At 35.7% G+C, this 457731-nt stretch overlaps 2 protein-coding genes and 2 long non-coding RNA genes across 6 annotated transcripts; 1 reads left to right on the top strand and 3 right to left on the bottom strand.

The window, feature by feature from the left end:
• Positions 1 to 44061: 44061 nt before the first annotated feature.
• On the bottom strand, positions 44062 to 368766 carry LOC106073018 (uncharacterized). 3 transcript variants are annotated; one of them, XM_056033291.1, is made up of 6 exons: positions 368189 to 368760; positions 367527 to 367836; positions 340342 to 340734; positions 60254 to 60328; positions 48753 to 48949; positions 44070 to 44818 (listed from the first exon to the last, which is right to left on the bottom strand). In XM_056033291.1, exons 3-6 carry the CDS (start codon positions 340706 to 340708, stop codon positions 44765 to 44767), a joined length of 693 nt encoding a protein of 230 aa, XP_055889266.1. In that variant the 5' UTR covers positions 340709 to 340734; positions 367527 to 367836; positions 368189 to 368760; the 3' UTR covers positions 44070 to 44764. The 3 variants fall into 3 exon arrangements, with proteins under 3 accessions (XP_055889267.1, XP_055889266.1, XP_055889265.1); XM_056033292.1 differs by lacking the exon at positions 367527 to 367836 and having other exon boundaries at positions 44062 to 44818; positions 368189 to 368766; XM_056033290.1 differs by having other exon boundaries at positions 367527 to 368760.
• On the top strand, positions 321986 to 326385 carry LOC129926835 (uncharacterized). Its single transcript, XR_008778589.1, has 4 exons — positions 321986 to 322930; positions 324118 to 324243; positions 324586 to 324653; positions 325016 to 326385. It is a non-coding gene; the product is annotated as an uncharacterized LOC129926835 (long non-coding RNA).
• A 12983-nt stretch (positions 368767 to 381749) lies between the features above and the next one.
• Positions 381750 to 384992, bottom strand: LOC129926975 (uncharacterized). Its single transcript, XR_008778680.1, has 3 exons — positions 384291 to 384992; positions 383878 to 383946; positions 381750 to 383517 (listed from the first exon to the last, which is right to left on the bottom strand). It is a non-coding gene; the product is annotated as an uncharacterized LOC129926975 (long non-coding RNA).
• A 24719-nt stretch (positions 384993 to 409711) lies between these two features.
• On the bottom strand, positions 409712 to 450302 carry LOC106069719 (catalase-like). Its single transcript, XM_056033566.1, has 13 exons — positions 450152 to 450302; positions 442277 to 442632; positions 438107 to 438287; positions 434501 to 434608; positions 433649 to 433779; positions 432827 to 432877; positions 430768 to 430947; positions 429740 to 429940; positions 428991 to 429143; positions 428427 to 428562; positions 415143 to 415297; positions 414568 to 414745; positions 409712 to 409895 (listed from the first exon to the last, which is right to left on the bottom strand). Exons 1-13 carry the CDS (start codon positions 450177 to 450179, stop codon positions 409849 to 409851), a joined length of 1905 nt encoding a protein of 634 aa, XP_055889541.1. The 5' UTR covers positions 450180 to 450302; the 3' UTR covers positions 409712 to 409848.
• Positions 450303 to 457731: the final 7429 nt, after the last annotated feature.

The raw sequence follows: 457731 nt of genomic DNA, 5'->3' as shown, positions 1-457731 counted from the left end.
TACTAGTGAGATAGGGCCTACTACTGACTTTGTACCTTACTAGTGAGATAGAGCCTACTACTGACTTTGTACCTTACTAGTGAGATAGGGCCTACTACTGACTTTGTAGCTTACTAGTGAGATAGGGCCTACTACTGACTTTGTACCTTACTAGTGAGATAGGGCCTACTACTGACTTTGTAGCTTACTAGTGAGATAGGGCCTACTACTGACTTTGTACCTTACTAGTGAGATAGAGCCTACTTCTGACTTTGTACCTTACTAGTGAGATAGGGCCTACTACTGACTTTGTACCTTACTAATGAGATAGAGCCTACTACTGACTTTGTACCTTACTAGTGAGATAGGGCCTACTACTGACTTTGTACCTTACTAGTGAGATAGAGCCTACTACTGACTTTGTACCTTACTAGTGAGATAGAGCCTACTACTGACTTTATACTTTACTAGTCTGATAGGGCCTACTACTGACTTTGTACCTTACTAGTGAGATAGAGCCTACTTCTGACTTTGTACCTTACTAGTGAGATAAAGCCTACTTCTGACTTTAAAATTAACTAGTCTGATAGGTCCTACTACTGACTTTATACTTAACTAGTCTGATAGAGCCTACTACTGACTTTATACTTTACTAGTGAGATCATGCCTACTACTGACTTTATACTTAACTAGTCTGATAGAGCCTACTACTGACTTTATACTTAACTAGTCTGATAGAGCCTACTACTGACTTTATACTTAACTAGTCTGATAGAGCCTACTACTGACTTTGTACCTTACTAGTCTGATAGGGCCTACTACTGACTTTGTACCTTACTAGTCTGATAGGGCCTACTACTTACTTTGTACCTTACTAGTCTGATAGGGCCTACTACTGACTTTGTACCTTACTAGTCTGATAGGGCCTACTGCTGACTTTGTAGCTTACTAGTCTGATGGGGCCTACTACTGACTTTGTACCTTACTAGTCTGATAGGGCCTACTTCTGACTTTGTACCTTACTAGTCTGATAGAGCCTACTTCTGACTTTGTACCTTACTAGTGAGATAGAGCCTACTACTGACTTTGTACCTTACTAGTGAGATAGAGCCTACTTCTGACTTTGTACCTTACTAGTGAGATAGAGCCTACTACTGACTTTGTACCTTACTAGTGAGATAGAGCCTACTACTGACTTTGTACCTTACTAGTGAGATAGAGCCTACTTCTGACTTTGTACCTTACTAGTGAGATAGAGCCTACTTCTGACTTTGTACCTTACTAGTGAGATAGAGCCTACTACTGACTTTGTACCTTACTAGTGAGATAGAGCCTACTTCTGACTTTGTACTTTACTAGTGAGATAGAGCCTACTACTGACTTTGTACCTTACTAGTAAGATAGAGCCTACTTCTGACTTTGTACCTTACTAGTGAGATAGAGCCTACTACTGACTTTGTACTTTACTAGTGAGATAGAGCCTACTACTGACTTTGTACTTAACTAGTGAGATAGAGCCTACTTCTGACTTTGTACTTTACTAGTGAGATAGAGCCTACTACTGACTTTGTACTTAACTAGTGAGATAGAGCCTACTACTGACTTTGTACCTTACTAGTCTGATAGAGCCTACTACTGACTTTGTACCTTACTAGTGAGATAGAGCCTACTACTGACTTTGTACCTTACTAGTCTGATAGGGCCTACTACTGACTTTGTACTTTACTAGTGAGATAGAGTCTACTTCTGACTTTGTACTTAACTAGTGAGATAGAGCCTACTTCTGACTTTGTACCTTACTAGTGAGATAGAGCCTACTTCTGACTTTGTACTTTACTAGTGAGATAGAGCCTACTTCTGACTTTGTACCTTACTAGTGAGATAGAGCCTACTTCTGACTTTGTACTTTACTAGTGAGATAGAGCCTACTACTGACTTTGTACTTAACTAGTGAGATAGAGCCTACTACTGACTTTGTACCTTACTAGTGAGATAGAGCCTACTACTGACTTTGTACCTTACTAGTCTGATAGGGCCTACTACTGACTTTGTACTTTACTAGTGAGATAGAGCCTACTACTGACTTTGTACCTTACTAGTGAGATAGAGCCTACTACTGACTTGTACCTTACTAGTGAGATAGAGCCTACTACTGACTTTGTACCTTACTAGTCTGATAGGACCTACTACTGACTTTGTACTTTACTAGTGAGATAGAGCCTACTACTGACTTTGTACCTTACTAGTGAGATAGAGCCTACTACTGACTTTGTACCTTACTAGTGAGATAGAGCCTACTACTGACTTTGTACCTTACTAGTCTGATAGGGCCTACTACTGACTTTGTACCTTACTAGTGAGATAGGGCCTACTACTGACTTTGTAGCTTACTAGTGAGATAGGGCCTACTACTGACTTTGTACCTTACTAGTGAGATAGAGCCTACTACTGACTTTGTACCTTACTAGTGAGATAGGGCCTACTACTGACTTTGTACCTTACTAGTGAGATAGAGCCTACTACTGACTTTGTACCTTACTAGTGAGATAGGGCCTACTACTGACTTTGTAGCTTACTAGTGAGATAGGGCCTACTACTGACTTTGTACCTTACTAGTGAGATAGGGCCTACTACTGACTTTGTAGCTTACTAGTGAGATAGGGCCTACTACTGACTTTGTACCTTACTAGTGAGATAGAGCCTACTTCTGACTTTGTACCTTACTAGTGAGATAGGGCCTACTACTGACTTTGTACCTTACTAATGAGATAGAGCCTACTACTGACTTTGTACCTTACTAGTGAGATAGGGCCTACTACTGACTTTGTACCTTACTAGTGAGATAGAGCCTACTACTGACTTTGTACCTTACTAGTGAGATAGAGCATACTACTGACTTTATACTTTACTAGTCTGATAGGGCCTACTACTGACTTTGTACCTTACTAGTGAGATAGAGCCTACTTCTGACTTTGTACCTTACTAGTGAGATAAAGCCTACTTCTGACTTTAAAATTAACTAGTCTGATAGGTCCTACTACTGACTTTATACTTAACTAGTCTGATAGAGCCTACTACTGACTTTATACTTTACTAGTGAGATCATGCCTACTACTGACTTTATACTTAACTAGTCTGATAGAGCCTACTACTGACTTTATACTTAACTAGTCTGATAGAGCCTACTACTGACTTTATACTTAACTAGTCTGATAGAGCCTACTACTGACTTTATACTTAACTAGTCTGACAGAGCCTACTACTGACTTTATACTTAACTAGTCTGATAGAGCCTACTACTGACTTTATACTTAAATAAGCTGATAGAGCCTACTACTGACTTTATACTTTACTAGCGAGATAATGCCTATTACTGACTTAATACTTAACTAGTCTGATAGAGCCTACTACTGACTTTATACTTAACTAGTCTGATAGAGCCTACTACTGACTTTATACTTAACTAGTCTGATAGAGCCTACTACTGACTTTATACTTAACTAGTCTGATAGAGCCTACTACTGACTTTATAGGCCTACTTAACTAGTGAGATCATGCCTACTACTGACTTTATACTTAAATAGTCTGATAGAGCCTACTACTGACTTTATACTTAACTAGTCTGATAGAGCCAACTACTGACCTTATACTTAACTAGTCTGATAGAGCCTACTACTGACTTTATACTTAACTAGTCAGTTAGAGCCTACTACTGACTTTATACTTAACTAGTCAGTTAGAGCCTACTACTGACTTTATACTTTACTAGTGAGATCAAGCCTACACGAAACACAATATTTCATAATTTCGCCAACTCTGGTTTAAACTAATTTTATGTATGCTGAACACAACTTGGTCAGAAAGAGGAACTTTTACTTTCACTTATTAATAGTCGTTTTAAATTATATTCCACTTATTTGTAAATGTAAGTAGTTAATATGACAGAGAGTACTTAGTTTAGTCATGTTTAGTCATGTAGATTTTTTTAAAAACAAATGGTCAAAAAATCTAAAACCATTTTCATAAATATTAAATACTCTCCCGTGTTTTTTTTTACTATTAATAGTATATAGTTTTATAGGTGTACTTAAAACAAAACGCTTGCATAGCTGATTTAAAAAAAAACTTGACGATTTCAGAAAAAAAAAATAGCCTTTGCATCAGAACTTTGAAAGGTTTAAAATATCATGATGTCGGATTTTCAATATCTTTTCCACTTTACGAGATCTAAACGGTATGGACGGACGGACATACAGACCACACATAACTATTTCCTTTTCGGGGGCCCCTGAAAATGAGTAAAGCAGCTTTGAAATTCCATGAGGTTTGGTTTTGTGATGTCTTTTGTTTACTTCTGCATTGGAAAATACTACGTTTAATTACTTTTTTCTTTGATAAAATCATGATTTATTTTGTTATTAAGTAGACCCGACTTCTAATCGTATTTACAATTGGAAACAAAACAAAACAGAAGTGTCACTTAACCTAAACCCTAAGCTGGATTAAGTTGCTTTCTAGTTTTGTGAGTATAGGTATTTTGAGAACTCCAGTATCATATTTGGTTAAACAGTAAAAATATCGATTAGGTTAGACGAAACATCAACTTGATCTTTTATTTCAAACATACAAGGAATACAAATAGAATTTTTGGTGTTTTTTCAAGTTCTTAAAGCTGATATCAACAAGAGTATGTTTTAGAAATAACATACATCTTAACAAAGTTATATTCTTGACTTGGCTCATTCATTATGCAGCTGGTCAATAGTTACATTTAATTATCAGGTAATTAGCTTACCTGTAAATCAATGCCTTCAATTGACCTTTCTGACATGTTTAAAAAAACAAATCTGTTTTCGAATTCGGTTGGTTCAAATAATCCGAAAAGAGAACAACCAACTCGTTGCATAGTTTAAACATTTTGTAATACATACAGGAGGCGAGGTAACTGAGCCGTAAAGCGCTTGGATTCCGAACCGGAGGCACCGGGTTCGAATCCTGGTGGAAACAGGGATTTTTTATTTCGGGCTCTTTCGGCGCCTCTGATTCCACCCAGCTCAAATGGGTAACTGACATTAGTTGGGGGAAAGTAAAGGCGGTTGGTCGTTGTCACATGACACCCCCCACAGAAACAGATGACCTTTACATTATCTGCCCTATAGATCACAAGGTCTGAAAGGGGAATTTTCAGTTTGTATTTGATCGGAAATATCGATTTTTAGTGGCAATCGAAAAAGAGAAAAGCCTATATTAGTTTTACGTTATCTGTCGGTCTGTCTATCTGTCGACCTCTGACATGGATTATGTAGCAATTAATGGAACATTTTAATGATAATTATTATATCAGTGAAAGTCTTCTTGGTGTCATCTCCAGGAGACAGACCATCAAGCTTGGTGGTTGGGGAGATCTGTGGGGTTGTCTGGTCAGGAAAGTGTCTGAGAAACAGGTCGCTCCTCTAAGTGGAAGACATTTGTTAGTTCTTCTTATCTTATATGATACAGACGTTACTTCAAAAAAGAAGATGATTACATCCTACAGCATCATGGATTTAGTCATGCATATTAACCAATGACCTAAATTCTGCCAAGTCACTGGTTTTCCTGGCTAGTTCGGGCAACCCATTCCATGCTCTAGTAGCGCTAGGGAAGAATTTTGTCCCAGCATATGGAATGGTGAACGTGCCTTTATCTTTGTGTCTTCCTGAGTATTTTTTTAAATTTTGTTTTTGTATTTGAAGCTTATGGTTTAGTGTCTTATGTATTATTGCTATTTTACTTTGAAGTCCTCTATCATGAAGGCTTTCTAAATTTAGTGATTTTACTAAAGGTGTTACTCTAGTCAAATGTGAATATTCCTTTGTTATGAATCTCACTGCTCTATTTTGTGTCTGTTCCATTTTCTAATGTTTTCTTCAGTTGAGGGGTCCCAAACAGAGGATGCATATTCTATTATTGGCCTAACCAAGGTTAATAACATTTTAGTTTTATGATTTATAGAAATTTCTTTTAATAAACCCTAATGCTTTGTTTGATTTTTTTGATAGTTTCATCAATATGTGGATTCCATGACAGTTTTTCATTTATTATAACAGGTATTTTGCGTTTTTAGTCTGTGTTACTGGTTTACCATGAATAAGATAAGTGGAATTTATTTGTTTTCATTTTTTTTTAAAATTCTTAACAACTGACATTGGGTTGAACGACATCCTCCAATTAGATTCCCATTTTGTTTGTGAAGACAACCGTTCTTGAGACCACAAGGTAGACTTGGACAATGACCTTGTGGGAGCGATACAACATTGTAGGCAAGGTTAGATTTATCAACCAAGATTGTAGGCAAGGTTAGATTTATCAACCAAGATTGTAGGCAAGGTTAGATTTATCAACCAAGATTGTAGGCAAGGTTAGATTTATCAACCAAGATTGTAGGCAAGGTTAGATTTATCAACCAAGATTGTAGGCAAGGTTAGATTTATCAACCAAGATTGTAGGCAAGGTTAGATTTATCAACCAAGATTGTAGGCAAGGTTAGATTTATCAACCAAGATTGTAGGCAAGGTTAGATTTATCAACCAAGATTGTAGGCAAGGTTAGATTTATCAACCAAGATTGTAGGCAAGGTTAGACTTATCAACCAAGATTGTAGGCAAGGTTAGATTTATCAACCAAGATTGTAGGCAAGGTTAGATTTATCAACCAAGATTGTAGGCAAGGTTAGATTTATCAACCAAGATTGTAGTCTTCTCAACACCAATCATCTGCTCTTACGTCGAGTTGTCTCCCTTAATTTACCACACTATGCATATTTTTTTAAAACAAAATGCCCAATTGCGGAAGAGAACTTCTAGCGGTTCTCCATGAATATATTTGAAACAAAATACGATCGAACACTATTGGAATCCAATTCATCAGCGTACACTAAAGAAATGATATAAAACTGTGTTCTCCCTGTTGACCCTCTCCCCTCATCTGCTATTCTGCAGAAGTTTGAGGCTAAAACTTCATTTCGGAACAAACAGAAACTTTAAAGGCAAAACTTGCGCCCGGGGAAATACACGTGAAATAGGAGTCATATAACACCCGGGGAAATAAGCGTGAAATAGGAGTCATATAACACCCGGGGCAGTGGCGTAGCTAGAGTATATGATGCCTGGTGCGGTACCTCATCTTGATGCCCCCTTCCCCCCAAAAAAAACTAACTAATTAATAACATTGCAAAACCTGTTCAAAATAATATGCATTCATTAATCAAATATTGTTAATTCAAAAAAAAATCACTTTTACATAAACATACTACAAATGAATTTTACGCGGTTTCTTGCTGGCAAAAGTATCAATAATTTTATCGAAATCCATTTTTTTTCCACCAGCTCTTGTTCAATGGACAAAATGGCCAAATTAGTGAGTCGTAAATTTGTCATCGTTGATCGCAAGTAATTCTTGATCAGTTTAAGTTTGGAAAAACTTCTCTCGCATGTAGCGACGCTTACCGCAATAGTAAAAAATATGCGAATCATGATGACGATATTCGGGACTGAATCATCTAGCTGATATTTATTTATAAAATTCAAGAGCTCAACAGGTCTTTGTTTTGGAAATTCGGAGGCTTCTGATGAAACTGTGACAAACCGTTGAAGCCTCTTTCGCTCCAGCAGAAATTCGTTTTTATCAATGTCGCTAGGAGTACTATCGAGATTGATTTCGACCTGAGGATTTAATAGCTGGGAAGGCGAGAAAAATTCATATCTATCTGCTACATTATGAAGTTGCTCGAATCGGGTGATTATTTCTTGAACAATCCTGTCCAAGGTAGAATAAATTTTCCTTCGTAGCTCTTCTTTGTGTGTAAGTACAGAGTCGTCACTTTTCTCACTAGGCATCTTTTTCTTATGGCCAATACGTTTTTGAGGTTCTGTACTGATTCTCAGATCTGAGCACACGCTTTCGGCAAAGGTAATGCTGGCTTCAGCGATGTCCTCTCGATTACTACTTAAAAATGTCTCTAATGTTTTTAGTTTGAGTGAGCATTCTTGAATAGACAATCCTTGTTTTTGAAGGTAGACTTGCGCATCATTAATTTCAATTAATACTGGAGCCCAAAATCCAAGATAGGTGACAAAATTAAAAGACTGAACAGCAACCAATAATCCACCTGCTTCAGATCTAGTCGATGAATTTTCATCTCTGCTAGTTAATGTCTCCAGAGTTTGAGAAGGCAATGAATAGTGACTTCTAGAATACGTTTTTGGACACCGTAGTTTTGACCTTTCATGACCGCAGCATTATCATAGCCTTGACCCCTGCAGTCCATTATGTCTAAGCCATCCGAACGCAGTTTCTCTAGAATCATCTCAGCTATTCCAGCAGCATGCATGTCCTTTGTGTCGATGAAGTCAATAAAAGACTCACGAACCTGCACCCCGTCATTATCCATGACAACGTACCGTAAAATTTGGGAAGTTTGATCCAGCTTTAAGATGTCAGGTGTACTGTAAAAAATAATAGAGAAATATTTGGCTTGTTTTACTTGCTGTATGATTTGTTTTTTTAGCGTGATCCCCCAATTTCGTAATAAATTCATTTTGTATTTGTGGAGACATGTATGTATTCGGTCTGGAACAAAGCTTAGTTCGAAGCACATGCTCCCTCAAGAGTGTATCTTACGTTGATAGTAATTTTACTAACTCTCCAGGTTTTCGTCTCTTGTATAATCAAATCTTGGGCCTTGTGTCAATACTATTCCCTACTCTCAGGCAAACTTCAAGTTCCCTCCAAGCAAGCGATGACTGAATGTGAGCTCTGCTGGTCTCATGTTTTTCTATTTTCGGGGATAACCTCCACCACTCACTGAATCCATCTTTGGATTTAAATGAAGATGATGAAATCTTAACAAACGTGGCCCCTTTACATTTAAGGAGGGAGAGGGCGGTACTTACGACCTACGAGCGCTACAAAAGGGGCGACTCTAGGCTATATACCACAATCTTAGTGCAACAGTGGAGAGAGAGGAACCGCATAAAAATGCGATCGTTCCTCCACATTGCGGCCAATTTGTCAAAATCATCTGGTGTGAATTCCTCTGAATTCATCTGATAGAATTCCTATTAGAAGAATTAATACTTGCCCTCCGTGGAGGAGATTACCGGCCCCACAAATAAACATGTCCCTTATAGGGCAAGAGGGAGCAACCAAGAGGCGATTAACACCTGCCATACTCCAAAACTTGGCATCAGCTACACTAAAGTCCTACCCATCAGATGCCATTTTCTGCTATACCGATGGGTCGGTAATGATCAGGGACCCCGATAGATCTGGGTATGGGGCCCTTATAGACTACACAGACCGGACAGAACCAGAGATGTCGATTTTTCCGTCTGAGCTTAAAAGGGTTTTGAGGCGCCAGTCAGACTAGTCAGTCTTGAGCACTGTTCATCATTTTGTTTACGTTACAGTATTACAATTAACTAGTTAGTTAAAAAAAACTCGTAGAAAACAAAGGTTAGCTTATTTTAAAAAATTGATATTACAATAGAATTATTTCCAAAATTAAACTATTAAGAATCATAAAGAAATGAATAAACTAAGACAATTAGAGCTAGAGTTTAGAAATATATTTGTAAACTCAACATCTAGATTAAACCAATGGACTAAACAATGAAGTAAAAAAAGGTTGGCCTATCTTCTTCTTCTTCTCTATATTACAAAGCATCGATCAGTGTAGTAACAACATGTACCGTGTGTCCGAAATAAATCTAGTAAATTAGATTCAAACTGTTCTATACCTTACATTGTATTGAAGAAATAGTCAAGGAGATGAAACAAAATAGCGACATGACTAGTTTATAAATCGTTAGTTCATGTTTAAAATACAGCAGTTTATGTTTGTTCGTGTCCATACAATTCGTCGTTTTTACTGAAACGCTCAGGGAAATAGGAAATTAATATACACTGGGGGAATTTTGGGGCCCCCCTCCACTTGGTGCCCTGTGCGGCCCGCACCACCCGCACATTGGTAGCTACGCCACTGACCCGGGGAAATAAGCGTGAAATAGGAGTCAGATAACGCCTGGGGAAATACACGTGAAATAGGAGTCAGATAACGCCTGGGGAAATACACGTGAAATAGGAGTCAGATAACGCCTGGGGAAATACACGTGAAATAGGAGTCAGATAACGCCTGGGGAAATACACGTGAAATAGGAGTCAGATAACGCCTGGGGAAATACACGTGAAATAGGAGTCATATAACGCCTGGGGATATACACGTGAAATAGGAGTCAGATAACGCCTGGGGAAATACACGTGAAATAGGAGTCAGATAACGCCTGGGGAAATACACGTGAAATAGGAGTCAGATAACGCCTGGGGAAATACACGTGAAATAGGAGTCAGATAACGCCTGGGGAAATACACGTGAAATAGGAGTCAGATAACGCCTGGGGAAATAAGCGTGAAATAGGAGTCAGATAACGCCTGGGGAAATACACGTGAAATAGGAGTCAGATAACGCCTGGGGAAATAAGCGTGAAATAGGAGTCAGATAACGCCTGGGGAAATAAGCGTGAAATAGGAGTCAGATAACGCCTGGGGAAATACGCGTGAAATAGGAGTCAGATAACGCCTGGGGAAATACACGTGAAATAGGAGTCAGATAACGCCTGGGGAAATACACGTGAAATAGGAGTCAGATAACGCCTGGGGAAATACACGTGAAATAGGAGTCAGATAACGCCTGGGGAAATACACGTGAAATAGGAGTCAGATAACGCCTGGGGAAATACACGTGAAATAGGAGTCAGATAACGCCTGGGGAAATACACGTGAAATAGGAGTCAGATAACGCCTGGGGAAATACACGTGAAATAGGAGTCAGATAACGCCTGGGGAAATACACGTGAAATAGGAGTCAGATAACGCCTGGGGAAATACACGTGAAATAGGAGTCAGATAACGCCTGGGGAAATACACGTGAAATAGGAGTCAGATAACGCCTGGGGAAATACACGTGAAATAGTTAACGACTACTATAGTCACAGAAAACGTTTTCAAGGCCTGGCGGAATATCTCTTCAGCCCCTGCGGAGCATTCGGACTCCGCAGTTTATGTTGGTTAATGATTAAGAAAAAGAAAGCATTTAAACTCTCTCCTCATTGCGGCCCAACAAAGGCGGAAAGAAGTGTCGCCCCAGTACTGTCTGGATGTCCTTTAATGAGTCTCTCATCACGACTAATGCAATGATCCCTATTTCAGTTCAGTGTTGTCATTGGACTTCAACAAAGTTTCCAAAGAATGGGCAGTTTGAACCTGTGGGTATTCTAAATCTGTGGGCAGTAGGAAGCTGTTCTGCATCATATTTCCAAGAGATTTGATGTGCCATTTTAAATGATTTCATAGAGACACTGTTGCAATACTTTTGTTTCATTTCCTGGTGGTGACTGTAGAGAGTATTGCTAAATAATTTATCAACCGTTGTTTAATGAATTAATGAAAAATTAGTGTTTTTTTTATATTTTTAATATTTAATTCAATTATTTGTTGTTTTTTTTTTTCATTTTAAATAATAATAAGAAAAAATATAATTTAAAAAAACCAATGCTCATATTAATAAAAGTACTGGAAAACAAGATTATAGAGAGAGTTTGCGTTATCACACAAACTCAGAGAGAGGCGGCCCCCCATCGAAGTCACCAATGGACTAGGAATATTTAAGCCATAGTCTTGTTTTGATCTTTTAAATTAATAAAATTGTAAAAATCATTTGGCGTTTTTTTAAACATAAGGCAAACAGGACAACACTTCGTCTTTGATAAGAGTCTTCTAACTCTTTTGGAATAAGTAGAGTAGAGATTCAACTGATCACTTAAAAAGTAGAGTAGAGATCCAACTGATTACCTAAAAATAGAAAGGATACCTCCCAGACAGTGTCGGTGGTACCTGGTGCGGTAGCTCAGGGTGTCATCCCTTCCCATCAACTTTCTTCAAATATGTTCCAATAAACACTATTGCTAGTTAGTTCTTTTAATTTAACAAATACAGTGAGCTGATTACCTACTATTATTGATTTTTAACTCAAATGTAAAATGAGTGTCAATTCTTTTATAAAATCTCACTGTTTATGACATTTATTCAAATGTTACTGCAAATTTTACAATGATATTTAATTAAAATTACAAACAGACTTAACATCACCTGAACAGGTTTCTTTTGTTATACTTTAAGACAGAAGCGATGTAATGTTGTGCTTTGACATCTAAACTTAAACTATCATCTAGATGTGTCTAGACATGTTTGGGCATATATCTACAGATTTTAATATAATTATCTTTTCCTATGTTTCTGCTTTTGCCAAGATATAATTTTTCAAACTTGGTTGTCATCCCCTAAATGGTTTCACCCATGTGCGATCGCACCCTTCGCACCCCCCTAGTGACGCTACTGCTCCCAGATACGTACCTCTCCCCAACAATGTCGATTAATATATTGGAGTAGATGGGCTAGGAAATTTAAAAAAAAATAGCCCGAACAGCATAGTGCACTATTACCCACTAGTAGGCCTACCATGGGCGTAGCCAGGATTTTTTTTTTCGGGGGGGGGGGTTTGGGGGGGGTGTATCACTATTTCTGATATTGAAAGCCAACAAAATGCATATTCTGAGGTATCTACCGTGCATTTTCCTGCTATTAAAAATTTCTATTTTAAAATCCTAATGTGCTATTCTTACTGACTTAGCTCTTCCCGCGCCGTTCGGCGCATTTGACGTCAAGCTGTTTCCATAAAATTGTAGACTCACCGACATTACTAGCAAGGGGGTCTGGGGGAGCGCTAGGAGTCAAGCACTATTTCTGGTATTGAAAGCCAACAAAATGCATATTCTGAGGCATGGGCGTAGCCAGGGGGGGTTCTTGGGGTTCAAACCCCCCCCGAAATGAAATCCCCCCCTTGGGGGGGGGGTGGGATTCGGAATTTAGTGACTGATTTTTTGCTTTGATTTTGTTTATTTTAGGTGAGATTTTAATACTAAACCATCACTTGCCCTAGCACAACCAAAGGGGTTTGAGTTTAAAACCCCCTACCAGGGGGGGTCGAGTTTAAAAACCCCTACCAGGGGGGTTCGAGTTTAAAAACCCCTACCAGGGGGGGGTTCGAGTTTAAAAACCCCTACTAAAGGTTTTGAGTTTAAAACCCCCTACCAGGGGTTTTGAGTTTTAAACCCCCTACCTGGGGTTTTTGCAGTTAACTCCCCCTCTTCTATAAAACAAAACAAAAAAAAATGCAAACGAAAATCCCCTAATTCTAATTAAGGAAGATTTTGATTTTAAAACCCCGTCTAAAATTTACGATAAACCCCCTCTTTAATATAAAAAAAAAAGCTAATTATGCACTCAAAATGTTATGAGCGTAGCTAAATGGGTTTTGACTCAGTTTTGAGTTTAAACCCCACTTCAGTGGGGTTTGAAGGTAAAAAATACTTCTTTTTAATAATAAAAAAAAAGCAAATTATACACTAAAAATGTTATGAGTGTAGTCTATGGGTTTTGAGTTTAAACTCCCCTCCAGTGGAGTTTGAAGCTAAAAAGTACCTCTTCAATATAAATAAAAGAAAATTACTCACTCTAAAATCTATGAGCGTAGTCAAAGGGGTTTTGAGTTTAAACCCCCCGCCATCTTTAGTGTAAGAAAAAAAGCAAATTACGCACTCAAAATGCTATGAGCGTTGCCGAAAGGGGTTTTAGAGTTTTAACCCCCATTCAGAGGGGTTTGGTGCTAAAAATACATCTTCAATATAAAAAAAAAGCAAATTACACACTAAAATTATTTGAGCGTAGCCAAGCCAATTGGGGGTTTTGAGTTTCTTCTACAGATGGCTTTTTTTTAAAGTTTAAAACCCCTCCAGATGGTTTTGAGTCTAAGATCCCCCTACAGAGCATTTTGAGGTGGAAAACCCCCAACAGAAGATTTTGAGGATAAAACTTCTCTTTTCGATATAAAATCTAAAGCAAACTACAGTCACTTAATTCCAAGAGCGTATTCAAGAGAGGTTACACATTTTTACCAGTGGCAGGGCTCCATTAATAAACTGCAGTGAATAGTCATCTACCGAAATCGAAAAACACTAAATATAGCTCAACAAAGATGGCTAAGACAGATTTCAGGAGTCAGTTATAGAGATCGGATCTAAATCAAGGAAATCCTATGCCGAAATGGGAGTCGATCCCTTAGTAAGATTGTTAGAGAACGACGCATGAGGTTTGCGGGACATGTTCTCCGACAAAATGAATTACGCATAAGAAGAGTTGCAATGATATTCTAGTACAACTTGACGCCACTCATTCATGGAGGTCCTCATGGTAGGTGGGAAGAGGCTTCAGACATTACCAGTGACAGATTTTTATGGAAACTGCTTGACGTCAAATGCTCTGAACGGCGTGGGAGGGTCTAAGTCTGTAAGAATAGCACATTAGGTTTTTGAAATAAAACTTTTTAATAGCATTAAAATGGACTGTAGATACCTCAGAATATGCATTTTGTTGGCTTTCAATACCAGAAATAGTGCTTGGCGGCGGGGCTTGGCCCCACGCTGGGGAGCTCCTGGCGCTCCCCCAGACCCCCTTGCTAGTAATGGCGAGGAGTGCACAATTTTATGGAAACAGCTTGATGGCAAATGCTCCGAACGGCGTGGGAGGGTCTAAGTCAGTAAGAATAGCACATTAGGTTTTTTTAAATAGAACTTTTTAATAGCAGGAAAATGCACTGTAGATACCTCAGAATATGAATTTTGTTGGTTTTCAATATCAGAAATAGTGCTTGGCGGCGGGGCATCGCCCCGCGCTGGGGAAGCTACTAGCGCTCCCCCAGACCCCTTTGCTAGTAATGTCGGGGAATCTACAATTTTTTCACTAACTCATGGAAGAACCTATTCTAGGGCACAATAAACGTCTTCCGAAAGAATGAAGGGTCTGAATGTAATAAAGATTATGTACACACACACACACACACACACACATAAATACATATAATTTTTTTTCGCGGGGGGGGGGAGGAAAAAAATTCACCCCCCCAAAACCCCCCCCGAAAAAAAATCCTGGCTACGCCCATGTTCTGAGGTATCTACACTGCATTTTCCTGCTATTAAAAAGTTTTATTTTAAAAACCTAATGTGCTATTCTTACTGACTTAGACCCTACCGCGCCGTTCGGCGCATTTGCCGTCAAGCTGTTTCCATAAAAATCTGTCACTGGTAATGTCTGAAGCCTCTTCCCACCTGCCATGAGGACCTCCATGAATGAGTGGCGTCAAGTTGTACTAGGATATCATTGCAACTCTTCTTATGCGTAATTCATTTTGTCAGAGAACATGTCCCGCAAACCTCGTGCGTCGCTCTCTCACAATCTTACTAAGGGGTCGACTACCAGTTCGGCATAGGATTTCCTTGATTTAGACCCGATCTCTATAACTGACTCCTAAAATCTGTCTTAGCCATGTTTGTTGAGCCACATTTAGTGTTTTTCAATTTCGGCAGATGACTATTCACTGCAGTTTATTAATGGAGCCCTACCACTGGTAAAAATGTATAACCTCTCTTGAATACGCTCTTGGAATTAAGTGACTGTAGTTTGCTTTAGATTTTATATCGAAAAGAGAAGTTTTATCGTCAAAATAATCTGTTGGGGTTTTTTCCACCTCACAATGCTCTGTAGGGGTTTTAAACTTTAAAAAAAAAGCCACCTGTAGAAGAAGGGTTTCAACTCAAAACCCCCGATTGGATTGGCTACGCTCAAATAATTTTAGCGTGTAATTTGCTTTTTTTTTATATTGAAGAGGTATTTTTAACATCCAACCCCTCTGAATTGGGGTTTAAACTCAAAACCCCTTTTGGCAACGCTCATAGCCTTTTGAGTGTGTAATTTGCTTTTTTTCTTACACTGATGTATTTTTTAGCCCTGGCGGGGGGTTTAAACTCAAAACCCCTTTGGCTACGCTCATAGATTTAAGAGTGAGTAATTTGCTTTTATTTATTTTGAAGAGGTACTTTTAGCTTCAAACTCCACTGGGAGGGGGAAATTAAACTCAAAACCCCTTTGACTACACTCATAACATTTTGAATGTATAATTTGCTTTGTTTTTAATATTAAAGAGGTTTTTTTTTACCTTCAAACCCCGCTGAAGTTGGGTTTAAACTCAAAACTGAGTCAAAACCCATTTAGCTACGCTCATAACATTTTGAGTGCGTAATTAGTTTTTTTTTTATGTTGAAGAGGGGGTTTATTGTAAATTTTAGAGGGGGTTTTAAAATCAAAATCTTTCTTAACTGTGCTCTTGAAATTAGGGGATTTTCGTTTGCATTTTTTTTTTTGTTTTGTTTTATAGAAGAGGGGGAGTTAAGTGCAAAAACCCCAGGTAGGGGGTTTAAAACTCAAAACCCCTGGTAGGGGTTTTTAAACTCAAAACCCCTGTTAGGGGTTTTAAACTCGAACCCCCCCCCCTGGAAGGGGTTTTTAAAACTCTAACCCCCCTGGTAGGGGGTTTTTAACTCAAAACCCCCTGGTAGGGGTTTTTAAACTCAAAACCCCTTTGCTTGTGCTGGGGCAAGTGATGGTTTAGTATTAAAATCTCAACTAAAATAAACAAAATCAAAGCAAAAAATCAAGCACTAAATTCCGATTCCCCCCCCCCCCGGGGGATTTCATTTCGGGGGGGGGGGGTTGAACCCCAAAACCCCCTTCCTGGCTACGCCCATGAGGTCTACTTATCCTGATCATAATCGCTCTATCTACTTTATAGATCTAGACTATAGCTCTAGAATATAGAATATGTATAGAATATAGAGCTTGAATAGATCTAGAATAGATCTAGAATCTAGAGCTAGACTAGATCTAGATTTTAGACTATTTCTAGATGTAGTCTAAATATCTAGGTCTAGACCAAGTATCTAGACAAGATCTATTACTCACTAGACTATGTCTAGACCTAGAATCTAAACTAGGTCTATTACTCACTAGACTAGGTCTAGAAATAGAATCTAGACTAGGTCTAGATCAAGATCTAGAACTAAATCTAGAATTCATGCTATAGGCCTATCTAGAATCTAGACTAGAATCTAGACTAAACCTAGAATCTAGATGTTTGTAAAATGTTTTACATGTTTCGTATGCTCCTTCAGAGTTGAAGATAGTTTACTTCCTTGTCCAAACCTCCCGGCGGACGACGGGGAATGGGAGCGGGCAGGGTTTGAACCTTCGACCGTCGATAAATCCGAACGACAGTCCAGCGCGCAAACCGCACGACCAGGCAGCCATCCTAGATATATAATCTAGATCTAGAATAGAATTCGTATGACTTTAAATCTTAAAATTACTAGACATAGAGTTAGGCCAATATTATGATCAGGATTAGATTAATAATTTATCGATGTAAATTTTGTTCAAATTGTTTAATACGTTTAAATCTAAATCTACATCTACATCTGGACCCTAAGGCTTTACTGAGTCTAATTTAGATTTTTGTCAACTGTTTTATGAAAATATGTCAAAACTACGCGCTATAAAAGTAGTTCGTTTTTTTAAACTTTCAACTGAAACGAAGTTCGTATTAAAATTATTTTTAAAAACATCATTTTAATCAGTATTCTATTTCATGAGTTAATAATAGGGTTTGTTGGACTAGTCCGTTTCGTTTTGTAGTGTTTAAGTATTGGGCCGGAAGTCGCTTTTTTCCCTATATATCTTTGTATTTTTCAGTTCTCTTTTTCAATTAAACTGACATTATTATGCTATAATTTTAAGTGTACCTGATGGAGAAAAAAATTCTGCACAAAAATACAGGTAGTTGGGATATAACCCGATAGAGGCTATAAAAAGAAAAGACCTGAAACTAGCGAGTGAAACTACACATTTACAGTACTTTATTTGATGAGTATTTTACCCAAGATCTGTGTTGTTTTTTTAGGACTAGCTTATTTCATGTACCCGGCATTTTCCGATACACAATTTCATACACAAAATAATTGTTGAAAAAAATTGTAGTGATTTTAAACTTTAAATGATTACTTAAAAAGGTGTTACTCTAATCAATTTTGAATATTATTTTGTTATGAATGTCAGTTTATTTTGTGTCTGTTCTAGTTTCTTAAATTTTTCTTGAGTAAAGGGGTAGTTTTTCTCCTAATGGGTATACCTGATTTCTACAAGCAGCCTTTGTAAAATATTGGTCCTAAATAATGCTATGTTTATAAACGAAAAATGGCAGGGCTGCATTATGACGAATGTATTTGTTAGTTCAATATATTTTATATTACTAGGGAACTATAAATAAACGCATAAATAGACGTAAGTTGTTTTTTTTTTCTGTTAGATAAAGTCATATGGCAAATTTTTGTTTATATTCTTATTCTAAAAAGGAATAATAATAGAATTATACAGTAAAAATAATCACTAAGTTTTTCTTTTAATAGTTTTGAAAGTCTAACTGAGTTTGTGTTATTGCAGACAAGCTACACTATGAGTCAGTCCATCTCTTCTAATTGTTTAGAAATGAGTGTAAAAATGTAGGCTTCGATATTTTTAGCCTGAATTTAAGAAGTTACAAACTTCAAACAACTAATATATTGCCTCTTCCATAAAACTTTGTACTTCAAAAATAAATTTATCCAATGCTCGAAATCCTGCTTGTATATTTAGGCCCTATTTAAATCGATCTGGTATCAATGTATTAAGTAGCAATAACCCCGCAAAAAATTAAATGAAAGAAGATTGAGATATACATATATTTTTGTGACGGTACGCACTGGTACGGGGTACCGGCACCTTTTTTCAATGTCGGGAAAAATGATTACTTTTCTTGTAATTCAACGTTAATTGTTAATTTATTATTAGTTGAAAGTTAAGCTATCTATCACTGAGTACTGGAGCCTCTTTTTTATTTTTACAAAAAAAAAGTGCTTTATATACTTTCAGCCGACATGCCGTATTTTTAAAAACACCTCTATGTGAACTTCTCAATCATCTAGAGCAGCGGTTCTCAACCTTTTAAGCTCGACGACCCCTTTTTACAATCCCCCACTCTGCCGCGACCCCCCCCCATACACAAATACAGAATAGACAATAACAATCCATATTCTCAAATGGTCTTAGGCGACCCCTGGCAAATGGTCAATCGACCCCCAATACTTGGTATGTAATAGTAAAACAGCACCTACCTAAATAAATAGTAACTAGCAATCAAAAACCTATATTTATTGTAGTATATATAGGTCTGTGGTTGTATTTTATATAGCCTTCGTAACTTCTTCTATAGAGAAATGACTTTTGTAATTTCTTTTACTGAAAATTGGGCTATTCGCGTCTGACATATATATAATTTTTATGTTCAGCAACAAACCCTTGATACTTTTTCCATTGTGACATTATATGCACATTTTTTTTTTACCAATGAGCGAATCTATGAATGAAGCTTGATTTTACTTCGTGGAAGTCTGTAAAACTTTTTAAAAGACTTATTTCCCCTGAAAATTTTTCATTTAAAAGTGGTGTATTTTTTTGAAAACTAAAAAATTAGATGGTTCACTTTCGGAAAAGAAAAAAGTAGCCATTGCATCAGAACTTTGAATGATATAAAATATCATGATGTCCGATTTTTATTTTTTCTTCTCGTTTCTGAGATCTACACGGGACGGACAGATGTACAGACAGGCCACACAAAACTAATAGCGTCTTTTCCCCTTTCAGGGGGCCGCTAACAAAATATCGTACCATCAATTCTTCAGTACGAAACGGTCCTTATCACTTTTATGAACCTGTTGGGCGGGGCAGCAGCTTTCCACGCTGTCTTTTCGAAAGTATTTTTTTTAAAGAGTTGCTTGCCTCTGAATTGGAATGCCGACATATTAGCCACTGAGCTAGTTATAAAAATAGAAGATTTTATAGTCTATTGTTAGTTTGACATAGTTCTGTACAAAAGGCTTATCTCCCCCTAGTTTACTTCTCTAATACTGTTAAGACGTAGGATTGCACTAAAGAAAATAACTCATCGATTCTTAGATCACTGGTATCTGATTGCAGAATCACAATCCAACTATGATCAATCAATATCCCCGATAAAAAGAAATAATGTCACAATCTCCAAATCAAATTTACATATCCCGATTCACTAACACAATAGAAAACAATCCTCAGTGAAGAAATCCAAAATCATCACTAAAGTTGCTTAACATATTTACACACTAGTTCAGGTCATTTACGCCCAACAGCCTAAACACAAATCACCCTACCTCACACGTGGAAAAAAAATGGTTAGTCAGGGAGGAACAGGGTTACAACAATATAGATAGCAGAAAGTAAGGCGTATGCATGTATGTATGTATGTGTGTGTATGTATGTATGTGGTAGGTATGTCCCGTATGAAAATCAAAACTGTCTGATAAAACTTGATAAAACTTGGGATAAAGGTTGATTAGATCTATGGTGGAGAACGCAGTCTATGTTTAGTATCCCTCCTACAAATAGACAAAACGTACCTAAATGTATCAGTACATAACGAAAGTTTTTAACAAATCGGGTGAACGCCTTAAGAGAAGCTTTGAGGGTGTCCCTGAAGCGCTTTCTTTGACCACATTGCGAGCGCTTTCCTTTGCTTAGTTGGCCATACAAGAGTCGTTCAGGGATGCGGTGGTCTTCTATTCTGTAGACGTGACCTGCCCATCGCAGCTGGGATTGCATCAGGATTGTGTGGATGCTTTGCAGACACGCTCTTCGAAGGACTTCAGTATCTGGTATTTTGTCTTGCCATTTGACATTTAGTATTTTTCTCAGACATGTCATGTGGAAGTGGTTCCGTTTCTTTGCATGTTTACTGTACACTGCCCATGTTTCTGAGGCATAGAGCAATGTAGGGAGGATGACGGCCCTATAGACCCCTAGCTTTGTGTTTGTGGTGATACCACGTCTGTTCCAGACATATTTAGACAGTCTGCCATAGGATGCACTGGCCTTGGCGATACGCAGGTCGATTTCACTATCGATTTTTCCGTTTCTGGAGAGTGTGCTGCCAAGATATGTGAATTTGTCCACTGCGTTTATATCCTGTCCATTTATAGTGATGCTTGGATTCGAGTAGGCTTTCACAGGAGCAGGTACATATAAGACTTCAGTCTTGTTTGTATTAATGGTAAGGCCAAAGTCTGAGCATGCTCTTGAGAAGTCACTGACGATGCTCTGCAGATCATTTTCAGAGCAGGCATTTAGGGCACAGTCGTCAGCAAATAGCAAGTCTCTGATTACTGCTGCATTTGTTTTTGATTTTGCTCTAAGCCGCCTCGGGTTGAATAGGCCACCATCAAATCTGTATGATATATTTAGCCCATGATACTGAACAGTGTAGGTGCTAGGACACATCCTTGTTTTACCCCGTTTGATACTTCGAAGGGCTCTGATGGTTCTCCACTTTCTTGGACACGAGCCTTCATGCCATCATGAAATAGTCTCACCATGGTTATGAATTTTCGTGGACAGCCTTACTTTGACATAATCTTCCAGAGTCCTTCTCTGCTAACAGTGTCGAATGCCTTTGTTAAATCGACATATATTGAGAACAGGTCAGCATTTTGTTCTTGACATTTTTCCTGGAGCTGCCTTGCTGCAAAGATCATGTCAATGGTTCTACGCTCTTTTCTGAAGCCGCACTGGCTTTCTGGTAGTAGACCATGTTCTATGTGTTGCATGAGCCGATTTAGTAGGATGCGTGCAAGGATTTTCCCAGCAATAGATAGAAGAGATATTTCTCTGTGGTTGTCGCAGATTTGGCGGTTTCCTTTTCGCTTGTATAAATGAACAATTGTGGCATCTTTAAAGTCTTGTGGTATTGACTCTTTTTCCCACACATTAAGAAGAGCTTATGAAGTCTTTCAATCAGGGCTAATCCACCTTTTTTGTAGACCTCTGCGTGAATGGAGTCAGCTCCTGGGGCTTTTCCGCTTGCGAGCTGTTGAATGGCAAGATCGGTTTCCTTTAGCGTAGGGGGGTCATCCATTTTTTCATTTATTGGTACTTGCTGTAGCCTGTCTATGGCCGCTTATTTATGATGTAAGGTGTATTGAGAACCTTTTCGAAGTGCTATGTCCAGCGTTTTAGGATTCTTCCTTATCTGTCAATAGGATTGTCCCATCAGCATTTAATAGAGGGGATGAGCCTGACTTTGTGGGTCCATAGATTTCGTTTATGGCATGGTAGAAGTTCTTCATATCGTGCTTGTCAGCAAATTTCTGTATTGTTTCCACTTTCTTGCTAAGCCAGGTATCTTGCATTTGGCGTAACTGTTTTTGCACATTTTGCGGATGTTAGTGAATGCATCTTTACTGGACTGGGAGTTTGGGTTGTTCAGATACAATTTATGGAGCTTGTGCTTTTCGTCTAATAGTTTTCTGATCTCAGTACTTTTTTCATCAAACCAGTCCTGATGCTTTCTCTCCATAGGAGCGATTATGTTTAATGATGTGCTAAGGATAGCTTCTTTGAAGCATTCCCAGCTTTTATCTACATTTGATTCAGTTAGAAGGGTGGACTTGAGGCAGTTCTCTATCGCATCTGCAAGCGACTTTTCAAATTTGTCATCTGCTAAGCTGGCCGTGTTTAGCCTTTTTAGGGGTTTAGATTTTTGCGGACGTCTCTTTGGTTGAATACGAATGTTTAGTTTTGTGATGATGAGGCGGTGGTCTGTTCCACAATCTGCACCACAGCAAGATTTGGTGACACGAATGTCCTGACGGTCAGAGTGTCTGGTGATGACGTAATCTATGAGGTGCCAGTGTCTTGAGCGGGGATGCATCCAGAAGGTTCGCTTTCTCATTGGAAGACTGAATATTGTGTTCGATATGAGCAGCTTGTGTTCAGCATAGGTCCGGAGTAGTAAAAATCCGTTGCTGTTGCATTGACCTATCCCGAATTTGCCTAAGACTCCTTTCAGGATGTGATGGTCAGAGCCGACTCTTGCGTTGAAGTCACCGAGAATGAGTAGCTTTTCTGTTTTTAGAATATCAAGTAAGGTGGAGTTTAGTTCTTCGTAGAACTTTGCTATGACATCATCTGGGTTGGTCATGGTGTGTGCGTAACAGCTAACATTGGAAATATGTTTCTTTCCGTTTTGTAAAGGCAGCTTTAGGGTCATGAGCCTATCACTAATTCCTTTGGGAGGCCCGACTAGTTTAGATACTATTGATGTTTTTATGGCAAAGCCGACTCCAGATTTATGTCATACTTCAGTGCTTCTACCGCTCCAGAAGAAAGTATATCCATATCCTCTTTCGCAGAGTTCACCTTCATCTGCAAGCCGAGTCTCGCTTAGTGCTGCTATGTCTATGTTGTATCTGTGGAGCTCCCTGGCTACTAGTGCAGTTCGTCTTTGTGGTCTATCAGATGTGTCGTTGTCAATTAGTGTGAGCACATTCCATGCGCCTATGGTAAAAGGAAATATCTTCGTCTTTTTCTTTGAATTTCGACCGCTTGAGTAAGGTTCCCGCCAGCTGCGGTAGGCTGGCTAGGGTAGTTTTGAGCAGGCAATTTTTGGGGCACCTTTTCTAGCCCTGTCCTCATGCTATGGAGGTGAGCAGTGCACTTCTAAATAGGGCTGCTCAGCAGCTCAGGTGGCTGCCGGACTCCACTGCTGCTCTGTGTCAGTGGTGAACGACCATATGACCTGAGTCGCCTGTGTGCAGGGTTGCAGCTACGGCTTCCAGTGTGCCCACACCTACCGCTTCACTGCTTGCCTGTCGCCACAGGACTTTGGTTTGGTTGTGTTTTTTTTTTTTTGGGGGGGGGGGGTGTCAAATGACTTGCGCTGGAATTTGGATTAAAGTGAGGAGGATTCGCGCAACACGTCGACCTCACTCTCTCGCCCTGAAGCCCGTCCTTTTCCGGAAGCAAGATTTGGTCAAGACGTCCGGGGACAAGTTTGGGTGCAGTGGATGACCAGAGACTTTCTGTGTGTCTTGTCCTGCTCTTGAGTGCTTCACAGCACTGTGCTGGTACTTGCCTTTCTGTCCGATTAGTCTAGTTTTGTGACTACGCACAGGCCGCCAAGTCCGGACTTCACATGAACCTCAGTGTACTGAGTGCCATGGACACGTCAGCTACCCTCTACCTGGTTTAGCCGGCCATTCAAAGCCGTTTCCAGGGTGTGGCCGCTGCGCATGCTGCAGCTTCTGGGAGCCACAGCTGAGAGTTGGGTACCGAGTGGGGACCAAGAGTGAGCCAAGCTACCCTCAAAAAGAGGGTACGACTGCCTCTCCACTAGAGGTGCTATCCCTCCTTATACCCCATACACCTCCATACAGAGTCAGTTAATACATGCGTTGTAAATAACAATCCTGTTGCTGTAGTCCCCAGTTTAACATATCAATTCTCTCAATGAGCAATGCTAGTTTTTTTTAGCCCGCCCCCTTAACCGAATGTTTTCTCCTAAAACCTATAGAGAAAGTCTTTTGTATTCAGTCAAACGAATTCTATTTTTAAAACGTCTCTTGCTATTTGTTGCTGCGTTTGGATTGCCTTAGTTCGTGGGTCATTTAATTCTGGCCTGTTGGGATAGCCCATGGCTACTGATGACACAGCTTGCTATCGCTTTGCTAAGCTGGTAGTGTAATCACCATTTCCAATTTGATGTGCCATAAATTTACACTCCAGTCAATGCTTTGCTCGTTGGCTTTCCCTTTATATTGTAATCAAGTCACTTCTCTATCATGATATTGATCTCTCTCTTCACACACTGCGTCGCAGACACACTCTGCTGGAATCTAATACGAGACTCACCCACTCACATCGCAACCTAATACAAAACACACATTGCAATCTGATAGACATAGACATTTTTCACACACACACTCACGCCATTATTCTAAAACACAGGAGGCCGCTTTTAAATCATTGTAGACCTCAAATTTCTATTGGCGGCCCCCTGAAGTCATTTTCAGATGATACTATTTAAACGTAAAAAAGTAAAGTCCACCTTTCAGACCTTGTGATATTTAGGGCAGGTGATATCAGGTCTGTTTCTATGGCCAATGTTTAACGTGGGTGTCAGGTGGCCTACAGAACCTCCAACCGTCTTAACTTTCCCCAGGTCTACCTATTAGAGTTGGGTGGACTCGGGGGAGTTCTAAAAAATCTGAAATATCTAAATCCCAGTCTTCACCGACATTCGAACCCGAAATCTCTAGGCTCGGAATCCAAGTGCTTTACCACGAAACAGAGTGTGTCTATATTATTTAAATGCCCCCTTCCGGTATAAATGTACTCAGAGTTTATTTCTAATTTGGTGATATAGTTCCTGACTTTTAAACAGTAAAAGACAGTAGTCTAAACTAGAATGCTGCATCTAGTTAGAGATTGGTATATAAGATTCTAGGTTGGTGATAGATATCGAGGCTTAGAAACATAAAAGGCAGTAGTGTAGACTTATTTGACTTATATAAGACAGTTCGTTGCATGTTACTAAACATCTTTTTATTTAACTCTTTATTGAATGCATGCGGGAACACCACTAGCGTACATGTGTTTTAGAAATAGATTGTCTAGGCCTCCAAAACAAATTTAATTTTTATTTTAAATTTATTTTTTTTACATTTTATGTCGCTTTATAAAACCTTACTGGGACGAAACTGTGAAATTATTCGTTTCGGGTAAAAATAACCTTTGCTCTTTTGATTGTGCAAGGTGCTTAAATGTTCCAAGTACACTGTAAGTAAAAACATGTGAAATTTTCTTCTCTTTTTTTCGACTAGCTCTTGTGTGAGAATTAGTGACGAGTGGTGAATGTGAATCAGCTAATGCTGAATGCAAAGTAGATTACTTGTTCTCTTTCCATGACTTCTTGGTCACAATGGTTAAGTCCGACCCTGCTATTTAGTGACGGGTGAATACTACTTGTTCTCCTTCCCCCCCTATTCTTTTTTTCGTAGTGTAACTCTAGTCCGTCCGACTCACAAAAATAAAAGAGTGATCTTTCCATTACGTGGTGTCCAAACTCTTGAGCCATGAAGAGAATTATATATATATATATAGATAGTCAACCCACTGTGTAAGATACGCCGCTATTTTGCAGGGCCGGCCATAGGCCACTGCAGCCCATGCGACCGCAGTGGGCCCCACACTGTCTAGGTGTAAATTATTAAGTTAAACCATTTTATAACTTATAAAAGATTTCCAGCGGTCACCTGATTTACCAGGAGGTTCTGGAAATCTCCTGAAATTGCAAAATATACAAAAGGCTTGGAGATCTCCGGAAATTATTAAAATCTTTAGAAAACAAATATCTTTAAATATATAGACAAAAATTGACATTTTGGGGTGTCATTCAATATGAAATAAATAACAATCCTACGCGCGATAAAAAAAACGGCATTATCCCATAATTTTGGAATCTGGTGAAAGAAGCTTCTCGCGCCTGAAACTAATGAAGAATTACTTGAGGTCAACAATACTCGTAGATAGATTGAAACATTTTCTAATTCATGCTATTGAGAGTGATCTATGTAGGAAATATAATTTTTATGATAAAATGTATAACTTTGCTACACGCAAGGGTCGTAAAGTAATTCTGTACGTAGTAAAGAATGAATATAATTGCAAAGACCAATGTATTTTCTAATATAAACTCTTAATTTTCACTTATAATCCATATCCGTACCCAAACTGGGTCCCGCGAAATCCGTTTCGCATAGGGCCCCACAATGATTAAGTCCGGCCCTGCTATTTAGTGACGGGTGAATACAGAGTAGATTACTTGTTCTCCTCCCCCCTCTTTTTTTTCGCAGACCGCTAAAAGTACGTGGGATAGATATAAAAAAGAGTGATCTTTCCATGACTTCTTGGACACAACGGTTAAGTCCGGCCCTGCTATTTTGTAACGGGTGAATACTACTTGTTCTCCCCCCCCCCCGTTCTTTTTCTATTTCGTAGGGTAACTCTAGTCTGTCCGACTCACAAAAATAAAAGAGTGATCTTTCCATTACGTGGTGTCCAAACTCTTTAGCCATGAAGATATATATATATATAGATGAGACAAACTAATATTGATACAGAATTTAAAGCTGATTTTAATATTATGTTTATGTTGCCACTAGCATGGCATTACCCGCGGCCTGCGGGTCTATGTTTGTGTTTACTAATGTAGTGGATTGGATTTAGATGTATGTTAAACTTAGCTAATGATCCTTTGAAGTTATTTCTCTTTCGCTACGAAAATAAAATTAGTTTTGCGAAAATGGGTTTACCCGAAGCCGATACATACATATCTATTAAAACGAAAAGAGCGATAGATTAATAGTACAATTAAATCGGGTTTACCCGATTTGTTAAATGAATGGGATTATAAAGTAAACAATTAAACGAATTAATTTTTAGTACGCGATTCATTACGGTATTGTCTAATGAAAGAATGCTCGTCGGGAAATCTGTAGTCACAGATATAAGGAACTAATTTATGTCTTTTGAAACACAAAATTGAAGGTTAATTTTATTATATAATAAAACCAATGGATCTTCTTTTGTATTTTCATGTGTCAAAGTAAAAAACTATCTGCACAAAGTGTTTTTCTTAAAATTAGATCTAGATCTAAATCCTTTCGATCTTTTCTCATGTCAACATTGTAAAAATGGCCTAGATCCATAAATACTATAGCTTTAATAGAGAAGGACAACTTTATTTTTTTTAGGGTCTTAAGTTTGTTTTAGGGCTACAATACATAACTACAGTCTAAGTTAGTACCCAAGGAACATTCCTGCCAAGTTTTATCAAGATTGGTCAAGCGGTTTTGATTTCTATTCGTGACATACATACATACATACATACATACATACATACATACATACATAAATACATAAATACATAAATACATACATACATACATACATACATACATACATACATAAATACATACATACATACACACACACATACATACATACATACATACATACATACATACACACACACACACATACATACATACATACATACATACATACAAACATACAAACATACAAACATACATACATACATACATACGCCTTACTTTATACCTTATAGTATAGATATTGCATGTATAACAATCATAAACATTTTAAAGGTCATTTATTAAGTATTAAATAGATGCTAACATTATAAGTTTGCTCCGCGTTTTTATTGAAATGATAATGAGTGTGAGGGCTTCGTTATATAAACTTAATAATTCTCTTATAAAAGATGCAAAGTAATATTTGAATAGGATAGGCCCATAAGCTTAAACTAGTCGCATTGTTTTCAATATATCTGCTAGCCAGCCAGTAGACCATGACACAGACACCATAGGGATAAAACACGAACTCTGACCTTTGCATTTCAGAGACGGCTCTCATTTTCCAATTAATTTGAAACTTGTCACGTGACTACAATCTCAAATAGCTCGTCAATTTTAATGAGCAATTCGCTAGCGTAATGTTAGACACACGGTATGGACAATTGTTTATTACTCGTCACTGTTGCCTGTAAATAAACGCTAGACCGTACAGTCAGCTCAAGTCTTTGTTATGATTCTTAAAGTTGGTGCGAACCTTAGTAGAGGGTGTATAATAGTGTGTATAACCTGGTTTTAATATTTGTATGCTTATTATATAGTGGGTAGATGTGATGAATGAAAATAAAAAGTGAAATGACTAGCATGACTCGAAATGAACTCTTCCATACTATATAAAACTGAGTTGTCTTTCCTTCATGTCTGATACGCCAGTCAGCTAGTAGAGCTTAGATATCCAAGCCCTGGACTGTGATAGTTGTAGTCTGGGCCTTTTATATATTTTTTAATATTTATATATACTTTTTTTTGTCCTCCAAATCGTATGTTCATATAGACAGAGCATTATGGCGTCACTCTGTGAAAACTGGCGCACAGGTTGCTGAGGAAAAAAGAACAACGCAGGCAGAAGAAAAACGCCAGAAAAGAAAAGCAAGACAAACGACACTAGCTCCAGCTGGAATAACCTGCCCAGTGTGCAGCCGAACATTCCGGGCTCACATAGGTCTCACCAGCCACATGAGGAGGCATAAAACCCCAGTGCAAAGCCCTCAGCCCCCTATATGACAAAGTGGTCATCATCGAACCACGATGCACGAACTATATATATGTTCATATAATACTCTAACCAAACATTCTACACCCCCCCCGGCCCCTTTTATTTTGTTTTTACACTTTCATTTCAGCAATCGCTTTTTGGCCAATATATTTTAGCACAAGGTACATTTCATAGGACTGACCCGCTGCATCCCAAGCACATTCACTTCTGACCTGTCACTTCTGACCTGTCACTTCTGACCTGTCACTTCTGACCTGTCACTTCTGACCTGTCACTTCTGACCTGTCACTTCTGACCTGTCATTTCTGACCTGTCACTTCTGACCTGTCACTTCTGACCTGTCACTTTTCTCTCCTCGCCCTCCCCCTTTTTTTTATCTGCCTTCCGACCCCTACCCTGTAAAATCTAATTGGCAGCTTTTTAACACTCTCCCTCCCAACCCTATATACTTTTTGCCCATAAATTTGATGACTGGTATCACCCCCCCCCTTTTAGGAAATAGTCCTACATACAATCTCTGAGTACTCATCAACTTGTCAGCTCTTTATCGAAATAGTTCCAAAGATTTCTGATGCTTTTCGTCTGGTATCTTTTTTTTTATCATTGCATCCTGAGCATCTAACGCTGACCTAATATTTTGGTCGAAACTCCCCTCCTCTAGCATACATTAACTTAGAACGGCCCTAATCTACCTCCCCCCCCCCACATACTTCTGGAATGTACGTTTCTAATGAAATGTGCTTAGTTGTTCTAGGCACACAGAAAGTAATAACAGGTTAAAATTTTTTTCGTCAATCGAAAGGGGGAAAATTATTGAAACAGGGCTTTTGTGCTTAAAATATAGATTTGTTTGAGCACTAAAATCTAACTCCATTTATGTTTCTTAGTTTCATTACTTACCATGTACTTGGAACAACTAATCACTTTTCACTTCACGTATAATGTTTCTCGTGATTCGTCCCAAAATGTTTTCGGGTTAAGGCGACATCCACACGTTTGATAGTGTCCAACGATAGCACTAAACAGCGTTTTTAGACGTGTAACTTGTCATAGAGTCCAATGATAGCACTGAACAGCGTTTTTAGACGCGTAACTTGTCATAGTATCAAATGATAGCACTGAACAGCGTTTTTAGACGTGTAACTTGTCATAGTATCAAATGATAGCACTGAACAGCGTTTTTAGACGTGTAACTTGTCATAGTAAACACTTGACAAAATAATACTCATCATTTTCAACTCGGCGCGCCTTATTTCCTCTAAGGCGATTCCCGTGTATCTAATGTCTTGACAGTTTTGGGTTAGTCCTTTGGGATGGGATAATAAAAAAGACACAAAAACTGTAACGTCAACATGATGTGGAAATATATGGATAAGTGACAACAATTTAACATTTACACTGACCGTCAATACTCCTTAATTAAATTAATTTTAAAATCTTGTATTTTTTTTTTTCAATTGTTTTTCAAAATCATTTTTTTTCCTCTTTTAAAATACTTACGCCATCGCAGTCTATATCTATGAGATTAGAGAACAGTTTTGTGTTATGCATTCCAGGACATAACAGTTTTGTGTTATGCATTCCAGGACATAACAGTTTTGTGTTATGCATTCCAGGACATAGCAGTTTTGTGTTATGCATTCCAGGACATAACAGTTTTGTGTTATGCATTCCAGGACATAATAGTTCTGAGTTGTAATTTGCTGTTTAATAAATTGCGTATTGGAATATTTTAAGATACCAAACATGTTTGTGTACACACAACTGCAAACATAATTACACAAGTACTGTCCTAGTTTGTTTTGTTTCTAATATATAGACAGTCACACACACACATTAAGTCATAGTTTGTAGTAGTTTGTTTCAAATGTGTAGACAGTCACACACAAACATTAAGTCATAGTTTGTAGTAGTTTGTTTCAAATGTGTAGACAGTCACAAACAAACATTAAGTCATAGTTTGTAGTAGTTTGTTTCAAATGTGTAGACAGTCACACACACACATTAAGTCATAGTTTGTAGTAGTTTGTTTCAAATGTGTAGACAGTCACACACACACATTAAGTCATAGTTTGTAGTAGTTTGTTTCAAATGTGTAGACAGTCACACACACACATTAAGTCATAGTTTGTAGTAGTTTGTTTCAAATGTGTAGACAGTCACAAACAAACATTAAGTCATAGTTTGTAGTAGTTTGTTTCAAATGTGTAGACAGTCACACACACACATTAAGTCATAGTTTGTAGTAGTTTGTTTCAAATGTGTAGACAGTCACACACAAACATTAAGTCATAGTTTGTAGTAGTTTGTTTCAAATGTGTAGACAGTCACACACACACATTAAGTCATAGTTTGTAGTAGTTTGTTTCAAATGTGTAGACAGTCACACACACACATTAAGTCATAGTTTGTAGTAGTTTGTTTCAAATGTGTAGACAGTCACAAACAAACATTAAGTCATAGTTTGTAGTAGTTTGTTTCAAATGTGTAGACAGTCACAAACAAACATTAAGTCATAGTTTGTAGTAGTTTGTTTCAAATGTGTAGACAGTCACACACACACATTAAGTCATAGTTTGTAGTAGTTTGTTTCAAATGTGTAGACAGTCACACACACACATTAAGTCATAGTTTGTAGTAGTTTGTTTCAAATGTGTAGACAGTCACAAACAAACATTAAGTCATAGTTTGTAGTAGTTTGTTTCAAATGTGTAGACAGTCACAAACAAACATTAAGTCATAGTTTGTAGTAGTTTGTTTCAAATGTGCAGACAGTCACAAACACACATTAAGTCATAGTTTGTAGTAGTTTGTTTCAAATGTGTAGACAGTCACACACACACATTAAGTCATAGTTTGTAGTAGTTTGTTTCAAATGTGTAGACAGTCACACACACACATTAAGTCATAGTTTGTAGTAGTTTGTTTCAAATGTGTAGACAGTCACAAACACACATTAAGTCATAGTTTGTAGTAGTTTGTTTTAAATGTGTAGACAGTCACACACACACATTAAGTCATAGTTTGTAGTAGTTTGTTTCAAATGTGTAGACAGTCACAAACACACATTAAGTCATAGTTTGTAGTAGTTTGTTTCAAATGTGTAGACAGTCACACACACACATTAAGTCATAGTTTGTAGTAGTTTGTTTCAAATGTGTAGACAGTCACACACACACATTAAGTCATAGTTTGTAGTAGTTTGTTTCAAATGTGTAGACAGTCACACACACACATTAAGTCATAGTTTGTAGTAGTTTGTTTCAAATGTGTAGACAGTCACACACACACATTAAGTCATAGTTTGTAGTAGTTTGTTTCAAATGTGTAGACAGTCACACACACACATTAAGTCATAGTTTGTAGTAGTTTGTTTCAAATGTGTAGACAGTCACACACACACATTAAGTCATAGTTTGTAGTAGTTTGTTTCAAATGTGTAGACAGTCACACACACACATTAAGTCATAGTTTGTAGTAGTTTGTTTCAAATGTGTAGACAGTCACAAACACACATTAAGTCATAGTTTGTAGTAGTTTGTTTCAAATGTGTAGACAGTCACACACACACATTAAGTCATAGTTTGTAGTAGTTTGTTTTAAATGTTTAGACAGTCACAAACACACATTAAGTCATAGTTTGTAGTAGTTTGTTTCAAATGTGTAGACAGTCACACACACACATTAAGTCATAGTTTGTAGTAGTTTGTTTCAAATGTGTAGACAGTCACAAACACACATTAAGTCATAGTTTGTAGTAGTTTGTTTCAAATGTGTAGACAGTCACACACACACATTAAGTCATAGTTTGTAGTAGTTTGTTTCAAATGTGTAGACAGTCACAAACACACATTAAGTCATAGTTTGTAGTAGTTTGTTTCAAATGTGTAGACAGTCACAAACAAACATTAAGTCATAGTTTGTAGTAGTTTGTTTCAAATGTGTAGACAGTCACAAACAAACATTAAGTCATAGTTTGTAGTAGTTTGTTTCAAATGTGTAGACAGTCACAAACACACATTAGTCATAGTTTGTAGTAGTTTGTTTCAAATGTGTAGACAGTCACACACACACATTAAGTCATAGTTTGTAGTAGTTTGTTTCAAATGTGTAGACAGTCACACACACACATTAAGTCATAGTTTGTAGTAGTTTGTTTCAAATGTGTAGACAGTCACACACACACATTAAGTCATAGTTTGTAGTAGTTTGTTTCAAATGTGTAGACAGTCACACACACACATTAAGTCATAGTTTGTAGTAGTTTGTTTCAAATGTGTAGACAGTCACACACACACATTAAGTCATAGTTTGTAGTAGTTTGTTTCAAATGTGTAGACAGTCACAAACAAACATTAAGTCATAGTTTGTAGTAGTTTGTTTCAAATGTGTAGACAGTCACACACACACATTAAGTCATAGTTTGTAGTAGTTTGTTTCAAATGTGTAGACAGTCACACACAAACATTAAGTCATAGTTTGTAGTAGTTTGTTTCAAATGTGTAGACAGTCACACACACACATTAAGTCATAGTTTGTAGTAGTTTGTTTCAAATGTGTAGACAGTCACACACACACATTAAGTCATAGTTTGTAGTAGTTTGTTTCAAATGTGTAGACAGTCACAAACAAACATTAAGTCATAGTTTGTAGTAGTTTGTTTCAAATGTGTAGACAGTCACAAACAAACATTAAGTCATAGTTTGTAGTAGTTTGTTTCAAATGTGTAGACAGTCACACACACACATTAAGTCATAGTTTGTAGTAGTTTGTTTCAAATGTGTAGACAGTCACAAACACACATTAAGTCATAGTTTGTAGTAGTTTGTTTCAAATGTGTAGACAGTCACAAACAAACATTAAGTCATAGTTTGTAGTAGTTTGTTTCAAATGTGTAGACAGTCACAAACAAACATTAAGTCATAGTTTGTAGTAGTTTGTTTCAAATGTGTAGACAGTCACAAACACACATTAGTCATAGTTTGTAGTAGTTTGTTTCAAATGTGTAGACAGTCACACACACACATTAAGTCATAGTTTGTAGTAGTTTGTTTCAAATGTGTAGACAGTCACACACACACATTAAGTCATAGTTTGTAGTAGTTTGTTTCAAATGTGTAGACAGTCACACACACACATTAAGTCATAGTTTGTAGTAGTTTGTTTCAAATGTGTAGACAGTCACACACACACATTAAGTCATAGTTTGTAGTAGTTTGTTTCAAATGTGTAGACAGTCACACACACACATTAAGTCATAGTTTGTAGTAGTTTGTTTCAAATGTGTAGACAGTCACAAACAAACATTAAGTCATAGTTTGTAGTAGTTTGTTTCAAATGTGTAGACAGTCACACACACACATTAAGTCATAGTTTGTAGTAGTTTGTTTCAAATGTGTAGACAGTCACACACAAACATTAAGTCATAGTTTGTAGTAGTTTGTTTCAAATGTGTAGACAGTCACACACACACATTAAGTCATAGTTTGTAGTAGTTTGTTTCAAATGTGTAGACAGTCACACACACACATTAAGTCATAGTTTGTAGTAGTTTGTTTCAAATGTGTAGACAGTCACAAACAAACATTAAGTCATAGTTTGTAGTAGTTTGTTTCAAATGTGTAGACAGTCACAAACAAACATTAAGTCATAGTTTGTAGTAGTTTGTTTCAAATGTGTAGACAGTCACACACACACATTAAGTCATAGTTTGTAGTAGTTTGTTTCAAATGTGTAGACAGTCACAAACACACATTAAGTCATAGTTTGTAGTAGTTTGTTTCAAATGTGTAGACAGTCACACACACACATTAAGTCATAGTTTGTAGTAGTTTGTTTCAAATGTGTAGACAGTCACAAACACACATTAAGTCATAGTTTGTAGTAGTTTGTTTCAAATGTGTAGACAGTCACAAACAAACATTAAGTCATAGTTTGTAGTAGTTTGTTTCAAATGTGTAGACAGTCACAAACAAACATTAAGTCATAGTTTGTAGTAGTTTGTTTCAAATGTGTAGACAGTCACAAACACACATTAGTCATAGTTTGTAGTAGTTTGTTTCAAATGTGTAGACAGTCACACACACACATTAAGTCATAGTTTGTAGTAGTTTGTTTCAAATGTGTAGACAGTCACACACACACATTAAGTCATAGTTTGTAGTAGTTTGTTTCAAATGTGTAGACAGTCACACACACACATTAAGTCATAGTTTGTAGTAGTTTGTTTCAAATGTGTAGACAGTCACACACACACATTAAGTCATAGTTTGTAGTAGTTTGTTTCAAATGTGTAGACAGTCACACACACACATTAAGTCATAGTTTGTAGTAGTTTGTTTCAAATGTGTAGACAGTCACAAACAAACATTAAGTCATAGTTTGTAGTAGTTTGTTTCAAATGTGTAGACAGTCACAAACAAACATTAAGTCATAGTTTGTAGTAGTTTGTTTCAAATGTGTAGACAGTCACACACACACATTAAGTCATAGTTTGTAGTAGTTTGTTTCAAATGTGTAGACAGTCACACACACACATTAAGTCATAGTTTGTAGTAGTTTGTTTCAAATGTGTAGACAGTCACACACACACATTAAGTCATAGTTTGTAGTAGTTTGTTTCAAATGTGTAGACAGTCACAAACAAACATTAAGTCATAGTTTGTAGTAGTTTGTTTCAAATGTGTAGACAGTCACAAACAAACATTAAGTCATAGTTTGTAGTAGTTTGTTTCAAATGTGTAGACAGTCACACACACACATTAAGTCATAGTTTGTAGTAGTTTGTTTCAAATGTGTAGACAGTCACAAACACACATTAAGTCATAGTTTGTAGTAGTTTGTTTCAAATGTGTAGACAGTCACAAACAAACATTAAGTCATAGTTTGTAGTAGTTTGTTTCAAATGTGTAGACAGTCACAAACAAACATTAAGTCATAGTTTGTAGTAGTTTGTTTCAAATGTGTAGACAGTCACAAACACACATTAGTCATAGTTTGTAGTAGTTTGTTTCAAATGTGTAGACAGTCACACACACACATTAAGTCATAGTTTGTAGTAGTTTGTTTCAAATGTGTAGACAGTCACACACACACATTAAGTCATAGTTTGTAGTAGTTTGTTTCAAATGTGTAGACAGTCACACACACACATTAAGTCATAGTTTGTAGTAGTTTGTTTCAAATGTGTAGACAGTCACACACACACATTAAGTCATAGTTTGTAGTAGTTTGTTTCAAATGTGTAGACAGTCACACACACACATTAAGTCATAGTTTGTAGTAGTTTGTTTCAAATGTGTAGACAGTCACAAACAAACATTAAGTCATAGTTTGTAGTAGTTTGTTTCAAATGTGTAGACAGTCACACACACACATTAAGTCATAGTTTGTAGTAGTTTGTTTCAAATGTGTAGACAGTCACACACAAACATTAAGTCATAGTTTGTAGTAGTTTGTTTCAAATGTGTAGACAGTCACACACACACATTAAGTCATAGTTTGTAGTAGTTTGTTTCAAATGTGTAGACAGTCACACACACACATTAAGTCATAGTTTGTAGTAGTTTGTTTCAAATGTGTAGACAGTCACAAACAAACATTAAGTCATAGTTTGTAGTAGTTTGTTTCAAATGTGTAGACAGTCACAAACAAACATTAAGTCATAGTTTGTAGTAGTTTGTTTCAAATGTGTAGACAGTCACACACACACATTAAGTCATAGTTTGTAGTAGTTTGTTTCAAATGTGTAGACAGTCACAAACACACATTAAGTCATAGTTTGTAGTAGTTTGTTTCAAATGTGTAGACAGTCACAAACAAACATTAAGTCATAGTTTGTAGTAGTTTGTTTCAAATGTGTAGACAGTCACAAACAAACATTAAGTCATAGTTTGTAGTAGTTTGTTTCAAATGTGTAGACAGTCACAAACACACATTAGTCATAGTTTGTAGTAGTTTGTTTCAAATGTGTAGACAGTCACACACACACATTAAGTCATAGTTTGTAGTAGTTTGTTTCAAATGTGTAGACAGTCACACACACACATTAAGTCATAGTTTGTAGTAGTTTGTTTCAAATGTGTAGACAGTCACACACACACATTAAGTCATAGTTTGTAGTAGTTTGTTTCAAATGTGTAGACAGTCACACACACACATTAAGTCATAGTTTGTAGTAGTTTGTTTCAAATGTGTAGACAGTCACACACACACATTAAGTCATAGTTTGTAGTAGTTTGTTTCAAATGTGTAGACAGTCACAAACAAACATTAAGTCATAGTTTGTAGTAGTTTGTTTCAAATGTGTAGACAGTCACACACACACATTAAGTCATAGTTTGTAGTAGTTTGTTTCAAATGTGTAGACAGTCACACACACACATTAAGTCATAGTTTGTAGTAGTTTGTTTCAAATGTGTAGACAGTCACACACACACATTAAGTCATAGTTTGTAGTAGTTTGTTTCAAATGTGTAGACAGTCACAAACAAACATTAAGTCATAGTTTGTAGTAGTTTGTTTCAAATGTGTAGACAGTCACAAACAAACATTAAGTCATAGTTTGTAGTAGTTTGTTTCAAATGTGTAGACAGTCACACACACACATTAAGTCATAGTTTGTAGTAGTTTGTTTCAAATGTGTAGACAGTCACACACACACATTAAGTCATAGTTTGTAGTAGTTTGTTTCAAATGTGTAGACAGTCACACACACACATTAAGTCATAGTTTGTAGTAGTTTGTTTCAAATGTGTAGACAGTCACACACACACATTAAGTCATAGTTTGTAGTAGTTTGTTTCAAATGTGTAGACAGTCACACACACACATTAAGTCATAGTTTGTAGTAGTTTGTTTCAAATGTGTAGACAGTCACACACAAACATTAAGTCATAGTTTGTAGTAGTTTGTTTCAAATGTGTAGACAGTCACACACACACATTAAGTCATAGTTTGTAGTAGTTTGTTTCAAATGTGTAGACAGTCACACACACACATTAAGTCATAGTTTGTAGTAGTTTGTTTCAAATGTGTAGACAGTCACAAACAAACATTAAGTCATAGTTTGTAGTAGTTTGTTTCAAATGTGTAGACAGTCACAAACAAACATTAAGTCATAGTTTGTAGTAGTTTGTTTCAAATGTGTAGACAGTCACACACACACATTAAGTCATAGTTTGTAGTAGTTTGTTTCAAATGTGTAGACAGTCACAAACACACATTAAGTCATAGTTTGTAGTAGTTTGTTTCAAATGTGTAGACAGTCACAAACAAACATTAAGTCATAGTTTGTAGTAGTTTGTTTCAAATGTGTAGACAGTCACAAACAAACATTAAGTCATAGTTTGTAGTAGTTTGTTTCAAATGTGTAGACAGTCACAAACACACATTAGTCATAGTTTGTAGTAGTTTGTTTCAAATGTGTAGACAGTCACACACACACATTAAGTCATAGTTTGTAGTAGTTTGTTTCAAATGTGTAGACAGTCACACACACACATTAAGTCATAGTTTGTAGTAGTTTGTTTCAAATGTGTAGACAGTCACACACACACATTAAGTCATAGTTTGTAGTAGTTTGTTTCAAATGTGTAGACAGTCACACACACACATTAAGTCATAGTTTGTAGTAGTTTGTTTCAAATGTGTAGACAGTCACACACACACATTAAGTCATAGTTTGTAGTAGTTTGTTTCAAATGTGTAGACAGTCACAAACAAACATTAAGTCATAGTTTGTAGTAGTTTGTTTCAAATGTGTAGACAGTCACACACACACACATTAAGTCATAGTTTGTAGTAGTTTGTTTCAAATGTGTAGACAGTCACACACAAACATTAAGTCATAGTTTGTAGTAGTTTGTTTCAAATGTGTAGACAGTCACACACACACATTAAGTCATAGTTTGTAGTAGTTTGTTTCAAATGTGTAGACAGTCACACACACACATTAAGTCATAGTTTGTAGTAGTTTGTTTCAAATGTGTAGACAGTCACAAACAAACATTAAGTCATAGTTTGTAGTAGTTTGTTTCAAATGTGTAGACAGTCACAAACAAACATTAAGTCATAGTTTGTAGTAGTTTGTTTCAAATGTGCAGACAGTCACAAACACACATTAAGTCATAGTTTGTAGTAGTTTGTTTCAAATGTGTAGACAGTCACACACACACATTAAGTCATAGTTTGTAGTAGTTTGTTTCAAATGTGTAGACAGTCACACACACACATTAAGTCATAGTTTGTAGTAGTTTGTTTCAAATGTGTAGACAGTCACAAACACACATTAAGTCATAGTTTGTAGTAGTTTGTTTGAAATGTGTAGACAGTCACAAACACACATTAAGTCATAGTTTGTAGTAGTTTGTTTCAAATGTGTAGACAGTCACTGGTCAGTCACACACACATTAAGTCATAGTTTGTAGTAGTTTGTTTCAAATGTGTAGACAGTCACACACACATTAAGTCATAGTTTGTAGTAGTTTGTTTCAAATGTGTAGACAGCCACACACACATTAAGTCATAGTTTGTAGTAGTTTGTTTCAAATGTATATCCCTTGACCTTTCACATTAGTGTCAACTGGCGAAGTTCTAGATTCAGCCATCTTTCAAGATTAGTAAATGCTCCACACCAAACAGCCCGATGTTTAAACATTGCAATAGCTTTTAGAAAAGATTTCTCAATCGGGCTAGATCGATAGAATGGGCCCAGGGGGGGAAGCTACAAAGAAGCTAGTATAATTATAGAATTAAAAGTAGGCGTCATTCAACAAAGGGAGATGATTGAAATATTCATGGCGCTTCGTTCAACAAGAGTCGACGAGCCCTGCAACCCAACTGACACTGTCCACATGTCACCTGGACATTGGGACTTGTCTCCAGGTGTAGTATTACCTTTAGAGGCAGCTCTGTTGTGACAACAATACTGCACACAGGAAGTCGTACTGGTATAGTGTTGCAATACACACATATTAAATTAAATTTTTTTCCCTTTTATGTATGAATCAATGATTCTCAAAATGTTTATTCACAAGCCCAACTTAAATGTATCTTAAATCTTTTTTATTTTATACTGACGGAAGGGGAGGCTCATTGTTTTAGTGTTTGTGTTGTATCTTTTTTTAAAAATATGAGTGGCGTCAATATCTGCTAGAATCTGTCACTGAAAGAATCCGAATTTTCACCATAGTATTGTAATGTTCATCTTCTAGTCAGTGGAGTCACTAGGGCTTAGGTTGTCTCACCCCCTTCCCCCCATCAACGTTCTCCCAACCTTGTCCACTAAACACTCTCGTGACTTTTTTGTTCAACCAAGACAGTGAGCTGATGACTTTTACTGATTGGTACACAAAATGTACAATTAGGGTCAATTCTAATATAAGATCCCATTATTTATGCCATCTATGTATTGTATATTTGACTAAGAAAGCTTATTAAAATTAGAAATAGACTTAACATCTCATGACTTTTCGTCGAAAGTGGTATAACATTATGCGTTGTTATTGAAACTTTGACTAATATCTAGACCAGAAAATGTTTGCCGCACACTTAGTCTGCAATTGGTCTGGGAGAGCGCTTAAAGCTTCCACAGTGGAGTCCGGGAGAGAACCCCGGGCGCCAAGAGTTTTTCAGCATTTCTGAGTCTTAGTAAACGAATTCTTCTTAAGTCTAGCTTGTACTATTTCTCCTAGTCAAAAGATTGTATGACACAAAATTAAATTAAGAAAGGGTCGGACTTGCTGAATCTGAAGAGGGAGAATCATCAGACTTCATCTCAGGTAAATGAGAAGTGTTTGTCAAAAGTTTACAATTCGCGTCTGCTGAACGTTAAGTCTTTTTATTTTCAGAAATACTGTTTGGATATAAAGTGTTTGGATATAAAGTGTTTGGATATAAAGTGTTTGGATATAAAGTGTTTTGTATAACCGAAAAAGTTTTTTTCTGGAGATAGTAAGGCATCAGGTTCCCTCTCAATTCAGCAAGTCTGGGAAAGCGCCTTTAGTTCCACTAAGCGTTTTCCTCCATTCTGAGCTTCATAAATTCTTTCTTTGGTGTCTTCAGTGCATGTTTCTTCCCGTAGTAAGAATAGTTCATGTCAATCTTAAAGTATAATTCTTGTGGAACTATATTCACATGCCACATTAAACATATGAATTATAGATCCACATTTGTGAGATCTGGAAAGAAAGTAAAGAGAATGAGATCTAGAAAGAAAGTATAGAGAATGAGATCTAGAAAGAGAGTATAGAGAATAAGATCTAGAAAGAAAGTATAGAGAATGAGATCTAGAAAGAAAGTATAGAGAATGAGATCTAGAAAGAAAGTATAGAGAATAATAAAGCCTCCTCAGGCTAATACGCTAACTACTTGCCAGCAAAGTGCTTTGAAAATAGAGAAGGTTTTATAGTTATCTCTTGTTTGTTAATTCTGACTTGTTGGTTTCCTGGAACCCCGTAGACTGCTCAATGGGTTAAGCGGTAAAAAAAATAATTTAATGAGGTTTTTCAGACAATTTTAATAAACCGAATAATCACGCAGCGCGAGTCTATGTGCGACATTTCTGTTCAATAGAATAATATAAAGTTGTTTATATAAAGGATTAAAGTTTGAACCAATGACGAAAGTGTAGGTCACTGGCAGGAATTGAAAAAAAAAAAAGCTAGTTGTTTACAATAATCTAGGAATTAAAAACTCATAAACGGACCCTGTGGGTCAGTTATACTCACACAATACGCTACGTATAATTTATATTATTTAATAACAGGATTTTCAGTTAAAAGGTTTAACATATATTTTATACATTCCAAACAAAGTCAAATTTTGGGAACACCATAAATAAACATGTTCCACTTCTTACAGGGAACATTATAATTACGTCTTGAACATGTATCACAAAACTGTAGTGTGTGATACATTTTAAAAACTAAAAAGCTATGCATGTATTTACATGAAATCTATCTAAATTTTGAAAAAAAAGTCTCTGAACAAGAAACTAAAGCAACACATTCCTTGCGGCTGTTATTTCGTGGAAGTTTAAAATGCTACATCTTTTTATCTTCGGTTTGTTTGTAAAAAGAAAATTGAGTGTATATATGTGTGGGTTTTAAACTCACCCCCGTCGCTATACGCCGTCTGTAGTTTTTTTTTTAGATCTCTTCTAATTTCTAATGCTTAATTTGAAAATATCAATAAATAAGATCTATAATTAACATTATTAACCTATTATGTTTAGCAGCTATGTAATATCTCTGTATATATCATCATCCCAATCCCCGAACCTAAAGCGGGATCATAGCCTCCTACCACCCAGGACCTGACACAGTCTGAAGGGAGTCCCGGGGATTTCAACTCCTATCGCCTCCGTGGAAACGTCTTATTGGGGAAGCATATAGGCTAAGAACGAGAGCTAACATAGCCTCCAGTAGGCTACCACACGTATGTTCTAGCGAGCTGTACATACATCTAGTGAGGATCGACAAGGGTTTGCTGCCCAGCCTCATCGTGGCGCCCGGGTGGAAACGGTCGTAGGAGGGGACGACTAGGCCAAATGGGAAGCAAAGCATTCTCATTGCACTTTGCGGGGATGTAAAAAAGCTCCAGCAGCGATCTGTCAACATCCAGGCGCGTCCCTAAAGGGGCCGTTGCATAAATGGCGTGTCCCGCATTGTTAGCCTGGTCAGTATACGAATACGACGGGGGTCACAGTGGTGCGGCCTTCGGACGCGTCTCTAGTCCGCGAGCCTGAAATGTTCGTGTCCATTGGAAGTAAACGCAAAACCAAACTCTAAGTTTAACCCCGAGTCTCACCCCCGTCGAACAGGGTGGCGGGAAGGAGTAACTCGCCGTGGGCTCGGTCTCCGGCCTTCGCATAGGAGGAGGAACATATGACGTTAACTCGTCAAGGGAAGAGCCAACGTCCAATCCTAACCACGGGACAAAATACTTTCCCGGGTCAAAGGTTCATAAAAGGGATTTGTCTCGAACCTTTTTGGACACTTCGAAGTGGAGGGATACACTATAAAGTTTTATTACGTCGGTGTCCAGGACTATAAAGTTTTATTACGTCGATGTCCAGGACTATAAAGTTTTATTACGTCGGTGTCCAGGACTATAAAGTTTTGTTACGTCGGTGTCCAGGACTATAAAGTTTTGTTACGTCGGTGTCCAGGACTATAAAGTTTTATTACGTCGGTGTCCAGGACTATAAAGTTTTGTTACGTCGGTGTCCAGGACTATAAAGTTTTATTACGTCGGTGTCCAGGACTATAAAGTTTTGTTACGTCGGTGTCCAGGACTATAAAGTTTTGTTACGTCGGTGTCCAGGACTATAAAGTTTTGTTACGTCGGTGTCCAGGACTATAAAGTTTTGTTACGTCGGTGTCCAGGACTATAAAGTTTTGTTACGTCGGTGTCCAGGACTATAAAGTTTTGTTACGTCGGTGTCCAGGACTATAAAGTTTTGTTACGTCGGTGTCCAGGACTATAAAGTTTTATTACGTCGATGTCCAGGACTATAAAGTTTTATTACGTCGGTGTCCAGGACTATAAAGTTTTGTTACGTCGGTGTCCAGGACTATAAAGTTTTGTTACGTCGATGTCCAGGACTATAAAGTTTTATTACGTCGGTGTCCAGGACTATAAAGTTTTGTTACGTCGATGTCCAGGACTATAAAGTTTTATTACACCTGCGTCAAGTTGGAGATTTGCTGCTTGCGGCCCATATCCTAACAGTGATGGCTTTGAAGGAAATAAGGAAAACTTGGAAAACTCTCAAAAAAAAAAAAGAATGCTTATCAAACAGACATGAATGCTTATCAAACAGACATGAATGCTTATCAAACAGACATGAATGCTTATCAAACAGACATGAATGCTTATCAAACAGACATGAATGCTTATCAAACAGACATGAATGCTTATCAAAGGGTTTCCTATTATTGAAATCAATTTGTATTCGTACTGTTAATTGTGATTCATTTCACTTCTATGATCTTAAAGAAGAAAAAAACTGAACTCCATTGTGCATGAAATAAATAGAGTCCAAGACAAATTGTTGAATATACAAATAAATGAATGGATTTAATTCGGCCTCAGCCCAACACTTCCATATCTGACAATAAATGACTTGGCTATCAGCAACAATACAATAGTGCAAAGAGGACAAAACAAAATTGTTTAATGATTTCAACATGATCAAACAAATGAAACACAAAAACCAATAGAATATTTCGGAATAGTACATTCTAGAATAGAACATTTCGGTTAAGAAGTTGAAATCAACATTTTAAAACTAAAATCTTCCCATGAAAAAAAACGACTTTTTATTTGAATATTGACATGTTTACAATTAAAGTTCTAAAGATTATTTGAAATGCTCATATTTTGATTTGGACAAAATAGGATTTAATCATTAAAATTTTAACAAATAGATAAAAAACATCTAAACTAAAGACTTACTTATGTCATTGAATCATTCATGACAAGACATTCTCTCAAAGTAACTCACACCTTTTCTTGACGTGACATTCTATCAAGCAATCAAGCAATCTGATATACATTCTGTTAGACATCAAAGAAGAGTTCACAATCATCCAGTTTTCCAAATTTCTTTTTGAAATGGCGCTAAAGAGTCACCAGGGGCCAAGATAATGTAACTCTGTCGGTCGTCATGGTTACTAAAGCAACAAGTCTAAACACTTGGAACTTGAGCAGAGAAAGTCAGTTTTTTTTCCAAAGCTTTAAACTGGAAAAAAAAAACAAGGATATAAAGTTATTGATAGATATTCATGGCCGGCCTATTAAAACACACTGTACTAGAAGCTATTGATAGATATTTATGGCCGGCCTATTAAAACATACTGTACTAGAAGCTATTGATAGATATATTCATGGCCGGCCTATTAAAACACACTGTACTAGAAGCTATTGATAGATATTTATGGACGGCCTATTAAAACATACTGTACTAGAAGCTATTGATAGATATTCATGGCCGGCCTATTAAAACACACTGTGCTAGAAGTTATTGATAGATATTTATAGACGGCCTATTAAAACACACTGTGCTAGAAGTTATTGATAGATATTTATGGACGGCCTATTAAAACACACTGTGCTAGAAGTTATTGATAGATATTTATAGACGGCCTATTAAAACACACTGTACTAGAAGTTATTGATAGATATTTATGGACGGCCTACTAAAACATACTGTACTAGAAGTTATTGATAGATATTTATGGATGCCTTATTAAAACACACTGTGTTAGAAGTTATTGATAGATATTTATGGACGGCCTATTAAAACACTGTGCTAGAAGTTATTGATAGATATTTATGGATGGCCTATTAAAACACACTGTGCTAGAAGTTATTGATAGATATTTATGGATGCCCTATTAAAACATACTGTGCTAGAAGTTATTGATAGATATTCATGGCCGGCCTATTAAAACACACTGTACTAGAAGTTATTGATAGATATTTATGGATGGCCTATTAGAACATACTGTGCTAGAAGTGATTGATATTGTTATGACTTTGCCATGCGCACCGCCATCCTAGATAGTGCAGAAAGAAGGTGCGCACTATCAATGACCAGACAAGTCAGATGTTGACATAAGAGACTAACGATTTCCGCCGAAAGAGGGAGCCAATATGGAGATGCTGTTTTCAAGAAAGCTGCAGGTAGCAGGCACGTTGCAAGCAAAGTCCAATGCACTTCAGTCATCCTCAGACAACAGTCTCACGTCCAGAAGATAGGTCTCTTCAGGTTCAAGTGGAAAATGTCTTCCTCTTGACAGATCAGATTTAGAGTGGTTTGATTGACATTCATCTATGCCAATGTCGATGATGATGGTAGAAGTACATATGCCCTGTTGGTGGTTTTCTTGGCATCTAAATTCTATGTGTGATGCGCCGCACGTACAGTTCATGCTAAACTTCTGGATGCAGTTGTCAAGCTTCGAATTTCCCTCGTGAGCACCGACAGATAGGCAGAGGTCATTAAGGTCCATAGCAACAGGCTTGAACGCAGACCCAACGTTGTCTTGCTCCGTCCGGCTCATTGAGGTACTGGTAACAGGTACAACAGGAACAAACGCTTCAGGCACATAACAGACTTCAGTTAAGGTACTGGTAACAGGTACAACAGAAACAAACGCTTCAGGCACATAACAGACTTCAGTTAAGGTACTGGTAACAGGTACAACAGGAACAAACGCTTCAGGCACATAACAGACTTCAGTTAAGGTACTGGTAACAGGTACAACAGGAACAAACGCTTCAGGCACGTAACAATCTTCAGTTTCTTCATTTGTCTCTTTCCGTTCGATTCGGTACATCTCGTTGAGATCATCACAGCAATCATTGTCACGTTTCTCGTCTTGAAAGTCACAACCACAAGACTTGCCCACAACACAGACACAGACGGCGGTCCAATCTCCAGCGTCTCCGTCACCACTGTTTGTGCAGCCACAGTCCTGACCATGCAACTTCTTTGCCAACGAGTCTACAGGCAACTGCTCCTTTACCAACGAGTCTACTCGAGACACCATTTTATCTACCTTTTTTCCCATACTGTTAATTTGTTCACACATTGCATCAATACCTTCATTTATCTTGCCAATAAGCTCATGAATCTCCGATTTAATTTCAAATAAGTAGGTATCTGGATCTTCGTCTTCATCTATCAAGGCTTGCCGGAGACGAGCTGTAAGCACATCCTTGGTACCACCAATTATTTCATATCGGTAACGAAGTTCCTTCCTAAGCTCTCTAACCGAGAGTTGGTCTAATTGTTTCAAAGCTGCCATTGCAAATCCTACCTCCTCTCGTTGAGTTGCCTATAATCCCACTTCTGAGACCAATTTTACAACATTTAAAGGAGGCAACTCAACGAGGTATGGGAACAAAGATAATACAAAGTTTAATCAACATAGATCACCAAAAACAAGAACCGTTCCAATCTCAATCTTCTCGCACTTCCTCTTCCTCTCTCCCCCGTTCATTTAGTCCATCCTCGTGCGCTGGTGCTCAACCATAGAGTCACTACAGAACATGGTCATTACTATCCCCGTTCATTTAGTCCATCCTCGTGCGCTGGTGCGCAACCATAGAGTCACTACAGAACATGGTCATTACACTGCCCCCTTCTTATGTCTGTTCGTCCCGAACTGACTCTGTTCCTCTCTCATCTCCACAATACCGATACAACCGATCGACGTGTACCACCTTGCATTTAGTTCGAGGACCCCTCTGGATACGGTATACCACGTCGTTGATTCTCTTCACAATCCGATACGGACCTTCCCAATCCTTTTGTAATTTAGGCGATCTTCCCTTCCTTCTCTTTGGGTTGTACAGCCAAACGAGATCATGCTCTACAAACCCAGTAGAATAGGCTCTTCTATCATATCTGGTCTTCATGAGGTCGCTACTGTCTTTTATCCTACTCCGTGCAAGTGCTCCCTGGTGTCCAGTTATTACAATATGTATTTATGGCCGGCCTATTAAAACATACTGTGCTAGAAGTGATTGATATGTATTTATGGCCGGCCTATTAAAACATACTGTGCTAGAAGTGATTGATATGTATTTATGGCCGGCCTATTAAAACATACTGTGCTAGAAGTGATTGATATGTATTTATGGCCGGCCTATTAAAACATACTGTGCTAGAGGTGATTGATATGTATTTATGGCCGGCCTAATAAAACATACTGTGCTAGAAGTGATTGATATGTATTTATGGCCGGCCTAATAAAACATACTGTGCTAGAAGTGATTGAAATGTATTTATGGACGGCCTATTAAAACATACTGTGCTAGAAGTGATTGATATGTATTTATGGCCGGCCTATTAAAACATACTGTGCTAGAAGTGATTGATATGTATTTATGGACGGCCTATTAAAACATACTGTGCTAGAAGTGATTGATATGTATTTATGGCCGGCCTATTAAAACATACTGTGCTAGAAGTGATTGATATTTATTTATGGCCGGCCTATTAAAACACTGTGCTAGAAGTGATTGATATGTATTTATGGCCGGCCTATTAAAACATACTTTGCTAGAAGTGATTGATATGTATTTATGGCCGGCCTATTAAAACATACTTTGCTAGAAGTGATTGATATGTATTTATGGCCGGCCTATTAAAACATACTGTGCTAGAAGTGATTGATATGTATTTATGGCCGGCCTATTAAAACATACTTTGCTAGAAGTGATTGATATGTATTTATGGCCGGCCTATTAAAACATACTTTGCTAGAAGTGATTGATATGTATTTATGGCCGGCCTATTAAAACATACTGTGCTAGAAGTGATTGATATGTATTTATGGCCGGCCTATTAAAACATACTTTGCTAGAAGTGATTGATATGTATTTATGGCCGGCCTATTAAAACATACTGTGCTAGAAGTGATTGATATGTATTTATGGCCGGCCTATTAAAACATACTTTGCTAGAAGTGATTGATATGTATTTATGGCCGGCCTATTAAAACATACTTTGCTAGAAGTGATTGATATGTATTTATGGACGGCTTATTAGAAGCAATCTGTTAGTGTAAGGATGAGAGGTAAAGGGAGACAAACATCATGCAACTCTTACAATTATTTTTAAATCGTATTCTATTTCAATCAAGTATGAAGAAGAAATAACGAACCCATCTTCTGACAACACATAATGTGAATTCTTCGTCTTCATTCTTTGGACAGTCATTTTTACCATCACAAATCATAGAATCCGTCAGACATTTGGAAGGGTTTGTAGGACAGGTCATTAGTTTAACTCCATCTTGACCAGTTGGGCAAGTAAACTTTTGTTTGGATTTAGAAGGAAGTTTTTGGCTACTTGGAAGTGCTGAGAAAGAGAAAATGTTTGTTTTAGTAAAGATGAAAATCTAGTAAACATATAGATGTAGTAAACATATTCAGTGGCGTCACTTGGGCCGGTGTCATCGTGGGCCGGTAAGCTCAGGGTGTCATCCCCGTCCCAAGGAAAAAAATCTTCCTCTAAAAAAACAATTATTGTTTTTATTTTGTTTCTTTATGTTGAGCTTCAGAAACTCTTTCTCCTGGTCTCTACAATGTATTTTGTTTTTCTCTTAATAGGAAGATTTCAAGTCAAATAGAAAGTTTGGGGACATGTGGATACTAAACTGTGAGACATTTAAGGTAGTCATTTTTACTTTTAAAAGTTGTATTTTCGAAAAGTGCATTTTTTTCCAACCCCAACTTGGGTGTCACCCCCCTGGTGGGTGTCACCTGGTGCACCCTGCGTAGTCAGAATTTTTTTTCGGGGGTGGGGATTTTATATGTGTTTGTGTGTGTGTACATAATTAATCTTTATTACATTGTGCCCCTTCATTCTTTCGGAAGACGTTTATTGTACCTCCCCTAGAATATGTTCTTCCTAGAGTTAGGGGGAAATTGTAAACTCCCCGCCATTGCTAGGAAGGGAGTCTGTGAGCTCTATTTCCGGAATGGAAAGCCAACAAAATGATTATTCTGAGGTATCTACAGTGGATTATTCTGCTATTAAAAAGTTTTATTTCAAAAACCTAATCTGCTATTCTTACTTACTTAGAGCCTCCCGCGCCGTTCGGGTCATTGGGCGGGAAACTGCTTCTACAAAAATCTGTCACTGGCAATGTCTGAAGCGTCTTCCCACCTGCTTTGAGGACCTCTATAAAAGTGTGGCGCCAAGTTGTACGAGGATGTTCCTGTTTGCGCTTTCATCGCAATGGCCTCCATTTCATCGCAACTCTTATTTTGCGTAATCAATTTTGTCCCGCAAACCTCATGCGACGCCCTGTCACAACCTTACTAAGGGGTTGACTCCCAGTTCGGCATAGGATTTCTTTGATTGAGACCCGATCTCTATAACTGACTCCTAAAATCCACCTTAGCCATCTTTGTTGAGCCACATTTAGTATTTTTCAATTTTGGCAGATAACTATTCACTGCTCTTTATTAATGGAGTTGATAGAAACTTGTAACCTCTCTTGGCCACGCTCTTGGCATTAGGTGACTGTAGTTTGCTTTAGATTTTATATCCTAAAGGGAAGTTTTATCGTCAAAATCATCTATTGGGGGTTTTTAAACTAAAAAATATCTGGGATGTAAAAAAAAAATTCAAAACCCCCTTAGCTACGCTCATAGAATTTAGTGGCTGTAGTTTGCTTTAGAATAATATTGAAGAAAGAGGTTTCAACCTCAAAATTCTCTGTAGGGGGATTTTAAACTCAAAACCATGTGGAGGGGTTTGAAACTTTCTAAAAAAAGCCATCTGGAGGAGGGGGTTTAAACTCAAAACTTCCCTAAGCTTGGCTACGCTCGTAGAATTTTTATTGTGTAATTTGCTTTTATTTTATAGAGAAGAGGAATTTTTTAACATCAATGCCTGCTGAAAAAAAAAACTTTGGCTACACTCATAGCTTTTTGAGTGTGCAATTTTCTTTGTCTTATACTGAAGAGGTATTTTTTTCATGTGTCAGAGTAAAAAAGTATCTTTGCAAAGTGTAGTTCTTAAAATTAGATCTAGATCCTTTCGATCTTGTTTCATGTAAACATGGCTATACGACCTAGATCCATGAAATAGTAACACTTGAATAGAGTTGGGCAACTTTATTTGGAGGGTCTTAATCTTGTTTTAGGGCTACTTTATTTTGAGGGTCTTAATCTTGTTTTAGGGCTACTTTATTTGGAGGGTCTTAATCTTGTTTTAGGGCTACTTTATTTGGAGGGTCTTAAGCTTGTTTTAGGGCTACTTTATTTGGAGGGTCTTAATCTTGTTTTAGGGCTACTTTATTTGGAGGGTCTTAATCTTGTTTTAGGGCTACTTTATTTTGAGAGTCTTAATCTTGTTTTAGGGCTACTTTATTTTGAGGGTCTTAATCTTGTTTTAGGGCTACTTTATTTTGAGGGTCTTAATCTTGTTTTAGGGCTACTTTATTTTGAGGGTCTTAATCTTGTTTTAGGGCTACTTTATTTTGAGGGTCTTAATCTTGTTTTAGGGCAACTTTACATGCGCTTCTGTTTCAGTTAGTAGCCAAGAAACATTTATGCCTAGTTTAAAAAAGATTGGTCACACGGTTTTGATTTCTATGCGGGACATACAAACATATTATATATACATGCATACATACGCCTTACTTTCTGCGTTACAGTATAGGTATATATGGCTCCATCGGTCTCGGAACTGGGAAGACAATGGTTTTGGATTCGTCAAGAGACGGGGCAGAAACTGGTGTGGCTAATCAAGCCGATTCTGAAGCGGCAGATTTTTGTCACAGTTCGAGAATGTATATGCATCTGTTTGAGGGCTAGCTGACAGGGCAACTTTTTTTTTCTTTCTCTTTACTAACAATTTACTATCTAGTAAATATATGTAGATCTAGTCAGTATATAGATCTAGTCATTATATACATCTAGTCAGCATAAATATCTAGTCAACATATAGACCTAGTCAACATATAGATCTAGTCAGCATATAGATATAGTCAGCATATAGATCTAGTCAACATATAGATCTAGTCAACATATAGATCTAGTCAGTATATAGATCTAGTCAGCATATAGATCTAGTCAACATATAGATCTAGTCAGCATATAGATCTAGTCAACATATAGATCTAGTCAACATATAGATCTAGTCAGCATATAGATCTAGTCAACATATAGATCTAGTCAACATATAGATCTAGTCAGCATATAGATCTAGTCAACATATACATCTAGTCAGCATATAGATCTAGTCAGCATATAGATCTAGCCAGTATATAGATCTAGTCAACATATAAATCTAGTCAGCATATAGATCTAGTCAGCATATAGATCTAGTGAACATATAGATCTAGTCAGCATATAGATCTAGTCAACATATAGATCTAGTCAGCATATAGATCTAGTCAGTATATAGATAAAGTCAACATATAGATCTAGTCAGCATATGGATCTAGTCAACATATAGATCTAGTCAACATATAGATCTAGTCAACATATAGATCTAGTCAACATATAGATTTAGTCAACATATAGATCTAGTCAGCATATAGATCTAGTCAACATATACATCTAGTCAGCATATAGATCTAGTCAGCATATAGATCTAGTCAGTATATAGATCTAGTCAACATATAAATCTAGTCAGCATATAGATCTAGTCAGCATATAGATCTAGTCAGCATATAGATCTAGTCAACATATAGATCTAGTCAGCATATAGATGTAGTCAACATATAGATCTAGTCAGCACATAGATCTAGTCAACATATAGATCTAGTCAACATATAGATCTAGTCAACATATAGATTTAGTCAACATATAGATTTAGTCAACATATAGATCTCTAGTCAACATATAGATCTAGTCAACATATAGATCTAGTCAGCATATAGATCTAGTCAACATATACATCTAGTCAGCATATAGATCTAGTCAGCATATAGATCTAGCCAGTATATAGATCTAGTCAACATATAAATCTAGTCAGCATATAGATCTAGTCAGCATATAGATCTAGTGAACATATAGATCTAGTCAGCATATAGATCTAGTCAACATATAGATCTAGTCAGCATATAGATCAAGTCAGTATATAGATGTAGTCAACATATAGATCTAGTCAGCATATGGATCTAGTCAACATATAGATCTAGTCAACATATAGATCTAGTCAACATATAGATCTAGTCAACATATAGATTTAGTCAACATATAGATCTAGTCAACATATAGATTTAGTCAACATATAGATCTCTAGTCAACATATCGATCTAGTCAACATATAGATCTAGTCAACATATAGATCTAGTCAACATATAGATCTAGTCAACATATAGATTTAGTCAACATATAGATCTAGTCAACATATAGATTTAGTCAACATATAGATCTCTAGTCAACATATCGATCTAGTCAACATATAGATCTAGTCAGCATATAGATCTAGTCAGCATATAGATCTAGTCAACATATACATCTAGTCAGCATATAGATCTAGTCAGCATATAGATCTAGTCAGCATATAGATCTAGTCAACATATAGATCTAGTCAGCATATAGATGTAGTCAACATATAGATCTAGTCAGCACATAGATCTAGTCAACATATAGATCTAGTCAACATATAGATCTAGTCAGCATATAGATGTAGTCAACATATAGATCTAGTCAGCACATAGATCTAGTCAACATATAGATCTAGTCAACATATAGATCTAGTCAACATATAGATTTAGTCAACATATAGATTTAGTCAACATATAGATCTCTAGTCAACATATAGATCTAGTCAACATATAGATCTAGTCAGCATATAGATCTAGTCAACATATACATCTAGTCAGCATATAGATCTAGTCAGCATATAGATCTAGTCAGTATATAGATCTAGTCAACATAAAAATCTAGTCAGCATATAGATCTAGTCAGCATATAGATCTAGTCAGCATATAGATCTAGTCAACATATAGATCTTGTCAGCATATAGATGTAGTCAACATATAGATCTAGTCAGCATATAGATCTAGTCAACATATAGATCTAGTCAACATATAGATCTAGTCATTATATAGATCTAGTCAACATATAAATCTAGTCAACATATAGATCTAGTCAACATATAGATCTAGTCAACATATAAATCTAGTCAACATATAGATCTAGTCAACATATAGATCTCTAGTCAACATATAGATCTCTAGTCAACATATAGATCTAGTCAGCATATAGATCTAGTCAACATATACATCTAGTCAGCATATAGATCTAGTCAGCATATACATCTAGTCAGCATATAGATCTAGTCAGCATATAGATCTAGTCAGTATATAGATCTAGTCAACATATACATCTAGTCAGCATATAGATCTAGTCAGCATATAGATCTAGTCAGTATATAGATCTAGTCAACATATAAATCTAGTCAGCATATAGATCTAGTCAGCATATAGATCTAGTGAACATATAGATCTAGTCAGCATATAGATCTAGTCAACATATAGATCTAGTCAGCATATATATCTAGTCAGTATATAGATGTAGTCAACATATAGATCTAGTCAGCATATAGATCTAGTCAACATATAGATCTAGTCAACATATAGATCTAGTCAACATATAGATCTAGTCAACATATAGATCTAGTCAGCATATAGATCTAGTCAACATATACATCTAGTCAGCATATAGATCTAGTCAGCATATACATCTAGTCAGCATATAGATCTAGTCAGCATATAGATCTAGTCAGTATATAGATCTAGTCAACATATACATCTAGTCAGCATATAGATCTAGTCAGCATATAGATCTAGTCAGTATATAGATCTAGTCAACATATAAATCTAGTCAGCATATAGATCTAGTCAGCATATAGATCTAGTGAACATATAGATCTAGTCAGCATATAGATCTAGTCAGCATATAGATCTAGTGAACATATAGATCTAGTCAGCATATAGATCTAGTCAACATATAGATCTAGTCAGCATATAGATCTAGTCAGTATATAGATGTAGTCAACATATAGATCTAGTCAGCATATGGATCTAGTCAACATATAGATCTAGTCAACATATAGATCTAGTCAACATATAGATCTAGTCAGCATATGGATCTAGTCAACATATAGATCTAGTCAACATATAGATCTAGTCAACATATAGATCTAGTCAACATATAGATTTAGTCAACATATAGATCTAGTCAACATATAGATTTAGTCAACATATAGATCTCTAGTCAACATATAGATCTAGTCAACATATAGATCTAGTCAGCATATAGATCTAGTCAGCATATAGATCTAGTCAGTATATAGATCTAGTCAACATATACATCTAGTCAGCATATAGATCTAGTCAGCATATAGATCTAGTCAGTATATAGATCTAGTCAACATATAAATCTAGTCAGCATATAGATCTAGTCAACATATAGATTTAGTCAACATATAGATTTAGTCAACATATAGATCTAGTCAGCATATAGATCTAGTCAACATATAGATCTAGTCAACATATAGATCTAGTCAACATATAGATCTAGTCAGCATATAGATCTAGTCAACATATACATCTAGTCAGCATATAGATCTAGTCAGCATATACATCTAGTCAGCATATAGATCTAGTCAGCATATAGATCTAGTCAGTATATAGATCTAGTCAACATATACATCTAGTCAGCATATAGATCTAGTCAGCATATAGATCTAGTCAGTATATAGATCTAGTCAACATATAAATCTAGTCAGCATATAGATCTAGTCAGCATATAGATCTAGTGAACATATAGATCTAGTCAGCATATAGATCTAGTCAGCATATAGATCTAGTGAACATATAGATCTAGTCAGCATATAGATCTAGTCAACATATAGATCTAGTCAGCATATAGATCTAGTCAGTATATAGATGTAGTCAACATATAGATCTAGTCAGCATATGGATCTAGTCAACATATAGATCTAGTCAACATATAGATCTAGTCAACATATAGATCTAGTCAGCATATGGATCTAGTCAACATATAGATCTAGTCAACATATAGATCTAGTCAACATATAGATCTAGTCAACATATAGATTTAGTCAACATATAGATCTAGTCAACATATAGATTTAGTCAACATATAGATCTCTAGTCAACATATAGATCTAGTCAGCATATAGATCTAGTCAGCATATAGATCTAGTCAGTATATAGATCTAGTCAACATATACATCTAGTCAGCATATAGATCTAGTCAGCATATAGATCTAGTCAGTATATAGATCTAGTCAACATATAAATCTAGTCAGCATATAGATCTAGTCAGCATATAGATCTAGTCAACATATAGATCTAGTCAGCATATAGATGTAGTCAACATATAGATCTAATCAGCACATAGATCTAGTCAACATATAGATCTAGTCAACATATAGATCTAGTCAACATATAGATTTAGTCAACATATAGATTTAGTCAACATATAGATCTCTAGTCAACATATAGATCTAGTCAACATATAGATCTAGTCAACATATAGATTTAGTCAACATATAGATTTAGTCAACATATAGATCTCTATTTAACATATAGATCTAGTCAACATATAGATCTAGTCAGCATATAGATCTAGTCAACATATACATCTAGTCAGCATATAGATCTAGTCAGCATATAGATCTAGTCAGTATATAGATGTAGTCAACATATAAATCTAGTCAACATATAAATCTAGTCAGCATATAGATCTAGTCAGCATATAGATCTAGTCAACATATAGATCTAGTCAGCATATAGATGTAGTCAACATATAGATCTAGTCAGCATATAGATCTAGTCAACATATAGATCTAGTCAACATATAGATCTAGTCAGTATATAGATCTAGTCAACATATAAATCTAGTCAGCATATAGATCTAGTCAGCATATAGATCTAGTGAACATATAGATCTAGTCAGCATATAGATCTAGTCAACATATAGATCTAGTCAGCATATATATCTAGTCAGTATATAGATGTAGTCAACATATAGATCTAGTCAGCATATAGATCTAGTCAACATATAGATCTAGTCAACATATAGATCTAGTCAACATATAGATCTAGTCAACATATAGATCTAGTCAGCATATAGATCTAGTCAACATATACATCTAGTCAGCATATAGATCTAGTCAGCATATACATCTAGTCAGCATATAGATCTAGTCAGCATATAGATCTAGTCAGTATATAGATCTAGTCAACATATACATCTAGTCAGCATATAGATCTAGTCAGCATATAGATCTAGTCAGTATATAGATCTAGTCAACATATAAATCTAGTCAGCATATAGATCTAGTCAGCATATAGATCTAGTGAACATATAGATCTAGTCAGCATATAGATCTAGTCAGCATATAGATCTAGTGAACATATAGATCTAGTCAGCATATAGATCTAGTCAACATATAGATCTAGTCAGCATATAGATCTAGTCAGTATATAGATGTAGTCAACATATAGATCTAGTCAGCATATGGATCTAGTCAACATATAGATCTAGTCAACATATAGATCTAGTCAACATATAGATCTAGTCAGCATATGGATCTAGTCAACATATAGATCTAGTCAACATATAGATCTAGTCAACATATAGATCTAGTCAACATATAGATTTAGTCAACATATAGATCTAGTCAACATATAGATTTAGTCAACATATAGATCTCTAGTCAACATATAGATCTAGTCAACATATAGATCTAGTCAGCATATAGATCTAGTCAGCATATAGATCTAGTCAGTATATAGATCTAGTCAACATATACATCTAGTCAGCATATAGATCTAGTCAGCATATAGATCTAGTCAGTATATAGATCTAGTCAACATATAAATCTAGTCAGCATATAGATCTAGTCAACATATAGATTTAGTCAACATATAGATTTAGTCAACATATAGATCTAGTCAGCATATAGATCTAGTCAACATATAGATCTAGTCAACATATAGATCTAGTCAACATATAGATCTAGTCAGCATATAGATCTAGTCAACATATACATCTAGTCAGCATATAGATCTAGTCAGCATATACATCTAGTCAGCATATAGATCTAGTCAGCATATAGATCTAGTCAGTATATAGATCTAGTCAACATATACATCTAGTCAGCATATAGATCTAGTCAGCATATAGATCTAGTCAGTATATAGATCTAGTCAACATATAAATCTAGTCAGCATATAGATCTAGTCAGCATATAGATCTAGTGAACATATAGATCTAGTCAGCATATAGATCTAGTCAGCATATAGATCTAGTGAACATATAGATCTAGTCAGCATATAGATCTAGTCAACATATAGATCTAGTCAGCATATAGATCTAGTCAGTATATAGATGTAGTCAACATATAGATCTAGTCAGCATATGGATCTAGTCAACATATAGATCTAGTCAACATATAGATCTAGTCAACATATAGATCTAGTCAGCATATGGATCTAGTCAACATATAGATCTAGTCAACATATAGATCTAGTCAACATATAGATCTAGTCAACATATAGATTTAGTCAACATATAGATCTAGTCAACATATAGATTTAGTCAACATATAGATCTCTAGTCAACATATAGATCTAGTCAACATATAGATCTAGTCAGCATATAGATCTAGTCAGCATATAGATCTAGTCAGTATATAGATCTAGTCAACATATACATCTAGTCAGCATATAGATCTAGTCAGCATATAGATCTAGTCAGTATATAGATCTAGTCAACATATAAATCTAGTCAGCATATAGATCTAGTCAGCATATAGATCTAGTCAACATATAGATCTAGTCAGCATATAGATGTAGTCAACATATAGATCTAATCAGCACATAGATCTAGTCAACATATAGATCTAGTCAACATATAGATCTAGTCAACATATAGATTTAGTCAACATATAGATTTAGTCAACATATAGATCTCTAGTCAACATATAGATCTAGTCAACATATAGATCTAGTCAACATATAGATTTAGTCAACATATAGATTTAGTCAACATATAGATCTCTAGTCAACATATAGATCTAGTCAACATATAGATCTAGTCAGCATATAGATCTAGTCAACATATACATCTAGTCAGCATATAGATCTAGTCAGCATATAGATCTAGTCAGTATATAGATGTAGTCAACATATAAATCTAGTCAACATATAAATCTAGTCAGCATATAGATCTAGTCAGCATATAGATCTAGTCAACATATAGATCTAGTCAGCATATAGATGTAGTCAACATATAGATCTAGTCAGCATATAGATCTAGTCAACATATAGATCTAGTCAACATATAGATCTAGTCATTATATAGATCTAGTCAACATATAGATCTTATCTTATATAATACAGACGTTACTTCAAAAAAGAAGATGATTACGTCCTACGCGTCATGCATTTAGTCATGCATATTAACCAATGACTTAAATTCTGCCAAGTCACTGGTTTTCCTGGCTAGCTCAGGCAACCCATTCCATGCTCTAATAGCACTAGGGAAGAAGGAGTATTTGTACAAATTTGTCCTAGCATATGGGACGAGGAATGTGCCTTTATCTTTGTGTCTTTCAGAGTATTTTATTAAATTTTGTTTTTGTATTTGAAGATTATGGTTCAGTGTTTTATGTATGATTGCTACTTTACTTTTGAGCCTTCTGTCCTGAAGGCTTTCTAAATTTAGTGATTTTACTAAAGGTGTTACTCTAGTCAAATGTGAATATTCGTTTGTTATGAATCTCACTGCTCTATTTTGTGTCTGTTCCAGTTTCTTAATGTTTTCTTGAGTTGAGGGGTCCCAAACGGAAGATGCATATTCTATTATTGGCCTAACCAAGGTTAAGTAACATTTTAGTTCATAGTAACATATAAGATCGAGTCAACATATACATCTAGTCAGCATATAGATCTAGTCAGCATATACATCTAGTCAGCATATAGATCTAGTCAGCATATAGATCTAGTCAGTATATAGATCTAGTCAACATATACATCTAGTCAGCATATAGATCTAGTCAGCATATAGATCTAGTCAGTATATAGATCTAGTCAACATATAAATCTAGTCAGCATATAGATCTAGTCAGCATATAGATCTAGTGAACATATAGATCTAGTCAGCATATAGATCTAGTCAACATATAGATCTAGTCAGCATATAGATCTAGTCAGTATATAGATGTAGTCAACATATAGATCTAGTCAACATATAGATCTAGTCAACATATAATAATGATGGAGTTTCTTCTATTCCGAACATTAGAGGAAGGCAGCGCTAAGTCGGCGAACTGAATGTCTTTGGCTCGAATCTTTCTTGAGACATGATTTTGCAGATTTGATGATGTTAGCACTTTGTTGGAAGACTTAGATGCAAAACTGCTAGATTCCAAGATTCACTGACTGACTTGCACTGCAGCTTTGTATTAATGGCAATGGTTTTGTCATTTTAAAATAATGTGTAAGTACCTTTGTGGTCTTCGTCATAATGCAGAGATTTGAAATCCTCACCCACTCAAAGAGCTTCAGAGAATTTCAGAATTTACGCGTTTGATATGTAGGCCTATTTCCAAAATGATTTTTAAATCGACTAAACTGTCTATTACCTTAAGATTACTTACAGTTTTGTTTTTGTATTTTTCCACCTTGTACTTCTGATTGTTGATAGAGTTGTTTCATTTTCTTGGGACCTAAATCTAAATAGATAAGAAACAGAATTAGCCATACAAAGAATTTTTTAAAATACTTTTATAAAACTAAAAAAACAACATTTAAAACTATATTTTTAAAGATTAAAACTTTTATAGAACTTCTAGGGCGATTCTTTTCTCTTCATGACTAATGAATATAGAACTTCTAGAGCGATTCTTTTCTCTTCATGACTAATGAATATAGAACTTCTAGGGCGATTCTTTTCTCTTCATGACTAATGAATATAGAGCTTCTAGGGCGATTCTTTTCTCTTCATGACTAATGAATATAGAACTTCTAGGGCGATTCTTTTCTCTTCATGACTAATGAATATAGAACTTCTAGGGCGATTCTTTTCTCTTCATGACTAATGAATATAGAACTTCTAGGGCGATTCTTTTCTCTTCATGACTAATGAATATAGAACTTCTAGAGCGATTCTTTTCTCTTCTTGACTAATAAATATAGAGCTTCTAGGGCGATTCTTTTCTCTTCATGACTAATGAATGTTAGATTGAAGGAAAAAAGAGAAGTTTTTTTTACCCGCCACATCCACTCTGCCCTGCCCCCCACCTCCGCCGGAGAAAGAATCCTGGTAATATTGTAATGTTAGACTTTTAGATCTAGTGTTAGAAGACGATGCGTAAAATGTTCCTGAACATTAATTCATGATAAATCTATTAAAATCTTGACTACTATAATGTTTACACTCGGAATACCAGATGACGTCTAGGCCGTTCAAAATACATAGTTTCTCGTTCTCTAGCCAAATTTAAAATTTATTTTTAGCGGCCCCCGAAAGGGTAAAAGACGCTATTAGTTTTGTGCGAAATGTTTGTCCGTCTGTCCGTCCGTCCCGTTTAGATCTCGTAAACTAGAAAAGATATTGAAAATCCGACATCACAATATTTTAGACCATTCAAAGTTCTGATGCAACGGCTACTTTTTTTTTCCTGAAAGCGAAAAAACTAATTTTTAAAATCAGTTATGCAAGCAGTTTTTTAAAGAGAAAAAGCTAATTAGTATGCATTATAATTTAGACCTAATTTAAAACGAATACTAATCTTATAAACTTTATTTTCTTTAACAATTTCTTGTGATACACAGGTAAAGAGAGTTCGAATAAGAGATGAAGCATTTTCAAAACAATTACATCAAGTGAAAACCAGGAGAGGCACGGTAAAGCGCTTAGCTTCCGAACCGAGGGTCCCGAATTCGAATCCTAGTGAAGACTGGGATTTTCAACTTCGGAATTCTCTGAGTCTACCCAGCTCTAATGGGTACCTGACATTAGTTGGGGTTGGTCGTTGTGCTGGCTACATGACACCCTCGTTAACCGTAGGCCACAAAAACAGATGAACTTTACATCATCTGCCCTATAGACCACAGGGTCTGAAAAGGGGAACTAGTTAGGCCAGGTTCACATCTAACCTTGCATTAACTTGCACCCATCCTTTGATCTGCTGGACCGTTGGGGCACTACACAAGATCTGTCAACCTTCTTTCTCCATTCTTATCTCTCATTTGTCTTTGATATAATTTCATTTGATGTTCTTTCTGAAAATATTGAAGCCTGCCTGGGTGGACCAATTCGGGGGCCGATTTTAAGTTTGTGTTTCCACACAAACTGTCTTTGTAACCTTGTTTTATTTTGAAAAGGAGAACGAACAAACTGATTACGATCAAACTCGAGTTTCTCTCGGTGTAGCCAACAAGCTATTAATTCTTTTCAATAAACAGCAACAGATCTGTTTTCTAGATCGGTGTCCAGGTTTTGCCTACCCAGAAAGTTTTAGGTTCTACGTAGAAAGAAGTTGAAATGATATTGTAAAAAACTAACAAAATGTTTTTTTAGCATCAATTGATACCTTTACCATTAGAAATACAAAACATGTTACCCAGTTCAAGATAAAAGTCACAAAGTATAAGATACAAGTCACCAACTACAAGATACGAGTTACCAAGTACAGGATACGAGTTACCAAGTAAAAGAAAATTAAATATTACAAAGAAAGTTTATTTTTTCACTCAAACTCAACTGCGGCCTCCGAAGGGTAAACCCATAGGTCGATGCAAGTAAGATAAGATAAGATAACTTTTATTGATCCAATCAAATGGAAATTCGGTTAGACTACAATTGACAAACTCAGCGTAACTACTGTACAATAACAATATAGATGAACATACGAACGACATTCACACACGAAAAACATACTCATACACATACACACTCATAAGCAGCGCTTTCTAACTAGACTTCTATGAACTTTTCTCTATGGAAAACGTCATGTTTTATTATTTTCAACATGAATATAGCAATTCCTGAAATATAAAAACCCCAATACTTCCTCCTTCAAAACAAACGGGATTCTGTTGCTTGATGGGTTGGCGTTGTTAGTAATATTGTTGTAACTGTAGAGGCGACACGGGGATACCGTGTATCCAGCGGACACATGTGACAAAGCCCAGCGTACAACAAGCGGTCAACAAATGACGAGAGGTGACTCTTTAGGAAAATACTGTGGTGTGAACACTTCGCTTGCAAATCACTCTCGATATGATCGTCTAGAAAGCACTAGTGACAAGTCTGTGGTGTTTCAATCACTTTTGAGAAGCCCTTAAGGGAGACCTTAGAGAAAGAGAGAGAGAGAGAGAGAGAGAGAGAGTAGGAATCATGACGATTCAATATAGCAGGACAATCTGGATCAGTGAGTCCAGAGTGGAGTTTAGGTAAGGTACAGCTCATGACAGGATTGTGAGTCCAGAGTGGAGTTTAGGTAAGGTACAGCTCATGACAGGATTGTGAGTCCAGAGTGGAGTTTAGGTAAGGTGCAGCTCATGACGGGATTGTGAGTCCAGAGTGGAGTTTAGGTAAGGTACAGCTTATGACGGGGTTGTGAGTCCAGAGTAGAGTTTAGGTAAGGTACAGCTCATGACGGGATTGTGTGTCCAGAGTGGAGTTTAGGTAAGGTACAGCTCATGACAGGATTGTGAGTCCAGAGTGGAGTTTAGGTAAGGTACAGCTCATGACGGGATTGTGAGTCCAGAGTGGAGTTTAGGTAAGGTACAGCTTATGACGGGGTTGTGAGTCCAGAGTAGAGTTTAGGTAAGGTACAGCTCATGACGGGATTGTGTGTCCAGAGTGGAGTTTAGGTAAGGTACAGCTCATGACGGGATTGTGAGTCCAGAGTGGAGTTTAGGTAAGGTACAGCTCATGACGGGATTGTGAGTCCAGAGTGGAGTTTATGTAAGGTACAGCTCATGACGGGATCAGTGAGTCCAGAGTGGAGTTTAGGTAAGGTACAGCTCATGACGGGGTTGTGAGTAAAGAGTAGAGTTTAGGTAAGGTACAGCTCATGACGGGATTGTGAATCCAGAGTGGAGTTTAGGTAAGGTACAGCTCATGACGGAATTGTAAGTCCAGAGTGGAGTTTAGGTAAGGTACAGCTCATGACGGGATCAGTGAGTGCAGAGTGGAGTTTAAGTAAGGTACAGCTCATGACGGGATCAGTGAGTCCAGAGTGGAGTTTAGGTAAGGTACAGCTCATGACGGGATCAGTGAGTCCAGAGTGGAGTTTAGGTAAGGTACAGCTCATGACGGGATCAGTGAGTCCAGAGTGGAGTTTAGGCAAGGTACAGCTCATGACGGGATCAGTGAGTCCAGAGTGGAGTTTAGGTAAGGTACAGCTCATGACGGGATCAGTGAGTCCAGAGTGGAGTTTAGGTAAGGTACAGCTCATGACGGGATTGTGAGTCCAGAGTGGAGTTTAGGTAAGGTACAGCTCATGACGGGATTGTGAGTCCAGAGTGGAGTTTAGGCAAGGTACAGCTCATGACGGGATCAGTGAGTCCAGAGTGGAGTTTAGGTAAGGTACAGCTCATGACGGGATCAGTGAGTCCAGAGTGGAGTTTAGGTAAGGTACAGCTCATGACGGGATTGTGAGTCCAGAGTAGAGTTTAGGTAAGGTACAGCTCATGACGGGATCAATGAGTCCAGAGTAGAGTTAAGGTAAGGTACAGCTCATGACGGGATAAGTGAGTCCAGAGTAGAGTTTAGGTAAGGTACAGCTCATGACGGGATTGTGAGTTCAGAGTGGAGTTTAGGTAAGGTACAGTTCATGACGAGATCAGTGAGTCCAGAGTAGAGTTTAGGTAAGGTACAGCTCATGACGGGATTGTGAGTCCAGAGTGGAGTTTAGGCAAGGTACAGTTCATGACGAGATCAGTGAGTCCAGAGTGGAGTTTAGGTAAGGTACAGCTCATGACGGGATCAGTGAGTCCAGAGTGGAGTTTAAGTAAGGTACAGCTCAGGACGGGATTGTGAGTCCAGAGTGGAGTTTAGGTAAGGTACAGCTCATGACGGGATCAGTGAGTCCAGAGTGGAGTTTAGGTAAGGTACAGCTCATGACGGGATCAGTGAGTCCAGAGTAGAGTTTAGGCAAGGTACAGTTCATGACGAGATCAGTGAGTCCAGAGTGGAGTTTAGGCAAGGTACAGCTCATGACAAGATCAGTGAGTCCAGAGTGGAGTTTAAGTAAGGTACAGCTCATGACGGGATTGTGAGTCCAGAGTTGAGTTTAGGTAAGGTACAGCTCATGACAAGATCAGTGAGTCCAGAGTGGAGTTTAGGTAAGGTACAGCTCATGACTGTATCAGTGAGTCCAGAGTGGAGTTTAGGTAAGGTACAGCTCATGACGGGATTGTGAGTCCAGAGTGGAGTTTAGGTAAGGTACAGCTCATGACGGGATCAGTGAGTCCAGAGTGGAGTTTAGGTAAGGTACAGCTCATGACGGGATCAGTGAGTCCAGAGTAGAGTTTAGGTAAGGTACAGCTCATGACGGGATCAGTGAGTCCAGAGTAGAGTTTAGGTAAGGTACAGCTCATGACGGGATCAGTGAGTCCAGAGTAGAGTTTAGGTAAGGTACAGCTCATGACGGGATCAGTGAGTCCAGAGTAGAGTTTAGGTAAGGTAAGCTCATGACGGGATTGTGAGTCCAGAGTGGAGTTTAGGTAAGGTACAGCTCATGACGGGATCAGTGAGTTCAGAGTAGAGTTTAGGTAAGGTACAGCTCATGACGGGATCAGTGAGTCCAGAGTAGAGTTTAGGTCAGGTACAGCTCATGACGAAGTTGTGAGTTTATAGTAGAGTTTAGGTAAGGTACAGCTCATGACAGGATTGTGAGTCCAGAGTGGAGTTTAGGTAAGGTACAGCTCATGACGGGATCAGTGAGTTTAGAGTGGAGTTTAGGTAAGGTACAGCTCATGACGGGATCAGTGAGTCCAGAGTGGAGTTTAGGTAAGGTACAGCTCATGACGGGATCAGTGAGTCCAGAGTGGAGTTTAGGTAAGGTACAGCTCATGACGGGATCAGTGAGTCCAGAGTGGAGTTTAGGTAAGGTACAGCTCATGACGGGATCAGTGAGTCCAGAGTAGAGTTTAGGTAAGGTACAGCTCATGACGGGATCAGTGAGTCAAGAGTAGAGTTTAGGTAAGCTACAGCTCATGACGGGGTTGTGAGTTTATAGTAGAGTTTAGGTAAGGGACAGCTCATGACAGGATTGTGAGTCCAGAGTGGAGTTTAGGTAAGGTACAGCTCATGACGGGATCAGTGAGTTTAGAGTGGAGTTTAGGTAAGGTACAGCTCATGACGGGATCAGTGAGTCCAGAGTGGAGTTTAGGTAAGGTACAGCTCATGACGGGATTGTGAGTCTAGAGTGGAGTTTAGGTAAGGTACAGCTCATGACGGGATCAGTGAGTCCAGAGTGGAGTTTAGGTAAGGTACAGCTCATGACGGGATCAGTGAGTCCAGAGTGGAGTTTAGGTAAGGTACAGCTCATGACGGGATCAGTGAGTCCAGAGTGGAGTTTAGGCAAGGTACAGCTCATGACGGGATCAGTGAGTCCAGAGTGGAGTTTAGGTAAGGTACAGCTCATGACGGGATCAGTGAGTCCAGAGTGGAGTTTAGGTAAGGTACAGCTCATGACGGGATTGTGAGTCCAGAGTGGAGTTTAGGTAAGGTACAGCTCATGACGGGATTGTGAGTCCAGAGTGGAGTTTAGGTAAGGTACAGCTCATGACGGGATTGTGAGTCTAGAGTGGAGTTTAGGTAAGGTACAGCTCATGACGGGATTGTGAGTCTAGAGTGGAGTTTAGGTAAGGTACAGCTCATGACGGGATTTTGAGTCCAGAGTGGAGTTTAGGTAAGGTACAGCTCATGACGGGATTGTGAGTCCAGTACGAGATGTGCACAGCAGTACCCTTCTCTACATTGAAGTAACTGTACAGTTAGACGTTTGATTTTTCCTTGTGTACATTAGTAGCTGTTAATTTATTAAACCTTATTAAGAATCACGTTATTTTGAGTGCAAGCTGTCAAATTTTGAATTAGTTATGACGTTTTGTACATTGTTTACTAAGAGACAGAGAGTCGTAGTAATAGTCATAATCATCATCATCTTTTGTTGTAGGGTGCTGTGACAGTTTGCGTAACCAAACCTTTTCATAAGTATTCAATGAACTGTTTTTTTTAATGAAGAATTGGTTCAGTTGCCTAACCGATGTGATCAAATGATCTAATTAATGGTTGACCTAAGGACAAAGGTCATGGTGAATTGCCACTCTCTCAGGCATTGCCTGTGAAAGAAGCCCTTCCCTTTAATCAAGTGTTTAAAATGCCTTTGGCTACAAATGTCAGGTGCGATTTACTGTTCTAGGATTTTATAAGTCAACATGGCCAACCGACTGTCACCTGACAGTTTAGAATAATTTAAATTTGAAACACTCCAATGTTCAATGCTCAACTAACTATTGAGGAGAAGTGAGGGCTAAGCAGTAAGACAAGATAAACCTGAAGCAATGAAATCTAATTCGTAGTAAGTTTCCACACAAAGTCTACGTTCAACTCGGCCAACACGGTCACACACTTCTCGTTAAATGATAACAACATTGGGGATTATGCAACAAATACCAAAACAGGGAACATATCTCTAGCTCAAGCATTTTATTTTTCTGTTAAATACAAATAAGAAAAACATTGTGGTCCCAACCTATCGAATAGTGAGCGGAGACACTAAGTACTAACAGTTGAAGACCAGCCAAATATAATCAACTAATTTTCCATTCAAAAGGAGCAATAACGGTACAGAATCACAAACACCGACAAGACGGCCAAACCTCAGTGCCTCTATAGAACGCTAAAGGAGGATGTACTTTCAGAATCTTTGGTAACAACATTCAAACCAAAACATCATAGAGCTCAATGTGTCAAGAAGTGCGCAATAGAAATTGGACATTTTAAAAATGTCATCTCATACTGTGCTATAGAAAATCGAATCCATCCCTTTACTTTCACCTATCTTTTAGATCAAGTCTGTTGGACGTTTTTCTCCCTGTCTGTCTTTAGCCTTGGATAGAATTTCATTCACTGACAGGCCCGCGTCCATTCTTTGATGTTGTCTTCCAATTGCTTTCTCTGTCAGCCTCTTCCTTTTTCTTTTCCCTGAAGGAAGGTCTCTGCAAGCCCTGAGGACCTTGTGATTTGGCTATAGAGTTTAAGGTTGCGTGTTTTTTTTTACAGTGGTTAGCAAGTCATCGTGCTACATTAATCCTGTTTCTAATCTCTTCATTTGTGATGCGGTCTTTGTAAGTGATACTTAGGATCTTTGTGTAGTATCTGAGTTCCATTGCTAGCATCTTTGTGTAGTATCTTAGTTCCATTGCTAGAGTCTTCTCTCGAGATCTACAGTCAGCGTCCAAGATTTGGCAAGCATAAAAGAGTGTGGCCCTGACCAGGAAGCGCATCAGTCTGATTTTAGTGTCGAATGCGTTTGTCTTTCCAGATTGTTTTGATTTTTTGTAAAAGATGCCGTGGACTGTAATTCTGGACAGTATTTCAGGTTTAGTTCCTTCATCTGAGACAATAGCTCAAAACATATTAAAATTAATCCAGAACCTCTATAAGCAGGCCAGTAGTGCGATGTAATTCAACAAAAACATTGATATGCATAGAGATATGTACTTCAACAATAATAGGGTTATATCATTAATATGCATAGACATATGTAATTTAACAATAACAAGACTATAATTACTGATATGCATATAGATATAAAGTATAGTGTATGTGAAAGAACTGACAGACCAGCCAGTTCTTGAGACTTGGATCCACAAAGGCTTCAAACAACTTTTTACCTATCCCTAACTCTGTTGGAACATTGGGGCACCATGCAAGATTTGTCGACCGTCTTTCTCATTTTCCTTCCTGTCTTTTGCCTTGTTGAAAACCTCTATCAATGGTAGGCCCGTCCATTATTTTATTTTGTCCTCCCATTGCTTGCTCTGTCTGCCTCTTCTTCTTTTTCCTGGTGCTGTTCCCTGAAGGAAGGTCTTTACAAGCCCCGTGGATCTTGAAATATGGCCATATATTTTAAGCTTGCGTTTCTTTACAATCAACTTACTCACACAAAAACATCTGAAGCCAATGATACAAATAGAAAGTTAAAAAGCCTATACATTGTCATGACCTACGAATCAAGCATGCACAATGTCTTAAGCTACGGATCAGTTTCACATGTAATGTTAAGAAGAAATTAAGGTATGAACGTATATCTTGTGTACTGTACAAATATTTGGCTCTAATTTTGTCATGTTTTTTGTAATGCACAATTGTAAAACAAATTTCCTCACGGATAATGAAGATTGTTATTATTCTATATCTGCTGCTAGGCATGACCAAAACGTCTGTAGGGCCACCACGAGCTTCTGTTGGAAACGAGTAGAACGCAAGGCTTCCATGACATTTGAAAAAAAAAGAGAAAACATTGAAACAAAATTTTAAAAAGTTCTATACATATACACATTTATATATCAATATAATCGATACTTTCATTTACACACACACATACATACACACATATGATACTTTTATTTACACACACACACACACATGACACTTTCATATACACACACACACATGATACTTTCATTTACACACACACTAATACACACATGATACTTTCATTTACACACACACACACATGACACTTTCATTTATACACACATGATACTTTCATTTACGCACACATATACACACACATGATAGTTTCATTTACACACACACATGATACTTTTATTTACACACACACACACATGATACTTTCATTTATACACACATGATACTTTCATTTACGCACACATATACACACACATGATACTTTTATTTACACACACACACACACACACATGACACTTTCATTTATACACACATGATACTTTCATTTACGCACACATATACACACACATGATAGTTTCATTTACACACACACATGATACTTTTATTTACACACACACACACACACATGATACTTTCATTTATACACACATGATACTTTCATTTACGCACACATATACACACACATGATAGTTTTATTTACACACACACACATGATACTTTTATTTACACACACACACACACATGATACTTTCATTTACGCACACATATACACACACATGATAGTTTCATTTACACACACATGATACTTTTATTTACACACACACACACACACACACATGATACTTTCATTTATACACACATGATACTTTCATTTACACACATATATACACACATGATACTTTCATTTACACACACACACATGATACTTTTATTTATAAACACACACATACACGCATGATACTTTTATTTACACACACATACACACACATGATACTTTTATTTAAACACACACACATACACACACAGGATACTTTAGTTAACCTCTCCTTTTCTTATTTGTTTTCCACTTTAACAAAACAAATCTAAGTTTTAGGCAAAAGTAAATTTGTTTAAGAATCAAAGGGTAAACTCATACAAATTTATATTTATATATTAATTATTACATATGCATTTTGTCTCATTTTTCTTCTTTTTTTTTATTTAAAAAGTATATTTTAAAATGTGTATAATTTTTTTAAACTGGAGGCCCTTCATGAGAGTGAAGTCGGCTGCAAGGTATGCACTGCATGTAGACTTCAAATTTAAATGAAACCAAAGACAACACATCAGCAATTAGAGTTCATGCATCTCTTAGAACAGGTAACCCATGAAGCCAGCATCAAACATGGAACGAACAGAACTTGAATTTCACAAACCAAAATGAATGACATATAAGTCAACTATGTCACAAACAACTAAGTCAACTATTCAACAAGGTTTGCTTTCAATTGTCTTCTTTAATCCAAACCTCCAAATGTTACAGATGTTTCAACCATAGCCTATATAACAAGTTTGTTTTAATCAACTCTCTCTCTCCCAAACAGTCGGAGCACACAATAGATTGATAAAGATCTCATAGGGAAAAAAAGATATTTTAGGCAACTTGGATTATAGAAGTGTGTTGACTTATAGACAAATATCACGTCTAGCTTATTGATAGACTCCAAGTCTTTCACTAGCCCAGAGACCAGTAACAGACTATTCAAACAAGAGTATTTCTTTAAGTTCTAGTTTGAACTGAAATGTACAGACTAGATGAATAGAAAGAGTTTATTGAGCTACTGACTTTACTAATTAGCTTTATCAGTCAGTCTTACATAAAAAAACTGGCTACAATATTTTAAACCTTATTGGAATCTTAGGATTCCAATGCATATAGAAAGAAATCAACTTTCCGAATGTGGGTGAAAATATAATGAGAGTAACATACTATGTCCATCCCTCAGCCAACTTTCACCTCATCTACCTCATCTCTCATCTCATCTCTCACCTCATATACATCATCTACATCATCTCTCATCTCCTCTCTCACCTCCTCTACATTCTCTACATCATCTCTTATCTCATCTCTCACCTCCTCTACATCCTCTACATCATCTCTCATCTCATCTCTCACCTCCTCTACCTCATCTATCACCTCATCTCTCACCTCTACATCATCTCTCACCTCCTCTACCTCATCTATTACCTCATCTCTCACGTCCTCTACCTCATCTCTCACCTCCTCTACCTCATCTTTCACCTCCTCTACCTTATCTTTCACCTCCTCTACCTCATCTCTCACCTCCTCTACCTCTTCTCTCACCTCCTCTACCTCATCTCTCACCTTCTCTACCTCATCTATCACCTCATCTCTCACCTCATCTTTCACCTCATCTCTCACCTCATCTCTCACCTCATCTCTCACCTCCTCTACATCATCTCTCACCTCATCTCTCACCTCATCTCTCACCTCATCTCTAACCTCCTCTACATCATCTCTCACCTCATCTCTCACCTCCTCTACATTCTCTACATCATCTCTTATCTCATCTCTCACCTCCTCTACATCCTCTACATCATCTCTCATCTCATCTCTCACCTCCTCTACCTCATCTATCACCTCATCTCTCACCTCCTCTACATCATCTCTCACCTCCTCTACCTCATCTATTACCTCATCTCTCACGTCCTCTACGTCATCTCTCACCTCCTCTACCTCATCTTTCACCTCCTCTACCTTATCTTTCACCTCCTCTACCTCATCTCTCACCTCCTCTACCTCTTCTCTCACCTCCTCTACCTCATCTCTCACCTTCTCTACCTCATCTATCACCTCATCTCTCACCTCATCTCTCACCTCATCTCTCACCTCATCTCTCACCTCATCTCTCACCTCATCTCTAACCTCCTCTACATCATCTCTCACCTCATCTCTCACCTCATCTCTCACCTCATCTCTAACCTCCTCTACATCATCTCTCACCTCATCTCTCACATCATCTCTCACCTCCTCTACATCATCTCTCATCTCCTCTCTCACCTCCTCTACTTCATCTCTCACCTCATCTCTCCCCTCATCTCTCACCTCCTCTACCTCATCTATCACCTCATCTCTCACCTCCTCTAACCTCATCTCTCCCCTCATCTCTCACTTCCTCTACCTCATCTCTTACTTCATATCTCATCTCTCACCTCCTCTACCTTATCTCTTACCTCATCTCTCACCTCCTCTCTCACCTCTAACCTCATCTCTCACCTCATCTCTCACCTCATCTCTCACCTCCTCTACCTCATCTCTCACCTCCTCTACCTCATTTCTCACCTCCTCTACTTCATCTCTCACCTCCTCTATCTCATTTTTCACCTCATCTCTCACCTCCTCTACCTCATTTTTCACCTCATCTCTCACCTCCTCTACCTCATTTTTCACCTAATCTCTCACCTCCTCTACCTCATTTTTCACCTCATGTCTCACCTCCTCTACCTCATTTTTCACCTCATCTCACACCTCCTCTACCTCATTTTTCACCTCATGTCATAATCATCACTTACACATCTCTTACCTACTAGCGGATCCAGAATTTTTTAATGGGGGGGAGGATTGCATTTTTTCTAAACCCTAACGCCTAGTAAACCCTAACCCTTGGTATAAACGAAAACACACATCACTTATATATTTATTTATGTATTTATCAGAGAAAGACAAACTATTGTAAGAAGTCTACTTCTACTCATGGTGCATACCAGCGCACTGTTAGACATAAGACATGAACTGTTGACATTCCATGGCCCCACCTGGTATCTTCGTATATTTTCTATTTACTAACGATTTCATTGGAGATTGGTTCAATGGGTTCAACTATGGGATGTGTGGCCGAGAGACAAAGCAAGCTTCAATTTGGCTTCGCTGCCTATCAAGGGCACTCGAGGTTTAACATCCGACTCAAACAGAGTGTTTACTGAACGCCTAAAGGCAGCACGGAAACAGAAACCCCTTCCCCCCCCCCCCACTGGTTCACAAATGAGATTGGATCATTGCGCTTTTATAAGCATGTCGGTTACGCTATATAAAAGCTTTTTTTTACTATCAATAAGTAGCTTTTATCCTATATATATGTTACTAATTCTGCCAACAAACTGGGATTTCTACCTAAAAAATTGGACCGCGGAATCGATATTATCACCCCCTCCCACCGCACCTAATAGGTAAACATACTAAAGGTGGGGCGACATAATCTAAAAATAGTTAAAAATTTATAGTTAGTATTAGTAGTATTATTAGTATAGTAGTGATATAGTATTAGTATAGTAGTGATATAGTATTAACATAAGTAAGGAATTCGTGTGTAAATTGTGTGATTTCTCTGCGCCCGCCCACACCCCGTTCGTGGAGGGTCAAGCTCTCCTGACACGATCAGTGATAACCTCCGGCCAAGTCAGAAAATAACGACCCTAGTTCTGGAAGAAAAAATGGAAACAACGAAAACCTGTCCTTGTAGAGTTCCACCAGAGCAACCCGCTCGTCCTTCAAAGCTGCATACTTTCTAAAAGGATGATGGAGTGACTGGCGCCACGAAACCTCATAAAAAAGAACTGTATGAAAGGTGACCAACTGGGAACCACTCTGCTAGTGCTATTTCCCCTGCATTTCGTGTTGGTATCCTTTTTTTTTAAAATGCATTAATTTTTGTGTATAAAATTCCATATTTACAAAAGCTAAATCAAACAAAAATCACCATGTTTCAAATCGCCAGGTTTCTGCTGGAATGAAATGTGAAATTTTTTCAGTCAAAATTAAATCACAATGTTCCAACTGGGATCAAATGCCAAGTTTCTTTAAAATTAAATCACCATGTTTCTGCTGGAATAAAAAGTCAAATGTCTAAATATTTCGTTTTTTGCTAGTGTTCAACTCGTCTTTCAGATCAAGTTACACACAGGCAATGTTAAGTAGATTCAACAATAGGGAGTCATTAGCAATGTTATCAACAAACTAATTTGAAATTATTTTAACAAACTATTCAGTTATAGACAATAAAATTGTTGATGGATAGATAGATGGATAGATAGATAGATACCTAAGACAAAAGAAGGGAAGAGGGCAGGGGCGGACAGAAGGTTAAAACCAACCAGTGCATTAAATGTATTTCTATTTACCTCCGTCCCCGTAACAAGTCTGCGGTTATCTGTCAATAAGCTCAGTTGATAAAGTGCATTTTACATTTCTAACCATCATCATCATCTCGCTAGCACCCATTGATGAACATAGAGGAATTTATGAAGTCGAGAACTAAGGCCTACAGACTTCTATTTAAACAATGGGTAATTTGTGCCTTTATTGATATTCCACGCGCCAATTGGCAGCACACGGCATGAGGACAAAGACAAACTTGTTCCCGCCAGAAATAGTCCCTGATAATCTCGCAGCACGTTGGTATCTGTGCTTGAACAAAGTGATTACACAGTTGAACCATTGAATGGTCATTCTTCATTTAGTAACAGAAAACAAAAACGACTTTGTTTACTTGATTATGACTTTATGAGATTTATTTTTAATTCCCACAGTACAACAGGAGATTGACTTTACTAGCACTACATGTTTCAACCATAAAGAAGACAGCATGTCGTAAACATACCTACATCAAAATCACATGAAGGGAGTATATCTTTAACATCTCTAAAATAACAAGGAGATCATTACTTAGTGATGTCTCAAACTTCAGTACCACACGATATTATCACTTATTCTAGCACATCTGAACTAGAGACTAAACACATCAGAGTATTAGGGAATGTCTAAAACAAAACTTGTCTTCAAGACACATTGCGTCTCTCAGTTCACGTGTCTGTTCATCATACACTAACAAGCAACAGAAACAAATCATTTAAGAAGCTGATGACTTTTTGACTTTGATCAGAGTTTGAATTTTCTAGTTCGGGGAGTCACCAGACTTGAAATGATTCAAAGACAGTACTGGAGGCGTGGGGGGGGGGGGGCTGGGCGGTGGATCACTTGGCTTCCGAACCAAGATCTGGACTCCTGGTGAATATTGCCGGGATCTTAGAGCGGCCCTGAGTCCACCCAGTTCTAATTGGTACCTGACATTAGTTGGGAAAGTAAAGGCAGCTGGTTGTTGTGCTGGCCACCTAACATCCTCGTTAACCGTTGGCCACAGAAACAAATGACCTTTACAAAAGTGCTTCCTAAAAGTAAGGGGCCAAAAGTATGAGAGCGTGTATGTGACGGGAGCGTATTATGAAGCGGGTCTTTCCAAAGTCCAAAGTCTAAGTGGTGGAAATGACGATGAGCAGGTAAAAAGAAAATGGAGTTTCCAGGGAGCGAGAGAAAGAAATAGGAAAGTAAAGAGCGAGCCGTGACATTTCATTGTAACAGATTCACAAGCTAATCAGAGCCGTGACATTTCATTGTAACAGATTCACAAGCTAATCAGAGACGTTTATTAAAATAAAAAAACAGTCGGGTTAGTTCCAGCCACACAATCAATAATATCAGCTTATGAACGAATCAACGGGCGTAGCCGGTGTGTAGTGGACATCTAGTGGATAACTAGTGGACAACTACTGGACATCTAGTGGATAAAAAGTGGAAAAACTACTGGACAACAAGTGGACAACTACTGGACAAATAGTGGACATATAGTGGATAACTAGTGGACAACTAGTGAACAAAAAAAAAACTAGTCGCCACCTATTGAACAACTAGTGGATAACTATTGAACAACTAGTGGACAACTATTGAACAACTAGTGGATAACTATTGAACAACTAGTGGCCACCTATTGAACAACTAGTGGCCACCTATTGAACAACTAGTGGCCACCTATTGAACAACTAGTGGCCACCTATTGAACAACTAGTGGATAACTATTGAACAACTAGTGGACAACTATTGAACAACTAGTGGACAACTATTGAACAACTAGTGGATAACTATTGAACAACTAGTGGATAACTATTGAACAACTAGTGGATAACTATTGAACAACTAGTGGATAACTATTGAACAACTAGTGGACAAATATTGAACAACTAGTGGACAACTATTGAACAACTAGTGGATAACTATTGAACAACTAGTGGATAACTATTGAACAACTAGTGGATAACTATTGAACAACTAGTGGATAACTATTGAACAACTAGTGGATAACTATTGAACAACTAGTGGATAACTATTGAACAACTAGTGGACAACTATTGAACAACTAGTGGATAACTATTGAACAACTAGTGGATAACTATTGAACAACTAGTGGATAACTATTGAACAACTAGTGGACAACTATTGAACAACTAGTGGATAACTATTGAACAACTAGTGGCCACCTATTGAACAACTAGTGGATAACTATTGAACAACTAGTGGATAACTATTGAACAACTAGTGGCCACCTATTGAACAACTAGTGGATAACTATTGAACAACTAGTGGATAACTATTGAACAACTAGTGGACAACTATTGAACAACTAGTGGATAACTATTGAACAACTAGTGGACAACTATTGAACAACTAGTGGATAACTATTGAACAACTAGTGGACAACTATTGAACAACTAGTGGCCACCTATTGAACAACTAGTGGATAACTATTGAACAACTAGTGGATAACTATTGAACAACTAGTGGATAACTATTGAACAACTAGTGGATAACTATTGAACAACTAGTGGATAACTATTGAACAACTAGTGGATAACTATTGAACAACTAGTGGATAACTATTGAACAACTAGTGGATAACTATTGAACAACTAGTGGATAACTATTGAACAACTAGTGGATAACTGTTGAACAACTAGTGGACAACTATTGAACAACTAGTGGATAACTATTGAACAACTAGTGGACAACTATTGAACAACTAGTGGATAACTATTGAACAACTAGTGGATAACTATTGAACAACTAGTGGACAACTATTGAACAACTAGTGGATAACTATTGAACAACTAGTGGACAACTATTGAACAACTAGTGGACAACTATTGAACAACTAGTGGACAACTATTGAACAACTAGTGGCCACCTATTGAACAATTAATGGATAACTATTGAACAACTAGTGGATAACTATTGAACAACTAGTGGATAACTATTGAACAACTAGTGGACAACTATCGAACAACTAGTGGCCACCTATTGAACAACTAGTGGATAACTATTGAACAACTAGTGGATAACTATTGAACAACTAGTGGACAACTATCGAACAACTAGTGGCCACCTATCGAACAACTAGTGGCCACCTATTGAACAACTAGTGGCCACCTATTGAACAACTAGTGGCCACCTATTGAACAACTAGTGGCCACCTATTGAACAACTAGTGGCCACCTATTGAACAACTAGTGGACAACTATTGAACAACTAGTGGCTACCTATTGAACAACTAGTGGATAACTATTGAACAACTAGTGGACAACTATTGAACAACTAGTGGACAACTATTGAACAACTAGTGGATAACTATTGAACAACTAGTGGACAACTATTGAACAACTATTGAACAACTAGTGGATAACTATTGAACAACTAGTGGACAACTATTGAACAACTAGTGGACAACTATTGAACAACTAGTGGACAACTATTGAACAACTATTGAACAACTATTGAACAACTAGTGGACAACTATTGAACAACTAGTGGACAACTATTGAACAACTAGTGGACAACTAGTGGACAACTATTGAACAACTAGTGGACAACTATTGAACAACTAGTGGATAACTATTGAACAACTATTGAACAACTAGTGGACAACTATTGAAAAACTATTGAACAACTAGTGGACAACTATTGAACAACTATTGAACAACTAGTGGACAACTATTGAACAACTATTGAACAACTAGTGGACAACTATTGAACAACTATTGAACAACTAGTGGACAACTATTGAACAACTAGTGGACAACTATTGAACAACTATTGAACAAGTAGTGGACAACTATTGAACAACTAGTGGACAACTAGTGGACAACTATTTTCTTCTAGCACACAATCTATATGAGACGACACATTTCTATGCGTGAATTTATTGCCTCGTCGAATTTGTTTCTTTCAATATTTTCTTCCGTTTCAGAGTTAGGGTGGAATAGGGTGGGTGTACTTTACTTAACAAGTTGACTTGTAGAATAGGGTGGGGGTACTTTACTTAACAAGTTGACTTGTAGAATAGGGTGGGGGTACTTTACTTAACAAGTTGACTTGTAGTTGTTAGAATAGGGTGGGGGTACGTTACTTAACAAGTTGACTTGTAGTTGTTAGAATAGGGTGGGGGTACGTTACTTAACAAGTTGACTTGTAGTTGTTAGAATAGGGTGGGGGTACGTTACTTAACAAGTTGACTTGTAGAATAGGGTAGGGGTACTTTACTTAACATGTTGACTTGTAGAATAGGGTGGGGGTACTTTACTTAACAAGTTGACTTGTAGAATAGGGTGGGGGTACTTTACTTAACAAGTTGACTTGTAGAATAGGGTGGGGGTACTTTATTTAACAAGTTGACTTGTAGTTGTTAGAATAGGGTGGGGGTACTTTACTTAACAAGTTGACTTGTAGAATAGGGTGGGGGTACTTTACTTAACAAGTTGACTTGTAGTTGTTAGAATAGGGTGGGGATACTTTACTTAACAAGTTGACTTGTAGAATAGGGTGGCGGTACTTTACTTAACAAGTTGACCTTTAGAATAGGGTGGGGGTACTTTACTTAACAAGTTGACTTGTAGAATAGGGTGGGGGTAATTTACTTAACAAGTTGACTTGTTAGAATAGGGTGAGGGTACTTTACTTAACAAGTTGACTTCTAGAATAGGGTGGGGGTACTTTACTTAACAAGTTGACTTGTAGAATAGGGTGGAGGTACGTTACTTAACAAGTTGACTTGTAGAATAGGGTGGGGGTACTTTACTTAACAAGTTGACTTGTAGAATAGGGTGGGGGTACTTTAATTAACAAGTTGACTTGTAGAATAGGGTGAGGGTACTTTACTTAACAAATTGACTTGTAGAATAGGGTGGGTGTACTTTACTTAACAAGTTGACTTGTAGAATAGGGTGGGTGTACTTTACTTAACAAGTTGACTTGTAGAATAGGGTGGGGGTACTTTACTTAACAAGTTGACTTGTAGAATAGGGTAGGGGTACTTTACTTAAGAAGTTGACTTGTAGAATAGGGTGGTGGTAATTTGTTTAACAAATTGACTTGAAGATATGATGAGGAGGTCACTGTCACACACAGAAATGCTAGTATTTTTTTGGTTGATTTTTAGATTTGTTTTATAAATACATATTATTTTAACTAGTTTCAAAATTCTAAGATTTTTTTAAGATTTAAAAAAATTCTCATATTTATCTTTCAGGTAAAAATACGAGCTACTAAAACTATTTCAAAAATCTAATAACGAAGCCTTTCCATCAGCTTGTTACACTTTTAATGATCTAGTGATGTATATAAACATATTTTGTCACTAGCATGTAAACAAATTTAGAAGTGAATACTTTGCTTGACGTTGGTTGAAATCATGTACACTTAATTAAACTTTGCTTGACGTTAGTTGAAATCATGTACACTTAATTAAACTTTGCTTGACGTTGGTTGAAATCATGTACACTTAATTAAACTTTGCTTGACGTTAGTTGAAATCATGTACACTTAATTAAACTTTGCTTGACGTTGGTTGAAATCATGTACACTTAATTAAACTTTGCTTGACGTTTGTTGAAATCATGTACACTTAAATAAACTTTGCTTGACGTTGGTGGAAATCACCAAACAAACTGGAATGAGTTCAAATCTTTGAGTCACAAAACAAAAGTTACTTGTCTTGTAATGTAAACAAATAAATAAAAGCCAGGAATCAATACTTGTCTCGTCCATCCAAATAGAATTGTGTTTCCAAGATGTACTGGCGGATTAGAACCAAACCATAGTAGAAGACGGATGGGAATAGATTTCATTTCTTCCATTCAAACAGACTGAGAGACACTAAGAGAAACACAGTCAGGATTTCAAAGTGACAGGCAGTGAAGAGTCTGTTTTAGTGATTCGTTAAAATATCTATAAAATGAATGCAGGTCAAATCAAATTTGCACTTTATTCACATGTGTGACTTATTAAATTAATTAGAGCGTGACAAAACAATAGAACGTGATTAAACTGACCCGTCCTCTCCTCTAGTCAGATAGATGAGTACTTCTTAGACTAAGCAATGGACCCATTCTCTCCTCTGGTCAGATAGATGAGTACTTCTTAGACTAAGCAATGGACCCATTCTCTCCTCTGGTCAGATAGATGAGTACCTCTTAGACTAAGCAATGGACCCATTCTCTCCTCTGGTCAGATAGATGAGTACTTCTTAGACTAAGCAATAGACCCATTCTATCATCTGGTCAGATAGATGAGTACCTCTTAGACTAAGCAATGGACCAATTCTCTCCTCTGGTCAGATAGATGAGTACCTCTTAGACTAAGCAATGGACCCATCCTCCTCTCTGGTCAGATAGAACTTTATCCAGGTGAGAAAATGTGAGTTTGAGTTTTTTGGCACATCGACACACTTTAGGCCATGTCGTGCCCGTAATCCCTAAAAGGTTACGCTCCCTTTATACCACAAGAGCTAAATTTTATTTAGTTAAGTTATTAAAAACAAGGTCCATTCACAGTTAAAATAATTTAGAAAAAATCTTTTGTAAATATTATATGTTCACAATTTCACAAATCAAATCTTCGTAGACAACCCCACCTCCAGGACAAAGCCCAGTACCTTCCCAAGGTCGACACTATCGAACAGTGTTTTTAAGTTGTGCGCTCTAAAATATTTTCCACTAATATCCTGGTATCTGGGGCAATCAATGAGGATATGTTCCACGGTGAGGCGAGAGTCAATGTACTCACAAAGTGGGGGCTCCTCTCTCTTCAGCACAAAGGAGTGCGTGATGTAGGTGTGGCATATCCTAAGTTTGGACATGGTCGTGCTTCCACTCCTTGTCAGACTCTTAGAAGTGGGCCGCCACCTGACATCCGCCACAATCTGTCTGTCTTTCCTCCCTTATTTTGACTTTTTGGAACTCTGGCGTGTAGTGTGCAGTGGATGATTTTTCTGCTATTGAGGATGCAAGGCAGTCAGGTATATCTTTGAGGGACGTGACAGTTCGTCCTTGGTTTATCAAATGCCCTATTGCATTTGATTCTTACCCCTTGATCTGCTCTAGCAGAAGTTTTGGAATTCAGACTGCTAACAAAATTTCTCCAGGAATTCCTTTTTGGCTGACCGTATGGTTTGTCTAGCCTTTGCTCTAGCTATCCTGAATAGCTTTAGATTTTCCTGGGAAGGATTCTTTATAAATGCAGCCAGGCGTTTTTTCCTATCGCCAATAGCACTTTAGCAAGCTTTATCAAACCATGGTTTGCTAGGCCGTTTCGGATTTGCTGAGGTTAGGGGAACAACTTTCCAGGCAATATTAAGTAGCTTGCTAGTCAGCTGGATTCTGTTCATTAAGGATATTTTCTGTGATATCTTTGTTGGAATTGTTCCCAATCGGCTTCCACCGCTGAGGTCGTCCCAATGAAGGGAGATTGTTAGTAATGATGATTGGGAAGTGATCACTTCCCCGTAGATCATTGCTAACTGACCATTTAAAATCGTCCAGAAGTCCGGGGACGCATACGGTGAGGTCAATGCATGTGAGAGATCCAGTTCCTGGGTGCAAGTAGGTCGGTGATGCATCATTAAGTATGCATAGTCATGTTGGATGAAGATATCCTCCAGCATACGACCTCTTGTGTCAGTATTGTTGGATCCCCACATAGTGTTATGAGCATTGAAATACCCAATAATCATATAGGGCCGAGGCAGTTGTTTTATGAGGTTCTCCATGTCTGTTGGCTTCAATGGAGCGCCTGGAGGTAATGTTTGTTTGTTTATAATGTTTTACATGTTTCGGATGTTCCTTCAGAGTTGAAGATAATTACTTCCTAGTCCAAACCTCCCGCAGGACGACGGGGGATGGGAGCGGGCAGGGTTTGAACCCGGGACCTCCGATAAATCTGTACGACAGTCCAGCATGCAAAACGCACGACCAGGCTGCCATCCTTGTGCAGGGTTATCCTAGCTGCTATGGCATGTAGTGTGGTCTGTAGATCTACCCTCTCATGGGGTACGCTGGGGGACGGGCCATTCAGATGTCCAGAATGAGCCCGCCAGGGCTACAGTGGTGCTATACTCAATCAGCTGCTGCATCGGACATGTGTCCTATACAGCTGCTCCCTGATTGACCCTCCAGCCACTGCCCTCCTGCACAGATCGATGACCTATGCTGGTAGCTCAGCGTGACCAGCCGGTTGACCCCGAGCGAGCCATCTGAGCCTCGGGTCTAGGGGAACTTATAGCCAAAGTACTGTATTTAGGTACTTTATCCTCGGATAGTCACCTACTCAAATACCAGGATCTCTTTATCCCCCCTTACCCGTCGCAGTCCACGGCAAAAGGACTGGTCTAAGACGTAGGGAGATTTTAAAGATAAGGAGACAGAGTGATGGGTAATGAAGGCAGACTGAGGAAAAGAGGAGGCAGATACAATAATAGAAAAGAAGTAGGGCACTTTTGAGCTCCAAAAGTGCTAAGGAAAGAGGAGCGCAATTTAAACCCCCCCCCCTTTTGGTCAGTGTTTAGGAGAAGTTTCATATTTATGACACGTTTCTTCAAGATTGGTAAAGACTTTTTTACAAAGCTTCTATCAATTCACTCTGTCTTTCAGGTTAAAAGTTTGTACAAATGGTATCTCCCACACCTATCATTAGATCAAGTTGAAACTTTAGACTCTCTCCGTGTACACACAATTCTCATGCATTCACACAATGGTAAGAGTAGATTTTATATTCACTCTATCAACAGATGACCTTACATCATCTGCCCTATAGACCACAAGGTCTGAAAGGGGAACTTGAAAATGTTGCTTGAAAAACAAAAAGAACGCATAAAAGCAACTTAACATTTTCTAGAACTAATGAATCATTTCAAAGCAAGACAGACTTAGTGTAGGACATAGTGTATGTCTTGGTCTAACCCATTCTAGACTTGGCTACAAGGTTTAAAATAACTGAGTCATGACTTGAGCGCCATTTCAGTGGAAGAGATTAAACAAAGTGTAGAGTTCTCTCCCACTTTGATAAGATGGCTCTAAACCGAAACTTGTGTGTGAACAGGAACATACTGTGACGTCAGCTGGCTCAGACCTCACTTAATCGCCACTGAGATATAATCTTCCAACAGAAGGCAGAATGTCTGATAACAATGACGTCATAAAGTGAAGTCATTAAGAAAAGATTTCAGAATTCAAGTGAATAATGTATCACACCTTTAGTCTGTAGTTTTCAAAAACTCATTGTATAATTATTGACATGTATACAAGTTTAATCAGAGACTCACACATTTGTTTCGTCATTGGTCTAAATCAGTGATGGGCAAACTACGGCCCGCAGGCCAAATCTGACACATCGAGAAGTTTCATCCGGCCCGTCAAACGTTTTGTTTTCACAATGAAAATGATTAATAATACGAGCCGAATGACATTTCCTTAAAAATAATTTGTTTCTGTTACTGAAGAGTTTGTCTGCATGCGTTCCGTGAAGGGAGCAACAAAGGTCGAGACATTTTTGGTTCCATTTGAGGAAGGTCTAGAATTGTTGAAAGTACCTGCATCAAGACAATGTAACATTAGGAAAGATAGAGCTACAAATAGAAGGGAAATATCGGGAATTGGGATATGGTCAATGTAAACCACTCCTAGAAATGTTTCCCTGCACTACGCCATACACCAAAACATCCTTCGTGAAACTGTTTATTGCTTTCAAACAACAACAACTTCTGCTTTCAAACAACAACAACTTCTGTTTTCAAACAACAACAACTTCTGCTTTCAAACAGCAACAACTTCTGTTTACAAACAAAATCTTCTGATTTCAAACAACAACAACTTCTGTTTACAAACAACAACTTCTGTTTACAAACAACAACTTCTGTTTACAAACAACAACAACTTCTGCTTTCAAACAGCAACAACTTCTGTTTACAAACAACAACAACTTCTGCTTTCAAACAACAACAACTTCTATTTTCAAACAACAACAACTTCTGCTTTCAAACAGCAACAACTTCTGTTTACAAACAAAATCTTCTGATTTCAAACAACAACAACTTCTGTTTACAAACAACAACTTCTGTTTACAAACAACAACAACTTCTGCTTTCAAACAACAACAACTTCTGTTTACAAACAACAACAACTTCTGCTTTCAAACAACAACAACTTCTGTTTACAAACAACAACAACTTCTGCTTTCAAACAGCAACAACTTCTGTTTACAAACAACAACAACTTCTGATTTCAAACAACAACAACTTCTGCTTTCAAACAGCAACAACTTCTGTTTACAAACCAGCCAGCTACATAGTCACTGACCATTGTGAAGGAAAACAAACTTTGGTTATTAACTTGATTACTTCATGTCGAGTTTTACAAAATAATTGCAACTTGACTAGGAAGCAGATTATCTTCAACTCTGAAGGAAAATCCAAAAAGTAAAACATTTTACAACGAAATCCAGTTTCCCATTGTCATGAGCAGACCAGACAGTTCTGTGACATCAATAGATTGACAAGTCCACAGGTAAGAAGAACGAGCTATCAATTAGAACCGAAGCATGAGTATTAGCCAAACCCTCGCAGCTAGAACAACTAGATTGTGGGATGAACGTCATTCAGATATCAAGAAAATTTCTGAATTTTCATATAATGGCCCGCCATTAAAACGTTTGCCCATCGCTGGTCTAAATGAATCTCTAGACATTGACCAATATCAATGTCTAATCATTGGTCTAAATGAATGTCTAGTCATTGATCTATATCAATGTCTAGTCAATGGTCTGAATAAATGTCTAGTCATTGGTCTAAACTCTATTGAATGTCTAGTCATTGAACTATATTACTCTATATCAATGTCTAATTTACACAATAAAGGGGTTCATTCCTAGCCCAAGTGTCTTTTTATAAAGGCTCTTTGAGAAAAAGGGGATTACGGATTTGCACAACATTTTAACCTTTTTAGACAAGAGAGATTGCTTTCCTTTACGACAGTCATTGAATATGATCTTAATCATGGGGGTAGCCAGGGAGGGGTGGGGTTCAATCCACAACAAAGGAAATCCCCCCCGGCAATTTTGTTATTAGTTTCTTCGCTTAAATTTTGTTTATTATAAGTGAGATTTTAATTTAAACCCCCAGCGCAACCAAGGGAGTTTTGAGCTTTACCCCCTCTTCCTGGGGGCTCCTTAATATGAAGTTAATACCAATCACAGTCACCAAAATCCCATGAGCGTAGCCAAAGAGAGGGGATTGAGTTTAAACCCCCCTCCAGTGTGATTTGAGCTTAAAACCCCCTCCAGCGTGCTCTGAGTTAAAACTCCCTCCAGCGTGCTCTGACTTTAAACCCCTCCCAGCGTAGTCTGAACTTAAACCCCCCTCCAGCGTGCTCTGAGCTTAAACCCCCCTCCAGCGTGCTCTGTAGTTAAAACACCCTCCAGCGTGCTCTGATCTAAAAAAAACCTCCGGCGTGCTCTGAGTTTAAAACCCCCTCCAGCGTGCTCTGAGCTTAAACCCCCCTCCAGCGTGCTCTGAGCTAAAAAAAAACTTCGGCGTGCTCTGAGTTTAAAACCCCCTCCATCGTGCTCTGAGCTTAAAACCCCCTCCAGCGTGCTCTGAGTTTAAAACTCCCTCCAGCGTGCTCTGAGTTTAAAACTTCCTCTTCAAAATTAAACTAAAGCAAAATACAGTCACCGCATTCTATGAGCGAAGAGAATGGGGGTTTGCAGTTTTAAACTGAATAACATATTTGTTTTTTAACATAGAATTTTATTTTAATACATGAGAAGCAAAATAATACATTGTAGATACCTTCGAATATGTATTTTTAGCGGCCCCCGAAAGAGGAATAGACGCTATTAGTTTTGAGTGGTCTGTCTGTGCGTCCGTATAGTCACTGAAATATTAACATTAACAATAGAAACAATTAAAGAAAATAATAATGTTACAAGTAAAGAATAAAAAAAAATATTATGAATGGAGCTAAAAATAGCTAATTGACCTGAATTCAATTTTTTTCTGAAAACATTGGCGAACGAATGTAGACCTATATAAAAATGCTTTAGAAAAACAAATTTGAATGTTAAGTTGATTAAAATATGAAATGAATGGACTGTAATTAGTATGTTAATGTGTTTAATTATAAAACTATCTTTGCGAAGAGAAAACATATCATCTTAGAGTTGAATTAGAGTTTTAGACCTAGGAATAGAAAGATGTGTAACCTTTCGGGTAATATCTAATTAAACAATGTACGTCAGAATTTTAAATTCGCAGATATAAGGAACAAATTCATGTAAAAATGCTTTTGAAGCACAAATTTGAAGCATAATTTTATTAAATAATTAAATCCATAGACTATATTTTGTATTTTCATGTGTCAAAGTAAAAAACTATCTGGTCAAAGTGTAGTTTCTAAAATTAGATCTAGATCCTTTCTATCTTTTCGTGTAAATATGGTAAACATAGCCTAGATCGATGAAGTTATAATGCTTTCATAGAGTTTGTCATCATTTTTTGAGGGTCTTAAGTTTGTTTTAGGGCTATAGTACATACACTTCGGTCTAAGTTAGTACCCAAGGAACATTTTTGCCAAGTTTTATCAAGATTGGTCAAACGGTTTTGATTTCTATTCGTTACATACATACATACATACATACATACATACATACATACGCCTTACTTTCTACTTTATATAGAAGAAGATATTATAAATGTATTGATAATATGAACAAAATTTGGCGTTTTATTTATGCAATAACTAATCTTCTGACTGCTTAGGGGTGCAGCTTTATTTATTATGTAAACAACAGTATCACATTAAGAAATGAATCGGATACGACCAGAATAGTAGCCTACACCATGACCCGGCACCAAAAGGCCAATTATTCATGATCACAACATTGGCTTAGGACTAGTAATTGTAATATTAAACGTGTAAATTCATACGAGTTCTAGTCTAGATATGGTAGATTCTATATCAAGATTCTATATCTAGTTCTCGATCTAGATCTAGACTTAGGTCTAGATAAAGACTTAGATCTAACTTTAGATCTAGACCTGATCTATTTCTAGATCTAGGCTTAGATCGAATTCTAGACCTAGACCTTGAATCTAGATTTAGATCTAAAACTAGCTAGGTCTATGTCTAGTTTGTATGACCAATGACAATGTAGATGTTAATTTTTATTTGCGAGGGGAAAGTCTTAAGTCATTTGTAAACAATGGACCTTATTCACCATTCGTAAACAAACAACATTTAGCCACGTGATAAAACAATGAAAATCACGTGACAGCCTTTATGGATTGCGTAATTTGTATAGAAGATATAGAGATCTACGTGACAAAGTGTTGTTTGTTTACGATTGGTGAATGTAGCCATACAAATACTTTATGTCTATGATTGTAGCTTAAAGTAGGTCGAGAATTTTTTTTCGTGTTGCCAATTTATCTAATTTTGTTAGAAGAATAAATCTTTTTTAGTTTCACTATATTACATGTAACATGTTATTAATTTTGAATGTATGGATAAGGTTAATTATTATTATTTTAAAAAATATAAGTGTACGCTAAATGAATATATGGAGATGCTGTGGCTGAGGGGTAAAGCACTTGGAACCGGAAGTCCCGTGTTTAAATCCTGGTGAAGACTCTAGGTGAACCACTTCGGGGGCCGATTTTTGAGTTTGTGTTTCCACACAAACTGTCTTTGTAACCTTGTTTTAAAAATGAAATTGAGACTTCTGTACAAACTATTTCAAGAAGTCTGTTGTTCAATCAAAGTTTTATCTGTATTGACTTTGTTTTCTCTTCAACGTACCAAAAGTTGACAGTTCACTTCTACCAAGTGTCATAAGGTACATTCCTCTGGCTACATTTCAATATTAGCTACCAATAACTGAAAAACATTTGGTATTCAAGAGTGTCAGCTACCTGACATCCACCCATTGTCTAACTTCAAGTCTTCTCTTGATTCAAACGCATTTCATTACATACAATTTAACGAGTTTCTTTTTATTTTAAGCTTTTTTCCCCTGAGATGAAACTTTTGGGATGTACACATCTAATTGTAGCCTAAGCGTTTCCATGACAACGCTGGGTCGTATATTTCATCTGAACGGATTATTCGGGTGTGAATGTCACTCATAGCAAAACCTAAAGGCTGAGTTATCTCTCCTGACTGTTGGATGATATAACTAGATAGCTTTGTTTTGTTTGTTCGTTACAAACTAAAGTTATACATACATGTTTTGTCATAACACATTAAGTAAACTAAAGTTATACATACATGTTTTGTCATAACACAGTAAGTAAACTAAAGTTATACATACATGTTTTGTCATAACACATTAAATTAACTAAAGTTATACATACATGTTTTGTCATAACATATTAAATTAACTAAAGTTATACATAAATGTTTTGTCATAACACATTAAGTAAACTAAAGTTATACATAAATGTTTTGTCATAACACATTAAATTAACTAAAGTTATACATAAATGTTTTGTCTCAACACTTGAAACAAATAGAATAACACACCGAGAACTTGATTATCAAGAAAAGAATAAACGGTGGTGAAAACTGAGGGAGGGGGAGGATAGATACATTGTTGTAAATGTACAACTAAGGGATGTAATCCTAACATATTAGAGTCCATCAAGCAGTCTTAGTCTTTGTTGTACTCACTTACCAGCAGTGTTCAAAGTACGTCAGAAATACATCTACTTGGTGGACTTGCAGAATACAGTCGTCAATGTTACACGAATCGTATAGTTCATGCTCTGGCGTCTCTCATGTTGCTTAGTGTCTATTTAATGTTGCTTATAGTATTCAGAACTTATAACTCTTTTAGTCTATATTGTTTCACTTTTAAAAATGTAATAAAGATTGACTACAGTCGGAAACGAGTATGCAATCAACTGGCAAGAACACAGTTCAACCTAACCAGGTATATGATCAGGTCAACAGGCTGGGGAATAATTCAGGTTAATGACAATGTAAATGACCATATCATTGAACATGTAAATAACCAAAAATGACCAGGTCAACGGGCAGGTAATTTTACAGGTAAATGACCAGGCTAGTAGGTAGGTAAATGACCAGGTAAATGATCATGTAAATGACCAGATCGATGGGCAGTTAAATGACCCCTTTAATGACCAGATCGATGGGCAGTTAAATGACCACTTTAATGACCAGGTAGATGACTAGTCGATAGACAGGTAAATGATCAAATAAATGAATCGATCAACGGATAGGTAAATGACAATTTAAAAGACCAGGTTAGTAAGCAGGGCAATGTGCAGGAGTTTTGTGAGTATAAACATTAACAGGACAGGACAGTAGTTTGTATGAAGACTAGCAGATATCATTGGAAACTGTCCAGGACCAGAGACAGTACGTTGTATGAAGACTTGGACATCATTGGAAACTGTCCATGACTAGAGACAGTAGTTTCTATGAAGACTTGTAGACAGCAAGTTTGACCACCCGACACCATGCTACAATGTTATCTGGTAGCTACGAGACGTTTTAATGTCTACATTTATGGGCTGATGCAATCGTATAACTTAGCGAGAATATGGTCTATGGACATCTGCATTGTTATCTCACAGATTCAGGCCGTAGAAATCTTTTCTTAGCCCCAAATCTACCAGTTGGAATGTTTCTTTTATGTCGAAACTCTCGAAACCTGCTAGAGAGTTCCTGAACTTCAGAACGTGAAACGTGGCTGGACTTGGTAATTTAACATCTGTATTAGCTCCCTTGTTCATGATAACTACAGTTCTTAGATAACAGAAGCAATCCGTAAATGTTCTTTTTTTTTATATTAGTTATTTCTGAATAACACTGGTCATCAGTTGTTTTGTATTCTTGAAATACAATTGAATAGAATCAATAACTACTAACACCATCATCCTATTTTATTTGAGGGCTTGAGAAGTTTAGATCGAAATCGCCAAAGTTTTTGACAGAAACTAGAAACCTGTGCTTAATGCTCGTACAGTTTAAATAATGTAGAATGGATAAATGTAGAATGAATGAATGTAGAATGGATGAATGTAGAATGGATAAATGTAGAATGGATGAATGTAGAATGGATGAATGTAGAATGGATGAATGTAGAATGAATGAATGTAGAATGAATGAATGTAGAATGAATGAATGTAGAATGAATGAATGTAGAATGGATGAATGTAGAATGGATGAATGTAGAATGGATGAATGTAGAATGAATGAATGTAGAATGGATAAATGTAGAATGGATGAATGTAGAATGAATGAATGTAGAATGGATGAATGTAGAATGGATGAATGTAGAATGGATGAATGCAGAATGAATGAATGTAGAATGGATAAATGCAGAATGAATGAATGTAGAATGGATAAATGTAGAATGGATGAATGTAGAATGAATGAATGTAGAATGGATAAATGTAGAATGAATGAATGTAGAATGAATGAATGTAGAATGGATGAATGTAGAATGAATGAATGTAGAATGGATGAATGTAGAATGGATAAATGTAGAATGAATGAATGTAGAATGGATGAATGTAGAATGGATGAATGTAGAATGAATGAATGTAGAATGGATGAATGTAGAATGGATAAATGTCTGTCAATTTATTGAGTAAGCTCTTGAATAAATACAAAGAAACATTTGAGTCGAAGAGAGGTAATTCCCCCTGACTGCAATCAAAGTATAATGACGTAATAAAAATTTTATTTGAAGATGATTATATTTGGACAAATTATAACCCTCAAACCACTGTGTGGACGATGAGGTCATTATTTTTGTCTGAAAGATAAACATAAACTCACATTTCTAGGGAAAGCATTAAAACCTGTACAATGTAAGTGTAGCTGACAAATCATTTCCTCTGACCATACAATGTAAGTGTTAGCTGACAAATCATTTCCTCTGACCATACAATGTAAGTGTTAGCTGACAAATCATTTCCTCTGACCATACAATGTAAGTGTTAGCTGACAAATCATTTCCTCTGACCATACAATGTAAGTGTTAGCTGACAAATCATTTCCTCTGAGCATACAATGTAAGTGTTAGCTGACAAATCATTTCCTCTGACCATACAATGTAAGTGTTAGCTGACAAATCATTTCCTCTGACCATACAATGTAAGTGTTAGCTGACAAATCATTTCCTCTGAGCATACAATGTAAGTGTTAGCTGACAAATCATTTCCTCTGAGCATACAATGTAAGTGTTAGCTGACAAATCATTTCCTCTGACCATACAATGTAAGTGTTAGCTGACAAATCATTTCCTCTGACCATACAATGTAAGTGTTAGCTGACAAATCATTTCCTCTGACCATACAATGTAAGTGTTAGCTGACAAATCATTTCCTCTGACCATACAATGTAAGTGTTAGCTGACAAATCATTTCCTCTGACCATACAATGTAAGTGTTAGCTGACAAATCATTTCCTCTGACCATACAATGTAAGTGTTAGCTGACAAATCATTTCCTCTGACCATACAATGTAAGTGTTAGCTGACAAATCATTTCCTCTGACCATACAATGTAAGTGTTAGCTGACAAATCATTTCCTCTGAGCATACAATTGTCGAAGAAACAAACACAGGGTACTTTGGTTTGTGAGTCCTATGATACCGGAGACACATAATCCGTAGTCTTTATGTCATTCATAGGGAATGGAGACGCATAATCCGTAGTCTTTATGTAATTCATAGGGAATGGAGGGGCATAATCCGTAGTCATTTTGTAATTCATAGGGAATGGAGGGGCATAATCCGTAGTCATTTTGTAATTCATAGGGAATGGAGGGGCATAATCCGTAGTCATTTTGTAATTCATAGGGAATGGAGGGGCATAATCCGTAGTCTTTATGTAATTCATAGGGAATGGAGGGGCATAATCCGTAGTCATTTTGTAATTCATAGGGAATGGAGGGGCATAATCCGTAGTCATTTTGTAATTCATAGGGAATGGAGGGGCATAATCCGTAGTCATTTTGTAATTCATAGGGAATGGAGGGGCATAATCCGTAGTCATTTTGTAATTCATAGGGAATGGAGGGGCATAATCCGTAGTCATTTTGTAATTCATAGGGAATGGAGGGGCATAATCCGTAGTCATTTTGTAAATTCATAGGGAATGGAGGGGCATAATCCGTAGTCATTTTGTAATTTCACTATAATCATCTTAGAAGTAAACTTGTTTTCGTCAATGGAATTCAGTTTCAGCTACATTTACTTTAATTGTATTTTTCAGCTACTTTTATTTTGATTGTGTTATTTAGCTACAGTTATTTTGCAGTTATTTTGATTGTGTAATTCAGCTACAGTTATTTTGATTGTGTTACTCAGCTACAGTTACTTTGATTGTGTTACTTTGATACAGTTATTTTGATTGTGTTACTTAGCTACAGTTATTTTGATTGTGTTACTTAGCTACAGTTATTTTGATTGTGTTACTTAGCTACAGTTATTTTGATTGTGTTACTCATCTACAGTTACTTTGATTGTGTTTTTCAGCTACATTTATTTTGATTGTGTTACTCATCTACAGTTACTTTGATTGTGTTACTTAGCTACAGTTATTTTGATTGTTACTTAGCTACAGTTATTTTGATTGTGTTACTTAGCTACAGTTATTTTGATTGTGTTACTTAGCTACAGTTATTTTGATTGTGTTTTTCAGCTACATTTATTTTGATTGTGTTACTCAGTTACAGTTACTTTGATTGTGTTACTTAGCTACAGTTATTTTGATTGTGTTACTCAGCTACAGTTACTTTGATTGTGTTACTCAGCTACAGTTACTTTAATTGTGTTACTTAGCTACAGTTATTTTGATTGTGTTACTTAGCTACAGTTATTTTGATTGTGTTACTCAGCTACAGTTACTTTGATTGTGTTTTTCAGCTACATTTATTTTGATTGTGTTACTCAGCTACAGTTACTTTGATTGTGTTACTTAGCTACAGTTATTTTGATTGTGTTACTCAGCTACAGATGCTTTGATTGTGTTATTCAGCAATAGTTACTTTGATTGTCCTACTAAGTTGGTAGAAACCTTGTCTAAAATATTGGTACAAAAAAAAAGAAAGCAAAAAAAAACAAAAACAAGTCAATTGTGTTGCTGTCAGTAAAAAAAACGTTTGATTAAAGGTCAAAATTAAATATTAATTTCCAAAGCAAATCGGTATCGATTCACACACAAGTCAGCATCAAATTAGTTCGGTGTCATCTCATTAATTATCTTCACCATAAGTCATTAAATTTTTACATCTATTTAATGTCAGACTTTATGTCAAGCTTAAAGAAGAGCTGCGATGTCTGAGCTGGTTATCAATAGTTAGTAGTGTCAGAAACTTGGATGATGTTTCTGATTTATGGTCACTGTATTTTGTATTATAAACCACTAGAATGTTTAATCATGAGACTATTTCTAGTTGTCTGCATAAAATAGACTACACTACTGACGATACACACATGTTTAAACAAAGAATAATATGAGTTACAGACAATTGAACCAAATGTCTCCTTAGAGAAAAGTGACAACACAAACGGCTAGTCTATGAGACTAAGCAACAAATACATTGAAACAAAATTCTAGTAAAAAATTAAAATGAGTGTTAACCACAAAATAGAGTTGTCTCTAAGTACATCAAACCCAGAGTGCCCTATAACCTGTTTATATTTATGCTCAACTTTTCACTAGTCTCCAAATCTGACTTGTCAGGCATAACGTTCTCTGAACCTGCTAAGCAAAACCTGTTTATTTGTTATTAATGTAAGACAATATAAGACAAGAATACAAAAAGAATTCACACAAACTCAAATGTAGCATGCGAAGCGCCCGTCCATGGGTCAACTAGTTGGTAAAAATGAAGTTAAAGAAGCAGGTTTGAATATTTTCTGAGAAAATATACCAAGTTAGGAAGTGGAAGAAACTATCAACAAACAGAATGTGAAGAAAGGAAGTGGAATAAACTATCAACAAACACAATGTGAAGAAATGAAGTGGAAGAAACTATCAACAAACACAATGAGAAGAAAGGAAGTGAAAGGAACTATCAACAAACACAATGTGAAGAAAGGAAGTGGAAGAAACTATCAACAAACAGAATGAGAAGAAAGGAAGTGGAAGAAACTATCAACAAACACAATGTGAACAAAGGAAGTGGAATAAACTATCATCAAACACAATGTAAAGAAAGGAAGTGGAAGAAACTATCAACAAACACAATGAGAAGAAAGGAAGTGGAAGAAACTATCAACAAACACAATGTAAAGAAAGGAAGTGGAAGAAACTATCAACAAACACAATGTGAAGAAAGGAAGTGGAAGAAACTATCAAAGAAAAACAATGAGAAGAAAGGAAATGGAAGAAATTATCAACAAACACAATGTGAAGAAAGGAAGTGGAAGAAACTATCAAAGAAAAACAATGAGAAGAAAGGAAGTGGAAGAAACTATCAACAAACACAATGTGAAGAAAGGAAGTGGAATAAACTATCAACAAACACAATGTGAAGAAAGGAAGTGGAAGACACTATCAACAAACACAATGAGAAGAAAGGAAGTGGAAGAAACTATCAACAAACACAATGTAAAGAAAGGAGTGGAAGAAACTATCAACAAACACAATGAGAAGAAAGAAAGTGGAAGAAACTATCAACAAACACAATGTAAAGAAAGGAAGTGGAAGAAACTATCAACAAACACAATGTGAAGAAAGGAAGTGGAAGAAACTATCAACAAACACAATGTGAAGAAAGGAAGTGGAAGAAACTATCAACAAACACGATGAGAAAAAAGGAAGTGGAAGAAACTATCAACAAACACAATGTGAAGAAATGAAGTGGAAGAAACTATCAACAAAAACAATGAGAAGAAAGGAAGTGAAAGGAACTATCAACAAACACAATGTGAAAAAAAGAAGTGGAAGAAACTATCAACAAACAGAATGTGAAGAAAGGAAGTGGAAGAAATTATCAACAAACACAATGAGAAGAAAGGAAAGTGGAAGAAACTATCAACAAACACAATCTGAAGAAATGAAGTGGAAGAAACTATCAACAAACACAATGAGAAGAAAGGAAGTGAAAGGAACTATCAACAAACACAATGTAAAGAAAGGAAGTGGAAGAAACTATCAACAAACAGAATGAGAAGAAAGGAAGTGGAAGAAACTATCAACAAACACAATGTAAAGAAAGGAAGTGGAAGAAACTATCAACAAACACAATGTAAAGAAAGGAAGTGGAATAAACTATATACAAACACAATGTGAAGAAAGGAAGTGGAAGATACTATCAACAAACACAATGAGAAGAAAGGAAGTGGAATAAACTATCAACAAACACAATGTGAAGAAAGGAAGTGGAATAAACTATCAACAAACACAACGTGAAGAAAGGAAGTGGAAGAAACTATCAACAAACACAATGTAAAGAAAGGAAGTGGAATAAACTATATACAAACACAATGTGAAGAAAGGAAGTGGAAGAAACTATCAACAAACACAATGAGAAGAAAGGAAGTGAAAGGAACTATCAACAAACACAATGTGAAGAAAGGAAGTGGAAGAAACTATCAACAAACAGAATGAGAAGAAAGGAAGTGGAAGAAACTATCAACAAACACAATGTAAAGAAAGGAAGTGGAAGAAACTATCAACAAACACAATGTAAAGAAAGGAAGTGGAATAAACTATATACAAACACAATGTGAAGAAAGGAAGTGGAAGATACTATCAACAAACACAATGTAAAGAAAGGAAGTGGAAGAAACTATCAACAAACACAATGTAAAGAAAAAAAGTGGAAGAAACTATCAACAAACAGAATGAGAAGAAAGGAAGTGGAAGAAACTATCAACAAACACAATGTGAAGAAAGGAAGTGGAAGAAACTATCAACAAACACAATGTAAAGAAAGGAAGTGGAATAAACTATCAACAAACACAATGTGAAGAAAGGAAGTGGAAGATACTATCAACAAACACAATGAGAAGAAAGGAAGTGGAATAAACTATCAACAAACACAATGTGAAGAAAGGAAGTGGAATAAACTATCAACAAACACAATGTGAAGAAAGGAAGTGGAATAAACTATCAACAAACACAATGTGAAGAAAGGAAGTGGAAGAAACTATCAACAAACACAATGTGAAGAAAGGAAGTGGAAGAAACTATCAACAAACACAATGTGAAGAAAGGAAGTGGAAGAAACTATCAACAAACACAATGTAAAGAAAGGAAGTGGAAGAAACTATCAACAAACACAATGAGAAGAAAGGAAGTGGAAGAAACTATCAACAAACACAATGAGAAGAAAGGAAGTGGAAGAAACTATCAACAAACACAATGTAAAGAAAGGAAGTGGAAGAAACTATCAACAAACACAATGTGAAGAAAGGAAGTGGAAGAAACTATCAAAGAAACACAATGAGAAGAAAGGAAGTGGAAGAAACTATCACCAAACACAATGTGAAGAAAGGAAGTGGAATAAACTATCAACAAACACAATGTGAAGAAAGGAAGTGGAAGAAACTATCAACAAACACAATGTAAAGAAAGGAAGTGGAATAAACTATCAACAAACACAATGTGAAGAAAGGAAGTGGAAGATACTATCAACAAACACAATGAGAAGAAAGGAAGTGGAATAAGCTATCAACAAACACAATGTGAAGAAAGGAAGTGGAAGAAACTATCAACAAACACAATGTAAAGAAAGGAAGTGGAATAAACTATATACAAACACAATGTAAAGAAAGGAAGTGGAAGAAACTATCAACAAACACAATGAGAAGAAAGGAAGTGAAAGGAACTATCAACAAACACAATGTGAAGAAAGGAAGTGGAAGAAACTATCAACAAACAGAATGAGAAGAAAGGAAGTGGAAGAAACTATCAACAAACACAATGTAAAGAAAGGAAGTGGAAGAAACTATCAACAAACACAATGTAAAGAAAGGAAGTGGAATAAACTATATACAAACACAATGTGAAGAAAGGAAGTGGAAGATACTATCAACAAACACAATGAGAAGAAAGGAAGTGGAAGAAACTATCAACAAACACAATGTAAAGAAAAAAAGTGGAAGAAACTATCAACAAACAGAATGAGAAGAAAGGAAGTGGAAGAAACTATCAACAAACACAATGTGAAGAAAGGAAGTGGAATAAACTATCAACAAACACAATGTGAAGAAAGGAAGTGGAAGAAACTATCAACAAACACAATGTGAAGAAAGGAAGTGGAAGAAACTATCAAAAAACACAATGTGAAGAAAGGAAGTGGAAGAAACTATCAACAAACACAATGTAAAGAAAGGAAGTGGAAGAAACTATCAACAAACACAATGAGAAGAAAGGAAGTGGAAGAAACTATCAACAAACACAATGAGAAGAAAGGAAGTGGAAGAAACTATCAACAAACACAATGTAAAGAAAGGAAGTGGAAGAAACTATCAACAAACACAATGTGAAGAAAGGAAGTGGAAGAAACTATCAAAGAAACACAATGAGAAGAAAGGAAGTGGAAGAAACTATCACCAAACACAATGTGAAGAAAGGAAGTGGAATAAACTATCAACAAACACAATGTGAAGAAAGGAAGTGGAAGAAACTATCAACAAACACAATGAGAAGAAAGGAAGTGGAAGAAACTATCAACAAACACAATGTAAAGAAAGGAGTGGAAGAAACTATCAACAAACACAATGAGAAGAAAGGAAGTGGAAGAAACTATCAACAAACACAATGTAAAGAAAGGAAGTAGATGAAACTATCAACAAACACAATGTGAAGAAAGGAAGTGGAAGAAACTATCAACAAACACAATGTGAAGAAAGGAAGTGGAAGAAACTATCAACAAACACAATGAGAAGAAAGGAAGTGGAAGAAACTATCAACAAACACAATGTGAAGAAATGAAGTGGAAGAAACTATTAACAAACACAATGAGAAGAAAGGAAGTGAAAGGAACTATCAACAAACACAATGTGAAGAAAGGAAGTGGAAGAAACTATCAACAAACAGAATGAGAAGAAAGGAAGTGGAAGAAACTATCAACAAACACAATGTGAAGAAAAAGTGGAAGAAACTATCAACAAACACAATGAGAAGAAAGGAAGTGGAAGAAACTATCAACAAACACAATGTGAAGAAATGAAGTGGAAGAAACTATCAACAAACACAATGAGAAGAAAGGAAGTAAAAGGAACTATCAACAAACACAATGTGAAAAAAGGAAGTGGAAGAAACTATCAACAAACAGAATGAGAAGAAAGGAAGTGGAAGAAACTATCAACAAACACAATGTAAAGAAAGGAAGTGGAAGAAACTATCAACAAACACAATGAGAAGAAAGGAAGTGGAATAAACTATCAACAAACACAATGTGAAGAAAGGAAGTGGAAGAAACTATCAACAAACACAATGTAAAGAAAGGAAGTGGAATAAACTATCAACAAACACAATGTGAAGAAAGGAAGTGGAAGATACTATTAACAAACACAATGAGAAGAAAGGAAGTGGAATAAGCTATCAACAAACACAATGTGAAGAAAGGAAGTGGAAGAAACTATCAACAAACACAATGTAAAGAAAGGAAGTGGAATAAACTATATACAAACACAATGTAAAGAAAGGAAGTGGAAGAAACTATCAACAAACACAATGAGAAGAAAGGAAGTGAAAGGAACTATCAACAAACACAATGTGAAGAAAGGAAGTGGAAGAAACTATCAACAAACAGAATGAGAAGAAAGGAAGTGGAAGAAACTATCAACAAACACAATGTAAAGAAAGGAAGTGGAAGAAACTATCAACAAACACAATGTAAAGAAAGGAAGTGGAATAAACTATATACAAACACAATGTGAAGAAAGGAAGTGGAAGATACTATCAACAAACACAATGAGAAGAAAGGAAGTGGAAGAAACTATCAACAAACACAATGTAAAGAAAAAAAGTGGAAGAAACTATCAACAAACAGAATGAGAAGAAAGGAAGTGGAAGAAACTATCAACAAACACAATGTGAAGAAAGGAAGTGGAATAAACTATCAACAAACACAATGTGAAGAAAGGAAGTGGAAGAAACTATCAACAAACACAATGTGAAGAAAGGAAGTGGAAGAAACTATCAAAAAACACAATGTGAAGAAAGGAAGTGGAAGAAACTATCAACAAACACAATGTAAAGAAAGGAAGTGGAAGAAACTATCAACAAACACAATGAGAAGAAAGGAAGTGGAAGAAACTATCAACAAACACAATGAGAAGAAAGGAAGTGGAAGAAACTATCAACAAACACAATGTAAAGAAAGGAAGTGGAAGAAACTATCAACAAACACAATGTGAAGAAAGGAAGTGGAAGAAACTATCAAAGAAACACAATGAGAAGAAAGGAAGTGGAAGAAACTATCACCAAACACAATGTGAAGAAAGGAAGTGGAATAAACTATCAACAAACACAATGTGAAGAAAGGAAGTGGAAGAAACTATCAACAAACACAATGAGAAGAAAGGAAGTGGAAGAAACTATCAACAAACACAATGTAAAGAAAGGAGTGGAAGAAACTATCAACAAACACAATGAGAAGAAAGGAAGTGGAAGAAACTATCAACAAACACAATGTAAAGAAAGGAAGTAGATGAAACTATCAACAAACACAATGTGAAGAAAGGAAGTGGAAGAAACTATCAACAAACACAATGTGAAGAAAGGAAGTGGAAGAAACTATCAACAAACACAATGAGAAGAAAGGAAGTGGAAGAAACTATCAACAAACACAATGTGAAGAAATGAAGTGGAAGAAACTATTAACAAACACAATGAGAAGAAAGGAAGTGAAAGGAACTATCAACAAACACAATGTGAAGAAAGGAAGTGGAAGAAACTATCAACAAACAGAATGAGAAGAAAGGAAGTGGAAGAAACTATCAACAAACACAATGTGAAGAAAGGAAGTGGAAGAAACTATCAACAAACACAATGAGAAGAAAGGAAGTGGAAGAAACTATCAACAAACACAATGTGAAGAAATGAAGTGGAAGAAACTATCAACAAACACAATGAGAAGAAAGGAAGTAAAAGGAACTATCAACAAACACAATGTGAAAAAAGGAAGTGGAAGAAACTATCAACAAACAGAATGAGAAGAAAGGAAGTGGAAGAAACTATCAACAAACACAATGTAAAGAAAGGAAGTGGAAGAAACTATCAACAAACACAATGTGAAGAAAGGAAGTGGAAGAAACTATCAACAAACACAATGTGAAGAAAGGAAGTGGAAGAAACTATCAACAAACACAATGAGAAGAAAGGAAGTGGAAGAAACTATCAACAAACACAATGTGAAGAAAGGAAGTGGAAGAAACTATCAACAAACACAATGTCAAGAAAGGAAGTGGAAGAAACTATCAACAAACACAATGTGAAGAAATGAAGTGGAAGAAACTATCAACAAACACAATGAGAAGAAAGAAAGTGGAAGAAACTATCAACAAACACAATGTGAAGAAAGGAAGTGGAAGAAACTATCAACAAACACAATGTGAAGAAAGGAAGTGGAAGAAACTATCAACAAACAGAATGAGAAGAAAGAAAGTGGAAGAAACTATCAAGAAACAGAATGAGAAGAAAGGAAGTGGAAGAAACTATCAACAAACACAATGTAAAGAAAGGAAGTGGAAGAAACTATCAACAAACAGAATGAGAAGAAAGGAAGTGGAAGAAACTATCAACAAACACAATGTAAAGAAAGGAAGTGGAAGAAACTATTAACAAACAAAATGTAAAGAAAGAAAGTGGAATAAACTATCAACAAACAGAATGAGAAGAAAGGAAGTGGAAGAAACTATCAACAAACACAATGTAAAGAAAGGAAGTGGAAGAAACTATTAACAAACACAATGTAAAGAAAGAAAGTGGAATAAACTATCAACAAACAGAATGAGAAGAAAGGAAGTGGAAGAAACTATCAACAAACACAATGAGAAGAAAGAAAGTGGAAGAAACTATCAAGAAATACAATGTAAAGAAAGAAAGTGGAATAAACTATCAATAAACAGAATGAGAAGAAAGGAAGTGGAAGAAACTATCAACAAACAGAATGAGAAGAAAGGAAGTGGAAGAAACTATCAACAAACACAATGTAAAGAAAGGAAGTGGAATAAACTATATACAAACACAATGTGAAGAAAGGAAGTGGAAGATACTATCAACAAACACATCGAGAAGAAAGGAAGTGAAAGGAACTATCAACAAACACAATGTGAAAAAAGGAAGTGGAAGAAACTATCAACAAACACAATGAGAAGAAAGGAAGTGGAAGAAACTATCAACAAACACAATGTGAAGAAATGAAGTGGAAGAAACTATCAACAAACACAATGAGAAGAAAGGAAGTAAAAGGAACTATCAACAAACACAATGTGAAAAAAGGAAGTGGAAGAAACTATCAACAAACAGAATGAGAAGAAAGGAAGTGGAAAAAACTATCAACAAACACAATGTAAAGAAAGGAAGTGGAAGAAACTATCAACAAACACAATGTGAAGAAAGGAAGTGAAAGAAACTATCAACAAACACAATGTGAAGAAAGGAAGTGGAAGAAACTATCAACAAACACAATGAGAAGAAAGGAAGTGGAAGAAACTATCAACAAACACAATGTGAAGAAATGAAGTGGAAGAAACTATCAACAAACACAATGAGAAGAAAGGAAGTGAAAGGAACTATCAACAAACACAATGTGAAGAAAGGAAGTGGAAGAAACTATCAAATAACAGAATGAGAAGAAAGGAAGTGGAAGAAACTATCAACAAACACAATGAGAAGAAAGGAAGTGGAAGAAACTATCAACAAACACAATGAGAAGAAAAGAAGTGGAAGAAACTATCAACAAACACAATGTGAAGAAATGAAGTGGAAGAAACTATCAACAAACACAATGAGAAGAAAGAAAGTGGAAGAAACTATCAACAAACACAATTTGAAGAAAGGAAGTGGAAGAAACTATCAACAAACACAATGTGAAGAAAGGAAGTGGAAGAAACTATCAACAAACAGAATGAGAAGAAAGAAAGTGGAAGAAACTATCAAGAAACAGAATGAGAAGAAAGGAAGTGGAAGAAACTATCAACAAACACAATGTAAAGAAAGGAAGTGGAAGAAACTATCAACAAACAGAATGAGAAGAAAGGAAGTGGAAGAAACTATCAACAAACACAATGTAAAGAAAGGAAGTGGAAGAAACTATTAACAAACACAATGTAAAGAAAGAAAGTGGAATAAACTATCAACAAACAGAATGAGAAGAAAGGAAGTGGAAGAAACTATCAACAAACACAATGAGAAGAAAGAAAGTGGAAGAAACTATCAAGAAACACAATGTAAAGAAAGAAAGTGGAATAAACTATCAACAAACAGAATGAGAAGAAAGGAAGTGGAAGAATCTATATACAAACAGAATGAGAAGAAAGGAAGTGGAAGAAACTATCAACAAACACAATGTGAAGAAAGGAAGTGGAAGAAACTATCAACAAACACAATGTAAAGAAAGGAAGTGGAATAAACTATCAACAAACACAATGTGAAGAAAGGAAGTGGAAGATACTATCAACAAACACAATGAGAAGAAAGGAAGTGGAATAAACTATCAACAAACACAATGTGAAGAAAGGAAGTGGAATAAACTATCAACAAACACAATGTGAAGAAAGGAAGTGGAATAAACTATCAACAAACACAATGAGAAGATAGGAAGTGGAAGAAACTATCAACAAACACAATGTGAAGAAAGGAAGTGGAAGAAACTATCAACAAACACAATGTGAAGAAAAGAAGTGGAAGAAACTATCAACAAACACAATGTAAAGAAAGGAAGTGGAAGAAACTATCAACAAACACAATGAGAAGAAAGGAAGTGGAAGAAACTATCAACAAACACAATGAGAAGAAAGGAAGTGGAAGAAACTATCAACAAACACAATGTAAAGAAAGGAAGTGGAAGAAACTATCAACAAACACAATGTGAAGAAAGGAAGTGGAAGATACTATCAACAAACACAATGAGAAGAAAGGAAGTGGAAGAAACTATCAACAAACACAATGTAAAGAAAAAAAGTGGAAGAAACTATCAACAAACAGAATGAGAAGAAAGTAAGTGGAAGAAACTATCAACAAACACAATGTGAAGAAAGGAAGTGGAAGAAACTATCAACAAACACAATGTAAAGAAAGGAGTGGAAGAAACTATCAACAAACACAATGAGAAGAAAGGAAGAAGAAGAAACTATCAACAAACACAATGTAAAGAAAGGAAGTAGAAGAAACTATCAACAAACACAATGTGAAGAAAGGAAGTGGAAGAAACTATCAACAAACACAATGTGAAGAAAGGAAGTGGAAGAAACTATCAACAAACACAATGAGAAGAAAGGAAGTGAAAGAAACTATCAACAAACACAATGTGAAGAAATGAGGTGGAAGAAACTATTGACAAACACAATGAGAAAAAAAGAAGTGAAAGGAACTATCAACAAACACAATGTGAAGAAAGGAAGTGGAAGAAACTATCAACAAACAGAATGAGAAGAAAGGAAGTGGAAGAAACTATCAACAAACACAATGTGAAGAAAGGAAGTGGAAGAAACTTTCAACAAACACAATGAGAAGAAAGGAAGTGGAAGAAACTATCAACAAACACAATGTGAAGAAATGAAGTGGAAGAAACTATCAACAAACACAATGAGAAGAAAGGAAGTGAAAGGAACTATCAACAAACACAATGTGAAAAAAAGGAAGTGGAAGAAACTATCAACAAACACAATGTGAAGAAAGGAAGTGGAAGAAACTATCAACAAACAGAATGAGAAGAAAGTAAGTGGAAGAAACTATCAACAAACACAATGTAAAGAAAGGAAGTGGAAGAAACTATCAACAAACACAATGTGAAGAAAGGAAGTGGAAGAAACTATCAAAGAAACACAATGAGAAGAAAGGAAGAGGGAGAAACTATCACCAAACACAATGTGAAGAAAGGAAGTGGAAGAAACTATCAACAAACACAATGTGAAGAAAGGAAGTGGAAGAAACTATCAACAAACACAATGTAAAGAAAGGAAGTGGAAGAAACTATCAACAAACACAATGTGAAGAAAGGAAGTGGAATAAACTATATACAAACACAATGTGAAGAAAGGAAGTGGAAGATACTATCAACAAACACAATGAGAAGAAAGGAAGTGGAAGAAACTATCAACAAACACAATGTAAAGAAAAAAAGTGGAAGAAACTATCAACAAACAGAATGAGAAGAAAGTAAGTGGAAGAAACTATCAACAAACACAATGTGAAGAAAGGAAGTGGAAGAAACTATCAACAAACACAATGAGAAGAAAGGAAGTGAAAGGAACTATCAACAAACACAATGTGAAAAAAAGAAGTGAAAAAAAACTATCAACAAACACAATGAGAAGAAAGGAAGTGGAAGAAACTATCAACAAACACAATGTGAAGAAAAAAATTGGAAGAAACTATCAACAAACAGAATGAGAAGAAAGTAAGTGGAAGAAACTATCAACAAACACAATGTGAAGAAAGGAAGTGGAAGAAACTATCAACAAACACAATGAGAAGAAAGGAAGTGAAAGGAACTATCAACAAACACAATGTGAAAAAAAGAAGTGGAAAAAACTATCAACAAACAGAATGAGAAGAAAGGAAGTGGAAGAAACTATCAACAAACACAATGTAAAGAAAGGAAGTGGAAGAAACTATCAACAAACACAATGTGAAGAAAGGAAGTGGAAGAAACTATCAACAAACACAATGAGAAGAAAGGAAGTAGAAGAAACTATCAACAAACACAATGTGAAGAAATGAAGTGGAAGAAACTATTAACAAACACAATGAGAAGAAAGGAAGTGAAAGGAACTATCAACAAACACAATGTGAAGAAAGGAAGTGGAAGAAACTATCAACAAACAGAATGAGAAGAAAGAAAGTGGAAGAAACTATCAACAAACACAATGAGAAGGAAGGAAGTGGAAGAAACTATCAACAAACACAATGTGAAGAAATGAAGTGGAAGAAACTATCAACAAACACAATGAGAAGAAAGGAAGTGAAAGGAACTATCAACAAACACAATGTGAAGAAAGGAAGTGGAAGAAACTATCAAATAACAGAATGAGAAGAAAGGAAGTGGAAGAAACTATCAACAAACACAATGTGAAGAAAGGAAGTGGAAGAAACTATCAACAAACACAATGAGAGGAAAGGAAGTGGAAGAAACTATCAACAAACACAATGTTAAGAAATGAAGTGGAAGAAACTATCAACAAACACAATGAGAAGAAAGAAAGTGGAAGAAACTATCAACAAACACAATGTGAAGAAAGGAAGTGGAAGAAACTATCAACAAACACAATGTGAAGAAAGGAAGTGGAAGAAACTATCAACAAACAGAATGAGAAGAAAGAAAGTGGAAGAAACTATCAAGAAACAGAATGAGAAGAAAGGAAGTGGAAGAAACTATCAACAAACACAATGTAAAGAAAGGAAGTGGAAGAAACTATCAACAAACAGAATGAGAAGAAAGGAAGTGGAAGAAACTATCAACAAACACAATGTAAAGAAAGGAAGTGGAAGAAACTATTAACAAACACAATGTAAAGAAAGAAAGTGGAATAAACTATCAACAAACAGAATGAGAAGAAAGGAAGTGGAAGAAACTATCAACAAACACAATGAGAAGAAAGAAAGTGGAAGAAACTATCAAGAAACACAATGTAAAGAAAGAAAGTGGAATAAACTATCAACAAACAGAATGAGAAGAAAGGAAGTGGAAGAAACTATCAACAAACAGAATGAGAAGAAAGAAAGTGGAAGAAACTATCAAGAAACAGAATGAGAAGAAAGGAAGTGGAAGAAACTATCAACAAACACAATGTAAAGAAAGGAAGTGGAATAAACTATATACAAACACAATGTGAAGAAAGGAAGTGGAAGATACTATCAACAAACACAATGAGAAGAAAGGAAGTGAAAGGAACTATCAACAAACACAATGTGAAGAAAGGAAGTGGAAGAAACTATATACAAACAGAATGAGAAGAAAGGAAGTGGAAGAAACTATCAACAAACACAATGTGAAGAAAGGAAGTGGAAGAAACTATCAACAAACACAATGTAAAGAAAGGAAGTGGAATAAACTATCAACAAACACAATGTGAAGAAAGGAAGTGGAAGATACTATCAACAAACACAATGAGAAGAAAGGAAGTGGAATAAACTATCAACAAACACAATGTGAAGAAAGGAAGTGGAATAAACTATCAACAAACACAATGTGAAGAAAGAAAGTGGAAAAAACTATCAACAAACACAATGAGAAGAAAGGAAGTGGAAGAAACTATCAACAAACACAATGTGAAGAAAGGAAGTGGAAGAAACTATCAACAAACACAATGTGAAGAAAAGAAGTGGAAGAAACTATCAACAAACACAATGTAAAGAAAGGAAGTGGAAGAAACTATCAACAAACACAATGGGAAGAAAGGAAGTGGAAGAAACTATCAACAAACACAATGAGAAGAAAGGAAGTGGAAGAAACTATCAACAAACACAATGTAAAGAAAGGAAGTGGAAGAAACTATCAACAAACACAATGTGAAGAAAGGAAGTGGAAGATACTATCAACAAACACAATGAGAAGAAAGGAAGTGGAAGAAACTATCAACAAACACAATGTAAAGAAAAAAAGTGGAAGAAACTATCAACAAACAGAATGAGAAGAAAGTAAGTGGAAGAAACTATCAACAAACACAATGTGAAGAAAGGAAGTGGAAGAAACTATCAACAAACACAATGTAAAGAAAGGAGTGGAAGAAACTATCAACAAACACAATGAGAAGAAAGGAAGAAGAAGAAACTATCAACAAACACAATGTAAAGAAAGGAAGTAGAAGAAACTATCAACAAACACAATGTGAAGAAAGGAAGTGGAAGAAACTATCAACAAACACAATGTGAAGAAAGGAAGTGGAAGAAACTTTCAACAAACACAATGAGAAGAAAGGAAGTGGAAGAAACTATCAACAAACACAATGTGAAGAAATGAAGTGGAAGAAACTATCAACAAACACAATGAGAAGAAAGGAAGTGAAAGGAACTATCAACAAACACAATGTGAAAAAAAAGAAGTGGAAGAAACTATAAACAAACACAATGTGAAGAAAGGAAGTGGAAGAAACTATCAACAAACAGAATGAGAAGAAAGTAAGTGGAAGAAACTATCAACAAACACAATGTAAAGAAAGGAAGTGGAAGAAACTATCAACAAACACAATGTGAAGAAAGGAAGTGGAAGAAACTATCAAAGAAACACAATGAGAAGAAAGGAAGTGGAAGAAACTATCACCAAACACAATGTGAAGAAAGGAAGTGGAAGAAACTATCAACAAACACAATGTGAAGAAAGGAAGTGGAAGAAACTATCAACAAACACAATGTAAAGAAAGGAAGTGGAAGAAACTATCAACAAACACAATGTGAAGAAAGGAAGTGGAATAAACTATATACAAACACAATGTGAAGAAAGGAAGTGGAAGATACTATCAACAAACACAATGAGAAGAAAGGAAGTGGAAGAAACTATCAACAAACACAATGTAAAGAAAAAAAGTGGAAGAAACTATCAACAAACAGAATGAGAAGAAAGTAAGTGGAAGAAACTATCAACAAACACAATGTGAAGAAAGGAAGTGGAAGAAACTATCAACAAACACAATGAGAAGAAAGGAAGTGAAAGGAACTATCAAAAACACAATGTGAAGAAAGGAAGTGGAAGAAACTATCAACAAACAGAATGAGAAGAAAGGAAGTGGAAGAAACTATCAACAAACACAATGTAAAGAAAGGAAGTGGAAGAAACTATCAACAAACACAATTAGAAGAAAGGAAGTGGAAGAAACTATCAACAAACACAATGTAAAGAAAGGAAGTGGAAGAAACTATCAACAAACACAATGAGAAGAAAGGAAGTGGAAGAAACTATCAACAAACACAATGTGAAGAAATGAAGTGGAAGAATCTATCAACAAACTTAATGAGAAGAAAGGAAGTGAAAGGAACTATCAACAAACACAATGTGAAGAAAGGAAGTGGAAGAAACTATCAACAAACAGAATGAGAAGAAAGGAAGTGGAAGAAACTATCAACAAACACAATGTGAAGAAATGAAGTGGAAGAAACTATCAACAAACACAATGAGAAGAAAGGAAGTGAAAGGAACTATCAACAAACAAAATGTGAAGAAAGGAAGTGGAAGAAACTATCAACAAACAGAATGAGAAGAAAGGAAGTGGAAGAAACTATCAACAAACACAATGTAAAGAAAGGAAGTGGAAGAAACTATCAACAAACACAATGTGAAGAAAGGAAGTGGAAGAAACTATCAACAAACACAATGAGAAGAAAGGAAGTAGAAGAAACTATCAACAAACACAATGTGAAGAAATGAAGTGGAAGAAACTATTAACAAACACAATGAGAAGAAAGGAAGTGAAAAGAACTATCAACAAACACAATGTGAAGAAAGGAAGTGGAAGAAACTATCAACAAACAGAATGAGAAGAAAGAAAGTGGAAGAAACTATCAACAAACACAATGAGAAGGAAGGAAGTGGAAGAAACTATCAACAAACACAATGAGAAGAAAGGAAGTGGAAGAAACTATCACCAAACACAATGTGAAGAAAGGAAGTGGAAGAAACTATCAACAAACACAATGTGAAGAAAGGAAGTGGAAGAAACTATCAACAAACACAATGTAAAGAAAGGAAGTGGAAGAAACTATCAACAAACACAATGTGAAGAAAGGAAGTGGAATAAACTATATACAAACACAATGTGAAGAAAGGAAGTGGAAGATACTATCAACAAACACAATGAGAAGAAAGGAAGTGGAAGAAACTATCAACAAACACAATGTAAAGAAAAAAAGTGGAAGAAACTATCAACAAACAGAATGAGAAGAAAGTAAGTGGAAGAAACTATCAACAAACACAATGTGAAGAAAGGAAGTGGAAGAAACTATCAACAAACACAATGAGAAGAAAGGAAGTGAAAGGAACTATCAACAAACACAATGTGAAAAAAAGAAGTGGAAAAAACTATCAACAAACACAATGAGAAGAAAGGAAGTGGAAGAAACTATCAACAAACACAATGTGAAGAAAAAAAGTGGAAGAAACTATCAACAAACAGAATGAGAAGAAAGTAAGTGGAAGAAACTATCAACAAACACAATGTGAAGAAAGGAAGTGGAAGAAACTATCAACAAACACAATGAGAAGAAAGGAAGTGAAAGGAACTATCAACAAACACAATGTGAAAAAAGAAGTGGAAAAAACTATCAACAAACAGAATGAGAAGAAAGGAAGTGGAAGAAACTATCAACAAACACAATGTAAAGAAAGGAAGTGGAAGAAACTATCAACAAACACAATGTGAAGAAAGGAAGTGGAAGAAACTATCAACAAACACAATGAGAAGAAAGGAAGTAGAAGAAACTATCAACAAACACAATGTGAAGAAATGAAGTGGAAGAAACTATTAACAAACACAATGAGAAGAAAGGAAGTGAAAGGAACTATCAACAAACACAATGTGAAGAAAGGAAGTGGAAGAAACTATCAACAAACAGAATGAGAAGAAAGAAAGTGGAAGAAACTATCAACAAACACAATGAGAAGGAAGGAAGTGGAAGAAACTATCAACAAACACAATGTGAAGAAATGAAGTGGAAGAAACTATCAACAAACACAATGAGAAGAAAGGAAGTGAAAGGAACTATCAACAAACACAATGTGAAGAAAGGAAGTGGAAGAAACTATCAAATAACAGAATGAGAAGAAAGGAAGTGGAAGAAACTATCAACAAACACAATGTGAAGAAAGGAAGTGGAAGAAACTATCAACAAACACAATGAGAAGAAAGGAAGTGGAAGAAACTATCAACAAACACAATGTTAAGAAATGAAGTGGAAGAAACTATCAACAAACACAATGAGAAGAAAGAAAGTGGAAGAAACTATCAACAAACACAATGTAAAGAAAGGAAGTGGAAGAAACTATCAACAAACACAATGTAAAGAAAGGAAGTGGAAGAAACTATCAACAAACAGAATGAGAAGAAAGGAAGTGGAAGAAACTATCAACAAACACAATGTAAAGAAAGGAAGTGGAAGAAACTATTAACAAACACAATGTAAAGAAAGAAAGTGGAATAAACTATCAACAAACAGAATGAGAAGAAAGGAAGTGGAAGAAACTATCAACAAACACAATGAGAAGAAAGAAAGTGGAAGAAACTATCAAGAAACACAATGTAAAGAAAGAAAGTGGAATAAACTATCAACAAACAGAATGAGAAGAAAGGAAGTGGAAGAAACTATCAACAAACAGAATGAGAAGAAAGAAAGTGGAAGAAACTATCAAGAAACAGAATGAGAAGAAAGGAAGTGGAAGAAACTATCAACAAACACAATGTAAAGAAAGGAAGTGGAATAAACTATATACAAACACAATGTGAAGAAATGAAGTGGAAGATACTATCAACAAACACAATGAGAAGAAAGGAAGTGAAAGGAACTATCAACAAACACAATGTGAAGAAAGGAAGTGGAAGAAACTATATACAAACAGAATGAGAAGAAAGGAAGTGGAAGAAACTATCAACAAACACAATGTGAAGAAAGGAAGTGGAAGAAACTATCAACAAACACAATGTAAAGAAAGGAAGTGGAATAAACTATCAACAAACACAATGTGAAGAAAGGAAGTGGAAGATACTATCAACAAACACAATGAGAAGAAAGGAAGTGGAATAAACTATCAACAAACACAATGTGAAGAAAGGAAGTGGAATAAACTATCAACAAACACAATGTGAAGAAAGGAAGTGGAAAAAACTATCAACAAACACAATGAGAAGAAAGGAAGTGGAAGAAACTATCAACAAACACAATGTGAAGAAAGGAAGTGGAAGAAACTATCAACAAACACAATGTGAAGAAAAGAAGTGGAAGAAACTATCAACAAACACAATGTAAAGAAAGGAAGTGGAAGAAACTATCAACAAACACAATGAGAAGAAAGGAAGTGGAAGAAACTATCAACAAACACAATGAGAAGAAAGGAAGTGGAAGAAACTATCAACAAACACAATGTAAAGAAAGGAAGTGGAAGAAACTATCAACAAACACAATGTGAAGAAAGGAAGTGGAAGATACTATCAACAAACACAATGAGAAGAAAGGAAGTGGAAGAAACTATCAACAAACACAATGTAAAGAAAAAAAGTGGAAGAAACTATCAACAAACAGAATGAGAAGAAAGTAAGTGGAAGAAACTATCAACAAACACAATGTGAAGAAAGGAAGTGGAAGAAACTATCAACAAACACAATGTAAAGAAAGGAGTGGAAGAAACTATCAACAAACACAATGAGAAGAAAGGAAGAAGAAGAAACTATCAACAAACACAATGTAAAGAAAGGAAGTAGAAGAAACTATCAACAAACACAATGTGAAGAAAGGAAGTGGAAGAAACTATCAACAAACACAATGTGAAGAAAGGAAGTGGAAGAAACTTTCAACAAACACAATGAGAAGAAAGGAAGTGGAAGAAACTATCAACAAACACAATGTGAAGAAATGAAGTGGAAGAAACTATCAACAAACACAATGAGAAGAAAGGAAGTGAAAGGAACTATCAACAAACACAATGTGAAAAAAAGGAAGTGGAAGAAACTATCAACAAACACAATGTGAAGAAAGGAAGTGGAAGAAACTATCAACAAACAGAATGAGAAGAAAGTAAGTGGAAGAAACTATCAACAAACACAATGTAAAGAAAGGAAGTGGAAGAAACTATCAACAAACACAATGTGAAGAAAGGAAGTGGAAGAAACTATCAAAGAAACACAATGAGAAGAAAGGAAGTGGAAGAAACTATCACCAAACACAATGTGAAGAAAGGAAGTGGAAGAAACTATCAACAAACACAATGTGAAGAAAGGAAGTGGAAGAAACTATCAACAAACACAATGTAAAGAAAGGAAGTGGAAGAAACTATCAACAAACACAATGTGAAGAAAGGAAGTGGAATAAACTATATACAAACACAATGTGAAGAAAGGAAGTGGAAGATACTATCAACAAACACAATGAGAAGAAAGGAAGTGGAAGAAACTATCAACAAACACAATGTAAAGAAAAAAAGTGGAAGAAACTATCAACAAACAGAATGAGAAGAAAGTAAGTGGAAGAAACTATCAACAAACACAATGTGAAGAAAGGAAGTGGAAGAAACTATCAACAAACACAATGAGAAGAAAGGAAGTGAAAGGAACTATCAAAAACACAATGTGAAGAAAGGAAGTGGAAGAAACTATCAACAAACAGAATGAGAAGAAAGGAAGTGGAAGAAACTATCAACAAACACAATGTAAAGAAAGGAAGTGGAAGAAACTATCAACAAACACAATTAGAAGAAAGGAAGTGGAAGAAACTATCAACAAACACAATGAGAAGAAAGGAAGTGGAAGAAACTATCAACAAACACAATGTGAAGAAATGAAGTGGAAGAATCTATCAACAAACTTAATGAGAAGAAAGGAAGTGAAAGGAACTATCAACAAACACAATGTGAAGAAAGGTAGTGGAAGAAACTATCAACAAACAGAATGAGAAGAAAGGAAGTGGAAGAAACTATCAACAAACACAATGTGAAGAAATGAAGTGGAAGAAACTATCAACAAACACAATGAGAAGAAAGGAAGTGAAAGGAACTATCAACAAACAAAATGTGAAGAAAGGAAGTGGAAGAAACTATCAACAAACAGAATGAGAAGAAAGGAAGTGGAAGAAACTATCAACAAACACAATGTAAAGAAAGGAAGTGGAAGAAACTATCAACAAACACAATGTGAAGAAAGGAAGTGGAAGAAACTATCAACAAACACAATGAGAAGAAAGGAAGTAGAAGAAACTATCAACAAACACAATGTGAAGAAATGAAGTGGAAGAAACTATTAACAAACACAATGAGAAGAAAGGAAGTGAAAAGAACTATCAACAAACACAATGTGAAGAAAGGAAGTGGAAGAAACTATCAACAAACAGAATGAGAAGGAAGGAAGTGGAAGAAACTATCAACAAACACAATGAGAAGAAAGGAAGTGGAAGAAACTATCAACAAACACAATGTGAAGAAATGAAGTGGAAGAAACTATCAACAAACACAATGAGAAGAAAGGAAGTGAAAGGAACTATCAACAAACACAATGTGAAAAAAGGAAGTGGAAGAAACTATCAACAAACAGAATGAGAAGAAAGGAAGTGGAAGAAACTATCAACAAACACAATGTAAAGAAAGGAAGTGGAAGAAACTATCAACAAACACAATGTGAAGAAAGGAAGTGGAAGAAACTATCAGCAAACACAATGTGAAGAAAGGAAGTGGAAGAAACTATTAACAAACACAATGAGAAGAAAGGAAGTGGAAAAAACTATCAACAAACACAATGTGAAGAAATGAAGTGGAAGAAACTATCAACAAACACAATGTGAAGAAAGGAAGTGGAAGAAACTATCAACAAACAGAATGAGAAGAAAGGAAGTGGAAGAAACTATCAACAAACACAATGTGAAGAAAGGAAGTGGAAGAAACTATCAACAAACACAATGAGAAGAAAGGAAGTGGAAGAAACTATCAACAAACACAATGTGAAGTAATGAAGTGGAAGAAACTATCAACAAACACAATGAGAAGAAAGGAAGTGAAAGGAACTATCAACAAACAAAATGTGAAGAAAGGAAGTGGAAGAAACTATCAACAAACAGAATGAAAAGAAAGGAAGTGGAAGAAACTATCAACAAACACAATGTAAAGAAAGGAAGTGGAAGAAACTATCAACAAACAGAATGTAAAGAAAGGAAGTGGAAGAAACTATATACAAACACAATGTGAAGAAAGGAAGTGGAAGATACTATCAACAAACAGAATGAGAAGAAAGGAAGTGGAATAAACTATCAACAAACACAATGTGAAGAAAGGAAGTGGAAGAAACTATCAACAAACACAATGTGAAGAAAGGAAGTGGAAAAAACTATCAACAAACACAATGTGAAGAAAGGAAGTGGAAGAAACTATCAACAAACACAATGTAAAGAAAGGAAGTGGAAGAAACTATCAACAAACACAATGAGAAGAAAGGAAGTGGAAGAAACTATCAACAAACACAATGTGAAGAAAGTAAGTGGAAGAAACTATCAACAAACACAATGAGAAGAAAGGAAGTGGAAGAAACTATCAACAAACACAATGTAAAGAAAGGAAGTGGAAGAAACTATCAACAATCACAATGAGAAGAAAGGAAGTGGAAGAAACTATCAACAAACACAATGAGAAGAAAGGAAGTGGAAGAAACTATCAACAAACACAATGTGAAGAAAGTAAGTGGAAGAAACTATCAACAAACACAATGAGAAGAAAGGAAGTGGAAGAAACTATCAACAAACACAATGTAAAGAAAGGAAGTGGAAGAAACTATCAACAATCACAATGAGAAGAAAGGAAGTGGAAGAAACTATCAACAAACACAATGTAAAGAAAGGAAGTGGAAGAAACTATCAACAAACACAATGAGAAGAAAGGAAATGGAAGAAACTATCAACAAAAACAATGTAAAGAAAGGAAGTGGAAGAAACTATCAACAAACAGAATGAGAAGAAAGGAAGTGGAAGAAACTATCAACAAACACAATGTGAAGAAAGGAAGTGGAAGAAACTATCAACAAACACAATGTAAAGAAAGGAAGTGGAATAAACTATCAACAAACACAATGTGAAGAAAGGAAGTGGAAGAAACTATCAACAAACACAATGTAAATAAAGGAAGTGGAAGAAACTATCAACAAACACAATGAAAAGAAAGGAAGTGGAAGAAACTATCAACAAACACAATGTGAAGAAAGGAAGTGTAAGAAACTATCAACAAACACAATGTGAAGAAAGGAAGTGGAAGAAACTATCAACAAACACAATGAGAAGAAAGGAAGTGGAAGAAACTATCAACAAACACAATGTGAAGAAATGAAGTGGAAGAAACTATCAACAAACACAATGAGAAGAAAGGAAGTGAAAGGAACTATCAACAAACACAATGTGAAGAAAGGAAGTGGAAGAAACTATCAAATAACAGAATGAGAAGAAAGGAAGTGGAAAAAACTATCAACAAACACAATGTGAAGAAAGGAAGTGGAAGAAACTATCAACAAACACAATGAGAAGAAAGGAAGTGGAAGAAACTATCAACAAACACAATGTGAAGAAATGAAGTGGAAGAAACTATCAACAAACACAATGAGAAGAAAGAAAGTGGAAGAAACTATCAACAAACACAATGAGAAGAAAGGAAGTGGAAGAAACTATCAACAAACACAATGAGAAGAAAGGAAGTGGAAGAAACTATCAACAAACACAATGTAAAGAAAGGAAGTGGAAGAAACTATCAACAAACACAATGTGAAGAAAGGAAGTGGAAGATACTATCAACAAACACAATGAGAAGAAAGAAAGTGGAAGAAACTATCAACAAACACAATGTAAAGAAAAAAAGTGGAAGAAACTATCAACAAACAGAATGAGAAGAAAGTAAGTGGAAGAAACTATCAACAAACACAATGTGAAGAAAGGAAGTGGAAGAAACTATCAAAGAAACACAATGAGAAGAAAGGAAGTGGAAGAAACTATCACCAAACACAATGTGAAGAAAGGAAGTGGAAGAAACTATCAACAAACACAATGTGAAGAAAGGAAGTGGAAGAAACTATCAACAAACACAATGTAAAGAAAGGAAGTGGAAGAAACTATCAACAAACACAATGTGAAGAAAGGAAGTGGAATAAACTATATACAAACACAATGTGAAGAAAGGAAGTGGAAGATACTATCAACAAACACAATGAGAAGAAAGGAAGTGGAAGAAACTATCAACAAACACAATGTAAAGAAAAAAAGTGGAAGAAACTATCAACAAACAGAATGAGAAGAAAGTAAGTGGAAGAAACTATCAACAAACACAATGTGAAGAAAGGAAGTGGAAGAAACTATCAACAAACACAATGAGAAGAAAGGAAGTGAAAGGAACTATCAAAAACACAATGTGAAGAAAGGAAGTGGAAGAAACTATCAACAAACAGAATGAGAAGAAAGGAAGTGGAAGAAACTATCAACAAACACAATGTAAAGAAAGGAAGTGGAAGAAACTATCAACAAACACAATTAGAAGAAAGGAAGTGGAAGAAACTATCAACAAACACAATGAGAAGAAAGGAAGTGGAAGAAACTATCAACAAACACAATGTGAAGAAATGAAGTGGAAGAATCTATCAACAAACTTAATGAGAAGAAAGGAAGTGAAAGGAACTATCAACAAACACAATGTGAAGAAAGGTAGTGGAAGAAACTATCAACAAACAGAATGAGAAGAAAGGAAGTGGAAGAAACTATCAACAAACACAATGTGAAGAAATGAAGTGGAAGAAACTATCAACAAACACAATGAGAAGAAAGGAAGTGAAAGGAACTATCAACAAACAAAATGTGAAGAAAGGAAGTGGAAGAAACTATCAACAAACAGAATGAGAAGAAAGGAAGTGGAAGAAACTATCAACAAACACAATGTAAAGAAAGGAAGTGGAAGAAACTATCAACAAACACAATGTGAAGAAAGGAAGTGGAAGAAACTATCAACAAACACAATGAGAAGAAAGGAAGTAGAAGAAACTATCAACAAACACAATGTGAAGAAATGAAGTGGAAGAAACTATTAACAAACACAATGAGAAGAAAGGAAGTGAAAAGAACTATCAACAAACACAATGTGAAGAAAGGAAGTGGAAGAAACTATCAACAAACAGAATGAGAAGAAAGAAAGTGGAAGAAACTATCAACAAACACAATGAGAAGGAAGGAAGTGGAAGAAACTATCAACAAACACAATGAGAAGAAAGGAAGTGGAAGAAACTATCAACAAACACAATGTGAAGAAATGAAGTGGAAGAAACTATCAACAAACACAATGAGAAGAAAGGAAGTGAAAGGAACTATCAACAAACACAATGTGAAAAAAGGAAGTGGAAGAAACTATCAACAAACAGAATGAGAAGAAAGGAAGTGGAAGAAACTATCAACAAACACAATGTAAAGAAAGGAAGTGGAAGAAACTATCAACAAACACAATGTGAAGAAAGGAAGTGGAAGAAACTATCAGCAAACACAATGTGAAGAAAGGAAGTGGAAGAAACTATTAACAAACACAATGAGAAGAAAGGAAGTGGAAAAAACTATCAACAAACACAATGTGAAGAAATGAAGTGGAAGAAACTATCAACAAACACAATGTGAAGAAAGGAAGTGGAAGAAACTATCAACAAACAGAATGAGAAGAAAGGAAGTGGAAGAAACTATCAACAAACACAATGTGAAGAAAGGAAGTGGAAGAAACTATCAACAAACACAATGAGAAGAAAGGAAGTGGAAGAAACTATCAACAAACACAATGTGAAGTAATGAAGTGGAAGAAACTATCAACAAACACAATGAGAAGAAAGGAAGTGAAAGGAACTATCAACAAACAAAATGTGAAGAAAGGAAGTGGAAGAAACTATCAACAAACAGAATGAAAAGAAAGGAAGTGGAAGAAACTATCAACAAACACAATGTAAAGAAAGGAAGTGGAAGAAACTATCAACAAACAGAATGTAAAGAAAGGAAGTGGAAGAAACTATATACAAACACAATGTGAAGAAAGGAAGTGGAAGATACTATCAACAAACAGAATGAGAAGAAAGGAAGTGGAATAAACTATCAACAAACACAATGTGAAGAAAGGAAGTGGAAGAAACTATCAACAAACACAATGTGAAGAAAGGAAGTGGAAAAAACTATCAACAAACACAATGTGAAGAAAGGAAGTGGAAGAAACTATCAACAAACACAATGTAAAGAAAGGAAGTGGAAGAAACTATCAACAAACACAATGAGAAGAAAGGAAGTGGAAGAAACTATCAACAAACACAATGTGAAGAAAGTAAGTGGAAGAAACTATCAACAAACACAATGAGAAGAAAGGAAGTGGAAGAAACTATCAACAAACACAATGTAAAGAAAGGAAGTGGAAGAAACTATCAACAATCACAATGAGAAGAAAGGAAGTGGAAGAAACTATCAACAAACACAATGAGAAGAAAGGAAGTGGAAGAAACTATCAACAAACACAATGTGAAGAAAGTAAGTGGAAGAAACTATCAACAAACACAATGAGAAGAAAGGAAGTGGAAGAAACTATCAACAAACACAATGTAAAGAAAGGAAGTGGAAGAAACTATCAACAATCACAATGAGAAGAAAGGAAGTGGAAGAAACTATCAACAAACACAATGTAAAGAAAGGAAGTGGAAGAAACTATCAACAAACACAATGAGAAGAAAGGAAATGGAAGAAACTATCAACAAAAACAATGTAAAGAAAGGAAGTGGAAGAAACTATCAACAAACAGAATGAGAAGAAAGGAAGTGGAAGAAACTATCAACAAACACAATGTGAAGAAAGGAAGTGGAAGAAACTATCAACAAACACAATGTAAAGAAAGGAAGTGGAATAAACTATCAACAAACACAATGTGAAGAAAGGAAGTGGAAGAAACTATCAACAAACACAATGTAAATAAAGGAAGTGGAAGAAACTATCAACAAACACAATGAAAAGAAAGGAAGTGGAAGAAACTATCAACAAACACAATGTGAAGAAAGGAAGTGTAAGAAACTATCAACAAACACAATGTGAAGAAAGGAAGTGGAAGAAACTATCAACAAACACAATGAGAAGAAAGGAAGTGGAAGAAACTATCAACAAACACAATGTGAAGAAATGAAGTGGAAGAAACTATCAACAAACACAATGAGAAGAAAGGAAGTGAAAGGAACTATCAACAAACACAATGTGAAGAAAGGAAGTGGAAGAAACTATCAAATAACAGAATGAGAAGAAAGGAAGTGGAAAAAACTATCAACAAACACAATGTGAAGAAAGGAAGTGGAAGAAACTATCAACAAACACAATGAGAAGAAAGGAAGTGGAAGAAACTATCAACAAACACAATGTGAAGAAATGAAGTGGAAGAAACTATCAACAAACACAATGAGAAGAAAGAAAGTGGAAGAAACTATCAACAAACACAATGAGAAGAAAGGAAGTGGAAGAAACTATCAACAAACACAATGAGAAGAAAGGAAGTGGAAGAAACTATCAACAAACACAATGTAAAGAAAGGAAGTGGAAGAAACTATCAACAAACACAATGTGAAGAAAGGAAGTGGAAGATACTATCAACAAACACAATGAGAAGAAAGAAAGTGGAAGAAACTATCAACAAACACAATGTAAAGAAAAAAAGTGGAAGAAACTATCAACAAACAGAATGAGAAGAAAGTAAGTGGAAGAAACTATCAACAAACACAATGTAAAGAAAGGAAGTGGAAGAAACTATCAACAAACACAATGTGAAGAAAGGAAGTGGAAGAAACTATCAAGAAACACAATGTAAAGAAAGAAAGTGAAATAAACTATCAACAAACAGAATGAGAAGAAAGAAAGTGGAAGAAACTATCAACAAACAGAATGAGAAGAAAGAAAGTGGAAGAAACTATCAAGAAACAGAATGAGAAGAAAGGAAGTGGAAGAAACTATCAACAAACACAATGTAAAGAAAGGAAGTGGAAGAAACTATATACAAACACAATGTGAAGAAAGGAAGTGGAAGATACTATCAACAAACACAATGAGAAGAAAGGAAGTGAAAGGAACTATCAACAAACACAATGTAAAGAAAGGAAGTGGAAGAAACTATCAACAAACAGAATGAGAAGAAAGGAAGTGGAAGAAACTATCAACAAACACAATGTCAAGAAAGGAAGTGGAAGAAACTATTAACAAACACAATGAGAAGAAAGGAAGTGGAAAAAACTATCAACAAACACAATGTGAAGAAATGAAGTGGAAGAAACTATCAACAAACACAATGAGAAGAAAGGAAGTGAAAGGAACTATCAACAAACACAATGTGAAGAAAGGAAGTGGAAGAAACTATCAACAAACAGAATGAGAAGAAAGGAAGTGGAAGAAACTATCAACAAACACAATGTGAAGAAAGGAAGTGGAAGATACTATCAACAAACACAATGAGAAGAAAGGAAGTGGAAGAAACTATCAACAAACACAATGTAAAGAAAAAAAGTGGAAGAAACTATCAACAAACAGAATGAGAAGAAAGTAAGTGGAAGAAACTATCAACAAACACAATGTGAAGAAAGGAAGTGGAAGAAACTATCAACAAACACAATGTGAAGAAAGGAAGTGGAAGAAACTATCAACAAACACAATGAGAAGAAAGGAAGTGGAAGAAACTATCAACAAACACAATGTGAAGTAATGAAGTGGAAGAAACTATCAACAAACACAATGAGAAGAAAGGAAGTGAAAGGAACTATCAACAAACAAAATGTGAAGAAAGGAAGTGGAAGAAACTATCAACAAACAGAATGAAAAGAAAGGAAGTGGAAGAAACTATCAACAAACACAATGTAAAGAAAGGAAGTGGAAGAAACTATCAACAAACAGAATGTAAAGAAAGGAAGTGGAAGAAACTATATACAAACACAATGTGAAGAAAGGAAGTGGAAGATACTATCAACAAACAGAATGAGAAGAAAGGAAGTGGAATAAACTATCAACAAACACAATGTGAAGAAAGGAAGTGGAAGAAACTATCAACAAACACAATGTGAAGAAAGGAAGTGGAAAAAACTATCAACAAACACAATGTGAAGAAAGGAAGTGGAAGAAACTATCAACAAACACAATGTAAAGAAAGGAAGTGGAAGAAACTATCAACAAACACAATGAGAAGAAAGGAAGTGGAAGAAACTATCAACAAACACAATGTGAAGAAAGTAAGTGGAAGAAACTATCAACAAACACAATGAGAAGAAAGGAAGTGGAAGAAACTATCAACAAACACAATGTAAAGAAAGGAAGTGGAAGAAACTATCAACAATCACAATGAGAAGAAAGGAAGTGGAAGAAACTATCAACAAACACAATGTAAAGAAAGGAAGTGGAAGAAACTATCAACAAACACAATGAGAAGAAAGGAAATGGAAGAAACTATCAACAAAAACAATGTAAAGAAAGGAAGTGGAAGAAACTATCAACAAACAGAATGAGAAGAAAGGAAGTGGAAGAAACTATCAACAAACACAATGTGAAGAAAGGAAGTGGAAGAAACTATCAACAAACACAATGTAAAGAAAGGAAGTGGAATAAACTATCAACAAACACAATGTGAAGAAAGGAAGTGGAAGAAACTATCAACAAACACAATGTAAATAAAGGAAGTGGAAGAAACTATCAACAAACACAATGAAAAGAAAGGAAGTGGAAGAAACTATCAACAAACACAATGTGAAGAAAGGAAGTGTAAGAAACTATCAACAAACACAATGTGAAGAAAGGAAGTGGAAGAAACTATCAACAAACACAATGAGAAGAAAGGAAGTGGAAGAAACTATCAACAAACACAATGTGAAGAAATGAAGTGGAAGAAACTATCAACAAACACAATGAGAAGAAAGGAAGTGAAAGGAACTATCAACAAACACAATGTGAAGAAAGGAAGTGGAAGAAACTATCAAATAACAGAATGAGAAGAAAGGAAGTGGAAAAAACTATCAACAAACACAATGTGAAGAAAGGAAGTGGAAGAAACTATCAACAAACACAATGAGAAGAAAGGAAGTGGAAGAAACTATCAACAAACACAATGTGAAGAAATGAAGTGGAAGAAACTATCAACAAACACAATGAGAAGAAAGAAAGTGGAAGAAACTATCAACAAACACAATGAGAAGAAAGGAAGTGGAAGAAACTATCAACAAACACAATGAGAAGAAAGGAAGTGGAAGAAACTATCAACAAACACAATGTAAAGAAAGGAAGTGGAAGAAACTATCAACAAACACAATGTGAAGAAAGGAAGTGGAAGATACTATCAACAAACACAATGAGAAGAAAGAAAGTGGAAGAAACTATCAACAAACACAATGTAAAGAAAAAAAGTGGAAGAAACTATCAACAAACAGAATGAGAAGAAAGTAAGTGGAAGAAACTATCAACAAACACAATGTAAAGAAAGGAAGTGGAAGAAACTATATACAAACACAATGTGAAGAAAGGAAGTGGAAGATACTATCAACAAACACAATGAGAAGAAAGGAAGTGAAAGGAACTATCAACAAACACAATGTAAAGAAAGGAAGTGGAAGAAACTATCAACAAACAGAATGAGAAGAAAGGAAGTGGAAGAAACTATCAACAAACACAATGTCAAGAAAGGAAGTGGAAGAAACTATTAACAAACACAATGAGAAGAAAGGAAGTGGAAAAAACTATCAACAAACACAATGTGAAGAAATGAAGTGGAAGAAACTATCAACAAACACAATGAGAAGAAAGGAAGTGAAAGGAACTATCAACAAACACAATGTGAAGAAAGGAAGTGGAAGAAACTATCAACAAACAGAATGAGAAGAAAGGAAGTGGAAGAAACTATCAACAAACACAATGTGAAGAAAGGAAGTGGAAGAAACTATCAACAAACACAATGAGAAGAAAGGAAGTAGAAGAAACTATCAACAAACACAATGTGAAGAAATGAAGTGGAAGAAACTATTAACAAACACAATGAGAAGAAAGGAAGTGAAAGGAACTATCAACAAACACAATGTGAAGAAAGGAAGTGGAAGAAACTATCAACAAACAGAATGAGAAGAAAGAAAGTGGAAGAAACTATCAACAAACACAATGAGAAGGAAGGAAGTGGAAGAAACTATCAACAAACACAATGAGAAGAAAGGAAGTGGAAAAAACTATCAACAAACACAATGTGAAGAAATGAAGTGGAAGAAACTATCAACAAACACAATGAGAAGAAAGGAAGTGAAAGGAACTATCAACAAACACAATGTGAAAAAAGGAAGTGGAAGAAACTATCAACAAACAGAATGAGAAGAAAGGAAGTGGAAGAAACTATCAACAAACACAATGTAAAGAAAGGAAGTGGAAGAAACTATCAACAAACACAATGTGAAGAAAGGAAGTGGAAGAAACTATCAGCAAACACAATGTGAAGAAAGGAAGTGGAAGAAACTATTAACAAACACAATGAGAAGAAAGGAAGTGGAAAAAACTATCAACAAACACAATGTGAAGAATTGAAGTGGAAGAAACTATCAACAAACACAATGAGAAGAAAGGAAGTGAAAGGAACTATCAACAAACACAATGTGAAGAAAGGAAGTGGAAGAAACTATCAACAAACAGAATGAGAAGAAAGGAAGTGGAAGAAACTATCAACAAACACAATGTGAAGAAAGGAAGTGGAAGAAACTATCAACAAACACAATGAGAAGAAAGGAAGTGGAAGAAACTATCAACAAACACAATGTGAAGAAATGAAGTGGAAGAAACTATCAACAAACACAATGAGAAGAAAGGAAGTGAAAGGAACTATCAACAAACAAAATGTGAAGAAAGGAAGTGGAAGAAACTATCAACAAACAGAATGAAAAGAAAGGAAGTGGAAGAAACTATCAACAAACACAATGTAAAGAAAGGAAGTGGAAGAAACTATCAACAAACAGAATGTAAAGAAAGGAAGTGGAAGAAACTATATACAAACACAATGTGAAGAAAGGAAGTGGAAGATACTATCAACAAACAGAATGAGAAGAAAGGAAGTGGAATAAACTATCAACAAACACAATGTAAAGAAAGGAAGTGGAAGAAACTATCAACAAACACAATGTGAAGAAAGAAAGTGGAAAAAACTATCAACAAACACAATGTGAAGAAAGGAAGTGGAAGAAACTATCAACAAACACAATGTAAAGAAAGGAAGTGGAAGAAACTATCAACAAACACAATGAGAAGAAAGGAAGTGGAAGAAACTATCAACAAACACAATGTGAAGAAAGTAAGTGGAAAAAACTATCAACAAACACAATGAGAAGAAAGGAAGTGGAAGAAACTATCAACAAACACAATGTAAAGAAAGGAAGTGGAAGAAACTATCAACAATCACAATGAGAAGAAAGGAAGTGGAAGAAACTATCAACAAACACAATGTAAAGAAAGGAAGTGGAAGAAACTATCAACAAACACAATGAGAAGAAAGGAAATGGAAGAAACTATCAACAAAAACAATGTAAAGAAAGGAAGTGGAAGAAACTATCAACAAACAGAATGAGAAGAAAGGAAGTGGAAGAAACTATCAACAAACACAATGTGAAGAAAGGAAGTGGAAGAAACTATCAACAAACACAATGTAAAGAAAGGAAGTGGAATAAACTATCAACAAACACAATGTGAAGAAAGGAAGTGGAAGAAACTATCAACAAACACAATGTAAATAAAGGAAGTGGAAGAAACTATCAACAAACACAATGAAAAGAAAGGAAGTGGAAGAAACTATCAACAAACACAATGTGAAGAAAGGAAGTGGAAGAAACTATCAACAAACACAATGTGAAGAAAGGAAGTGGAAGAAACTATCAACAAACACAATGAGAAGAAAGGAAGTGGAAGAAACTATCAACAAACACAATGTGAAGAAATGAAGTGGAAGAAACTATCAACAAACACAATGAGAAGAAAGGAAGTGAAAGGAACTATCAACAAACACAATGTGAAGAAAGGAAGTGGAAGAAACTATCAAATAACAGAATGAGAAGAAAGGAAGTGGAAGAAACTATCAACAAACACAATGTGAAGAAAGGAAGTGGAAGAAACTATCAACAAACACAATGAGAAGAAAGGAAGTGGAAGAAACTATCAACAAACACAATGTGAAGAAATGAAGTGGAAGAAACTATCAACAAACACAATGAGAAGAAAGAAAGTGGAAGAAACTATCAACAAACACAATGTGAAGAAAGGAAGTGGAAGAAACTATCAACAAACACAATGTGAAGAAAGGAAGTAGAAGAAACTATCAACAAACAGAATGAGAAGAAAGAAAGTGGAAGAAACTATCAAGAAACAGAATGAGAAGAAAGGAAGTGGAAGAAACTATCAACAAACAGAATGAGAAGAAAGGAAGTGGAAGAAACTATCAACAAACACAATGTAAAGAAAGGAATTGGAAGAAACTATTAACAAACACAATGTAAAGAAAGAAAGTGGAATAAACTATCAACAAATAGAATGAGAAGAAAGGAAGTGGAAGAAACTATCAACAAACACAATGAGAAGAAAGAAAGTGGAAGAAACTATCAAGAAACACAATGTAAAGAAAGAAAGTGGAATAAACTATCAACAAACAGAATGAGAAGAAAGGAAGTGGAAGAAACTATCAACAAACAGAATGAGAAGAAAGAAAGTGGAAGAAACTATCAAGAAACAGAATGAGAAGAAAGGAAGTGGAAGAAACTATCAACAAACACAATGTAAAGAAAGGAAGTGGAAGAAACTATATACAAACACAATGTGAAGAAAGGAAGTGGAAGATACTATCAACAAACACAATGAGAAGAAAGGAAGTGAAAGGAACTATCAACAAACACAATGTGAAGAAAGGAAGTGGAAGAAACTATCAACAAACAGAATGAGAAGAAAGGAAGTGGAAGAAACTATCAACAAACACAATGTCAAGAAAGGAAGTGGAAGAAACTATTAACAAACACAATGAGAAGAAAGGAAGTGGAAAAAACTATCAACAAACACAATGTGAAGAAATGAAGTGGAAGAAACTATCAACAAACACAATGAGAAGAAAGGAAGTGAAAGGAACTATCAACAAACACAATGTGAAGAAAGGAAGTGGAAGAAACTATCAACAAACAGAATGAGAAGAAAGGAAGTGGAAGAAACTATCAACAAACACAATGTGAAGAAAGGAAGTGGAAGAAACTATCAACAAACACAATGAGAAGAAAGGAAGTGGAAGAAACTATCAACAAACACAATGTGAAGAAATGAAGTGGAAGAAACTATGAACAAACACAATGAGAAGAAAGGAAGTGAAAGGAACTATCAACAAACAAAATGTGAAGAAAGGAAGTGGAAGAAACTATCAACAAACAGAATGAAAAGAAAGGAAGTGGAAGAAACTATCAACAAACACAATGTAAAGAAAGGAAGTGGAAGAAACTATCAACAAACAGAATGTAAAGAAAGGAAGTGGAAGAAACTATATACAAACACAATGTGAAGAAAGGAAGTGGAAGATACTATCAACAAACCGAATGAGAAGAAAGGAAGTGGAATAAACTATCAACAAACACAATGTGAAGAAAGGAAGTGGAAGAAACTATCAACAAACACAATGTGAAGAAAGGAAGTGGAAAAAACTATCAACAAACACAATGTGAAGAAAGGAAGTGGAAGAAACTATCAACAAACACAATGTAAAGAAAGGAAGTGGAAGAAACTATCAACAAACACAATAAGAAGAAAGGAAGTGGAAGAAACTATCAACAAACACAATGTGAAGAAAGGAAGTGGAAGAAACTATCAACAAACACAATGAGAAGAAAGGAAGTGGAAGAAACTATCAACAAACACAATGTAAAGAAAGGAAGTGGAAGAAACTATCAACAATCACAATGAGAAGAAAGGAAGTGGAAGAAACTATCAACAAACACAATGTAAAGAAAGGAAGTGGAAGAAACTATCAACAAACACAATGAGAAGAAAGGAAATGGAAGAAACTATCAACAAAAACAATGTAAAGAAAGGAAGTGGAAGAAACTATCAACAAACAGAATGAGAAGAAAGGAAGTGGAAGAAACTATCAACAAACACAATGTGAAGAAAGGAAGTGGAAGAAACTATCAACAAACACAATGTAAAGAAAGGAAGTGGAATAAACTATCAACAAACACAATGTGAAGAAAGGAAGTGGAAGAAACTATCAACAAACACAATGTAAATAAAGGAAGTGGAAGAAACTATCAACAAACACAATGAAAAGAAAGGAAGTGGAAGAAACTATCAACAAACACAATGTGAAGAAAGGAAGTGGAAGAAACTATCAACAAACACAATGTGAAGAAAGGAAGTGGAAGAAACTATCAACAAACACAATGAGAAGAAAGGAAGTGGAAGAAACTATTAACAAACACAATGTGAAGAAATGAAGTGGAAGAAACTATCAACAAACACAATGTGAAGAAAGGAAGTGGAAGAAACTATCAACAAACACAATGTAAATAAAGGAAGTGGAAGAAACTATCAACAAACACAATGAAAAGAAAGGAAGTGGAAGAAACTATCAACAAATACAATGTGAAGAAAGGAAGTGGAAGAAACTATCAACAAACACAATGAGAAGAAAGGAAGTGGAAGAAACTATTAACAAACACAATGAGAAGAAAGGAAGTGGAAGAAACTATCAACAAATACAATGTAAAGAAAGGAAGTGGAAGAAACTATCAACAAACACAATGTGAAGAAAGGAAGTGGAAGAAACTATCAACAAACACAATGTGAAGAAAGGAAGTGGAAGAAACTATCAACAAACACAATGAGAAGAAAGGAAGTGGAAGAAACTATCAACAAACACAATGTGAAGAAATGAAGTGGAAGAAACTATCAACAAACACAATGAGAAGAAAGGAAGTGAAAGGAACTATCAACAAACACAATGTGAAGAAAGGAAGTGGAAGAAACTATCAAATAACAGAATGAGAAGAAAGGAAGTGGAAGAAACTATCAACAAACACAATGTGAAGAAAGGAAGTGGAAGAAACTATCAACAAACACAATGAGAAGAAAGGAAGTGGAAGAAACTATCAACAAACACAATGTGAAGAAATGAAGTGGAAGAAACTATCAACAAACACAATGAGAAGAAAGAAAGTGGAAGAAACTATCAACAAACACAATGTGAAGAAAGGAAGTGGAAGAAACTATCAACAAACACAATGTGAAGAAAGGAAGTGGAAGAAACTATCAACAAACAGAATGAGAAGAAAGAAAGTGGAAGAAACTATCAAGAAACAGAATGAGAAGAAAGGAAGTGGAAGAAACTATCAACAAACACAATGTAAAGAAAGGAAGTGGAAGAAACTATCAACAAACAGAATGAGAAGAAAGGAAGTGGAAGAAACTATCAACAAACACAATGTAAAGAAAGGAAGTGGAAGAAACTATTAACAAACACAATGTAAAGAAAGAAAGTGGAATAAACTATCAACAAACAGAATGAGAAGAAAATAAGTGGAAGAAACTATCAACAAACACAATGAGAAGAAAGAAAGTGGAAGAAACTATCAAGAAACACAATGTAAAGAAAGAAAGTGGAATAAACTATCAACAAACAGAATAAGAAGAAAGGAAGTGGAAGAAACTATCAACAAACAGAATGAGAAGAAAGGAAGTGGAAGAAACTATCAACAAACACAATGAGAAGAAAGGAAGTGGAAGAAACTATCAACAAACACAATGTAAAGAAAGGAAGTGGAATAAACTATATACAAACACAATGTGAAGAAAGGAAGTGGAAGATACTATCAACAAACACAATGAGAAGAAAGGAAGTGGAATAAACTATCAACAAACACAATGTGAAGAAAGGAAGTGGAATAAACTATCAACAAACACAATGTGAAGAAAGGAAGTGGAAAAAACTATCAACAAACACAATGAGAAGAAAGGAAGTGGAAGAAACTATCAACAAACACAATGTGAAGAAAGGAAGTGGAAGAAACTATCAACAAACACAATGTGAAGAAAAGAAGTGGAAGAAACTATCAACAAACACAATGTAAAGAAAGGAAGTGGAAGAAACTATCAACAAACACAATGAGAAGAAAGGAAGTGGAAGAAACTATCAACAAACACAATGAGAAGAAAGGAAGTGGAAGAAACTATCAACAAACACAATGTAAAGAAAGGAAGTGAAAGAAACTATCAACAAACACAATGTGAAGAAAGGAAGTGGAAGATACTATCAACAAACACAATGAGAAGAAAGGAAGTGGAAGAAACTATCAACAAACACAATGTAAAGAAAAAAAGTGGAAGAAACTATCAACAAACAGAATGAGAAGAAAGTAAGTGGAAGAAACTATCAACAAACACAATGTAAAGAAAGGAAGTGGAAGAAACTATCAACAAACACAATGTGAAGAAAGGAAGTGGAAGAAACTATCAACAAACACAATGAGAAGAAAGGAAGTAGAAGAAACTATCAACAAACACAATGTGAAGAAATGAAGTGGAAGAAACTATTAACAAACACAATGAGAAGAAAGGAAGTGAAAGGAACTATCAACAAACACAATGTGAAGAAAGGAAGTGGAAGAAACTATCAACAAACAGAATGAGAAGAAAGAAAGTGGAAGAAACTATCAACAAACACAATGAGAAGGAAGGAAGTGGAAGAAACTATCAACAAACACAATGAGAAGAAAGGAAGTGGAAGAAACTATCAACAAACACAATGTGAAGAAATGAAGTGGAAGAAACTATCAACAAACACAATGAGAAGAAAGGAAGTGAAAGGAACTATCAACAAACACAATGTGAAAAAAGGAAGTGGAAGAAACTATCAACAAACAGAATGAGAAGAAAGGAAGTGGAAGAAACTATCAACAAACACAATGTAAAGAAAGGAAGTGGAAGAAACTATCAACAAACACAATGTGAAGAAAGGAAGTGGAAGAAACTATCAGCAAACACAATGTGAAGAAAGGAAGTGGAAGAAACTATTAACAAACACAATGAGAAGAAAGGAAGTGGAAAAAACTATCAACAAACACAATGTGAAGAAATGAAGTGGAAGAAACTATCAACAAACACAATGAGAAGAAAGGAAGTGAAAGGAACTATCAACAAACACAATGTGAAGAAAGGAAGTGGAAGAAACTATCAACAAACAGAATGAGAAGAAAGGAAGTGGAAGAAACTATCAACAAACACAATGTGAAGAAAGGAAGTGGAAGAAACTATCAACAAACACAATGAGAAGAAAGGAAGTGGAAGAAACTATCAACAAACACAATGTGAAGAAATGAAGTGGAAGAAACTATCAACAAACACAATGAGAAGAAAGGAAGTGAAAGGAACTATCAACAAACAAAATGTGAAGAAAGGAAGTGGAAGAAACTATCAACAAACAGAATGAAAAGAAAGGAAGTGGAAGAAACTATCAACAAACACAATGTAAAGAAAGGAAGTGGAAGAAACTATCAACAAACAGAATGTAAAGAAAGGAAGTGGAAGAAACTATATACAAACACAATGTGAAGAAAGGAAGTGGAAGATACTATCAACAAACACAATGTGAAGAAAGGAAGTGGAAAAAACTATCAACAAACAGAATGAGAAGAAAGGAAGTGGAAGAAACTATCAACAAACACAATGTGAAGAAAGGAAGTGGAAGAAACTATCAACAAACACAATGAGAAGAAAGGAAGTGGAAGAAACTATCAACAAACACAATGTGAAGAAATGAAGTGGAAGAAACTATCAACAAACACAATGAGAAGAAAGGAAGTGAAAGGAACTATCAACAAACAAAATGTGAAGAAAGGAAGTGGAAGAAACTATCAACAAACAGAATGAAAAGAAAGGAAGTGGAAGAAACTATCAACAAACACAATGTAAAGAAAGGAAGTGGAAGAAACTATCAACAAACAGAATGTAAAGAAAGGAAGTGGAAGAAACTATATACAAACACAATGTGAAGAAAGGAAGTGGAAGATACTATCAACAAACACAATGTGAAGAAAGGAAGTGGAAAAAACTATCAACAAACACAATGTGAAGAAAGGAAGTGGAAGAAACTATCAACAAACACAATGAGAAGAAAGGAAGTGGAAGAAACTATCAACAAACACAATGTAAAGAAAGGAAGTGCAAAAACTATCAACAAACACAATGAGAAGAAAGGAAGTGGAAGAAACTATCAACAAACACAATGTGAAGAAAGGAAGTGGAAGAAACTATCAACAAACACAATGTGAAGAAAAGAAGTGGAAGAAACTATCAACAAACACAATGTAAAGAAAGGAAGTGGAAGAAACTATCAACAAACAGAATGTAAAGAAAGGAAGTGGAAGAAACTATCAACAAACACAATGAGAAGAAAGGAAGTGGAAGAAACTATCAACAAACACAATGTGAAGAAATGAAGTGGAAGAAACTATCAACAAACACAATGAGAAGAAAGGAAGTGAAAGGAACTATCAACAAACAAAATGTGAAGAAAGGAAGTGGAAGAAACTATCAACAAACAGAATGAAAAGAAAGGAAGTGGAAGAAACTATCAACAAACACAATGTAAAGAAAGGAAGTGGAAGAAACTATCAACAAACAGAATGTAAAGAAAGGAAGTGGAAGAAACTATATACAAACACAATGTGAAGAAAGGAAGTGGAAGATACTATCAACAAACACAATGTGAAGAAAGGAAGTGGAAAAAACTATCAACAAACACAATGTGAAGAAAGGAAGTGGAAGAAACTATCAACAAACACAATGAGAAGAAAGGAAGTGGAAGAAACTATCAACAAACACAATGTAAAGAAAGGAAGTGGAAAAAACTATCAACAAACACAATGAGAAGAAAGGAAGTGGAAGAAACTATCAACAAACACAATGTGAAGAAAGGAAGTGGAAGAAACTATCAACAAACACAATGTGAAGAAAAGAAGTGGAAGAAACTATCAACAAACACAATGTAAAGAAAGGAAGTGGAAGAAACTATCAACAAACAGAATGTAAAGAAAGGAAGTGGAAGAAACTATATACAAACACAATGTGAAGAAAGGAAGTGGAAGATACTATCAACAAACCGAATGAGAAGAAAGGAAGTGGAATAAACTATCAACAAACACAATGTGAAGAAAGGAAGTGGAAGAAACTATCAACAAACACAATGTGAAGAAAGGAAGTGGAAAAAACTATCAACAAACACAATGTGAAGAAAGGAAGTGGAAGAAACTATCAACAAACACAATGTAAAGAAAGGAAGTGGAAGAAACTATCAACAAACACAATAAGAAGAAAGGAAGTGGAAGAAACTATCAACAAACACAATGTGAAGAAAGGAAGTGGAAGAAACTATCAACAAACACAATGAGAAGAAAGGAAGTGGAAGAAACTATCAACAAACACAATGTAAAGAAAGGAAGTGGAAGAAACTATCAACAATCACAATGAGAAGAAAGGAAGTGGAAGAAACTATCAACAAACACAATGTAAAGAAAGGAAGTGGAAGAAACTATCAACAAACACAATGAGAAGAAAGGAAATGGAAGAAACTATCAACAAAAACAATGTAAAGAAAGGAAGTGGAAGAAACTATCAACAAACAGAATGAGAAGAAAGGAAGTGGAAGAAACTATCAACAAACACAATGTGAAGAAAGGAAGTGGAAGAAACTATCAACAAACACAATGTAAAGAAAGGAAGTGGAATAAACTATCAACAAACACAATGTGAAGAAAGGAAGTGGAAGAAACTATCAACAAACACAATGTAAATAAAGGAAGTGGAAGAAACTATCAACAAACACAATGAAAAGAAAGGAAGTGGAAGAAACTATCAACAAACACAATGTGAAGAAAGGAAGTGGAAGAAACTATCAACAAACACAATGTGAAGAAAGGAAGTGGAAGAAACTATCAACAAACACAATGAGAAGAAAGGAAGTGGAAGAAACTATTAACAAACACAATGTGAAGAAATGAAGTGGAAGAAACTATCAACAAACACAATGTGAAAAAAGGAAGTGGAAGAAACTATCAACAAACACAATGTAAATAAAGGAAGTGGAAGAAACTATCAACAAACACAATGAAAAGAAAGGAAGTGGAAGAAACTATCAACAAATACAATGTGAAGAAAGGAAGTGGAAGAAACTATCAACAAACACAATGAGAAGAAAGGAAGTGGAAGAAACTATTAACAAACACAATGAGAAGAAAGGAAGTGGAAGAAACTATCAACAAATACAATGTAAAGAAAGGAAGTGGAAGAAACTATCAACAAACACAATGTGAAGAAAGGAAGTGGAAGAAACTATCAACAAACACAATGTGAAGAAAGGAAGTGGAAGAAACTATCAACAAACACAATGAGAAGAAAGGAAGTGGAAGAAACTATCAACAAACACAATGTGAAGAAATGAAGTGGAAGAAACTATCAACAAACACAATGAGAAGAAAGGAAGTGAAAGGAACTATCAACAAACACAATGTGAAGAAAGGAAGTGGAAGAAACTATCAAATAACAGAATGAGAAGAAAGGAAGTGGAAGAAACTATCAACAAACACAATGTGAAGAAAGGAAGTGGAAGAAACTATCAACAAACACAATGAGAAGAAAGGAAGTGGAAGAAACTATCAACAAACACAATGTGAAGAAATGAAGTGGAAGAAACTATCAACAAACACAATGAGAAGAAAGAAAGTGGAAGAAACTATCAACAAACACAATGTGAAGAAAGGAAGTGGAAGAAACTATCAACAAACACAATGTGAAGAAAGGAAGTGGAAGAAACTATCAACAAACAGAATGAGAAGAAAGAAAGTGGAAGAAACTATCAAGAAACAGAATGAGAAGAAAGGAAGTGGAAGAAACTATCAACAAACACAATGTAAAGAAAGGAAGTGGAAGAAACTATCAACAAACAGAATGAGAAGAAAGGAAGTGGAAGAAACTATCAACAAACACAATGTAAAGAAAGGAAGTGGAAGAAACTATTAACAAACACAATGTAAAGAAAGAAAGTGGAATAAACTATCAACAAACAGAATGAGAAGAAAATAAGTGGAAGAAACTATCAACAAACACAATGAGAAGAAAGAAAGTGGAAGAAACTATCAAGAAACACAATGTAAAGAAAGAAAGTGGAATAAACTATCAACAAACAGAATAAGAAGAAAGGAAGTGGAAGAAACTATCAACAAACAGAATGAGAAGAAAGGAAGTGGAAGAAACTATCAACAAACACAATGAGAAGAAAGGAAGTGGAAGAAACTATCAACAAACACAATGTAAAGAAAGGAAGTGGAATAAACTATATACAAACACAATGTGAAGAAAGGAAGTGGAAGATACTATCAACAAACACAATGAGAAGAAAGGAAGTGGAATAAACTATCAACAAACACAATGTGAAGAAAGGAAGTGGAAGAAACTATCAACAAACACAATGTGAAGAAAGGAAGTGGAAGAAACTATCAACAAACAGAATGAGAAGAAAGAAAGTGGAAGAAACTATCAAGAAACAGAATGAGAAGAAAGGAAGTGGAAGAAACTATCAACAAACAGAATGAGAAGAAAGGAAGTGGAAGAAACTATCAACAAACACAATGTAAAGAAAGGAAGTGGAAGAAACTATTAACAAACACAATGTAAAGAAAGAAAGTGGAATAAACTATCAACAAACAGAATGAGAAGAAAGGAAGTGGAAGAAACTATCAACAAACAGAATGAGAAGAAAGAAAGTGGAAGAAACTATCAAGAAACAGAATGAGAAGAAAGGAAGTGGAAGAAACTATCAACAAACACAATGTAAAGAAAGGAAGTGGAATAAACTATATACAAACACAATGTGAAGAAAGGAAGTGGAAGATACTATCAACAAACACAATGAGAAGAAAGGAAGTGAAAGGAACTATCAACAAACACAATGTGAAGAAAGGAAGTGGAAGAAACTATCAACAAACAGAATGAGAAGAAAGGAAGTGAAAGGAACTATCAACAAACACAATGTGAAGAAAGAAAGTGGAAGAAACTATCAAGAAACAGAATGAGAAGAAAGGAAGTGGAAGAAACTATCAACAAACAGAATGAGAAGAAAGGAAGTGGAAGAAACTATCAACAAACACAATGTAAAGAAAGGAAGTGGAAGAAACTATTAACAAACACAATGTAAAGAAAGAAAGTGGAATAAACTATCAACAAACAGAATGAGAAGAAAGGAAGTGGAAGAAACTATCAACAAACAGAATGAGAAGAAAGAAAGTGGAAGAAACTATCAAGAAACAGAATGAGAAGAAAGGAAGTGGAAGAAACTATCAACAAACACAATGTAAAGAAAGGAAGTGGAATAAACTATATACAAACACAATGTGAAGAAAGGAAGTGGAAGATACTATCAACAAACACAATGAGAAGAAAGGAAGTGAAAGGAACTATCAACAAACACAATGTGAAGAAAGGAAGTGGAAGAAACTATCAACAAACAGAATGAGAAGAAAGGAAGTGGAAGAAACTATCAACAAACACAATGTCAAGAAAGGAAGTGGAAGAAACTATCAACAAACACAATGTGAAGAAAGGAAGTGGAAGAAACTATCAAAGAAACACAATGAGAAGAAAGGAAGTGGAAGAAACTATCACCAAACACAATGTGAAGAAAGGAAGTGGAATAAACTATCAACAAACACAATGTGAAGAAAGGAAGTGGAAGAAACTATCAACAAACACAATGAGAATAAAGGAAGTGGAAGAAACTATTAACAAACACAATGAGAAGAAAGGAAGTGAAAGGAACTATCAACAAACACAATGTGAAGAAAGGAAGTGGAAGAAACTATCAACAAACAGAATGAGAAGAAAGGAAGTGGAAGAAACTATCAACAAACACAATAAGAAGAAAGGAAGTGGAAGAAACTATCAACAAACACAATGAGAAGAAAGGAAGTGGAAGAAACTATCAACAAACACAATGTGAAGAAATGAAGTGGAAGAAACTATCAACAAACACAATGAGAAGAAAGGAAGTGAAAGGAACTATCAACAAACACAATGTGAAAAAAGGAAGTGGAAGAAACTATCAACAAACAGAATGAGAAGAAAGGAAGTGGAAGAAACTATCAACAAACACAATGTAAAGAAAGGAAGTGGAAGAAACTATATACAAACACAATGTGAAGAAAGGAAGTGGAAGATACTATCAACAAACACAATGAGAAGAAAGGAAGTGAAAGGAACTATCAACAAACACAATGTAAAGAAAGGAAGTGGAACAAACTATCAACAAACACAATGTGAAGAAAGGAAGTGGAAGAAACTATCAACAAACACAATGTGAAGAAAGGAATTGGAAGAAACTATCAACAAACACAATGAGAAGAAAGGAAGTGGAAGAAACTATCAACAAACACAATGTGAAGAAAGGAAGTGGAAGAAACTATCAACAAACACAATGTGAAGAAATGAAGTGGAAGAAACTATCAACAAACACAATGAGAAGAAAGGAAGTGAAAGGAACTATCAACAAACAAAATGTGAAGAAAGGAAGTGGTAGAAACTATCAACAAACAGAATGAGAAGAAAGGAAGTGGAAGAAATTATCAACAAACACAATGTAAAGAAAGGAAGTGGAAGAAACTATCAACAAACAGAATGTAAAGAAAGGAAGTGGAAGAAACTATATACAAACACAATGTGAAGAAAGGAAGTGGAAGATACTATCAACAAACACAATGAGAAGAAAGGAAGTGGAATAAACTATCAACAAACACAATGTGAAGAAAGGAAGTGGAAGAAACTATCAACAAACACAATGGGAAGAAAGGAAGTGGAAGAAACTATCAACAAACACAATGTGAAGAAAGGAAGTGGAAGAAACTATCAACAAACACAATGTAAAGAAAGGAAGTGGAAGAAACTATCAACAAACACAATGAGAAGAAAGGAAGTGGAAGAAACTATCAACAAACACAATGTGAAGAAAGTAAGTGGAAGAAACTATCAACAAACACAATGAGAAGAAAGGAAGTGGAAGAAACTATCAACAAATACAATGTAAAGAAAGGAAGTGGAAGAAACTATCAACAAACAGAATGAGAAGAAAGGAAGTGGAAGAAACTATCAACAAACACAATGTAAAGAAAGGAAGTGGAAGAAACTATCAACAAACACAATGAGAAAAAAGGAAGTGGAAGAAACTATCAACAAACAGAATGAGAAGAAAGGAAGTGGAAGAAACTATCAACAAACACAATGTAAAGAAAGGAAGTGGAAGAAACTATCAACAAACACAATGTGAAGAAAGGAAGTGGAAGAAACTATCAGCAAACACAATGTGAAGAAAGGAAGTGGAAGAAACTATTAACAAACACAATGAGAAGAAAGGAAGTGGAAAAAACTATCAACAAACACAATGTGAAGAAATGAAGTGGAAGAAACTATCAACAAACACAATGAGAAGAAAGGAAGTGAAAGGAACTATCAACAAACACAATGTGAAGAAAGGAAGTGGAAGAAACTATCAACAAACAGAATGAGAAGAAAGGAAGTGGAAGAAACTATCAACAAACACAATGTGAAGAAAGGAAGTGGAAGAAACTATCAACAAACACAATGAGAAGAAAGGAAGTGGAAGAAACTATCAACAAACACAATGTGAAGAAATGAAGTGGAAGAAACTATCAACAAACACAATGAGAAGAAAGGAAGTGAAAGGAACTATCAACAAACAAAATGTGAAGAAAGGAAGTGGAAGAAACTATCAACAAACAGAATGAAAAGAAAGGAAGTGGAAGAAACTATCAACAAACACAATGTAAAGAAAGGAAGTGGAAGAAACTATCAACAAACAGAATGTAAAGAAAGGAAGTGGAAGAAACTATCAACAAACACAATGAGAAGAAAGGAAGTAGAAGAAACTATCAACAAACACAATGTGAAGAAATGAAGTGGAAGAAACTATTAACAAACACAATGAGAAGAAAGGAAGTGAAAGGAACTATCAACAAACACAATGTGAAGAAAGGAAGTGGAAGAAACTATCAACAAACAGAATGAGAAGAAAGAAAGTGGAAGAAACTATCAACAAACACAATGAGAAGGAAGGAAGTGGAAGAAACTATCAACAAACACAATGAGAAGAAAGGAAGTGGAAGAAACTATCAACAAACACAATGTGAAGAAATGAAGTGGAAGAAACTATCAACAAACACAATGAGAAGAAAGGAAGTGAAAGGAACTATCAACAAACACAATGTGAAAAAAGGAAGTGGAAGAAACTATCAACAAACAGAATGAGAAGAAAGGAAGTGGAAGAAACTATCAACAAACACAATGTAAAGAAAGGAAGTGGAAGAAACTATCAACAAACACAATGTGAAGAAAGGAAGTGGAAGAAACTATCAGCAAACACAATGTGAAGAAAGGAAGTGGAAGAAACTATTAACAAACACAATGAGAAGAAAGGAAGTGGAAAAAACTATCAACAAACACAATGTGAAGAAATGAAGTGGAAGAAACTATCAACAAACACAATGAGAAGAAAGGAAGTGAAAGGAACTATCAACAAACACAATGTGAAGAAAGGAAGTGGAAGAAACTATCAACAAACAGAATGAGAAGAAAGGAAGTGGAAGAAACTATCAACAAACACAATGTGAAGAAAGGAAGTGGAAGAAACTATCAACAAACACAATGAGAAGAAAGGAAGTGGAAGAAACTATCAACAAACACAATGTGAAGAAATGAAGTGGAAGAAACTATCAACAAACACAATGAGAAGAAAGGAAGTGAAAGGAACTATCAACAAACAAAATGTGAAGAAAGGAAGTGGAAGAAACTATCAACAAACAGAATGAAAAGAAAGGAAGTGGAAGAAACTATCAACAAACACAATGTAAAGAAAGGAAGTGGAAGAAACTATCAACAAACAGAATGTAAAGAAAGGAAGTGGAAGAAACTATATACAAACACAATGTGAAGAAAGGAAGTGGAAGATACTATCAACAAACACAATGTGAAGAAAGGAAGTGGAAAAAACTATCAACAAACACAATGTGAAGAAAGGAAGTGGAAGAAACTATCAACAAACACAATGAGAAGAAAGGAAGTGGAAGAAACTATCAACAAACACAATGTAAAGAAAGGAAGTGGAAAAAACTATCAACAAACACAATGAGAAGAAAGGAAGTGGAAGAAACTATCAACAAACACAATGTGAAGAAAGGAAGTGGAAGAAACTATCAACAAACACAATGTGAAGAAAAGAAGTGGAAGAAACTATCAACAAACACAATGTAAAGAAAGGAAGTGGAAGAAACTATCAACAAACACAATGAGAAGAAAGGAAGTGGAAGAAACTATCAACAAACACAATGAGAAGAAAGGAAGTGGAAGAAACTATCAACAAACACAATGTAAAGAAAGGAAGTGAAAGAAACTATCAACAAACACAATGTGAAGAAAGGAAGTGGAAGATACTATCAACAAACACAATGAGAAGAAAGGAAGTGGAAGAAACTATCAACAAACACAATGTAAAGAAAAAAAGTGGAAGAAACTATCAACAAACAGAATGAGAAGAAAGTAAGTGGAAGAAACTATCAAAAAACACAATGTAAAGAAAGGAAGTGGAAGAAACTATCAACAAACACAATGTGAAGAAAGGAAGTGGAAGAAACTATCAACAAACACAATGAGAAGAAAGGAAGTAGAAGAAACTATCAACAAACACAATGTGAAGAAATGAAGTGGAAGAAACTATTAACAAACACAATGAGAAGAAAGGAAGTGAAAGGAACTATCAACAAACACAATGTGAAGAAAGGAAGTGGAAGAAACTATCAACAAACAGAATGAGAAGAAAGAAAGTGGAAGAAACTATCAACAAACACAATGAGAAGGAAGGAAGTGGAAGAAACTATCAACAAACACAATGAGAAGAAAGGAAGTGGAAGAAACTATCAACAAACACAATGTAAAGAAATGAAGTGGAAGAAACTATCAACAAACACAATGAGAAGAAAGGAAGTGAAAGGAACTATCAACAAACACAATGTGAAAAAAGGAAGTGGAAGAAACTATCAACAAACAGAATGAGAAGAAAGGAAGTGGAAGAAACTATCAACAAACACAATGTAAAGAAAGGAAGTGGAAGAAACTATCAACAAACACAATGTGAAGAAAGGAAGTGGAAGAAACTATCAGCAAACACAATGTGAAGAAAGGAAGTGGAAGAAACTATTAACAAACACAATGAGAAGAAAGGAAGTGGAAAAAACTATCAACAAACACAATGTGAAGAAATGAAGTGGAAGAAACTATCAACAAACACAATGAGAAGAAAGGAAGTGAAAGGAACTATCAACAAACACAATGTGAAGAAAGGAAGTGGAAGAAACTATCAACAAACAGAATGAGAAGAAAGGAAGTGGAAGAAACTATCAACAAACACAATGTGAAGAAAGGAAGTGGAAGAAACTATCAACAAACACAATGAGAAGAAAGGAAGTGGAAGAAACTATCAACAAACACAATGTGAAGAAATGAAGTGGAAGAAACTATCAACAAACACAATGAGAAGAAAGGAAGTGAAAGGAACTATCAACAAACAAAATGTGAAGAAAGGAAGTGGAAGAAACTATCAACAAACAGAATGAAAAGAAAGGAAGTGGAAGAAACTATCAACAAACACAATGTAAAGAAAGGAAGTGGAAGAAACTATCAACAAACAGAATGTAAAGAAAGGAAGTGGAAGAAACTATCAACAAACACAATGAGAAGAAAGGAAGTAGAAGAAACTATCAACAAACACAATGTGAAGAAATGAAGTGGAAGAAACTATTAACAAACACAATGAGAAGAAAGGAAGTGAAAGGAACTATCAACAAACACAATGTGAAGAAAGGAAGTGGAAGAAACTATCAACAAACAGAATGAGAAGAAAGAAAGTGGAAGAAACTATCAACAAACACAATGAGAAGGAAGGAAGTGGAAGAAACTATCAACAAACACAATGAGAAGAAAGGAAGTGGAAGAAACTATCAACAAACACAATGTGAAGAAATGAAGTGGAAGAAACTATCAACAAACACAATGAGAAGAAAGGAAGTGAAAGGAACTATCAACAAACACAATGTGAAAAAAGGAAGTGGAAGAAACTATCAACAAACAGAATGAGAAGAAAGGAAGTGGAAGAAACTATCAACAAACACAATGTAAAGAAAGGAAGTGGAAGAAACTATCAACAAACACAATGTGAAGAAAGGAAGTGGAAGAAACTATCAGCAAACACAATGTGAAGAAAGGAAGTGGAAGAAACTATTAACAAACACAATGAGAAGAAAGGAAGTGGAAAAAACTATCAACAAACACAATGTGAAGAAATGAAGTGGAAGAAACTATCAACAAACACAATGAGAAGAAAGGAAGTGAAAGGAACTATCAACAAACACAATGTGAAGAAAGGAAGTGGAAGAAACTATCAACAAACAGAATGAGAAGAAAGGAAGTGGAAGAAACTATCAACAAACACAATGTGAAGAAAGGAAGTGGAAGAAACTATCAACAAACACAATGAGAAGAAAGGAAGTGGAAGAAACTATCAACAAACACAATGTGAAGAAATGAAGTGGAAGAAACTATCAACAAACACAATGAGAAGAAAGGAAGTGAAAGGAACTATCAACAAACAAAATGTGAAGAAAGGAAGTGGAAGAAACTATCAACAAACAGAATGAAAAGAAAGGAAGTGGAAGAAACTATCAACAAACACAATGTAAAGAAAGGAAGTGGAAGAAACTATCAACAAACAGAATGTAAAGAAAGGAAGTGGAAGAAACTATATACAAACACAATGTGAAGAAAGGAAGTGGAAGATACTATCAACAAACACAATGTGAAGAAAGGAAGTGGAAAAAACTATCAACAAACACAATGTGAAGAAAGGAAGTGGAAGAAACTATCAACAAACACAATGAGAAGAAAGGAAGTGGAAGAAACTATCAACAAACACAATGTAAAGAAAGGAAGTGGAAGAAACTATCAACAAACACAATGAGAAGAAAGGAAGTGGAAAAAACTATCAACAAACACAATGTAAAGAAAGGAAGTGGAAGAAACTATCAACAAACACAATGAGAAGAAAGGAAGTGGAAGAAACTATCAACAAACACAATGTGAAGAAAGTAAGTGGAAGAAACTATCAACAAACACAATGAGAAGAAAGGAAGTGGAAGAAACTATCAACAAACACAATGTAAAGAAAGAAAGTGGAAGAAACTATCAACAATCACAATGAGAAGAAAGGAAGTGGAAGAAACTATCAACAAACACAATGTAAAGAAAGGAAGTGGAAGAAACTATCAACAAACACAATGAGAAGAAAGGAAATGGAAGAAACTATCAACAAAAACAATGTAAAGAAAGGAAGTGGAAGAAACTATCAACAAACAGAATGAGAAGAAAGGAAGTGGAAGAAACTATCAACAAACACAATGTGAAGAAAGGAAGTGGAAGAAACTATCAACAAACACAATGTAAAGAAAGGAAGTGGAATAAACTATCAACAAACACAATGTGAAGAAAGGAAGTGGAAGAAACTATCAACAAACACAATGTAAATAAAGGAAGTGGAAGAAACTATCAACAAACACAATGAAAAGAAAGGAAGTGGAAGAAACTATCAACAAACACAATGTGAAGAAAGGAAGTGTAAGAAACTATCAACAAACACAATGTGAAGAAAGGAAGTGGAAGAAACTATCAACAAACACAATGAGAAGAAAGGAAGTGGAAGAAACTATCAACAAACACAATGTGAAGAAATGAAGTGGAAGAAACTATCAACAAACACAATGAGAAGAAAGGAAGTGAAAGGAACTATCAACAAACACAATGTGAAGAAAGGAAGTGGAAGAAACTATCAAATAACAGAATGAGAAGAAAGGAAGTGGAAAAAACTATCAACAAACACAATGTGAAGAAAGGAAGTGGAAGAAACTATCAACAAACACAATGAGAAGAAAGGAAGTGGAAGAAACTATCAACAAACACAATGTGAAGAAATGAAGTGGAAGAAACTATCAACAAACACAATGTGAAGAAAGGAAGTGGAAGAAACTATCAACAAACACAATGAGAAGAAAGGAAGTAGAAGAAACTATCAACAAACACAATGTGAAGAAATGAAGTGGAAGAAACTATTAACAAACACAATGAGAAGAAAGGAAGTGAAAGGAACTATCAACAAACACAATGTGAAGAAAGGAAGTGGAAGAAACTATCAACAAACAGAATGAGAAGAAAGAAAGTGGAAGAAACTATCAACAAACACAATGAGAAGGAAGGAAGTGGAAGAAACTATCAACAAACACAATGTAAAGAAAGAAAGTGGAATAAACTATCAACAAACAGAATGAGAAGAAAGGAAGTGGAAGAAACTATCAACAAACAGAATGAGAAGAAAGAAAGTGGAAGAAACTATCAAGAAACAGAATGAGAAGAAAGGAAGTGGAAGAAACTATCAACAAACACAATGTAAAGAAAGGAAGTGGAATAAACTATATACAAACACAATGTGAAGAAAGGAAGTGGAAGATACTATCAACAAACACAATGAGAAGAAAGGAAGTGAAAGGAACTATCAACAAACACAATGTGAAGAAAGGAAGTGGAAGAAACTATCAACAAACAGAATGAGAAGAAAGGAAGTGAAAGGAACTATCAACAAACACAATGTGAAGAAAGAAAGTGGAAGAAACTATCAAGAAACAGAATGAGAAGAAAGGAAGTGGAAGAAACTATCAACAAACAGAATGAGAAGAAAGGAAGTGGAAGAAACTATCAACAAACACAATGTAAAGAAAGGAAGTGGAAGAAACTATTAACAAACACAATGTAAAGAAAGAAAGTGGAATAAACTATCAACAAACAGAATGAGAAGAAAGGAAGTGGAAGAAACTATCAACAAACAGAATGAGAAGAAAGAAAGTGGAAGAAACTATCAAGAAACAGAATGAGAAGAAAGGAAGTGGAAGAAACTATCAACAAACACAATGTAAAGAAAGGAAGTGGAATAAACTATATACAAACACAATGTGAAGAAAGGAAGTGGAAGAAACTATCAACAAACACAATGAGAAGAAAGGAAGTGGAAGAAACTATCAACAAACACAATGTGAAGAAAGTAAGTGGAAGAAACTATCAACAAACACAATGAGAAGAAAGGAAGTGGAAGAAACTATCAACAAACACAATGTAAAGAAAGGAAGTGGAAGAAACTATCAACAATCACAATGAGAAGAAAGGAAGTGGAAGAAACTATCAACAAACACAATGTAAAGAAAGGAAGTGGAAGAAACTATCAACAAACAGAATGAGAAGAAAGGAAGTGGAAGAAACTATCAACAAACACAATGTGAAGAAAGGAAGTGGAAGAAACTATCAACAAACACAATGAGAAGAAAGGAAGTGGAAGAAACTATCAACAAACACAATGTGAAGAAATGAAGTGGAAGAAACTATCAACAAACAGAATGAAAAGAAAGGAAGTGGAAGAAACTATCAACAAACACAATGTAAAGAAAGGAAGTGGAAGAAACTATCAACAAACAGAATGTAAAGAAAGGAAGTGGAAGAAACTATATACAAACACAATGTGAAGAAAGGAAGTGGAAGATACTATCAACAAACAGAATGAGAAGAAAGGAAGTGGAATAAACTATCAACAAACACAATGTGAAGAAAGGAAGTGGAAGAAACTATCAACAAACAGAATGAGAAGAAAGAAAGTGGAAGAAACTATCAACAAACACAATGAGAAGGAAGGAAGTGGAAGAAACTATCAACAAACACAATGAGAAGAAAGGAAGTGGAAGAAACTATCAACAAACACAATGTGAAGAAATGAAGTGGAAGAAACTATCAACTAACACAATGAGAAGAAAGGAAGTGAAAGGAACTATCAACAAACACAATGTGAAAAAAGGACGTGGAAGAAACTATCAACAAACAGAATGAGAAGAAAGGAAGTGGAAGAAACTATCAACAAACACAATGTAAAGAAAGGAAGTGGAAGAAACTATCAACAAACACAATGTGAAGAAAGGAAGTGGAAGAAACTATCAGCAAACACAATGTGAAGAAAGGAAGTGGAAGAAACTATTAACAAACACAATGAGAAGAAAGGAAGTGGAAAAAACTATCAACAAACACAATGTGAAGAAATGAAGTGGAAGAAACTATCAACAAACACAATGAGAAGAAAGGAAGTGAAAGGAACTATCAACAAACACAATGTGAAGAAAGGAAGTGGAAGAAACTATCAACAAACAGAATGAGAAGAAAGGAAGTGGAAGAAACTATCAACAAACACAATGTGAAGAAAGGAAGTGGAAGAAACTATCAACAAACACAATGAGAAGAAAGGAAGTGGAAGAAACTATCAACAAACACAATGTGAAGAAATGAAGTGGAAGAAACTATCAACAAACACAATGAGAAGAAAGGAAGTGAAAGGAACTATCAACAAACAAAATGTGAAGAAAGGAAGTGGAAGAAACTATCAACAAACAGAATGAAAAGAAAGGAAGTGGAAGAAACTATCAACAAACACAATGTAAAGAAAGGAAGTGGAAGAAACTATCAACAAACAGAATGTAAAGAAAGGAAGTGGAAGAAACTATATACAAACACAATGTGAAGAAAGGAAGTGGAAGATACTATCAACAAACAGAATGAGAAGAAAGGAAGTGGAATAAACTATCAACAAACACAATGTAAAGAAAGGAAGTGGAAGAAACTATCAACAAACACAATGTGAAGAAAGGAAGTGGAAAAAACTATCAACAAACACAATGTGAAGAAAGGAAGTGGAAGAAACTATCAACAAACACAATGTAAAGAAAGGAAGTGGAAGAAACTATCAACAAACACAATGAGAAGAAAGGAAGTGGAAGAAACTATCAACAAACACAATGTGAAGAAAGTAAGTGGAAGAAACTATCAACAAACACAATGAGAAGAAAGGAAGTGGAAGAAACTATCAACAAACACAATGTAAAGAAAGGAAGTGGAAGAAACTATCAACAATCACAATGAGAAGAAAGGAAGTGGAAGAAACTATCAACAAACACAATGTAAAGAAAGGAAGTGGAAGAAACTATCAACAAACACAATGAGAAGAAAGGAAATGGAAGAAACTATCAACAAAAACAATGTAAAGAAAGGAAGTGGAAGAAACTATCAACAAACAGAATGAGAAGAAAGGAAGTGGAAGAAACTATCAACAAACACAATGTGAAGAAAGGAAGTGGAAGAAACTATCAACAAACACAATGAGAAGAAAGGAAGTGGAAGAAACTATCAACAAACACAATGTGAAGAAATGAAGTGGAAGAAACTATCAACAAACACAATGAGAAGAAAGAAAGTGGAAGAAACTATCAACAAACACAATGTGAAGAAAGGAAGTGGAAGAAACTATCAACAAACACAATGTGAAGAAAGGAAGTGGAAGAAACTATCAACAAACAGAATGAGAAGAAAGAAAGTGGAAGAAACTATCAAGAAACAGAATGAGAAGAAAGGAAGTGGAAGAAACTATCAACAAACAGAATGAGAAGAAAGGAAGTGGAAGAAACTATCAACAAACACAATGTAAAGAAAGGAAGTGGAAGAAACTATTAACAAACACAATGTAAAGAAAGAAAGTGGAATAAACTATCAACAAATAGAATGAGAAGAAAGGAAGTGGAAGAAACTATCAACAAACACAATGAGAAGAAAGAAAGTGGAAGAAACTATCAAGAAACACAATGTAAAGAAAGAAAGTGGAATAAACTATCAACAAACAGAATGAGAAGAAAGGAAGTGGAAGAAACTATCAACAAACAGAATGAGAAGAAAGAAAGTGGAAGAAACTATCAAGAAACAGAATGAGAAGAAAGGAAGTGGAAGAAACTATCAACAAACACAATGTAAAGAAAGGAAGTGGAAGAAACTATATACAAACACAATGTGAAGAAAGGAAGTGGAAGATACTATCAACAAACACAATGAGAAGAAAGGAAGTGAAAGGAACTATCAACAAACACAATGTGAAGAAAGGAAGTGGAAGAAACTATCAACAAACAGAATGAGAAGAAAGGAAGTGGAAGAAACTATCAACAAACACAATGTCAAGAAAGGAAGTGGAAGAAACTATTAACAAACACAATGAGAAGAAAGGAAGTGGAAAAAACTATCAACAAACACAATGTGAAGAAATGAAGTGGAAGAAACTATCAACAAACACAATGAGAAGAAAGAAAGTGAAAGGAACTATCAACAAACACAATGTGAAGAAAGGAAGTGGAAGAAACTATCAACAAACAGAATGAAAAGAAAGGAAGTGGAAGAAACTATCAACAAACACAATGTGAAGAAAGGAAGTGGAAGAAACTATCAACAAACACAATGAGAAGAAAGGAAGTGGAAGAAACTATCAACAAACACAATGTGAAGAAATGAAGTGGAAGAAACTATCAACAAACACAATGAGAAGAAAGAAAGTGAAAGGAACTATCAACAAACAAAATGTGAAGAAAGGAAGTGGAAGAAACTATCAACAAACAGAATGAAAAGAAAGGAAGTGGAAGAAACTATCAACAAACACAATGTAAAGAAAGGAAGTGGAAGAAACTATCAACAAACAGAATGTAAAGAAAGGAAGTGGAAGAAACTATATACAAACACAATGTGAAGAAAGGAAGTGAAAGATACTATCAACAAACCGAATGAGAAGAAAGGAAGTGGAATAAACTATCAACAAACACAATGTGAAGAAAGGAAGTGGAAGAAACTATCAACAAACACAATGTGAAGAAAGGAAGTGGAAAAAACTATCAACAAACACAATGTGAAGAAAGGAAGTGGAAGAAACTATCAACAAACACAATGTAAAGAAAGGAAGTGGAAGAAACTATCAACAAACACAATGAGAAGAAAGGAAGTGGAAGAAACTATCAACAAACACAATGTGAAGAAAGGAAGTGGAAGAAACTATCAACAAACACAATGAGAAGAAAGGAAGTGGAAGAAACTATCAACAAACACAATGTAAAGAAAGGAAGTGGAAGAAACTATCAACAATCACAATGAGAAGAAAGGAAGTGGAAGAAACTATCAACAAACACAATGTAAAGAAAGGAAGTGGAAGAAACTATCAACAAACACAATGAGAAGAAAGGAAATGGAAGAAACTATCAACAAAAACAATGTAAAGAAAGGAAGTGGAAGAAACTATCAACAAACAGAATGAGAAGAAAGGAAGTGGAAGAAACTATCAACAAACACAATGTGAAGAAAGGAAGTGGAAGAAACTATCAACAAACACAATGTAAAGAAAGGAAGTGGAATAAACTATCAACAAACACAATGTGAAGAAAGGAAGTGGAAGAAACTATCAACAAACACAATGTAAATAAAGGAAGTGGAAGAAACTATCAACAAACACAATGAAAAGAAAGGAAGTGGAAAAAACTATCAACAAACACAATGTGAAGAAAGGAAATGGAAGAAACTATCAACAAACACAATGTGAAGAAGGAAGTGGAAGAAACTATCAACAAACACAATGAGAAGAAAGGAAGTGGAAGAAACTATCAACAAACACAATGTGAAGAAATGAAGTGGAAGAAACTATCAACAAACACAATGAGAAGAAAGGAAGTGAAAGGAACTATCAACAAACACAATGTGAAGAAAGGAAGTGGAAGAAACTATCAAATAACAGAATGAGAAAAAAGGAAGTGGAAGAAACTATCAACAAACACAATGTGAAGAAAGGAAGTGGAAGAAACTATCAACAAACACAATGAGAAGAAAGGAAGTGGAAGAAACTATCAACAAACACAATGTGAAGAAATGAAGTGGAAGAAACTATCAACAAACACAATGAGAAGAAAGAAAGTGGAAGAAACTATCAACAAACACAATGTGAAGAAAGGAAGTGGAAGAAACTATCAACAAACACAATGTGAAGAAAGGAAGTGGAAGAAACTATCAACAAACAGAATGAGAAGAAAGAAAGTGGAAGAAACTATCAAGAAACAGAATGAGAAGAAAGGAAGTGGAAGAAACTATCAACAAACAGAATGAGAAGAAAGGAAGTGGAAGAAACTATCAACAAACACAATGTAAAGAAAGGAAGTGGAAGAAACTATTAACAAACACAATGTAAAGAAAGAAAGTGGAATAAACTATCAACAAACAGAATGAGAAGAAAGGAAGTGGAAGAAACTATCAACAAACAGAATGAGAAGAAAGAAAGTGGAAGAAACTATCAAGAAACAGAATGAGAAGAAAGGAAGTGGAAGAAACTATCAACAAACACAATGTAAAGAAAGGAAGTGGAATAAACTATATACAAACACAATGTGAAGAAAGGAAGTGGAAGATACTATCAACAAACACAATGAGAAGAAAGGAAGTGAAAGGAACTATCAACAAACACAATGTGAAGAAAGGAAGTGGAAGAAACTATCAACAAACAGAATGAGAAGAAAGGAAGTGAAAGGAACTATCAACAAACACAATGTGAAGAAAGAAAGTGGAAGAAACTATCAAGAAACAGAATGAGAAGAAAGGAAGTGGAAGAAACTATCAACAAACAGAATGAGAAGAAAGGAAGTGGAAGAAACTATCAACAAACACAATGTAAAGAAAGGAAGTGGAAGAAACTATTAACAAACACAATGTAAAGAAAGAAAGTGGAATAAACTATCAACAAACAGAATGAGAAGAAAGGAAGTGGAAGAAACTATCAACAAACAGAATGAGAAGAAAGAAAGTGGAAGAAACTATCAAGAAACAGAATGAGAAGAAAGGAAGTGGAAGAAACTATCAACAAACACAATGTAAAGAAAGGAAGTGGAATAAACTATATACAAACACAATGTGAAGAAAGGAAGTGGAAGATACTATCAACAAACACAATGAGAAGAAAGGAAGTGAAAGGAACTATCAACAAACACAATGTGAAGAAAGGAAGTGGAAGAAACTATCAACAAACAGAATGAGAAGAAAGGAAGTGGAAGAAACTATCAACAAACACAATGTCAAGAAAGGAAGTGGAAGAAACTATCAACAAACACAATGTGAAGAAAGGAAGTGGAAGAAACTATCAAAGAAACACAATGAGAAGAAAGGAAGTGGAAGAAACTATCACCAAACACAATGTGAAGAAAGGAAGTGGAATAAACTATCAACAAACACAATGTGAAGAAAGGAAGTGGAAGAAACTATCAACAAACACAATGAGAATAAAGGAAGTGGAAGAAACTATTAACAAACACAATGAGAAGAAAGGAAGTGAAAGGAACTATCAACAAACACAATGTGAAGAAAGGAAGTGGAAGAAACTATCAACAAACAGAATGAGAAGAAAGGAAGTGGAAGAAACTATCAACAAACACAATAAGAAGAAAGGAAGTGGAAGAAACTATCAACAAACACAATGAGAAGAAAGGAAGTGGAAGAAACTATCAACAAACACAATGTGAAGAAATGAAGTGGAAGAAACTATCAACAAACACAATGAGAAGAAAGGAAGTGAAAGGAACTATCAACAAACACAATGTGAAAAAAGGAAGTGGAAGAAACTATCAACAAACAGAATGAGAAGAAAGGAAGTGGAAGAAACTATCAACAAACACAATGTAAAGAAAGGAAGTGGAAGAAACTATATACAAACACAATGTGAAGAAAGGAAGTGGAAGATACTATCAACAAACACAATGAGAAGAAAGGAAGTGAAAGGAACTATCAACAAACACAATGTAAAGAAAGGAAGTGGAACAAACTATCAACAAACACAATGTGAAGAAAGGAAGTGGAAGAAACTATCAACAAACACAATGTGAAGAAAGGAATTGGAAGAAACTATCAACAAACACAATGAGAAGAAAGGAAGTGGAAGAAACTATCAACAAACACAATGTGAAGAAAGGAAGTGGAAGAAACTATCAACAAACACAATGTGAAGAAATGAAGTGGAAGAAACTATCAACAAACACAATGAGAAGAAAGGAAGTGAAAGGAACTATCAACAAACAAAATGTGAAGAAAGGAAGTGGTAGAAACTATCAACAAACAGAATGAGAAGAAAGGAAGTGGAAGAAATTATCAACAAACACAATGTAAAGAAAGGAAGTGGAAGAAACTATCAACAAACAGAATGTAAAGAAAGGAAGTGGAAGAAACTATATACAAACACAATGTGAAGAAAGGAAGTGGAAGATACTATCAACAAACACAATGAGAAGAAAGGAAGTGGAATAAACTATCAACAAACACAATGTGAAGAAAGGAAGTGGAAGAAACTATCAACAAACACAATGGGAAGAAAGGAAGTGGAAGAAACTATCAACAAACACAATGTGAAGAAAGGAAGTGGAAGAAACTATCAACAAACACAATGTAAAGAAAGGAAGTGGAAGAAACTATCAACAAACACAATGAGAAGAAAGGAAGTGGAAGAAACTATCAACAAACACAATGTGAAGAAAGTAAGTGGAAGAAACTATCAACAAACACAATGAGAAGAAAGGAAGTGGAAGAAACTATCAACAAATACAATGTAAAGAAAGGAAGTGGAAGAAACTATCAACAAACAGAATGAGAAGAAAGGAAGTGGAAGAAACTATCAACAAACACAATGTAAAGAAAGGAAGTGGAAGAAACTATCAACAAACACAATGAGAAAAAAGGAAGTGGAAGAAACTATCAACAAACACAATGTGAAGAAAGGAAGTGGAAGGAACTATCAACAAACACAATGTAAAGAAAGGAAGTGGAAGAAACTATCAACAAACACAATGTGAAGAAAGAAAGTGGAATAAACTATCAACAAACACAATGTGAAGAAAGAAAGTGGAATAAACTATCAACAAACACAATATGAAGAAAGGAAGTGGAAGAAACTATCAACAAACAGAATGAGAAGAAAGTAAGTGGAAGAAACTATCAACAAACACAATGAGAAGAAAGAAAGTGGAAGAAACTATCAAAAAACACAATGTGAAGAAAGGAAGTGGAAGAAACTATCAACAAACAGAATGAGAAGAAAGTAAGTGGAAGAAACTATCAAGAAACAGAACGAGAAGAAAGGAAGTGGAAGAAACTATCAAGAAACACAATGTAAAGAAAGAAAGTGGAATAAACTATCAACAAACAGAATGAGAAGAAAGGAAGTGGAAGAAACTATCAACAAACAGAATGAGAAGAAAGAAAGTGGAAGAAACTATCAAGAAACAGAATGAGAAGAAAGGAAGTGGAAGAAACTATCAACAAACACAATGTAAAGAAAGGAAGTGGAACAAACTATATACAAACACAATGTGAAGAAAGGAAGTGGAAGATACTATCAACAAACACAATGAGAAGAAAGGAAGTGAAAGGAACTATCAACAAACACAATGTGAAGAAAGGAAGTGGAAGAAACTATCAACAAACAGAATGAGAAGAAAGGACGTGGAAGAAACTATCAACAAACACAATGTGAAGAAAGGAAGTGGAAGAAACTATCAACAAACGCAATGTGAAGAAAGGAAGTGGAAGAAACTATCAAAGAAACACAATGAGAAGAAAGGAAGTGGAAGAAACTATCACCAAACACAATGTGAAGAAAGGAAGTGGAAGAAACTATCAACAAACACAATGTGAAGAAAGGAAGTGGAAGAAACTATCAACAAACACAATGAGAAGAAAGGAAGTGGAAGAAACTATTAACAAACACAATGAGAAGAAAGGAAGTGAAAGGAACTATCAACAAACTTAATGTGAAGAAAGGAAGTGGAAGAAACTATCAACAAACAGAATGAGAAGAAAGGAAGTGGAAGAAACTATCAACAAACACAATAAGAAGAAAGGAAGTGGAAGAAACTATCAACAAACACAATGTAAAGAAAGGAAGTGGAAGAAACTATCAACAATCACAATGAGAAGAAAGGAAGTGGAAGAAACTATCAACAAACACAATGTAAAGAAAGGAAGTGGAAGAAACTATCAACAAACACAATGAGAAGAAAGGAAATGGAAGAAACTATCAACAAAAACAATGTAAAGAAAGGAAGTGGAAGAAACTATCAACAAACAGAATGAGAAGAAAGGAAGTGGAAGAAACTATCAACAAACACAATGTGAAGAAAGGAAGTGGAAGAAACTATCAACAAACACAATGAGAAGAAAGGAAGTGGAAGAAACTATCAACAAACACAATGTGAAGAAATGAAGTGGAAGAAACTATCAACAAACACAATGAGAAGAAAGAAAGTGGAAGAAACTATCAACAAACACAATGTGAAGAAAGGAAGTGGAAGAAACTATCAACAAACACAATGTGAAGAAAGGAAGTGGAAGAAACTATCAACAAACAGAATGAGAAGAAAGAAAGTGGAAGAAACTATCAAGAAACAGAATGAGAAGAAAGGAAGTGGAAGAAACTATCAACAAACAGAATGAGAAGAAAGGAAGTGGAAGAAACTATCAACAAACACAATGTAAAGAAAGGAAGTGGAAGAAACTATTAACAAACACAATGTAAAGAAAGAAAGTGGAATAAACTATCAACAAATAGAATGAGAAGAAAGGAAGTGGAAGAAACTATCAACAAACACAATGAGAAGAAAGAAAGTGGAAGAAACTATCAAGAAACACAATGTAAAGAAAGAAAGTGGAATAAACTATCAACAAACAGAATGAGAAGAAAGGAAGTGGAAGAAACTATCAACAAACAGAATGAGAAGAAAGAAAGTGGAAGAAACTATCAAGAAACAGAATGAGAAGAAAGGAAGTGGAAGAAACTATCAACAAACACAATGTAAAGAAAGGAAGTGGAAGAAACTATATACAAACACAATGTGAAGAAAGGAAGTGGAAGATACTATCAACAAACACAATGAGAAGAAAGGAAGTGAAAGGAACTATCAACAAACACAATGTGAAGAAAGGAAGTGGAAGAAACTATCAACAAACAGAATGAGAAGAAAGGAAGTGGAAGAAACTATCAACAAACACAATGTCAAGAAAGGAAGTGGAAGAAACTATTAACAAACACAATGAGAAGAAAGGAAGTGGAAAAAACTATCAACAAACACAATGTGAAGAAATGAAGTGGAAGAAACTTTCAACAAACACAATGAGAAGAAAGAAAGTGAAAGGAACTATCAACAAACACAATGTGAAGAAAGGAAGTGGAAGAAACTATCAACAAACAGAATGAAAAGAAAGGAAGTGGAAGAAACTATCAACAAACAGAATGTAAAGAAAGGAAGTGGAAGAAACTATATACAAACACAATGTGAAGAAAGGAAGTGAAAGATACTATCAACAAACCGAATGAGAAGAAAGGAAGTGGAATAAACTATCAACAAACACAATGTGAAGAAAGGAAGTGGAAGAAACTATCAACAAACACAATGTGAAGAAAGGAAGTGGAAAAAACTATCAACAAACACAATGTGAAGAAAGGAAGTGGAAGAAACTATCAACAAACACAATGTAAAGAAAGGAAGTGGAAGAAACTATCAACAAACACAATGAGAAGAAAGGAAGTGGAAGAAACTATCAACAAACACAATGTGAAGAAAGGAAGTGGAAGAAACTATCAACAAACACAATGAGAAGAAAGGAAGTGGAAGAAACTATCAACAAACACAATGTAAAGAAAGGAAGTGGAAGAAACTATCAACAATCACAATGAGAAGAAAGGAAGTGGAAGAAACTATCAACAAACACAATGTAAAGAAAGGAAGTGGAAGAAACTATCAACAAACACAATGAGAAGAAAGGAAATGGAAGAAACTATCAACAAAAACAATGTAAAGAAAGGAAGTGGAAGAAACTATCAACAAACAGAATGAGAAGAAAGGAAGTGGAAGAAACTATCAACAAACACAATGTGAAGAAAGGAAGTGGAAGAAACTATCAACAAACACAATGTAAAGAAAGGAAGTGGAATAAACTATCAACAAACACAATGTGAAGAAAGGAAGTGGAAGAAACTATCAACAAACACAATGTAAATAAAGGAAGTGGAAGAAACTATCAACAAACACAATGAAAAGAAAGGAAGTGGAAAAAACTATCAACAAACACAATGTGAAGAAAGGAAATGGAAGAAACTATCAACAAACACAATGTGAAGAAGGAAGTGGAAGAAACTATCAACAAACACAATGAGAAGAAAGGAAGTGGAAGAAACTATCAACAAACACAATGTGAAGAAATGAAGTGGAAGAAACTATCAACAAACACAATGAGAAGAAAGGAAGTGAAAGGAACTATCAACAAACACAATGTGAAGAAAGGAAGTGGAAGAAACTATCAAATAACAGAATGAGAAGAAAGGAAGTGGAAGAAACTATCAACAAACACAATGTGAAGAAAGGAAGTGGAAGAAACTATCAACAAACACAATGAGAAGAAAGGAAGTGGAAGAAACTATCAACAAACACAATGTGAAGAAATGAAGTGGAAGAAACTATCAACAAACACAATGAGAAGAAAGAAAGTGGAAGAAACTATCAACAAACACAATGTGAAGAAAGGAAGTGGAAGAAACTATCAACAAACACAATGTGAAGAAAGGAAGTGGAAGAAACTATCAACAAACAGAATGAGAAGAAAGAAAGTGGAAGAAACTATCAAGAAACAGAATGAGAAGAAAGGAAGTGGAAGAAACTATCAACAAACAGAATGAGAAGAAAGGAAGTGGAAGAAACTATCAACAAACACAATGTAAAGAAAGGTAGTGGAAGAAACTATTAACAAACACAATGTAAAGAAAGAAAGTGGAATAAACTATCAACAAACAGAATGAGAAGAAAGGAAGTGAAAGAAACTATCAACAAACAGAATGAGAAGAAAGAAAGTGGAAGAAACTATCAAGAAACAGAATGAGAAGAAAGGAAGTGGAAGAAACTATCAACAAACACAATGTAAAGAAAGGAAGTGGAATAAACTATATACAAACACAATGTGAAGAAAGGAAGTGGAAGATACTATCAACAAACACAATGAGAAGAAAGGAAGTGAAAGGAACTATCAACAAACACAATGTGAAGAAAGGAAGTGGAAGAAACTATCAACAAACAGAATGAGAAGAAAGGAAGTGAAAGGAACTATCAACAAACACAATGTGAAGAAAGAAAGTGGAAGAAACTATCAAGAAACAGAATGAGAAGAAAGGAAGTGGAAGAAACTATCAACAAACAGAATGAGAAGAAAGGAAGTGGAAGAAACTATCAACAAACACAATGTAAAGAAAGGAAGTGGAAGAAACTATTAACAAACACAATGTAAAGAAAGAAAGTGGAATAAACTATCAACAAACAGAATGAGAAGAAAGGAAGTGGAAGAAACTATCAACAAACAGAATGAGAAGAAAGAAAGTGGAAGAAACTATCAAGAAACAGAATGAGAAGAAAGGAAGTGGAAGAAACTATCAACAAACACAATGTAAAGAAAGGAAGTGGAATAAACTATATACAAACACAATGTGAAGAAAGGAAGTGGAAGATACTATCAACAAACACAATGAGAAGAAAGGAAGTGAAAGGAACTATCAACAAACACAATGTGAAGAAAGGAAGTGGAAGAAACTATCAACAAACAGAATGAGAAGAAAGGAAGTGGAAGAAACTATCAACAAACACAATGTCAAGAAAGGAAGTGGAAGAAACTATCAACAAACACAATGTGAAGAAAGGAAGTGGAAGAAACTATCAAAGAAACACAATGAGAAGAAAGGAAGTGGAAGAAACTATCACCAAACACAATGTGAAGAAAGGAAGTGGAATAAACTATCAACAAACACAATGTGAAGAAAGGAAGTGGAAGAAACTATCAACAAACACAATGAGAATAAAGGAAGTGGAAGAAACTATTAACAAACACAATGAGAAGAAAGGAAGTGAAAGGAACTATCAACAAACACAATGTGAAGAAAGGAAGTGGAAGAAACTATCAACAAACAGAATGAGAAGAAAGGAAGTGGAAGAAACTATCAACAAACACAATAAGAAGAAAGGAAGTGGAAGAAACTATCAACAAACACAATGAGAAGAAAGGAAGTGGAAGAAACTATCAACAAACACAATGTGAAGAAATGAAGTGGAAGAAACTATCAACAAACACAATGAGAAGAAAGGAAGTGAAAGGAACTATCAACAAACACAATGTGAAAAAAGGAAGTGGAAGAAACTATCAACAAACAGAATGAGAAGAAAGGAAGTGGAAGAAACTATCAACAAACACAATGTAAAGAAAGGAAGTGGAAGAAACTATATACAAACACAATGTGAAGAAAGGAAGTGGAAGAAACTATCAACAAACACAATGTGAAGAAATGAAGTGGAAGAAACTATCAACAAACACAATGAGAAGAAAGGAAGTGAAAGGAACTATCAACAAACACAATGTGAAGAAAGGAAGTGGAAGAAACTATCAAATAACAGAATGAGAAGAAAGGAAGTGGAAGAAACTATCAACAAACACAATGTGAAGAAAGGAAGTGGAAGAAACTATCAACAAACACAATGAGAAGAAAGGAAGTGGAAGAAACTATCAACAAACACAATGTGAAGAAATGAAGTGGAAGAAACTATCAACAAACACAATGAGAAGAAAGAAAGTGGAAGAAACTATCAACAAACACAATGTGAAGAAAGGAAGTGGAAGAAACTATCAACAAACACAATGTGAAGAAAGGAAGTGGAAGAAACTATCAACAAACAGAATGAGAAGAAAGAAAGTGGAAGAAACTATCAAGAAACAGAATGAGAAGAAAGGAAGTGGAAGAAACTATCAACAAACAGAATGAGAAGAAAGGAAGTGGAAGAAACTATCAACAAACACAATGTAAAGAAAGGTAGTGGAAGAAACTATTAACAAACACAATGTAAAGAAAGAAAGTGGAATAAACTATCAACAAACAGAATGAGAAGAAAGGAAGTGAAAGAAACTATCAACAAACAGAATGAGAAGAAAGAAAGTGGAAGAAACTATCAAGAAACAGAATGAGAAGAAAGGAAGTGGAAGAAACTATCAACAAACACAATGTAAAGAAAGGAAGTGGAATAAACTATATACAAACACAATGTGAAGAAAGGAAGTGGAAGATACTATCAACAAACACAATGAGAAGAAAGGAAGTGAAAGGAACTATCAACAAACAGAATGAGAAGAAAGGAAGTGGAAGAAACTATCAACAAACACAATGTAAAGAAAGGAAGTGGAAGAAACTATCAACAAACACAATGAGAAAAAAGGAAGTGGAAGAAACTATCAACAAACACAATGTGAAGAAAGGAAGTGGAAGGAACTATCAACAAACACAATGTAAAGAAAGGAAGTGGAAGAAACTATCAACAAACACAATGTGAAGAAAGAAAGTGGAATAAACTATCAACAAACACAATGTGAAGAAAGAAAGTGGAATAAACTATCAACAAACACAATATGAAGAAAGGAAGTGGAAGAAACTATTAACAAACAGAATGAGAAGAAAGTAAGTGGAAGAAACTATCAACAAACACAATGAGAAGAAAGAAAGTGGAAGAAACTATCAAAAAACACAATGTGAAGAAAGGAAGTGGAAGAAACTATCAACAAACAGAATGAGAAGAAAGTAAGTGGAAGAAACTATCAAGAAACAGAACGAGAAGAAAGGAAGTGGAAGAAACTATCAAGAAACACAATGTAAAGAAAGAAAGTGGAATAAACTATCAACAAACAGAATGAGAAGAAAGGAAGTGGAAGAAACTATCAACAAACAGAATGAGAAGAAAGAAAGTGGAAGAAACTATCAAGAAACAGAATGAGAAGAAAGGAAGTGGAAGAAACTATCAACAAACACAATGTAAAGAAAGGAAGTGGAAGAAACTATCAACAAACACAATGTAAAGAAAGGAAGTGGAAGAAACTATCAACAATCACAATGAGAAGAAAGGAAGTGGAAGAAACTATCAACAAACACAATGTAAAGAAAGGAAGTGGAAGAAACTATCAACAAACACAATGAGAAGAAAGGAAATGGAAGAAACTATCAACAAAAACAATGTAAAGAAAGGAAGTGGAAGAAACTATCAACAAACAGAATGAGAAGAAAGGAAGTGGAAGAAACTATCAACAAACACAATGTGAAGAAAGGAAGTGGAAGAAACTATCAACAAACACAATGAGAAGAAAGGAAGTGGAAGAAACTATCAACAAACACAATGTGAAGAAATGAAGTGGAAGAAACTATCAACAAACACAATGAGAAGAAAGAAAGTGGAAGAAACTATCAACAAACACAATGTGAAGAAAGGAAGTGGAAGAAACTATCAACAAACACAATGTGAAGAAAGGAAGTGGAAGAAACTATCAACAAACAGAATGAGAAGAAAGAAAGTGGAAGAAACTATCAAGAAACAGAATGAGAAGAAAGGAAGTGGAAGAAACTATCAACAAACAGAATGAGAAGAAAGGAAGTGGAAGAAACTATCAACAAACACAATGTAAAGAAAGGAAGTGGAAGAAACTATTAACAAACACAATGTAAAGAAAGAAAGTGGAATAAACTATCAACAAATAGAATGAGAAGAAAGGAAGTGGAAGAAACTATCAACAAACACAATGAGAAGAAAGAAAGTGGAAGAAACTATCAAGAAACACAATGTAAAGAAAGAAAGTGGAATAAACTATCAACAAACAGAATGAGAAGAAAGGAAGTGGAAGAAACTATCAACAAACAGAATGAGAAGAAAGAAAGTGGAAGAAACTATCAAGAAACAGAATGAGAAGAAAGGAAGTGGAAGAAACTATCAACAAACACAATGTAAAGAAAGGAAGTGGAAGAAACTATATACAAACACAATGTGAAGAAAGGAAGTGGAAGATACTATCAACAAACACAATGAGAAGAAAGGAAGTGAAAGGAACTATCAACAAACACAATGTGAAGAAAGGAAGTGGAAGAAACTATCAACAAACAGAATGAGAAGAAAGGAAGTGGAAGAAACTATCAACAAACACAATGTCAAGAAAGGAAGTGGAAGAAACTATTAACAAACACAATGAGAAGAAAGGAAGTGGAAAAAACTATCAACAAACACAATGTGAAGAAATGAAGTGGAAGAAACTTTCAACAAACACAATGAGAAGAAAGAAAGTGAAAGGAACTATCAACAAACACAATGTGAAGAAAGGAAGTGGAAGAAACTATCAACAAACAGAATGAAAAGAAAGGAAGTGGAAGAAACTATCAACAAACAGAATGTAAAGAAAGGAAGTGGAAGAAACTATATACAAACACAATGTGAAGAAAGGAAGTGAAAGATACTATCAACAAACCGAATGAGAAGAAAGGAAGTGGAATAAACTATCAACAAACACAATGTGAAGAAAGGAAGTGGAAGAAACTATCAACAAACACAATGTGAAGAAAGGAAGTGGAAAAAACTATCAACAAACACAATGTGAAGAAAGGAAGTGGAAGAAACTATCAACAAACACAATGTAAAGAAAGGAAGTGGAAGAAACTATCAACAAACACAATGAGAAGAAAGGAAGTGGAAGAAACTATCAACAAACACAATGTGAAGAAAGGAAGTGGAAGAAACTATCAACAAACACAATGAGAAGAAAGGAAGTGGAAGAAACTATCAACAAACACAATGTAAAGAAAGGAAGTGGAAGAAACTATCAACAATCACAATGAGAAGAAAGGAAGTGGAAGAAACTATCAACAAACACAATGTAAAGAAAGGAAGTGGAAGAAACTATCAACAAACACAATGAGAAGAAAGGAAATGGAAGAAACTATCAACAAAAACAATGTAAAGAAAGGAAGTGGAAGAAACTATCAACAAACAGAATGAGAAGAAAGGAAGTGGAAGAAACTATCAACAAACACAATGTGAAGAAAGGAAGTGGAAGAAACTATCAACAAACACAATGTAAAGAAAGGAAGTGGAATAAACTATCAACAAACACAATGTGAAGAAAGGAAGTGGAAGAAACTATCAACAAACACAATGTAAATAAAGGAAGTGGAAGAAACTATCAACAAACACAATGAAAAGAAAGGAAGTGGAAAAAACTATCAACAAACACAATGTGAAGAAAGGAAATGGAAGAAACTATCAACAAACACAATGTGAAGAAGGAAGTGGAAGAAACTATCAACAAACACAATGAGAAGAAAGGAAGTGGAAGAAACTATCAACAAACACAATGTGAAGAAATGAAGTGGAAGAAACTATCAACAAACACAATGAGAAGAAAGGAAGTGAAAGGAACTATCAACAAACACAATGTGAAGAAAGGAAGTGGAAGAAACTATCAAATAACAGAATGAGAAGAAAGGAAGTGGAAGAAACTATCAACAAACACAATGTGAAGAAAGGAAGTGGAAGAAACTATCAACAAACACAATGAGAAGAAAGGAAGTGGAAGAAACTATCAACAAACACAATGTGAAGAAATGAAGTGGAAGAAACTATCAACAAACACAATGAGAAGAAAGAAAGTGGAAGAAACTATCAACAAACACAATGTGAAGAAAGGAAGTGGAAGAAACTATCAACAAACACAATGTGAAGAAAGGAAGTGGAAGAAACTATCAACAAACAGAATGAGAAGAAAGAAAGTGGAAGAAACTATCAAGAAACAGAATGAGAAGAAAGGAAGTGGAAGAAACTATCAACAAACAGAATGAGAAGAAAGGAAGTGGAAGAAACTATCAACAAACACAATGTAAAGAAAGGTAGTGGAAGAAACTATTAACAAACACAATGTAAAGAAAGAAAGTGGAATAAACTATCAACAAACAGAATGAGAAGAAAGGAAGTGAAAGAAACTATCAACAAACAGAATGAGAAGAAAGAAAGTGGAAGAAACTATCAAGAAACAGAATGAGAAGAAAGGAAGTGGAAGAAACTATCAACAAACACAATGTAAAGAAAGGAAGTGGAATAAACTATATACAAACACAATGTGAAGAAAGGAAGTGGAAGATACTATCAACAAACACAATGAGAAGAAAGGAAGTGAAAGGAACTATCAACAAACACAATGTGAAGAAAGGAAGTGGAAGAAACTATCAACAAACAGAATGAGAAGAAAGGAAGTGAAAGGAACTATCAACAAACACAATGTGAAGAAAGAAAGTGGAAGAAACTATCAAGAAACAGAATGAGAAGAAAGGAAGTGGAAGAAACTATCAACAAACAGAATGAGAAGAAAGGAAGTGGAAGAAACTATCAACAAACACAATGTAAAGAAAGGAAGTGGAAGAAACTATTAACAAACACAATGTAAAGAAAGAAAGTGGAATAAACTATCAACAAACAGAATGAGAAGAAAGGAAGTGGAAGAAACTATCAACAAACAGAATGAGAAGAAAGAAAGTGGAAGAAACTATCAAGAAACAGAATGAGAAGAAAGGAAGTGGAAGAAACTATCAACAAACACAATGTAAAGAAAGGAAGTGGAATAAACTATATACAAACACAATGTGAAGAAAGGAAGTGGAAGATACTATCAACAAACACAATGAGAAGAAAGGAAGTGAAAGGAACTATCAACAAACACAATGTGAAGAAAGGAAGTGGAAGAAACTATCAACAAACAGAATGAGAAGAAAGGAAGTGGAAGAAACTATCAACAAACACAATGTCAAGAAAGGAAGTGGAAGAAACTATCAACAAACACAATGTGAAGAAAGGAAGTGGAAGAAACTATCAAAGAAACACAATGAGAAGAAAGGAAGTGGAAGAAACTATCACCAAACACAATGTGAAGAAAGGAAGTGGAATAAACTATCAACAAACACAATGTGAAGAAAGGAAGTGGAAGAAACTATCAACAAACACAATGAGAATAAAGGAAGTGGAAGAAACTATTAACAAACACAATGAGAAGAAAGGAAGTGGAAGAAACTATCAACAAACAGAATGAGAAGAAAGGAAGTGGAAGAAACTATCAACAAACACAATAAGAAGAAAGGAAGTGGAAGAAACTATCAACAAACACAATGAGAAGAAAGGAAGTGGAAGAAACTATCAACAAACACAATGTGAAGAAATGAAGTGGAAGAAACTATCAACAAACACAATGAGAAGAAAGGAAGTGAAAGGAACTATCAACAAACACAATGTGAAAAAAGGAAGTGGAAGAAACTATCAACAAACAGAATGAGAAGAAAGGAAGTGGAAGAAACTATCAACAAACACAATGTAAAGAAAGGAAGTGGAAGAAACTATATACAAACACAATGTGAAGAAAGGAAGTGGAAGATACTATCAACAAACACAATGAGAAGAAAGGAAGTGAAAGGAACTATCAACAAACACAATGTAAAGAAAGGAAGTGGAAGAAACTATCAACAAACACAATGTGAAGAAAGGAAGTGGAAGAAACTATCAACAAACACAATGTGAAGAAAGGAATTGGAAGAAACTATCAACAAACACAATGAGAAGAAAGGAAGTGGAAGAAACTATCAACAAACACAATGTGAAGAAAGGAAGTGGAAGAAACTATCAACAAACACAATGTGAAGAAATGAAGTGGAAGAAACTATCAACAAACACAATGAGAAGAAAGGAAGTGAAAGGAACTATCAACAAACAAAATGTGAAGAAAGGAAGTGGTAGAAACTATCAACAAACAGAATGAGAAGAAAGGAAGTGGAAGAAATTATCAACAAACACAATGTAAAGAAAGGAAGTGGAAGAAACTATCAACAAACAGAATGTAAAGAAAGGAAGTGGAAGAAACTATATACAAACACAATGTGAAGAAAGGAAGTGGAAGATACTATCAACAAACACAATGAGAAGAAAGGAAGTGGAATAAACTATCAACAAACACAATGTGAAGAAAGGAAGTGGAAGAAACTATCAACAAACACAATGGGAAGAAAGGAAGTGGAAGAAACTATCAACAAACACAATGTGAAGAAAGGAAGTGGAAGAAACTATCAACAAACACAATGTAAAGAAAGGAAGTGGAAGAAACTATCAACAAACACAATGAGAAGAAAGGAAGTGGAAGAAACTATCAACAAACACAATGTGAAGAAAGTAAGTGGAAGAAACTATCAACAAACACAATGAGAAGAAAGGAAGTGGAAGAAACTATCAACAAATACAATGTAAAGAAAGGAAGTGGAAGAAACTATCAACAAACAGAATGAGAAGAAAGGAAGTGGAAGAAACTATCAACAAACACAATGTAAAGAAAGGAAGTGGAAGAAACTATCAACAAACACAATGAGAAAAAAGGAAGTGGAAGAAACTATCAACAAACACAATGTGAAGAAAGGAAGTGGAAGGAACTATCAACAAACACAATGTAAAGAAAGGAAGTGGAAGAAACTATCAACAAACACAATGTGAAGAAAGAAAGTGGAATAAACTATCAACAAACACAATGTGAAGAAAGAAAGTGGAATAAACTATCAACAAACACAATATGAAGAAAGGAAGTGGAAGAAACTATTAACAAACAGAATGAGAAGAAAGTAAGTGGAAGAAACTATCAACAAACACAATGAGAAGAAAGAAAGTGGAAGAAACTATCAAAAAACACAATGTGAAGAAAGGAAGTGGAAGAAACTATCAACAAACAGAATGAGAAGAAAGTAAGTGGAAGAAACTATCAAGAAACAGAACGAGAAGAAAGGAAGTGGAAGAAACTATCAAGAAACACAATGTAAAGAAAGAAAGTGGAATAAACTATCAACAAACAGAATGAGAAGAAAGGAAGTGGAAGAAACTATCAACAAACAGAATGAGAAGAAAGAAAGTGGAAGAAACTATCAAGAAACAGAATGAGAAGAAAGGAAGTGGAAGAAACTATCAACAAACACAATGTAAAGAAAGGAAGTGGAACAAACTATATACAAACACAATGTGAAGAAAGGAAGTGGAAGATACTATCAACAAACACAATGAGAAGAAAGGAAGTGAAAGGAACTATCAACAAACACAATGTGAAGAAAGGAAGTGGAAGAAACTATCAACAAACAGAATGAGAAGAAAGGACGTGGAAGAAACTATCAACAAACACAATGTGAAGAAAGGAAGTGGAAGAAACTATCAACAAACACAATGTGAAGAAAGGAAGTGGAAGAAACTATCAAAAAAACACAATGAGAAGAAAGGAAGTGGAAGAAACTATCAACAAACACAATGTGAAGAAAGGAAGTGGAAGAAACTATCAACAAACACAATGTGAAGAAAGGAAGTGGAAGAAACTATCAACAAACACAATGAGAAGAAAGGAAGTGGAAGAAACTATTAACAAACACAATGAGAAGAAAGGAAGTGAAAGGAACTATCAACAAACTTAATGTGAAGAAAGGAAGTGGAAGAAACTATCAACAAACAGAATGAGAAGAAAGGAAGTGGAAGAAACTATCAACAAACACAATAAGAAGAAAGGAAGTGGAAGAAACTATCAACAAACACAATGAGAAGAAAGGAAGTGGAAGAAACTATCAACAAACACAATGTGAAGAAATGAAGTGGAAGAAACTATCAACAAACACAATGAGAAGAAAGGAAGTGAAAGGAACTATCAACAAACACAATGTGAAAAAAGGAAGTGGAAGAAACTATCAACAAACACAATGAGAAGAAAGGAAGTGGAAGAAACTATCAACAAACACAATGTAAAGAAAGGAAGTGGAATAAACTATATACAAACACAATGTGAAGAAAGGAAGTGGAAGATACTATCAACAAACACAATGAGAAGAAAGGAAGTGAAAGGAACTATCAACAAACACAATGTAAAGAAAGGAAGTGGAAGAAACTATCAACAAACACAATGTGAAAAAAGGAAGTGGAAGAAACTATCAACAAACACAATGTGAAGAAAGGAAGTGGAAGAAACTATCAACAAACACAATGAGAAGAAAGGAAGTGGAAGAAACTATCAACAAACACAATGTGAAGAAATGAAGTGGAAGAAACTATCAACAAACACAATGAGAAGAAAGGAAGTGAAAGGAACTATCAACAAACACAATGTGAAGAAAGGAAGTGGAAGAAACTATCAACAAACAGAATGAGAAGAAAAGAAGTGGAAGAAACTATCAACAAACACAATGTGAAGAAAGGAAGTGGAAGAAACTATCAACAAACACAATGAGAAGAAAGGAAGTGGAAGAAACTATCAACAAACACAATGTGAAGAAATGAAGTGGAAGAAACTATCAACAAACACAATGAGAAGAAAGGAAGTGAAAGGAACTATCAACAAACAAAATGTGAAGAAAGGAAGTGGTAGAAACTATCAACAAACAGAATGAGAAGAAAGGAAGTGGAAGAAACTATCAACAAACACAATGTAAAGAAAGGAAGTGGAAGAAACTATCAACAAACAGAATGTAAAGAAAGGAAGTGGAAGAAACTATATACAAACACAATGTGAAGAAAGGAAGTGGAAGATACTATCAACAAACACAATGAGAAGAAAGGAAGTGGAATAAACTATCAACAAACACAATGTGAAGAAAGGAAGTGGAAGAAACTATCAACAAACACAATGGGAAGAAAGGAAGTGGAAGAAACTATCAACAAACACAATGTGAAGAAAGAAAGTGGAAGAAACTATCAACAAACACAATGTAAAGAAAGGAAGTGGAAGAAACTATCAACAAACACAATGAGAAGAAAGGAAGTGGAAGAAACTATCAACAAACACAATGTGAAGAAAGTAAGTGGAAGAAACTATCAACAAACACAATGAGAAGAAAGGAAGTGGAAGAAACTATCAACAAATACAATGTAAAGAAAGGAAGTGGAAGAAACTATCAACAAACAGAATGAGAAGAAAGTAAGTGGAAGAAACTAACAACAAACACAATGTAAAGAAAGGAAGTGGAAGAAACTATCAACAAACACAATGTGAAGAAAGAAAGTGGAATAAACTATCAACAAACACAATGTGAAGAAAGAAAGTGGAATAAACTATCAACAAACACAATATGAAGAAAGGAAGTGGAAGAAACTATCAACAAACAGAATGAGAAGAAAGTAAGTGGAAGAAACTATCAACAAACACAATGAGAAGAAAGAAAGTGGAAGAAACTATCAACAAACACAATGTGAAGAAAGGAAGTGGAAGAAACTATCAACAAACACAATGTGAAGAAAGGAAGTGGAAGAAACTATCAACAAACAGAATGAGAAGAAAGAAAGTGGAAGAAACTATCAAGAAACAGAATGAGAAGAAAGGAAGTGGAAGAAACTATCAACAAACACAATGTAAAGAAAGGAAGTGGAAGAAACTATCAACAAACAGAATGAGAAGAAAGGAAGTGGAAGAAACTATCAACAAACACAATGTAAAGAAAGGAAGTGGAAGAAACTATTAACAAACACAATGTAAAGAAAGAAAGTGGAATAAACTATCAACAAACAGAATGAGAAGAAAGGAAGTGGAAGAAACTATCAACAAACACAATGAGAAGAAAGAAAGTGGAAGAAACTATCAAGAAACACAATGTAAAGAAAGAAAGTGGAATAAACTATCAACAAACAGAATGAGAAGAAAGGAAGTGGAAGAAACTATCAACAAACAGAATGAGAAAAAAGAAAGTGGAAGAAACTATCAAGAAACAGAATGAGAAGAAAGGAAGTGGAAGAAACTATCAACAAACACAATGTAAAGAAAGGAAGTGGAATAAACTATATACAAACACAATGTGAAGAAAGGAAGTGGAAGATACTATCAACAAACACAATGAGAAGAAAGGAAGTGAAAGGAACTATCAACAAACACAATGTGAAGAAAGGAAGTGGAAGAAACTATCAACAAACAGAATGAGAAGAAAGGAAGTGGAAGAAACTATCAACAAACACAATGTGAAGAAAGGAAGTGGAAGAAACTATCAACAAACACAATGTGAAGAAAGGAAGTGGAAGAAACTATCAAAGAAACACAATGAGAAGAAAGGAAGTGGAAGAAACTATCACCAAACACAATGTGAAGAAAGGAAGTGGAATAAACTATCAACAAACACAATGTGAAGAAAGGAAGTGGAAGAAACTATCAACAAACACAATGAGAAGAAAGGAAGTGGAAGAAACTATTAACAAACACAATGAGAAGAAAGGAAGTGAAAGGAACTATCAACAAACACAATGTGAAGAAAGGAAGTGGAAGAAACTATCAACAAACAGAATTAGAAGAAAAGAAGTGGAAGAAACTATCAACAAACACAATGTGAAGAAAGGAAGTGGAAGAAACTATCAACAAACACAATGAGAAGAAAGGAAGTGGAAGAAACTATCAACAAACACAATGTGAAGAAATGAAGTGGAAGAAACTATCAACAAACACAATGAGAAGAAAGGAAGTGAAAGGAACTATCAACAAACACAATGTGAAAAAAGGAAGTGGAAGAAACTATCAACAAACAGAATGAGAAGAAAGGAAGTGGAAGAAACTATCAACAAACACAATGTAAAGAAAGGAAGTGGAAGAAACTATCAACAAACACAATGTGAAGAAAGGAAGTGGAAGAAACTATCAACAAACACAATGTGAAGAAAGGAAGTGGAAGAAACTATCAACAAACACAATGAGAAGAAAGGAAGTGGAAGAAACTATCAACAAACACAATGTGAAGAAATGAAGTGGAAGAAACTATCAACAAACACAATGAGAAGAAAGGAAGTGGAAGAAACTATCAACAAACACAATGTAAAGAAAGGAAGTGGAAGAAACTATCAACAAACACAATGAGAAGAAAGGAAATGGAAGAAACTATCAACAAACACAATGTAAAGAAAGGAAGTGGAAGAAACTATCAACAAACACAATGTGAAGAAAGGAAGTGGAAGAAACTATCAACAAACACAATGTGAAGAAAGGAAGTGGAAGAAACTATCAACAAACACAATGTAAAGAAAGGAAGTGGAATAAACTATCAACAAACACAATGTGAAGAAAGGAAGTGGAAGATACTATCAACAAACACAATGAGAAGAAAGGAAGTGGAATAAGCTATCAACAAACACAATGTGAAGAAAGGAAGTGGAATAAACTATCAACAAACACAATGTGAAGAAAGGAAGTGAAATAAACTATCAACAAACACAATGTGAAGAAGGGAAGTGGAAGAAACTATTAACAAACACAATGTGAAGAAAGGAAGTGGAAGAAACTATCAACAAACACAATGTGAAGAAAGGAAGTGGAAGAAACTATCAACAAACACAATGTAAATAAAGGAAGTGGAAGAAACTATCAACAAACACAATGAAAAGAAAGGAAGTGGAAGAAACTATCAACAAACACAATGTGAAGAAAGGAAGTGGAAGAAACTATCAACAAACACAATGAGAAGAAAGGAAGTGGAAGAAACTATCAACAAACACAATGAGAAGAAAGGAAGTGGAAGAAACTATCAACAAATACAATGTAAAGAAAGGAAAAGGAAGAAACTATCAACAAACAGAATGAGAAGAAAGGAAGTGGAAGAAACTATCAACAAACACAATGTAAAGAAAGGAAGTGGAAGAAACTATCAACAAACACAAGGAGAAAAAAGGAACTGGAAGAAACTATCAACAAACACAATGTGAAGAAAGGAAGTGGAAGGAACTATCAACAAACACAATGTAAAGAAAGGAAGTGGAAGAAACTATCAACAAACACAATGTGAAGAAAGAAAGTGGAATAAACTATCAACAAACACAATATGAAGAAAGGAAGTGGAAGAAACTATCAACAAACAGAATGAGAAGAAAGGAAGTGGAAGAAACTATCAACAAACACAATGAGAAGAAAGAAAGTGGAAGAAACTATCAACAAACACAATGTGAAGAAAGGAAGTGGAAGAAACTATCAACAAACACAATGTGAAGAAAGGAAGTGGAAGAAACTATCAACAAAAAGAATGAGAAGAAAGAAAGTGGAAGAAACTATCAAGAAACAGAATGAGAAGAAAGGAAGTGGAAGAAACTATCAACAAACACAATGTAAAGAAAGGAAGTGGAAGAAACTATCAACAAACAGAATGAGAAGAAAGGAAGTGGAAGAAACTATCAACAAACACAATGTAAAGAAAGGAAGTGGAAGAAACTATCAACAAACACAATGTAAAGAAAGGAAGTGGAAGAAACTATCAACAAACAGAATGTAAAGAAAGGAAGTGGAAGAAACTATATACAAACACAATGTGAAGAAAGGAAGTGAAAGATACTATCAACAAACCGAATGAGAAGAAAGGAAGTGGAATAAACTATCAACAAACACAATGTGAAGAAAGGAAGTGGAAGAAACTATCAACAAACACAATGTGAAGAAAGGAAGTGGAAAAAACTATCAACAAACACAATGTGAAGAAAGGAAGTGGAAGAAACTATCAACAAACACAATGTAAAGAAAGGAAGTGGAAGAAACTATCAACAAACACAATGAGAAGAAAGGAAGTGGAAGAAACTATCAACAAACACAATGTGAAGAAAGGAAGTGGAAGAAACTATCAACAAACACAATGAGAAGAAAGGAAGTGGAAGAAACTATCAACAAACACAATGTAAAGAAAGGAAGTGGAAGAAACTATCAACAATCACAATGAGAAGAAAGGAAGTGGAAGAAACTATCAACAAACACAATGTAAAGAAAGGAAGTGGAAGAAACTATCAACAAACACAATGAGAAGAAAGGAAGTAAAAGGAACTATCAACAAACACAATGTGAAAAAAGGAAGTGGAAGAAACTATCAACAAACAGAATGAGAAGAAAGGAAGTGGAAAAAACTATCAACAAACACAATGTAAAGAAAGGAAGTGGAAGAAACTATCAACAAACACAATGTGAAGAAAGGAAGTGAAAGAAACTATCAACAAACACAATGTGAAGAAAGGAAGTGGAAGAAACTATCAACAAACACAATGAGAAGAAAGGAAGTGGAAGAAACTATCAACAAACACAATGTGAAGAAATGAAGTGGAAAAAACTATCAACAAACACAATGTGAAGAAAGGAAATGGAAGAAACTATCAACAAACACAATGTGAAGAAGGAAGTGGAAGAAACTATCAACAAACACAATGAGAAGAAAGGAAGTGGAAGAAACTATCAACAAACACAATGTGAAGAAATGAAGTGGAAGAAACTATCAACAAACACAATGAGAAGAAAGGAAGTGAAAGGAACTATCAACAAACACAATGTGAAGAAAGGAAGTGGAAGAAACTATCAAATAACAGAATGAGAAGAAAGGAAGTGGAAGAAACTATCAACAAACACAATGTGAAGAAAGGAAGTGGAAGAAACTATCAACAAACACAATGAGAAGAAAGGAAGTGGAAGAAACTATCAACAAACACAATGTGAAGAAATGAAGTGGAAGAAACTATCAACAAACACAATGAGAAGAAAGAAAGTGGAAGAAACTATCAACAAACACAATGTGAAGAAAGGAAGTGGAAGAAACTATCAACAAACACAATGTGAAGAAAGGAAGTGGAAGAAACTATCAACAAACAGAATGAGAAGAAAGAAAGTGGAAGAAACTATCAAGAAACAGAATGAGAAGAAAGGAAGTGGAAGAAACTATCAACAAACAGAATGAGAAGAAAGGAAGTGGAAGAAACTATCAACAAACACAATGTAAAGAAAGGTAGTGGAAGAAACTATTAACAAACACAATGTAAAGAAAGAAAGTGGAATAAACTATCAACAAACAGAATGAGAAGAAAGGAAGTGAAAGAAACTATCAACAAACAGAATGAGAAGAAAGAAAGTGGAAGAAACTATCAAGAAACAGAATGAGAAGAAAGGAAGTGGAAGAAACTATCAACAAACACAATGTAAAGAAAGGAAGTGGAATAAACTATATACAAACACAATGTGAAGAAAGGAAGTGGAAGATACTATCAACAAACACAATGAGAAGAAAGGAAGTGAAAGGAACTATCAACAAACACAATGTGAAGAAAGGAAGTGGAAGAAACTATCAACAAACAGAATGAGAAGAAAGGAAGTGAAAGGAACTATCAACAAACACAATGTGAAGAAAGAAAGTGGAAGAAACTATCAAGAAACAGAATGAGAAGAAAGGAAGTGGAAGAAACTATCAACAAACAGAATGAGAAGAAAGGAAGTGGAAGAAACTATCAACAAACACAATGTAAAGAAAGGAAGTGGAAGAAACTATTAACAAACACAATGTAAAGAAAGAAAGTGGAATAAACTATCAACAAACAGAATGAGAAGAAAGGAAGTGGAAGAAACTATCAACAAACAGAATGAGAAGAAAGAAAGTGGAAGAAACTATCAAGAAACAGAATGAGAAGAAAGGAAGTGGAAGAAACTATCAACAAACACAATGTAAAGAAAGGAAGTGGAATAAACTATATACAAACACAATGTGAAGAAAGGAAGTGGAAGATACTATCAACAAACACAATGAGAAGAAAGGAAGTGAAAGGAACTATCAACAAACACAATGTGAAGAAAGGAAGTGGAAGAAACTATCAACAAACAGAATGAGAAGAAAGGAAGTGGAAGAAACTATCAACAAACACAATGTCAAGAAAGGAAGTGGAAGAAACTATCAACAAACACAATGTGAAGAAAGGAAGTGGAAGAAACTATCAAAGAAACACAATGAGAAGAAAGGAAGTGGAAGAAACTATCACCAAACACAATGTGAAGAAAGGAAGTGGAATAAACTATCAACAAACACAATGTGAAGAAAGGAAGTGGAAGAAACTATCAACAAACACAATGAGAATAAAGGAAGTGGAAGAAACTATTAACAAACACAATGAGAAGAAAGGAAGTGAAAGGAACTATCAACAAACACAATGTGAAGAAAGGAAGTGGAAGAAACTATCAACAAACAGAATGAGAAGAAAGGAAGTGGAAGAAACTATCAACAAACACAATAAGAAGAAAGGAAGTGGAAGAAACTATCAACAAACACAATGAGAAGAAAGGAAGTGGAAGAAACTATCAACAAACACAATGTGAAGAAATGAAGTGGAAGAAACTATCAACAAACACAATGAGAAGAAAGGAAGTGAAAGGAACTATCAACAAACACAATGTGAAAAAAGGAAGTGGAAGAAACTATCAACAAACAGAATGAGAAGAAAGGAAGTGGAAGAAACTATCAACAAACACAATGTAAAGAAAGGAAGTGGAAGAAACTATATACAAACACAATGTGAAGAAAGGAAGTGGAAGATACTATCAACAAACACAATGAGAAGAAAGGAAGTGAAAGGAACTATCAACAAACACAATGTAAAGAAAGGAAGTGGAAGAAACTATCAACAAACACAATGTGAAGAAAGGAAGTGGAAGAAACTATCAACAAACACAATGTGAAGAAAGGAATTGGAAGAAACTATCAACAAACACAATGAGAAGAAAGGAAGTGGAAGAAACTATCAACAAACACAATGTGAAGAAAGGAAGTGGAAGAAACTATCAACAAACACAATGTGAAGAAATGAAGTGGAAGAAACTATCAACAAACACAATGAGAAGAAAGGAAGTGAAAGGAACTATCAACAAACAAAATGTGAAGAAAGGAAGTGGTAGAAACTATCAACAAACAGAATGAGAAGAAAGGAAGTGGAAGAAATTATCAACAAACACAATGTAAAGAAAGGAAGTGGAAGAAACTATCAACAAACAGAATGTAAAGAAAGGAAGTGGAAGAAACTATATACAAACACAATGTGAAGAAAGGAAGTGGAAGATACTATCAACAAACACAATGAGAAGAAAGGAAGTGGAATAAACTATCAACAAACACAATGTGAAGAAAGGAAGTGGAAGAAACTATCAACAAACACAATGGGAAGAAAGGAAGTGGAAGAAACTATCAACAAACACAATGTGAAGAAAGGAAGTGGAAGAAACTATCAACAAACACAATGTAAAGAAAGGAAGTGGAAGAAACTATCAACAAACACAATGAGAAGAAAGGAAGTGGAAGAAACTATCAACAAACACAATGTGAAGAAAGTAAGTGGAAGAAACTATCAACAAACACAATGAGAAGAAAGGAAGTGGAAGAAACTATCAACAAATACAATGTAAAGAAAGGAAGTGGAAGAAACTATCAACAAACAGAATGAGAAGAAAGGAAGTGGAAGAAACTATCAACAAACACAATGTAAAGAAAGGAAGTGGAAGAAACTATCAACAAACACAATGAGAAAAAAGGAAGTGGAAGAAACTATCAACAAACACAATGTGAAGAAAGGAAGTGGAAGGAACTATCAACAAACACAATGTAAAGAAAGGAAGTGGAAGAAACTATCAACAAACACAATGTGAAGAAAGAAAGTGGAATAAACTATCAACAAACACAATGTGAAGAAAGAAAGTGGAATAAACTATCAACAAACACAATATGAAGAAAGGAAGTGGAAGAAACTATTAACAAACAGAATGAGAAGAAAGTAAGTGGAAGAAACTATCAACAAACACAATGAGAAGAAAGAAAGTGGAAGAAACTATCAAAAAACACAATGTGAAGAAAGGAAGTGGAAGAAACTATCAACAAACAGAATGAGAAGAAAGTAAGTGGAAGAAACTATCAAGAAACAGAACGAGAAGAAAGGAAGTGGAAGAAACTATCAAGAAACACAATGTAAAGAAAGAAAGTGGAATAAACTATCAACAAACAGAATGAGAAGAAAGGAAGTGGAAGAAACTATCAACAAACAGAATGAGAAGAAAGAAAGTGGAAGAAACTATCAAGAAACAGAATGAGAAGAAAGGAAGTGGAAGAAACTATCAACAAACACAATGTAAAGAAAGGAAGTGGAACAAACTATATACAAACACAATGTGAAGAAAGGAAGTGGAAGATACTATCAACAAACACAATGAGAAGAAAGGAAGTGAAAGGAACTATCAACAAACACAATGTGAAGAAAGGAAGTGGAAGAAACTATCAACAAACAGAATGAGAAGAAAGGACGTGGAAGAAACTATCAACAAACACAATGTGAAGAAAGGAAGTGGAAGAAACTATCAACAAACACAATGTGAAGAAAGGAAGTGGAAGAAACTATCAAAGAAACACAATGAGAAGAAAGGAAGTGGAAGAAACTATCAACAAACACAATGTGAAGAAAGGAAGTGGAAGAAACTATCAACAAACACAATGTGAAGAAAGGAAGTGGAAGAAACTATCAACAAACACAATGAGAAGAAAGGAAGTGGAAGAAACTATTAACAAACACAATGAGAAGAAAGGAAGTGAAAGGAACTATCAACAAACTTAATGTGAAGAAAGGAAGTGGAAGAAACTATCAACAAACAGAATGAGAAGAAAGGAAGTGGAAGAAACTATCAACAAACACAATAAGAAGAAAGGAAGTGGAAGAAACTATCAACAAACACAATGAGAAGAAAGGAAGTGGAAGAAACTATCAACAAACACAATGTGAAGAAATGAAGTGGAAGAAACTATCAACAAACACAATGAGAAGAAAGGAAGTGAAAGGAACTATCAACAAACACAATGTGAAAAAAGGAAGTGGAAGAAACTATCAACAAACACAATGAGAAGAAAGGAAGTGGAAGAAACTATCAACAAACACAATGTAAAGAAAGGAAGTGGAATAAACTATATACAAACACAATGTGAAGAAAGGAAGTGGAAGATACTATCAACAAACACAATGAGAAGAAAGGAAGTGAAAGGAACTATCAACAAACACAATGTAAAGAAAGGAAGTGGAAGAAACTATCAACAAACACAATGTGAAAAAAGGAAGTGGAAGAAACTATCAACAAACACAATGTGAAGAAAGGAAGTGGAAGAAACTATCAACAAACACAATGAGAAGAAAGGAAGTGGAAGAAACTATCAACAAACACAATGTGAAGAAATGAAGTGGAAGAAACTATCAACAAACACAATGAGAAGAAAGGAAGTGAAAGGAACTATCAACAAACACAATGTGAAGAAAGGAAGTGGAAGAAACTATCAACAAACAGAATGAGAAGAAAAGAAGTGGAAGAAACTATCAACAAACACAATGTGAAGAAAGGAAGTGGAAGAAACTATCAACAAACACAATGAGAAGAAAGGAAGTGGAAGAAACTATCAACAAACACAATGTGAAGAAATGAAGTGGAAGAAACTATCAACAAACACAATGAGAAGAAAGGAAGTGAAAGGAACTATCAACAAACAAAATGTGAAGAAAGGAAGTGGTAGAAACTATCAACAAACAGAATGAGAAGAAAGGAAGTGGAAGAAACTATCAACAAACACAATGTAAAGAAAGGAAGTGGAAGAAACTATCAACAAACAGAATGTAAAGAAAGGAAGTGGAAGAAACTATATACAAACACAATGTGAAGAAAGGAAGTGGAAGATACTATCAACAAACACAATGAGAAGAAAGGAAGTGGAATAAACTATCAACAAACACAATGTGAAGAAAGGAAGTGGAAGAAACTATCAACAAACACAATGGGAAGAAAGGAAGTGGAAGAAACTATCAACAAACACAATGTGAAGAAAGAAAGTGGAAGAAACTATCAACAAACACAATGTAAAGAAAGGAAGTGGAAGAAACTATCAACAAACACAATGAGAAGAAAGGAAGTGGAAGAAACTATCAACAAACACAATGTGAAGAAAGTAAGTGGAAGAAACTATCAACAAACACAATGAGAAGAAAGGAAGTGGAAGAAACTATCAACAAATACAATGTAAAGAAAGGAAGTGGAAGAAACTATCAACAAACAGAATGAGAAGAAAGTAAGTGGAAGAAACTAACAACAAACACAATGTAAAGAAAGGAAGTGGAAGAAACTATCAACAAACACAATGTGAAGAAAGAAAGTGGAATAAACTATCAACAAACACAATGTGAAGAAAGAAAGTGGAATAAACTATCAACAAACACAATATGAAGAAAGGAAGTGGAAGAAACTATCAACAAACAGAATGAGAAGAAAGTAAGTGGAAGAAACTATCAACAAACACAATGAGAAGAAAGAAAGTGGAAGAAACTATCAACAAACACAATGTGAAGAAAGGAAGTGGAAGAAACTATCAACAAACACAATGTGAAGAAAGGAAGTGGAAGAAACTATCAACAAACAGAATGAGAAGAAAGAAAGTGGAAGAAACTATCAAGAAACAGAATGAGAAGAAAGGAAGTGGAAGAAACTATCAACAAACACAATGTAAAGAAAGGAAGTGGAAGAAACTATCAACAAACAGAATGAGAAGAAAGGAAGTGGAAGAAACTAACAACAAACACAATGTAAAGAAAGGAAGTGGAAGAAACTATTAACAAACACAATGTAAAGAAAGAAAGTGGAATAAATTATCAACAAACAGAATGAGAAGAAAGGAAGTGGAAGAAACTATCAACAAACACAATGAGAAGAAAGAAAGTGGAAGAAACTATCAAGAAACACAATGTAAAGAAAGAAAGTGGAATAAACTATCAACAAACAGAATGAGAAGAAAGGAAGTGGAAGAAACTATCAACAAACAGAATGAGAAAAAAGAAAGTGGAAGAAACTATCAAGAAACAGAATGAGAAGAAAGGAAGTGGAAGAAACTATCAACAAACACAATGTAAAGAAAGGAAGTGGAATAAACTATATACAAACACAATGTGAAGAAAGGAAGTGGAAGATACTATCAACAAACACAATGAGAAGAAAGGAAGTGAAAGGAACTATCAACAAACACAATGTGAAGAAAGGAAGTGGAAGAAACTATCAACAAACAGAATGAGAAGAAAGGAAGTGGAAGAAACTATCAACAAACACAATGTGAAGAAAGGAAGTGGAAGAAACTATCAACAAACACAATGTGAAGAAAGGAAGTGGAAGAAACTATCAAAGAAACACAATGAGAAGAAAGGAAGTGGAAGAAACTATCACCAAACACAATGTGAAGAAAGGAAGTGGAATAAACTATCAACAAACACAATGTGAAGAAAGGAAGTGGAAGAAACTATCAACAAACACAATGAGAAGAAAGGAAGTGGAAGAAACTATTAACAAACACAATGAGAAGAAAGGAAGTGAAAGGAACTATCAACAAACACAATGTGAAGAAAGGAAGTGGAAGAAACTATCAACAAACAGAATTAGAAGAAAAGAAGTGGAAGAAACTATCAACAAACACAATGTGAAGAAAGGAAGTGGAAGAAACTATCAACAAACACAATGAGAAGAAAGGAAGTGGAAGAAACTATCAACAAACACAATGTGAAGAAATGAAGTGGAAGAAACTATCAACAAACACAATGAGAAGAAAGGAAGTGAAAGGAACTATCAACAAACACAATGTGAAAAAAGGAAGTGGAAGAAACTATCAACAAACAGAATGAGAAGAAAGGAAGTGGAAGAAACTATCAACAAACACAATGTAAAGAAAGGAAGTGGAAGAAACTATCAACAAACACAATGTGAAGAAAGGAAGTGGAAGAAACTATCAACAAACACAATGTGAAGAAAGGAAGTGGAAGAAACTATCAACAAACACAATGAGAAGAAAGGAAGTGGAAGAAACTATCAACAAACACAATGTGAAGAAATGAAGTGGAAGAAACTATCAACAAACACAATGAGAAGAAAGGAAGTGGAAGAAACTATCAACAAACACAATGTAAAGAAAGGAAGTGGAAGAAACTATCAACAAACACAATGAGAAGAAAGGAAATGGAAGAAACTATCAACAAACACAATGTAAAGAAAGGAAGTGGAAGAAACTATCAACAAACACAATGTGAAGAAAGGAAGTGGAAGAAACTATCAACAAACACAATGTGAAGAAAGGAAGTGGAAGAAACTATCAACAAACACAATGTAAAGAAAGGAAGTGGAATAAACTATCAACAAACACAATGTGAAGAAAGGAAGTGGAAGATACTATCAACAAACACAATGAGAAGAAAGGAAGTGGAATAAGCTATCAACAAACACAATGTGAAGAAAGGAAGTGGAATAAACTATCAACAAACACAATGTGAAGAAAGGAAGTGAAATAAACTATCAACAAACACAATGTGAAGAAGGGAAGTGGAAGAAACTATTAACAAACACAATGTGAAGAAAGGAAGTGGAAGAAACTATCAACAAACACAATGTGAAGAAAGGAAGTGGAAGAAACTATCAACAAACACAATGTAAATAAAGGAAGTGGAAGAAACTATCAACAAACACAATGAAAAGAAAGGAAGTGGAAGAAACTATCAACAAACACAATGTGAAGAAAGGAAGTGGAAGAAACTATCAACAAACACAATGAGAAGAAAGGAAGTGGAAGAAACTATCAACAAACACAATGAGAAGAAAGGAAGTGGAAGAAACTATCAACAAATACAATGTAAAGAAAGGAAAAGGAAGAAACTATCAACAAACAGAATGAGAAGAAAGGAAGTGGAAGAAACTATCAACAAACACAATGTAAAGAAAGGAAGTGGAAGAAACTATCAACAAACACAAGGAGAAAAAAGGAACTGGAAGAAACTATCAACAAACACAATGTGAAGAAAGGAAGTGGAAGGAACTATCAACAAACACAATGTAAAGAAAGGAAGTGGAAGAAACTATCAACAAACACAATGTGAAGAAAGAAAGTGGAATAAACTATCAACAAACACAATATGAAGAAAGGAAGTGGAAGAAACTATCAACAAACAGAATGAGAAGAAAGGAAGTGGAAGAAACTATCAACAAACACAATGAGAAGAAAGAAAGTGGAAGAAACTATCAACAAACACAATGTGAAGAAAGGAAGTGGAAGAAACTATCAACAAACACAATGTGAAGAAAGGAAGTGGAAGAAACTATCAACAAAAAGAATAAGAAGAAAGAAAGTGGAAGAAACTATCAAGAAACAGAATGAGAAGAAAGGAAGTGGAAGAAACTATCAACAAACACAATGTAAAGAAAGGAAGTGGAAGAAACTATCAACAAACAGAATGAGAAGAAAGGAAGTGGAAGAAACTATCAACAAACACAATGTAAAGAAAGGAAGTGGAAGAAACTATTAACAAACACAATGTAAAGAAAGAAAGTGGAATAAACTATCAACAAACAGAATGAGAAGAAAGGAAGTGGAAGAAACTATCAACAAACACAATGAGAAGAAAGAAAGTGGAAGAAACTATCAAGAAACACAATGTAAAGAAAGAAAGTGGAATAAACTATCAACAAACAGAATGAGAAGAAAGGAAGTGGAAGAAACTATCAACAAACAGAATGAGAAGAAAGAAAGTGGAAGAAACTATCAAGAAACAGAATGAGAAGAAAGGAAGTGGAAGAAACTATCAACAAACACAATGTAAAGAAAGGAAGTGGAATAAACTATATACAAACACAATGTGAAGAAAGGAAGTGGAAGATACTATCAACAAACACAATGAGAAGAAAGGAAGTGAAAGGAACTATCAACAAACACAATGTGAAGAAAGGAAGTGGAAGAAACTATCAACAAACAGAATGAGAAGAAAGGAAGTGGAAGAAACTATCAACAAACACAATGTGAAGAAAGGAAGTGGAAGAAACTATCAAAGAAACACAATGAGAAGAAAGGAAGTGGAAGAAACTATCAACAAACACAATGTAAAGAAAGGAAGTGGAAGAAACTATCAACAAACAGAATGAGAAGAAAGGAAGTGGAAGAAACTATCAACAAACACAATGTGAAGAAAGGAAGTGGAAGAAACTATCAACAAACACAATGAGAAGAAAGGAAGTGGAAGAAACTATCAACAAACACAATGTGAAGAAATGAAGTGGAAGAAACTATCAACAAACACAATGAGAAGAAAGGAAGTGAAAGGAACTATCAACAAACAAAATGTGAAGAAAGGAAGTGGAAGAAACTATCAACAAACAGAATGAAAAGAAAGGAAGTGGAAAAAACTATCAACAAACACAATGTAAAGAAAGGAAGTGGAAGAAACTATCAACAAACAGAATGTAAAGAAAGAAAGTGGAATAAACTATCAACAAACAGAATGAGAAGAAAGGAAGTGGAAGAAACTATCAACAAACAGAATGAGAAGAAAGAAAGTTGAAGAAACTATCAAGAAACAGAATGAGAAGAAAGGAAGTGGAAGAAACTATCAACAAACACAATGTAAAGAAAGGAAGTGGAAGAAACTATATACAAACACAATGTGAAGAAAGGAAGTGGAAGATACTATCAACAAACACAATGAGAAGAAAGGAAGTGAAAGGAACTATCAACAAACACAATGTGAAGAAAGGAAGTGGAAGAAACTATCAACAAACAGAATGAGAAGAAAGGAAGTGGAAGAAACTATCAACAAACACAATGTGAAGAAAGGAAGTGGAAGAAACTATCAACAAACACAATGTGAAGAAAGGAAGTGGAAGAAACTATCAAAGAAACACAATGAGAAGAAAGGAAGTGGAAGAAACTATCACCAAACACAATGTGAAGAAAGGAAGTGGAATAAACTATCAACAAACACAATGTGAAGAAAGGAAGTGGAAGAAACTATCAACAAAAACAATGAGAAGAAAGGAAGTGGAAGAAACTATTAACAAACACAATGAGAAGAAAGGAAGTGAAAGGAACTATCAACAAACACAATGTGAAGAAAGGAAGTGGAAGAAACTATCAACAAACAGAATTAGAAGAAAGGAAGTGGAAGAAACTATCAACAAACACAATGTGAAGAAAGGAAGTGGAAGAAACTATCAACAAACACAATGAGAAGAAAGGAAGTGGAAGAAACTATCAACAAACACAATGTGAAGAAATGAAGTGGAAGAAACTATCAACAAACACAATGAGAAGAAAGGAAGTGAAAGGAACAATCAACAAACACAATGTGAAAAAAGGAAGTGGAAGAAACTATCAACAAACAGAATGAGAAGAAAGGAAGTGGAAGAAACTATCAACAAACACAATGTAAAGAAAGGAAGTGGAAGAAACTATCAACAAACACAATGTGAAGAAAGGAAGTGGAAGAAACTATCAACAAACACAATGTGAAGAAAGGAAGTGGAAGAAACTATCAACAAACACAATGAGAAGAAAGGAAGTGGAAGAAACTATCAACAAACACAATGTGAAGAAATGAAGTGGAAGAAACTATCAACAAACACAATGAGAAGAAAGGAAGTGAAAGGAACTATCAACAAACACAATGTGAAGAAAGGAAGTGGAAGAAACTATCAACAAACAGAATGAGAAGAAAGGAAGTGGAAGAAACTATCAACAAACACAATGTGAAGAAAGGAAGTGGAAGAAACTATCAACAAACACAATGAGAAGAAAGGAAGTGGAAGAAACTATCAACAAACACAATGTGAAGAAAGGAAGTGGAATAAACTATCAACAAACACAATGAGAAGAAAGGAAGTGAAAGGAACTATCAACAAACAAAATGTGAAGAAAGGAAGTGGAAGAAACTATCAACAAACACAATGTAAAGAAAGGAAGTGGAAGAAACTATCAACAAACACAATGTAAAGAAAGGAAGTGGAAGAAACTATCAACAAACAGAATGTAAAGAAAGGAAGTGGAAGAAACTATATACAAACACAATGTGAAGAAAGGAAGTGGAAGATACTATCAACAAACAAAATGAGAAGAAAGGAAGTGGAATAAACTATCAACAAACACAATGTGAAGAAAGGAAGTGGAAGAAACTATCAACAAACACAATGTGAAGAAAGGAAGTGGAAGAAACTATCAACAAACACAATGTGAAGAAAGGAAGAGGAAGAAACTATCAACAAACACAATGTAAAGAAAGGAAGTGGAAGAAACTATCAACAAACACAATGAAAAGAAAGGAAGTGGAAGAAACTATCAACAAACACAATGTGAAGAAAGTAAGTGGAAGAAACTATCAACAAACACAATGAGAAGAAAGGAAGTGGAAGAAACTATCAACAAACACAATGTAAAGAAAGGAAGTGGAAGAAACTATCAACAATCACAATGAGAAGAAAGGAAGTGGAAGAAACTATCAACAAACACAATGTAAAGAAAGGAAGTGGAAGAAACTATCAACAAACACAATGAGAAGAAAGGAAATGGAAGAAACTATCAACAAACACAATGTAAAGAAAGGAAGTGGAAGAAACTATCAACAAACAGAATGAGAAGAAAGGAAGTGAAAGAAACTATCAACAAACACAATGTGAAGAAAGGAAGTGGAAGAAACTATCAACAAACACAATGTAAAGAAAGGAAGTGGAATAAACTATCAACAAACACAATGTGAAGAAAGGAAGTGGAAGATACTATCAACAAACACAATGAGAAGAAAGGAAGTGGAATAAGCTATCAACAAACACAATGTGAAGAAAGGAAGTGGAATAAACTATCAACAAACACAATGTGAAGAAAGGAAGTGGAAGAAACTATCAACAAACACAATGAGAAGAAAGGAAATGGAAGAAACTATCAACAAACACAATGTAAAGAAAGGAAGTGGAAGAAACTATCAACAAACAGAATGAGAAGAAAGGAAGTGAAAGAAACTATCAACAAACACAATGTGAAGAAAGGAAGTGGAAGAAACTATCAACAAACACAATGTAAAGAAAGGAAGTGGAATAAACTATCAACAAACACAATGTGAAGAAAGGAAGTGGAAGATACTATCAACAAACACAATGAGAAGAAAGGAAGTGGAATAAGCTATCAACAAACACAATGTGAAGAAAGGAAGTGGAATAAACTATCAACAAACACAATGTGAAGAAAGGAAGTGAAATAAACTATCAACAAACACAATGTGAAGAAGGGAAGTGGAAGAAACTATCAACAAACACAATGTGAAGAAAGGAAGTGGAAGAAACTATCAACAAACACAATGTAAAGAAAGGAAGTGGAATAAACTATATACAAACACAATGTGAAGAAAGGAAGTGGAAGATACTATCAACAAACACAATGAGAAGAAAGGAAGTGAAAGGAACTATCAACAAACACAATGTGAAGAAAGGAAGTGGAAGAAACTATCAACAAACAGAATGAGAAGAAAGGAAGTGAAAGGAACTATCAACAAACACAATGTGAAGAAAGAAAGTGGAAGAAACTATCAAGAAACAGAATGAGAAGAAAGGAAGTGGAAGAAACTATCAACAAACAGAATGAGAAGAAAGGAAGTGGAAGAAACTATCAACAAACACAATGTAAAGAAAGGAAGTGGAAGAAACTATTAACAAACACAATGTAAAGAAAGAAAGTGGAATAAACTATCAACAAACAGAATGAGAAGAAAGGAAGTGGAAGAAACTATCAACAAACAGAATGAGAAGAAAGAAAGTGGAAGAAACTATCAAGAAACAGAATGAGAAGAAAGGAAGTGGAAGAAACTATCAACAAACACAATGTAAAGAAAAGAAGTGGAATAAACTATATACAAACACAATGTGAAGAAAGGAAGTGGAAGATACTATCAACAAACACAATGAGAAGAAAGGAAGTGAAAGGAACTATCAACAAACACAATGTGAAGAAAGGAAGTGGAAGAAACTATCAACAAACAGAATGAGAAGAAAGGAAGTGGAAGAAACTATCAACAAACACAATGTCAAGAAAGGAAGTGGAAGAAACTATCAACAAACACAATGTGAAGAAAGGAAGTGGAAGAAACTATCAAAGAAACACAATGAGAAGAAAGGAAGTGGAAGAAACTATCACCAAACACAATGTGAAGAAAGGAAGTGGAATAAACTATCAACAAACACAATGTGAAGAAAGGAAGTGGAAGAAACTATCAACAAACACAATGAGAATAAAGGAAGTGGAAGAAACTATTAACAAACACAATGAGAAGAAAGGAAGTGAAAGGAACTATCAACAAACACAATGTGAAGAAAGGAAGTGGAAGAAACTATCAACAAACAGAATGAGAAGAAAGGAAGTGGAAGAAACTATCAACAAACACAATAAGAAGAAAGGAAGTGGAAGAAACTATCAACAAACACAATGAGAAGAAAGGAAGTGGAAGAAACTATCAACAAACACAATGTGAAGAAATGAAGTGGAAGAAACTATCAACAAACACAATGAGAAGAAAGGAAATGAAAGGAACTATCAACAAACACAATGTGAAAAAAGGAAGTGGAAGAAACTATCAACAAACAGAATGAGAAGAAAGGAAGTGGAAGAAACTATCAACAAACACAATGTAAAGAAAGGAAGTGGAAGAAACTATATACAAACACAATGTGAAGAAAGGAAGTGGAAGATACTATCAACAAACACAATGAGAAGAAAGGAAGTGAAAGGAACTATCAACAAACACAATGTAAAGAAAGGAAGTGGAAGAAACTATCAACAAACACAATGTGAAGAAAGGAAGTGGAAGAAACTATCAACAAACACAATGTGAAGAAAGGAATTGGAAGAAACTATCAACAAACACAATGAGAAGAAAGGAAGTGGAAGAAACTATCAACAAACACAATGTGAAGAAATGAAGTGGAAGAAACTATCAACAAACACAATGAGAAGAAAGGAAGTGAAAGGAACTATCAACAAACACAATGTGAAGAAAGGAAGTGGAAGAAACTATCAACAAACAGAATGAGAAGAAAGGAAGTGGAAGAAACTATCAACAAACACAATGTGAAGAAAGGAAGTGGAAGAAACTATCAACAAACACAATGAGAAGAAAGGAAGTGGAAGAAACTATCAACAAACACAATGTGAAGAAATGAAGTGGAAGAAACTATCAACAAACACAATGAGAAGAAAGGAAGTGAAAGGAACTATCAACAAACAAAATGTGAAGAAAGGAAGTGGTAGAAACTATCAACAAACAGAATGAGAAGAAAGGAAGTGGAAGAAATTATCAACAAACACAATGTAAAGAAAGGAAGTGGAAGAAACTATCAACAAACAGAATGTAAAGAAAGGAAGTGGAAGAAACTATATACAAACACAATGTGAAGAAAGGAAGTGGAAGATACTATCAACAAACACAATGAGAAGAAAGGAAGTGGAATAAACTATCAACAAACACAATGTGAAGAAAGGAAGTGAAAGAAACTATCAACAAATACAATGTAAAGAAAGGAAGTGGAAGAAACTATCAACAAACAGAATGAGAAGAAAGGAAGTGGAAGAAACTATCAACAAACACAATGTAAAGAAAGGAAGTGGAAGAAACTATCAACAAACACAATGAGAAAAAAGGAAGTGGAAGAAACTATCAACAAACACAATGTGAAGAAAGGAAGTGGAATAAACTATATACAAACACAATGTGAAGAAAGGAAGTGGAAGATACTATCAACAAACACAATGTGAAGAAAGGAAGTGGAAGAAACTATCAAAGAAACACAATGAGAAGAAAGGAAGTGGAAGAAACTATCACCAAACACAATGTGAAGAAAGGAAGTGGAATAAACTATCAACAAACACAATGTGAAGAAAGGAAGTGGAAGAAACTATCAACAAACACAATGAGAAGAAAGGAAGTGGAAGAAACTATTAACAAACACAATGAGAAGAAAGGAAGTGAAAGGAACTATCAACAAACTTAATGTGAAGAAAGGAAGTGGAAGAAACTATCAACAAACAGAATGAGAAGAAAGGAAGTGGAAGAAACTATCAACAAACACAATGAGAAGAAAGGAAGTGGAAGAAACTATTAACAAACACAATGAGAAGAAAGGAAGTGAAAGGAACTATCAACAAACTTAATGTGATGAAAGGAAGTGGAAGAAACTATCAACAAACAGAATGAGAAGAAAGGAAGTGGAAGAAACTATCAACAAACACAATAAGAAGAAAGGAAGTGGAAGAAACTATCAACAAACACAATGAGAAGAAAGGAAGTGGAAGAAACTATCAACAAACACAATGTGAAGAAATGAAGTGGAAGAAACTATCAACAAACACAATGAGAAGAAAGGAAGTGAAAAGAACTATCAACAAACACAATGTGAAAAAAGGAAGTGGAAGAAACTATCAACAAACAGAATGAGAAGAAAGGAAGTGGAAGAAACTATCAACAAACACAATGTAAAGAAAGGAAGTGGAATAAACTATATACAAACACAATGTGAAGAAAGAAAGTGGAATAAACTATCAACAAACACAATGTGAAGAAAGAAAGTGGAATAAACTATCAACAAACACAATGTGAAGAAATGAAGTGGAAGAAACTATCAACAAACACAATGAGAAGAAAGGAAGTGAAAAGAACTATCAACAAACACAATGTGAAAAAAGGAAGTGGAAGAAACTATCAACAAACAGAATGAGAAGAAAGGAAGTGGAAGAAACTATCAACAAACACAATGAGAAGAAAGGAAGTGAAAGGAACTATCAACAAACACAATGTAAAGAAAGGAAGTGGAAGAAACTATCAACAAACACAATGTGAAAAAAGGAAGTGGAAGAAACTATCAACAAACACAATGTGAAGAAAGGAAGTGGAAGAAACTATCAACAAACACAATGTGAAGAAATGAAGTGGAAGAAACTATCAACAAACACAATGAGAAGAAAGAAAGTGAAAGGAACTATCAACAAACACAATGTGAAGAAAGGAAGTGGAAGAAACTATCAACAAACAGAATGAGAAGAAAGGAAGTGGAAGAAACTATCAACAAACACAATGTGAAGAAAGGAAGTGGAAGAAACTATCAACAAACACAATGAGAAGAAAGGAAGTGGAAGAAACTATCAACAAACACAATGTGAAGAAATGAAGTGGAAGAAACTATCAACAAACACAATGAGAAGAAAGGAAGTGAAAGGAACTATCAACAAACAAAATGTGAAGAAAGGAAGTGGTAGAAACTATCAACAAACAGAATGAGAAGAAAGGAAGTGGAAGAAACTATCAACAAACACAATGTAAAGAAAGGAAGTGGAAGAAACTATCAACAAACAGAATGTAAAGAAAGGAAGTGGAAGAAACTATATACAAACACAATGTGAAGAAAGGAAGTGGAAGATACTATCAACAAACACAATGAGAAGAAAGGAAGTGGAATAAACTATCAACAAACACAATGTGAAGAAAGGAAGTGGAAGAAACTATCAACAAACACAATGGGAAGAAAGGAAGTGGAAGAAACTATCAACAAACACAATGTGAAGAAAGAAAGTGGAAGAAACTATCAACAAACACAATGTAAAGAAAGGAAGTGGAAGAAACTATCAACAAACACAATGAGAAGAAAGGAAGTGGAAGAAACTATCAACAAACACAATGTGAAGAAAGTAAGTGGAAGAAACTATCAACAAACACAATGAGAAGAAAGGAAGTGGAAGAAACTATCAACAAATACAATGTAAAGAAAGGAAGTGGAAGAAACTATCAACAAACAGAATGAGAATAAAGGAAGTGGAAGAAACTAACAACAAACACAATGTAAAGAAAGGAAGTGGAAGAAACTATCAACAAACACAATGTGAAGAAAGAAAGTGGAATAAACTATCAACAAACACAATGTGAAGAAAGAAAGTGGAATAAACTATCAACAAACACAATATGAAGAAAGGAAGTGGAAGAAATTATCAACAAACAGAATGAGAAGAAAGTAAGTGGAAGAAACTATCAACAAACACAATGAGAAGAAAGAAAGTGGAAGAAACTATCAACAAACAGAATGAGAAGAAAGTAAGTGGAAGAAACTATCAACAAACACAATGAGAAGAAAGAAAGTGGAAGAAACTATCAAAAAACACAATGTGAAGAAAGGAAGTGGAAGAAACTATCAACAAACAGAATGAGAAGAAAGGAAGTGAAAGAAACTATCAACAAACACAATGTGAAGAAAGGAAGTGGAAGAAACTATCAACAAACACAATGTAAAGAAAGGAAGTGGAATAAACTATCAACAAACACAATGTGAAGAAAGGAAGTGGAAGATACTATCAACAAACACAATGAGAAGAAAGGAAGTGGAATAAGCTATCAACAAACACAATGTGAAGAAAGGAAGTGGAATAAACTATCAACAAACACAATGTGAAGAAAGGAAGTGAAATAAACTATCAACAAACACAATGTGAAGAAGGGAAGTGGAAGAAACTATCAACAAACACAATGTGAAGAAAGGAAGTGGAAGAAACTATCAACAAACACAATGTAAAGAAAGGAAGTGGAATAAACTATATACAAACACAATGTGAAGAAAGGAAGTGGAAGATACTATCAACAAACACAATGAGAAGAAAGGAAGTGGAAGAAACTATCAACAAACACAATGTGAAGAAAGTAAGTGGAAGAAACTATCAACAAACACAATGAGAAGAAAGGAAGTGGAAGAAACTATCAACAAATACAATGTAAAGAAAGGAAGTGGAAGAAACTATCAACAAACAGAATGAGAAGAAAGGAAGTGAAAGAAACTATCAACAAACACAATGTGAAGAAAGGAAGTGGAAGAAACTATCAACAAACACAATGTAAAGAAAGGAAGTGGAATAAACTATCAACAAACACAATGTGAAGAAAGGAAGTGGAAGATACTATCAACAAACACAATGAGAAGAAAGGAAGTGGAATAAGCTATCAACAAACACAATGTGAAGAAAGGAAGTGGAATAAACTATCAACAAACACAATGTGAAGAAAGGAAGTGGAAGAAACTATCAACAAACACAATGAGAAGAAAGGAAGTGGAAGAAACTATCAACAAACACAATGTGAAGAAATGAAGTGGAAGAAACTATCAACAAACACAATGAGAAGAAAGGAAGTGAAAGGAACTATCAACAAACAAAATGTGAAGAAAGGAAGTGGTAGAAACTATCAACAAACAGAATGAGAAGAAAGGAAGTGGAAGAAATTATCAACAAACACAATGTAAAGAAAGGAAGTGGAAGAAACTATCAACAAACAGAATGTAAAGAAAGGAAGTGGAAGAAACTATATACAAACACAATGTGAAGAAAGGAAGTGGAAGATACTATCAACAAACACAATGAGAAGAAAGGAAGTGGAATAAACTATCAACAAACACAATGTGAAGAAAGGAAGTGAAAGAAACTATCAACAAACACAATGGGAAGAAAGGAAGTGGAAGAAACTATCAACAAACACAATGTGAAGAAAGGAAGTGGAAGAAACTATCAACAAACACAATGTAAAGAAAGGAAGTGGAAGAAACTATCAACAAACACAATGAGAAGAAAGGAAGTGGAAGAAACTATCAACAAACACAATGTGAAGAAAGTAAGTGGAAGAAACTATCAACAAACACAATGAGAAGAAAGGAAGTGGAAGAAACTATCAACAAATACAATGTAAAGAAAGGAAGTGGAAGAAACTATCAACAAACAGAATGAGAAGAAAGGAAGTGGAAGAAACTATCAACAAACACAATGTAAAGAAAGGAAGTGGAAGAAACTATCAACAAACACAATGAGAAAAAAGGAAGTGGAAGAAACTATCAACAAACACAATGTGAAGAAAGGAAGTGGAAGGAACTATCAACAAACACAATGTAAAGAAAGGAAGTGGAAGAAACTATCAACAAACACAATGTGAAAAAAGAAAGTGAAATAAACTATCAACAAACACAATGTGAAGAAAGAAAGTGGAATAAACTATCAACAAACACAATATGAAGAAAGGAAGTGGAAGAAACTATCAACAAACAGAATGAGAAGAAAGTAAGTGGAAGAAACTATCAACAAACACAATGAGAAGAAAGAAAGTGGAAGAAACTATCAAAAAACACAATGTGAAGAAAGGAAGTGGAAGAAACTATCAACAAACAGAATGAGAAGAAAGTAAGTGGAAGAAACTATCAAGAAACAGAACGAGAAGAAAGGAAGTGGAAGAAACTATCAACAAACTTAATGTGAAGAAAGGAAGTGGAAGAAACTATCAACAAACAGAATGAGAAGAAAGGAAGTGGAAGAAACTATCAACAAACAGAATGAGAAGAAAGAAAGTGGAAGAAACTATCAAGAAACAGAATGAGAAGAAAGGAAGTGGAAGAAACTATCAACAAACACAATGTAAAGAAAGGAAGTGGAATAAACTATATACAAACACAATGTGAAGAAAGGAAGTGGAAGATACTATCAACAAACACAATGTGAAGAAAGGAAGTGGAAGAAACTATCAAAGAAACACAATGAGAAGAAAGGAAGTGGAAGAAACTATCACCAAACACAATGTGAAGAAAGGAAGTGGAATAAACTATCAACAAACACAATGTGAAGAAAGGAAGTGGAAGAAACTATCAACAAACACAATGAGAAGAAAGGAAGTGGAAGAAACTATTAACAAACACAATGAGAAGAAAGGAAGTGAAAGGAACTATCAACAAACTTAATGTGAAGAAAGGAAGTGGAAGAAACTATCAACAAACAGAATGAGAAGAAAGGAAGTGGAAGAAACTATCAACAAACACAATAAGAAGAAAGGAAGTGGAAGAAACTATCAACAAACACAATGAGAAGAAAGGAAGTGGAAGAAACTATCAACAAACACAATGTGAAGAAATGAAGTGGAAGAAACTATCAACAAACACAATGAGAAGAAAGGAAGTGAAAAGAACTATCAACAAACACAATGTGAAAAAAGGAAGTGGAAGAAACTATCAACAAACAGAATGAGAAGAAAGGAAGTGGAAGAAACTATCAACAAACACAATGTAAAGAAAGGAAGTGGAATAAACTATATACAAACACAATGTGAAGAAAGGAAGTGGAAGATACTATCAACAAACACAATGAGAAGAAAGGAAGTGAAAGGAACTATCAACAAACACAATGTAAAGAAAGGAAGTGGAAGAAACTATCAACAAACACAATGTGAAAAAAGGAAGTGGAAGAAACTATCAACAAACACAATGTGAAGAAAGGAAGTGGAAGAAACTATCAACAAACACAATGTGAAGAAATGAAGTGGAAGAAACTATCAACAAACACAATGAGAAGAAAGGAAGTGAAAGGAACTATCAACAAACACAATGTGAAGAAAGGAAGTGGAAGAAACTATCAACAAACAGAATGAGAAGAAAGGAAGTGGAAGAAACTATCAACAAACACAATGTGAAGAAAGGAAGTGGAAGAAACTATCAACAAACACAATGAGAAGAAAGGAAGTGGAAGAAACTATCAACAAACACAATGTGAAGAAATGAAGTGGAAGAAACTATCAACAAACACAATGAGAAGAAAGGAAGTGAAAGGAACTATCAACAAACACAATGTGAAGAAAGGAAGTGGAAGAAACTATCAACAAACAGAATGAGAAGAAAGGAAGTGGAAGAAACTATCAACAAACACAATGTGAAGAAAGGAAGTGGAAGAAACTATCAACAAACACAATGAGAAGAAAGGAAGTGGAAGAAACTATCAACAAACACAATGTGAAGAAATGAAATGGAAAAAACTATCAACAAACACAATGAGAAGAAAGGAAGTGAAAGGAACTATCAACAAACAAAATGTGAAGAAAGGAAGTGGTAGAAACTATCAACAAACACAATGTGAAGAAAGGAAGTAGAAGAAACTATCAACAAACACAATGTGAAGAAATGAAGTGGAAGAAACTATCAACAAACACAATGAGAAGAAAGGAAGTGAAAGGAACTATCAACAAACACAATGTGAAGAAAGGAAGTGGAAGAAACTATCAACAAACAGAATGAGAAGAAAGGAAGTGGAAGAAACTATCAACAAACACAATGTGAAGAAAGGAAGTGGAAGAAACTATCAACAAACACAATGAGAAGAAAGGAAGTGGAAGAAACTATCAACAAACAGAATGAGAAGAAAGGAAGTGGAAGAAACTATCAACAAACACAATGTGAAGAAAGGAAGTGGAAGAAACTATCAACAAACACAATGTGAAGAAAGGAAGTGGAAGATACTATCAACAAACACAATGAGAAGAAAGGAAGTGAAAGGAACTATCAACAAACACAATGTAAAGAAAGGAAGTGGAAGAAACTATCAACAAACACAATGTGAAAAAAGGAAGTGGAAGAAACTATCAACAAACACAATGTGAAGAAAGGAAGTGGAAGAAACTATCAACAAACACAATGTGAAGAAATGAAGTGGAAGAAACTATCAACAAACACAATGAGAAGAAAGGAAGTGAAAGGAACTATCAACAAACACAATGTGAAGAAAGGAAGTGGAAGAAACTATCAACAAACAGAATGAGAAGAAAGGAAGTGGAAGAAACTATCAACAAACACAATGTGAAGAAAGGAAGTGGAAGAAACTATCAACAAACACAATGAGAAGAAAGGAAGTGGAAGAAACTATCAACAAACACAATGTGAAAAAATGAAGTGGAAGAAACTATCAACAAACACAATGAGAAGAAAGGAAGTGAAAGGAACTATCAACAAACAAAATGTGAAGAAAGGAAGTGGTAGAAACTATCAACAAACAGAATGAGAAGAAAGGAAGTGGAAGAAACTATCAACAAACACAATGTAAAGAAAGGAAGTGGAAGAAACTATCAACAAACAGAATGTAAAGAAAGGAAGTGGAAGAAACTATATACAAACACAATGTGAAGAAAGGAAGTGGAAGATACTATCAACAAACACAATGAGAAGAAAGGAAGTGGAATAAACTATCAACAAACACAATGTGAAGAAAGGAAGTGGAAGAAACTATCAACAAACACAATGGGAAGAAAGGAAGTGGAAGAAACTATCAACAAACACAATGTGAAGAAAGAAAGTGGAAGAAACTATCAACAAACACAATGTAAAGAAAGGAAGTGGAAGAAACTATCAACAAACACAATGAGAAGAAAGGAAGTGGAAGAAACTATCAACAAACACAATGTGAAGAAAGTAAGTGGAAGAAACTATCAACAAACACAATGAGAAGAAAGGAAGTGGAAGAAACTATCAACAAATACAATGTAAAGAAAGGAAGTGGAAGAAACTATCAACAAACAGAATGAGAATAAAGGAAGTGGAAGAAACTAACAACAAACACAATGTAAAGAAAGGAAGTGGAAGAAACTATCAACAAACACAATGTGAAGAAAGAAAGTGGAATAAACTATCAACAAACACAATGTGAAGAAAGAAAGTGGAATAAACTATCAACAAACACAATATGAAGAAAGGAAGTGGAAGAAATTATCAACAAACAGAATGAGAAGAAAGTAAGTGGAAGAAACTATCAACAAACACAATGAGAAGAAAGAAAGTGGAAGAAACTATCAACAAACAGAATGAGAAGAAAGTAAGTGGAAGAAACTATCAACAAACACAATGAGAAGAAAGAAAGTGGAAGAAACTATCAAAAAACACAATGTGAAGAAAGGAAGTGGAAGAAACTATCAACAAACAGAATGAGAAGAAAGGAAGTGAAAGAAACTATCAACAAACACAATGTGAAGAAAGGAAGTGGAAGAAACTATCAACAAACACAATGTAAAGAAAGGAAGTGGAATAAACTATCAACAAACACAATGTGAAGAAAGGAAGTGGAAGATACTATCAACAAACACAATGAGAAGAAAGGAAGTGGAATAAGCTATCAACAAACACAATGTGAAGAAAGGAAGTGGAATAAACTATCAACAAACACAATGTGAAGAAAGGAAGTGAAATAAACTATCAACAAACACAATGTGAAGAAGGGAAGTGGAAGAAACTATCAACAAACACAATGTGAAGAAAGGAAGAGGAAGAAACTATCAACAAACACAATGTAAAGAAAGGAAGTGGAATAAACTATATACAAACACAATGTGAAGAAAGGAAGTGGAAGATACTATCAACAAACACAATGAGAAGAAAGGAAGTGGAAGAAACTATCAACAAACACAATGTGAAGAAAGTAAGTGGAAGAAACTATCAACAAACACAATGAGAAGAAAGGAAGTGGAAGAAACTATCAACAAATACAATGTAAAGAAAGGAAGTGGAAGAAACTATCAACAAACAGAATGAGAATAAAGGAAGTGGAAGAAACTAACAACAAACACAATGTAAAGAAAGGAAGTGGAAGAAACTATCAACAAACACAATGTGAAGAAAGAAAGTGGAATAAACTATCAACAAACACAATGTGAAGAAAGAAAGTGGAATAAACTATCAACAAACACAATATGAAGAAAGGAAGTGGAAGAAATTATCAACAAACAGAATGAGAAGAAAGTAAGTGGAAGAAACTATCAACAAACACAATGAGAAGAAAGAAAGTGGAAGAAACTATCAACAAACAGAATGAGAAGAAAGTAAGTGGAAGAAACTATCAACAAACACAATGAGAAGAAAGAAAGTGGAAGAAACTATCAAAAAACACAATGTGAAGAAAGGAAGTGGAAGAAACTATCAACAAACAGAATGAGAAGAAAGGAAGTGAAAGAAACTATCAACAAACACAATGTGAAGAAAGGAAGTGGAAGAAACTATCAACAAACACAATGTAAAGAAAGGAAGTGGAATAAACTATCAACAAACACAATGTGAAGAAAGGAAGTGGAAGATACTATCAACAAACACAATGAGAAGAAAGGAAGTGGAATAAGCTATCAACAAACACAATGTGAAGAAAGGAAGTGGAATAAACTATCAACAAACACAATGTGAAGAAAGGAAGTGAAATAAACTATCATCAAACACAATGTGAAGAAGGGAAGTGGAAGAAACTATCAACAAACACAATGTGAAGAAAGGAAGTGGAAGAAACTATCAACAAACACAATGTAAAGAAAGGAAGTGGAATAAACTATATACAAACACAATGTGAAGAAAGGAAGTGGAAGATACTATCAACAAACACAATGAGAAGAAAGGAAGTGAAAGGAACTATCAACAAACACAATGTGAAGAAAGGAAGTGGAAGAAACTATCAACAAACAGAATGAGAAGAAAGGAAGTGAAAGGAACTATCAACAAACACAATGTGAAGAAAGAAAGTGGAAGAAACTATCAAGAAACAGAATGAGAAGAAAGGAAGTGGAAGAAACTATCAACAAACAGAATGAGAAGAAAGGAAGTGGAAGAAACTATCAACAAACACAATGTAAAGAAAGGAAGTGGAAGAAACTATTAACAAACACAATGTAAAGAAAGAAAGTGGAATAAACTATCAACAAACAGAATGAGAAGAAAGGAAGTGGAAGAAACTATCAACAAACAGAATGAGAAGAAAGAAAGTGGAAGAAACTATCAAGAAACAGAATGAGAAGAAAGGAAGTGGAAGAAACTATCAACAAACACAATGTAAAGAAAAGAAGTGGAATAAACTATATACAAACACAATGTGAAGAAAGGAAGTGGAAGATACTATCAACAAACACAATGAGAAGAAAGGAAGTGAAAGGAACTATCAACAAACACAATGTGAAGAAAGGAAGTGGAAGAAACTATCAACAAACAGAATGAGAAGAAAGGAAGTGGAAGAAACTATCAACAAACACAATGTCAAGAAAGGAAGTGGAAGAAACTATCAACAAACACAATGTGAAGAAAGGAAGTGGAAGAAACTATCAAAGAAACACAATGAGAAGAAAGGAAGTGGAAGAAACTATCACCAAACACAATGTGAAGAAAGGAAGTGGAATAAACTATCAACAAACACAATGTGAAGAAAGGAAGTGGAAGAAACTATCAACAAACACAATGAGAATAAAGGAAGTGGAAGAAACTATTAACAAACACAATGAGAAGAAAGGAAGTGAAAGGAACTATCAACAAACACAATGTGAAGAAAGGAAGTGGAAGAAACTATCAACAAACAGAATGAGAAGAAAGGAAGTGGAAGAAACTATCAACAAACACAATAAGAAGAAAGGAAGTGGAAGAAACTATCAACAAACACAATGAGAAGAAAGGAAGTGGAAGAAACTATCAACAAACACAATGTGAAGAAATGAAGTGGAAGAAACTATCAACAAACACAATGAGAAGAAAGGAAGTGAAAGGAACTATCAACAAACACAATGTGAAAAAAGGAAGTGGAAGAAACTATCAACAAACAGAATGAGAAGAAAGAAAGTGGAAGAAACTATCAACAAACACAATGTAAAGAAAGGAAGTGGAAGAAACTATATACAAACACAATGTGAAGAAAGGAAGTGGAAGATACTATCAACAAACACAATGAGAAGAAAGGAAGTGAAAGGAACTATCAACAAACACAATGTAAAGAAAGGAAGTGGAAGAAACTATCAACAAACAAAATGTGAAGAAAGGAAGTGGAAGAAACTATCAACAAACACAATGTGAAGAAAGGAATTGGAAGAAACTATCAACAAACACAATGAGAAGAAAGGAAGTGGAAGAAACTATCAACAAACACAATGTGAAGAAATGAAGTGGAAGAAACTATCAACAAACACAATGAGAAGAAAGGAAGTGAAAGGAACTATCAACAAACACAATGTGAAGAAAGGAAGTGGAAGAAACTATCAACAAACAGAATGAGAAGAAAGGAAGTGGAAGAAACTATCAACAAACACAATGTGAAGAAAGGAAGTGGAAGAAACTATCAACAAACACAATGAGAAGAAAGGAAGTGGAAGAAACTATCAACAAACACAATGTGAAGAAAGGAAGTGGAAGAAACTATCAACAAACACAATGGGAAGAAAGGAAGTGGAAGAAACTATCAACAAACACAATGTGAAGAAAGAAAGTGGAAGAAACTATCAACAAACACAATGTAAAGAAAGGAAGTGGAAGAAACTATCAACAAACACAATGAGAAGAAAGGAAGTGGAAGAAACTATCAACAAACACAATGTGAAGAAAGTAAGTGGAAGAAACTATCAACAAACACAATGAGAAGAAAGGAAGTGGAAGAAACTATCAACAAATACAATGTAAAGAAAGGAAGTGGAAGAAACTATCAACAAACAGAATGAGAATAAAGGAAGTGGAAGAAACTAACAACAAACACAATGTAAAGAAAGGAAGTGGAAGAAACTATCAACAAACACAATGTGAAGAAAGAAAGTGGAATAAACTATCAACAAACACAATGTGAAGAAAGAAAGTGGAATAAACTATCAACAAACACAATATGAAGAAAGGAAGTGGAAGAAATTATCAACAAACAGAATGAGAAGAAAGTAAGTGGAAGAAACTATCAACAAACACAATGAGAAGAAAGAAAGTGGAAGAAACTATCAACAAACACAATGTGAAGAAAGGAAGTGGAAGAAACTATCAACAAACACAATGTGAAGAAAGGAAGTGGAAGAAACTATCAACAAACAGAATGAGAAGAAAGAAAGTGGAAGAAACTATCAAGAAACAGAATGAGAAGAAAGGAAGTGGAAGAAACTATCAACAAACACAATGTAAAGAAAGGAAGTGGAAGAAACTATCAACAAACAGAATGAGAAGAAAGGAAGTGGAAGAAACTATCAACAAACACAATGTAAAGAAAGGAAGTGGAAGAAACTATTAACAAACACAATGTAAAGAAAGAAAGTGGAATAAACTATCAACAAACAGAATGAGAAGAAAGGAAGTGGAAGAAACTATCAACAAACACAATGAGAAGAAAGAAAGTGGAAGAAACTATCAAGAAACACAATGTAAAGAAAGAAAGTGGAATAAACTATCAACAAACAGAATGAGAAGAACGGAAGTGGAAGAAACTATCAACAAACAGAATGAGAAGAAAGAAAGTGGAAGAAACTATCAAGAAACAGAATGAGAAGAAAGGAAGTGGAAGAAACTATCAACAAACACAATGTAAAGAAAGGAAGTGGAATAAACTATATACAAACACAATGTGAAGAAAGGAAGTGGAAGATACTATCAACAAACACAATGAGAAGAAAGGAAGTGAAAGGAACTATCAACAAACACAATGTGAAGAAAGGAAGTGGAAGAAACTATCAACAAACAGAATGAGAAGAAAGGAAGTGGAAGAAACTATCAACAAACACAATGTGAAGAAAGGAAGTGGAAGAAACTATCAACAAACACAATGTGAAGAAAGGAAGTGGAAGAAACTATCAAAGAAACACAATGAGAAGAAAGGAAGTGGAAGAAACTATCACCAAACACAATGTGAAGAAAGGAAGTGGAATAAACTATCAACAAACACAATGTGAAGAAAGGAAGTGGAAGAAACTATCAACAAAAACAATGAGAAGAAAGGAAGTGGAAGAAACTATTAACAAACACAATGAGAAGAAAGGAAGTGAAAGGAACTATCAACAAACACAATGTGAAGAAAGGAAGTGGAAGAAACTATCAACAAACAGAATTAGAAGAAAGGAAGTGGAAGAAACTATCAACAAACACAATGTGAAGAAAGGAAGTGGAAGAAACTATCAACAAACACAATGAGAAGAAAGGAAGTGGAAGAAACTATCAACAAACACAATGTGAAGAAATGAAGTGGAAGAAACTATCAACAAACACAATGAGAAGAAAGGAAGTGAAAGGAACTATCAACAAACACAATGTGAAGAAAGGAAGTGGAAGAAACTATCAACAAACAGAATGAGAAGAAAGGAAGTGGAAGAAACTATCAACAAACACAATGTGAAGAAAGGAAGTGGAAGAAACTATCAACAAACACAATGAGAAGAAAGGAAGTGGAAGAAACTATCAACAAACACAATGTGAAGAAAGGAAGTGGAATAAACTATCAACAAACACAATGAGAAGAAAGGAAGTGAAAGGAATTATCAACAAACAAAATGTGAAGAAAGCAAGTGGAAGAAACTATCAACAAACACAATGTAAAGAAAGGAAGTGGAAGAAACTATCAACAAACACAATGTAAAGAAAGGAAGTGGAAGAAACTATCAACAAACAGAATGTAAAGAAAGGAAGTGGAAGAAACTATATACAAACACAATGTGAAGAAAGGAAGTGGAAGATACTATCAACAAACAAAATGAGAAGAAAGGAAGTGGAATAAACTATCAACAAACACAATGTGAAGAAAGTAAGTGGAAGAAACTATCAACAAACACAATGTGAAGAAAGGAAGTGGAAGAAACTATCAACAAACACAATGTGAAGAAAGGAAGAGGAAGAAACTATCAACAAACACAATGTAAAGAAAGGAAGTGGAAGAAACTATCAACAAACACAATGAAAAGAAAGGAAGTGGAAGAAACTATCAACAAACACAATGTGAAGAAAGTAAGTGGAAGAAACTATCAACAAACACAATGAGAAGAAAGGAAGTGGAAGAAACTATCAACAAACACAATGTAAAGAAAGGAAGTGGAAGAAACTATCAACAATCACAATGAGAAGAAAGGAAGTGGAAGATACTATCAACAAACACAATGTAAAGAAAGGAAGTGGAAGAAACTATCAACAAACACAATGAGAAGAAAGGAAATGGAAGAAACTATCAACAAACACAATGTAAAGAAAGGAAGTGTAAGAAACTATCAACAAACAGAATGAGAAGAAAGGAAGTGAAAGAATTTATCAACAAACACAATGTGAAGAAAGGAAGTGGAAGAAACTATCAACAAACAGAATGAGAAGAAAGAAAGTGGAAGAAACTATCAAGAAACAGAATGAGAAGAAAGGAAGTGGAAGAAACTATCAACAAACAGAATGAGAAGAAAGGAAGTGGAAGAAACTATCAACAAACACAATGTAAAGAAAGGAAGTGGAAGAAACTATTAACAAACACAATGTAAAGAAAGAAAGTGGAATAAACTATCAACAAACAGAATGAGAAGAAAGGAAGTGGAAGAAACTATCAACAAACAGAATGAGAAGAAAGAAAGTGGAAGAAACTATCAAGAAACAGAATGAGAAGAAAGGAAGTGGAAGAAACTATCAACAAACACAATGTAAAGAAAGGAAGTGGAATAAACTATATACAAACACAATGTGAAGAAAGGAAGTGGAAGATACTATCAACAAACACAATGAGAAGAAAGGAAGTGAAAGGAACTATCAACAAACACAATGTGAAGAAAGGAAGTGGAAGAAACTATCAACAAACAGAATGAGAAGAAAGGAAGTGAAAGGAACTATCAACAAACACAATGTGAAGAAAGAAAGTGGAAGAAACTATCAAGAAACAGAATGAGAAGAAAGGAAGTGGAAGAAACTATCAACAAACAGAATGAGAAGAAAGGAAGTGGAAGAAACTATCAACAAACACAATGTAAAGAAAGGAAGTGGAAGAAACTATTAACAAACACAATGTAAAGAAAGAAAGTGGAATAAACTATCAACAAACAGAATGAGAAGAAAGGAAGTGGAAGAAACTATCAACAAACAGAATGAGAAGAAAGAAAGTGGAAGAAACTATCAAGAAACAGAATGAGAAGAAAGGAAGTGGAAGAAACTATCAACAAACACAATGTAAAGAAAAGAAGTGGAATAAACTATATACAAACACAATGTGAAGAAAGGAAGTGGAAGATACTATCAACAAACACAATGAGAAGAAAGGAAGTGAAAGGAACTATCAACAAACACAATGTGAAGAAAGGAAGTGGAAGAAACTATCAACAAACAGAATGAGAAGAAAGGAAGTGGAAGAAACTATCAACAAACACAATGTCAAGAAAGGAAGTGGAAGAAACTATCAACAAACACAATGTGAAGAAAGGAAGTGGAAGAAACTATCAAAGAAACACAATGAGAAGAAAGGAAGTGGAAGAAACTATCACCAAACACAATGTGAAGAAAGGAAGTGGAATAAACTATCAACAAACACAATGTGAAGAAAGGAAGTGGAAGAAACTATCAACAAACACAATGAGAATAAAGGAAGTGGAAGAAACTATTAACAAACACAATGAGAAGAAAGGAATTGAAAGGAACTATCAACAAACACAATGTGAAGAAAGGAAGTGGAAGAAACTATCAACAAACAGAATGAGAAGAAAGGAAGTGGAAGAAACTATCAACAAACACAATAAGAAGAAAGGAAGTGGAAGAAACTATCAACAAACACAATGAGAAGAAAGGAAGTGGAAGAAACTATCAACAAACACAATGTGAAGAAATGAAGTGGAAGAAACTATCAACAAACACAATGAGAAGAAAGGAAGTGAAAGGAACTATCAACAAACACAATGTGAAAAAAGGAAGTGGAAGAAACTATCAACAAACAGAATGAGAAGAAAGGAAGTGGAAGAAACTATCAACAAACACAATGTAAAGAAAGGAAGTGGAAGAAACTATATACAAACACAATGTGAAGAAAGGAAGTGGAAGATACTATCAACAAACACAATGAGAAGAAAGGAAGTGAAAGGAACTATCAACAAACACAATGTAAAGAAAGGAAGTGGAAGAAACTATCAACAAACACAATGTGAAGAAAGGAAGTGGAAGAAACTATCAACAAACACATTGTGAAGAAAGGAATTGGAAGAAACTATCAACAAACACAATGAGAAGAAAGGAAGTGGAAGAAACTATCAACAAACACAATGTGAAGAAATGAAGTGGAAGAAACTATCAACAAACACAATGAGAAGAAAGGAAGTGAAAGGAACTATCAACAAACACAATGTGAAGAAAGGAAGTGGAAGAAACTATCAACAAACAGAATGAGAAGAAAGGAAGTGGAAGAAACTATCAACAAACACAATGTGAAGAAAGGAAGTGGAGGAAACTATCAACAAACACAATGAGAAGAAAGGAAGTGGAAGAAACTATCAACAAACACAATGTGAAGAAATGAAGTGGAAGAAACTATCAACAAACACAATGAGAAGAAAGGAAGTGAAAGGAACTATCAACAAACAAAATGTGAAGAAAGGAAGTGGTAGAAACTATCAACAAACAGAATGAGAAGAAAGGAAGTGGAAGAAATTATCAACAAACACAATGTAAAGAAAGGAAGTGGAAGAAACTATCAACAAACAGAATGTAAAGAAAGGAAGTGGAAGAAACTATATACAAACACAATGTGAAGAAAGGAAGTGGAAGATACTATCAACAAACACAATGAGAAGAAAGGAAGTGGAATAAACTATCAACAAACACAATGTGAAGAAAGGAAGTGAAAGAAACTATCAACAAACACAATGGGAAGAAAGGAAGTGGAAGAAACTATCAACAAACACAATGTGAAGAAAGGAAGTGGAAGAAACTATCAACAAACACAATGTAAAGAAAGGAAGTGGAAGAAACTATCAACAAACACAATGAGAAGAAAGGAAGTGGAAGAAACTATCAACAAACACAATGTGAAGAAAGTAAGTGGAAGAAACTATCAACAAACACAATGAGAAGAAAGGAAGTGGAAGAAACTATCAACAAATACAATGTAAAGAAAGGAAGTGGAAGAAACTATCAACAAACAGAATGAGAAGAAAGGAAGTGGAAGAAACTATCAACAAACACAATGTAAAGAAAGGAAGTGGAAGAAACTATCAACAAACACAATGAGAAAAAAGGAAGTGGAAGAAACTATCAACAAACACAATGTAAAGAAAGGAAGTGGAAGAAACTATCAACAAACACAATGTGAAGAAAGAAAGTGGAATAAACTATCAACAAACACAATGTGAAGAAAGAAAGTGGAATAAACTATCAACAAACACAATATGAAGAAAGGAAGTGGAAGAAACTATCAACAAACAGAATGAGAAGAAAGTAAGTGGAAGAAACTATCAACAAACACAATGAGAAGAAAGAAAGTGGAAGAAACTATCAAAAAACACAATGTGAAGAAAGGAAGTGGAAGAAACTATCAACAAACAGAATGAGAAGAAAGTAAGTGGAAGAAACTATCAAGAAACAGAACGAGAAGAAAGGAAGTGGAAGAAACTATCAAGAAACACAATGTAAAGAAAGAAAGTGGAATAAACTATCAACAAACAGAATGAGAAGAAAGGAAGTGGAAGAAACTATCAACAAACAGAATGAGAAGAAAGAAAGTGGAAGAAACTATCAAGAAACAGAATGAGAAGAAAGGAAGTGGAAGAAACTATCAACAAACACAATGTAAAGAAAGGAAGTGGAATAAACTATATACAAACACAATGTGAAGAAAGGAAGTGGAAGATACTATCAACAAACACAATGAGAAGAAAGGAAGTGAAAGGAACTATCAACAAACACAATGTGAAGAAAGGAAGTGGAAGAAACTATCAACAAACAGAATGAGAAGAAAGGACGTGGAAGAAACTATCAACAAACACAATGTGAAGAAAGGAAGTGGAAGAAACTATCAACAAACACAATGTGAAGAAAGGAAGTGGAAGAAACTATCAAAGAAACACAATGAGAAGAAAGGAAGTGGAAGAAACTATCACCAAACACAATGTGAAGAAAGGAAGTGGAATAAACTATCAACAAACACAATGTGAAGAAAGGAAGTGGAAGAAACTATCAACAAACACAATGAGAAGAAAGGAAGTGGAAGAAACTATTAACAAACACAATGAGAAGAAAGGAAGTGAAAGGAACTATCAACAAACTTAATGTGAAGAAAGGAAGTGGAAGAAACTATCAACAAACAGAATGAGAAGAAAGGAAGTGGAAGAAACTATCAACAAACACAATAAGAAGAAAGGAAGTGGAAGAAACTATCAACAAACACAATGAGAAGAAAGGAAGTGGAAGAAACTATCAACAAACACAATGTGAAGAAATGAAGTGGAAGAAACTATCAACAAACACAATGAGAAGAAAGGAAGTGAAAAGAACTATCAACAAACACAATGTGAAAAAAGGAAGTGGAAGAAACTATCAACAAACAGAATGAGAAGAAAGGAAGTGGAAGAAACTATCAACAAACACAATGTAAAGAAAGGAAGTGGAATAAACTATATACAAACACAATGTGAAGAAAGGAAGTGGAAGATACTATCAACAAACACAATGAGAAGAAAGGAAGTGAAAGGAACTATCAACAAACACAATGTAAAGAAAGGAAGTGGAAGAAACTATCAACAAACACAATGTGAAAAAAGGAAGTGGAAGAAACTATCAACAAACACAATGTGAAGAAAGGAAGTGGAAGAAACTATCAACAAACACAATGTGAAGAAATGAAGTGGAAGAAACTATCAACAAACACAATGAGAAGAAAGGAAGTGAAAGGAACTATCAACAAACACAATGTGAAGAAAGGAAGTGGAAGAAACTATCAACAAACAGAATGAGAAGAAAGGAAGTGGAAGAAACTATCAACAAACACAATGTGAAGAAAGGAAGTGGAAGAAACTATCAACAAACACAATGAGAAGAAAGGAAGTGGAAGAAACTATCAACAAACACAATGTGAAGAAATGAAGTGGAAGAAACTATCAACAAACACAATGAGAAGAAAGGAAGTGAAAGGAACTATCAACAAACAAAATGTGAAGAAAGGAAGTGGTAGAAACTATCAACAAACAGAATGAGAAGAAAGGAAGTGGAAGAAACTATCAACAAACACAATGTAAAGAAAGGAAGTGGAAGAAACTATCAACAAACAGAATGTAAAGAAAGGAAGTGGAAGAAACTATATACAAATACAATGTGAAGAAAGGAAGTGGAAGATACTATCAACAAACACAATGAGAAGAAAGGAAGTGGAATAAACTATCAACAAACACAATGTGAAGAAAGGAAGTGGAAGAAACTATCAACAAACACAATGGGAAGAAAGGAAGTGGAAGAAACTATCAACAAACACAATGTGAAGAAAGAAAGTGGAAGAAACTATCAACAAACACAATGTAAAGAAAGGAAGTGGAAGAAACTATCAACAAACACAATGAGAAGAAAGGAAGTGGAAGAAACTATCAACAAACACAATGTGAAGAAAGTAAGTGGAAGAAACTATCAACAAACACAATGAGAAGAAAGGAAGTGGAAGAAACTATCAACAAATACAATGTAAAGAAAGGAAGTGGAAGAAACTATCAACAAACAGAATGAGAATAAAGGAAGTGGAAGAAACTAACAACAAACACAATGTAAAGAAAGGAAGTGGAAGAAACTATCAACAAACACAATGTGAAGAAAGAAAGTGGAATAAACTATCAACAAACACAATGTGAAGAAAGAAAGTGGAATAAACTATCAACAAACAGAATGAGAAGAAAGTAAGTGGAAGAAACTATCAAGAAACAGAACGAGAAGAAAGGAAGTGGAAGAAACTATCAAGAAACACAATGTAAAGAAAGAAAGTGGAATAAACTATCAACAAACAGAATGAGAAGAAAGGAAGTGGAAGAAACTATCAACAAACAGAATGAGAAGAAAGAAAGTGGAAGAAACTATCAAGAAACAGAATGAGAAGAAAGGAAGTGGAAGAAACTATCAACAAACACAATGTAAAGAAAGGAAGTGGAATAAACTATATACAAACACAATGTGAAGAAAGGAAGTGGAAGATACTATCAACAAACACAATGTGAAGAAAGGAAGTGGAAGAAACTATCAAAGAAACACAATGAGAAGAAAGGAAGTGGAAGAAACTATCACCAAACACAATGTGAAGAAAGGAAGTGGAATAAACTATCAACAAACACAATGTGAAGAAAGGAAGTGGAAGAAACTATCAACAAACACAATGAGAAGAAAGGAAGTGGAAGAAACTATTAACAAACACAATGAGAAGAAAGGAAGTGAAAGGAACTATCAACAAACTTAATGTGAAGAAAGGAAGTGGAAGAAACTATCAACAAACAGAATGAGAAGAAAGGAAGTGGAAGAAACTATCAACAAACACAATAAGAAGAAAGGAAGTGGAAGAAACTATCAACAAACACAATGAGAAGAAAGGAAGTGGAAAAAACTATCAAAAAACACAATGTGAAGAAATGAAGTGGAAGAAACTATCAACAAACACAATGAGAAGAAAGGAAGTGAAAAGAACTATCAACAAACACAATGTGAAAAAAGGAAGTGGAAGAAACTATCAACAAACAGAATGAGAAGAAAGGAAGTGGAAGAAACTATCAACAAACACAATGTAAAGAAAGGAAGTGGAATAAACTATATACAAACACAATGTGAAGAAAGGAAGTGGAAGATACTATCAACAAACACAATGAGAAGAAAGGAAGTGAAAGGAACTATCAACAAACACAATGTAAAGAAAGGAAGTGGAAGAAACTATCAACAAACACAATGTGAAAAAAGGAAGTGGAAGAAACTATCAACAAACACAATGTGAAGAAAGGAAGTGGAAGAAACTATCAACAAACACAATGTGAAGAAATGAAGTGGAAGAAACTATCAACAAACACAATGAGAAGAAAGGAAGTGAAAGGAACTATCAACAAACACAATGTGAAGAAAGGAAGTGGAAGAAACTATCAACAAACAGAATGAGAAGAAAGGAAGTGGAAGAAACTATCAACAAACACAATGTGAAGAAAGGAAGTGGAAGAAACTATCAACAAACACAATGAGAAGAAAGGAAGTGGAAGAAACTATCAACAAACACAATGTGAAGAAATGAAGTGGAAGAAACTATCAACAAACACAATGAGAAGAAAGGAAGTGAAAGGAACTATCAACAAACAAAATGTGAAGAAAGGAAGTGGTAGAAACTATCAACAAACAGAATGAGAAGAAAGGAAGTGGAAGAAACTATCAACAAACACAATGTAAAGAAAGGAAGTGGAAGAAACTATCAACAAACAGAATGTAAAGAAAGGAAGTGGAAGAAACTATATACAAACACAATGTGAAGAAAGGAAGTGGAAGATACTATCAACAAACACAATGAGAAGAAAGGAAGTGGAATAAACTATCAACAAACACAATGTGAAGAAAGGAAGTGGAAGAAACTATCAACAAACACAATGGGAAGAAAGGAAGTGGAAGAAACTATCAACAAACACAATGTGAAGAAAGAAAGTGGAAGAAACTATCAACAAACACAATGTAAAGAAAGGAAGTGGAAGAAACTATCAACAAACACAATGAGAAGAAAGGAAGTGGAAGAAACTATCAACAAACACAATGTGAAGAAAGTAAGTGGAAGAAACTATCAACAAACACAATGAGAAGAAAGGAAGTGGAAGAAACTATCAACAAATACAATGTAAAGAAAGGAAGTGGAAGAAACTATCAACAAACAGAATGAGAATAAAGGAAGTGGAAGAAACTAACAACAAACACAATGTAAAGAAAGGAAGTGGAAGAAACTATCAACAAACACAATGTGAAGAAAGAAAGTGGAATAAACTATCAACAAACACAATGTGAAGAAAGAAAGTGGAATAAACTATCAACAAACACAATATGAAGAAAGGAAGTGGAAGAAATTATCAACAAACAGAATGAGAAGAAAGTAAGTGGAAGAAACTATCAACAAACACAATGAGAAGAAAGAAAGTGGAAGAAACTATCAACAAACAGAATGAGAAGAAAGTAAGTGGAAGAAACTATCAACAAACACAATGAGAAGAAAGAAAGTGGAAGAAACTATCAAAAAACACAATGTGAAGAAAGGAAGTGGAAGAAACTATCAACAAACAGAATGAGAAGAAAGGAAGTGAAAGAAACTATCAACAAACACAATGTGAAGAAAGGAAGTGGAAGAAACTATCAACAAACACAATGTAAAGAAAGGAAGTGGAATAAACTATCAACAAACACAATGTGAAGAAAGGAAGTGGAAGATACTATCAACAAACACAATGAGAAGAAAGGAAGTGGAATAAGCTATCAACAAACACAATGTGAAGAAAGGAAGTGGAATAAACTATCAACAAACACAATGTGAAGAAAGGAAGTGAAATAAACTATCAACAAACACAATGTGAAGAAGGGAAGTGGAAGAAACTATCAACAAACACAATGTGAAGAAAGGAAGTGGAAGAAACTATCAACAAACACAATGTAAAGAAAGGAAGTGGAATAAACTATATACAAACACAATGTGAAGAAAGGAAGTGGAAGATACTATCAACAAACACAATGAGAAGAAAGGAAGTGGAAGAAACTATCAACAAACACAATGTGAAGAAAGTAAGTGGAAGAAACTATCAACAAACACAATGAGAAGAAAGGAAGTGGAAGAAACTATCAACAAATACAATGTAAAGAAAGGAAGTGGAAGAAACTATCAACAAACAGAATGAGAATAAAGGAAGTGGAAGAAACTAACAACAAACACAATGTAAAGAAAGGAAGTGGAAGAAACTATCAACAAACACAATGTGAAGAAAGAAAGTGGAATAAACTATCAACAAACACAATGTGAAGAAAGAAAGTGGAATAAACTATCAACAAACACAATATGAAGAAAGGAAGTGGAAGAAATTATCAACAAACAGAATGAGAAGAAAGTAAGTGGAAGAAACTATCAACAAACACAATGAGAAGAAAGAAAGTGGAAGAAACTATCAACAAACAGAGAGAGAAGAAAGTAAGTGGAAGAAACTATCAACAAACACAATGAGAAGAAAGAAAGTGGAAGAAACTATCAAAAAACACAATGTGAAGAAAGGAAGTGGAAGAAACTATCAACAAACAGAATGAGAAGAAAGGAAGTGAAAGAAACTATCAACAAACACAATGTGAAGAAAGGAAGTGGAAGAAACTATCAACAAACACAATGTAAAGAAAGGAAGTGGAATAAACTATCAACAAACACAATGTGAAGAAAGGAAGTGGAAGATACTATCAACAAACACAATGAGAAGAAAGGAAGTGGAATAAGCTATCAACAAACACAATGTGAAGAAAGGAAGTGGAATAAACTATCAACAAACACAATGTGAAGAAAGGAAGTGAAATAAACTATCAACAAACACAATGTGAAGAAGGGAAGTGGAAGAAACTATCAACAAACACAATGTGAAGAAAGGAAGTGGAAGAAACTATCAACAAACACAATGTAAAGAAAGGAAGTGGAATAAACTATATACAAACACAATGTGAAGAAAGGAAGTGGAAGATACTATCAACAAACACAATGAGAAGAAAGGAAGTGAAAGGAACTATCAACAAACACAATGTGAAGAAAGGAAGTGGAAGAAACTATCAACAAACAGAATGAGAAGAAAGGAAGTGAAAGGAACTATCAACAAACACAATGTGAAGAAAGAAAGTGGAAGAAACTATCAAGAAACAGAATGAGAAGAAAGGAAGTGGAAGAAACTATCAACAAACAGAATGAGAAGAAAGGAAGTGGAAGAAACTATTAACAAACACAATGTAAAGAAAGAAAGTGGAATAAACTATCAACAAACAGAATGAGAAGAAAGGAAGTGGAAGAAACTATCAACAAACAGAATGAGAAGAAAGAAAGTGGAAGAAACTATCAAGAAACAGAATGAGAAGAAAGGAAGTGGAAGAAACTATCAACAAACACAATGTAAAGAAAAGAAGTGGAATAAACTATATACAAACACAATGTGAAGAAAGGAAGTGGAAGATACTATCAACAAACACAATGAGAAGAAAGGAAGTGAAAGGAACTATCAACAAACACAATGTGAAGAAAGGAAGTGGAAGAAACTATCAACAAACAGAATGAGAAGAAAGGAAGTGGAAGAAACTATCAACAAACACAATGTCAAGAAAGGAAGTGGAAGAAACTATCAACAAACACAATGTGAAGAAAGGAAGTGGAAGAAACTATCAAAGAAACACAATGAGAAGAAAGGAAGTGGAAGAAACTATCACCAAACACAATGTGAAGAAAGGAAGTGGAATAAACTATCAACAAACACAATGTGAAGAAAGGAAGTGGAAGAAACTATCAACAAACACAATGAGAATAAAGGAAGTGGAAGAAACTATTAACAAACACAATGAGAAGAAAGGAAGTGAAAGGAACTATCAACAAACACAATGTGAAGAAAGGAAGTGGAAGAAACTATCAACAAACAGAATGAGAAGAAAGGAAGTGGAAGAAACTATCAACAAACACAATAAGAAGAAAGGAAGTGGAAGAAACTATCAACAAACACAATGAGAAGAAAGGAAGTGGAAGAAACTATCAACAAACACAATGTGAAGAAATGAAGTGGAAGAAACTATCAACAAACACAATGAGAAGAAAGGAAGTGAAAGGAACTATCAACAAACACAATGTGAAAAAAGGAAGTGGAAGAAACTATCAACAAACAGAATGAGAAGAAAGAAAGTGGAAGAAACTATCAACAAACACAATGTAAAGAAAGGAAGTGGAAGAAACTATATACAAACACAATGTGAAGAAAGGAAGTGGAAGATACTATCAACAAACACAATGAGAAGAAAGGAAGTGAAAGGAACTATCAACAAACACAATGTAAAGAAAGGAAGTGGAAGAAACTATCAACAAACACAATGTGAAGAAAGGAAGTGGAAGAAACTATCAACAAACACAATGTGAAGAAAGGAATTGGAAGAAACTATCAACAAACACAATGAGAAGAAAGGAAGTGGAAGAAACTATCAACAAACACAATGTGAAGAAATGAAGTGGAAGAAACTATCAACAAACACAATGAGAAGAAAGGAAGTGAAAGGAACTATCAACAAACACAATGTGAAGAAAGGAAGTGGAAGAAACTATCAACAAACAGAATGAGAAGAAAGGAAGTGGAAGAAACTATCAACAAACACAATGTGAAGAAAGGAAGTGGAAGAAACTATCAACAAACACAATGAGAAGAAAGGAAGTGGAAGAAACTATCAACAAACACAATGTGAAGAAATGAAGTGGAAGAAACTATCAACAAACACAATGAGAAGAAAGGAAGTGAAAGGAACTATCAACAAACAAAATGTGAAGAAAGGAAGTGGTAGAAACTATCAACAAACAGAATGAGAAGAAAGGAAGTGGAAGAAATTATCAACAAACACAATGTAAAGAAAGGAAGTGGAAGAAACTATCAACAAACAGAATGTAAAGAAAGGAAGTGGAAGAAACTATATACAAACACAATGTGAAGAAAGGAAGTGGAAGATACTATCAACAAACACAATGAGAAGAAAGGAAGTGGAATAAACTATCAACAAACACAATGTGAAGAAAGGAAGTGAAAGAAACTATCAACAAACACAATGGGAAGAAAGGAAGTGGAAGAAACTATCAACAAACACAATGTGAAGAAAGGAAGTGGAAGAAACTATCAACAAACACAATGTAAAGAAAGGAAGTGGAAGAAACTATCAACAAACACAATGAGAAGAAAGGAAGTGGAAGAAACTATCAACAAACACAATGTGAAGAAAGTAAGTGGAAGAAACTATCAACAAACACAATGAGAAGAAAGGAAGTGGAAGAAACTATCAACAAATACAATGTAAAGAAAGGAAGTGGAAGAAACTATCAACAAACAGAATGAGAAGAAAGGAAGTGGAAGAAACTATCAACAAACACAATGTAAAGAAAGGAAGTGGAAGAAACTATCAACAAACACAATGAGAAAAAAGGAAGTGGAAGAAACTATCAACAAACACAATGTGAAGAAAGGAAGTGGAAGGAACTATCAACAAACACAATGTAAAGAAAGGAAGTGGAAGAAACTATCAACAAACACAATGTGAAGAAAGAAAGTGGAATAAACTATCAACAAACACAATGTGAAGAAAGAAAGTGGAATAAACTATCAACAAACACAATATGAAGAAAGGAAGTGGAAGAAACTATCAACAAACAGAATGAGAAGAAAGTAAGTGGAAGAAACTATCAACAAACACAATGAGAAGAAAGAAAGTGGAAGAAACTATCAAAAAACACAATGTGAAGAAAGGAAGTGGAAGAAACTATCAACAAACAGAATGAGAAGAAAGTAAGTGGAAGAAACTATCAAGAAACAGAACGAGAAGAAAGGAAGTGGAAGAAACTATCAAGAAACACAATGTAAAGAAAGAAAGTGGAATAAACTATCAACAAACAGAATGAGAAGAAAGGAAGTGGAAGAAACTATCAACAAACACAATGTGAAGAAAGAAAGTGGAAGAAACTATCAAGAAACAGAATGAGAAGAAAGGAAGTGGAAGAAACTATCAACAAACACAATGTAAAGAAAGGAAGTGGAATAAACTATATACAAACACAATGTGAAGAAAGGAAGTGGAAGATACTATCAACAAACACAATGAGAAGAAAGGAAGTGAAAGGAACTATCAACAAACACAATGTGAAGAAAGGAAGTGGAAGAAACTATCAACAAACAGAATGAGAAGAAAGGACGTGGAAGAAACTATCAACAAACACAATGTGAAGAAAGGAAGTGGAAGAAACTATCAACAAACACAATGTGAAGAAAGGAAGTGGAAGAAACTATCAAAGAAACACAATGAGAAGAAAGGAAGTGGAAGAAACTATCACCAAACACAATGTGAAGAAAGGAAGTGGAATAAACTATCAACAAACACAATGTGAAGAAAGGAAGTGGAAGAAACTATCAACAAACACAATGAGAAGAAAGGAAGTGGAAGAAACTATTAACAAACACAATGAGAAGAAAGGAAGTGAAAGGAACTATCAACAAACTTAATGTGAAGAAAGGAAGTGGAAGAAACTATCAACAAACAGAATGAGAAGAAAGGAAGTGGAAGAAACTATCAACAAACACAATAAGAAGAAAGGAAGTGGAAGAAACTATCAACAAACACAATGAGAAGAAAGGAAGTGGAAGAAACTATCAACAAACACAATGTGAAGAAATGAAGTGGAAGAAACTATCAACAAACACAATGAGAAGAAAGGAAGTGAAAAGAACTATCAACAAACACAATGTGAAAAAAGGAAGTGGAAGAAACTATCAACAAACAGAATGAGAAGAAAGGAAGTGGAAGAAACTATCAACAAACACAATGTAAAGAAAGGAAGTGGAATAAACTATATACAAACACAATGTGAAGAAAGGAAGTGGAAGATACTATCAACAAACACAATGAGAAGAAAGGAAGTGAAAGGAACTATCAACAAACACAATGTAAAGAAAGGAAGTGGAAGAAACTATCAACAAACACAATGTGAAAAAAGGAAGTGGAAGAAACTATCAACAAACACAATGTGAAGAAAGGAAGTGGAAGAAACTATCAACAAACACAATGTGAAGAAATGAAGTGGAAGAAACTATCAACAAACACAATGAGAAGAAAGGAAGTGAAAGGAACTATCAACAAACACAATGTGAAGAAAGGAAGTGGAAGAAACTATCAACAAACAGAATGAGAAGAAAGGAAGTGGAAGAAACTATCAACAAACACAATGTGAAGAAAGGAAGTGGAAGAAACTATCAACAAACACAATGAGAAGAAAGGAAGTGGAAGAAACTATCAACAAACACAATGTGAAGAAATGAAGTGGAAGAAACTATCAACAAACACAATGAGAAGAAAGGAAGTGAAAGGAACTATCAACAAACAAAATGTGAAGAAAGGAAGTGGTAGAAACTATTAACAAACAGAATGAGAAGAAAGGAAGTGGAAGAAACTATCAACAAACACAATGTAAAGAAAGGAAGTGGAAGAAACTATCAACAAACAGAATGTAAAGAAAGGAAGTGGAAGAAACTATATACAAACACAATGTGAAGAAAGGAAGTGGAAGATACTATCAACAAACACAATGAGAAGAAAGGAAGTGGAATAAACTATCAACAAACACAATGTGAAGAAAGGAAGTGGAAGAAACTATCAACAAACACAATGGGAAGAAAGGAAGTGGAAGAAACTATCAACAAACACAATGTGAAGAAAGAAAGTGGAAGAAACTATCAACAAACACAATGTAAAGAAAGGAAGTGGAAGAAACTATCAACAAACACAATGAGAAGAAAGGAAGTGGAAGAAACTATCAACAAACACAATGTGAAGAAAGTAAGTGGAAGAAACTATCAACAAACACAATGAGAAGAAAGGAAGTGGAAGAAACTATCAACAAATACAATGTAAAGAAAGGAAGTGGAAGAAACTATCAACAAACAGAATGAGAATAAAGGAAGTGGAAGAAACTAACAACAAACACAATGTAAAGAAAGGAAGTGGAAGAAACTATCAACAAACACAATGTGAAGAAAGGAAGTGGAATAAACTATCAACAAACACAATGTGAAGAAGGAAAGTGGAATAAACTATCAACAAACACAATATGAAGAAAGGAAGTGGAAGAAACTATCAACAAACAGAATGAGAAGAAAGAAAGTGGAAGAAACTATCAAGAAACAGAATGAGAAGAAAGGAAGTGGAAGAAACTATCAACAAACACAATGTAAAGAAAGGAAGTGGAAGAAACTATCAACAAACAGAATGAGAAGAAAGGAAGTGGAAGAAACTATCAACAAACACAATGTAAAGAAAGGAAGTGGAAGAAACTATTAACAAACACAATGTAAAGAAAGAAAGTGGAATAAACTATCAACAAACAGAATGAGAAGAAAGGAAGTGGAAGAAACTATCAACAAACACAATGAGAAGAAAGAAAGTGGAAGAAACTATCAAGAAACACAATGTAAAGAAAGAAAGTGGAATAAACTATCAACAAACAGAATGAGAAGAAAGGAAGTGGAAGAAACTATCAACAAACAGAATGAGAAGAAAGAAAGTGGAAGAAACTATCAAGAAACAGAATGAGAAGAAAGGAAGTGGAAGAAACTATCAACAAACACAATGTAAAGAAAGGAAGTGGAATAAACTATATACAAACACAATGTGAAGAAAGGAAGTGGAAGATACTATCAACAAACACAATGAGAAGAAAGGAAGTGAAAGGAACTATCAACAAACACAATGTGAAGAAAGGAAGTGGAAGAAACTATCAACAAACAGAATGAGAAGAAAGGAAGTGGAAGAAACTATCAACAAACACAATGTGAAGAAAGGAAGTGGAAGAAACTATCAACAAACACAATGTGAAGAAAGGAAGTGGAAGAAACTATCAAAGAAACACAATGAGAAGAAAGGAAGTGGAAGAAACTATCACCAAACACAATGTGAAGAAAGGAAGTGGAATAAACTATCAACAAACACAATGTGAAGAAAGGAAGTGGAAGAAACTATCAACAAAAACAATGAGAAGAAAGGAAGTGGAAGAAACTATTAACAAACACAATGAGAAGAAAGGAAGTGAAAGGAACTATCAACAAACACAATGTGAAGAAAGGAAGTGGAAGAAACTATCAACAAACAGAATTAGAAGAAAGGAAGTGGAAGAAACTATCAACAAACACAATGTGAAGAAAGGAAGTGGAAGAAACTATCAACAAACACAATGAGAAGAAAGGAAGTGGAAGAAACTATCAACAAACACAATGTGAAGAAATGAAGTGGAAGAAACTATCAACAAACACAATGAGAAGAAAGGAAGTGAAAGGAACAATCAACAAACACAATGTGAAAAAAGGAAGTGGAAGAAACTATCAACAAACAGAATGAGAAGAAAGGAAGTGGAAGAAACTATCAACAAACACAATGTAAAGAAAGGAAGTGGAAGAAACTATCAACAAACACAATGTGAAGAAAGGAAGTGGAAGAAACTATCAACAAACACAATGTGAAGAAAGGAAGTGGAAGAAACTATCAACAAACACAATGAGAAGAAAGGAAGTGGAAGAAACTATCAACAAACACAATGTGAAGAAATGAAGTGGAAGAAACTATCAACAAACACAATGAGAAGAAAGGAAGTGAAAGGAACTATCAACAAACACAATGTGAAGAAAGGAAGTGGAAGAAACTATCAACAAACAGAATGAGAAGAAAGGAAGTGGAAGAAACTATCAACAAACACAATGTGAAGAAAGGAAGTGGAAGAAACTATCAACAAACACAATGAGAAGAAAGGAAGTGGAAGAAACTATCAACAAACACAATGTGAAGAAAGGAAGTGGAATAAACTATCAACAAACACAATGAGAAGAAAGGAAGTGAAAGGAACTATCAACAAACAAAATGTGAAGAAAGGAAGTGGAAGAAACTATCAACAAACACAATGTAAAGAAAGGAAGTGGAAGAAACTATCAACAAACACAATGTAAAGAAAGGAAGTGGAAGAAACTATCAACAAACACAATGTAAAGAAAGGAAGTGGAAGAAACTATCAACAAACAGAATGTAAAGAAAGGAAGTGGAAGAAACTATATACAAACACAATGTGAAGAAAGGAAGTGGAAGATACTATCAACAAACAAAATGAGAAGAAAGGAAGTGGAATAAACTATCAACAAACACAATGTGAAGAAAGTAAGTGGAAGAAACTATCAACAAACACAATGTGAAGAAAGGAAGTGGAAGAAACTATCAACAAACACAATGTGAAGAAAGGAAGAGGAAGAAACTATCAACAAACACAATGTAAAGAAAGGAAGTGGAAGAAACTATCAACAAACACAATGAAAAGAAAGGAAGTGGAAGAAACTATCAACAAACACAATGTGAAGAAAGTAAGTGGAAGAAACTATCAACAAACACAATGAGAAGAAAGGAAGTGGAAGAAACTATCAACAAACACAATGTAAAGAAAGGAAGTGGAAGAAACTATCAACAATCACAATGAGAAGAAAGGAAGTGGAAGATACTATCAACAAACACAATGTAAAGAAAGGAAGTGGAAGAAACTATCAACAAACACAATGAGAAGAAAGGAAATGGAAGAAACTATCAACAAACACAATGTAAAGAAAGGAAGTGGAAGAAACTATCAACAAACAGAATGAGAAGAAAGGAAGTGAAAGAAACTATCAACAAACACAATGTGAAGAAAGGAAGTGGAAGAAACTATCAACAAACACAATGTAAAGAAAGGAAGTGGAATAAACTATCAACAAACACAATGTGAAGAAAGGAAGTGGAAGATACTATCAACAAACACAATGAGAAGAAAGGAAGTGGAATAAGCTATCAACAAACACAATGTGAAGAAAGGAAGTGGAATAAACTATCAACAAACACAATGTGAAGAAAGGAAGTGAAATAAACTATCAACAAACACAATGTGAAGAAGGGAAGTGGAAGAAACTATCAACAAACACAATGTGAAGAAAGGAAGTGGAAGAAACTATCAACAAACACAATGTGAAGAAAGGAAGTGGAAGAAACTATCAACAAACACAATGTAAATAAAGGAAGTGGAAGAAACTATCAACAAACACAATGAAAAGAAAGGAAGTGGAAGAAACTATCAACAAACACAATGTGAAGAAAGGAAGTGGAAGAAACTATCAACAAACACAATGAGAAGAAAGGAAGTGGAAGAAACTATCAACAAACACAATGAGAAGAAAGGAAGTGGAAGAAACTATCAACAAATACAATGTAAAGAAAGGAAAAGGAAGAAACTATCAACAAACAGAATGAGAAGAAAGGAAGTGGAAGAAACTATCAACAAACACAATGTAAAGAAAGGAAGTGGAAGAAACTATCAACAAACACAATGAGAAAAAAGGAACTGGAAGAAACTATCAACAAACACAATGTGAAGAAAGGAAGTGGAAGGAACTATCAACAAACACAATGTAAAGAAAGGAAGTGGAAGAAACTATCAACAAACACAATGTGAAGAAAGAAAGTGGAATAAACTATCAACAAACACAATGTGAAGAAAGAAAGTGGAATAAACTATCAACAAACACAATATGAAGAAAGGAAGTGGAAGAAACTATCAACAAACAGAATGAGAAGAAAGGAAGTGGAAGAAACTATCAACAAACACAATGAGAAGAAAGAAAGTGGAAGAAACTATCAACAAACACAATGTGAAGAAAGGAAGTGGAAGAAACTATCAACAAACACAATGTGAAGAAAGGAAGTGGAAGAAACTATCAACAAAAAGAATGAGAAGAAAGAAAGTGGAAGAAACTATCAAGAAACAGAATGAGAAGAAAGGAAGTGGAAGAAACTATCAACAAACACAATGTAAAGAAAGGAAGTGGAAGAAACTATCAACAAACAGAATGAGAAGAAAGGAAGTGGAAGAAACTATCGACAAACACAATGTAAAGAAAGGAAGTGGAAGAAACTATTAACAAACACAATGTAAAGAAAGAAAGTGGAATAAACTATCAACAAACAGAATGAAAGTGGAAGAAACTATCAACAAACACAATGAGAAGAAAGAAAGTGGAAGAAACTATCAAGAAACACAATGTAAAGAAAGAAAGTGGAATAAACTATCAACAAACAGAATGAGAAGAAAGGAAGTGGAAGAAACTATCAAGAAACAGAATGAGAAGAAAGGAAGTGGAAGAAACTATCAACAAACAGAATGAGAAGAAAGGAAGTGGAAGAAACTATCAACAAACACAATGTAAAGAAAGGAAGTGGAAGAAACTATTAACAAACACAATGTAAAGAAAGAAAGTGGAATAAACTATCAACAAACAGAATGAGAAGAAAGGAAGTGGAAGAAACTATTAACAAACACAATGAGAAGAAAGAAAGTGGAAGAAACTATCAAGAAACACAATGTAAAGAAAGAAAGTGGAATAAACTATCAACAAACAGAATGAGAAGAAAGGAAGTGGAAGAAACTATCAACAAACAGAATGAGAAGAAAGAAAGTGGAAGAAACTATCAAGAAACAGAATGAGAAGAAAGGAAGTGGAAGAAACTATCAACAAACACAATGTAAAGAAAGGAAGTGGAATAAACTATATACAAACACAATGTGAAGAAAGGAAGTGGAAGATACTATCAACAAACACAATGAGAAGAAAGGAAGTGAAAGGAACTATCAACAAACACAATGTGAAGAAAGGAAGTGGAAGAAACTATCAACAAACAGAATGAGAAGAAAGGAAGTGGAAGAAACTATCAACAAACACAATGTGAAGAAAGGAAGTGGAAGAAACTATCAACAAACACAATGTGAAGAAAGGAAGTGGAAGAAACTATCAAAGAAACACAATGAGAAGAAAGGAAGTGGAAGAAACTATCACCAAACACAATGTGAAGAAAGGAAGTGGAATAAACTATCAACAAACACAATGTGAAGAAAGGAAGTGGAAGAAACTATCAACAAACACAATGAGAAGAAAGGAAGTGAAAGAAACTATTAACAAACACAATGAGAAGAAAGGAAGTGAAAGGAACTATCAACAAACACAATGTGAAGAAAGGAAGTGGAAGAAACTATCAACAAACAGAATGAGAAGAAAGGAAGTGGAAGAAACTATCAACAAACACAATGTGAAGAAAGGAAGTGGAAGAAACTATCAACAAACACAATGAGAAGAAAGGAAGTGGAAGAAACTATCAACAAACACAATGTGAAGAAAGGAAGTGGAAGAAACTATCAACAAACACAATGAGAAGAAAGGAAGTGGAAGAAACTATCAACAAACACAATGTGAAGAAATGAAGTGGAAGAAACTATCAACAAACACAATGAGAAGAAAGGAAGTGAAAGGAACTATCAACAAACACAATGTAAAGAAAGGAAGTGGAAGAAACTATCAACAAACACAATGAGAAGAAAGGAAATGGAAGAAACTATCAACAAACACAATGTAAAGAAAGAAAGTGGAAGAAACTATCAACAAACAGAATGAGAAGAAAGGAAGTGGAAGAAACTATCAACAAACACAATGTGAAGAAAGGAAGTGGAAGAAACTATCAACAAACACAATGTAAAGAAAGGAAGTGGAAGAAACTATCAACAAACACAATGTGAAGAAAGGAAGTGGAAGAAACTATCAACAAACACAATGAGAAGAAAGGAAGTGGAAGAAACTATCAACAAACACAATGAGAAGAAAGGAAGTGAAAGGAACTATCAACAAACACAATGTGAAGAAAGGAAGTGGAAGAAACTATCAACAAACAGAATGAGAAGAAAGGAAGTGGAAGAAACTATCAACAAACACAATGTGAAGAAAGGAAGTGGAAGAAACTATCAACAAACACAATGAGAAGAAAGGAAGTGGAAGAAACTATCAACAAACACAATGTGAAGAAAGGAAGTGGAAGAAACTATCAACAAACACAATGAGAAGAAAGGAAGTGGAAGAAACTATCAACAAACACAATGTGAAGAAATGAAGTGTAAGAAACTATCAACAAACACAATGAGAAGAAAGGAAGTGAAAGGAACTATCAACAAACACAATGTGAAGAAAGGAAGTGGAAGAAACTATCAACAAACAGAATGAGAAGAAAGGAAGTGGAAGAAACTATCAACAAACACAATGTGAAGAAAGGAAGTGGAAGAAACTATCAACAAACACAATGAGAAGAAAGGAAGTGGAAGAAACTATCAACAAACACAATGTGAAGAAATGAAGTGGAAGAAACTATCAACAAACACAATGAGAAGAAAGGAAGTGAAAGGAATTATCAACAAACAAAATGTGAAGAAAGGAAGTGGAAGAAACTATCAACAAACAGAATGAGAAGAAAGGAAGTGGAAGAAACTATCAACAAACACAATGTAAAGAAAGGAAGTGGAAGAAACTATCAACAAACAGAATGTAAAGAAAGGAAGTGGAAGAAACTATATACAAACACAATGTGAAGAAAGGAAGTGGAAGATACTATCAACAAACACAATGAGAAGAAAGGAAGTGGAATAAACTATCAACAAACACAATGTGAAGAAAGGAAGTGGAAGAAACTATCAACAAACACAATGTGAAGAAAGGAAGTGGAAGAAACTATCAACAAACACAATGTGAAGAAAGGAAGTGGAAGAAACTATCAACAAACACAATGAAAAGAAAGGAAGTGGAAGAAACTATCAACAAACACAATGTGAAGAAAGTAAGTGGAAGAAACTATCAACAAACACAATGAGAAGAAAGGAAGTGGAAGAAACTATCAACAAACACAATGTAAAGAAAGGAAGTGGAAGAAACTATCAACAAACACAATGAGAAGAAAGGAAATGGAAGAAACTATCAACAAACACAATGTAAAGAAAGAAAGTGGAAGAAACTATCAACAAACAGAATGAGAAGAAAGGAAGTGGAAGAAACTATCAACAAACACAATGTGAAGAAAGGAAGTGGAAGAAACTATCAACAAACACAATGTAAAGAAAGGAAGTGGAAGAAACTATCAACAAACACAATGAGAAGAAACGAAATGGAAGAAACTATCAACAAACACAATGTAAAGAAAGAAAGTGGAAGAAACTATCAACAAACAGAATGAGAAGAAAGGAAGTGGAAGAAACTATCAACAAACACAATGTGAAGAAAGGAAGTGGAAGAAACTATCAACAAACACAATGTGAAGAAAGGAAGTGGAAGAAACTATCAACAAACACAATGAAAAGAAAGGAAGTGGAAGAAACTATCAACAAACACAATGTGAAGAAAGTAAGTGGAAGAAACTATCAACAAACACAATGAGAAGAAAGGAAGTGGAAGAAACTATCAACAAACACAATGTAAAGAAAGGAAGTGGAAGAAACTATCAACAAACACAATGAGAAGAAAGGAAATGGAAGAAACTATCAACAAACACAATGTAAAGAAAGAAAGTGGAAGAAACTATCAACAAACAGAATGAGAAGAAAGGAAGTGGAAGAAACTATCAACAAACACAATGTGAAGAAAGGAAGTGGAAGAAACTATCAACAAACACAATGTAAAGAAAGGAAGTGGAAGAAACTATCAACAAACACAATGAGAAGAAAGGAAATGGAAGAAACTATCAACAAACACAATGTAAAGAAAGAAAGTGGAAGAAACTATCAACAAACAGAATGAGAAGAAAGGAAGTGGAAGAAACTATCAACAAACACAATGTGAAGAAAGGAAGTGGAAGAAACTATCAACAAACAGAATGAGAAGAAAGAAAGTGGAAGAAACTATCAACAAACACAATGAGAAGAAAGGAAGTGAAAGGAACTATCAACAAACAAAATGTGAAGAAAGGAAGTGGAAGAAACTATCAACAAACAGAATGTAAAGAAAGGAAGTGGAAGAAACTATCAACAAACACAATGTAAAGAAAGGAAGTGGAAGAAACTATCAACAAACAGAATGTAAAGAAAGGAAGTGGAAGAAACTATATACAAACACAATGTGAAGAAAGGAAGTGGAAGATACTATCAACAAACAAAATGAGAAGAAAGGAAGTGGAATAAACTATCAACAAACACAATGTGAAGAAAGGAAGTGGAAGAAACTATCAACAAACACAATGTGAAGAAAGGAAGTGGAAGAAACTATCAACAAACACAATGTGAAGAAAGGAAGAGGAAGAAACTATCAACAAACACAATGTAAAGAAAGGAAGTGGAAGAAACTATCAACAAACACAATGAAAAGAAAGGAAGTGGAAGAAACTATCAACAAACACAATGTGAAGAAAGTAAGTGGAAGAAAATATCAACAAACACAATGAGAAGAAAGGAAGTGGAAGAAACTATCAACAAACACAATGTAAAGAAAGGAAGTGGAAGAAACTATCAACAATCACAATGAGAAGAAAGGAAGTGGAAGAAACTATCAACAAACACAATGTAAAGAAAGGAAGTGGAAGAAACTATCAACAAACACAATGAGAAGAAAGGAAGTGGAATAAACTATCAACAAACACAATGTGAAGAAAGGAAGTGAAATAAACTATCAACAAACACAATGTGAAGAAAGGAAGTGGAAGAAACTATCAACAAACACAATGTGAAGAAAGGAAGTGGAAGAAACTATCAACAAACACAATGTGAAGAAAGGAAGTGGAAGAAACTATCAACAAACACAATGTAAATAAAGGAAGTGGAAGAAACTATCAACAAACACAATGAAAAGAAAGGAAGTGGAAGAAACTATCAACAAACACAATGTGAAGAAAGGAAGTGGAAGAAACTATCAACAAACACAATGAGAAGAAAGGAAGTGGAAGAAACTATCAACAAACACAATGAGAAGAAAGGAAGTGGAAGAAACTATCAACAAATACAATGTAAAGAAAGGAAAAGGAAGAAACTATCAACAAACAGAATGAGAAGAAAGGAAGTGGAAGAAACTATCAACAAACACAATGTAAAGAAAGGAAGTGGAAGAAACTATCAACAAACACAATGAGAAAAAAAAAACTGGAAGAAACTATCAACAAACACAATGTGAAGAAAGGAAGTGGAAGGAACTATCAACAAACACAATGTAAAGAAAGGAAGTGGAAGAAACTATCAACAAACACAATGTGAAGAAAGAAAGTGGAATAAACTATCAACAAACACAATGTGAAGAAAGAAAGTGGAATAAACTATCAACAAACACAATATGAAGAAAGGAAGTGGAAGAAACTATCAACAAACAGAATGAGAAGAAAGGAAGTGGAAGAAACTATCAACAAACACAATGAGAAGAAAGAAAGTGGAAGAAACTATCAACAAACACAATGTGAAGAAAGGAAGTGGAAGAAACTATCAACAAACACAATGTGAAGAAAGGAAGTGGAAGAAACTATCAACAAACAGAATGAGAAGAAAGGAAGTGGAAGAAACTATCAACAAACACAATGTGAAGAAAGGAAGTGGAAGAAACTATCAACAAACACAATGTAAAGAAAGGAAGTGGAAGAAACTATCAACAAACACAATGTGAAGAAAGTAAGTGGAAGAAACTATCAACAAACACAATGAGAAGAAAGGAAGTGGAAGAAACTATCAACAAACACAATGTAAAGAAAGGAAGTGGAAGAAACTATCAACAAACACAATGAGAAGAAAGGAAATGGAAGAAACTATCAACAAACACAATGTAAAGAAAGAAAGTGGAAGAAACTATCAACAAACAGAATGAGAAGAAAGGAAGTGGAAGAAACTATCAACAAACACAATGTGAAGAAAGGAAGTGGAAGAAACTATCAACAAACACAATGTAAAGAAAGGAAGTGGAAGAAACTATCAACAAACACAATGAGAAGAAACGAAATGGAAGAAACTATCAACAAACACAATGTAAAGAAAGAAAGTGGAAGAAACTATCAACAAACAGAATGAGAAGAAAGGAAGTGGAAGAAACTATCAACAAACACAATGTGAAGAAAGGAAGTGGAAGAAACTATCAACAAACACAATGTGAAGAAAGGAAGTGGAAGAAACTATCAACAAACACAATGAAAAGAAAGGAAGTGGAAGAAACTATCAACAAACACAATGTGAAGAAAGTAAGTGGAAGAAACTATCAACAAACACAATGAGAAGAAAGGAAGTGGAAGAAACTATCAACAAACACAATGTAAAGAAAGGAAGTGGAAGAAACTATCAACAAACACAATGAGAAGAAAGGAAATGGAAGAAACTATCAACAAACACAATGTAAAGAAAGAAAGTGGAAGAAACTATCAACAAACAGAATGAGAAGAAAGGAAGTGGAAGAAACTATCAACAAACACAATGTGAAGAAAGGAAGTGGAAGAAACTATCAACAAACACAATGTAAAGAAAGGAAGTGGAAGAAACTATCAACAAACACAATGAGAAGAAAGGAAATGGAAGAAACTATCAACAAACACAATGTAAAGAAAGAAAGTGGAAGAAACTATCAACAAACAGAATGAGAAGAAAGGAAGTGGAAGAAACTATCAACAAACACAATGTGAAGAAAGGAAGTGGAAGAAACTATCAACAAACAGAATGAGAAGAAAGAAAGTGGAAGAAACTATCAACAAACACAATGAGAAGAAAGGAAGTGAAAGGAACTATCAACAAACAAAATGTGAAGAAAGGAAGTGGAAGAAACTATCAACAAACAGAATGTAAAGAAAGGAAGTGGAAGAAACTATCAACAAACACAATGTAAAGAAAGGAAGTGGAAGAAACTATCAACAAACAGAATGTAAAGAAAGGAAGTGGAAGAAACTATATACAAACACAATGTGAAGAAAGGAAGTGGAAGATACTATCAACAAACAAAATGAGAAGAAAGGAAGTGGAATAAACTATCAACAAACACAATGTGAAGAAAGGAAGTGGAAGAAACTATCAACAAACACAATGTGAAGAAAGGAAGTGGAAGAAACTATCAACAAACACAATGTGAAGAAAGGAAGAGGAAGAAACTATCAACAAACACAATGTAAAGAAAGGAAGTGGAAGAAACTATCAACAAACACAATGAAAAGAAAGGAAGTGGAAGAAACTATCAACAAACACAATGTGAAGAAAGTAAGTGGAAGAAAATATCAACAAACACAATGAGAAGAAAGGAAGTGGAAGAAACTATCAACAAACACAATGTAAAGAAAGGAAGTGGAAGAAACTATCAACAATCACAATGAGAAGAAAGGAAGTGGAAGAAACTATCAACAAACACAATGTAAAGAAAGGAAGTGGAAGAAACTATCAACAAACACAATGAGAAGAAAGGAAGTGGAATAAACTATCAACAAACACAATGTGAAGAAAGGAAGTGAAATAAACTATCAACAAACACAATGTGAAGAAAGGAAGTGGAAGAAACTATCAACAAACACAATGTGAAGAAAGGAAGTGGAAGAAACTATCAACAAACACAATGTGAAGAAAGGAAGTGGAAGAAACTATCAACAAACACAATGTAAATAAAGGAAGTGGAAGAAACTATCAACAAACACAATGAAAAGAAAGGAAGTGGAAGAAACTATCAACAAACACAATGTGAAGAAAGGAAGTGGAAGAAACTATCAACAAACACAATGAGAAGAAAGGAAGTGGAAGAAACTATCAACAAACACAATGAGAAGAAAGGAAGTGGAAGAAACTATCAACAAATACAATGTAAAGAAAGGAAAAGGAAGAAACTATCAACAAACAGAATGAGAAGAAAGGAAGTGGAAGAAACTATCAACAAACACAATGTAAAGAAAGGAAGTGGAAGAAACTATCAACAAACACAATGAGAAAAAAAAAACTGGAAGAAACTATCAACAAACACAATGTGAAGAAAGGAAGTGGAAGGAACTATCAACAAACACAATGTAAAGAAAGGAAGTGGAAGAAACTATCAACAAACACAATGTGAAGAAAGAAAGTGGAATAAACTATCAACAAACACAATGTGAAGAAAGAAAGTGGAATAAACTATCAACAAACACAATATGAAGAAAGGAAGTGGAAGAAACTATCAACAAACAGAATGAGAAGAAAGGAAGTGGAAGAAACTATCAACAAACACAATGAGAAGAAAGAAAGTGGAAGAAACTATCAACAAACACAATGTGAAGAAAGGAAGTGGAAGAAACTATCAACAAACACAATGTGAAGAAAGGAAGTGGAAGAAACTATCAACAAAAAGAATGAGAAGAAAGAAAGTGGAAGAAACTATCAAGAAACAGAATGAGAAGAAAGGAAGTGGAAGAAACTATCAACAAACACAATGTAAAGAAAGGAAGTGGAAGAAACTATCAACAAACAGAATGAGAAGAAAGGAAGTGGAAGAAACTATCAACAAACACAATGTAAAGAAAGGAAGTGGAAGAAACTATTAACAAACACAATGTAAAGAAAGAAAGTGGAAGAAACTATCAACAAACAGAATGAGAAGAAAGGAAGTGGAAGAAACTATCAACAAACACAATGAGAAGAAAGAAAGTGGAAGAAACTATCAAGAAACACAATGTAAAGAAAGAAAGTGGAATAAACTATCAACAAACAGAATGAGAAGAAAGGAAGTGGAAGAAACTATCAACAAACAGAATGAGAAGAAAGAAAGTGGAAGAAACTATCAAGAAACAGAATGAGAAGAAAGGAAGTGGAAGAAACTATCAACAAACACAATGTAAAGAAAGGAAGTGGAATAAACTATATACAAACACAATGTGAAGAAAGGAAGTGGAAGATACTATCAACAAACACAATGAGAAGAAAGGAAGTGAAAGGAACTATCAACAAACACAATGTGAAGAAAGGAAGTGGAAGAAACTATCAACAAACAGAATGAGAAGAAAGGAAGTGGAAGAAACTATCAACAAACACAATGTGAAGAAAGGAAGTGGAAGAAACTATCAACAAACACAATGTGAAGAAAGGAAGTGGAAGAAACTATCAAAGAAACACAATGAGAAGAAAGGAAGTGGAAGAAACTATCACCAAACACAATGTGAAGAAAGGAAGTGGAATAAACTATCAAGAAACAGAATGAAAAGAAAGGAAGTGGAAGAAACTATCAACAAACACAATGAGAAGAAAGGAAGTGGAAGAAACTATTAACAAACACAATGAGAAGAAAGGAAGTGAAAGGAACTATCAACAAACACAATGTGAAGAAAGGAAGTGGAAGAAACTATCAACAAACAGAATGAGAAGAAAGGAAGTGGAAGAAACTATCAACAAACACAATGTAAAGAAAGGAAGTGGAATAAACTATATACAAACACAATGTGAAGAAAGGAAGTGGAAGATACTATCAACAAACACAATGAGAAGAAAGGAAGTGAAAGGAACTATCAACAAACACAATGTAAAGAAAGGAAGTGGAAGAAACTATCAACAAACACAATGTGAAGAAAGGAAGTGGAAGAAACTATCAACAAACACAATGTGAAGAAAGGAAGTGGAAGAAACTATCAACAAACACAATGAGAAGAAAGGAAGTGGAAGAAACTATCAACAAACACAATGTGAAGAAATTAAGTGGAAGAAACTATCAACAAACACAATGAGAAGAAAGGAAGTGAAAGGAACTATCAACAAACACAATGTGAAGAAAGGAAGTGGAAGAAACTATCAACAAACAGAATGAGAAGAAAGGAAGTGGAAGAAACTATCAACAAACACAATGTGAAGAAAGGAAGTGGAAGAAACTATCAACAAACACAATGAGAAGAAAGAAAGTGGAAGAAACTATCGACAAACACAATGTGAAGAAATGAAGTGGAAAAAACTATCAACAAACACAATGAGAAGAAAGGAAGTGAAAGGAACTATCAACAAACAAAATGTGAAGAAAGGAAGTGGTAGAAACTATCAACAAACAGAATGAGAAGAAAGGAAGTGGAAGAAACTATCAACAAACACAATGTAAAGAAAGGAAGTGGAAGAAACTATCAACAAACACAATGAGAAGAAAGGAAGTGGAATAAACTATCAACAAACACAATGTGAAGAAAGGAAGTGAAATAAACTATCAACAAACACAATGTGAAGAAAGGAAGTGGAAGAAACTATCAACAAACACAATGTGAAGAAAGGAAGTGGAAGAAACTATCAACAAACACAATGTGAAGAAAGGAAGTGGAAGAAACTATCAACAAACACAATGTAAATAAAGGAAGTGGAAGAAACTATCAACAAACACAATGAAAAGAAAGGAAGTGGAAGAAACTATCAACAAACACAATGTGAAGAAAGGAAGTGGAAGAAACTATCAACAAACACAATGAGAAGAAAGGAAGTGGAAGAAACTATCAACAAACACAATGAGAAGAAAGGAAGTGGAAGAAACTATCAACAAATACAATGTAAAGAAAGGAAAAGGAAGAAACTATCAACAAACAGAATGAGAAGAAAGGAAGTGGAAGAAACTATCAACAAACACAATGTAAAGAAAGGAAGTGGAAGAAACTATCAACAAACACAATGAGAAAAAAAAAACTGGAAGAAACTATCAACAAACACAATGTGAAGAAAGGAAGTGGAAGGAACTATCAACAAACACAATGTAAAGAAAGGAAGTGGAAGAAACTATCAACAAACACAATGTGAAGAAAGAAAGTGGAATAAACTATCAACAAACACAATGTGAAGAAAGAAAGTGGAATAAACTATCAACAAACACAATATGAAGAAAGGAAGTGGAAGAAACTATCAACAAACAGAATGAGAAGAAAGGAAGTGGAAGAAACTATCAACAAACACAATGAGAAGAAAGAAAGTGGAAGAAACTATCAACAAACACAATGTGAAGAAAGGAAGTGGAAGAAACTATCAACAAACACAATGTGAAGAAAGGAAGTGGAAGAAACTATCAACAAAAAGAATGAGAAGAAAGAAAGTGGAAGAAACTATCAAGAAACAGAATGAGAAGAAAGGAAGTGGAAGAAACTATCAACAAACACAATGTAAAGAAAGGAAGTGGAAGAAACTATCAACAAACAGAATGAGAAGAAAGGAAGTGGAAGAAACTATCAACAAACACAATGTAAAGAAAGGAAGTGGAAGAAACTATTAACAAACACAATGTAAAGAAAGAAAGTGGAAGAAACTATCAACAAACAGAATGAGAAGAAAGGAAGTGGAAGAAACTATCAACAAACACAATGAGAAGAAAGAAAGTGGAAGAAACTATCAAGAAACACAATGTAAAGAAAGAAAGTGGAATAAACTATCAACAAACAGAATGAGAAGAAAGGAAGTGGAAGAAACTATCAACAAACAGAATGAGAAGAAAGAAAGTGGAAGAAACTATCAAGAAACAGAATGAGAAGAAAGGAAGTGGAAGAAACTATCAACAAACACAATGTAAAGAAAGGAAGTGGAATAAACTATATACAAACACAATGTGAAGAAAGGAAGTGGAAGATACTATCAACAAACACAATGAGAAGAAAGGAAGTGAAAGGAACTATCAACAAACACAATGTGAAGAAAGGAAGTGGAAGAAACTATCAACAAACAGAATGAGAAGAAAGGAAGTGGAAGAAACTATCAACAAACACAATGTGAAGAAAGGAAGTGGAAGAAACTATCAACAAACACAATGTGAAGAAAGGAAGTGGAAGAAACTATCAAAGAAACACAATGAGAAGAAAGGAAGTGGAAGAAACTATCACCAAACACAATGTGAAGAAAGGAAGTGGAATAAACTATCAAGAAACAGAATGAAAAGAAAGGAAGTGGAAGAAACTATCAACAAACACAATGAGAAGAAAGGAAGTGGAAGAAACTATTAACAAACACAATGAGAAGAAAGGAAGTGAAAGGAACTATCAACAAACACAATGTGAAGAAAGGAAGTGGAAGAAACTATCAACAAACAGAATGAGAAGAAAGGAAGTGGAAGAAACTATCAACAAACACAATGTAAAGAAAGGAAGTGGAATAAACTATATACAAACACAATGTGAAGAAAGGAAGTGGAAGATACTATCAACAAACACAATGAGAAGAAAGGAAGTGAAAGGAACTATCAACAAACACAATGTAAAGAAAGGAAGTGGAAGAAACTATCAACAAACACAATGTGAAGAAAGGAAGTGGAAGAAACTATCAACAAACACAATGTGAAGAAAGGAAGTGGAAGAAACTATCAACAAACACAATGAGAAGAAAGGAAGTGGAAGAAACTATCAACAAACACAATGTGAAGAAATTAAGTGGAAGAAACTATCAACAAACACAATGAGAAGAAAGGAAGTGAAAGGAACTATCAACAAACACAATGTGAAGAAAGGAAGTGGAAGAAACTATCAACAAACAGAATGAGAAGAAAGGAAGTGGAAGAAACTATCAACAAACACAATGTGAAGAAAGGAAGTGGAAGAAACTATCAACAAACACAATGAGAAGAAAGAAAGTGGAAGAAACTATCGACAAACACAATGTGAAGAAATGAAGTGGAAAAAACTATCAACAAACACAATGAGAAGAAAGGAAGTGAAAGGAACTATCAACAAACAAAATGTGAAGAAAGGAAGTGGTAGAAACTATCAACAAACAGAATGAGAAGAAAGGAAGTGGAAGAAACTATCAACAAACACAATGTAAAGAAAGGAAGTGGAAGAAACTATCAACAAACATAATGTAAAGAAAGGAAGTGGAAGAAACTATATACAAACACAATGTGAAGAAAGGAAGTGGAAGATACTATCAACAAACACAATGAGAAGAAAGGAAGTGGAATAAACTATCAACAAACACAATGTGAAGAAAGGAAGTGGAAGAAACTATCAACAAACACAATGGGAAGAAAGGAAGTGGAAGAAACTATCAACAAACACAATGTGAAGAAAGGAAGTGGAAGAAACTATCAACAAACACAATGTAAAGAAAGGAAGTGGAAGAAACTATCAACAAACACAATGAGAAAAAAGGAAGTGGAAGAAACTATCAACAAACACAATGTGAAGAAAGGAAGTGGAAGGAATTATCAACAAACACAATGTAAAGAAAGGAAGTGGAAGAAACTATCAACAAACACAATGTGAAGAAAGAAAGTGGAATAAACTATCAACAAACACAATGTGAAGAAAGAAAGTGGAATAAACTATCAACAAACACAATATGAAGAAAGGAAGTGGAAGAAACTATCAACAAACAGAATGAGAAGAAAGTAAGTGGAAGAAACTATCAACAAACACAATGAGAAGAAAGAAAGTGGAAGAAACTATCAACAAACACAATGTGAAGAAAGGAAGTGGAAGAAACTATCAACAAACACAATGTGAAGAAAGGAAGTGGAAGAAACTATCAACAAACAGAATGAGAAGAAAGAAAGTGGAAGAAACTATCAAGAAACAGAATGAGAAGAAAGGAAGTGGAAGAAACTATCAACAAACACAATGTAAAGAAAGGAAGTGGAAGAAACTATCAACAAACAGAATGAGAAGAAAGGAAGTGGAAGAAACTATCAACAAACACAATGTAAAGAAAGGAAGTGGAAGAAACTATCAACAAACAGAATGAGAAGAAAGGAAGTGGAAGAAACTATCAACAAACACAATGTGAAGAAAGGAAGTGGAAGAAACTATCAACAAACACAATGAGAAGAAAGGAAGTGGAAGAAACTATCAACAAACACAATGTGAAGAAATGAAGTGGAAGAAACTATCAACAAACACAATGAGAAGAAGAGAAGTGAAAGGAACTATCAACAAACAAAATGTGAAGAAAGGAAGTGGTAGAAACTATCAACAAACAGAATGAGAAGAAAGGAAGTGGAAGAAACTATCAACAAACACAATGTAAAGAAAGGAAGTGGAAGAAACTATCAACAAACAGAATGTAAAGAAAGGAAGTGGAAGAAACTATATACAAACACAATGTGAAGAAAGGAAGTGGAAGATACTATCAACAAACACAATGAGAAGAAAGGAAGTGGAATAAACTATCAACAAACACAATGTGAAGAAAGGAAGTGGAAGAAACTATCAACAAACACAATGGGAAGAAAGGAAGTGGAAGAAACTATCAACAAACACAATGTGAAGAAAGGAAGTGGAAGAAACTATCAACAAACACAATGTAAAGAAAGGAAGTGGAAGAAACTATCAACAAACACAATGAGAAAAAAGGAAGTGGAAGAAACTATCAACAAACACAATGTGAAGAAAGGAAGTGGAAGGAACTATCAACAAACACAATGTAAAGAAAGGAAGTGGAAGAAACTATCAACAAACACAATGTGAAGAAAGAAAGTGGAATAAACTATCAACAAACACAATATGAAGAAAGGAAGTGGAAGAAACTATCAACAAACACAATGTGAAGAAAGGAAGTGGAAGAAACTATCAACAAACAGAATGAGAAGAAAGAAAGTGGAAGAAACTATCAAGAAACAGAATGAGAAGAAAGGAAGTGGAAGAAACTATCAACAAACACAATGTAAAGAAAGGAAGTGGAAGAAACTATCAACAAACAGAATGAGAAGAAAGGAAGTGGAAGAAACTATCAACAAACACAATGTAAAGAAAGGAAGTGGAAGAAACTATTAACAAACACAATGTAAAGAAAGAAAGTGGAATAAACTATCAACAAACAGAATGAGAAGAAAGGAAGTGGAAGAAACTATCAACAAACACAATGAGAAGAAAGAAAGTGGAAGAAACTATCAAGAAACACAATGTAAAGAAAGAAAGTGGAATAAACTATCAACAAACAGAATGAGAAGAAAGGAAGTGGAAGAAACTATCAACAAACAGAATGAGAAGAAAGAAAGTGGAAGAAACTATCAAGAAACAGAATGAGAAGAAAGGAAGTGGAAGAAACTATCAACAAACACAATGTAAAGAAAGGAAGTGGAATAAACTATATACAAACACAATGTGAAGAAAGGAAGTGGAAGATACTATCAACAAACACAATGAGAAGAAAGGAAGTGAAAGGAACTATCAACAAACACAATGTGAAGAAAGGAAGTGGAAGAAACTATCAACAAACAGAATGAGAAGAAAGGAAGTGGAAGAAACTATCAACAAACACAATGTGAAGAAAGGAAGTGGAAGAAACTATCAACAAACACAATGTGAAGAAAGGAAGTGGAAGAAACTATCAAAGAAACACAATGAGAAGAAAGGAAGTGGAAGAAACTATCACCAAACACAATGTGAAGAAAGGAAGTGGAATAAACTATCAACAAACACAATGTGAAGAAAGGAAGTGGAAGAAACTATCAACAAACACAATGAGAAGAAAGGAAGTGAAAGAAACTATTAACAAACACAATGAGAAGAAAGGAAGTGAAAGGAACTATCAACAAACAGAATGAGAAGAAAGGAAGTGGAAGAAACTATCAACAAACACAATGTAAAGAAAGGAAGTGGAATAAACTATATACAAACACAATGTGAAGAAAGGAAGTGGAAGATACTATCAACAAACACAATGAGAAGAAAGGAAGTGAAAGGAACTATCAACAAACACAATGTAAAGAAAGGAAGTGGAAGAAACTATCAACAAACACAATGTGAAGAAAGGAAGTGGAAGAAACTATCAACAAACACAATGTGAAGAAAGGAAGTGGAAGAAACTATCAACAAACACAATGAGAAGAAAGGAAGTGGAAGAAACTATCAACAAACACAATGTGAAGAAATTAAGTGGAAGAAACTATCAACAAACACAATGAGAAGAAAGGAAGTGAAAGGAACTATCAACAAACACAATGTGAAGAAAGGAAGTGGAAGAAACTATCAACAAACAGAATGAGAAGAAAGGAAGTGGAAGAAACTATCAACAAACACAATGTGAAGAAAGGAAGTGGAAGAAACTATCAACAAACACAATGAGAAGAAAGGAAGTGGAAGAAACTATCAACAAACACAATGTGAAGAAATGAAATGGAAAAAACTATCAACAAACACAATGAGAAGAAAGGAAGTGAAAGGAACTATCAACAAACAAAATGTGAAGAAAGGAAGTGGTAGAAACTATCAACAAACAGAATGAGAAGAAAGGAAGTGGAAGAAACTATCAACAAACACAATGTAAAGAAAGGAAGTGGAAGAAACTATCAACAAACAGAATGTAAAGAAAGGAAGTGGAAGAAACTATATACAAACACAATGTGAAGAAAGGAAGTGGAAGATACTATCAACAAACACAATGAGAAGAAAGGAAGTGGAATAAACTATCAACAAACACAATGTGAAGAAAGGAAGTGGAAGAAACTATCAACAAACACAATGGGAAGAAAGGAAGTGGAAGAAACTATCAACAAACACAATGTGAAGAAAGGAAGTGGAAGAAACTATCAACAAACACAATGTAAAGAAAGGAAGTGGAAGAAACTATCAACAAACACAATGAGAAAAAAGGAAGTGGAAGAAACTATCAACAAACACAATGTGAAGAAAGGAAGTGGAAGGAACTATCAACAAACACAATGTAAAGAAAGGAAGTGGAAGAAACTATCAACAAACACAATGTGAAGAAAGAAAGTGGAATAAACTATCAACAAACACAATGTGAAGAAAGAAAGTGGAATAAACTATCAACAAACACAATATGAAGAAAGGAAGTGGAAGAAACTATCAACAAACAGAATGAGAAGAAAGTAAGTGGAAGAAACTATCAACAAACACAATGAGAAGAAAGAAAGTGGAAGAAACTATCAACAAACACAATGTGAAGAAAGGAAGTGGAAGAAACTATCAACAAACACAATGTGAAGAAAGGAAGTGGAAGAAACTATCAACAAACAGAATGAGAAGAAAGAAAGTGGAAGAAACTATCAAGAAACAGAATGAGAAGAAAGGAAGTGAAAGAAACTATCAACAAACACAATGTAAAGAAAGGAAGTGGAAGAAACTATCAACAAACAGAATGAGAAGAAAGGAAGTGGAAGAAACTATCAACAAACACAATGTAAAGAAAGGAAGTGGAAGAAACTATCAACAAACAGAATGAGAAGAAAGGAAGTGGAAGAAACTATCAACAAACACAATGTGAAGAAAGGAAGTGGAAGAAACTATCAACAAACACAATGAGAAGAAAGGAAGTGGAAGAAACTATCAACAAACACAATGTGAAGAAATGAAGTGGAAGAAACTATCAACAAACACAATGAGAAGAAAGGAAGTGAAAGGAACTATCAACAAACAAAATGTGAAGAAAGGAAGTGGTAGAAACTATCAACAAACAGAATGAGAAGAAAGGAAGTGGAAGAAACTATCAACAAACACAATGTAAAGAAAGGAAGTGGAAGAAACTATCAACAAACAGAATGTAAAGAAAGGAAGTGGAAGAAACTATATACAAACACAATGTGAAGAAAGGAAGTGGAAGATACTATCAACAAACACAATGAGAAGAAAGGAAGTGGAATAAACTATCAACAAACACAATGTGAAGAAAGGAAGTGGAAGAAACTATCAACAAACACAATGGGAAGAAAGGAAGTGGAAGAAACTATCAACAAACACAATGTGAAGAAAGGAAGTGGAAGAAACTATCAACAAACACAATGTAAAGAAAGGAAGTGGAAGAAACTATCAACAAACACAATGAGAAAAAAGGAAGTGGAAGAAACTATCAACAAACACAATGTGAAGAAAGGAAGTGGAAGGAACTATCAACAAACACAATGTAAAGAAAGGAAGTGGAAGAAACTATCAACAAACACAATGTGAAGAAAGAAAGTGGAATAAACTATCAACAAACACAATATGAAGAAAGGAAGTGGAAGAAACTATCAACAAACAGAATGAGAAGAAAGTAAGTGGAAGAAACTATCAACAAACACAATGAGAAGAAAGAAAGTGGAAGAAACTATCAACAAACACAATGTGAAGAAAGGAAGTGGAAGAAACTATCAACAAACACAATGTGAAGAAAGGAAGTGGAAGAAACTATCAACAAACAGAATGAGAAGAAAGAAAGTGGAAGAAACTATCAAGAAACAGAATGAGAAGAAAGGAAGTGGAAGAAACTATCAACAAACACAATGTAAAGAAAGGAAGTGGAAGAAACTATCAACAAACAGAATGAGAAGAAAGGAAGTGGAAGAAACTATCAACAAACACAATGTAAAGAAAGGAAGTGGAAGAAACTATTAACAAACACAATGTAAAGAAAGAAAGTGGAATAAACTATCAACAAACAGAATGAGAAGAAAGGAAGTGGAAGAAACTATCAACAAACACAATGAGAAGAAAGAAAGTGGAAGAAACTATCAAGAAACACAATGTAAAGAAAGAAAGTGGAATAAACTATCAACAAACAGAATGAGAAGAAAGGAAGTGGAAGAAACTATCAACAAACAGAATGAGAAGAAAGAAAGTGGAAGAAACTATCAAGAAACAGAATGAGAAGAAAGGAAGTGGAAGAAACTATCAACAAACACAATGTAAAGAAAGGAAGTGGAAGAAACTATATACAAACACAATGTGAAGAAAGGAAGTGGAAGATACTATCAACAAACACAATGAGTAGAAAGGAAGTGAAAGGAACTATCAACAAACACAATGTGAAGAAAGGAAGTGGAATAAACTATCAACAAACACAATGTGAAGAAAGGAAGTGGAAGAAACTATCAACAAACACAATGAGAAGAAAGGAAGTGAAAGAAACTATTAACAAACACAATGAGAAGAAAGGAAGTGAAAGGAACTATCAACAAACACAATGTGAAGAAAGGAAGTGGAAGAAACTATCAACAAACAGAATGAGAAGAAAGGAAGTGGAAGAAACTATCAACAAACACAATGTGAAGAAAGGAAGTGGAAGAAACTATCAACAAACACAATGAGAAGAAAGGAAGTGGAAGAAACTATCAACAAACACAATGTGAAGAAAGGAAGTGGAAGAAACTATCAACAAACACAATGAGAAGAAAGGAAGTGGAAGAAACTATCAACAAACACAATGTGAAGAAATGAAGTGGAAGAAACTATCAACAAACACAATGAGAAGAAAGGAAGTGAAAGGAACTATCAACAAACACAATGTGAAGAAAGGAAGTGGAAGAAACTATCAACAAACAGAATGAGAAGAAAGGAAGTGGAAGAAACTATCAACAAACACAATGTGAAGAAAGGAAGTGGAAGAAACTATCAACAAACACAATGAGAAGAAAGGAAGTGGAAGAAACTATCAACAAACACAATGTGAAGAAATGAAGTGGAAGAAACTATCAACAAACACAATGAGAAGAAAGGAAGTGAAAGGAATTATCAACAAACAAAATGTGAAGAAAGGAAGTGGAAGAAACTATCAACAAACAGAATGTAAAGAAAGGAAGTGGAAGAAACTATCAACAAACACAATGTGAAGAAAGTAAGTGGAAGAAACTATCAACAAACACAATAAGAAGAAAGGAAGTGGAAGAAACTATCAACAAACACAATGTAAAGAAAGGAAGTGGAAGAAACTATCAACAAACACAATGAGAAGAAAGGAAATGGAAGAAACTATCAACAAACACAATGTAAAGAAAGAAAGTGGAAGAAACTATCAACAAACAGAATGAGAAGAAAGGAAGTGGAAGAAACTATCAACAAACACAATGTGAAGAAAGGAAGTGGAAGAAACTATCAACAAACACAATGTAAAGAAAGGAAGTGGAAGAAACTATCAACAAACACAATGAGAAGAAAGGAAATGGAAGAAACTATCAACAAACACAATGTAAAGAAAGAAAGTGGAAGAAACTATCAACAAACAGAATGAGAAGAAAGGAAGTGGAAGAAACTATCAACAAACACAATGTGAAGAAAGGAAGTGGAAGAAACTATCAACAAACACAATGTGAAGAAAGGAAGTGGAAGAAACTATCAACAAACACAATGAAAAGAAAGGAAGTGGAAGAAACTATCAACAAACACAATGTGAAGAAAGTAAGTGGAAGAAACTATCAACAAACACAATGAGAAGAAAGGAAGTGGAAGAAACTATCAACAAACACAATGTAAAGAAAGGAAGTGGAAGAAACTATCAACAAACACAATGAGAAGAAAGGAAATGGAAGAAACTATCAACAAACACAATCTAAAGAAAGAAAGTGGAAGAAACTATCAACAAACAGAATGAGAAGAAAGGAAGTGGAAGAAACTATCAACAAACACAATGTGAAGAAAGGAAGTGGAAGAAACTATCAACAAACACAATGTAAAGAAAGGAAGTGGAAGAAACTATCAACAAACACAATGAGAAGAAAGGAAATGGAAGAAACTATCAACAAACACAATGTAAAGAAAGAAAGTGGAAGAAACTATCAACAAACAGAATGAGAAGAAAGGAAGTGGAAGAAACTATCAACAAACACAATGTGAAGAAAGGAAGTGGAAGAAACTATCAACAAACACAATGTGAAGAAATGAAGTGGAAGAAACTATCAACAAACACAATGAGAAGAAAGGAAGTGAAAGGAACTATCAACAAACAAAATGTGAAGAAAGGAAGTGGAAGAAACTATCAACAAACAGAATGTAAAGAAAGGAAGTGGAAGAAACTATCAACAAACACAATGTAAAGAAAGGAAGTGGAAGAAACTATCAACAAACAGAATGTAAAGAAAGGAAGTGGAAGAAACTATATACAAACACAATGTGAAGAACGGAAGTGGAAGATACTATCAACAAACAAAATGAGAAGAAAGGAAGTGGAATAAACTATCAACAAACACAATGTGAAGAAAGGAAGTGGAAGAAACTATCAACAAACACAATGTGAAGAAAGGAAGTGGAAGAAACTATCAACAAACACAATGTGAAGAAAGGAAGAGGAAGAAACTATCAACAAACACAATGTAAAGAAAGGAAGTGGAAGAAACTATCAACAAACACAATGAAAAGAAAGGAAGTGGAAGAAACTATCAACAAACACAATGTGAAGAAAGTAAGTGGAAGAAAATATCAACAAACACAATGAGAAGAAAGGAAGTGGAAGAAACTATCAACAAACACAATGTAAAGAAAGGAAGTGGAAGAAGCTATCAACAATCACAATGAGAAGAAAGGAAGTGGAAGAAACTATCAACAAACACAATGTAAAGAAAGGAAGTGGAAGAAACTATCAACAAACACAATGAGAAGAAAGGAAATGGAAGAAACTATCAACAAACACAATGTAAAGAAAGGAAGTGGAAGAAACTATCAACAAACAGAATGAGAAGAAAGGAAGTGGAAGAAACTATCAACAAACACAATGTGAAGAAAGGAAGTGGAAGAAACTATCAACAAACACAATGTAAAGAAAGGAAGTGGAATAAACTATCAACAAACACAATGTGAAGAAAGGAAGTGGAAGATACTATCAACAAACACAATGAGAAGAAAGGAAGTGGAATAAACTATATACAAACACAATGTGAAGAAAGGAAGTGGAAGAAACTATCAACAAACACAATGTGAAGAAAGGAAGTGGAAGAAACTATCAACAAACACAATGTGAAGAAAGGAAGTGGAAGAAACTATCAAAGAAACACAATGAGAAGAAAGGAAGTGGAAGAAACTATCACGAAACACAATGTGAAGAAAGGAAGTGGAATAAACTATCAACAAACACAATGTGAAGAAAGGAAGTGGAAGAAACTATCAACAAACACAATGAGAAGAAAGGAAGTGAAAGAAACTATTAACAAACACAATGAGAAGAAAGGAAGTGAAAGGAACTATCAACAAACACAATGTGAAGAAAGGAAGTGGAAGAAACTATCAACAAACAGAATGAGAAGAAAGGAAGTGGAAGAAACTATCAACAAACACAATGTGAAGAAAGGAAGTGGAAGAAACTATCAACAAACACAATGAGAAGAAAGGAAGTGGAAGAAACTATCAACAAACACAATGTAAAGAAAGGAAGTGGAAGAAACTATCAACAAACACAATGAGAAGAAAGGAAATGGAAGAAACTATCAACAAACACAATGTAAAGAAAGGAAGTGGAAGAAACTATCAACAAACAGAATGAGAAGAAAGGAAGTGGAAGAAACTATCAACAAACACAATGTGAAGAAAGGAAGTGGAAGAAACTATCAACAAACACAATGTAAAGAAAGGAAGTGGAATAAACTATCAACAAACACAATGTGAAGAAAGGAAGTGGAAGATACTATCAACAAACACAATGAGAAGAAAGGAAGTGGAATAAACTATATACAAACACAATGTGAAGAAAGGAAGTGGAAGAAACTATCAACAAACACAATGAGAAGAAAGGAAGTGAAAGGAATTATCAACAAACAAAATGTGAAGAAAGGAAGTGGAAGAAACTATCAACAAACAGAATGAGAAGAAAGGAAGTGGAAGAAACTATCAACAAACACAATGTAAAGAAAGGAAGTGGAAGAAACTATCAACAAACAGAATGTAAAGAAAGGAAGTGGAAGAAACTATATACAAACACAATGTGAAGAAAGGAAGTGGAAGATACTATCAACAAACACAATGAGAAGAAAGGAAGTGGAATAAACTATCAACAAACACAATGTGAAGAAAGGAAGTGGAAGAAACTATCAACAAACACAATGTGAAGAAAGGAAGTGGAAGAAACTATCAACAAACACAATGTGAAGAAAGGAAGTGGAAGAAACTATCAACAAACACAATGAAAAGAAAGGAAGTGGAAGAAACTATCAACAAACACAATGTGAAGAAAGTAAGTGGAAGAAACTATCAACAAACACAATGTAAAGAAAGGAAGTGGAAGAAACTATCAACAAACACAATGAGAAGAAAGGAAATGGAAGAAACTATCAACAAACACAATGTAAAGAAAGAAAGTGGAAGAAACTATCAACAAACAGAATGAGAAGAAAGGAAGTGGAAGAAACTATCAACAAACACAATGTGAAGAAAGGAAGTGGAAGAAACTATCAACAAACACAATGTAAAGAAAGGAAGTGGAAGAAACTATCAACAAACACAATGAGAAGAAAGGAAATGGAAGAAACTATCAACAAACACAATGTAAAGAAAGAAAGTGGAAGAAACTATCAACAAACAGAATAAGAAGAAAGGAAGTGGAAGAAACTATCAACAAACACAATGTGAAGAAAGGAAGTGGAAGAAACTATCAACAAACACAATGTGAAGAAAGGAAGTGGAAGAAACTATCAACAAACACAATGAAAAGAAAGGAAGTGGAAGAAACTATCAACAAACACAATGTGAAGAAAGTAAGTGGAAGAAACTATCAACAAACACAATGAGAAGAAAGGAAGTGGAAGAAACTATCAACAAACACAATGTAAAGAAAGGAAGTGGAAGAAACTATCAACAAACACAATGAGAAGAAAGGAAATGGAAGAAACTATCAACAAACACAATGTAAAGAAAGAAAGTGGAAGAAACTATCAACAAACAGAATGAGAAGAAAGGAAGTGGAAGAAACTATCAACAAACACAATGTGAAGAAAGGAAGTGGAAGAAACTATCAACAAACACAATGTAAAGAAAGGAAGTGGAAGAAACTATCAACAAACACAATGTGAAGAAAGGAAGTGGAAGAAACTATCAACAAACACAATGAGAAGAAAGGAAGTGAAAGAAACTATTAACAAACACAATGAGAAGAAAGGAAGTGAAAGGAACTATCAACAAACACAATGTGAAGAAAGGAAGTGGAAGAAACTATCAACAAACAGAATGAGAAGAAAGGAAGTGGAAGAAACTATCAACAAACACAATGTGAAGAAAGGAAGTGGAAGAAACTATCAACAAACACAATGTGAAGAAAGGAAGTGGAAGAAACTATCAACAAACACAATGTGAAGAAAGGAAGTGGAAGAAACTATCAAAGAAACACAATGAGAAGAAAGGAAGTGGAAGAAACTATCACGAAACACAATGTGAAGAAAGGAAGTGGAATAAACTATCAACAAACACAATGTGAAGAAAGGAAGTGGAAGAAACTATCAACAAACACAATGAGAAGAAAGGAAGTGAAAGAAACTATTAACAAACACAATGAGAAGAAAGGAAGTGAAAGGAACTATCAACAAACACAATGTGAAGAAAGGAAGTGGAAGAAACTATCAACAAACAGAATGAGAAGAAAGGAAGTGGAAGAAACTATCAACAAACACAATGTGAAGAAAGGAAGTGGAAGAAACTATCAACAAACACAATGAGAAGAAAGGAAGTGGAAGAAACTATCAACAAACACAATGTAAAGAAAGGAAGTGGAAGAAACTATCAACAAACACAATGAGAAGAAAGGAAATGGAAGAAACTATCAACAAACACAATGTAAAGAAAGGAAGTGGAAGAAACTATCAACAAACAGAATGAGAAGAAAGGAAGTGGAAGAAACTATCAACAAACACAATGTGAAGAAAGGAAGTGGAAGAAACTATCAACAAACACAATGTAAAGAAAGGAAGTGGAATAAACTATCAACAAACACAATGTGAAGAAAGGAAGTGGAAGATACTATCAACAAACACAATGAGAAGAAAGGAAGTGGAATAAACTATATACAAACACAATGTGAAGAAAGGAAGTGGAAGAAACTATCAACAAACACAATGAGAAGAAAGGAAGTGAAAGGAATTATCAACAAACAAAATGTGAAGAAAGGAAGTGGAAGAAACTATCAACAAACAGAATGAGAAGAAAGGAAGTGGAAGAAACTATCAACAAACACAATGTAAAGAAAGGAAGTGGAAGAAACTATCAACAAACAGAATGTAAAGAAAGGAAGTGGAAGAAACTATATACAAACACAATGTGAAGAAAGGAAGTGGAAGATACTATCAACAAACACAATGAGAAGAAAGGAAGTGGAATAAACTATCAACAAACACAATGTGAAGAAAGGAAGTGGAAGAAACTATCAACAAACACAATGTGAAGAAAGGAAGTGGAAGAAACTATCAACAAACACAATGTGAAGAAAGGAAGTGGAAGAAACTATCAACAAACACAATGAAAAGAAAGGAAGTGGAAGAAACTATCAACAAACACAATGTGAAGAAAGTAAGTGGAAGAAACTATCAACAAACACAATGTAAAGAAAGGAAGTGGAAGAAACTATCAACAAACACAATGAGAAGAAAGGAAATGGAAGAAACTATCAACAAACACAATGTAAAGAAAGAAAGTGGAAGAAACTATCAACAAACAGAATGAGAAGAAAGGAAGTGGAAGAAACTATCAACAAACACAATGTGAAGAAAGGAAGTGGAAGAAACTATCAACAAACACAATGTAAAGAAAGGAAGTGGAAGAAACTATCAACAAACACAATGAGAAGAAAGGAAATGGAAGAAACTATCAACAAACACAATGTAAAGAAAGAAAGTGGAAGAAACTATCAACAAACAGAATAAGAAGAAAGGAAGTGGAAGAAACTATCAACAAACACAATGTGAAGAAAGGAAGTGGAAGAAACTATCAACAAACACAATGTGAAGAAAGGAAGTGGAAGAAACTATCAACAAACACAATGAAAAGAAAGGAAGTGGAAGAAACTATCAACAAACACAATGTGAAGAAAGTAAGTGGAAGAAACTATCAACAAACACAATGAGAAGAAAGGAAGTGGAAGAAACTATCAACAAACACAATGTAAAGAAAGGAAGTGGAAGAAACTATCAACAAACACAATGAGAAGAAAGGAAATGGAAGAAACTATCAACAAACACAATGTAAAGAAAGAAAGTGGAAGAAACTATCAACAAACAGAATGAGAAGAAAGGAAGTGGAAGAAACTATCAACAAACACAATGTGAAGAAAGGAAGTGGAAGAAACTATCAACAAACACAATGTAAAGAAAGGAAGTGGAAGAAACTATCAACAAACACAATGTGAAGAAAGGAAGTGGAAGAAACTATCAACAAACACAATGAGAAGAAAGGAAGTGAAAGAAACTATTAACAAACACAATGAGAAGAAAGGAAGTGAAAGGAACTATCAACAAACACAATGTGAAGAAAGGAAGTGGAAGAAACTATCAACAAACAGAATGAGAAGAAAGGAAGTGGAAGAAACTATCAACAAACACAATGTGAAGAAAGGAAGTGGAAGAAACTATCAACAAACACAATGAGAAGAAAGGAAGTGGAAGAAACTATCAACAAACACAATGTGAAGAAAGGAAGTGGAAGAAACTATCAACAAACACAATGAGAAGAAAGGAAGTGGAAGAAACTATCAACAAACACAATGTGAAGAAATGAAGTGGAAGAAACTATTAACAAACACAATGAGAAGAAAGGAAGTGGAAGAAACTATCAACAAACACAATGTGAAGAAATGAAGTGGAAGAAACTATCAACAAACACAATGAGAAGAAAGGAAGTGAAAGGAATTATCAACAAACAAAATGTGAAGAAAGGAAGTGGAAGAAACTATCAACAAACAGAATGAGAAGAAAGGAAGTGGAAGAAACTATCAACAAACACAATGTAAAGAAAGGAAGTGGAAGAAACTATCAACAAACACAATGAGAAGAAAGGAAATGGAAGAAACTATCAACAAACACAATGTAAAGAAAGAAAGTGGAAGAAACTATCAACAAACAGAATGAGAAGAAAGGAAGTGGAAGAAACTATCAACAAACACAATGTGAAGAAAGGAAGTGGAAGAAACTATCAAAGAAACACAATGAGAAGAAAGGAAGTGGAAGAAACTATCACGAAACACAATGTGAAGAAAGGAAGTGGAATAAACTATCAACAAACACAATGTGAAGAAAGGAAGTGGAAGAAACTATCAACAAACACAATGAGAAGAAAGGAAGTGAAAGAAACTATTAACAAACACAATGAGAAGAAAGGAAGTGAAAGGAACTATCAACAAACACAATGTGAAGAAAGGAAGTGGAAGAAACTATCAACAAACAGAATGAGAAGAAAGGAAGTGGAAGAAACTATCAACAAACACAATGTGAAGAAAGGAAGTGGAAGAAACTATCAACAAACACAATGAGAAGAAAGGAAGTGGAAGAAACTATCAACAAACACAATGTAAAGAAAGGAAGTGGAAGAAACTATCAACAAACACAATGAGAAGAAAGGAAATGGAAGAAACTATCAACAAACACAATGTAAAGAAAGGAAGTGGAAGAAACTATCAACAAACAGAATGAGAAGAAAGGAAGTGGAAGAAACTATCAACAAACACAATGTGAAGAAAGGAAGTGGAAGAAACTATCAACAAACACAATGTAAAGAAAGGAAGTGGAATAAACTATCAACAAACACAATGTGAAGAAAGGAAGTGGAAGATACTATCAACAAACACAATGAGAAGAAAGGAAGTGGAATAAACTATATACAAACACAATGTGAAGAAAGGAAGTGGAAGAAACTATCAACAAACACAATGAGAAGAAAGGAAGTGAAAGGAATTATCAACAAACAAAATGTGAAGAAAGGAAGTGGAAGAAACTATCAACAAACAGAATGAGAAGAAAGGAAGTGGAAGAAACTATCAACAAACACAATGTAAAGAAAGGAAGTGGAAGAAACTATCAACAAACAGAATGTAAAGAAAGGAAGTGGAAGAAACTATATACAAACACAATGTGAAGAAAGGAAGTGGAAGATACTATCAACAAACACAATGAGAAGAAAGGAAGTGGAATAAACTATCAACAAACACAATGTGAAGAAAGGAAGTGGAAGAAACTATCAACAAACACAATGTGAAGAAAGGAAGTGGAAGAAACTATCAACAAACACAATGTGAAGAAAGGAAGTGGAAGAAACTATCAACAAACACAATGAAAAGAAAGGAAGTGGAAGAAACTATCAACAAACACAATGTGAAGAAAGTAAGTGGAAGAAACTATCAACAAACACAATGTAAAGAAAGGAAGTGGAAGAAACTATCAACAAACACAATGAGAAGAAAGGAAATGGAAGAAACTATCAACAAACACAATGTAAAGAAAGAAAGTGGAAGAAACTATCAACAAACAGAATGAGAAGAAAGGAAGTGGAAGAAACTATCAACAAACACAATGTGAAGAAAGGAAGTGGAAGAAACTATCAACAAACACAATGTAAAGAAAGGAAGTGGAAGAAACTATCAACAAACACAATGAGAAGAAAGGAAATGGAAGAAACTATCAACAAACACAATGTAAAGAAAGAAAGTGGAAGAAACTATCAACAAACAGAATGAGAAGAAAGGAAGTGGAAGAAACTATCAACAAACACAATGTGAAGAAAGGAAGTGGAAGAAACTATCAACAAACACAATGTAAAGAAAGGAAGTGGAAGAAACTATCAACAAACACAATGAGAAGAAAGGAAATGGAAGAAACTATCAACAAACACAATGTAAAGAAAGAAAGTGGAAGAAACTATCAACAAACAGAATAAGAAGAAAGGAAGTGGAAGAAACTATCAACAAACACAATGTGAAGAAAGGAAGTGGAAGAAACTATCAACAAACACAATGTGAAGAAAGGAAGTGGAAGAAACTATCAACAAACACAATGAAAAGAAAGGAAGTGGAAGAAACTATCAACAAACACAATGTGAAGAAAGTAAGTGGAAGAAACTATCAACAAACACAATGAGAAGAAAGGAAGTGGAAGAAACTATCAACAAACACAATGTAAAGAAAGGAAGTGGAAGAAACTATCAACAAACACAATGAGAAGAAAGGAAATGGAAGAAACTATCAACAAACACAATGTAAAGAAAGAAAGTGGAAGAAACTATCAACAAACAGAATGAGAAGAAAGGAAGTGGAAGAAACTATCAACAAACACAATGTGAAGAAAGGAAGTGGAAGAAACTATCAAAGAAACACAATGAGAAGAAAGGAAGTGGAAGAAACTATCACGAAACACAATGTGAAGAAAGGAAGTGGAATAAACTATCAACAAACACAATGTGAAGAAAGGAAGTGGAAGAAACTATCAACAAACACAATGAGAAGAAAGGAAGTGAAAGAAACTATTAACAAACACAATGAGAAGAAAGGAAGTGAAAGGAACTATCAACAAACACAATGTGAAGAAAGGAAGTGGAAGAAACTATCAACAAACAGAATGAGAAGAAAGGAAGTGGAAGAAACTATCAACAAACACAATGTGAAGAAAGGAAGTGGAAGAAACTATCAACAAACACAATGAGAAGAAAGGAAGTGGAAGAAACTATCAACAAACACAATGTAAAGAAAGGAAGTGGAAGAAACTATCAACAAACACAATGAGAAGAAAGGAAATGGAAGAAACTATCAACAAACACAATGTAAAGAAAGGAAGTGGAAGAAACTATCAACAAACAGAATGAGAAGAAAGGAAGTGGAAGAAACTATCAACAAACACAATGTGAAGAAAGGAAGTGGAAGAAACTATCAACAAACACAATGTAAAGAAAGGAAGTGGAATAAACTATCAACAAACACAATGTGAAGAAAGGAAGTGGAAGATACTATCAACAAACACAATGAGAAGAAAGGAAGTGGAATAAACTATATACAAACACAATGTGAAGAAAGGAAGTGGAAGAAACTATCAACAAACACAATGAGAAGAAAGGAAGTGAAAGGAATTATCAACAAACAAAATGTGAAGAAAGGAAGTGGAAGAAACTATCAACAAACAGAATGAGAAGAAAGGAAGTGGAAGAAACTATCAACAAACACAATGTAAAGAAAGGAAGTGGAAGAAACTATCAACAAACAGAATGTAAAGAAAGGAAGTGGAAGAAACTATATACAAACACAATGTGAAGAAAGGAAGTGGAAGATACTATCAACAAACACAATGAGAAGAAAGGAAGTGGAATAAACTATCAACAAACACAATGTGAAGAAAGGAAGTGGAAGAAACTATCAACAAACACAATGTGAAGAAAGGAAGTGGAAGAAACTATCAACAAACACAATGTGAAGAAAGGAAGTGGAAGAAACTATCAACAAACACAATGAAAAGAAAGGAAGTGGAAGAAACTATCAACAAACACAATGTGAAGAAAGTAAGTGGAAGAAACTATCAACAAACACAATGTAAAGAAAGGAAGTGGAAGAAACTATCAACAAACACAATGAGAAGAAAGGAAATGGAAGAAACTATCAACAAACACAATGTAAAGAAAGAAAGTGGAAGAAACTATCAACAAACAGAATGAGAAGAAAGGAAGTGGAAGAAACTATCAACAAACACAATGTGAAGAAAGGAAGTGGAAGAAACTATCAACAAACACAATGTAAAGAAAGGAAGTGGAAGAAACTATCAACAAACACAATGAGAAGAAAGGAAATGGAAGAAACTATCAACAAACACAATGTAAAGAAAGAAAGTGGAATAAACTATCAACAAACAGAATGAGAAGAAAGGAAGTGGAAGAAACTATCAACAAACAGAATAAGAAGAAAGAAAGTGGAAGAAACTATCAAGAAACAGAATGAGAAGAAAGGAAGTGGAAGAAACTATCAACAAACACAATGTAAAGAAAGGAAGTGGAATAAACTATATACAAACACAATGTGAAGAAAGTAAGTGGAAGAAACTATCAACAAACACAATGAGAAGAAAGGAAGTGGAAGAAACTATCAACAAACACAATGTAAAGAAAGGAAGTGGAAGAAACTATCAACAAACACAATGAGAAGAAAGGAAATGGAAGAAACTATCAACAAACACAATGTAAAGAAAGAAAGTGGAAGAAACTATCAACAAACAGAATGAGAAGAAAGGAAGTGGAAGAAACTATCAACAAACACAATGTGAAGAAAGGAAGTGGAAGAAACTATCAACAAACACAATGTAAAGAAAGGAAGTGGAAGAAACTATCAACAAACACAATGTGAAGAAAGGAAGTGGAAGAAACTATCAACAAACACAATGAGAAGAAAGGAAGTGAAAGAAACTATTAACAAACACAATGAGAAGAAAGGAAGTGAAAGGAACTATCAACAAACACAATGTGAAGAAAGGAAGTGGAAGAAACTATCAACAAACAGAATGAGAAGAAAGGAAGTGGAAGAAACTATCAACAAACACAATGTGAAGAAAGGAAGTGGAAGAAACTATCAACAAACACAATGTGAAGAAAGGAAGTGGAAGAAACTATCAACAAACACAATGTGAAGAAAGGAAGTGGAAGAAACTATCAAAGAAACACAATGAGAAGAAAGGAAGTGGAAGAAACTATCACGAAACACAATGTGAAGAAAGGAAGTGGAATAAACTATCAACAAACACAATGTGAAGAAAGGAAGTGGAAGAAACTATCAACAAACACAATGAGAAGAAAGGAAGTGAAAGAAACTATTAACAAACACAATGAGAAGAAAGGAAGTGAAAGGAACTATCAACAAACACAATGTGAAGAAAGGAAGTGGAAGAAACTATCAACAAACAGAATGAGAAGAAAGGAAGTGGAAGAAACTATCAACAAACACAATGTGAAGAAAGGAAGTGGAAGAAACTATCAACAAACACAATGAGAAGAAAGGAAGTGGAAGAAACTATCAACAAACACAATGTAAAGAAAGGAAGTGGAAGAAACTATCAACAAACACAATGAGAAGAAAGGAAATGGAAGAAACTATCAACAAACACAATGTAAAGAAAGGAAGTGGAAGAAACTATCAACAAACAGAATGAGAAGAAAGGAAGTGGAAGAAACTATCAACAAACACAATGTGAAGAAAGGAAGTGGAAGAAACTATCAACAAACACAATGTAAAGAAAGGAAGTGGAATAAACTATCAACAAACACAATGTGAAGAAAGGAAGTGGAAGATACTATCAACAAACACAATGAGAAGAAAGGAAGTGGAATAAACTATATACAAACACAATGTGAAGAAAGGAAGTGGAAGAAACTATCAACAAACACAATGAGAAGAAAGGAAGTGAAAGGAATTATCAACAAACAAAATGTGAAGAAAGGAAGTGGAAGAAACTATCAACAAACAGAATGAGAAGAAAGGAAGTGGAAGAAACTATCAACAAACACAATGTAAAGAAAGGAAGTGGAAGAAACTATCAACAAACAGAATGTAAAGAAAGGAAGTGGAAGAAACTATATACAAACACAATGTGAAGAAAGGAAGTGGAAGATACTATCAACAAACACAATGAGAAGAAAGGAAGTGGAATAAACTATCAACAAACACAATGTGAAGAAAGGAAGTGGAATAAACTATATACAAACACAATGTGAAGAAAGGAAGTGGAAGAAACTATCAACAAACACAATGAGAAGAAAGGAAGTGAAAGGAATTATCAACAAACAAAATGTGAAGAAAGGAAGTGGAAGAAACTATCAACAAACAGAATGAGAAGAAAGGAAGTGAAAGAAACTATTAACAAACACAATGAGAAGAAAGGAAGTGAAAGGAACTATCAACAAACACAATGTGAAGAAAGGAAGTGGAAGAAACTATCAACAAACAGAATGAGAAGAAAGGAAGTGGAAGAAACTATCAACAAACACAATGTGAAGAAAGGAAGTGGAAGAAACTATCAACAAACACAATGAGAAGAAAGGAAGTGGAAGAAACTATCAACAAACACAATGTAAAGAAAGGAAGTGGAAGAAACTATCAACAAACACAATGAGAAGAAAGGAAATGGAAGAAACTATCAACAAACACAATGTAAAGAAAGGAAGTGGAAGAAACTATCAACAAACAGAATGAGAAGAAAGGAAGTGGAAGAAACTATCAACAAACACAATGTGAAGAAAGGAAGTGGAAGAAACTATCAACAAACACAATGTAAAGAAAGGAAGTGGAATAAACTATCAACAAACACAATGTGAAGAAAGGAAGTGGAAGATACTATCAACAAACACAATGAGAAGAAAGGAAGTGGAATAAACTATATACAAACACAATGTGAAGAAAGGAAGTGGAAGAAACTATCAACAAACACAATGAGAAGAAAGGAAGTGAAAGGAATTATCAACAAACAAAATGTGAAGAAAGGAAGTGGAAGAAACTATCAACAAACAGAATGAGAAGAAAGGAAGTGGAAGAAACTATCAACAAACACAATGTAAAGAAAGGAAGTGGAAGAAACTATCAACAAACAGAATGTAAAGAAAGGAAGTGGAAGAAACTATATACAAACACAATGTGAAGAAAGGAAGTGGAAGATACTATCAACAAACACAATGAGAAGAAAGGAAGTGGAATAAACTATCAACAAACACAATGTGAAGAAAGGAAGTGGAAGAAACTATCAACAAACACAATGTGAAGAAAGGAAGTGGAAGAAACTATCAACAAACACAATGTGAAGAAAGGAAGTGGAAGAAACTATCAACAAACACAATGAAAAGAAAGGAAGTGGAAGAAACTATCAACAAACACAATGTGAAGAAAGTAAGTGGAAGAAACTATCAACAAACACAATGTAAAGAAAGGAAGTGGAAGAAACTATCAACAAACACAATGAGAAGAAAGGAAATGGAAGAAACTATCAACAAACACAATGTAAAGAAAGAAAGTGGAAGAAACTATCAACAAACAGAATGAGAAGAAAGGAAGTGGAAGAAACTATCAACAAACACAATGTGAAGAAAGGAAGTGGAAGGAACTATCAACAAACACAATGTAAAGAAAGGAAGTGGAAGAAACTATCAACAAACACAATGTGAAGAAAGAAAGTGGAATAAACTATCAACAAACACAATGTGAAGAAAGAAAGTGGAATAAACTATCAACAAACACAATATGAAGAAAGAAAGTGGAAGAAACTATCAACAAACAGAATGAGAAGAAAGGAAGTGGAAGAAACTATCAACAAACACAATGAGAAGAAAGAAAGTGGAAGAAACTATCAACAAACACAATGTGAAGAAAGGAAGTGGAAGAAACTATCAACAAACACAATGTGAAGAAAGGAAGTGGAAGAAACTATCAACAAAAAGAATGAGAAGAAAGAAAGTGGAAGAAACTATCAAGAAACAGAATGAGAAGAAAGGAAGTGGAAGAAACTATCAACAAACACAATGTAAAGAAAGGAAGTGGAAGAAACTATCAACAAACAGAATGAGAAGAAAGGAAGTGGAAGAAACTATCAACAAACACAATGTAAAGAAAGGAAGTGGAAGAAACTATTAACAAACACAATGTAAAGAAAGAAAGTGGAAGAAACTATCAACAAACAGAATGAGAAGAAAGGAAGTGGAAGAAACTATCAACAAACACAATGAGAAGAAAGAAAGTGGAAGAAACTATCAAGAAACACAATGTAAAGAAAGAAAGTGGAATAAACTATCAACAAACAGAATGAGAAGAAAGGAAGTGGAAGAAACTATCAACAAACAGAATGAGAAGAAAGAAAGTGGAAGAAACTATCAAGAAACAGAATGAGAAGAAAGGAAGTGGAAGAAACTATCAACAAACACAATGTAAAGAAAGGAAGTGGAATAAACTATATACAAACACAATGTGAAGAAAGGAAGTGGAAGATACTATCAACAAACACAATGAGAAGAAAGGAAGTGAAAGGAACTATCAACAAACACAATGTGAAGAAAGGAAGTGGAAGAAACTATCAACAAACAGAATGAGAAGAAAGGAAGTGGAAGAAACTATCAACAAACACAATGTGAAGAAAGGAAGTGGAAGAAACTATCAACAAACACAATGTGAAGAAAGGAAGTGGAAGAAACTATCAAAGAAACACAATGAGAAGAAAGGAAGTGGAAGAAACTATCACCAAACACAATGTGAAGAAAGGAAGTGGAATAAACTATCAAGAAACAGAATGAAAAGAAAGGAAGTGGAAGAAACTATCAACAAACACAATGAGAAGAAAGGAAGTGGAAGAAACTATTAACAAACACAATGAGAAGAAAGGAAGTGAAAGGAACTATCAACAAACACAATGTGAAGAAAGGAAGTGGAAGAAACTATCAACAAACAGAATGAGAAGAAAGGAAGTGGAAGAAACTATCAACAAACACAATGTAAAGAAAGGAAGTGGAATAAACTATATACAAACACAATGTGAAGAAAGGAAGTGGAAGATACTATCAACAAACACAATGAGAAGAAAGGAAGTGAAAGGAACTATCAACAAACACAATGTAAAGAAAGGAAGTGGAAGAAACTATCAACAAACACAATGTGAAGAAAGGAAGTGGAAGAAACTATCAACAAACACAATGTGAAGAAAGGAAGTGGAAGAAACTATCAACAAACACAATGAGAAGAAAGGAAGTGGAAGAAACTATCAACAAACACAATGTGAAGAAATTAAGTGGAAGAAACTATCAACAAACACAATGAGAAGAAAGGAAGTGAAAGGAACTATCAACAAACACAATGTGAAGAAAGGAAGTGGAAGAAACTATCAACAAACAGAATGAGAAGAAAGGAAGTGGAAGAAACTATCAACAAACACAATGTGAAGAAAGGAAGTGGAAGAAACTATCAACAAACACAATGAGAAGAAAGGAAGTGGAAGAAACTATCAACAAACACAATGTGAAGAAAAGAAGTGGAAAAAACTATCAACAAACACAATGAGAAGAAATGAAGTGAAAGGAACTATCAACAAACAAAATGTGAAGAAAGGAAGTGGTAGAAACTATCAACAAACAGAATGTGAAGAAAGGAAGTGGAAGAAACTATCAACAAACACAATGTAAAGAAAGGAAGTGGAAGAAACTATCAACAAACAGAATGTAAAGAAAGGAAGTGGAAGAAACTATATACAAACACAATGTGAAGAAAGGAAGTGGAAGATACTATCAACAAACACAATGAGAAGAAAGGAAGTGGAATAAACTATCAACAAACACAATGTGAAGAAAGGAAGTGGAAGAAACTATCAACAAACACAATGGGAAGAAAGGAAGTGGAAGAAACTATCAACAAACACAATGTGAAGAAAGGAAGTGGAAGAAACTATCAACAAACACAATGTAAAGAAAGGAAGTGGAAGAAACTATCAACAAACACAATGAGAAAAAAGGAAGTGGAAGAAACTATCAACAAACACAATGTGAAGAAAGGAAGTGGAAGGAACTATCAACAAACACAATGTAAAGAAAGGAAGTGGAAGAAACTATCAACAAACACAATGTGAAGAAAGAAAGTGGAATAAACTATCAACAAACACAATGTGAAGAAAGAAAGTGGAATAAACTATCAACAAACACAATATGAAGAAAGGAAGTGGAAGAAACTATCAACAAACAGAATGAGAAGAAAGTAAGTGGAAGAAACTATCAACAAACACAATGAGAAGAAAGAAAGTGGAAGAAACTATCAACAAACACAATGTGAAGAAAGGAAGTGGAAGAAACTATCAACAAACACAATGTGAAGAAAGGAAGTGGAAGAAACTATCAACAAACAGAATGAGAAGAAAGAAAGTGGAAGAAACTATCAAGAAACAGAATGAGAAGAAAGGAAGTGGAAGAAACTATCAACAAACACAATGTAAAGAAAGGAAGTGGAAGAAACTATCAACAAACAGAATGAGAAGAAAGGAAGTGGAAGAAACTATCAACAAACACAATGTAAAGAAAGGAAGTGGAAGAAACTATCAACAAACAGAATGAGAAGAAAGGAAGTGGAAGAAACTATCAACAAACACAATGTGAAGAAAGGAAGTGGAAGAAACTATCAACAAACACAATGAGAAGAAAGGAAGTGGAAGAAACTATCAACAAACACAATGTGAAGAAATGAAGTGGAAGAAACTATCAACAAACACAATGAGAAGAAAGGAAGTGAAAGGAACTATCAACAAACAAAATGTGAAGAAAGGAAGTGGTAGAAACTATCAACAAACAGAATGAGAAGAAAGGAAGTGGAAGAAACTATCAACAAACACAATGTAAAGAAAGGAAGTGGAAGAAACTATCAACAAACAGAATGTAAAGAAAGGAAGTGGAAGAAACTATATACAAACACAATGTGAAGAAAGGAAGTGGAAGATACTATCAACAAACACAATGAGAAGAAAGGAAGTGGAATAAACTATCAACAAACACAATGTGAAGAAAGGAAGTGGAAGAAACTATCAACAAACACAATGGGAAGAAAGGAAGTGGAAGAAACTATCAACAAACACAATGTGAAGAAAGGAAGTGGAAGAAACTATCAACAAACACAATGTAAAGAAAGGAAGTGGAAGAAACTATCAACAAACACAATGAGAAAAAAGGAAGTGGAAGAAACTATCAACAAACACAATGTGAAGAAAGGAAGTGGAAGGAACTATCAACAAACACAATGTAAAGAAAGGAAGTGGAAGAAACTATCAACAAACACAATGTGAAGAAAGAAAGTGGAATAAACTATCAACAAACACAATATGAAGAAAGGAAGTGGAAGAAACTATCAACAAACACAATGTGAAGAAAGGAAGTGGAAGAAACTATCAACAAACAGAATGAGAAGAAAGAAAGTGGAAGAAACTATCAAGAAACAGAATGAGAAGAAAGGAAGTGGAAGAAACTATCAACAAACACAATGTAAAGAAAGGAAGTGGAAGAAACTATCAACAAACAGAATGAGAAGAAAGGAAGTGGAAGAAACTATCAACAAACACAATGTAAAGAAAGGAAGTGGAAGAAACTATTAACAAACACAATGTAAAGAAAGAAAGTGGAATAAACTATCAACAAACAGAATGAGAAGAAAGGAAGTGGAAGAAACTATCAACAAACACAATGAGAAGAAAGAAAGTGGAAGAAACTATCAAGAAACACAATGTAAAGAAAGAAAGTGGAATAAACTATCAACAAACAGAATGAGAAGAAAGGAAGTGGAAGAAACTATCAACAAACAGAATGAGAAGAAAGAAAGTGGAAGAAACTATCAAGAAACAGAATGAGAAGAAAGGAAGTGGAAGAAACTATCAACAAACACAATGTAAAGAAAGGAAGTGGAATAAACTATATACAAACACAATGTGAAGAAAGGAAGTGGAAGATACTATCAACAAACACAATGAGAAGAAAGGAAGTGAAAGGAACTATTAACAAACACAATGAGAAGAAAGGAAGTGAAAGGAACTATCAACAAACACAATGTGAAGAAAGGAAGTGGAAGAAACTATCAACAAACAGAATGAGAAGAAAGGAAGTGGAAGAAACTATCAACAAACACAATGTGAAGAAAGGAAGTGGAAGAAACTATCAAAGAAACACAATGAGAAGAAAAGAAGTGGAAGAAACTATCACCAAACACAATGTGAAGAAAGGAAGTGGAATAAACTATCAAGAAACAGAATGAAAAGAAAGGAAGTGGAAGAAACTATCAACAAACACAATGAGAAGAAAGGAAGTGGAAGAAACTATTAACAAACACAATGAGAAGAAAGGAAGTGAAAGGAACTATCAACAAACACAATGTGAAGAAAGGAAGTGGAAGAAACTATCAACAAACAGAATGAGAAGAAAGGAAGTGGAAGAAACTATCAACAAACACAATGTAAAGAAAGGAAGTGGAATAAACTATATACAAACACAATGTGAAGAAAGGAAGTGGAAGATACTATCAACAAACACAATGAGAAGAAAGGAAGTGAAAGGAACTATCAACAAACACAATGTAAAGAAAGGAAGTGGAAGAAACTATCAACAAACACAATGTGAAGAAAGGAAGTGGAAGAAACTATCAACAAACACAATGTGAAGAAAGGAAGTGGAAGAAACTATCAACAAACACAATGAGAAGAAAGGAAGTGGAAGAAACTATCAACAAACACAATGTGAAGAAATTAAGTGGAAGAAACTATCAACAAACACAATGAGAAGAAAGGAAGTGAAAGGAACTATCAACAAACACAATGTGAAGAAAGGAAGTGGAAGAAACTATCAACAAACAGAATGAGAAGAAAGGAAGTGGAAGAAACTATCAACAAACACAATGTGAAGAAAGGAAGTGGAAGAAACTATCAACAAACACAATGAGAAGAATGAAAGTGGAAGAAACTATCAACAAACACAATGTGAAGAAATGAAGTGGAAAAAACTATCAACAAACACAATGAGAAGAAAGGAAGTGAAAGGAACTATCAACAAACAAAATGTGAAGAAAGGAAGTGGTAGAAACTATCAACAAACAGAATGAGAAGAAAGGAAGTGGAAGAAACTATCAACAAACACAATGTAAAGAAAGGAAGTGGAAGAAACTATCAACAAACAGAATGTAAAGAAAGGAAGTGGAAGAAACTATATACAAACACAATGTGAAGAAAGGAAGTGGAAGATACTATCAACAAACACAATGAGAAGAAAGGAAGTGGAATAAACTATCAACAAACACAATGTGAAGAAAGGAAGTGGAAGAAACTATCAACAAACACAATGGGAAGAAAGGAAGTGGAAGAAACTATCAACAAACACAATGTGAAGAAAGGAAGTGGAAGAAACTATCAACAAACACAATGTAAAGAAAGGAAGTGGAAGAAACTATCAACAAACACAATGAGAAAAAAGGAAGTGGAAGAAACTATCAACAAACACAATGTGAAGAAAGGAAGTGGAAGGAACTATCAACAAACACAATGTAAAGAAAGGAAGTGGAAAAAACTATCAACAAACACAATGTGAAGAAAGAAAGTGGAATAAACTATCAACAAACACAATGTGAAGAAAGAAAGTGGAATAAACTATCAACAAACACAATATGAAGAAAGGAAGTGGAAGAAACTATCAACAAACAGAATGAGAAGAAAGTAAGTGGAAGAAACTATCAGCAAACACAATGAGAAGAAAGAAAGTGGAAGAAACTATCAACAAACACAATGTGAAGAAAGGAAGTGGAAGAAACTATCAACAAACAGAATGAGAAGAAAGAAAGTGGAAGAAACTATCAAGAAACAGAATGAGAAGAAAGGAAGTGGAAGAAACTATCAACAAACACAATGTAAAGAAAGGAAGTGGAAGAAACTATCAACAAACAGAATGAGAAGAAAGGAAGTGGAAGAAACTATCAACAAACACAATGTGAAGAAAGGAAGTGGAAGAAACTATCAACAAACACAATGAGAAGAAAGGAAGTGGAAGAAACTATCAACAAACACAATGTGAAGAAATGAAGTGGAAGAAACTATCAACAAACACAATGAGAAGAAAGGAAGTGAAAGGAACTATCAAGAAACAAAATGTGAAGAAAGGAAGTGGTAGAAACTATCAACAAACAGAATGAGAAGAAAGGAAGTGGAAGAAACTATCAACAAACACAATGTAAAGAAAGGAAGTGGAAGAAACTATCAACAAACAGAATGTAAAGAAAGGAAGTGGAAGAAACTATATACAAACACAATGTGAAGAAAGGAAGTGGAAGATACTATCAACAAACACAATGAGAAGAAAGGAAGTGGAATAAACTATCAACAAACACAATGTGAAGAAAGGAAGTGGAAGAAACTATCAACAAACACAATGGGAAGAAAGGAAGTGGAAGAAACTATCAACAAACACAATGTGAAGAAAGGAAGTGGAAGAAACTATCAACAAACACAATGTAAAGAAAGGAAGTGGAAGAAACTATCAACAAACACAATGAGAAAAAAGGAAGTGGAAGAAACTATCAACAAACACAATGTGAAGAAAGGAAGTGGAAGAAACTATCAACAAACACAATGTGAAGAAAGGAAGTGGAAGAAACTATCAACAAACACAATGAGAAGAAAGAAAGTGGAAGAAACTATCAAGAAACACAATGTAAAGAAAGAAAGTGGAATAAACTATCAACAAACAGAATGAGAAGAAAGGAAGTGGAAGAAACTATCAACAAACAGAATGAGAAGAAAGAAAGTGGAAGAAACTATCAAGAAACAGAATGAGAAGAAAGGAAGTGGAAGAAACTATCAACAAACACAATGTAAAGAAAGGAAGTGGAATAAACTATATACAAACACAATGTGAAGAAAGGAAGTGGAAGATACTATCAACAAACACAATGAGTAGAAAGGAAGTGAAAGGAACTATCAACAAACACAATGTGAAGAAAGGAAGTGGAAGAAACTATCAACAAACAGAATGAGAAGAAAGGAAGTGGAAGAAACTATCAACAAACACAATGTGAAGAAAGGAAGTGGAAGAAACTATCAACAAACACAATGTGAAGAAAGGAAGTGGAAGAAACTATCAAAGAAACACAATGAGAAGAAAGGAAGTGGAAGAAACTATCACCAAACACAATGTGAAGAAAGGAAGTGGAATAAACTATCAACAAACACAATGTGAAGAAAGGAAGTGGAAGAAACTATCAACAAACACAATGAGAAGAAAGGAAGTGAAAGAAACTATTAACAAACACAATGAGAAGAAAGGAAGTGAAAGGAACTATCAACAAACACAATGTGAAGAAAGGAAGTGGAAGAAACTATCAACAAACAGAATGAGAAGAAAGGAAGTGGAAGAAACTATCAACAAACACAATGTGAAGAAAGGAAGTGGAAGAAACTATCAACAAACACAATGAGAAGAAAGGAAGTGGAAGAAACTATCAACAAACACAATGTGAAGAAAGGAAGTGGAAGAAACTATCAACAAACACATTGAGAAGAAATGAAGTGGAAGAAACTATCAACAAACACAATGTGAAGAAATGAAGTGGAAGAAACTATCAACAAACACAATGAGAAGAAAGGAAGTGAAAGGAACTATCAACAAACACAATGTGAAGAAAGGAAGTGGAAGAAACTATCAACAAACAGAATGAGAAGAAAGGAAGTGGAAGAAACTATCAACAAACACAATGTGAAGAAAGGAAGTGGAAGAAACTATCAACAAACACAATGAGAAGAAAGGAAGTGGAAGAAACTATCAACAAACACAATGTGAAGAAATGAAGTGGAAGAAACTATCAACAAACACAATGAGAAGAAAGGAAGTGAAAGGAATTATCAACAAACAAAATGTGAAGAAAGGAAGTGGAAGAAACTATCAACAAACAGAATGAGAAGAAAGGAAGTGGAAGAAACTATCAACAAACACAATGTAAAGAAAGGAAGTGGAAGAAACTATCAACAAACAGAATGTAAAGAAAGGAAGTGGAAGAAACTATATACAAACACAATGTGAAGAAAGGAAGTGGAAGATACTATCAACAAACACAATGAGAAGAAAGGAAGTGGAATAAACTATCAACAAACACAATGTGAAGAAAGGAAGTGGAAGAAACTATCAACAAACACAATGTGAAGAAAGGAAGTGGAAGAAACTATCAACAAACACAATGTGAAGAAAGGAAGTGGAAGAAACTATCAACAAACACAATGAAAAGAAAGGAAGTGGAAGAAACTATCAACAAACACAATGTGAAGAAAGTAAGTGGAAGAAACTATCAACAAACACAATGAGAAGAAAGGAAGTGGAAGAAACTATCAACAAACACAATGTAAAGAAAGGAAGTGGAAGAAACTATCAACAAACACAATGAGAAGAAAGGAAATGGAAGAAACTATCAACAAACACAATGTAAAGAAAGAAAGTGGAAGAAACTATCAACAAACAGAATGAGAAGAAAGGAAGTGGAAGAAACTATCAACAAACACAATGTGAAGAAAGGAAGTGGAAGAAACTATCAACAAACACAATGTAAAGAAAGGAAGTGGAAGAAACTATCAACAAACACAATGAGAAGAAAGGAAATGGAAGAAACTATCAACAAACACAATGTAAAGAAAGAAAGTGGAAGAAACTATCAACAAACAGAATGAGAAGAAAGGAAGTGGAAGAAACTATCAACAAACACAATGTGAAGAAAGGAAGTGGAAGAAACTATCAACAAACACAATGTGAAGAAAGGAAGTGGAAGAAACTATCAACAAACACAATGAAAAGAAAGGAAGTGGAAGAAACTATCAACAAACACAATGTGAAGAAAGTAAGTGGAAGAAACTATCAACAAACACAATGAGAAGAAAGGAAGTGGAAGAAACTATCAACAAACACAATGTAAAGAAAGGAAGTGGAAGAAACTATCAACAAACACAATGAGAAGAAAGGAAATGGAAGAAACTATCAACAAACACAATGTAAAGAAAGAAAGTGGAAGAAACTATCAACAAACAGAATGAGAAGAAAGGAAGTGGAAGAAACTATCAACAAACACAATGTGAAGAAAGGAAGTGGAAGAAACTATCAACAAACACAATGTAAAGAAAGGAAGTGGAAGAAACTATCAACAAACACAATGAGAAGAAAGGAAATGGAAGAAACTATCAACAAACACAATGTAAAGAAAGAAAGTGGAAGAAACTATCAACAAACAGAATGAGAAGAAAGGAAGTGGAAGAAACTATCAACAAACACAATGTGAAGAAAGGAAGTGGAAGAAACTATCAACAAACACAATGTGAAGAAATGAAGTGGAAGAAACTATCAACAAACACAATGTGAAGAAAGGAAGTGGAAGAAACTATCAACAAACACAATGTAAAGAAAGGAAGTGGAAGAAACTATCAACAAACACAATGTAAAGAAAGGAAGTGGAAGAAACTATCAACAAACACAATGTGAAGAAAGAAAGTGGAATAAACTATCAACAAACACAATGTGAAGAAAGAAAGTGGAATAAACTATCAACAAACACAATATGAAGAAAGGAAGTGGAAGAAACTATCAACAAACAGAATGAGAAGAAAGGAAGTGGAAGAAACTATCAACAAACACAATGAGAAGAAAGAAAGTGGAAGAAACTATCAACAAACACAATGTGAAGAAAGGAAGTGGAAGAAACTATCAACAAACACAATGTGAAGAAAGGAAGTGGAAGAAACTATCAACAAACAGAATGAGAAGAAAGAAAGTGGAAGAAACTATCAAGAAACAGAATGAGAAGAAAGGAAGTGGAAGAAACTATCAACAAACACAATGTAAAAAAAGGAAGTGGAAGAAACTATCAACAAACAGAATGAGAAGAAAGGAAGTGGAAGAAACTATCAACAAACACAATGTAAAGAAAGGAAGTGGAAGAAACTATTAACAAACACAATGTAAAGAAAGAAAGTGGAATAAACTATCAACAAACAGAATGAGAAGAAAGGAAGTGGAAGAAACTATCAACAAACACAATGAGAAGAAAGAAAGTGGAAGAAACTATCAAGAAACACAATGTAAAGAAAGAAAGTGGAATAAACTATCAACAAACAGAATGAGAAGAAAGGAAGTGGAAGAAACTATCAACAAACAGAATGAGAAGAAAGAAAGTGGAAGAAACTATCAAGAAACAGAATGAGAAGAAAGAAAGTGGAAGAAACTATCAAGAAACACAATGTAAAGAAAGGAAGTGGAATAAACTATATACAAACACAATGTGAAGAAAGGAAGTGGAAGATACTATCAACAAACACAATGAGAAGAAAGGAAGTGAAAGGAACTATCAACAAACACAATGTGAAGAAAGGAAGTGGAAGAAACTATCAACAAACAGAATGAGAAGAAAGGAAGTGGAAGAAACTATCAACAAACACAATGTAAAGAAAGGAAGTGGAAGAAACTATCAACAAACACAATGTGAAGAAAGGAAGTGGAATAAACTATATACAAACACAATGTGAAGAAAGGAAGTGGAAGATACTATCAACAAACACAATGAGAAGAAAGGAAGTGGAAGAAACTATCAACAAACACAATGTAAAGAAAAAAAGTGGAAGAAACTATCAACAAACAGAATGAGAAGAAAGTAAGTGGAAGAAACTATCAACAAACACAATGTGAAGAAAGGAAGTGGAAGAAACTATCAACAAACACAATGTAAAGAAAGGAAGTGGAATAAACTATCAACAAACACAATGTGAAGAAAGGAAGTGGAAGATACTATCAACAAACACAATGAGAAGAAAGGAAGTGGAATAAACTATCAACAAACACAATGTGAAGAAAAAAAGTGGAAGAAACTATCAACAAACACAATGAGAAGAAAGAAAGTGGAAGAAACTATCAAGAAACACAATGTAAAGAAAGAAAGTGGAATAAACTATCAAGTAAGTGGAAGAAACTATCAACAAACACAATGTGAAGAAAGGAAGTGGAAGAAACTATCAACAAACACAATGTAAAGAAAGGAAGTGGAAGAAACTATCAACAAACACAATGTGAAGAAAGGAAGTGGAAGAAACTATCAACAAACACAATGTGAAGAAAGGAATGTTTTTAACATATCAACAAACCAGAAAATTAATAGAAAAGGAACCTATTGATTCTTGTCGAAAATGAGACCTTTTAAACTGAACTGGTTGGTTTTAAACAGCTAGGACTTTAGACTATAAATAGGAAAGTTAAAGCTCTCTATAGGGCAGACGATGAAAGGTTCTCTGCTTCTATTAAAGAGGTTGTCATGTGGCCAGCACAACAACCAACCGCCTTTACTTTATCTAACTATCTTAGATACTCAATATAATTGGGACGACTCAGTAACGTAAAACTTGACAGCACAATGTGAAGAAAGGAATGTTTTTAACATATCAACAAACCAGAAAATTAATAGAAAAGGAACCTATTGATTCTTGTCGAAAATGAGACCTTTTAAACTGAACTGGTTGGTTTTAAACAGCTAGGACTTTAGACTATAAATAGGAAAGTTAAAGCTCTCTATAGGGCAGACGATGAAAGGTTCTCTGCTTCTATTAAAGAGGTTGTCATGTGGCCAGCACAACAACCAACCGCCTTTACTTTATCTAACTATCTTAGATACTCAATATAATTGGGACGACTCAGTAACGTAAAACTTGACATAGAGTTGGGAGGTCTCAGGGGAGGGGGGTAAAAAAAACAGAAGTTCAGAATCCTGGTCTTCAACGCGTTTCGAACTCAAAACGTTTAGCAGTAAAGATTTGTGTTCTCATAGAAGTTTAGTTCAACAGTTCGGAACTCAAAACGTTTAGCAGTAAAGATTTGTGTTCTCATAGAAGTTTAGTTCAACAGTTCGGAACTCAAAACGTTTAGCAGTCAAGATTTGTGTTCTCATAGAAGTTTAGTTCAACAGTTCGGAACTTAAAACGTGCAGCAAGAAAACGTCACGCGTCAAAACGTCACGCGTCAAAACGGCGGCACAAAGTCGTACATGCTAAATGTAACGTTTGTAGACTATACTTTGATCGGACATTTTTAGTACACTTGAACAGCAGAAGTAGTAGAATGGTGAGTGTAAATGAAACATCCATCTATCAGCATAGCTAAGCTGTAAATGAAACATCCATCTATCAGCATGCTGAGTGTAAATGAAACATCCATCTATCAGCATGCTGAGTGTAAATGAAACATCCATCTATCAGCATGCTGAGTGTAAATGAAACATCCATCTATCAGCAGAGCTAAGCTGTAAATGAAACATCCATCTATCAGCATGCTAAGTGTAAATGAAACATCCATCTATCAGCATGCTGAGTGTAAATGAAACATCCATCTATGAGCATGCTGAGTGTAAATGAAACATCCATCTATCAGCAGAGCTAAGCTGTAAATGAAACATCCATCTATCAGCATGCTGAGTGTAAATGAAACATCCATCTATCAGCATGCTGAGTGTAAATGAAACATCCATCTATCAGCATAGCTAAGCTGTAAATGAAACATCCATCTATCAGCATAGCTAGGCTATAAAGACAGTATGTGCAAAATGGTTAGAACAATATGCACTGAACTATTTGGCATGAGTTATGTCACATTAATGAATATAATGTGCGGCGAAATTTGGGTTAAAATTTAAATTTTAAATGTATTTCTATTTTCTTTTTTTTTTTTTATTTTATAAATTTTTTTTTTGCTTAGCCGATAGAACGAGGTTGTGAGCAATTGTCAATTTTTTTTTTATCTTCTTCCAAATATTTCTCTTAAGAAAATTATTTGAAGAGGCGAAGAAGAAAAAAAAAACAAGTGGCATTAAGACTGTTATTGAATTTGTCAAGACACTTGGGAATGAACATTACACAAGACACAAGTCTAGCACAAAATGAACAAGAACAAAAAAATGATTATCATTACTTCTGAAATTGTTTTTGTCCTAATTTGTAAACACATTGATTCTACGTAGTCTACACAGCTAACACAATCTTGAGCTACAGTTTAATCTGGAAGTTAAAACATCACAAGCCGTTTGAGTGGAATAGTTACAAGAATTACAACATAGGTGTTTCACATGGTAGTGACATAGTTGTGACATGCTTCACCTGGTAGTGACATAGGTGTGACAGGTTTCACATGGTAGTGCCATAGTTGTGGCATGCTTCACTTGGTAGTGACATAGGTGTGACAGGTTTCACATGGTAGTGACATAGGTGTGACATGCTTCATAGTTGTGACATGCTTCACCTGGTAGTGACATAGTTGTGACATGCTTCACCAGGTAGTGACATAGTTGTGACATACTTCACCTGGTAGTGACATAGGTGTGACATGCTTCACCTGGTAGTGACATAGTTGTGACATGTTTCACCTGGTAGTGACATAGGTGTGACATGCTTCACCTGGTAGTGACATAGTTGTGACATGCTTCACCTGGTAGTGACATAGGTGTGACATGCTTCACCTGGTTGTGACATAGGTGTGACAGGTTTCAACTGGTAGTGACATAGGTGTGACAGGTTTCACCTGGTAGTGACATAGTTGTGACATGATTCACCTAGTAGTGACATAGTTCTGACATGCTTCTCCTGGTAGTGACATAGGTGTGACAGGTTTCACATGTAATGACATAAGTGTGACATGTTTCTTATGGTAGTAACATAGGTGTGACATGTTTCACCTGGTAGTGACATCGGTGTGACATGTTTTTTTATGATAGTGACATAGGTGTGACAGGTTTCACATGGTAGTGACTTGATGTGACATGTTTCACGTGGTAATGACATAGGTTTGACATGTTTCTTAGGGTAGTAACATAGGTGTGACATGTTTCTTATGGTAGTGACATAGGTGTGTCATGTTTGTTATGGTAGTGACATAGGTGTGACATGTTTCACATGTAATGACATAAGTGTGACATGTTTCTTATGGTAGTAACATAGGTGTGACATGTTTCTTATGGTAGTGACATAGGTGTGACATGTTTGTTATGGTAGTGACATAGGTGTGACATGTTTCACATGGTAATGACATAAGTGTGACATATTTCACATGGTAGTGACATAAGTGTGACATGTTTCTTATGGTAGTGACATAGTTGTGACATGTTTCTTATGGTAGTGACATAGGTGTGACATGTTTCTTATGGTAGTGACATAGGTGTGACATATTTCTTATGGTAGTGACATAGGTGTGACATATTTCACATGGTAGTGACATAAGTGTGACATGTTTCTTATGGTAGTGACATAGGTGTGACATGTTTCTTATGGTAGTGACATAGGTGTGACATGTTTCTTATGGTAGTGACATAGGTGTGACATGTTTCTTATGGTAGTGACATAGGTGTGACATGTTTCTTATGGTAGTGACATAAGTGTGACATGTTTCTTATGGTAGTGACATAGGTGTGACATGTTTCTTATGGTAGTGACATAGGTGTGACATGTTTCTTATGGTAGTGACATAGGTGTGACATGTTTCTTATGGTAGTGACATAAGTGTGACATGTTTCTTATGGTAGTGACATAGGTGTGACATGTTTCTTATGGTAGTGACATAGGTGTGACATGATTCTTATGGTAGTGACATAGGTGTGACATGTTTCTTAAGGTAGTGACATAGGTGTGACATGTTTTACATGGTTGTGGTATCTTGATAATAAATCTACTATTAATAATGAATTGTTGTAAAAAATTGTGTATTTTGATGAAATAAATTGCTTGCATAGTTGATTTTAAAAATTAAATTTTTCGCTATCATAAAAGAGAAAAGTAGCCGTTGCATCAGAATGATCTCAGATGTCGGATTTTCAATATCTTTTCTAGTTTACGAGATCTAAACGGAACGAACTCACGGACGGACGGACAGACAGACCACACAAAACTAATACCGTCTTTTTTCCTTTCGAGAGAGAGTGTGTTTTCAAAAATGAATCTGACTCTACTTTTCTGTAAATCATATATGCTTCTCAGTTTGTGTACATCGTATGTGACTTCTACTTTTGTGTAGATACACATGTATAGGATTGAAAAACTAATGTGTTTGTCCCTTTACATTTCTTAACTTGCACTTCACATCTTTCTTCAACTGTCTATTTAAATATGTATAATTCTAAAGAGAATGTTTAAGAAAATGGTTATAGCAAACGTGTCTGGCTTCTATCAGTGGTCTACAGAAATCTGAACTAATCGATAACACTCCAGCATTGAAATGAATACAATAGAGATGAAGTTTATTTTGATCCAACATTTGTTTAAACTAAGATGAGTTCAAATGTATGTTCTATTATTAAACATGACTGTTGTAGAATAGAACGAAACTTCTGTTTCAAAAAGACGTGCAGGGCATTTGCTGTAGTACTCATCAGTTCTCCTTGGTTAGTACAGTTACTGTAGTACTTCTCAGTTCTTCTTGGTTGGTACAGTTACTGTAGTACTCCTCAGTTCTCCTTGGTTAGTACAGTTACTGTAGTACTCCTCAGTTCTCCTTGGTTAGTACAGTTACTGTAGTACTTCTCAGTTCTCCTTGGTTGGTACAGTTGCTGTAGTACTCCTCAGTTCTCCTTGGTTAGTACAGTTACTGTAGTACTCCTCAGTTCTCCTTGGTTGGTACAGTTACTGTAGTTCTCCTCAGTTCTCCTTGGTTGGTACAGTTACTGTAGTACTCCTCAGTTCTCCTTGGTTGGTACAGTTACTGTAGTACTCCTCAGTTCTATTTGGTTAGTACAGTTACTGTAGTACTCCTCAGTTCTCCTTGGTTAATACAGTTGCTGTAGTACTCCTCAGTTCTCCTTGGTTAGTACAGTTACTGTAGTACTCCTCAGTTCTCCTTGGTTAGTACAGTTGCTGTTGTACTCCTCAGTTCTCCTTGGTTAGTACAGTTACTGTAGTACTCCTCAGTTCTCCTTGGTTAGTACAGTTGCTGTAGTACTCCTCAGTCTCATAGTACTCCTCAGTTCTCCTTGGTTAGTACAGTTACTGTAGTACTCCTCAGTTCTCCTTGGTTAGTACAGTTACTGTAGTACTGCTCAGTTCTCCTTGGTTGGTACAGTTACTGTAGTACTCCTCAGTTCTCCTTGGTTGGTACAGTTACTGTAGTACTCTTCAGTTCTCCTTGGTTAGTACAGTTACTGTAGTACTCCTCAGTTCTCCTTGGTTGGTACAGTTATTGTAGTACTCCTCAGTTCTCCTTGGTTGGTACAGTTACTGTAGTACTCCTCAGTTCTCCTTAGTTGGTACAGTTACTGTAGTACTCCTCAGTTCTCCTTGGTTAGTACAGTAACTGTAGTACTCCTCAGTTCTCCTTGGTTAGTACAGTTACTGTAGTACTCCTCAGTTCTCCTTGGTTAGTACAGTTACTGTAGTACTCCTCAGTTCTCTTTGGCTAGTACAGTTTCTGTAGTACTTATTAGTTCTCCTTGGTTAGTACAGTTACTGTAGTACTCCTCAGTTCTCCTTGGTTAGTACAGTTACTCTAGTACTCCTCAGTTCTCCTTGGTTAGTACAGTTACTGTAGTACTCCTCAGTTCTCCTTGGTTAGTACAGTTACTGTAGTACTCCTCAGTTCTCTTTGGCTAGTACAGTTTCTGTAGTACTCCTTAGTTCTCCTTGGTTAGTACAGTTACTGTAGTACTCCTCAGTTCTCCTTGGTTAGTACAGTTACTGTAGTACTCCTCAGTTCTCCTTGGTTAGTACAGTTACTGTAGTACTCCTCAGTTCTCCTTGGTTAGTACAGTTACTGTAGTACTTCTCAGTTCTCCTTGGTTGGTACAGTTGCTGTAGTACTCCTCAGTTCTCCTTGGTTAGTACAGTTACTGTAGTACTTCTCAGTTCTCCTTGGTTAGTACAGTTACTGTAGTACTCCTCAGTTCTCCTTGGTTAGTACAGTTACTGTAGTACTCCTCAGTTCTATTTGGTTAGTACAGTTGCTGTAGTACTCCTCAGTTCTCCTTGGTTGGTACAGTTACTGTAGTACTCCTCAGTTCTCCTTGGTTGGTACAGTTACTGTAGTACTCCTCAGTTCTATTTGGTTGGTACAGTTACTGTAGTACTCCTCAGTTCTCCTTGGTTGGTACAGTTACTGTAGTACTCCTCAGTTCTCCTTGGTTAGTACAGTTACTGTAGTACTCCTCAATTTTCCTTGGTTGGTACAGTTACTGTAGTTCTCCTCAGTTCTCCTTGGTTGGTACAGTTACTGTAGTACTCCTCAGTTCTCCTTGGTTGGTACAGTTACTGTAGTACTCCTCAGTTCTATTTGGTTAGTACAGTTACTGCAGTACTCCTCAGTTCTCCTTGGTTAATACAGTTGCTGTAGTACTCCTCAGTTCTCCTTGGTTAGTACAGTTACTGTAGTACTCCTCAGTTCTCCTTGGTTAGTACAGTTGCTGTTGTACTCCTCAGTTCTCCTTGGTTAGTACAGTTACTGTAGTACTCCTCAGTTCTCCTTGGTTAGTACAGTTGCTGTAGTACTCCTCAGTCTCATAGTACTCCTCAGTTCTCCTTGGTTAGTACAGTTACTGTAGTACTCCTCAGTTCTCCTTGGTTGGTACAGTTACTGTAGTACTGCTCAGTTCTCCTTGGTTGGTACAGTTACTGTAGTACTCCTCAGTTCTCCTTGGTTGGTACAGTTACTATAGTACTCCTCAGTTCTCCTTGGTTAGTACAGTTACTGTAGTACTCCTCAGTTCTCCTTGGTTGGTACAGTTACTGTAGTACTCCTCAGTTCTCCTTGGTTGGTATAGTTACTGTAGTACTCCTCAGTTCTCCTTGGTTGGTACAGTTACTGTAGTACTCCTCAGTTCTCCTTGGTTAGTACAGTTACTGTAGTACTCCTCAGTTCTCCTTGGTTAGTACAGTTACTGTAGTACTCCTCAGTTCTCCTTGGTTAGTACAGTTACTGTAGTACTCCTCAGTTCTCCTTGGTTAGTACAGTTACTGTAGTACTCCTCAGTTCTCTTTGGCTAGTACAGTTTCTGTAGTACTCCTTAGTTCTCCTTGGTTAGTACAGTTACTGTAGTACTCCTCAGTTCTCCTTGGTTAGTACAGTTACTGTAGTACTCCTCAGTTCTCCTTGGTTAGTACAGTTACTGTAGTACTCCTCAGTTCTCCTTGGTTAGTACAGTTACTGTAGTACTCCTCAGTTCTCCTTGGTTGGTACAGTTACTGTAGTACTTCTCAGTTCTCCTTGGTTGGTACAGTTACTGTAGTACTCCTCAGTTCTATTTGGTTAGTACAGTTACTGTAGTACTCCTCAGTTCTATTTTGTTAGTACAGTTGCTGTAGTAATCCTCAGTTCTCCTTGGTTAGTACAGTTACTGTAGTACTCCTCAGTTCTATTTTGTTAGTACAGTTGCTGTAGTACTCCTCAGTTCTATTTTGTTAGTACAGTTGCTGTAGTACTCCTCAGTTCTCCTTGGTTGGTACAGTTACTGTAGTACTCCTCAGTTCTATTTGGTTGGTACAGTTACTGTAGTACTCCTCAGTTCTATTTGGTTAGTACAGTTACTGTTTTACTCCTCAGTTCTCCTTGGTTAGTACTGTTACTGTAGTACTCCTCAGTTCTATTTGGTTAGTACAGTTACTGTAGTACTCCTCAGTTCTATTTGGTTAGTACAGTTACTGTAGTACTCCTCAGTTCTCCTTGGTTAGTACAGTTAGTGTAGTACTCCTCAGTTCTCCTTGGTTGGTACAGTTACTGTAGTACTCCTCAGTTCTCCTTGGTTAGTACAGTTACTGTAGTACTCCTCAGTTCTCCTTGGTTAGTACAGTTACTGTAGTACTCCTCAGTTCTCCTTGGTTGGTACAGTTACTGTAGTACTCCTCAGTTCTCCTTGGTTAGTACAGTTACTGTAGTACTCCTCAGTTCTCCTTGGTTGGTACAGTTAGTGTAGTACTCCTCAGTTCTCCTTGGTTGGTACAGTTACTGTAGTACTCCTCAGTTCTCCTTGGTTGGTACAGTTACTGTAGTACTCCTCAGTTCTCCTTGGTTAGTACAGTTACTTTAGTACTCCTCAGTTCTCCTTAGTTGGTACAGTTACTGTAGTACTCCTCAGTTCTCCTTGTTGGTACAGTTACTTTAGTACTCCTCAGTTCTCCTTGGTTAGTACAGTTAGTGTAGTACTCCTCAGTTCTCCTTGGTTGGTACAGTTACTGTAGTACTCCTCAGTTCTCCTTGGTTAGTACAGTTACTGTAGTACTCCTCAGTTCTCCTTGGTTAGTACAGTTTCTGTAGTACTCCTCAGTTCTCCTTGGTTAGTACAGTTACTGTAGTACTCCTCAGTTCTCCTTGGTAGTTTAATAGATTATTTTAAGAATCTTACAAACGTCACAATTCTAGAAAAAGATTGGAAGATGTCAGATAGTGCACTCTATTTTCTATGGTAGAGACAAGATAGAATTGTTTATTTCGTCTGTCTCTGAGCACCTCGACAAATACAATACACCTTGACTTTGTGAACACAGTACATCATGACTTTTGACTCAGCTTGTCACAATACACCTTGACTTTGTGAACATAGTACATTATGAGTCTTTACTCAGCTTGTCACAATACACCTTGACTTTGTGAACACAGTACATCATGACTCTTGACTCAGCTTGTCACAATACACCTTGACTTTGTGAACACAGTACATTATGAATCTTGACTCAGCTTGTCACAATACATCTTGACTCTTTGTCTTACAACGCCATGACTTATTCATAACACTCTGACGTATCTTTATGTCTGTTTTTACAAAGCTTATATCATCTCACTCTGTCTTTTTATCTGTCTCTCTGGTAAAAAAGTTTATACACATTATTTCTTAGACAACCCTTCTCGGATCAATATGAAACTTTACACAATTATTCATAACAAGAATCCATTAAAAAAACAACAATCAATTTAATTATTACGTTCAAATAAGGGAAATAACTTCTACTTTGAGAGATATAGTTGTAAGAGCAGAGTGAGTTTATCCCTTAAATAAGCTTTGTTATCTAAAAAAAAAGATTTGTTATATTTTGATTGTTTCGCAAGATCAAAAATGTCAAAAGTTTATTCTAAGAAACGTGTGTACTGATGTTGTCAATGTCCAGGTTGTGGCAGCGAAGTAAAGACTCGTTGAGTTTGTTTGGTTTGGGCTCACATTCTTTAAGAAAATATAACAAGAATGTAGTGTGTAAACTATTACACTTTACTAACACAAGAATGTAGTGTGTAAACTATTACACTTTACTAACACATGAATGTAGTGTGTAAACTATTACACTTTACTAACACAAGAATGTAGTGTGTAAACTATTACACTTTACTAACACAAGAATGTAGTGTGTAAACTATTACACTTTACTAACACAAGAATGTAGTGTGTAAACTATGACACTTTACTAACACAAGAATGTAGTGTGTAAACTATTACACTTTACTAACACAAGAATGTAGTGTGTAAACTATGACACTTTACTAACACAAGAATGTAGTGTGTAAACTATGACACTTTACTAACACAAGAATGTAGTGTGTAAACTATGACACTTTACTAACACAAGAATGTAGTGTGTAAACTATTACACTTTACTAACACAAGAATGTAGTGTGTAAACTATGACACTTTACTAACACAAGAATGTAGTGTGTAAACTATGACACTTTACTAACACAAGAATGTAGTGTGTAAACTATGACACTTTACTAACACAAGAATGTAGTGTGTAAACTATGACACTTTACTAACACAAGAATGTAGTGTGTAAACTATGACACTTTACTAACACAAGAATGTAGTGTGTAAACTATGACACTTTAATAACACAAGAATGTAGTGTGTAAACTATGACACTTTACTAACACAAGAATGTAGTGTGTAAACTATGACACTTTACTAACACAAGAATGTAGTTTTTATTTAGATATCAGCCAATGTTCAAGTTGATCTTGTTTAAAATGAAATAAAAATATTTCCTCGACATCACTTTTAGAGGAGTCTGTAGTGGAAAATGACATTACAATCGCCTTAAGAAACCCTAGCAGTCTAAGGATTACAAAATAACAAAAACTTCTTGGCTATGTAGGCGTTGTAAGGAAATAACATGCACAAGTTCCTCTAGAGTTCTGAAATTACTTAAATGCTTAGTTATTTCTCGACGAAAACAAAATGAGTGGTTCTAAAAAGAATGCTTTAAAAAATAATTTTAAAAAGCCTCAAAATATTTCATTTCCTAATAATATATCTGTATCTCCATTTCAAAAAGACCTGATCTAACCGTTCCAGCATAGCCTGCTCAAAGGTTTAGACAACAAGACAGCTAGACACAGCTAGACAGCTAGACACAGCTAGACAGCTAGACACAGCTAGACAGCTAGACACAGCTAGATAGCTAGACACAGCTAGACAGCTAGACACAGCTAGATAGCTAGACACAGCTAGATAGCTAGACACAGCTAGACAGCTAGACACAGCTAGACAGCTAGACACAGCTAGACAGCTAGACACAGCTAGACAGCTAGACACAGCTAGACAGGCCTTAGAGTGAAACCCCTAGGGAACAAGTCGTACAAGAAAACCAAAGAGAACATGGCGACGCATGAAGCCGAGAGGACCGGAAAGAGCTGGGAAGCCATTAAAAAACTAGCTAGAGACCGTGGAGAGTTGCATGTTTTTACTGAGGCCCTATGTTCCATGAGAAACGCAAAGGAAAGATGATGATGATGAAAGGTTTAGACAATAATAATAAGGCAATGTGCTTTACTTGACCAAGCAGACCCAGTTGCCCTACATATTTTGCCACATAACATGCTGACAAAGCCGTTGACCACTGAACGGTCTTTTTGTCGTCGAAACCATTTCTTAGGCAAAGTTTTTTTTAGGTCTTAGCCTGTCTTGCGACCTTCGTGATAGCTCTCAAGCCCTTTCAGAGGACATTTGCTGACACCCGCTTTCCTCTATGCCAGTGATGCCCAACGTAATTCGACCTACGGGCCATTTCACTTTCCGACACTCGTGTCTTTTTGTTTTTACGCGCCTCTACTTAAAAGGCGAGCGACATTGTAGCCAGCTTCCCAACAAATCCTTTTCTTCTTTTGTTTCTCCTCCAATCTCTAGGCGAAGTTGAACAATCTTTGTATCTGATACTCAAACCAAGAAGGACGACATATTTGTTTTATAATGCCGTTTATATGTTGTTTATTTTTAAAACAGCCAAACTTTCTTTATAAATCAAATATGTTAGCTTATTATCACGTTTCACAATAGAATTAAAGATCCGTTCAACTTTTCCAGGTAGATTCTAAATATAGAGTTTCTTCAGGTCTTCCATTACATAACGTACAGGTTATAATGTTAAAGGCCCTTGTACCAATCCATCAGAGAAAAAGGGAGGCCCTAACGTACTTCAAGATACTTTTCAACTTTAAAAAAAGAGGGGGGATTTTCTACACTTTGTGTCGAAGTTTCTACGGGCCGGATGGAACCACGTCGCGGGCCGTATCTGGCCCGCGGGCCGTATTTTGGGCATCACTGATCTATGCCATTAAGGGTTACAAGGGGCTTGAGTTTAATATACCGCTTCCAAGGACTTCTTTAAGCTCGGTCATCCCCCATAAGAGCTAGGTGTCCAACTCAGAGCAGCTTTCCAACGATAAGTTATTCTACACTGTTCAGACCGGCCTCTAACAGAAAATAGTTATTTGTATTTGTTATGTAGTTTTGTCATGGTTGTGGATAATACCTTTAAGATGCTAAGACAATTGCTTGTTTAATAAAAGTGTAGCAGGCTTGAGAACAGACAACTAAAGGGAACAGACAACTAAAGAGAACAGACAACTAAAGAGAACAGACAACTAAACTAATTCATTTGCGTCAGCTGTTACAAAGATGTCTTCATGCGAAATCTTCCTTTACATTTAGTCTCCAAGACGATTGTCTGATGAAATCATTACAGACTGACTCGCTGTGTCCACCTGACCTCATAGAATTGAACGAAAACAAACTACTCATAAATCTTAAGTGGATCGATTTCAAAGCACACAAACTATATCCTGGTATTCTAGAGTTTTTTTTAGAAACAAATGTTGTCCGAATGTCCATCACGACACATAGAACACAAGCATTCGGACAAGGAAACGTCAGAGACAATCAAACAGGAAAATGTGTGTGTGTGTGTGAGTATGATTTCATAGCGCGAGGCATGTTGAATTAGTGTGCGAGGTACACAAGCAAAATCATACGAATTACACTAGCCCTAATACGAGATGCTCTAGCAATCATGCAGATATACGAGCCATTGCCTTCGGAGATCGCTGCAGCTATTCACGAGACCGCGCAGACCCAGTTGCGACCTGCATATTTTGCAACGCAAAATGCAGATAATAACAATTAGTTCCTACTACAGGATGGTGGTCTCAACGCTTCTATTGATTTCTTGCACTGCTTCATTAGATTCAAAACATTCTTGGAGCTGACAATGACATAGAAGAATAATAAGGTTTGTCTTCGAGACAGAAGATGAATGCGGATTGCACAATTTTCCGTGGTTGCGCAGAGCTGCGACCTACACATTTGGCCACATCCAGAGCAGACAACCATTTTCCGCCGGTGGTCGATTTCGATTTTCTTTTCGCCGTCTACATCTATCCACGCCAGTGGATTTTCTTTTGGCCTCAAATGTGTATCCCGCGGCCTTTGTAAGTGATCTCCAGCTATTTCCTTCCGAGGCCGCCTTCAGCCAGGTGCTCTTTCTTATGTCAGTTACTGTATTTCCTCCAGCCTGCGCTGAGTATTTTTAAAGTCATGATTGGCTTGCGCAGGCACTCTTGACACTACATACAGTCCATAGTAGCACACAAGTTCTGAGATGCTGGACAAAATAGTCAAGTACCAGTCGATTTAGTCAACTCTTTCTCCTTAGTGACTACAAAGAAACATTGGAGCCGAGTGCGGTAATTCCCGCTGAACAAAGTGTGACGATGAAAGACGTATGGGGTATTTTTAGCGCCACCGAAAGGGGAAAAGACGCTATTAGTTTTGTGTGGCCTGTCTGTCCGTCTCTCCGTCCGTCCGTTCCGATCTCAGAAACTAGAAGAGAAAATGAAAATCAGACATCATGATATTTTAGATCATTCAAAGTTTTGATGCAACGGCTACTTTTTCTTTTCCGAAAGTTAACAATATAATTTTTAAAATGATATATGCAAGCAGATTTTTCAAAAAATTATACCACTTTTAAATGAAAAACTTCAGGGGAGGTAAGTCTTTTTAAAAGGTCACAGACTTCTTCATTAATAAATCAAGCATCATTCATAAATTCGCGCATTGGTACAAAAAAATTTCATCTATTCACTATTAATAGTAACAAACACTGGAGTCCCTTTAGTAAGGGAGATATCAAATTGCCATATTTTAAACACATTTATGCAAATGGTTTTGTTTTTTTTGTCAAAAAATAATATTTTATTTTACATTTGTATTGCTAAGCAAAGTAAGTTCTGTCCTACTACGTACTACATTAACACGTAAAAAAAATGTTTACTTTTACTTTTATTTAGTGTGCATATAAGTTGGACATTATTTAAAACAACAATTATTAAGTAATTTTTCATCTTATCGCGTGAATTATCGCCTCTCTACACTTATGTAGAACACACAACCAAAGGAAAAATTTTATTTTTTTAAATTTCAAGAGATTGACCATTTACAAAGCAATTAGATCAATTAGATATTCATTATAAGACATCAGTTAGACCAGGTTCACATTTAACTTCACATTCACTTTCACCTATCCTCTGGTTTGCTGGACTACTGGGGCACCACACAAGATCTGTCAACCGTCTTTCTCCATTCTTCTCTGTCATTTGTCTTAAATCGAATTTTATTCTGATGTTCTTTCTGAAAATATTGATACCTGCCTTTTTACCTACCTGAGAGGACCACTTCGGTGGCCGATTTTGAGTTTGTTTTTCCACACAAACTGTCTTTGTAACCTTGTTTAAAAGTCAGTTCGTTTTATGAATTTCTGTAATAGATCTAGATCTAGACTACAAGCAAATCTCAACAAATGTTGACAAAGATTATCTCAATTTGTCAATAATATCTGCTCATGATGGGGCGTACTGGCTGAGTGGTTAAGCACTTGGCTTCCGAAGACTGAGATTTTGAATTTCGGGATTTTTAGGGCGCCCTTGAATCCACCCAAATATAATGGGTACCTGACTTAGGCGGTTGGTCGTTGTGCTGGCCGCAAAACACTCTGCTCGTTAACCATTGGCTAAAGAAACAGATGACCTTAACATCATCTGTCCCAAAAATCGCAAGGTCTGAAAGAGAAACGTGTACTACTTTCTATGCTACAGTCCCAAGGAAGTCATTGGTTTCATTACATGGAAGTTTGAAACTGAGACCACGTGACTGGTTGGTTACATTGAAGTTTAAAACTGAGACCACGTGACTGGTTGGTTTCATTACATGGAAGTTTGAAACTGAGACCACGACACTGGTTGGTTTCATTACATTGAAGTTTGAAACTGAGACCACGTGACTGGTTGGTTACATTGAAGTTTGAAACTGAGACCACGTGACTGGTTGGTTACATTGAAGTATGAAACTGAGACCACGTGACTGGTTTCATTACATTGAAGTTTGAAACTGAGATCACGACACTGGTTGGTTACATTGAAGTTTGAAACTGAGACCAAAAGACTAGTTGGTTACATTGAAGTATGAAACTGAGACCACGTGACTGGTTTCATTACATTGAAGTTTGAAACTGAGACCACGTGACTGGTTGGTTACACTGAAGTTTGAAACTGAGACCACGTGACTGGTTGGTTACATTGAAGTTTGAAACTGAGACCACGTGACTGGTTGGTTACATTGAAGTTTGAAACTGAGACCACGACACTGGTTGGTTACATTGAAGTTTGAAACTGAGACCACGTGACTGGTTGGTTACATTGAAGTTTGAAACTGAGCCCACGTGACTGGTTGGTTACATTGAAGTATGAAACTGAGACCACGTGACTGGTTTCATTACATTGAAGTTTGAAACTGAGATCACGACACTGGTTGGTTACATTGAAGTTTGAAACTGAGACCAAAAGACTAGTTGGTTACATTGAAGTATGAAACTGAGACCACGTGACTGGTTTCATTACATTGAAGTTTGAAACTGAGACCACGTGACTGGTTGGTTACACTGAAGTTTGAAACTGAGACCACGTGACTGGTTGGTTACATTGAAGTTTGAAACTGAGACCACGTGACTGGTTGATTACATTGAAGTTTGAAACTGAGACCACGACACTGGTTGGTTACATTGAAGTTTGAAACTGAGACCACGTGACTGGTTGGTTACATTGAAGTTTGAAACTGAGCCCACGAAACTGGTTGGTTTCATTACATTGAAGTTTGAAACTGAGACCACGTGACTGGTTGGTTACATTGAAGTTTGAAACTGAGACCACGAGACTGGTTGGTTTCATTACATTGAAGTTTGAAACTGAGACCACGTGACTGGTTGGTTTCATTACATTGAAGTTTCAAAATGAGACCACGTTACTGGTTGGTTTCATTACATTGAAGTTTGAAACTGAGACCACGTGACTGGTTGGTTACATTGAAGTTTGAAACTGAGACCACGTGACTTGTTGGTTTCATTACATTGAAGTTTGAAACTGAGACCACGACACTGGTTGGTTACATTGAAGTTTGAAACTGTGACCACGTGACTGGTTGATTACATTGAAGTTTGAAAATGAAACCACGTGACTGGTTGATTACATTGAAGTTTGAAACTGAGACCACGTGACTGGTTGATTACATTGAAGTTTGAAACTGAGACCACGTGACTAGTAGCTGCCCAGTTTTTCTAACTTGTTTTTTTTATCTTGATGTTTTAAGAGTATAAACGTCACAGTAAAGAAGAAACTATCATCTTATAATGATTATTGAGATAAAGAGTCACCTACTGTTACAAAAAATGATAGAGATAAAGAGTCCAACACAAACCATATTGTTGGCAGATATAAGGTGTCAATACAGGCCATATTGTTGGCAGATATAAGGTGTCAATACAGGCCATATTGTTGGCAGATATAAGGTGACAATACAGGCCATATTGTTGGCAGATATAAGGTGTCAATACAGGCCATATTGTTGGCAGATATAAGGTGTCGATACAGGCCATATTGTTGGCAGATATAAGGTGTCAATACAGGCCATATTGTTGGCAGATATAAGGTTTCAATACAGGCCATATTGTTGGCAGATATAAGGTGTCAATACAGGACATATTGTTGGCAGATATAAGGTGTCAATACAGGCCATATTGTTGGCAGATATAAGGTGTCAATACAGGCCATATTGTTGGCAGATATAAGGTGTCAATACAGGCCATATTGTTGGCAGATATAAGGTGTCAATACAGGCCATATTGTTGGCAGATATAAGGTGTCAATACAGGCCATATTGTTGGCAGATATAAGGTGTCAATACAGGCCATATTGTTGGCAGATATAAGGTGTCAATACAGGACATATTGTTAAAAGATATAAAGTGTCAAACATAGACAATATTGTTTGAAGAAAGAGTCAATACAAAACATATTGTTGGCAGTCACACAGTTTTCACTGAGATCTAAGACAGGGGTCTGTAACCTTTGGAGTCGAAAGAGCCAAAAAATAAAAATGTTTTTCTTGCAACAATAAATATTAATCGCACATTTTTTTTTATTAAAAAAAAAAAGAATTTGTTTTTAGCGGCCCTCGAAAGGGGAAAAGACGCTACTAGTTTTGTGTGGCCTGCCTGTCCGTCCGTCCGGCCAGTTTAGATCTCGTAAACTAGAAAAGATATTTAAAAATCCGACATCACAATATTTTTGACCATTCAAAGTTCTGATGCAACGGCTACTTTTTTTTTTCCTGAAAGCGAAAAATCTATTTTTTTGAATCTCTTATGCATGCAGTTTTTTTCCATTAAAATACACCCCTTTTACAACTATTCACTAGTAATAGTAACAAATACTGAGGCTCATTATTAGGGGAGGTACCTATTCAAACGGTTGTAGATTTTTTGTAAAAAGAAATTTTTTTATATATTTATTCTTAAGTTATGTAAGTTCTACTAAGCACTATATTTTACAAAAAAAAAAAAAAAAAAAAATTTTTAAGAAAAAAAATCTATTTAGTATGGATATAAGTCAGACATAATTTCAAACAAAAATTAATAAGTAGTTTTTTTATATTATCGCGTGAACTGCAGTGCTACATTTTCCCTAGTACAGGGGAGGGCAATCTTTTTGTATCGAGGGCCGCATTAAGAAAAAATTGGGTATGGGGGGCCGCATATAAATATATTTATGTACTTACAACCTTGAAAAATACGCTAGCTAACTGTGTATAATGTCTTTTAAGTCAATATTTAAACCGTATTATACATTCAATATTCATTTTTCAAACTCCCAATTGAGGAATTACAAGCAATCGCTATTGTCTTTTTACATCACAACATTTCACCACAAATGTATTGTTGTACCTAGTTTGAAGCATATAACTGTTTACACTCGTGCGTTATGTTTCCGAACAGTGAAACTACTTACTAATTGTTATCCTTGTGACTGCTGTCAAATTACAGTCAGTCAGCATCGACTTGTGATTACACTTGCTTGGTTTCCAAAAGACAGTACTTGTTCACATATGTATTTATACCCTAATAATGTGAAAGTTTAGCAGCAAAGTTTCTTAAGAGTGGAAATTACACTTCTTCTCCCGCGGAAGAGAAGATTGAAACTTTTCTTTCAGGTCATAATTTGCTTGGAGTTATATCCTCTGGAGCTGAATCAGCTTTTGCGCTAAATGGTGAGCTGATGGTACTGAAAGCTGGTTATTGATGTCTTGATATTTGCTTATATAAAGTCCACAATTAGGGAATCTAAATAAGTCTTGTACTTTTAACCTTTTCACTAAAAAAGGTTTCTCTAACTTACAAGGGCGCTTTGGGATACACATTTGGAAAATAAATCTCTGCTGAGAAAAGACGTAGACGGCGAAAGGAAAATCTAAATCGACCACCGGCGGACAATGGTTATGCCTGCGATAGATGAGACAAAATATGTAGGTCACAGGTTGGTCTGCTTAACAAAGGGAAATGATTCATTCCTCATTAATCTTTGCACTTGAAGAAATAATTTCCCCTTTCAGCAAAGGACGATAACAAGGCCTGTTTTTACTTGCTTGCCTGGAGAATTGGGAAAGCCTTGTTGGAAGGGAATGAACATTCACTTGCATTTCAGCCAGCTGAAGCAATGGCATATATTGTGACTAAATCTTCTAGCACTTGACGGAACTACCTGTGGTTAAGTGCCCCTACTCTGTTATATTTGATTATGTCGTTTAAGATTATTTCATTTACTGATTTACAATATGATCACATTTTATTCCGCTTTGTGCAAACTTTTCTGTTTAAAGTTTATGGTTGGGATATTCTTTATTAAAAAAAAAAGAAGTTTTTCTCAGTCAAAGACCGAGCTCCATCAGTTGTTACACTAGCCCCCTGAGATTGAGTGTTGAAGTCTAGCCAAAAAGAATAAACGTCGTTTACTTGCAACTTTTTATAATTAGACAGTTTCAATAACTTATAGAGAATATATAGAACTATTTTAATACATTTACATTTTTATATGTGTATACTGTGGGACACCTAATCTCTATAGGTGCCTGCGGGTCGCAAAAAAAAAATCCGGCGGGCCTCATGTGGCTCTAGGGTCGCAATTGGCCCACACCTGCTATAGAACACCTAACCAAAGAAAAAAAATTTTTTTGATTTTTTTTTTTACGGAAATGTTTTATTCTTGAGGAATATTATATTGTCCATCCTTTGGTCTGCTTACCGCTGGGGCACCACATGAGATCTTTTAACCTTTTTTTCTCCATTATTTTCTGTCATTTGTCTTTGATAGAATTTCATTCTGATAATATTGAAACCTGCATTTTTACCTGCCTGGGTGGACCACTTCGGGGGCCGATTTTCAGTTTTGTGTTTCCACCTTTGTAACCTTGTTATATATAAGTGTTTTTCACAACAAATTAAATAATATATATATATGGCATTATTAGAAAAATATTTTTTTTTATTTCGGTAACAACTAAAGCAATTAAACATTTGCTTAAACACTAACTTTTACTTCAATAACAAACAATGGGCAATGTTGGACTAATGCGTTTCGTTTATTTGATTAAAAAGTAGAATCATAAATTGGGCGGAAGTGCCTTTTTTCCTTATATATCTTTGCATTTTTCAGTTCTCTTTTAAATTAAACTGACATTATTATGCTATAATTTTAAGTGTGCCTGATAGAGAAAACAATATTGCACAAAAGTACGGGTAGTTGGGATATAACCCGATAGAGGCTATAAAAGTAAAAGAATTGTAACTAGGGCGTGAAACTACACATTTACAGTACCTTATTTGATGAGTCTTTTACCCGAGATCTGTGTATTTTTTTTAGGACTAGCTTACTTCAGTACCCGGCATTTTCCGATACACAATTTCACAAACAGAAATAATTGTTAAAATAAAAATTGTGATTTTAAAACTTGTAATGATTTTTTAAAAGGTGTTTTTAAAAAGTGTTACTGTAATCAATTGTGAATATTTGTTGTTTTTTTTTATTAATTTCACTGTCTATTTTGTGTCTGTTTTAATTTTTTATTATTTCCTTGAGTTAAGCGGTCGTGTTTTCTCCTGATGTTTATACCTGATTTTTTCTTATCAGTCTTTGTGAGACATTGGTCCAAAATAATAATAAGCTTATAAATATAAAAAAATCGAATGTGAATATATGAATGAACTTGTTTTAGATGAAGTCCATTAATTATAGTTGCTTTGAAAAATTGATCTCACACATGCCATAGGCCTTGTCATAATAGTCATAGATCTATCAAATATCGTTATATACTGTAATCTATATAATCATAAATATTCACGTTGAATTTCGATTGTAACTATAGAATCAGTATAGATCTACTTCTATAATATGTTTCTAGGATATAAATATAGTAGAAACAGAATCTAAGATAATCAGAATTTATTGGTACTCTAGGCAGTCTTGATCTAGAGTCTTAGACAGTCTTGATTTTAGACTAGATTTAAGTCTAGTACACTATATAAACCTATATATACGCTGCCTTCAGGGGCCTCACTAGGCTTTCGACACGGTCAATGGTTAATTGAGGATTTTGGCCAGGCTCAGTTGCCCAACTACGCTCCTATCCATTCTCAAGCAGTTTCATGTGGGACAAATAGGCAAGGTTAGACATAATGGTGACATGTCGATCATTTCCCAATAGAAAATGGCGTGAAGCAGGCTGTGTACTTGCTCCTACTCTATTCGCTATCTTCTTTGGCGTCATGCTGGGTCAAATGAGGCAGCGATTGCAAGGAGACATCGACATCACGTTACGTTCGGACGGCAATCTTCAAAATAATTGGTCATAACAGAGCTTCGCTATGCCGATGATTGCGCCCTGCTAGCCTACAATGAACATGTTCTCCAGATGGTGGTCAATGAATTCGCATACGATCCCGCTCCTTTCTGTTCATCTATAAACCTTGGGAAAGAAGAAGTAATGTTACAGAATTGACCCAATAAAACCTACTCAGCCCTAAAGATCACCGTAAATAGACTTCACATATCTAGGAAGCATAGTATCGAAAGACAGCTCACTTTCAAGGAAGTTGATAACCGACTGGCCATGGCCAATAGTGCTTTTGGACGCCTCCAGGAGTGAGTTGGCGGAATAGATTGCTCCGGCTGCCTACAAAACAAGTGTTTACCAAGCAGTGGTTCTCTCAACCCTTCTATGTGGATGTGAGACATGGGTGTTATACAGAAAACAACTAACATTACTTGAACGCTTTCACCAAAGATGCTTGAGCTCCATTATAAACATACGGTGGCCAGACAGCACTACAAACAGCGATGTCCTTGCGAATGCCGGTATGGACTAGTATAGAGGGACTTCTTATAGTCCGACAGTTACGCTGGGCAGGGCACGTACCCCGTATGGGGGACGAACGTATGCCAAAAAACAGTCTTTTTTTGTTGAGCGAGAGAGACAGCTGGAGGTCACTCACAAAGGCCGCGAAATGCACATTTGAGACCAAAAGGAAATCCGCTGCGAGGACAGACGCAGACGGCGAAAAGAAAATCTCAATCGACCATAGGCAGACAATGGTTATGCTTGACTTGGTTGTTGGGAAATATGTAAGTTACAGCTGGGGCTGTGTATCGATGGGAAATATTGCATTCGAGATCCTTATGAATCTTCGGACTCGATGACAAGCCTTATTATTATTATATTGGCGTTGAAAAGTAGATCTATCAGGGGAAGTATATTCAATGTTGTATAGACAGTAGATCTACTGAGTCTGATCTAGACTGGCTATAGAATTATTCTAGATCTAGATACAGACTCTATATAAAATAATCTAGATTGAAGATGTTTTACGAATCACATGTACCCATGTTGCATATGACTACGCCTACATTATACGCAGAACCGTGAATGGCGTAAACTGTATACATATACGCAGAACCTATTGTGACTTGACGGCTTTTGTAAATTTGTCTGCTGTGCTGTACGAGAAGCCAAAAAAATATGTAGATTCTAAAGTTCTAGAATAATCTAGAACAATAGATCTATTCCTCTTAATTTATTAACATAAATCTACTAATGTCATTTATGATATGTAGCTCTAGATCTACTATTTTACCAATGAATTCATACAGAATTTAATATATAGATTTAATTATACTAATAAAGAGATGTAATTCAGCTCTATACGTTGTAAGCAAATAGCGTTACACAAAAAAAGCGAACCTGGGTTTTTCTAAACTATGATACTTGGTGTGTAATAGTAAAACAGCACCTACCTAAATTAATTGTAAATAGAGAGCAAATACCTATATTTATTGTAGTATATATAGGTCTTTGGTTTTATATTATATAACCTTCGTAACTTCTATAGAAAAATGACTTTTATAATTTCTTTTACTGAAAAATTGGGCTATTCGCGTCTGACACATATATAATTTTTATGTGTTGCAACAAAGCCCATTGAGCAAACAAATTGAGCGTTGGTTTCGCATGGTTTTAGAAAGTTTGGATACATTTGGGTCATAACTTGTTTTTAGTTTCAAACACGACTCTAAATTTTCAACTGTTAGTTGGCTTCTTACTTTGCTTTTAATTATATTCATGTTAAAAAAAAAACGCTTTAACGCACGAATATGTCGATCCGAAGATAGTCTTCCCTCACTGTAGCAATCTGGAAGATTATTCCATGCGCCGAATCAACTTGCGGCATTTCTTTTAAAGCTGTCCATTTTTGTTGCGTTACGTACAAACATTTCTGGAACTCCAACTCTTCCAACTTACTTTTCAACTCTGTAAATTTTCCACCCCCATAAAGCTTTACTTTTAAATTGACCAATTGCATTTCTAGAGATCCAGTATCAATTCCAAATAGATCAATGTGGATTTCGTACATTTGTGTTGAGAGGATTTACTAGGAATGCTAGAAAGGTTTTGTTGGTTTTGAACACCAGCTGGTTATTTAAAGGTCACACCAGCTCATTCTTATAGAGGTCACACAAGCTGGTTCTTTTGTAGGTCACACCAGCCAGCTAAAAAAATCAATCGTTTTTTTTTATTTCCCTAAGTTTTGTGTTTGTGGTATTGATCAGAGTAAGCGTAATCACTGTGTCTAAAAGTCTTTCAGGTCAATATGCTGCACACTTATGTTATCTATAGACTTATGTTGTCTATGTTTACTTTTTTTGGAGGCGCGGTAGCTGAGCGGTAAAGCAATTGGCTTCCGAACTGGAAGCCCTTTGGTCCAAATCCTGGTGAAAGCTGGGATTTTTAATTTCGGGATCTTTCTGAGTCCACCCAGCTCTAACGGGTACCTGAAATTAGTTGGGGAAAGTAAAGGTGGTTGGTCGTTGTGCTGGCCACATGACAAACTCATTAACCGTGGGCCACAGAAACATATGACCTTTAAATCATATGCTCTTTAGATCTTAAAATCTTAAAGTGGAACTTTTAGTATTTTGTTTAGATGTAAACATGACAGACGGGCGGACAGACAGACGACACAAAACTAAGAGCGTTTTTTTTTTTTCTATTTTGGAGGCCACTAAACAAGGAATTTAGGAATAAAGTTTCTTCATCTTTTTCACAACATCGTTGGATTAGCACTACAGATAGATAGCATTAGGTTTCAATATTTCCCTTCATCAGCTTACAGCTACATAAATGTCAGTCTTTCCCTGTAACCTAGCTTCTGTCTACAGCTAAATGACGTCAAGTGTTCACTGTCTCAGGACCAGTCTACAGAAACATAATACCAAGTGTCTGTTGTGACCCAACAAAAATGTTTGAAGCTACATCTAGATATACAACGTTAGGTCTTACATTTCTGTCAAGTTATTTTTGATACACTTTCATATCAAATGCTGATGTGTGTCTTAACTGATTTGTGATACACCATAGGCTGATTTGTGACACAAACCCAAATCGGCCCACGATGTGGTCTAACCAGGCAGGTTTCAATATTTTCAGAAACAATATCAGAGTGAAATTCTATCAAAGGCAAATGACATAGAAAAATAGAGAAAGAAAGTTGACAGATCTTTTGTGGTGCCCCAACGGCCCAGCAGACCAAGGGATAGGTGAAAGTGAATGTGAAGCTAGATGTGAACCTGGTCTAACTGATGTCTTATAATGATTATCTAATGATTTGTAAAGGGTTAATCTCTTATTTAAAATTTTTATATACATACTTTTATGTCACTATGTAAATGAATAAGTGTTTCTGCCTACTTGGGTGTTTTTTATTTGTATTTTATTTATAGTTTTCAAGCTATTGAACTGTTAAAAATTCAGTTTGGAATCCAGTTTGGAATCGACGCCGTAGGGCGTCCAGCCTGAGGGTTCCACCATGCCATCGAACATAAGTTGCCGCTCAGGTCGAGTAGCGCACAACCAGCGGAAAAAGGACCCGCTCTTTATTAGCGACCGGAGGCTACGCGGGATTATCTCTTCCTTTACTGTAACCACCACCACAACAGTGAGAAGACCAAACCAGCCACCTATGCTCCTACCCCCCAATGTGGAACGGTGTAGCGGACTTTTTTGGACTGGGCTATTTGTTTCATCCCTACCCCGAATGAGATTTAATAAAAAAAAGATTCACCCAAGGTAACCCAGAGAGGGCCTTGTACTTGTTCTTATCTAGTTCCACAACTATGGGGTGGGGGTGGGGCGATTTATATATATATATATATATATGAGAATAAAAATCAGTGTTTCTCAACTTTAGGCAAACAAAAAACCCAGTCATGTTGAGCCCTTTCTCTTAATAGCTTGGGGGTCTGGGGGAGCGCTGAAAGTCTCCTCAGTGAGGTTCGGGGCGAAGCTCCGACGCCAAAAGCGCTTTCTTGCATTTTTCACTGCAGAAACGCATTCTCCTGGCATCTACAGTTCATTATACATCATTCGTGTTTGGAGCAAAGCCAAAACGCCAAAAGCGTTGTCTGGCATTTTTCACTGCAGAAACGCATTCTCCTGGCATCTACAGTTCATTATTCATCCTATTAAAAATGACTTTTTCATTAATGTTTTACTTTAAAAATATTCAATATGAATATATAGCCCCTTACTACAATGCCAATAAAACAATTTGAAGATACTCCACATATTTAGATTAAGGCTTTGAGGATCGCAGCCGAAAGAACAAATATTCGAAAAATAATATTTTTTAAAAAAGCTCATTTGGAATTAATACATTTCGTTCAATAGGCCTGTTTGTAACTTTCTTTTGTTACAGAACCACAAATCAAAGCTTTAACTTTTTTTTTTGCATTTTTAGGATTCATGTATTAATTGTGAGTTTTAGTCCCAAATTTACTTAGCTAGAAAAATAGTCGATTGGTTGGAAAAAAGTGACTAGGAAAAGAATATTTGGGTTCAGAACTCATCTCAATCGTTACTCTTATACTGAAAAAATTCAAATGGAATTCTAAATTTTCTAAAGCAAAGTCTTTCTTTAAAAAATTATGATACATTCATGTGAAATTACATAAACACTGTCGCCATATTTGACTATTCTGTTTTAAAACATTATGTTTTCGTCTGGAAAGGGGAGGGGTGGTAGAGTGAAAACGATTATTCTCGCTCCTTTTTATAATGTATACTAAAGATTGCATTTGGCATTAAAGAATAGGGGGACTCCATATAAGAATTTAATTTATAGCATATATAAATTTTATTAGTGACAGATTTTTATTTTTTTTTGTAATTTCTTAACTATAAAACAAAAAAGAAAAAGTATTGGTTTGCTCGATGGGCAGAAGGCGATTGCACGTATCGCCCCTGCCGCCTGGTACAACTCTTTTTCATTTTATATTTACTAATGATAAAATTTGAGATTAGAGCGTAGTGCGACATAATATACAAATGGGTTCATATATCAATACGTAGCTTTTATTATATAGATATTCAACTAAATTTGTTCACAAACTATGATTTTTCCATAAAAATAGGACCGCCCTTCCCACTCAGGGCAGTAGATGCAATAGCCCCCCCCCCCCAAACCGAATCGGCCAAGATACCAGAGGGGGAGCGACATAATATAAGAATTATATCTTAATTCAACTAATTTTGTTCACAAACTGTGATTTCTCCATTAAAGTATGACCGCCTCCCCCCACTCAAAGGGTTTAGGTGGGAAGGGCAGGAGAGATGTTCGCCCCCCCCCCACCCAATCGGCCAACATGGGAACGACATAATATTAAGATCGGTTGAAACACCAATAACAAGTTTTAATCAGATAGATATTTAATTGATTCTCTTAGCAGGCTGTGATTTCTACGATTATTTTGGACCGCCCCCCCCCCAACTCGAAAGTTAAATAAGGGAGGGGGGATTGATGCCATCGCCCTCCCCTGACCACACGAAATCGGCCAACATACTAGAGGGGGGGGGCGAAATAATTCAAAAATTGGTTGAAACATAAATAATTAGTATATATTATTAACATAAGTAATAAATTCGTATACAAATTGTGTGAATTCTATACTAAAATCCGTCCACCCCCCCCCCTCTGGGGGGTGTCGGCCAAGTGTGTGTGTGTGTGGGGGGGTGATCGCCCCTACCGCCCCCCCACCGGATCCGCCAGTGGTTCCACAACTAAACGCTTCCACGGAGGCGCCACCCTGAGGCGAAGGGAGCTGACCCAGCTACCTGGTCAGTGCGCTAGGCCGAATGTACTTTAAAAAGCATGACACTTGAAGGTCAAGTGACCAATGAAAGGAGTTAGGGTTAGGGATTTCCCTCAGATTATATTCATGATAGATTTATTTCTCAAATTTAAATCTAATTTGACAATTAGATACATATTAAAACATCGATCATCTACTTGTTAGTTTGAATGTCAACTTGCTAGTACTAGGATAGGAATAAATGTATTAGTCACTCCAGCTTCATGGCGTCGTCCCGCCTCAAAGAAGGAAAATTCCATCAATTTATTAGACAGTGAGTTTCTACAAGTCAAATAAATCATTTCAAGAGTTGTCAGTTTCTTGCTGGAATCCTATAGAACTAAACCATTTCGTTTTTATCCAGGAGTTAAAGTAGTCTAAACACTACTAGTCAACCTATTTAGAATATTCTTTCACAAATAAACCAAATACATATTAGATGAGATGTTTAGTGTATAATCTGTCATCCATTCTGTGAGTAAAACTTCATCCTATATTATTAGTTGTGACTACTTGTGACATTAGCAATAACTGTAACTTTTCATTATTTGTTTTGTCTTAGATGTGCAGGCCTTTGATCTGTCCGTGTATCTCCAGGCTAGCTATTGTTTATAAACAGATTCGATTAGTTCTCAAACATAGCTCTAGGGAACGTATGCATTTAGGAACTTGTGCTTCTATTGGGTACCAAGCGATCAAATCTATCCTTCACAGAGTTAGTTAAATACCATCGGCTGTTTTTATTCGTAGACGATGTCTATTATTTGTACAACAATTAGCTTGTTTTAAATCACTCCTACCATATAAAGACACAGTTGAAACTAAAACTACTAAGCCACCACAGTTACATTAGAGTTGGACGAAGTGGTTCCTCTACATTGAAACTAGAATATAAAGATTTAAGAAGTAAAATATACACAATACTTTTAAAAAAACGTATACTAAATGAAATTGCATAAATTATTTTGAATCAATCATGTAATTAATTTTAGTAGATCTAGAATCTAGACTAACATTAATACATTGGCGCGATTGGAAATATTTTTAATTACTGTTTTTGTTTAGCGCAACTTTCAGCTTTATAGAATGTTCAATGCCCTATGAGCCAATCACTTTTGTGAATCAGTTGGGGGGGGGGGGGGATGTAGGACAAGGTTTGCGTGTTGCTTTTTCAAAAGCTCTATTTTTAATAAGTTGCTTGATTCTGAATTCGAACTTGCGGCATAGAGCCTTCATCCTGGAAGGCCGACAACTAAGCCATTGCGTTATTCAGGTACATTTAAAAATAGGTTTTATAAAGTCTATAGCTTACATTTTTTAGCGAAGCCTAATTCTCTATACAAGGCTTATCTCCCCTTAGTGTAGAACATTTATATATTGAAACCAGAATTAATTAATTAAGACTAATTTTGACTAATTGATTAACTAATTGGTTTATTATTTTTATTGATTCGTGTGATGTCATTGACAATGAATCATTCTGCAAAGTTTCAACTTGATTGGTCAATAGGATGTGGGAGAAATAACGAGCCAAAGATTTCACCCAGACAGACAGACAGACAGGCAGGGAGGCAGGCAGAGTGAGTTGAACAAACTCTTTCATTCTCTTTCTTCAGGGTGTTTCCAGTTCACTTGCCGTCACCACAAAGTACATACAATCTAAATTCATAAAGCACGGGTTTGTGTGTGTGTGTGTGTGTGTGTAGTGTGTGTGTGTCTGTGTGTCTGTAAATGTTGTTCGTGTTTGTCTCTCTAATGTTAGTGCTATAGTTGTAATGCTGAGATGAACAATTACATTTTAATTCGTTTGGACCTATAAAGTTTTATTATCTTAAAGTACTGGTATATTGTTGGAGGTATTGTTTAGGGTATTGTTCGGCATATTGTTGGTGGTATTGTTTAGGTTATTGTTCGGCATATTGTTGGTGGTATTGTTTAGGGTATTGTTCGGCATATTGTTGGTGGTATTGTTTAGGTTATTGTTCGGCATATTGTTGGTGGTATTGTTTAGGGTATTGTTCGGCATATTGTTGGTGGTATTGTTTAGGTTATTGTTCGGCATATTGTTGGTGGTATTGTTTAGGGTATTGTTCGGCATATTGTTGGTGGTATTGTTTAGGTTATTGTTCGGCATATTGTTGGTGGTATTGTTTAGGGTATTGTTCGGCATATTGTTGGTGGTATTGTTTAGGGTATTGTTCGGCATATTGTTGGTGGTATTGTTTAGGGTATTGTTCGGCATATTGTTGGTGGTATTGTTTAGGGTATTGTTCGGGATGATGCTAGTGTACTTGTAGGCAGTATTATTTCTTGTAGTTGTTAAAACATTTGAAACAAAGAAATAAAAAGCGTCTACTATATTCGTCTAGTTTAAATGACAAGCTGAAGCCATGACTATTTCAACTCTGCGAAGACAAGCCATCAGCTAATCTAAATATTTGTCAAGGAACAGAAAAGAGTCAAAATGATTACACAGACACATATTAGAAATAAAGATCAGGGCGAAATCTGAGAATCACGACTCGGTGGTTACGAGTATTAATATCCAGAAAGAAAATATCTGCATGGAAATGTTGACTAGACAACACAATTCTCAATGGTAAATATTCTTTTTACTCTATTGACAGTAATTGCCTAGTGTTTGTGGCTGTGTTCCTACAACACCAATCCTTCATTGGAAATTGGATTTGACAAAATAAATGTGCTTTGGTTTCTGGCTTTATTGTGACATGTGCGCTAGGGAAATCAACTGAAGAAATGTGTAGCTGAGCTACTTTTTTCTAATGTGTTTGTAAACTTCGAGTCTGAACTTTGACCTTTCCTTTTCTGTACGTTAACTTGAGTAATTTCCTAAGTTGATAGTTTAGAAAATGTGTCTAAATATAGAAACAAAAAATTTAAGTTATGAGGATGACATTTTTAGGACCCATTCTAGAAAACACATTAATCTATATTATATTAGCGTAAAATACCACAGACTGACTGACTGGACATTTCGTACCGCTCACGTGCTTGAACGCTGCGATGTACTAAAAAACGCAAGCTTTCCATTAAACCTTTGTATTTTATTTTGTGGTATTTCCTTCCAAGGCAGTATCTCTGTATATATTGACATCAGCCAACGTTTGTTGTCATGAACCTTTTACTTTGGATTGTATTGTGTCATGTCCCCGCTTCCTTGAGACACAGTGGAAATACAACAATACTAGCATCTACAAGAGACATTTAGAGTCTCATTCTTTTTACTCTTTTGTAATTTTTTCAGAGAGAGAGAAAGACAGAGAGCGCAAGGAATGTTAATGAAGAGAGAGAGACAGAGAGAGAGAGAGACAGACAGACAAAGAGAGCAAGGAATGTTAAGGATTTCACTCGAGTGCTTGTGTAGATAAGAAGTTGTACACCGTAGCAGAGTGTCTTTTCACTCGATCTACACATCTCCTCTTACATCTACACATCTCCTCTTACATCTACACATCTCCTCTTACATCTTCACATCTCCTCTTACATCTTCACATCTCCTCTTACATCTACACATCTCCTCTTACATCTACACATCTCCTCTTACATCTACACATCTCCACTTACATCTACATATCTCCTCTTACATCTAGAGTTTAGAAGCCACAGAATTGTCAACGTGAATATAAGCAAATGTTGGATATTAATTCGTTTTAGGGGAGTTGTTATTTTCTATTATGATGTGTTCCTTGATTCACAGGCTAAAAAATGTAGAGGGGGCATTCGAAAGGGGTCAAAAACGATTACAATGAATAAAACCATGTTCATATTTCCTTTTTATTTCCAGATAACGCAATCCTTAACTAAATGTATTATGTGGAAGGGAGGGGGCATTCAATTGAGGCCTTCGAAAAAAAACAACAACAGTTTTTCCCCGTAAGCCCTGAAACTGATGGTCTAATGAAGAGTGTGCGATGTCTAATGACCGGTGTCTACTCCAGTACATTGCTTGTATTGCTGAAAAGGTCAAACGCCCCAAACATTTTCTATCGAGAAGTCAAGAGCTGAAGAGCATGTGGTAAGGGGTCATCCATTGGAGGATATTTAAAAAAAGGGGGAGTGTCATTATAATAAAAAAAAGGCCGAAAAGTGTCAAAGTGGAAGGAGGAGCGAAGGATAGGACTTGTTGTGGTCAGGAGGGGAGGAAGGGGAAACTAAAAGTGATAAAAAAAGACACGGGCCAAAAATATATTTCTTTTTGTGTGTCAGAACTGAAGGGGGCATTATAAATTCAAGTTCCAATTCTTCAAGTCAAAAGTCTATGTCAGGTGCGCAGAATGAAAAAAAAAAAAAACAAATAGGATTTTCAAGAGAGAGAGAGAGAGAGCAGCGGGTATGAGCCGGGGACCATTGATCCAACCAAATGACAGTCTAGCGCGCACAGCGTCAGACCAGGCAGCCATCCTCAAAAGTTAAGGATGTTAAGAGGATCGTTAAAATGAGGCTCGTTCATTGAAAGTTAAAATGAGGCTCGTTCATTGAAAGTTAAAATGAGGCTCGTTCATTGAAAGTTAAATTGAGGCTCGTTCATTGAAAGTTAAAATTAGGCTCGTTCATTGAAAGTTAAAATGAGGCTCGTTCATTGAAAGTTAAAATGAGGCTCGTTCATTGAAGTTAAAATGAGGCTCGTTCATTGAAAGTTAAAATGAGGCTCGTTCATTGAAAGTTAAAAAAACAGTTTTAAAAAAAGGAAGTTTCCGCCCAAAAAAAACACAATAAAGAGCCTGTTAACAAAACAAGAGGCCTATGTTTTACTACTTTGTTATTATAGCTTAGATATACAAGAATTCACTTGTGAAGTTTTGTTTTAAGTTTCTTCCTATGTATGTTGTATAAAAAACGTTAATATAATTATCTAATTAAAAGCAATAGTTATTATTGTCCCAAAAAAACTTATAAGAGGACCTTACAAGCATCCATTAAATTGGGACACGCAATTCGTCAGGCCGGCCATGCTGCTTTGGGGACGACTGCATGCCAAAGACGATCTTAAAGGAGGACGACTGCATGCCAAAGGCGATCTTAAAGGGGGACGACTGCATGCCAAAGACGATCTTAAAGGGGGACATACGTTTCCTCGTAAGCGATGCAAGGATCAATTCAGAAGCCATTTTGCCCTCAATGACAATGAGGAAAGTAGCTGGCAGCAGAAAGTCTCTGAAAAAGACGGACACTCATTGAGGCCCTGAGACTGGACAACCAACTTCACAGGAACTACTTTCAGACGTGACCTATGAACTCTTCTTTGTCTAGTAGGATGTGCTTTTCCATCAAATATAAGTTACGAGAGGAACTCAATTTCTATGAACATGATAGATACGTTTAATTGATACAAGTTTTCAAATACTGATCACTTGAACTTCAATATAACTTTGTTCATGACTGACTATTAACTATCAACTCTCCTGATACATTTTTATTTGACTTGCTCCTTAAAACTTAACAAACGTCAACCATGGTCAGTGCCCTAACGTCTCCCATGGTCATTGCCATAACTTCTCCCATGGTCATTGCCATAACTTCTCCCATGGTCAGTTCCATAACGTCTCCCATGGTCATTGCCCTAACTTCTCCCATGGTCAGTGCCATAACGTCTCCCATGGTCATTGCCCTAACTTCTCCCATGGTCAGTGCCATAAATTCTCCCATGGTCATTACCCTAACTTCTCCTATGGTCATTGCCCTAACTTCTCCCATGGTCAGTGCCCTAACGTCTCCCATGGTCATTGCCCTAACGTCTCCCATGGTCATTGCCCTAACTTCTCCAATGGTCATTGCCATAACTTCTCCCATGGTCATTGCCCTAACTTCTCCCATGGTCATTGCCCGAACTTCTCTCATGGTCATTGCCCTAACTTCTCCCATGGTCATTGCACTAACTTCTCTGAATTCTTTCTTTGTCACTTCACTTTCTTCCATGGTCACTTCACTAACTTCTCTGACAAAGTACAATCAGTTCACTAAACATGACAAGGATAATCAGTTCATTAAACATGACAAAGTACAATCAGTTCACTAAATATGACAAAGACAATCAGTTCACTAAATATGACAAAGTACAATCAGTTCACTAAATATGATAAGGACAATCAGTTTACTAAATATGACAACGTACTATCAGTTCACTAAACATGACAAGGACAATCAGTTCACTAAACATGACAAAGTACAATCAGTTCCCTAAATATGACAAAATACAATCAGTTCACTAAATAGGACAAGGACAATCAGTTCACTTAATATGACAAAAACAATTAGTTCACTAAATATGACAAAGTACAATCAGTTCACTAAATATGACAAGGACAATCAGTTCACTAAATATGACAAAGTACAATCAGTTCACTAAATATGACAAAGTAAAATCGGTTCACTAAACATGACAAGGACAATCAGTTCACTAAATATGACAAAGTACAATCAGTTCACAAAATATGACAAGGACACTCAGTTCACTAAATATGACAAGGACAATCAGTTCACTAAATATGACAAATTACAATCAGTTCACTAAATATGACAAAGTACAATCTGTTCACTAAATATGACAAGGACACTCAGTTCACTAAATATGACAAGGACAATCAGTTCACTAAGTAAGACAAGGACAATCAGTTCACTAAATTTGACAAAGTACAATCAGTTCACTAAATATGACAAGTACAACCAGTTCACTAAATATGACAAGTACAATCAGTTCACTAAACATGACAAAGTACAATCAGTTCACTAAATATGACAAAGTACAGTCAGTTCACTAAATATGACAGGACAATCAGTTCACTAAATATGACAAGGACAATCAGTTCACTAAATATGACAAGGACAATCAGTTCACTAAATATGACAAGGACATTCAGTTCACTAAATATGACAAAGTACAATCAGTTCACTAAATATGACAAAATACAATCAGTTCACTAAACATGACAAAGTACAATCAGTTCACTAAATATGACAAAGTACAATCAGTTCACTAAATGTGACAAGGACAATCAGTTCACTAAACATGACAAAGTACAATCAGTTCACTAAATATGACAAAGTACAATTAGTTCACTAAATATGACAAAGTACAATCAGTTCACTAAACATGACAAAGTACAATCAGTTCACTAAATATGACAAGGACAATCAGTTCACTAAATATGACAAGGACAATCAGTTCACTAAATATGACAAGGACAATCAGTTCACTAAATATGACAAAATACAATCAGTTCACTAAACATGACAAAGTACAATCAGTTCACTAAATATGACAAAGTACAATCAGTTCACTAAATGTGACAAGGACAATCAGTTCACTAAATATGACAAGGACAATAAGTTCACTAAATATGACAAGGACAATAAGTTCACTAAATATGACAAGGACAATAAGTTCACTAAATATGACAAAGTACAATCAGTTCACTAAATATGACAAAATACAATCAGTTCACTAAACATGACAAAGTACAATCAGGTCACTAAACATGACAAGGACAATTAGTTCACTAAATATGACAAAGATCAATCAGTTCACTAAATATGACAAAATACAATCAGTTCACTAAACATGACAAAGTACAATCAGGTCACTAAACATGACAAGGACAATTAGTTCACTAAACATGACAAAGTACAATCAGTTCACTAAACATGACAAGGACAATAAGTTCACTAAATATGACAAGTACAATCAGTTCACTAAACATGACAAAGTACAATCAGTTCACTAAATATGACAAGGACAATCAGTTCACTAAACATGACAAAATACAATCAGTTCACTATTTTATCTGAGACAAAAAGCTCTTGTAGAAGACAAACGCAGAAGACAACAAAAATTAAACAGGTCCTGGTGAACAACGCCTTAGTCTGCATTAGAGGTGGGAAAATATGAAGGTCGCTAAAGGGTTTGCGCGGCCATGTAAAACCCTGCTCTCATCCTTAATCTTTGGAATCGAAGACATTGACATTAATTATCAATCATTTAGTTAATCATTGCATTTATCTTTTATTAGGTCAAGGTCTGTCTGTCTGTGTGTCTTATTTCAAGAATTTTCTTGACCTTATCACAGAATTCTGAAAGCAGTGTCCAGACTGTAAAACAAAAAAAAAGTTTTCAGCCATTAACTGTGACCATTTTTACTAATGGACGTACCTTTGCACGCGACTGTAGTGTCCAGTGCTTGATCAAAGCCGATCGGTCACTTGCTAATGTATTACAAGACCTTTAAGTTCACTGTAATTTCATTTTCTTCACTTTCTAAAGTACGTGCTTGGGGTCAGTTCTCAAACAAGAAACACACTGACACATAGCCTGATAATTCATAGCACACTGAACATTGACCTGATGATTCATAGCACACTGAACATTGACCTGATGATTCATAGCATACTGAACTTTGACCTGATGATTCATAGCACACAGACACATTGACCTGATAATTCATAGCGCACTGAACATTGACCTGATGATTCATAGCACACAGACACATTGACCTGATGATTCATAGGAAACAGACACATTGACCTGATGATTTATAGCACACAGACACATTGACCTGATGATTCATAGGAAACAGACACATTGACCTGATGATTCATAGCACACAGACACATATACCTGATAATTCATAGCACACAGAAATATTGACTTGATGATTCAAAGCACACAGAAATATTGACTTGATGATTCATAGCACACAGAAATATTGACTTGATGATTCAAAGCACACAGAAATATTGACTTGATGATTCAAAGCACACAACACAGACTCCTTGACCTGATGATTCATAGGAAACAGACACATTGACCTGATGATTCATAGCACACAGACATATTGATCTGATGATTCATAGCCCACAGACATATTTACCTGATGATTCATAGCAGACATATAGACCTGATGATTCATAGCACACAGACACATTGACCTGATGATTCATAGCAGACAGGCACATTGACCTGATGATTCACAGTATAGAGAGCTTCTATTCACAGAGGGTGTACATAGAAAGCTAAAGCCTGTAGGAAATATAAAACGGAGCCTCTTATGAGTCTCAACAACCTTATATTCCGGTGAGTTCAGCTCTTCTAATCCACTGTATAATCAGCTCTGCAGTCCAATAAGGAAAGAGCTGATGTTCAGAAATCGTTAAGTCATGACTAGCAAGTCCTAGTACATCACGTACCTATTAGCTTACACAATTACTTAGGTGGATATCAATGGCACATTTTTAGTTGCTTTCCTTAGCTCAGGTATCAGTCACAAGTTTATTAGAAATCTAAATAGCAATTTCCATTACTATTTCCATTTGAATAAATTGCTGCTGTGTATTGAGTTGAAAAATATTTTTCTGTATTTGGTATTTTATTAGTTTTCAACGTGTTTTCATCGGAATAATATCATGACTTTTTTTTCTATATATATATCCAAAGGAATCATATCATGCCTTTTGTTTCTCAATCTTAGCCCATAGGAATCACACCATAACTTAAAAAAAATATATGTTAAAAGAATCATATCATGACTTTTCTTTCTAAATATATACTCGTAGGAATCACACCATGACTTTAAAAAAATATATGCCCAAAGGAATTATATCATTCAGACTAGTTAAACAAAAGTTTCTAGCTTATGTCAACCAGACTGTCAAGTATTTGCAGTCAGTCTCACTGCCAAGTATATGCAGTCATTCTCACTGCCAAGTATTTGCAGTCCGTCTCACTGTCACGTATTTGTAGTCAGTGCCAAGTATTTGCAGTCAGTGACAAGTATTTATAGTCAGTCTCACTGCCAAGTATTTGCAGTCAGTCTCACTGCCAAGTATTTGTAGTCAGTCTCACTGCCAAGTATTTGGAATCAGTGACAAGTATTTGGAGTCAGTGACAAGTATTTGTAGTCAGTGACAAGTATTTGTAGTCCGTGACAAGTATTTGTAGTCAGTCTCACTGTCAAGTATTTGTAGTCAGTGACAAGTATTTGTAGTCAGTGACAAGTATTTGGAGTCAGTGACAAGTATTTGTAGTAAGTCTCACTGCCAAGTATATGCAGTCAGTCTCACTGCCAAGTATTTGTAGTCAGTCTCACTGCCAAGTATTTGTAGTCAGTCTCACTGCCAAGTATATGCAGTCAGTCTCACTGCCAAATATTTGTAGTCAGTCTCACTGTCAAGTATGTGCAGTCAGTCTCACTGTCAAGTATTTGCAATCAGTCTTACTGCCAAGTATTTGCAGTCAGTCTCACTGCCAAGTATTTGTAGTCAGTCTCACTGCCAAGTATTTGTAGTCAGTGACAAGTATTTGTAGTCAGTCTTACTGCAAAGTATTTGTAGTCAGTGACAAGTATTTGGAGTCAGTCTCACTGCCAAGTATTTGTAGTCAGTCTCACTGCCAAGTATTTGTAGTCAGTCTCATTGCCAAGTATTTGTAGTCAGTTTCACTACCAAGTATTTGTAGTCAGTCTCACTGCCAAGCATTTGGAGTCAGTCTCACTGCCAATTATTTGTAACCAGTGACAAGTATTTGGAGTCAGTGACAAGTATTTGGAGTCAGTGACAAGTATTTGGAGTCAGTCTCACTGCCAAGTATTTGTAGCCAGTGTCAAGTATTTGGAGTCAGTGACAAGTATTTTAAGTCAGTGACAAGTATTTGTAGTCAGTGACAAGTATTTGTAGTCAGTGACAAGTATTTGTAGTCAGTGACAAGTATTTGGAGTCAGTCTCACTGTCAAGTATTTCTAGTCAGTGACAAGTATTTGTAGTCAGTCTCACTGCCAAGTATTTGTAGTCAGTGACAAGTATTTGTAGTCAGTGACAAGTATTTGCAGTCAGTCTCACTGCGAAGTATTTGTAAGTCAGTGCCAAGTATTTGCAGTCAGTCTCACTGCGAAGTATTTGTAAGTCAGTGCCAAGTATTTGCAGTCAGTCTCACTGCCAAATATTTGTAGTCAGTCTCACATCCAAACTATAGAGCTTCTCTGGTGACTAAACTCTTTTCTTTGATTTCTCGTGTACATTGAGAATGAGGAAGTCTCCCTGCTTTGAAAATGAGATTTTATAGTAAATTTAGCAACCAACAAAGTAGTCAGGGGCGTCGTTGCGGTAATAGCCAAATAAACATAATGGCTTCCCCATTACATACTACTTTTTGATAGCCTTCAACACGTGAAGGTATTTCAGAGCATTAATGCAAAGAACTGTTCTCTATGTGAAGATTGAAAGACAGCAGTGCATACAAAATACAACAACTTTCTACATTGAACTCAAATGAGTTTGTACATGTTGAAATATCCAAGCATAGTTTACATTTTATTATTTGCTGTTGGGAATTATTTCTTTCTAGTAGAGCTCATAAAAAAGAGAAACTAACGGAATTTTTTTTAAGGGGGGAAGAAAGTAATTATTGGGGTAATATGACACCCTGGGCTAACCGCACCGTGTGACACCAACCCAAGTCACGCATCTGCTGTAGCAAACACTACAAGAACATGTAAGAGTGTGTTTGGTGAGAACTTGATCACCAGTGGAAAGAAAACTAAAAGATGTAAACAACCAGAGCCAGAGAGGAGACAAAGCAGCAGACAACTGTTTCTCTTGACAAAACCTAAATCCATGACATATCTTGTCTCGGAGACAATGCTATATAAGTCAGGGGTTCTCAACCTGTAGGTCGTGACCTCTTTGGGGGCTGATTAACGATTTGCCAGGAGTCGCCTAAGGCAATAGAAAATATAGATTTTTTTGTCTTGATATTGTACAAGCTTTGTTTTTCCAATGGAAGTAACTTTTTTTTTATTGCCATTTAGGATTAGGGTTTTAGACAACAGAATAATCTCAATGATAACAGAATAAATATTTACAGTTTACATTAATGCTGAATACAGCAATGTTAAACTACTTTGGAATCATAAATATTTTTTCAAGGGTTACGTCGTGACGAAATTGAAAAGCTATTCATAATATTCCATGGTTTAAAAGTACATGTTATTGAAGGTAATGTTTTCATCATGGAACAGCCCATGACAAATGTTCTCGCACAAAAGAACGTTAAGACAACAAAATGTCAATAAGGTTTGACTTCACTAGTTGAAGTACACATTGAACCAGTGCGTTATTTGTAACGAAGATCTATAAGTCGGATCTATGTAGCCGAAATAAATCCAACGACATTTTGATTCAACATTCAAGCTTTTGTCGACAGGATACCCAGTAGGCATACGTTTAGGTAAAGATAGGTGTAGATTTTGTTCTCCATTTCAAATAATTATTTTTGCGAAGGTTTTCCAGCTTTTTAGTCATGAAGTCTAAATAAAGAAGTCTAAGACTTGATGCCGAAGAAGACAGAAGTTGTGATTCTGTAAAGACTGTCCCTAGAATCTCTAATTTGGTAAAACAGAAACTAACTCACAGTCTCAACACTATCGTATGAATGTAGCTTAACGTTGTCCCGATCACTGACCATGCTCCGTCATGCTTTTCAAATGTTTCCTCTAAGTCTGTAACATGGATAGGGTGACTAAGAAATAGAAAAGTAAATAGATGCACGTCTGAAAGGTAAAAGGTTTATTGATGTGAAATGTAATGATAAGGAGAAATATCTTTTTGAAGAATATCATTTCAAACTGTTTCGTGAACATTCAACTTGACAATGCAGATATCAGACATTTCCATTTTAGAACATAACAAATAGTACTGAACAAAAATAGTTTGGCTATTGGGGGGGGGTCGCCGAAGGGAGGGGGGGTAAATTGTAAATAGGGGTCGCCGAGCTAAAAAGGTTGAGAACCGCTGATCTAAGTAGTTTTTGCTTTATTGATCCTTAATGAATGGTATTATCATGAAAGATAAGCATTTACAGCTTCTATGAAGACAGCCGATAAATGAAACCAATGACGCAGTGTAAAGAATCCCTCATTGATGTACTATGGACCTATTCACTTAGCAGTTAGGTGCTTGATAGATCTTCTAGGTCATAGTGGGTTTACCATTAGTTGTTAGGTAGCAAACTCAGAATGAGATGGTCTTTTCTGTCAACAGGCGGTAAAGAGATTAAATTTTATTTTCATGAGAATAGTGTAGTGTGTGTGTGTGTGTGTTTTAATTGTTGTTTTGTTTGAAACTGTAATTTGATCATAGAGTCAACTGTGAATGGCGGAACCTGACATTCAGCCGTGGATGACAGCATCCAACACCCCCGCATTCGGCCTGACACATTCAAACGGATCCCATCCTAACTGGGCCGGAAAGTTGGAACTGGACCGGAAGATCCTATCTGGGTTAGTCCCGGAAATTCCAAGTAAATCGCTGGACCGTGCGGTAGTTGGGGGAATCACGAATACTTGGTCGGTAGAAGTCGGACACAAGAGTGGACGCGAGTTGATTGCTAGTTGATGGTGGGTGAAGTGTTCAAGAGGCCGGTTGAAAGTGCTGGGATAGAAATTTGATCGGGAGCTTTCAATGACTGAGTCAGATTGTACATTCATGATGGAATAATATCAGGACCCTGCACCTATTATATAACATGAAATAAACCGGAGCTGTTTTCCAATGTTGTTCTAGGGGTAAAGGGAGAGTAGCAGTATATAACAACAACTATTTAAAAAATGTTCATGTTTTATTTTGTTTGTGAGGTTCAGAGGGAAATGTCCAAATGTTTGAGCAAGAAGAGAGAGAGAGAGAGAGAGTTGAAGACTAGAATTCAGAAGGTTTCAGGGGCGCAGTGGTTTCAATAGTAACTTTAACTTAGACCTACAGACAGAACATGTATGATTAAAATATATACTTACATGGACCTGCATATGGAGCATTTATACTGAAATATGATTATATACACTCGCACGTAGAACATGTATGATTTAATTATGCTTACATAGACCACAATATTGAACATGCATGATTGAAATATGGTAAAATATAGTGCATGTATGATTGAAAATATGCTTATATAGACCTACATATAGAAAATGTATGTTTGAAATATGCTCTCATACACACACACACATACATATATATATATATATAGGCCTATATATGTATAGACCCACATATAATTTTCAAATATGCTTACCTAGAAGAAGTAAAATACTTTTTTAAAAAAAAGACAATAACTCCTTTATACAACTTTTACTTATAGAGTGATTTTTTTTAGCTCTTAATAACATTTTTTTTTGTACTCTGAAAGATTTTATAAGGTCAAACTCGAGTTTTCTCAATGTGGCCAACCAGCTCATCATTTTCCCCAATGATCTACATCAACTGTCACGTTGGCGTGATCCGTGCCCGTACCCAAACCACAACGGTAGAGGAATGTCCAACTTTGTATAGTTCTCATTGTTATAGTATTCATTGGCACTTTCATTATACAGACATCTAGAACTAGATATAGATTTAGACTGCTGATTTAGAACTCTTTTAAGGTCTAAGTCTCTATATACTATTAGATCTAGATTTAAGAAAAATATAAGCAATAATTAGATGATCTTTTAATAACGTTAAAGCAACTTTAAATGTAATAAGCACCTCAGTTACCGCCTACACTACTCCTGACTACGCCATGGTTTTATCTATTGTTTGTCACGTAATAACCAATGAATGTTGGATTTAAAAAACAATGGAACATTTTTTTACCCCGTCCCATCACCTCCCCCCCCCCCTGGAGAAAGCATCCTGGTTAAGGGAATGTTGAGATCTACTACACTTAATACTATTGACTTATTCCAATGATATGACTTTAGATCGAGACTTAGATAACGATGCGCTCAATTGTCATAAACATTATTTTATTCAACTCTGGAAGTAATAAAGCTTTGCAGTCGAAAATTCCCGAACAAAGCAAAAGTCCTTTCAAGAATGTGAGAGTCCTTTCAAGAACTTGAGAGTCCTTTCAAGAATGTGAGAGTCCTTTCAAGAACTTGAGAGTCCTTTCAAGAACGTGAGAGTCCTTTCAAGAACGTGAGAGTCCTTTCAAGAACGTGAGAGTCCTTTCAAGATCGTGAGAGTCCTTTCAAGAACGTGAGAGTCCTTTCAACACCAATGTTAAATCTACACTTAGATGTAGCTATCTAGCCGAATGGAAATATTTTTTTACTTAAAAAAAGTATGTAATCAACGAGCTAGTAATTCTTTTTTCAACGATTTACATCAACTTCTAGGAAAGTCGTTAGAGCCGTTTTTGAGATCAGCAACAACGTTAGTCTTTTTTGTGATTTTTTACAATGTAATATTAAAAATAATTTCAAAATAATTGTAAAAACATAGATACAAAAATTCGAAAACAAAAGTTAATCAATAAATGAACATTTAGATCGATATCTAATACTTGTATGATGACTCGTGTTAAGCACCTCCTATGGTGTTCTGTTTGAGTCCTAGACAGACTAGATTGAAATGCAGACTATTTATGACCTTTTAGGCTGTGTTAATATGGACAGGAATCAGATATTTAACTCTAGAAGCGCGGTGGCTTAGTGGTAAAGCACTTGGCTTGGGAACCGGGGGTTCAAATCTTGGTGAAGACTGAGATTTTTTTTTATTTCGGGATCTTTAGGGCGCTTCTGAGTCCAGCCAGCTCTAATGGGTACTTGACAAAGGCAAAAAAAAAGTCAATCGGCCGTGACCTCTGCTCTTTAGACCGCATGGTCTAAAAGTGAAACTTTTTAAAATTCTAGATCTAGAGATATTTCAGATTAGAAATAGATCTAAGTAGAAATATAACATTATATGTCAGTATTGACAGACTCCTTGGCCCACCAAGGAGGGCATATTCCACCCACCGAACAGGCTGTAAGTTTTCACCATGTTCTGGCTATAATACAAAAAAAAAACAGAAATGGAAAAGTGTTTTGAGTGCTGGGACAAGTCCCAAAAAAGCCCGTGGAGTCTGGGAGCGCATAAGGCGCCCTGACCGCACTTCCCCGTGGTGGAGGCTGTCCAGGCCTGAGCAAGCTATTATAGTACAGTGCAGGACAGGCCACTGTCCTGTTGGCTCATATTTCTCGCGGCTATGGCCAAATTTCTATTCACGGTGCCCTCGCTGCGGGGAAGAAGAGGAAACCGTGCCTCATATTCTGTTTGACTGCTCCAGACTTGCTGATCTCCATCTCGACAGGTCTGGGAATCCCAAAATTCTCGATCTGTATGGCGACATTTATGCACTACGCAAGACAGCAGGGTTTCTGTCCAGGGTTTTGCAAGAGAGGATTTGAGCCTCTCAAGCCCTCACTCAAATGTAGTTTGATGATGATGATGATGATGATGTCAGTAGTATAAACTAATCACTAAAATGAAAGTAATCTTGTAAATTAGGGAGTTTGTTTTAAAAAAAAATTATTCAGACTAGGGTCATAAAAACGAGCTCAAGGTGTGACTCGTGGCCGAGGTTAGAAGTGCTTGATCAGCACGAGAGCGCAAGGTCTAGAAGAGTCATTATCGATAATAGATTGTTCGATTTGTTTTCAATTTAAAAATGATTCTTTGACATTGTTTACTTTAGACAAAACAAGACCTAGGCTTGAATATTGCTTGACCGTGGGCAGAATCCTATGAGCTCTTTGTGTGTGTGTAATCTTGTTTTGTTTGTTTCGTGGATTATTTTCAATTTCAACATTTTGAGAGTTCATGAAAACAAACAAGTTGTTCACTTTTTCTTTTTGTTCCTCAATGTTTGTCCAGCTGCACAACGAGACGTCCTCTCATACAGAATGATTCAATTCTAGTCACAATGTGTAGGATAAAGTATCTGACCTAAATGATACAGTAGACCGATAGTACGTAGTCGAGAACTATTGAATAGATCAGTGTGGTCTTCAACCTTTTTCGTATTTTTTCTTTAAAAAAATCAGCCAGCGCCCCCCTCTAAGAAAAACACTTATAAAGAAGCGTGAGAAGGCACATTTGAACAAAATATTTTTTTATTAATTTTTATGCTGTCAATAAAACTTATCCCGCATGGGAGACGACCGCATGGCAAAGGCGATCTTCTTTGGCAGGCTTAGAGTAGGACGGAGTTACAGAGGTGCCCCCCGTAAACGCTATAAAGATGCCCTTACTGGCAAAGTGAAAAGTAACTGGAAGCATTCTCTGGTAGCAGATGGTCTCTGAGAGAGACAGTTGGAGATCTCTCACAAAAGCAGCGTAACAAACATTTGAGACTCAAAGAAAAGACATTATTGAAGACAGGCGCAGAAGACGGAAAGAAAATTTAAATAGACCGCCAGCAGACAACGGCTTTGTAGCATAAAATTCTGGAAAATATGCAGGTCGAAACTAGGTTTGCGTAGTTATGTGAAACACTGCACTCAGTCGTATTCTTCGGAATCGAAGGCAATACCAATATAATCATTATACAAAAATTGTCAATTAATTTGTTGTGATTACACACAAAAATTAATCTGAACCCTAACCCCTAACCCCGAACCCTAACCCTAACCCTAACCCTAACCTATAATCTAAAACACGTATTACCTACTTTGTTTATCAAATCATAAACGTTTACGCGCGAAATATCTAAGGACACTAGATACCCTACAATTACAGCAAAAGAGTAAGAATTTAAAAATAGAAAATGGGATTCCCGAACTCAACTTCTAGCGTTGTTTTTGTTCTTAAATTAGAAGCCAGCTAACTAGAACTTGTCTCTATGTAGTTTGCCAGCTTTAATGTTGAAGGATATTTTAACATTTCTTTTGTTCAGTGCACCTTAAGTTTTTTATTTCCCCCTTTATGTCCAGCGCCCCCTTACCACCCCCTATTGTGCCCAGCGCCCCACTACCGCCCCAACACAGTTGGCGAGGTCATAAATACCTAGTACAACACAGTTGGCGAGGTCATAAATACCTAGTACAACACAGTTGGCGAGGTCATAAATACGTAGTACAACACAGTTGGCGAGGTCATAAATACCTAGTACAACACAGTTGGCGAGGTCATAAATACCTAGTACAACACAGTTGGCGAGGTCATAAATACGTAGTACAACACAGTTGGCGAGGTCATAAATACGTAGTACAACACAGTTGGCGAGGTCATAAATACGTAGTACAACACAGTTGGCGAGGTCATAAATACGTAGTACAACACAGTTGGCGAGGTCATAAATACCTAGTACAACACAGTTGGCGAGGTCATAAATACCTAGTACAACACAGTTGGCGAGGTCATAAATACCTAGTACAACACAGTTGGCGAGGTCATAAATACGTAGTACAACACAGTTGGCGAGGTCATAAATACGTAGTACAACACAGTTGGCGAGGTCATAAATACGTAGTACAACACAGTTGGCGAGGTCATAAATACGTAGTACAACACAGTTGGCGAGGTCATAAATACCTAGTACAACACAGTTGGCGAGGTCATAAATACGTAGTACAACACAGTTGGCGAGGTCATAAATACGTAGTACAACACAATTGGCGAAGTCATAACAAATACGGAACACATTCGAGTTGACCTATATTCGAAATGACCTGCATTCAAGTTGACCTACTATTAACAACAGATTTGTTGGAAAGACAAGTTCAAATATATTTTTCAAGACAATATTTTTATATTCATTGTCAATTCAAATTTTAAACGAACTGTCACCTGACTGAAACTACAGAGCTACATTTATATGAACTAGCACCTCAATAAAACAAGCATGCCCTGCCAACGTCATGTTCTCTGTCTTGTTACAAAGGGTACATCCATGGATTTGTAGTCATGAAATCATTCCGAATGACATCAAAGGGGGAAAAATCGTTCATTTTTAGGTTATAAGTCTTAGTAAGACTAAAAAGTGTCTTTGTAAACATGAAAGAATCATGTGGGCTAATACACATGTGGGCACTAGTTTTTATTCACCGCTGAGTTCATGAACAACTCAAGAGCATACATCTAGCATAGATCTCATTCACCGGGCGAGGACTCGTGGAATGTTAAGAAAAGAAATAATTCCGAATGACTTCAAAGAGAAAAAATATTTTTCATTTTCGTCACAAGGCTTAATTAGACTAAAACATTTCGTTGTAAACACGAGAGAGCTGGAGTAAATCACGTGGGCTAATAAACATTTGCGCAAAAGTTCTTATTACCTGTGTCTAAATCATTTAGCATTGTTTTCAAACAACTCATTGACTCGAGGTACTTACCAATTCAAAAATCCGGAACAACTTCTTATCGATAATGATATTTTTTTCAAGAATTTGGGAAGAAAATTAATAGTAGGCCTAATTTTAGTAAAAAAGGGATTTCAAACATTTAGCGTTAAAACAATCAGAACATCCTCTTTTTGATCATGAGTTTTTTGGTAAGAAAATTAAAAAATAATACAAGCTAGTAGAGCTATTTAAATAAGTCTTTGGGGTTAATTTGCTTGTTATAAAAATCCGGAACAACCTATTATCGATAATAAAATTTTTGCCACGTTTTGGTAAGGAAATCAAATGTATATAAATAAATATCAATTTATAAATATTTAGCATTAGAGGAACAAGCAAGACTGACAGACAAAACAACACAAAAGTAATAACTGGCTTTTACACTGACTAAAATAAACACAATTTAATATCTGATTATTGAAGACTTTTTATGGACTAATGTTGTGCAGAATGGCCGAGGATGGCACGACACTACATGAAACTCGATGCATAAAAAGTCAAATGTACAGAGAAAAAGTGCTTTCTTAGCTTTTTTATAAATAAAAATAAATGTTTTCTTTCACTTTTAGTAGCTTTTGTATCAGAAAACACAAAATTTTAGAAAACTAAAAAGTAACCTTAGCACCAGAACTTTGCAAGCTGCAAAATATTGGGAGATCGGATTTAAAATAACCTTTTTTAGTTTTTGAGATCTGAGTGTAACAGACTGATGGACGGACAGACAAACTATACAAAATTAATAGCGGCTTTTCCTCTTCACACAAACACATACATTTATTTTATTGTGAGTCTTCAAAACTAATGAAATAATAGATGCATTCAATATCAGCTTTCTGTGTCTTTATATTTGTGTCTTTCTGAGTATATTCAATACCTCAATTCAAAGCACACTTTTGGAGTAAAACCTAGGTGGGTAGACACAAATCTCTAAAACGGCTCAAAAGATTTTTCTAGAAAGTTAAATTTAATGTATATCTCCGGGAAAAGAATTACTAGCTCGTTGGCCATTACGTCTGAGGGTATTACGTCTGAGGGTATTACGTCTGAGGGTATTACGTCTGAGGGTATTACGTCTGAGGGTATTACGTCTGAGGCCCAATTCATTCAAGAGTTGAATCCAATTCATGTTTTTGAACACTTTGCGCACCATTTTCTACTTGATGCAAAGGCCTACCATTAGAATATTATAAGATCTTATATTCGCTTAACCAGGATTTTTTCTCGGGAGAGGGGGTGGGCTATAGGAGTTGTTAAGAGTAACAAAAAAACTAAAACAAATTAATTCCACTTATCTTATTCATGGTAAACCAGTAACACAGACTAAAAACGCAAAAATACTAGGTGTTATAATAAATGAAAAACTGTCATGGAATCCACATATTGATGAAACTATTAAAAAAATCCAACAAAGCATTAGGGTTTATGAAAAGAAATTTCTATAAATCAAATAAGAAAATAAAACTAAAATGTTATTTAACCTTGGTTAGGCCAATAATAGAATATGCATCCTCTGTTTGGGGCCCCTCAACTCAAGAAAAAATTAAGAAACTGGAACAGACACAAAATAGAGCAGTGAGATTCATAACAAATGAATATTCATATTTGACTAGAGTAACACCTTTAGTAAAATCACTAAATTAAGAAAGCCTTCAGGACAGAAGACTCAAAAGTAAAGTAGCAATTATACATAAAACACTGAACCATAATCTTCAAATACAAAAACAAAATTTAATAAAATACTCTGAAAGACACAAAGATAAAGGCACATTCCTCGTCCCATATGCTAGGACTAATTTGTACAAATACTCCTTCTTCCCTAGTGCTATTAGAGCATGGAATGGGTTGCCTGAGCTAGCCAGGAAAACCAGTGACTTGGCAGAATTTAAGTCATTGGTTAATATGCATGACTAAATGCATGACGCGTAGGACGTAATTATCTTCTTTTTTTAAGTAACGTCTGTATGATATAAGATAAGATAAAATGTTCTACCTTGTAAAATCTAACATTCATTAGTTATTAAGAGCAAAATAATAGCTTTTAAAGGAGTCTTTTAAAAAGTATTTGTTACAAAGCTTATATCAACTCATTCCGTCAGTCTGTCTGTTAAAGAAAAGTTATTACACGTTATTTCCCCGGCACCCAGATCTTGTTACTATTCTTCCATTCAGCTTGCAAAATCATGGGATCTGATTGGACACGGATCTGAAAACGGCTCTAACGATTTTCGTAAAAATGTAACATTTGATGTATATATTTGTGAAAAGACTTACTCGCTGGCTACACTGTAAAAAAATTTAGTTTGGCCATTATCATTTTTCAAAGTATTTTGAAAAAAAAAATATTTAAATTTGTCTAAAGGTCTTGACAATCTTTATCTTGAACAGACATACGTGAGTGAGACTTATACGCTTGTAGACACTATTCCTTAAATAGTTGAATCAATGGAGCATGTTGCGCACCGTCTAATATGTATTGATCTCTCACGCCTGTACATAAACATTCACTTAACCAGGCGAGGTAAAAATGTTATCAAAATTTAATTGCGATTACCATTTAGGAATGCATAAATTGAGATCTATTCGGGCCAACAGAAAGTGCTAATGTTTCAATAATTCATGACTTTGTTTTCTAAATGTCAGTCTGTAGAGAGTTGGAGTGTAGACTGTGTCCCCTAAAGCCCCATTAGAGAGACTGACCACGCTTAACTGACTCTCTCCTTGCTGGTCGGCTCGCCTATCGCAGACTAATAGCGTTGGTTAGTACAGTGACTCGTGTTGTCATGATTGCAACCTGGTGGACGTGAATGCTCCTGGTCCAGATTTCAATCAATATCCATGGTGCCTTCCTAATTTGACATTCGGTTAATGGGAATATTTACATGACCCGTGATCTTTGTTAAACAAACACATGCCAGCAATACTCAAGTCATCAGCTGGAATGCTTCACACAGTTGCAGGGATTCTCACAGACTTTGGAGTTAGACAAAAGTGTACAGAAACATGAGCATTCATATTTTCAGTGCGTACTGACCCAGTTAGTCTTACTGAACCAGTCAGTCCTACTATGATACTGGTCGCTAGATATGTTAAGTACTTACTGATTTAGGCTAGTCCTAATGGGATGAAGACTTACTGATTTAGGCTAGTCCTAATGGGATGAAGACTTACTGATTTAGGCTAGTCCTAATGGGATAAAAACTTATTGATTTAGGCTAGTCCTAATGGGATGAAGACCGCCATAAACGTTCAAAAACGTTTATACTACTTGAAAGAATAAAAGATTACAAAGAGAGTTTGTCTGATAACACCAATTCAGATGCGGCCCCCACAGAATCCCCCACATGGACAAGGAATATTGTTTTGGTGTTTAAAGTAATACATTTTTAAAGAATAAATTTGCGTTGTATTTCACTTGAAAACAAACTGGACACCCTAGTATCAATAATGAGGCTATAAGTGTCAAAAAAACAACTCAATGTAATAATAATAATAATAATAATAATAATAATAATAATAGTACTGCTGCAGACCTGCCACATCACCAGAAAATTCCTCAGTGGAAACTGTTAAAGGGACTACGATGAATTTTGTTTCTCTTTAGCGAAACTCGACCCTGGCAGCGCCAGAGAATGACTACTCGTTCATTTCTAACATAATAATAATAATAATAATAATGATAATAATCTTTATTGTCTGTAAGGAAATTTGTCTTACAAATTGTGCATTACACCAAACAAAACATTATAACTATAAAACAACAAAATGTATATTCACACTCACTCATAATTTGTCAAAAGTTTATATCAAATTGTCTCTATTTAATGATTTAACGGGAGGGAAGGGGACAGCTACAAACCAATAAAAACTCTTTTCAAATCGCAGACGTATGACGTGGCAAAGAACTATTGGTCTAAACTGTCCATAGGTTATGACTTTGAAGGTCAGTGTTCAGGCCTTTTGTTACGCTTGGTCTCGGTCTCACTTTTTCTGTTCCGGTTGAAAGAAACAGAGAATAGAAATTTAGAGATACAGAAATAAATATAGAATGAGAGAGAAAAGAAAGGGAAATAGGTTGCCTTCTCTCTCTCTCTCTCTGTATCTTTAGTACTTCTCTCTCTCTCTCTGTATCTTTAGTACTTCTCTCTCTCTCTCTCTGTGTATCTTTAGTACTTCTCTCTCTCTCTCTCTGTGTATCTTTAGTACTTCTCTCTCTCTCTCTGTATCTTTAGTACTTCTCTCTCTCTCTCTCTGTGTATCTTTAGTACTGTATCTATAACTCTCTCTCTCTCTGTGTATCTTTAGTACTTCTCTCTCTCTCTCTCTGTATCTTTAGTACTGTATCTATAACTCTCTCTCTTTCTCTGTATCTTTAGTACTTCTCTCTCTCTCTCTCTCTGTATCTTTAGTACTTCTCTCTCTCTCTCTCTCTGTATCTTTAGTACTGTATCTATAACTCTCTCTCTCTCTCTCTCTATGTATCTTTAGTACTTCTCTCTCTCTCTGTATCTTTAGTACTGTATCTATAACTCTATCTCTCTGTATCTTTAGTTCTTCTCTCTCTCTCTCTCTGTATCTTTAGTACTTCTCTCTCTCTCTCTGTGTATCTTTAGTACTTCTCTCTCTCTCTCTCTCTCTCTATCTTTAGTACTTCTCTCTCTCTCTCTGTATCTTTAGTACTTCTCTCTCTCTCTGTGTATCTTTAGTACTTCTCTCTCTCTCTATCTTTAGTACTTCTCTCTCTCTCTGTATCTTTAGTACTTCTCTCTCTCTCTCTGTGTATCTTTAGTACTTCTCTCTCTCTCTCTCTGTGTATCTTTAGTACTTATCTCTCTCTGTGTGTATCTTTAGTACTTCTCTCTCTCTCTGTGTATCTTTAGTACTTCTCTCTCTGTGTATCTTTAGTACTTCTCTCTCTCTCTCTCTCTGTGTATCTTTAGTACTTCTCTCTCTCTGTGTATCTTTAGTACTTCTCTCTCTCTGTATCTTTAGTACTTCTCTCTCTCTCTGTGTATCTTTAGTACTTCTCTCTCTCTGTGTATCTTTAGTACTTCTCTCTCTCTCTCTCTGTGTATCTTTAGTACTTCTCTCTCTCTCTGTGTGTATCTTTAGTACTTCTCTCTCTCTCTCTGTGTATCTTTAGTACTTCTCTCTCTCTCTCTCTCTGTGTATCTTTAGTACTTCTCTCTCTCTCTCTGTGTATCTTTAGTACTTCTCTCTCTCTCTGTGTATCTTTAGTACTGTATCTATAACTCTCTCTCTCTCTCTGTGTATCTTTAGTACTGTATCTATAACTCTCTCTCTCTCTCTCTCTCTGTGTATCTTTAGTACTTCTCTCTCTCTCTGTATCTTTAGTACTTCTCTCTCTCTCTCTCTGTATCTTTAGTACTGTATCTATAACTCTCTCTCTCTCTCTCTGTATCTTTAGTACTTCTCTCTCTCTCTCTGTATCTTTAGTACTGTATCTATAACTCTCTCTCTCTCTCTGTGTATCTTTAGTACTGTATCTATAACTCTCTCTCTCTGTGTATCTTTAGTACTGTATCTATAACTCTCTCTCTCTCTCTGTATCTTTAGTACTGTATCTATAACTCTCTCTCTCTCTGTGTATCTTTAGTACTGTATCTATAACTCTCTCTCTCTCTCTCTGTATATCTTTAGTACTGTATCTATAACTCTCTCTCTCTCTGTATCTTTAGTACTTCTCTCTCTCTCTCTGTATCTTTAGTACTTCTCTCTCTCTCTCTCTGTATCTTTAGTACTGTATCTATAACTCTCTCTCTCTCTCTCTCTCTGTATCTTTAGTACTGTATCTATAACTCTCTCTCTCTCTCTCTCTCTGTATATCTTTAGTACTGTATCTATAACTCTCTCTCTCTCTCTGTATCTTTAGTACTTCTCTCTCTCTCTCTGTGTATCTTTAGTACTTCTCTCTCTCTCTCTGTGTATCTTTAGTACTGTATCTATACCTCTCTCTCTCTCTCTCTCTGTGTATCTTTAGTACTTCTCTCTCTCTCTCTGTATCTTTACTACTGTATCTATAACTCTCTCTCTCTCTCTCTCTCTGTTTATCTTTAGTACTGTATCTATAACTCTCTCTCTCTCTCTCTGTATCTTTAGTACTGTATCTATAACTCTCTCTCTCTCTCTCTGTATCTTTAGTACTGTATCTATAACTCTCTCTCTCTCTCTCTGTGTATCTTTAGTACTGTATCTATAACTCTCTCTCTCTCTCTGTGTATCTTTAGTACTTCTCTCTCTCTCTCTGTGTATCTTTAGTACTTCTCTCTCTCTCTCTCTCTGTGTATCTTTAGTACTGTATCTATAACTCTCTCTCTCTCTCTCTCTCTCTCTCTCTCTGTGTATCTTTAGTACTTCTCTCTCTCTCTCTCTGTGTGTATCTTTAGTACTTCTCTCTCTCTCTCTCTCTCTGTATCTTTAGTACTGTATCTATAACTCTCTCTCTCTGTGTATCTTTAGTACTTCTCTCTCTCTCTCTCTCTGTATCTTTAGTACTGTATCTATAACTCTCTCTCTCTCTCTCTGTATATCTTTAGTACTGTATCTATAACTCTCTCTCTCTCTCTGTATCTTTAGTACTTCTCTCTCTCTCTCTCTGTATCTTTAGTACTTCTCTCTCTCTCTCTCTCTCTGTATCTTTAGTACTGTATCTATAACTCTCTCTCTCTCTCTCTCTGTATCTTTAGTACTGTATCTATAACTCTCTCTCTCTCTCTCTCTGTATATCTTTAGTACTGTATCTATAACTCTCTCTCTCTCTCTGTATCTTTAGTACTTCTCTCTCTCTCTGTGTGTATCTTTAGTACTTCTCTCTCTCTCTCTGTGTATCTTTAGTACTGTATCTATAACTCTCTCTCTCTCTCTGTGTGTATCTTTAGTACTTCTCTCTCTCTCTCTCTCTGTATCTTTAGTACTGTATCTATAACTCTCTCTCTCTCTCTCTGTATCTTTAGTACTGTATCTATAACTCTCTCTCTCTCTCTGTATCTTTAGTACTGTATCTATAACTCTCTCTCTCTCTCTCTGTATCTTTAGTACTGTATCTATAACTCTCTCTCTCTCTCTGTGTGTATCTTTAGTACTTCTCTCTCTCTCTCTCTCTGTATCTTTAGTACTGTATCTATAACTCTCTCTCTCTCTCTCTGTATCTTTAGTACTGTATCTATAACTCTCTCTCTCTCTCTCTGTATCTTTAGTACTGTATCTATAACTCTCTCTCTCTCTCTGTCTCTGTGTATCTTTAGTACTGTATCTATAACTCTCTCTCTCTCTTTCTCTCTGTATCTTTAGTACTTCTCTCTCTCTCTCTGTATCTTTAGTACTTCTTTCTCTCTCTCTCTCTGTGTATCTTTAGTACTGTATCTATAACTCTCTCTCTCTCTCTCTCTCTGTGTATCTTTAGTACTTCTCTCTCTCTCTGTATCTTTAGTACTTCTCTCTCTCTCTCTGTGTATCTTTAGTACTGTATCTATAACTCTCTCTCTCTCTCTCTGTATCTTTAGTACTGTATCTATAACTCTCTCTCTCTCTCTCTCTGTATCTTTAGTACTTCTCTCTCTCTCTCTGTATCTTTAGTACTGTATCTATAACTCTCTCTCTCTCTCTGTGTATCTTTAGTACTGTATCTATAACTCTCTCTCTCTGTGTATCTTTAGTACTGTATCTATAACTCTCTCTCTCTCTCTGTATCTTTAGTACTGTATCTATAACTCTCTCTCTCTCTGTGTATCTTTAGTACTGTATCTATAACTCTCTCTCTCTCTCTCTCTGTATATCTTTAGTACTGTATCTATAACTCTCTCTCTCTCTCTGTATCTTTAGTACTTCTCTCTCTCTCTCTGTATCTTTAGTACTTCTCTCTCTCTCTCTCTCTCTGTATCTTTAGTACTGTATCTATAACTCTCTCTCTCTCTCTCTCTCTGTATATCTTTAGTACTGTATCTATAACTCTCTCTCTCTCTCTGTATCTTTAGTACTTCTCTCTCTCTCTCTGTGTATCTTTAGTACTTCTCTCTCTCTCTCTGTGTATCTTTAGTACTGTATCTATACCTCTCTCTCTCTCTCTCTCTGTGTATCTTTAGTACTTCTCTCTCTCTCTCTGTATCTTTACTACTGTATCTATAACTCTCTCTCTCTCTCTCTCTCTCTGTTTATCTTTAGTACTGTATCTATAACTCTCTCTCTCTCTCTCTCTGTATCTTTAGTACTGTATCTATAACTCTCTCTCTCTCTCTCTGTATCTTTAGTACTGTATCTATAACTCTCTCTCTCTCTCTCTCTGTGTATCTTTAGTACTGTATCTATAACTCTCTCTCTCTCTCTGTGTATCTTTAGTACTTCTCTCTCTCTCTCTGTGTATCTTTAGTACTTCTCTCTCTCTCTCTCTCTGTGTATCTTTAGTACTGTATCTATAACTCTCTCTCTCTCTCTCTCTCTCTCTCTGTGTATCTTTAGTACTTCTCTCTCTCTCTCTCTGTGTGTATCTTTAGTACTTCTCTCTCTCTCTCTCTCTGTATCTTTAGTACTGTATCTATAACTCTCTCTCTCTGTGTATCTTTAGTACTTCTCTCTCTCTCTCTCTGTATCTTTAGTACTGTATCTATAACTCTCTCTCTCTCTCTCTGTATATCTTTAGTACTGTATCTATAACTCTCTCTCTCTCTCTGTATCTTTAGTACTTCTCTCTCTCTCTCTGTATCTTTAGTACTTCTCTCTCTCTCTCTCTCTCTCTCTGTATCTTTAGTACTGTATCTATAACTCTCTCTCTCTCTCTCTCTGTATCTTTAGTACTGTATCTATAACTCTCTCTCTCTCTCTCTCTCTGTATATCTTTAGTACTGTATCTATAACTCTCTCTCTCTCTCTGTATCTTTAGTACTTCTCTCTCTCTCTGTGTGTATCTTTAGTACTTCTCTCTCTCTCTCTGTGTATCTTTAGTACTGTATCTATAACTCTCTCTCTCTCTCTCTGTGTGTATCTTTAGTACTTCTCTCTCTCTCTCTCTCTGTATCTTTAGTACTGTATCTATAACTCTCTCTCTCTCTCTCTGTATCTTTAGTACTGTATCTATAACTCTCTCTCTCTCTCTCTGTATCTTTAGTACTGTATCTATAACTCTCTCTCTCTCTCTGTCTCTGTGTATCTTTAGTACTGTATCTATAACTCTCTCTCTCTCTCTCTCTCTGTGTATCTTTAGTACTTCTCTCTCTCTCTCTCTCTGTATCTTTAGTACTTCTCTCTCTCTCTCTCTCTCTGTGTATCTTTAGTACTGTATCTATAACTCTCTCTCTCTCTCTCTCTGTATCTTTAGTACTTCTCTCTCTCTCTCTCTCTCTCTGTATCTTTAGTACTGTATCTATAACTCTCTTTCTCTCTCTCTCTCTGTGTATCTTTAGTACTTCTCTCTCTCTCTCTGTGTATTTTTAGTACTTCTCTCTCTCTCTCTTTGTGTATCTTTAGTACTTCTCTCTCTCTCTCTCTCTGTGTATCTTTAGTACTTCTCTCTCTCTCTCTTTGTGTATCTTTAGTACTTCTCTCTCTCTCTCTCTCTGTGTATCTTTAGTACTGTATCTATAACTCTCTCTCTCTCTCTCTCTCTGTATCTTTAGTACTTCTCTCTCTCTCTCTCTGTGTATCTTTAGTACTGTATCTATAACTCTCTCTCTCTCTCTCTCTGTGTATCTTTAGTACTGTATCTATAACTCTCTCTCTCTCTCTGTATCTTTAGTACTGTATCTATAACTCTCTCTCTCTCTCTGTGTATCTTTAGTACTGTATCTATAACTCTCTCTCTCTCTCTCTCTCTCTCTGTGTATCTTTAGTACTGTATCTATAACTCTCTCTCTCTCTCTCTCTCTGTATCTTTAGTACTGTATCTATAACTCTCTCTCTCTCTCTCTCTCTCTCTCTCTGTGTATCTTTAGTACTGTATCTCTCTCTCTCTCTCTCTCTCTCTCTCTCTCTCTGTGTGTATCTTTAGTACTGTATCTATAACTCTCTCTCTCTCTCTCTCTCTCTCTCTGTGTGTATCTTTAGTACTGTATCTATAACTCTCTCTCTCTCTCTCTCTCTCTCTCTCTGTGTATCTTTAGTACTGTATCTATAACTCTCTCTCTCTCTCTCTCTGTATCTTTAGTACTGTATCTATAACTCTCTCTCTCTCTCTCTCTCTCTCTGTGTATCTTTAGTACTGTATCTATAACTCTCTCTCTCTCTCTCTGTGTGTGTATCTTTAGTACTGTATCTATAACTCTCTCTCTCTCTCTCTCTCTCTCTGTGTGTATCTTTAGTACTGTATCTATAACTCTCTCTCTCTCTCTCTCTTTTCGACTGACTCCAATGAAACAGTTCATGAAGTAGTCTAACACATTTTTAGCGGCTCACGGAAGGGGAAAACCCTTCTATTAGTTTTGTGTAGTCTGTCTGTCCCATTTAGATCGCAACAACTAAATTGAAAACTCCGATATCATCATAATTTAGATCTTGCAAAGTTGTGGTTCAACGGCTACTTTTTGTCTAATAAACCAAAGGGAAATACCTTTGAACTTATTAGATCTTCTTCTTCTTCCTCCTTCTCATTTTCATGTTGGAGCATTCATATGACTAGACCAATATATGAGATGGGAGCTCTCCATACATACGTAATTTTGTTTGTGTTATTCTTGTTACACTATAATACTGAGGTGAACACTCGTAGTCAAACTCTAATTCTACTTGTTTTGAAGGAAAAACAGTTATTTTAGCACACTTTCTGTAAACATGTATTCCAGATCAACACGTGATGTTATGTCATTTTCTTATAATATATCCACATTCGTTTGATCAACACTTCAAACTAGTTTCAAACTAGACACCAGCAGGCGACACACACATTGTTCATGCTTCATAAAACACGGCTGAGATAAAAGGATGGATAAACAGAGGGACATCCATTTCACTGAACATTCAGAAAATCTAAACACACACACACATACAAGTTGTCAGATGACACATATGACAACAGAAGATAGGAAGTCAGAAAACACAGACAAAAGGAAGTCAGGAAACAGACAAAAGGAAGTCAGGAAACACAGACAAATATAAGACGTTTCAAAAGAGAGAAGACTGAAACTCCATTTGGAAAGATTTAGAAATCAGACATTCGGAATATAAAGAGAGTTCATACGTGTAGTCAAGATAAAGAATGTCTAGACCTCAAGATAAAATCTAATTTAAAAATATTATTACATTTTGAAAAATTATGATGGTAAAACCAGAGTTTTCCCTTTGTAACCAATTAGCTAGTAATTCTTTTCCCAAAGATATACATTAATTGTCAAATTTCTAGGAAAAACGTTAGAGCCGCTTTCGAGATCAGTGTCTTGGCAGATTCCAGGATTTTGCCCATGAAGAGTTTGCAAGCTGTTAAGAGGAATTGTAAACTACTTTTTTCAAACGAGGCTTGTATTGAGTGACATAGTAAAATTAGTTCAAACGAGGCTAGTATTGAGTGACATAGCAACAATTAGTTCCACCAAGGATGTATTGAGTGACATAGCAACAATTAGTTCCACCAAGGATGTATTGAGTGACATAGCAACAATTAGTTCAAAATTTGAGTGACATAACAACACTTATCTGAAACATTTATGGCATTAATTGTGCACAGATCTAGACTAACTGTGGGCAAGTGGTGTGCAATATCTCTTCTCAAGTCAGAACTTCATGGAGGGTGGGTGGATGGAGGATGGGTGGACGGAGGATGGGTGGACGCTGATCTCAAAAACCGGCTCTAACGATTTTCCTAGAAATTAAATAGTTGATGTATATCTTTGAGCAAAGAATTACTAGGTCGTTGACCAAACTAAGAAAATTCTAGTTTGACCGTTATAATTTTTAAAAGTTTAAAATAAACTAATTTAAATTTGGCCACAGAACTAGATCTAGGTCTAGATCCAACATTGGTTTTGAAAGGACAATCGCGTTCTTGAAAGGACTATTGCATTCGAGAATTTCCGAATGTATGGCATTATTGCGTTTAATAAATTCATGTTCAGGAAAATTTTGCGCATCGTCTTCTAAGTCTAGATCTAAAGGCCTATCATTGGACCATGGAACTATACTAATGGAACAACAGCTCCTAGTTTTTACTAGGGGAGTGCCGTCGCGCATCTTTTTTCGCGCAAGGTGCAATATGGAGAAATTCAGGAGGATGCAAAAGAAGAAATTTACTCCTCCAGTCACTTGGACTGACCTTCAATGAGAGTAAAACTTTCCTACGCTTTATTTTATTAGATCTCTAAAAACTTCATCCATTTTCTCACAATGTTTTGTGATTTATAAAATTTTCCTGAATAAGGGATCGTCACAAAAGTTATTTTTTTAAGGCCACCCCATTAAAATAGCTGTTTTCAGTACTTTCACATTTGGGTATTTTACACAAAATCTGGATTTTTTTTATGTACATGAAATCATTATCATCTGTCCCGCGTAACCAAATCCTCCACTTTTCCCGGTCACCAATGTTCTTAACAAGATATCAAGAGAGAGAGGCTGGTCCATTATTTGCGTAGTCAAGCCAGCTTTTCTCTGACAAACCTTTTTTCGTTTATTCTCTTGAAGGATATTTTTTTTTAAGTTAGTCTTACAAAATACAATTCCAAACCAACTCATGCAGTTATTGTCTTTTCACAGTATTGAGGAGTCATCCTTTTTGCCAGCCAGAGTGTTAATTGGCAAAAGTAAAAAAATTCATTATTTTAATTTTTTTTAGTAAATATTCACAACTATATCTTTTATATAATAATATATTTTTAAATAATAATATCTTTTATATAGACATGCTTTAATAGATCTAATAAATGATTAACGCGGACCTACCAATATGGGTATATTAATACTTAAATCTGGGTATTTTAAATTTCGAATGCGCATTTTTTAAAAACCGAACTTATCTATAGATCTCTTATATCTAGAATAATATAGATCTACAACACCCAGTCTTAGACTATGGTTCTAGATCTATTTAAAGATATTTTTTTTAAAAAAATAACTCAATAGATCTAATAAAGTCATGATTTTTACTCTATTTTCTCTAGATCTAAACCATACATGAGATCAATATGAATGTTTATAGATCTAGTCTACGTCTAGATCTATCGATCATCTATACAGTCTATAGGCTATAGCTGTATTGCCTGTTGATCTAGCTAGTACCTGTACTAATATTAGTAGATGTAGATTGTAGATCTATAGTATAATAATAATACTTTTTTATAGTAGAAAGTAGATTTATAATGTATCAATTCTATCTAATCTAGATCTAAATCTAGACTTCACTTTCACATCACGCTATTATTGATACAGACAGTGAATGAAACGAATGCAGTGATTATAGTCTATACTGATTATACTTATAGATCTACCAGTTGATAATCATCATCATCATAGATAATAATCTAGACTAGTATTCTAGATCTATAAATAATCATAGTCACCGTGATAGTGCCCTTTTTAGTCAATGTAGTCAAGTCAAGATAGTGGAACGTAAACTCGAAGGTTTAATACAATACAGTATAAGCTATGAGTTAGTATAAGATCTAATTATTTTGTTACTTTGTATGTCAATGTCTCAATTAAAATAATTAATATCATCAGCCATATCATTTTAAATATTAAAATATTATAGTAGACATAGATTTCTATATTATAAATAGATAGATTAGATCTATAAAATATAATTTTACAAACTTTAGAAATGATTGATTTTATTTTTAATTGATCAGCCTTCTAGACTAGATCTAGCATCTCTAGCTAGACTCTAACCTGTAGTTTGTAGATGTTGGAATTGGATTGAAATTCACCTTCCTAAATTGTCTCTAAAGTCTGTATCTGATTTGAGAGGCCCAACGAGGCAAGTGTCTATTAGTACTCTGTCTCTTGATCTATCTAGTAGGCCTACTTAGCTAGTGCATTAGCCTTAGCCATAGTGTCGTCAAATCTTGACAACTAGTCTTCTAGATCTAAGCTTCTAGAATAATTAGATCTAGATCCAGTTTAGATTTAGAATATAAAAGTATTTTACTAGCTAAAGTACTAAATCTACAGATCTAAATTCTAGATAGATATACAATATATAGAGATGCAGTTTAGATTTGGAATATAAAAATATTTACTAGCTAAAATTCTAAATCTACTGATCTATACTTAATATTTTAGATATTATATGACATCTACAACAAAATATTATTAAGATATAATTATAGATTCTAGACTAGTTATATATGTACATAAAATATATAAATAAAAGATAAAATTTATGCAGGCCTAGATCCCATAAATTTATAATTGATCCAGATCTATCAGTAAAAGTTACCTTCGAAGTTTTACCCAATCTAATCTATACAAGACAATTTATAATCCATGCCTCGCCTACACCCCATACATTAAATAATAGTTTCCATTCCATGCCATGCCCAGACCCATGAGTTCATGAAATAATAAATGATGTGGTGTCAATTATGGATCTATCCCCTGAAATTTAGGACTTTAATATAAAACTCACATATCTAGTTAATTATTTGCTATGACACTCTGATCAACTTTGACTTGTGTGATACATATATGTTTCTTATCAGATTTAATGAATGAAGTTTTGGTGCATTTTAAGGCTACAAAAGTATCATCAGGTGTATTCTAACCATTGGTATTTTTCCTCGCAACATTTCTTTTCTAGTCTGTGATAAATTTTAAAAAATGTTTGTAATGTTTCAGTTATTAACAAGTAGAACCATGCCAACCAGTTCTGATGATGTACCCGAATGGCTCAAGGATCATACTTATACTATTTCTACTCTCTGGGCAGACATTAATAATATTGGCATCCATTCAATATTTATTGTAAGTACTACTATACAATTTTTATTTTAGTTATCTAAAAGATATTTTATGAAGTGTGATTTTCATGGTCAAGCAACATCCAAATATCTGGGATGGAATTTAACATTTTTCTCTAGTTTTTTTTTTATAACACTCTTAAGCAAATTCATCTTTCAAGAATGCCTAATATAACTTGGCTGTTGTGCAGGCCATTCCTTTACAATAAACTGTTAGATGAAATTAGGCAAAGTTATGTCTGATAATTTGTATGTTTGATACAACAATGTATTCAATTTAATATTATTTTTTAATTTTAATGTTTTCAAAAGAAATTAGCCAATATGCCTAATTGTATAATTACAGTTATGTTTGGAAATGGAAGAAAAAGGTATGCATTCCTGACAAGTCAATGATTGGTTGCACCTCTAAAGGTAAGGCATTGCAATTTTTCCCTATGCACTTTTCTCATAAGCTGAAGTACTTGTATTTTTGAAAAACTAGTTTTCCATGAAAATGTAAATCATAATATATGTTACAGTTGCTATTAGATGAGTGCAATGTCCATCAAATTAACTGAATATCTGCCTTCACCTTTAGTAATAATCCATAACTATTAAGGTCAGGGCCATGTCTACACATTAACGCAGTAGCTCCTTTTAGGTACAGACTATTTTTAGAATGGCAAAATTATATAATTATACTTAATAACATATGTATACGTTTAGCATGGTCAACACATATGTCACACATATTTTTATTTTTTTATAATCCTTTTATTTATTTTTATAACTAGATAACTTTCTGTTATGAGAAAAGATGAGATTCTTGGACTCCTGCATAGCACCACCAGAAAGGAAAATCCCATCATGTTGCAAAATAAAAGTCTTGGACCAATTTTAATTTAAGATATATATATTATACTGTAAGCTCTATACATATTTATGTGTATCCTGTCATTCAGCCAACAGGTTTGGATTTAGCATTTCTTTAAATCTGTTTGATATTGTACTTGAAAACTATTAATCTGAGCCCCATTAAAACAATAGGGAGTGCAGTGAATGAGTGGTAAAGCACTTGGCTTCTGAACTGAGGGTTCCTGGGTTCGATTAAGACTGGGATTTTCAATTTCAGAATTCAAAAGGCTAGGGATACATGGCAATAGTAAGGAATAAGTAAAGGCAGTTTGGGGATCCATGGCTGAATGGTTAAGTCATGGGTTTGAATCTCTGTGAAGACTCAGATTAAATTTTTTTTTAGATTTTTGGGTGCCCCTGAGTCCACCTAACTCTAATGGGTAGCTGACTTTCGTTTTGGAAAGTAAAGATGGTTGGTTGTTGTGCTGGCCACATGATGCACTGGCCAAAGAATCAAATGACCCTATAGATTGTGACGTCTGAAATGGGATTTTTTTTCAAAAGGTGGTTGGTTGTTGTGCTGGGTACATGACACCCTCGCTAACCATGGGGCACAGAAACTGATAAACTTTATATCATCTGCCCCATAGATTGCAAGATATGTAAGGGAAATTTTACTTTTTTAAAATTAAAATAAGAATCTATCAAAAGTAAACATAAAATATGGTGCATTCTCCTTAAGACTAAAACCTTGTGCGAAGGTTTAAAATGTTGGTAAAAAAAAGCAACATCATATATTCTTAATTCCCTTTGCAAAACTTACTGAGAAGAATATGCATGTTGTTCCCTCATAAGTTTCTTGACAGAGGAAATCTTGTTTATATTAGATTTGAATTAAGCAAATTAAGAAAAAAATTATAATCATTATTTCAAATGGTTGTATCTAAACCTTATGAATTATTTTTCAGTTCTAAGTATATTGAGATTAATGGATAATCATGAAATTGTTAAATAATTGCTGCTATCATTCCATTGACTAAAGAACCATAATTTATTTTTTTTTTAATTAATTTCAAAATGATTTTTTTCAAGCATAGAGTTCACATAGATCTTGAGTGAATTTTTTTTTATTTGACTAATGCTTCAATTTTATTGTATCATATTAGTTGTTAATTTTTATTTACCCAGAATATTTAAAAAATGAGTACACTATTTTCATGTAATAATGTAACTTGGTATTCACACAATGCTCAAAATACACCATAATCTTTAGGCCATACAGATTTGTATAAATCAACTTGTTTAAATACATTGTAAATGTATATTGTTTGGATAAGAATAAAGTTTTTCTGTAGACAATTATTGTTCAAGATTTGTTGATGCTCCTGCTTAATCAATTATATATTCAGGTCATTAGTTTTAACACGTCTGATAATAAATGACAGTACAAGTTAGTGAATGAAAATTTGTCATTATTTCAGCTGCTTTAGTCCTACATCAATTTGAGGTACCAGTACTTTGATTGTGTCATATAACAATTTAAAGCAACATTTTGAAATGAATAGTCTGTAGAATTGACAGTAAATACATTTAAGTGATGGGCTGTGATCTGCGTGAATTGGGAGCTGATCATGTATTGAATTTGTGTTTTTGATCTTTACTTCAAGTAAATGTTAATGAGCAATTAATTTTTAATGAATAAATAATTTAAAAATAAATACAAAAGAACCATAAACATCTACTTTAGTTTAATAATTTTTTTTCATCAGAACAGAATTTCCAACTTTGCATTCTTAAAATAAAATATAATTTATTTAGAGTAGAGTCAGAACACAAAATCATAGTTTAAAAATAGTAAGTAAATTAAGCTAAGCTGTGATCTCTTATAAACATTTGTATATAGACTATACACAATTTAATTATTATTTTTCATCAAATTGCAGGAACTAGTAAAACCATAGTCAATGAAATAGTAATACTAGTAAATGAGATAAAAGTAAACTAAATATCATCAATGCTATTGAAGCCACACTTGTTTTTTTTTTTTTATCTTGTTTGGTGGACTGCAATTAAAGTTGCTATTAATTTTACTGATCGTCTTAGCTGAAGTGCCAGTGTCGTCTCTTTGAAACCTAAGCTCATTTTCTTGGTAACTGGAAGTCCAGATATTTGGAGTTTCATTTTAAGCACCTATACTTTCCGAAATGGCATTCCGATAGGCTAAACCTATTTGCCTAACATGTCATATGCACATAAAGAGGTACCAGAGAAATGCTTAGGCGCCAACTTACTTTAACTGAAATAGAATAAGAGAGCACCTGGTTGCATACAGCTTCAGAACGAGACAGCTGGAGGTCACTTACAAAGGTGTGGTATACACCAATGAAAATTAATTGCCGAGGGTAGATGGCAAAAAAAAAACAACTGATTCTACCATAGGTGGACAATGGTTATGCCTGTGCTCAGTGTGGCATAATATGTAGGTCACAGCTGGGGCTGAGTAGCCTCTGGAAACATAGCATTCCTCATAAGTCTTAGGAATCAAAGACAAGCCTATCATTTGTGTAGCATAGTTTGTAGCTTCTGTAAATGCATGAAATGCCGACACAAGTCCTCTGTGAGTTTGATGGATTATAAACACCTTACTTCTTTGCCTTATATTAAATGGTCCTTCTCTCTGTTCCTCTAGGTACTTGCGTTTATCTAAATATCATTGATATATCGTAACATGTCATCAAAATAAAAGCTAGAATCTCTGCAACTCGTGTACAAGTCAGAAGTCATCAATAACACTTGCCATTTAAAAAATAACAATTTAGATTAGTCAAATTAGTGACTGATTATTCGATTCATTTAGGCCTATAAATTTTTTATTTGAATATATAATGATCCTTTACACTTTGTGACTTTACTAGTATACTTTGGAGTAGACTTGTTGAGCTAAAGTCGGAAGTACACATTAAGTTTTACTGTGATCTACTAGATCTAGATGTAGATCTATAATCTATATTATAAAGTAGAATGTGAGGGGTATGTATGTATGTATGTTACTTATAGACATCAAAACCGCTTGACCAATCTTGATAAAACTAGGCAGGAATGTTCCTTGGGTACCAACTTAGACCTTAGTGAATGTATTGTAGCCCTAAAACAAATGTAAGACCCTCAAAAAAAAAAAAGTTGTCCGACTCTATTACAGCTATAGTATTTTATGGATCTAGGCCATGTCTACAATGTTGACATGAGAAAAGATAGAAAGGATTTAGACCTAGATCTAATTTTAAGAAATACACTTTGCGCAGATAGTTTTTTACTTTAACACATGAAAAGACAAAAGAAGATTCATTGATTTCATTATATAATAAAATTAACCTTCGATTTTGTGTTTCGAAAGCATTTTTTACATAAATTAGTTCCTTATATCTGTGACTACAGATTTCCTGACGAACATTCTTTCATTAGACAATAGCCTACCGTAATGAATCACGTACTAAATATTAATTCGTTTAATTGTTTACTTTATAATCCCATCCCTAGATCTAAAACTCTAATTCAACTCTAAGATGATAAAACTTCTCTTCGCACAGATAGTCTTATACTTTAACGCATAAACATATTAATTAAAGTCCATTGATCAAATAAACATTCAAATTTGGTTTTCTAAAGCTACATTCGTTTACGAAAGCTGCGAAGCCGAGTTAAAGGCCTAGATCTATATTCATTCATGAATCGCGTACTAAAAATTATTTCGTTTTATTGTTACTTTATAATCCCATCCCTAGATCTAAAACTCTATTCAACACTAAGATGATAAAACTTCTCTTCGCACATATAGTCTTATACTTTAACACATAAACATATTAATTAAAGTCCATTCATTTCATATTTTGATCAAATAAACATTCAAATTTGGTTTTCTAAAGCTACATTCGTCTACGAAAGCTGCGAAGCGGAGTTGAGATAGGCCTAGATCTATATTCATTCATGACTCGCGTACTAAAAATTATTTCGTTTAATTGTTCACTTTATAATCCCATTTATTTAACAAAGCTATCGCTTTTTTCGTTTTTAATAGATAAGAATGTATCAACTTTGGGTAAACCATTTTCGCAAAACTAATTTTATTTTCGTAGCGAAAGAGAAATAACGTGAAAGGATCATTAGCTACGTTTAACATACATCTAAATCCAATCCACTAGATTATTCAAAAGCAAATGTTTTAATTTAAAAAAAAAATGGATTTAAGCCTATTAGCTATTTTTACATTGACACATTCGCTTTAGCCTACTTATTACATTATTATTTCGTTTAATTGTTTACAAAACACTCTCAGTGACTATATCGAAAGTAATGCGCAAATAAAGACCCGCGGGTCGCGGGTAACATATGTCTAGTTTCTATATATATTATATTATATAGAAGTAGAGAGAGTATCTCATCAATAGTATCTGCCATATCGTGATCAGTAGGCGGCTGCAGGTTTATAGATCTATTCCATAACAAAAACCCTGGCTAGATTTAGATCTACTGGTCTAGACATCTAGATCTAACTAGAATTAAACTAGAAAACTGAATTAGAGAAGTAGCTTTCTGGATCTAGAACCAGAATCTATATTATTAATATTAGATCTAGTTGCGTCGAACGCTTAATTTTTGGTTGTTGTTGTTAATAAATGCACATAAAATACATTGTATTTTGGCAATAAAAATACCCAGTTGGTAGTCAAGTAATTGTAATAATTAATTAATGAATGACTATCAGTAGGCTATTTGTTTTAGATCTATCAGATTCATATGGCTATGACTTATTATTTATACTTATTTTGTATCATTCGTCCAAGAAAATCTAGCTCTAGATCTATTATTTCATTTTAGATTAGGTTATAGTTTTTTTTTTTTTTTGGTCATTTTATTTAGGCTACAATATTACCGAGATGAACTTTTTCTTTGTTTCCCACGAGACGTGTATGTCTATAGCCTAGTCCTTTCGATAATAATAATTAAAAAAACTATTAGAAATGCGTAGCTTGGAGTGTCAAAACTGTATTAGGCCTCCTATTTTTATTTCGTGCAATTTAGTATATCGTAACAAATACGCATTTAGAGGAACGGTAGACAGGTCTTCATCCAGATTTAGTGTAAATAAACCAAACACAGAAACACTGAAAGATTGTATTTTCGGAATTTAGATTCTATTTTTTTTGAAAAAATGTGGCATTTTATAGGGTGGTCGAAAAAAATAACTTTTGTGACGATCTCTTATTCAGGGAAATTGTATCTATTATATCAGATAGTCAGAAAATGGATGAAGTTTTTACACATCTAATCAAATAGAGCGTACGAAAGTTTTACACCCATTGCAAGGGACTGACGGAGTAAATCTCTTCTTTGGCATCATCATGGATTTCTCCACATTGCACCATGCGCAAAAATGATGCGCGACGGCACTTCGACTCTCTTTGGCTTTGTAAAAAACTCGAAGCTGGTGTTCCATTAGTATAGTTCCATGATTGGACTAGTATCAAGTGTAGTACATCTGTACATTCGCTTGATCAGGGTTCTTTTTATTGTTTTGTAATCTAACATTCATTATTTATTAAGAGAAAAAAAATCGCTCTATGAGTTGTTTCAAGGAGGTATTGTCTTTACAAATATATATTTGCAATTATTTATTTTTTTTTTGCATTTATTGTTTTTGTTTAGCGCAACTTTCAAGCATGTTCAGTGAGCTAATGGTTCAATCACTTTTGTGTTGGGGGGGGGGGAGGAATGGGAGGGGGAAAATGAATGGAAAAGGGGGGGGGGTGTTACTGTGACAAGGTCTCCGTGCTGTCTTTTCAAAAATTGCTGAATTCGAACTTCAGGTCTTGAGCCTCCATGATAAAGTGCTAGCCATTGAGTTCTTCAAGGAATTATACAATTGGAAGGTTTAATATGCTATTGTTTTCAGCAAACGACCTTATTCTCTACACAAGACTCCCCTAAGCTTGGTACAATTTCTATATGTAACAAAAGTAATTAATTACGACTAATTGATGAACTATTTGTCTACAGACTGAATGAGTTAATATAAACTTTGTATAAAGTAACTGCTCAGAACCGAGTTTGGTTGGTATGTGTGGTTGAAAAGTGTGATTGAAATGTGTGATTGAAATATTTGGTTGAAATGTGTGGTTGCGGCCATATGCGCAGTTGACATGATAAAGGTGTAAAAAGGAAATGCCAAATAAATCGTCAATTGACAAGGTCCAAACAACAAAGGCAATAACCAGGCAATCCAAATTCATTTCATTACAGAGAACATGAGTTTTCGATGAAAATATTTTGATTAGTTCATCAGTTCATTATTTATCTCGTAACAAGTTGTGTAGTCTACCCGTATCGAGTTGTGTATTTTACCTGTAACGAGTTTTGTAGTTTACCTGTAACAAGTGTAGTCTACCTGTAATGAGATATAACAATAATAATAATAATAATATGTAGTCTACCCGAAACAAATGATACCATTAGCATGTAGTTACCCTTCCAGACCTGCGAACAATAGGGCAGATGATGTAACGGTTAAGTGTCATGTGACCAGCACAACGACAATCACCTTTACTTTTCCACATCTAATGTCAGCTATCCATAGAGCTGGGTGGACTCATAAGCGCCAAAACATCCCGAAATAAAAAAAATCACAGTCTTCACCAGGATTCGAACTTGGGACCCCCATTTTGGAAGCCAAGCGCTTTACCACTCAGCCACCGAGCCTCCTGACCACAAAGAAGACCAAAGTTATGTTGATAGTGAAGTGACTGCTGTGCAAAAAAATTATGTTGATAGTGAAATGACTGCTATGCAGAAAACGTTATGTTGATAGTAAAATGACTGCTGTGTAGAAAAAAGTTATGTTGATAGTGAAGTGACTGCTGTGTAGAAAAAGTTATGTTGATAGTGAAGTGACTGCTGTGTAAAAAACGTTATGTTGATAGTGAAATGACTGCTGTGTAAAAAAAGTTATGTTGATAGTGAAATGACTGCTGTGTAGAAAAAAGTTATGTTGATAGTGAAGTGACTGCTGTGTAAAAAAAAGTTATGTTGATAGTGAAGTGACTGCTGTGTAAAAAAAAGTTATGTTGATAGTGAAATGACTGCTGTGTAAAAAAAAGTTATGTTGATAGTGAAGTGACTGCTGTGTAGAAAAAAGTTATGTTGATAGTGAAATGACTGCTGTGTAGAAAAAAGTTATGTTGATAGTGAAATGACTGCTGTGTAGAAAAAAGTTATGTTGATAGTGAAGTGACTGCTGTGTAGAAAAAAGTTATGTTGATAGTGAAATGACTGCTGTGTAGAAAAAAGTTATGTTGATAGTGAAATGACTGCTGTGTAGAAAAAAGTTATGTTGATAGTGAAGTGACTGCTGTGTAGAAAAAAGTTATGTTGATAGTGAAATGACTGCTGTGTAGAAAAAAGTTATGTTGATAGTGAAATGACTGCTGTGTAGAAAAAAGTTATGTTGATAGTGAAGTGACTGCTGTGTAGAAAAAAGTTATGTTGATAGTGAAATGACTGCTGTGTAGAAAAAAGTTATGTTGATAGTGAAATGACTGCTGTGTAGAAAAAAGTTATGTTGATAGTGAAATGACTGCTGTGTAGAAAAAAGTTATGTTGATAGTGAAGTGACTGCTGTGTAGAAAAAAGTTATGTTGATAGTGAAGTGACTGCTGTGTAGAAAAAAGTTATGTTGATAGTGAAGTGACTGCTGTGTAGAAAAAAGTTATGTTGATAGTGAAGTGACTGCTGTGTTTGCAATTCAAGACTCGTGTTCTTTTTATTATCTGGAGAGTAACGGCTGGATCTGCCACGATCCCTAGTGAGTGTATCAAGGGAGAGGACTACACGACGGATCTGCCACGATCCCTAGTGAGTGTATCAAGGGAGAGGACTACACGACGGATCTGCCACGATCCCTAGTGAGTGTATCAAGGGAGAGGACTACACGACGGACCTAAACTAGCAAGTTCCAACAGAACCTTCTCCCATCAAATAAAGATGGCGGATCACTTGACTCAAAGTGGACGATGAAATACTTGCAGTCTAGGCGTGGGCGTCATGTCACAGCGGTTCCAAAGTTATTCACTTTCTCTGGCCTTACAAGAGAGCTAGGTGAAATTACTTTATTTCTAGTCACTTATTTACAATCAATATTTTAATTTTTTAAATAATTTTATGAATAGTTTGTTATATCATTTGTAACTAGATTGCTGTATATTACAAGATTACAACTAATCATTCTATATTCTCTCTATATTATTATTATATGTAGGACTATAAAAACTTTGCTACGGAACTGTTTATATATGCTTTAGAGTATATATAAATATTTCTGATGTAATCCTAGGGAAAGGTGGGGGGGCTGATGGTGTTGGTTGTATATAAGCCTAATAGGTTCACGGGGGAAGTTGGGGGGCTGATGGTTTGGTTGTATATAAGCCTAATAGGTTCACGGGGGAAGGTGGGGGGCTGATGGTTTGGTTGTATATAAGCCTAATAGGTTCACGGGGGAAGGTGGGGGGCTGATGGTTTGGTTGTATATAAGCCTAATAGGTTCACGGGGGAAGGTGGGGGGCTGATGGTTTGGTTGTATATAAGCCTAATAGGTTCACGGGGGAAGGTGGGGGGCTGATGGTTTGGTTGTATATAAGCCTAATAGGTTCACGGGGGAAGGTGGGGGGCTGATGGTTTGGTTGTATATAAGCCTAATAGGTTCACGGGGGAAGGTGGGGGGCTGATGGTTTGGTTGTATATAAGCCTAATAGGTTCACGGGGGAAGGTGGGGGGCTGATGGTTTGGTTGTATATAAGCCTAATAGGTTCACGGGGGAAGGTGGGGGGCTGATGGTTTGGTTGTATATAAGCCTAATAGGTTCACGGGGGAAGGTGGGGGGCTGATGGTTTGGTTGTATATAAGCCTAATAGGTTCACGGGGGAAGGTGGGGGGCTGATGGTTTGGTTGTATATAAGCCTAATAGGTTCACGGGGGAAGGTGGGGGGCTGATGGTGTTGGTTGTATATAAGCCTAATAGGTTCACGGGGGAAGGTGGGGGGCTGATGGTTTGGTTGTATATAAGCCTAATAGGTTCACGGGGGAAGGTGGGGGGCTGATGGTGTTGGTTGTATATAAGCCTAATAGGTTCACGGGGGAAGGTGGGGGGCTGATGGTTTGGTTGTATATAAGCCTAATAGGTTCACGGGGGAAGTTGGGGGGCTGATGGTTTGGTTGTATATAAGCCTAATAGGTTCACGGGGGAAGGTGGGGGGCTGATGGTTTGGTTGTATATAAGCCTAATAGGTTCACGGGGGAAGGTGGGGGGCTGATGGTGTTGGTTGTATATAAGCCTAATAGGTTCACGGGGGAAGGTGGGGGGCTGATGGTGTTGGTTGTATATAAGCCTAATAGGTTCACGGGGGAAGGTGGGGGGCTGATGGTGTTGGTTGTATATAAGCCTAATAGGTTCACGGGGGAAGGTGGGGGGCTGATGGTGTTGGTTGTATATAAGCCTAATAGGTTCACGGGGGAAGGTGGGGGGCTGATGGTTTGGTTGTATATAAGCCTAATAGGTTCACGGGGGAAGGTGGGGGGCTGATGGTGTTGGTTGTATATAAGCCTAATAGGTTCACGGGGGAAGGTGGGGGACTGATGGTGTTGGTTGTATATAAGCCTAATACTCTGTCGTAGTTCACAATCAATAGTGAGGGGAAATAGTTATGGGGGAGGACACAAAAAACAAGCGAGAGACAGAATGACGTGATGTGTATTTTTAGTGAGATCTTATTTTAAGTATCATTTCATTGGTTTGTCTACATACACTTACTGTCTCGTTGACTCTGTGCCTATTTATAACTGTCAAGTTGACTCTGTGCCTATTTACAACTGTCACGTTGACTCTGTGTCTATTTAAAATGCTCAAGTTGACTATGTGCCTATTTATAACTCTCAAGTTGACTCTGTGCCTATTTATAACTGTCACGTTGACTCTGTGCCTATTTATAACTGTCAAGTTGACTCTGTGCCTATTTACAACTGTCACGTTGACTCTGTGTCTATTTAAAATGCTCAAGTTGACTATGTGCCTATTTATAACTCTCAAGTTGACTCTGTGCCTATTTATAACTGTCAAGTTGACTCTGTGCCTATTTATAACTGTCAAGTTGACTCTGTGCCTATTTATAACTGTCAAGTCGACTCTGTGCCTATTTATAACTGTCACGTTGACCCTGTACCAATTTATAACTCTCACGTTTTACTCTGTACCTATTTAAAACTGTCAAGTCGACTCTGTGCCTATTTATAACTGTCACGTTGACCCTGTACCAATTTATAACTCTCACGTTGACTCTGTGCCTATTTATAACTGTCATGTTGACTCTGTGCCTATTTATAACTGTCACGTTGACCCTGTACCAATTTATAACTGTCAAGTTGACTCTGTACCTATTTATAACTGTCAAGTCGACTCTGTGCCTATTTATAACTGTCACGTTGACCCTGTGCCAATTTATAACTCTCACGTTGACTCTGTACCTATTTATAACTGTCACGTTGACCCTGTGCCAATTTATAACTCTCACGTTGACTCTGTACCTATTTATAACTGTCACGTTGACCCTGTGCCAATTTATAACTCTCACGTTGACTCTGTGCCAATTTATAACTGTCACGTTGACCCTGTGCCAATTTATAACTCTCACGTTGACTCTGTACCTATTTATAACTGTCAAGTCGACTCTGTGCCTATTTATAAATCTAAGTTCGAGTCAGTTTTGTCTTACAAGAAGCTGCTTAAGTTTAAGTTCTACATTCAAAGCAAAAATTAAAGCGCCTACATCGGTTTAGCTGTGCTAGCTGTTTGGAGCTACACACCAACGACCGCCTACATCGGTTTAGCTGTGCTAGCTGTTTGGAACTACACACCAACGACTGAGTATCAACAATAGCTGCTTGTTTTATGTAGTGTTAATGTCAACCGTATAAAATTACTTGATCTTATTACATGACCTAATTGCATCAATTTACGTGTTTACACATATTTATAATTTACACAATTCTTTACTATTATAAACCTTTTCAACATATGTCGAAGTATCTTTTACCTCTATGTAACTGACCGCTTCTATATCCTATACCTCTATGTAACTGAGTGTGGGTTGAATTCAACTGACCGCTTCTATATCCTATACCTCTATGTAACTGAGTGTGGGTTGAATTCAACTGACCGCTTCTATATCCTATACCTCTATGTAACTGAGTGTGGGTTGAATTCAACTGACCGCTTCTATATCCTATACCTCTATGTAACTGAGTGTGGGTTGAATTCAACTGACCGCTTCTATATCCTATACCTCTATGTAACTGAGTGTGGGTTGAATTCAACTGACCGCTTCTATATCCTATACCTCTATGTAACTGAGTGTGGGTTGAATTCAACTGACCGCTTCTATATCCTATACCTCTATGTAACTGAGTGTGGGTTGAATTCAACTGACCGCTTAAACGTGTAATGATGTTATTCGATGACATAAACTAGATTGTTTCAGAAGGCCGTGGAGAGAAAAAGTTGTTTTTTTTATTGGAAAAACTGGATTGTTTCTATTGAGCAGACTATTGCTATGTATATGATGCATCTTTAGATCAAGATTGAACTCAGAGCTGAGCTAAGTGAATTAGGAGCAATCAACTGGCTGCTCAAATTGCCAAGATTAATGACATAGATATAATTGTTGAACATCGCTGTATCGTGTGTGTATTCAATCAATAAACTACAGAGATACTTGATGGAACCACTTGGTAGAATAGGATGCAATGTTCAGTGGAGTGTCGGGAAACAGGGGAGTTAAAATAAGAGAATTAGAAAGAGAGAGGACGGCGCGTAAAAGAAAGAGGAGAGAGAGAGAGAGAGATGAAGAGATAGAACTGGGGGGGGGGGAAAGAAAAGAGAAAAACAGAAAATGAAAGATACGTAGACAAGATACGTAGACAAGATACGTAGACAAGATACGTAGACAATTGATAGACAGAAGAAAGAAAATTGGAATACTGAAAGAAAGAGATCAGAAATAGAAACAAGTCATTGAGCATTGACTGAGTTCTTACATCAGATAGCACTATATGTTCACTGACAGGTTGTCGTCTGCTCTTGTGTCTTAACTCGGTGTTTTAGGTTCTTTCTTGACATTGTTTTGACAAAGCTTATAGCACCTCACCCTGTTTGTTTGGTAAAAAGGTAAAAAGTGTATTTCTCCGACACCCAATCTCGGATAAAGCAGACATTCTGCAAAATTATTTCCTTTACCTGACAACACAAGAGAGAATCAATAAAAAAAATACCAATTAGTTAACTATTGGTAATTAATTATTTTGTTTAGTATCTCGAACAAGGGAAAGAAATTGTACTTGACTGAAGTGGTAGTATAAGCTGAATTAGTTCCTTTTATAGGTCGCCGCTCTAAATTGAAAAAAAAAAACAACAATTTATAACTATAAAATCTTCCTAATTGTGTTGACAATGACGGTAAAATCCACCCAGATTTCTTTTCTTCCCCCTCCCCCCTCCCAACTAGTCCAGACAAGTGATTGGATCATAGCGCAGTGAGACAAGTGATTGGATCATAGCGCAGTGAGACAAGTGATTGGATCATAGCGTAGTGAGAAAGCTAAAAGCATGAAATAGCGTAAAACAACAAAAAATGGTTAAAATAGTTTTAATCGCACAGATTGTTTGTTTAGATCTACTACAAATGTAATGACTGATCCAAAGTAATTGATACAATTACACTTCATATAAATTTTATAAAATTTCTTTTTATTTTTCATGTTTAATTGATTGACTTTTGTGACATAGTTTACTTTAACCACAGGATCATCTAGAAACCAATGAATCTGGTCGGGAAGCGTTTGAGTTTTTGATACCTGGATGATCTTGTTTTAGAATAGTGTGCAGTTGTATAACCCAAGCAGTTGTATAACCCAAGCAGTTGTAAGTATCAATAATATATGCCATGTATTTGTAATTATCAAAGATATAAGCCTTGCATTTGTAAGTGTATAGGATATAGGCGATGCATTTGTAAGTGTATAGGATATAGGCGATGCATTTGTAAGTGTATAGGATATAGGCGATGCATTTGTAAGTGTATAGGATATAGGCGATGCATTTGTAAGTGTATAGGATATAGGCGATGCATTTGTAAGTGTATAGGATATAGGCGATGCATTTGTAAGTGTATAGGATATAGGCGATGCATTTGTAAGTGTATAGGATATAGGCGATGCATTTGTAAGTGTATAGGATATAGGCGATGCATTTGTAAGTGTATAGGATATAGGCGATGCAAATGTAAGTGTATAGGATATAGGCGATGCATTTGTAAGTGTATAGGATATAGGCGATGCAAATGTAAGTGTATAGGATATAGGCGATGCATTTGTAAGTGTATAGGATATAGGCGATGCAAATGTAAGTGTATAGGATATAGGCAATGCATTTGTAAGTATGAAGGCTATAAGCCGTGTCTGTGCTCTTACACTATAGAAAGCCTACGACTACTTATGTCCAATGATGAAGACATTGACCGCAGTTCACGCTAACTACTTGAGACATGACTACAATCAGAACACACGCCCCACTGGTGGCAATCAAATCATAAATATTTCATAGTGTAGCTGAAATTCATAAGTAGGTTGGGATAAATATTAAAAACAAAAACCATCAAGACTTGAGTTTTATTACCAAGCAAAGAAAGGCCTGAGGTATTCTACAGTATTGTAATAGCAGAGAAACAAACATAACATGTTCAATAACAGTCTGATAGACCTATATGTGTAGATAGATTAGTAGTAGATTTTCCTCTAAGCCTAAAATTGTATCGCTCTACTATTCATCCAGTATATTGAACACAACAGCAGTCCAACGTTAAGACGATAATTAAAAGCATTTGCTCGCCATTTCCCTGGAAGACATTAGAGCAAGTAAAGAGATTCTATTTCAGGTGGGACTGCACGCTTCGCTTCATTACATTTGTTTTGTGCTGGAGCCCCAGGCTGTTTCCATGTCAAGTGATTTCAAGTTCGTTCATTCCAGAACACAGAAGAATGGACATTACAATGGCGAACGTGTAACACAGTATCAACGTGTAGAAACCGTAGACAATTATTGGCGAGTATTTGACAACTGGTTTGTAGCGTCTAGTTTAGAATCAAAGTATTTAACTCCACTAAAGAGGGACTACTAAGATTTGATAAGATTGACTTGTACTGTCTACATACAAACGAGTGTTAGGACCATAGGTTTGGAAACCGGGAAATACCTTACATGCACTTGCTTTGGAGATCATGAATAACGTCATAGAATCAAAATTCATTCAAAAATTAAAATCAAAATATACTTTGAAATGGTACAAATACAATTTTTCACAGCACAAGTTTATTTCCCTACACGTCATGTTGCCTTACTTTATACTAACTAGATTAGTAGAGAATGTTGTTTTACTTTATACTAACTAGATTAGTAGAGAATGTTGTTTTACTTTATACTAACTAGATTAGTAGAGAATGTTGTTTTACTTTATACTAACTAGATTAGTAGAGAATGTTGTTTTACTTTATACTAACTAGATTAGTAGGGAATGTTGTTTTACTTTATACTAACTAGATTAGTAGAGAATGTTGTTTTACTTTATACTAACTAGATTAGTAGAGAATGTTGTTTTACTTTATACTAACTAAATTAGTAGAGAATGTTGTTTTACTTTATACTAACTAGATTAGTAGAGAATGTTGTTTTACTTTATACTAACTAGATTAGTAGAGAATGTTGTTTTACTTTATTTTAACTAGATTAGTAGGGAATGTTGTTTTACTTTATACTAACTAGATTAGTAGACAATGTTGTTTTACTTTATTTTAACTAGATTAGTAGAGAATGTTGTTTTACTTTATACTAACTAGATTAGTAGAGAATGTTGTTTTACTATCCTAACTAGATTGATCTATGATTATATTTAGTTGAACTTGAGCGCCACTTGAGCTGATGATGCCGCCTACAACACCACAGAAAGATTTACACTAAAGAAAGATTTACACTAATGAAAGATTTACACTAAAGAAAGACTTACACTAAAGAAAGTTTTACACTAAAGAAAGACACTTAAGAAAGATATACACTAAAGAAAGAATTCGCTAAAGAAAGATTTACACCACAGAAAGACTTACACTAAAGACTTACTTCTCTTTGCATTGATGACATGGTTATCTGTATAATCGACATCGTCATAGTCCTGATATAAGTCGTCAATGGTGAGCAGTTGAATCAATTTGTTGTAATGATCTTCCATGTCATTCTTGACCTTGTTGTCCAGTTCAAGTGTATACTCCTCGTAGCCTTTCAACTGGTCAGGACGGACGAAGAAAGCGTCTCTCAAGACATCTTCAAGGGATCGACCCTGACCTTTAGCCATCACCTGGACTAAGGTATCCAGAAGGTCATGTTGATATTTATCTGTCTCTCTTGGATTGTTAAACATCCCTAGAGCCGAAGTAATAGACACAAGGGCGGTCAGCAATGTAAGGCAAGGAGAAAAGTTAGCTCCCATTTTCTTTGCGCTGGTTTGACGCCTGGCTGTAAAAGAGATGAAAAAGACTCATCAAAATATGTTCGAGAGTGTTCAGCTCAAATTGGAGGAATATTTCATTGGCTTTGATTCTATCCATGATGGACTGATAGAACGAATAGTTACTCAATTAATCTATACAATTTTTTCGACTAGTGTGTCAGACAAGCTGTTTTGACAAAGTAATAAAACTGAATCTTATCTTAACTCTAGATTCCTAGGACACTATTTTTATCTTCTTAAGTCAGCCTCCACTAATATCCTTTGCCTCACTCTAGCATTCGCTCAACTTTCTTTCCAACAAGAATTTACAAAAATTATCTTACAATCCTGTCAACATAGTCATTAGTCATGTTATTTACTAACTTATTCTTGTACATGCTAACACATGACAATTCTGTGCTGAACTATTTGACTTAAGGGGCTCGTCAGGAGTAAGTCTGAAGTTCAGCTGCTAGTCTATGTGTTTCAACATCTCCTGCCACTGGAAGGACGTTTACATTGTTTGTGTGTCTTGTTTTGGAGTTTTCCCCAAGGTCAGTTAGATCTAGTGAGGAGAGGAGAGGCTAGTACAGAGAGGCAGTGAGTACAACGAAATAGAGAGAAAGAATGAAATAGTCACGAGCAAGACTTAGGGTGGAAGTATGAAACAATGAATGAAAGGGAAATGGATTTATGAGAAGGAATAAAGAGAGAGGAGAGGGAGTGGGAGAAGAGGAAGTGGGAGGAGAGGGAATGAGAGGAGAGGGAGTGGGAGGAGAGGAGTGGGAGGAGAAGGAATGGGAGGAGAGGGAGTGGGAGGGAGAGTAAGTACGGGGGATGGAGTGGGAGGAGAGGGAGTGGACGTGAAAGGGAGTGAAAGGAGAGGTAGTGGGGGAGAGGGAGTGAGAGAGAGTGGTAGGAGAGGAAGTGGACATTACAGGGAGTGGAAGGAGATGGAGTGGGAGGAGAGGAAGTGAGAGAGAGAGATGGAGGAGAGGGAGTGGGAGGAGAGGAAGTGGGAGAAGAGGGAGTGGGAAGAGAGGGAGTGGGAGGATAGGAAATGGGAGGAGAGGAAAAGGAAGGAGAGGGAATGGGAGGAGAGGGAGTGGGAGGAGAGGGAGTGAGAGAGAGTGGGAGGAGAGGTAATGGGAGGGAATGGTAGGAGAGGGAGTGGGAGGAGAGGTAATGGGAGGGAATGGTAGGAGAGGAAGTGGGAGGAGAGGGAATGGGAGGAGAGGGAGTGGGTTACTAAGTGAGGAGGGACTAGGCCTTAACAAAAACTAGTGACCCGGAGGATGAAATGGAGACATGGATTGGACAAGAATATCAAAGTGTGAGACGGAAAAAAGGGAGACAATGAAGTAGATGAAGAGAGAAAAACGAATTACAAACACAAAGTCTGTTCGAATTACAAATGCAAAGTCTGTACGAATTACAAACACAAAGTCTGTTCGAATTACAAAGACTTCAAATAAACAAATGCTGCTTATTGAGAAAAAGTTAGTGGCTTAGTAGTAAATCGCTTGGCTTTCGAAAATAGTAGTCTCGGGCTCAAAACTCCGTTAAGACTGATATTTTGAAGATCGGGACGCACCTAACTCTAATGAGTACCTGCCATTAGTTGTGGAAAGTGAAGTCGTTAGAAAGATAGATAAACACCAAGACCTTAAGGACATAAATGAGCTTTTCATAGAAACTTTACACAACAGAAGTTTAGATCAAATCATTAAAAATCCAACTAGATTAAACAACACATTAGATCTCTTCTTAACCAACAGACCTGAGTAGTAGTAGATTATATTATCCCTGGTCTATCAGATCATGAGATTGTAAAAATACACAGTCAGATAAAAGCGTTAGCCAATATAAAACCCAAAAGAAATACACTATTTTGGAACAAATGCAACCTAACACAACTACACCAAGCTGTATTAAACTTCCAACAAACATTTTTATCAGAAAAAGACATTAACCAACCAGTCGATGACCTCTGGAATTTTATAAAAAAACTATCTTAAAAGCGTTTAAGAAAATCATATACCAACTAAATACACATCAAACAAAATAAATAAATGCTGGTTTAATAATAGATTAAAGAAGCTTTGTAACAGAAGGAAAACCTATATAGAAAATGTAAAGAAACTAAGGCAGAAAGAGTTTATACAAAGTACATAAAAATTAAACACCTAACAAGAAAAGGGACTCCAAAAACTATTAGCCAACATCAAACCAAATAAAGCAGCTTGGCCTGATGGTATTCCAGCTAGATTACTCAAAGACGATTGCCTAATATATAGAACAAAAAAAAACAACAACACAAGATACAGAAATTTTACAAAGAGAATTAGATTAATTACAGAAATGGGAATCAAATTGGAGCATGTCTTTTCACCCAGAAAAATGTCAGTTGTTAAGAGTAACAAAAAAAAAAAAAACTAAAACAAATTAATTCCATTTATCTTATTTATGGTAAACTAGTAACACAGACTAAAAACGCAAAATACCTAGGTGTTATAATAAATGAAAAACTGTCATGGAATCCACATATTGATGAAGCTATAAAAAATCAAACAATGCATTTGGGTTTATTAGAAGAAATGTTTATAAATCAAATAAGAACATAAAACTAAAATGTTATTTAACCTTGGTTAGGCCAATAATAGAATATGCATCCTCTGTTTGGGACCCCTCAACTCAAGAAAACATTAAGAAACTGGAACAGACACAAAATAGAGCAGTGAGATTCATAACAAACGAATATTCACATTTGACTAAAGTAACACCTTTAGTAAAATCACTAAATTTAAGAAGCCTTCAGGACAGAAGACTCATAAGTAGCAATTATACATAAAACACTGAACCATAATCTTCAAATACAAAATTTAATAAAATACTCAGAAAGACACAAAGATAAAGGCACATTCCTCATCCCATATGCTAGGACAAATTTGTACAAATACTCCTTTCTTCCCTAGTGCTATTAGAGCATGGAATGGGTTGCCTGAGCTAGCCAGGAAAACCAGTGACTTGGCAGAATTTAAGTCATTGGTTAATATGCATGACTGAATGCATGACGCGTAGGATGTAATCATCTTCTTTTTTGAAGTAACGTCTGTATTATATAAGATAAGATAAGATAATCAATCTATTTAAATGTACATAATTTTTATTGGTCCAATCAAATAGAAATTCAGTTTGACAACAATTGACGATCTTAGAGTAACTACTGTAACAATAACAATATAGATGCAAATATGAACAACATTCACACGAAACACTTCCAGCGCTTTATGAATTAGAATTCTCGATGACGACGGATGACCATGTAACACTCTGACCAAAAGTGGGATAAAGGAGTTTTTAAATATCTGTTTTAGTCCTAATGGAAAGGAGACGATCACTTTGTTCAGATCTGATGTTATATAGGTTAGGGTTAAAAAACAACAACACTACAACTTGACTTCTTAGAACTACTTGACAAAACAACGCCTTGTTTCAGCTTTTGGAAGTTTCTCACGACACTTTGGTTTCAGATCCCGATCAATATACCATTTCTAAGATAAAGATTACATCTAAAAATATTCTTGATGAAGCCATGGTAATTAATTGAACTACCCAGACATGATAGGGGCTACAAAGAGTCTTTAATTTCATTTGCAAACATTTGGAAGATGTTTTTACGAATTAATAAAATAACATTGATGTCTATTATACAAAGCAAAACAAAAAGTTTACGAAACAGAGTAAAGCTGAGTAAAAACACATCCTCTGTGAGTGTGTGTGTTTGTTTATATCCAGAAGCAAGATTTGGTCAAGACGCATATGTGTGTGTGTATATATATATATATATATATATATATATATATATATAACATATTATTATTATAAAACGTGACATGACCTAGTATTCGTAATGTGTCTTTAATATATAGGATCATCTTAGCCAGCCCACAGATGACAAGACTGACAATCAACAATATATAGCCATAGCTAAGCAGAGGTCCTCCATCATAGGACGTTATAGTCCAAGATTGATGAATATAACATTGAACGCCCTAATCAATTTACTGCGTCGGAGATTGGACAGTGTCACTTTTGTAGGGCTCATAACAAATTGATAAATATATTGAAAAACTAAGATCGACAGGCTTATGAAAACAACATTTTTAATTGGAAACTTCAAAATGTATTGTAGCATATTAGCTCTGCTATCAAAAAATGTTTTATAGATTACTAGCCGGATATGACCCGTGTCCTGCTGGCCTTAGTTTGAGTATTACTGATCTGCTGGATTGAATCTAGGTCTATGTCAACTATTTTCCCTTAACATGATTTATTTAGCCTCGAATACACTTGAAGTGTGAAGATTGGTTGACCCGTTCAGAGACATATTCATATCAAATATAAAATATTGGAAAACGGATTTACCCGATTTGTTAAAATGTTTCGTTCTTTCATACAGATACAATTAGGTATTTTTTGTCTATTTTTAGGGCCCTCTGGTTGTGGCAGGGACTAAAACATATACTGCGGTCTCCGCCATGGAGCATTTATGCTTAGTTTTATTAAGATTGGTCAGAAGGTTTTGATTTTTATTCGGGACATACATACATACACACATACATGTCATACATACATACATATATACATACATACTCCTCACTTTGTGCTGTATATTATAGATTACAATCATGATTGAAATAGCTTATAGCAGTTATCCCCGCACGTGCAAATGCTAATAAATGTGCCAACACATTTGACGTTTATTTTTTTTTCTCTAGCCATTACTTGACACTTTTAAAGATTTATTTACAGGTATGCATTACAGCTAACTTGCAAAAGTTATGTTTTACATATTTCATTCTACAAAGACTTAAGCCTTGTGGTATCTTGTTAGATATAGATAGTTCAGATTGTAACTGTATGCTGTGGTGATAAAACACTGTGTTACACTGGCATTCAACATTTTAAGATGTTTAGAAATAAAGTTTGTGCTTTAATGATTACTGAAAGTTCTGTGAGCAAAACAAAACAAAAATTGATAGAGAAGTTTTCAAAGGAAAGACGGAGGAAAATTGCGCTGCCGTCGCCTCAGCCTCTGGCGCCTCCGTGGAAACGTCCACCAAGGGAGTCCCAAGAACGGTAGCACACATAGCTCTCAGTGGGCTACCACACGTAGCATCTAGCGAGTGTACATTGCATGTGGTAGGGATGTAAAAAAGGCTTGCTAACCTGTCCAACCCCCACCGCTTCGTTCCCTAACGGGGCCATACGAGCTGTGATGGTCCTCGCACATTATAGGCATACGTAGGGCCACCAACGCGGCTCGGCCTCTGGCCTCGCACAGGAGGGAACTTGTGCTTGGTTCAAGGGGGCCGTGTCCAGCGACACACCAGGTTTGAATACATGAACACTTCGGATAAGGCGGGACTTCGGACAGAGAGATTGGTGAAGAGACAATTTCTCATCCTGGCCATGGATAAAAGCCTTTCCTTGGTCAAGAGGTCCATAAAAGGAAACCGGACGTTCTCGGACCTTAAGGACATCTGAATCAAAGGAAAGAGACCAATAATTTCCATAGTGTTTCTAAGTTTAAGATTAAACAGGGCTACAGCTTTAAATATGACTTCAGTTCAAGATTACAAAACAACACTTTCTATTTAATTCATGTATCAAGTCAAAAGAAAGATAGCACTAAATAGTGAAACTAGTTCACGAGTCAAGTTTTGGTTGATTCCCATGGCAATGATGCTCTTCTATTCCTAAGGTAGTCATTATGGATTCCACTATGTTGGCTACTAATGGCTACACAAGTCAGCTGATACGATTGGCTTTCACCAATACATTTGTAATACTATCCACAGACTGACAAGAAACACTTGAAGACATAGACCTAGACGTATTAGATTTCCTTCGTCTTCAGCCTTTTGCTTCGTTGAGCATTGACATACGTTGTGGTTGTTCTTTTAATACTGAACATATTTATTAATGATTCGTGTTGAATAATATATTAGTGTATAATGATTTGATTTTGTGAATATACATATTTACAATATATTAATAATTAATATAGTTGCGAATAATATATAATTGAAATGGTTTATGATTTATGTTGTAAACATTCACAAATACAAATATTTGATTATGAAGTTAAAAACATTTTTTTTACTTAGACATACACACAAATACATACATCTATACATACAAACATATATACATACATTATACATACATACATATATACATACATATATCATTCTAATTTATCCAATGAAAGGTAATCTGTATCTATCATTCGATTGTATCCAATCAAAGGTAATTTGTATCTATCATTCGAATGTATTCAATCAAAGGTAATATGTATGTATCATTGGAATGTATTCAATCAAAGATGATCTGTATCTATCATTCGAATTTATCCTATCAAAGGTAATCTGCATCTGTCATTCGAATTTATCCAATCAAAGGTAATCTGTATTATTATTATTATTATTGCTTTTATATAGCGCTACTTTCATGCTTATAGCATGCTCAGAGCGCTTTTGGTCCAATCTCATTTGTGGACCAGTGGGGGGAGGGGGTATCTAGGAGTTGGTTTTCCGTGCTGCCATTAGGCGATCAGTAAACACAACTCTGCCCGAGTCGGGTGTCGAACCTCGAGCCCCCTTCTAGGTAGCCAAGCCAAGCCAAGTTCAAGCGCACTTGGCCTCTCGACCACGCTTCCCACCATCATTCATTATTCGAATCTATCCAATCAAAGGTAATCTGTATCCATCATTCGAATATATCCAATCAAAGGTAATCTGTATCTATCATTCGAATCTATCCAATCAAAGGTAATCTGTATCTATCATTGGAATCTATCCAATCAAAGGTAATCTGTATCTATCATTAGAATCTATCCAATCAAAGGTAATCTGTATCTACCATTGGAATATATCCAATCAAAGGTATTCTGTATCTATCATTCGAATCTATCCAATCAAAGGTAATCTGTATCTATCATTCGAATCTATCCAATCAAAGGTAATATGTATCTATCATTGGAATCTATCCAATCAAAGGTAATCTGTATCTATCATTCGAATCTATCCAATCAAAGGTAATCTGTATCTACCATTGGAATATATCCAATCAAAGGTATTCTGTATCTATCATTGGAATCTATCCAATCAAAGGTAATCTGTATCTACCATTGGAATATATCCAATCAAAGGTATTCTGTATCTATCATTGGAATCTATCCAATCAAAGGTAATCTGTATCTATCATTCGAATCTATCCAATCAAAGGTAATCTGTATCTACCATTGGAATATATCCAATCAAAGGTATTCTGTATCTATCATTGGAATCTATCCAATCAAAGGTAATCTGTATCTATTATTGGAATCTATCCAATCAAAGGTAATCTGTACCTATCATTGGAATCTATCCAATCAAAGGTAATCTGTACCTATCATTGGAATCTATCCAATCAAAGGTATTCTGTATCTATCATTGGAATCTATCCAAGCAAAGGTAATCTGTATCTATCATTGGAATTTATCCAATCAAAGGTAATCTGTATCTATCATTGGAATCTATCCAATCAAAGGTAATCTGTATCTATCATTCGAATCTATCCAATCAAAGGTAATCTGTATCTATTATTGGAGTTTATCCAATCAAAGGTAATCTGTATCTATCATTGGAATCTATCCAATCAAAGGTAATCTGTATCTATTATTGGAGTTTATCCAATCAAAGGTAATCTGTATCTATCATTGGAATCTATCCAATCAAAGGTAATCTGTATCTATCATTCGAATCTATCCAATCAAAGGTTATCTGTATCTATTATTGGAGTTTATCCAATCAAAGGTAATCTGTATCTATCATTGGAATCTATCCAATCAAAGGTAATCTGTATCTATTATTGGAGTTTATCCAATCGTTCAATATGGAAACGTTTTCCTCTCTCTCAATGGAGACAAAAGTCGCAGCCTCTGGTAGCAGACTTGCTACATTCCCTGGATCTCTCTTCCTATATCGCTTGTATTTCTTATTCTATTTTCTTAGAGCTTTTGGTAAAACTGATTGATGGACCTTAATAGTGGTTTCATTTATTTCATTTCACCAAAACAAAATGTGCGTATTTCTGAAAAGTAGTAAGTAAGAAATATAATTAGTTCATTTGTTAAAGGTTCCCCTTTCAGACCTTGCGATCTATGGGCAGATGATGTATAGGTCATCTGTTTATGTGGCCCACTGTTAATGAGAGTTTCGTGTGGCCAGCACAACGACCTACCGCATTTACTTTTTCCCAACTAATATCAGGCACACATTAGACTGACTCGGGTTCCCAAAGATCCCGAAATTAAAAATCCCAGAGTTCACCAGTATTTGAACCCGGGACCTCCGATTCAGAAGCCACCGCGCCTCTTATTTCATTTATGCATATTCATTTATGACCTGATGTCTAATGTTGACATTATTATTTCAACGTTGCTCATTTTACTTCTGCGCAACGCAAAAACATGTGTAGATAAATGTGTACATTTTATTTGGTCCTTTTATCTTTGCCTTGGCCTATTAAAGCACATTGGCTAGGGGCGTAGAAGATAAGCATGATTTATTACAGCATTCTTTCCCTTTACCATCTTGTTTATATAAGAGTAGCGTCCCTTAAACGCGCCCTCTCTGCATTTATTTTAACTTTTGTTCCATTGTTCATGGTCGACAGCCGTCGATGGTCACTACCCATGTTCATTTGGATGTTTCTCTCACCTGCTGTATTATCGTCATTCTTTTGTCTATTTTCAAGCGTCTATGAACTTTATGAGATTTTCTCATTGACTTTATTTGTCTATGAACTTTATGAGATTTTCTCATTGACTTTATGTTGTCTATGAACTTTATGAGATTTTCTCATTGACTTTATTTGTCTATGAACTTTATGAGATTTTCTCATTGACTTTATGTTGTCTATGAACTTTATGAGATTTTCTCATTGACTTTATGTTGTCTATGAACTTTATGAGATTTTCTCATTGACCTTATTTGTCTATGAACTTTATGAGATTTTCTCATTGACTTTATTTGTCTATGAACTTTATGAGATTTTCTCATTGACTTTATGTTGTCTATGAACTTTATGAGATTTTCTCATTGACTTTATGTTGTCTATGAACTTTATGAGATTTTCTCATTGACCTTATTTGTCTATGAACTTTATGAGATTTTCTCATTGACTTTATTTGTCTATGAACTTTATGAGATTTTCTCATTGACTTTATTTGTCTATGAACTTTATGAGATTTTCTCATTGACTTTATTTGTCTATGAACTTTATGAGATTTTCTCATTGACTTTATTTGTCTATGAACTTTATGAGATTTTCTCATTGACTTTATTTGTCTATGAACTTTATGAGATTTTCTCATAGACGGCTAGGAGAACACAATCCCCATTTCTGTAATGAAAGTGTTGAGCCATGTGTTTTTTATTTCCGCCTGATAGCGGCTACACAAATCATTGGCTAATGTTATTGCACCTGAATTCCTGTTATTGTTCCAGCTTCATCTGTCTCTGTTCCGGATTCCTGAGTCCCCGTTAGTCCCATCATATTTGGGATTGACGGCTATATTACTAGAACGCGAAAGAACCCATCAAAGAACCCCTACATCACAGACTACTAGGGAATACTGAGTACCCGGTTCTACACTTAGAGGAGTCTATTCTCAGCAACCACAGCTGATTTGACCATTGCCTCCCTCACACCTCGAGGACAACAGCAATCTTAATATCAACAGGAGTTTTCAGCTGGGGCTGACACCTCACAACGCTGAGACTCACTTTAAAAAGCTTGAACAGTCTACAGCATCAAGGCATTCATATCAATCTATCAGCAGTTAAAGTGAACACTATAAATACACATTTATTTATATACATATTTCGATGGCTTGAAGTTTCATCATTCTCTCACCATTTAAACCCCTTTTTCTTTTAAATTTTGTTGCATTAAATATTTCGTATGTTACACTTCAGTAATCCTTTTTTTATAATTGTATGCTACCTGTGTGTTCTGTTTCCCTACCTGTAAACCACGCTGGTCTTTGGTGTCGTTAGAAACACCTAGATCTAATAATATCAAAACTGATTTCTTAAATAATTAATTGATTTTAATTAAATCGCCCAGTGGCGCATGACGCTAGCATCACTTCTCTCTCTCTCTCTCTCTCTCTCTTTCTCTCTGTCTCTCTCCTCTCCTCTACACCCGTTTCCTTCCCTAAAAGATTAATTCTACATACAACCCACTGTGTGTGTGGGTTTTTTCTTCGGCTTCCTCATTGAAACCCTTTTTTTTTTGTTATCACTCTGGAGTTGTAACGCTGTATAATCCAAGACTTCTATTCTCATTGTTATTTACACTACCCTGAGCACTGCTACTCTAAATATCCTCAGGTCACGTTGAGGTCTAGGCAATGATAGCGCTATTCTAAATATCCTCGGGTCACGTTGAGGTCTAGGCAATGATACCGCTACTCTAAATATCCTCGGGTCACGTTGAGGTCTAGGCAATGATAGCGCTACTCTAAATATCCTCAGGTCACGTTGAGGTCTAGGCAATGATAGCGCTACTCTAAATATCCTCGGGTCACGTTGAGGTCTAGGCAATGATAGCGCTACTCTAAATATCCTCAGGTCACGTTGAGGTCTAGGCAATGATAGCGCTACTCTAAATATCCTCGGGTCACGTTGAGGTCTAGGCAATGATAGCGCTACTCTAAATATCCTCGGGTCACGTTAAGGATGTCAGCCTTTTCTCACAAATCTAAACGTTTTTAAATGTCAAAGAAGAAAAAATAAAACCAGCTTTGTTTTCAAATATCAAAGAAGAAAAGATAAAACCAGCTTTGTTCTCAAATGTCAGAGAAGAAAAAATAAAACCCGCTTTGTTTTCAAATATCAAAGAAGAAAAGATAAATCAGCTTTGTTTTCAAATGTCAAAGAAGAAAAGATAAAACCAGCTTTGTATTCAAATGTCAAAGAAGAAAAGATAAAACCAACATTTAGTTTCAAATGAAAAATACAACATTTAGTTTCAAATCAATAAAACAACATTTTGTTTCAAATCAATAAAACAACATTTAGTTTCAAATCAAAAATACATTTAGTTTCAAATCAATAAAACAACATTTAGTTTCAAATCAATAAAACAACATTTAGTTTAAAATCAATAAAACAACATTTAGTATCAAATCAATTTTTCGGAATTACAATTTTTATCATTAATAATTCAAAATACTACCTCTAGTCTACACAAAGCCATGTGACTAAATAATTCATCTAAATACCTCTAGTCTACACAAAGCCATGTGACTAAATAATTCATCTAACTACTTCTAGTCTACATCTATTCATGTGTGTGTGTCACTAAATAATTCATCTAAATACTTCTAGTCTACACCTAGACATGTGTGTGTGTGTGTGACTAAATAATTCATCTAAATACTTCTAGTCTACACCTAGTCATGTGTGTGTGTGACTAAATAATTCATTTAACTACTTCTAGTCTACACCTAGTCATGTGTGTGTGTGTGTGACTAAATAATTCATCTAAATACATCTAGTCTACACCTAGACATGTGTGTGTGTGTGTGACTAAATAATTCATCTAAATACTTCTAGTCTACACCTAGTCATGTGTGTGTGTATGACTAAATAATTCATTTAACTACTTCTAGTCTACACCTAGACATGTGTGTGTGTGTGACTAAATAATTCATCTAAATACTTCTAGTCTACACCTAGACATGTGTGTGTGTGACTAAATAATTCATTTAACTACTTCTAGTCTACACCTAGTCATGTGTGTGTGTGACTAAATAATTCATCTAAATACTTCTAGTCTACACAAAGTCATTGTTGAAATGGTGCACAAAGGTGTACTAGTTCAAGAGAATAAAGTACTGTTTCCACAATGACACTAATGGCAGTTTGCTTATTGCTAACTGTGAACCTAGATCGTAATCAGTAGTTATGTGACTAAATAATTTATCTAAATACTTCTAGTCTACACCTAGACATGTGTGTGTGTGTGACTAAATAATTCATTTAACTACTTCTAGTCTACACCTAGACATGTGTGTGTGTGTGTGTGACTAAATAATTCATTTAACTACTTCTAGTCTACACCTAGACATGTGTGTGTGTGACTACATAATTCATTTAACTACTTCTAGTCTACACCTAGACATGTGTGTGTGTGACTACATAATTCATTTAACTACTTCTAGTCTACACCTAGACATGTGTGTGTGTGTGTGTGACTAAATAATTCATTTAACTACTTCTAGTCTACACCTAGACATGTGTGTGTGACTAAATAATTCATTTAACTACTTCTAGTCTACACCTAGACATGTGTGTGTGTGTGACTAAATAATTCATTTAACTACTTCTAGTCTACACCTAGACATGTGTGTGTGTGACTACATAATTCATTTAACTACTTCTAGTCTACACCTAGACATGTGTGTGTGTGTGTGTGTGACTAAATAATTCATTTAACTACTTCTAGTCTACACCTAGACATGTGTGTGTGACTAAATAATTCATTTAACTACTTCTAGTCTACACCTAGACATGTGTGTGTGTGTGACTAAATTGTTTTGTTTGTTTTACATGTTTCGGATGTTCCTTCAGAGTTGAAGATAGTTTACTTCGTAGTCCAAACCTCCCGCAGGACGACGGGGGATGGGAGCGGGCAGGGTTTGAATCCTCGACGGTCGATAAATCCGAACGACAGTCCAGCGCACAAACCGCACGACCAGGCAGCCATCTAGTCTACACCTAGACATTTAACTACTTCTAGTCTACACCTAGACATGTGTGAGTGTGTGTGACTAAATAATTCATTTAACTACTTCTAGTCTACACCTAGTCATGTGTATGTGTGTGACTAAATAATTCATTTAACTACTTCTAGTCTACACCTAGTCATGTGTATATGTGTGTGTGACTAAATAATTCATTTAACTACTTCTAGTCTACACCTAGTCATGTGTATGCGTGTGTGTGACTAAATAATTCATTTAACTACTTCTAGTCTACACCTAGACATGTGTGTGTGTGTGTGTGTGACTAAATAATTCATTTAACTACTTCTAGTCTACACCTAGACATGTGTGTGTGTGACTACATAATTCATTTAACTACTTCTAGTCTACACCTAGACATGTGTGTGTGTGACTACATAATTCATTTAACTACTTCTAGTCTACACCTAGACATGTGTGAGTGTGTGTGACTAAATAATTCATTTAACTACTTCTAGTCTACACCTAGACATGTGTGTGTGTGTGTGTGACTAAATAATTCATTTAACTACTTCTAGTCTACACCTAGACATGTGTGTGTGTGTGTGTGTGTGACTAAATAATTCATTTAACTACTTCTAGTCTACACCTAGACATGTGTGAGTGTGTGTGACTAAATAATTCATTTAACTACTTCTAGTCTACACCTAGACATGTGTGTGTGACTAAATAATTCATTTAACTACTTCTAGTCTACACCTAGACATGTGTGTGTGTGTGTGTGACTAAATAATTCATTTAACTACTTCTAGTCTACACCTAGACATGTGTGTGTGTGACTACATAATTCATTTAACTACTTCTAGTCTACACCTAGACATGTGTGAGTGTGTGTGACTAAATAATTCATTTAACTACTTCTAGTCTACACCTAGACATGTGTGTGTGTGACTAAATAATTCATTTAACTACTTCTAGTCTACACCTAGACATGTGTTTGTGTGACTAAATAATTCATTTAACTACTTCTAGTCTACACCTAGACATGTGTGTGTGTGTGTGTGTGTGACTAAATAATTCATTTAACTACTTCTAGTCTACACCTAGACATGTGTGTGTGTGTGTGTGTGACTAAATAATTCATTTAACTACTTCTAGTCTACACCTAGACATGTGTGTGTGTGACTAAATAATTCATTTAACTACTTCTAGTCTACATCTAGACATGTGTGTGTGTGACTAAATAATTCATTTAACTACTTCTAGTCTACACCTAGACATGTGTGAGTGTGTGTGTGTGACTAAATAATTCATTTAACTACTTCTAGTCTACACCTAGACATGTGTGTGTGACTAAATAATTCATTTAACTACTTCTAGTCTACACCTAGACATGTGTGTGTGTGTGTGTGACTAAATAATTCATTTAACTACTTCTAGTCTACACCTAGACATGTGTGTGTGTGACTACATAATTCATTTAACTACTTCTAGTCTACACCTAGACATGTGTGAGTGTGTGTGACTAAATAATTCATTTAACTACTTCTAGTCTACACCTAGACATGTGTGTGTGTGACTAAATAATTCATTTAACTACTTCTAGTCTACACCTAGACATGTGTTTGTGTGACTAAATAATTCATTTAACTACTTCTAGTCTACACCTAGACATGTGTGTGTGTGTGTGTGTGTGACTAAATAATTCATTTAACTACTTCTAGTCTACACCTAGACATGTGTGTGTGTGTGTGTGTGACTAAATAATTCATTTAACTACTTCTAGTCTACACCTAGACATGTGTGTGTGTGACTAAATAATTCATTTAACTACTTCTAGTCTACATCTAGACATGTGTGTGTGTGACTAAATAATTCATTTAACTACTTCTAGTCTACACCTAGACATGTGTGAGTGTGTGTGTGTGACTAAATAATTCATTTAACTACTTCTAGTCTACACCTAGACATGTGTGTGTGTGACTAAATAATTCATTTAACTACTTCTAGTCTACACCTAGACATGTGTGTGTGTGACTACATAATTCATTTAACTACTTCTAGTCTACACCTAGACATGTGTGTGTGTGTGTGTGACTAAATAATTCATTTAACTACTTCTAGTCTACACCTAGACATGTGTGTGTGACTAAATAATTCATTTAACTACTTCTAGTCTACACCTAGACATGTGTGTGTGTGTGACTAAATAATTCATTTAACTACTTCTAGTCTACACCTAGACATGTGTGTGTGTGACTACATAATTCATTTAACTACTTCTAGTCTACACCTAGACATGTGTGTGTGTGTGTGTGTGACTAAATAATTCATTTAACTACTTCTAGTCTACACCTAGACATGTGTGTGTGACTAAATAATTCATTTAACTACTTCTAGTCTACACCTAGACATGTGTGTGTGTGTGACTAAATTGTTTTGTTTGTTTTACATGTTTCGGATGTTCCTTCAGAGTTGAAGATAGTTTACTTCGTAGTCCAAACCTCCCGCAGGACGACGGGGGATGGGAGCGGGCAGGGTTTGAATCCTCGACGGTCGATAAATCCGAACGACAGTCCAGCGCACAAACCGCACGACCAGGCAGCCATCTAGTCTACACCTAGACATTTAACTACTTCTAGTCTACACCTAGACATGTGTGAGTGTGTGTGACTAAATAATTCATTTAACTACTTCTAGTCTACACCTAGTCATGTGTATGTGTGTGACTAAATAATTCATTTAACTACTTCTAGTCTACACCTAGTCATGTGTATATGTGTGTGTGACTAAATAATTCATTTAACTACTTCTAGTCTACACCTAGTCATGTGTATGCGTGTGTGTGACTAAATAATTCATTTAACTACTTCTAGTCTACACCTAGACATGTGTGTGTGTGTGTGTGTGACTAAATAATTCATTTAACTACTTCTAGTCTACACCTAGACATGTGTGTGTGTGACTACATAATTCATTTAACTACTTCTAGTCTACACCTAGACATGTGTGTGTGTGACTACATAATTCATTTAACTACTTCTAGTCTACACCTAGACATGTGTGAGTGTGTGTGACTAAATAATTCATTTAACTACTTCTAGTCTACACCTAGACATGTGTGTGTGTGTGTGTGACTAAATAATTCATTTAACTACTTCTAGTCTACACCTAGACATGTGTGTGTGTGTGTGTGTGTGACTAAATAATTCATTTAACTACTTCTAGTCTACACCTAGACATGTGTGAGTGTGTGTGACTAAATAATTCATTTAACTACTTCTAGTCTACACCTAGACATGTGTGTGTGACTAAATAATTCATTTAACTACTTCTAGTCTACACCTAGACATGTGTGTGTGTGTGTGTGACTAAATAATTCATTTAACTACTTCTAGTCTACACCTAGACATGTGTGTGTGTGACTACATAATTCATTTAACTACTTCTAGTCTACACCTAGACATGTGTGAGTGTGTGTGACTAAATAATTCATTTAACTACTTCTAGTCTACACCTAGACATGTGTGTGTGTGACTAAATAATTCATTTAACTACTTCTAGTCTACACCTAGACATGTGTTTGTGTGACTAAATAATTCATTTAACTACTTCTAGTCTACACCTAGACATGTGTGTGTGTGTGTGTGTGTGACTAAATAATTCATTTAACTACTTCTAGTCTACACCTAGACATGTGTGTGTGTGTGTGTGTGACTAAATAATTCATTTAACTACTTCTAGTCTACACCTAGACATGTGTGTGTGTGACTAAATAATTCATTTAACTACTTCTAGTCTACATCTAGACATGTGTGTGTGTGACTAAATAATTCATTTAACTACTTCTAGTCTACACCTAGACATGTGTGAGTGTGTGTGTGTGACTAAATAATTCATTTAACTACTTCTAGTCTACACCTAGACATGTGTGTGTGTGACTAAATAATTCATTTAACTACTTCTAGTCTACACCTAGACATGTGTGTGTGTGTGTGTGTGACTAAATAATTCATTTAACTACTTCTAGTCTACACCTAGACATGTGTGTGTGTGTGTGTGTGTGACTAAATAATTGATTTAACTACTTCTAGTCTACACCTAGACATGTGTGAGTGTGTGTGACTAAATAATTCATTTAACTACTTCTAGTCTACACCTAGACATGTGTGTGTGTGACTAAATAATTCATTTAACTACTTCTAGTCTACACCTAGACATGTGTGTGTGTGACTACATAATTCATTTAACTACTTCTAGTCTACACCTAGACATGTGTGTGTGTGTGTGACTAAATAATTCATTTAACTACTTCTAGTCTACACCTAGACATGTGTGTGTGTGACTAAATAATTCATTTAACTACTTCTAGTCTACACCTAGACATGTGTGTGTGTGTGTGTGACTAAATAATTCATTTAACTACTTCTAGTCTACACCTAGACATGTGTGTGTGTGTGTGACTAAATAATTCATTTAACTACTTCTAGTCTACACCTAGACATGTGTGTGTGTGTGTGTGTGACTAAATAATTTATCTAAATACTTCTAGTCTACACCTAGACATGTGTGTGTGTGTGACTTAATAATTCATTTAACTACTTCTAGTCTACACCTAGACATGTGTGTGTGTGTGTGACTAAATAATTCATTTAACTACTTCTAGTCTACACCTAGACATGTGTGTGTGTGACTACATAATTCATTTAACTACTTCTAGTCTACACCTAGACATGTGTGTGTGTGTGTGACTAAAAAATTCATTTAACTACTTCTAGTCTACACCTAGACATGTGTGTGTGACTAAATAATTCATTTAACTACTTCTAGTCTACACCTAGACATGTGTGTGTGTGTGTGTGACTAAATAATTCATTTAACTACTTCTAGTCTACACCTAGACATGTGTGTGTGTGACTACATAATTCATTTAACTACTTCTAGTCTACACCTAGACATGTGTGTGTGTGTGTGTGACTAAATAATTCATTTAACTACTTCTAGTCTACACCTAGACATGTGTGTGTGACTATATAATTCATTTAACCTACTTCTAGTCTACACCTAGACATGTGTGTGTGTGTGTGTGACTAAATAATTCATTTAACTACTTCTAGTCTACACCTAGACATGTGTGTGTGTGACTACATAATTCATCTAAATACTTCTAGTCTACACCTAGACATGTGTGTGTGTGTGTGACTAAATAATTCATTTAACTACTTCTAGTCTACACCTAGACATGTGTGTGTGTGACTAAATAATTCATTTAACTACTTCTAGTCTACATCTAGTCATGTGTGTGTGTGACTAAATAATTCATTTAACTACTTCTAGTCTACACCTAGACATGTGTGTGTGTGTGTGTGACTAAATAATTCATTTAACTACTTCTAGTCTACATCTAGACATGTGTGTGTGTGTGACTAAATAATTCATTTAACTACTTCTAGTCTACACCTAGACATGTGTGTGTGTGACTAAATAATTCATTTAACTACTTCTAGTCTACACCTAGACATGTGTGTGTGTGTGTGTGTGACTAAATAATTCATTTAACTACTTCTAGTCTACACCTAGACATGTGTGTGTGTGACTAAATAATTCATTTAACTACTTCTAGTATACACCTAGACATGTGTGTGTGTGTGACTAAATAATTCATTTAACTACTTCTAGTCTACACCTAGACATGTGTGTGTGTGACTAAATAATTCATTTAACTACTTCTAGTCTACACCTAGTCATGTGTGTGTGTGACTAAATAATTCATTTAACTACTTCTAGTCTACACCTAGACATGTGTGTGTGTGTGTGACTAAATAATTCATTTAACTACTTCTAGTCTACACCTAGACATGTGTGTGTGTGACTAAATAATTCATTTAACTACTTCTAGTCTACATCTAGTCATGTGTGTGTGTGACTAAATAATTCATTTAACTACTTCTAGTCTACACCTAGACATGTGTGTGTGTGTGTGTGTGACTAAATAATTCATTTAACTACTTCTAGTCTACACCTAGACATGTGTGTGTGACTAAATAATTCATTTAACTACTTCTAGTATACACCTAGACATGTGTGTGTGTGTGACTAAATAATTCATTTAACTACTTCTAGTCTACACCTAGACATGTGTGTGTGTGACTAAATAATTCATTTAACTACTTCTAGTCTACACCTAGTCATGTGTGTGTGTGACTAAATAATTCATTTAACTACTTCTAGTCTACACCTAGACATGTGTGTGTGTGTGTGACTAAATAATTCATTTAACTACTTCTAGTCTACACCTAGACATGTGTGTGTGTGACTAAATAATTCATTTAACTACTTCTAGTCTACATCTAGTCATGTGTGTGTGTGACTAAATAATTCATTTAACTACTTCTAGTCTACACCTAGACATGTGTGTGTGTGTGTGACTAAATAATTCATTTAACTACTTCTAGTCTACACCTAGACATGTGTGTGTGTGTGTGACTAAATAATTCATTTAACTACTTCTAGTCTACACCTAGACATGTGTGTGTGTGACTACATAATTCATTTAACTACTTCTAGTCTACACCTAGACATGTGTGTGTGTGTGTGACTAAATAATTCATTTAACTACTTCTAGTCTACACCTAGACATGTGTGTGTGACTAAATAATTCATTTAACTACTTCTAGTCTACACCTAGACATGTGTGTGTGTGTGTGTGACTAAATAATTCATTTAACTACTTCTAGTCTACACCTAGACATGTGTGTGTGTGACTACATAATTCATTTAACTACTTCTAGTCTACACCTAGACATGTGTGTGTGTGTGTGTGTGACTAAATAATTCATTTAACTACTTCTAGTCTACACCTAGACATGTGTGTGTGTGACTACATAATTCATTTAACTACTTCTAGTCTACACCTTGACATGTGTGTGTGTGTGTGTGACTAAATAATTCATTTAACTACTTCTAGTCTACACCTAGACATGTGTGTGTGTGACTACATAATTCATCTAAATACTTCTAGTCTACACCTAGACATGTGTGTGTGTGTGTGACTAAATAATTCATTTAACTACTTCTAGTCTACACCTAGACATGTGTGTGTGTGACTAAATAATTCATTTAACTACTTCTAGTCTACATCTAGTCATGTGTGTGTGTGACTAAATAATTCATTTAACTACTTCTAGTCTACACCTAGACATGTGTGTGTGTGTGTGACTAAATAATTCATTTAACTACTTCTAGTCTACATCTAGACATGTGTGTGTGTGACTAAATAATTCATTTAACTACTTCTAGTCTACACCTAGACATGTGTGTGTGTGACTAAATAATTCATTTAACTACTTCTAGTCTACACCTAGACATGTGTGTGTGTGTGTGTGTGACTAAATAATTCATTTAACTACTTCTAGTCTACACCTAGACATGTGTGTGTGTGACTAAATAATTCATTTAACTACTTCTAGTCTACACCTAGACATGTGTGTGTGTGTGACTAAATAATTCATTTAACTACTTCTAGTCTACACCTAGACATGTGTGTGTGTGACTAAATAATTCATTTAACTACTTCTAGTCTACACCTAGTCATGTGTGTGTGTGACTAAATAATTCATTTAACTACTTCTAGTCTACACCTAGACATGTGTGTGTGTGTGTGACTAAATAATTCATTTAACTACTTCTAGTCTACACCTAGACATGTGTGTGTGTGTGTGACTAAATAATTCATTTAACTACTTCTAGTCTACACCTAGACATGTGTGTGTGTGTGTGACTAAATAATTCATTTAACTACTTCTAGTCTACACCTAGACATGTGTGTGTGTGACTAAATAATTCATTTAACTTTTTCTAGTCTACATTTAGTCATGTGTGTGTGTGACTAAATAATTCATTTAACTTTTTCTAGTCTACATTTAGTCATGTGTGTGTGTGACTAAATAATTCATTTAACTACTTCTAGTCTACACCTAGACATGTGTGTGTGTGTGTGACTAAATAATTCATTTAACTACTTCTAGTCTACACCTAGACATGTGTGTGTGTGACTAAATAATTCATTTAACTACTTCTAGTCTACACCTAGACATGTGTGTGTGTGACTAAATAATTCATTTAACTACTTCTAGTCTACACCTAGTCATGTGTGTGTGTGACTAAATAATTCATTTAACTACTTCTAGTCTACACCTAGACATGTGTGTGTGTGACTAAATAATTCATTTAACTACTTCTAGTCTACACCTAGACATGTGTGTGTGTGACTAAATAATTCATTTAACTACTTCTAGTCTACACCTAGTCATGTGTGTGTGTGACTAAATAATTCATTTAACTACTTCTAGTCTACACCTAGACATGTGTGTGTGTGACTAAATAATTCATTTAACTACTTCTAGTCTACACCTAGACATGTGTGTGTGTGACTAAATAATTCATTTAACTACTTCTAGTCTACACCTAGTCATGTGTGTGTGACTAAATAATTCATTTAACTACTTCTAGTCTACACCTAGACATGTGTGTGTGACTAAATAATTCATTTAACTACTTCTAGTCTACATTTAGTCATGTGTGTGTGTGACTAAATAATTCATTTAACTACTTCTAGTCTACACCTAGACATGTGTGTGTGTGTGTGTGACTAAATAATTCATTTAACTACTTCTAGTCTACACCTAGACATGTGTGTGTGTGTGTGTGACTAAATAATTCATTTAACTACTTCTAGTCTACACCTAGACATGTGTGTGTGTGACTAAATAATTCATTTAACTACTTCTAGTCTACACCTAGACATGTGTGTGTGTGACTAAATAATTCATTTAACTACTTCTAGTCTACACCTAGTCATGTGTGTGTGTGACTAAATAATTCATTTAACTACTTCTAGTCTACACCTAGACATGTGTGTGTGTGACTAAATAATTCATTTAACTACTTCTAGTCTACACCTAGACATGTGTGTGTGTGACTAAATAATTCATTTAACTACTTCTAGTCTACACCTAGTCATGTGTGTGTGTGACTAAATAATTCATTTAACTACTTCTAGTCTACACCTAGACATGTGTGTGTGACTAAATAATTCATTTAACTACTTCTAGTCTACACCTAGACATGTGTGTGTGTGTGTGTGACTAAATAATTCATTTAACTACTTCTAGTCTACACCTAGACATGTGTGTGTGTGTGTGACTAAATAATTCATTTAACTACTTCTAGTCTACATCTAGACATGTGTGTGTGTGACTAAATAATTCATTTAACTACTTCTAGTCTACACCTAGACATGTGTGTGTGTGTGTGACTAAATAATTCCTCTAAATATCGCTAAATTAAATACTGCAACTCGCCTGATTGGCTGTTAGAAATATACTTAATGCATTTCTGATGCTGGCAATCAAATAAAGGGCAGGGACTCTATTGATGTTTTCCTAATAAAAAAAATAACCTTTGCGTTGAACTGATTATTTTTGTATCTAACAAACGGAATGAAATGAACGCTCCATATTGAACGCTTCCGACTGCAAACATATTCATATTAGCTGTTTCTATTTATAGAGGCTGACTTGAGACTAAATCTTAGTCACTTGTGTATTACAGTCATCTAGTCATAACGAACTAGGCGAGATGAACAATAAAAAGGTGAAACAATTGATTTTCATTTTTACCGAGAGATTACTTTCACACATTGTCTGAAGCAGAATCGGAAGAAACTACAATTTTATTTCTAAATTTAGAAGGACAAAATCTCAAAGCTTTTGAAAAATATTTATTTATAAAATTGTCTTATACTGAATAACTTCAAGCTAAGGATTTTTTTCTTAAAGATATTTCCAATTAGTTTTGCGTTTTAAACAAACAATAATTTAAATTTAAAATTATTATTTTGATTGGAAAGTTTTAATTTAAAAACTTTAGAATGTGGTGGCGTCGAAATATGGGATTAGAAATTATTTTATTTTACATCAGTTAGAATTTTTGTCTGTACACTAAACTTTACTCTCTCTCTCTCTCTCTCTCTCTCTCTCTCTCTCTCTCAATTCCTATTTCTCTCTCGCCTTCTTTACCCAGCCATTGTTTCAACCAAATGTTCAACCTGTCAACTCCCAAAGGTCAAGGCCAACACTAGAGGATCTAAATAGCTTCAACAAGTTTTCAATTAAAATCTCAGAAAGAAGACATTATTTATTAGCAACCAAAGTCATCGATTAAAAAAAATATTCAGGGCTATATGGTTTGGAAATGTCAATCTTTAGAAACTGTATTTTCAGTATTGTACAGTACAGTCAGGGTTTAACCATGAAGGTTTAACAAAGATTTAGTGATGTATACATCACGGTTTAACATTGGTAATGCATTGAAAACAGAAAGTAGAACACTTGATCTCTGTATACAAGAGATGAATACGAGTGCGACATGTACATTGAATACAAAGTGTTGAAGAATAAGTCTCTACTCTAAACTCTAAAGGTAACAATGGCGGGGAAGTCTTGAGGCTATAGTAAAGTATTCCAATGTGTTTGACCAAGTCCCTTTTAAGTAATAATAGAAATTCGAAATAAAACTATGAAATGAAGTCTCAAAGTTCAATGTTTTCTAGCACTTTTGATATTTGTATTCTTCAATCATTCAAAGTAAAGGAGCAAAAAAAAAGGGAACAAAGTTTCTTAACACTGACCTTTCATTGAACTCTATCAGTTAGTTTGAAGTTTGAAGCCAAAACTAATTTGTACATTGTCAACCTAAACTCTTTTGTTATATAGGTAAATTGTCAAATCTAAACTCTGTTATATAGGTACGTTGTCAAACTTAAACTTTTTTTTTTTAGATAGGTACGTTGTCAAACTTAAACTCTTTTGTTATATAGGTACGTTGTCAAACCTAGACTTTTTTGTTAAAAGTGTGAAGACATTTCGAAAATGACAAATGTCAAATTAGTTTCTTCTTTCAGATCTTGTGATCTACATAGTAGATGATGTAACGAGGGTGGCCAGCCTAACAACCAGCTACCCGTACTTTCCCAAATCTTATGTCTGCTACCCATTAGAGTTGGGAGGAAAGGAAATTATTGAATTCAACGTTTCGTGCTTTACTTTTGAAGTAGTGACAGTATAATGGAATGTGAACTTCTGCTACTTATGGAATGTGAACTTCTGCTACTTATGGAATGTGAACTTCTGCTACTTATGGAATGTGAACTTCTGCTACTTATGGAATGTGAACTTCTGCTACTTATGGAATGTGAACTTCTGCTACTTATGGAATGTGAACTTCTGCTACTTATGGAATGTGAACTTCTGCTACTTATGGAATGTGAACTTCTGCTACTTATGGAATGTGAACTTCTGCTACTTATGGAATGTGAACTTCTGCTACTTATGGAATGTGAACTTCTGCTACTTATGGAATGTGAACTTCTGCTACTTATGGAATGCAATGATTGCTTTTAAAAGATACTCTACAGAGATGTTTCCATTTACAATCTAACCAGGTTTTTACTATCAGGTCTCTAATAGTACAAATTTTCCTTTTCAGACTGTGATCTATAGGGTAGATGATGTAAAGGTCATCTGCTTCTGCGGCTCATGGTTTACGAGGGTGTCATGTGACCAGCACAACAATCAGCAACCTTTACTTTTCCCGGACTAACGTCTGCTACCCATTAGAGTTGGCAACACTAAGCCTAAAAAATCTCAAAATTCAAAATTCCAGTCTTCGCCCTAACCCCTCGGTACATAAGTGCTTTGCCACCTTGCGACTCTCAAATAGTAAGTAATTTTAAACTAGGGTATTTGTAATGAACACAAAATGACATATTTCAGTTTCAAAAGAAAACGTAGAAGAACGAGGCCGTTGCATTGAAACTTTAAAATCGAATTTTCTCTTTTCTAGCTGTTGAGATCTACACGTGGAGGTCGGATAGACACATTGCAACCTTTCTTCTTTCGGGACCACTCGAACTAGGAGCATTAGCTTTGTTTGGACATTCAACATCATTGGTAAAAGGAAAATAAAATAGCACTAATCTAAATAAAAACTAATAATCAGTAAAACAGTACTCTCAATTAGGTGACACCAACTCAGGTGTTTTATAACATCCATTAAGCGACACCAACTCAAATATGTTTTATATCTATTGGGTGACAGCAACTCAAATATATTAAATACTTTATTTATTTGATAGTAGAGTCAACATACATGTACCATAAGCACAGATTGAAGAGTTTCCAATTGCGCTGCTTGAGACACATTATGTGCATGTCTTGGAGGGATCATGTCTCCAATCAGGACGTTTTAAATTGGCCAATATGCACATTATCTATGCTCCCCTGACACAGAGAAAACTACGCTGGCTCGGACATGTCATGCCAGAAGGTAGAATCCCGAAAGATATCTTATGTGCTGAGAAAAGACTAAATGTGGCTCAACAGAGATGGCTGAGACGGATTTTGGGAGTCAGTTACACAGATCGGGTCTCAAACAAGGAAATCCTATGCCGAACTGGAAGTCGAACACTTAGTGAGGTTGTGACTGAGCGTCGCATGAGGTTTGCGGGACATGTTCTACGTCAAAATGAACTACGCACACCAAGAGTTGCGATAACATGGAAGCCAAAACGAGGAAAGCGCAAACAGGGACGTCCTCGTATTACTTGGCGACACACCATCATGGAGGACCTCAGAACAGTGGACACCAGGTGGGAGGAGGCTTCAGACATTGCCAGTGACAGATCTTTAAGGAGACAGCTTGCCGCCCAATGCGCCGAACGGCGCGGGAGGACCTAAGTAAGTAAGAGCTTGTGGAGGGTGTCAGAATCGAGGGCTTCCCAAGACTAACCTAGAGATATGTTTGAAAGTGAGACATGAGAACCACAGGAATCAATGAAAGTATGTGGGAGGAAATAGCCCAAGACCGGAGTGCATGGAGACAGATTGTGTGTGTGCTGCTACGATCCTGGCTGAGAGCAAAAGAAAGGAAGGCCTTAGTCACGAGAAAAGAAAAAGAAAGCTGTTCCATCACCTTGCCTTAGAACAGATGCATTCACATGCACGAACTGTGGAAAAATACACACCAGATTCTGCCCCGTCTCAAGACGAAACCAAAACCACTGGCTCATCATTGTCTTCCGAGACCGAAGAAGCCATATTATAAAATTATAGAGTCACTAAACCTAAAATGTCAAACAAAATGTTTTGGGAGGGAATTTTTCAACCTTTTGTTAAATATGATCAAATTAACTGGTATGCGTTCATGAAAACTTCACTATAATCCAGAGTTCGAATCTTTCCCGCTGTCGTCCCTTGTCGTCCTATGGTTTGAATTAGGACATACAAACTTTCTGAATAAACACTTTAATGAATCAAATCTTAGTCTGTACTAGCTGGCTACTGTACCACCTCAAACTATACATCTAGTTAAGAAGAGTGTACATCTAGTTAAGAAGAGTGTACATCTAGTTAAGAACAGTGTACATCTAGTTAAGAAGAGTGTACATCTAGTTAAGAAGAGTGTACATCTAGTTTAGAACAGTGTACATCCAGTTTTAATTAGTGTACATTTAGTTTGTACATCTAGTTTAGAACATTACACGTCTATTTGGATTTATATTTTGAATTATTTCAGTTGTGAGAATTGGTTTTCTAAACTAGAGGCATACATCTAGTTTATGTTTATTTTCAATGATGACAATTTGGTTTCTAAACTAGAGGCATACATCTAGCTTAGAAAAGTATAGACCAGCTTAGAACAGTTAACACCTGGTTTCAATACCAGATATGATCCTGAATGTACTTTAGTTTGTTATCATTAGGATATTTAAAAACTAAAAAGCATGTTCCCCAGAACCAAAATTTAGTAGACAAAATCGCAGCTGACAGTGTGTGTGTGCACAATGAACAAACAAATGTCAACATAATTATCATTCAAATATTACATTTGGATGTCACAAAGAAATCAACATCAACAACAACAACATCAACAACAACACTTAGTATGAATACATACATGGAGAAAAAACACTTTCAGCTATGCAGCAGCCATTGAAAACTCTGCCAATGAAACTAATTCGTCAACTCAATGATTCTGTGAAGTTCTCGTAATAATGAGTCTAGTGATGTCTTGCCTAGTTCTCTTGAGTCTAGTGATGTCTTGCCTAGTTCTCTTGAGTCTAGTGATGTCTTGCCTAGTTCTCTTGAGTCTAATGATGTCTTGCTTAGTTCTCTTGAGTCTAGTGATGTCTTGCCTAGTTCTCTTTGAGTCTAGTGATGTCTTGCCTAGTTCTCTTGAGTCTAGTGATGTACTGAATGTTTTAGTCCTGTTTGGAATATGACGTCATTTAGTCCCACTTTAAATATAATCAGCGGTAGAATTAAAGGTTTTCTGTGCTCAGTCTATATTATTTGATCTTATAAATAACAGCCTAATCTAGGACGACCTAATCTAATGCAAAGAACTTATTTGCAATAACTTTTACTTTTGTTGTCTTCAATGATGTTCATTACTGCTTTATTATAATTTGTGCTTGTTCATTTCTATTGACTGAACCCTATAGCACCTAATAGTTGAACTTTTTAAATGTCCTTGAAATATCCACCACACAGTCACGTGACACTAGCTAAATTGTTTCTCTAAGTAACACATCTCTTCTTGTATTGTATAAGGCTTACTTTTGTTCTCTCGGTGTGAAGAACTCGACGGACTATCCAGCTTATTAGCTCCACGTTTGACTTGTTGAGCGCGTTAACGTTGGCTGGTCAATATTTCTAAATCACTTTGTATTGTCAACATTGACTGCCAGCAGATGACAGGCAAACTTTCAGAATGCTATCAATAATTGAAGTCTAAACAAGTGTCCCTGCCTGTAAGAGACCTAACAATGTATAGAGGGCACCGCCCACATCTCTCACAGCCACCCTCGCAGAGTGACCCACCTTATCATACCTCGTTCTACCCTCTACGCCTCACTCTCTCCCCTCTTTCTCTCCCTCTCTCTTTCACTCCCACCCGTTTACTCACAAAAGCCTATGGCTGATGTGACTGCCATTGAACGGTGGCCACGCTACTCGCGACTTCAGACCCCGTGGTACAACGCCTTTATCCTTGTTGGTCTCCTTTCATGTGTGATGTGAGTACATTCTAACGTCGGTTCGAAATATCCGCACACACAAAAGCATCTCTCTTAAAATACCAAGTCACGTCTCTGTAAATATAGTTTTAAATTACATTCTCTCTCTCTCTCTCTCTCTCTCTATCTATCTATCTCCGTTTCTCTCATTTTCTCTTCTCTCAAACTTTTTCTCGTCTTTCTTTCTCACTCAACCTTTTTTCTCTTTTCGTGTGTGTGTGTGTGTATGTGTGATTGCCTGTGTGCTTCTTAGATCTTCAAATGCATGGTAGATAGCAGCGAACTCTCTGTGACATATATCTAGTGTTTTGTTGTGTTGGTTTCTTAACTAGAGCTGTGTGCGAGTGGGTGGGAGTCTGATCGAACAAATTGTACTCCAATGTAAAGTAATAGATTAATCCCAATTGAGCTGATCAATAGTTGTCTGCTCTATGGCACAGATAATTCTGTCAGAAACCAGTAACTTGACATTCATTCTAACAAATTAATTTGGCACTAGCCTCGAGATAACATGAACTGGATGAATTGCTTGATACAGACGCAGATGTGTTGTGCAATTGTTTGACTTTGTAGATGAAGTCAAGTACTATGTAATAGTTTGTGCTTTATATGAGAACTACTGTATTTGTTGGTAGTTTGACTTTGTAGAGGTTTTATATTTGGTAATGTATTTAATTTGTGCAAGGAAAGAACAGTTTTAGATTTGTGTTTAGCAAGAAGTAATGCAACACAAAATGAAGGCGACATTTCCTGTGTAGTGAAGAAATTAGATGTCTTAGCCTGAAGTAAAACTTAGTGTTGGATGTTTGATGTATTTTGCAGTTGATATTAATAGTTAAAAAATAATAATGGCAACACAAATACATTTCGTTTTTCTACAGGTCATGACCGTAGAGAAAAAAGCCGCTAATCATTGAGTTAACTCGTCACGTTTACAGCTCAAACACTAGAAACGCTCTTGAAAATCCGATTTGATTCTATTTTGTAGCTTGCTAAGCCCAGGTACAACGACTGCCTTTGGTCTCTGCAAGCAAATAAAAATGCAGTTTTTTTTTTAAATTATGGGTGACTTCAACCTCCTCGATATTGATTGGAAATCATTTACCATAGATCACCATCAAAACCTTAAAGATATTAATGAACTGTTTATAGAAACATTACACAATTTAAATTTAGATCTAATTATTAAAAAAAAACTATACTAAATAACATATTAGCTCTATTTCCAACTAACACACCCGGATTAGTAAATTATCAAATAATCTGTTAAAATACACATTCAAATAAAAGCAGTAACCAATACAAAACGCCTATTGAAATATACACCAAGCTGCATCTAACACAACTACCAAGCTGCATCTAACACAACTACCAAGCTGCATCTAACACAACTACCAAGCTGCATCTAACACAACTACCAAGCTGCATCTAACACAACTACCAAGCTGCACCTAACACAACTACCAAGCTGCATCTAACACAACTACCAAGCTGCACCTAACACAACTACCAAGCTGCACCTAACACAACTACCAAGCTGCACCTAACACAACAACCAAGCTGCATCTAACACAACTACCAAGCTGCATCTAACACAACTACCAAGCTGCATCTAACAAAACACACTAAGCTGCATCTAACACAATTACCAAGCTGCATCTAACACAACTACCAAGCTGCATCTAACACAACTACCAAGCTGCATCTAACACAACTACCAAGCTGCATCTAACACAACTACCAAGCTGCATCTAACACAACTACCAAGCTGCATCTAACACAACTACCAAGCTGCATCTAACACAACTACCAAGCTGCACCTAACACAACTACCAAGCTGCACCTAACACAACTACCAAGCTGCACCTAACACAACTACCAAGCTGCATCTAACACAACACACTAAGCTGCATCTAACACAACTACCAAGCTGCACCTAACACAACTACCAAGCTGCATCTAACACAACTACCAAGCTGCATCTAACACAACTACCAAGCTGCACCTAACACAACTACCAAGCTGCACCTAACACAACTACCAAGCTGCACCTAACACAACTACCAAGCTGCACCTAACACAACTACCAAGCTGCACCTAACACAACTACCAAGCTGCACCTAACACAACTACCAAGCTGCATCTAACACAACACACTAAGCTGCATCTAACACAACTACCAAGCTGCATCTAACACAACTACCAAGCTGCATCTAACACAACTACCAAGCTGCATCTAACACAACTACCAAGCTGCATCTAACACAACTACCAAGCTGCATCTAACACAACTACCAAGCTGCACCTAACACAACTACCAAGCTGCACCTAACACAACTACCAAGCTGCATCTAACACAACATACTAAGCTGCATCTAACACAACTACCAAGCTGCATCTAACACAACTACCAAGCTGCATCTAACACAACTACCAAGCTGCATCTAACACAACTACCAAGCTGCACCTAACACAACTACCAAGCTGCACCTAACACAACTACCAAGCTGCACCTAACACAACTACCAAGCTGCACCTAACACAACTACCAAGCTGCATCTAACACAACTACCAAGCTGCACCTAACACAACTACCAAGCTGCACCTAACACAACTACCAAGCTGCACCTAACACAACTACCAAGCTGCACCTAACACAACTACTAAGCTGCACCTAACACAACTACCAAGCTGCACCTAACACAACTACCAAGCTGCACCTAACACAACTACCAAGCTGCACCTAACACAACTACCAAGCTGCACCTAACACAACTACCAAGCTGCACCTAACACAACTACCAAGCTGCACCTAACACAACTACCAAGCTGCATCTAACACAACACACTAAGCTGCATCTAACACAACTACCAAGCTGCATCTAACACAACTACCAAGCTGCATCTAACACAACTACCAAGCTGCATCTAACACAACTACCAAGCTGCATCTAACACAACTACCAAGCTGCATCTAACACAACTACCAAGCTGCATCTAACACAACTACCAAGCTGCACCTAACACAACTACCAAGCTGCATCTAACACAACACACTAAGCTGCATCTAACACAACTACCAAGCTGCATCTAACACAACTACCAAGCTGCATCTAACACAACTACCAAGCTGCATCTAACACAACTACCAAGCTGCATCTAACACAACTACCAAGCTGCATCTAACACAACTACCAAGCTGCATCTAACACAACTACCAAGCTGCATCTAACACAACTACCAAGCTGCATCTAACACAACTACCAAGCTGCATCTAACACAACTACCAAGCTGCATCTAACACAACTACCAAGCTGCATCTAACACAACTACCAAGCTGCATCTAACACAACTACCAAGCTGCATCTAACACAACTACCAAGCTGCATCTAACACAACTACCAAGCTGCATCTAACACAACTACCAAGCTGCACCTAACACAACTACCAAGCTGCATCTAACACAACTACTAAGCTGCATCTAACACAACTACCAAGCTGCATCTAACACAACTACCAAGCTGCATCTAACACAACACACTAAGCTGCATAAAACTTTCAACATTCTTATCAGAAAAAGGCAACCAACCTGTTGATGATCTCTGGGGTTTTAATAAAGCCATCTTAAAAAAATTATAGAAAATGAAATACATACTAAATACTGATTTAAAAAATTGCTGGTTTAAAAATAAAGTACCAGGTAACCGAGCCTCGCTGGGAAGAATAATTTTTTAAGGTCATTTTAGGAATATTTTTGTAATTACGAAAATGAATGATCGGGTAAAAACTATAAATGTGAAGAGTTGCTTTATCGTTCTGTTAGTTCTCAATGCAATTGTACATGGCGATTAGAATAGTTTTAGACCAAATAACAGCTGACCATTTGGATGTCACCTTCATCTGGATCCGGCAGACAGAGAAGCAAAGAGAGCCCTAAATCAAGCGGTGTCAGGAACCTAAATTCCCTGCTCCAACCTGAAACAGAGTATTGCCTCTGCCACCTATCGAGAGTGGCAGGATCGGTGGGAACTGAGACCCACAACTAACTCAGACAGATTGTGTCGGATGTTAGGTGGCGGTCCACATCTAAAGGTCTGACAAGGGATGTCTATGTGCTGTAATCTTTGGGCTGAGTAGGTTTTATTGTGTGACTTCTGGAACATGACTTTCGTTTTACCGAGGTTTATAGGTAAACCAAAAGAGGCGGCAGCGTAATGAAAACTCGTTGAACTCGAGCTGGATATCATCAGGGCCGGCCTTAGGCCACTGCAACCTATGCGGCCGCAGTGGGCCCAAAACTTTCATAGCCTCGTGCTATTTCTAGGTGTTAATTATTAAATTAAACCATTATAACCTATAATAGGGCTCCCGTGGTCTCCTTGTTTTCAAGGAGCTCCTGGAAATCTCCTGAAATTGCAAAATATACGAACAAGTCCTGGCAATCTCCTGAAATTATTAAAATCTCCTGAAAACTCATAAATATGTCCTAAGATTAGACAAAATTGTCATTTTATTTAAACAATGTTGCAAAGACAGTTTGTGTGGAAACACAAACTGAAAATCGGCCCCCGAAGTGGTCCACCCAGGCAGGTAAAAAGGCAGTTTTCAATATTATCAGAATGAAATTCTATCAAAGACAAACGACAGAAAATAATGGAGAAAAAAAGGTTAACAGATCTCGTGTGGTGCCCCAGCGGTCCAGCAGACCAAAAAATAGGTGAAAGTGAATGTTAGATGTGAACCTGGCCAAACTGATGTCTTATAATAAATATCTAATTGATCTAATTGTTTTGTTAAGGGCCAATCACTAATTCTTCAAGAATAAAACATTGGTTAGGGTTATATACAGCCTATGGCCTTTGTAATTGTGCAGTTCACGCGATAATTTGAAAAACTACGTATTAATTGTTGGTCTGACATATAAATAGATTTTTTCTCTTTAAAAAAATAATAAACATTTTTTGTGTAAATATAGTACTTAGTATAACAGAACTTGCATGACTTAACAATACAAATATATTTTAAAAATTTTGACAAAAAATCTACAACCGTTTGCATAAATGTATTAAAAATATGGTAGACAGTTGCCTCCCCTAATAAAGAGCCTCAAGTGTTTGTTACTATTAATAGTGAATAGTTGTAAAAGTGGTGTATTTTTATGAAAAAACTGTTCGCATAAATGATTTTAAAAATTAGATTTTTTGCTTCCAGAAAAGAAAAAAAGTAGCCGTTGCATTAGAAGTTTAAATGATCTAAAATATTGTGATGTCGGATTTTCACTAACTTTACTAGTTTACGAGATCTAAACGGGAAGGACGGATAGACAGGCCACACAAAACTAATAGCGTCTTTTCTCCTTTCGGTGGCCGCTAAAGAATTAAAGTAATTAACGCAGAAAGAGTCCATAACAAGCAAAATAAATAAAAAAAATACTTAGAAAAAAAAAGCTTATATTAATGTGATCAATTAGTTTGGATTAGTCATGAAATAAAATTTAATATCAGGTGACCGAGCCTCGCTCGGATGAATAATTTGTTAAGGAAGGATATATACCCGAAGTCATTTTGAGAATATTTTTGTACCAGGTGGCCGAACCTCGCTGTTAAATAATTTTGGAAGGTTATATACCCGAAATCATTTTGGGAATATTCTTGTAATTACGAAAATGAACGATCGGATAAAGACTACTAATCTGTTCTGTTAGTTCTAATTGTAGGCCTAATTGTACATGTCGATTAAATTTAAAGTCTTTTAAGTCCTCCTACAGTCTAGACAAACTACAGCTCACGTCCGTCTTATAGTTTTACAATCCATCTTTTGCGTAAAACTATTGTAGGCTTACTATTATTGGCTTGGAAGAAAGTCTTTGCAGTGTAACTTCTCTACGTTATAGGGTAAAACATGCACTTAGTGACAAAGTAAAATGGCGCATTTTTTCTTATTAGACTTAAATCATGGCATTAGTTTTCTAAAGAAATGTTTCCGTGGGGCACCTCTGTTACGCCAAACAATATGCTCGTTACCCATACGGGATACGTGCCCTGCCCAGCCTGACTGTCGGACTATAGGAAGTTCATACCGGCTTTTACCATCCATCCATCCTAGTGGTGCTATGGCCTGCTTTTACACATCCATCCATTCAGATCTCTCCTGGCCCTAACTCCAAGCTTTTAACCGAAGTTTATAGTTAAATCAAAAGAGGCTGCAGTGTACGCAAAGTCGTTGACCGCTAGATGGATATCATGTTTAGTGTGAGCAAGTAAGGCGTAAAGAAGCTGTGTTATGACCATTTCCTTTGTTTTGGTACAGGACAGTAGACACCGAAGCATGAACACATGGTAATAATTCATCAGCAAAATAATAATAATAATAAGGCTTGTCTTAGAGTCCGAAAATTAATGAGGATTGCAGCTGTGACCTACATATCTTGCCACATCCAGGGCAAGCATAACCATTGTCCGCGGTGCTCGATTAAGATTTTCTTTTAGCGTCTGCGTCTGTCCTCGGCAGCAAATTTTCTTTTGGTCTCAAATGTGTATCCGCGGCCTTTGTATAGAGGGAATTCTTTAAGTCCGACAGTTACGCTGGACAGAACAGTATCCTGTATGGGAGACGAATCTCAGACGAACGCATGCCAAAGGCAGTCTTTTTTGGTCAGCTAAAAAATAGTCGACGTAACACCGAAACCCTTAAAAGACCAGCTTATGGCGCAAACTTGACTTAGCTGACATAGAAGAGAGCACCTGATTGCATGGGGCCTCAGGACGAGACAGCTGGAGGTCACCAGCAAAATAAACAACAAAGTAAAAGGTATCTACACCGCTCTACACAATTAAAGTGTAAACAACTTATTAAGCACTTAAAACACAATAACTAATCATATATCGGCACATTTAATTTCATTACTTTTCTTTCATAGTTCTATAATAAATCAATCTACAATAAGATGGTGCGCAAATGTTTAATTAGGTCTATTGATCCTTTAAAACTCGTTCTTGTTTGCAAAGAAATATTTTAGTGTACTGCAGTAAGCCTAGTGACGTAAGCAGCGTTTTTCCCGTTTACGTCATGGAAATTTTTCATTCATAAAACATTCTAGCCAAAATTAATTTTTCGATATTGAGGCATTTTCAAACCGATATAACGGTCGACCTCGAGTTTTCCCGATGTGGCCAATGAGTTGAGAATTTTTTTCTCACTAATATGCACATACCTTGAAATTTTAAAGAAAATCGTTAGAGCCGTTTTTGAAATAAAATTTATATATATATATGTATATAAATATATATACATACATACAAGAATTGCTCGCTTAAGAGTATAGGATAATAGATCTAGACTAACAATAATAAATCTATGCTATTAGAAATATTTCTTTGCTAATCTATATATATATAATTCTCTTCATGGCTCAAGAGTTTGGACACGCAAGACGAAGTAAAGGAAAGATCACTCTTTTATTTCTGAAAGTCAGACGAACTAGAATTACCCTACGAAAAAAAAAGAGGGGGGGAGGAGAAAAAGTAGTATTCACACGTCACAAAATAGCTGGGCCGGACAGTTGTGACCAAGAAAGATCACTCTTTTTTTATTTCTACCTCACGTAAATTTAGCGGCGAAAAAAAGAGGGGGGGGGGGTAAAAAGGTAATCTACTCTGTATTCACCCGTCACTAAAAAGCAGGGTCGGAAAAAACGTTGTGGGGCCTAATGTGAAACTGATTTCGCGGGGCCAAGTTGGGTAGGGATACGGATAATAAGTGAAATTTAAGAGTTTGTATTAGAAAATAAATTCGTCTATCTACGAAAATTGTTGACCTCAATAGTTTCATTAGTTTGAGGCGCGAGAAGCTTCTTTCACCAGATTACACAATTACGGGTAATGCATAATGCCGTTTTTTTTTTATCGCGCATAGGATTGGCCTTTTCCATATTGAATGACATCCCAAAATGACAATTTTGTCAATATATTTCAGGAGATTTCCATATCTTTTTCGTATATTTTGCAATTTCAGGAGAGTTCCAGGAGCTCCTGGTAAATCAGGCAGCCGAGGAAAATCTGTTATAAGTTCTAAAATGGTTTAATTTAATAATTTACACCTAGAATAAGCGCAATTCCTATTAAAGTGTGGGGCCCACTGCAGTCGTATAGGTTGCAGTGGCCTATGGTCGGCCTTGAAAATGGCGGCGTATCTTACGCCCTGAATCGACTATTATATATATAATTCTCTTCATGATTCAACAGTTTGGACAAAAAGAAGTAAAGGAAAGATCCCTCTTTTATTTCTGCATGTCGTACTAGAGTTACCCCACGTTACTTTAGCGGCGAAAAAAAAGTGGGGGAACAAGCAGTATTCACCCATCAATAAATAGCAGGACCGGACGTAACCATTGTGACCTAGAAATCATTATTCTGTATTCTGTATTATTCAATTATTTCTGTAAGTCGGACGGACTAGAGATACCACACGAAAAAAGAGGGGGGGGGGGGGGAGAACAAGTAGTATTCACCCGTCACAAAATAGCAGGGCCGGACTTGTGACCAAGAAGTCATGGAAAGAGAACAAGTAATTTACTCTGTATTCACCCGTCACTAAATAGCAGGGCCGGACTTAACCATTGTGGGTCCCAATGCGAAAAGGATTTCGCGAGGCCCAGTTTGGTTAGGGATACGGATAATAAGTGAAAATTAAGAGTTTGCATTAGAAAATCAATTCGTCTTTGCATTTTATTCATTCTTTACTACCTACAGTTTTACTACACGAGCCTTGCGTGTAGCGAAGTCATAAACTATATCATAATAAAATTAATTCCTACATAGTTCATTCTCAATTGCAAGAATTAGCAAATGTTTCAATATATCTTTGAGAATTGTTGACCTTACGTAATTCTTCATTAGTTTGAGGCACGAGAAGCTCCTATCACCAGATTCCACAATTACCTGATAATGCCGTTTTTTTTTAATCGCGCGTAGGATTGGCGTTTTCCATATGGAATGACACCCCAAAATGTCAATTTTTGTCAATATATTTCAGGAGATTTGTATGAGTTTTTAAAAGATTTTAATAATTTCCGGAAATTTCAAGGACTTCTTCGTATATTTTGTAATTTCTGGAGATTTTCAGCTCTTGGTAAATCAGGAGGACGCGGGAAATCTGTTATAAAATATAAAATGGTTTCATTTAATAATTTATACACCTAGAATTAGCGCGGGTCCTATGAAAGTGCGGGGCCCACTACGGTCGCAAAGGTTGCAGTGGCCTAAGGCCATCCCTGCAAAATAGCGGCGTATGCTACGCCGCCGGTCGACTAGTTGTTTTTATTTAGCGCAATGTCATACTTTTAGCGTATTCAATACGCTATGATCCTATCGCTTGTCTGGACCAGTTGGAAAGGGAGAGAAACAAAGGGGATTCTGGGAGATCGCTTTTTAAATGTATTTTTTTTTAAAAAGAGAACGACCTGAATTCGAACTTGTGGGCTAAAGCCTTCTCAGTTTTCTCAAGCCAACGCGGTAAACCACTCTGCTAGCGAAGAGTCTATGATAATAGAAGATTTTATAGTTATCTATTGTTTTTATTTTAAGGTTGTGTTTACTAGCCTCATCTCTACTATAAAGTAGAATATGAGGTGTATGTATGTATGTATGTATGTATGTATGTATGTATGTATGTATGTTACTTATATACATCAAAACCGCTTGACCAATCTTGATAAAACTTGGCAGGAATGTTTCTTAGGTACCAACTTAGACCTTAGTGTATGTATTGTAGCCCTAAAACAAACTTAAGACCCTAAAAAAAATATAAAGTTGTCCGACTCTATTACAGCTATAGTATTTTATGGATCTAGGCCATGTCTACAATGTTGACATAGAAAAGATCGAAAGGATTTAGACCTAGATCTAATTTTTAGAAATACACTTTGCGCAGATAGTTTTTTACTTTGACACATGAAAATACAAAAGAAGATCCATTGATTTTATTATATAATAAAATTAACCTTCAATTTTATGTTTCAAAAGCATTTTTTGAATTAATTAGTTCGTTATATCTGTGACTGCAGATTTCCTGACAAACATTCTTTCATTAGACAATACCGTAATGAATCGCTTACTAAAAATTAATTCGTTTAATTGTTTACTTTATAATCCCATCCCTAGATCTAAAACTCTAATTCAACTCTAAGATGATAAAACTTCTCTTCGCACAGATAGTTTTATACTTTAACACATGAACATACTAATTATAGTCCATTCATTTCATATTTTGATCAAATAAACATTCAAATTTGGTTTTCTAAAGCATTATTTTTAAGAGACTACATTCGTTTACAAAAGCTGCGAAGCCGAATAGGCATAGATCTATATTCATTCATGAATCGCGTACTAAAAATTATTTCGTTTAATTGTTCACTTTATAATCCCACTAGACATATGTTACCCGGGACCCGCGGGTCTTTATTTGCGCATTACTTTCGATATAGTCACTGAGAGTGTTTTGTAAACAATTAAACGAAATAATAATGTAATATGTAAAGCGAATGTGTCAATGTAAAAATAGTGTGAATGAAGCTATCAAATCAAAATAGCTAATAGGCTTAAATCCATTTTTTTTAAATTAAAACATTTGCTTTTGAATAATCTAGTGGATTGGATTTAGATGTATGTTAAACGTAGCTAATGATCCTTTCACGTTATTTCTCTTTCGCTACGAAAATAAAATTAGTTTTGCGAAAATGGTTTACCCGAAGTCGATACATTCTTATCTATTAAAAACGAAAAGAGCGATAGCTTTGTTAAATAAATGGGATTATAAAGTGAACGATTAAACCATGGAACTATACTAATGGAACACCAGCTTCGAGTTTTTTACAAAGCCAAAGAGAGTCGAAGTGCCGTCGCGCATCATTTTTGCGCATGGTGCAATGTGGAGAAATCCATGATGATGCCAAAGAAGAGATTTACTCCGTCAGTCCCTTGCAATGGGTGTAAAACTTTCGTACGCTCTATTTGATTAGATGTGTAAAAACTTCATCCATTTTCTGACTATCTGATATAATAGATACAATTTCCCTGAATAAGAGGTCGTCACAAAAGTTATTTTTTTCGACCACCCCATAAAATGCCACATTTTTTCAAAAAAATAGAATCTAAATTCCGAAAATACAATCTTTCAGTGTTTCTGTGTTTGGTTTATTTACACTAAATCTGGATGAAGACCTGTCTACCGTTCCTCTAAATGCGTATTTGTTACGATATACTAAATTGCACGAAATAAAAATAAAAATAGGAGGCCTAATACAGTTTTGACACTCCAAGCTACGCATTTCTAATCGTTTTTTTATTATTATTATCGAAAGGACTAGGCTATAGGCATACACGTCTCGTGGGAAACAAAGAAAAAGTTCATCTCGGTAATATTGTAGCCTAAATAAAATGACCAAAAAAAAAAAACAAACTATAACCTAATCTAAAATGAAATAATAGATCTAGAGCTAGATTTTCTTGGACGAATGATACAAAATAAGTATAAATAATAAGTCATAGCCATATGAATCTGATAGATCTAAAACAAATAGCCTACTGATAGTCATTCATTAATTAATTATTACAATTACTTGACTACCAACTGGGTATTTTTATTGCCAAAATACAATGTATTTTATGTGCATTTATTAAAAACAACAACCAAAAATTAAGCGTTCGACGCAACTAGATCTAATATTAATAATATAGATTCTGGTTCTAGATCCAGAAAGCTACTTCTCTAATTCAGATTTCTAGTTTAATTCTAGTTAGATCTAAATGTCTAGACCAGAAGATCTAAATCTAGCCAGGGTTTTTGTCATGGAATAGATCTATAAACCTGCAGCCGCCTACTGATCACGATATGACAGATACTATTGATGAGATACTCTCTCTTTTTCTATATAATATAATATATATAGACTATAGATCTACATCTCTAGATCTAGTAATCTAGAACTATAAACTATAACTAGTAGATCACAGTAAAACTCAATGTGTACTTCCGACTTTAGCTCAACAAGTCTACTCCAAAGTATACTAGTAAAGTCACAAAGTGTAAAGGATCATTATATATTCAAGTAAAAAATTTATAGGCCTAAATGAATCGAATAATGAGTCACTAATTTGACTAATCTAAATTGTTATTTTTTAAATGGCAAGTGTTATTGATGACTTCTGACTTGTACACCAGTTGCAGAGATTCTAGCTTTTATTTTAATGACATGTTACGCTATATCAATGATATTTAGATAAACGCAAGTACCTAGAGGAACAGAGAGAAGGACCATTTAATATAAGGCAAAGAAGTAAGATGTTTATAATCCATCAAACTCACAGAGGACTTATGTCAGCATTTCATGCATTTCCAGAAGCTACAAACTATGCTACAAAAATGATAGGCTTGTCTTTGATTCCTAAGACTTATGAGGAATGCCCCAGCTGTGACCTACATATTATGCCACAACCAGGTGCTCTCTTATTCTATGTCAGTTAAAGTAAGTTGGCGCCTAAGCATTTCTGTGGTACCTCTTTATGTGCATATGACATGTTAGGCAAATAGGTTTAGCCTATCGGAATGCCATTTCGGAAAGTATAGGTGCTTAAAATGAAACTTCAAATATCTGGACTTCCAGTTACCAAGAAAATAAGCTTAGGTTTCAAAGAGACGACACTGGCACTTCAGCTAAGACGATCAGTAAAATTAATAGCAACTTTAATTGCAGTCCACCAAACAAGATAAAAAAAAACAAGTGTGGCTTCAATAGCATTGATGATATTTAGTTTACTTTTATCTCATTTACTAGTATTACTATTTCATTGACTATGGTTTTTTATTGTCAAATAGGCATAAGTACATGTACTAGTTCCTGCAATTTGATGAAAAATAATAATTAAATTGTGTATAGTCTATATACAAATGTTTATAAGAGATCATAGCTTAGCTTAATTTACTTAATATTTTAAAACTATGATTTTGTGTTCTGACTCTCCTCTAAATAAATTATATTTTATTTTAAGAATGCAAAGTTGGAAATTCTGTTCTGATGAAAAAAAATTATTAAACTAAAGTAGATGTTTATGGTTCTTTTGTATTTATTTTTAAATTATTTATTCATTAAAAATTAATTGCTCATTAACATTTACTTGAAGTAAAGATCAAAAACACAAATTCAATACATGATCAGCTCCCAATTCACGCAGATCACAGCCCATCACTTAAATGTATTTACTGTCAATTCTACAGACTATTCATTTCAAAATGTTGCTTTAAATTGTTATATGACACAATCAAAGTACTGGTACCTCACATTGATGTAGGACTAAAGCAGCTGAAATAATGACAAATTTTCATTCACTAACTTGTACTGTCATTTATTATCAGACGTGTTAAAACTAATGACCTGTATATATAATTGATTAAGCAGGAGCATCAACAAATCTTGAACAATAATTGTCTACAGAAAAACTTTATTCTTATCCAAACAATATACATTTACAATGTATTTAAACAAGTTAATTTATACAAATCTGTATGGCCTAAAGATTATGGTGTATTTTGAGCATTGTGTGAATACCAAGTTACATTATTACATGAAAATAGTGTACTCATTTTTTTAAATATTCTGGGTAATAAAAATTAACAACTAATATGATACAATAAAATTGAAGCATTAGTCAAATAAAAAAAAAATTCACTCAAGATCTATGTGAACTCTATGCTTGAAAAAAATCATTTTGAAATTAATTTAAAAAAAAAAAAATTATGGTTCTTTAGTCAATGGAATGATAGCAGCAATTATTTAACAATTTCATGATTATCCATTAATCTCAATATACTTATAACTGAAAAATAATTCATAAGGTTTAGATACAACCATTTGAAAAATTGATTATAATTTTTTTCTTAATTTGCTTAATTCAAATCTAATATAAACAAGATTTCCTCTGTCAAGAAACTTATGAGGGAACAACATGCATGTTCTTCTCAGTAAGTTTTGCAAAGGGAATTAAGAATATATGATGTTGCTTTTTTTTGCCAACATTTTAAACCTTCGCACCAGGTTTTAGTTTTAAGGAGAATGCACCATATTTTATGTTTACTTTTGATAGATTCTTATTTTAATTTTAAAAAAGTAAAATTTCCCTTACATATCTTGCAATCTATGGGGCAGATGATATAAAGTTTATCAGTTTCTGTGCCCCATGGTTAGCGAGGGTGTCATGTACCCAGCACAACAACCAACCACCTTTTGAAAAAAAATCCCATTTCAGACGTCACAACCTATAGGGCAGATGATGTTAAGGTCATTTGATTCTTTGGCCAGTGCATCATGTGGCCAGCACAACAACCAACCATCTTTACTATCCAAAACGAAAGTCAGCTACCCATTAGAGTTAGGTGGACTCAGGGGCACCCAAAAATCTAAAAAATTTTAATCTGAGTCTTCACAGAGATTCAAACCCATGACTTAACCATTCAACCATGGATCCCCAGCCTTTTGAATTCTGAAATTGAAAATCCCAGTCTTAATCGAACCCAGGAACACTCAGTTCAGAAGCCAAGTGCTTTACCACTCATTCACTGCACTCACTATTGTTTTAATGTGGCTCAGATTAATAGTTTTCAAGTACAATATCAAACAGATTTAAAGAAATACTAAATCCAAACCTGTTGGCTGAATGACGGATATACATAAATATGTATAGAGCTTACAGTATAATATATATATCTTAAATTAAAATTGGTCCAAGACTTTTATTTTGCAACATGATGGGATTTTCCTTTCTGGTGGTGCTATGCAGGAGTCCAAGAATCTCATCTTTTCTCATAACAGAAAGTTATCTAGTTATAAAAATAAATAAAAGGATTTAAAAAAAATAAAAATATGTGTGACATATGTGTTGACCATGCTAAACGTATATATGTTATTAAGTATAATTATATAATTTTGCTATTCTAAAAATAGTCTGTACCTAAAAGGAGCTACTGTGTTAATGTGTAGACATGGCCCTGACCTTAATAGTTATGAATTATTACTAAAGGTGAAGGCAGATATTCAGTTAATTTGATGGACATTGCACTCATCTAAAAGCAACTATAACATATATTATGATTTACATTTTCATGGAAAACTAGTTTTTCAAAAATACAAGTACTTCAGCTTATGAGAAAAGTGCATAGGGAAAAATTGCAGTACCTTACCTTTAAGAGGTGCAACCAGTCATTGACTTGTCAGGAATGCATGCCTTTTACTTGTATTTCCAAACATAACTGTAATTATACAATTAGGCATAATGGCTAATTTCTTTTGAAAACATTAAAATTAAAAAATAATATTATTAAATTGAATACATTGTTGTATCAAACATACAAATTATCAGACATAATTTTGCCTAATTTCATCTAACAGTTTATTGTAAAGGAATGGCCTGCACAACAGCCAAGTATATTAGGCATTCATGAAAGATGAATTTGCTTAAGAGTGTTATAAAAAAAAAACTAGAGAAAAATGTTAAATTCCATCCCCGATATTTGGATGTTGCTTGACCATGAAAATCACACTTCATAAAACATCTTTTAGATAACTAAAATAAAAATTGTATAGTAGTACTTACAATAAATATTGAATGGATGCCAATATTATTAATGTCTGCCCAGAGAGTAGAAATAGTATAAGTATGATCCTTGAGCCATTCTGGTACATCATCAGAACTGGTTGGCATGGTTCTACTTGTTAATAACTGAAACATTACAAACATTTTTTTAAATTTATAATTTATCACAGACTAGAATAAAAATGTTGCCACGAAAAATACCAATGGTTAGAATGCACCTGATGATACTTTTGTAGCCTTAAAATGCACCAAAACTTCATTCATTAAATCTGATAAGAAACATAGGCCTATATGTATCACACAAGTCCAAGTTGATCAGAGTGTCATAGCAAATAATTAACTAGATATGTGAGTTTTATATTAAAGTGCTGAATTTCAGGGGATAGATCCAACTTGACACCACATCATTTATTACTTCATGAACTCATGGGTCTGGACATGGCATGGAATGGGAACTATTATTTAATGTATGGGGTGTAGGCGAGGCATGGATTATAAATTGTCTTGTATAGTTTAGATTGGGTAAAACTTCCCATTGAAGGTAACTTTTACTGATAGATCTGGATCAATTATAAATTTATGGGATCTAGGCCTGCATAAATTTTATCTTTTATTTATATATTTTATGTACATAAATAACTAGTCTAGATTCTATAATTATATCTTAATAATAATTTTTGTAGATGTCATATAATATCTAAAATATTAAGTAGGCCTATAGATCAGTAGATTTAGAATTTTGCTAGTAAATATTTTTATATTCCAAATCTAAACTGGATCTATATATTGTTCTATCTAGAATTTAGATCAGTAGATTTAGTATTTTAGCTAGTAAAATACTTTTATATTCTAAATCTAAACTGGATCTAGATCTAATTATTCTAGAAGCTTAGATCTAGAAGACTAGTTGTCAAGATTTGACTACACTATGGCTAAGGCTAATGCACTAGCTAAGTAGGCCTACTAGATAGATCAAGAGACAGAGTACTAATAGTAATAGACTCTTGCCTCGTTGGGCCTCTCAAATCAGCTACAGACTTTAGAGACAATTTAGGAAGGTGAATTTCGATCCAATTCCAAGATCTACAAACTACAAGTAGAGTCTAGCTAGAGATGCTAGATCTAGTCTAGAAGGCTGATCAATTAAAAATAAAATCAATCATTTCTAAAGTTTGTAAAATTATATTTTATAGATCTAATCTATCTATTTATAATATAGAAATCTATGTCTACTATTTTAATATCTAAATTGATATGGCTGATGATATTAATTATTTTAATAGAGACATTGACATACAAAGAAACAAAATAATTAGATCTTATACTAACTCATAGACTCTACTTATACTGTATTGCAGTGATGCCCAAAATACGGCCCGCGGGCCACATCCGGCCCGCGATGTGGTTCCATCCGGCCCACCGAATCGTCGGCACAAAGTGTAGAAATCTCCCTTCCAAAAAAAGGTTGAAAAAATGTATCTTTATTTACGTTTGGGCCCTCATTTTTTCGCCGGTGGATCGGTATTATGATCTTTAACATTTGTGTGTTTATGCTTTGGAACTCTGAATGTAGAATCTACCAGGAAAAGTGAACCTGTCTGTACTTTTTTTGTTGAATATGTTAATAAGCCAACATATTTATTTTAGAAAGAAAGTGTCTGGGCTGTTTAATAAAACAACAACATAAAAACGGCATTATTAAATAAATATGGCGGCATTCTTGGTTTGTGTCGCGAATAAAAGAGTGTTAAACTACGCCTAGAGATTGGAGGATCCATGGGGAAAAGATACCATAAAATGAGTCGGTGGTTAAGCTACCTACACTGGTACTCACATTTTAAGTCGAGAAATGAAGCTATTTTCTGACACGTAACAAAGATAATTGTCCAATAACCTATTAGCTAAGTATTAAATCCACAAGTTTCTACCAAAATAGTTTCAGAACAATTTCATTTCGTTTTTGTAACTTTTCAGTCATGTGGCCCGCTAGACGAGTGTCGGAAAGTAAAACGGCCCGCGGGTCGAATTAGGTTGGGCATCACTGCTGTATTGTATTAAACCTTCGAGTTTACGTTCCACTATCTTGACTTGACTACATTGACTAAAAAGGTCACTATCACGGTGACTATGATTATTTATTATAGATCTAGAATACTAGTCTAGATTATTATCTATGATGATGATGATAATCAACTGGTAGAGCTATAAGTATAATCAGTATAAACTATAATATATAATCACTGCATTCGTTTCATTCACTGTCTGTATCAATAATCATGTGATGTGAAAGTGAAGTCTAGAATTAGATCTAGTCTAGATTAGACAGAATTGATAGATTATAAATCTACTTTCTACTATTAAAAAGTATTATTATTATAAATCTACATCTACTACTAATATTAGTACAGGTACTACTAGATCTACAGGCAATACACTATTGATTATAGTGACTATAAAAAGTATAATTACCGTCACTATACACTAATACAGTTACAGTATAAGTATAATACACCAATACTCAATACATTATAAGATTATACAGTCATAGTACTCATAGATGATCGATAGATCTAGAGTTCTAGACGTAGACTAGATCTATAAACATTCATATTGATCTCATGTATGGTCTAGATCTAGAGAAAATAGAGTGGAAATCATGACTTTATTAGATCTATTGAGTTATTTTTTAAAAATATCTTTAAATAGATCTAGATCTAGAACCATACTCTAAGTCTGGGTGTTGTAGATCTAGATTATTCTAGATATAAGAGATCTATAGATAAGTTCGGTTTTTTAAAAATGCGCATTCGAAATTTAAAATACCCAGATTTAAGTATTAATATACCCATATTGGTAGGGCCGCGTTAATCATTTATTAGATCTATTAAAGCATGTCTATATAAAAGATATTATTATTAAAAAAATATATTATTATATAAAAGATATAGTTGTGAATATTTACTAAAAAAAATTAAAATAATGAATTTTTTACTTTTGCCAATTAACACTATGGCTGGCAAAAAGGATGACTCCTCAATACTGTGAAAAGACGATAACTGCATGAGTTGGTTTGGAATTGTATTTTGTAAGGCTAACTTTAAAAAAAATATCCTTTAAGAGAATAAACGAAAAAAGGTTTGTCAGAAGAAAAGCTGGCTGGACTACGCAAATAATGGACCAGCCTCTCTCTCTTGTTAAGAACATTGGTGACTGGGAAAAGTGGAGGATTTAGTTACGCGGGACAGATGATAATGATTTCATGTACATAAAAAAAATCCAGATTTTGTGTAAAATACCCAAATGTGAAAGTACTGAAAACAGCTATTTTAATGGGGTGGCCTTAAAAAAATAACTTTTGTGACGATCCCTTATTCAGGAAAATTTTATAAATCACAAAACATTGTGAGAAAATGGATGAAGTTTTTAGAGATCTAATAAAATAAAGCGTAGGGAAGTTTTACTCTCATTGAAGGTCAGTCCAAGTGACTGGAGGAGTAAATTTCTTCTTTTGCATCCTCCTGAATTTCTCCATATTGCACCATGCGTGAAAATGATGCGCGACGGCACTCCCCTAGTAAAAACTAGGAGCTGTTGTTCCATTAGTATAGTTCCATGATTAAACGAAATAATTTTTAGTACGCGATTCATGAATGAATATAGATCTAGGCCTATCTCAACTCGGCTTCGCAGCTTTCGTAAGCGAATGTAGCTTTAGAAAACCAAATTTGAATGTTTATTTGATCAAAATATGAAATGAATGGACTTTAATTAATATGTTTATGTGTTAAAGTATAAAACTATCTGTGCGAAGAGAAGTTTTATCATCTTAGAGTTGGATTAGAGTTTTAGATCTAGGGATGGGATTATAAAGTAAACAATTAAACGAAATAATTTTTAGTACGCGATTCATGAATGAATATAGATCTAGGCCTATCTCAACTCGGCTTCGCAGCTTTCGTAAACGAATGTAGCTTTAGAAAACCAAATTTGAATGTTTATTTGATCAAAATATGAAATGAATGGACTTTAATTAATATGTTTATGTGTTAAAGTATAAAACTATCTAAGCGAAGAGAAGTTTTATCATCTTAGAGTTGAATTAGAGTTTTAGATCTAGGGATGGGATTATAAAGTAAACAATTAAACGAATTAATTTTTAGTACGCGATTCATTACGGTATTGTCTAATGAAAGAATGTTCGTCAGGAAATCTGTAGTCACAGATATCAGGAACTAATTTATGTAAAAAAGGCTTTTGAAACACAAAATTGAAGGTTAATTTATTATATAATGAAATCAATGGATCTTCTTTTGTATTTTCATGTGTCAAAGTAAAAAACTATCTGCGCAAAGTGTATTTCTTAAAATTAGATCTAGGTCTAAATCCTTTCTATCTTTTCTTATGTCAACATTGTAGACATGGCCTAGATCCATAAAATACTATAGCTGTAATAGAGTCGGACAACTTTATTTTTTTTTGAGGGTCTTAAGTTTGTTTTAGGGCTACAATACATACACTACGGTCTAAGTTGGTACCCAAGGAACATTCCTGCCTAGTTTTATCAAGATTGGTCAAGCGGTTTTGATGTCTATAAGTAACATACATCCATACATACATACCCCTCACATTCTACTTTATAATATAGATTTATTTAACAAAGCTATCGCTCTTTTCGTTTTTAATAGATATGAATCTATCGACTTCGGGTAAACCCATTTTCGCAAAACTAATTTTATTTTCGTAGCGAAAGAGAAATAACGTGAAAGGATCATTAGCTAAGTTTAACATACATCTAAATCCAATCCACTACATTAGTAAACACAAACTTAGACCCGCAGGCCGCGGGTAATGCCAGGCTAGTACGTAATAAAAAGGGGACTAATTCAGCTTATATTACCACTTTAGTCAAATACTATTTCTTTCCCTTATTTGAGATACCAGACATAGTAATTTATTACCAGTAGTTAATTAACTAATCGTTTTTTAAAAATTGATTCCTGTGATGTCATAACAGAAATAATTGAGCGAAATTTCATCTTGATCCGAGATTGGGTGTGGGAGAAATAACATGTACAAACTTTTGGCCAGACTGACAGAGTTGATATAAGCTTTGTAAAAAGTACCTTAAAATCAAACACCTAACTCTATAAGTGAGCAGACAGCTGCAGAGCGAATACATAAATAAAGTACTAGCTGACGACAACAATTCAACTTGTGCTCATACATTCAATCTAAAAACATTGAAACAACAGGAGTATCCCCATTAAAAAGGGAAGGTAACTTAACACTTAAAGATGATGAAATTAAAGCTAACCTTCTTAACAAATGTTTTGCATCGGCATTTTCAGCCCCAGGAGACAAAGACATAACAATGAATCTAAACCAAGTAGACAACATATGGAGATATAAATGTACAAGAACAAGGGAATCCAAAAACTATTAGCTAACATAAAACCAAATAAAGCTTCTGGACCTGGTAGTATTCCAGCTAGATTACTCAAAGAACTAAGCAATGAGTTAGCACCAGTGTTCAAAATACTTTTTCAGGCATCACTAAATCAGGGAAGGGTACCTAGGGACTGGAAAGAAGCTAATGTCATCCCCCCCCCACTTAATACTTTAGTACTAATAGGACTTACTAGTGCTGTCATTATCTAGATCTAAGTTTTAGTTTTGAAACTCATTCACAGCGCTAACTATGGGCCTCCTTCAATCATAAATCGACTAAGGGGATCATCTGAGTATTAGCTATTGGTCGAACGATATCGTCTACACAGCAGTTCCTCCCTCTCCACACAGCTAATGTCTTCTTATCTTATAAAATACAGACGTTATGGGGTCTGGTTTTACTTTACCAGTACCAACAACTTGATAAACTCCTTTTGTTAGGTTTAATCTCTTTAATGGTTTGTGTACTCTGTGAAATGGTCTCAGAACATGAATAATATTATTGTCAATAAACTGACAATCAATAAGTTCCTTATCAATAAGTTCCTCAGTAGTTAAGACATTTTCTATTACTTCTCCAATTTCTATCTCATTAATATCATTAAGTTCCTCAAAAGTTAAGACATTTTCTATTACTTCTCCAATTTCTATCTCATTAATATCATTAACAGTATAATTAAAATCACTTAGTTCCTTACTTGATAAGGCATTCTCAATTTCTTCATTATCTTCTATCCCACTTATATTATTATCAATATCCTGACAGTTATTTTGTTCCTCATGAGTTAATATGTCATTTTAAATTTCTATTTTATAGTTCACATCTCCCTGTAATGACAGTTTTACTTCCAGTTCCATTTTCAACTTTACCACTTCTATTGCCTTTCTTTCTAATTCTAATTTTAATCTTTCTAGATCTAGTTTTTGTCGGTTTAAATCTTTTAATCTTTCTAGATCTAGTTTTTGTCGGTTTAAATCTTTTAATCTTTCTAGATCTAGTTTCTTGTTGGTTTAAAACAAACTCTCGTAATTCATCACCCTTAATTCCAAACATGTGGGCCTGTTCTATTAATACCTCAATTGACCTAGGTTTAAACTCGTCCATGGTAATCACAAATAATAAGAAATATTACTGAATAAGCGTAAATTAATTTATAAAGGTTAAGTTAACAAGTAACATTGTTCAATTTACATAAGACAATAAATTATAAAAAGGATCAACAAATAAAAAAATTCACCCTTTATCTCCCCTACTGAAAAGGCAATGTACACTCGACCCTGAATGCCCAATACAACAGACAAAAGAAAACTCAACTTATCTGTGTCTGATGCCAGGAAAGTAATAACAACTCTTCCCACACGACAGTGTTGCTTTAAGAATATAGAACTTCTGGAGTGTCAGGTCGCTGTTCGGCCTCCTTGTAAACGCTTTATGACTCACAGCAGATTTAGAGGATGAAACAAATACAAAACTAAATTATTCAAACATTGATATAATACTAATAGTAATAATATGGGTGCATAAGAAATGATTATCTAGTCAGGTAGTTCAATAATAATCCAACATCAATGTAGTAAAGGTAGATAAATCACGATTACTTGAGTAATGGCGATGTCTCTTTATGTCTCTTTAAATGGCGATGTCTCCTTAAATGGCGATGTCACTAAATCCAATAATCCAATAGTAAGTAAGTAGTAGTAGTAGTAGTAGTGTCTCATTAAATGGTGATGTCCCTTTAACTAGTGATTCCTCTTTAAATGGTGATGACATCCCGTGCTGAATCACAAGTTATCAACAAAAACTTCTGTGTGTAACAGTCACAATCGTGTGTAGAGGTCAACCAGTGAACAGAAAAAAATTGCAGGCTCTGGCTAGTTCAATGACTTCTTCAAGGTGACGAAAAAATAGGTACAACCTACACGGTACCTGGCCGGACGACGGGCCCTCAGATGTCAATAATAATACTGTATTAATAGTACACTGGTTAAAACACTGGTGTTAGATAATACAGATTCACTCAAATATGTCAAGGTAGTGTCTCGTTTGGCTGATTGAAGCGACAAATGATAGATAAACAGGTACAACGATACCTGCCCGGACGAAGCCTCCAGATGTCAGAGGTCGTCTTTATATAAATATACGCTGCTGCTGCACTGCTCTGCTTGTCTCTTGTTCTTGTTGACTAGGCTCGCTAGGGGTATGAATACTCAATTACACTTGTTAATACTTGCTTAACTCAAATACGAACACTTAATATACATCAACTCTAACTCCTTATATTCATGAATATCAACAATACTTTAATACTTGATAACGCACACAATTATATCACTCTTATGAAATAGTAATACACAAAACACCAGTCCATCAACTTATAAATATATAAATGCATAAATACCAGTCCAGGAAGTAAACGTCCAACCTTCCTGGACCGGGAGCAAGACCTTACTGACTTAACACATTCTCTCGCACATTCAACGAAGACTTTATCACTCAGTTCACAACTCGTGCAACACATCGCATTCATAACAAGGGGATATAACAATCACACCAAAATATTAAACTAACATTCATTCTCGCCATACCTCTCCCTGACAATCCCCCCCCCCCCCACTTAATACTTTGGTACTAATAGGACTTACTAGTGCTGTCATTATCTAGATCTAAGTTTTAGTTTTGAAACTCATTCACAGCGCTAACTATGGGCCTCCTTCAATCATAAATCGACTAAGGGGATCATCTGAGTATTAGCTATTGGTCGGAACGATATCGTCTACACAGCAGTTCCTCCCTCTCCACACAGCTAATGTCTTCTTATCTTATAAATACAGACGTTATTTAAAAAAAAATAAGATGATTACATCCTACGCGACATGCATCTAGTCATGCATGTTAACCAATGGAACGGCAGATGCAGATACTTTTAGGATCAGGGTGTCGCAGGTTCTGACAGGATGTTTCGCCCCAAGTTTGAGAAATGTATATATGCAGCCCCTCATACCCTCGTTAACCGTGGGACATAGAAACAGACGACCTTGACATCATTAGATCACTAGGTCTAAAGGGGGGAACTAACAAATCAACCAATGTTCATACCAAAAGGTTGCCCATCCCTGATCTAGACTTCACATCCTACCTGTAGAAACTCAAAATACTTTTCCCGTAAGTTAATACACCGAAAGATAAAATACTCTTCCCCTTTCCCGGCTATAAAAAAAACATACACACACATACAAACACACTCACACACACTTTAAATGTGTCCTTATAATTAATGTGACAATTGTTTGAATTTAAAATTGAGATTTGGAATGCATGTTTAGATCACGTGATTATTCATTGCACTAAACATTAGCATTAACTACTGATTTTACATTTGATACTGTAATAATTTTCTCAACGCACACACGCTCGCGCCATCCTATAGATGTATCGTGTTCTCGAAAAAAAAAAGGAAATATCAATTAAGTTTTATTGTTTGTTTATGTAGATCGTATCTACATCGTAATAAAAAGAAACTATTCAGAATTCAAAATGAAAAGTTGTAGTGAAAGAAAACTACAATGTTAGTGAGAGCTTCAACAAAATACAAATTACTACAATTAGCTGCTCTAAAACATAAATATGTCGCTTTATGAAAACAGTGGTACGGAACTGCGGGGGAAAATATATCATTATGTGAAAGTTAATCGCTGTCGTTGCGCTCATGAAAAGGGCTTAGTTGATCATGAAAAGGGCTTAGTTGATCATGAAAAGGGCTTAGTTGATCACGAAAAGGGCTTAGTTGATCATGAAAAGGGCTTAGTTGAACATGAAAAGGGCTTAGGTGATCATGAAAAGGGCTGTTGATCATGAAAAGGGCTTAGTTGATCATGGTATAGGGTAAGTAATAACAGGTTACATTTTCTTGTCTTCTACCCGAATGTGAAAATGAATTAGTCCGTGAATGAGTAAGCTTGGGCTGATCTGTAGCATAGATAAAACTCCACATTCGGTGCTTCATCAAAGTCTACAAGGCGACATTCTAATGTACAGGACTCAGCAATCATTATAACAATACCAGTCCATGCTGCAAGTATCTCAGAATGTCATGAGACTAGTGTCGCTATGATAAATAGATCTAGATCTAGTTGGATGTTTTCGGAACTTAGACCTAAAACGTATTGACTGTAAGACATAGAATTTGCTTTTTTTTTACAAAATTGAACGAACAACTTAGTAGAAGAATGCATCTTTCCTTACACTTCAACTTGGCGAGTTGTGTCAAGACGGCGCATGAAAAAGTAGTCCGTCTCAGTGGGGGTGGGGTACTGAAGAAATGTAAGATGTGACTCTCTACATGCTACTGGACTGTTACAAGAGATGCTGGAAGTGATCTCCTGCTGCGTCAATGCATTTTTGTTGCTCATCACAGCATACACTCTTTGCAATTAAGTAGCTCAGATACTTGGAACTTCACTGACAATGTTGACCTTCAGGTCATCTAAGGTGCGTGGATTTTTAGCATACACTCTCCCTTTCAACTTGCCCACACTCTCCATTTCAACTTACCCACACTCTCTCTTTCAACTTACCCACACTCTCCCTTTCAACTTACCCACACTCTCCCTTTCAACTAACCCACTCTCCCTTTCAATTTACCCACACTCTACCTTTCAACTTACCCACACTCTACCTTTCAACTTACCCACACTCTCCCTTTCAACTTACCACACTCTCCCTTTCAACTTACCACACTCTCACTTTCAACTTACCACACTCTCGCTTTTAACTTACCCACACTCTCCCTTTCAACTTACCCACACTCTCCCTTTCAACTTACCACACTCTCCCTTTCAACTTACCCACACTCTCCCTTTCAACTTACCACACTCTACCTTTCAACTTACCACACTCTCCCTTTCAACTTACCACACTCTCCCTTTCAACTTACCCACATTCTACCTTTCAACTTACCACACTTTCCCTTTCAACTTACCACACTCTCCCTTTCAACTTACCCACACTCTTCCTTTCAACTTACCACACTCTCCCTTTCAACTTACCACACTCTCCCTTTCAACTTACCCACACTCTCCCTTTCAACTTGCCCACACTCTACCTTTCAACTTACCACACTCTACCTTTCAACTTACCACACTCTCCCTTTCAACTTACTCACACTCTCCCATTCAACTTACCCACACTCTCCCTTTCAACTTACCCACACTCTCCCTTTCAACTTACTCACACTCTCCCATTCAACTTACCCACACTCTCCCTTTCAACTTACCACACTCTAACTTTCAACTTACCCACACTTTTCCTTTCAACTTACCCACACTCTCCCTTTCAACTTACCCACACTCTCCCTTTCAACTTACCACACTCTCCCTTTCAACTTACCACACACTACCTTTCAACTTAACCACACTCTACCTTTCAACTTACCACACTGTACCTTATAACTTACCCACACTCTCCCTTTCAACTTACCCACACTCTCCCTTTCAACTTACCACAGTCTACCTTTCAACTTACCATACTCTCCCTTTCAACTTACCCACACTCTCCCTTTCAACTTACCCACATTCTCCCTTTCAACTTACCCACACTCTCCCTTTCAACTTACCACACTCTACCTTTCAACTTATCACACTCTCCCTTTTAACTTACCCACACTCTCCCTTTCAACTTACCCACACTCTCCCTTTCAACTTACCACACTCTACCTTTCTACTTACCAAACTCTACCTTTCAACTTACCCACACTTTCCCTTTCTACTTACCCACACTCTCCCTTTCAACTTACCACACTCTCCCTTTCAACTTACCACACTCTACCTTTCAACTTATCACACTCTCCCTTTCAACTTACCCACACTCTCCCTTTCAACTTACCCACACTCTACCTTTCTACTTACCACACTCTCCCTTTCAACTTACTCACACTAACCCTTTCAACTTACCCAAACTCTCCCTTTCAACTTACCCACACTATACCTTTCAACTTACCACACTCTCCCTTTCAACTTACCCACACTCTCCCTTTCAACTTACTTACACTCTCCCTTTCAACTTACCACACTCTACCTTTCAACTTAACCACACTCTACCTTTCAACTTACCACACTGTACCTTTCAACTTACCCACACTCTCCCTTTCAACTTACCCACACTCTCCCTTTCAACTTACCTCACTCTACCTTTCAACTTATCACACTCTCCCTTTCAACTTACCCACACTCTCACTTTACACTTACCACACTCTCCCTTTCAACTTACTTACACTCTCCCTTTCAACTTACCACACTCTCCCTTTCAACTTACCACACTCTCCCTTTCAACTTACCACACTCTCCCTTTCAACTTACAAACACTCTCCCTTTTAACTTACCCACACTCTCCGTTTCAACTTACCCACACTTTCCCTTTCTACTTACCCACACTCTCTCTTTCAACTTACCCACACTCTACCTTTCAACTTACCACACTATACCTTTCAACTTACCACACTATCCCTTTCAACTTGCACACACTCTCCCTTTCAACTTGCCCACACTCTCTCTTTCAACTTACCACACTCTCCCTTTCAACTTACCACACTCTCCCTTTCAACTTACCCACACTCTCCCTTTCAACTTTCCCACACTATCCCTTTCAACTTACACACACTATCCCTTTCAACTTACGACACTTATTCTTTTAAATTACCACACTCTACCTTTCAACTTACCACACTCTCCCTTTCAACTTACCACACTCTACCTTTTAAATTACCACAATCTCCCTTTTAACTTACCACACTCTACCTTTTAACGTACCCACACTCTCCCTTTCAACTTACCACACTCTCGCTTTTAAATTACCATTCTCTACCTTTCAACTTACCACACTCTCCCTTTCAACTTACCACACTGTACCTTTCAACTTGCCCACACTCTCCCTTTCAACTTACCACACTCTCCCTTTTAACTTACCACACTCTACCTTTTAAATTACCACACTCTCCCTTTCAACTTACCACACTCTCCCTTTCAACTTACTACACTCTCGCTTTTAAATTACCATACTCTACCTTTCAACTTACCACACTCTCCCTTTCAACTTACCACACTGTACCTTTCAACTTGCCCACACTCTACCTTTCAACTTACCACACTCTCCCTTTCAACTTACCCACACTCTCCCTTTTAACTTACCCACACTCTCCCTTTCAACTTACCCACACTTTCCCTTTCTACTTACCCACACTCTCTCTTTCAACTTACCCACACTCTACCTTTCAATTTACCACACTATACCTTTCAACTTACCACACTCTCCCTTTCAAGTTACCCACACTCTCCCTTTCAACTTACCCACACTCTCCCTTTCAACTTACCCACACTCTCCCTTTCAACTTGCCCACACTATCCCTTTCAACTTACCCACACTCTCCCTTTCAACTTACCCACACTATCCCTTTCAACTTACCCACATTCTCCCTTTCAACTTACCCACACTCTCCCTTTCAACTTACCCACACTCTCCCTTTCAACTTACCCACACTTTCCCTTTCAACTTGCCCACACTATCCCTTTCAACTTACCCACACTCTCCCTTTCAACTTACCCACACTTTCCCTTTCAACTTGCCCACACTATCCCTTTCAACTTACCCACACTCTCCCTTTCAACTTACCCACACTCTCCCTTTCAACTTGCCAACACTAGACCTTTCAACTTACCCACACTCTCACTTTCAACTTGCCCACACTAACCCTTTCAACTTACCCACACTATACCTTTCAACTTGCCCACACTAACCCTTTCAACTTACCCACACTATACCTTTCAACTTGCCCACACTATACCTTTCAACTTGCCCACACTCTCCCTTTCAACTTTCCCACACTCTCCCTTTCAACTTGCCCACACTCTCCCTTTCAACTTACCACACTATCCCTTTCAACTTACCACACACTACCTTTCAACTTAACCACACTAACCCTTTCAACTTACCCACACTATACCTTTCAACTTGCCCACACTATACCTTTCAACTTGCCCACACTCTCCCTTTCAACTTACCACACTCTCCCTTTCAACTTACTTACACTCTCCCTTTCAACTTACCACACTCTCCCTTTCAACTTACCCACACTCTCCCTTTCAACTTGCCCACACTATCCCTTTCAACTTGCACACACTCTCCCTTTCAATTTGCCCACACTCTCCCTTTCAACTTACCCACAGATAAAAGTCACAAGTCAGGTAAACACCACAAACATTGGCTCGGTTCTCATTGACAATGTGGTCGAGTGTGGTACTGACAGATCGTTCATGTTCACGTGGTGTCAGCAAGTCCTGTTGACAGCAGTGAGTGTAGATAGACAGTCTTGTTGGCAGCTGTGAGTGTAGGTAGACAGTCGTGTCGAAAGCTGTAAGTGTAGGTAGACAGTATTGTGTAGAGCTGTGAGTGTAGGTAGACAGTCGTGGTGACAGCTGTGAGTGTAAGTAGACAGTCGTGTTGACAGCTGTGAGTGTAGGTAGACAGTCGTGTTGACACCTGTGAGTGTAGGTAGACAGTCGTGTTGACAGCTGCGAGTGTAAGTAGACAGTCGTGTTGACATCTGTGAGTGTAGGTAGACAGTCGTGTTGACAGCTGTAAGTGTAGGTAGACAGTAGGGTTGACAGCTGTAAGTGTAGGTAGACAGTAGTGTTGACAGCTGTGAGTGTAGATAGACAGTCGTGTTGACAGCTGTGAGTGTAAGTAGACAGTCGTGTTGACAGCTGTGAGTGTAGATAGACAGTCGTGTATACATCTGTGAGTGTAGGTAGACAGTCGTGTATACATCTGTGAGTGTAAGTAGACAGTCGTGTTGACAGCTGTGAGTGTAAGTAGACAGTCGTGTTGACAGCTCTTCTCTTCTAAATGTAAAAATGTTTGTAAAATGTTTTATATGTTTCGGATGTCCCTTCAGAGTTGAAGATAATTACTTCCTAGTCCAAACCTCCCGCAGGACGACGGGGGATAGGAGCGGGCAGGGTTTGAACCCGGGACCATCGATAAATCTGAATTACAGTCCAACGTACAAACCGCACCACCAGGCAGCATTTTCAAGTCAACCACTTCTTCATCTAGCCACCTATTTGCAGCTGTCAGCTCTTCTCTTCTATTTCAAGTCAACCACTTCTTCATCTAGCCAGCTATTTGCAGCTGTGAGCTCTTCTCTTCTATTTCAAGTCAACCACTTCTTCATCTAGCCAGCTATTTGCAGCTGTCAGCTCTTCTCTTCTATTTCAAGTCAACCACTTCTTCATCTAGCCAGCTATTTGCAGCTGTCAGCTCTTCTCTTCTATTTCAAGTCAACCACTTCTTCATCTAGCCAGCTATTTGCAGCTGTCAGCTCTTCTCTTCTATTTCAAGTCAATCACTTCTTCATCTAGCCAGCTATTTGCAGCTGTGAGCTCTTCTCTTCTATTTCAAGTCAACAACTTCTTCATCTAGCCAGCTATTTGCAGCTGTCAGCTCTTCTCTTCTATTTCAAGTCAACAACTTCTTCATCTAGCCAGCTATTTGCAGCTGTGAGCTCTTTTGTAGAAATATTACATCCGTGCATAAATGGGAGGAGAAATGAACAACTTGGCTAAAACGAACATAAATGGGAGGAGAAATGAACAACTTGGCTAAAACGAACATAAATGGGAGGAGAAATGAACAACTTGGCTAAAACGAACATAAATGGGAGGAGAAATGAACAACTTGGCTAAAACGAACATAAATGGGAGGAGAAATGAACAACTTGGCTAAAACGAACATAAATGGGAGGAGAAATGACAACTTGGCTAAAACGAACATAAATGGGAGGAGAAATGACAACTTAGCTAAAACGAACATAAATGGGAGTAGAAATGACAACTTGGCTAAAACGAACATAAATGGGAGGAGAAATGACACCTTGGCTAAAACGAACTGAAAATGAAATGAGCAACGCGAAAGAAAAATTAATTTCTGACCTTCTAATGTTCATTCTATCTTCTAATGTTCATTCTATCTTCTAATGTTAATTCTATCTTCTAATGTTCATTCTATCTTCTAACGTTCATACTATCTTCTAATGTTCATACTATCTTCTAATGTTCATACTAACTTCTAATGTTCATACTATCTTCTAATGTTCATACTATCTTCTAATGTTCATACTATCTTCTAATGTTCATACTATCTTCTAATATCTAATGGCAAAATTTCAATGTTCATGTTTCCTGTAAATAAGTCAAAATAAATTTTCAAAAAATGACGCAAACAGTTCTAACTTTGTCATGCGCAATGTCTGCAAGCACGTGGGCCACGTGACACTAGGAGTCGAACACTAATCAAAACGACTTCCTGGACGTGGTTTTGGTTGGACTTAGATTCGAGCCAGCAATGTTTGAACAAACGAAGCAGTCGTTGCTTGGAAAACAACACATTTCCGTTTACCCAGAATTCATAATTGTGTTCACAGAACAATGGGAAACTCTTGACTGTTGAAGTTTCGAAATAGTGGAAAAGCTAAGAACCTATCTATTGATATATTAATAATAATAAAGTTTACAGATACATGACACTAGTAAATACTAGGAATAAATAATGTATCGAAATAGTGGAAAACCTAATAACACACCTATTGATATATTAATAATAATAAAGTTTGTCTTCAGGTCCGAAGGTAGGAATGCAGTATGTCCCGTGGCTACACAGTCAAGGATATGACCTGCTACATCGAGTGCAGACATAAACAGTGCCGGATAGAAGTATGTCCCGTGGCTACACAAATGACCTGCTACATCGAGTGCAGTATGTCCCGTGGCTACACAGATGACCTGCTACATCGAGTGCAGACATAAACAGTGCCGGATAGAAGTATGTCCCGTGGCTACACAGATGACCTGCTACATCGAGTGCAGACATAAACAGTGCCGGATAGAAGTATGTCCCGTGGCTACACAGATGACCTGCTACATCGAGTGCAGTATGTCCCGTGGCTACACAGATGACCTGCTACCTCGAGTGCAGACAGTGCCGGATAGAAGTATGTCCCGTGGCTACACAGATGACCTGCTACATCGAGTGCAGACATAAACAGTGCCGGATAGAAGTATGTCCCGTGGCTACACAGATGACCTGCTACATCGAGTGCAGACATAAACAGTGCCGGATAGAAGTATGTCCCGTGGCTACACAGATGACCTGCTACATCGAGTGCAGACATAAACAGTGCCGGATAGAAGTATGTCCAGTGGCTACACAGATGACCTGCTACATCGAGTGCAGACATTAACAGTGCCGGATAGAAGTATGTCCCGTGGCTACAGAGATGACCTGCTACATCGAGTGCAGACATAAACAGTGCCGGATAGAAGTATGTCCCGTGGCTACACAGATGACCTGCTACATCGAGTGCAGTATGTCCCCTGGCTACACAGATGACCTGCTACATAGAGTGCAGTATGTCCGGTGGCTACACAGATGACCTGCTACATCGAGTGCATGCAGTGCCGGATAGAAGTATGTGGAGGCCCGCGGTACAATTTTTGTGCTTTTTCCAAAGGCTTTAATATTTTAAAAAGGCATACTTTCCAAAGGCTTTAATATTTTAAAAAGGCAGACTTTCCAAAGGCTTTAATATTTAAAAAAGGCAGACTTTCCAAAGGCTTTAATATTTTAAAAAGGCAGACTTTCCAAAGGCTTTAATATTTAAAAAAGGCAGACTTTCCAAAGGCTTTAATATTTAAAAAAGGCAGACTTTCCAAAGGCTTTAATATTTTAAAAAGGCAGACTTTCCAAAGGCTTTAATATTTTAAAAAGGCAGACTTTCCAAAGGCAGACCACGAGTACCGTTGCTTGATGATATAAAGGCAGACCTACAACAGCTTAGAGACGTAAAGCCCAGGCTAGATCAGAATGGAAATATGTGCGGTATGCGCGCTGAACTGTCATTCGGACCTCTCGATGGTCCGGGTTCATAACCCTGCCGGCTGCCATCCACAGTCGTTCTGCGGAAGGTTTGGACCAGGAAGTAAATTATCTTCAACCTTGAAGGGACATTCAAAACTTGTAAAACATTTGACAAACATCATTTTCAAAAAGTAAACTAAAACAACACCAGCTTTCAGCTTTACATTTAGAAACTAAAACAACACCAGCTGAGAACAGCTTTCAGCTTTACATTTAGAAACTAAAACAACACCAGCTGAGAACAGCTTTCAGCTTTACATTTAGAAACTAAAACAACACCAGCTGAGAACAGCTTTCAGCTTTACATTTAGAAACTAAAACAACACCAGCTGAGAACAGCTTTCAGCTTTACATTTAGAAACTAAAACAACACCAGCTGAGAACAGCTTTCAGCTTTACATTTAGAAACTAAAACAACACCAGCTGAGAACAGCTTTCAGCTTTACATTTAGAAACTAAAACAACACCAGCTGAGAACAGCTGAGAGGTTTACATTTAGAAACTAAAACAACACCAGCTGAGAACAGCTTTCAGCTTTACATTTAGAAACTAAAACAACACCAGCTGAGAACAGCTTTCAGCTTTACATTTAGAAACTAAAACAACACCAGCTGAGAACAGCTTTCAGCTTTACATTTAGAAACTAAAACAACACCAGCTGAGAACAGCTTTCAGCTTTACATTTAGAAACTAGACAGTATCGTGCTAGTGTAAAGTTTGGGTTAGTTTGATTCACTTACATTCCCTTTGGCAAGCAAAGTTTTTGAGGTTGTTATTTTTTCTTGATATATTTTGTAGATCTATATTTTACTTGAAAGTAGGTCATTAAGCTGTCAACTTGAATGTACATGATTGAGAAACAAACTCTGTACACAAATAGAAGACAGGAAACACATTCCCGTTACTTTATGGATCATTTAGTTCACCCCACATGTCATGGGCGCCTGCAGAAGGGTGCAAGGTGGTGCACAGGCAATTTTGAGAGAAATACAGACTACAGGTTAACATTATATATCTCTTGATTGCTAGTTTCTTCATTGAACACCTTTCTTCATAGGCGTAGCCAGGATTTTTTTTCGGGGAGGGTTTTGGGGAATTCTCCCCTACCCCCCCCCCCCCGCAGAAAAAATGATATATATATATATGTATGTGTGTGTGTGTACATAACTAATCTTTATTACATTCTGACCCTTTCGGAAGACGTTTACTGGTTATTGTAGACTCCCCGCCCTTGCTAGCAAGGGGGTCTGGGGGAGTTCGCAGCTCTCCCCCAGCGCGCGCCGCCGAGCACTATTTCTGGTATTGAAAGCCAACAAAATGCATATTCTGGGTTATCTACAGTGCATTATCTTGCTATTAAAAAGTTTTATTTCAAAAACCTAATGTGCTATTCTTACTGACTTAGACCTTCTCGAGCCGTTCAGCACATTTTCCGGCAAGCTGTTTCCGCAACTCTTATTTTGCGTAATTCATTTTGTCGGAAAACATGTCCCGCAAAACCTCATGCGACGCTCTGTCACAACCTTACTAAGGATTCGACTCCCAGTTCGGCATATGATTTCTTTGATTTAGACCCGATCTCTATGACTGACTCCTAAAATCTGTCTTAGCCATCTTTGTTGAGACACATTTAATGATTTTCAATTTCGGCAGAAGACTATTCACACTTTATTAATGGAGCCCAAGCCACTGGTAGAAATTTGTAACCTATCTTGACTACGCTCTTGGAATTACATGCCTGTATTTCGCTATAGATTTTATATCGAAAAGGAAAGTTTTTTCGTCAAATCATCTGTTGAGGGGTTTTAAACTAAAAAATCACTGTTTTTTTTTTGTTTTGTTTTTAATTCAAAACCCCATTTAGCTACGATCATAGAATTTGGTGACTGTAGTTTGCTTTAAAATAATATTGAAGAGAGAGGTTTTCAACTCTAAACGCTCTGTAGGGGAATTTTAAACTCAAAACCATCTGGAGGGGTTTTAAACTTTAAAGAAAAAGCCATCTGGAGGAGGGGGATTTAAACTCAAAACCCCTTTGGCTACGCTCATAAAATTTTGAGTGTATAATTTGCTTTTTTTATATTGAAGATGGGGTTTATCGTAAATTTTGGAGGGGGTTTTAAAATCAAAATCTTCCTCAACTGTGCTGTTGGAATTTGGGGATTGTTGTTTGCATTTTTTGTTGTTGTTGTTTTATAGAAGAGGGGGATTAAACTGCAAAAACCTCTGGTAGGGGGTTTAAAATTCAAAACCCAATGTAGGGGGTTTTTAACTCAAAGCCCCCTGGTAGAGGGATTTGTATCTCAAAACCCCCTGATAGGGGTTTTTAAAATCTCAAAACCCCCTGGTAGGGGGATTTAAACTCAAAACCCCCTGGTAGAGGGTTTTTAACTCAAAACTGCCTCGGCTGTGCTGTGGTAAGTGATGATTTAGTTTTAAAATCTCACCTAAAATAAACAAAATGAAAGCAAAAATCAGTCACTTAATTCCGTCCCCCCCCCCTGCGGGGGAGGGGGGATTTCATTTCGGGGGGGGGTTTGAACCCCAAGAACCCCCCCCCCCTGGCTACGCCCATGCCTTTCTTGTCGAGCAATACAAATGCTCAGTTCAACCTGCTTTTTGTCTTCATCTAAAAACTATGCAAGACTCTAGGCACTGTGCACGATAAGCGTTCATCGCCAACTTGTCCATCGCGACGAGAAGCGATTCATTAGTAAAGTTATTTTCGGCAGCCACAGTTAACGTTTGCGATTTTGTTTGATCGACTGTAGGGATAAACGTGAACACCAAGTGCGCATGTCACCAGTTTGTCCACGTGTTTCGTTGAGTTATTTGGTTTAGTTCATCCAACAAGTTGTGTGTCTGCACTTAATAGCGCATCTAGATTGGGGGCCACCAGTTCTTTTATTCGTCACAAGAAAATTGCATCCCCTGCAAAAATCCCATGGGCGCTTAAAAACAAAATCCTATTTTACCGGGTCGCAGTTACATACATAAATGTAGGCTTATAACTAACACTTTTATATAGGCCTATGTTTATTTTGTTTATGGAAATTATCAGATTTAAAACTAAACAATAATGACATTTCTTAGATCTACAAGAAGATCCCTATCTATAGAGGTCACACAGGCTATGTATAAGTCAGACAGACTACTGAGGTCAGTCAGACTACAGCGGTCAGACAAACTAAAGAGGTCACACGGACTAGGCCAATCCGCTAACTGAAGAGTTGACACTTTAAAAAAATGAGTTCGAATAAAACGTGATTCATTCAGCGATTCACTTGCTGTGTTCTAGTTTAGATATCAGATCACAGACCTATACAAAATATATATTTAAATACTGTCTCTGTCTTGATCTAGATCTAGACTAGTAGATTTTAAATCTTGAAAATATATTCTTTAATGAATGCAAAAAATAAAATAGGATATATTGACTTCAAATGTACAGGCTTGATTGTAGTGAAGGACATAGTTTCAATACGGCACAGCATAGATGTCAAATATCATTGCTATTGATAACCTCAAACACACATATGCAAAGTCTTCCTTCGTAACTTCAATTTTAATTCAATTGTTACTGTGACAGTGACAGAAATATTTGACACTTCAATAGTAAATTTGAAGCTTCTTAAAAGATTTCTGTTATGACGGGCAGTCCTATATTCGTAATCTATTGGAGCAGACCAAGAGGAATTAATTCCATGCTTTCTATCATGATTTACAATGATATTAGATGGTTGCCTCCCTTAGCACAAGGAGATTGATTTATAAATAGAAACAAAACAACAACAAAAAAACTTGAGCGGACGACACACTACACACTGCAGACACTGCATTTTCCGATATGAATTGCTCCTCTTGTAAAACCATCCACACATCGCCTGCAGCTTTCATTTTCATTCCTTACCAAGTATTTTAATGATTTTTTAGGCCATTTTGATTTTTAAACTTATTTGTGTGTGTGTTTTTCTCATTCGCAGCATAAAAACCCATTTGAACATATATCCCCGATAAACGTTACTATTGTGTTCGTTTTTAATATCGTGATTACGAAATATGCATTCGGTAGAATCTAAATGAAAGTGGATAGGTTTAATAGAATAGACATTTTTTTTTATATTGTCACCATTTAGTTCAAGGGAAACAATCAAACTTATTTTATTCATTTGATGGGGCGTTATTGGTGTTATATCAAGGGACGTAATTTGCTTTTAAAATTTGTTTTTATTTCATCCTAATTATTTACATTTAAATAAGAATCTTCAATATAACTTTTTTTAATTATAAGACTAAACTTATTAAATTAAAAGAGAATAAATAAAACAATATTTTTAAAAATTGTATTATTTTGTTCATTTTATATTTTAAAACATGTTTTTTTAACAAAGCCAATTAACACTAATATCTCATTATATAAATAATTAAAATGCCCACATTTTCTTTGGTTATATATAGTTATGAAGACTTAATCTTCCAATGTCTCGAGAAGGAGATTCTTATCTCCTTAATTTCCCAATCAAATGATAAGATTAGAATATTGTTGATAAATCGAAATTTCTAAATTCTTTATAGTATTTTATTTGTTCTTGGATAAGCTTCACTCTTGTAAAACACACATCCACTAAGTACAGGTTAAGTGACAAGAGTCACACATCCACTGTGTACAGGTCGAGTGACAAGAGTCATACTGAGGTATTACAAATACAAATCAAAAGGTCACAAGTTTTAATAAGCTAATAAACATGTATCGTAAATATGTAACTAAATACCGTCAGTGCCGGTCTTAGACCACTGCAACCTATGCGGCCGCAGTGGGCCCCGCACTTTCATAGGCCCCGTGCGATGCAAATTCTAGGTGTAAATTATTATATTAAACCATTTTAACTTATTATTAAAGGTTCCTGGAATTGTCCTGAAATTATAAATTATAAGAAAAAGTCATGAAAATCTCCTGAAATTATTAAAATCTTCTGAAAACTGATGCAAATCTACTTAAAACAGACAAAGTTGTCATTTCGGGGTGTCATTCAATATGGAAAACGCCAATCCTACTCGCGATTAAAAAAACGGTATTGTCAGCTTTCATTTAATAAAAATGTAATAATAAGCCGAATTTTTACCAAAAACAAGAAGTTCAAATACTTCATTTACTTTAATAGTCACTAGCATACAAATATAGATCGAAATCTATCTCTACCTCTTATATAAAAACATAAGCGATATTTTGCGAGTCGATAGTAAATCTAAAAGGCAGATCTGAATGTTTATCGGCTTTTGTTGGACAACTACTATCTACTGTAAAGTTAATTTGACAGTGATTTTGTACTTAGTAAACTATAAATAAAATGCAAAGACGAATTTATTTTCTAATACAAAATCTTAATTTTCACTTATTATCCTTATCACAATCCAAATTAGGCCCCGCGATATCAGTTTCGCATAGGGCCCCGCAATCTGTAGGACCGGCCCTGTATACCGTATATAAGTTCACTACCATAACTGAACTCAAGTAGATTTTATTAGTCAACCCCCACCTCCCGGATAAAGCCCAGTACTTTCCCAGGATCAATGCAATCAGTGTTTTGAGGTTATTTGTTAAAAAATATTCCTTTTAATGTCCTGGTATCTGAGGCAGTCGATGATGTCATACAATGAGGCCAGTGGCGTATCTTGATGGCCTTCCACCAATAAAACGAACTTAGTGTGTAACAAAACAATTGAGTTCTCTGAAAGTATAGGTACATTTACCCAAATCATTCCAATGCAAGTAGTGTACCATTTTTTTATAAGTAATAATCTCATTACGTTTGATTTAGTTATGACAGCATGTAATAGTGTCTTCAAAGTCAGAACAGAATTAAATGACTTAAAAGTGGTTCAAATGAACATAGAAATATTTTATGATTTTTTTCCCACTATACGAATTTATATTAAGAAAAACATTTCTAAGTGTAAAACTGTTAAACATTGAACAAATACTAGTATCTAGTTCTATTTCAAATATTGAACAAGAGATGAATGTAACATTTATTTACTACATTTTTTCTGATTTTCTAAGTAGCAAACTTAGCAACCAGTCATCCATTACTAAACGTTTAGCACAGTGAATATAATGCTCGAGCGGCTGGGCTAATACAAAGCTTATATCCACTCACTCTGTCTGTCAGTCCGTCTGGTAAAAAGTGTGTACACGGTATTTCTTCCACACCCAATCTCGGATCAAGTTGATACCTCACACACTTATTTATTGGTAGAGCCAAGATATGAATCAATAAAAAAAAGTAACCAATTAGACAATTAATTACTGGTAATTAATTATTAGGGAAACTAATCCTTCAGTATTCATAGATATGGTTAAATGTGTTGGGTTTAGTCCCTTTAAATTAATGTTAACGCTGTTTCTCCCTCACATGTTATCCCATCAACTTGATCAACAATATTGTACTGTACCTAACAAAACAGGAATACAAAAAAACATTAAAAACCTACTCAATTAGTTAATTAATTTTCGGTAATTATTTTTTGTTTGAAAACGAATAAGGAAATAACTTGTACATTATTTATAGATATATATATATATAGCTCCCCCTCCTTCGTGGTCGAAGATGAGCACATTTCTCAACTCCTGTGGACTCGAAGATGAGCACATTTCTCAACTCCTGTGGACTCGAAGATGAGCACATTTCTCAACTCCTGTGGACTCGAAGATGAGCACATTTCTCAACTCCTGTGGACTCGAAGATGACTGTAAAGTCCAATCCTCGCTTTAAAAAGCCAGCCGCATACGTGGCATAGGTAAGTTTGGTCAGTTGCAGATAGGCCTGCTTCTTCTCTAAGCTTTGTGTTGGTTCGGCGCTCTTTCACCCTGGCCACTCTTCTTGCTTCAAATCTCGAGACTCCGAGACTAACAGCTTCACGTCATGAGGTGCGATCGAGAACTAGTGCTTCCCAGTCGTGAATGTCCTTGAAGGAGCTCTTGAGAGTGTCTTTGTATTGACCTCCGTGGGAGCGGCACACAACTAGCCGTCATCTCTCTGTCTCCTTGATCTTTGTTATAAACCTGCTCCCCTAAGCCTTTTCGTCATTCATTGCATGCAATAGCACAAACAAATTCAATGATTCCTATGATGTCTCTTTTGCTAACTAAACATGAAATGTTGCGTTTAAAGTTACAATCATCAGCACACGGATAGAACATATAGGCGAAGTTTTCTTTTTTTTAATGAAGAAAAATAAAGGAAACTGAGCTTTGAGAAAGTTTAATAATTAGCAGCTGAATCGAAATTTTAAATCATGACCTAATTGTCATTGTCACCCCCTTCTTTTTTTCTGTTTATTTAACCAAACCTCTACAGTGAAAAAAAAAAGAATGCTAGATATGGCAACAATTGTAACCATAAACGCTTTTCACCATTATAATAAACCTGATCCTTGCATTAAAGCAACACAAACCGTTGGAGTTTTGATTCCATTTGAACACAAGAGTTAATGTTTGGATGTTAACATAGACTTTTGTGTGACGTTTTCAACAGTATGAGGGATCTTATTAGAGTCCATATTTTTGTAATCAGTTTTTACTAAAGTGCATTTTTTGTTCACTTTGGTGTCATCTCCAAGCTGTCAAGTGGGCCCCAGCTGTCAAGTGGGCCCGAGCTGTCAAGTGGGCCCCAACTGGTCATGGGCCCAAGCGCAATGAATATTTCTCCAGACTAAACCCTAGCATTAAGAATGGTCACTATGTCAGTGGGTAGAAAACTTCTCTTGTGCCTCGTCTCATCTTTTGTTTCAATCTCTCGTCTCATGTCTTTCTTATGAGTCACCTCAGAGTCCAACACTTCAGAACTAAAGCTGTTGGGACTATTGGTGGAGCTACAGCTTGAACAATCCCAAACTTACGTGTTGTTTATTGAAAGAACTTTAGCAATGTGAATTAAAATCTAAACAAAAATTGTTTGTCCAAAATAAAAACAAGTCTATACTTCCTCAATAATTGATCCAATCACACTCGAGTCTAGAGTAGTCTTTATTTTAAAAAAGGTAAACCATTGGTGAACCTACACCATTTCAAATACTATTCATGTGTGAAAAGACAAAATAAACAACGATGTCAAAACAAAACAAAAACCTCAAGAATCAAAGAGCCTAGTTGGATTTCGCGTCAGTTTTCTTTTGGCTTGTTGCTAATGCAACTGTGGATTAAAAAAAACAAAGATACACTAAGTGTATGCTGACATAAAGGTAAAATGTATGTCAGGTGACATAAAAGTAAAATGTATGTCAGGTGACATAAAAGTAAAATGTATGTCAGGTGACATAAAAGTAAAATGTATGTCAGGTGACATAAAAGTAAAATGTATGTCAGGTGACATAAAAGTAAAATGTATGTCAGGTGACATAAAAGTAAAATGTATGTCAGCTGACATAAAAGTAAAATTTATGTCAGGTGACATAAAAGTAAAATGTATGTCAGGTGTCATAAAAGTAAAATGTATGTCAGGTGATATAAAAGTAAAATGTACGTCAGGTGACATAAAAGTAAAATGTATGTCAGGTGATATAAAAGTAAAATGTATGTCAGGTGACATAAAAGTAAAATGTATGTCAGGTGACATAAAAGTAAAATGTATGTCAGGTGACATAAAAGTAAAATGTATGTCAGCTGACATATAAGTAAAATTTATGTCAGGTGACATAAAAGTAAAATGTATGTCAGGTGATATAAAAGTAAAATGTATGTCAGGTGACATAAAAGTAAAATGTATGTAAAGTGATATAAAAATAAAATGTATGTAAAGTAACATAAAAGTAAAATGTATGTCAGGTGACATAAAAGTAAAATGTATGTAAAGTAATATAAAAGTAAAATGTATGTAAAGTGATATAAAAGTAAAATGTATGTCAGGGGACATAAAAGTAAAATGTATGTAAAGTGATATATAAGTAAAATGTATGTCAGGTGACATAAAAGTAAAATGTATGTAAAGTAATATAAAAGTAAAATGTTTGTCAGGTGACATAAAAGTAAAATGTATGTCAGGTGACATAAAAGTAAAATGTATGTAAAGTAATATAAAAGTAAAATGTTTGTCAGGTGACATAAAAGTAAAATGTTTGTCAGGTGACATAAAAGTAAAATGTTTGTCAGGTGACATAAAAGTAAAATGCATGTCAAGTGACATAAAAGTAAAATGTATGTAAGGTAGGGGTGCACCGGATAGTCGCTCCGGCTTCTGTCGAATATCCGGCATTTTTTACAATCCGGTGCTATTCGGCTCCGGTCGGATATCACTACCGGATAGTAAACCGGATAGTAAAAAATACACCTATTTAATATGCATAAAGTGGACCTCCTTCCATTAATGCCCGTTGTAGAATGTATTAATGTTTATATTAAAACAAAATAGTGTGTTTAAAAATAGAGCCATTATGAATATGCACCAAACATAGTTTATTATAAAGACAAGGCGCGTTAATAACTTAATATAAATAGAAATGAAACTTTACATCATAAATGCCCTTTACATACAAAGCAGCAACGGCTGACACTTTTTTTAATTTGTCTTGACCTTTGCGTGGGTTAGTTAACATGTTACAAATGCTACATTCCTTGACTACGTCATGCTGACCAGACGTCTGTCTAGCTGTGCGGGTATTGACACTCTCTAGAGGTCACACCTTTCGAGGGAACTGAGTTTGTTTGTTTAGTAGTTAATCTTTATTAGGGGGCTGGACTACAAGAACCACACCTCTAAGGTAGCTAGGTATATTTCCAGATGAACAACTCCCTCCCCCTTTTATTTGTTTAGTCCATCACATTGAGTTCATTGACAGGTGACCCCAAGTCAGATACGATGGACGTAAGCACTCTCTAGAGGTCACACGAGGGAACTAGGTTTGTTTACTTAGTAGTTAATCTTTATGGGGGATGGACTGGACTTCAAGCCAAACATCTACACGGGTATCTGGACAAAGAGTTTGCTTATTTGGAGAAAAATCTTAATCACGTGGTTGGGCTAGAGGCCACACCTTTTCAAGTGTGCCGAGTTACTTGAACATAAATCTCAATTAGTAAGCTGGACTAAAGATCACACACACCTAAACGAGTGACCTTTAGCTACACAGAACACAAACCGCGAGATTATATAGCCCAGTAAGCCAGTAACTAATAATTTTGTAGAAGACACGACCAGGGCTATCTTTAAATGGAGAGCTAAACACCCCCTTCTCTTTATTTTATTTCTTTGGTCCTTGACACCCAATTTATTGATAGACATTGACCATTTTTAAGCCAGAATGAAAAAACACAACGTGCTAACAAAGGATATTACACTGTCAATAAATATTATGATTAAATACTTTTTCTAACGTGTTAACTTGAATATTACTCCTGCAGTTAAGTGTCTCGATTTGATAACAATATTCTTAATAATTTGTGACATTCAATTAACTCCTTGTTATTACTATTTTTGTTTACTAAAGATGCGTACTTAGCCACTGTGTATCAGGCTAGGACGACTTTTACACATCTGCCATCCATAGGCTTACTATCGTTCCCTTTTGTAACAGTTACTGAAACCACGAATAAAATAATTAATAAGTAATAATTAAGGAAGATGTTTCTAGCATACGTTCTTTGCATTTAATGTTTCTTACGTACGTTCTTTGCACATGTTTGCGTGTGTGTATTTTTTGCCTTGTATTAAAACCTTTAGAAAGAAAGCTAATTTCATTGTTTAATTCTTTTGACTTAATAAATAACGGAAAACCTTACAGTAAATTTGAAAATCACATAAAATAAATTGAATAACAGTACCGCAGGTAGATCTAGCAAACAAAGAAACAATATGCTGGAGCGTAAAAAACAAACAAACCCTTGACCTCTAACTAGTGGATGGGTATAATTTATCTATATGCTTGACTGACCATGCCAATGTGTTATCTTTTTTTGACTGACACCCAACTCTATTGCGTGCGTATGCTCAAGGAAAAAACAATGCGTGATGGTTAAACACAAACAACTATACACACTACACTAGGACTACATGTGTAGGCTCACTAGGTATATCTGACCAGGTTGTTGGTCTGAAATTCATGAACACATACATCCGACCACTATACAAGGCAGATTGCACTTTACCTATGAGATTTACATTCGTAACTAGTTAAATATATACTAACATTATTTACATTGACCTTCCTACACACATCCTTTACAGTTGATGGCATCGTACATACACACAGACACACTCATGCTATACAGATTTTTAGAAATACTGTTAAGCTTGAATAAATCAATCTGTAACAGAGTTTAAAACAATAAGGTATATAAAAGGAAAAAAAAACCAAACCAACCAATATAGGTATGTTAATTAACAGTTTCGTAAAATGTTCAGCAACACAAGCTATTAACAAGACACTTAGGTATCCGGCTCCGGCCCCGGCCGAATTTCAAATTTTACTATCCGGTCATATCCGGCTCAGGCTGGATATCAACAAGTACTATCCGGTGCACTTCTAATGTAAGGTGACATAAAAGTAAAATGTATGTAAGGTGACATAAAAGTAAAATGTATGTAAGGTGACATAAAAGTAAAATGTATGTAAGGTGACATAAAAGTAAAATGTATGTAAGGTGACATAAAAGTAAAATGTATGTAAGGTGACATAAAAGTAAAATGTATGTAAGGTGACAAAAAAGTAAAATGTATGTCAGGTGACATAAAAGTAAAATGTATGTCATATGACATAAAAGTAAAATGTATGTCATATGACATAAAAGTAAAATGTATGTCATATGACATAAAAGTAATTGTATTAGCTGACATATTCGTCTGGACTTGTATTTGACTGCTCTAAAATACCATTTGAATTCTAAATTTCCACATTTTTTTTACCGGCAGTGAATACGTGGCGAAACGGTTGCATTATGTAAGCCTACACATTGGGAGATACACTACTTTCATCGGGAGATTGAAAGTAGGCAGTGAATACCTTAGCTCGCACACAGACAACACACAAACACGTCAAGACTTACAAATACAAGTGTGGACAAAGGTATTGACCACGTTAAGGAAGCCACACTTCTGATTTATCATGACATCTGAACAGATTTAATATGCAATGGTCTGATTAATAATTATAAAACCCTTTTAGCTACGCTCATAAAATTTGGGTACTGTAATTTGCTTTAGATTTTTTTATGTTGAAAAGGGAGTTTTATTGTCGAAACCATCTTTGGGGTGAAAAAAGGGGGGGGGGTTTACAATCAAAGCATCTGGAGGGCATTATGAGTTTAAAATCCCTCTTGGCAACACTCATAGAATTATGTGATTGTAGTTTGCTTTAGTTCTATATTAAAGAGGGATTTTTAACGTCATAGAACTCATGAGGGAGATTTTAAACTCAAAACCATATGGAAGGGGGGTTTAATTCAAAACCATCATGGCTACGCTAATGGAATTCGGTGACGACTTTTTTTTTAATCTAAGAGGGGGATGTTAGCTTCAAAACCCCCTGGAGTGGGATTTTAACCTCAAAGCCCCCAGGAGGGGAATCTAACATCAAGGCCCCCAGGAGGGGGATCTAACCTCAAGGCCCCCCTCACATGCGTTGGTGCAAGTGATTGTTTAACATTAAAATCATACCTACAAATAAAATTAAATAAAAAAAAAACAGGCACAAAATTCTCGCTCCCCTAACCCCAAAACCCTCTGCTGGTTACGCCCATGTTTAAACATAAAATGCTCTGAAGGAACTATTTAAGCCTATAGTGTCGCAAAAACAAGATCATTATGATCTTTAAGTTTAAGTTTTTCATTTCCACACCCGCTATTTTTTAAGCTTCTGTAAAACCCTACTGACCTTCAGTCTCAAAAATTGCGGCTTGATATTCGGCCAAATAAGTAGCAATATCTTTGTGAAGCTGTTCATCCACTTGCTGAAACAATGCTAAGACTTTATCTTGCAGACAGGAGTGAGCTCGTTGGAGGTGGCAAGCTATGTTCTTGGCTAGATTTTTTTGCTCTTCATCTTTTAACACCTGTTGAAATGTGTCCGAGAATTTACTTTATGTTAGCTACTGTTGAAATGTGTCCGAGAATTTACTTTATGTTAGCTACTGTTGAAATGTGTCTGAGAATTTACTTTATGTTAGCTACTGTTGAAATGTGTCTGAGAATTTACTTTATGTTAGCTACTTACGTTACTGGAATGGAATGTCAGAAGTGGACACTAAATACAAGAGGCAACAACTAGATTCTTCATCAATATAGATTTCTCTCATTCTAAACATTAGAATTCAATGAACGAGCTTTTGGTACTGTTTTTTTTTAATTGAATCAGCACCTAGATTCTAGTTATCAAAGAATAGAGGAGTGTAACACTGGCTTTCTTTACAGACAAAAACATTTTGAGTAAAGACTCTTAAGTAAGGATACCTCTTTGTAAAATACTTTGGCCTGACTGAAATGGTCCTCTTCTTTCAGCACGTGGCGACTAGTGGTTGTTTCAGGAATGACATTACAGCTTTCCTGAATTCCAGGTTTCTCCACTGGTCCATTATAACTATTAGGAAAGAAATTTGGTCCACCTTCTGGATAATAATAATAATGTAAATGGCATTAGAAGATAAGAACATAAAATTATAAATTTAATTTAACAACAAAAGGGCGTTTTAACTATGGAATCTAAGCACACTAACTCAACCTTGGAATGCCTTGGATTACCTAAACTTTGTGCATTTCGTTAAGGCAATGATTGTCAATACTCCAATATCTTGAAAAACAATATACTATCCCAAAAGTATTTAATTTTTTTAAAGTCATAATTGTTGCCTTATTACTTATATGTTTGTTTTAAAGTTCGGTTTGTTTGTTGTGCTAATGTATTTGTATGGTCTGAATTCAGTTTCCAATCATACACTTCGATTGTATCCAAAGGCATTCTCTCTGTGTGTGACAGCTATTGCTTTCAATTTGAAAATGGCAATTCAAAAAACATTTATTTTAAAAGTGAAATTATTGACTCTGTCAATATAATGTAACTATTATTTGTGAGGCAAATATTGAATCCATTCACTATCAGATGATCTGAAGAATTGATTCTCTTCACTCTTTATCTTTTTCATTCTACCTGTAACTTTCATTTACACTACCTCAATTCCACTCACACTAACTGTCACTTTCACTCACACTACCTGTCACTTCCACTCACAACACCTGTCATTTCCACTCACACCTCCTGTCACTTCCACCACCTGTCATTTCCACTCACACTACCTGTCACTTCCACCACCTGTCACTTCAAACACCTGTCACTTCCACTCACACCACCTTTCATTTCCATTCACACCACCTGTCATTTCCAACACCTGTCACTTTCACTCACAACGCCTGTCACTTCCATCACCTGTCACTTCCACCACCTGTCCCTTCCACTCACACCACCTGACACTTCCACCACCTGTAACTTCCACCACCTGTCACTTTCACTCACACCGCCTGTCACTTCCACCACCTGTCACTTCCACCACCTGTCACTTTCACTCTCACAAAGCATGTCACTTCCACCACCTGTCACTTCTACCAGCTGTCACTTTCACCACCTGTCACTTTTATCACCTGTCACTTCCACTCACACCACCTGTCACTTTCACTCACACCACCTGTCACTTCCACCACCTGTCACTTCCACCTGTCACTTCCACTTCCACCACCTGTCACTTACACTCACACCACCTGTCACTTCCACCACCTGTCACTTCCACTCACACAACCTGTCACTTCCACCGCCTGTCACTTTCACTCACACCACCTGTCACTTCCATTTACACCACATGTCACTATCACTCACACCGCCTTTCACTTTCACTCACACCGCCTGTCACTTCCACTCACACCACCTGTCACTTCCACTCGCACCCCCTGTCACTATCACTCACACCTGTCACTTTCACTCACACCGCCTGTCACTTTCACTCACACCACCTGTCACTTACACTCACACCGCCTGTCACTTTCACTCACACCACCTGCTACTTCCAGTCACACCGCCTGTCACTTCCAGTCACACCGCCTGTCATTTCCATTCACACCACCTGTCACTTCCACTCACACCACCTGTCACTTCCACTCACACCACCTGTCACTTCCACCACTTGTCACTTTCACTCACACCACCTGTCACTTTCACTAACACCACCTGTCACTTTCAGTCACACCACCTGTCACTTTCAGTCACACCACCTGTCACTTTCACTCACACCACCTGTCACTTCCACTCACACCACCTGTCACTTCCACTCACATTACCTGTCACTTTCACTCACACCACCTGTCACTTCCACTCGCACCACCTGTCACTATCACTCACACCTGTCACTTTCACTCACACCGCCTGTCACTTTCACTCACACCACCTGTCACTTACAGTCACACCGCCTGTTACTTTCACTCACACCACCTGTTACTTCCAGTCACACTGCCTGTCACTTCCACTCACACCGCCTGTCACTTCCACTCACACCACCTGTCATTTCCATTCACACCACCTGTCACTTCCACTCACACCACCTGTCACTTTCAGTCACACCACCTGTCATTTTCATTCACACCACCTGTCACTTTCACTCATAACACCTGTCACTTTGACTCACATTACCTGTCACTTTCACTCACACCACCTGTCACTTCCACCACCTGTCACTTCCACTCACTCCACCTGTCACTTCCACTTCCACCACCTGTCACTTACACTCACACCACCTGTCACTTCCACCACCTGTCACTTCCACTCACACAACCTGTCACTTCCACCGCCTGTCAGTTTCACTCACACCACCTGTCACTTCCATTTACACCACATGTCACTATCACTCACACCGCCTTTCACTTTCACTCACACCGCCTGTCACTTCCACTCACACCACCTGTCACTTCCACTCGCACCCCCTGTCACTATCACTCACACCTGTCACTTTCACTCACACCGCCTGTCACTTTCACTCACACCACCTGTCACTTACACTCACACCGCCTGTCACTTTCACTCACACCACCTGCTACTTCCAGTCACACCGCCTGTCACTTCCAGTCACACCGCCTGTCATTTCCATTCACACCGCCTGTCACTTCCACTCACACCACCTGTCACTTCCACTCACACCACCTGTCACTTCCACCACTTGTCACTTTCACTCACACCACCTGTCACTTTCACTAACACCACCTGTCACTTTCACTCACACCACCTGTCACTTCCACTCACACCACCTGTCACTTCCACTCACATTACCTGTCACTTTCACTCACACCACCTGTCACTTCCACTCGCACCACCTGTCACTATCACTCACACCTGTCACTTTCACTCACACCGCCTGTCACTTTCACTCACACCACCTGTCACTTACAGTCACACCGCCTGTTACTTTCACTCACACCACCTGTTACTTCCAGTCACACTGCCTGTCACTTCCACTCACACCGCCTGTCACTTCCACTCACACCACCTGTCATTTCCATTCACACCACCTGTCACTTCCACTCACACCACCTGTCACTTCCACCACTTGTCACTTTCACTCACACCACCTGTCATTTCCACTCACAACACCTGTCACTTTGACTCACATTACCTGTCACTTTCACTCACACCACCTGTCACTTCCACCACTTGTCACTTTTACTCACACCACCTGTCACTTACACTCACACCACCTGTCACTTCCACCACCTGTCCCTTCCACTCACACAACCTGTCACTTCCACCGCCTGTCACTTTCACTTACACCACCTGTCACTTCCACTTACACCACATGTCACTATCACTCACACCGCCTTTCACTTTCACTCACACCGCCTGTCACTTCCACTCACACCACCTGTCACTTCCACTCGCACCCCCTGTCACTATCACTCACACCTGTCACTTTCACTCACACCGCCTGTCACTTTCACTCACACCACCTGTCACTTACACTCACACCGCCTGTCACTTCCACTCACACCACCTGTCACTTCCACTCGCACCCCCTGTCACTATCACTCACACCTGTCACTTTCACTCACACCGCCTGTCACTTTCACTCACACCACCTGTCACTTACACTCACACCGCCTGTCACTTTCACTCACACCGCCTGCTACTTCCAGTCACACCGCCTGTCACTTCCAGTCACACCACCTGTCATTTCCATTCACACCACCTGTCACTTCCACTCACACCACCTGTCACTTCCACCACTTGTCACTTTCACTAACACCACCTGTCACTTTCACTAACACCACCTGTCACTTTCAGTCACACAACCTGTCACTTTCAGTCACACCACCTGTCATTTTCATTCACACCACCTGTCACTTTCACTCACACGACCTGTCACTTCCACTCACAACACCTGTCACTTTCACTCACATTACCTGTCACTTTCACTCACACCACCTGTCACTATCACTCACACCTGTCACTTTCACTCACACCGCCTGTCACTTTCACTCACACCACCTGTCACTTACAGTCACACCGCCTGTTACTTTCACTCACACCACCTGTTACTTCCAGTCACACTGCCTGTCACTTCCACTCACACCGCCTGTCACTTCCACTCACACCACCTGTCATTTCCATTCACACCACCTGTCACTTCCACCACTTGTCACTTTCACTCACACCACCTGTCACTTTCACTCACACCACCTGTCACTTTCAGTCACACCACCTGTCACTTTCACTTACACCACCTGTCATTTTCATTCACACAACCTGTCACTTTCACTCACACCACCTGTCATTTCCACTCACAACACCTGTCACTTTGACTCACAATACCTGTCACTTTCACTCACACCACGTGTCACTTCCACCACTTGTCACTTTTACTCACACCACCTGTCACTTCCATTTACACCACATGTCACTATCACTCACACCGCCTTTCACTTTCACTCACACCGCCTGTCACTTCCACTCACACCACCTGTCACTTCCACTCGCACCCCCTGTCACTATCACTCACACCTGTCACTTTCACTCACACCGCCTGTCACTTTCACTCACACCACCTGTCACTTACACTCACACCGCCTGTCACTTTCACTCACACCACCTGCTACTTCCAGTCACACCGCCTGTCACTTCCAGTCACACCGCCTGTCATTTCCATTCACACCACCTGTCACTTCCACCACTTGTCACTTTCACTCACACCACCTGTCACTTTCACTAACACCACCTGTCACTTTCAGTCACACCACCTGTCACTTTCAGTCACACCACCTGTCACTTTCACTCACACCTCCTGTCACTTCCACTCACACCACCTGTCACTTCCACTCACATTACCTGTCACTTTCACTCACACCACCTGTCACTTCCACTCGCACCACCTGTCACTATCACTCACACCTGTCACTTTCACTCACACCGCCTGTCACTTTCACTCACACCACCTGTCACTTACAGTCACACCGCCTGTTACTTTCACTCACACCACCTGTTACTTCCAGTCACACTGCCTGTCACTTCCACTCACACCGCCTGTCACTTCCACTCACACCACCTGTCATTTCCATTCACACCACCTGTCACTTTCACTCACACCACCTGTCATTTCCACTCACAACACCTGTCACTTTGACTCACATTACCTGTCACTTTCACTCACACCACCTGTCACTTTCACTTACACCACCTGTCACTTCCACCACCTGTCACTTCCACTCACTCCACCTGTCACTTCCACTTCCACCACCTGTCACTTACACTCACACCACCTGTCACTTCCACCACCTGTCACTTCCACTCACACAACCTGTCACTTCCACTCGCACCCCCTGTCACTATCACTCACACCTGTCACTTTCACTCACACCGCCTGTCACTTTCACTCACACCACCTGTCACTTACACTCACACCGCCTGTCACTTTCACTCACACCACCTGCTACTTCCAGTCAAACCGCCTGTCACTTCCAGTCACACCGCCTGTCATTTCCATTCACACCACCTGTCACTTCCACTCACACCACCTGTCACTTCCACTCACACCACCTGTCACTTCCACCACTTGTCACTTTCACTCACACCACCTGTCACTTTCACTAACACCACCTGTCACTTTCAGTCACACCACCTGTCACTTTCAGTCACACCACCTGTCACTTCCACTCACACCACCTGTCACTTCCACTCACACCACCTGTCACTTCCACTCACATTACCTGTCACTTTCACTCACACCACCTGTCACTTTTACTCGCACCACCTGTCACTATCACTCACACCTGTCACTTTCACTCACACCGCCTGTCACTTTCACTCACACCACCTGTCACTTACAGTCACACCGCCTGTTACTTTCACTCACACCACCTGTTACTTCCAGTCACACTGCCTGTCACTTCCACTCACACCGCCTGTCACTTCCGCTCACACCACCTGTCATTTCCATTCACACCACCTGTCACTTCCACTCACACCACCTGTCACTTCCACCACTTGTCACTTTCACTCACACCACCTGTCATTTCCACTCACAACACCTGTCACTTTGACTCACATTACCTGTCACTTTCACTCACACCACCTGTCACTTCCACCACTTGTCACTTTTACTCACACCACCTGTCACTTACACTCACACCACCTGTCACTTCCACCACCTGTCCCTTCCACTCACACAACCTGTCACTTCCACCGCCTGTCACTTTCACTTACACCACCTGTCACTTCCACTTACACCACATGTCACTATCACTCACACCGCCTTTCACTTTCACTCACACCGCCTGTCATTTCCACTCACACCACCTGTCACTTCCACTCGCACCCCCTGTCACTATCACTCACACCTGTCACTTTCACTCACACCGCCTGTCACTTTCACTCACACCACCTGTCACTTACACTCACACCGCCTGTCACTTTCACTCACACCACCTGTCACTTCCACTCGCACCCCCTGTCACTATCACTCACACCTGTCACTTTCACTCACACCGCCTGTCACTTTCACTCACACCACCTGTCACTTACACTCACACCGCCTGTCACTTTCACTCACACCGCCTGCTACTTCCAGTCACACCGCCTGTCACTTCCACTCACACCACCTGTCATTTCCATTCACACCACCTGTCACTTCCACTCACACCACCTGTCACTTCCACCACTCATCACTTTCACTAACACCACCTGTCACTTTCACTAACACCACCTGTCACTTTCAGTCACACCACCTGTCACTTTCAGTCACACCACCTGTCATTTTCATTCACACCACCTGTCACTTTCACTCACACCACCTGTCACTTCCACTCACAACACCTGTCACTTTCACTCACACCACCTGTCACTTCCACCACTTGTCAATTCCACCACTTGTCACTTTCACTCACACCACCTGTCACTTTCACTCACACCACCTGTCACTTTCACTCACACCATCTGTCACTTCCACTACTTGTCACTTTCACTCACACCACCTGTCACTTTCACTCACACCACCTGTCATTTTCATTCACACCACCTGTCAATTACACTCACACCGCCTGTCACTTCCACTCACACCACCTGTCATTTCCATTCACACCACCTGTCACTTCCACTCACACCACCTGTCACTTCCACCACTTGTCACTTTCACTCACACCACCTGTCACTTTCAGTCACACCACCTGTCACTTTCACTCACACCACCTGTCATTTTCATTCACACCACCTGTCACTTTCACTCACACCACCTGTCACTTCCACTCACAACACCTGTCACTTTCACTCACATTACCTTTCACTTTCACTCACACCACCTGTCACTTTCACCACTTGTCACTTCCACCACTTGTCACTTTCACTCACACCACCTGTCACTTTCACTCACACCACCTGTCACTTCCACCACTTGTCACTTTCACTCACACCACCTGTCACTTTCACTCACATTACCTGTCATTTTCATTCACACCACCTGTCACTTCCACTCACACCGCCTGTCACTTCCACTCACACAGCCTGTCACTTCCACTCGCACCACCTGTCACTTCCACGCACACAGCCTGTCACTTCCACTCGCACCACCTGTAACTTCCACGCACACAGCCTGTCACTTCCACTCACACCACCTGTCACATCCACTCACACATCGTGTCACTTCCACTCACACAGCCTGTGATTTCCACTCACATCACCTTTTACTTTCACTCACACAGCCTCCCACTTCCACTCCCATAGCCTATCTTTTCCACTCACACAGCCTGACACTTCCACTGACACAAAATGTCCCTTCCACTAACACAACCTTTCGCTCTTTTCACACCACCTATCACTTACACGTACACAGCCTGTCACTTCCACTCACACCACCTGTCACTTTCACTTACACCACCTGTAACTATCACTCACACCACCTGTCACTATCACTCACACCACCTGTCACTATCACTCATACCACCTGTCACTATCACTCACACCACCTGTCACTATCACTTATACCACCTGTCACTATCACTCACACCACCTTTCACTTTCACTCACACCACCTGTCACTATCACTCACACCACCTGTCACTATCACTCACACCGCCTGTCACTTTCACCACCTGTCACTTCCACTCACATCACCTGTCACTTCCACTTACACCACCTGTCACTTTCACTCACATTACCTGTCACTTCCACTCACACCACCTGTCACTATCACTCACACCACCTGTCACTTTCACTCACACCGCCTGTTACTTCCACGCACACCACCTGTTACTTTCACTCACACCGCCTTTCACTTTCACTCACACCACTTGTCACTTTCACTCACACCACCTGTCACTTTCAGTCACACCACCTGTCACTTTCACTCACACCACCTGTCATTTTCATTCACACCACCTGTCACTTTCACTCACACCACCTGTCACTTCCACTCACAACACCTGTCACTTTCACTCACATTACCTTTCACTTTCACTCACACCACCTGTCACTTTCACCACTTGTCACTTCCACCACTTGTCACTTTCACTCACATCACCTGTCACTTTCACTCACACCACCTGTCACTTCCACCACTTGTCACTTTCACTCACACCACCTGTCACTTTCACTCACATTACCTGTCATTTTCATTCACACCACCTGTCACTTCCACTCACACCGCCTGTCACTTCCACTCACACAGCCTGTCACTTCCACTCGCACCACCTGTCACTTCCACGCACACAGCCTGTCACTTCCACTCGCACCACCTGTAACTTCCACGCACACAGCCTGTCACTTCCACTCACACCACCTGTCACATCCACTCACACATCGTGTCACTTCCACTCACACAGCCTGTGATTTCCACTCACATCACCTTTTACTTTCACTCACACAGCCTCCCACTTCCACTCCCATAGCCTATCTTTTCCACTCACACAGCCTGACACTTCCACTGACACAAAATGTCCCTTCCACTAACACAGCCTTTCGCTCTTTTCACACCACCTATCACTTACACGTACACAGCCTGTCACTTCCACTCACACCACCTGTCACTTTCACTTACACCACCTGTAACTATCACTCACACCACCTGTCACTATCACTCACACCACCTGTCACTATCACTCATACCACCTGTCACTATCACTCACACCAACTGTCACTATCACTTATACCACCTGTCACTATCACTCACACCACCTTTCACTTTCACTCACACCACCTGTCACTATCACTCACACCACCTGTCACTATCACTCACACCGCCTGTCACTTTCACTTACACCACCTGTCACTTCCACTCACATCACCTGTCACTTCCACTTACACCACCTGTCACTTTCACTCACACCACCTGTCACTTCCACTCACACCACCTGTTACTATCACTCACACCACCTGTCACTTTCACTCACACCGCCTGTTACTTCCACGCACACCACCTGTTACTTTCACTCACACCGCCTTTCACTTTCACTCACACCACCTGTCACTTCCACTCACACCGCCTGTCACTTTCAATCACACAAAATGTCCCTTCCACTAACACAGCCTTTTGCTCTTTTCACACCACCTGTCACTTCCACTCACACCACCTGTTACTTTCACTCACACCACCTGTCACTTTTAATCACACCGCCTGTCACTTCCACTCACACCGCCTGTCACTTCCACTCACACCGTCTGTCACTTTCACTCACACCGCCTCTCACATTCACTCACACCGCCTGTCACTTTCACTCACACCGCCTGTCATTTCCACTCACACCGCCTGTCACTTTTACTCACACCGCCTGTCACTTCCACTCACACCGCCTGTCACTTTCACTCACACCACCTGTTACTTCCAGTCACATCGCCTGTCACTTCCACTCACACCGCTTGTCACTTCCACTCACACCGCCAATCACTTCCACTCACACCGCATTTCACTTTCACTCACACCACCTGTCACTTCCACTCACACCACCTGTCACTTCCACTCACACCGCCTGTCACTTTCACTCACACAGCCTGTCGCTCTTTTCACACCACCTCTTACTTCCTTCAAACTACACAGAGGCGTAGCTATCAATGTGCGGGTGGTGCGGGTCGGTTGCGGCATCAAGTGTTGAGGGACATCAAATAGTGAGGGGCATCAAATTAAGGACAAACTGTCTCAGTTAAAACTACACGTTATACTCACAGGATAAAAGATACAAAAAAAATATTTGTTTGGACATCAATCGTCCTCTCTCCAAGTAGCATCTGGCAATCCATAGGCATGTTAAACGAGTTAAAGAATTGGAAGGACACCATCATGGGCATAGCCAGGGGGTTGGGGTTCAACCCCCCCCCTCGCCCCCGAAATAAAATTCCCCTTAGGGAGGGAGGAACTGAATTTAGTGACTAATTTTTTGCTTTGATTTTGTTTATTTTAGGTGAGATTTTAATACTAAACCATCACTTCCCCAGAGCAGCCAAGGGGGTTTTGAGTTTAAAACCCCCTACCAGGGGTTTTTGCAGTTACCCCCCATCTTCTATAAAACAAAACAAAACAAAAATAATGCATACGACAATACCCACATTCCAAGAGCATAGCTAAGGAAGATTTTGATTTTAAAACCCCTCCGAAATTTACGATAAAACCCCTTCTTCAATATAAGACTATCCATACATCAGTCAACAGATTCTATGAGCGTAGCCAAGAGGGGTTTTGTCTTTAAAACTCCCCTTCAACAATGTTTGCAGCTAAAAACCACCTCTTCAATATAAAAAAAGAGAATTACACACTCAAAATTCTATGATCGTAGCCAAAGAAGGTTTTGAGTTTAAACACCCTTCAGCGGGGTTTGAAGCTAAAAATACCTCTTCAATATTAAAAAAAAAGCAAATTATGCACTCGAAATGTTATGAGCGTAGCCAAAGGGGGTTTTGAGTTAAACCCCCCCCCCTTTTTCAACGGGGTTTGAAGCTAAAAATACCTCTTCAATATAAAAAAAAGCAAATTATGCACTCGAAATGCTATGAGCGTAGCCAAAGGGGGTTTTGAGTTTAAACCCCCCCTTCAGCGGGGCTTGAAGCTAAAAATACCTCTTCAATATAAAAAAAATCAAATTACACACTCAAAATTTTATGAAAGGGGCGGGGAGTCTACAATGTTTCCACTTACTCCAGGAAGAAAAAAACATGCCGCTGGAATCGAATCTATGATTTTTTTTAAAGAGAAACTACGTTTCGAAGCAGAAGTCAAGACTATTTTAATGCCCCGCTCATGAAAGGTCAACACATTCTCTGATTTTGGCAGGAATATGAGTTGTTAAAGCTGAAATCAAATCAGTAAATTGAAATAGAAATAAACTACGCGCATCTTAAGATATAGTCTAGATCTACTTCCAGATCTAGAATCTAGAAATATTCTGTATTAGATTTACGTAAAACATAAGCAAAGCTTAGATAATCTATTAATAAACTTTGAGCAACTTTAAATGTAATAAACAATTCAGTTATCTACACTACGCCATGTTTTTATTTTATTGTTTTTCTCATAACCAATGAATGTTTTTATTCCCGAAATCAATATTCCTTTTAAGAATGCGACAGTCCTTTCAAAGCCGATACTGGATTTAGATCTAGGTCTAGTTCTTTAGCCACATTAGAATTTATTTCTTTTTTACTTTGAAAAATTATAACTGTCAAACTAGAGTTTTCCCGCTGAGGCCAATGCGCTAGTAGTTTTTTTTTTTCAGCGATATAAATCAATTGTTAAATTTACAAGAAAATCGTTAGTGCCGTTCATTCGAGCAGCGTACCAGGTTCTTGGTTCCAGGTTCTCGGAAGTTCTGACTTGAATAGAGGTATTGTAAAAACAAGGACTGTCAATTGGAGTCTGTGCATTCAAACTGACAACATTAGCCATTCTCAACTACTAATCAGGAGGACTTCACTGAAGTCAATATTCCATTTGCTGAAAGCATCTGTTCAGATTTGGGTCTTAGAGCACAATCTCAAAGATGTATTGACAGCAAGAAAACATTTTGTAGTAACACAAAAAAAAGCTACTGAAAGAAACTTCTTCCTTTGACCGGAGGGTTCAAAAAATTATCATCCTATTTGAACCACATCGTGATGTTGCGTTTAAGTTTTATTGACTCATGAGAAGCGTCATAGACAAAACGAATTTCGCCAAAAGGCTTGAAAATATTGTCATAGTTTCTTCTCTAGCCTCGAACTTCCGAAACAAGAATCGGCTAGATGATTCAGTCCATCTTGATTCGCATGTTTCTGAAAATTGTGGTAAATGTGGCTATATGCAAACACATTTTTAACAAACTTAAATTAATCAAGAATTACTAGCGATTAACGATGACAAATTCACTACCCACAAGCTTGGTTAGCTGAACAAGAGTTATTGGGGGAAAAAACTGATTTCGATAAAATGATTGTTAGTTTTCCATCAAGAAAGAAAGTAAGATTCATGTGTTATAACTTTTCGTAAGGTTGATTTTTATTGTTGATGTGAAATTGTAATACTTTAGAACAATGAGCTATTTGATGTTTTATTTCGTTTTTTGTTTAGTGCACCGTGCATCAAATACGCTAGGTGCATCAAATACGCTAGGTGCATCAAATACGCTAGGTGCATCAAATACGCTAGGTGCATCAAATACGCTAGGTGCATCAAATACGCTAGGTGCATCAAATACGCTAGGTGCATCAAATAAACCAGCTACGCCACTTAAACTATCCGTCAATCTCATTTTAACAGTCAGAATCTTTCCTCTATCACACTATACATTCTGCCTGTCACACTCTTCATGCCGTCACACTCTTCATTCTACATGTCACACTCTTCACCCTGTCACACTCTTCAAGCTGTCACACTTTTCATTCTACCTATTACATTATTCATTCTGTCACACTTTTCATTCTGTCTGTCACACTCTTCATTCCGTGGCACTCTTCATTCTGTAACACGCTTTATTCTGTCACACTCTTAATTCTGTCGCATTTTTCATTCTGTCACACTCTTAATTCTGCCTGTCACACTCTTCATTTTTTCACTCTTTATTCTACACGTGACACTGTTTATTCTGTCACACTCTTCATTCTACCTGTCACACTATTCATTCTTTCACACTCTTCATTTTGTAACACTCTTCATTCTACCTGTCACACCCTTCATTCTACCTGTTACACTCTTCATTCTGCCACACTCTTCATTCTTTCTGTCACACTCATTATACCAGTCTCATTCTTCATTCTACCTGTCAGATCCACAAAGTTATCTCCATCTCGCTGATAGGTTTTAGTCTTCAAGCAAGGGTTACTATTAGCACAGAGTTGTTGATAATTGGGACCCAATCTATAGCGCTGGCTGTCTGAGTAAGCAAAGATACGACCCTAAAGTCAAATAGAGATGATGCAAACAGTTATTAAGAGAGTTGTTTTTATTTTAAACACGCAACAAACCAAAATATTTAAACATAATAAAATTATTCTGAGCCCAGCAAAACTTTAGAATTTACAGTTCCAAAGAAAATTATCCGAATATGAATCCATCAAGACATGCTGTACACATTATCTTCCAACTGGCTTTGATCTTGTGAACAGCTTATCCTCACACCCAACCTTTTGTTTACGAAAAAATCCCCAGAAGTTTTTTTTTCCTTCTTTCCAATGTTATTATGTGACCAACAACTTTCTATTGAACTGCACTACATTTCTTAAGACCTCCACTGAGCCCCCAGTTCTTGGTCACTTAAAAAAATAATTTTGGTTTTCGTCATTTTTTATCAAGCCATTTTCTATTTTCTATCCAAGAACTGTACCTGCAACAACTTGTCTGGACTGACATCAATACCTTGCACCAAATTAGCTGGAGAGTAGGCCAGTTGTTCCACTTCTGAAAAATAACTTTTGGGATTTCTATTGAGTGTCAGTTTGCCAATATTGATCAATGGGTAAGTCTTCTGTGACCAGACCTGCCAAAGGAGAAAGTCAAATCAGATGATGCTTTCCAAGATGCTATTATGTCACAGTACTTATTATTTCAAGGGATTCACAAAGACAAGAAATTGCATTCCAGTGCTCGTTCAAGAAATGTACATATCAAGTTCTTTTAAAAAGTTTTCTGTGCATTCTTTCTTTGAAAACTCAATGTCTACTTTGTTAGAAGAGTGCTATGGCTTGGGAAAGTGCCAATGTGTAACTACATACATACAGATTTTTTTTTATTGAGGTCATCATAATATTCTAAAGTTTGACATGTTTCGGATGTGCATTTAGATTTGGAAGATAATTACATCCTAGGTTACATCCTAACCCAAACGTCCCGCAGGACGACAAGGGATGGAAGCGGGCAGAGCTCGAACCCGGGACCTTCGACACCAGGGAAAGACAGTCCAGACTGTACGACCAGGCAGCTATCCTGACATACGCCTTGCTAAAAGGATCCTACGAAAGCATTAATTGAGCACGAAAAGTTGAAAGATCATAAAAAAGATCATTTTATAATGTCCAATATTGGGCTGTTTATTAGTACTCCACTATGTCTACCTACATGAAAACAGCACTATACCTTTGTGGCATCAAACAGGTTGTTTGCTGTCTTTGCCAACTCTAAAGCTTCACTTTCTGGAATAATCTGAGCACACAATGTCCACGATGGACAACGTTTTTCACCGATTGCATTAAATAAATCTCTAGTGCAATAGTCTGATTCCATACTGGCAAGAAAGAGGGCTTGGTCTGGAGTTAAATTTCGAATACCCTGGTTAGTCTAAGGAATAGAAATGGACAAGATAAGGACAATATTGGTTTGACTAAAAAATCAAATAGTGTTACTTAAGTGTGATGTTATTAAATATTGGCTGTTGCATGAAATAAATATAAAAACATGAAGAAGAGAAGTGATATGAACTTTGTAAGAAGACAAGTTATATGAACTTTGTAAGAAGAGAAGTGATATGAACTATGTAAGAAGAGAAGTGATCTACTTTGTAAGAAGAGAAGTGATATGAACTATGTAAGAAGAGAAGTGATCTACTTTGTAAGAAGAGAAGTGATATGAACTATGTAAGAAGAGAAGTGATCTACTTTGTAAGAAGAGAAGTGATATGAACTATGTAAGAAGAGAAGTGATCTACTTTGTAAGAAGAGAAGTGATATGAACTATGTAAGAAGAGAAGTGATCTACTTTGTAAGAAGAGAAGTGATATGAACAATGTAAGAAGAGAAGTGATCTACTTTGTAAGAAGAGAAGTGATATGAACTTTGTAAGAAGAGAAGTAATATCAACATAGGTATTATTTCATAAAAACAAACTTGTTTAGAGTGTATAATATAACTAGACCTCTTTATATAGAATAATTTAAATATTGATAGTACCCCTCAAAAAATAGATTTCAGCTACTTGAATAAAGATACTGATACTAAATGCAGATTGGGTTAAGGAAATAATGAAAACAACACACCGGGGCACACATCGTATCTGAAACTAGGTGCCACCAGATTGTCCACACTTTTCCTCCTACGTACACATTGAAAATGAAACCGAAACCTAAATATCCAAAATAGGTCTGAAAACAATCAATCCAACTTATTTACCTTTAAGTGGAATTTGCAGAAGAAACTCTCTCCATTTTTGTTGGTCAGTTTGTAAGCATGTATTCCGTACCCATTCATGTGTCTGTAACCATCAGGAAGTCCTCGGTCAGAAAACAGAAATAGGATTTGATGGACAGTCTCTGGACGTAATGTAATGTAGTCCCAGAACATATCAGCATCCTTGCAATAGAAATTAATAGAAATCAGTAGAAGAGAAAGTGTCTCCGTAAGTTGGAAATAAGACACACATTAACATAACATAGTAGTTCAACACAAATATTTCTCCACCATTTTTGTAACAGTACACCTCAAATCTGGATCTAACTTCCAATATGTTCTGGTACGTAGACATGGATGATGACCGGGTACAAGTGAGTCTTTCATTGACTTCATTCACACTAAGAACAAACATCTTACATTAGTTTCTAACATAACATTTTACATTAGTTTCTGCCATAACATCTTACATTAATTTGTAACAAAATGTTTTACATTAGTTTCTGTCATAACATATTAAATTAGTTTCTAACATAACATTTTACATTAGTTTCTGACATAACATCTTAAATTAATTTCTAACATAACTTTTCACATTAGTTTCTGATTAGTTTCTAACATAACTTTTCACATTAGTTTCTGATTAGTTTCTAACATAACTTTTACATTAGTTTCCAACATAACATCTTACATTAGTTTCTAACATAATATTTTACATTAGTTTCTGACATAACATTTTACATTAGTTTCTGACATAACATTTTACATTAGTTTCAGACATAACATTTTACATTAGTTTCAGACATAACATTTTACATTACTTTCTGACATAACATTTTACATTAGTTTCAGACATAACATTTTACATTAGTTTCAGACATAATAACATAACATAACAAACTTGATGTCTACACATGATATCTACACTTGATGTCTACACACGATATCTACACTTGATGTCAATACTTCATATCTACACTTGATGTCTACACATGATATCTACACTTGATATGTATACTTGATGTCTACCCTTGATGTCAATACTTGAAGTCTACACTTGATGTTTACCCTTAAATCTACACTTGATATCTATACTTGATGTCTATTCTTGATGTCTACACTTGATATTTATACTTGATGCCTATACTTGGTGCCTATACTTGATGTCAATACCTGATGTCTACACTTAATCTCTACCATTGAAATCTACACTTGATGTTTACCCTTAAATCTACACTTGATATCTATACTTGATGTCTATACTTGATGTCTACACGTGTTGTCTACCCTTGATGTCTTCACTTGATGTCTACCCTTGATGTCTTCACTTGATGTCTACACTTGATGTCTACACTTGATGTCTTGGTATCTATACCTTCATGTAACGTTTCCTTCATCAGGTAGAAAGTGTCCATATCCACCAACCACCCTTCAACAAGTTCAGCAGCTGTCTTTCCGTGTGTCTCGACTGATGGAGTGTGTCTCGACTGATGGAATCGCAAAGTCAAAAATTCCTGATTGATAATTTCGAGCCAGCATTTATTTGTCTACTGATGTATCGGCACTAACAGATGGGAAAAGGAAGCACTGGACAAATTCACATGGAGAGCAAACATAATGGAAGGGACCTGGATTGCAGATGGCAGCGTCTGGTTAAAAATGCCCAACTTGTGAAAGTAGATGTGTATCTAGGCTTGGCCTATGTAGTCATGATAAGTTGCAAAGAGAAAAAATTGTAAATATTTAAATAATAAATTATATTTTTTATGTACATTCAAGGCCTGGATCAGAAAAAAAAAAGAAAAAAAACTTACATAGGCCTAACATTCACTTTTGAAAAAAAACTGACAAAATACTGACTCTAGATTTTCACAGTCAAAAGTCACTTTTCATTTTGTAATACCATCACTTTATAAAAAAGTACAAAAGTAATAAAGTATCTAAGAAGCATATTGGAAATAATTGGATATGGAATCCCAATAAGTCACTAAGGCCGAATTGTATTGAGCTTATAGAAATTGAACACCTATTTTTAATTTTTTAGCATAAATTTTAAAAATACCTTTAAATGCGTTACAGGATTTCTTCTCATGGCATGAACCAAACTTGGCAACTAGAATACAAATGATTTTAAAAATGTTAAGAACATATTTGTGTACATGTTTGACTAATCAACTATATATTTGTAAGTTACCACAGACTCATTGATCAAGAGATCACGAAAACCGTAGTATAGATCCGCATCAAATTTCGTACACAGGTTCCCTTTACCTCTTTACCTCCTAAACACTCACTAAGAACTTTTTTTTGACTGATTCGGAACCTGAGGACCGCTATTTGCGAAAAACCGTAAGATTTCTATAAAATATGTTTTTCTTTTATTTTCTGTATTTTCCCAAAAAGCCGCAGTATAATTAGAAAGCATTTTTAAAAATTCTCATGAATTCCGTATTTTGAAAGCAATATTTTTTTTTTACCTTCAGTCTTTTTATCATTAGCGGTGGAGGGAGGGATAAGTAAAAGTGCCTGTATGTGTCGGGGGTGCATTATGAAGCGTGTCTTTCCAAATCAAGTCAAAAGCCTATGTGGGAGATATTACGATGCGCTGGTAAAAAAAAAAGTTCCAGAGAGAGAGAGAGAGAGAGAGAAGGAAAGAGAGCGGACCGTTAAATTTCATCGTAACAGGTCCTACACTAATTCACGACCTAAAAAAAAAGTATGTTAGGTTGATCGTTAAAATGTAGCCCGATTATAAAAATCCAAAAAGAAAAAAGAAAAGAAAAGAAAAGAAGGGTTGTTCCGGACATAATCAAAAGCCTGGGAACAAATCAACGGGCGTAGCCGGTGCGTACTGCTAGTTAATAAATATTAAGGGGTATATTACATTCATTGGATCTTGAATAAAAAAAACTGGTGTATTAGCGCCGACTAGATCCCAGACACCATCTTCTGAATAGAACTTTATAGAAAAGCCTCGTATGTCTCGCTCTGTGTCCGCAGTGCCATTTTCACTACCTGAAAATAGAACAATCAGAGACTTGCACTAAATGTTTCTTCTAGGAGAGAGAGAGAGAGAGAGAGATATTTGAAACTGTCAGGTTGACCCGAAGACTCTTTAAACTCTAGTAGATTAAGAACAGAAATTTTGAGATTTGTTCTATTTGGAAGAGATCCCAAGTCCGTGTATTTGTACAACACCGCTATTTTCAGTGATTAGGACGCTCTAGAGTCTTGACGCACGGCCTAGAAACGTGGCCGAAAGCCGAGCACACCGGGGACCCCGTCATCTTTATTCATTGTACCTCACTAACCGTGCGGGACTCGCCATATTGAAAAGGTCCTTTGAGGAATGGAGTGTGGATTGTGGATGGTTGTAGGGGTTCTCTTAGCACCCTGCACCCGTGCAATGGCAACCCTACGAGAGTCTTGGCTTACTGCCCTTTTGGTCTATTCATTTACTCTAACGACCGTTTCCCATCGGGCGCCACTACGAATCAAGGTTGCATACCCGAAGATAAGATAGATAGATGATAGATAGATAGATAGATAGATAGATAGATAATTACAAGTAGGCTTTACCTTATTTCTATTCTAAGACATACACAAACTAGTTTGAAATATATGCTGATGTGATTTTAGTTTACAATAAATCAAGCTCTTCCAACAAACACACACAATACTTTTTGTTTTCTGTTTCGGAAAGTATAGAGACATCAAGCCTCGATAACGTACTTACCAAAACTAGAAAATCGAACTGCCACTTGAGTTTTCTTGCCTTTATTGAAGATAGTTGTTTTGCAATATTTGGAAAAGTCCTCGGTCACTTCAAACTGACCAAATGCGCCTAAAAGAAATTAAATTATAAGTCAAACAGCTGAATAGCAAAACATTTCTAGCAAAAATCCTTTAAAAACATTTATGCAAACGGTTGATTATGTTTTCTAAAATAATGTTACAGAAAATTGTATTACTACATTAAGTATACTGGGTATCAAAGGGAAAAGTTTCTTTCTTCAGGCCTTGAAGGAGAGATTGGCCCTTTACAAAACAATAAAATCAATTAGATAATCATGCAAAAACATCAGTTAGGCCAGATTCACATTGGACAATCTTTATAACTATCAACTCATTAAATGAGTATTAATATTAATATTAACAATTTAATAATAATCATTGGCTTCACTAGCGGGGGTTGGGGGAGGGGTGCTTGCAGCACCGGGTGACACCCAAAAGGGCTGACTACCAAGTGAGAAAATTGCACTTTTGTAATAAATAATAGTTTTAAAAAATAAATTTCATTGGATAGAAACCCGAACAGGTTTAAGCACAATTTGAATATATCAATCTATATCGTGACATTATCGTCTATAGGGGTCTGAGTTTTTGGGACATCGGCACAATTTAGACCATGTCGTGCCCGTAATCCCTCAAGGGTTACTCTACCTTCATACCACAAGAGCTAAATTTTATATAGTTAAGCCATTAAAACCAAGGTACATTCACAGTTAAAATAGTAAAGGTAGTAAAACTTTAATAATTTAATAAAAAATCTATCGTAAATATTATATATTCACGATTTCTCAAATCAAACCTTCGCAGACAACCCCAACTCCCGGACGAAGCCCAGTACCTTCCCAGGGTCGACACTGGCGAACAGTGTTTTTAAGTTGTGCGCTCTAAAAAAAAAAGGTGGTTGCTCCTCTCTCTTCAGTCCTAAGTCTGGACATGGTCGTGCTTCCACGCCTTGTCAGACCCTTAGATGTGGGCCGCCACCTGACATCCGCCACAATCTGTTTGAGTTTGTTGTGGGTCTCAGCCTCCCACTGATCCTGCCACTCTCGATAGGTGGCAGAGGCAATACTCTGTTTCAGGTCCGAGCAGGGAATTTGGGTTCCAGACACTGCTTGATTTATGACTCTCTTTGCTTCTCTGTCTTCCATTTCGTTTCCCTCTATGCCGACATGGGAGGGGATCCAGATGAAGGTGACATCCCTTTGGTCAGTTTTTATTTGGTCCAAAAGTTTTAGGCTCTTATATAGCAATGGGATGTCAGTCTTCATCCGCCCCAACGCTTGCAATGCAGATCTGGAGTCGGAGCATATGTAGACATAATGGGGAAATAACTATGTTTGATTAATTGTAAAGACAGGAGTGATTCCCCTTACGAAGTTTATATACGGGCATGTAGACCGTTGCCACTTGCTCCTTAGTTACCAGCTTGACCACTGGACCTGTGTTGTGAACTGTATTTTTTTCCGTTAGTTATTGGTCGTGTGTCTTGGGGTACTTGGGAGAAGTGTGCCCTGCTCTGGAGATCTTTGGGCTAAATATATCTTTAGTCATTATTGTACTTTATATAATGTGATTAATTAGTAGATATAGCCTCAAATGATTTCCAGGCAGCATAGTTTTACCCTGATGTTATGCATCATGGGGTATTCCCAAACGTGACATATTTTTTTAGCATTGACTCTGAAAGATTCAACTCTGTAATGAATCATCAGATAGGCTTTACCGAACGGATGTCTATAAGTAGGATTCTATGAAGCTTGTAGGCTCATAGGTTTCCCTGAAGCTTATAGTTCATCATGACCCCCCTTTTTTTTTTGGCTGAAAGTGGCTGTGTTGGCCTGAAGCCTGTAACCCCAGAGTGGCCAAAAATGGTCGTGCTTTGACCTGAGGCATGTGACTTCATTTTTGTGTTTACACTAATGTGTGATTTCCCGGATTTGACAGTAGATTGTATATTTAGTTGCAACATGACAAGCGCGGTTTACCATACTATTTTTGTTTATTTTGTGTTGAGAAGGCCTGTGAGTTGATGACCATCTATTTACACATTTATTTTACTCATGTAAATAAACTTTGTATATATGTTTACCTGCGACTTTGTTAAGTCTTGTGTTGCATACATTAAGTGTATACCTAGAGGTTGTACTTAATAACCTAGGAAATACAGTAGGGGCCAATATGCAACTGGACGAACGTGCCAGCACACCTTTAACACTGATCTGTTGATCTAAAATACCTAAATCTAGATATAAGTCCAATTGAATAATTGTTCATGAACCTCTTTCAATATGTAACATAGACCATTTACTTAATTTGTGTGGTCAACATTCTTTTTTAAAACAATGCCTTAATGTTAGATTTTTGGTACAATTGAAATACTGTTTTCGCTCTGAAATGAAAGCCACCAGACACGCATCTCAGTAACTATTGCCCAATGTCTTAAATTTTACCAATCTTTACTTTACTTTCTTTTGGGTAGAAGTGTTGGTAAGACTGCGATTCACAAGAGTTCATTGAAACTAAAGAGTTAACTATTAACACAGTGGTGGCCAAGCTAGAGTTGTTTGATTTTTTTTCCTTTAGCAAACGCATGACCGTTAGCGCAAACTATTGCTGAGAAGATTCTTCTCAAAAAAAGAAACATGAAGAAAATGTCAAAGAACTATCTCAAATCGGGACTCACTATTGAACAAAAAAAGAAATAGACGTCAACTCTTGAGGACATTAATCGCTTGTTATGTTGAGCTTCAACTAGAAGATATTAAGATAGTTGATACATTAAAAGCAAGTCAAACCAAAACACTTTTATTTCAGCAACCGATTTCAGCAACCAAGCTCGTGTATCTAGCTAGTGTATCTAGCTAATGTATCTAGCTCGTGTATCTAGCTAGTGTATCTAGCTAATGTATCTAGCTCGTGTATCTAGCTCGTGTGTCTAGCTAATGTATCTAGCTAGTGTATCTAGCTCGTGTATCTAGCTAATGTATCTAGCTAGTGTATCTAGCTCGTGTATCTAGCTAGTGTATCTAGCTAGTGTATCTAGTTCGTGTATCTAGCTAATGTATCTAGCTAATGTATCTAGCTCGTGTATCTAGCTAATGCATCTAGCTAATATATGATAGGCTATAATTAATTGGGGAGAGGGAGTCTCATTCTCATGGTCTCAAGTAGGATTGAGACTTAATATTTGTAATATAAATTCGTAAAATAGACAAAACCTTTATAGAAACCTTTTTTTTCCATGCGTGAGAATGTTATTTCAATATTTAGGCCTAATCGTATAGGGAAACAGAATATATATTAAAATACTTTTTTTTTATTTTGATTTTTCTGTTTAACCTCTATCGCCTCAACGCACATCACCAAAGCAGCTTTCAAAACGTCCATCGCCTACCACAAGCATGGACAACGTAAACAATAATAATTATTGAAGACCTACCACTACAGGCTTTGACTGCAGCTATAGTGACAACTGAAATAGGAACCAATACAACAAATAATAGGACAAACACAAAGTGGAAGTCGAGAGAGAAGTGAAAAGACTCTCTACCTGCTCCTTTAGCTGACACAACTCTTTCTGGAATACGTTCTCTATTAAAATGTGCTAATTCTTCCAATAATACGGAATCTTGAAGTAAAATATAGCCAGTGGTACCAGTTGACAAACTAGTCGTTTTAGCATTCACTCCCAATGGCGCCCCTGACCCCGTTGTGACATTGCCGACAGGTGTCTGAAATATTGAAGAAATTTGTTGAACCACATTAAATCAATAACAATCATTTTAGATTGAAACAAATATATGACTTTCAAAAGTTAAAAAAAAAACAAAAAAACCTCCCTTATTTTTTAACCATTTTTAATGTTGTAACTCTGATTTGTGACTGTGATGCGCTCCGACACCTCGTACTGTAAAGGTGCAGTGGTAAGAACTAGAGATGAACGTTTACATTAGAGAAGAAGCAACGGAGTTCCGTCCAAGTATGGAGCTGATGGAGAAGCTACACTAAAGACACTGTTATAAGCTCTGTGTTTTTTTATGTCATGTTAATAAAGACATGTATTTGTTGTCTCCATTAGAGTTCTACAATAGTGAATAGTTGTAAAAATCATGTACAGTCATCCCGCAGTTATCGCGGTTAATAGGAACAAGAATCGGCCGCGCTATTATAATAAATTAAAAGACCGCGAAGTCAGCCTCTCATTTTGAACATGTTGATTTGAGCAGTACATTTAAACAGCTCACTACGAAGTTCTGGATCACTGACTTCAAAAGTTTATTGGTCCCTCAATCTCTCTTCCTTGAAGCATTGTATGCTTTCTCTTTGTTCCTGTCTGATGCCCGTCGAGAATTCCTTGAATAGTCGATGGGAAAATTCCAGCAATGACTCGGTTCTGCTCTGCTGTGACCTCGGAAATGTAATCTCTGCTTCCTGCACTTTTTACGATTACTTCAAACGCAGCGATAAGAGCATCAATAAAGAGCTTCTGGATCACTTCTGATTTGGATGGTTGCTATCTTTTCTTGACACGAGAGGTAAGGCCACGAATCTCTCGGGCGAAATCTTCTATTGAAAACTCATCATTTCTGCCATCCCCACTGAACTGTCTCATTTTTCTAGCAAGTTCTATGATGAAGTAAACGCGCTGGCAGGCCAGTTTCAGTGCTTCCAGTTCAGCTTATAAACGCGTCAACAGATCCATAGTGACACGTTCCATTGGGCGGCAAGCTGTCTCCACAAAGATCTGTCACTGGCAATGTCTGAAGTGTCTCCCCACCAGGTGTTCACTGTTCTGAAGTCCTCCATGATAGTGTGGCGTCAAGTTATACGAGGACGTTCTTGTTTGGCCTCTATATCATCGCATATTTTGGTATGCTCAGTTCATTTTGTCTCAGAACATGTCCAGCAAACCTCATGCGACGCTCTGTCACAACCTCACTAAGTGGTCAACTTCCATTTCGGCAAAGGATTTCCTTGTTTGAGACCCGATCTATATAAATGACTCCTAAAATCCGTCTTAGCCATTTTTGTTAAGCCACATTTAGTCTTTTCTCAATTTTAGCAGATGACTTCTGTGTCTCACATGCACATATGTTGCTGTTGGGATGATGATTGTGTTAAGAAGGTGTGTTTTTGTCGCGAGTCCAATGGCCTAGCTTGTCCAAGTAGGCCGCAGCCTTTGGAAAATACTCCCTGCCTTTCCTATTCGGCACGCTACATCATGGTAGGCATCCCCATCATTTGTTATGATACTGCCAAGGTATGTGAACTTGTCCAACTCTTCAAGCTTTGACTCGCCAAGACTGACGGGGGCACCCTTTGCCTTATATCCCACTCGCAAAATGTTAGTCTCATCCAAGTGTATGCGGAGGTCAAGTGGACTTCTACGTCTGTTTGTCACTTCTTTGTTCCGTTTGTCAGGAAGCAGATTCGGAAACTTCATACGATCCAACAGTGTTGTCTCCCTTCCTGACCCCATTCGTGCTACCATGTTTCTGTGGTGGGTACAGAAGACATAAACGATGGCCGCATAACTCGTAGGCCGATTTAGATCTATTGATTGTAGACTAAAGACCTGCAGCCATACGAAAACATACATTGTTGAACTAGGCACAATTTGCAATGGAGGCAAAGTAGGTCCAGTAACGTAAAGTCACTATAGGGACAAGTGATACCTGCAGAGTGGTCAGTGTCCAAATTTTTTTGCGTACACAAGGCGCCATATAGGGGAAACGGACATGTGGACGGTGCGGCCTGGAGAACTATCCCACCTCACTACACATATGTTATCATTAGAACATTATAGAATCAAATATCCCACCTCACTACACATATGTTATCATTAGAACATTAAAGAATCAAATATCCCACCTCACTACACATATGTTATCATTAGAACATTATAGAATCAAATATCCCACCTCACTACACATATGTTATCATTAGAACATTAAAGAATCAAATATCCCACCTCACTACACATATGTTATCATTAGAACATTAAAGAATCAAATATCCCACCTCACTACACATATGTTATCATTAGAACATTAAAGAATCAAATATCCCACCTCACTACACATATGTTATCATTAGAACATTAAAGAATCAAATATCCCACCTCACTACACATATGTTATCATTAGAACATTAAAGAATCAAATAGTATTAGTATAAATAATAGACCTAAAGAATCGTGCTGTAAATATGTTTTTTAGAACTCTTTTTTTTCTCAGAACAACTCTCCCTCCACAACAAGGTACATAACTCACCTCTGACAAAAGTTATTCTTCGCTTGATCTTTATCAATGTGCAAGTACGGTGGAGGTGAAAAAGAAGGGAGGATTTACTGCACAGGTCAATGAGAGTTTACTGCTCCTCGGATAACGCCTCAGTCAGGTGCTAGGGGCACTGGATGGTCGTGGGTAGCTTAGGATAGAGCTGGGTTCGCTGCAGCAGGCGGAGCTTCTGTAGAATGCGCAAGTATGGAGAGTTGTGACCTATGCATTGACTTCTGAGCAAAGACGCCCTTCCACCGTCAACAACAGGGTTACTGAAGTCTACAGCTCTGACCATGTTTCTTAGACCCTTTGTTGCAGAGTCCTTTGCAGAGTTCTTGCAGGTTTACCAAGGTAAGGCCACATTCTTCAGCTTCCTTGTCATTACCGTCGTCAGCTATCTCATCTTCTTCCTCACTCGCCGATCTTGTCATTTGGTCTGTTGGGGGTTCGAGTGGCACTTGAACTTAATGTGTTCACAATTATCAGATTTTGAATTGTGTGGGCACTCCCTGTCTTCTGCTGACGTGCGGGTAACTTTTGCGCCATAATTCCTCAATTTGGAATTGTTGAATAATCCACGAAGTATTGAGACCGCGATGAATGAACCGCAAAGTCGCGAGAGATGTGACTGGATTCTTAGGAAAAACTGTTTGCATAGTAAATTTGAAAAACTAAATGTTTTGCTTTCAGAAAATAAAAAAAAAGTAGCCGTTGCACTTTTTCTAGTTTTTACTGTCTAAACAGGACAGACGGGTAGATGGACGGACGGGCAGAAAGACCTTTTTCGATTTCCCTTTTCGGGGGCCGCTAAAAATCTAGACCCAGCCTTCTCGTGCATCAAATGTAAACAACTTCTCCGAAGGGAGATTGGACTTCAACCATGTTCTTACACGGAGAACAAGTGAACTGTCGAGACCTACTCAGACACCTGTTCATTTTATAGACAAGGCTCAAAGCATCTAAAGTGTGTGGACGTCGTTCGATGGAAGCCTACTTGTAGTGCTCTAGAGAGATCCATGTATTTCTTGACATGGCTTTTCGGAACTTGTGACTTTGTTCTACTTTGAATGTAGCTAATATTAATTTTCAAGTTCTAGTTTTCTAAAGATTTGTGTTAGTTAGAGATGACTTTTCAATCCAAGCGAAACATGAGTTTCCATAAAGTGAGGTCGCAAAATCAAAGAAATTCAAACTATAAAACTAAATACACAAAAACACTTTAATTTACACGAATAGTTTTTACCCGAAATTCGGAATACACTTGAAACTATGGGTATCAATGATATACACGAGTGCTAGTTCTCAGACTACATGTTACACTTCAGTCATTCATTACCCACCAACATTGGCATTCTATTTCTTTACTACCGATAAAAGAGTTGATAAACTACATCAGTGTTGAGAGATTTAACAAAATGACTGATTCCAAACAACTTTACCGTGTGAGCTTTTCTAAATTCATTTAATTGTTCCGAAGCTTTGTCCTTCAGGTCATCTACACACTTGACTTCTTGTTCCACTTCTTTTTTAACGCATTCTCGTTCGCATGGTTTATAGACTCCTGGACTGCTGCAAGGTTTACCAGGTCCTGAAGACTTCTTCACTGGCTTAGTGTCTGGACCAGCAGCTTTGGGCTCCTTGGCTTCATAGGGTTTATTTGTTTTTGCCGTTTTCAGTGCCATCATAGTTGGTGATAGAGAACATTCTTCCGTCACTGGTTCCAAACGTTTTTTCTCCTCTGCCAAAGCCAAAACAGTTGCAGCAAAAACTCTACCCTTTTTAAAGGTATTAATACCTAGAGACAAAAGGGAAAAAAAAACATATTTCACTTACAATCGGTGACCTGACAAAATAGCGCGGACAAAATAGTGCCGACAAAATAGCGCGAAATTTCCCGACAAAATAGCCCAAGACAAAATAGCCCTGACTAAAATATGATGTGTATAAAAGTAATGGATTATAGTAAGTGAAGGTCCTGGTCAGCATTTTTTGTTGAGGTCTTTCTCTTCTTCACTACACTATTAGATCTACAAGTGTGCCATCTTTACAGAGAAAGAGAAAAAAACTTTAAAATTGTATCTCATTCTCCTTTTCACCAATATTTAAAATGCATAGCTTGCTAAAAACATGATTTTGAAATGTGAGGATCCTTTTCAAGGACTAGGTATATGAGTTTGAAATGTGAGGACCCTTTTCAAGGACTAGGTATATGAGTTTGAAATATGAGGACCCTTTTCAAGGACTAGGTATATGAGTTTGAGTTTTGAGTTTTTTGGCACATCGACACATTTTAGGCCATGTCGTGCCCGTAATCCCTAAAAGGTTACTCTCCCTTCATACCACAAGAGCTAAATTGTATTTAGTTAAGTTATTAAAAACAAGGTCTATGTTGATATTGATGTGTTACACGTGTGTGTTATAATCAGAAATCTTGATTATCTGAGGCATCTCTCTTTGATCAAGCCAGGGCGTCTTTTGCCGCAAGATTGGCAAACTTAGGTGTGTCAGAATTAGTTAAGATGGCGATCACTTATGGAATGTTAGAGATCGAGTATAGGACAATGTACCTCAAACAAACAATTCGGTGGAGGGATGGTATCATGCAATTCATCTGTCTATTGAGGGCCAATCTCTCACTTCCTCAGAGGAGAATACTGAGAACAAGATTCTGAGGTACAATGCTGGAGAAGGAAGTCAAGCTGCAAGACAAAGTACAGCTCCAACTAAAAAGACGTCTTGCAGCTATACTTCCAAAGTACGGACACAAACCAAGGATGTGGAGTTTCTACGTGGCATTGCATACAATTTAACTTTGTGAAAGTTGTGTGTGTATGTGTGTGTAAATCTGACAAGTAGGCTATACTAATATCTTTAAGTGTTTTTGAAGTGCACTTTTGGACTAATAAATGCTACATTTTGCAATTATTTACTTAAGCATATTACATTTTGCATAATGTTTTCATTATCAAATTTTAAGATATCTAAAGTGTTTCCTGAAAAATGATTGAAAAAAAAAATGCTAACATTAAAATAAAAATATTGGCTCTATTCATGTTTTACGATACATAAAGTATTTTTTGCAAAATGACAGAAAAATATTTTTTTCGCGCTATTTTGTCGGCGCTAATTTATCCACGCTATTTTGTCGGGGTACCCTTACAATCGTATGTATATTTATTATATAAAGATTATTTCGTAGACTTATTATACCTAACATGGGCGTAGCCAGGATTTTTTTTCGGGGGGGGGGGTATTACCCCCGCCCCGCGGAAAAAAATTATATATATATGTGTGTATGTGTGTGTACATAATTAATCTTTATTACATTCTGACCCTTTCGGAAGACGTTTATTGTGCCCTAGAATAGGTTCTTCCTGAAATTAGTGGAAAACTTGTAGACTCCCCGCTCTTGCTAGCAAGGGTGTCTGGGGGAGCTCTCAGCGCTCCTCCAGCGCGGGTCCAAGCCCCGCCGCCGAGCACTATTTCTGGTATTGAAAGCCAACAAAATGCATATTCTGAGGTATCTACAGTGCATTATCTTGCTATTAAAAATTAGATTTAGACCTGATCTCTATAAATGACTCCTAAAATCTGTCATAGCCATCTTTGTTGAGCCACATGTAGTGTTTTTCAATTCCGGCAGATGTCTATTCACACTTTATTAATCTAGCCCAGCCACTGGTAGAAATGTGTACCCTCTCTCGACTACGCTCTTGGAATTACATGCCTGTATTTCGCTTTAGATTTTATATGGAAAAGGAAAGTTTTATCATCAAAATCATCTGTTAAAGGGTTTTAAACTAAAAACCCTGATAGGGTTTTTAAAAATCTCAAAACCCCTGGTAGAGGGTTTTTAACTCAAAACACCCTCGGCTGTGCTGTGGTAAGTGATGATTTAGTATTAAAATCTCACCTAAAATAAACAAAATGAAAGCAAAAAATCAGTCACTGAACTCCGTCCCTCCCCCCTGCGCGGGGGGGGGGGAGATTTCATTTCGGGGGGGGGGGGGGTTCACCCCTGGCTACGTCCATGATACCTAACCAAAAACAGATACACACCCACTGGGACAGACACAAGAAATGTTTTAGCGTTTGTTCATGAATAACTTACTGCATTGATAATGTACATTAAAACAAAACTAGCAAACTAGCTACGGGTTATTAGACCAACCATCCACATTAAGGGCTAATAAAGATTAAAAAAAGAAAAATATCACAAATAAGTGACAAAAAGAAACTATTATACTGTTGTAACCCTGCCTTGCACCAGTGCCTGAGGTGCGCACTAGCGGACTAGTGAACGTAAACAGGAAGACACTAGGAGAGAGAGAAGCACAGTGCATCAGGGATTGTGAAGAGTCTGAATGTTTGGGAAACTAAGAAGCCAACTTTTGTGCTGCCTGAAGGTTGTAGAAAGGGACCTTTGGCGAAGCGGGGAAGGCTGTCGTTGGTCCACATTCGGGTTGCTGTCTAAAGGACTGGTAAATTAGTAGCAAGACTCTGAGGAAGTTGAAGTATGTTATGTGTTTGTCCTAGTGAATAAACACCTGTCTTTATTTCCTGTTAAACTGTGTTGAGTTGCCTGCCTTTACGTTGAGTGCCCACCCAAGAGTTACAACAAATGGTGTCAGAAGTGGGATTTACGTAGCTCAACGAAAGGAAAGAATGACAATGCTGAGGAAGCTAGATGAACTGAGCTACAAACAGTTAAAGGAGGAGCTTCGAGCCAGAGAGCTAAAGATCGTTGGGGCCAAAGAAAAGATAAGAACCAAGTCCTGTCGGCCAAAGAAAAGATAAGAGCCAGTCTTCGACAGGACTTGGTTGATGAAGGTGAGGATCCCGAGACCTACCTGTTTGAGATAGAACCAGATATTGGTGAGGTGCTGAACACCATGCAAAACTGGTTATGTGAACTTTGTACCTTCCAGCATTCGATGAATCATTCTATGGACAAACTGATACGTAACATGCAAGGCCAGATCAATCCAGTAAGAGAGAGGAGTCCATCATTCAACAACAATGAACCGTTACTCATTCAAGACTGTGGCTGTACTGATAGTTACAAAGAATGCGTCAATCTTAACAAGAAAAACACAGATGAACAGAAAGAGACAGTCGAAGCATTAGAAGAAGTCTGCTACGCGACTGAAACTTTTGCTGTACCAGCTTTGAGTGCCACAACGACCCGGACAGAGCAGGACAACTTTAGGCCTGCGTTAGAGCCTGTCACTTTGGACCTTAAGGATCCCTGTCGATCTGCCAGTGTCTACGAGGGGAACTTGAATTTTGATTGTTGCATTCAGGCGGTTAGCAACATCTGTACATGCGGTGCTTTACGAAGAGAATGCAAATGTCAAGAAACCCATAAACAGGGTCTGAAACCAGTGGACTTCGATACTTCAGTTTTCACCAACGAGAGAGGCTCTGAAGGTGGTCAGAAGAACCCTGCAGCTGATGGACTTTTGCACATGAAACGTTGTAAAGGTGCCTTACAGACAATTCTCCCTGAGACGGCTGAGGCTGACAGTTTGTTAAACAGGGTGGCTTCATGTGGGTCTACAGCTCTTTCACGAGTCATCCTTAGAAAGGGCCTGATGAAGCGCAGTTCTAAATCAACTGCATTAACAACAACAAGAGCTGTCACTACCACTCTATGTGTCAGGTGGCTTACGCCAGCGACAACCGTAAGGATGGAGAGGCCACGTTTGCGACATCGTGTCAAAAGAAACTTGGTCAACTGGAGAAGGAGAAAACGGCACCTGCAGAGAGCAGTGTGGATCGCTTTGTGGGGAGCACGCTCCATGCAATCTGTGACTCCCACTGACCGACCTTCACCTGCATTGATCAACTGTGAACATATTTCTTTTCGGGACGAAAGACTAAGGTGGGGGTAGTGTTTTAACCCTGCCTTGCACCAGTGCCTGAGGTGCGCACTAGCGGACTAGTGAACGTAAACAGGAAGACACTAGGAGAGAGAGAAGCACAGTGCATCAGGGATTGTGAAGAGTCTGAATGCTTGGAAACTAAGAAGCCAACTTTTGTGCTGCCTGAAGGTTGTAGAAAGGGACCTTTGGCGAAGCGGGGAAGGCTGTCGTTGGTCCACATTCGGGTTGCTGTCTAAAGGACTGGTAAATTAGTAGCAAGACTCTGAGGAAGTTGAAGTATGTTATGTGTTTGTCCTAGTGAATAAACACCTGTCTTTATTTCCTGTTAAACTGTGTTGAGTTGCCTTCCTTTACGTTGAGTGCCCACCCAAGAGTTACAACAATACTTTGACAATACAAAAGACCTACTGTATTTACATCAAAGCTAATGTTACGCTTGATTGTACATTGTATGGTAAATTGGACCTAAATGGCAAAATTGAACAAGTTGGTAACAAGAAGTGTTTTTGATCTAGATACTAGATAAAATTCTAGTTAATAGTCTGACTGGCCAGCACCAAACAAACTTATAAACCATCTGCTTTCTATAAGGAAAATGGCATTGAACCCGACCAATGGACTACAATGTCAAAGAACATTTATTCAAATCTACAGGACATCACGTTTGCACTTGCCAGAAGTCAATTCACAGTCCAAATTGAAAATGTTTCAGTAACGTCACAGGAAGAGTTAATTAAGCTCAGCCTCATTAATAGCGATGCCGCGAAAAATAATTTCTCTTCATTGTCAGTTTACACAATTCTAAATTCTTCTTCTATTTTAAGGTGACCAGACGTCCCGATTTAGGTGTGACAGTCCCGATTTGGACCTTATGTCACGCTTTCCATAAAATGTCCGGGCGGGACATCCGCTTTCATAAAGAAAAGTCCATCAATATCACGCTTTTATTTTTTAATCTTTCTTAACCTTTTGACTAATAATTTAAAGTACCGCCCTGCAGCGTTTTCTTATTTCATGTTCGTTGCTTAGCAGGCTCCTGTGTTCGAGACATGGCCGTATGGCAGCATCTCTGCCTTCCTCTCTGAACTCAGCACGTTCTCTTTTGGCATAGTGTTGTGTCGCATTGTTTTTGGTTGATTCAGTTCATCCATTCCAGCATACAGTATTTCTTCTCTCGGCTTTCCTTTCTGTTCAATTCGATGACCGGGTAAGAAATGTCGTAGACAAAACGAACATCGAAGTTCATAGTGAGCTACAGACAGAGTTCCCGTTTAGAAAGAGAGCATGAAAAATCCACAATCACAGTGAAATGTCCATCACAGTTTTCTGTCGCACATGTGGATTAAACCAAACATCTGAATGCAGATCGTCATTTTCAAATGGAAGCTCCTAGTAAGCCTGCATTCAGGTACTTCTCCAACATTTAGTTGTCACAGTGCAGCCGCTAAAGGTACTTTTGCCTATCATCCCATAATAGCAGTTTTCTATCAATGGACTCCACTATGAAATTACTTAAAAATGTATGACCTAAAATACGCATGTGCAAGAACCAAATGTGAAGCAATTAATGTGTAAAAGTTTGGCCGATGAAGAAAGTCAAGAATCACGTTAGTGAGGCCCAGTTGTTGACAAGGTTCACTGATGCTTTGAGCGCACAATAAAGTGAAATACAATTCTTTGTGCCACCCTTCGCAGAAATCTTAAAAGAAAAAAAAAGTAAATTCGTTGATTTAGAATATAACACAATTTCAGGCTATGGAAAGACTGGGTGGCTGGCTCTGAAGTCTTCGGTGGAGAGACTATTTAAATTATATCCTGCTTTGAAATCATAATTCTTTTCAAAAGAGAGTGTCCCACTATAATCAAAAGCTTCTGTGAAAACCCGTGTTCTGAATTGTGGCTGCATTTTGTATACAACATAGCGGCAATATTTCATGCAGCTGTTCTGTTTATTGAGGGACAGAATGTCAGTGCTCTTGAAGTATTTTCTTCCATCGACGAATTGGTTCAGAAATGCACGAAAAGAAAACTTGAAAAGGTTCCTCTTCAAAGGAGTACGCATGCGACCTTCTGTCTGTAAGTCGCGAGTCGGTTAGAAAAAGTGATGTAGCCCAATAGCAGAGAAAAAAAGGAAAACATTTTGACGAAAATTGTGCCGAGTATCCCAGAGAGAGAAGCGGCTGATTTGACAAATTAACGCTATTAGATGGATCGCACAGAAAGATGATCTATCTTAGAAAACGTTTCAGAAAGCCTGTAGTTACTTCAATTATTATGTGTGTGCTTAGATTGTGTGTGCGCATTGTGATGTACTCACGTCTACGTTGTTAAGAGCTCTAAAAATAATTCTAAGTCTGTTCTATTTAAACCCCATAATCAACATGTGTCACGCTTTCGCTCCCCTGAATCTTGCTTAAGACTGTCACGAGAATTTCTAATCTGTTGAAACAGAAACGAGATCAACTTTAACGCCAACGTTGACTTGTTTGCTACATCAATATGTTATGTTGTTACAATACTATCTTGGACAATACATTACATTCTACTGCAAATACTGATTATATTCTTAAAGATAACCTTCACCCATTAAACCACTATTACATAAGATCTGAACGAAGTGGTCTTCTCCTTTCTATTAGAACAGAAAGATTTAAAAACTCCTTCATCCCACTGTCGGTCAGAGTGTTACAAGATCATCTGTCATCATCGAGAAGTTCATACAAGTCTAATTCATAAAGCGCTGGTTGTGAGAAAGCCAAAGAGATTTTAGAAATAAAAATAGAAAAATCTCCATTTGAGTTTGGGTCAGGATGTTGTAATTTTACAATCACAAAAAGAGATATAAGACACCGATAGCAAAGACAAAAACAAAAAACTCTTTTGTTCCCCTGGCACTCAAATAATTAAATACAATTCAATTATCTGATATAAACAATTCACATGTAGTATGATGTAGATCTAAATTGAGTTATGCATATGTATGCCTACTTTCGTGCGCTGGATCTATATGTAGGTCTACTTCTAGAATGGAATTATTTCTTTAGCTCAGAATATATTGAAAGTTTCTAGATCATCTAAGACACTAGATTCTAAGAATGTAGATTTTACGGTGATCACCTCTATAGGCTACATTTGGATCTATATCTAGGCCTACTACTATAATCTAGGCTACTAGATCTATATGTAAACGGTGGACACTAGATCTAGATCTAATGTAGATCTAAATATATAATTATAGATACATCATACAGACTCTAGATTTACCCTCTATGATACTCTATCTAGACTCTTAATATTATTATATCTAATAGATCTAGATTAAGACAATTATGTTGCCTAAGGAATTTAACAACGAAGATCTAGGCCTATCTCTTATACAATACAGATCTTCATATAGATTTACGTTGCTAAAAATCTACAAACATTTACCTTTGGAAAGAAATCGAATAAAATACATGGTTTTAACAATGATAAAAGGCAACAAGTACGTTAAGTGAACTGCAGAGAGATGCTTCAAGCTGAACGCACCAAAACACTGTTACGTCATTATTCTGCGACTCTGTTCAATAAAGAATGTGTTTCAAACGTGCAGTTAAAGCCACAAACCTTGATCTATAGCAGTGGTCTTCAACGGGGGCGCTATCGCCCCCTAGGGGGCGTTTTCGAGAATTTGGGGGGTGCTGAAAGCCAAAGGGGCGGTAAGGGGTCGCTGGGCACAAAAAGGGGCGTTAAGGGGGCGCTGGACATAAAGGCGGAAAGAAGAAACTAAAGGTGCACTGGAACAAAAAAAAATAAATTAAAATTCTTCAAAATTAAAGCTGGCAAACTAGAGATAGACAAATTATAGTTACCTTGCTTCTAATTTAAGAACAGAAACAGCGTTAGAAATTGAGTTCGGGAATCCCATTTTCTATTTTGTAATTCTTACTCTTTTACTGTAATAAGAGGGTATCTAGTGTCCTTGGATCTTGCGCGCATAAACGTCTATGATTTGATCAACAAAGTAGGTAATACGCCTTTTAGGTAATAGTTTATTTTATCTACAGATGTTAATATATTGATGTGTAAATGTTAAATGAAAAAAAAAAGGTTAAAGCTAACATTCAAATAGAATAATTTGAACTTTTTTTAAAACAAAAAAACATTGTGAAAGTGTTGTTACGAAAAATCACTGGCATGTGGCTTTACATTAGTAAGAGTTGTACTGAATTGCCACTAGATAAAAAGTATGTTCTTCTTTGAATGACGGCATTTTCAGATGAGGTTATGAAACCAAGTCGGCTTCACGAACATATAACAATATCAAAATTTTTTTTTTATAAACATATGTTACACAAAAAGACTTTTTTTTCTATTAGTGATGAAATATTATCTCAAAATTGTCTAGTTATGTAGGTTATGGCGACATATAGGGAACCATCAGTGGTTGGACGTTACAATGACCTTATCAGTAATATAGAATAAAGAACAGATCTATTCACTATTCACCTTGTGATTTATGATACACAAGAAAAGTTTAGCCCGCAATTTCATTTCTATTTGAATGTAATTATAACATTGTAAATAAAATACAAACCCAAGCCGAAAATAATCTAATCTTTCAATTATTTTGTGAAACAAATAATGAAAAGATATTAGACTCTTGTTGTAAACTGAAGTTCCTGGATTTCGAAAGGGGTTTGCTATTGCTCGTTTGGTTAAATACACATTTTTTAATTTTTGTTTTTGAGACACTGGAAGATTCAACGGTTGGCGATGACTTAAAGCAGGCTAAAAAAATGTTTGACATGGTAGGCATCTCATACAAATGAATGAAACGAACTTCTGACTGCTAGGAAAGAAAATGTACGTTCATTGATTATCTCATTTGTTTTCTTTTATCGAGATATTAAATATAATTTAAAGAGTTTTACAATCTCACATAACTTATTTGTTGACAAAGGAATTACTACCTAAGGACACCGATATCTATGCAATATTCACATAATAATGCTCTATGAAGAAATTACTATTCGCTTCTAAAATAATAAAAAAAAATATAAATGACAATTATTAAACATCTGTTACTGATGTTCAAATTGAATTGCAGGAAAAAATAGATTTACAAAATTATGTCTTCAGTAAAAAAGAATGTGGACATAGGAGGCACACAGTGGCGTTGCTAGGGTGGGGGAGGGAAGGGGGAGAATTTGAAATTCCCCCGTGCCCCCACTTGAGGGTGGGGCGCCCCAAATGAATGTTTTTTAATGAATTAAATTAAATATTACGCAAAATGCAGGGGCCCCCAGAGATGTCAAGCCCCCTTGGCCCCCAAACGACAGAAAATTTCAAGCTACACCTCTGGAGGCACAACAGAGATGTGGCTGCATTTAAATGTTTCAGTAAAATTCCAAAACTAAGGTTGAAAATGGAATTATGTTTTAGCTTTTCCATCACATACATGGTTAACCTAGATTTAGTGCGTAACAAACTTAATGAATAAGCAAAGAAATAGACTGGAAGTAGCCACTAGAGGAGACCTTCACCCTGCTTTGACTAATTTAAAGCTTGAAATTTCTCATATTGTCAGACTGCACTGTGACTGCAGGAGGCAAAAGGTTCCCATTAGCTTTTAATTTCTTTTTGTAATGAATTCAGCAATAATAAAGCAAATATTAAAAATTAAAACTAAATTTACAATTAAACCTAAAAACAGTAGGCCCTAATATTCAAAAATTTAAAAGAGGACTATTCCTAGGATTTAAAAGAAAGTTATGACAATAAGATTAATTTTTGTGTGTAATTACTGCAAATTATTTAACATAATTTTTGTATAATGATAATGTTGGCTGTTTATGCCTTCAATTCCGAAGATTACGGCTGAGTGAAATGTTTTACATAACTACGCAAACACAAATTTTGTGCAGACATAGCCGTTGTCTGCTGGCGTTCTATTTTAGTTCTTTCCGTCTTTTGCGACTGTCTTCAATAATTGGCTTTTCTTGGAGTCTCAAATGTTTGTTCCGTAGATTTTGTGAGAGCTTTTAAAATGTCTCTCTCAGAGGCCACCTGCTGCCAGAGAATGCTGCCAGGTACCCTAGTCTATGCCAGTAAGGGCGAAATGGCGCTTGAATGGATCTTTATAACGCTTACGGGGGGCACTTCTGTAACTCCGTCCTCCTCTAAGCTCGCCAAAGAAGATCGCCTTTGGCATGCGGTCGTCTCCCATGCGAGATAAGTGTTATAGACAGCATACAATGAATAAATAGATGACATTTTGTTCCAATTTGCCTTCTCACGCTTCTTTATAAGTGTTTTTCTTAGAGGGGGGCGCTGGCCGATTTTTTAAAAGAAAAAAATACGAAAAGGGGGCGGTTGGCCAAAAATGGTTGTATACCATTGATCTATAGCTTATATTGATATGGAATCTGTGTGAGCCCCATAGGTGTATTAAGGGTGGGAGCAAATGGGTGCATCGTGCCCCTGGCGCCACTCGAAGTGAACGCACAATAAGATAAACACGATTTTCATAATTTTTTTTTTTAAATTGTGTTTGGAAAAAACATTGGTAATAAACAAACATTGTCACATAATTACTTTTTAAAGACCTTCATTCAACTCGTACCTTCTTGAAAACTTCTGGAAAAAACCTGGACACAGATCTCGAAAACGGCTCTAACAATTTTTTAAAGAAATTTTGCAGATGATATTTATCGTTGTGAAAGGAATAACAAGCTTCTTGGTCATACTGGGAAAACTCTAATTCAACCAATTATGATTTTTGAAAGTATTGAAAAAAATAATTTCACTAGAGTACTGCAAATGTATATCTTGAATAGATTACGTCTTACCATAGACTATATATATGTAATAATAGAGTCTATGGTCTTACATCTAGGCGGAAAAATTAATGTTCGGAAACATTTTGCGCACCGTCAAGATTTAAGGGCTTATCATTAGAATGTTGTTACCATAGACATAGAAGAGAGCACCTGGTTGCATGCGTCTTCAGAACGAGACAGCCGGAGGGGGTCACTCGTAAAGGCCGCGGGATATACATTTGAGAGCAAAAGAAAATTTGCTGCCGAGGACAGACGCAGAGGGCGAAATTAATCGACCACCAGAGGACAATGGGTATGCTTGCAAATGATGTGGCAAATATGTGGGTCACAGCTGGGGCTGCGTAGCCACGGGAATTACTGAATTTTACGTTCAACTTCGGACTCGAAGACAATCCTTATTATTATTGTTAGAACTCTGCCATGCGCATCGCCATTCAGGCTAGTGCAGAAGGTGCGCACTTCTAGAAACCAAACTGAGAAGGATGTCAACATTGGGAAGAGGAGAACGATTTCCGCCCAAGTCTAGAGCGGAAGTAAAAAGACTGTGCTTGAGATAGATGTTGTTATAATGTATTTCCTGTGAATAAACATCACTGCCTCCTTGAGTTGCCTCCCTTAAGTTATTACATTATTATATGTCTATGGTTGTAACTCTGATTTGTATCTTTGTAATGCGCACCGACATCTCGTTCTGCGAAAAATGCACTACTATGAACTAGATTAGAAAGGAATCAAGAAGTGACGTCCAAGACAAAAACCTATAAAGAGACTGTGCTCAAGGCAGACATTGGTACTGTTTGTGAGGTCCTCTTGTGAAAGAACATCTGTATATCGATGAGTCGCCTGCCTGGTATGGCAATCTGAGCATTAAAAATAGGAATAAACTTAATAGAATCCTCAATGCTGCTGGCAAAATCATTGGCAAAGAACAAACCCCATTTGGGCAGTTGTTTGAGACAAACATCTATAAAAAAAGCTAACAAGATCCTCGAAATAAAGAATCACCCTTTGTGTCAGGATTTTGTGATTTTACCATCACAAAAGAGATACAAGACACCGATAGCAAAGACAAACAGACACAAACACTCTTTTGTTCCCCTGGCAATCAAATCATTAAATAAGAACAATCTGGTATAAACTTTGTCACATGTAATGTAAATTATGAGTGAGTCTGGTGTGAATGTACACTTTGGTTTCTTATAGTTATAATGTTTTTTGTTTGGTGTAATGCACAAATTGTAAGACAAATTTCCTTACGGATAATAAAGATTATTATTATTATTATTATTATTAAGTTATTACAATATTATCAAGGCTAGTAGATTTGTACTAGAGATGGGAATCGAAACCAGCTTTTAAAGTTTGGTTTCGGTTCGGTTCGATCAGATTTAAGTTCAAGTTCGGTTCGATGACGAGTATAGTTTGGATTCGGTTCGGTAAGATGTAAAGATAGGGTTCAGGTTTGGTTCGATGATATGAAATTAGGTAATGGCAAAAACTATGTGCCTGTAATAATGTTTAATTTAATTATTTATTATGTATGCCAAACCTCATTTGGCCTGTGGGCCATTTTCCGACACTCGTGTCGCGGGCCACTAAAGAGAAAATATACAAAAAATGACTAATTTTTTTTTCAAAGCACTTTTATTAGAAACCCGTGGATAATTAAAAAAAATCCCTTTCCAGACCTTGCAGAAGATGTTAAGGTCATCTGTTTCTGTGACCCACGCTAAAGAGGGTGTCATGTAACCAGCACAACGTCCAATCGCCTTTACTTTCCCAACTAATCTTAGCTACCCTTTAAGGTTGGGTAGATTCAGAGTCGCCCTAAAGATTCCGAAATTAAAAATTCCAGTCTTCCACAGAATTCAAAACCGGGCCTCTCGGTTCGGAAGCCAAGCTCTTTACCACTCAGTCACCACGCCTTGTCGTGGATATAGGACCTAATACTTACACTACTTCATGGGATATAGGACCTAATACTTAAACCACTTCATGGGATATAGGACCTAATACTTACACTACTTTATGGGGTATAGGACCTAATACTTACACTACTTCATGGAATATAGGACCTAATACTTACAATACTTCATGGAATATAGGACCTAATACTTACACTACTTCATGGAATATAGGACCTAATACTTACACTACTTAATGGAATATAGGACCTAATACATACACTACTTCATGGGGTATAGGACCTAATACGTACACTACTTCATGGGATATTGGACCTAATACTTACACTACTTCATGGGATATAGGACCTAATACTTACACTACTTCATGGGATATAGGACCTAATACTTACACTACTTCATGGGGTATAGGACCTAATACTTACACTACTTCATGGGATATAGGACCTAATACTTACACTATTTCATGGGATATAGGACCTAATACTTACACTAATTCATGGGATATAGGACCTAATACTTACACTACTTCATGGGATATAGGACCTAATACTTACACTACTTCATGGGATATAGGACCTAATACTTACACTATTTCATGGGATATATGACCTAATACTTACACTATTTCATGGGATATAGGACCTAATACTTACACTACTTCATGGGATATATGACCTAATACTTACACAAAATCATGGAATATAGGGCTTAATACTTACACTACGTCATGGGATATAGGACCTAATAATTACACTACTTCATTCATGGGATATAGGACCTAATACTTACACTACTTCATGGGATATAGGACCTAATACTTACACTACTTCATGGGATATACGACCTAATACTTACACTACTTCATGGGATATAGGATCTAATACTTACACTACTTCATGGGATATAGGACCTAATACTTACACTACTTCATGGGGTATAGGACCTAATACTTACACTACTTCATGGAATATAGGATCTAATACTTACACTACTTCATGGGATATAGGACCTAACACTTACACTACTTCATGGGGTATAGGACCTAATACTTACACTACTTCATGGGATATAGGACCTAATACTTACACTACTTCATGGAATATAGGACCCAATACTTACACTACTTCATGGAATATAGGACCTAATACTTACACTACTTCATGGGGTATAGGACCTAATACTTACACTACTTCATGGGGTATAGGACCTAATACTTACACTACTTCATGGGATATAGGACCTAATACTTACACTATTTCATGGGATATATGACCTAATACTTACACTATTTCATGAGATATAGGACCTAATACTTACACTAATTCATGGGATATAGGACCTAATACTTACACTACTTCATGGGATATAGGACCTAATACTTACACTACTTCATGGGATATAGGACCTAATACTTACACTACTTCATGGGATATAGGACCTAATACTTACACTAGTTTATGGGATATAGGACCTAATACTTACACTACTTCACGGGATATAGGACCTAATACTTTCACTAGTTTATGGGATATAGGACCTAATACTTACACTACTTCACTACTTACTACTACTACATCCCTAACATTAAAGAAGATTACCCAACACAAATGTAAGTTCTCAATTAGACACCTAAACACTATAGGACCTAATACTTACACTACTTCATGGAATATAGGACCTAATACTTACACTACTTCATGGAATATAGGACCTAATACTTACACTACTTCATGGGGTATAGGACATAATACTTACACTATTTCATGGGACATAGGACCTAATACTTACACTACTTCATGGGATATAGGACCTAATACTTACACTACTTCATGGGATATAAGACCTAATACTTACACTACTTCATGGGATATAGGACCTAATATTTACACAAGTTCATGGAATATAGGGCTTAATACTTACACTACGTCATGGGATATAGGACCTAATAATTACACTACTTCATTCATGGGATATAGGACCTAATACTTACACTACTTCATGGGGTATAGGACCTAAATACTTACACTACTTCATGGGATATAGGACCTAATACTTACACTACTTCATGGAATATAGGACCTAATACTTACACTACTTCATGGGGTATAGGACCTAATACTTACACTACTTCATGGGATATAGGACCAAATACTTACACTACTTCATGGAATATAGGACCTAATACTTACATTACTTCATGGAATATATGACCTAATACTTACACTACTTCATGGGATATAGGACCTAATACTTACACTAC

This window comes from Biomphalaria glabrata, chromosome 6 (genome assembly GCF_947242115.1).
Source record: "Biomphalaria glabrata chromosome 6, xgBioGlab47.1, whole genome shotgun sequence".
NCBI classification, from domain to species: domain Eukaryota; kingdom Metazoa; phylum Mollusca; class Gastropoda; family Planorbidae; genus Biomphalaria; species Biomphalaria glabrata.
The sequence above is the reverse complement of the archived record's forward strand: the minus strand, read 5'-3'. Positions and strand labels throughout refer to the sequence as shown.

What these genes read in the sequence shown, in the direction of transcription:
- LOC106073018 (XM_056033292.1), bottom strand. Translation starts at nt 340,708, where the DNA reads ATGGGAGCTAACTTTTCTCCTTGCCTTACATTGCTGACCGCCCTTGTG. An exon ending in AAAAATACAAAAACAAAACT is followed by an intron (nt 48,950 to 60,253) that starts GTAAGTAATCTT and finishes TCTCTTTCTCAG; the next exon opens with CACTTCCAAGTAGCCAAAAA. An exon ending in TATGTGTTGTCAGAAGATGG is followed by an intron (nt 44,819 to 48,752) that starts GTTCGTTATTTC and finishes TTTTTTTTCCAG; the next exon opens with TTTAAAGCTTTGGAAAAAAA.
- LOC106069719 (XM_056033566.1), bottom strand. Translation starts at nt 450,179, where the DNA reads ATGTATTTTATTCGATTTCTTTCCAAAG. An exon ending in AATTTAGAAAAGCTCACACG is followed by an intron (nt 438,288 to 442,276) that starts GTAAAGTTGTTT and finishes TCAATATTTCAG; the next exon opens with ACACCTGTCGGCAATGTCAC. An exon ending in ATCCTGTAACGCATTTAAAG is followed by an intron (nt 430,948 to 432,826) that starts GTATTTTTAAAA and finishes TTCTATTGCAAG; the next exon opens with GATGCTGATATGTTCTGGGA.